Below are 576,716 nucleotides of genomic sequence, written 5' to 3'. Positions count from 1 at the left end.
CTTCTTAGGCCTTGACTCAACAAGGAACTTCCACATATGCCTAATTTTAAGCACATGAGTAGCTCCCATTGAGGTCACATGCTGAAGTACCTTGCTTAATGAGGGTTATAAAGAATATCCTCTTTGAACAAGGGGCCAAGTGTCTTAATGGAACAACACCTTTCCTCCCCTCTCCTCCCTCATTTACCCTTGGAGGGATATTCGTGTTCTAGCCAAGAAGGAAGCATATTGCTAGACATCCGCATCGCATCCTATCTGCTTTGCTCTTTCATTCTCATTTGCACCAGAGTAGCCGCATTGACTTTGAGCGCATTGAGCCGGTGTAAATGAGAACGGAATTTGGCCCTTAAGGACAGTCCTTTCTGTGACGCGGCCTACTGACAACCCTATATGGTTGTGTCTACACTACCGTGACACAGAGCTGCAACTACACCACTGCAGTGTAGATGTTTCCTACATCGACAGAAGGGTGTTTTTTTTCCATTGATATAGTTAATCCACCTCTCTGAGAGGCAGTCGCTAAGTGGATGGAAGAATTCTCGCATCGACCTAGCTGCAACTATACCAGGGCTTAGGTCAACCTCAGTGTGAAATTGCTCGCAGCCCTTTGTGAGCCCTTAGCTAGGTCGATTAAATATTTAAATGTGGATCAGGCTCAAGAGTTTTCTGCATGGGCTCTTAGACTGTAAGCGCTTAAGGACAGGGACTCTTATTGGCTGGCACATTTGATCCATTGGACGACTGAGCGTGTAAATTGAAATCCTGGCCCCATCAACGTCAATGGGAGCTTTGCCATTAACTTCAGTGGAGTCAGAATTTCACTTTTAGGGCCTGATCCAAAGTCCATTAAAGTAACGTGGAAAGACTCCTATTGACTTCAATGGGTTTTGGATCGGAGCCTTACAGCGCAAGTATAAATAATCTAAGGCATGTTTCAGAAGGGCCATATTGTCAGACAGTGCAGCTTGCAGACTGTAACATGCAGAAATGCCATGCCACAATATAAAATGCTGTTTCTAAAGGAGTCCCAAAGACCTGCTGGACTTGCAGGTTTTTAAACTGCTTCCAGTAGTAGTAACTAGTGGCCCTCCTGCTGAGTTCAAAAGGCAAAATGTCTCATTTAAAGCAGGGCTGACTGTATATCATCCTTAGTATAAAGTGAAGTCCTTCTATTAAAGTTGGGGTTGGATTTCATGAATTAACATGAAATATTGCTTTCTTATTCTACCCTGGTTTCTGTAATAAACGCGATTGTGTATTGCACGTAAATCATATCGGGGGATCATTTCACTGCAGACGTAGTGGAAAGAAAAAGATCCTCGAAATGTGGCAGTTTGAAGTTCAAATTCACAATGATTCAGAGTCAGTGAGAGACTGAGGCCTGGGCATAATGAGCAGAGCCAGTGCTGCAAACTGTAGGATTTCAAAACACAGCCAATAGTTTCAGAAAATGGTTTCTTAGAATAGACAATAGTTTGAGCTAGGTTCGCTGATTTGCTTTGGCTGTTTTACTCTGCTCTGGCACAGCGAAGCAGACATAAACCCAGCTTAATTGGGTGGTTAAACCATGTGTACGGCAGCTTGCGTTGCTGGAATGGCACAATGCTGCCAAAGAGAACCAGTAACTCTGGCCCTGAATATTCAGCTCTGAGAAATGGTGATCTCCAAATACATGGCTCCAAGCGCAATCAATGAAGCTGAGCTAAACACGAAGATCACTGGTATTGGAGCTTCAAGCAGCTCAGCCAACAAAATGAACTGACCACGTACAAAAGGTCTCAAAAAGGTGTACACCACAAGTTGTGACTAGCCCACCGAAAGCCATCCTGAAGATGGATCTTTGCTTTTAGGGGGGAAAAGCTGAGAAATAAATGAATACAAGCCCCACGCCCATCAGCACCCTGATAAATGTGTGTGTTGATAACCATTTCATTGGGTTGTGATTGGTGTTTTTCAGAGTAGCAAAGCTATGTATGTGACTGTTTTCCTGGATTTCTTATACCTCTGCTTTGGAAAGTAGAGAGACTGTGGCTTGTTATCGTGCAGGGCTTGCACTATTTCCTGTTGGCTTTCCCTTGTGCTCCTGAGCTATTGTGAAAGTGGTCAGTATCTTCTTCTAGGTTGTAAGCACGTCACCTTAATATTTCACAGCTGCTAAGAGTAACTTTAAACTGCACCATCTGAACACTTGCAATTAGCAAGCGAAATGGGGGTTTGGGACTACAGCTGTTTTGAGTGTTAAAACAACAACAACAGCAGAAGTTGCTTTTAACTTTGTCCAAAACTGGAATAAAGTTCTGGAGCTGAAATTCTTTTTTCTTTGTGAGGCCACTAAAATTGTGTGGAATATGAAACAAAACAAACAAAAATACCCAAACAAAATCCACAGTTTGTTTATTTACGCAAATGAAAGAAAAAAAGAAGAAAAAGACTTTGGGTTAAGTCTGTGTGTATCTAGCTGCAGATTCTCACCTTCATTAACCGTGCACTAAAATTATGCTTTCTGACCGACGTTGCTTTCAATCCACATCACTGTCACCAAGCGTAATTAAAAGCCTAGGAAACGACTTAGTCCCTGTTTTCAGTTGTACTTGTCACCTGCCCCTTCCTCAGAGTGTTTTTGATCCCATGATTAATAATACTGAGGGGCAGAGGCTGTTGGATTGCATTTTTCATGCCACTGTTACACCCGTTACGGGCTGGTACTGTGTGAGGCTGGTTTTTCTCTTGCCGCAGTACCAGACTACAGAAGTGTTGTTAAATCCTGTCCATAATGCATAAGAATAAGGAATTAGGAAATCAAGGTGCTACATTCCAATGGCACTGCCAGTTCTCTAGGGAAAGAGGGTAGAAGAAATGCTTGCATCACATTGCCAGAAAAAAGCTATTCACCAAGCAAAGTTGCACATGTCTGATGAATCTGATTGCTGGTGCAAATGAGACAGACGGGGATCAAGTTTGGTTTGACACCTCCCAGGGCTGAGGGCTGGTTTAGTATGTGTACATTATCACCCTTTGAATAATCTATACAGTGTGCATGTAAAGCCTGAATCTTGCAGATTTACTCGTCAATCAGGTCATTGATCTGGAAAGTCGCCAAGCTGCTGCCGAGTTAAAATGAAGTAAAATGTGCACTGTCTGTCTGGCCTGTGTTTGGGGGGACGGATTTTATGCAAAGCTGTTTGTAAATTCATCCTAACCCTTTTAGAAAACTGCACGTGGTCAATACATTCAATGTTACTCCTTAAACATTAATTGAATAAAGGGGAAAACTGTGGCCAGAAGTCCATCGATGATGCATCACTTCTCTGAATCAAGTAGCCCAGACTGTACTTTTCCAAACCTAAGGCTAAGAGATAAACTTCTGTATTTAACTGATGCTAATTCTGTCTCTTCCTGCCCCCCAGGTTGGTCTTGTGGAGATGTTTAAGGGGAGCAGATTACAATAATATCAGCAAATAACATTACCCCAACAAACGCTAAGTGTACATGTTAAAAATGGGTCCAAACTGCAAACCCCTGAGCTGGACTGTGGCAGTGTCAGAGTGTGGGCGTGTTTTGGTTCGGGCACTCTACAAATGTATGGATCAGCCTCAGAATTCTGCTAGAGATGGAGGTTCAGACTGGGGAAATTCAGATCTGGGATATTAACTCATGTCCCTCTCTCATGGAAAGTGATGGCTCTATTAACTTTACACATTTACAGCACTTGTCATCTTAAAATCTCCCGTTATTTTACAACTATCCATGCATAAAGCTTGAGCCATACCCTGATGAGGTAGATGAGTATTATTCCCATTTTACAGATGAGTAAACTGAGGCACAGTAAGGTTGTGACTTGCCCAAAGTCACACTGGAAGTCAGCAGCAGGATCAGAGTTAGAATCCAGGAGTCCTGACTCCCAGGCCTATACTAGAAGAACTAGACCATTCAATCACTAGTTACTGAGAGAGGTACAGGCATTGGAGGATTGTTTTGTGTTGTTGTCTGTGTTGATAACATGTTGCCATGGTCATTTGGGACCTGAGCTTACATATCAGTCTCTGTTCATCATTGATCAGTTACTTTCACTGACATTTAATGCATCATTAAAAATCCCAGGTTATTTTTCTGCTTAGAGCGTTAGAGGCATCAAACTGCATAAATCACAATGACTGTGTTTGTGACAAAACCAACCAACCAAAAATCTCCTAGATTTAATGTTACGTTAATTCCTGGGTGCGCCTCTCTGTAGGTTACTGGGCAGATAATTTTCACTTGGATGATGTTGCCTGTAGAAAAAGTAGGGCCAGTAACCCTGGTAAATTGAAATTTGTGGTTTGTTCTGCTCTCTGTGTGAGAAACAGAGAGAGATTTAAACAAGGACCAGCAGAAAGTGGAAATGAATTGTTTTCTTTTCTTTTTGTTATAAAACATATTGTCAGACACGGCAGAGTTTCTAAGCAGCAGATTATTTATTACTGTTTCTTATTTAGTTAATATTTATCTTTCTGGATCCAAAGCTCATTGAAATCAGTGGGAGTCCTTCTATTGACTTAAACGGGCTTTGGATCAAGGCTTAGAAGCGGATCTATCTGGATTCAGTCATACACTCCACAGCTCAAGAGACTCAAGTCCTCCGGCCACAGAACAAGTGCAACACAGCAAGAACTGATGTAAAGTCTCTTGATTTCTGTTTCCTTAACAATGTATCTCAGCCCTGTCCTGGAGAGACCACCTCTAGGGAGTTTAGTCTCTGAGGCACATTTAATCCCTAGCTCCTCTGCTGAGAATGCGAACAAAGGTGCCAGCTAATACCATTTGTAATAGTTGATTTTGTAATGTGAACACATGTCCACCAAGAAGTGCACTGAAGCCCCCTACCAGGGTTGGGCTGGGGTTAATTTTTCCAGGGCATTTGCTAATTAATAACCATGTAACACATGAGGATAACAGGCCAGCCTAAGCAAAGTCAAATCCATAAAACCTCTCTGCAGATTGGAGGGAGAGAGAGAAGGGAGGGATGTGGACAACACAGGAAGAACTTCTACTCTAATCAGCCAAGAGCTAAGGCAAGCAAGTGTAGGACCAGATCCTCCAAGTCAATGGAGCATGGTCCACCAGCTGAGGATCTGGCCCAGTGTATTTAATCATCAGTGGACTTTCCAGCACAAGCAACACAGATGATTGCTTAGGCACCCATGCTGACTTGTAACTCATTTGTCAGACCAGTCTCCTCATCCTCCTGGAAGAGAGGGTGGAAGTTATTGCAGTGGGATGAAAGGCGGTCACTCTCCTGGCAATGGGGCTGGATGGGAAGGAAACTCATGACCTGAATTCCTCTCTTCCATCCCACTTCTGGCAGCTGAAGGCCTCACCTTTGCTGGAAGCCATGTGAAGGATGAGGCCTGCCCTGCAACGTGCTATGGCAAACCTTGGGCCCAGGGTGCAGAGCGTCTCTGAAGTCACTGGACGCTATGAATGCTCAGCACTTTGTGGGAGGCACTCGGTACCTTGCAGAATCCAGCTCTTGATGTGAAAAAAAGGCTTCCATAGCCAGACAGTATAACAGATACAAGTCCTAAGGCCACCTATAATCTTGAGATAGAGCCACATGTCATCAGGGTATGGCAAGCCACCGGGGAACAAATCCAATCTCGGCCTAAGCAGCTAAAACACCCATTGAAGTTAATGGGAATTGTGCCCCTTTGACCAGGACCGTATTTGGCCCATCAGGAAGACAGTCGTTCATACCGAAAAAGACCATGCTGTCTTGTAATGGATCAGCTGTTTAACAGGCAGCCAACATAAAGCTTTCATCACAGGGGATACATACTGTGAAAATTTTTTTCTGAGTGATAAACCTTGCTCCATGGAGAGCCTTCTGGAGTCTGGGTTATCTGAGTCCCGCAAGCACGGAATAGCTTAGAAGTGACAGCCCATGCCCTTGTAATCAGTGAAGTAACAGCAATCACAGCCAAGCGATGGGCCTCAAATAGTAAAGGGTGGAGTTATATTAACCATGGAAAGAAAGCTTGGGAAATGGATAAGGCCACTGAACAATGTCTGCAAAATAACCATTTGTTCTCATCAAAGGAAACAAACGTAACTATCTCCACTGCATTTATCTTCCAAAGGTGCTGACCCACCGGTCAGCCTGGATACCTTGGCTGTTATTGCTACTAACAGAGCCGTGCGAATGACCAGGGGGTTTGGGGATCAGTGGTCAAACCAAAAAATAATATGGTTTTTTTAATTGTTTCAGGTCGAGCTGAATAAAAAATTTGAAAAAGTTAAAAAAATTTCGTTTTGGGTTGAACAAAACATTTTGTTTCTATTTTGAAGGTCTTACAATGTTTTTAATCGGTTTTTAAATCAAATTGAGAACACTTCAAAATAATACATCTTTCTGAAATGAAAAGTTTCAACATTTCGTTTTGGAAATGCCCAGATGAACCAGTACCAAACTTTTCTTTTTTTCTTTTTCTTTTCTCAACTGAAACACTGCCAAAATCGACCAAAGTTCACAAATGGGTTCAGTGAACCCAACTCTGCAATTTTTATTTTTGTTTTTTTGGGCAGAAAAAGGATTTGCATGAAAAATGTTGCCTAGCTCCAGTAAAGTTTAGCACGACAGATCAGGGAATCTGGCTATCACGTGTGCATGATTATTACTGCCCATGGTATAAATGATGGGCATCACAATGACGATGCAACATCATTTACTTTCCTGGTACCTGGCACTGCCTGTCCCTCTCCCTCATTTGTTTTTTCTCACCCGCCTGTTACACTTTCTCATAACCTAAATGGTGGGCTCTTGGGGGCAGTCTTCTTCCTATATGTCTGTACAGCACCTGACACAATGGGGTGCTCCTTGACTAGGGACCCTGGCTGCTGGTGCCATGTAATAATAACTAATAAAGGCCCACATAAATCAGCGAGGAGATTTTGAATTGTCTGAGGCACTGCATGATAACAAAGTTGGTTTTAATGTTCCTAAGTACAAATACTAAGACTAGCCGCAGGTCAGTTATATGGTTAAGGGTAATTTAAAATTAATTTCTAGTTAATACAATTTAACAAAAAACACTATCACATTAAAAGCCAATCTATAAACAGGAGAAGAATTTTTTTTTTAATTCGGGCTCGTAAACCATGAACTGGTAATGGCTCACACACAATATTTTTTCTTTGTATAGTATCTAAGTGCTTTCCTTCAGGTAGTTACCATTGGTGGAAATATAATGACAACAATTTACCAGCAGCACACCATCCCGTTTATAGTAGCTGATTCACTGCTTGGCCTGCATCTATAACCCATTTTAAAACAGACGTAGAATGCTAGAGTGACAGGTGGGCTGAGCACAGGTCTGAATGCCAGGAACTCCTGAGTTTGGATCCTGGCTCCTAGATCTCTGCCCTGGAGCAAGTCACTTAATCTCTCTCCTCCATCTCCTCATGGGTTACGTGTGAAAAATGCTGGCTTGTGTCTACTTCTTCGTTGTGTCATAAGATAACCAGAATACCGTGTTAAAATGAGACCATGGTATTTTCAATTTTGATTCAGTCATTGTACAAAATCATTAAAATACCTACTTCTCTTTTCTGTGAAAATTCCACGTAGATGTTTTAAAAGAGAAGGCATGTGTCCATGAATTCCCCTCGCAAAGGCATTAATAACCCCAGGAAAAGACCCTGGATGGATAAAGGCCAATAGTTACATTACATTACATTAATTCTCAGCATTTCCCATGATATTTGACGGTTTAAGCCAATATGCTAAAAAGAAAAAAAAAAGTAAGAGAGCTCATTAACTTTCAGACAATCTGGAAAATGCTTTGGCAAAACTTAGCTGCAGCCTGAAGGTTCTGAGCCATATTCTGACGGGTGACTGCAGCACCTGCCATGCATAGCAGAAAACAAGTGGCCTTGATCCTGCTTCCTCCCCAAGTTGTGGAGGAAACTCCTCTGTGGGTAGTCCGTGGCTTCATCACGGAAGGAACTGGACCACGATGAAACTGAGCCTTTTCTGCTCCTTCATGTCCCTCACCTTTCTAAACAAACCGCCGCTGAACTTTGGTTTACATGGAACTCCCTTATGCTGAAAGTCCAGCAGCTTAACCAATGAAGGGGGAAAGTCATTTCCCCACATATACAATTGCTTGGAGCACGCAACTGCTCCTTAAATTATTCCTACTCTTGGCATTACAGAGTTCAAGTGAGCTTTGTGTCAGGCTGGGCCATTAGTGCCAACCCCAAATATACACACATCATAAGTCACATGCCTTAAAATCATGAGAATGGCATAAAATTCATGCTTTTTTTTTAATGGGTTCTTTTTATTTGCCTGCTAGATTGTGAGCCTTTTAGATGCATTTGGGTCATATTTTCAAGCTGTTCTGCACAAAACTGAGAGCTAGAAACTTGCTTTGATTTTTGTAATGAACGTTTAACCCCATGACTCCAGGAGCTGGAGCTTCGAGAGAAAGACCAACTATTGTGAGACGCATGTTAAAACCATGAGAGTTGGTGACATCGGAGCAGATGAGCACATGATGTTGTCACTTTTGCGACGTGTGTGCCAGGAACTCAGCTGCCTCCAGACTGGGCTAGGCCCAATAAACCTGCATTAAGTGACTGTGCTTCCTGGTTGGTCAGAAGAGCCAACAGATCACTATATAAACCCTGTAGCAACAACAACACAGTGGCTGCTTAATGTGCCCCATGCCTGCAGCAGCATCAGACCTGCTTCCTGTCTAGCCCATGCTCCCCCCTTTGCCTGCTCTGCTCCAGCCTAGGCCCCGCCTGCCTCCTGGCTCTGACCACTGGCTTGCCTCCTGACCACGACTCAGGCTATCCCGTTTGGTTCTGTTCTGATGTCTGGCTCCAGCCATTGGCTTGCCTGGCTCTGCCTGCTGATTCTGCTCTGACCACTAGGTTGCACTGCCTACACCTTAGTGTGTGCGCCCGGCAATTTGGGGGAGGTTAGCCAACATGAGCCAGAATTTATTATATTATCCCTCCATGTATGTCCAGGAGGGACCATTAGTATCATCGAATCGGACCTGCGTAATTCGGGCCATAAAGTTCCACCCAGGAACATGTGGCTGAACAAGAGCATGGCTTTTGGAAAGATGGCCACAGTCGCTCACGAAGAAGCTTGAACCTGCTAGCGTGAAACAGTTCTTCCAGAGAAGATGGGATGCATATTGCTTCCGAGATGCGTCAAAGGGGAAAATAAACCCTGTTGTCCTTCTCGCCTCGTGGGATAGAAATGTCTTTGACCCCAGAGCAGATTATTTCTTGCTGTCACACGGCTGCTGACTCTGCATGGTTCACGTGTGAGGAGCCCCAAGAAAAGCAGAGGAACTTCTGAGAGAATCTCAACAGGAAAATCATGTTACTCCGGCATTTTCTCAGCACTTTCATGAAGAAATCCCCTTCATCTCAAGAGGCGTCCGGGATCCTTGCAGTATCAGGCCCTGTGTAAGACAAGACAGGGCTCAGACAAATGGAGGAGGGATTTCCTGAATAGGTAGTGTCCTAAGGTGAGATTTGAAGGATATGAGACAGATCGTGGTAACCAGAGAGGCCAACTGAACCAAGGGCAGGGTTTGTTTTCAACACAGGAAGAGAATAATAGGGAGGCCAATTACTGTTGGTTATAAAGCTGGGGTTGTTACTACGTGCAATGTTTAGAGGTTTCCCTTAACCCCAGAGAGACTCAAGTCCATGTCAGAATCAACTGCAGACACTGGGGCCTTTTACAGCGTGTGGCTGTATTTTCTCTGTGGAGACGAATTGATCTCTATCTGGCGCTGAGTGTGTGCAGAGAAAGCAGCGAGGAGGGTTATGAACTGACTGACCGCCTTGCCATGGTGCTCACTGCCTTTTCTTCCCTTTCGGCTTTTCTTTCCTTGATACAGGGTTTAAAGCACCATGCGCCCAAGAGATTAGCGACCGATCGGGAAGGCGAGCCCTTGATTTGTGCATAGTGCATGGTATGGCATTACCTGGATTTTGGGGTCCAAAGGAAATGAACCCTGAGAGCCAACTTGCCATGCCGCTCAACACAGGAGGACAAAACATTCAGCGGCGAGATACTTTGAGCAAAGTTCTCCTTAGGGCGGAGGGAATGTTGATGCCAATATCCATAGGCGTGGATCTTCAACTGGGAGATCTATGTACATACAAGGAAGCTGAGGGGGAAAAAACAGATAGGAAGAAAACATAGTGAAACACAATGCACCTGGTTCACTGACCCTTATCTGCCCTATCCTGCTTTCCATACTCTCGTGTGACTAATACTTGGGGTGTGCACCTAAGCCATGGAGGTGCTTTTGAAAATGCCACGGGTAGAAAACAGCCAGCAGCAGTTATAATGCTACCTAGCAGTTGGATAGTGAAAGTTGCCCCCAGGCAGAGGGGCAGCAGAAGGCCTAGAGGCCATTTAAGTCCAACTTGAGCCCACAGCTAGGGCTCTGGCTGCACCGCTGTCCTAGTGCGGGGCTTTTAGGATGGAAATCCCTAGCTAACAAAAGACATAAAATGAATTATTCTATAAAGGATAAGCCACTTCCTCTACATCTTCCCATCTCTCTGAAGGGCGTTTAGAATGTAAGCTCTTTCCGGCAGGGGCTGTCTTTATTTCTGTGTGCCCAGCCATATCACACATGGGGGGCTGCTTGCAAAATCCAGATCAGGGATGGTTCAAAATCAGGTTTCATTTCTTTCAGATAAACAATGTTTGTTAACAGATAAGCGAGGCAGCGAGCCAGCCACTGACTAGGGCACTGGACTGGGAGTTAGGGGACCTGGGTTCTAGTTGCTGACTTGGCTGCTGACCAGGTTTCTGATCTTGGTCCAGCCACTTCACCTCTCTGTGTTCCCCTGGCCACATCCTTCCTCTGTTTAGACAGTACGCTGTTCAGAGCAGGGCCTGTCTCTCACCAGGCCTTTGGACAGTCCCTGGCACAAGGGGTCCCTAATCTCAGTGGGAGTTTGTAGGCATTTTTAAAACACAAACAGCCACTACTAGGGTCTGGAAGGGGGCCTTATCCCAGCTGTAGACTAGTAGAATTTTGGATTTGAAATTGCCATAATGAAATGCCAATCTAGGGAAGCCCTGACATTTGCAAGAAGTGGGCATAAAAATGCAAACCCTGGCACCAATTAAGCACTGCCTTGCTCCCTCTGTTACCCTCACCCAGCTGAGGAGGGAGTCTGATCCAAAAAGAGGAAGGAAAGGAAACCTTGAGCTTGGGAGTGGTGGGGCAGGACAGCTGGCAAACCCTGGCTTCCCCTGCAGCCGGAGTAGCTTTTTAAACACACTCCTTTGTATGGGGGTGCACGGAGCAGGCCCCTGAAGGAGGCCAGGGAGCACTTGCACCCCCTTGTCTAGCTGTGCTTGGAGCAGCCATCAGCATTCTGGAGCCGGAGTTTGTCGGTGAGCTGGGAGATAACTGGATCTGGGGAGAGGGATGGGCACATGGAGGGCACTCCTGTGGTCTCAGACCGACCCACTGGTATTGGATTGGCCTCAAGTCTCCATCCCCCCCCACAAACACTGCGCCAGCCCAGCGCATTGCTGACAGCGGGGTGCCCCTGTGTTCACACTGCTGCGCCATGATGCGGAGCGTTTATCTCCCCTTTGCTTTTAGACCCGCCAGGTTTGCCTTGCGCCCTCTCTTTGCCTTGGGAGCGCGGCTAGTCTGGAAGCCTGGTTTTGTAGAAAGGGGGGGTTAATTTCCTTGAGCTCAGATCATTCACACTGCATAATCGGTCCCATGAATTAAACCTCTTGTTCTGCTCACACAGTCTCTAGGAGCGGATCGTTATTCCCCCGGGTGTATTTGTGGTTTGAAATTCGGATTGTTATATGGCTTGATCGCGGGCGCTTCGCGCGTGTTTGATGCCGACGCGTGCGATCCGCGCGGCTTTGCTTGGCCAGAGATGCCGAACGGCGTGACTTCTCTTCCCGGATTGGATGCGTGGGGCAAGCGTGCGCGGTGCAAATGTTTGTGGGAAGCGAAGGCACAAGGGGCTGGAGTGAAACCCATTCTAAAAACCCGGCAACGGGCACAGAGAAAGTTGCCCGGTATTTTCCTGACACTTTTAAAATCCCCCTATTAACCATTATTAAAATTGGGCCACAAAATCTGATGTGTGCCCAGCTGGGAAATGATTTCAGCGCGGCAGGGTATGCGCACCTCCCTCCCGAGCATCCCCAGGGTCTAGTACGCTGACACAATTATTGGTGGAAATCAAATTGAAAACGAATTTTATGCGCTGATCCGGTCAGGGAACAGGGTGCTTTCTCTGGCCTCTGCCAACAAAGCAACGCACCTGGCCCGTAAAATGTTCCTGATCGATTCACAGAATTAGGAGATCCACTGAGAGACTCGGCTAATGAAATCGTTACAGAACTGAACCGAATTCATTGCTCAGCCCCGGAAATCAGAGTTTCGGATGCATTCCCCTTACACTCCGGTGCTTGCCTCCTGTCTCCGCTAGAATCGGATTTAAACTCTGAAAGCAACGGAGGCAAAAGTGACCCGCTGGGATTTCTCAGCCGAAACTTACATTTCAACCAGACAGGACCCATTTCCCCCACACTGTCCCCCCTGAGCTTTTTTATTTATTTTGCAACCTCTCCAGCCCTGTCTCGGGCTCCTGACAAGTCTCTTGCACAAAGCTGGCCGGGTTCCTCTCTGCGGAGTCTGCTAAATCCGGCAGATGCGGGTGGGTGCTCGGTGCCCCGTTGCCGCACCGACTCCCCCGCTCTGAACGCGGTGTCGGGACCAGCTCGAGTCCTTTAGCCCCCCTCCCCGGCTATTAAAACAAAGAGACACAACCAGCTCGCTACCAGCTTTCCTGTGGGCTCCATATTTTCCCTTTCAGCAGTTTCGGTCACCTGTGGACTTTATCCCCCGTTTGTAGAGCTGGGGCGGCTTTTTTGGTTTAAACTGCTTCTTTCAGTCTGTTGGAGAAAAGAAAAAGGGGAAGACGGTGACTAAAGAGAGAGCCAGCCGGGCTGCAGACGGACCCTGGGAGTCACCCCGGCATCTAGTTTACCTGCTTATTTATTCTCCGTGGGAGCAGCCTGCCCATCTGGAACTGCTTCCACCACCATCCGAATTAGAAAAGTGGGGGGGGAGAGTTCAAACGCACCAGGTTCATATTTCCCTGGTCAGGAGGAGCAGGGAGAGAGGCCGCACTCGATGGCTTTGGAGATCCGGAATTAGAGACCCGGCCCACAGGTACCTGGGGGAGCAGCCTGGGTCCTGGGGGGGGAGATGAGCAGACGGTGAGACCCAGGGTCTTCGCACCCTGACCTCTGCTGGGGTTTGGTCTTGTCTTCAGGAGACAGGTGTTTAAACGGGGTGTGTGTGTGTAGGGGGGGGGGTCTGTATCTGTAGGCACCAATTTTCAGGGGTCTTTTTTAAAGTGAATAATAAAAATCGATCCTGGGCCGCCGGGCAGGCAGCGGCTGCTTCCCGGCCAGCGGTCGCGGTTGTGTGTTGCAAACAATGCTGGGAACGGTTGTTTTTGTTTCTCGTTTCAATTCTCTAAAAACACGCCCCTCCCCCCCCCCCCCCTTTCCCCGGTCATTCATGAATTTGATCGCATCCAAAAGATGCTTTCAGAAACTTCGCCGCTTGTTAAGTCTCCTCTCCTGATACTTCCCATTCGTTGTCTAGCGAGCTATTGGGTTTACACGATGGTGTACGAGTTGGGGGTGTCCCCTGCTGCTATTGTAACGAGCCAGGTCAGACTGTTTTACAGTCTCAAATCCTCACTTTTAATCCCGAAAAGGAGGGGCGGGGGAAGAGCCCAGCAGCGAGATTTGAGCAAATCGCGTCGTTTGTTAATCTCTTTTATTTACACGATGAACTACCGACAAACACAAACTCCGGCTGCCGCAGTTCCGGCGCTGGATCAACTCCCCAACGCAACCGGGGAGATTGTTCTGTGTCCCCGTTCCCTTGAGAGGGCTCCCCCCCCCTCAAAACTCAGTGGAACAAGTCTTGAGACAATAATCTGCAGTTTACTTCCCGAAAAGCAAGGAACGCTAAAAATCAAAGGGTTTTTTAGACGCAGACAAGCCACACTTGAGAAAATCCTCCGGATCTATGTATCCAGGTCTCCCTAGCTCTCAAGAGCTGCCTGTCCTGCAGTGGCCAGGTTTATGTATGGAGCTCGGTTGTTGAATACATATCTATGCACCTCTCTGTCTGATAGCTCTGCACAGAGATGTTGGTACACCTGGCGCCCTCCCTGTGTGTGTGTGTGTGTGTGTGTGTGTGCAGGGGTTTACACACGCAGAAAAGACTGACAAAGGGTGACATGTGCACCGTTCGGCTGTGCGTTCTGATGGTTCTTTTGTCACTGCCGTCGGGGGGGAAGCAAGTGGGCGGTTGCTGTTTGTTGTAACTTACACGCACAAGTAAGTTGCATGTTTGGCTTTGTGTGTGAGTGTGATGGATTTGTGTCGCAGACCGGTGCCGTTGCTAAGGAACCGACGTCGAAACATTTATCCACAACACACCATCGGACTCCCCAAATGGCTCCACGTTTTTTTTCCCTGGCTCCAACAAAATCTTGGTAATCGTGAGCGTCCGCAAGATCGTGTTTATGTCTGTGTGTAAATACATTGAGAGGAGCCGGTGTCCATGGAAGAAAAGAGGGTGAAACTATGTTTCAAAACTGGCTGAGATGGCTGGTTGGGTGCAGGTCTGGTGTCTCTGTAAAATATACACAATACACGCCGATATAAGTGTGTACGAAAGACACTGTGTACACCTATATTTGTGCGTAGGGTAGGCGCAGATAGCTACACACACGTGTGGTTTAGGGCGAGGTTACTGCATGCGTTGTGCCCAGATCCCATTAGAACAATGAAGAGAGGGGTAATGCCATGATCCCCCGTCCGATTGTGCCGCATATCCCCGCGGATTGGGCTCTGACACACTTTTCCAAATGGAATTTTTAAACACTGGGGTTTAAACGATTTTTAAATGCCAGCGCCCGTTTCGCGCAAAGCTGGTCCCGCCAGCCCCGAGCCTTCAGAGCATTTCGAAAAAGCGGCCACCGCTCTGCCAGGGCAAATTCGTGTCTGTCCTTTTAAGGAAACGGAACAGGAGCCAGATCGGGGTGTGTGGCTGAGGGCCGGGTTTTTGACCGAACGTGGGGAATAGATCGAGTTGGCTTTTATACGTCAGGCTAGTTTCTGCAGTGTGCGCGCAGCAAGGGTTAATGAAGTCCCGGAGCTGGAGTCCCACTTGGGGCGGGGGGGGAGAGGGGGACACACTAAAAAGGGTCAATTTAGTCCCAACTCAGTGAAGACTTTTGTAATTGAAAATCAATCAACCTGCTGGACGGTTGAGAAGAAGGTCAGAGCTCAACGATCAAAGCGTTAGAAAATAGTGGAGGTAAAGGGGGGAGGGGGCTTTTGTACAGGGTGGGAAAAAAAATCTCTTCTCTGACCGTTACATCCAGTCTGTCTAGATCTGGCTACACGCGCGCTCCAGGCCAGAAAGAATCCAGAGGATGTGCGTGGCTGCAGTAAAGGCTGGTCTGAGTTTTGGACGCACCGTGTGATTGGGGGAAATGGGGGGGGGAGATCTTTCATTTGACTCCCACCCTCGTACCCACACCACCTGATGACACTGTAACGTAGCCTTGTTACAGGGTATATGCGGTGTTTCCTGGTGACATTTCTCCCTTCCAGGAATGGTAGAGACCTTCCCTCCAGGGGGTAAAACATTGGTGCCCATCTCGGATTGCTCCATTAGGCTTGTGTGGTGCTGTTGTCTCTCCCTCCCTCTCTTCTTCTGCACTTTCGCAAGCTCTCGCATCTCTCCTGGCAGGATTCAGAGCCCTGACATATGAGCACGTCAGGAGTCATTGTGACTTCAGGTCTATGGTAAGCCAGAAGTGATGTCTAAATCGCGCACCGCATTGCCCGACATTCGGGCTGACAATGCCGACAGTACCGCGCCCTACATGTGAGGTTCCGAGGCTTGGTTTTCCCGGGGCAAAAGCTCCGAAGGAATAGGTTTACACGCAACTTTTCCCGACAAACAGCCTGGAAACTGTGTTTATACGTTGTTCAACTCTGAATAAATAAAGTTCAGTGGAGTTTGTGTCTCTGTCTCCCCGCGTGTTGTTATTTCCCAGAAATCTGGATTACTGCAAATATTTTCTTTAAAGGCGGAGGGAAATCTAAACAGTCTGAGAAACTTGGTGGGAAATGATCGTGGAAGTCGGCAAAGGGGCTAGAGACGCCGGATTAAAAACACGAGGCACTTTAAAGGGATTCCTCGCAGTTCTTCCTGAAAAGATTAAACCAAATGCTAAGAAAAGATGCATCGGTCCATTTTACATGTGGCCCTAAAATAGATCTCTAGGTAGGTCAGTGTGAAATCTCCGGCTGCTGACAGGGAGTGGATACGATTATAAAAGCATGTGGATTCGCATCTCTTAAGGTGTGTGTCCACCATTGGTGTTTCTGCATGAAATTCAGGGCGTAACTGACATAAAATATATAGTTAAGGGAAAGGGAAAAATCCAGAATCTAGGTTCATCGCTGTAAATGGGGGGGATACGTACGTGTCAAAGTACATAGTTCACTATATTATGTGCATGCTCCTAAATTGCCTTTAAAGCCCAGGTTGTTCAGTGCTGGAGCTGCAGAAATGCCCCTGGAAGCTGCCGAGAGCAGGAATCTCCTCCAGTCCACCTGCAAACGCTGCGGGGAGGAGAGAGGCTTCTGGTCGTGAGCAAATCGCCGGTGCTTCTGTGTAAATACCCGCCCCTTAGGGATGAGGAATCGCCCTTCCAGCATCTTGCCTTGGTGCTGGGGGATGGCACATTACGCGGTGTCCCTGCCGGTCCAAGGCCCAGCGCCCCCGCCCGACAGGCGACAGGACGCAGAAGCGGCCGGGGCAGGAGCCGGGGAGCGCTCGGGAGGCCGGAGGGCTTCATTGAAACTGGAATGAGGGTGGTAATTGGATTTCCAACTCCGTCGCCTCTGCAGGGGTGGGAGGGGAGGGCGTTTGCCAGGCCAAGCGCTGCAGAGAAGGGAGGCGTCCCGGTGGGAAGGGGGCAGTTCTTGAAACACGTAAAGAGAGAAGAATAAGCGTGAGTCTAAACCCCGGTGGCTGGGAGTTTGCAGCCTGGCTGTTCGCAGGGGGAGGCTAAAGCGTGTGTGTGTGTGTGGATATGGATATATTGCAGGGGTGTTCGTTGCAAGGGTGTTTATCAAGGACACGTTCCACACTCATTCTTCCCTGGATTTGAATCTGATCCGAGTTACAACCGCTGTTGTCACCTCTTGAGGGAGAAAAAAACCCACCACCACAAAAATCTATAGGCCACCCTGCCTAACTTCTCTGGTCCCCATTCAGTTTGCCTTGACAGCATCTTCTGTGGTGGTTTGTTTTCCCCTTTTGCCTTCCCCCTCTTTCCGATGCTGCTGTAACTCTGCTCCCCCGACCCCTTTCTTTTATTTGTGCGGGCGAGACACTGACTTCCAGACCACTCTGGGCCCAGGTGCCAGGGGTAGGGGGGTAACAACTTGTGCGAGGGAAAATCCTGGCCAGGGCCAAGCTAAAAGGCGTGCGGTAGAGGCCATCCACCTTACAACCAACCCCGGCAATTCTGGGGGGTGATCCTTGAGGAAATAGACTTTTCTCCTGCAGGGAGCGGATTGTCTGATTCCCGTCGAATAATGTGAGTGCTTTTCGCGGCGCCCGTGTGAAGTATGAAATAACATATGTTGCAAAGCAGTGCCCAATCAAGTGGCAGAAAAGAGGGAGTCTGCGGCCGCTCAGGTAATTAATCCGACTGTTGAAAAGCAGCCCGAGCCAGAGACAAGGAATAAACTATTAGACATGTTTCCGAATGAATAATAAAAGTTCTCGCCAGCCCGAGTTGGAGGGCGAGGGAAATTCTGCTCAGCGCTGCCCTGCCTCCGAGCCGGGCAAAACGCTGGAGAACTTCCCTTGGGAGGGAGGGTTTGCACCAAGTGAATGTCCTTCCCCGGGGCGGAGAATGGCGCAACCGGTACGCGGGGGCGCTGGGACAAGGGTGGTTAATTGCGCGGCGGGTGGGTCGGGCGGCTTTGCTCGCTGGATCCGCCTTCATTCATTCCTGAGACTCTCTGGGTCTGAGCTGTTGGGCTATAGGACAACATTGCATCGAGTGACCCATTTTGGGTCCCTCTCCCCGGCAGAGGTTGCAGAGAAAAGGTTTCTAAGCGGTCCGCTCTCTCGGGACACGCGTGTCTTCTCCACGGCAGCTCAGCGGGTGAATCTGTCCTCGCCTGCCACGGGTTCGCGGCTTGGCTTTTCGCGAAGCGAAGCCATAGGGCGAAACCTTGATGGTTACTTCTGTGGCATTATCGCCTCCACATAAAATATACATGTCTGGGGCTTGGGCCCTCCGGATATCCCCAAGGGTAATAAACAGCCCTTGAACTGAGAAGTATCGTTAATATAGATTACATTCTAATCTGTCTAGAAGTGGATATCTCTCCCTTTGCATGTGTGTGGATATATATAAATCTCTCTAATTAGTGTGTGTGTGTGTGTGTGTGTGTGTATTCACACACACTAATTATACTCCTATATATCGAGATAAATTAGGAGAATAGGATCCATTTACAGTTCATTCCAAATGTGTTTCCAATGTACCTTTTCACAGACCGTTCGCCAAATGAAATATCTCGTATTGTTTTAGGAAGTGGCCCGGTGACCTTAAAATCCAACCGAAAAGAAAGCGCGAGGTGGAGAAACCGCACAAAGGGAGAGAGGGTGATTGCTGTTTATTTGACAGGACAATCTAACAGTATCTGATGAGCGGACAATGTCTCCCCCAGGCTGGCTCCAGGCCGTTGGTTTCTCTGGGAAGGGGGGCTGGAGACCCAGCCGGACTGGGGGGGCTGGGGGGGGACGGTAACTCTGCGCATCTGTTGGTCGTTGCCAACTCGTTCCCATTTTCTTCCCTGGTTCCTTTCGGGGGCCGCCCCGTAGGGTCAGTCCCGCGTTCCCCTCTTTTCTCACGGTCCCGCCGCGGGCTGCGGAGCCGCAAGCAGGAGTCCCGCCGGCAGGACGGAGCTCGGGGCCCGGAAAGCCGCCCTTGCTTGCTCCTGAGCAGCTGCGGCTCCCCCCCCGCCAAAGCCCCCAGCCCCCTCGCCGTCAAACAGCCTGGCCGCCGCTTGCAAAGCGAACACACAAAGCCACCCGCAGCTCTGTGCGGGTCCCCCCCGCAGCGAACCCCGCTCACCGCGCTGGGATTGGCGCGACCCCGGAGACGCGGCGTCCACAGGTGAAGCGCAGGTGACCGAGTATCCCCGCCCGGCCGGGAGCCCCGTGTGCACGGGGTGGCGGGACCCCGGGCCCTTCCAGGCGTGGGACGGGGCCCAACCCGGCGCTCCTCGCTACAAAGCGGGACCGACGGACAGACACACAATGGTCCCACTGAAGCCAAAGGGCCTCGGAATCCGGCCCAGGCCGGGGTGCAATTAACCTGGATTCCCTGCGGCCCTGCTGCTCCGTGTTACTAACGCCACTTCGTGCTCCGGGGGTGCCGGCGAGCGGGGTGGGGGCAGGCGTGTGATTCAAGCCCACGCCCACCTGCCGCTTGCTAGCCCCCCCCCACGCCCCCCCAAGCCATGCGGGGAAGAACTTGTCCCGACTCTGCCCGGCTCTCCCTCGTGACTTCTGCCCTAAAAATCACCCCACGCCCGAGCTCTGAGTTTCCCTCCTTGCGCTTCCCGCCCCTCCCCTTCTGCTTTTGGAGGATTTACATGGCCCTTCCCTTAGGGGTGAAGTGTCAGCAGAAGCTCGGTTTTCAGCCCAGGCGCTGATGGCACCCAGATTTGTCTTAAAATTAGCCATGGCAATCCCGCAGCTGTCTCCACTTTTATCTGTTTTCTCCCTGATCCTGCAAATAAATCACATTCTCCCAAATCCTGCAAAATCCAGGCAGAAAGGGCCGCTCCCTGGAGCCAATACGGGGAGGACACCACCACCTAGTCTGGTTTTTGGGGGGCTAAGGGATAGGAGACCCCCCCAGTGAAAGTTCAGATCGATTATTGCTGACATCTCAGGCTGTTCGAAATATTGGCCCCTTATATCCCATGCCTCCAGCTGAGGTCGGTACACGCTGGGTTTCTTTGTCCTGGAGAACAGATACCACCCGTGATTCCTGTCTCCGGGGAGTTCCGGGGATATTTGGGGAATTTTGCCAATTTTCCTTTTCGAAAACCTTCCCTGAAAAGGGATTTCTCTCTCCCCCAACAATAATGCAATGGCCGCCCGTGCCTCCCTCTCCTTTCCAGAGGCTGGTGAATGACAGGACCCACCTCTGTCTACACTGTTTGTTTGTTTCAACCTGTGGCGTTCCTCTGTGTAGTGCCCGGAGCTCAGGGCGGCTGGTTTGCTACATGTGAGCTCTCCATTCATTTCCTGGCCAGCCCGGGCTGCGGCTGGGAGGAGGGCAGGGGCGAGGGGGACTTGCTGCTTGCGAGAATTGTTATTTTTCATCAATCACTCGCAATTTGTCTAAGTGCACAGGACAGGACACCAGCAGCCCTGCTGGCTGAGGTCACGGAGACAGCACAGCCGTGGAGAAGAGCAAATTGCGTTCGCTCCCGAACTCCCAGATCCAAACGACCGGCTTTGCATGACGAGGGGAGAGAGCGAAAGGTCCATGTGACATGAGGGAAATATGAAGGACTTTGACAGGTCTTAAACGGCCTGGCGCCAAGGCCTAAGTCTACAAGCTAAAAATAGAAAGGGGAGCGAGGAGTGGAGATGGGCAAAGATGAAAGAGGGGCAGAGGGAAAATGGAATGGGAAATTCGGTTGAACGTTTAGATGTTTGCTTAAACTTCTGGGGGGCGGGCTTTGTCCGGGCTAACTGGGGGCACCGGCGAGGCATCTCCTTAAAAGACTGGCAGAGGTTTTGCAAGCACTGTATGTAAGCTCAACATATTGTTTTATATTGAATAGCCGTAATACACTGTAATGACCTATTCTTTCTCCTCTTCCTCCCCGGCTTCTCCTCTTTGAAATGAACCTGCAGTGGTTGGTGATCTAAGCGACGCCTCCCTTAATGCTGGGAATCTGTTTCATGTTTCCTCAAGTGTCAGGTTTTAGCTCCCCGATCTGCAATCCTGATGGTAAAGCCCAAGGCTAAGAGGGAGAGGGGGGACTACAAACAGAAGACTCGCAAAGAAACCCATGCCTTGTAAACAACCGTAAGTGGCCCTGTTCCCCTCCTGATTCCCCCCCCTTACCACTGTTTCACCTCGAGGATAGGGGTTATTGTTAGGAAATCGTCTCTATTTATATAAGATAAGTCAGCATTAAAAAGATAGCGAGTCCCAGAAGGTTACAGGAGAAGGAAATGGCAGAGAAATTATTAGATCAAAACGCAGAGGCCAAAATGAAGCGTGTTCTTGCGTATTTGTGGAGCAGAGAGAATCCAAATCTTTCCCCCGGCTTCAGACTGAACTACGCCCAGCGTGATACAAGCCCAGCCCTACTTTTATACACACCCCATTGAACCCCCATACAGTGCTCCATTAACCCCATTGCCCCAGTCCCCCGGAGTTGTCTTAGGTAAGATAAAGGACTCGTCCATTTACACTTTAAACACCCCGCCTCTCTAGTAGAAGGCCGTCATTACTTGCAGAAGGCTGTAATTAATATAAAATCAAGTAGGCCAAAAATCTCACACAATCACAAGGGGGGGGGGATTTTTTTTTGTAATTACTTTGTAAAGGGGATCTCAAGTGCCTCACACACACACCCACACACACACTAACACGGCTACCACTGACACACACACCTCAGTCGTTGCACTGTCTTTGGGCTACGCATTTGCATTGCCTCCGTCCTTTTTATTCACGCTGATTTCTTACAAATTATTTTAGAAGAGTTTTTCACCCTCGGTTTACATTTAGCAAGATCAGCAATTCCTCCTGCTCTCTCCTCTGCATAGGTAGCCCTGCACTTTGTAGGAGATCCACCAAAGAAGGAATATAAACCCCCCTCTTGTGTGTGGGATTTTAGCAGCTAACAAAGTCAGTCATGCAATCGAATTTTTGTAGCAATAAAAAGAGAGTAAGTAACTCTGGGTCTTAAGGAGGAAGGGCGTGTTAACATATTTAATGAATATGGTGATTGTTAATTACGGCTGACTAGGTGAATAAGGAGAAAGGTATTTTTGATCAAATTTTGATCAAAAGATCTGAGTCTCTTTTGGCACAATCCGCCTCTTGCTTTGGCTTGTTGCTAGTCTGTTATTATCTAACATAGCAGCTTGGATCTGGTGGTGGTTTTGGGGTGGGCGGAGGAGGAGATATTAATTCTTATTATTTGTTCTTGATCCTGTTCAAACGAATTAGGAGACTGCAGCGAACCGGAGCAGCCTGCTCTCTGGAAAACTCAGTAGACGTGTGGATGCAAACAGATTTTTGGAGCACTTTTTTGCCCCCATTAGAGGTAATTAAAACTATGGAGTAAATTGTTCTGGGTGCTATCAGGGGAGTTGCGATTTTTTTCTCGAGCTGAGACTGACTTGTTGCAGGTTGCATGTGCGGTTATATCAGCCTAGGCTTCACCAGGCCAGGACACTCGGTATCCCGTGAAAAAGGATCCTGGATTTCCTCGAGTGAATGTCCTCGGTACACCCAGTCCGAAATATGATTGTCACGCCGAATTTCAGGGAGACGACTGGCCTTTCGTTTCTGTTTTAGGCGAACCAGTTTTACAGTCACAGCGTCCTCTTAACTGCGGCATGCAACCCCCCTGGACTCTTTCAGGCAGCAGAGAAGAATACATATTTATGTCTCCCCCAAACAATCCTCTGTAGGATTTTTCAGATATGAAGTAAGAGGATGATTTAGATGATTTATTTATTGCACGGTAGCTGCTTTTTAAAGGGGTCGGCATTAATTCACAACAGCTGCCTTTATTATCAGCCAGATTTTAAGTTTGCATTTTTCCTCCTTCAGACAAGATCTGAAAGTCGCCAGGACTTTCAGCACCAGCGCTGCCCGTCCAGGGAGGGGGTGGTTGCAATTCCCCCGGATTAAAAGGCACCGATTTTGCTTTGTGGCAAAAGCCCCGTTTTGTTTGGATTCGACTGCCGCTGCCGTCAGCACATTGCCGCGGAGGCGAAAATCCAAAGTCCAAATTGTGTCTAAATTTCAACACATCCTGACCCCCCCCCCCCCATGCTAACACCTTCCCCTGCAGCTTTTAACAATCTCCTGTGCTCTGGTGAGTTCAAATGGTCCCCCGAATCCCCGTCCGCTCTGCGCACTCCCTTCTCCCTACTCCAGCGCATTCTGGGCCCCAGCAGCTGGTCGCAAGATCCAGACTGTGGGTCTGGATTTTGCAAGGGGCTCCCGGGCTACCCGCCGGAAGACGCCAGTGTGGGCCAGGCTGGGTTCTTATCCTAGCCCATCGACCTTCCCGCAGGTTGTGAAGTGTCCTGGGTAACAAGTGTTAGGCTTTGATTCGGTTTCGCCAGTGGCGCCAGGGGCTGCCCTCAGCAACCCAGCGAATTGTACCAACAAACAGGGGGGAGCTGACCCTGGTTTGGCTTTAGGATCCTGCTGCTCCAACTCGCCCTCAGCCCCTCGCCTGTGTCCTCACCTGGCTGGCCTAAGGGAGAACAGACCATGGTCAAAACCCCAGCAACGAGCTCGCCCCCACCCCTGAAGGAAGGAGGGAAGGCGCACAAGCGTCCAGGGAAGTGACAGGATCAAAGCGCCACGCCGGGGGCAGACAGGGCAGCGAAACCGCCGACGAGCCGGGCCCAGGTTCGCCGCGGGCCAGAGGTTGCCGCCGGGGGTCTCTGAATGCTGCAGAGCGAGGCATGACCCGTGCGCACGGGCTGGTGCCTGGTACCCTGGGTGTTCATTACACGCACCGCGCCTTAAGGCCAGCGGGGCCAGCCCTTGCTCCGGAGGGCGAGATCTGTTTCCCGGCGCACAAGGCGAGTGAGACGGACCCATCCCTCCCCTCCAGTCTGCCGCGATCCCAGATGGCCGCGGCGGGAGGCAGCGCCCTCCAGCCGGCCTGCTCCTTGCTGCGCGCCGCGGAGGAGCGGCGTAAAAAGCTGGAGCCTGGAGCCGCCCCGGGCTCGGCGGCATCTCGCTCCCCCTCCGGGCTCTCCCCGCGCAGGGGCACTCACAGGCTGCCTTGGCGGCCATCTAGGGGTCACACGCTTCTATTCACCAGCCTGATGCGTGCAGGGGAGGGGAAGGGCATTGGCATCTCTCTGGAGGGGGAGGGAGGGGACCAGCGTTTGCACTGCGCCCTTCGGGATTATTGGGGGCTTGGGGCAGTTCCTTGGGGTGGGAGGAGGGCGCGCCCCCCTTCCCCAATCTCCCAGGGAAGCGTCTGGGCCGACGACCAGGCGGCTGGGACAGGAGCCTTGGGAGGATTTTGCAGGGCGCTGTTTGAAGATTTTTGGGTAAATATGAAGTGACAAGAGACGGGTCTTTATTGTGGAGTCTCAGCCGCCTGGCGCCAAGCCCCTCTTCAGCAAACGGAGCCCCCAGTTAATCAGAACAGATCTCCAAATGGACCTCTTAAAAGGGACAAGCACACCCCCTTCCCACCCCCAAACAATGGCTCCTGCGCCTTTAACCCCTCCGGGTGACACCCTCTAGCAGACTATCTATCAAGGGGAGGGGGGGGGGTTGCCCGACCATAATCCCTTTGCAAACAGACCCAGGGTTTTCCTTCAAGATTATCTGCATCTAGGCTCCTAGTAAACAAACCCTGCGGATCAGTCTTCCCGGGGAGGGGAGAACCAGCCTTGAAGCATGCAGACCGGGGGGCTTTTTAACGTGCAAAGCTGATGAATAACTTGTCAGGGGGTTAGTTAAAATCATATGTAAACCTCAGCAGTCAGGAGGGTGCGGAATTTAAAAAAAAAAAAGAATATCATTGTCCCTCTGCAACACCCTAAATTCCCTCTGTTATCAAACCAACCTCTCCTGCTGGGGGCTTTGCCATGTCCCCCACCCACCTCTCTAGGAGAAACAGCGGGCGGTGCCTTGAGATCGCCCCCCACTGAGAAAACGGAACCCCCCCTCCGCCGCCTGGCTGACTCCTCCAGAACCGAGAGGTGACTGCCTGGGTCCCCCTTCAAAGTTGGATCATCATCAGCCCCATCCCCGGGCACAAAGCGGCGCCTCCCTCTCTGCCGCCCGCTTTCCCCACCGTGTCACTTCCCCAGCGAACTCAGTGAGTTGCAAAACACCCACCCCGGCGCAATGGGGAAGCAATGAACGCGGTGCCGTGGTCCAGGCTGGCCATCACTCACCCCGGGGCTTTTGGCGTGTGGTTCTGGAGCTCCATCCCCGTCCAGCTCCGGCGTGCCAGGGACCTCGGGGAGGGATTTAAAACGGCGATGCGCCGCGCGGGTCGCCCCCAAATAGTTCAAGCCTCCCCGCGCCCCGCAGCTGCCGGCTCTGACGCCCTTCGCGGTCTGCTAAGGTCCAGGCGCGCTTCGCAGTTGCATGGATTGGCAAGCACCGCTGGCGGTGGTGGGCCCCACCTAGATTCAGTGGCCAGTAACTGGCGTAGGGCTGGAGTCATAGAGTTCCCCCCCCGCGGCCCTCCCGTCTCCCCTCCACGTCTTATAAAATTAGGGGGTTGCAAAGAAGAGTCCGGGCTTTGAAGTGAGCCTGTTACATAACAGATAGTCCAAAGCCACGTTAAAGTACTGAGCCCGCATGCCCTTTGCAAGGCAAGTTAAATCAACACAACTTGATCACAACCTTGTATTGGGGGGGGGGCAGGGTTGCCTTCAGATTTCTCTATCCTTGTACACGCGTCACGTACACACACAACTTGCTAGCACACACACGAACTAGCATGCACACACACGCGAACTATGCACGGATGTACGCGCACGCCGCCCTCTGTATGCACACAAAAAAACCCACGGGCACACTCCGGCTTGCATATGCCTACGGCACATTTACACGTAATATTCCCCCCTCGCCACATCTAGAACTTTTTAATCTGGGCGACTCCTTCCCTCCTCCCGCCCAGGGGAAGCCGGGTGTGTGTGTGTGTGTGTGTGTGTGTGTGTGTTGCTTTGCACTTCTGATGTGGGCTCGCTCCTCTCCCGAGGTTTCCACCCGACTCTCTGGGCTGCCCCGTGCTTCTGTCAGCAGTTCCCCGCCTGCGAAGCGCTCCCCGCCGGCAGCAAATTCAGCGCTGACCCGGTATGCGGAAAGGAGCTGGGGGTGGGATTTCGAGCACTTTTCTCTGTCATTGGTTAATATTTTATTCTGTTGACATGTTTTCTTACTGCCGGTGCTTCCGACACCTTCTTTTTTTTCTTCCTTTCCTCCCTCCCTCCCTTCCCTTCCCTCCCCCCCCCTTACCCCAGATCTTGGCCGGAGCTGTCAAAACCACGCCTATGGAGATCCACAATTGGTCTGAAACGCGTAAAATCAGCAATCAAGGGGGCTTGGCTCATTAGCGAGGGGATCAGCGCAGGAAGGACATGTGAGAGAGTCACAGTTTTACAGAGATCAGGACAAGATCTAACCATTCCGCTCCGGGTCCTTTCGCCCAGCGCAGCCTGGCCGGAGGTGGAGCCGGATCGCCCGCCCGTCTGACTCTCCGGGGGTGCCGCGGTGGCCGTGGGCCCCCAGACTCGCTGCGGTGGGGAGCCCTTTGAACGCCCCGCGTGGACCCTGGGCACCGCCGCGGTTCGGCTTTTGTTTCTATTTCAGTCCGGCGAGGGGCTTCACTGCGCCCGGCGCCCGCTCGCCTCGCTGCAACGACAACAACAGAAAATACAAGGAGCTACCGCTGTCTCCAGCTGCGGCCGGGGAGCGTCTGCCGCCGGGAGCTGCTCGGACCCAGCTCTGCCTTTTCCTCCCGCAGAGACTTGGAAGCAGCTCGCTGGGCCAAAACCAGGGCACGGGACCCCCCTCTTTTCTCCTGGCTTTGTGGATGCACCGATGAGAGATCCAGCCTTCACGGGGACTGCCATGGCTTATCACCCGTTCCACGCTCCCAGACCGGCCGATTTCCCCATGTCCGCTTTCCTGGCGGCGGCTCAGCCGTCCTTTTTCCCGGCTCTGGCTCTGCCCCCGGCGGCGCTGGCTAAACCCATCCCGGACCCGACTTTGGCTGGAGCCGCGGAAGCTGGTCTGCACGTCTCGGCCCTGGGGCACCACCACCAGGCAGCCCATCTGCGCTCTCTCAAGAGCCTGGAACCGGAGGAGGAGGTCGAGGACGACCCCAAAGTGACTCTGGAAGCCAAGGAGCTTTGGGACCAGTTTCACAAGTTGGGGACAGAGATGGTGATCACCAAGTCAGGAAGGTATGAACAAGACCCCCCCACACACACACACCGCTACGCAAGGGCCACTAAAAGTGATCCCCCCCCATTCTTCCACCCCCTCCTTGCACCTGTGACTTAGATCATTTTTAAAAGAAAGCACATTCAGGACGAGTCGATTTCACTGATTAAGGGGCCCGCAAGCCGGAGTGGGGATTTTTCTTTCTTCATTTCTTTTTATTTATTTACCAATTTTTTTCCCCCGAGGGTGGGAGGAAGCTGCTGCTGAGAAAATCTGATGCGGTGAATTAAATACAAATAAGAAATAGAGGGCTAGTGGATGGTTTGGATTTTTTCCCCCCACTTTCATTTTTTAAAAAGAAAGAAGCAAGATTCCACATCAAATGTGTGTGTAGTAACTGAGCACCTTGACCTCAGATTAAACCGGTGTACCTTTTACTCCTTCAATTTCGTAAAATGGAAACAATTCGGTATATGTAGATCTCCAATGCTTTCTTCACTGCATGACTGACCAATAGTGAGAGTTGACTTTTCCCCTTCCGTATACCTGTATTTAAATATTAACAGCCCTTTTGAAAAATAACCATCGTAATTTTTTTAAAAATAGGTTTACAATAGCCCACCCCCCCCCCCCTTTGCAGGTATCTCTGGCTTTCATCTCTTTCTTTGCATTAGCTCTCTTTTATTTTACACTGAGGATATTTATAAATTCAGCGTTGGTCTGGTTTTCGAAAATCAGTAGCAACTTGCACCGTGGAAATATTTGGGGTTTCGGGGGTTTTTTTAGGGGAAGGAAACGGCTTTAATCTGTACCCCGAATACATTTTTACCTCTAGCCCCACTTTCCTGAGAAATCCAAGTCGGGATTTCGACCTCTTGGCTAGTTTTCTGTCACGCGAATGAAGCGAAACTTTGACGGTGCAGAAGCGGCTGGTTAGATGAAAGCAAAAAAGACAAATCCAGGGTGTGCACTTTTGTCCAAAACGGCAACACACGAGAGAGCCCAGGACGTAGATTTCGGACCTGTACATTCAAATGCCAGGCCCCTGAATCAGGATTTAATCTCTCCAACAAGAAGGGTCGGTTTTCGTGGTAGTTCTGAGACCACAGATCGGTTCCGGGTTGATAGTTCGGCGTGGGCTTATTTTAAAAACTCCCTTCTGCCGTTTAGACCCGTTTGGAAAGCGGAGGCCCAAGGTCTAGGCTTGACGGTGTAACAACATGGCTCTAATGCACGTTTCAGGTTTCCCTAGCAGTGGGCACACGACGGTGCAGCCCCAGAGAGAGACCCAGGGCTGGGGGTACGAAGGGCCCGCAGCCTGCGGATTAATGGGTCTCCGACGTTGCTTCTTTCCTTGGCATATTTTGTAACAAAATCTCTCTCGTGCTTCGGATTCTTTTTAACACGAAAAGATTCTCTTGCTCTTATTGTCTTTTATTCCCTTAGGAGAATGTTCCCCCCGTTTAAAGTGCGTGTGAACGGCCTGGATAAGAAGGCCAAGTACATTTTATTGATGGATATAGTGGCTGCGGATGATTGCCGGTATAAATTCCACAATTCCCGCTGGATGGTAGCCGGGAAGGCGGATCCAGAGATGCCCAAGCGTATGTACATCCACCCGGACAGCCCTGCCACGGGGGAGCAGTGGATGGCGAAGCCTGTTGCCTTCCACAAACTCAAGCTCACCAACAACATCTCGGACAAGCACGGATTTGTAAGTATCACCTCGACAGGGGGCCGGGGGGGGGTCATTTTTAGTGCGGGCTGTGATCCTGCAGGAAGGGTTGGGGGGTTTTTTTTGCATTGGCAGGAAAGTCTCGCGAGCTGCCTGTTAAGTGTTGTGTGTTTGTGGGTGTGAAGGGCAGATGGAAAACTAGGCCGGCGTGAGACACAAACTGCATCTTCATACATGGGCTGTCTAAAACAAACAGCTGCTGTCTTCACCCAGGAGCAAAGGGAAACAAACCTCGCTCCGGTGGGCACGTTTCACATATTGATCACCGGGGGTTGTTTGACGAAGCCAACCAGCCTCAAAACTCTGGGAACTTAGTCGTCAGATTTTGTCGCTTACAAGGTTCCTATTTACTCTCTCAAAATAGACCCGGAAGACCCCATGTGTTAACCAAAAACGGAGGAAAACCAGGGTGTTTGTGGCATGACTTTTAACTGCCCCTTTTAGAAATAGGCACCATATTTCCCCCAGCAAGACAGCGCCCTTTGAATGTGCGCTTATCATCTGTACATAGTAAATCACCCGGCGCTTATCACGACATTTTAATTCGTAACACACATAGCGTGCCTTACAATGCATGGGCTCCATCACTCTTCATTAAGATTGATCGCTGTGTCGATTGTGTGTGTGTGTGTGTGTGTGCGCGCACCCCCTCTATGAGTCGGTCCGAATTGCGAATTTCAGCCACATGGTGTAAATGGGAAAGGAGTCGCGCCGTGTTAGGCACACGCTAACTCCGCCGCCGCAGCTGTCGGAGGTGGGGTGGAGGGTAAACGTATGTGGTTGCATGTTATAGATGTCATGGGTTTTGTAATTTGGAGGGGGCCCTGACATATTCCCTATTTAAATCCCAGGGTGAGTGATTGAAAACCGTGTAGTAAAATCCATTAAACAGTGGGGAGCAGGGGAGACAGGCTCTGCGCCATAACAAAAAGTGGGAAACTTTTTTTTTTGTTGTAAATCAGCTTTGCAAGGAAGAACTCTTAAGAACATGGCATTGTGGGTTTAAATCCTTACGCCGTTTGCGAGTCACGCGGGGGACTGCGAATGCACTTTCACTATTCCTTTTCCTCCCTTAAAATATGCCCGCTCAGTTTCCTTCCCGGGGCCTGATCCTGCCAGTCCTCACTCACTGTGAACTAGGAGGTGGCCTGCAGTGTCATAAGTATAAACTCAGGGAACTGCATAATTGCTCCAACTTTTGTAACTGCGGGACTACAGGGCGATTTCCTTGGCAGGCTAGTCACCAGAACCTGGGAGAGACTGGGACTGCGCGCCTGAGAAAGTGGGGTGTGTGTGTGTGTTTACATCTGTAAAAATGATTTGGGATTAAATACAGTTGCCGAAATGAGGTCGGGGGAGACCGTGATCTCGGAGAGGATTTCAGTGTGAGTGGGCAAGTCCTGAATGACCTTTTTGGTCACTTGACTTTTTGGCGGAGCAATAAAGGAAAATAGAGGGTCATCTCATAAACCCTTAAGGTTTTGTTGTTTGGTTTGGTTTTGGATGCAGAATCTCCTCCCTTTAAATGAAAGGTAAGAGGTGTCTGAGGGCAACAGGGTAGAGTGGGTGGCCAAATAAGAAGCCATGCTTTACAGGTGCAACTGAAGGAGATGCCAGCCGGCACATGGGCAAGGCTGGGTGTCAGCTGCACAATTCAATATCTCGGGGATCTTGGTTAAAAGAGGTCTTGGTATATTTCAGCGGGTAGGTGGCTGAAGTAACCCACCTGTACTTAGTTTCACGGGGAGTATGGAAAGCTTATTTTGTTGTTCCAGGAAGCAGCGTCTCCTTGCAGAGAAGGATTTTTAAAGTCTATCAGACGTCCCTATTTATTTTCTTATTGATCATCTTCCTCGCCTACTGAAAAAAAAATCGAAGTGTCTTAGCAATTTGCAAATATCCACAGCACAGAGCGGATCTGAAATAGGGAGAGAGATGTTTATTCTGCCATTAAGGCCCGGTGGAGGGGGGGGGGGCGCGGAGGGAGGGAATCAGAGCTAACAAACAAGCTGTCTTTAGCCTTTGGACAAGCATTTGGGGCGATAAAGAGAAAGTTCATCGTCCTGTGTTTTTGATATGGTAATTAACTGGGATTTGGAGAGGTTGGTTTGTCAGTCAATCCATGCTGCAGGCAGCCAGCGCCCACTCAAGGGTGGGTGGGGGCTGCCAACAACGGCAATATGGGCAATATAAGGCAGGAAAAATCTCTCAGGTGAGGGGTGAATAAGGATTCAGATTACTTTGTCTAGGTAGGAAAAAACCCTGAGCTGTTAAATAATACATTGCGCTCTGTTTGTAGAATGCAGTGTGCAAATCAATAGCAAGAGGGTATAATCCCTAGCTTTTTATCATTCAAGGAAAGCTAGTGTGATACAACATTTTTAACGGTTCCTCTTCATCAATTCAATGTTTTTGGCGTGTGTTGTTCTCAAAAGGCCGGAGTGCATTAAATCGGAAAGATCAGGGTTTAGTCTGTGCCATCTGGTCATGGAAGGGATGATTTTTTTTAAAAAAAGGAATGCAGATTTGCACGCCTGATTGGGAATTTTTGCACCATTTCCTTTATAAATCCCGTCTAGATTACATCAATATAATGCTGATCTGACAGGTCACCAGCAGGTGACTATTTTGGGGTTAAAACTGGGATTTTTTAAACTGTCTTCTGCAGCAAGACGAAGTGACAATTATTTAGCCGCCTGGGCAATAGCATTTTACAATAATTAAGAATTCACCATTCATTAGCAATTTTGCTTCAGTAATAATTGTATTTAACCCTGAGCACATCAGGGTACTGAATGATTAATTCAAGAAGAGGCAAGAAAACACTTTAGGTGCCTGATTTGAAAGGGGGGGGAAGGAATGTAGCATTTGCAACAATTTTGTTCTTTTTCAGAGCAATTTAAGCGAATTGAAATGTGTATTTGACCGTAAACTATGCTCTTCTTTCAAATTGTGGTTCTGGGACAGAACTCTTCCCAAATGCTCTACAATTAAAAAATAAGGAATACAGAATTTGACGGCTGGCGACAGTTTCAGACACCTGGTTTGGGGCACAAATGCTTGTTCATCTGTAATAGCTTCATCTGAGACAGAAAATTCACCTGGATCATGGCGTGAACATATTTTTCTGGCTGGTAACATGGTTTTCTGTGGCAGTCAACTGCAGCCAGATAACCCGCTTCTGCGTGGTGTGCAATAATTGTATATAGGTACAGATTGCTAGGAAATTTGCAATGGCGCCTGGCCTCTCCCTTCATTCTCAGGATTGTAATAATCTGGGGAGAGATATTTTGCCTCTTTATCAGCCTGCGTTTTTAAAGAGCATTTACAAAGAGATTGCAACAAGCCTCCTTCTTCCGAGTGACCTGATCATTAGAGGCCAGAGTGTAAAACGTGATTTATGGAAGGGGATGGGGGGGACCCCTCCTTTTGGTGGCAATGGGGGAGTCCCGCTTAATAGTTAATCCCGCTCCCTGCGGCTAGGAATTCCGCGGGGCAGCTTGCTTTGTGTGGGCCGGATTTCAGCCATTCGCTCTTTCCCTGGCCCGCAGACCATACTGAACTCCATGCACAAGTACCAGCCCAGGTTCCATATCGTGCGAGCCAATGACATCCTGAAGCTTCCCTACAGCACCTTCCGGACCTATGTGTTCCCTGAAACAGACTTCATCGCAGTCACCGCATACCAGAACGACAAGGTAAGGGGTGGGGAGAGGGGCTGCTCTTCAAATGAACCTTTGAGCCGAGGTAGGGGCCCGATCCTGCTTCCCCTGAAACCCTGGACTGCGGGGTGGGATCAGGATCGGTCCCCCGAGGAGGAATCCGAGCAATGGGATTTGGACAAGGCCTCCGATGCCCTTATAAGTCTCCCGTTCGGCTGCCACCTACTAATATTAGCCTGTTTAGCTTGCGGTTGTTAGTTTTAAAGAGTCCAACTATTTGGAAATCGAGTTTGCTAACTCCGGGGAGATAAAAATCAAAGCAGGGAGTTAATTGTGAGTGGGTGTGTGAGCCAGACGGCTGAAGCACGCTGCCTGGGCTCAGACAAGTCCGGGGGGCAGTACCTGGGGGAGTGGGAGCGAAGGGAGAGATTTCACAGACAGGTGCCCCCCATGGGGAGGCAGTACCCCACTTTCCCCCACTCCGGGAGCCTGGTTTTTCTTTTGGGTTCTTTGGCACGGGGAAGGAACCTTTTTGCTCGGTAGCTCTCAGATACTCAGGAGATAGAAATGATGAAGCGTGAAGAGCGTTTGGAGGGAATTCCCTCGAAAGGCAGCTTTTGCTGAGGATCGGAGGGAAATGACCAGGAAGACAGGCTAATTCAATATCTTTCCAGATTAACCAGGTTTAGCCTTTCACCTGGGGGGATGCCGGAGAGCAGCAAGCAAAGCTTTGGAGATGGGAGGGAAATCTTTGAGTCTTTAGCTGGGTTTTGGTCTTCAGACTTGACCGTTTTTTAGCGCCCCCACTAACCCTCTCCCAAGAGGGTTTTCTTTTTCCCCCTGCCCAAAAGCTGACCGGCACCTCCACTCCTGGCTGCTGATGTTAATTGACAGGTCTGTCGGAGGGTCCTGGTGGGCTTGTTTCCATCGTAAAGTTTATGGCAAAGAGTCACAATCGATTAAAGAACACTTAGGCTGCAGCCTAGCCGCAAGCTACAGCCAGGCCACTCAGCACTTGTTCCAGCCTGGTTCTTTATGATGGGCTCCGTGCACGAGTGCAACGTCCTGCCACACACACACACACACACACACACACACACACACACACACACACACACACACACACACACACACACACACACACACACACACACACACACCAGTGTAGCATCCTGGCAAGCTAGGAGGATGTATACCCAGCTGTCCCTGGCTACTCATCTCGACCCTGCTTTGGGGCGGTATTTCTGATCCGTGCAGGTTAAGGGAGATGGATGAGCAGAGCGAGGGGCACTTTGGGGCTGCAAAGGGACAGATCTTTTAGCTCTGCCTTGCTAGCTATGCACTGCTTCTTCCCTGCTGTCCATATTGGCACAAAATAAAAACCTGCTTGGCCGGAAAGCTGGGAAGTAAAAGGGGGATTAAGCAATTTGTTTTTACAGAACTGATGTGGAGCAGATCAAACATGCGTTTTTAAAGCAACCATCGCGGGGACATATTTCAAAAGCATGAATTATTGAGGGCCCTCATGTCGCCAGCACCATAAGTTAGTCTCTGGGAGAGATAAGAATAGCTTTTTACCAACACAGCAATGTTTAGTCGCCATCTTCCCTCCAGGGGGCCGTGAAAAATAACTTCCGATCATTAAAACTCTATTAATAATTCAGGCCAAACCTCAGCATCATTTTTAATAACGCATGCGGTGTGTTAAACCGGGGGCTTGGTGTGTTTCAAACCGCCTGAAACAGACCCTCAATGGGACCCTGACATTCCGCACCGTTGAACTGTGGAGGTGAGCACAGGTCAACCGACCCAGCTACCAGGTTGCTCTTGATTTTTATTTCCCATCTCTTTTTAATGACCAATATTTGTCTCATCGTTGCCGTTTTAAGGGGCGATTGTACATGGATTTCCACACAGTCCAAAAGTGTGTGTGTGTGTGTGTGTGTGTGTGTAATATTTTAACTCTTTCTGCATAAAACCTTGTCTCTAGGATAATTTACGCAGTTTGTGGTTGTTGTTTTCAGATCACCCAGCTTAAAATCGATAATAACCCATTTGCAAAAGGATTCAGAGACACTGGGAATGGAAGGCGAGAGAAGAGGTAAAATTGTTCTCCAAGCTAGAATGTTTTAGTCTAGTGGTAACCTGGATATTTCCTCCTTCCGCTCGTTTGTTTTTGATATGCAAAAGTTACCTGGGAGATTTCAGTGGGGATTTAGTTTAGTCCAAAGTCATATTAATTGAAGACCTCAGCCCATACACAGCTGTAAAGCGATCCCACCTTTCCCTATCCCCACTGACAAGGTGGAACCAGGAGTGTATCTGTTGGGATGCACCACAGAGATAATGTTTAGTAATGACCTTTTCTTTTTGAAGGAAACAGCTCACTCTCCCCTCCCTGCGGATGTATGAGGAGCAGTGCAAACCTGACCGAGATGGGGGTGAATCGGATGCTTCCTCGTGTGATCCTGCGCCAGTGCGGGATACACTTCACTCCCCATTGGGTACAGCCCCTAGTCCCCTGAGACTCAACCGCAGCGGCCGAGGTAAATAGTTCACTCCAGAACTCAGCCTGGACTCTTCGGACAGCTGTTAAAAAAGGAAAGCGGGGATTTTTCTCTCTTGCCTTCTCTGAACAAAAAGGTCCAGACTCTAATCTGATTTAGGAATGGCTTCGAATTTACCGAGGTGTAACTGAGACCCCAAGGTTGTTAACAGGAAAATTACTTTTTTCCACCCACTAGAACTTAGAGGTATTTGTAAGTCAAAGCCAGACTGGAAGAGGAGGAAGAAAAGAATAGATTCAAAAATTGTAATTTAAGTAACTTTCCTGAGGTGTCAGATTTCAGGGATGTCTTGGTTCCTCATTCGGCAATTACAAAGGTGCCACTTTTAAATACAAATTAAAAACAGGCATGGAGTGAATTCTGTCCCACTTCGGACTGATTGCAAATTCGGGGTTCAGACCAGTGGGAAGAAGAATGTACACCACCAAAAAGAGAAGGAGGCAGAGAGGTTGACCAGTACAAAAGAACCAAATGTTACAACTGAAGAAATGTAGCTGGAAAGGGGGGAATGGGAATGCAAAGCTTATTTACAACTTCTAACATTTTCCTGTTGTAAATTTGTGTAAACAACAGGCTGCCTAAATGTAATCATTATGTTACATAGCCTTACTGGCTTTCAGAACTCCTTCCTGGAGGGTTACTCTGGTTGCAATGGGTAAATTAACCCCCCCCCCCAAAAAAATTCCTAATTTTAAGAGGAGAGAACATCGGGATTGAACTTGGAGGCTCACATCTAGTAAATGAAAATAAAACTGACACACTGTCCCTGGATTTGCTGCTTTTTAAAAAATCCGGTTCCTCTATTTTAGGCCTTTGGCTTGCAAAAATTAATGAAATTGCAGAAATATGATTTACCTAATACCAGGGCTTATGACACACCTGGCCCTCTTAAGAGCTTTTCAGCGCAATCCATTAAATCGGCAATGACTATATACCTTAAACTAAGGAATTTAACGTAAGCTGCCTCAAACTTTTTGCTCTCTGAATCACGAGTCCGATATTATTTAAATCTGGATGCGTGAAGTTACCTGCCAAAATGGGATCTTTGCTACCTCAGACTACAGAGATGCTTGCTTGTATGCATCTATTCTGTTGTGAATTCGGTTCAATTCACGATTTTTTCTCTACACGAAGATGTGTATTTTTATCAGTGCTTTTTCAGAACATATCTTGATCATGGTGACTAGTGATTTAACCCGAACAACCCCCCTCCCCTTTTAATGGGCCCATAAACATGACTGTGCAATTACACCGAATCTAGCTATGCAATAAATGAATCAATTAATTTCTAATTCTGCACATACTCCTTACTTTCTGAATGGCTTTTGCTTTCTTTTAACCCGCGGAGCCCGTCATGAGCTAGGCAGACCAGTGTGAGGATGAAGCTAATTGATAGGATGCTGTCTTATATTTTGGTGCCTTTAGCAAATACCTTCCTCCTGTTTGGCAAAGCGGTGCTAATCCCCCGTGCCCCACAATTACCAGTTTATAAAGGTATAATTCTCTCCCCCCCCCCCTAAAAAGAGATTGAATTTCTTCAATGAATGAGGAGGTTTTTTTCCAAAACGGTGGAGATTTTAATAGGAACCCCCCCTGCCCCCAGTTTATTTCTGAGTTTAAATAGACCCACCCAGACAGGCCGGCTGGGGAAGGCAGGTTGCGAGGGGGTGTGTGATAAAGGGAGGTTGCAGGGGTTTGGACAGCACCGCACCGGGGGTGTTTGTGGCTGCAGAAGGCCGGGGGCGGGGGGTGTTGACTCCCGTTGTGCGAGCTGTGCGAGCCCCCCCAGTGCACGGAATGGGCCCGAGTTTCACAGCCCCCCCCCCGCCCCCTTCCTTGCAGAGGAGAAATCCTGCCCGGAGAGCGACCCGGAGCTGGAGAAGCTGCCCGAGGAGCGGCCGGCGCGGGGGGCCAGCCCCGGCCCGGAGGAGGCCAGCCCGCGGAGCAGCCCGCGGCTGCCGGAGGAGCGCAGCCGGGAGAGACCCAGCCCGGAGAAGCCCAGGGGGCCGGAGAAGGACAAGCCCGAGGGGCGGCGGAAAGAGCCGGAGGCGCCCAAGAAGGAGGCGGAGGGCGGCGGGCTGAGCAAAGAGCCCTTCGCCCCGCTGATGGTGCAGACGGACAGCCCCCCGCACCTGAGCCCCGGCCACCTGCAGAGCCTGGCGCTCTCCGGCCTGCACGGGCAGCAGTTCTTCAACCCGCTGGGCGCCGGCCAGCCCCTCTTCATCCACCCGGGGCAGTTCGCCATGGCCCCCGGGGCCTTCTCCGCCATGGGCATGGGACACTTGCTGGCCTCGGTGGCCGGCGGGGGCCTGGAGAACGGGGCCCTGGCTTCGACCCAGGGGGCAGCCGGGACCGCCACCCCCTTCCCCTTCCACCTCTCCCAGCACATGCTGGCCTCTCAGGTAAGCGGGGCTCCCTGGAAGGGGCTGGGACAAGCCGCGGTACCCCCCCTTCCCTACCCTCCACTACCCAACCCGGACCCCGATTTACTCCCCTCCCAAGAATGTATCTCACCCCCCCCATTTCACCCCCCTTATCCCGCATCTGCCTCCGTGTTTAATTTCCCCCTTCATTGCACTAGTTAACCCCCCCTTCCTTCTCTTCTTAACCCCCCCCGCGCGATCTTTTGGGTCGCCTGCTTAGAAATGGGCGGCGGAGGGGTCTGGAGCTTGGCAGCCCCTTCTGCCGGCACGGCTTAATTTGCAGAGCCCCTGCACCTCTGGGCCGGCCGCATCAGCTCGCAATGGAAAACCAGGGCTGGAGCCGGGGCAGCTCTTTCATTGCAAGGTCAGCGCTGTCCCCAGGCCATCCCCTCACCCTCCTGGCTCCCCGGGCAGCGGTGGCTTGTTACCCGTCAGTATCCCACCCCCCCCCCCTTTGCTGATTGAATCGGAAACCACGTTGCTTGCTTGCTCCCCTCCCCCTTCAAATACCTCCGGGCTGTTTCGCTGTCCGGAGAAATGCGGCCGGTGGTCCCATGGAAGTAGGGTAATATTTCGGATCCTGCTATCCGGAGAGCGATTCTGTGCGGTTCCTGGCCAGAATGGGACTTTTGAAAACAAAATAAATCAATCCAGCCGGGAGACAGGGGAGACCGAGCGCCTGAGAGCGGCATTATCACTTGCTTTCTTCTGCAGGAGCAATGCTAGTCAGCGAGGGTCCCCCCGAGGGTCCCTTTAGTTCTATCAGTGACATTTGTCTCCGGCCAATAATTGCTCCTATCATCCTCCCTTTGGTACTGGAACACTTTAATCCGTTTAGACGGAGCCAGATCTGAAGGGTAACAAATCAGCCAGCGGACAGGGACCCCATTTTGAACCCCCCCCCCCGTTACAGTGGAATTGAATTGATACAGAATTAAACGAGTCTAGTTCCAGTCTCTCCTCCAGTGTGAGTGTGTCAAAATCTCTCACGTGCAGGAGCCAGGACGGACCTTCCATTCAAGGGGCGCACTCGGGCTGAGCTTCCCTACCCGCTGTAGTTATGACTTTCCAGCTGCTTGCTTGGTGCTGATGCAAACAGGAGATAAATGGGAATGGTGCTCGTGCCCATCCACTTCTGTGCCTTTCCCAGGCTTTGAACAGGGGGAATCCTGAGTCAAACCCAGGAGGCTTGCACTGCTGCAGACTAAGGATCAGGGCTAGAGGGTGTGTAGGTGGCAGCTGCCTTCAAGGCTCATTATGTCCCCCCCCCAATCAGAGGGGGGCATAAGGAGCATGTCTGGAAAGCGGAAAGGGCCCGATTCTGCCCGGTGACTTCAATGGGAGAAAGATCCAGCCTATTTCTATTGGCCAAAACTAGGGTTTCAAAATGGCTTCTTCTGTTGCATCCTGAGTTTGTGCGTGTGCGTTTTGCCCAACCCAAATACACCAAGGTGCCATTTAAACCATCTAATTTATCGACCCTACTTTACTATGTGGCTTAATGTGATTAAACTCGTGAGAGGATGCACAGACTGGGAGACGGGCAAACGCAGAGAGGGAACATGCTGCTGGTGGAGACCTGGTAAAGGCAGAAGCTTATTGTGGGGTCCTGCTCTAGCTTTTTAACAGGCGTTTCTCTGGTAGAGGGTTCAGGCTGCGGAGCAGAGGGGCTGGTGAACTTTATTTCTATTTATCAGGTCTGATCCTCCTCCTCTCCCCATTTATTACAAGATCCTTTAGGAATTCAACAGGTTCTCCTCATCACTACCTGTTCCTTGAGCAGGTCCCAGCCTAGTTAAGAGGGCATTGTTTCGGTGTCCAGGTCTGTTTCAGCAGCTTGGTTCCTTTCACTGCTCACTGATGTTTAAATCTCTTTTGCCCCGTACGGGGTGTATTGTTTCAGTGGGAAATTCAGAATGAAGCGGTGCAGGATCTGATAGGTGGCATGTATTTATTAGCAGAGAGGAGGCACAAATTGGTGGCATCTTTCCTGCCCCAGAGGGATGGAAAGTGCTGAGCTGGTTGGGTGAGAGTGTTGGAGGAAAATATTCCATTTGTTAATGAGTTTGACTTGATTTCCCGCTGCTGGTGGAAGGTCATTTGTGCTCCCAGAGGACAGAGAGGCTCAGCCAGCGCAGAGACAATTGACAGACAAGCAAGCCTCTGTCTCTTGGGCTCTGCGTTTGAAGAGATGCACAGGAGCTTGGCGAGGTCGACTTCCTCCTGGGTCCCGGGGATGAAGTGCCCTGGTCCCAGGCCTGCTGTCCTTTCTGTGGGGCACTGGTTGGTTCCCCATCCCTGCTCCCCCCGCTTCCTTCCAATGAACTGGCCGCAGGTGCCAACCCCTTTCACCTGGAGTCTGCTCTCCTGGCCTCTCACCTCGGCAGTAGATTCTCTCCTAATCCCTTGATTTCAAAGGTCTCAGGGGCCTCACCTGGATTTTCTGGCTGCCTGGGATTCTGCCCCCTGCCCCCCAGCTTGCGATGTTGCCAGTTCCCACCGCCAGGCGCTCTTCAAGCTCTTCTCCTTTGTCTCTCTCTTGCAGGGAATTCCGATGCCCACCTTTGGCGGACTCTTCCCTTATCCGTACACCTACATGGCCGCAGCTGCGGCCGCCGCCTCAGCCCTGCCAGCGACCAGTGCGGCTGCGGCCAGCTCCCTGTCCCGGAATCCCTTCCTGAGCAGCACCCGCCCTCGCCTGCGCTTCAGCCCATACCAGATCCCCGTCACCATCCCCCCCAGCACCAACCTCCTCACCACCGGTCTGCCCGCCAGCCTGAACCCAGGCTCGGAAGGCTCCAAACCCGGCAGCAGCAGGGAATCCAGCCCCCTCCCAGAGCTTCCTTTGCACAAATCCAGCAGCCAGAGGGGCTCCCTCTCTCCCAAAAGCTCCCTGAAAGATTCCATCAACGAACTGCAGAATATTCAGAGACTGGTCAGTTGCTTGGAGAGCCAAAGGGAGGTGTCACCCGGCAGAGAGTCCCCCAAGTGACTGGCTGAGCTGCCAACACCCCAGCCTGGAGGGCTGAGAAGCACTGGGATTTTGTACAGCACAGTATAAATATTTATTTAAATAAAAAAAAAAACAAGGGGAAAAAAAGGGGAGGGGGTCAGGCAGTTAAAGACAGGGATACAAGTCAGACACCCAGACAAAGCAGAGGCCAAGTGAACGATCCACAAGCAAAATATCCCGTAGCCAGGAGAAATTATGGGAGACTATTCCTCCCCCCCCCCCCCCACTCTCCACTCAGACCCAGGAGAATATAATGGATAGGATCTCCCCTCCCTAAACCCAGTTCAGAAAATAAGGAGAGTCTCCTTCCCTCCCCTCCTCAGTCCCACTGGTTTGGACTCAAAATACATCTGGAAAAGCAAAAGGACTCCAATCGGCCGTGTAACTTTCTTGATCAATGGATTACCCAGAACACATACGATTTCCGGGATGGTGAAAGAATGTACCAGTCATTCCTTTAAAGAGACTGTGGGAAAGGTGACTGGTGCTTTCTATAGGGACTGATTTCTGAAGGGCGGAAGATGCTTTCAACCCCACCCCCTCACCTAAAACAGACAGTTTTAAGAGGAAAATAATAACTCTGGGGGAGCCTAGTGACTATGAACATGTGTGTAGCCGGATTTGTCGGGGGGAAATGGAAATAAACTGTTGTCAGCTCTATTGAATCCACCACTGATTTCAAAGGCCACCGACACTCAGAGCTGTGTGACATGGCAGGTTTGGAATCTACCTGTGTACCAGAAAAAAATATTTATGAAATAAATGAAAATTTGTGTAAATAAGCTGTAAGGATCCCAGAATATGCAAATTGGTATTAATTTATTCAGTTGTACATTGGTGTGTACATAATATTTAGAGTTTAACTCATCGCATTTAATTTTTTTTCATTTTACATGAGCATATATATTGTAAATGAAAAAAATATTTAGCTCTTTGTGATTGAAGGAGATATTGGTTTCTTTATCTGTGTTTTAAAATGTTGTTTATCCCGCCTGTTCTCTAGGACAATCATGTGCCATCAGTATATACTTTTCAGTCATTAAAACCAGAGTTCAATTCGTTAAGGAACTCTTTCAAGGAAAAAAAATCCAAAATGGTAATGAAAATATCTTTGCAGTGCGGGGTATAGGAAATGCAGGAATAAACCTCAGGTTTTTATTTTTCACTCCAGAACAAAAAAAAAAAAAAAAAAAGAAATATAATAAATTTAAATATCACATGGACTGTGCGCTATATTTGTTTTAAAATAAAAATATACAGGATTTGAAATGTGCTGGTTATTCGGGTATCTATCTGTTCATTTTTTGATGAATTCTCTCACATCTTTCAATAAAAAATATTCTAAGAAGCTTTGCCAGTTTGGCGTTTTTCATCTCCCCTTGCATTTCAGAATGATTCGATGGGGGTTATTTACTTTATTCTAACTTCTGGGAGTAGGGAATTCCGACACCCCCCCCCCCGCGAAACTTGAATAGCCCTGCATGCATATCGATTTTTGAGGGGAGCTTCTGATCACCCTAAGAAATTAAAACCACTAACAATTTTTTTTTTTTTTGGTTTTTATGTCAGGACTAAATACAACTGGGATGGCATCATTCTTACCAAGAGTAAGCGTGAGAGCCTTCAATTAACTACAGTAGTGCAGGTCCCTGCACTGAGCTGGCAGGTAGGCACGTGCTTAACTTTAGCACGTGAACCGTGCTGACAAGTCACCTACTAAGCACCTGCGTAACTGGTTGCAGGGCCAGGTGGCTTTATTTTGCTTTAATTAACCCAAAGGTGGGGGGGGAGTTGATTCTATATCACCCTCATTCTCTGCACCTTTGACTTCAGATGCGTTTGTGTGTTTTTAAGTAAATGATTAGCTCAGGAGAAGGAATCGAACTAATGGGGTAAAAGTGTGTGTTTTGTGTAGTCCTCGATTCTCTACAGGTCTACGATGAAGCACCCATTGCATTTAAGTCCGGACATATGAAAACCCTGGCATGCCTATTAACTTACTGTACTTGTCCCAGATTCGTGGATCCAACAGCTCCTGGAGAAGACGTGACAGAGTTCAATTACCGTCTGAAGACTTGGATTCTTAAACGTGGAGACTTTATTAGGTTCGGCGGATTTTTTTTATATGTTCGTTATTATTTTCAATTAGAGGATGTGTAGAAAGTCTGTTCTAAATCCTGCGAGCCTGCGTTTAATTTCGACCAGGAAAGATTAAAATGCTGCAATGCATATAAACATCCGTTTTGTATTATTGGGATATAAACGAAAAGAAACAGAGTTTGATTCAAAGCGACAGCAGCCGATACAGTTTCCAGCGACAGGGTTGCAACATTTTGCTGCACGGGTTTTTTTTTTTTTTTTTTTTTAAGCTTAAAACACACACATAACATAAAATCGGATTCCCCCCTTATTGCCCATGTAAAAGGTTGCTCTTTGAAAATCATCTTGGCTGAGAAAAGAAAGCCTTTTATTTTAACTTGGCTTTATGACGTTGGATTTTTCTGTCTTATCTGTCAGTGGTTTGTTGGAATTCCCTTGCCGCCCCCAGAATAAGTCCCAAGGGCCAGATCTTATTATCTAAATGTTCCTGCTGCGAAATCTGTGGCTACCACGTTTTGAGAACAAGGTAAAAAATGGGGGTGGTTTTGTGCGAGTCTGCATCAAACCAAGGCTCCTCGGGGATAACCAAAGCCCCCTCCACTACTCTTGCAGCCAGGACCCCCATAAAGCAGCAGGCTCTGCGCGCATTTAATCACACGAGTAGCGAAAGTCTGCTCACCTGAGCAAGGAACGCCAGCGGACCTCCTCAGGTGCATCCAGGGAAGGATGGCAGAGTGGGGCCCCTGACGCGTTCCGGACGTGACTTCTCACCCCCCCGTTCCAGAACCCTTCCAACAGCTGCGAACAAGCTCCGTTCTAGTAATCGTCCAGCCAATTCGCGTTTTTCGGTCAAAAGATACCTCGTTAGAATTGTTTTAACGTGGGTTGTGACTTCTATTTTAGGCAGGAAGAGCGACGGGTAGCGCCCCCCTCCCCTCCAGTAAATAAGACTCGTTCTTACACTTTGTCTTAATAGGCTAATTTTAGCTAGTTTGCTAACAGGTGTGAAGGACCAGGGGACTAGAGAGAGGCGGCTGGTGCAGCTCGGACACAGCTAGTGCTGTCCGGAGTTCTCCTTTGTTTGGCAAGACGCTGAAAAAACCAGAGACGCTTCCAGCTGCTACCCAGGTAAAGAGGCCCACGAGCGTTTTCGCTTTTCTGTTAATTTCTGAGGTTTTATGATCTAGGATCGTTGGAGATCTCACGATTGGCTTTCGAATAATTCCCCTCTCCCTTTCGGTCAAGGATCTAGTCTCCCTCGGGCATTAGGCACACACACACACCCCCCCTCCCCTCCAGCTTCATCCTCCAGGAGCGTGGTCTCCCCGATGCAATCTGTTTAAATCGACCCCGGTCCTTACATCTCCAAAGAGGTCGGGAGGTCCTAATGTCTCTCTGGCTTGAGGAGAACGTCCCGGCTTTATGGTAAAGCAATCAAGGATGACATAAACAACCCTTTTCTCCACCAATTACCCTTTTCTCATTCTTTGGAAGATTTATTAGCCAAATTGTTTGTGCTCGGGGAAACTTCGGAGTTTACGGGGTCACTCGCAGAGCGGCGTCGGGTGTCGGGGGCCCTCTGCTGGCGAAATGGGTTAACAAACGCGCATGAGGTCAGTCTCGCACAAGGGTGAACTTTCTGCCTGGAAACGGGACGTGTTCCTAGGTGATTGTTAGTTAAATTTGTTTCATTTATATAGTTGGTGCTTTTTCCTTAAAAGTAGCTATTCCCTCCCCCCCCCCCATTTATTTCAATTTAACTTGTGCATTATGGTTAAAATATTCTCTCATTAACTGTCACAAACAGAACGTGCTGGCCATCGCTGGTGTATTGTCATGTTTGTTAACTGTTTAAATTTGGGGTAATCTTAAGTTCTCATTTAAAACAAATATAAGTTGCTTAACTGATAAAATATTTAAAACGGTGAAGCTGGCTGCGTGTGACTATTTGGGGTCTAAGATAATAGCTTGGTGAAGTTACTGGTGCGATGGTGATGTAATTCCAAAGTTACATAAATCTAATGTGGATAATATCTAAAATTGAGTAATGGATCCCCCAGTTTGGAAACTACTTTCATATGGGGAGGGGAATGAAATTACTGAAACAGGCTCTCAGAATTATTTCTGAATATCTTGAGTCTGTTTTTTAGGAAGTTATAAGGGAAAACATTTCACAAATACCTAGCAAGAAAGCAATCTTTACATTGATGTTTAATTAGAGGAGGGCTGGCTTGAGGGAGAGAGGAGGAAGTTAGGTTTAAAATAAATATCTATAGGGAAATCTCTCCTATTCACATCCCCAGATTCAAGAATAGGGCCATCAGACCTATTCTGAGGCTATGGCTGGTAAATGTTTAAATGTTTGCTTCCTTCTTGCAGCGAGTTGTTGTTGTTGAGAGGTTGGGGTATGAAGCTCCAGGGCTAGCACAGACTATTTCTAGACTGCCTGTGTATATCAGGAAGTTCCTCTATATCCTTCAGCTAGGAAAGGACTAGCCTGTCTTTTACACTTTCCTTGTAAGAAACCATTCGACTGGAGCCAAGCTAAAGGAAACCGTGCTCTTTCACTGCTTGACAGACATTACTGTTAAAGGCCTCAAGAAAAGCCGTGTAGGCAAAGCCCCAATGGGCTCTGTATAGGCCCAGGTGTTTGTCTGCCCACGTCACTGAAGAATGGGGGCCAGATCTATGCTGGTGTAGGGTCTGGTGTTGTCAGCATCCAAAAGCCCAGTGTCTTCCTCCTGCTGAAATCCATGACCGGGCTCTCACTGACCACAATGAAAGGAGGATCTGTCCTTTCACGCTGGTGTCCCGGAAGACAGACCCAGACCCCGACCCCAGGTGTGTAAGAGCTCAGTAGTTCCGCAGTACTCGGCCCAAACTCCCGTGGAAGCCGAGCTTGCAGGGATTGAAAGCCGGACCTCCCAGAGCAGCCTGAGGCTCCCTGCTTACCAAAGGGGGGTGTGGGTTTTTCATTTGTGGCAGTGCAAAGCGTGCCAGCAAGAACAATTCTGCCTCCCTCACAGCCAGACAGACATTGAAGCCATCGACAGATCCTATATTTAAGCAACTTAACTAACAACATAAGTAACCGTTGGCTACATGCTGGCTTTTTTGTTATAAATGGATACATTACATTGCTCTGGCCTGACACACCCTGTGGTGTAATCTGGGGATGAAGTGACATTGGAGAGGCATGTAATTCTGCACATCACAATGCCCATGGCAAAACTCTGCTTGTCTTAACTCTGCTGCTCTGTTTCTTCTGGAAATGAAGCATTGTATGTTCCACTGATCATCCCCTCTTCCTCAAAAAACCAGACCAAACCAAGGAGTCCCTGTGGCACCTTAGAGACTAACCAATTTAGGTATTTGTTAGACACATTGGTAGTTGTTAATACTGCATCTGATGCTTACTATACATCACGCTATACGGTCGAAAAATTCCAAAGTTACTTTGGACGTGTCAATTTTTTGGGGTGCTCAACCCTGAAAAATGTTAAAGGGGCTGATTTTTCTCCCCTCCAGAGGGTGACTGCTCAGCACTTGCTGAAAATCAAGCTCGTTTAATGTGTGTCAAGTGAGGCACCTAAAATTACTGACATCTCTTGAGAGTGGTGGACTCGACTGTGCACAGGGCTCTACTAGAGAGATGTAACTAGAATCCTGCCCTGAAGGTCTCGCCGTCTAATCCTCCTGCATCCCTGTAGAGCCCCATCATCAGAGCACTTTGACACTGCAAATGCTCATGCACCGGTACACGCAACTCTGTCCTAGGCCTATTGAACTCAATAGAGCTATTCATCATGGGCCTGAAGTTACACTTGCAGGTTGGTAGACTCAGGGCCTGTATTCTGGCAAACACCTGGAGGAGGAGCTGCCAACCCAGGGAGGGGCCGCGCGCGGGAGAGGACAATGTTATGTGATTGGGGTGGTTAGTAAATGCAGTTTACTAGCATAATAACTTTAGTGACCTAATGTAAGACTGCACTTATATGTGGTATTGGAACAAAGGGTGCAGGCGTACATAACCGAGACTGTAAACTGGTTTTAGACAGGCCATAATAGGTAGTGTTGCCAGAGGTCCCCTTAATAAAATAGTAGAATCAAAAGTTTTGTTGCAACTGAATATATGTATATTTTTGCCAAGGGGGAAGGGGGAGAACTAGACTTTTCTGCTCAGGGCCTAGTCTAACAGAAAATGAACAATCCTCTCTCAATTTGAAAGATGGCGCAGATCTGTCCATACCTGCTTGAAAACCTCATTTCAGTTTTTTGAAGCTGTTCAGTTATTCACAAGAACTGGGTAAAAGCTGCAAAAATATCTTTTTGTGAATATTTATTCAAATGTTGGAACAAATCCGAGGCACTCGGTTTACACCCCTTTCTCTATTCCCTTTCCACAAACACTTATGCAATCAAGTTTTATTACCGCACCTGCTTATGGAAAGTGAGTTTTAAAGGCTTTTCACCTGGAGTATTCATCCTAGAAATCTAATTGACACGCTCATCCCAACAGACCTTAGAACGTGACTTATAACCCATGGCAACAAAGCAAAAAGCTCAAATTTTGAACACAAGCCCATGGAGTCAATGAAATGTCCCCAAATACACTGAGTAATCTGGAATGATGAAGAATGAAAGGAAAATCATACCTGCTTTGTGATTGTGAACAACACAAGGGACAAACCCAGGAGAGTAAGCTACAAGTGATTAACCTGGTTCTAATAACCTCTCCGGTAAAGTTACCCACTTGAAAATTATAATCAGGCAGAAGGCAGCCGGGGTCTGGAAGAAGGAGCTTGGGGGGGGGGGGGGTCAGGTGGTTCTGAGTTCTAATTCTGCCTCTGTCACTGACTCACTGCAGGGCCTTGGCCAAGTTACTTTGCCGTTGTGGCCATGACTTGTGGGAGGTTTTCTGGCAAGCCTGCTGCTGCTACTTACCCAGGGGCCTCCCAGGGGTGCTGGGTGGGTGAACTAGGCCGCCTCCTGCAGCTCTGAAGGCATGAGCGGGGCAGGTTATCGGGGCCCAGACGCCGGCCTGTTGTTAGCATTGCAGCGATTCTGTGGCTACCCTGGGCTCGGCTGTATTTTTAGCCCTGGAGAATAAACTTCCGTGTGAAGCCTATGGGAAGCTGGGGCGGGATAGGAAAGGGGGTTTGGCTGCCACGAAGCGCCGATCACAAACCTGTTGGGGGGGGGGCAGTAGCTTCCCACACCCTCACCCCGCTCTGAAGGGGACCAAGCCCCTCACCGCCGGCTCTGGGCGGATCAAGAGGCGAGTGCGGGGGAGGGGGTGCCTGCCCCCCCTGCAGAGGGTCCCAGCGGACTGAGTCTCCCCATTGTCCGCCGCCGGGGGCCGAAGGGGTTAAGGTTTGCTGGGAAGCCGGCCGGGTGGGAGCTGGCAGCAGACAGCTCTTTGTCCTGGGGCTGGCGCCTGACGCCTGCCTGCCGGGCACACCGCCTCCCCGGGCCGGGGACAAAGGCAGCGCGGGGCGATCCCTCCAGCGGCAGCCCCCAATTAGGAAGCCTCTCTTCCCCCGGGCCCTCCTCACACCGGTCTGCTGGAGTCGCCCGGCCATTGTCCCAGCCCCGGCTCCCTCCCAATTAGCGAGGCGGGCCGCCGGGGCTCGCACGCCGGGAGAGAAGAGCCCTTTGTCTGCCGCGATCAATCGCTGATCAATAGACAACCAGGGCTGGGCCGGGGAGACCGCGGATAAAAGGGCAAGTCAACTGCCTTTAACCCTTCAGGGGCGGGTGGGAGCCCGGCCTGCTGGGCCAGCAAACCCCTGGTTACAGCCCAGTCGGACGGGGTTTCTTTGGGATGAGCTCCCCCTTAGATTATGGGGTACCTGGGCCATCAGCCCCCCTAAACACAGCCCTATGTGACAACGGGGTGTAGTTGTAGGGCTGAAGACACAGCGGTCATTTAGATGTTACCTGTATAGCTCCTTGCTTTGCAGAGGGGTAGACACCCACCTCCAGACAGACAGACACCTCCCTGCGTACGCATGAAAACGGGATCCGCGGGATAGGGGCGGAATGGACGTGTAATGCGTGTGAGACGGCCCCCCAGTGTGTGTGTGTACCGGGGTAGGCAGGGCAAATTGTGGCCTGAAAACTTCTGATTCACTCCAGCACGTGTGTGTGTGTGGATGTACACATTCACTCCAGCGTGTGTGTGTGTGAATCAGGAGTTTTCTGCATCTAGGTGCAATATCTAGTGCTCACGCAGTATGTATCCCACACGTGGGCCTCGCCAAGGTCAGGCTGCAGATGGACACACACAAAAAGGGTTTTGGATCCACTTCCTCGTGTCTGTGAAAATTTGCACTTCACACGGCATAGCGGCGTGCACGTGCATTTGCTCACACGAGTCCCCGTGGCCGGGCGTATCAACATCACAGCTCATGGGGGATGGGAGGGGAGTCAAGTGAAGATCACCAATAACACACGCACTAAACGGTGTCCTGGCTTAGAGACCGCTCCGTTTTCTCTCCCTTCGCTCCGGCACCGCTTCCAGAGAGCGGCATGAGCAGTAACTCATGTGCGATCCGGAGTAAGGGGAAACAGACAGACAGAGACTGGGATTCTTTTCTTTGTAAAGGCTGCTAGAACAAAGGGAAGCCCAGAAGAGGCCAGTGTTTCGGTGGCTATTTCCGGTGCCACACGTACTCCTTTTCTTTCCCCGTGGAGCGAAACTGATCAATAATCACCTCTGCAGGCCAGCTAGTTCATAAACTGCCTTAACTCCAGTTCATGCCAGGCACTCGAGGTACCCACCCTTCATAATTCTCCTTCCTCCTGCTGGCAAGTTCATGGCCTGCTGGTGTATTAGGGAGCTCCCCTTTATTTTTATTTCCCTGGGGGGGTTCTGCGGGGACAGCAATCCCATCAAACCCCAACAATAATAAACTGATTGAAGGAGAGAATTCACTTGAAAGCTATTTACACCGGTGGGCACGTTATCTGGATTGAGACGCTTTGCCGGGCTGTTTCTTTTACCCATAAACCCGCTGTTCCAGGGATCCAGAGCGCCCCCAACCCCAGCGCTTGTTTTCACCGTGGCCTCCCCTGGCTAAAGCAGAGTCTCCCTCCCCTTTTGTTCCCCAATTACTAATCCAGGGACAAGGTCAGTAGGTCGAGACGCTTTAAGGTTTCTTTGGTCTCCTTTTAAAAAGCCATGGTCGTTAGCAGGACAATAATGGCCATTTTAATTGACTAGAGATGAATCTGCGGCGGAGCTGCTACCTCAGACGTCAGCCCAGAAAGGGGATTGCCAAAAGGTTACACAAATTTAGGGCAGTTAGAGAGCTGGCCGGGCCCAAGTCAATAAAAGGGGCAGATATTGCTCCCCAGGGGCAGAGCAGAGCAAAAGGGGACAGGAGTTTTTGCAAGACAGATTAAAACTGACGGGGGGGTGTGGGGGGGAAGGGGGGTACATTGAAATGGGATTAGTCCATTGCAATGAGGCAGATTCCCTCAGTTGCTTGTTGGTAAATGCCACAGTGATTCCCCCTGTCGCCCACCTTTGCCACTGTTTGCCCACAGGAATAGTTATGCCCCCGACCGGGTTTGTAGTGGTGGTGGCTGAAAACCCAGGTTAAATGGCTTTTGCCATGTTCAGAAACTGACTGGCCCAGGAGGCTGCTGTTGGGCCAGGGAGATTTTGTGCGGCGGTCACTTTATTTCGATTTCTCTGTGGAAGGGGCTTGGGGAAACCTGCATAGGCTTGGAAGGTGTTTGGCTTTTTTTTTTTTTTTTTTTTTTTTGCTGCCCGCTTCGGTTTATTCCCTGCCCGTAGGGAAACTTTGTTGACTTCAGACCCCAATCGCCTTCAGAGCCCTGCTGGTAATCCCCACCTTGGCCGATTGTTGTGGGAGGTTTTCAGTGACAAGGCCTCAAAGGGCCAACGCATTACAAAGGTGATCCAGAGCACTGAAGTCTTGCAGGGGTCAATATCGAGCCCTTTTATAAGGAAAACCTAACGACACTGTCCAGCTTTGGCTGGCGAGCAGCCGTGAACTGAAATCTGGCCGAAGCGCCGCGGAGACCATGCTTCGAACCGGACCTGTTCTTGCCTCCCTGGGCTCCGGGCGGATGGGACTCACAGCCCCTAACCCCGTTTGCTTTTGGCTAGCAAGAGCCGCTGTTTGGGGACTCGAAGCACCTGGCTTTCCAGCCAGCTCAGCACCCAAAGCTCCAGCTGTAGTGGATGGGAGCTTAATCCTCCGGACATAGGCTTTTAGCATATAAACCACGGGGGCATGAAAACAACGGTAATCCGATGCAGGCTGGTAGCCCACGTACCCGGTGTCCGGGTCTTTGAATAACACAGCGACGTCTGTTTGCAGATGGAAGAGGACTCGAGGCCCCAGTGTAAGTGGCTGAATCTACTGTGGGACAAAACCTAAGTTTCGGGTCCCAGTTTGTAAGTAGGGTCTGGGCTACAGTAGAGGTAGCATGAATCTAAGCTTTGATCTTGTGCTAATGACTGGGGTTGGGGGGAGGGGGGGACACTGTTTACTTAAACGTAAAGCTTATTCTTAGCAAAAAGCAACATTTGCTCTAAGAACAGGATGTTTGAGGGGAAAGGGGAGTCTCTCAGTTTATTTAAATGATTTATAAATGCTGGTGGCAGTGAATGAGATCTGTATCTTTTTAGGTCTCAACTTATATATACTGTATATCTCCAAATTAAACAGGAATTCCTATGAACTTTCCCAGGGAGAGACGCTGCTGGGACATGTTATTTAGAAAACGAAGACTTCATGTTCCAACATGATGAGCGAATATGCCCCAAGAGGGTTTTTTTTTCACCCACACACCTGACTGACGTCTGTCGGGATGAACCCTAAGCTTCTAACCTGGAACTGCAAAGGTCTTTAGTGCATTCCCCCCCACCCCCCCGACGTGAAACAAGAATCAGGGAACAGACCTTTTCAGCTCCAGAGGGACAGGCTGATTCTGATTCAGAAAAGGGGGCGATAATTTAGTCTTGACATTAAGATCTATCCTTTAGATCCTAAAACCCGGGATCTACCCTTCTTTCACAAGAAAGACACTTGCAGAAACTAGACCCCTCTCTCCATTCTGCCTTGAACTCTGCTTTTAAACCGGTACTGTTTAGACCCCACACCTAATCCACAACGAGTCGCTTTCTTCCTCGCAGTCCTCCCTGTGGAAACTGAACCCGCTCTGGGTTGACGGGGAAGAAACCGGTTTTGCAGCCCTCCCTGGTTTACGAAGCAGAATTTTACACATCCAATCTCGGTTTTGAGTATTTAGCCCCTTTACCATATGGTCTTAACCACTGATAGTAACAACAGACATCATCCTGGTTTGACAGCTACAGGTACCATTGGAAGTCAAATCTGCGCAGGGAACCTCGTTGTCATTAAGCATTTTTAGCTCGGTGGGGGGTTTTTCGGCCCCTTGTACCGCTGCAGATGATATATAGATAGCCCAAGAAGGAAATTTTCTGCAGAAAACAATTCCACATTTCCCCACCAGATGTCACCCGACGTCAAAGTCCGAAATGGCAGGTCTGTCTTTTGGAACACCTGCAATTTATTGTTCACTGACTGCACAGAAATATATTTAGTTCACTGAACGTACAACAGGATACTGTGTGTGTGTGTGTGTGTGCCCGCCTTTTTACAGCTGTTATCAATCAATAGTTTTAACACTTGACTGCCTTAGACTTGTTTAATTACATTTAAAGAGCCCTAGCCCTGAAATCCTAAGCGAGATTCTTCAGCATCTTGATACCAAACCAGTGAAGCCAGAGGGATTCTTGAGAACTGGTCTGTTCTGTATCCCAATGAAGAGCCGGGTTATGTCAACACTTCCTAAAAAGAGATCTCATCAGGTAGGGAAGAGAGAAATGCAGCAAACACACTGGACTTCCTTCAAACAATAGTCACCCCCCCTGTCTGTACACATACACCATCACCCTCCAACACCAATACACGTAAATCCCCAACACACACACACACAATGAGATTAAAACAATAATCTGCAACTCTGTTCCTAAATCCTGATTTAGGCTCCTAAGTCAGCAGGCAAATTTTCCAAAGATCTGTGCACTCTGCTGATTTAAGGGGAGCTGTTGGGAGAAAGGCATTTTTAAAAATCAGCCCACTTTTATTTAGGAGCTGATCTGAGGCTCTGTCTTTCAGAATCTTGGCCTAAACCCCCTCCTGTCTATACACCCTTATTTTCTCGATATGCGTGCTCTCAAGGCCACACATGCTGGCTGACACGCAATCTGCTCGCTACACTCAGGAGCCAGACCTCTCCTACTTCTATTGTAATAATCTAATTACTTGATTTAATCTCCGATTTACTCCACCCTAGACAAGTTAGCAGTGGAATCAAGTGCCTGCTATGCGGCATTATCGAGGTCTCTGACTCGGCCCAATGCTAATGGTTTTGGTTGTAGAATTTCACTATGATTAATACACAGCTCACTCTGTTGTCGTGTTTTCTCCTGCTATAGCCAAGAACTGCACCTTCTAACAATGATCACATCAACCCAAAACTGAAATGTTGTCTCAAGACCAAATATTTGCTAAGGATGTGTGAAGAAACAGAGCGATAATTAAATAGGCCTGCTACATGTTGGATTGTAGATAATTTTAGAACACGATTACTTTATTAAATGATCAAGACCTTGAGTTAAAAACATTAGCTTTAATTCCTGGTCTGACTGGCATGTTACATAATGTTTATTTTGTCTGAGAGTTACTCTAAGAGCTTTTTTTTAATAAAAGCAAAAGGTATTCCTGTCATCTGAGTACTTGGCCTTTGTGAAATGAGTTTGTTGGGTCTCAGCCCAGTTCCTAGTGGAAGGGTGTCCACATATCTAAAGCCCACCTTCACAACTCGGCCCCCTGGTTGGCAGGCTCAGCAGAGAGTTCAACTGCATGCCTCAGGAAAACAGACGTCGGATATTGTCCCTCCAGTTCAGGGAGGGACATGGTGGCTAGGGGACAGCATCTGAGGATTTTGAAATGCTGTTGTCCTTGCTGTATCTCTTCTATGGAAGAATAGGGAGCTTTAGTTTCCATCGCTATCAATCCAGCACCGTTCAGGAACAGGAGAGTCACTATGAAATGACTTCAGGAATAATGAGAGACAAATCATATAATGCAGTTCAGCCAAGGTAATAACCCTATGTATCCAAACCCAAGTGGTTTTATTCAGTGAATAAGATTAAAGTGAATAAGTTGGTGGTGTAGGCATTTAATTATGATGCTGTGATGGGTTGGAATATCACACTTGCGACCCACTCTGTATAACCCTGAAAGCGCTATTGAGGTGCACGTGGAATTGGGTGGACCATTGAAAAGCTCCCACCTTTCGGGTGGAATGTGATGAGCTGCTTGATTTTATTGTGCATGACGATAAAACTATGCAATGGCTTAAGATGGGAAATAAACAATTGTTTCATAAATCAAAAGTATGAGGTGAGCAGAGTTTAGAGCTAAGGCTGGAATCCCATTCTGAAAGACCCCCGCATTGTCCCTACTGTTTCTGCCCAGGATGCAGAGATAGGGTCTGTGGCTTTTTGACCGTGGGTTTTTAACTATTCTAAACTCTGTTTAACTACATTTGTAACAGAACTTTCTGGAGATGTTTTCTCCGTCCTCCAGTTCCTCATCTGTCTCACGTCTTCCCAGGTGTGGGCTCCTCGACTCATTTACTTGCAAACAAAGAATGAGATCCATCAGGATCCATCCACCAGAGCAAAACCGATCATCCTTGTTTCGTGCTTACACTCCACACTCAGGAATGTTCACGTTTCTAGAATTCACCCACCACAATGGTGCCAAAGTAGCTCGGTAGTACTGGCTAACTGAGGGCCACGCTGTATGCCATTGTAAAACTTTTAGAGATTGGGAACTAACTCTAGGATCCCCTTGCTTTCCAAAACTCTGTGACCAGGTGACTGTCTAATGCCCATCTCATTTCTGTAAGTCTTCCTATATACCGGGTAGTGAAACCTAGCATTGCCACTGTTTTTCTATTTTTGCCTGTCTGGAGGGGCAAACAGGCCAAAGCTGAGCAGTGCTGTGCACCGGGTTGTAATGCCCACGGTGAGAAACTGGGCCCAGCCCTGTGATACAGGGAACTGCCACTGCATGATGAATGCAGGGGTGGGCTCGCTCTCTACCCCTGCGGCTCGGACTTCCCCTGTGCACCAGGTCTATGACCCGTCTACAACCTTCTGGCAACCCAGCATTTGGAAAACAATATTTTAAGCAAGGGTCCTCTACCCTATTGCAGTGTCCTGGCTGGGTTATCTGGTATTGCCACTTCTGAATTACCTGGCAGTCCATTTCTTTCTCTCTCTCTCTAGCTTGTCATACTTTAAACTAAAAATAAAGGGCAAAGAGAAAGATCCACTAGATTTTTTTTTTTTTAAAGTACTGTTTAGTTAAATATGGATTCCCTCCGCTCAACCTTCCAGATGCCCCCCCTCCCTCTTTTTTATATATATTTAACTTCTACAGACAGGAAGTGTTTCAGAGACACGTTCTCCCTTGAATTACACCTGAGGAATTCCATTGATTTCCACGAGGTTTCTCGGATGAGGCTTACGGCAGGATTTGATCCCACGGAATAGAAGTAAAATAAGCAGTCAAAAGCCTCTGTTAGATTTAGCAAATGCGACCACTAGATGGAGCATGTGTAGGCACATTTCTTGCAAATCTGTGTTTTTCTCCACTATTTTCTGGTAGAGAAATACACCTCCCAGTTAGTAGCCAAACGTGCATGCACATGGTGGCCTAAATATATCTGAAAAGGGAACCTTTCTGTTTGCACAGGATCCCAATGCAATGAAGCAGATAGTTAGTTAGTAACAGACCCACCTGAGTTTACAAGGTGTGTTTGTATGAAAATAAGTTACTCTTTCCATTTGCCTGGGAAGGAGGATGAATTGTACAGAAATCCAACATGCATGAAAGGTCACTGGAATAACCTCTTATTTTTTCCATGATTTACCACTTGAAAATAGTGCCAGATTGCCTGACCTGCCCCTGGCTTTTTCTACAAGTCAGGTACCGTACAGGGACACTTGCTGCGTGCCTGTCATGACCTGAACAGCCCATCTCTAAGCAGCAGAAGGTAGTTTAGTCTTTCTGGCCTACTCACCCTCTTATTCCTTCTGAGCTACAGCAAGGGGATGACGATTGTCATGGTACTTTTGTATTATGGATGCATTTCTACGAGAAAAACAAGGAGTCGTCCTTGTGGCACCTTAGAGACTAACACATTTATTTGGGCATAAGCTTTTGTGGGCTAGAACCCACTTCATCAGATGCATGCAGTGGAAAATACAGTAGGCAGGTATAAATATACAGCCCATGAAAAGATGGGAGCTGCCTTACCAAGTGGGGGGGTCGGTGCCAATGCGGCCAATTCAATCAGGGTGGATGTGGCCTATTCTCAACAGTTGACAGGAGGGTGTGAGTTTCAACAGAGGGGAAATTGTTGAATGTTTGGGACTGGCAATACTGCAAACTGCTGAGCCACCCGTCCCCTCCTAGTCACATAATAACTAAAGCGGAGCGTGAATTTGGGATGGCGGAGGAAATAGTGGTACCCTCCTGAGCTCCGCTTGCAAACGGCTGTCTGCCCATAGGAGAGAGATGCCAGCTGGGCCTGGCTCTTTCTCGGTGGGCCTCTGGCTGGCTGCCTGTGCGTTCGCTTCTCTTGTGCCGGTGGGGGCCCTGGTGCTGTTGGGGCTCCCCTCAGAGACAGAAGAAAACGGTTAGTGCTGTGTTGTTTAGCAACCAGCAATGACTGGCAGCAGCAAATGGACCCCCCCCCCCCGAAGGGGCTGCAAGCTGTGGCTGGTGGTGGGTCCTGTCAAAGGGAGGCAGTGCCCCCTGCCCTCTCCTCAGACACTCTTTTTGGGGTGACCTCAGCTGACAACATCAAATGGCCTGCCATGTGGCTCGAGCAAAATCAAAATGCCTGTAGCCCCCCCCCCAAAAAAAAAAAAAAAAAAAAAGTCCAGTTCAGCAAGGCATTGAGAGTGGCCCAGTTCAAGCCCTGGTGTGAAACTGCAGAGATGTCTCGAAGGTGACAGGCCAGACCCCAGCTCTGCTGCTATGCAAGGGTTGGCTGGAATGAACTGAAGGTTACAGGTGCTGTTGCAGGGGGAATATAGCAAATTGCAGCTGGTATCATGTGCATTTTGGGGACCTTTCTATGTGGAAGGGGAGAGAATGGGAAGGAAATGGAGGGACTGCTCTCAGCGTGATTGAGAAATAGCCTAGAAGGCCCTGAGTGAGGCTATTAACTGCCTTCCATTTTCAGAGACATTGCTCTTCTCGATCAGGATGAAGGGAATGGGTGTTCCTTGTTCTGCCACATGGGAATCATTTTGATAATCCTAGCAAAGTAGATCTCCTATGCTTGTATTTTTAAATGACCCTCAGGAGGGACACGTCTGAAATCGTCAATTTATTTGCACTTCTGCCTAAATACCAGTTTGCAGCCCCCGTATCTCCAGTGTTCACTGTCATTTTGTCTGATGGCCTGGGGGGGAACCACACTTGCAAATGTTGCGTTTAGTTCTGGAATCCATGTCCCCAGAACTATGGGGGAGCTTAGAGATGAGGAGAATGAAGAGTCCGGACTCACTAGAAGAGAGTGAAAGAATAGAGAAGCTTGTACTTGGAGCTTGGCTAGGAGGTGATTGAGAGGGAAGGGACGCGGAGCATGATAAGCCAACGGGTATCTCCAGGATGCAAACACCAAGGAGGGAGAGGAATTATTTAATCTGGTACAAAAGGCTGTACAACTAGGAGCAATGGAATAAGACTGAGAGATCAAATACCTGGAAAGCCTTCCTGACCATGAGATGCCTTCGTCTCTCTGAAATTGTCCCTGAGGGAAGTGGTGGGAGCTTCACCACTTGGGATATCTTAAAACTAGACTGGACAAAACCTCATGCATTAGGAACAATCTTGCCCTTGCTCCTGGGGGATGGACTCCAGGAACTAATAAAACCCTGGGAGTGAAAGATGGTTTAGAGACAGGTGCGTGTTTTGTAACCTTTAGGAATGCTTGAGCACAGGCTCTTACCTACCCAAATCCTCCTCCATCTGAATTTGGACTGTAGCCGGGAGGTCATGAGAGGCCGGTCTGTAAATAAAGCACGCTCTACGTTCGGTGAAGTATTCTGCAAACCGCTGAAATGGAAACAACCTGCTTTGAATCCTTAAATCAAGGGACATGTATTGAGAATGGACATCCGTGGTACCGAGTCACCAATAGTTCAACCCCCCAATCAAAATCCCTGTGTTTATGTTGCCCTGCGCTGTGTCAGGTTTGTACGGTCCTTGGAGACACCAGTTCTCAGTGTTGGGTTTTTGATTGTATTGGTATGCGATTCCCACCTTGCCGCCTCCTTATGCTGCCCCCTTGCTCTGAACGGACTGGGGTCAGTAGTGTGCCACTTTCATTCAGGCCCTGGCACCGTTGCAGAGAATACCGGCAATGGCTCAATGAGGATCCATGGGGATGGTGAACTTTGCGATGCGGATGCTTGTTGTTGCTGATGGCAGATCTGCACGTCCGCTCATTTCACGTGGGTCACGGGACGCCTTCCCATGTAACGTACGCTGAATAGGGCGGATAACAATTGCTGAATAGAAATCAGCTCCTTGTAGTAATCGAAAGCTACTCCGGGTCACAAATAGCTTCACCTTCGCGCTTCGTCATCTGAAGCCTATTACATGAGCGAGGTGAGGGTTATGTCCTGTAGTACCCCCCAAGCTCCATCAACTTCACCAGGGGAGCAGGAGAGAGCAGAATCTGGCCTATTGATTGATAGGTCTGAAACATCCCTTGTGAGGAAGAATGTATCAAATGAAGCAGGGAGGTAGGGGACTTTGCTCGGGTCTCAAAGCAGCTCAGGCATCAGGTTTTCCAGGCATTGATCCTGTGCGCTTGCCACCGCACAAACTTCTTCAGTGGGCTTATCAGTGATCGCTCCAAACAATCCAATGACCGTCAAGGAAATATCTAGACTGTGTCTAGAGGTCTGAGAGCAAAGACTGCATGTGATCTAATCCCAGTTCTGTCACTGATTTGTGATCTCGGGGAGTCCCATTCCTCCTCTCCCTCAGTTTCCCCATCTGTGAAACGAGGATTTTTACTCACATACCTTCCAGGGACGTTATGAGGATTGTAAAGCTCTTTGAAGATGAAAAGGACTGTTTGTAATTGCCAGCTAAGATCCTGATCCTGTCCTGACTGAAGTAGATGGAAAGCTTCCATCAGCTTCTATGGGAGCGAGATTGGGCCCTAAACCATAGTCCTAAAAGGTAGAAGAAATGCCACATTGTAAATTACTTACAGTGACTTTACACAGAGGTGGTGTGAGTTCTTCAGCGGGGCTGGGAAGGAGCTTTTCTCTTCCCTGCCCTACCGCTGCCCTCCCCACCCCCATCCCTCCAAGGAGCTCCTCTGGAGCCTAGGAGTGCGCTATCTGCAAACTGGCGCAGATTATCAGCAAGCACTTTCAAGATTAGAGACCCGTATTTATGTCTGTTTCTCCTGGAAAGAGAGAGAGAGAGAGTTCTGAGTTGAATTTGATGCAGACTCCTTGGCACCAAGTGCTGATTACTTGGGTAACCTTTTCCCTTTCTGGTAGCTGGTTGAGGAGGTTTTGGAAGGCTTTCTGTGTGCTTTTAAAAAATACACACACACACACACACACACTCTTTTCCTCATCAAGGCTGAAGGGGGAAAATTGAGGTGCAACTCTGAACTCTAGGCCGACTGCTGCCACAATGAAAGAGTAACCGATTCTGCCCGACACACTGGGGGCCGTGCAGTATTAATAGGTCAATGTAGTATTTTGTCAATGTCTCTGTATTTCAGAGTGGAAAAAATGTAAATAGCAACCAATTCCTGAAGAACGTAATCTCCCAGCATAATGAACTGCATATGTACACACACCACATGTTGTCAGTGGGATTTGGACGTTGGGTCTTCAGCCGCCCTACCCCCCTGCTACTTGAATTGTGGAAGTCACTTTTTGGTGCTGTGGATCCCGTGTTCAAATCCCAGTGACGACGATAGAAGCTGTACGTTTGCAGCTACGGTTCATTACAAAATGCCCCCTCGTCCCCAGATGAGACATTTGATCTTAGATTGATCGTGGACTTTAGATATTCAGGATGAGCTTACCTAAGAGAGCATATAATTCTTATATATAGTACCTCATGGCCCCAGTCAGTGATCAAGACCCCATTGTGCTCGGGGCTGTAGACACATGTCATGCAAATACACTACCTAGCTTAGTGTGTGGGACTGTCTCCCTCTAATGCTACCCCAGGGGAGAAGAACAGATCACAGGGTTACTGTTTGGCTCACTGTTAGGAACTTGTGATTTTTGGGGGGGGGGGGCTTGAGGGTCCCTATTTTTATTCTTGCTGTTGGCCAGGGTATCTGTCTGCGTGGTTCATGAGACTTGTTCATACAGCACATAGAATTAACGTGTTCGTGCCATAGACAGCTCTCTTCATCTGTGGACCTCAAAGCACTTGTCAGTGTGGAGCGAAATGACCCCTGTATAAACCTGACAGGGACACAATTGTTAGTCGAGTGCATTGAGCTCCTGGCATGGAAGATCTATCGAAGGGCCATGTGTTTTATCACCGTACATGGTTTTCTCCTGGATAAAATATGTGGCAGGCCTCCCCTGAGCGTCTTTCAGAGCATCTCGGCTGGTCTGTACTTCTGCAGCTTCACCCCGCTCAGAGGCAGCAGATCACACTGACAAGCTTTAGGGGCTTTACCAGGCTTAGTGCAGAGTGGTTCTTATAAGTGATAATGTGAATTAGTACAAATCTCATTAGGTGAGTGTTTCTCCTGGACTCTGCTTCTGATAAAATAAGCACCTCCAAATAGGAGGTGGAGACATGATGAGGGGGACCCATACGTTCTTCATCTTTGGTAAAGAAGTCTCTCCGAACATAATTTGTATTGTTGGAGAACAAATATTGAACCTTTATCACCGCAGCCTTCTCCGCAAACCCACTAATTCTGTCTGAGTTGCTCCTTTATGCTTACAGAAGGAAGGACAGAAATCCACTATAATTAAAAAATAGATCCACAGCAAGAGGTTCAACTTTCACACTGTGGGGGCCAGGTCCTGAGCTGGTATAAATGATCCTTGCTCTGTTGAAGTCAGTTGGGCTACACCCATTTACAGCAGCGAAGGAGTTGTCCTTCACCGGCATTCTGTATAGGTTCTTCTACTGCCCTCCTCACAATAGTATTCAAGAGTGTGTTAAGTGACCTGACTGATGTTCGCCAGAGGCGGTTTGTTCTTCCTCTTGTTGTTTTTCCTGGGGAGGAAATTGGTTTGGGAAGATCAACGCACAAGGCTGAGTTGGGGGAAGGAAAGAAAGAAATGACGGCTGCCATCCTTGCTGAAGGTGATACTTCTCCTGTTTTGAAAAAAGGCAGGATAGACCAGGCAATTTGTTTGGCAGCGGTCAGGCCTCTTAACCTGGTTCTGAGATTCCCATGTTGTGCAAACTGTAGGCTGATTTAGGATGAACTGGGGAACATCAGCTGTAAACCTTGCAAGGTTGCTGAGATTAAGACCACAAGATGCTGCTGAGTCTAATCCTTGGCCCTGGATCTCAGCTTCTTCTATGTGAAGTTCCTATACTTCAGTTCTTTCCTCTTCTGTACCGTGCCATGCATAGTGACAGCTGCCAGATAGTGTTGTTGTCCAGATGGATATTAATCTTTTACATTCAGAGCACTTCTCAATCCATAGCCCTTATAGGAATGGCTTCCCCCATCACTGAAATGCAGCCACTTCTGTGGTGGAACACTGCCCATGACTGTTTAGGAATATCCTGGAGAAGAACAGCCTAACCATTTGCAATGACAATGGGGATTTTAGATAGGCAGACTGTAATTACTCAAGGTGGAATTTTGCCAGGCCACTTGGGTTATCATCCTCACATTTTGGGCATGGGAGGGAAACATCCTGGATCGTTAATGACAAAAAGTGCTCAGGTCCTTGGTTATACATCTCCACTGAAAGATTGTCACAGCTTTTCTCAAGAGCAGCAGAGGAATAGTGGATGAAGAAGAGACTGAGAAAGCTGGTCCCCTGGGAATCTGGCTCTGGTGAAGAAGCCCAGCATGAACACACATGAGACAAGCAGGCTTCGCCCTCAGTCACCCGTTCGATGTGTTTCCAGCTTCTTTTCATCCTGCTTGGGCTACAAAAGCCATTCCGGCTTCAAAGCAGGAACTTCCCCAAGCAGTTACTGAAGGGAGAGTCAGCAGGCAGGAGGAGTCGTCTTGTGTCTAAGCAGAGCCAGGAAGTTCCCAGTGAAACTGAATCCGGTCCTAGACGCTCACCTCCCTGGCCAGTCTTTTTCCTCCAGAAATTATCCCCGGGTCCCAAACATGCTCTCGGGAATAGCAAAGCTGATGGAGCGTTGGAGTGGAAGCCTCACTGGGGACAAAGTGTCGGAATGGGAGGTGGCATAGCTTAAAGGAGCTCTGAATAACCCAGCTCTCCTCTCGTGGAAGCAGCCTGTAGGGTGTGTGTGACTCTCATAGTATGTTGGGGGTTGTCTTTACCAGATGGGTATTTTTTTCCTAACTCTTTCCGTGGCACTGGCGACGATCTAACCTCTGACATTGACTGGAGTAGTCGTGAAATCCACTTTTTTGCCCCCACCAGCCAGTGGATTTTAAATATACAGTTATTTGGGTTTTGTCAGCTCCGTGGTAGAACTTCAGAATGTTGCCAGGAGCAAATGTCTGTGGGCTGTCCAGGCTAGCACATCTGAAGATGACAGTTAACTCCTGTTAGCTACCAATTGGTTCAACCTAGATTAAAAACTCTAGACAGGTTCCAGAAGTATTAGGCAGGACCAGGCAGCAGTGCCTGTGCATGATAGAAGTACAGATCACCAGGACCCATCGTGCAAGGCTACTAATAATGAAAAATACCAGTAGTGCAATGACTCTGCAGCCACACAGAACAGCTCTTACACACCCAATAGCTCCTACTTCAGCAATGGAGTCTAGAACCATTTCTATTGAGAAGGGGAATATTGTCCAGGATACTAGGGTTGTCCCGTAGTCTTTATGTAAAATGCCATGGGATCTTTACCTTATAATGGGATATCCACAAGTGACTTCAGTCTAACATGCCTTCCAGAGGATAGCCCTTCTCCATGCATTGCTTTTGTAGTGTGAGCCCAAGGATTTGAGCCTTCTAGCCTGGAGGCAAGAGTGAGTTACATTGACAGTGGGTTTTGGATCAGGATGTTAATGATCTGGTCCAAGTGAGGAGTACCAGATGCCTAGGCCCACTTATGACCAAAGTGCCATCGTCTTCCCGCTGGGAAGAACTTCCCACTCCACAGGCCTGATCATGGTAGACAAATGCCCTCCTGGTCATTGAAATCTATAGGACCAAACCTGTTGGGATTTAAGCCCCAGAAGTCAATGGGGGTTGAGAGTCCTGGTCACCTCGTTGGATTGGTCCCCAGGTGAAGCATACAAAGCATTAGTATTGAAGATCAAAGACTTAGAAATTGAACATATATTTGTCCAGAGCCTGGAGTTTGGAACCTAGACTCTGTTCATGATTTGGTTTTGTTTAATGCACAAATGTGACTGCTATTATTTCAAGAGCTATTGCTTCAGAAATTAATGGTAAGCGTGCTTATTAGTCAATGATAGAAAGCACCTGGAGATGGAAAAAGCTCTCTTCAAGGAAAACATGATACTTCACTGGAAAAGGAACTTTGCGTAACATTTCTAATTTTAACGGTATGGCTTGGAATGTTTCCATAGATGTGGAAATCCGAGCTGAATCGTCTGCCCTGCAGGTTTAACTACCTTCTTACAATTTCAAATTAACTAGACAATATCATTCTGCCTTGGTGGATTTTGCCTAGATCGGGTACAGGGCGTGCGCCTCTTCCCTTCTTTTCCCCCCCTTCAGTGGGCCATAAACATCTTGATCATAGGAATTTTACAAACCCCGGCACGTAATACATGGGTTCTGAATTAATTAATGTACTTATCGTTTCTTGCATCTGTTAGTTCTCTTCGTACACAGGCTTCCAATTGATGCGGTATCTATCTTTGCTCACAAAGTAGGTCCATGCATCATTTGTAGAATCATTTCCCACTGTTAATTTAATCTTTTTTTACATTTGTCAGGTACGGGTGTGTTTTCTCCCCACCTCCTCCTGCATTTTCAGTATTTCCATCCAGGGCACTCTGATGTCAATCACATTAAAGCATCCCCAGCTGGAGACAAGTCTGCTGCTCAGCCTGTAGGGGGAGCACAAGGTGGTGGTGTTTTTGTTTTTTTTTTTTAAAACAATACCTTTTCTTTGGGAACAGGGGGTGGGTAATGTGGCTACTGGACTTTATTATTTCCTCAGCAGCAAGGTGATGGATTACGCACATGAGACAGACAGACGCTGGAGAGCATTCCCCATCCATATTCTAACCCTCTTAAAGATTAACTTTAAAGCTTTTACCTGCCAAGACCTGGGTTTGGGGTTCTGTTTCTCTCCTGCAAGAGTTGATGTGGTCACTAACACCCGCAGCAGAGCGGAGAGCTGCAGTCCTTAAACTGCTTGAGGTGTTGGTGATGACATCCACTGCAGCAGGGGAAACAGAGCCCCCATTTCTCTCCTGTCAGGTAAGGGAAGGAGGAAATGACTTTAAAATTTCGAACGAAGTGGGGCCAACTCTTTGTGGTGTGGCTCATTTATATACATAGAATCTCCCCACTGTATTTTCCACTGCATGCATCCGATGAAGTGATCTGTAGCTCACAAAAGCTTATGTTCAAATAAATTTGTTAGTCTCTAAGGTGCCACAAGTCCTCCTTTTCTTTTTGCGGATACAGACTAACACGGCTGCTACTCTGTTACCTAGGTAAAACTTTGTCCCTTAAAGATTTGAGATCCTGGGCTTGATTCTCTTTCTGCTTACACCAGTAGGAATTGGGAGGAAATCCATGGATTTCAGGGGTTACACCAATCAGTGTACAGGTGAGGAAAGTCACACCCCTGATTGGTTAAACTCACTTCTCTCAGGTCAAACTTGGGGCATGTTAATGGGCAGAGCTCTTTTAACCTCTTTAAGGTGAGTGTGCAATGGGCCAGATCCTGCTGGAGTAACTCCCATTCCAGCCAGCGGTGAACTTGCGTTGGGAGTAGCTTGAACAGTGGTAGAACGTGGCCCTGTGTGCCTGTGGCTTGATATCTATTTCCAGCATTTTATATCCAATGTCCCTTAAACATCTCTTGGTCCAGAACAGTGGGATCCCATTATTTTTTGTATTACAGTAGCACCCAGAGGCCCCACCAGAGATCAGAACCCCATTGTGCAAGGTGCTGAATGGATGGATGTAAAAGAGTTTGCATCTAAATAGAAAAAATGGAGTGTGAGAAAGAAAGCATTATTACCCCAGCTGCAGATGAAAAACTGGGGCACAGAGAGATTAACTGACTTGCCCACGGTCACACAGGATGGCTGTGGCAAAGATGAAAACTGAATCTAGTCCCAATCCAGAACCTTGATCATAAAACCAACCTTCCTGTCTAATCCAGCAAAGCATCTAACAGAAAATGGTGTTTACTTTTTTTTTCAAAGGGGTGGGTAGAGGAAAATATATATATATATATATGTAGGCTGGCGGTATGATTTTGGTGTCCGTGGTCCATTGAGGTGCAAAGAAAACATTTGTATTGAACAAGGCTCTCCCCTTAACAGATGTAACTGGGCTCCGCTGTCAAATGTATTTTAACAAACCTTTTTCTGGCAAATTAAACCAGTGCCACCATGTGTATAATTCCTATAAACAATCTTCTCTCATATGAATGTGGCCAGCTTAGTTAGAAAGAAATTAAATATGTAAATGTCTTGTAAATTAAATGTTTAGCTGAGGAAGGACTCTGTTACATTGTTAAAGAAGAGCGTTTGTGTGGCCGGGGAAAATACTCTGCCTTTGTAGTGTGCCTTCCAGACGAGGATCGAAAAGCTCAGGACAAACATTCGTGAGTGTACTGTGGAAGGATTATCCCTGTTTCACAGGTGGGGCCTGCAGTGAGTAGAGTCACACAGGGAGTTGTGGCAGAATTGGAAATTGAACCTAGATCCCTGGGCTCCCAGTCCTGTGCTTTAACCTGCAAACTATTTTTCCTTCTCCCTTTGTATTGTTTCCATGAGTGAAGTGAAACCTGTATGGGAGGCATGCTGGGGACCCCTCTCTGCGGATGGACCAGAGCAGAACTGGATGGGGAGGAGAGGATTGGATTTCAGGAGCCTGTGCACAGGGGACTGTGTGTGTTCTGTGTTCCTCTCCTTTGGGGGCGGGGGGTGGCTTCCTGCATGTGCTGACGCAGAGATTGGCAGGGGCAGGCTAGGTGGTTCCAGTACCTACATCCAGCGTATCCACAGCCCATCCCTGGATTCACTCGCAATTCCTCTTTCCCCTCCTTACCACAGCTCCCCTCGGGCGGAGGGGGCCTATATCAGCTGTGCAGCCTGGAATGGGAGGTTTCTCTCCCCTCACTCCATTCTCAGCAGTGTTCCCCAGCACCCAGCCCAATTGCCTGGCCTGGGGGAAGGCTTTTGAGTCCAACAGTGTATTTTATACCTGCCTCCCCAAGAAAATCCCTGGCTGCAGTCCGCCTCTTCTCTTCATCATCATTCCCAGGTGACCATGGCTTTGATAGGGGTGTACCCCACCGCAATATGTGGTACGGGCTGGATCCTCCCAATCACAACCATGGAAAGCCTGCCCAGGGCCCAACATAGACGCTCTTTCTGCTCCAGTCAGGAAGGATAATCCAGGAGAGCCCTTTTACATGAGTCACTTTCTCTTATGCCCTAGACAATTTCTCTCTCCCGCCCGACTGACCAAGCCTGGGCCAGGACTGACTCAACCCCCTTCTGCGTATTCAATTTTCCAGCCTTCTTCCAACGTTGACCGTCGTTGCTGGCTAGAGCAGCAGCAGAAGAAGCACTGTGCTGGGAAGGGAGCTGTCGGCATAACTCTTGCTGCTTTTGCTACCCTCCTTGCTGAGCGGGTTTAGGTTGTCCACTCTTCCGGGCAGGGACTGTCTCTTCCTTTCTTAGAGCACCCAGATGCTGCTTTGTCCAAGGGGCCTGATTTAACCACTAGCACTCCAGGATTGGAGGACCTTTTTCCTCGCTGCATGGTGTCGCATCATTGAATTAAGCAGGGGGGTGACAATTCTGTGCTCCAGACACAAGATTATGCAAAGGAGGTGATTTCCTGACTCCGGGGAGGGCCGGGAGCTTTTTTTTTTTTTCCTGCAGGAGAGGGTAAGCCGCAGGTCAGTCCCATGCTGGTGCTGCTTTGTGGATCAGCCAGCAGGGGGAGAGCTCAGAGCAGTGTCAACCCATCTCCAGTGACTCTGGCTTGGCTAGGAGAGAAGAGTTTTAAAAACCTACACGAGCTTTTTCTAAAGAACGTAAAAAAAAAAAAGTGATTGTTTTTGTAGCTCCCAAATACTATCAGAACCCCAAACATCCTGAAATCCGGGCTGCTGCTTGCGTGAGTGATGTAATGCGTTCACTCTACACTTTGTTTGTTTGTAGAAGTAACTGCTTGGAGGACTTTTTGCAAGAGGTTTTGAAAGGTTTGCTAGGTGCAGCTCCCCAGTCCCAGTGAATAAACACACATGCGATTTTTCCACCCCCCTCTCTTTTCCCTCCACCCCCAGATAGGAGGTTAGCATCTCAATGTCTTATATTCTTCTGTATCAAGTTTGCATGTTACTTTGAAGTTTGAGATTCTATTAGCTTTCAATGTCCTCTTTTTGGAATTAATAGTAATAGGCATTTCCCTCTGGGGATCGCTTCCTGGCCAGGAAGCAGAGGACTCTTTGCCAAATTCTGCTCTTAACTCTGGTTTCAAGAGAGTTGAGAACTGTTTGTGATTTAAAACTATATGGTATTTCAGGCTGCGCTGGCTTCTTTGCCAAGTAATTTGGATGCCTTCCTTTGATCACCCTGATTATTGAGTCCCACTGTAAAAGATGTACATGATTTTAATGAGGACAAACTGTCCAGCTCATAAAAGATAGCCATGGTGAGTGAAATATCTTCTGCCTGTGACAACTCTAAAGTCTGCACAAGAGCGAACATTAAGCCTGTGCCATTTGGATGCGGTGATGAAATTGTACCATTTGCCTCTCGAAGCAAGTAAGGTATGAACTCTTGGATAGAGAAACAAATCATGTTTCTCTTCTGCAAAGCCCCCAGTCTAAACAATGCAGCCTTGTTCTAGCTCTGTGTATTAGTGAATTCATGCAATTATCCTGGCTCAAGTTTTTGTTGAGGACTGTTGAACCATAGACTTTTATGCAAACTAATAATCTTGAGTTGGGTCCTCTTTATACTGTGGGGCTCAAAAAGAATGTCATCTTTCTTCTTTGAAAGGAATGAATATTTTCTTTATACAGCACCTAAATGTGCGCTAAGTGCCTTAGAGAACAAGGAGCAAGACACAGTCCCTGCCTTGAAGAATTTACTATCTAAGGCCCCAGTCTTGCAGTTTTATCCAAGTAGACACGTTCCAGCACCTGTTGGGAGCCCCCCTGACTTCAGCAGGCGTGTGTGTTTGTGTGTGTGTGCAGACCCTTATGTCTCACTGATGTCATGGCTGCATGATCGGGGCTTAAGTTTAGAGATGAGACAATGAGCAATTGAAGCAAACAATGGGAAGAGTGGGGACTGGGCTGGGGAAGGATAATGGCTACAGCATTAGGTCCTTGGCTGGTTACAGTAAACGCACATTTTGATGATGAATCCCTACATATACCATTGCATGAAATAGGCGACAGGGAAGAAGTGTGTTTGTAAGCAGGATGACCACCTCTTGCTTTCAACAGATGTTCAAGCAGGGAATGTGAACGTCATCTTCTGTCTCATTCTTGGGCTGCGTAAGGTAGGAAACACCTTGAAAACCAAAGGATCAGAGAAAATGTACTGCTATCTGGTAATAAGAGAGCTGCAGTTGAACACATGTATTACCAGAAATGCTGAATTGAATGGTGGTTCACAACCGAATGTACTCTTCTATGATCTTGTACTTTATAAGGCCCCATGAGTGACATAATTAATTACCTCCGGCAAAACTCCCATTGAATCTGACAAGAGTTTTATCACAGTGAGTACTGCAGAATCAAGGCCTGAGTCTTACAATGGAATAAAATAATAAAATTTCACTTCACAGTTAAACATGTATATACAATAATAATATAGCGTGAAGAATTTCTCCACTATGTTGTAACAGTTATGTGCTGAGCAAGGCAGACATTAGACAATGGAAGAGATGCAAATGTCTATTCTAAATGTTACCTTGTATATAGAGAAACAACACACATCGTATTTACGCTTTGGTCCAGATCCAAATTCCATTGAAGTCAATCACTAGGATCTAAACCACTAAATCTGGCCCTTTAACACTGTAATGAACTCCAGATAAGCAGAAACTCTTAAGCTTTTTGACTCTGTTATAGTGCTGTGGAAGATGGGACCCTCGTGTCTAGGTTAGAATGGAATGCAATGGAAAGCAACGTAATTGTGGACGAAATGAACTTGTTCTATCCAACAAAGGTTGGGGTAGTTGTGAGTGAATAGGCCACGACACTGGGACTTCCCACAGAGCCTAAGATTTTTGGTCACATATATGTAACATTTTACAGAAAACCTTTGAGAGCCATTTTTGTTAAAATCCCAGTCTGGTCTATCTGGGTGACCAATCTGCAAAACTGCGTTTATTCTGAATATTAACAATAGCCGCAAGGAAATGCATCACCGTGCTATGCTCAAAAGAGAAAATCCTATAATTCTGTGGCTAAACAAAACATGAGATATGGAACAGCTCAGAGCTCCGTGGCTTTTTACCAATGATCTGCCAAAGCCAGAGCTGTAATCCCACAACTCTCAATGGACACAATGCTGCATGTAGATTCAATACAATGTCTTTAAAGAACTTGCATTGAGAACTTTAAACAAGCCTTCTTGATAGAAGTGGGGCCATAAAATGACATAATACATTTGTACAGAACTATGTGGATCTCCCAGTATTACAAAATCTCTCTAAAATGTATATTAAAAAGGAAAATGATTTTATACTCCGCTCCAAAGTAAAAAGCCTGAAAGTTCAATGTCTCAAAGGTGTGCAGGGAAGCCATATATTCTTTTCGCTTAGGAATTTCAGTGGTATTTTCAGCATTATTTTTAATGAGTTACTGTGTTCCCAAAGATGACTTTTGGTGGATAATGCACTTACTATTTATGGAGAAATACACAGCCAAATCTGATGGTCATTGAAGTTGCTTATAGGGATCTTATAATCTATGCATGTGCTTATAAATACATGCATAGATACTGATCAAAACAGTGATCTGAAAATATATTGAAAGCATTTTTTTCAATTTATTGATAATATAAAACTTTGATATTTGTCTCGTGAAGAAGGAAGATGTGGAAGCTAAAATCTACAGTATTGTTGATCCAAATTTCAGTGTCCGTTCAGAGAGCAAGTAGCGTTCACTGTTTGATAGACTTTAAAACCACAGAAAGAGTCTGGTTATAATATGCTAAGAAGTTGCTCCATGGTATATGGTGCTCAGACAGGACCTCATTCAAAGCCCACTGGAATCAGTGGGGTCTGAACCACTGTTAACCTCTGTAACCTACGCTGAAGAGAGACTGTTCCATGAGAACCATGTTTACTTTTGTCTTGCATAGGTCTAGTTTTACTTTATTAATTTTGTAAATTATTGGCAAACAAGCTTCTGAAGAACATGAAATTGTGGAGAATGTGTGTGTTCCCCATAGAAATTGACTCCAGATCATATTGCATGTCTTATCTTGGTCCTATGTCTTCAAAGACGTGTCTAAACTTGAGAATGCTACAGGAAATTCCTCCCTGTGCAGAGGGATTTATGTGTGAACCTTCTTAAACCCTGCTTCAGTCTTAAGTGATGCTTGGGTCTTGTACAGGTCCTCTGGATGCTGGATCTGCAAGTTGCACTGTAATTAGCTTTAGTCATTGGAATTAAGTGTGACAAAGGGTATCACTTAATTTCAAAAGAAGCATCCTGGGTCCGTTTGGATGATTTACATGTACTCCCCTTGAAAAGTGAATACCCCTATCTTAACCACTAATGATTGCTTTCACTGAAATAATCTGAACAGAGGTTTTTATCTGTATAATTTAGGGTGACCAGACAGCAAGTGTGAAAAATCAGGACGGGGGTGGGGGAGTAATAGGAGACTATATAAGAAAAAGACCCCAAAATTGGGACTGTCCCTATAAAATCAGGACATCTGGTCACCCCAGTATAACTCCAGTTAAAGTCAATGATACTAACATCTTGTATGACACTCACCAAAAATTCTCTCGGCTTTGGATTCTCTTGGTTTAATTTGGCGTGAGCTAGTCTCTTTATTCTCCTCAATCTCGATGGTATTGAAGAGACAGAATTAAGCTTTTTTTTTTTTTTTTAATCGTTTTTTTTTCTTGGAGCAATATCTGGAATCTTCTTGTTGTCCTTGTGTTCTCACCAGCAGTTTGTAAACCTGCCCAGTGTGCTGGGAACTGCTAGGACTAAGCGAACCTGTTTTTTTAAAGATGTGAACAGGTTCCAATTTGCAGTCCTCCTTACTCCAATCCTTCTGAGGTTCCCCCATGACTAGTTCCTAGCCTTCCTTAAGATTTAACTCACTGACAGCACCAGTGTTCATAGTTTAGTATGTTGCATCCTGCTTGAAAGCTTTGCGCTATACAGAAGGATGTTTCTAATGCCCCTTCTCAAAATCTGTTCTGCCACTGTCCATTCCTTTCGTGACACCACTGCTTTCCCTCTGTTTTCTTCCCAACATTCCTTCTGCCCCACATCTTGGCTTGTCCAATTATTTGAATTGTCTTGAACTCAGTTCTTTTCTCCTCTTTTTAATCACCCTGCACACTTTCATTAAGACTAAGCCGAAATCAAAAGTATGATTTTCCTGGTGGTGGCAGAATCCAAAGATCGGAGTAGGGGAAGTCAGGAAGACCGACTCTCTCTGGCACTGACTGCAAGACATGATATTGGGCAGGTTCCTTAACCACGCTTTATCTCCGTTTTTTTTCTCTCTCATCCAGCACAATAAAGTGCTCTGAGATCCTCTCAGAACAGGTGCTGCATACTGTACTTTATTCATATTCTTACTTTACCATGGCTGTAGGTCAATACTTTTTTTAAAAAAAAAGCAGATAAGGGTTTCAACAAAACTGATTTATCCAGCAATTTAAAAGTAAAATTGGAACAGACTGTCAAGCCTTCCCCATATCTATCTTACTTGGGTACCTTATTCCCATCATATCTGAGTGCTTCGCAACACCTATATGGAATAGGACAGTATTATTATCCCCATTTTACAAATAGGAAACTGAGGTAAAGAGATACAAAGTGACTTGTCAAAAGGATCCCAAATTCTGTTGCAGGTCCAGTCTAGCAGCCTAATCAATGCACTATTCTTCCTTTTATATACTTGGTGTCTCACAAAGGAAAGCAGGTTAAAGTGAAAGTAGGAGTCACGCAGCAAGAACTCCTGAAAGATATCCAAATCTGGCAAGCATTCCCAGAGCTGATGGTTTTTCAAGTGGTTGCAGAAAAAGACACTAACCTTCCTCTGCTGGCTCCATATGCTAAGCCAACTTACTTCCCGAGCCCGGGCTGCAGGATGTAACACTCTTCGAGGGTTAACCCAAGTAACTGTCAGATGAGTGTAAAAATAGTCATAAGGCTGCTGCAGTTTTTTCTAAAATTAGAATTTTTGTGGTAATCGCAGCTAATGTGTTGGATCACGGCAACATCCCTTCTCAGAATGAAAAAATAAATTTCACAGACTGTCATAAAGAGTGTACGTAACTGAGTCAATCATATTTATTGCATTTAATCAAAACTTGATTCAGTTAAATTTCTTCCATATGATAGCCATGCAGTTCCCATGATCAATTCCTAGTTCAAGCCAGTGGGGAGGCTCAGTAAATATTTGGCTTTTAAGGAGAGGGGAAGGTTCAAATTTTGTGGTGTTACACATTAACCAGATGAGTGGTGCTAATTTGCATATACTGTTATGAGCACAGTGTGTATGTCCTAGGGGATATTTACTGTCTAGGGATGATGTATGGCTAATACATAATCTAGACCATCCGCCACTCTGCATGGGTTTTATTTGGTGTTTTGCATTGAAAGTGAAATTCTCTGTGCAGAAAAGCAGCACAGCATGCAGGCACCGGTTTCAGTCCCACGGGAAGTCCTGTTTTGAGGGCTTAAGTAGGATTTAAAGCGGGGCAGAGGCTTCTTGCTTGGCTGTCTGCACAGGGGAGAATTTCACCCTGAGCCCTTCACCCAGTAATCAGCTTCCCATGAACAGCCCAGATTGCCACTGAAATCAACAGGTCCAGGGCTCTAGTTGAGTGGGTCCAGTTGTAAGACAGAGGTTTAAAATTGTAAATCCTTTTGGGGATCTGTTTACACAGTGCATACCTTTGCTCATAGTCCAGACTCTTGGCTTCATTGCAATATGGATTTTATGCTCGAACAATAGCAAGATCATATAAATTTCAGCCTGAACTTTTTCCCGCAAGCCTGACTGTTCCAACAGAATCCTTCTGACCCAGGCCTCGATTACCATTGCCCTCAGAAAGGCCTCTATGCAACTTGTGTGCTTGCCTGTGATAATTGAATCTTGGGCTCAAGCGCCTCCCAGGAGTCCCTGCATCCCCTAGGCAAGCTCCTCGAGTCTCCCATGGTCCTACACCGGACTCGCAGCATTGCAGAGTCAGAGAAGAACGGGGTCTGATGTCCTGAGTGTATTCTAGCGCCTTCTTGACATTGAGGTGGGCCTAAGACATACGTTTGGCTCTGGGTCCGAAGTTCAGAGGTGGGAGGAAGGGGAGAATGTGTTCAGAACTGGGGTGCTTGGTTTGACCCACTGCACAGAAAGGAGCCAGTCTAGACCGAAAGTCTGGCGGTGGTTGGCTGCAGAGCTTTGATCCAGGTCTGTCTCAGGAGGCATGTTCTGTGCCTTCCCCTGTTTCTTCTCGTGGTACATCCTGAAGTAATGTATTGCTAGGACATGTCCAGCTTTTTGGTTTTTAAATCTTTGTCGGGGAGGAATTTTTAAATATCTAAAAGCGTCCGGGATTTTGCCATTATTATTTTTCCCCAAAGAAGAGTTGATCATTCAAGAAAGAGAGTGAATGTTGATCATTTGAGAAAGAAAGGGAATGTTGATCACTCGAGAGAGTGCCCGCTTTTTCCCCCTAGCGCTTGCGCTGCGAAACAGCTGTTTTGCGTGGCTGGAAGGGAGGGGGAGGAGGGGGAACGTGGGGCACTGGGGGGAGGAGGCGGGGCCGGGGTGGGGATTTGGGGAAGGGGTCCAATGGGGCAGGGAGGGGGCAGAGTTGGGGTGGGGACTTTGGGGAATGGGGGCAGGGAAGGGGTGGAGTTGGGGTGGGGCTAGGGGGGCACAAGCAAATTCCCCCCCGCCCCCCCATGGAGTATCCTTTTTTTTTTTTTTTTTGAATGTTCAAATATGGTACCCCTATGCACTGTGCTCTCTCTCCTTCTGCGCTCTTTATTGGCTCTGTGATGAGAAGCTATTTCTTCCTATATAAAGAGGTGGCTTTTCCGTTGTTTCCTCGGTCTCATGATGAACGGAGTCGGGAACACACAGCTGTCGGAACCCACCTGTAATTCTTAGTTAATTAAGTCCTGTTAGGATACAGAGCAATAGCTAGTTGTGTGAGATTCTTGTCCTGTTTGCTGGAAGAAAGTCCTGACAAGTCGTGGGGCAGGGGCTGCCTGCCCCTTCCATGTCTTGGGCAGCACTGAGGATGCTGCTGGTGTTTAATAATAAAAGTTTAATAATAAAATAATTAAAGTTCTGCTCTGAAAAGAAGTTTCAAGCTACACAAACATTTCTCCTCCTCCTGCAGGTTAAGTGTTAGAATTCTTCCTCCCTGCATGTGTAATTCACTCCATTAATCTTCCCTTAAGACCTGCTCCTTCCATAAAGCCTCTCTGTATTGAGACAACAAAGACAATTCTATACGTGGGGGGGGAAAGAGCTGAAATGTTTTGAGGCTGGGCCTTCTGCTGGATTTATGGTGTGTCTGACTTATATTGTCTACTTTTTTTTTTTTTTTTTTTTAATTCTACGCCCCTATGACAGGGGTCATGTCGTCGTCGTCGTCTTCTTCTATATACCGCACACTACTGAGCATGCAGATGGGGCTATATTAAATACTAAAAATGATTGATAGCAATGGATAAATAAGTACGCATTGCTGTTTTGATTAGAGAGCTATAAAACAGGTACAACCATACAACCTTAGGGCTCGATCCTGCTCCTGTTGAAACCAATGATGTAAGCAGGTGGGATCCCAATCAAAACACCGCATGCTCACACAGTCAAAAAGTCACCTTCTCTCCAGGCTAAGCTGCATTTAAGATTCCTTCCTTCAGGGCCTATCTGTCACAGGCCTTAGCTTCCCTCTTTAGAAAGCTACTTACACTCCCCTTAGATTGCGGGTGCAGTCTGATGAATCACACCTACTCCAGCAAGCCTGTGGATCCTACCTCTCTGTTACAAAGGCAAAACTCCCATCATTTTCAGCGTAAGCTGCATCAGGCCCTTATTCCGTGGAACGCCCTTCAGACACACCACATTCCAAAAGGCTTTAGAGTTACTGCTTTAAAAAAAAAAAAATCAAATTGCAGAGTTCAATAATGAAACCCACTCCAGAGGGCTAGGAGGGAAAGAACTTTTCAGCTGGTGTCTGGAACACAGCTAGCTGGAAAATGGGTGTTGGATTCAATCTGGTTTTTCCCCACTGAAAAATTTTGATTGAAACAAACAAACAAACAAACAAAATTGTCTTGACAAAATTAACCCAAACTTTCTTTCAGTTCTTCAATCGGAAATCAGGAAAGAAAATTTTGCTTAACCGACCCCCACTCCCCCTTTTCCACTGAAAACTGTCTTGAGGGCCATTTTTCAGCAAACCCTAGCTGGAAATGCAACAGGTTGCTGCAGGAGAGGGACACACACAGGAGTCTCTTTCAGATGATGGGTACCGCAACTGGGAAGGCTCTTGTGCCAAGGGGCAGTGAGCGCATGTGGAGGGATGGAGAGCAAGCCATTGCGAGCCAAGCAGAGGGAGTAAGGGGAGCCTAGGGAGAAAGTGGGTCAGTAAGTGAGGTTGGAAAGGTTTAAAAACCAGTCAGCTGTGGCCTGGATCCTGGGTGAGTGAATGAAAGACTTTTAAAGTGCAACCTGATTGTACACTTTACTTGATTGCACAGGCATTTTATGGGAAACTGGCTCACACTTTATATTAAGGATCCATTTATAAAGGGTTAATAAGTGATGTTTTAATAAATGGTAAATCAGTTAGAGTCCAATAACTCAATAGCATGCTTATAGGCTCCTAACCATCAATGGCACCACTCCTCCTGGCTGTATCATGCTTCTAACGTGTATTATTAACTGTTTCTAAATGAAACCTCCGTATAAATGGGGGGTGGGAAATGTAAACATTCGATATTTCATATGAGGCAAAAAATGTCATCAGTGAACATTAGTACCGTGTTTGAGCCCAGTGATCTGACTTTGCTTCACTCCGAACGGAGTCCTTGCCTCCTGTCTGGTGACCCGAGGTTTTAATGTTCGGTGGTACAGTCTGCAAGGCCTGGGATCAGTTTCCAGACCCATTCTCACATTTGCCCAACCCAGCAGACTGCAGCAACATGTGTCCGACTGTGCTCCATGCAGCTAGCCTCTGGAGGGAGCTCCCTCCAGCCTGCCTTCGCTGAAGGAAGGCTGATTCAAGACCTTGAAATGAGATGCAGGGTACAAGTCAAAAGGCTGTTTCTGCAAACTCTCATTGACTTCCCTGAAGAAGTCTTGAGGACCCAAGGATCAGGCCCCAAGGGAAGAAATTAGCAGCGGTAGTAGCAGTCCCCATAGTAGACCCCCTGTAAACAGCCGGGAAAGGAGGATCTGATGCTGATGAGATGTTCTGTGTCCAAAATATGAATTTTTACAGTAAAAAGCCAGGCCAGCTAAGCTAGGAGAGTTTGCAGAGCCCAACTGGAAGAAAAATGAGAAAATAATGAATTACCCGGATTGACTATTTCTAAACATGCCCTAGATTAATGTGCAAAGTCTTCTCCATAATGCAGAAGGCATGAAATAAATCCTGCCCTATTAGAATAATGAGGGAATCAATAGGATTATGAGGTTAGGGCTGGAGTAAACCTGAATGACAGCTGCAAAATAAATTTTATTTGGAGGACACGGCTGAGGTTAAATGAAACATCATAAATAATGTAAAGTATTTGGAGGGGGCAGGGAACAGTCCAGAGATGTAAGGCCTAACAGCAGCCTCCATGATCACTAAATCTGTCCAGTTTATACCAATTGCATGCTTTTTTGAACAGCAGGATATATGTAGTACCCCAGACTTAGTTCTAGGCTTTTTTATGATTTGTTAGGCCTCTCCTCTGCCTGCCCAGCATCAGCATGGAGTTGGAAGAGCTGGTACTAGGTGTGAGGATATCTGAACGGGGTAGTAGCCCTTCGCAAGCCTTCTAGTGGTGCTTGTGGGCCGCAGAGTCTGCAGGGGGATTGTTTAAAGTCCAAAACAAAAGCCCACAACTCCACCTGTTTTTGCTCTACTTTTGGAAAATACACAAAGATTCTAGCATAGTCATTGTTTGTTTTGTGTTACTGGGTTACCATGTAAAATTATCACTCCTGCAATTGAAAACCTTAAATTTGGTTAGATTAGAAGAGAAGATAGTTCCGTGACTCACTAATGGGGCACTAGATGGCACTGGCTGGAAATGGGATATCTAGAGCCCTTGAGGGGGCCATTTAGGGATCAGGGGCAAAAATTGGGGATTGGTCCTGCTTTGAGCAGGGGGTTGGACTAGATGACCTCCTGAGGTCCCTTCCAACCCTGATATTCTAAATTCTATGATATCTAACTTGTTGGCATGAATCTAGCCCAGGTCAGCAATGACCAAAATCTGATACCATCTGGTAGCTGTTTGGTGGCCTCTATGAAATGGGTTCAGCTGTTCACATTGCAGTTGGGGTGAACTGGCCTCCTGATTTGCAACCTCCACAGAGGGGCTAAAGACTGAATGGGCCGTGGTGAATGAAGCGACCTCTGATCCACTGAGCTCTTGCGTAGTCAGAATGAAGGCCTGTGTGAGGAAACCTGGCACTGCCTATGTGCTACTTCTTCTGTGGATGACTAGAAGGCCTCCCTGTGCAAGTTTGTCAATCCGGCAATTTTTCATAAGCCAATGACAGGCGCACACAACGGCTCATCGTGCTAAATATGACAGGCAAGTCAGAAACGTGAACCGTGACACAATTAACATAGGCAGGTTCAAACTCCCTCCCCTTCCTTGGATCCTTTCTTGTCCCCCTTAAGTTAAATTGATTGCTGTCCTCTAGTAGCCACAAAACAAGATTTTATGCTGCATAATCCTGGTCTCCAATCTGCCTCTCTAGGCTCCTATGACTGAGTGGTCTTCTGCGAGCCCTGGTAGTAGATGTTTGTGGACGTCATAGGACCAGCACTCATTCTGGCACAATTCATCATGATTAGCAGCCTCCGCTGGGAGAGGCCCCTAATGGGAATAACAGGAGGTATTCCAGGTCAGACTGAGGTGCATTACCAGAGCTGTGTGGGGAAGCACCTGCATGGAGCAGCATCAGCCCCCAACCAGAGCTGGCTTTATCCAGTTGTATTAGTCCCTCACTTTCACGAGCACCAGATCCACATGGCATGGGAAACAAATACACAGCCTCCTTCTGTATCCCTGAACCAGCTCCTCAGCTTTGGCATCGTCTGCAACACACCAGCTGTTTGGAGAAAACCGAATAGATCTGACATAATGGAAAACAAATTAAAAGGGCCTAGGGGACTAACACAAACCCGGAGACTGCTGGGCAATAATGAGTTGAAGTGTGCGGTGAGTCCATTCTTTCCACCTCATGCAGCCACGTTGGGCATTCCAGACTTGGGATCTGCTCCAGCCCATATCTAGGCTAGCCGTGCATCGTTTAATCAAGATTCCTGGGGATTGATCTTTCACAAAAAAGGCATTTCCCAACATCTCACGTGAACATCCATGGGTATTTCCTTCCTTCCCTCCTCCTGTGTTGAATACCCTCTTTACCTTTGGGACGCTAAAGTGGTACATGGGAAGGGTGACCATTTTTTGGCCTGACTCCCAGAAGTGTGCAGCCAGTTCCAAGAAGAAGGGAAACTGCCCTGCTATGCTCCTATGGGAGAGATTTCTCAGACAGCTTCAAGCTCTCCGTGCTCATCTGAGACTGATCAGCTCCCATTGAAGTCAATGAGTTTTACCACTGACTTCAGTGGGGGTGGCTTTGGACACATGCTGCCCCTGAGATACAGAGCCCTTTCCTACTCTAATTGTTGTGTTTATTTGTATGCTGCTTTTACTAGAAAAGATACTTTTCTTTGACTTACCAGTGTGTCCCAACATTAGCAGCCAGTTTCTTGGCATTTTGGCCTTTGTGTGGGACTTAGTGTGTGGGCTCTTTCACTCCATCTAATGTAAGTGACCAATTCTTAGTCAAATAGCAGAAGGGGCTGCACAGCTGTGAAGAGATTTCGGAAGGGTCAAAGATCCAATAGCTGCAATGCTGCTTATTTCTACTCTGAGAAAATGTCATCTTAGGGCCAAGCCTGATCCTACTGAATCGAATGAGTGTTTTTTGCCATTAAATGTGGTGGGGTCAGGCCCTGGACTTTAGGGTTTGTCTTAGCACACTGAGTTGCCCTGGTTGAACTAAACTTTATTTGGTTAAGCTGGAGCAAACTCCTGGGTGAGTTGGACCTAAATATACGGAAGCCAGGTTTAAATTGAATTCAGAGTGTCCACACGTGGCTTTGTCAAAGTGGTGTAACTCTGTGTGTAGACTGGCCCTTAGCGGAGGAAGCCTTGTTCCATTTCCTATTCTGAACATAGTGTACGTGTTAGGCAATAGGAAAGAGATTTTTGCCAATGTACTTGATCCGTGCGCATCCATGTGCTCACTTAGGTTACTAGTGCTAGTTTTTAGTTTTAACGCTGGTTCCTTGTGGGGTTTTTTTTTTTCTAGCCCTCCCTCACAAACATGTAAACTTGTACCTGTGTATACCATGCAAACCTACACATGCTTGTATAGAACACTCAGCCATGAGCCACGAGCCACGTTCTCATGCCTCCCACATGCACATGTTCCTATGTTACAAACACCCACAGACATGCAAGTTAATCCAAGCATGTGAATACTCACGTGAGAGCTTTGTAAGGGAAAATGCAGAAAATCCCTTGTTTTTTACTCTTGACGTAAACGGCTCCTGTAAAGCTGAGAGTTAGTCATATTTTATGTTAAAGCCTAAGAAATATGAAATATTTACAGGTGATAGGATACATTGCTTGACAAAATTCTTGGAAGAGTCCACATTGGTGAGCCACATCACAGTCTAGTTCCACTCCCAGGGCCTCATTCTGCACACAGTCCCATTTGTGAGTAACTTAACTCTCAAATGACCAGTCTCACCGATTTACCTGGGACTATCTGCAGGATGTAAAGCCATCAGGGGCATGGGGTTTTTCAGGCTTGGGTCATCGGTGATTCCCATTATACCCTGTGATATATTCGGTTCTGAACAAGTGTTTGCAGAAAACCACTTGTGCAATTAGTTAAAGTAATTTCCTCAGTTTTTTTTTGTTTGTTTGTTTTGTTCTTGGAAAAAAATGGCAGATGGACAGTGCGTGATGGTAGCTCCTTTCTGTGCCAGTCCCGCTCTGGGAGCAAGACAGCAACTTCAGACAACATGGGATCTACTCCAGGCAGTAAAATGGGGGCTGCTAATACAGAGTCAGCTTCTGCAGTCCTTAACGGACCAAATCACCCATTGTTGTCCATGAACCACCTTCCCCATTCTCTCTCTGGGGAACTGCCAAGTAACTCTCAGGATTTGTGGGGGGGACTTCATTTGAGTAAGGACTCTGGGACCCAGATCTTGAAGTCTTTACTCAGTGGTTCCATGACCATCTTACCTGAGATCCTTGTTTAGTCTATCTGGGGCCATACGATTGCTCTTTGTAAGAGGAGAACTTGCATCAGAGCGTAAATGCAAGTGCTGCAGGCCGCACCTCCTCTGCTTGATAAACCTTGCCCACTACACTACGTGTTCTTGGAGACACTGCATGTTTTGCTGGGGTGGGTTGTTTACATCTCGCATGTAAACTCTCTCCCAAATCCCACCTCTGAGGTCAAGGGAGAACTGGTCAACACCTGCATTCTGAAATCAATTCTGCCTAGCGCACGAGACTTCGTGCTGTGTCACTAATTGAAAAGTTTGGGCTTGCTTTTTAGAGGCTGTGCTTTTAAGAGTGAGCTCATAGTGGAGGCTTCATACAGTAGACAGATAATCTCAGCTATTCCCTTTATTTATCTGGGTCTGTTTTCCACTGTGCAGAATATTAACTTATTTTGCAATGCCTCCTCTGGCGGCTTCTGGGTTAAAATGTAGACATCCTACATGAGGCTGGGCTAAATACTGGCAGGGAAACACATTTGGTGTTTTAATTGGAAAAACATACTCCTTGCTTTTATCACCCTGGGGCCTGGATTCTGTAGCACAACAATGTAGTGCATTCCAGGAAGTAAAGCGTGCTCAATGCTCTGGTTCGAAGACCAGTAAGGGTTTGATGTAAACACACAAGTGAGTGGGTTCAGAGTTGAAGGGTGGAAGCCATGCCATGCCCTCCGTTAGCATTTTCTGTGCTTACTCCTTGGAGTGAATCTGACGGAGCACCCAGGCCTATGTTCCACGGGGGGGCTTTGTAGAGTAATATGTGCAGGGAGCCACTTGGCTCCCCGCTAATGTCTGAGACTGGGGATATCGGCCTCTGCAGGCCCACAGCGCTCCCTTTAAGCAGCCACCTTCAAACCCTCCCTTCCCAAACAGAGGGGTAGCCACATGAGAAAAGCTGGGGGAACCCAGGGGGTAATGCAGTTTTCTTGTGAGAAATGTCAACAACACAGCAAAAGGCAGCGGGGGAGGGATAATTTCCCCCTCACTCTTCTGGTGGCTGCAGCTCTGGTCCCTTGTCTGTTTTGGTCCAGCAGCCCTTCACCCATGTCTGGAACAGAAATCCAGGATGGAGCCAAAGGGCAGCTTTCCGGAAGAGAACTAGGGAGGGACGGTCCTGAAGTCCGACGGGAAATGGGGATGGCACTCCGGCTGGGGAGGTCAAGTGTGTGCCTGTGGTGTGGGGCTGCTTGGACATCAGGACCCTCTGCAGCTAAATAGATCGCACAGGCCTCGGAGCGCTCGCCATTTGCGGCTTTGTCAGGCTCGCAGCTGCTGACATGACCGGGCCTAGAGCATGAACTTCCTACTGTCACGGTCTTGCACATCCCCAGCCGCAATGCGACCACAGGGGAAGAACTCGTATCTTCCTGTTCTAAAGTCCCAGGGTCCAAACAGCTGAGCAGGAGAATCCATCTTAGCAAGTAAGCGGAAAGGTCCTATGACACACAGCTGAACAGTTCTGCTCCCATGTAGTAGAGGATAGTGTGTGTCTACGTACAGGTGTGTGTGTGTAACACTAGCTGATTAATGGACGGATAATTTTTGTATACATATAAAATTCAGTTAAATAGGGTGGAAGAAGATTACTAATAACACCATCTGAAAGGCACTTATCTAGCTCTTGACCTCTTTAAAATGCTTTCTAAGGGGTAACCTCCTGAATCCAGGGAGGAAGAGGACATAGCTGGTAGTTCTCTTTTGCAGATGGAGAAACTGAGACCCAGACAGCTCGAACGACTTTCCCCAGGCCACAGAGGGAAGTCGGTGTCAGAGATGGGCGAGGAGCTCAGCGGTTCCCACTTTGCAGTCCTGTGGTCAGACCCATAGACCATACAGTGCTCTCAGGCCGGTTATGCACATGGCTAATAATGCATGAATAATGCACATGGCTAGAGCAGAGGTAGGAAGCCGTGCTGAGAAGGTACAGGCTGAGGTTTAGAAATCATGATGTGTGAAATGAAATGGGAAGCAATGGATCTAAAGAATCACCACAACTGCTACAAGGCGTTCCTGAAGCTGTCATCAAGCCATCTGCCTGCTTGCCATAGGTAAATAGCCGCGTAATAGGATGCAATGACTGACACTCGTTAGAAATACATAAAGGGGCCTTGGCTGAGGTGAGAGGAGCCCACACGAGCAAACGGGCCCCAAGCTCCACTTGTCAAGGTGAGTTCTGGTGTACACGGCGCAATGCCCTGTGACAACTGCAGACACGGCCGCCGAGGCTGGGCAACCACTAATGGACAAAAAGAGGAGAGAAAAGCGGCTGGGTGGGGAAAGCTTTGCCCAGTGTTTGCGGGGGAGAGACAGCCTTCTTTCATGTTGTTGCCGTTGAGTAAAGCTCCCTGTTCTAGGGCCGAACTCCTCATAACTCATCCGCGGGACACTCCAACTGAAGGGAAACGTGCAGGGAGCCGAGCGAGAGACGCTGCTGGTTCCCGCACACAATTTATGGCTCTTGGTCTCACAGAGAGAGCATTTCAGAGCGGCGCCTGCCCAGGGCAGGCCTGTTTCCCATTTTATCTCCCAGCAAAGCTCATTACCCGAGCAGTCGCTTTGCACCACAGTAACCCCATCAACAAGCAAGACCCATTCGCCGCTGCCTCCGAGGAGCAGGGCAGGCTGCCGCCCGCTCTTTCAATCCTTCGTTTTCTGGAAGGACCGGGCAGGGTTCACACCATGGGCAGTGTTTCAAGGGGGCAGGAGGAGGGAAGAGGGACAACCTACAGCGTTCTGGCCCTGACCCCTTGCATTCATTAAAGATCCCATGGCACTCTCTGAATGACTCAGGAAGTGAACTCCACTGTCCTAGGCAAGTTCCCACTTGGGTTGGGATTCCCTTCTGCCTGCCTGGGGTGGGCTCAAGTTCCCAGCCAATCCTCGTGTGTCACTGAGCCGTGTTAAATACGGGCTGAATCCCGTCCCAGAGGAGGCTGCACCGCAGGGGTGGATGAAGCCATGGCTGGGTATGTAACTTGTACTGTGATTTGGGAACTTGGCGGATGACTGGCTTTATGTGATTGTAAGATATCATGGGCCGGATCTTATCACCCGACCCTGCACCCTACCGGCTGCTTTGCGTTGCTCCTGGAGGCAAACCAGGGACTTGTGGTTTCTCTAGTGCGGGGGGAGTGTGACCAAGGGACAGGTGGCCCCTGGGGGACCATTGCTGTTGGGATGTAGTTCAGAGCCGCCCTGAGGGCCCAACCAGCCCCTGGACAGCACCAAGATCAGGGAGAGGGATGGAAAGGTGTCACACGCGTGCCCTTGCACTAGAGGATCAGGCCAGGACAAGAACACACGGCTCTTGTTCTGCACCAGAGCATCCTAGTGATGTTCCCGCCGCATGGTCTAAGGATGACCCGGGGGCTATGGCTGGGGGAAGCCCGTGTTTATGATGCACAAAATCCTATACACACAACACATTTTATCTAGATACTTCCATTGTGTTGTATAAGGCAACATGTTAAAGGCCAAAGACATTCCTGGTCTAACTCACTTAGCTTCATTGTTTGGATGGTTCCTTTGACGCTGATCTGTTCCAGTGCTCGCAGCAGCCAGGCCTGTCCCCACTCGGCGTCAGAATCTCTTTCTTTCTGCAGCCTCCGCAGAGAAATGCGATCGGACGCTTCGTGAAATAGTCTGCAAAGATGAGGGCAGCAAACCCAAGAATTCCTCACAAGCCCTTGTCCTCGCTTCCCAGAGCTGACTGGGAGGAGAGACAGCTTTGCGCGGTTGCTGACTGTGGTCAGAAAGGCAATCGAATCGAGTAAATACATTTATTTGTTTGAGGTTTGGGTGCCTTGGCCTAGTCCTTAGTGAACGGAGAGGAAGCCTGATCTGGTGTTAGGGTGCTGTCCTGGGGCTTGAGAGTCCTAGCTTCCATTCCTGCTCTGTCATGGCTTTCCTGCATGACTTGGGCTAGTCACTTAATTCCTCTGTCTGTAAAATGGGGATAGTCGTGCTTTGTTCCCTCACAGGGGTTAGGATAAGTGTATAAAAGTCTGTGAGGGGCTGAGGTACCATGATGGCAGGAGGTGGGGCCAAAGGTTCCTGTTCAATCTATCTCAATGCTCTCCACCACATGGAGGCAGGCCGGAGACTTGCCAGGAGTGGAAGGGGAGGGCAGGTTGTCCTTGTGGGATGGGGTTACGCCAGCAAAGCTGTCCGTGCAAATTTGCAGCGCTGGCCCCCAACTCCGCCTGGTGCCAAACCAACCCTTAAGTCCTTCCCTTCCGTGAGCACCAAATTCTCCTGCAATGAAAAGATCGTTCATGAAATGAGCAGGCCCCTGAGTGTGTAACCTAAAACTTTTAGAGCTCGAATTCTTTTAACTTTTCACAAGTCTCTCCTCTGCACCAGCCGCCTCGTTTCTCCTTCTACCCAGTCAACTCAGACCCTTTCGAAAATGCCCAAGGAAGACTCCATAGACAAAACGTTAATTTAATTTCCTATTCCTAATGTGCCTTAATTAACGTCCTTTTGTTTGATTTGCTGCCAAGGTGTCAGCACTTATTTAGTTTCCCAGCCTTTACGGTAACTCTGCAGTAATAGGTATCAAGTGTACACATCGTAGTTAGCCAGATTTGAGCCTACTGCAAAGAAAGCCTTGCCTTTTTCCTCCGGAAAGTCCTAAAGCTGCAATATCCCATCGATTTCACTGGGAGTTTGTTGGTGCAAGGATAGAAAAATCAGGACCTCAGTTCCTGGGAAGAAAGTTTCGGTGAAGTTTTGCACAGTGCTAAATTGATGCTGGTGATAACAGTATTTATGTTGGGTCAGTGAATGTTATTTCCACTTCTTCACAGACAGGGAAATTGAAGCACAGAGGGGTGAAGTGACTTGTCCACGGGTGCCCCATGAGCCGGGGCAAAAGGAAGACTAGATCCCAAGGCTGTTGATTTCCAGTGCCATGGTCCAACTTTCCGGGATTAGTCTGCGGGGCTGCAAATCCCCAATGAACTGTTTGATGGCTTTAACAAAGACCAGCGCAATAGACTTTCAAAAACAAGGGAATCTGCTTTATCTGGAATGCTTTGTCTCTTTTCAGATCTTGCACATTGTGAGGTCGGGGAAAGTCACTAGTCGGACATACTGGGTAGCAAGGGACCCGGCTGCATCACTGTGAAATGGGTGCGCGTCACCTCATGGCTGTTACATTTACACGGATGCAGCTGCTGAGACCGCCGCGGGCGCTAGGGGCTGGTTACTCCAGAGCAGCCTTCCCTGCGGTATTCCGTGTCCGAGGAGTCCCTCTGACTCCTCCACAAACATCACCCTGCTGGTTTGTACCCATACCAGTGTGGTCAGGGGCAGCTAGCAAGGCTGCTCGCCTAGCCCTTCCTCCTGCTTTTCTCATTGTGGAGTTTATTTGGTTTCCAGTCCCAGGCAGGAAAGCCATTGTGGCCGCTGATGCTTTATCTCAATGGAGGTTAGAGAACCCTTCCCTGCAGAGCTCCGGCCTAAGGAATAGTCAGCTGGTTTCTATTCTGAACTGAAATCTCCAGCCCCCTTTCCAGGTACCCCTCTTCCGTTTATCTCATCCACCTTTTCTTCTCTCGTTAAAACCAAGTGCAGGTGTGAGAGAGGAAGAACCCTCTGTTCCAGCACTTACCTCACTCCCCTTCCTCTGTTTTTCCCATTCCTTCCCCTCCTGTTACTGACAGGGAGTTTTGGATCCCAACGCAAAACAAAGTGCTCTATGGCTAGGAGAAAATTCCCAGCCTGTGGGTCTGATCCTACCATTTGATAAGCGTCCCAGGCTTCCGCTGGAGTAAAACAGGAATTTGGAGCGGCAACGCCTGTGTCTTGCCTTTCCCAAGAGAGACAATCGTTGGAAACTTGGTCCCAAAAATTAGCATTCACTCTCTAGTCTCTGATCCGCAGCAGCTATGACTGGGGAGGAAGACATTCAAGATGGAGAATAGCTCTTCTTTCAAGACCCGGCCCTGCACCGCTGAAATCAATAGGGATTTAAATTACTGTTGACTTCGCTGGGACAGGATGGGAGGCTGTGGGTTTTCCATTAATAAGGGGAAAGGGCTGGAACCTGTACAAATAAGGGTCCAGCCTTGGTTCAGCTCTGGTATAGCTCGAGACCCGGGCTCGTTTCCTTTTGGACTTGCGTTTCAGCCCTGGTGAAAACTGCTTACATCTGGCTGGATTTGCACCTCGCCTCTCTTTGTACCTGGCTTTGGGGGGGGGGGGGGGGGAGGGGGCCTTCATCCTGAGAACCCGCGATGTGGAGCCAGGAAAGGCCTTGTTGACAGAGCATACAATACAACTGGAAATGTCAACTCCTGCCCGTGCGCGTCCACATGGAGTCCCGAATTATACTGGGACTCGGGGCGCTAACAGAGCGAGGGAGAGAGATCCTAAAGGGGAAGTGAAGGAAGTATGAAGTCCTCAGGAAGCCCACCCAAAAAACAGTGACGCTTGCTTTCGTCCTGACATCTGGAAAATCAACACCGTATTGAATGTGACTTGATTTGATCAAGCAAGCCGGATGGGATTTTAGCTCAACCCCCTTTAACTTCAGAAGAGATTACTGGCAGGGTGAACTGCCTTTCAGACCCCCTGAGGCAGGTATTGTCGTCCATGCCTCTTATCTTCTCACATCTTACCTACTGCCCCATCCGTCTCTGTACGGCTCCTGTGTGTACCGAAAGCTGCTTCCTGCTTTGTCAGATGAACAAAGAAACACGATGGCATCGCCCCATCTTCAGACAGCTCTCTTGGACTTCATTCATTTCAGGGTCCCTTCAAAATTGCCCTTGCTTCTAAACCTCTCCAGGGATTTCCGTTTCTCTGCCTGTTCCTCCCACCAATCAACCTCTGGCCTCTTCTCTATCCCTTCACTGATCTTGGCCACTGGGGGTGTGAGGACCAACTCCTCTGTAGCTCTTGGTATCTGGAAGAGGCTTTGTTACCTCCCTCTCCATCTCCATCTTCAAGAGCGGGAAGGCATGTCTGAGGTCAGCAACTGGAGCAGTTTTCATTACACAACTGCACCTGTTCCTCTCTCTCCCTCCTTCCTTTTAAAATCCAACTCATTTTAGATTATCCTTGAGTCCAGAAGACCCACCCTATGAAAGTTTTTTGACATCAAATGTTTATTTTGTACTTGGAGATTTGTGAGCAATAACTGAAGGCCGGACAGGGCTTTCCTCTTTATGTTCCATATAACGATGTTACGTGTCCATTCTGGGCAGCATCTATTGTTTTAAATCCAGTGCGCCTGGATGATGCTTCCTATTTGTTTACGGTCTTCCCCCTTCCCCGCCCTTTGCACCTCCAGAATGAAGTGAAGAATCTATCCTAATGCTGGCAAACAGGGGAGGAGAATACATGCCAGGGTAACTGGTAGAAAGGACAATATTGTTCTCTGTCATGTGCTGCTCATCACTAAATTGGAGTGAGACCCTCCAGCCTTTCTTTGGGATGAGACTGAGACCAGCTCTGTCAGCCTGCGGTGCGCAAGGAGATTGGTCCTGTCAAAAAGGATAAGTTGAAGTCTCTGTCTGGCTCACCAGTTGGGAGAAGGAGGCCATTCCTCTGTAGAGTGGTCAAAGCTGGAGAGCAAAGAATCTGGAAAGAGCCCGCGAGCTGCAGATGAACAAACCCATGTCACTGGCAAGAGGCTACTTTTGGGAGATGTTTCTCTTTGAGTAGGTCTGAAGGCTGGGCCCTTGTTCAAATGGCAAGAGCCTGAGCGAGGGTGGGACGTGCAGGAGTGTCTGTCCTGAAGGCGTGGGAGCAAACAATAGCCAAGAGCAGGGATTTTTTAACTGTACTTTTGATTAACATAAAATAGTGACTCTGAAGCCTGTCTGGCTTTCACGTTTGGCCAGAGCATTGCCTCTAGGCCGTTGGCTGAAATTCAGGGCTGAATTCTGCTCTGGGTTACACAATGCAACTCTCCTGAGACTGGGCAGGTGGAACTGAGACAATGTGGTCCGGTAAAATAAGACCCTGGACTGGGACTCTGACTCTGGGTCTCTCCTCCTTCCTTCTGCTACTGATCTGCTGTGTGACCTTGGGCGAGTCACTTCGTCTCACTGTGTCTGTGTTTCCCCTCCCACCCTATAGCCTGTCTTGTGTATTTAGATTATAAATTCTTCAGGGCAGGGACGGTCTCTTACTCAGTTAGGGGCCTCTAGGTGCTATTGTAACGCATCATAAAGTAATAAGTGAGGTTCTAAACTGGCCCATAGTCCTGTTATCTTGCATTGTTGCCACCTCATTGTTGTGCAAAAGTAGTAAGGTTACAATACTGTAAAATGTGCCTTTTCTTCCAGGCAGCGAAGCTTAGAATAACCTTGGTTCTGTTTCTCCAAAGCTTGAAACAGATTTCTTGAACGGGGTGAACAGCACAAGGTTTGGAAGCTTCTCCTTTTGTTTTGTAAGAGAGGCTGGCGACACTCCTGTATCTTGTCAGGCCAGTCGAGTTGCTGACCCGGAGTGGCCCAGCTTGTGAGATGTCTGCATTGTGGAAGTGGCGTTCCAAAGGCCTGTTTCTGGACCCAATGCAAAAATTATGCGGTTTGAGGAGTGACTTGCAAGTTGTCACTCGTTGGGTGGATGCAATTTCTGTGTCTTCCCATTTCCCCCCACACCCAGGAGAAGCTTAACCTAAAGGTTTTCTGAGTCTTCCTGCTGTCACATGATGGCCTCTATAAGCCACTCCACTACCCTGGAGTTGAGTGATTTGCTATATCCACTCCCCCTTTCCTCCATGTGCAGCAATCAACCTTGCTGAGCGTCAAGCTTTTTCTTCTTAATGGCTCCGGAAGTCCCTGCACTAGCTCTGGATCCCTTAAGGGCTGCTCCATTCAGGAACCGCTAACTCCACAGTGCTTGAGCCTACAGCCTAACTCAGCCTATGATTCCTCCCCTGCCCAGAGAAAAGGGAGCTGTAACATTGACCCATTGACCTGCCTTAAGCTGTCGCAGCATCAGAGGATGCTGACCGTGAGTTGCAGCAATGTCAGGGTCTGGGTGTGATGTTTCTGGACAGCACCATCATTTTGATTTCATTTCAGGAGTGTTGCGAATCTGTGGTCATTTAATGTTTGTGGATAAGTCACCTGAAGATTATCAAGTGCCTAGAGGGTTTTTTAAGGCTACTAAAAGACATTCCCCGTGTTTGTCTATTTCCATCGGTCCAGTCTCGCATCCCAATAAACTGCAGTTTTCAGTTTATTTGCACGGTAAAAATGCAATTGTAAATATCTGGCAGATTACAAGATTTTTCTGGTGCATATTTTAGTGAATCAGGCCTATGGCTAATAATAATGATTACATATTTCTAATATTCACCAGTGTAATGACTGCTTGGCTTTTCCTTCCTGAATAAATTGTTTCAAAATTCTCCCTGAGCTCTCTTTTATTTTGAAAATACCCAGTTTACTCACAATATGTAATGTAAATGTTTTCTCACCAGTGATTTAAAAATCATAATTCAGTGAGGACCAGAATATCACTCCAGAGTGGTCAGGGGGAAACTATTGTTCATTTCAAAAATTAAAATAAATTCTGATGTAAATCATTATTATTTGCCAAACCTTGGATTCATCTTTTAATATCTAGACCGGTTAATTTTCATGCATATTTTTATGAGAAAAATTTGCTAAGCTACAAAAATTAACACCCTCAAATTTGGAGCTAAATAATTGCACTTGAAGAAAGTGGTACATTTAATATGTATGGATCAGATTATAAAATATCCTCAAGATCATACAATAGCAATTAGAAACATCCTTGTTAATTTGATTATCCTGTTATAGTGCATACTGTTACAAGGCTGCAATTGTTGCATGGAATAACATGTCAGTATATAATCGGTCTAAGTCATTTATTTAAATATTCCCTTAGCTGTGTACAAAAAAGGCTCCGATCCTGCAAAGATTTGCTCCCATGTGAAACTTTTACATCTGTGAATAGTTCCCTTGTGCACAAAGTTACTCATATAAGTGTTTGCAGGGTCACAGCCGTAGGGTGTATATTTTATATACACATGAATGCTCCCTAGAAATTAAAAAGAGCTGCTTATCGGATATGATTTATCTATGCTTCCGGTTGTCCTTTCTTTCTGATTTGTTTTTGTGTTTTTTCATTTCAGCCTGGAAATGTCTGGTACCTACTGCTGGCAAAACTAGCTGAGGATCAGACGAGTAAAGAAATATGCCCCAGCTGCAATGCACAGTGAGGTATGGAAGCCCTTGTATGGTATAAATAAGCATGTTACAAAGTTATTAATAATTTGGCACTGTCCCTGATTGGAATCTCAAATTAAATCCTGTGTTATTCACGCTGAATAAATGAATAATCCTGCACCCCCACTCTGTTTTTGGCTCTCTGCTACCAACCAAAATCTGCAGCCTTTGTTCAATTCTTACCCATTCCAAACTCCCACTGGGCCAGAATCTCAGTGGTGTAAATTGGTGAAGTTCCATTAAGGCCAATGAGGCTAATTTACACCACTGGAGGCTCTGGTCCGTTTATTTCAGTTGGGATTATAGACCCCACAATAAACCCTGATCCTCTTCTCACTTACAGGGGTGTAAATTGGAAGTCAATGGAGTTACACTCATGTAAAACTGGTGTGAGATGAGGGGAGACTGGAGAGTTTTGTCTGAGTAAAAATGGCAGGATTTTACCCAAATATTCCCGTTACTTTAGACAATGGACCAAATCCTGTTTTTTCTGATGACAAGGGTGACCCCAGGGTTGTGGTGGATTCTCCCTCACTGACAATTTTTCGATTAAGATTGGATGGTTTCTACAAGCTTTGCTCTAGTTCAAACCGGAATTATTTCGGGGGGATGGGGTGGGGTGGGGAAGAAGTGGATAAACTAACCTGTACTAAACTCCATATTTCCCCAAAGGATAAGTGGGTAAACTCTGTTTACCTGTGTGCACCTTCAGTGATTTCAGGGTAGATTTGCCCCAGTGATTTCAGGGTAGTTCGCTGGCATGTGGTTTGGTTTGCAGAGGTCCGACTGAATGAGCAGTGGTCCCTTGTGGCTTTAGAGTCTGTGAACAATGGGAGTTTTGCCATTGAGTTTAGCCAGGGCAGGATTTGATCCAGCGTGGGCAGCTTTGGGGAGCAGCTATTGAGAGATACTGTCTCACTTTAGAAACCAGTGAGATCTTTAAGCAGGAGTTTCTGTTGCACACAGTGCTTTGTAGTTCCATAATCTGGAGGGAATTTGTAGAGGATTGTAGGGGGAAAGACGCAAGCAAGGGGGGCTGTGTGTCACAGTTCTCAAGGCAAATTCCAAACGCCACATCTTGAAAAATATTAAAACCCTCACAGCAGGTAACTGGCAGACTTGATCCTATTTATTTTTCCATTCCCAAGGACTAAGTCCAAATGTAGCTATTAAAGAAAGGGAATACTACGCTTTTTATTAATCGCCAGTTTTTAGGGCCAAAGATGAATAAGATCAGGCAGAGTGATGAGTGATTTTGAATGTCTGTCCCTGGAAGAATGACTTACCCTCCACCTTCTCTGCTCCTTTAACTCCGTGATGATGAGCAATGAAAGATCCACGCTAGCTTTGTGTATCTAACACTTTATCTAACGAGCGATGACAGTCCGGGTGTTTCAGAATCTCAGAATAAATTGCTGGACCCTTCTAAAACCTACCGAGGTTCTGCTAACACTTCAGACATGATAGGGCGGGTGTGGGTGGGTGTTTGAAAACAATTAAATCCTAATGTGTTTCACAATCCCTCGCGCTGTTTTAACCTGCGATTCAAAAGCATAACGAAGAGTAACTTTCCCTTGACTGAATCATTTGACAAAGATCAGACCGTGTACACGGTGTAGCGGCAGGATACGTTGGTACTTGACTAGCTTTGTCATTTCAAAGAGCTAGTCTGTGTTTTCGGATCGATAGGCAGCAGCGAAATGGAGTTGTGCGTCTGGAATATAAAATGTCAACAAACCCCCATCATGTGAAATTAGGGATTTGTTCCATTTCCCATCCCTCGTAATTATTACAAAAATGTCCTGGAAACTCTTTTAAAGAGGCCCCCACCCTCTAGGAATACCGAGTTTTCTATCTATATCTTAAGTATCACTTAATCAAATGTATTTTGAAGCCTAAATAAAATTCCCACAGGGAAGTTCATTAATACCCCGGCTATAACTGCAACCGTTTTTTTTTTTTTTTAAAAGAACCGTCATCTCTTTTGGGTCACTTCTCTTTACCAAATGAAATAATTAGATGCCAGAGTTTAGTTACAATGGGAAAGTCCGCTTTCCTGCGGCTGAGAGCACGCAAAGGCACAAGTCAATTTCTTTCCAGATGCCGTATTGACCAGTCCAAAGATTTTCAGCCAAATCCTTGAACTCGGGTACGCTGCTGTGAGCCCCATCTCCTTAACTGGAGTCACTCCGGATTGGGTGTAGCGAAGATCAAAACGGGACGCTAAAATTAAGGATCACGTTCTGATCTTTTTTCCCCCCTTCCACCAGTCTTTACAAGAGAGAGTCTGGGGGTGGAGGGAGGGAAATCACTGACCAACATGGTATCGATAACTCTGAGCCCCATATCGGCAATGGTTCTTTGGCAGGCCTCTCAAAGAATTATTTTCAGCTAATTTTCCAAATCCTTCCCTCGAAATCTGAAGCAGAAAGTTCAAAGGGGTGAGGGCTGACAGTTTTTGTACGCACTCACTTTCTGTGTTTACATAGCATGCATGGTTTCACTTTTTAAAAATACTTAAAAAAAAAAAAGCCCTTAGGCTAGTATTTTAACTGCTTGAAGCCCGTCTGCTCCTGCCGGAGCCTAAAACAAAGGAGAAAGGAGGAATTCCAGTCCGATTAATCAATATGAAGATATTCTGTAGTCATGTATTACTATAAAAATAAAATCAAAAATTTAAATATGCTGTTAAAAATAGAAGAGAAAAATACAATAAATCAACCAGCATGAAATTAGAGACGAATGTGTCTCCCTTCTTTTAAAAGATTTTATTTTATTAGGATCAGAGGGAGAGGCAGTTAGCGGATCTAGAGGGAGATGTCAGGGCATCTTTGCTCCGGGGGTCATTAGATTTTTCTAAATCAAGGGCGATTCGAAGGGTCGATGTGTTTTCACCCTCCGTGTCAGTTGCAGGCGGGAAGGTTTCCCCCAGGTTGTGAGACCCTCTCACACGTGCTCCAAGGAGCGCGCTCAGATTTATTGTAAAGCCAAGATTTATACCGTACAAAATCACTGTACAGCAGAGTTCAGAGTCATGACAATGCCTTCCTAATGCTAAATGATGTTAATTGCTCCAAGATGATTGTATATCTTCCTGCTGCCTTAGAGGTGCCCTTAGCGGACCATCAAAGAAATCCAGAAGGAATTCTATTGCATTGCAAAATGTAAAAGCTTGGATTGCAGCGTTTAGTCTCTTCTGATGTCTCCCGGCTCCAGAAGAGGCTTACGGCACCTCGATTTTTGTTCCCTCGGGTGTGTAGGGGGGAGCCCTGATTTGAATGTTGGTGTTGCCCTAATTTGTAACATTAGCAGCAGTCTTGCGCTCGGTTTGCAGACTACAGGTGAAGATGCAATAGGAAAACGGGCTCTAACACCGAAAAGTAAAACGCCCCCTCGGTAAACCCCGGCTCGCGGCAGCCGTGGGAACCAGAGCGGGGCAGGAGCAGGTACCCTTCTTCTCCGGCCGAGGTCAGCTTTGCAAAGTGTTACTTAAATGCGCACAGGGAACGAGGCCAACAGGCAGGAAACAGCCCCGTTCGTATTCAAGTCATTCCCTCCCCCCCCCTCCATGAGCAATGGGGCTAATTATTGAAAGGGGGGTGCGCGAAGGGAAGACAAAACCTTGCTTCTTACCGACACCCCCCCCCCTTGGGTACATTGACTAGCGGTGAGGACGGGCCGCGAGCACCAGATCTGCTCTGAATTCTGCAAACTCTTTTGCCGTCATATGTACGTTGACACACACATAAAAATCGCGTTAAGCGGACGGGGCTGGTTCCTTTGGGCTTTTCCTTCCCGCGGCCTGCAGCCGGAGTCCTTTGCTTTCCCTTTCCTAGAAGCGGGTGCGGTGGGCCGGTTGGATGTTTGTTCCCCCCTTCCCTCCCCCCCAGTGTCTCCCGTTTGATTCGGATCCTTTCCAAAATACAGTTAATGACCTGTCCGGAGAGCAGAGAAAATATGAGCTGCCCCATTGGGGTCTCTCCAGCGCTGGCAACAACCACAACCAAAAGGGGCCCCAAATTCCGTGAAGCCTTTTATTTAAAAAAAGAAAAGAAAAGCAATGGTCGAGTCACCTTGACGTTGAGTCCTGCGGCTCCAGCCCTCAGCCCTAGCCCCGTTCCGCCGGCGGGATCTCGCCCTGGCCCGGCCCGGCCCGCGGGAGAAGCTGGTAACCTCCGCCTTGGAGGGTGTGAAGTCTGGAAAGGGGACAAAAATGCGCAAGTGGAAGTTGGGGAAATTCTTCCTTCGTGGTGAAAGCAGAGCAGAGCCGCAGAGGTGCTGGTGGGTTTTGCCCTCCTTGATCCCAGAACTTTCCAGACACAATCCACGGGTCTGGGCCAGGTTATTTCCCCGCCTCCCCCCCCCCCCCCCCCCGCCCAATCGGCTTGAATAAGGTTTATAGAAACGGTTTGGGCCCATAAGGGACGAGCCGTGTCTCTCTCCGGCATGTAAATCGAATCCTGCCCGTTCCTACAGTGTAAGGAGGCAAAATGCTAAAACGCAGCAGCCAGCCGCTGTCTCACCCACCGCGAGAAGCCAGGATACGTGTGCATTGTGTATGTAAAAGCAATACACGTACACACACGTGTGTGCGCGCACACAGCAGCCCGGAGTAAAGAACCGGCCGCGAGTAAAAGCATGGAGCGTTAACAAAGCGAAGTCAGTTCTCCTTTCGGAGATCTCGGGCTTGGCCCCTTCGGAGAGGGGATTGTAACGGGGTCTGCGTTAGCCTGGTGTGAAGACCCCACTTTCAGCCACGGCATCAAGGCGCGCACAGATATAAAGTAGCTCGGGGACTGGGGGGGGAGTCCATCTCGGCCCATCCAAAATCCAACGTTATCAACACAAGTCTGATCGCTGGCAAAAAATATATATATATATATATACCCGGGACAGCTCCCAAAAGCAAACATTAAACTCTAGACTGGCAGGGTTTTGCACACTATTCCTTTGTTCTTTAATCGCGAGGAGACCCCCAGCAGCAAAACACGCCGGTTCCCCCTCTCTTCTAGCTAGACTTTAGAACCGAATATTTCCAAAATACTCATCTAAAAATCAAAATCCTTTATTCAACTAATAAAAAACGGAGCAAAACGTTAATCGACACCCTTTGGGGGGGAGAGGGGGCACCTTAAACTCACATCTGCAGTCTTCCTTCTTCCCAAAATATCTGCAACTTGCCCGATTGAGAGATCTAAGTGGCGGGGAAGGATTGTGTTGCTGTAAAGTTCGTGTGTAAATTACAGAAAGCAGCCCACGTGTTCGCACGGCTTCAGGGAGCTGGGTCTCTGTGGTTTTTGCTTTTTTTTTTTTTTTTTTTTAATTTTTGCGTCTCTGTGATACCAGATAGGCCACAACCCCTTCGCTTGAGCTCAGAAGGATCACCTGTTCGCGCCCAGATTCCTAGGTCAGCCTGACCCTCTCCTGCATTTCGCCCCCTCTCTCGGACATTAGCAGGTAATAAAGCAGAGAAGGTCTCTCTAGCTTCCATTCCGCTTGGTTTTCTGCATTTGTCTCCCGGGGATTCTTACCAGACATGGGAAAGCTTCTTCTTATGCCTGGCTTACCATCACACTGGCCTGCCCTGGCCTTTTTTTTTTTTTTTTTTTTTTTTTAGGAGTGGGAAAATGGTTCATTAAGAGGTTGACTCCTGTTCCCAATTCCTGCACCACGTGACGGTGGGAGTGAGTTTGGGTTTAAATTCACTTTCAAGAAAACCCTGATAAAAATCTTGCCCCATAAAGAATCAGTAGTTTTATGACACTGTCTTTTTAAAACCCTGAGTACTCAGGCATAGAGTCCATTTTGCAAATTAAGATTTTTTGTGGGGGGGAAGGAAAAAAAGGGAGAACTTGGAGTCCAGCTAGGAGAAGCAAAGGCGGCTGGTAAGAGAGTTCTTATTCTTTATTCTGCAGTAATTGACTTTATTGATGAACGAACAGGCACTGAGAAGATGAGGAGGGGTGTTTGTGTGTGTGTTTTACCAAATAATTCAATAACTGCATGAAATCTGCTCTCTTTACTTTTCAGAGTAGCAGCCGTGTTAGGCTGTATTGGCAAAAAGAAAAGGAGGACTTGTGGCACTTTAGAGACTAACCAATTTATTTGAGCATAAGCTTTCGTGAGCTACAGCTCGCTTCGCATGATAAATGCATCGGTTTTGTGGCGAATTTAATACGAATTTACGTCGTCGTTGTGTGACTTCTCTATGTCCCTACAACACTAGAATTTGATCTCAGTTGTGTATAATAGGGTCTGTGGTGGGGTTGTGTGTACGTTATAGACAGACAGACACAAGCAGCTATCTAGACCTATTTATATAAATATATTACCTGTGCCCATAGAGTTATAATATACACATGGTTTTGTGTGTATATATCCTGTATATCGCGTATGTGGGGAAATATGCATCTGTCTATTGCACTTTATATATATTCCGTTAACCGATCAATTTATAAATGGGGGGAGGAGGGGTCGTTTTGTTTTACAAACTCAGAAGACGGATTCATTTTAATTAAACCGCAAACCTCAGCTATCTAAAAACCAAGCCAGGATCAAAGTGGCTATCTCTAACTACACAGCAGTTGATTCTCCTGAAGTCTCTCTTCTCCGTTGCATTTAATTTGTGATGGAAAATAAAGAGCAAACTGTGCCAGGGTGTTTTTTGGGAAGGAAAGGAAAAAACAAGCCAGGTGCGGTGTTAGTTGTCAAAAAATAATAACAAACAATTAAGAAGCCCTTTGCCAGAGAAAATTCATAGTGATTTTTTTTTAACCACCCAGCAGCACCGTGCAAGCCGGAGTCTGGGATTTGACGGTGCATGTGTCTTAATTCGAATACACAGCACGTCCCCGCTTAACCCGCAGCCTGGGCTCTCCGTCACAGACAAGGCGTCAGAAAACTCTTTAAACACAGTGGGTTTTATTATGATAATCCAGCTGCCGTTCGGATAAAGCCCCAACGCTTATTTTTCTCTCCCCCCCCCCCTTCTAAAATTGTAACATACTCCGCTGATTGCATGCAAGGAGGGGGTGGTATATTTTTTTTCTTTCAAAACAAATAATCGCTCCTCTACCTGCCACTAGATCTGTATTTGCCCCTTTTCTTAATTCCCCGTGTCCAGCCTCCCCACCCCACACACGCTTGCAAGGCAAGGGTTTGGGGCTTGGAGTCCGGCATTTTTACCTTTTAAATAATCTGTTCTCTTTTATAAACTCTGCTGGGAAGGGAGAGGAAGGGTCGAAAGGCAGACGGATGGGGGGTGGGTGTAAAGGGTCTCTATAAGGACCCTTGTTGAATTTCCCCTTCGCTTGAGAGACATGCGGGATTTTTTTTGGCTCATTATCCGGCTCGTCTGATAAAACTGGAACAGGATTTTTTTGCACGAGAATGTATTAAACATGAATTTATTTTTCTCATCTAAATGCTTCCCCTTCCTTTCTGGGATACCCGGGGCCCGATGCACCACTGTGGACCATGCCCTGTTAAAAGTCACCACTCAAATAAGCAGCCTGAATTATTATAACACAGTCTGGCGAGATTGAGGGAGTGAAGGAAATACGAATTCGGATGAAAAATCAAGGATTGTCCAGATTACCGTGCTTTAAAATGTTTTAATCTCCCCTTTCACTCTATAGACGTCAGAAATTTGACTCAATGAGTTCAAATACGCAAATTCTCATGCTCTATAGCGAATATGGGGGGGGGGGTTACTGTGCCACCGATTTGTAGGTACAAACAGGACTTCTGCTTCAATATTGCTCCTAAGGTCTGATCGCTTGAGGATAAGTGAAGAGTTCAGGGCTCCGTGTTTTAATTTTTCGGCAGAGGGCAGCTCCCGGGAGCTGGGCTTGTCTGTACCTTGGGGTGGCAGCGGTTTGTAGCCGAGTTCTTGGGAGTACAATCTGAGCCCTGAACTCATTGGAAAGCCCGGTCCAGGCGGCAAGAAATTCTGAGCTGGCTATTTAAATTATTTAAAACGAGACGGGGCGGCGGGGGGGGGGGGGGGGATGGGTTGTGAGGAAGGAACCTGGCGTGTAAATCTCGCTGCAACTATCTCCCCTCCCGGGTCAGACCCTTTTGTCCCTGCAGCAGTTAGAGCTAAACTCCGCGGGGTCGCCAGAGCTGTCAGTCGCATGCCTGGGTCCCCGGGGGGGAATCCACCGTTCCTGGCACCCTGGGTCCTTTGAAGTTGCCAATATTGGCCCCGGGGCAGTATCCATCCTCGGAGGGCATTCTGCCGTCTTTCCCCCATATGTATTTATTGCAGGCTCGATGCTGGGCCGTTTAATGACGTTTGGCACGAACTGAATAGTTTCCTTTGTGTCCTGATATATGGCCTCTTGGCACTCAAGAACCCCGCCATTGTTCAGACTTGAATCGCAAACCATATTTCCAATAGTTTTTTAATGTTGGCATTAACCCTCGTCCCCCCTCAATTTATAGATGGGGGGGGGGAATCAAAAATACCTCCTTGGGCCTGTTTGTCACTCTTGTTTCAAGGGTCGCCGCCGTTAAACGATTGTAAACTTGGAGTGCAGCCCACGAGGTCTGCTGTTGCTTCTCACAACCTGTCTAGGCCCATTTTGGATATTTAAATACTACGCATCAACCTGCAACCGTGTTTGTTAGTAGCAGAAAACCGCCATTTTATTGCAAAGGCGGAGAGGGGGGAGAGGAGATTAATTTTGTGAGCTTGCCAGCACGTGCAGTAAATCACAGGGTTCCCTTAACCACTGTAATTTTCAGATTGACCCTTTAATCCCTGATTGAATCGATTCCTAACCCTCTCAGTCGACCGTTATATTAAAATAAACCTAAACCCACACCGCTCGCTAACCACCCATATTTCACGTTTTTGCAAGGTGGGGAGGGCTCTCCTGCTCTTCACCAGAGCTGCGTCCCATTCCTGCGTGGGATTTTGAAAACCAGCGCTCAGTCAAGGGAACCCAGATCCCCCGCCAGCGAGCCCCAGTAACTAGGGGAACACAGACTGGGCTAAGGGGGAAGAAATCTCTGCACTAATGCTGGGGAGCATTGATCCAGTGAGCGGAGGCCGGCCTGACTTTGGTTTGGTTTTATTTTGAATTGTCTAGGAAATCAACCTCGAGAAACAGCTCGGAGACGGGGACGATCAGATTCAAAGGGTCGATTTTACTTTTTGCAGCCTAGCCTAGTTAAAAAGGGTACTTTAAAAAACAATTAAAATCCCCCCTCTAGCCTTGTGTGTTATCCATCCCCACCATGCGCCAACGACCCATCCCCAGCCCTCTAGACGCCCCCCTGGGTTTGGGCTCCATGTCAGCCTGGCCTCTGCCCGGGGGCTGGCTGGGTGTCTTTAGAAAGTTGCCCACTGAGGCAGGCTCGGCGCTGCCTGGTTTCCTGACGCTTCCGCTGGCTCCGCGTTGAAAGGCCATGAAGCCAGAGTCCCTTTGCAGGGGAGCGCTCCGCCCTGGACAATGCGAGGAAGTGAGGGATCGGTGGAGAGCGGCATGAATCTCCCAGCCCCCCCGCCCCAGGTCTGTACCTGGATAATGTGAGTGAAAAGTCCACAGAGCTCAGGGTCAAGGCAATGGGGCCCTTTTGGGGTCAGACTGGAAGGGGGGGGGGGAGGGGGAAATTCATAAGAAAGAAAAGTGTAGCCTGATCTAGGAGTGATCTGCAGCAGAGAGCTGGAAATACACTTGGATTTAAACCCCAGGGCCATCTCCTGCGAGGGATGGAGGAGGGAGGGGTTGTTGGGGAGCAGGTCTGGATGTTTCAGGGGTTGCTGGACTTGTGACTGGAAAGGGGCGAGAGGCTCAGCTCGCCCCCATTTCAACTCGCCCTGTTCCTCCCGCCCCTGTGCATGCGGCCGAAGGCCCATCCGTCTGCCCAGCCGCCTGCAGCGTGTGCTGGTGGGGGCCCCCCCGGTGTTTGCATCGCGGTCCGGGGGTTTCCCAGAGGCACTGGTCTAAAACGGGACGCGCCCCCAGCCCCGAGAGCCGGGGAGCAGGCTGCGAGCCGGGGCGGCAGGGGCCCTGGCCAGGGCGGGGGAGGCGAGGAAGGGGCTGGGTGGGGGGCAGCGGTTTGGGATTTTCCCCCGCAGGAACTGGCTGGAGCTGATCTCTTCGGGGCTGATTGACAGCAGCAACGTCAGCACCGCAGGGGAAGGGGAAGCGGGGGGGAGAGGGAGGGAGGCGAAAGGCCCCAAACTGGATCTTGATGGAACATTTTTTTTCGAGAAGATCAAGGGCAAGTGAATCCGCGGAATGGGGACTGTCCCGCCGGCCCCGGCCAGCGAGCCCGAGCGCCCCTGAGCCGCCGAAGCGGAGCGGAGCCCGAACCGAGCCCCGGGGGCGCCGGGGGGCTGCAGGATGCGCACCCCCTTCGGATGCTTTTAAGGCAGCAGCAGCCAAATTCAGGCGAAGTGTGAAGATTTCCCCCCGTCCCGCCCCCAGCCGCAGCCTGAGCCTGAGCCTCCTGCCCCGCGGCGATCAGTGTAAGTGCCCCGGACTCTCCCTGCAGAGATCCCAGCTGGGCCGGGGCCAGGGAGCAGCGGGACACGCGGGAGGTGTTCAAATCCCCCGCCCCCAGCAGCTGCTCCAGGCCCTTCTGCGCCGCAGGGAGAGAGGCGGTTTGCCTAAGCCCTGGGGCGGGGGTGGTAGAAAGGGCCTTAGGCGCAGGTTGCTTGTAAGCCGCCCTAGGGCACCCCAGCCAGGGGACCCTGCTCAAACCACGAACGGATCCGCACTGCGCGACACCACTTTGGCCAGCCCGGGGAGCAGGGGGGGCGTCTTTAGTCTTGTCCTCTTGGGCCTCCTTTAAACACCGAGCTCCCCTTTGCACCCCTTCGTGTCCGGCCGGATACGCCCCCACCCCAGTCCACTGTGGGGCTCCCCTGAGCTGCGAGGCGAGGGCCCCTTGCAGCCAGGGCTGGGAGGCCGGTTTCTGCGCCGCTTTCCCCGCTGCGCACTGGCCTGAGCGTCCGGGGCCCTTTTACCGATAGATCCTGGCCCTGGCTCCAGAGGAGCAGAGCTCGCTGGACCCTTCCGAAGCGGCCCCGGGTTGATTTTTCTCTGCGGAAGGGAACAAAAGTGGCTGGACAGGTTAATTGGGGCGGGGGGGGGGGGTTGTTTGTTTGGCCGGCGTGATAAAAGAGCGAGCGAGCGAGCAGGGTTTCTCTAGAGCCGCCTGGGGCCATGGGGTCTCCGTTGCTGCGGGGTTTGGAGCTAGAATTGCCCCCCAGCCCCTCTCTAGCTGTACGTGTCCATCGATAGCTGGCAAGAGCAAAGCCCCCAGCGGCGATCCAGCCCCGAGGATTGTTGCCGGCGCAGATGCTGGTCCTCAGGGAGGGCTGAGGGCTGATGTGTCCTGGACCTGCCGTGAGGCGTGTGCGCTTTTCTAATGCCTAGTAATCGGGTGATTATTTACCTCTAATCATCTCCGCACAGAAAAAATAATTACACCGAGAAGGAGAGTTGCGGTGGGGAATACAGTCCCGCACCAGCAGGCGTCTGATGACCGCCGACTTCCCCCCGAGGCTTGCAACGCGCCCCTAACTCAACCCTACCGCTGCTCGTGAAGAGGCATTTTCATAGCGGTGGGGGCTTTTGCCTGGCCCCCTGGCCAGGGGACGGGGCTCGCTGGCACGGGTACAAAGCGCTGTATTTGCGTGTGTGCACGCAGGATCCGCAATCTGGCGCAGTCGTTGGGCCAGCGTGGTGTAAACTCAGTCAGTGCGGGGGGGGGGGCCCGAAGCAGGTACAAGTCCCCTGCGGCAAGACAAGCGGGGCAGGCATGTGGCTGGCGGGACGCACAAGCAGGGTTTGTTGCCAGCCTGCGCTCCTGCTGAGTTGAGAGCTTTGGAGTATCCCCAGGTGATTTGCTGGAGGGAGATAGAGGGACTGGTACTTTTGCCTACCGGGCGGGGGAGGGGGGGTCAGACTGGAATTTGGGAGACTGCCCCAGCCCTATTGGAATAGAAAAACGAGCCTGTGTTATTTTAATACAAACGTAGCACAACTCAATGGAGACAAATCCCAGCATATAGAATTCATAGCTGCTTAGAAGCTGGTTCTGGGGTGAGAAAATGTCCTTTCCCCCTCCCAATATACGTCCTTGGGGATCTTCTTATTGACAGACGCGCAAGAAGTAACTTGGTAGCCGGGACTGTCTGGTATGCGCCTTTGGGTCTGTAGTGAGCATTGTTTTAACTTGGCCTGGGTGCTTTCTCCCCGGCCCCGCAATTGTCTCGACTCAACTCTTCTCCTTTAGCGGAATCCCCAGTTTCACGGAGCGCTGCTTCCATTCGTGTCTTGCTCTCCAAAAAGCTATAAACCGGTTGTCGACAAAGCGCTAATTTTCGCAGTTAAAAATCGCAGGATTTCTTGCCTACGAAAATAGCCGCAGTTTCGCTGTAATTCGTACAAGTTCCACGTTTAGAATGCTTCGGCGCCCGAGGAATCCAATCCCCACCCCACTCCTTTCCATCCCTAGGTTTTGTGTATAGGGGAGATATATTTACTTATGAAGCTATGGGTGCATTAATTCCTGCCCCCCTCCCCCGATATTTGAAGGGAGTTCATAACCCCCAACTCGCTGGATTCTCTGTAATTTGGAGAGTAGCACAAATGCCTGCTAGGATCCCTCCTGCTTCTGTGTCCCCGGGTTGGGAATTTCTACTTTTTGATACAAGTTTGTGTCTCAGCAGCACTGGAAATCAATGGGACGGTGTTAAACGTTTGCAAATTGGTGAGGCATAAAACAGAGCAGATGAGGACTAGCTTGATGCTGTTACTGGCAATAATAAAGGAATGGATCAGATTGATTTCCCACCGGGCAAAACCGAGACCCAAGACAGCAATGGGAAATAAAGCGTTCAGCTGGGGGAAAGTTTCAATGATCAATGCAAGGACTAGATTGGCTTATGGAACGGGTTTGCTTTGCTTGCTTTCTAAAGTCCAGACCAAACTATGTTTAAAATACGAGCTCGCATCTTAACGTATTTAATTACAGACATTAGGATTAAAGAACTGGCTTGTTCCAAGTGTTGCCTGATCTATAAATGGTGTATTGGCTATTTTAATTAATAATATAGTAATATTAACCTGTACTTATAGGCTACACAAGATAAATTTTAAATATACCCTTTGGCTGGATCGACGGAAATATTACCCACAAAAACTTCCGACGATTTGAAACGCGATTCCGAGCGGTGTTTTATGCCTGCTCGATCTGCATGGACCCCTGCTCTCCGTTCAGCTGTAACTGCAAATCCTAACAGGATAAAACTCTACTGTTCAAAACACTCACTCACCAGGCCGCTGGAGTTATTGGGGTTTGAGAGTCCTACAACCGCTCGAAAGAGGCAAACAGCAGAAATCTTTAAAGCTTTCTACTGTGAGTAAATTCTCATCCCCTAGTAAAACATCTCATCCCAAAGAGCTAATGTTACTCCCCCGCAGGATTCATTTCCAAATCAGGTACCGGCTCAGGCAGCCATCGGTGCTTATGTCCCTGCGGCACGGTATGGACAAGACCGAGGTGTAAACGCGCTCGTTGCTTGCTGTGCTTAGCGCAGTACGGTAAATGAAAAGGACATTTGCACAGTGAAAGTCCGGCTTGATGCGCCGCAGCCTCGGTGGAGCTGTCAGGTCTTATCTTTATTGGCTTTTCCCAGCCTCTGTCCGAGTTGAAAAGAGGTCTCCTTTTATCTTAGCGAGCTTGCACTGAGAATGTTTACACAGGGCAACTTTTTGTTTTAGCATTATTACCAAGGTTAAAAACCTGACTCGAGCCCGGAGATAAGTGGGTAATATTGCACTGGAGTCGGCTCTCAGGACGGGACCCGGTGCAGCAGCTGCCCGGATCACGGAGCAAAATAAAACCAAGCAGCAAACCCTCTTAGAGGTGTTTTCCAAACCAACTGAAAATGAAGGCGAATTCCCCGGCAGAGATTGCGAATAGTTTCCCTGTAACAGATCCCTGCATCCATCCAATAAGTGTATGAAGTGTAAAGCTTGAAAAATGTTTTTTGGAAGGTGTATAAAACTCGAAGAGAACTGAAAGACAAGAACGCAATACGTTCACGCTAGCTAAGTGAAAGCGTTTGTCAAGCTCTAATTGACTTGTTAAGAGAGAGAGAAAATATCGAGGCTCAAGTCCTGATCCCATGTACTCAACTGGGACCAAGATTTAGCCTCGATACTTTCCTACAAAGTAAATGCAACTGACCAGTGACTTCTTTATTTGGTGGAGAAAAGCGAATGTAATTGTTTGGGGTGGTGGGTTTTTTTGTTGAAAGGACACGTGAGAACTAAGTAAGTTCTTTGGTATGTAAAGCTTTTGGTCAGCAGCTAAAACATCGCTATTTGTACCGATCGGACGGGGACCGGGGAAACGTTTGCTTTTGGGATCCCTCAGTTTAATAGCAAGCTGTTGCCCTGCTTAAAGTTAGAAATAAAAAGCGAAGGGAAAACGAGCGTTGTCCCTAGTAAACAACAACCGAGTGTCCCATCGGAGCAGAACAAACAGACGGGAGCGCAGCTGCCATTGTAGGCCCTGGGCCGATCGTGCAGTCTTTACTCGGGCAAAACTCCGCCATATTTCAAAGGTGGGCGAGGGGCGGACTATAGACCCCCTCGCTTTGCAACCGCTCAGCTGATTTCTGAATCCCAAGGACGGTTCGTTCATGGCGAAGTGGAAGAGTCCGTCCGAGGGCTGCTGTTTTGTCACCCACCCATGCGTAGACATATAATTCCTTCCAGATTTCTGCTGAGTTATGCTGTGTTACCAGACTGGGAAACCCCAGGCCCTGATCCCTTATAATCCAGATCCGGAAACGAATTAACAGAATGGGGCTCAAACCCAGGGACCCGTTCCAGTGGCAATGGAAATCACAGGGGAGTTCAGCGTTGCGGGTTGGGGGGTTGTTTCTTCAAGTCGTACCTGGGCTAAAGGGAACAGTGACGTTTTCCCGGGGTGGGAAACCAAAGGGCAGGTTTAGAAAATGCCCCCTCCGCAGTCACCGAGCAGAACCACGGCTGAGCCCGCGGCAGAAAGCAGCGACCGGCCGCTCTGGGCTCCCGCGGCTCCATGGGGCTGTTTGTGGGCCTGGGCCAAAGCTCTGGCCTGGGCCAGCTGCGGATACTCGCGATTTCCGAGCTGCAAATTAGCGCTGCCCTTGACTCGGCCCCTGGTTCTCAGGCGATTTCAATTTGGCACCTGGGCGCACCAGGGCCCAGCGTTTCGGGCGAGGAAGGGGGCTGGGGGGCGCAGGCGGGAGTCGTGCTAGGCAGGGCCGCTCAGGTTAAGCCGAAGCAAAGCCGCGCGTTCAGACAGCGGGGTTGGGGCCGGGCCGGGGCCGATCGCTGGGCTGGAGGAACCGAGCGCTCCAGCCGGGACAGGCTGCAGGGCCGGTAGGAAATCCGCTGCAGTCGCGCTTTGGGCCAGGGCATGTCGGGGGCAGGCCCGATTCCGTGCTCGGGCAACCACCCCCCAGTTTAAATCAACGGGGGCTTGGTCCCGATACACGCTGGTGGGACCGGTCTGTGTGTCCACGTGCTTGAAGGGCCGGATCCTGCAGGCAGAGTGGACGGGAACACAGTCTTTGAGCAATGTAGGCATCGGTCATGCGGGCTGGTCCGCTGAAACCCAGCGCTGCCCGCCCCGTCTGTTTACACTGAGCCCGTTCGCTTTTCTCCCACGCAAGCCGGCTTGGCACTAACCATGTGTGTCCCTGTCGAAAAGGAAATGCTCCAGGAGAAAGGCCTGTCTGAAACGGAAGAAGGGTTTCCAGCAGCCCAGACAGCTGGTCATGCAGAATCCGCAGCGGGCTCCCCGGTTCTTGGCGTGGCCGGAGTCAGCAGCACGCCGCTGAGCAGCCCGCAGGGCCAGGATCCGGAGCAGGTACGCACCCCCGTTTACACAACAGCCGGTGTCTTCCTGTCTGTCCGCGCTGTGAATTGCATCCCGCCCCTGCTTGCCGGGCTTCCTTCCCACTCCCTTAACATCTCCAGATAGCACCAGCATCCCGAGCAGCTCGTCATCCCCAGGGCAATAAATTCCCTGCTCCCCCGATATCTTCTTGCACCCAGGGATTGAGGGTTTTTATGAAATTCTTTGCTTTAAACTTCTAGGGCTGTTACCCGAGTACTCTACACGCGCTTTATGTGAAAGAAGCCATAACAGACAGAATTTACTGCCTCTGCCACAGATGGCAGGGTTTAAAAATGTTTCCATTTTTCTCCATTTTTTAAAAAAATTATTATTTTCTCCCCTTTTAACTTGCAAGCTCTCCCCGCCTGCTCTGGTTTTCTTTGGAGGGACGTGTTTAAAGACGGCCACTCTGAAGAGTCTGTCTTTGCACAATCTACCCAAGCCTGCAGTTGCTATTTGCAATCAAAATTCAAGGTCAAGAGCGAATCAGAACCACCCCGGTTATCCAGAGTTCTCAGCAACAGGGTTTCCTTTGGAAGGGCTTTAATTTTTCTCTAGCTTTAGCTCCTACCTTTTTGACCCATGCCCCTTATCCATCTGCATTGCTACAGAAACATAATTACGACCACGCTGATTTCAAATGCCAGATTATTGAGTGCCCGGGTCCCTTTTTGTAACGCCACTCCAAAACCGTTATGCGGCTTGAGATTTTTGTGCAATAATTAAATACAATTAAGCTCCTCCTGCTAAAAAGGCCTGACTGTAAATTAGATTGCATTCAATCATGCCTTCTGATTGACTCGGGGTATTTAGTGTGCTTTTTATAAAGTGTTGACAACTTTCCCATATCAGAATTATAACCTGTCAAGGGGGCGAGGAGGAAGCAGAAATGTAAAACGATGTCGTTTTAGCTACATGTTTAAGCTATTTAAAAAAAAACAACCCACCCCTTTGCTATATAATCATAAATGCATCAAGTAATAGTAATTATGCCTCGGGGCTTTTTAGCTCAATTTACCTCTGGTTTTCCTTCCAATCTCTGATCTCCAGCCAGGTGTTCGAAAGGGAAAATAGGCCCGTGAAAAGAAAGGGAATGTTGGCAATTAGTGATAGGTTCGAGAATACTCTCATTTGTAACAGGAAAAATCTGAACCTCTCAAGATGCTCGGCGTCTCCTTCGCAACACGAGCCAAGCACAGACGTGGGTTTGCTAAGAGCTGAAAAAGTGAGTGTGTGTCAGATGCACCCTTGATTCCATCCTAGGTTTCTCGCCTTTAGGTTTCACCCACCAAGGATGAAGCTTAGCGGGGTTAGCAAATAACCAGGGGATTCCAAGGAAGAATGTGAACATCTAGGGCTTGATCCTGCCCCCGTCCAAATCAAGGGGTGAAAGCTCCCACTGACTTAAATGAGGCAGGAGGAGGCACCTAATGTTGAGTTCCTGCTACTTCAACCGGCTATCAAAAGATTTCCATTCACTCTCTTAAACAGGGACCAAACACCCAGCCCTATCTTGTATCTAGTCCACATATGTACCTATACACACTTTCCAAACTTCCTAAACAGGCAGCTGAATAAACACGAGACAGGAGTTTTCTGCTGAGAAATTATGTCCACTAAAAGTGCGTGTGTCTATATAATATAATAAAAATAAGGGTTTTCATCTACTGCCCCACCTGACATCAGTGGGGGTTTTGCTATTGATTGCATAAGGAGCAGGCTGGGTCCCCCTATTTGTAACCGAACAGGACAAAACGTTTTCCAGTCCAGGCGGTTTTACTTTCAATTTTTCTTGCTGTTTACAAGGCTTTGGCTAACCTGAATGCCACATACCCTACCTTAATTTTTTCTTGCATTCTGGGCCTGATCCTGCTTCCACTGAAGTCAATGGCAAAACAAAATAAAGTTATAATATTTGGTTTGCAGCTGGTTTGAAGTGCATGGTTTTTACTACATTGGGCTAATTTTTTGAGTCAGTGTTTAGGAGAAAAACATTAACTTTTAAAAAATTGAAATAAAAATTAATATAAATATGATACTGGAAATACATTTCAGCAACACAATTATTCTGTTTTTACATTATATATTATTCTTTTTCTGGTGGATGCGTTTATCTTTAGTTGTATTAGAACCTCCTTTTACAGTTCATTACTTGGATAATTCATATTTGTAAAACACTTTTTTATCGGTCATTCTGTAATCTCTACTTTCAAGGAAATACTGAATGAGGCCATGTAGGAGTAATGTAAAAATAATCTAACCCCTGATAAAACTGGATTATCCAAAGTGTTTTTACATGGGACTGATCATATGAGAGTTTGTCTACATGGGGAGTTATTCCAGAATAGCTAATTCCTGATTGTATTCGGGAAGAAGAGCGTCTACAGGTGGAGTTAGTCCCTTATTCCAAATTCTCAGTCCACTTTGGAAATGGATTCTGCACATGGAGTTAATCTGGAATAATTCATCTGCTTTCTGTTCACACTTTCCTGTATTATGGATTAATTTTCATGTATAGACAAGCCCTGAATATTGTTAATTGTGTAAGTATTTGCAGGATCAGGCCGAGGCCCACAGCATGCAATGAGAAAGCCAAGGACATTGCAGGAGGATAATATATTATGTATACCCATCATATCATTTATTATTGATCTTGTTATAAAAATCGTGATCTATTAAATAACTTGCTACTAGGCTAGTGGGGCGGTGGCGTAAAGGACAATCCATGTAACTGTTTCTACTAATTTTAAAACTGTCTATTCTGAATAACGTGGCGGGAGGGGAGGAGGAATTGATTCCTTTTGACCTGAAAGTTATGCGTTCTGCTCATCTAAAAGTGAGTTGCCACCCTGGCAATTGCTGGCTTTTTATCAGCTAATTTAAAATATGCACTTAAAAGATTAACATTTTCCGACAGAATTCTACCCTTTGCTGCTGCTTCCACCCCTCCGCCCCACGTTGCCAGAACATCCTATAGCAAAGTATGGTTCTGCATTTCATTTTATTTTTTGAGGACAAGTATCTTTCTCACCTTGAACCGAGTGGACCAATAAAAGGTTGGATTTTTTGTTTTGTTTTGACCTGTCCCTCATCTGAAAAGGTTGAGCTTTACCTACTGATACACAGTTCTATTTGATAATATTAACAACTCTTAGACCCGGTACTCAGAAGTCTTTGTTTTTTGGTTTTTTTAATCTACTTAGCTGCAGTATCCTCGCTGGATGTGAAGCATTCTGCAATTAAAATGGATTCAGTTTGTTCCTCTCACTTTTTGGCAATAGGCAGTGGAATCTTTAGGGCCTACTCCTGTGCCTGGCTTTGCCTTTCCTTTCCAAAGATCATCAGCTCGCAGCTTTGCTCTGAGGGGAGGAATCCTAGATTGAGAATACTTTTGATGATGGTGGTTTTGTTTTTGTTGTTTTGATTCTTTTTAGACAATAGAAAACATCAAAGTCTATCTCCACGAGAAGGAACTATGGAAGAAGTTTCATGAAGCTGGCACCGAAATGATAATAACCAAAGCAGGCAGGTTGGTGAAAATGCATTTCACACTCTTAAAGTCTTTATTCTGTATTGAATGTCACAATTTGCCCACAGCAGAATCTTTCTAAGACCCACTGCAAATGATTGAATTTTAAGAAAGTGTAGGCCTTGATTTAAGACTTCTATAGGATTACTCACATACTCAAAGTTATGCACCCGTGTTGGTACTTTGCTGAATATGGTCAGAAGTGAGCACGCAATTTAAGAAAAGCAAGTATATTGTCTTAGACTATATACTCTGGTCCTCTGATAAGTCTAGGTTAATTTTAATTCTCTATGCTAATATTTCCTTTGATTATTCGTGTTTAAGACCTTCAGGACCATAGTGATGCCAGTTCTAGACGTGACAGTAATTCTTTCATGAGCAAGAGATTACCTACTCTGTACAGAATAGTAGTAATGCTCTGTGGTACACTTGTGGAAGTAATAAAGCCTTCGCAAACTGAGACCTTGTTATAAACCACTGGTATCAAACCTTTGTTGAGTGGAGGGTTGAAGCTGCCATTTTGTGTGTATGGGCAGAGCTGTCCCTTGGGTAGGGCGAATTGGGGCCACTGCTCCTGGCTCCGTAGGCCAAAGCGATTGGCAAGCACGGTCAGTCCTGGAAGAGACGAATCTGTCACTTCCCTCCCTGGGCCCCACACCCCCCTAGGGGTGGCCCTGTGTGTGGGGATTGGCCAGGTGTGAGTAAGTATGGGTCTGCTTTAGGTTGCCTGCCATTCCTTCACATGAAATGCTATTCATGTGTCAGTAAGTTCGATTCCTGTTTTATTTTTGTTACCATCATCGTCATAATGGTGAGAGAGGGCTTAGTCCTGTGGAGTGCTTTCAACTCTCAGTGAAGTCAGTGGGATTTGAGGAAGGTGGTTCCCATTGTGTTGTCATAATGGAATCTCACAGCCGTGAATGTGAGACTGGGGCCTTGCAGCCCATCAAACAAACTGTTCCGCTAAGGTGAGATGCCCCGTGAAGTCAATGGAAAGGTTGCCCTTGACATCTGGGGAATTGGATCAGGTTCTTGCGAAGGATTACCACCAAGATGTTTTTAAAACCCCTTTAATTTTCTTTAGTGCCACCCTTCTGTAGCAACTGGTGATTTCATATGACCGCACATTAGCGAATCATAAAGGTGTAAAGAAGAGCAACAGAAATAGTGTGAAATCACCAGGAAAAATGCCTTCTAGTGGTAATGTTTCTTCTATGAAGCCTGATCTATAGGCCACTGAATTCAGTGGGAGGCTTTCTCTTGACTTCAGTGGATGCTAGATCAGGTCCATGATTCACTCGGGCTAAATCTGGCTGTGAGATCCAGACTCCAGAGCTCTGCTACAATGTGGCATATGAGCAGCTCTGCAGGGTACTAGTGTTCTGCTCTCAACCCGTACGGAAACGTGCACTGAATACGTCTTATAGGCAGCCTTTCTGCCTTATTGCTCTCGAAGCACTTAAAGGGTTGCCCTCTCTTCCTCATATCTCCCCCCCGCCCTCCCCAAAAGTGCTGCGCTCTCTCTATTGGCAGTGTTGCAAGATACACTAGACTCTATCCTTGGGGTAACGGAACCTATCCCACCAGGGAGACAAGGTGAAATTGGGTTTGTAAATCACTTTAAAGAAGCTGACATATATAGAGTGGGTCAGCTCTATGACTCGGTCCTGCAGTTCTTATGTAGATACGATTTCCCCCCCCCCCCCCCCCCCCCCCCCGGGATTGTAATTTGCTATATAAAGTCTTAGGGCTTGATCTTGAAGCCTTTATTCACATTCATACTTCTATTAATTTCAATGGGGTTGCTACTCACATTAGAAACGGCTGAAGGATCAGGACTGCAAATACTGGGCCTGTAAATGGAGAGAGAAATTTTACCAAATTCTAGAAACTAAACATCCCAAATGTGTAGGTTATCTCTGTGTCAGTCTTAACTTAGATTGTTTAAACAAATCCATATGTCCAGGACCAAGTCTTGCATTCTTTGGGGGCTTAAAACTCCCAGTGAAATGATATTCATGCTTCACAGCTGCTCAGAGGGGACAGGGTGGCTCTGGTAATTGTCCCAGGGATGTGGAGCCTTTCACTTATAGAAGACCAAGGCCAAATTCTCTGCTGGTGGAAAATCAGTGCAACTCCTTGAAAGTCAATGGAACACTGCCAATTTATGCCAGCAGAGAATTTGGCCCTCAGCCTGAACCAAGGCCTGTGTCAGTAGTGACTGATGATTCATTAACAAACCATATGAAATTCTGTTCTGAGTGGACAGTTACAATCAACGTCAGCCCAAATGGCAACTTTAATTCTCAGCAGCGAGGCCAAGGACTGAATAGGCCTCATTACTTGACTTCTGTCTAATACACCGAAGTATAATGCACCCATTGATGCACTGACTTCAAAAGGTGATCCCTCCATGTCAAGGACGAGGCATGTTAGTTGGGAGATTGGGGGGTGTGGGGGGGGGGAGGGGGGGACTGTGTGTGTGCGTGAGCTTCCTCTACCAGGGCGTGTGACTGTTCTGCAGTAAGAGTGGCCGTCAGTATCCTCTAGGCCTGTTACTCCGACAGCTCTCGCCAGCTCTGAAAATAAAAATACCTGTAACGGTTCACAAAATAACGCGACTCACAACAACTAAACATGAAGTTAAGCCATGTGACGATCAGTCTGATTTAGTTGCACAGTTCACAACTGATCAGTGTCCAAAACCGTCTAGAAACAGAATCGCTCAGCAGCACAAGAGTAGACTTCAGTTCAATTCTTATTGAAAATCGTACTTCACCCAAACCATTTAAATACATAGTGATAATAAACCCACCCTCCCTCCCCCAATGCCCCACTTTAAACATCAGTCTGTATCATCTTTTAAAAGGGGCCTTATACCAGGCTCTCTGTCTGTCTGCAAAAAATATAGGGCCAGTTGAGTGCAGACACAAATTATGGTCCTGATCCTGCAACAGACTGTGTGTGCGTGAAGGGAGGTGGGGTTCTACGCAGGCCCAGGGATGCACCCATGTGCAGTCAACTGAAGGATCAGGTCACTTAAATGTCTAATTATTTAATTTCAAAAGGAAAAAAAGGAGTCTGTTTTTTAAATTCTAAATTGCAAATGTAACTTTAATGACCGGTTATTTCAAAAGCGGGTAAAAAATAAGATCAAAGGGAGATCTTGTTCTAGGGTGATGGTGTAAAATAGGCATTCTCTAATTATAATCCAGACCCCGATAACTCAAGAGGAGTGTGTTTATTTCATTTGTTGTCAATCTGTATAACTCCACAGGCCAAGTCAACTATAAATTACCAGGAATTTAGGACTAAGAATTACTTTGGGGGATTATTACTCCCTCTTAGGACGTAGGAGACACTTGGAGGACACAGCGAGCTCAGTACTGAAATAGGAATGATGATGTTGCCAAGAAAGCTTGATTTATAAAGTGTAAACATCTTTAAAATGCACTCACTATCTTTTTAATGTTTGACTCTTTTATTGTGAGGGGGGGGGAAAAGGAGATTCCTTTATATTAAAAGGATCATCAAAAGATAAAAAGTTTGTGAGCAAAGTTCCCTGAACTTTGTGCAAAACCATTCGCCTCCTTTGTATATAAACTTGCACAACTTTTCATGTTTCATGTTTTGCGGGGTATGCAAATCAATACCTTTTGTCATGAAAGGTTAGTTCTTCTACGTAATTTGTATTGTCTTAAAGGAACACATTAAACATAACACAACAATTAAGAAGCCAGCTCTGCATTCCTTGCACACTTGCAATTCCCAGGCATTTTGGGTGTGTACAAATTGAGGATTAGGCCTAAAGAAACGACAGAAATTTAAAGTAAAATTCATTGTCCTTTTTTTTTAATGTAAAAAATTCAAGATTTGCATTTTATTCAATATAAAATTAGTATGTTTGACTGCACAGTGGGTCAAATTCTGCCCTTACATACACACAACCCCACTGCCTTCAATGGCTTTCACCACAGTCCTGATCCTGCAAAGAGGAGCACTGAAGTGGAACACTGTACTTGCACGGAGACCCAGGGAAGTCAAAGGGGATGTGGAGCAATCTGCCAAGGTGGTTCTTTTTGCAGCATTATGGCCTATTATTGTGCGTGAAACGATTTAAACCGGGTATTCAACTCTAAATGATAGCTTTAGATGTTCAGATGTATTGATACAATACAATTTTTCAGAAAGATAAAAGCACTTTTCCCGACAGAAAGATAATCCCAAACATTGTTGCCTTGAAAATAAGTGTGTGTGTGTTCCTCTTTCTTATATACACTTGCTCTACAGTATGTATCACCATATGTACATTTTTAAAGGGTGCTGCAGATTAATACACTCATCTCTTAAGGCACTTACACTCTCTTCGTTTGTATTTAAGGCATGTAATAGTCACAAATTTAATATGATGGAGCAATTTATACCCAAAGCAAATTGTACAACTTAATTATAAGTTGCTTTTCTTTTCTTTTCTGTCCCCAGGCTCTGTCCTGAATTAGGCTAGTTCTGTAGTTGTAGCTATCTTTGTGGCTCAAATCGGTTTCTGTCTCAATTCTCCAATGGGCTTGACCCTCCAAACCCTCATTCGTTCAAGTAGTCTTTACTCATGTGAGTAGTCCCATTGGTTTCAGGATTTCTTCTCCCCTTTCACCCCTTTCCAGATCCGTCTGTCCTCTAATTTTAGGGTTTTTTATCCCCCTGAGGCACTGATCTTTCCGGTTCTTTCCGGTACCATTCCATGGCCCAAGTGAATGGGCACACCATCACTCCATAGGCAGTGTTAAGACAGGTTTATTACTAATCAGCAGGGAATGCCAATCCGCAGAGCATCTGACCCCCTTCCTGTGGAGACCTAACTCTAAATTAATGTGTCAATTTCTCTACAGTGACGAACATCCAAATGATTATGATGGGTTTGTAACCATGGGGTGGGGTTCAGACCACAACACCGTGTATAAATGGATACAGAGCCAGCCTCAATCTTTACTGTAACATCTCTTAAAAACTGCATGTGGATTGAGGGACATTTGTTTTAAGGTCCTCTAAGAACCTTCTTACAACATACTGCACAGAATAACTTTCACCCCAGCGTAGGTAGAAAACTTGCAAACCTCTGTGTGATTTTTTTTTTTTTTTTTAGATTTTGGTTTGAGTGGCTTATTTCAGTTTAGCTTAAACATGTTCACAATCGATTTAAGGTAAACTGAAATACCCCTGGTTTAAGGTTTGCACCAGTTTAACTAAATTGGTTTAAATTCACACTTTAGATTAAGCTGGTGAATTTTTGTTAAGATTTTCAGCTAGGAGATATGGATGCCCAGTTCCCATTAAAATGAAAGGGAATTGTGTATCCAGAATCACTTCAGGCACTTTTTTGAAAAGTTCAGCCCAAAGCTTTATGTTTAAAAAAGCAAACCAGATCAGGTATGGAATGGGAACCATCCATTTAGAACGTGGAAATAAATTAGTAATTCAAAGAATGTCTGACCTACCGAGCCGTAAATTCAGGGTTCTGCAAATACCCTTTGTAGGTAAGATCTTGCTCCCAGTGAAATCAGTGGGAACGAAAGCAGGATCCAAACGCTTTTGGCTCTGTTGCTAGAGATGTCAACAACTCCAGCAGGGAACATAGAGTTTCTTGAACTTGGAACAAGTCAGGGAAGTGAGGGACTAATATATTTGAGTCTCCCTTCTATTTTCTCTTAATGATTTGGGATGTTAATAGTTAAATGTGTTTCCAAAGCATTTTCCATTCACTTTTAGATCACTCTCATGCTAATAATCCCTGGCAGGACCGGTCTCCAGCACCGGGACTGCGTGTTTATCTTTGTCTTGAATGGCACAGAAGCTACAGATCCTCTCATGCTGGACCCATGAGGATCCAATCCATGTTGAGGAACTAAATCAAATACTGTAAGCCATCAGAGTAGTCAACATTATGGACCAGATCCATTTTTCCTCCTCCTAATAGCTCCTACAGAGGGTGTAACGCTAATGGAGTTCTACCAAGGAGAAAGTTGGCTTTCTTTAGAAGAACAGTTAAAATCATTAGGAACCAGCACAGAGTTGTTAACTGCCCTCATTCTTGTGCAATTTCTTTGAGTTACCTTTGTACTTTGCTCTTTATGCTTCAGAAAACTTAATCTAATTTTAGCTCATCCATCCTCCATTATGGTTTGGACCTTTATAAAGGAATGCTGGAAGCGTTTAAGCTTTCATAGGGGAAAATCAAACTGGAGGTAAAACATCTTCTTGCAAGAAGTTTGTCTCTGTTTTAATTTGCTATGGGGCAAGAAGAGGAAACGATACTAGATCATTAAAGCAACTGCATAGTTAACCAAGTTCTCAGGCGTGTGAGAAACAATGTTTTATTTAAAACTTAGATGAGTTAGCCAGAAAAATTTAAATATAACCTCCCTTTGCCAAACTAGAAAAATTCCCTAACTGTCTGACCCCCTCGTCGTCGGGTCACGGTCCTGCCACCAGATAAATCTCTCCTATCTGTCCATAGACTGTGAGTTCAATGTTGCTTGTGTTAGTGACAGTGAATTTGGGGCTGAAAAATGAACTACTGATGAGAACTCCTGTTGAACCTGTATTGTTTGTTATTCTGAGGCAAGGATCTGGCATGGGCTAATCCAGCACTTCAAAGCTAACGGCTCTTACTTGGTATACAGAGCGTCATTGCCGAGTGGCGTGGGTGATAAGAGAAATAAGGGACTGGAGGGTTAGGATTCACTGGGAAAATGGGACCCTGTTGAAAAACTCTTTGATCTCTTCAAAGTATTTTCTGAAAGCAAGAATCTATCAAAAAGGAAATGCCATATAAAAAAAAAAACTTAAAGAAATAATTGACATGACCAAATTTGTATGTATTTACCCCTGGAAAACATTTTTAAAGATGCTTTATGTTGATATGGGAAATATTTGTCACAAAGGAGGGGAAAATAGAAGAATAAGGAAAGATTATTAAAAGATCTTCTTTTAAAGAAGAATTTGGTTCTTGAAGTATCTACCCACCATTAGTTTGTCTGCTGGACAATAAAGACTAAGTGTAAAATTTTCACAAGTGTCTAAGTCCTATTTTTCAAAAGGCATGTGGGGCCAGATTTTCCCATCAATGGGAGTTAGGTGCTTTTCCCGCATGGGTGCTTTTGAAGACCCCACTAGGTACCCATCTGGCCTAAATACATTTGAAAATCTGGCACTTTAGACTCCTAAATCTTAGTGAGAATCCTTCTGAAAATGGCACTTAGGTGCTTTTGAACATTTTACCCAAATGCAAAGACTGATTTAAATGTTTAATGGCAACTGGGCTGTCTTGTGAACCAACCTCTAATGGTGGGAGGGCCTAATCCAAACCCCACTGGAGTCAATGGTGTAAGACTCCCATTAACTTCAGTGGGCTTTGGATCAGGCCTTTGGCGAACAAATTAGTTCCTTGCAAAACTGCAAAGAAAAAATTGGTGCTACCAGAACATCACGCAGTCAGGGTTAGACTTCATCTGCAGGCTTCAGGTCTCTTGCTTCCATTCCATCTTCTCAGAGGGGGTGAGAGGTGACAGCACTCCCTAATTGTACCACAACTTCCTGTTCACCACGTCCCTGCAGAGGTTAGAAAAGGAGGACATCTTTGCTCAAGAGCAGGCTACCAGCGTCACTGAGGTGACACTCTGCCCTGAAAAGGAAGGTTAGATCAACCCTCTTAGTGAGTAAAAAGGTCATTAAGAAGGGAGGGTGGCACAGAAGCCACTTCAGATGATGGTTTGGGCTGGACTGGCTCATGAAGTCCCTGGCCGAGAGACACATGCAGTTTCTTGGCATGTCCGGCCTCGGGAGCGAGTGTGCAAAGGACAGCCAAGCCTCACATCAGTGTTTCCAAACGACTAGTTCTTGTACCAGTACTGGTGCTTTAGGCTTGTGTGACTGGCACGCAAGGTTCCTCTTTTCTACCTCACCAGTAAGATACTGGTCTGCTGCAACTGTGCACCTCCCATTTTAACGTACATATGCTCCAGTCCCCAAAAGGAGCTTGCACTGCCCCAAACCCCCGTCTTCCAAACAAGTATCCTTTTGGGTTAGGGCACGCACAGCTGAATAGATGCCGGGGTCACTGGTTGGTCCCACCGAACTTTTAAACTAGTACAGCTGCCTTAAAGGCTGGGACGTCCTGCCTTAGAGGAATGAGTCTGTCTCTGTCTTTCTCATCATTCTGCTGCATAACCAACCAACCAACCACACAATTAAACACCAATTAAAGTTTTGTATGAACCTCAGAAGTTTTGGCTTCACGTCAGTAACTGCTGCCTAGTAAAAGGGATTGGACTGTAAAAGAATAAATAAATAAACAAAGGACGCTTATTCTAACAGCTCATTTTAAAACAATTTGTGAGTATCATGTAGAGATAAAACGTGCATAGCACAAACTTAGCTAAGCAAAGGCTGCTTCGTTATCAGAGCACATAATTCACTAGCACGTCAGCTCTAAAGCTTGCGCGGGCTACAGAATTGTGCTGCTTGCTTATTTTTCTTGCTCTTACTGTTTTTGTTACATTTCATCTGTAGAGTGGCACAGGGAAGAATTTAGCTGGGGCCGTACTATTGCCCTGCCAACCTTTTCATGTGGGTTTTGCGCCCCCCTCCAGCCCCCCGCCCCATATTTAACTCCCCAAAGCAATGCACACTCTATTTTTGCTGTCTGCAGGCCTCTCCAAAGAACATCGATCTGCAGATTACTTGATGGCAATTAAGATAAAAAAAGACAGTATTTTAACATAAGGTGCTGGACTCCCCCAGGGAGAAGGCAGAACATTATGACGGTTCATCTTTTCCGTGGAGGAGGCCTATGTTATGTGAACATAAAAACAACTTTAATTCTTCATCACTAAGCTCTAGTGACAGCGACAGTCCTTTCAAAGTGGGCACTTCTGCACATCTGCCACTACTGCAAAATTTGTGGAGGGAAATAGGAATGTGCCTTTAAAATCCGTTCCTAGAGCCGGGGAGAGTTTTGGAGGGAGAGAGAGGAAGAACAATCACTACTGCACGAGGAAGACTAGACTGTCCCTTCTCAATGCGTGTGGGGTAAGAATGCACCTGAGACACAAACAGGGTGTGAACATTCCCGAAGCCTGGAGCTGTTGGGATCTGGGACTTTATTCTGCCGATATAGAGAAGGAGGGTGGCAGTAGGGAGATAGCTGAGATCCCAAAGTTCAGAGGTGTTGGCTCGGGGTTTCGGTTCAGGGCCATGGGTAGATCCCTTAGGCCCGAATGTGCTTTTGTGTTGACTGTCATTCTGGCTGACACAGCGGGACTTGAACTGGGGACATCTACAGCTAAATATGTGAGTCTTTACAGCTTGAACTAAAAAGCCATGTTTTGTAGCTCGGGGCTGTTACAGATCATGTCCTCTGTGGATCCTAAACAAAGGGAGATGCATAGCAAACACTGACCAGTGGGTTACACCCATTGCATGTTTTGCTTTCTTTAAAGAGTATAAAGGGGAACAAATCAGGTCAAGAAATCCAGGACTCCTATAGCACACGGCCTTGGGGTAGGGGCTTGGCTTTCTCTACTGCTCTTCCTTCTCCTACCCAGCAGACAGGAGGGGATGCAGTGTGGGAAGGGAGCAGAGCTAAGAAAAAGTAACAGACCCATGAGAAAGCCGGAAGCCATCCCTAGGGAGCTAGCTGCATGGAAGGAGTCTCCTACTTCGTTCCTGTAGCCCCACCACTGGCTTCCCGGACTACGGTTAGACTGTGACCCCTCCTAGGGCGGTCAGGGAGTTCCCAGCTAGGGCAAAGCTGCTTAAAGCAGCACTAACTTTCTGCTATGTTTCTTGCCTGGGCTCTGTGGTTTCCACGGTGGTACATGCTATTTATCATGGCCGATCCTTGACACGTTGCTGGCCGCACCTTGTTGCCTATGTGGATATTGTGCAGAGGGCCATTTGGTGGCTGTGTGGAAAAGGGCCGGTAGATTTCTAAGCGACGGTGCGGTCCCAGCAGTCATCTCTGGGGGTAGTAAATGAGGTATTCTCACAGCAAGAGCAACCTCTTGAATCACGCAAGGTGAATGAGACTCTCAAGCCCTTGCAGTGTCCATTCCACTTTACCTGTTTTGCAACATACACGGTATTTGGTGTCTGCTTCCCTTCCTTACCCATCTCACTCCTAACTTTTCTGTATCTCTCTCTCTCTCTCTCTCTCGTATTTGGAGACAAGAGCAGTGGAAAGTTGGGGCTTTTTGAGGCCCAGGAGCATGGTGAAAGCCAGGGGCAGCTGGAAAGCTTCTGATGTGACCGTTCTCTCTATGCCAACTTTTCAAGGAGCTGCTTCGTAACAGCAGCAAACCGGCATGTGCTCTCTTCCTACGCCAATGAAGAAGGGTCCTGGGCTCTGGAAGTCGCGGGGGGGGGGGGGGGCCCACGTGTGACACGGTGCAAGATGCCTGACGTTTGGGATGGGCTTGGGAGGTAGCATTGCAGTTGCTTCTGTTTCTCGAGCAATGATATTGACAAATGCCCTGGCCCTGGCCATGCAATGCCCTGGGATCTCCCTTTTAACGGGGCGCCTGTTGGAGGAAGCACTAGCTTAAAAGACAAACCAAAGTAATTAGCCTTGTACTGAACAGGCAGCCCACAGCAATGACTGGAAGCCGTTTGGTTAACAGCTTTTAAAAAGGACATGAAGGCTCACAGGCGTAAAGAGACATTTGAACTGCACTTCCTTCGATGCACTGGGGCTGAGGCTCCTGCCCAGATCTTTGTGAAGTGCAGCAGCTTGGCAGTTCTGCCCGTCCGGCTTCCTTTGGCGATTCCCTCCACCGCTTCCCAGCTACAGACTGTCGTATGGAGCAAAAATCATCTGTGTTTAGGGCAGATAGGCGTGATTGAGTTGGTCTGTGCACAAGACTGAGGACAGGGACTACTAATCCCGAGTCTGATGCTGATTCATTCTGTGGCCTCAAGTGAATTATAAATAGCCAGTTTATACAGTGCTGTAAATTCACATAGCATTTCACCTCTCTCTCTCAGGTCCCCCATCTGTGCGCTGTGTGGGGCAGAAACCGACGTTTTGTTCTGTGTTTGCTCAGCACAGAGTACAATGCGTTCCTGGCCCACAGCAAGGCCACCCGAGTGCTTCAGTCATACGCATAATAAGCAGGAATAGAACTACTTAATAAGTAACTACTTAATAACTACATAATAAGCAGGAATAGAACTCCCTTCTTCAGCGAAGGTGTTCCTGAGGATTAATTACTGCATCTCATCTGCAGTCTGAGCTAGGAAGAGGTCCCAATGAAGACAAGGATCCTGTATATGCATTGCCCATTGGGCTCCTGTTTGTAAATGGTTTTCAAACTCTGAAGCGCTTCCGGAGTGCGAAATACAGTATGATTGAGGGGTCCAGTATGGGTTAAAATAATAATCTGTCTGTATCTTCATCCAGATCTCAAACCAAATCCAGCCTGAGCCTTTTTCAGCAGTTGGGAAAAGTGTGATCAATGTTGTGTGTGTATCTGTGTGTGTGTGTGTGTGTGTGTGTGTGTGTGTGTGTGTGTGTGTATTTATGTACTACATCCACCTGTTGAGCAGCTCCTGCTTTCAGATGGGACAGGAACTGAAAGTAATGTACAGCGAGGGATTCCTCGCCCAGGCAAAATGGAAGAGTTCCAGAAAAGAATCTCTCGAGAACGCCAGACTTGCTACACGTCAATGGAGCTACTCTCAGTAGTAAGCTCAGTGTTCAGCCATAACTGTTTGCCGGATCAAACCCTCAACCAAATCTCGCCGGGCAGAAATCTCGGCTATGCATGCAGGCTTTTGGATGCTTACCAAGACTTGCTAGTGGACTACACAGCCTCACTGTGAGAGCGTGTGCTCTGCACACAGCCCTCTCGATGTGCTTCCCCTTCGTTTTCGCTCAAATTGACCCTCCAGGTAAGAGCCTGGGCAACACTACACAGCACGGACACACTCTCTCTTTAACTCCGGAATCAAAAGACCATTGCAGTTTCGGGCCCAGCTCCCCAGTTTGTCGGGTATCCTCACCAGAAACACATGACCCATGCTTGTTCCCTATTGCACAGAGACGTTTACCAGCTGGACTTTGCCAAGGGGTTGAGAGAGTTTTCATTAAGAAAATTAAAGTGACACGTCCCTGGACAGCATGTTAGTTGCATATTTTTTTAATGCCAAAATGCAGCAGCTAATAATGAGGATGAAGTGTCCATGCAGGGCCAGAATTAAGAACTGAGTCTCAATGCTTTCCCTGGAAACAAACGCTGAGAGTTGGCAGATGCCACTGTGGCTCGATCTGTTGACTTGCCAAGTCTAATGCTACCACTGCGAGATACTGAACGGTTTGCAAGTTAAGCAACACCTTCAATCAGATGTGTGTTCCCATTTGTTATCCTTCAGGAATTCCAGCTGTGTATATTATAGTAGTACTTCGCCTCTTTGTATTTATTTTAGAGGGCTACACTAAAGAACATTATAAACTCCGGCATGTCTACGCTATATGAACTCCATATGCTGAAGCTTAATTTTAAATGCCATTAAAAAAGCACTTAACATTTACAGTAGATCAGTCTGGCTACTTTAGCAGCTTGGCAGTAGTACAGTATGTGAAATGATTGGGGAAGAGAGAACTTCAGAAGCTACAGGTTATTTTAAAAAAAAAAAAAAAAAACAACCCCAACTTCTACAGAATCCTTTACTGGTACATCTCAACAACTGTCCAAAATCCTATTTTCTAATTTTTTCTTAACGTCCATTTTTTCTTTCATTTCATTTTTAAATGCAATTTTAAGACCTAATTTAAAAAAAAAATCATCTTGGCATTCGGCTTGGATTCCTTGTGTAATTTTTTTACGGTGTGAATTGGGCTGTGTGTTCACAACCTGAAACGTCCTACTGTATTTATACAGGTGCTTACCTGTGTGAGGACAAAGTTAAGAGGAGTGCAGAGTTTATGAATGAAAATCAAATATGGACATTGGTAAACCACCCCTCTTTAGTCCCAGCTAAATACATCATAAATATCTGGAATTTATGCAGGGTGTTAAAAGAGTCAATTCAAATGAATCCTAACAGGGTCCATTTTGTTGCCTTCTCCCGGAGCAGTTACAAAATGGTGGCAAAGACAGCAACTACCGCTCATCTGACAGGCCCAGATTGTTCGGTGGTCCCTAGCACTTGCCGCTTTCCTTGGCCACACATACAGTGATCCCTTTTAGTGACGGGAAGAAACGTGCTCATTAAAAAGAGAAAAGGGGGAGAAAAGAGTTTAAAATCTCGTGTCTATCCAAGTGTGGGGGAGGGCTCTTTCTGCCAGGCCAAGCTATTAATCCAGATTAAACTCTCATTTAAGTTGCTAGACATTTTGACAGAGTAATGATGTCAGGATTTGGCCCGTTGTTGCTAATGCTGGTTGTGACGATGCTGCCTCAGGATATAGATATTTTCATCCGCCCTGCCCGTTTTTTTCCTAGTGCAAATGAGCCGTCCCGGCATGTTGATGTATTGGATTGTTCCGTCTTCTTGCTTAAAGACCGTGATGAGCCAGTTTGCGCAAGTAACTTGTTTTTATTGGCTGGGGAGAGGCTTGGTAATATGGAGCCAACAGAAAAGCTACTCATAAGATTGAAGATGCCTGGTCCTGCAAACCCGTACTGCTTACTTGGTGTTTAGTCCCCTGGAAACCAATGGAAGTACTCGCATGGATCAAAGCTACCCACACCAGCAAGGGTTGCAGGCGCTTACACTGTGACTGTATGAAGTAATTTCCCTGTCACTTCTAGCTGTTGTTTGTTTTCACACTGTAAATACTGCTCAGAAATGTAACGTCTTAGGGTGAGATTTTTCTGCTTGTGTAAATTGGCACAACTCCACTGGCTACAACGGTGCTGCGCCAACTGACCCTAGCAGAGAATTTGAGTCAGACGCTCCATTCTTGAACAGTATTTGCCGTATTCAGTTAATGCACAGTAAAGTCAATGGCGCTGCACCTGTTTACATCAGCATAGACTTTGACCCTTAATCTGCTCCCCTCCGTTGGAGAGAGGAAACCTGGGGTCTCTGAGGCAGGGCTCTATATTGGGTCAATATCGATTAGTAACACTATTTTTTCCCCCCCCAGCCATCTCACGTAAGGTTTTTCACCATAGTCGTAGTATTTATTATTTGTATTACCCTCGCACCTAGGAGCCCTGTCATGGAACATGACCCCATTGTGCTAGGTGCTGCACAAACATACTCTCGCTGTCTAATGACTGGATGTTCATAATTTCTGATCAAAGTTCAGAACTGTGTGTGTAGGAGTTTTCCCGAGATAAGTTATCTCCTTTATGTTGTTAACCTGACCGTGGGAGGCAGAGATTCCTTCACTGGGGGAGTGTGGTGTGCAGTGTAAGATAGTTCCTTTACCTCTTTCAGACCCATAGTCACCAGCACTCATGCTTTGTGTTCCCTCTGGAAGGCACTAGGCCAACCAGAGTCATTCCCAGATGATCCTGAGTAGCTTTTAAAATCAAATCAGCGAATACCCCAGTTTTTTAGGGTGAAAATCACCTTCAGGCAGAGGGCCTGTACAAGGCCCAATGCACCGATTAATAAGGGCCTACTCACTGCCCTGAGCATGCATTAGGGATTAAATTCTGAAAATGGTCAATGCAAGGCCTGCACCCCATGTAAGTCCCCCTTTTGCTCTGTTATGAGGAAAGGGAACTTAAGTGGCGCACAGACCTCGTGTTCGCTCTCCACAGGGATGAATGTCATTCAAATGCCTTAAGTGACACTTAAGTGGTACGTAGTCTTTAGGGTGAATTTCACTTTAGACTTTCACTGGAACCTCCTTTTGGGGCTCCTCTCTGCTGTTCAGTTATTTTGTACTATGTGTTAAGTTACGCGCTAATGTATTAACCCTTTGCTTTTCATAAGGAGGATGTTTCCTAGCTACAAAATTAAGGTAACTGGGATGAACCCCAAGACCAAGTACATCCTGTTGATCGACATTGTCCCAGCTGATGATCACCGGTACAAATTTTGTGACAACAAATGGTAAGAGACTATTTGGTTTTTTTTCCTTGGGTTACCAAAAGAGAAGTATTCCTATCTGTGTCAACTGTTTGCAATAAGCACTGAGGAGATGGTCGATAAGGACCTTCATGGGGACAATACCAGATACCAAAGTGCTATTTAACCTAGCCAGGAAAGGCAGAACAAGAATCAATGGCTGGAACTTAAAGCCAGACAAATTCAAATTAGAAACAAGGTACAAGTTTTTTTTAATAGCGAGGGCAATTAACCAGCGAACAAACTACTAAGGGAAATGGTGGAGTCTCCATCACTTAATATTTTCATATTAAGCCTGGATGCTTTTCTAGAGGATATGCTTTAGTCAGACACAATGGGGCCAATCCAGGGGTAACGGCATGAAAGTCTACAGCCTGTCATACACAGTTTAGACTAGACGATGTAGTGGTCCTTCTGGCCTTAAAAAATTATGTATCTATGAGGCCTTAGATTTGCAGTGGGTTGAGTGTTGACCATTTCTTCTCTAATTATATTTGTTCTGTGGGAAAGAGCCACAAAGCCACCAGGTGAAGATCTGTGGGCAGACCAGATGAATCTCCCTCATTTATCCAAACTGGTGCGACTTTTCTTGACCTCACCTACTAGTCCCAATAGGTTGATGCTGGCGGTTGATGGTGGCCATCTTGGATTTATGTCTTTTGAGCAAAAATACTTCTTGTCACTCTCGAGACGTCATTGTCTGTTGGAAATATCATATGTGTTTTAAAATAAATAAATTGATAACAAACCCACCACCACCAGAGAGTTCTTGAAGTGCCTGCTCTCCTTTCCTGTTGCCATTTTTGAAACACAGGAGCAGTAGGGATCTCGCAGTTCTTGTGGTGGTAAGGTCCCATGGGAATTGAGGCCTACCCCAGGTTGGAAGTCACAGCCCCTAGAGGTTGGATAGTTAAAATATGGGACGACTTTGTGGTCTCAGAAAGAGGGAGGACAAGCGGAATTGGTCATCCAGTGTAGCCCAGTTCTGGAGCCATTTTTATTCCCCCCTCCTCCCTTTTTTTTTTTTTTTTTGCTTTATTGTTCTTTCTCCAAATTTTTCCCCTTTCTCTTTCTTTCTCCTCTCACCCTCTCTCAATGAGAGCAAGATTACTCAGCAGGAAAGGCAGGTTTAATATTGACTTTCCTGCCCATGGGAATCTCGTGCATCTTGTCACCTGAAAATCTCTCCTTGCTGAAAATATGCTGTGCCCTTCCCAGAACCCTCCTGCTTTCTCTGTGTGGAGCTTCACGTGTTCCACTAAGTGTCAACATTGCTTCTAAGTCAATGGCAAAACTTCCATTGACTTTGAAGGGAACGGAATTGACCTCTTCATAGTGATATCCCATACAAATGTAATCTACATGCACATTTTAGGGCATTGTTCTAGTCTTTTTAATTGTCTTTGAGCTAATGCTTGTTTCTGGAGTCCTTGTAGGATGGGAGCCGTATTCACCGGGAACCTTATGCAACCCAGGGCAAATTCTTTGCTTTAGCCATTAAGTCCTAGATGATGTTAACTCTCTTAATTTACCTTTGGCCGTCACTAGAACTGTTTTCCCTTTCCATTTGTTATTGCTGTTGGAAAGGCTCTGCTGTTTTTGGTAATACTCCTCTTACTGGTGTTTTATAGCATAAGAACAATACACAGTAAGGGGAGAGTGGCTGTCACATGCTGTATTAGAGCATTAAATCCATGAAAACTAATGGAGCTTTTGATGTGTGAACAAAGGTGGCTGGCAGGGGGGGATGGGAGGACAAATCCGCGTCCCAGCCGCAGCCTGGGAACTGGGCTTCCACAGGGGCTGGAGGGGAAGGAGTCACTTCCCAAGAACTTCTACCAAGCTGGCATTCCAGCCTTAGGAGCTACAGTAGCCTCTGCACTTGTTGCAGCCCTGCTACCTGGATCCAGCCTTGGACTTGCCCCCTACACTCTTTCCCCAAATGCCTTCCCCCCCGCCCCCAGGGTGATGCTGGATCCTGCCCCTCTGCACAGTGGAGCCATGCGGAGACCTCTGAGTGGCAAAGACAGGACTTGCCCGTAGCCAGTTCTCATACGGCTGCCGTGTAGTATCACTCCTACAATACTAAGTGTCCAGGTAAAACCTGGCCAGGCAATGAGAACTGCAAAAATGAGACAAGAGGTCTGTGTTCCTTGCCCCACTTTTTGCTTCATCCTTCCCAGACCCATGAAACAGCAACAGCATCCTAAATTTCTTGCGTTTCTCCAGCAGGCCACCCGGTCTGGGCCAAATCCATCTTAGAATACAGACGGTAGCTCAGGATTTGTAAGACGGTTACCATGTCCAGTTAGGTAATGAATTGCTCTGAAGTGCTAATTGGCCAGGAAGATGTAACCCATGAGTGCCTTGTTCACAGGATGGTGGCCGGGAAAGCGGAGCCCGCAATGCCCGGGCGGTTATACGTTCATCCGGACTCGCCCGCCACGGGAGCTCACTGGATGCGGCAGCTGGTGTCGTTTCAGAAGCTAAAGCTCACTAACAATCACCTCGATCCGTTCGGACACGTAAGTTCTGGAAATGTTATTGCCAGAGGTGGGCGCAAGCCCCAGTTTGCATGAGAGTCTGAACTTCCTCAGATTTCAAGCAGGCTTGGCTCTGGGGCTCCACTTAGGAGTAGCCTCTAATTCATTAATTTTTTTATAGTTATTAGTAGCATTTCCTTTATTCTATTAGGTAACTGAGAATGAGGATGTTTTAATGATACCAGATCAAGCACTCCCCGCTCACGGCTTTAGTGCCGTTGCACTGGCCTCTTGAAGTGCCGTGTGTGACTTGTTCAGTTATTCATCTGCGTAGCGCTGTTGGGCTTCTACTCTCCGCTATGGAATTTTCAAGTCAGTGGTTTCAGATGTTTCAGCCAAAGCCTTTGATGCGTACGGTATGCAGAGCACTCAGAAACAGGTTACATAAGATCGTCATTTTCCAAGCTGGCTTCGGCACTCCTATAAAAGATGGAGTGGTTTATTTGGAAACTCTTAATTCCTGTGTATTGCAGATGTCGGACTGGGAAGTACACTGTTATCGACCACAATACATTTAATAGCTTAGAACACTGGCCTTTCCAGACTGCCAGCCATGTGTGCGCCCGCGTAGGTAAATACAACATACGGACTAGTCTAGTTTTCACTTTGCAAGTTGAAGGACACGTACAAATAAACAACATTGACTCGAACTAGTAAGGTTAGATTTTTAGGATTTGTAGAATTCTTTTAATTTTAGTGGTCTCAGGCACTTAGCAACGCAGGTCCGAGCATTTGCTTTGCATAACAACACATGATTTTTACCTGCTGCTCCTTGAAATACTGGTGGTGGTGGGAGGGGCAGTGTGGGGGATGCCGATAGGCTTGCAAAGTGAAGGGGAAGTGGACCTGTCTCGCTCAAACTGAGCATGTAGCCATATGCTAAATGGCAGAGCTTCAGCTGGGGTAAATGGTCATAGCGTCACAATCATAAGCTATGCACAATGTTAATTGTCCAAACTACATCACACAAGGATCTGCCCCGAAGGGTTAAATCCTGGCCCCAAGGCATAACTCTGTTCCCATTTAAGTCAATAAGAGTTTTGCCATTAACTTCAGTGGGTGCAGAGACTAATGCTAATGCTTTGCATTTCAGAGCATCCTATGGTGAGAAAAAAACCAAACAGCCAGCCCCCACCCCAAAATCAAGTGCTCTTATTAATATAGTTGTCCTGAAATATACAAAAGTTACAACTCACTTGGAGAGAGAAATGACTTTTAAACATACTGATCTGGGGGTCTTTCCCAAAACCCGTTGAAGTCAACAGCAGCCTTTCCAATGACTTCAGTGCATTTGGATCAGATCTATGGCACGCAAGATTTCAACAGAACCTAACAAAGCTCTTTGTGCAGTCAAATTTTGCACATTTCCCTGACTGGCTTGAGCAGAAATAAGGGTTGCTGATGGGACACTCTGCATAGGGAGATTGTATAAGTCAAATAGAAACACAATAAAATTCTAAAACAAAACAAAACCCTGAATAAGCAAATCCACTTTGCATTAACATAGGGAAAGCAGAATGCTGTAAGTCCCCAAAATAGTGCAGATCCAGTAATTTTAGGGTCTGTCCAGAATTTTTGATGCCTTTTATGCCTTTATGCAAATTCAAACTATCTTCCCATTTCTAAATTTCAATGCTGCAAAGATCCCAGCCATCACAATGTGATGCCTTGATAACCCAGCTTTACAGAAAACAGTCAAGCAAAGTTGGGAACTTGACCCCCTTCTCCAACCTATTGACCCCAATGAAATGTGTGTGAACTTCAAAGACTAATCAGGACCATTTAAATGCTTACATTATTAAGCGCAGGCTTTCTCCCCCCCACCACTCTTTTTTTTTTTTTTTTAAGGGAAAAAAACACCATGGAAATTAAATGCAAGCAACTATGCTAAAGATTGCATGGCTAAAAATGTCATCTTTGGAAAATGCCAAAGTTAAGGTCTCAGTGGCAGCAGTAACTTGACGGCTTTGCACACATCACATTTTTTATCCCGCCCCCTGGTTAACTGTGTATTTTAATGTATTACTGTTTATGTTGTAAAATGCATACTGTCAAACTTACAGGACGTTCACTGTGGTCATAAAAAAACCAGGATATCTAGTGTTACTGTTGGAACGTTCAGCATCTGCTTTTCCTGACCTTTTTTTTTTTTTTTTTGTCGTTTTTAACTGTGCAATTTATTTAACAGACTGAGTTGGTGATTTTTTTTTTTTTAATTTTTTCACCCATTTATTAAACGTTTTGTTTGTCACTCGGAGGCCACGTTCATAATAGGAAGGGGACTCTGTTTAGATTCTCTGGGTCAGATCCTCAGCTAGCGTATATTATCGTAGTGCCATTGACTACAATCACGATCAACACCAGCTCAGGATCTGGCCCTCTCGCCTCATGTAATCTGTCCGCTAAGACTGCCCTTTTATCTACGATTTTAGTACAGTGTACGCTCAAGAAAAATGCCAGGAGTAAAATTTTCAAAGGTGCCTAGGTCCCATTTTCAAAAGCCTCTAAATCCCAGTGGGACTTAGGCACTTCAGAACTTTAAATCACTTTTGAAAATAGGATTTAGGTGCTTTAGAGATTTTTAATTGTTTTTCATATGCATATGAAGGAAGGCAGGACCATGTACTGGGCTAGTCAGACTTTTCCTAGCAATGCAGGATGTTTCATTGCGTTTGTTACACCGTCACTGTCACTTCACAGGGCTTGTCTACACCAGGAGCTATTCTGAAATAGTGATTCCTGATTAACTCCATGTGTGCGCGCTCCTATTCCAGAATAAAAGTGCTGTATTCCAAATTAACGTACTCGGGTTAATCCGCTTTGAATTCACACCCTATTTTATCCCAGATTAATTGGTACCGTTACAGACCAACCTTTAGAGTATAAGCTCTTCAGGGCAGAGGCAGTGACTTTGTGTGTGTTTGTACAGTCCCTAGCACAACATAGGCGCCAGTTTTGACTGGGGTCAAGGGATACTACTGCTTTGTATAAATTAATAATAATCACTTTTAATTTCTAAGACTTTGCTCTCAAAGTATTCGCAAACTCTCTCTTTATGCTCCCTAAAAACAGGTCATAAAACCCACACTCCTTGTTTGCCTTCTATTCCTGCTCTATAAGGCTAGCCTGCCATTTCCTTTTGATTTTCCGAAACCCTCAAAACCACTGCGGGCCTTTTTCCTCATGCTGCAGTTACTTTCCTTTTTGGTGCACAGAGAGTGACCCAGGAAGAGGCCTCAACAGCAGCCCACTTTGGCACTGTTAGTTCAAGGGAAACGGCTAGTGCCAACCAGGTGTGTAAACACAGGGTTTCTTACCGTCCCACCAAATCTCCGCACATGGAGAGTGAACTGTTAAGTGAGCAATCCTAAAGGCCCTGCACGGTTTGCTGCAGAATCTCTGTTACAAGGCTATTGGACCCCGCTCTAAACTGCAGCTTTTTTATGTGTGTAAGTAATCCCTTTATAACATGCTTTGACATGCAGAACTCTTCTAGACTCCTTGCAGACGACGACGGCTGTCTGAGGGGGAGGCAGGAAGTTACTGCAAAATAGCTCTGCTTTTAACTACTCCATTTCTGCATTCACCTTTTTCTGGCAAACGCATCATTTGGAAAAAATGTCTTTACAACTCCCCTGTCTATGCACGTCACAGCTAAGTTTTGGGGGTGTTTTTTTTTTTTTCATGCTTAGATCACGTACACCAGTGTGTAGCTCTCACAAGCACATAGTGTTGCCAACCCTCCATGATTGTCCTGGAGTCTCCAGGAATTAAAGATTAACCTTTCATGAAAGATTATGTCATGTGATGAAACCTCCAGGATTACGTCCAACCAAAATTGGCATCTCTACAAGCCTGTTCTAGGAGTGCTTATCACAGACACTTGTGAAGCACAAAAAATTGTTGAAAGAAAAGGAGGACTTGTGGCACCTTAGAGACTAACAGATTTGTTTGAGCATAAGCTTTCGTGAGCTACAGCTCACTTCATCGGATGCCTTCCAAAATAGTTGGGCTCCCTGCTCCCATCTGCAGCCTCCATCGGAGACTTCCATCGTTGGGGGTTCGGCGTGCAGTGCATATCTGATCATTTACTTTGAGCACGGCTAGGCCTTGGCAGCCACACATCTGCTATCTTTATAAATAAATGAATGAGTAGGCAAATCCTTTACAGTCCCCTCAATGAATTCCTTAGGAAGTAAATCCAGGCCCTGATTCTCTGCACTCCAGTAACTGATTAAGGCCTTGATCTTGCAAATAACTTATGCCAGGAGTAGTCCCGCTGAGTTCATAAAGTGAAGAGTGTGCAGGCCTGAGGCCTAATTAGGTAAACTGATTAATTGTAATAAAAAGGCTTGGAGGCTTTGCAGAATTGAGCTCGCTCACTGAACTCAGTGAGGTATGACTGAGGATTGCTTGCGGTAGTCAGGGTTTACGGGATCAGGCCCTTAGAGTATGCTCTGAAAATGCTCAGATTCTGACCATGAGCTATTAACAGATTGAACAATTTATCACCTAAAACATTCACTGCTGTCACTAGGGGGGAAGACTCATAATCAAGTCCCTAAATTTTTCACTGGTAAATTATCTGCTGTTGTCAATTCTTTGGATTATGAACAGCGGCCGCAGTATACTGTCCAGGCATAACAAGGGGCAGTGCCTGTCTGAAAGAATTCACAGTCTCAGGGCTTGTCTGCATGAGCAAGTTGCGCTGATATAACTTAAACTGCTGAAAACCCCTGTGTGGGGAGACTTATTTAATTTTGAGTGGTTTATTTCAGTTTAGTTTAAACTGACTCCTAATCTAAACCAAAAATAAGCCTGGTTTGAGCGGAAATAGGTATCCGCACAGGAGTTTGCACCAGTTCGAAGCAATTTAAAATTGCACCTTTAGTTAAGTCAGTGTGTCTCTCTCATGTGGATGAGCCCTGAGATACCTGTGGGGAAGGGGCGGGGGAGAGAGAGTGAGTTAATTAAATATGTTTTAACTATCCCCTTTAGCCTCCTACCTGTGTTTTGCCTCTTTGGACACTGAAATCTTTATTCAACGACCAGGGGAGGTCTCGGGTTGAGGTGCTTGTCAGAAGGCGCTGCCGAGACCCTTGTTCAGGAGCTTTGCAGATGGGTGAGGAAGGAGTGTGCTGCACTTGGGCATTTGCAAATGTTTATTTTGGATGGGAACCAGCGTGCAGATAAGCGCGCCGCTCTGCAGCTCTTCATTGAGGTGACTGAGGATGTGCGAGTTCAGCCTTGCCAGTTTAGAGCAAACAATTAGGAAGATTCATACTTTTATTTTATTTAGTCAAGAACCAGGGTAGGTAGGTAGGTAGGAAGGTCTTGTGGCTGAGGCATAGGGCTAGGAGTCTGGAGAGTTGGGGTCTGTTGCAAGCTCTGCCACGGATTTCTTGAGTGACCTTGGGTGAACTGCTTCCCCGCCCTGTGCTTCAGTGTAGACTTCAGTCAATTCACAAGTTGTGGATCTTGTCTGTATCGGGGACTTTTGTGCTGGTGCAGCTACACCAATGTAAAGCCCCTTGTATTGATACACACTGCACAAGTATAAAAAGTGACTTGCACAGGATAAACTGCACGGGTGCAAGTGACCTTGTACATCAGTGCAGCATGTCTACACCAGGTGTCTGCATTGGTACAGAAGTCTCCAGTGCAGGGAAGCCCTTAATGCTATACTTTTTTTTCTCTGAGCAATTTTTAATCAGGAAAGGCCTGTTTTACACATCAGGCTTTTCAACTGAAAAATACTCTTGTTGAATATGGATTCAGAGGACTTCAGTAGCTTAGCCAGAGATTAGGGGTCTATTATGGGCGTGGGGGTGGGTCAGGTTCTGGGGCCTGCAACGTGCAGGAGGTCAGACTAGATGATCATGATGGTTCCTTCTGACCTTAAAGTCTGTGAGTCTATGAGAAGTGAGCAAGTGCCTGTGATATTCCCCTACAGAGTTGATCAGATCCTAAAGAAATCATTTTAAGCCACTTACGTTGAAAGGTAAAAGCCCTCCTCGTAGAGTGAGACCTTTAATTTATGTATTTCAAAACTTTACATGCACAGATAATCAGCCCAACAGAACCTCTGATTTATGTGTGTCCTGAGGCTGGTGTGTGATATAACAAGCTCATTATTTTGACAGATTTGGGGCTTTCCTTCCTAATGCCATGTAAATGACTGGTAGCAACGTACACTTTCTTTGAAAGTGGAAAATATTTTCTAAACTTGAGAGTCAGAATGCTGACACAACAGTTATGTATCCACTAAAATTACTGATTTATTCAGGCTACAATACCCATCCAGCTACTGGTTCCAGATGAAAAATGAGAATTACTCCTTCAGAACACTAACCACAAGCTTTAGTGGATCTGTTAATTCGTTTAGTGACTATTATCTGTAGTCTCCTGGTAACTCTACAAAAATGTCTTTATTAAAAAGGATTACATATTAATATTTCTTGAAGAAGGTTAGTACAGAGCATTAAAGGAGACCTGACAAATATTTCTATTAGTTTAGATCCTTATGAATGGAACTCCCTTGTCTTTTAAAGGTTTAAAGTATGAGTTCTCTGTGTCCAGGTCTGGATGAGAGAGTGCTTACAGATTGTTAAAAAGGAATTCTCCTACAGGTTCTCATTCTCATTGATTTCACTGGGTTTTGGATCAGGCCCACAATGAATTATTTTTTCCCTGAGAGACCAGTTTATTTCTAAGCCGAGGATTCACTCCAACCAGAACTGAAATTTGCAGGGCACTGACTTTTATTCTACTTGGGTGTTTCCCCACATCACAGTCCACAATGATATTTAGATTGCGAGCTCTTTGGGCCCGGGACCGTCTGTCTGGTCTGTGTTTATACAGCACCTAGCCTAGTAGGGGTCCTGGTCTGTGACTGGGGATCCTAGCTGCTACCACATACATAATCATAATACCAGCTCACAAAGCCCAACCCCAGAAGACGGGCTGTGAAACTGAGTCTGGTCCCGAGTCCAAAGGCCGCTGAAATCCATGCAAGTCTCTTCATTTACTTTAATAGGCTTTGGATGAGGCCCTAGGGGGAAAGAAATCCTCCCCCTAGGCTATCAAGCCACCATTTCCACCCATCCTTTTATGGCAGGGTGATAATGTCTCCATAACTGCCCTGCACAGTTATGTCAGCAGAACTAGTCTGCAGTGCTCTCACCACGTGTGCAACCCACGTATAGGCTCTGCAAATCATCCCCGTGTCCAGGCAGTAGAACTGCTCTACTGCAGGCAGGTCCATTTCTGCCTGCTGAGGTGTGGCTTGGATCTACCCTCTGAAAGTGGCTTCTGTTGAAGCTATTAATCTATGGAGAGGGGCAATAACAAATAACAGAACTGGGAGCCCCTTCTCCTGAGTTTTAATCCTAGCTCCGGCTTCCTCTAAGACTTGGGAAAGTCACCTGACCTCAAGCTTCAGTTTACCCATCTGTAAAATGGGTGGATGGTAATGCCATAGTACTCCTCCAGGGTGTTAACTAAGTGTTAACGTTTGGATAGCACTTTGCAGAGGAGTGCTAAGCATTTTTCTCAGGGTGAGGGTCAGTTTAAATACAAGACACTGAGAGTATTCATTCAACCACAATGTGCCTATTATTATTATTTTATTTTAATCTGTGCAATTAGCCTTTTGATACATGGGGGGTAGAGTGGGCAGAATCGCTTTCATACAGTAAGGATATTCACATTCTTAAAGGGACATCCTACTCTTTTAAACTATTTTTTTTCATGGTGGTTTTTGACCTATCAAGGGTTCATTTTCCTTGATCTCAGTGGAATACTTATCTCCAGGAAAAGCCAGTGTGAACTCAGGTGATTATCCTGGTTTATTGTGGAGTGTTTTCTGCCCGTGCTTCTCAGCACACAGGAACTAGAGTGATGAGCCTTTAAGAAGTGGTTGTGTTAATAAGAAGACTTCTACTGAAACCAGACCGTTCTGGGGGAACTGCCACATTAAACAGGCTTTGCTACAGAGACACACTGAGGTTAGCTTGGATGCAAAGGCACAGAATATCTCAGAGTTTTTCACCAACCTCAAACTGGTTCTGAACAAACAGCATCATGGCGGGCTCTCTTTCAAAGGATGTAGTGACATCTGAAAACGGCAAGGGAGCAAATGCATCACAACAGAGTTGGCTGTTGTTTTTTAAATAAAAAGTGCCCCTGAAATTAAATAATTGGAGATGTATCTTAACCCCCTGGAAGCTCAGCGTTTTGGAGGTGCATTTATTCTTCACACTGTTTGGAATTTAGTTTCTTTACTGTATTTTTCTCTCCTGTGTCTTATGACTGCAAGGATCTTTGTACATACCTCTGTTGTTCATTTCATTGCTGGTAGTTTATTGCTCTTCAATTCCCTTGACTTTGTCTTATTTTAAATGCATTTTATTTTGTGAGAAGAGGACTGCTGCAGCTTGATGTTATGGGACATTCTAGATGGGTTATCAGTTGCAGTGTTGCTTTTGGTTTTCTTGATCTGCATCTTCCTGGACCTCTTTAACTTGCTTTGCTGTTTGGTTCTGGTCAGGTCTGTCATTTCTCCCCACACTTATTTCTCACCACCTGTTTTTATTGGACTCTTTCATTGCTTTTTCTTACCTTTGGGGCGCTTCTCTCATTTTTCTATTAAATTGATTTTTGCATTTTCTGTCTCTTTGTTGTCCGGTGCACTCAGCACATTTAACCATGTCAACATCCTATTAATTTCATAAAAGTCTGACTCTTATAAAGTTAGATAGAACTGCAAAAATTAACTATGTTGACTTGTGGGACAAGAAATGCTTCCTGTCTGGGACCTAGGATGGAAATTTAGGTGCATGCTTTACCAACAACATTCATATGCCCCTTTCTGGAGAAATTTTGCAGGTGCACCATTCAGCATTTATTTTGGGCTCAGTGATAAAGCTGTGAAAACTTTGGGCCAAGTTCACTGCTTGCATAAAAGGGCAGAGCTCCATAGATTTGTTGTACCCACTTACACCAATGCTGAATGTGTCCTAACATCCTTAGCAATAGACTCGCCCGATGTCCTTGTTCTCTGGTAGTTTATACTTCACTTAGATTCGATTTCCATGATCTGTTGTTTCTGATGTGAATATATTTCTGTCTAGCACTGTTTGGCTGCCCAGTTCAGTCTTTTGGGTTGCTTATTAGGTTGGTTCTGCCAGTAGAAATATCTATGTGATGGATTTTATTTTGAATCTTGTTTTTTTGTATTGAAACTGACCTGACCCCAGGGACGCATAGAGATTGAATTATAACGGCCAAGTTGAACTTTTATATGGTCTGCTTTGTGCCTGTGAAAAAGAACCAGGCCTTGTACTGCTAGATTGTCTGTCTGGGACTGGTCGGGATGAGTAGATGATAACATGACATTTATTTACATGGATAAGAAATGGCTGGTGTGATTCCTGATTGAGTTTAAATTATATAGCCTGGGATGAGAATTTATATGTGATGTATTAGGTGTTCTTGTGGTCACACTGTTGGTTTAAATCAATCTAAGGAAGTTCAGATTTTTTTTCTTACCATAGAATCAAAGCCTGAAGCCTTCATTCACTCTTCAGTGGGAAGTTTGCCTAAATAAGCAATCAGTGAAAGATGTCAAGATTTGCATAGTACCTTTGCTCCTATTGGTGACATAAGGCCAAATTCTAGTCATGTACTGTACTTTAATGGGAATTTTGCCTGCATATGGTCCGCAGCATTTGCTCTGTTTGTTACCATTCCGAAAAAAAGACTGGAGTTGTTGTAAAAGTTAAAGACCTGTCTCCTCCCACAGACGCCACCACCAAGGCCACGACTTGTGGTCTTCACTCAGTTTTTACTCATGCAAAATTCCCGTGGACTGCAATGGAAGTTAGATGGAATTAGGACTGAATGAGGATCTCTGGCTTTGGCCCTTCAGAAGGAACAATATGTTTGCTTTCCTGTTGAATCTCTTCTCAAGGTTCTCCACTTTCTGTTTCTCTCTCTGTAAACTGTCAGGTCACGTATATCATTTGCGGCTGACTCCTCCTTTTCTGCTTGCTTCAGTAGTAGTGTGCAAGGAAACAGCCCAGAAGGATTCAGGGCTTGGGCCATGTGGAATAGAGAGAATGCTCATGATTTAGCCCTTGCATTAGGGCTCTACTCTCTGAGCATATGGTGCCCATAAGACACTTGCTTTTTATGCTGGAGTTTATTTTATCCCAGCTCACCTTTCAGGGACATTTAAAAATAACTGTGAGGTCTACAGCAGGCCAGGGAAGCAAAGAGGCCTTTGAAAGAGCTGAACAAAAGAAAAAGAGTTGTTGGGGGCACACACATGTTTAAGAAGTAAAGCAGGCAATAGGTGATGGGTTTTTTTGTAGCACTTAAGTATGGACTATAAAAAGCTTGAGTGGAAATGTGTGGTTTATGTGCAATGGCAACAATGCCCTGCGCTGTTATTTGGGGCATGAGGGTTCGGATCAGGGTGAATTCACTGAAACTAGAACCTTCACAAAAATCATAGACTCATAGAAATGTAGGGCTGAAAGGGACCTCGAGAGGTCATTCAGTCCAGAGCCTTGTGCTGAAGGCAGGACCTAGCTAAATCTAGCTCATCCCTGACCGGCATTTGTCCAACCTGTTCTTAAAAACCTCCAATGATAGGGATTCCATAACCTCCCTTGGAAAACTATTTCAGAGCTTAACGACCCTTATACTTAGAAAGCTTTTCCTGATAATTAACCTAAATCTCCCTTGTTGCAAATTAAGCCCATTACTTCTTGTTCTACCTTCAGTGGACATGGAGAACAACTGATCACTGTCCTTTTTATAACAGCCTTTAAGATGTTTGAAGACTGTTATCAGGTTCTCCCTCAGTCATCTTTTCCCAAGATTAAATGTGCTGATTTTTTTTTAACCTTTCCTCAGAGGTCAGCTTTCCTACACCTTTTATTATTTTTTGTTGCTCTCCTCTGGACTCTCTCCAATTTGTCCACATCTCTCCTAAAGTGTGGTGCACGCAATTGGACCAAATATTTCAGCTGAGGGCTCATCAGTGCCAAGTAGAGTGGGACAGTGATCTCCTGTGTCTTGTACAACACTCCTGCTAATACACCCCAGAATCATATTAGGCTTTTTTGCAACTGCATCACGTTGTTGACTCGTATTCAATTTGTGATCCGCTATAATCCCCAGATCCTTTTCAGCAGTACTACCCCCTAGCCAGTTATTCCCCATTTAGTATTTGTGCATTGATTTTTTTTTCCTTTCTAAATGAAGTACTTTGCACTTATTTTTATTGAATTTCATCTTGTTGATTTCAGACCAATTCTCTATTTTCTCAAGGTCTTTTTGAATTCTAATCCTGTCCTCTGAAGTGTTTGCAACCCCTCTCAGTTTGGTGTCATCTGCACATTTTATAAGTGTATTCTCCACTCCAGTATCTAAGTCATTAATGAAAATATTGAATAGTACCAGACTCAGGACTGACCCCTATATGATCCCACTAGATACACCCTCCTACTTTGACTCATAGACAGTAAGATCAGAAAGGACCATTATGATCATTAGTCTGACCTCCTGCACAATGCAGGCCACAAAATCTCACCCACCCACTCCTGCAATAAACCTCTCACCTATGTCTGAGCTACTGAAGTCCTCAAATCATGGTTTAAAGACTTCAAGGTGCAGAGATCTATTTGAGTACGTTCTTTCAACCACTTCAGCATCCACCTATAAAGATATAAAGAAATGCTTCCACTCTATGCATTAGACCTGAAACTTTGTCAAAGAAGAAAATTTGGTATGGCATGAGTTCTTTTGACAAATATATGCTGGCTATTCCTTATAGCACTATAATCCTCTAGGTGCTTACAAACTGATTGTTTAATAATTTATTCCAGTATCTTTCCCGGTATCAAAATTAGGCTGAGTGGTGCATAATTCCTAGGGTCCTCTTTGTTCCCCCTTTTAAAGATGGATGCTACGTTTGCCCTTCTGCAGGCCTCTGGGACCACACCCATCCTTCATGAGTTCTCAAAGATAATTGCTAACGCTTTCAAGATTGTTTCAGCTAGTTCCTTAGGTACTGCAGGATGAATTTCATCAGGCCCTACCAACTTAACTACATATAACATCTCTAAATATTCTTTAACCTGTTCTTCCCCTACTTTAGCGTGCATTCCTTCTCCGTTGTGGTTAATATTAATTGTGCTGAGTATCTGTCTCCATTATCTTTTTTAGCGAAGACTGAAGCAAAATAAGCATTAAGTGCCTCAGCCTTATTGATGTAATCAGTTATTAGCTCTACTTCCTAGCTAAGTAGAGGACTTACACTTTCCTTCATCTTCTTCTTGCTCCTAATATGTTTAAAGAACCTCTTCTTTATTGCCTTTTATGTCCCTTGCTAGGTGTACCTCAGTTTGTGCCTTTGCCTTTCTGATTTTGTCCCTACATGCTTGTGCTATTTTTTTTAAACTTAGCAATTTGTCCATGGTTTCCCCTTTGAAGAATTCAGTTTTGATTTTTCATGTAATTAAAAAGCTCCTTTAATGAGTAGAATTGAGAGCTGGTTTAGTTTGTTTTAGGGATGTTTTTATTGATTTATGTTAAAATCTGAACAGAGAGTTTTCTGTAAACACTTTGCTTAGGCATATTTCAGGTCTGCAGGCTCAAGATCAGTAGAGACTGCACCTATCCCAAGGTGAATGGTATTTAATTTCCAGTTGGTTATGTGGCGGGTTGAAGTAGATTGCTTTTACAGTAACTGCATCTGGCTCATACTCTGAGTGGCGTACCTGGGTATCTTGGGGGAACCAAGATTCACAATGGGCTGGATGCTAGGAGGTGTGAGATGAGCGCCCTCATGAACCCATTAATAGCTAGCAAATCAGCATTTCTCAAGACGCTCTTGACACCCTGTGGAATCAGGTGTTGTAAAAGCTGCACTAGTAGCTGAGAGGTAACGTTAGGACTTGAGAAGGCAGCCCCAGAAGACACCAAAATATCAAGCTGTGCTTGGTGATTAGTTTTCTTTGTTCGTTTTTTCAATAAATGCTGGTAAGCTCACTTAAACGAGCAGCTCCCCAAAGTGACCAACTTCACTTTCCTACACCATAAATATTCATAAATGACTTGCACTGAGTGATTAAAAAAATCAGGAAAGCCATTCTCAAGTGTGCCACGCTCTGTGCAGCAAAAGTAATTCAGCAGAGGATGACAAACACCCTGTTTGTCCAGCAAATATGTAGGCTAAAGATGGCCTAAGTTGAAGTTTATCACCTGGAGAGCTTCCCATAGACCAGCCCCGGTTACTTCCAAACCTGGGGGCCACCAACTTTTTATCATTCCTGGGAGGCACTCAGGTTAGGAAAAGAGAGAGAGGCATAAATACTGACTTTCTCTTGGGATATGCTAAGATTGGTGCAGAGCTGTGGCCCGTTTTTTGTGGTCTGTGCTGGACCCTCTCTGATTTGTTTAGACACCATTTTGCTTTATGCACAAACGAAAAGGGTCATTTTTATTACATACCTATTAGAGGCCCAACTTAATTGGACAAACATTGAAGAACATGGTCCCTCCTTTGCTCTAATGCTCAAAGAGAATAGAAGGAAGAAAGAAACAAAAACTACATTAAAATGAAAGATTTGACATTAATTGCATGATCCCCAGGGACCAACCATAAAATTATGTGGCTTTTACGTAGCTATTTACTATTCAATATAAAAAGGGCAATTGCCATGACGACCCCTGTATCACATGATACCTGATACCTTGGAGAAACAGCAGGCTCTGTTAAATCAACTCCCAAAATGTCATGTGAAAGTTAAATACATTTTACAACGAGTTGAGGGAAAGTTTGTGTTACAGCGAGCAGGCCCAATGTATACCCAAGCTCTCACTCTATGGGCCCAACCCTACAAAGTGCCAAACGCCTTCAAGTCTTGGTGCTGATGCGACTTAGCATCTTGCAGGGTTAGGCCCCAAACCGGTTGTTTTTTCTAGAAAAAATAAACTGAATGGAGCAAATGATGCCATTTGGTTTTTGCCATTTGTTGCTTTTGATTAGAGAATGCAAGAAAAAGATTATTTAATTAAGCCACATTAAAGTTTAAATTCCAGCTGCCAACCACGTGATCAGTGCATGGGAGAGGGGGAAAAAAAAGACATCGGCTTAAGCTCCTATTGTTTTCAGGAATCGAAATAAGTCTTTGTCCTGAAAGGCTCACTGAATGCTAGGCTGGGAGACTATAAAATTGATATGACTCTTGATACGTGTGTGTAAAATGTCCACTTTAAGCACTGGCACAGAGGGAGTATGACTCAACAGCATTACTTATGTGTGTAAAAGAAGAAAAAAAAAGACTGTCTTTGAAGAAAATGGCTGTAAAATATTGCCCAAATGATAGAAAGGTTATTGGGATTGTGACCAACTTTGCGCCTGAGTCCACAATTCAGGAAAGTTTTTCTGTTGCCAATGGTAATATTTCTCATACTGAAGAACACAAGTCACTCTACACCATGTTCACCCCTCATGGCAGTGGACTTATACCAGGGAGGTAATTGTCCCTCTATGCTTTATTAAAAGATATGAATGTGATTATATGTACCTGTAAAACTCTCTGAATAAGAGGGCCTGACCCTGGTCTCACTAATGGCCCAGCATGTGCATGCTGAGTCAGCCATTTTGTTTTCTGAAAGTCTGGTGTATCTGAGACTGTGTATCAATCTGCCTTTTCCTGATTTTCCAAGCAACCATGGATGCTGTAGTGATGGGGACCACACAAGTCCCTAAATAAATAGACAGTATATTACATTGGTACGATATATACAGTATCGTACAGTATATTATATTGTACGAATTGACAGCTCAATGTTTAGAATTTAAGTGGCTAAAGTTCAGCAACTGTAAGTAGGATTTTCAAGATCACCTCTGTGACTCTTTCTTAATAGGTCGAAAAAAGCACCTATTCACTTACTTAAATCTTTTTGAAAATCCCACCCAAAATTTTCTAGATTTAGGCACCCAAATAAAAATGACTTGATTTTTCACAGACGCTGAGCAAATGAGGCTCCCGTTAACCTCACTGTGGATACATAATCAAGCTAATATCAGATATCCAAATATGGCTTTAGTGATCTCACTTTAGCTAACCTGAGTTTGAATTTTTTTAAATAAGATAATAGTACAATAAATACAGCATAGCTCTGAACCTTCTAGGTGTGACTGTACCATGTAAGCTGGATTGTGCTTCCTTGTGGACAAATGGGTGAGACAAGATCAACGGCACGTTTAATTCAAATTGATAGCAACCAATCTAATCGAGATAAGAGTAAAATCCAGTATTTGTATAGCAAGACATTTACAGTTAATAGCATAGCATGTTGGAATGCTAGTTAAGAAGTGCTGTTTTTCAACTTGTTGGACTAATGGTTTATTCATATAGACTTATAAATATTTCTCTCTCGCCAGTGTATTTTTAACAATTCCAGACAGTAATGTAAACACACTTTCTTTTTTTTGTTGGGAACTAACTAATATTTCAGTTAACGATATAATGTGTAATGATCTGCAAAGATAATTTTCAAAAATATACATTATAATGTTTTACATTTTGCAAACATTTAATCTCACAACCTACTTACAAAATAGTAAGAGATCATTTCAGTATTATCATCCCCTGTTGGGAAAACTAAGGCAAAAAGCTCTTAAGAGAATTGCCCAAGCTCATCCAGTGAGTTGGAATTCCCCCTGTAAAAGTCCTGACTCTGTCTAATGCTGAAAACTTAGACAATGCTTCCGATATGCATCCTCCATAATATGTTATCTGCTCTATCTTATCAATTCAATTATTCCTTATTCGTGATAGGACTCTTTAGATTAGTATTTCCACTGATATTGGTCATAGCAGTAGCATTTTCTTTTTGAGCATTTTTAGACAATGACGCAAGACTGTATTTTCAACAGCAGCTGCTAATATCATGGTCTGAGTTTTCGGTACCTAAGGGATTGTCCATACAAACAGTTAGTTCATGACAAGCTAGGGAGTAAATCTATCTCACACTAGCCTGCTGTGCACCAACTGTCTGTGTGGACTCTGCTACGATGCACTAAAAGTGCCTTAGTGTGCTTTGATCTGCCAAGCTTTGAAATGGGAACAGATCAAAGCACGTTACATCATTTTTAGTGCACAGTAGCGGAGTCCACACAGACAGTAGGCGCACAGCAGGCTAGTGCGAGGTAGATTTACACCCAGCTTGCCACGTGCTAACTGCTTATAGAGGCAGGCCCTAAGTTTCCAGGTGTACAGTTTTTCATGCTTAAGTTTTTTCTGGGGGTGATGCATATACAAGTAAGGAATATTTGTGTGTTTGCAAATACAACCTGCATGCACAACTCCATGCTTTTGTACATGCAAAACTTTTTGATGAGGAAAAAAATGATGCATCCAAACCTCACGCATGCACAGCTTCAGAGAAGGGGGTGAGGCTCTGGAAATGTTGGCAGTGTCAGAAGTGTAATGATGATTTTCCTTTTTTTGGTCTCTAATTTGAACTGCTGACTATTCTACCTCGCTGTGTCATATCCGGTTTGTGGTTGTCTTCCTGTAACCACAAGAGGCAGCAGTTGGTAATTTGGCATGTCGGAACAAAATCTCAGGCTTTAAAACATTTGACTGACAGGGATACCATGAGTGTTATAAAGGAATAAGGGGCATAAAGCCAAATCAGACCTCTCAACTGGCTGAGCATTCAGCACCTTGTAAATTCTTGTTAGATTCTAGCATCATGTAGATACGGAGGAATGGTAAAGATGTAATAGACTGGTTTAAAATATGTTTTCAAGGGGGAGGGTTCACTGAATTCACATTCTGGTGAGACAACCATTCACTTAAACTTCTGCTTCTCTAGCAGTACCTTATAATTCAATGTGAAGCACCTCTGTAATCACATAGGATACCTTGCTGCATAATAACATATGAGATGGTATTTAATAAATGTGTTTACAGCTAGAGTTATGAGTGAATGTATTTTTCAGTGGTGCCATAATCATAAAAAAAGAGAGAGTGAGTGGAAAAAAGAGAATGAAAAGGCATTTCTTTTTAGCCTCAGATTTTTGGCAAACACAAATGGCCGTTTTTGTAGGTGTAATTTGTCCTTTGGCCATGAAAAACTGCTTTTTTAAAAAAAAAATTTTTAAACTTCTTTTTTTTTAAATCAAGAAAATGGCAAATTTCCCTTCCATGCTGTTGGATTTTGTGCTTTTGTGCTCTCTGCTGAAAGCTGCTCCTCATTCAGTGTCCTCCTTGGACACTGACTAAATCAAGTTAACCTCCACCCTCTGCATTTCTCATGTATATTCAGCACACTTTATGTTAAGGGATCACCATTCTGCTTTGAGCTGGCAAATCTAAAGCTGTTTCCTTTCCTGGTCTGCGCACTATAAGGTCTCTGCATTTTCCTGAGCAGTGGTAGATTTTCAGATTGGTGCAGCAAGGGACAAAAATGCAAAACCTCATAAGTGAGATGGGGCAGTTTAAGCAATAATGGAGTTTGTGTTTGGAAGCGAACCTCTAGACAGGTTTACGGATACAACGCTATCCTTCAGAGTCTCTCTAAAATATCCTTCTCTGTTGAGACTCTGAATGCTTCAACAGAGTAATGCTGGCTTTAGACATTGCCTTGGCTTTGTTCTAGTTGGGTTCAAGCATGGCATTGAAACATGCCTTATAAGGGAGATAGCATGGCCTAGTGGATAAGGCACTGGAGTGGGAGTCAGGAGCTTTAGGCTTGGCTTTTCAAAGGAGCCCCAAATGTAATGTGAGTTGGGTCCCTAGTTTTTCCCCTTTGAAAAATCCCAGTTTCAAGTTCTATTCCTGGTTCTGCCACCGACGTACTGTGTGATAATGGCAAGTCCCTTCGCCCCTCTGTGCCGTCAGAAACAGGAATTGTTTCACAGACGTTCTACGGCCTGTGTTAGCCAGGAGGTTGGACCAGATGATCATAATGGTCCCTTCAGGCCTTGGGCTCTATGGAGCTGTAAAATGAGGATAACAAAGCTTGAACTGAACTGATCCTTTGAATTAGAACACTCTTGATTTGGGGAAAGTTCAGATCTAAACTGGATTTTGCAGCTTGGGCTCATCTCTGATGACTAATAATAAAAACCTTCTCTTCATGAAAGCCTCAGCTCTCTGCCCACGCTTCTCTATGGATTTGTGCTTCCAGTGGTTGATTCCTGAAGGGACAGCAAAGACGACAAACCAAGCAATAAACTGAGCCTCTCACCTCTAAGCCCTGCAACATAGCAGCAAAACGGTTAAGAGAAATGACGCAAAGCTGATAAAATGCCAAAAATTCCTCATTCTTCTGCGACGGGGGAGAGGGAAGGTTGTCTGGAAAATGTCAACAATAAAAATTACATTTAAATGGTATATGATGCAGCCAGCTACTGTGGGCAGAGTTATGTGCAACCAGATGAGGAGACTTTAAAGCCCCATATGGTACCTGCTGCTTTGTCTGAAATTTGCTTCTGGTTTTTTTGCTGCTTGTGTCAGTAGCGAAGGGCACAAAGTCTGAAAGTTTTGCTAACCAAACCAGCAGATCCCAAAGGGAGTGGAACCAGCATCTTTTGCTTCTCCGTATAGAACAGGCCAGCTCCTTGCCATTCACAGGCAGCTTTGGGCACCAGTGTTTGTGGCAAGGAATAAGGATTTTGAAAAGACGGGTGGGGGTGGGGACTCACTCTCCCGTTAGAGATGAATGGGCCCCCTGGGACAATGATAAAGAATAAGCCTTGCACCAAGATGACAGGCGGGGGGGGGGGGTAATAAAGGAGGAGAAAACAGAGGAGGGATGTTTTGGCACTAAAGGCAGCACCCAATATAGGCACTTATGAGTAAATATAGTGCTTGTGAAGGGCTGCTGGACTGAGACAAGCATCACGGCGAGCTGCTGCATTAACTTCCCCAGACAGGTTTGTCAATACAGCTCAATCCCAATCTGCAGAAAATCTTGACACTCCAGGGATTCCCCATACAGCTCTGTTAATACACCTTGGTCCTGATCTGTAGCCCCCATGTTTCCCTGCTCCTTAGCTCCACAGGCAGATCCACTGATGCACCACAGTCCTGGGTGTTATTAAGTACAGTAATGTATTTCTAAAGCCAGTTTCTGGATTGCACCCCAATCTGTTATATTTATTTCTCTCTGAAATCAAAGCACACAGCTGGAGCTGTTTGTGTAATATTTTACTGCATTCACTTATTCCATTATTGATGCCAACTGAATGGTTATGACTATTTTAACAAACTTTTTTATTTGTTTTTCAGATTATTCTTAATTCGATGCATAAATACCAGCCAAGACTGCACATTGTGAAAGCAGATGAAAACAACGCCTTTGGGTCTAAGAACACAGCGTTCTGCACACATGTGTTTCCAGAGACATCCTTTATATCGGTGACCTCCTATCAGAATCACAAGGTACGGTGCTTTGCAGCAAAAGGTGCTTTAGCTTTGAGTAATTTTTGCAGCCCTGCACTGAAGACTGAAACGAACTGATAGGAACAAGCACAGTGTTACCGTTATGGGCACTGAGGAACAGTGTTTAATGATGCAGTTGTGCAGCAGGAAATGGCCAAGCACAGCGATTGGTTAGCAAGACTGGTGAAGCAAAGGATGCATGAAAAATGTACTGGGTAAAAATATCTTGGCAATCTCCACCAGTATCGTAACTAATGAATCTGAGAGCTCATAAATGCTCAAATGTCATTCACAACAGCAAGCAAATCTAAGAGTGACCAGTAAAGCTGGCTCATAAATCTTCAGTGAAAAGTAATTACAGTATATATATTTAGTGAGACATATAAGGAATGTGACCATAAAAATGCAGCTCAGAGCCTGACTTGTGGTTAGGACATGAGGGAAGGTGGGTTTGTGTGTGCATGTTTTGTTTTTCGGGGAATATAAAATTTGAAGAGCTCACTTCAGCTGCACGTAATGGATTATCATATAGTGGAGGGGTTGGAGCAGGAGGGGAGTGACTAAATTTGGTGTGGTCCCATCTGAAATGGGGAGAAGTGGAAGGCGCCCAACAACATATGAAGAGGAGTGAGCTGATTGGAGAAGAGAGAGAGGAATGTGACCAATTACTTAATACACATTCTTTTACTCTATCCCCCCACCCCCTTATTTAGCCCTTGGAGACCATGTCAGTGTAAGCTGAAGCTGTCCAGAGATGGAGCAGGGGGATCATATTCTTACACAAACGGCCCTGTCATTCCCAGCACATTCGTTCAAACAGGTTTTCCTGCAGCACCAGGAATGCACGTCTAGGGGGGCTTGTTGCATTTGTAACCTGGGCAGAGGCAGTGCTAAGGGGGAAAGAACGCTGGGGCAGACGCGTGATTGGTTATCTGAGGCGGTCTCCTCTCCCGACGAGGCCACCAAAACAAAGGGGGAGGAGGCAACAGATTTTGAGACTTTGTAATCACGAGGCTGGATAGACAACGGCGCAGCCAGTCAGCTGCCACCTTCCCACGGCTCTCAGCAGTGCATGCAGGAGCAAGAGCGGGGGCTGGGGAATTCGGCCTCCTAGGTTCTATTCCGAGCTCTGCTAGTGATTTGCGGCTTCTATACTATAATTTTCCTATCTGTAAAATAGAGACGAGGATACTTGTCTCCCTCCATAGGGATGTATTAGGCTTAACTGAGTTTTGTTAAAGGCCTTCCTGTGTCAGTGAATGTAAAATCTGCACTGTACGTCAAGATATAGACTTCTCCTACAGAAGTAGATTGCCCCAACCATATGTGAAATGCCTCCTCCCCTTTGGTCTGTTTAAATCTTTTCCTCATCCGAGTAGGAGTCAGTTTTATTTTGCATTTGAAGGCTGGAATCCTATGCAGTTATTGAGCCAGGGCGAAGAATCACAATGGAAACAGGGCTGTGTGTGTCAAAGTAAAACGGGCAAAAGAGAGCCTTAACTGAACGCTAATATGGATCCTAGCTACAAACCTGTGACTGTAAATGTGAAATGACCAGTAGCCCAAACACGGTTAACCAGAAACACACTGAAGAGCTTGTTTAATAGCTACTCGTAATATTTTACATCAATAGCACCTTTCCTCCTGAAGGAGCCCTATGTGCTTCATAAATGTGATACTTACAATATAACTGATATGCAGCTACTTCTGGGGGGGGAAGGCTGGTAGCTAACAGCTGTACAGCACACAACATAGTGATGTGGCTGGAGGTAAATTCACCAGGACCAACTGTTAGGAAAAGAGCCAAGGGATCTCTGTGCCCAGATTTTCAAAAGAACTCAGCCTGTAGCAGTTATATGGAGAACTATCACAGCTGGGGAGAGCTGAGCTCTTTTGAAAATCTGACCTCCTCCACCCATGCCAGTGACAAGAGCTTCGTTAATGTCACTTCTGAAATGTCATGACAGAGTAAAACAAATGGAACTCCACGTGCCTTCCAACAAGGATAAAGGGCTACCTGGCACTGCCTGGATTTTAACCTGATGACCCCCAGAGCCTAGGTAGTGCAGACCTGCTGCACAGCAGCATGAGAGGACTAGGAGCCAGCGACTCCTGGGATCTAATCTCCGCTCTGCCATGGACTCAGTGTGTGGCCTTGAGCAAATCCCCACCTCACTGTGCTAACTAAATAATACATTCTTCATTAGAAAAGCAACCTTTCTGGCATAGATAATGAAACCCCCGCAACCACAGGAATTGCACATCCTCTTTTAAAAAGTCTGTTTTCCAGATTTCAGCCAATTGCCAACCTCCTTGGCTTAAGAAATATTCAGCTAGCCCGAGGTGCACTTATTAATAACGGCGGCTTCTCTGAAAGAGAATCAAGAACTTGATTTCACAGTTGAATATGAAGTTGAAATGAGCATCATAATACTGGGTAAAATCCCCAGCTCCACGCCGCCCGCACACAGGTCGAGGCAGGAGAGGTTTCTCTGTATATTTACCCCAAACTTCCCTTTTGGGGCAGCTGCAGGCAGGGGGAAAGCCTGGCTCTGTTGAAGTCAGTGACAATACTCCCATCCACTTCAGTGGGGCCCGGATTTCACCCTACGTGCCAAAGGTTTTGCACTGAAGTGGGGGGGAACTTCCAACCCCAAAGCATTAATATGTGAGCTCCCATGTAGCTCTACCTCACAGTAGTCTCACTGAAGAAGAAGAAGAACAGGAACACAATGGAAAATATTATTTCTGCTGCCAAAAGGGGCTTGTTTAAAAATGTGTTGTGACTGAATCAGAACCAAGTCAGGCTGCATGTTACAGCATCAAAGAAATTAAATTAAGGCTTACGTGGCCTGTTGAGGGGGAAGGCAGGCAAGGCCCTAAGCGTCTTGTGGTTCCTCAGATGGCTGTTAGGCTACCACAGAATCCACTAGTGAATCAAAGCAGGGAAAAAGAGAGCACTGACTCCATCCAAAATGGAGCCAATAATATCATGCTAGGCTCAGTTTACAGGCTGCATAGAGCAGCTCCTGACTGACAGCTATTGAAAGTGGCATCCGATGCTGGCTACATTCATGGACTGACACCTCCCTTCTTTGATTACAAATACCAGCCAATCCATTATGCTGGGGGAGAGAAGCTCTTTTATAATCTTCATTCTGTTCGGTAAGGGATAATTTTTAAACCGTTATTGAAAGTACAGATGCTAATTAGAGCAACATTTTTGGAAATTATTTGAAAGAGCCAAATGCTGAATGGTCCAGGTACTTGCCAGAAAACCCTTAGCCAGCCAACAGCAGGCAGGGGAGGGTGGGAGCTGTGTACCTGGATGCTGCCCCATGTCAGAGAGCGAGTACATTGTAGGAATGGCTGGAGTTCAGGGTCATGGTATATGTGTATGCTCCCTTCACACCAGCAATAGCCTTTGCACATTATCACTCCCTCCACATGGAAATTATTCATATTTTCATTTGCAATCAAATGCATGAGGAGAAGAGGTTGAGTGTTGGTCTTGTGTTACCATAACAGCAAATTAACTCAGGGCCATCTGTCTGTCTAGGGTATTTCTTAGACTTGTATAAAGTTGGCATCAAAGAGGGTAATGTGTGTGTTGGGGGTGCATTCACACACCCTTTGGGAAGAGATGCATTATGCCCACTTCCAGAGCCCCTGCGTCAGTATTCTGATAAATAATCTGGTGGTAATTATTTTAAATATCAGTTTTCAGTGGGTGGGAAGCAGAGGAAGAGCATATAGTTGTTACTATGTGTTTGGAGGAGCTGAGGGGAAGGGCCTGGAAGAGATGAGGCTAGGCAGGCTGCGTCAGAGAAAGCAACCCTTGAGAATAGTTATTTTCCAAAGGTTGCTGCCTTTCATCTGAGCACGTGGCAAAGATTCCACCACCGTGGGCCATTGTTGCCGTAACATTTGAGATGTACATTGGGTTTGATAAACACAGCAGTAAACAGGGTCTCTTCCCCATGGAGCTGACAATGTTAACCAGTAGAAGGCAAAAACTGAAGCATCAGGCATAAGAACAGTGCGGCTTAAGGAGGGACTTGGAAGGCCACCCATATGAGCTTCAGGGTGAATAGCAGGAAGAAACAAAGCGTGCACAAAAGCAAGAGAATTGAGAGTCGATTAGAGCAGGGGCGGGGAGAGTAAATGAATGTAGAGATTTGTGGGGAAACTTGATGAGGAGACTGAACTTTATTACAAAAGGGAAAAGTTAGGAGACAGCCAGAGAATCCAAGAACATAGATGACGGGAAGCAGAAAAATTAAAGGAGTGTGGGAAAAACCCTGATAAGATTCAAGTGTTCTGTGTAGGCGCAGGGAAGAGGAGGAAATATAGAAAGACCAACTAGCAAGTGTGAACTGCAAGCCCTAATGTGAGTGAGGACATCACTGACGAAAGCTTTATAGCTTGTAATTCAGTTGTTTAGCATTCAGTCTCTATTGCTTAAATATTTTTATTTCCTTGGTATCATGTTACATGTGATCCACAAGAGAGGAAGGCCTGGGATGGTGCAATAAACCCGGAGATGAGCGCTACCTTACTCCTGCTGAAGTCACTGGGAGTTGTGCCATTGAGGCAGCAGCAGGCCCAGGCCCTTTACCATTGTTTTATAGGGATGGGTTTCAGTTTTTAAAACACACATTTCTTTGACATGTTTGCTGCCCCCACGTCTTCAGAGCCACTTAAAGTTGGTATTAACCAAAGTGGTTTGAGTATCAATGCTCCAGGGGCTGCTTCAAATCAGCAGGAAAGTTATTAAAAGCTCTTTCCCATGCAAAGCATCCTTCTTTGCATGACCTGCTAGACGTGGGCGTGCACACACAAAGCTGCTAGCTGTGTGTTGTATAAGGAGTTTTATTGTTCCTTGAGGAAACATTTAAGGTACTGGCATGACAGTTACTGCCAGATGACTTTGGGGCAAACTCCTCTCTTCTCAGACTATGGGTAAAATTTTCAAACCCCCGCCGCCCAGTGGCAGGTCAACTGATTCACCCTTGCAACAGCAGTATAGGTGTTGGGGCTTGAGCTAGAGCCAAGGCTCTGAGCCCTTCCCTGCTCACTGGGTCTCCGAAATCAGCCCAAACATCTACACTACTATTTTTAGCTCTGCACCGTAAGGCTAAGGGTTTTTTTTGTGTGTTCCCTACATTACAATGGTGTAAACCCAGGGAAGGCAATAGCGTTATTATGGGTTTAACAGCTCCAAGGCTGGCTGAGTTTTTTTCATCAAAGCCTTGTTTTCACGAATATATTTGGCAAATCCAGGTTATGATCATTTTTAATTAAGTTGAAATACAAGGGGGCAGAAGCATGCCTTCATGAACTGAAAAGCCTCCATCTACTTGCGCATGGTTATGGTTTTAGCAACCAGAGCAAAAAACAGCTTGTGTAGAATTTCTAATGCTCCTGCCTGAAAAAGCTGAACGATGTGGATTGTGGTGGTTTTCAGAAAGTCCAAGCAATCACTGTAACTCATAGAGGCGCTGAGCCAAACAGCTACCATCAGACACAAGACTCCACAGTGCAACTGCTTCGGTGTACAAGGTTGGATGTATCACCTGGAGTTTATCATCATCAAGGGTGAGGTTAAGCCTGAATGGGGCCCTGAGGGGTCACCAAGGAAAACGCCAGGTGCTGTAAGAATTAGGATTGGTGACGCCATAGCTATTGAAACACCATTAGAACAAATTACGTGGGAAGACAGAGCTGGTGGAACCCTTGAAGTCTCTCACTCAGCTGTCTGGCTTAAAGATAGGCTCTAGTGCAACCACAGTCTGCTTGATGCAGCAATTACCAAGTGAACGTTTAAGGCCTGTGTGATGGCAGTGGAGATGACCATAATGGTCCCTTCTGACCTTCACCTGTGGATGTCTGTGTGCCTTTCCCCAGAGGTGGGCTTGGCCCGGCCCTGTGCTGGGGGAGATGCCCTCTTTCTTCAGCAGTAAACCTGAGTGCCTGATCATTTCTGAGCCTTAAAGATTCCATAGCACTGTTTGCAAAGATAGAGGGAAAGAGTGAGCACCTTTGGTAGCTCTAGTCCGTCTCCATAAACTCTTCCTGATGTAGCTCTTCTTCACTCATCGGTTGGGTAGCGGTGCTGTGCACTTGTTAGATAGCAGGGTATGTTGCTGCGTATTTGCATAACATGTTGGGTGAAGTGATTTCTGTGTACATATAGTTTATAAAGGAGACACATTAAATAAAGTGATTACTAAGGGCTTAAGGGGATTTAATGGATTTGCTCTGAGTGTTAATGTGAAATTTCCCAGCTTCTGAAGCCCTTCCCGCCATCTCTTCATAAAAAACGTGTTAAAAGAGACTGTAGTTTAGAGACGACCCTGCAGCACAACGCTCTTTCCTATGACTTTGCTTGGGTGCGGTTTTAATTTCATGTGTGTGTTTGCAGAGGGCAGGGGGGGATGAGAGATGTGGCTTGTTTACTTGTGTTTTTATTGGAGTGGAATATTTTTAAATGAAATTTTACACCAGGCCCCATAACTTCCTCTAGTTTGTGTTTTTTATTTTTTGCAAAGTTTTCATGAAGTTATAGAAATGGATCTCAGGCTGAGGCGTTTGGAACACTGTGGTGGACTTAGTCTCTGGAGAAGGCTAGTCTATTTCTGGGTAACAGCGACTACAAAGCAATAGTAATTCTTCTCAGCCATAAGGGAAGTGGCTAGAACAGAGGGGGGCAAACTACGACCTGTGGGCCACATCCAGCCCACAGGACCCTTCCCTCTGGCCCCCAAGCTCCTGCCAGGGAGCGGGGTCAGGACAGGCTTGCAGAGGAGCCAGCCCAACTCCCCGGCACCATGGTGGAGACTAGCCCCTCGCAGTCACAGTTCCCCAAGCACCTGGGCAGCGTGGCTGCAGCTCCGGCCGGGCAGCACGGCTATAGCGCGGCCAGACTGGGTGCCCAGGGCAGCAAGGTCAGGGGGAGGTCGGGGACGGTCAAGGGGCCTGGGCCCTGCTGCCGGGGACAGGGGCAGAGCAAGCCAGGGGCCCCGTCCACCTCCAGCATGCTTGGTCTCTGTCCCCAGCAGCCAAACCCAGACAGGGAGCGAGCCCTGCCCGACTGCCAGGGAGAGCAGCCAAACGAGCAGGGAAAGGACTGAGCCCTCCTGTCCCCCACCCCACAGGTAATGTGGGGTGGGGAGAGCAGGGAGGGTTGGATAGGGGGTCCCAGGGGGGCAGTCAGGGGGTGTGGAGCAGGGGAGATTGGATAGGGGTGGGGGTCCTGGGGGTGGTCAGGGAGCAGGGGGGATGGTCACTGAATAAAAACAGTCAGTCCTAACTGAGGTCAGGTGCTAACTGTGCCCTAATCTCAAGCCCAAACTGTCTGCCTTCAACCCTGGGGAAGGGCCGGGGGGGAGAAAGGCCTTTGGGGAAAGTTCAGCTCCAGAACCAAACTTTGCAGCTCAGGCCTCTCTAACTTTCAACTGATCCAGCCTCTTCTGCCATAGCATCTTTAGGTGATTGAAGCTGTGCAGGAAATAGCCGCTGAACGCCACTGGATGCTGCTTTTTTACACGTATCTTTTCAGATCTACAAACCTAGTCCCACAACCATACATGTGGTTCTGATACACTATTAACTGACTCCTTTTTCTTTTCATTCTTTTAAAGATAACCCAGCTGAAAATTGAAAACAACCCATTTGCCAAGGGATTCCGGGGAAGTGATGACAGCGATTTGCGTGTGGCCCGGCTACAAAGGTGTGGATAAAAAGAGCAATGAGATGGCAGCTGTTTAGAATACAGTATATGGTTCTAACAGCTGCAGCCAGAGAGCTTTGATGCAATGTCTGTGTATGTATTCAATGCAGTATGTGTTTGCATTCAGTGGGGTTTGTGTGTGTGTTCCAATCCAATAATATATGGTAACAGGACTTTGGGAGAGCAAATGTGGGCTTATGATTAGGAGCAAGGGGCTCCAGGGTTCTAAGCCTAGCTCAGCCGCCCATTTGCACAATTCTCAACCTCTCTGTGGCTCAAGCTGTGATACAGTTGTTATAATACTCACCTACCACCACACAGTGGTTGTGAAACTCAGTTAATTCTTTTTTTAAGTAAAGTGCCTTGAAATCCTTGGCTGCAAGGTGCTATAGGAATGCTAAAGTAGTAGTGTTTTGTCCTGCAAGGGCTGACTGCTGTCTAACTAGTAAATAACTTTTCTCTCCTGCAGCAAAGAATATCCAGTGATTTCCAAAAGCATCATGAGGCAGAGGTTGGTTTCCACTCATGGCCAGCTTTCAACAAAAACAGATGTCAACCCACTCCATGGGAATCACCAGACCCTTCAGCATTATCAATATGAGAATGGTGCTCACATGCCGTTTGCTGCTTCGGATACTCAAGATCTACCACTCAACACCTTCACAGCACAGAGAGATTCAGGGCTCTTTTATCACTGCCTGAAAAGAAGAGGTAACAGACCTTTACAGATCTTCCTCCATATACTTGGCACCTTTTCCTGTCTCTCCAGGGCCAGGAGAGCTGTGCTGGTCTATTGCAAAGCACTGGTGGACCTTCTGATTGGATAGTATTTTGAGCACAATCCTTCAAGGTGCTCTGCACCCGCTGCCTTCATTGCAAGTTACGAATGCTCAGTGGTTTGCCAGAGTATTCAGGCCCTGAAAACAATGTTAAGATGCTAAGGGAAGTGATATTTTGGAAGTCTACATTCATGATGCAATTTTTTAATGTAGGAAATTCAAGTACTAAATTATCGGACTCAAAATATAGCCTACAAGCAAATCCATTTATACTCTAAATCTGTGCCATTTGTCTATGCACTTTACATGTGTTCAGTGAAGTGCACCAATTTTATAAGAAAGGAGACTCTAGAAACAACTCTTATGACACACTAGAGGCTCAACTCTACCACCTTTACTTACACTGAGTAGTACGTGTGAATAGTCTCATTGAAACAAACCCAGTACTACTCATGGAATAAAGTTCAGGTCATCGGAAAGGTGACAGGATATTGCCATCAGTGATTTATTAGGTATCATGTCTATAGTGCCACAGTGGTTATGGTGCTTTACAAACTCACATTTGCCACCCTGAAGAGCAGCTGAGGGGCCTGATCCAAAGCCCACTGGAATCAGTGCAAGTCTTTCTGCTGATTCCAGCGGGCTGGAGATTAGCTCTACGTCCTGATCCTGCAAACGCTATTGGGAGTAGTGCTTATTACCCTACTTACTGTAGTCCAAAAAAAAAAAAGAGACAGACAGACTCAGGCCCTAAAATAGAGCAAGCAAGCAAGCAAAGCAGATCATCATGGCATGTGTCTAAAGGAGTGAAATTATTTTGGTAAATTAAACAACAGTTACGTATGTCTATTTATATTTTTAATCAGAAAGTTTATTCAACTGAGGCCTGATCCTGAAATGGGCTGAGCTCCTCCAACTGCCAACTGGAGTTGTACATGCTCGGCACTTTTCAGAATCAAGCCTTTAGTAAGTTTGTTAATGGTGGTCTATTTTTGATTACAGGAGCTAGCTGTAGACATTTTCTTTGCCTGCTGAGCCAGCTTTTAAATGTAACCAGTCTTTAAGTACACACTGCTCCCTTCAGACCAGATGGGATCATGTCAGATTCTTTTGTTTTTAAGCTAAATGGAAGGGCTTTGCAAAGAAAAATCCTTATACTACCATGTCTCATTTGTTGCTAATTAATCTCAGCCTTGGTGAAAAGTTAAAGACACAGGTAATAAGAACTGCAATGCAAAACTTTAATATCTGCTGGGCGAGTTGCTGCTTCTCCTACAGTAAATAATAGTTCCTAATGTTAGAATGCTGGTAAACCACATACACAGCACTCAAAGTCCATTGAAAGGAGACAGCTTCTCCAGCACATAGCAGAAATCCTTACCAGAGCACTCTCCCTTGGTTTTATCTTGAAATATTTCTGCAGCCCTTGACATGAATACCTGGTAAATGTATAGTAATTTTTGTGAGGACAGGAAGAAAGGTTGCGATAAGACATTTTAAAAGACTTCTTGAATTTGTCAGAAGAGTCGTGGTCCTCAGTTATCTGGATGAATGAAAAGTAATCTCTAGCTGTAAAAGTAGTAGCCCAGGTCATTTATTTAAGCTGATAAACGTAGCCAAAAATGCTTTAAGGCTGATTGGATTAGACTAACATTAACAGTGTAATGCCTTTCTAATATTAAATATTGTTTTTCAAAATGAAGTAGCTTAACTGGATTAGCCTGAATAACAATGCAAGTAACCCAGTAAAATGATTGTAAGATTCACATATTTTTAAGGAGAATCCATAAGCTTTCCGAGGGCTTGACAATGTAATGTTAAATGCTGTTACACAGGCAGCCTTTCCCTAAATGCTTATTTCTTTGTTCACAGAAAGTGCTCGGCATTTAGACCTGCCCTGCAAACGCTCCTATCTGGAAGCCTCCTCTTCTGTAGGAGAAGATCATTATTTTCGTTCGCCACCTCCATATGACCAGCAAATGTTAAGCCCTTCCTATTGCAGTGAGGTGACACCTAGGGAAGCTTGTATGTACTCAGGTTCTGGGGCTGAAATTGCAGGTGTCTCAACAGTCGATGACTTGCCACCTCCTCCCCCTCCCCCTTTGAGCTGCAATATGTGGACTTCTGTTGCACCTTACACCAGCTACAGCGTTCAGACAATGGAAACTGTGCCTTATCAGCCTTTCCCTGCTCATTTTACTACCACCACCATGATGCCAAGACTCCCCTCTATCACAAGTCAAAGCTCACAACCACCAGGTAATAGTCCCTTCAGTGTCTACAATCAACTGTCACAGTCTCAGGTTCGGGAGCGAGTTCCTCCCTCATCCTTCCCGAGGGAAAGAGTGCACCCATCTGTTTGCGAGAGGAAGCCCCCATCTCCGCACTTAAACACAGCAAACGAATTTCTGTACTCACAAAGCTTTTCACTCTCGAGGGAATCTTCATTACCGTACCATTCAGGAATGGGGACTGTGGAAAACTGGACTGATGGATGATTCTAAGGAACAAAACAGCTAGTTTTACTGCTCCTGAACAATGTTACTTCAGTGTTAATTCCTGTGGGTAACTTGCACTTCAGTGAAACCTACACACATGTACATTTCCAAAGGGGGGTGTGTGTGTGTGTATGAGGCATTTGTATCTTTACACACATACAATTCAATGGAAATAACAATTCTGTACAAAGTAACTCTTGGATCAATGGCCTGGATTCACCAATCTTTTCTAAATTAATTCAGTCCTACTGGCCCCTAAGAACCATCCGAATGACTAAAATGTGATGTGGCTGGTCCTTTTTCTTTGTTTAAAACAGCAGATTTTGGGGGAAATTATTACCCTTTAATTGTTATGGCTCTATGACTTCATGAGCCACAAAAACTAAGACAAAAGAGCATATAGTCCAACGTCTGTAAGTCAGAGCTCTTTTCATCTAGGATTGTTTCTTTTTCTATCCTCAGCAGTGGATAAGCATTATCAGCCTGTTTATAGCCAGGCAAGCAGAATCTCAGTGAAGTGACTTGCCCTGAGGCTGCATACTCAAGAAGCCAAGTAGAGAACTAGGAACAGAACCCATGTCATCTGATGCCTGGTTCTGTTTCTCCCAGACACTGCACCATACTGATTCCTTGCAGTATAGTGGCTTGAGATTTGTCCTGTCTAGTTTTAAATGGCTCTAGAAATGGGGGATACTATTTCACAGTGTAATAGGCCCTAAATACACATTTTCTTTGCACTGAACTGTAGGGAGTTGTTTCAAGGATGATGGAGACAGTGGACCAATTTTTTTTCCCCATACTTAGTGTCTTTTTTAATTAAAATTGTCAGATTTTGCAATGGACAAAAGTATCAGTGGAGGTGTGAAAAGCTGTGACCAATATATTTGTTGCTAATATTTTTACTGTGGAATTATTTCCAGATGACAAATGGAAGGATACCGCCTTCAATGATCAAAGGCCTGCAAGAATTCATCCATCCATTCATCTAAACGAACAAAAACCCAGCCATTATGAGAAATGGACACTTAGGGGGGAAATTCTGCATTCTTTATTAAACAAAACTCCCACTAATTGCAATTGAATAGTTTTGTTGGGAAGGAATTGCATCTTCCTCTATGTATGTAGAAAGAAAAGGAGTACTTGTGGCACCTTAGAGACTAACTCTGAAACCTGTCATTATGCAAGGCACTGAATTTAGCCCTATGGAGTAGAAATCTGTCAACTTCATGAAAAAACTCGTTAAATTTGTTAGTCTCTAAGGTGCCACAAGTACTCCTTTTCTTTTTGCGAATACGTATTAACACGGCTGCTACTCTGAAACCTATGTACATAGAGCACATTAATTCTCCAGTCCGATGCAGGACCACTAGCTGTTACTGTAGAACAAATAGAAGGATACATAGAAATAACAGTGGGAGTTTGGTTCAATTAAAGAGTACAGAATTTGGCCTTTAGCCATTAATAATTTTGTCCTGTTTACCAAGCAGTCAATGAATAGGTGGAGGGCAAAAAAAATAAATATAAAAAATTGAAGTCACTTCTGCTCTTTGCTGAATCCATTCCAATGAGGAGAGATTGATGAAGATGATGTTTAAGCTAGACAAGCCCAAGGGCACTGAAGTGAAGGTTATTTTTAGCCAGGACATTCATATCCCATTCAAGAGACAGTATGTGTGGACTTGGTAATCAGATTTGGGAAATCACTACAATTTTTGCATGCTGAATAGCTATTTATATATATATAAATATATATATATATAAAAATATATATCACAAATGCAGGCCACCTGTCCAATTCAGCTTTGCTTTTTACAAATGAAATACTTAATAAAAATGAATGTTGCAAGGGGTTTTTTTTTTTGAAAGACATCTATTTAAGATTTTTTTAATTTACACACTTGCTGTAAAAACTAAGAATTCGTTAGACAAAAGACATATATAACACAGATGAAACCACATTAGATACAGGTGGTGTGGAATTTTTAAATGTTTTGTTACATAGCATGGACATTTAATTTTACATATCAGAACATAAAGCCATTTTATTACTATAAACTGTCTCTGGGTGCATTTCAATAATTGGTATAAAATGTGCTGTGGTAAGTCATTGGACAGCTGATCTTTCCCTCTGTCGTAATATAAATCTTACTCTTTCCCAGGCTGCATACTTGACCTTTACCAGCTCTCAGCCTCTCAGTAATATTTTAAATGCCTATTTCAAGGTTTTTTGTCGTTTTTTTTTTTTAAATTGAGACACTCAAGCTCTAGAAACAAAGAGTTGACAGTGATAGACCCTGCTGCAAAGTACTCATGTTGAGGAGGAGAAGAATCCTTACCGTACATGCAAAATGAAAGCACCAAAATGGTGTATCTTTACATGTTTGAAGGGCATTTATAATTAAAAGCAATACCCCAAGACTTAAGGGGGAAAACGGTAACGGAGGTGTCACTGGACAGAGGTTGAAGTGCACATTTTCATTTGTCACAGTGACACTGAGTCAACACTAGAAGAGACTGGTGCTGCAACCACTTCCTAAAATTTATGGGGCCCAGGAGCCTACAGTCCCGGTGACCAGCTACTCTGGATTCTTTTGCCTGTTTTACAAATATATATATATATATATAATATCTCCTTTTCTTTTGGTAGGAATAGTACCCCTTCCCCTGAACAGTTGTCCTTTCCATTTTAAAAGCAGTTACATTCAATGCACTGTGGCTTGTTGCAAGGGATTTGCATGTATAGCCCTATCAGTGTGCTACTGTGCTGGGGAATGGGGTCCAAGATTAACCTAAGGTTGAAAAGTCCTGCAATATTTGGAAGATGAGCACAGTGTGGAAGTAATGCTTTCAGACTTCTTGTGTAGGGGCTTACATTAAAGCAAACATTGAGAGAGGTTGGGAAAAAGCTGGATATGTCTGTTTTCCATTGAGACATTAATAACCTATGCATAACTCCCATTACCATCAATGGAAGTACATTTTTGTAAAGGTTGGGGTCCAAATGTGACACTGAAGCAAGTTGGGCTGAGCTCCACTGCCTTGAATAGTACTTATGCCAACTCTGAATTTGGCCCTCAGTCTAAATACATTAGTATTACTTACTTAGTCTACAAATTAATACAAACACCAGAAATTAAACAAGCTAAAATTAATTCATGCCAAAAAAACCACTAGTCTGGGATCACTGGCAGCTCACATACTTGACAGAGGCCTAAAGCTGGAATAACTGGGTGTTTTTGGCATATACACACACACAATGTTTTTTTCCAGGCTCAAATGCCTCTCTACAGTTTGGAATATTTGGGCCTCTCTGTCTTAATTTATGATGTCATTAAATAATTCTTTTTGCAGCTTGTATAGAAAAAAATATTTCTTTTGAAGATGAGAACTCCCCTGGTGGGATGGTTAGAATGGAACATTCCATTAGGAGGAAAAGTCATCTCTTCATTAGCCAGTCGAGATTCCCCACTGGTCTTTGAACAACAAGAGATGACAATTTTAGAAAATAAGGGCCTGATCCAGGGAAGTGCTCAGTACCTCCTATAACATGCTGAATTAGTTTGAATGCCCAGTGGGAAGAAAGTACTCAGACTTTGCTGGATGGAGCTCTAAGAGTGCTTGAAGATTTCAGGGAAATCGCAACCTGGCCAACTTGCTGGTGAAGAAAGTAAGGATTTAAAATTTATCTCCCCTCAACAAGCTACAGTGTCACTTTATTAAAAAGGGGGAACATTGGGAACCCTAAGACAAAGGGTCCCATTCAATAAAGAATGTATATTAATCTTAGTAACAGGTTTCAGAGTAACAGCCGTGTTAGTCTGTATTCGCAAAAAGAAAAGGAGTACTTGTGGCACCTTAGAGACTAACCAATTTGTTAGTCTCTAAGGTGCCACAAGTACTCCTTTTCTTTAATCTTAGTAAGACACTCTCATGAGAGAGTCAGGAGCCATTGTCTCTCTCTTAGAAAGAACAATTTTAGAATCAAGTTGTGGAGTCAGATAAGAATTAAATGGGAGTCTAAAACACACCTTTCTGACTGCTTTAGGGATCGCCTCTCATGCTTAGTGGTGGATTTTGCGTCCTAGTTCTGCTTTTTGTTTTAAGATTGTAAGCAAATAGTCAGCTATAAGAGGAGTATTAGGTAAGTGGAAAGGGACTGAAGTGACTAAGAAGTGGGAACTATAAAGGGTCAGCATAATCTGTTGCCATTTATCTTCAGCCTCAGGGATTGTATACCTAGAGAATTGCACTCATTTAACTTGAAGTGTGATTTTTAAACTGTTTTATTTAGTTAAATTAATGCAAAAGCCTGACACCATTATTGTGATTTAAACCAGGCTTATTTTGGTTTAGTTTAAGTCAATTAGGAACCTGTTTAAGATAAACCAAAATAACCCACTCAAATCAAAACAAGTATCCACTAGAGCTGATAGTGACAAAAGTTGACAACAATGAAATCTTTTTTCTAAAAATCGATCTACAAAAACAGCATTTTAAAAAACTGTTCAGCAATGACAATATTTCAATTTTTAGCTAAAAATTGATTTGGCAAAAAACCTGAAACATTTAATCAAAAAATAGACATTTCCCCCCAAAATTTCCATTTTGAAAAAAAAGTATTTTTTGTCAAAACATTTTGAATGAAAGAATTTGACCAGCTGTAGTGACCATAGAGGAGTATGCACTGTCTTAACTAAACTGGTTTAATTAAACCAATCCAAGATTGTGTGTAGACAAAGCCTTAGACACTGCTTTTGTGGAGTTAAAGAAGCCTTGGACAAAACTCTTCATAGAGAACAACAAGTTTTTTGGTGTATATGATATTCCAAACAAAAATAAATTCTACTTACATTAATGGAGTCCATTGCCAGAAGGGACCACTGTGATCATCCTATCTGTCTTCCAGTTCAAGACTGGCCATAGTTCCTTTTGAACGAGAACATATCTTAAAGAAAAAAAAGTTTAAAAGTTCATTTAAAAGTTGCCATTGACAGAGAATCTACCTTAGTTAATTGTTCCAAGGTTTAGTCGCTTAAAAATGTACATCTTATTTCCAGTCTGAATGTGTCTAGCTTCAACTTGCAGCCAGAGAGTATCCCGCCTTTAAGCGCTTGGCAGATATAAAAGCCTTAGAGCCCAGTCTTTCTTCCATTGAAGTCAATGGGAAAGCTCCCATAGACTTCATTTTTATGTTCATGCCATACTGGAGAGCCTGATCAACAAGTCCAAGCCTATATCTTTCATGGAGGCAGTAGCCCTTGGATGTGCAGTAGGACATTGACATGCAAGGCACAGGGTATAAGGCCTTGGATGAAGGGCAAAACCACACATTGTAATGTATAATTACAGGTAACTCATTTTCATTGCATCTGTCTTTTTGCTAATGGGGTTTACACACACAGGAAAACCCTGAACTTGATTCATTTTACTGCATATAAATAAAAATAATAGAAGTGCACAATACACAAAAAAGAGTAGTCTTAAGCGTTGATAAAAATATTACAACTCATGGAGAACACCTAGAATAAATCTGAGAACATCTCAAGCAACTTATTTCAGCCTGAAAATATAGAGCAGATCTCCACAAGACATAAGGAATCAATCAGGAGACATCCTGGAAAGGTGATGAACTTGCACTGTGTATCTAAAGTAATGTGAACCAGTCAGCATGGAATGGTAAAGGTGACAGCTACTAAGCAACTAGATACAGAGGAAAATGGAAGTGGGGATTGGTAATCAATTCAATTTAAACAGGAGACCAAAGTCCCACAGTGTCTGTCTTAGCTGATTAGACATCTTTGTCCAAGGCTTCCTCACCAGAGCCATCAAAGGTCAGGAAGTTAAAAAGTATCAGTGCCACAGCCCAGAGATTCTGTTTTATATGCATCACCATTCTTCCTTCCTGTCCTTTTAAAAAGCAACCAGTTTGAAGAGTAGATAGATTCCCCCTCCCCACCTGCCCAACCATTTATCATTATGAAAGAAAGTAGACTGGTTAGAAGCAGGAAAAACGTCCACTGAGATTTCTGTACAGTATCACTAAAGAGGACCAGATTTACATTTTACAGTTAAAACAAAGCACATGATAGTTACAAAAAACCTTTGAGTGAGTTGTAGTTTTTCTACATTTCTCCCTTTGTAATGTGAAGTGGGGCGGGGGGGGGGAAATTAACCATAGACATTTCCATAGACATTTCCTAAGCTTTTTAACAGTCAGAAGCAGTCAGTGAAAGCAGGGTACGCAATGGTATGTGTTTTAAAAAAAAAAAAGGGGGGGGGGCAAACCCTAGTTATCCTGTATCTGTACCTATTATGCCAGAGTCTCTGTAAGGCAGTGGAACCAATGTGTTTCCACTGCTCAGGAAAGGGGACAGAATTCCCAACCAGTGCACAGAGGATCCACACACCATGGATCTGTGCTCTGGAGTATTTAGGGGAGAGGCAGGTGAGGATAACTGGCTGTTCTCCCCAGCTGTGGAGTGGAGACACAGGAGCAGCAGAGGCTGCTGCAATGTGGCCCTGGAGTGGCTCTGCAATCTGGGAAACAGAGGGAGCTTTTCCCCCCGCCTCCTTGCTCCAGGGGAGCTATCCTAAGCATGGTCAGTTGTGTAGGTTGTAGAGTGGGGCTAGGATTTGACTTAAATCTGCTTAGAAAAAACAGAGATGTTTGGTGCACACAACAAATGGTAAGGAACGTTTAATGATCATGGAAGAGTGTACTGTACTGCCTCTTTAAGTGGGAAAAATTTGAATCTTCTGCAGCTCCATGTACTAGAGAGGAAGCTGGAAGTTTGTGAAATAAAGAACCTAGAGATGGCTGCCAGCATGAGTGCTATGCAGTACATGAATATCCTCGAGTCCAAAGATTCCCTGTGGGATGAGCATTCACTTAAGAGTGTAGTTATCCTACATATCGTATCCCATCCCTCTGTGGTCCTGTGTAGACTAGGATTTAAAGGTGTGATCTTGGCCCATGTTAACCAATACATCTGGTCCAGCAGAGACAAGACACACTGACTTTTTAACATGTACTAAACTGACTGAGTTAAAGCCTATGGGGAGCTCTCTTTAAATCATAGTTTAGACCAGGCCTGTAAGGAAACAAGTAATGTGTACCTGGCTGTTTGTGTGCATCTGACCTGTGGTTTCAGAGAGAGCGAGTGGGATGATCCAGCGGTCTAAGCAGAAGACTGGGATTCAGAAACTTCTGAGCACTGACCTAACAGGGATCCCTTCTGTGGCCTTCAGGAAGTCATTTAAGGTCTGCCGTATGTTCCTCATCTGTGAAACGGAAATCATACCATCATGCCTGCTTCAGAGATGTGAGTGAGGATTGTTTGAAGACGAAAAGTAATATCAGGACCACTGGCAGGAGAGTCATCTGTTTAAAACAAAATTAAGGAAAATATAGGCAATGAATTAGGAGGAAAATGACAGGGAACAAACTAGAATGGAAAAGAAAAAACTTGTCAAGCATCAAATGGAACTATACATAGTAAGTAAAGTGAAAAGCGTGTGCATAAGTCTTTGCAGGATCAGGGACCTAGTTTGCTCTGTTGTGTTCACACATTGCAAGGGTCTTCAAGCACCAGGTGGTCTTATGAACCCCATTCTATATGAGACAATACCTACTGTGGGTCCAGCACTGACAGTTCCGGGCTGCCCTCCAAATTTCCTTCTTTTAACCCTTAGTGGTCTTTTAACATGTAATGAACTATGGATGACATATCTTACAAAGCACAGAAGTTAACTACAGCCCCAATCATTGCTACTGGATCATTTAAAAGCATAGGCCTCTGAAAATGTGAAGTAACTGTAATCCTAGTTGAAAACACAACTTTCCTCCTGGTCTCTTTTGTTACCCAATTAGCCAATTCTCAGTTGCTATTTTAAAGATAAACAGCCAAACCCTAGTCCCACTGAAGTTAATGAAAAAACTCCAACTGGTTTCAAAGGGAACAGGACTTGGTCCACAATGTATTTTCCATGTCTCTTTCCTGCAAGACTAATATTATAATGGTTTCATTTTGCTATTACATGGTGGGCATATGTTCCATTTGGGGGTTATATCATCCCTACTGCTGCCTTTTACTGCAGTTTGAGATTCCTTTTGTTTTGAAATGTTGCCTTGTATTGTTTTTTTCCCCACAGAAAAACAGCTGGAGTTCGTGTCTTGTTCAGTTTCCTTACTGACAGATGCTGGAATTGCAGAACTCAAATTAATCAAGATTTTTACTAATAAACTCTAGCTGAATTGCATGTCAGCGGACAGAGTTCTATACATGAGACTCGGATAATCATTAGGATTATGGAAAAATGGTTTTTGTTGTCCTATGACTATCTCCATCTCTGACTGATCCTTTTCCTGTGTCTGGCCTAACTAACAGCTAATGCCAGCCAGTTGTACTATCATTGATACTCATGTATTATAGATATTTTCAATAAATGTTTAGAAGTGCAGGCAACTATGGTAAAATACTAAGAAAGATTTGGGGAGATGTTCCTTAATTTATTCTCTTGTTCAAATGCCTTGGTAATGTTTAATTGCTATAAAAAAGTTGTAGCCCTCTTGCCTTTCTACCAAAATATAACCTTGTTTTATTTGCTAGACCAGCCCTGACACTAGCAAGATGGTATCATGGCATATCATTTTACAGACAAAGATATTTCACTTCCATATCTTTCATTTAGTAAGCAGCATATTTAATTATATAAGAAAGGTGACAGCAAAGATGGGCCATTCTGACTGACTACAGTTGACCGACACCAGGGATGGATTGGGCTCAAGACATAAAAACACAAGTTTAGCAATTAAAAAGAAATGGTTGGGTTTCTTTTTTATAGTATTCAATCATCTTGCCTTCAGAATACACATGCCTGGTCAGTAAAATCCCAAAATAAAGGTCTAAAGTGTTGAACATTTCATATGCAGAATAACCAGTGGTGTTTAATTACAAGTGTAAGTGATGCCATGTATTTCTTACCTGGAGAAGGAACCTATTCTCTTTAGAGAAGCTGATTTATTCAAGACATGCTGAGTATTTGCCTGCTGGCTGTAACTTCTAATACCAGTAATTGTGCTGCTTCTTTTGTCATCTAAACAGTTGAATATTGTTAATTTTTGTTTTAAACTCCTTGTTTCGGTCACAGCATTTGTGTGTTTTCCTTCCAGTGATGGTTTTGAATGTTATAAGCTCTTCATTCCTGATAGATTCCTTTTTTAATTTACTTGCTCTCTTCTTTTCTGAAACGAAGGTTTGCGGTTTCTTCTGCACACTATGGGCCTCTCACTCTCCCAGCTTTTTGTGCTTCACCAGCATGCCAGATGCCAACTTTCAAACAGATATTTTGAAACCCAAACTTGGATTGGTGCATTTCTCTTTTTGTGAGTCTTTCTAGCTCCCCTGGAAAAGCTTCAGCTTTACTCAAGGCCCAAAGACAGCCAGATTCATGCTATCTGAATTTACTCACAACATTCAAGTGAATACCCTGCCTGATTCCAAGACACAAGCCCCAGTAGATTTTGTTCACGCACACAGCTGCCAGCAGCATTTTGGAAAGAACAGCATAATCTAAAAATCTTCATTTTTTTTAATTAGCACAAAGTTCTGTCTAAATGGTGCCTTTTTGGAGAAAATGAACCATCATTATTCATTAATCTCTATTGAGTTTAAACTCTCATTTATGTGGAGCTTTTGCTAATTTATAAGGATGAGATTCAACCTTTCTGTAGGAAACGTGCTTTTTAGAAATGTGTGGGGGCGGAAACCCTACACAATTTTGTGATGTTGAGACATGATTTAGAATCATCACCTTCCTTATCGTTCTCATCCTTATGTCTGAATCCTCAGTTTTGGATTAAGTCAATTTCCTGAGTGCACGTGAAAGCCTGTAGCTGTAGCCTGGAACAATCCTACCTCAGTGCTTCTCTTATGTTGTTGATCCTTTAATTTCCTCCAGCCGACTCCTGCAGGGGACTAGTTCTAAGTTTTATGCTAGTCTTTTGGACTAATCATTTACAACGGACTCAGAAAAAACTGCCCTATACATACTGCGACTGCTTTGGGTAGAAGGGTTACTAATTGGGATGTACTCCTAGCCAAATAGCAACACTTTAACAGCAAATTCATTGGACCAATTCTTTACAACCAGAGCAATTATTGATAAACTTAGAATCTTATCCAAAAATTAAGGTTTCCATCTATGAAATTCTTCTTTAGCGCAATTGTTCACACCTTTAAAAAAAAGTGTGCCAGAAGCACAGCCATATCAGATCTGATTAATAAAAGACACTGTAACTTAAAAGACCAAGTTTCATTTTCTATTTTGACTGGTTACTAAATTACACATGGACTTCGATCACCAATTCTATATGTTAAATATAAGAGAACCTGAATGTAATATGGCTCTTAGTTATTAAAAAAGTAGGAAGCACACTGAACCGGAAGTTTAAAACATTTATTTTGTTGCTGATTATTGAATACTGACAAACACAAAGTAAGAATTACAACATGAAAGTTATGTTAATTAATTTCTTCAAGAGTCTTAAAGTTAATACGTGGGAAAATGGACGCAAGAACCGCAAGGTTACTACATAACAAAAACAATGTTTATGCAACACTACATTTGTGATAAAAGCTGATAAAACCTATGAAATTCAAAGTGAAAGCTGATAATCCAAGGCTCTTTCCTTAAAGCACTTTTGCATTACCTTCTTCCACAACCTTAACATACTTAAATGCCCTTTTTTGGGTTCAACTTTCTTATTACTATTATTTATAAAAATACTTATTTGGAGGCAATAAACAAAATACAGCTTTACAGAATATTCTTGCATCATAGTCATTATCTAAACATAAATATTGTGGTCATTTTATATATTGAAAAATTTAAATATTATGGATTCATTGTTTTCCAGATCTTTTTCTTTTTAAATAGTAGAGACTTTTTGAACTGTGCCAACTGGGGTTATATTTACAACAATAACTGTGGCACGAATGGGAAGTTATAGCCATACTTCCATATTTGCAAGCATTAATAGTTGCTGAAAATTGCTCCTAAAAAACTTTGTTATATTGAATGGGTGGATTTGTACAAATGAATGATCTATTTTTCACAGCAGCTTGTTTGCAGACTATTGTTAAAACTTAAAATCAATGTTTGTACATGACTTTGAGGGAAAGTAAAGTCATACTACACTTGCTGGAACAGAAATAGGCTCTGTTCCTATTCCTGGCTGCGTCTGCTGGACTGACTATTATCCTTACGCATTCACTGGAAGTAAAAGCTAGTGATTTAACTGTTTCACATATTCATGATAAAAATCTGGGATTCAATTAACAATGTTTTTTGGGCATAACAAACCAAAAGTCTTTTAAAACACCATAACAAACAGGGAGAGGAAGATAGTCTAAAATGATCATTTACATGAACAGTCATGTACAGCGGAAACAGAACTAAAAATCTCAAGGAGCAGACGATTTACACACTAATTCCTTCCTTACACAATCAGACTTAGACTGGTCTGATTTCAGCAGGAAAATCTTTGCACACAGATCAATGCTAGTCTCAGGCATAAGATCCTAATTATTTGAAAGGCATTTATTTTCACAGCTTTTTTTTTTTTTTTTAATGTGTCCAAGTCGACGGCATTTTAATGCCTTATTAAATGGTTGTTTTACAGCAGTCCATCTGTTCAGTCTCTGTACCCAAGCCTGTACATTGTGGTGCAAGATTTTACTTTTCATGCTAGCCAAAAATATTTTCCAAATTCCCAATAAAAGTTTGATATTTCCTAAGACAAACAGCTTGGTTTTTTTAAAAAAAAACATACTCTAAAATGACATTGATATGTATCTGTCATTTCTACTATATCCATTTACGGTATGTTTGCAAAAAGGACTGGAGGTTTGCTTTCATTAAAGGGACATTCTCAGGTAATTTGGGCCAAATATGGGATTTTTTTAAAAAACATCAAAGTTACATAAACAGATGTTAATGTTTTCATAATTTTTGTTTTAAAAAAATAATTCAAACATTTTGCATTATAGGGATTTAAATATTCCTTTGAAATCTTTGGAGTCCAAATACTGCAGTGCGGGGGCTGCAAATTCATGAAAACCAGAAAAAGTGAAGCCAACTTGACACTGAATAGAAAACTGAAATTGAAGAGGCTGCTTTACATCTTATACTCAGCCAGAAAATGAAAATGAAATCAGATTTTTTTAAAAATTCTTTACCTGCTTTTCTAACACCTCCAGCTAATAACAGTTAAAGATTTCTTTTTAAATATGGGGTGGAATCCTGGCTCTGTTGATATCCAGGGTGTAACTTCCATTGATTTCAATAGGGCCAGGACTACACCCATGATTTTTAACCCGATAATTCTTTCCAATCATTGTACATGTGTACAAAGATAGTACTGCTTCTGCAACTGCACTGAAAAATAGCTCTGAGTTGACATAAAACAATAAAACCCTTTACTTATCTGTCTTATTAGTCCTGGGAACTGTGTGGCATATGTCAGCAACATTTTTCAAGATAGCTTATTCTCCAAATAGCCTGTTTTCAGTTCTTGAGGGATCTGTAGCAGTAAGCAATAACGAACAGATGATGGAAGGAGCCAGACCTACAAAAGAAAGTATAGTAAAATTACTGCACTTAGGGGGAAAAAAAACTTGCCTTTGTACATAAATGGCTCTATTCATCAAAAGACGTTTTTACAAGTGTGGTAATTTCAAATAGTCAAAAAAGTGTGAAATACACTTAAAATGAGTAAAATGGGTGGGTTTTCCTGTGGGTTAAATGTGTCATGCAGTAAAGTTCTCCACACGCCTCCTCCTAACTCTCAATCATAGACCTCATCCTGCAAGGTGCTGTGTACCCTCCACTCCTATTGAAGTAAATAGGAGTTCAGGGTGCTCAGCATTTTGGACCCATAGTCAGTAAGTCCTTAGTCCTGCAAAGATTAATACATTCCTAGATTTTAAGGGGTCCAGAAGAGATCAGCTAAGGTCTGGTCTACACTGGGAACTTACACTGGCATAGCTACATCTCTCTGGGGCATCCACACTTCTGAGAGATGTAGCTATCCCAACCTAACCCCGGGTGTAGACAGCACTAGGTCGATGGAAGAATTCCCCCTCTCAGAGAATTGGATTAACTACAACCCCGTCGCCGTAGTGAGAGTCTACAGTGCAGCCCTGCAGCTGTGCCACTGCAGTGTTTTAAGTGTAGACACACCCTAAGTTTGGCCCTTCTGCATAATGTTGGCTGTAGAATTTTACCAATAATTCCTGTATCAAACCCATAAGGTATTTGGCAGAGTCACATGCTCGCACAAGTCCTATTGAATTTAACACTTGAGAAGCCCAGCGTAGCACAGAGGCCCTCCAGGAGTAGTTGCCCTACTGACTATCTGGGCAGGCACACTGAAGGTGAAAGAGAGGGTAGGGAATAATTGTGAGTTCATGCCTAGCAAAAAGAAAAGGAGTACTTGTGGCACCTTAGAGACTAACCAATTTATTTGAGCATAAGCTTTTGTGAGCTACAGCTCACGAAAGCTTATGCTCAAATAAATCGGTTAGTCTCTAAGGTGCCACAAGTACTCCTTTTCTTTTTGCGAATACAGACTAACACGGCTGTTACTCTGATACCTATCAAAGGAACCCAAACCTATCAAGAGGAGAAACAGTTTCTTGTCCAAAGTCTCAGAATCCACAGGTACCGATTCTGTACCGCTCACCATTTTGAATTCTCTCTAGGTGTCCGTATGGTTCCTGTTGAGGACAATACTAATAATATCCTAAACACCTTCATGAGGTAGGGAAGTATTATCTTCAGTTTACAGATGGAGAACTGAGGCAGAATGAGATTCACTTGACCAAAGTCACAGAGGAAGTCTCTGCAAGTAATTGGGACTGAATCCAGATTTCCTGAGTCCCAGTCCAGTCTCTTAATGATATGACTGTCCTTCCTAGCTACCTTACATATTTTATTCTGCCACCTCATTGTCTTTTACTAATTTTCCCTTTTTCAGTTTAAAACAATGTTGAATTCATTAATTTACAGGCAAATGCACCTTGGGATGATGGCATTAAAGACACCAAATGCCAGGCACAATTACTTTTCACCGGAATCGATGAATTATCGGCAATGCACAAGCCTGTGGTGGAATGGTCTTTCAGGGTCAAAGGCAGTATTGCATCATTTCCCCACTGGTGGCAGTTGTTTTTAAAAGAACTGTTTCTCTGTTTACAGCACTGTTATGGTCAATACAATAATTACATCAACAGTTTATATCCTGCAAAACCTGTTTTATATTTTATGTATGAAATATTGAGTCTAAGCTGACACAAATAAATGCTGCTGGATACTTCGGATACTGGCTCTGGAAATAAGAGTGCTTGTCACTACAACCCAGATAGTCCTTTCTCTTGTATCTATGATCTCATGGTTTTGCCGTAGATGTTAATGTGACATTGGAAATTTAGCATGATGATTCTACTGGCTGGTCAAGTAGGAAGATGCAAGAAACATTTTGGAAAACACGGATTTATGTTTTAAATTTGATATCTTTAAAAGCCGGCTCCTTGTCTGCAATAGGCATCAAGCACAATCTCTGATTTTCACAGCATTTTCTCTAGCAATTGTAGTACAGTATCAAAATCAAGTAAAAGAAATGTAAAATATCTGCTAAGCTTCAGTTGCTTGCGCTCTCCAGCAAGTGGTTAGTCAGCCAGGCGCTTAGCTCATGGGTGCAACGCCAAATGGCCTCTTTCTTATATACATTTCAGCCTCTTGGTATTGAATTAATTCTTCACCAAGACAACTACTACAATTGTGTGGGCTAAACATCCTGGTCAGTTTGAGCTACCGGAAGTTCTCGTATGCACACACGGGCTGTTTTTCTAAATGAAATAATGTGCACATCTGAAATATTCCACACCACACTTCACATGGATCCTTGGCCTCCAATAGACGAAGGGTCTTAAAAAAGCCTGTCTTTAAAGAAGAGGGAAAAAGCACCAACATTTTTTAGACATTGCTGTTACAAAAGCACCGAGATGTTCTGAGTTAATATTGTGTTAGAAACAGCTAACAGGCTGTATGCCAAAATTCAGTCCGAGGTCTATTTTTATGGCTTCAGCTGTAAACCCATGAAATTAGTGGTTTATAATGGAAATTTTGACACTATTTTAAGCATCAATACCACTCAGAGGCAAATGAGTTTTTGACAGCTGTGGCACTCACTTGTGTCAGCTGGATTACATGGACAAACGTCTTTTGATGGTGGGGTCCCCCTCTTATCCCACACTGCTCCAGCTCACTGGTCCTGCAGCAGTTTGATGCAGCCATCCACTTGAGTTTCTTCTGGAGCTTGCTAATACTAACTCCTGGTTATCCAGAATCAATGGCTTGAAAGCAACACAAGGTACCAACCGGGGTTCACCATACGGTGTCTCTTGCAATACTCCCAACCCAGAGCACAGACTCATGTCATCCCAATGGGCAGCTCAGCCTATGGGACAATTTTTTCCTTTCACTCACAGGTCAGAAGATGGGGTGTTTCTTCAGTATTTCTTTCCTATTCCATCCTTTTAGTGCTCATCCTTCTCATGTGGTGACCAGGCAGTGGGGCTGAGGAGAGCCAGAGGTTAAGAGCACTTTCTTCAGTAGCTGAGCATGTCCAAAGCGCTCACAACCTTGAACTCAAACTTGGAAACCTTCCTTGAAATCATCTTGACACTAAACCTGTGGGCCAGCTCAGATATGGCTTTCTCAAAGAAACATATCAGAAACAAATGCATATAAGGAACCATCCTTGTTATCTACTAATATTAATTTAGAGGCATAGCATCACTGTCATTTCTTGTATCCATATAGAAATCTTACTCAAGAATAAAAGAGCATAAATCTACAAAATCCCTTTAGAGGTTAAATGGTAAGTGGTAACTATTCATCTGCATAATTCACTGGATTTACAAGTAGATCCTTAAATAAGTTCATGATTAAGTGAATACCTCATTAATCTTAACCATATCAACCTGAGGACCCTTATAAAGCTGAACACAATAGGCTGCTATCACAGTGGACATGACATGCTTCAGGCAAGAATGCACTCACTACATAGAGAGACATTTTATTAATAATAAAAACAAGAACAACTTGCATTAATCTAAAAGGGTTTTACAACTTTGAAGTCTCTCTCACACACGGTTCATTTCACCCATCAATGAAATGGAACCATCTCTGGGGTGGAACACAGCAGCTATTTACCAGGGCATCACAACAGTTTAGCTTCGGAAGGGCAGAAGAACGCTGTATCAACTTGTATCTGTATATGGATCGTTGACAATGAGAATTACATGAATTAGCCAAGACAAAATAACTAATAAAATAAAATTAGGGATGTTAAGTGCCACGTGATCTCTAATGACCACAAGTAGGCAGGATGTCCATTTTCCATCTCACCCAAAACCTTTGCCAGCACATTGCCCCCTACAGCAATGGTAGACCATAGGTTCAATGACGACTTAGAGGGAAGAATGCCACCTATTGAACCAACAATACCATATCTCATATCAGAGTGTTGAAGATTTCCCCTCCAAAAAATTATCAGGCCAAACCTCATCAGCTTATGAAGTCTGAGGGGATGTCAGCACAAAGTGGTTTAGTTCTACAGAAGATTTAAGAAAGATGCATTAGGAAGACCGTCTGGAAAAACGGAACAGCCTAGAAAAGGATAGTCACGAAAATTTACCAGCAAAGGCACAAACGTTACCTGCCTGCCACTATTGTTTTTAATGCTGAAAAAATAAATGGTGGTGTACTTACCTTTGAAAGCAAATTAATTGTCCCTAGGCAAGTGGGTGAAAATAACTGAGCAAAGAATGGACATTTCTATAAACACATCCAGTATTGTGTACTTATAATTGTGCGAAGAGTCTGATGGGCAGATTTAACGTGCCATCACCAGAGAATCTGCCACATAGCTGTCCATGTCTGGAGTTAAAAAGGCAGAAGACAATTTTTGTTAACATATCAAAGATATGGGAAAGAGGGAGGGTCTACAACAGTGACAGGCTAGCTAATCCATAGGGATCACTTCTATGCCTTATCTGTCTGCATTTGCACACATTAGGACTGGTGTTTCCAAAGGGGTAAATAGGGGAGTTAGGCACACAACTCCCATTGACTTTCACTGATCTAACGGCCCCTGTGAAAGATAACAGCCTTGATTTGTAGTCAATGTTGCGGAAGAAAAGTAGTGGAGCAGGAAGGCAAATGGTCATTAGTAACACGAGTGAATAATGTGGGTGTAGAGGATGACCACCAGGGTTTCAAGTATTATTTATATGGCACTGAAAACATGCTAGGCACTTTGCAGACAAATGAAAGAATGTGGTTCTTGTCCCAAAGTGTTTAAAATCTGAACAGATGAGAAATAGATAAAAGATTGTGGATTGTTCTTTCCAAGTGGCATGTTAATCTACTCTGTTGCAAAGTTAAGCTCTCTCTCTTCTTAATGTGCAGAAGAATTAGAGGCACAATTAGATTAGCTACAACAGCAGATTACAGTGCAGCAGGCTTATTTTATGCAAAATGTGCACTGAATAAAGACAGGAACAAAGGCAATAAAATTATAGAAGACTTTAAACTATATGTCTGGAGAGGAAGTCAAATAACCATATCTATTAATTAAGATCCATACCTTGACTTCCAAGACCTTCTTCCATTGACACCTCTCATTTAGCACGATTAAATCAGTGTTTGGAAGGCTGTGACAATGGAGAGAAGGCAGAGCCTGGAGCACACTAGTTGGCTGCACTTTAAGAGCACCAAACATTTTAAAGATACATGTAATTTTACTTGTATCATGAGGATATTAATGATAAATTTACATACTTTGTATGATAATTGCTAAGGGACCCAGGGCTCATTTATAAGATGAGCCATTAGATGGTAAATTCCACATTTAAGATGCCTAAAAAATCATGATAATGTGTCACTTGCTAGGCCACCTGTGATTACTCTGAACATTGAGAATACTGCAAACATACCCTTTGCTACGGTAACCCATCCTCAGTCTATCCAGTCTGCATTTGTCTATTTAATCACCTGTTTCATATGGTCATAAACCTAGATTGTGAGCTCTCTGGGTTAGGGATTACCTTTGGTTTACTCTTTTGTATAACAGCTAGCACTGTGGGGCCCTGATCTCTGGATGGGGCGTCTAGATGCTATTGTAACAGAAATAAATAAATAGTAATGGTAGCTTGATCATTGCTTCAACATATAATTTGCTGTTACTAATGTTCCTCCTTCTGGTTATTTTACTAATGTTTCCCCTACAAGTCTCCAAAGTCCTAGAGATGGTTTTTTGCCTTGTGCCCAGCTGTGATTTCAATCATGGCCCTAGTGAGGTAAATACATTTGTTTATTTCCCCCTCTTGGTTTGCATACGAGGGGCAAATTGTAGGTGCTCAGCACATTTTCAGGATCAGACCCTTGGTATGTAAGAGTTTTACAAGCATTTCAGGTGCTCAAACTAGTACTGGGTTTACCCAAACTCTCTAGGACAAAAGGACCTTTAGAGCAATACCGTCAGATGAGGGAGGGAGTTTTTTGAGACTGTCAGAGAAACAAGAAATCTGTAAAATGGTGAACAGGATACTTCCAGTTCCCTGACATCATCCCATTCACGGAAAGCAGCTGTCAAGAAATCACTGGAAATACAGAATTTAAATAGAGAGGAGCAATGAAGTTGCCATTTGTTCCCTACTGAAGCCCCACGTGTTATTTCAGGAAATGAGGGAACAGCAAGAAATCTGCTGCAAAAAGTGGAATTTGGAGCCTGTCTGAAGAAACCAGCCTGTGAAAAACAAGTGAATGAAATGAGGTCAAGCTTGACTGTTAATTAAGAACTTTTATGTTACCAATCCTTGAGATAACAAGATGGTTCAGTATAGGGCAGTGCACAGCAAATGATGATGAATATCGGCCAAATTGCTCCAGAATGTGTTTACATGTGGCCTCAAGATATGCTATCATCAGTTCTCAATCAGTGCTGAGAGACTGTCATCATACATGTTAATCATTATTTTCATATAGATTTTAAGGCCATATGGGACCGACAGATCATCTAGTCAGACCTCCTGTATCTCACAGGCCACCCACCCCATCCAGCACCCGCACACTAAACCCAACAAGCAAAACTGGACCAAAGTATTGTGACTCACAGGAGACTAGCCTATGATGTGCCACAGGCAAAGAATAAGAGGGACCAACGTGCACCAATGCCCAAAGTCCCTGCAATGGGAGGGGTTTTCATGTCTGTTGAAGAAAAGAGATGGGAGGTGGAGGATCCTGTGTGCTTAGTATTTTGGAATTTGCCCTTCCCCCTGTTAAAAAGAGACTGAGTTTAAGTAGCCCTTTGCCACCTAAATTATTCCAGATTTCAGAGATCCACAAGGAAAAAATTCTCCTCTTGCAACCTCACTGCGGACCCTTTATCCATAGTGTGGGTCCCTGCTATGTCGAGTCATTTCAATGGGAGTTCTGGGTGTTCAAGGGATGCATGATCAGGTCCATGCAAAAAGAGGTTCTGACGGGAAAGGTCAATGATGGGTTGGAGGGAAATACATCAGTGACTATGGGAGAGCACCTTATGCCGGGTGGCTATATCAGTGGAGAGCAGAAACGGAGGTAATTAGTTTTGCATGTTTCTTTTTGTTTACTAAGGCTAACTTTTTAAAATAGAAATTAACATTTCTATTTTAATGACCATTTGGATTATGGTTGGAACAGGCTCCCCAGTCTGGGTAGGTCCCCAGCTTTTTTTTTTTTTTTTTTTTTTTAAAGACAGCTGCATGCCCTGCAATCTGAGCAAAGGGAAGAATGGCAAATTCACTTCAGAGACTGCTGGCAGCTCCTATTTCTCCCCCAGACCAAACCTCCAAATCTACAGCAGTCACAATGCTTTCCTTGGACCAGCCTTTCACCTTGTATTAGACCCTAGCTGTTTTCCTGGGTTAAAATAATCAGAAATTGGATTCACTTTTTAAAAAATGAAGTATCTGTTTTGGGGTAAAGTACAGATCTCCTCGGAAGAAGCATTTTAGGTAGTAATCTCATGGTTGACTAATTAGACAGGTCAGATTTTTATTCAAAAGTAACAGATAAAGAGGATTCCGGTCTTTTTAAATTCTCTTGGAAGATATAAAAAACAAACAAGCTCTCTCTTTGAAATGGTGATGTTCAGGTATCTTGAGCGTCCTAATTTTCCCCCTCTCTCATGGTTTAAGTCAACGGGTGTTTCTACAAAGTACAGGCTTGTTAATTTAAGAATAATACTAGGTTTAAAGAAAGATGTGAAACTTTTACCATTGAGAAGGAGGACTTAAATTCTCTAAGCTAAATTAACCATGCCTTCTTTAAAGTGGCTTATAAGGTAAAATCCTGCCATACCGTCTTGCAACCCCATTGCCTCATACAGCATGAAAGGCAAAAATGTTCGTGCATTTCCATTACAGCGTGGGATGCAGGATGTGGCAAGTTAAACGTTCAGTGCAAAGGATACGTGGCAAGGAGACTCCATTTTGCTACTGCAGAGGGAGAATTTGGGGTCATGGCCAATGGCCCATATGAATACAACATCCAAACACCTTGAGTAAGTTGAAGTACAGCGGTTGTAGAAGCTAATGTAGCCCTCAGAAGGTCCCACACATTTGAAGACAGAACCTGGCTAACAACATTGAATTGGGTTCCTAATCAGGATTATTTTACTTGCAAAGTAACTCAATCCAATTAATACACATTGCAAACCACTACAATAAGGAAGTATTAACATACTAATGATTTCCATATAAGGAAATCTGACTAAAAGTCAAGAGCAGAACTAAACATTGCACACCAATTTCCTCTAACAGTCAACGTAAAGTTAATGTAGCATATATTTAGAATTTGTGGGGACATATAGTTGTATCATCAAAACCTACAGCAGGAATATTACAACCTTTATGAGGAAAAGATATACTTGGAAGCCAGTCTGGGTTAGTGGGTTACAGCAAGAAGGAAGTCAGGAGAACTGACTTCTGTTCCCAAGTTTGCCACTGACCTACTGTACGTCTTAGGATAAGTCACAGTCTCTCTCAATTTCCCCACCTGTAAAACATCAATCATTGTTACTTCTCTTTGGAGCGTACACCCTATGCTATATACGTATAAAGTATTGTTACACATAAAACCCCATTTTGGCTCAATGTCTAGGCAACATGTCTTACACCCTTAAAGTTCTGAAAATACAGCCTTTCAAGTGTGTTTCTACCATGGAAAGCTGCTCAATAAAAATGCCATCATGTGGTTACATTTTTATTATGTCTAAATGATTTAGAGACCAATTTACTAGTATAAACTGCCAGCACTACAAATCTCAAATGGGATCAGAGAGTCAAGCTGGGTTCCTTCTTAGTAGTACATCCTCCCATCTGAAAGATTCTGTGGCTTAAATTCTACTGTCAGCTACCCCTGTACAAGTTCATTGAATTCTATGGGGCTGCACGGGTGTGGCAGAGGGCAGAATTTAGTTATGCAGCTGGATCTTAGTTAACAGTTCTGTTGGTTAGGCACAAGCCAGAAAAATATTTTGCTCACTATGCTCACAGTGCTAGCAGAAGTGTATAAAAAAAATCCTTAATTTTGTCACTGAGTCAGCTGATATGGCTGAATTCATGCTAGGAGCAGAAATGTTAAGCGAGACGCTAACAATTTTACATAGTCTCTTTGCAGAGTAGAACTATACTTAAAAATGTAAGTCAGCAAAAGTAACATGAAGGCCAAATCTGAGCTATTTGATGGCATCTCTCCCTCTCCCCTCCCACCGCTGTATAGCACTTGACATCAGATGGTAAACTCTTTGATGCAGGGGCCTTATCTGGGATTTTCCCTCCCTTTATGCTGCAGCCTGGATCTAGCTGGGGGAGAATTCCTATGGTGCAAGAACTGAATAAAAGTCCCCTTTGCAAGGCCTGCTATAGGGGGCATGCTGGGACCCTGGAGTGAGCAGAGACATACTAGATGCTTCTACAGAAATTTTGGGTGATACAGGGCTTCCTAAGTTTAGCCAGGGGCCCTTTTGTCCTCTGCAGAATCAGGAGGATGCTAAGGTGGCTTAAAGTCACCTTCACTCCCAGGTCCCCCTGTGATGAGAGTTATGCGCTGCACCTCTTAGAAACAGCACAAAACCTCTTGCCTAGTCTTCTTGTGCGTTTGTATGGCACCCAGCACTCTTGATTGGCGTTTCCAAACACCACTGCAATATAAACATTCAATATTAGTATTTTTATTCTGAACAGGCAAGAGTGAAATTGCTTCTGCTGAAAGGGTAGCATTTGCAGTATCCCCTTCATCTAACTTTCACCTCTTCCCCTTTTACAGAATAACTCCTCTTCACTGAAGACAAGTATGGTGAAATAAGTATACAACCAGAAAAGACAGACATTTACAACACCTGCCGAATAAAAATCAGAATAAAGTTGGGTTTTGGTCAGTGTGATTTTACTCATATTTTAGGGTAATTTAGACTCATGGCTACCCATGAAAAGATCTGTATACACACACAAATGCACACCATGCAATTTCATATTACCATGCAGTCTATTTGGATGTGAAAAAATAAATACCTTCTACACTTTTGACAAACTCCTTTCTCTGAAAATGTTACCATGACTTGAGTGTTTCACTATTAGTCAAATATAACAAAATTTTGTCCTGTATCAATGCTAACACTGCATTACATCATTGTTTTCTAATAAAACTTATATGATTCTGAAACATGCTGGAGATTCACATCAGAGATCTCTGGTATGATTGTTAAGAAAAGGAACTATTGCATGTTTGCAGTAGTGATTCTTCAAATCCAAATCCCAGACTTTTAAAAGCTCATTTTACCCAAAATATCAAAAGGTACCAGTCCATAAGATTGTCTACCTGCTTGCAAAATTACAATATATTAATTGTTTAAAACACTGCTAAAGAGAGTTCTATGAAACAAACAAAACCCCCAAATTTTCTGATTTGCTCTTCAAATGATATCTGCTTCCTAAAGGAAAAAAAAGATCTCTGAAATGCCTTAACTATTTATCGGATCATCATGGCATCTGAGCACTTCTGGGGACATCTCCTCCAGATTCTGGTCAGGATATTTGAATAGCCAAGGAGATTGCCTCCAAGGCACTGATTCGAGTATTTCCTGGCGCAGGGCTTAATAGATGCTGGGTGGACACTAATGAAGTGCAGATATAGGTTGAGATTTTCAAAGCCAACTGGGGGACTTAAATGCACAATTTTCATTAAAACTAACGGGGTCGAAATCCCTTAGTCAAGTTTGAAAATCTTAACCATGATCAATAAAGCTCACAATTAAATTCTTCACTATGAAGTCCCAAGGTGGGATTTTCAAAAGTATTTAAGTGACTAAGGAGCACAAGTCTCACTGGGACTTGTGCTTCTAAGTCTCTTAGGCAGTTCAGAAAACTCCACCCCAAATGCTTTGTTTTAAGGAAGCTTCAATCTGAACACAGCATGAGCCCAATTTTAAAAATTCATCTGAGTAGACAGCTTGAATACTAAGTACACACGGGGTGTCCATTGATTCTTGCGGTTTCCAGCAGTCAAGCTATAAATCCATGAAAACAAATGTTTATATGGACAGTTTAAATGTTAACTGGAGCAGCCCATGGTGTGTTATTTAGAAATAATACAAATCGTGGGTTTGATTCTGCGAGCACTTACTCATGTGGTTAGTCCCATTGAAGGCAATGAATAAGGACTACTGACATGGACTAAGGGGTTTAAGATTGGGCACACTGAATAACATTCAGTTGAATGCCAAAAGTGACTATAATACTTCTACAGCCTAAGTCTTATGATGTTGTCTTTGCCCATTCTATTTCATTTGCACCAAAAGTCAAGAGCATTGTTTTTGGAGTACACTTTTATGTACACATTCCACAAGAAAGTGTGTAGTCCCTAGGTAACAAAGTGGGACGTTTTTCCTGATTCAACCAATCTTTTTTTGCAATAGCATTTATCTTGCCTGATCCAATTTTCCCCTACAAATAAGAAATAAACATCGAAGTAATCTAATCCACAAAACACAGAATGAAGAAAAAAAAGTCACTTACGTGCCATGAGAAGGAATTATTATGAACTGAAACTCATATTTTTTCCCAACACACCAACAAAATAGAAAGACAATAGATGGCAAAGATAACAAAATTAATTAAATGCTTATAAAAACTAACATGCACTATCTCTATAACTTCCCAACAGACACCCCCATCTGGAATTTATTTTTTTAGGATGCTCACTGCTTCTCACAGGTTCAATGTTACCCATTTCACATCATTTAACTATTGAAAGCTCTTGAAATTCCGGATCATAGAAGCCAGAGCCAGTGTATTTCACAGTGATGCAGCTAATGTGTCAGACTTGTAAAATAGCTCTTAGTGGTAGACCTCCATTTAGAAAAAGACAGAAACTAGCTTTAAATACTTAAGGCTTTAATATCTAGTCCATTACGCTGCAACAAGGTCTTGTAAAGAGTCAATTATGGGATACTTCTGATTTGATCCACATGCAAGGGAAATCCGCTTCTTTGCCTTTAAATCCCTGTAGTAAGTGTCCTGTTTAAATAATTAGTGACACTTTTTCTTTGATCAAATTGATTCACATTGTTATTCTTTTATGTTAATTTAAAACCTAATCCACATAAAATGCAAGACAGCTCTTAATCCATCCTTCAGAGAGCTTTCTGCAAAAGGGACTGTCATGAGATTTTCCAGAAAACACTACAGGTTAAAACCATCAACTAATTAGTTTGAAATGAAGTGTTACTTTGTGCCCATTGTGAATCACAAATCAAAATGATATTGGTAGCATGGTTAGGTAGTGCAGCAGTTTAAAAAATGCTACTGAGTTGAAATGCAAAGTTAGCTACCATTATCATATGAACCCAGCTCGGAGATTTAAAGAATGAAGCCAGAATTTGTGGGTTTCCTGCGCAATACAAATAAATGGGGTTAATTTTGGAAAATTTTAATAAATTGCAGCTCTAATGAGTAATGTTATGGCTAACATCTTTGTTCTCTAGTCAAGTCCAACTGTTTGAGTTATTTGGAAGTTTAAGCAATGGCAAGGCAATCTTGTTTCAAGCTTAGGGGCAAATCATATACACAAACACAATCATCCCTGTGGGTGCAGGGATGCTTAGGTCAGGGTAGACCAATTAAGGAGCAGGGGCCAGGCCGATGAATCCATGATTACTAGAAATCCACCCATCATTTCTCCACTTCTGGACAGGGGAGGGGGTGTGAAGGCTGTGGAAGCTCTTACAACTGCAGAAGTGGTCATGGATGAAGTAGGAAAATTCCTTCCCCCTTTGTTCCCATTAACCTCTCCAGTGCAGAGTCCAGTTACTTATGAAGCCCAACACCCTTTCATATGACCTAGACTAGGAAAAAAAAATCCTTATCATGTGCATGTCTTTGTACTGGTTAACAAATTTCTGTGAATCTATGCATGAGCAGTTGGCAATATAGTTAGAAGAGTTACACTTAGATTATTGCATAGATATGAAATTCATGTACTGCTCTGTAAATTCAGACAAATCCATGAATTCAATAAATTATACCAGTTCTGTACTTGCTGTACACATTCAAGCAATGTGTACATTAAAATAAAAGATCAGAGGTGACAAGGTAGACCAAGAATTACATGGAAATGCACAATAGAAGCAGAATTGAAAGCTATCAAAATAAATGACATGGGAAGAAGCTAAGACGTCAGCAGGCGACCAGCAAAGATGGCAGACAGTGGTGAAGGCCTTATGTTCCTCAGGGAACAGAGAGGCATAAGAGAGAAAGTAAAAGATTAGTTACACACTGAATAGAACATAAACTGATAGTTTCTAGATAGTTGAGTTAAATTTTGCCCTCATATGAGGCTGCACGGATGCAAACGAGGGCAGAATTTTGTCCTAAGACAGCAGCATTGCTACCTAATATCAAGAGACAACAATGGAACATTGCTCTCCTAAAATGCTTATAATTTTTCTTCAAAAGGTTTCAAAGAATAGCTTTTAAATCCTATCCGATCTTCCATGGTTATGTCTTTTCTATAGCATTATTTCACCTGTTAAAAAAGAAAATAAAAATATGGTATGTTCTAACTATTGTGAAACATTTAAAGAAAAAATCAGATGATTTCGTGTTTAATTGCATGGCAAAATCTCTGAGCAATTGTTCTATAAAATGATGTATGTGAACATAACCACTCTAAAAAATTAAGTTTGAGACTAAAGACATGCTCAGCATCCTTGCTAAAAAGCTAGGGCTTGAGGACCTCTACTGTTCACACAATGTACTGTAGTGATGACATATTTAGAATGTTCTCTTTTCCCCAACAGATTTTTTCCAACAATACATTTATTTTACCAAATGATTTTAAACTTTCCAAACCCACAAATTGTTAGTTAATGAAAAGGCGAATAAAAATCACTGCATAGAAGCTGCTTAAATATTTAGCTGCCTGGTGTCAGTAATATCAGTTACTCTGTTCCCTTACTCTTTCATGGGGAATGGACTAAACCCAAAGGAAAACACTCCCATAACTTCTCAAATAAATGTGTCTTCTGAGCCTGATGTTATTCTATCATGCCAAATTCTTTTTCCTTCAAGACCCTACATCATTTTGTCCCTGCCTACATATCTAACCTCTACCCCCTATACCCTCATCTCTGCCAGCGATGCCAGCTTTTATATATATATATATATATATATATATATATATATATATATATATATATATATGGAGATTCTTAATTTATGATTCTGAAGTTTGCATGACATTGTTTCCAAATTCATTGTTTCAAAAAAAAACCTCTGCTAATAATTACAAATGAAATAACACTGAGTGAAATTCTGGCCCCTGTGAGGAAAGCAGCATAACCACCTCTTGTGTGTGTGTGCGCGCGCACGTGTACACACACACACACACACACACAGAGGAGGAGGTGGTTATTTCATTTGTAATTATTAGCAGAGGGTTTTTTTTGGAAACAATGAATTTGGAAACAATGCCATGCAAACTTCAGAATCATAAATTAAGAATCTCCATTCGAAGGTCAATATTTCAATTCAACTTTGGAGTAGATCACATACTTATTTATTCCCTACAATGAAATTTTTGGCTTTGCATCTAATGCAACAAATTGTTTACTTTCTACCTGTTCAGGGAATGGGATAGGGAAAAGAAAGAAAAACAGATGAACATGCTAGGATGGGTCGAGGTGCCCAGTTTCTGAGAGATCAGATACAGCGTGATCTGCAGTCTGATGCACTATATATTGGTAAACCCAAACTGAAAATAAATTAATTTATGAATTGACAAGATTCTCTCTCAAAACTCTAAAAGGTGTTTAGGAACAAATCAGACGTACATAAATGACACATCCTGAAGAGAAAGTCTGCTTGGTAAATTGGTACCTTCTTACTCACGTTTGTGGCAAACAAGTGAACCTGCTGTCATTAAAATCGAAGACTGGGCTGAAGAATTGGCTGATTTCTCTAACTTATGTAAATCCTGGCTGACACTTTCAGTTACTACTTAGTTCTTGCCTGGCTCACTCTCGCTATTTTTCTTCTCTGCTAACTCTGTGTGTAACCCAAAAGACCTAACTGGGGAATATCTAATTGAAAACATTGAGACCAACTCAAAACTGGGGCAGAAGACATTCCTAAACATTTCATGGTGCAAATCATCATTGGTTACATGTCTGCAGTATCTAGACTCAATAACCACATTTAATAATTTTGTTAAAAGTGTAAAAACACTAATCACAAGTGTTCTCATCTTCAAAACGACTGTGTGTAGCTCATGCTGCTGGTAGAAACCCTCAAAGAAAGTTTGGGCGTATTCACTCTTGTAACAATTTAAGAAATGTGTTAACTCATGATTTAGCCAGACTGATCTTTGCCCAGTAAATCAAAGTGTCTTGAAGACAAAGATTGGTTCATAGACTTTAAGGTCAGAAGGGACCATCATGATCATCTGGTCTGACCTCCTGCACATTGCAGGCCACAGAACCTCACCCGCCCACTCCTATAATAGAGCCCTAACCTCTGGCTGAGTTACAGAAGTCCTCAAATCATGATTTAAAGGCTTCAAGTTACAGAGAATTCATCCACCATTTACACTAGTTTAAATCTGCAATTGACCCGTGCCCTATGCTGCAGAGGAAGGTAAAACCCCCTCCAGGGTCTCTGCTAATCTGACCCAGGGGAAAATTCCTTCCTGACCCCAAATATGGTGATCAGTTAGACAAATCTGTATCATTTTCTTTGGAGGCTGCCCCATTGAGTCCTTGGTACTGCAAATAACACTGAGAACCTCAAACCTTTTAACATGATCTTGAGCTACCAATTTATTGTGCACATTTTCTCTTTACAATGGAGTCATTTATATACATCTGATCTGCTTTTATGTACCATTTAGAGCTTTGAGAAAAAATGTTTAGTAATTCCATACGGATAGATGTAAATACATTTTCTTCTTCTATTATGCACTTCTATATTTGCTGGTTTTATATTTCCAACCTTACTAGGTATGATTTTGCAGTAAAGACTAATTCCAAGAGCGAAATGACCTTCCTGTCCCCCACCTCCAATGCATTAACAAAATGCCACCCAAAGCAGGCCCTTAGATGCCTTACAGGATTTCCATTTCCCTGGAATTACAATGTATATGGAGTGCAATAGCTGACAGCCACATCCTTGAGCACTCCTTATTACAAAAGCTAAAATAATCATCTCTGAAGTAGACAGTCCATTGGTCATGAGCATCAGTTGCTAAAAGCATCTGCCTGCTGGAATAGCAATGCATTTACAAATGGACTGTCTCTGTCACAGTAACGATGTCAAAATGTGAAGACTAGTCATAGCCTGGAATTAATAATCTGTCTATCTAGGTACTTCTGGCCTCCAATACAATAATATTTGAGCATCACAAACATTCATGAAGTTATCCTCTCCACATCCTGTGAGGTTGGGAAACAGTGCCACAGTTCTCAGACAAACAAAGTTATTTGCCAAAGGTCAGAGAGTACTGTTTGTGGCAGAGCTGAGAATTGAACCCAAACATCTAAGTCCAAGTCCAGTGCCTTAACCACCAGACCATTACTCTTGCAGGAAATCTAAATTAATCCAACACCATATGCAGACTAAGCATTAAGAAAAGCTTGGCTAACTATTTATGTAGTTTAATACAATGCAAAGGCTAAATGCTGCAAAGAAAAGAAAAAAGGCCGCTCTTAGAAAAGGCTGTCTTCAAGGCATAGAGCAGCAAATACAGGTTCTGTGCCCACTTTTGTGGAAAAAGGCATGTTTTAGCAGCACATACAACACCCCCGAGACAAGCAACACCTGCCTGGTGTGAAGCTTTCCAGATAGTTACAAAAGTGCTAGTCAGCTCTCAGGGACTCACACATGCATGTCCAGGAGAAAGAGTGGATACAGCAGAGAATACTGTATCCATGCATAGTCTGGAACACTCACCTCCACGCATAGGTGGGAAACACTAAAGATGATACAAATCAAGACATAGTTACAGGGAATAAATGTGTAATGGTATAAAAGCAGGGAAGCAGTTGGGTGAAGCTTGAGTAGTATAAGCATTCTCTGTCTTAGGTTTTCTGAAAGTCCCCATCACTGTAATACCTGTGTACTGTATACAGAGGGTGCTTGTCTAACCCACTGGTGTGTGTGTTACATATATACAGCTGCTGCCAGGCGATATCATGATCTTCATTAGGCTAATAATTGCTCTTCGCTCCCAAATGGTTCCGTTATTTTGCCAGGTGAGAGGTGAATGGTACAATTTTGCCATAGGAGTGTTACTTTCCTTTTGAGGTTTTTTTAATGTCTGTTCAATCACAAATTAAATTCATTGTCCTAGCCACAGCCTAGATATCCTGCCCTTGACCAGTATGCTCCTTTTGGAGGTATTAAATCTTGGCAACATCCATTGCAGTTCCCACTTAAACTGAAGTAAGTACATCTGCAGAAGGGCTCTGTCAACATATCTGAGTGGAAAGATGTTTGGATTAGCTAAGAAAACCAATTCAAATCTCAGATAATAAAATGTCCTCCTAAATCCTAATTGCAACTTTCATCTTGCGTCTTAGACCTTGCCACCAGCTGATGTGCCGATATGGATCAAGTGTTTAGTTTGATAAATGCGGCTTACTAGGCTCTTGGTATTGCTGACTGACAGAGTAGCTGAATAGGATCCAGGCTTCTAAAGGTGATTATCTGCCTAAAGAAGGAAGAAGATGAGCACAGGACAACCTTGTTTGTCATTTTGCTCACTTAATCAGACAAAGCTCATAATACTAAGAGCTTCTCTGTCCTATCAAAAATAAAACAAAAGCAGCTTTCAAACAAATTACACTACCATTTTACAGGGGGGAAAAAATCTATGAGCATGCATCCTTTGGTTGCTATTTTCCTGAAAAAGTAATTACAGTCTGAACACTAAATCAAACTCACAAAGGCTCATTTCCTTGGAGTGGTTGAATTCGGAGTTTATTACAGCTAGAGTTCACTGTATAATGCACATAAAGTGGCAGTCTTATTATAAACAATGTGTAGTCAGATAGAAAGTCAATAGATAGAAGGCCAGTCCTTTTAGTGCAAATTATTACATAGCATAGAAACAAATATAATGCCTCTTTGGGAAGATACAAGCCTGTCAAAGCCACATCACCAATGCCCCCGAACTACATTAAGATAATACCAAGGGTATATGTTAGTTACTTTCTCTTTGTCTCGGTACAGAGGGTGCATAATGTGATTCTAATGCAATATGATCAAGTTTATTTCCCACCTTATGAATTTAATTTATGAAGCATTATTTTTAAACAAAGTCTCTGAGCAATGTCCCATTCCATATTCCGTTCAGTTTTATTCACTGCGGAATACAAAAGAAGGTAAGAATTATTTATTTTCACAAAGTTATCTTTAGTTCCAAAAGAGGAAAGAGGGAAACAAGTTTAAATTAAGAAAACCTGTTTTTTTTCTTGGATCCTTCTTTGGAGTTTGTAAGATGAAGGTAGATGATATACTATCTATTTTCTAAATATTCTGTGATGTTTAATTTGTGTTTCTTGAGATCAGAGTTTGTTAAACTGATTTAATCCCATCGTAAACATAAACTGAGCATCAATAGCTGACATAATAATGAAAATAAACATTTTCAGAGGGTCCTCTCTTTAAATCAAAAAAACAAACACCTTCTTTCCCTGGCATTTGAAAAACAACAGGCTGGGATTATAACTGAATCTTAAGATTCAAAAGCCATTCTAATACTTTGATGTAGTTAGGTGAATCCCCCTTGTACCACCACTGTAAAGAAACACTGAAGGACAGTAATAAAAGTATCCGAGTGATACTGCTCTAATAGCGGGGCTTCAAAAAGAATGAGAAAAAAAATTAGTTAAGCAAAATGCATCATATCCAGAGAAAATCTAGAGTCGGACCCTCTACTTTATACACATGCAAAACTCCCAAAAATTAGTTATTGCTGTTGAGCCTTAACTTGGTAAATGTGTTTTTCACAATGTGAAGTCCCAGTCTTCACTTGTACATTACACATGTCAAACCACTTAAGTAGACAGTCAATATAACACAGGGATAAAACTAATGTTCAAAATATGGGCCATTTCCTGCAAACCCTTAACCACGTGAGTAGACTTTACTCACACAAGCAGTCTCATGGACATGAGCAGCACTACTAACATGAGTAAGGTTTGCAAGATCTAATCCTAAAGCTGGAAAGCAGCACTTAATGACCATGGACTGGAGTCACAACTCAAGTATTTCAATTCACAGAAAGTCCAAAACATTTGATCAGCAAAATTGCCAGAAGGAAGCATTGCAAAGTGGGATCATATGGAATTCTAAATTGGTAACAGGATTTTCGATCAGAAAGGCTTAATCTATATCCTGACTGATACAATATCTGGAGAAAAAAGGAAACATACAAAGATTCCTGTTTTCTTAAATAAACTTGGTTTCTTTCAGAATAGTCATCAAGCACAAAGAAATCATTCTCATGCATTTCATAGCTAAAGCATTTTGTCAATTCTAAACTTCAAACCAAACAACCTCCCAGTGTTTTGTAATCACACCTAATTTTGCATTTAAATCATTAGAAGGATAAAGCTGTTATACTTGTAATGGTATTTGTCCTACTTTGAACATTACCAAACTGTTTTGTCTAATCCTTTAGGAAACACCATAATGAGGCTCATCTAGTGGCTTCAGCTAGTTAGGAAGGCAAACTAAAAGATTTAGCTCCTCAGTCTGTCTCTAAATCTTCTAAGTGAAAGATGATTTACAGTTAAGCTAAGAAAAATGTGACCACTCTTGAGTCTGGAAAGTCTCAATCTGATTTTAGCAATCTTAAATTACAACAAGAGATTGTGTCTCACTAACTATAGATTTGCTTACCGAAGGAATCGGCATCTGTTGCAAAACATTCATCAAGTTATAACGGTTCTTAGTTTTCTAGCGCTTCAAACACGGGAAGATTTTCAGTGTTAGCACTAGAAATAATTTTTAGAACGGGCAGGGACAAACTATATGTAGAAACATATTAGCCTGAACCTTGGAATAACACTGTCAGCTAGATAAGAATTATGTCTCATCCCCTCCTCCAATATGGTATAAATCAGCCAAACTATCTGTTATTTTCAGAAGGAGAAAAAATGGTGTGTTCAAATATTTTAATGGGTATATTAATAAAAGTAGAGACAGAATACGTACTAGTAAGATACAGCATGAAACGTAATTGAGAATGGTCTGTCCCTTAAAGTATTTGGTGAAAAAAGAAAACTGTTGAAACATTACAATATAAACCCTGAATGCTGCAAGGCATTTCCAGGTCGTTAGAGTGCATTTTCCTTTAAAAAAAATATGTTTAAACATGAGATTTAAAAATAAAGTAAAACAAAACTTCAGACCAAATTTAGAGACAAGACAGGGAGTGGGATAATGTGAAGCATTCATTCACTTTGTACCTCAGACTCAGCTGCACTGAGCCTTGCGTCTGATGCTTCTCTTTCCCTTAGTTGGGGATCCTTGTTCTACCATGGCCCAGCAGTTGCACCTTTCCCCAGTAAGTCCTGTGAATCAGCACTGAAGCCATTGATAGCTAGATCTGGTCACTTTTTAAAGTACCTAAATGGAAGTTGTTGGGTACTGATCCCTTGAAAATCTAGCTGCCAAGGTATAAAAGTAGGGGTCCTGGGACTTGGAGGGGCAATAGCTGGCAGTTCATAGAAGGGTAGCATCTACGTTTGGGCAGTGAGGGATGAGGAGTGTTTCCTTGGGAGGTTTGGGTTAAGAACACGCAAATCTCCAGATGAAGATGCAGAGGTTGGCTTGCTGAAGTGAACTGCAGGGATCAGTTCATAACAAAACCCTGCACAGTTCACAAAACCTGGAAAAGACAGCAGCAGCAACAGAAGCTGGAGCCACCACCTGTGGCAGCTTGTGCAGGTGGGCGTGGAGCCGTGTTCAACAAATTGTTAAGGTAAAAAAAATATTCTCAAGGTCTAGCTACCAAATAAATAATGGGCTTGATTCTCCTAATTGGTTTTGCACTAGTGTTAGTTTTGTCTTTTCTTCACTCCTCATCTACACTGGGGCAAGCGAGAGGAAAATGAGGCTCAATATTTAAAAATGAACATCAATATACATAGTGCTGATTCTATGTTGACAGATACCTTTCAAAGCCATCTCTAGGAAGGGGCAAAAGTAATAACGACTCCTGATCCCAGTATCATAAGCTTCTGGGGGCCCTGCAGTCAGCACATACCTGCTTCTGTATAGCAATTCCCCTGAGCCTCAGAGCTCCCCACTGTCTACAAGACATCCTGAAACCTTGAGACCCCAGGGACTCCTGACGGTGAGTAGCTTTGGATTACTACTGATGTAGAATTGGTGGAGATGGGCCCCAAGCCATCAGAACAGACCACCATGGGAGGAAAAAGACTGGGATGTTATTTCACAAATGGCCCTGCAACAAGTAGAACACAGTGCCTTTGCAGTTCTGAAAATTAGTTAAAATGATCCTGCTACACTGACATTTGCAAATGGCTAGTGTGTGTGTATGCATAAAACATACGATGCAGTTTCACTGCATCATGTGTTTCACTGGGCATTGGTAAACCCCAATTTGAAGGGTTTAATACAGGGCTCTCCAAAAGCATGATCCTGCACTGTGCCTTCTGAGATGTGTTGAGCACCCTCAACTCCCACTAGGAGCCCCCCTAATTTCAATGTTTCTTGCAGTAATCGGGCCTTTAATCATACCAGGCTCCAAACTGGTGAATGGGTTACCAATTCCAGTTTTCTCATCTCTCCTCCCCTCCCATGGTTTGAATCTGTTAAGTGCTGTGGATTTATAAAGCCACAAAAATGTAAATTTCTCAGGATTTCAGATGCTTCTCTCATCAGGCTGCACAAGGTTTAGGGCCTAACTGTCCTCCGAAGATCCAGAGGGGAGACTCTGTGAATGGATATTATCCTTTGCTCACAGAAGTGGTGAGAAAGCTTCATCCCACCCTCAGCACTTCCCAACCCTCCCTGGAGAATCATCTGTGTGGTTGGGAATTCACAGCTGAAGAAAGGGTTATGATGAGCCTGCAGGGGGACAGTCGGATTGGTTGATGGGACATGTCTCATCCCTTCAAAAGCCCAGAGGGGAATCTGTATAAAAGTCAATGTAGATTGTGGCAGCATTCACTTCCTGGTGGTTCCCCTCTTCATTTTATTAAAATTATTTATATTATGGTAGCACGCAGAGGCCTCAGCTGACATCAGGATGAGACCCCATTATGCCAGATGCTGTACTGTGTAGAGATAGATTGGAAGATCTTCAAGACAGAAGCTAAATAGATAGGAAAGACAACTGGAGGGAAGGAAGGGCCATAATACACAAGTAGAGTGAAAAACACAATTGTCTACAAGCGTTGTGTTAGTTCCACCTTGTTTGGTTGTTTGTTTTAATGTTTTGGATAGGGGTTTGTTGGGAGGGGTTAGCTAAGCAGAAGGACAAAGGAAGGAGCATGAAGAGTAGGGGATGTGCGATTGAATTGAGCAGGAAGGGCAAGTTGACTGCAGGAAGGTTTTCCTCTACACAGCGCCCCTGGTCATGGGCTCTGCCCTGGGAAATGTCAACAGCACCCTTTACTTTTTCAGTTTTAAATATTTTTCAGCTGAGTGAGCTGGTCCTTAACACTAAAGGAATTAAATATTCCTTCTAAGCAAGGTTTCCAAATTGCACTGGAACATTTCTCATTTGTTTTTCCTTCAGGAGCTCCCCGTCCCCCAAACTTATCACACTCCAAAAGGATCCCACCATTTCATTTTTGCTCCCTTTCTTGACGCCCCCAAAATTGCAGCCACCTTCCTTGTAGACAGAAGGATCTGGGTATAACCCCCTTTGGAAATTGACAACACCACCTCTAATTCAGCCTGGGGGAGCCAGTTGAGTGATACAAGGCACTCCCCTCAAGGGATGAGTAGGCTCCCACCATAACGTTCCCAGTCCCAACTGGCCCACAGCTTGAGAGAATAGGAATGGATATTAAATCAGTGACAGTATCTTTTTATGTAATATTACTGCATTGTTTTTACTGAAATTAATAGCATTAATGAGACTCTGCACAGTAAGACACAATATGCGGTAACACTGTGTGATATTGTGTAGAAAGAAATTGTGTTTCTCAAATGGCTGCTGGTGCATCTGAAGTGACAAGTACATTAACCTGTGAGCATTTGGGCAACAGACTGAATTTGTGTCATTTACACAATGCAAAGTCCTGACACAAGCATAGTAGTAACAACACAGAGAAAACATAGTGCATGGTATCAATAATGCAGATACCGGTGCACCGTATCAGATCACCGCACAATCCTGCCAACGCAAGTGTTTCCATAAGGACTGGTTGCACAGACTGCCTGGTCTCTTTATGCCTTTACAACTTCCTGCCTCCCATATAAGTCATGCTTCCTTTAAGCAAATGAATTTAAATAAGAAAAGCTGTTGAAAAATAAAATAGTTTTTTGTTCTGACTTCCAGCTACAAAACAAGGGAATTCGGAGTCAAGGTTACCACTTTGTTTTCTGAGTCTGGTATTTTCATTATACTGTGTGTGTGTTTATTCTGTTGTACAGTGCCCTAAGCACTTTGGCAGGGGTAGGGTGCTCTATACAAATACAGTTACTACCAATTCCTACTTAGCTGTTATAACCCGGTATTCATACTGTCATGGATCTCTCTCATGGGTCCTCTAGGAACACAATCAGAATTGCATACTAAGACTTGAACCCAAGAGGTGCTGAGCCTTCACAACGGCCAGCGATTTCAGGTCCTGGATCAGGTTTTCAAGGCACAATGTTATGAATAAACAATGGAAGAGCAACTGTCACTCTAAAATGTCCTAGTTCAATAGTTCAAACACTAACATTCCAACTGTACACGTAACTCTTACTCATCTGGAGAAACCCTCTTTGGTTACAATAATATGGTATCTGCCTCCAGATAGGCAAGGTTAGTGGAAAGTTTTTTTGCTTTTGTTTTTGTTTTGTTGGCCACAAAGATAAAAATGTAAAAATCAAACTCACTAGAGAATATATAAACTGAGACGGAAAGTAATTAATTTTTTAGCCTTAACCCTCCCCCCACCCCCCGCCCCCATCTATATAGTCCCCCAAGGGGAACTATTTCCTTAAAAATATTCTGTCTTAAGTAGTAAGTTCTGTACATTTAGTGGATATTTTATTACTGGTGTCATGCCTAGACAATTATCTAGATACGTAAGCAAGTCTGGTATAACTGACAGCATTCTGCAGAAAGCCTCCAAAAAACCCCCCAACACTGTAACAGCACTTGCGAGGCTAGAAGGAAAAGCATGAGCTGAAGGATGAATGGCTAAGACTGGATCATACAGGGGACAACATATACAGTATGTTTCTCTGTAGAACAAACAGAAATATTTAGGAAAAATGGAATGTTTCATTCAACTGATATGAATGAAAGGTAAATAAAAGTCTCTGAAGGTTACACTTTGCAGATTAGTAGAATGGGTTAATAATATTCCTGTCCCCCATACTCCTTCCACCCAAAAAATAGACTTCAACAGAAATCTGGAAAAGAAAACATTTCCATGAATTGTTCAAAGGGCTAAGCTTTGAGACATGCCGAGTGGTTTTCAGTTTGAATAGCAATATAAGCACACCTGCTGAAACAGTATTCTACTTTTAATGTTTACTTGGAGCTTGAGGTTGGTTTTATTTTTTGGGCTATGACACTATAGAAAAATATAGCTTACAAAGCTTATTTCATGAGTACGTTTTGAATTATCTGCATTTGTCTGTTGATCTGTTCTTGGTTTTTATCTATTGTTCTGCTGTGCATACAAGTGGTGTCTATTATTAGAGAGTTAGTATTGATATAACCTGTGAAAAGTTCAGTATAACTAGCCATTAAATGAAAGCATCTCTGAAAACATTACAACTTTTGTGTTACAGGGTGTAACCTAAATTATAGAGCTGGTGAATATTCTCTTATGTATTATGACTTCACCACATTAATACCGTAAGTAAATACTAGATGGAACCTTTATCACACATGAAAAGCTCTTTAATGTTCAAGGTATTATAAAGCTGAAATAATTTTTCTGTTCAATAAGTGATGACAATGACAAAACAATATAGCGCATGAGTAAGGCAGCTCAAAATGAACAGTTCAAGAGTCCTGTGAAAGCTGTGAATTGTTTGGGCTTTTTCTAAAGAACCTATTTCAATTTGCTTTGAACTTCCTTTTGCTGTGAACAATGATTGTTGGGAACATTAGGAAATCAAGGGATAGTAAATACAATTCATTTTCTAAACTGCACGGAAACCTCATTCCTCCCTCTGCCCCCGACCTCCCTGTGCATCAGGAAGAACTGTATTTTTAAGGGCAGGTAAATGCAACCCAAAGACAGCCCTGAAAACACTTGATTCATGTGGTAATTGATTTCACATGCAGTTTGTTAATCTGCTCACTTTAATTAATCTTGTTGACATAAAGTTCCATTACGATTAACCTACATAACATTTCAGCATTTATCTGGAACATCAGCAAACAGGTTACCTAGCTAGAGGATCAGTACAGCTGCAGCTCTCATACTTAAAAGAGTGCCCAAAGCTCTGAGGGCTTGAGGAGTTTGATATTCCACACTTGAAGGGGGAACAATATAAACCCAATAGGATTAATCCTGTTACACACACACACACACACACACACACACACACACAGCTCATTCATTTCAAAAATTTCAGACAATACATAAATTGCGAGTCAAGCTAAGCAGTAACGAATACCTACAAGTTATATGGGAATTACCTGTACAGGCTTTTTTTATTCCGCTAATGCAGGGCAAAATTCTCAGGTACATACTCCAGATTAGCTTCAACTGGAGTTTGCCTGAGTAAGAAATGAATAAAAGCAGAGTAAGGACTTCATGATTTGGCCCATATACTATAGATAAGTTGTTATGCAAACTTCCCCCATCCCCACTTTTTTTGGTCTCTCTAGAGATTATTACAGTTAGGAGTGAGAAATGAAGGCAAAACTGGGGGCGGGGGTGGGGTGGGGGTTTACAATGGGAATTTACCAGCTGGAAGACAGAAAAATGCAACAAGCAGTTGCCAGTTGCAAAATGGCCACTTTAGGACTGTGGCTGCTGGGTTCTGGCACACGTAAAGGGCCAGCCCCAGAAAAGCATGTTTTGAAAAAAGTTCTTGCAAGAGGACAGCTCTGGACAGAGAATAGTTTTTAGGGACCAGGAAGCTGCTCCTGAGAACGGGGTTGCTTTGATGTTGTGGTAGGTTAGCTTCTAAAGGCAGTTCATGCAAATTCTGGGAAAGCAGGCTTTCCGCATAGCCTTTGACAAAATCAAACCTGATATGCACATGAACTCTCAGAAAATAAAGACTAAACCTACTACAGCAAGAACAAACAAGAAGTCCCGTGAACTAAACAGACAAAATAACTCTTTGCCCCTACCTGGGTTCACTTTTCCACTGACTCTTCACACCCCTTTCTGGACTCTGCAGAGTTGTCCTTCCGTTCCTGTGCAGAGCAACGCCTCTCAGGTCTTTCTCCCTTGAGACATGGCTCTAAATTCAACCGACCATTCCCCTCTTGTGTTTGAGTGTTCCTGCATCACCTTTCTTGGCAGCTGGTAGGGAAACTCAGGCCTTCTCTCTTTTCTGTATTCGAGGCCAGGGGCCTGTTGCTGCCTCCCTGGGTTTCTTCCTACCTCACCCATCCTTCAGGCCCTTTCCCACAGCTCCTTCCTGGGCTCGCTGTATATTTACCTCTCTCTAGGCCCTTCTTCCACTCTGTATCAACCAGAGACTGCAGAGTTCTTCCCTTCTCCCTGCAGCCCCCTTCATGCTCACCACCCAGCTGGGTTTCATCTTCAATTGGGCCTGGCCCACCCTCCAGGTGCCGGCAAGTGCCTTAACTGAATTCTCTAGCTCAAGTTAACCCTTTTAATGCCAGTGTGGGGTATATAACCCATGAGAGCCTGGAGGCTGAGATCCCCTCATCTCTAAATGTGGTCCCACGAGGTCAGGGTTATGTCAAGGTAGGAAAAATATGCTCCGCTATTGCCCATTTCACATACTGGCCATGCAGGAGCAGAGAGCCCAGCCCTGTTTAATGACCACCACAGGGTTCAGTTCGAACTAGGACACATACTTGAAACAACAAGTTACATTTTTTTAAAAGCACAAATAACATTCTAACAACTATTGGTTCCAATTTTATTTCTCATGAACAGTTATACAAGATCTGGGGGCTGGGAGTTTCCCACCATTTGTTTTGCTATTCACTGACAAAATCACTTTGTTCTTTTAAAACCTCAGGGTCCCAACAACAGATAGCCTGATCGAACAGGGAGGAGTGCGCACACACAGAGAGAAGTATACACAGAAAAATAAATATTTGTTTCTTCATCTATGCTCAGGTAACACACTAGCTTTGTTTCGAGAAGGAGGTACTCTGTCTCTCTGAAGTGGCAGAACATATTCTATTGCTAACCATAGCAATGCTTGCAGTGCTATTGTAAGCAAACACTTCTGTCCAATAACATTCAGCGGCCAACATGCAAACGTGTTCGGTGAGTCTATCTGCATTCCCATTCCACCCCCCACACACTCTTCTTTCTTCAGACATTCTTCTAAAGATGAGGTTAGTTCTGGAGAAAGGTGCCAGGCTGACTGCTCTGGAGAACTCGAATTTTCCACAAAACAGGCTCAGCATGTGTGACTGCAAGCTACCCTATACCTTCCTGCCCATGCAACTCCACCCTGACTAAGAGAGACCACCTCTAGGGGTGAAAGGCTAGCTCACTCACTTTCAATGGCCCATTCACACCTGCTGAGACCAACTGCAGTGGCTGTTTTTGTGATATGGACACGTATTTATTAGGCACTTGACAAGGATCACCACCCTCATTTCACAAATGCCATCCAATAATCTTCAGACCATACTAGTTCAATACAGATATGCGCCTGTGACCCCAGAGGTGAAAGGCTCCACATTCCCTTATCAGTTATATACGATTTAGTCACGGAGGTCACAAATTCCGTGACTTTCCCAGACCTCCGTGACTTCTTTGGCTTCAGCTGCCCGTGGCTGCAGCCCAGGTTGTGTGCCCCCCCCCCCCAATGGTGGGTCTGGGCTGTCAGTCCCCCCACAACAGGGCTCAGGCTGTCAGTCCCCACCCATGGGGCTCCAGCTGTCATTCCACACCCCTCCCCCCCCCCAGCTTCCCTCGATGGTTATTTTTCATAAAAGTCACAGGCAGGTCAGAGAATCCCATGAATTTTTGTTTATTACCCACAACCTGTCCTTGACTTGTACTAAAAATAACCCTTAATTATCGGTCTCCTGAAAGCATCCAGTCTACCAAGAGATTTCCTTTTCACCAGAGGACCAGGAAACAAAGATCAACACGACCCATAGTTTAGTAATTCTTGGGAAATTGTATTTTGTGTGTGTGTGTGTGTGTGTGTGTGTTCACATACTGTAGAAGGATACACTCGCCACTGGCTCACCCCCTTATGGCTAGGGCCCCCTGCTGACACTCTGGTCCCACAGTTGTCTGCCTCTTTTTGCAACTTGGCTCCAGTCTAGTCATCTTTTAGTCCTACCCCTTCTGGGGTAACAAAATCAAATGAATAAAAGTTCAACAAATAATTCCTAGACATTTTATCAGTTCTCCAGATCCTGACTCTAGGTCCAGTGGTCCTTACACATTTCTCTCAGCATTTTAAATCATCCTTACCCATATATATTGGAGGAGGGGGGTTCACTCCACCTTCCTCATGGCTGGTAGGGGAATCAAGGCCCACCCTCTACATTGGGTTCCATTGCAAGGATGGGAGGATGAGCAGTCAACGTCTGCTCTGACAGACACCGTGACTCTACCTCCTGGACTCCTTTCTGGGCTCTTTCTAATGCACAACACCTCCCATGGTATTTCTGTCTGGTTCCTATTCTGGTCAGGCACACCACAGAAGGTCGCTCCAATCCTGTGTCTGCAGGTATCTTCCCTCATTGGGCTTCATTGTTGCCCTGCAGGAGCCTTCCTGTTTTGCATAGGTCGTTCCACTCTCTAGTGCCAAGAGAGTGGCTACAAGAGTGCTTACCTCCCTCCCCTCTAATTTCTCATATCCTAAATATCATCTTGTTGGGATACTGTCATCTCCCCCACCCCCAATATATCAAATCTGACATATATTTGTTGCAACCTTCTTTGTAAGAAATTTCCAGTCTGATAGATTCTTAATTTTCCATGAGTCCACAGAGCCTAGTTCAAGGCCAACTGTCCAAAATCCTGCATACCCTTAACTCCCATGGCTATTTTGACCTTAAATGAGAGCTAAGGTTGTCCCATTTTATAGGGCTGGCCTTCCAAATTATAACTTTAACAGATTAAAATGCTGCACTAAGTGGACAGTATGCTCCATTTACTGGGTCTTAGATCCAACCCCCACCCCCCAATGTCATAAATTCACTTCATATTGCCTTGATTTGTAGAACACATCAACGCGTCTGGTTGTCAGATAAATGTGGACCTCTGATTATATGAGAGAGGCATTATCAGATCAGTTTTAAAAGTTAATAACTACCATCACTCCATGATACATAGTTTTGGCTTAATATGTTTTATAAATTAATGCATTTTCAGATTTCATTATATGCACTCAGAGTGATATGTGCAGAGGGCACAGTATCATGCTGCTTGGACATGTTTCAAGTAAACACCAGTCGCTAATAACATTATGTTCTGCTTTCCCATGACTAGACTGAACTTCAAGCTAGATGCCATTGCACTATAAACACTTATCCAAAAAGGTAAATGTTTTTAAGGTCAGCTTTTCAAAATCTTCAAAAACACATTTATTCAAACTGTTCTCTGATTAGCTAAACATTTCAAATCATCCCAAAGGACACAGGGTACGTCCCAACCCTCTTTCTCCCCCACGCCCCCCCAAAACCCTCCCTCAATCTACCACAGGGATGAAACAACAATTGAGCAATACCAGACAGCAATACTGTGGAGTGATTTAGAACAGAAAATAAAGAATACCTTTTCTAGTTCAAAATACAAGGATAATTTTGTAGACAAAATATAACAATAAGTGTTGCAATTTGGCTAGGATAGTAGAGATGATAACCCATCGCTTACAAGAAGTGCCACAAGATCTTTAATAACAAATGTCAAGTATTATTAGGATGACCAGATGTCCCTATTTTATAGGGACAGTCCCAAGATTTGGGGCTTTTTCTTATATAGGCGCTTATTACCCCCCACCCCCATCCCGATTTTTCACACTTGCTGTCTGATCACCCTAGGTACTATAGCTGTGTTTTAGGTCACCATTCTCGGTGACTGGTTCACATGCTGAAGCAGAGGAAAGATACCTATTGAATCACCAACTCCAGTTCTTGCAATACCTCACTGAACTTTAGAGTTCTCCCAGTCAAGTCTTTACTTGGTCTAACCCTGCTTAACTTATATAAGGTGATGGGATCAGAGCAAAATGGTAAGTTTGCAGTCCAAAATGCCATAGCAAATCTCATCAAACTTCGTTGCTTACCTCATGAGCTAAACAAAACTGCCAGTATTTTGGGTGAGCTTCTTATGAGCCCATTTTGTTTTAAAGCAGACTCCAAAACTGCACCTACAAACTGTGAATGCAGATTCATTTTGTGCACATGAAGCCCACATTTGTTCACTAAACCAGGCATCTTTGTTCAGTTTATCCATTTTGTGTTTATAAGCATGGATTTTTGGCATGTGCAAATAGATGAGGTCTGTAGAGGTGGGCAGGGAATGGTTTCCCCATCCTGCCAAAAATTTCAAGATTTCAAATTGTTTTCCTGTTGACTTTTTGAAAAAAAAATATTTTTTTTGAGGGAGAGACAAACCAACTGGCCAACACAACCACAGCACAGCGTGTAGCCCACTGTTTAAGGCATTCATCTGGGTTGTAGCAGACTCAGATTCAAGTCCCCTGCTCTGCCTGATTCATTGAGCTAAAGAGAGAGACTGATTCTATAGCCTGGTGTTTAAAGACACTCACCTGGGATGTCAGAGACCCAGATACAAGTCCCTGTATCTCTGACTCCCACGCAAGTGCCCTAACCATTGGTGTAGATAGTCAATCTCTCCCAAAGAATATTTAATTATTTATACAAAGTGGAACAGGTCCAACAGAAGAGGCAGAGAGAGAATGCAGAATAGCAATAGCCAGCCGGTTAGGGCACTCAGCTTGGATATTGAAGACTCAGGTTCAAGTCCCTCTGAATCAAGCAGAAGAGGAACTTGAACCTCTTGACAAATCCCTCTTGAATTTGGGTCTCCCACACTCCAGGTAACCACTGGGGTCAGGGCTACTTTTGGGGGTGTGGCTCTCGCTCCTCTATCCATCATGGGCTCAAGAAACGTTTCCATCAAAATCAGTATGTTCCCACAAAAATTTTGGTTTAAACCAGTTGGCATTTTCTGGCAAAAAAATTTCACTGAAAAATTCCTGACCAGCTCTAGTTCAGCTCTGTGTAGCTTGAAAGCTTGTCTCTTTCACCATCAGAAGTTGGTCCAATAAAAGATATTACCTCACCCACCTTGTGTCTCTCATATCCTGGGACAACAGCACTGAAAATAACAATCTGAAGAGTACAGTCACATCAATGTTCTGTAGAAAAATACAGGCAGTGGTAATAACCATTTTCTCCATATTATGGAAAGTCATATGGTAAACATCTGGAATTCAGACAGGCATTTTCTCAGCAAGGCACTGTGCAAGTAGCCACTATTTGTTTGTATTTTCCAAAGCAGCGATAACACACACACACACGCTCCTGAACTTAAAATTACCCTTATGCAATTTGTTCTTATTTAACTCTTGCTAATTTTTAAAAGGTAGCAGATAATTTAAAAGGTTAGTTTAAAACCTGGTAACACTTGATACCATCGTGTCATTTATAAATACTCTTATTGTAAGATTTTATGGGGCTTTATAAATATGCCTGGCAACTTGCTTATACCTGGATTCAACAATAATTAAGGCCTCAATCCTGCAAATACCTACTTTTTGCTTCTTAGCTTTAAGCACATGATGTCCCTTTGATTTTAAGCACTTGCATATATGTTGAAGGATTGGGGCCTAAAATCTTAGAACATGCTTTGCAACATCTCACTGTAACATTATCTGTTAAGCATTTGTGAATGAATTTCATGCCATATCTTACAATATGGCTGATTACTGAAGAGTACATCCTGTTTGCTTTTTTCAGTTAATTCATTGCTCAGGAAAGATGGACATCACTGAAGAGTGACATCACCTGTTTATCCCCCCAAAAAGGTACAGTGTAGGCAGTGGATTCCACATACCCAACTGTGGTGCTTGTTTTGTGATGTCAGTACTAGAAAATTAACAGAGACTCATTTCAAATAGACCACGGAACAGCCACCCAAACGTAATAATTTTCTGTCAATCACCACCTGCAGGAGATGGTCCTGGGGTATTTATAGTTCAAGTCAATGGAACAATGAAACATTTCCTCAACTAACAAGCATTAAAACTAGTACCACAGGATCATGATAATCTCTGAACCCCAAAATGTATGTAGTCGTGCAACTAGATGCAAATACCCAAATTGGTGTGCAAATCAGATATTTGTAGGAACAGCAGTGCCAAATGGGCCACATGCACATGCAAAATACCTAATCTGTTGGTGCACAAGTATTTACAAGTTAGCTGCATACATATGCACATTTAATTGTACACACCCAACTTTGGAAGTCTGGCCCACTGTGATTAACAATGATGAGTCAATCATACTGGGCAGACTTTTACAGGTATTTCAGCAAGTTATTGTCAGTGGGAGGTAGGAACTAGCTGCCTATTTGCATCTTTAGGCACCTAAATACCTTTAGAAATCTGTCCCATAGTCAATAAGATTGCTCCTGTATTTAAAGCTACACGTTTCAATACTTTTCTGAATCAAGGCCAATCTGAGTACATTTGTGTCACTTTCCAAACTGATGGCCTGATTCTCCTGTGGTGTAAATTTCTACTGGTGTAAATCAAGAGTAATTCACCAAAAAGTCAATGCAGCTGTACTGGTGCAGAGCACATAAAAAAGGACAATCAGACCCTGAATGTTTTATGCATTGCAATTCCTACGGGATTGTAAAGAAATAAGGAACATGAAATCTTATTTGCAAGACCAATTATGGTAACATATGGTAGATTTTATGCGTAACAGCTTTCAACAGACTATCAGCAATATTGTAATATTCTTGTAGTGTTTAATTTAGAAATAGTTTGGGGCTAGGTAAAAATAAAACTAATGTTATGCTGCCATCTACAGTTAAACATGGACATCTTCCTTAATAAAAATTTTAAATCCACTACACATTCTTAAAGTTTATAAAATCATTTCAAATAGTAGTGGGTTTAAAGGATGACTCTCTGCTGACAATCTGCATAGGTTTCATTGGCTCCATGATACTGAAGTTAAAAACAATGAAAAATCACTGAAGTTGGTCCTGCCACTTGAAGAATCCAGTACAGAATGAGAAGAGGAGAAACAACTGAGATCCTTCAGGAATTATAGTATCAAACGTTTTTATATGAAAATGATACGAGTGAGCTGCTAAATATTTTCAGAAAGAATTTTTCAAATTGGTCCTAAAGTAAAATTTGAAAGGGGATCTGCAATATTTGACAGTTTCCAAAGACAACTACAACCACTGTTAGCAGCAGACGGGCTCCTTCGTTAGCTTTTTAGCCAGCTCTGCTACACGTACACAGTAATTGTATTCGCAAAAAGGAGTACTTGTGGCACCTTAGAGACTAACAAATTTATTTGAGCATAATCTTTCATGAGCTTTAGCTCACAGTAATTGTACTGAGTTTCAATTTGTTGGGCCATTGATCAAACATAATTAGGGCCCTTCCAAATTCACAGCCATGAAAAATGCATCATGGACCGTGAAATCTGGTCTCCCCCCATGAAATCTGGTCTTTTGTGTGCTTTTACTCTATACTCTACCGATTTCATGGGAGAGACCAGCATTTCTCACATTACGGGTCCTGACCCAAAAGGGAGTTGTTGGTGGGGGGGGTCACAAGGGTATTTTAGGGGGGTTGCAGTATTGCCACCCTTACTTCTGTGCTGCCTTCAGAGCTGGGTGGCTGGAAAGCGGCCGCTGTTGGCCGGGCACCCAGCTCTGAAGGCAGTGCCCCACCAGCAGCAGTGCAGAAGTAGGGGTGGCAATATCCTTACTTCTGTGCTGCTACCTTCAGAGCTGGGCAGCTGGAGAGTGGCCCAGCTCTGCAGGGAGAAGCACTGAAGTAAGGGTGGCAATACCAGACCATGCCTTACTTACTTCTGCGCTGCTGCCGGCGGCGGCTCTGCCTTCAGAGCGGGGCTCCCGGCCAGCAGCCACCGCTCTCCAGCTGCCCAGCTCTGAAGGCAGCACCGCCGCCTGCAGCAGTGCAGAAGTAAGGGTAGCAAAACTGCAACCCCCGCCACCCCCCCCACACACCTATAACCTTGTGGCTCCTTCCACAACTCCTTTTTGGGTCAAGACCCCTACAGAGGTTAAATTCTGCAGTCTTAAAGCTAAACTCCCACCCAAATCCAGGGGAGTTTCCAGTAAAGACTCCAGTAGAACTAGCTTATTAGTATTTGTGTCCTAAATTTAATGTTTATTTCCATCCATCTTTATTTTGAAAAATGAAGTCATAGTAAGATCAGTATTGCACAGAAAGCATATTTAGTAATTAATTTCAGAGTTACATCAGGGATAAATTTGGTCCTGTATGGTTTCTTTGAAAACTATGCACTGCATCATCCCCTAGATCTATAAGGTTGGGATTTTTTAGAAGGATGGGGGTTGGGTGTGAGAGAGGTTTGCATATTATCAGTCTTTTGAGATTGAATATATAGGTTACATTAGAAAAATCCACATTTATTGGTGTTCTATATTAGCAATGGCATACAGTATACTGTAGATAACTTTTCCTGACAGAAGTTTTACTGTATTCTTCAGATTAAGCTATTACAAGTTGAGTAAATATAGAAATAGACATGAGTAAATACATTGTGTTTAATAACTACTAATGTTAAAAAAATAATCGTGTTATCTACTTGTTACTTAAAGCCTTGCAGTCTCTTTATCTTTTAAGTTATGAATCATCTGAAATGTTTCTAATAACATCATGAATGTACTTGTCACAATTGCTAATGGTGTACTTGTCACCACAAACTATACAAACCGTTTCTTGAGACTACAGATCATTTTTCCTAGTCTTTGTAAAGATATATTACAGCGTCATACCACCGCCTGTTACTTTTCTGTAGGCATGTTGTTTCTAACCATCTAATAGTATGCACAAGTCAACAGAGGTATGTATTTGAAATAATCTATAAGATTTAAAACAAATATTAATAAGGATTATCTGAATTCTTTACACCCCCTCATTCATCCTTCATCATTGCGTAAAATTCTCTTAATTTGTCAGTGCTCTTTAAAATAAACAAAAAAATTGCCAAGATTGCAAATTAAACTGAAATCCATTTCCATAACACACCAACAACTCTGAATAGCTTTAACTCTGATAACCAAACAGGATCATATATATATAGGATGATACTGAGTGAACATAGCTTATGGAAGCATTTCATAGTTTTTTAAAAACCCTTATTATTGAAATCATTCTTTTCTACTGGGGTAGTTATGTGTATTGTAGAGCAGCGCGGGGTAAAAACTGCACAAAACCATTTCTAAAAATAGCTTGAATAACTACTGAATTCATTTCAATAATATTTGCAACCATTTTTTTCAGCAAACATTCCTGTAAGTCTGTTTTTGAAAGTGTGAATGTTTGCAGAAAGCAAAAGGCTCACAAGTATTCAAGTGAATGTGTTTGCATGGTAATTTTGAAATCTCCGATTTCCCACTTCCTGCTTATAAAAGTTCAGTCATCCAATCAGGGGGAAAAACAATATCACCCGATTTAGCTGACCAATTACATACTACAAACAAACAGCAAAGTATCAAAGATATAAGAGAAGCAAACACAATTGGTTCACAAAGCCTAAGATATATTTGTCTGAAGTGCTCCTTAACTAATTTTGAACAACCAGCATTTGCCAATTACTATTTGCCAATAATTCTCAAATAGAAAAGAGGGCAACATTTGTCACCTATGGTACTCATAGGTTGGCTAGCTCTTCTCTAGATTTTTACTTCAATTTAGTCCAAAAAGTACTGGATATTTAGTGTAGATTAGATATAGAGATAGAGATCACTAAAAGTTTGCACAATATGCTTTAAAATACAGTTGATGGACTCTTTCATACAAATAAGGATGTGAAATGGAGACATCATAAGAACAGAACTAGTAGAAGAATATTACATTCCCCCCGCCCCCGCCACTCTTTTATTCCTATCCCAGTTTTGCTGTGATATGGAGAAAATAAGGACATTTGAAAAACCAAACCAAAAAAAAAAATCCCTCAAAACCAATCACCATGCAACTGAAATGTATCTCTTGGACCCAGAAGGCACCACTGAGCGACAGGCTGCATTCTCAGTGACTGCAATGTCCACATCCTCCCTTCCAGCTTAACTGTCACGTGTCTTGTATTACCACATCACGTTCAATTGATATGTAACACATAATTTTTCAGTCTACCACAGGGTACTACTCTCTTCCCCAATAGATTATAAATACCTCATTTCTACACCTGCTAAATAAAGCAGCACAGTTTACTTAAAATATAGTAAGTGCTTTCTATGGTTTATACATGTGGACTATCTTCCTCTTTGTCAATTCAATCCAATTTTTTCTTCTCTTTGGAACAGGGAACAACCAAACTGGAATTAATAGACCATAGCCACAGTTACCCATTAAAATGTTGCTTTGAGAAAGATATAAAAAAGGCAAAGGAGATAAATATTGATGGCTGTGTTAACACAAAGGCATGCATATGAGCCTTAAAATAAAACACGTGTCCTATTGAAAAATATGGTGTGATAGTAGCACATATGTTTGAAATTTAGAATATAGAATGTGCCCAGATATCAAAATGTGACAGGTGGCATTAATGCATAAAGATAAATACCCATTTGATCCTCAGAAAAGTATCAGGAACTGCTTAATACTTTCTAGTCTGAATACCCTGTCTGACATGCTAGAGTAGTGACCCTAACCACCAGTTGCGACTGCCAACTCTGTTCTCCCATAATATTCTCTCCTTCCAACATTGGAGCCATAAGCTACACTGAGATTTCCTAACTCTTCTGTCAATGTTATTCATCTGCCATCTTGTGAAATGAAGTGAATCCCCTCATGATCATTGTCGTTTAATCATATCAAAAAGGAGAGTGTACAGTCATACTGACAGCCAGTGATTGACATGGCCTGGATTTCTGCTGTCAAAGATTTGCATGTCAATCAATAGGAATCCATATGGCATCTGTTTACAATGATCATAAGTCACTTGCCATCAGTGTCATCATAAATCTTTGACAGAAACCAACTGGGATCCATGTCCTGTATTCCTGAATGTATGAATTACAATGTTTTCATTTAGAATACATATATGAGTCAAGAGAGCTGGAGTGTGATAGCATACTGTGCTAGTGACAAAAAGCACATAGGGTGACTCTTAGTAATGAAAGATAATGAAGAGACTCTTCCGCTGGCACTTGGCTTGACAGCCATTTGTATTGATTGCGCACCTTTTCATTTTCTGAAATAATGCATCTCTTCTGAATGTGTGTGAAAATCATCACCTCTGGTAACATCACCAAGCACTGTTGAAGTATTATTGAGCCACATCTAGACTTCTTTCACAGTTTCTTTTGGCATTTCATGTGTTTACTTCCACTTTCTTCCTAAAATATTGCAAGATCATTAGCTACATTTTGAATACTATTGGAGAACAATCATGTTGACAGAAGGATCTCAATATTAAGATTCCAGAGAGAAAAATAACTTATCAGGCAGATATCATTATTGCTTCAAAGATTTGGCATGGTATTCAGTGGGAAACCATTTTGGATCACTGCCACTAAAACGAACATAAAATCATGCTGTTTTTTATTTCAGATCCTTGATAGTATAAAAATGTGTGTCTTGTAGCAATCACAGTTGGGCATGATACCTTCCTGTAATGCAATTCTAGGCACCCAAAGAGTGATAAAAAGAGTCTTGACTCTTGATATTCATGAATAAGAAGCCTGAAAATTCACCCATGTGTACTGTGAGAGCACTAAAGCTTTTCCCCACACAAGCAAATTTAATGTACTTTAATCCTGCCCACATACTGACAGGTCATATCTGAACATTCTTTCACACCGACAGTCCAATAACAAGTGTACTAAGAAGACTGCAGAATGTCTGTACAAGTCTTTTTTTTTTTTTTAACTTAACTTTGGGTAGCATTCTCATTTCTTCACATATCACCTCTTCTAAGGAGCAGTCAGCTATGTCTACTAATGCCATTTCTTGCAGTCAAGAGGCATATCAGTTGCACATGAAATTTAATTTCAATGTTGTATTGGGAACATAGCACTGGAAGAGACCTCCTGGGTCATCAAGTCTAGTCCCGTCTTATCACGAGCAACTCCCTCATATAATCCCATTCCTAAATTTACCAAGCTCCTTTTTAAAACTAATTACGTTGTTCTCCCCCTTGTCCTAATGGGAGGCTCTTCCAAAAACTTCTTCCTTTAATGGCTAGAAACCTTCTTCTAATTTCCAGCCTAAATTTATTCATGGCCAATTTATAGCCCAAAGTGTAAAGTGTACTTATGTTATATGAAGCACTATAGAGTCAGTTCGTTAGAAGATGAATGGCTGTCAGCACATCAGTTCCTTCCCACGGAATGTTTACCTATAAGATCATAATGAGTAATCCAATGTAATTTGCAACAGTATAATAATAAACATTTAGAACTTTTATCAAGAAATTTCAAAAATCAGTAAGGGTTATAACTCCCATTTTACAGATTGGCAAATGGAAGCAAAAAATATCAAGTGACTTGCTCAAGGCTGCATCAAACATCATTGTCAGAGGAAGGAAGAGAACCCAAGTCTCCTGAGTGCCAGTTCTCAACTCTAGCCTCCAGTCCATGTTGCCTCCCTGAACAAGTCATTTAATAAAATAATTAGCTCATCACTTCTAAGTTCAAACACTATGTGCCTGGACACGTTTTGCTTTTCAATATATAATGCTTTCTTCCTTTTACTGGCTTAAGTACAACTTAGTGGTGACTCAATTTATGTGAAAGAGAGATGTATTTTTAGTTTGGTTAAGAATTAACTGACTATTGAGTAGCAGCAAGTTTTTCTATATACACAAAATGCTTTTTCACTTTAATACACCATTCATTCTGACCCTAGTCAAAGAGACTGATGAAAGTAAACACCTATGCTAATCTGTAGTTTGGGAGGCACTTGATCACAAGCTTTGCTCTGCATTTGAACTAGGATGGTCTTTTACAGGATAACTGGCCACTCCCAGGGTGGTATGTGGATATCCAATTCCTGTTGTCAGCATAGACACACTTAAACCTCCTATTGTGTGTCCTATCAATAATTATATTTGTTTTTTTTATTATGTACTATCTCCTGGTCTGTGAGCTCATACCTACTCTAATCCTCTTGAAATGAATGACACCAGTTCTAATACCTGTGGATCTTAATACCAACAAGTACCAATTTTTACCCTATTTTTACTGCACTTAAGGATACAAAGAAGATTTTAAGAAGATCTTTAAAAAAAATTAGAAATCAATAACATTTCAGAGTCACTCATATTGTATGCAGATGGATTAAATGTATTCAGCCAGGATCCTTTCCAACAAGACTTGAAGTACTAAAGCTATGAAATGCAATTGTCACCCTAAGTGAAATATACAGCAAAGGAAAATAAATGATGACATTTCTTTAAAGAACGTATTGAATCATGTGTGCAGAAAAAACTTTGGCACTAGAAGTGGGGAGGAAGTACTTTGTTCTTAATCTTATACAATAATTACTAATTTATTTGCACTTTTATTAGGTTCATGGATTGTAATTGCTAATGCCATACCAAAGCAAAGAGCCTTCCCAAACTCCATAATAAAAAGATTTCCAGAAACTTTTCCAAAGCACTTAAGTCCCACGGATTTTCAATGGGATTTTGAAAGTGGGATTTAGGCACTTTTGAAAATTGTACCCATAGTCCAAAATGACTTTATTCTGGCTGTACCATTAAATGCTGAAAACTCACTACAGGCCAGATGTTGACATTCTCACTGTTTACTCGGGCAAACTCTACGGAACTACTGAGGAAAAGATAGTCCCTCCCTCTCTATCACAGTTACCCCTGCAGGAACAGAATCTGCAGGAGGAAATCTACACAAGGATTGCCCCCTTACAGAGCTCCTCCTCTACAATTTCATTGGGAGGTTGGTGTTTTCCCTTCTTGGAATGGCTCCCTTGACCTGCCCTGAAACCTGACAGATCCATACAGATCCCAGGGTATCTGCAGGAGACATGTGCCCCATGTTGGTTCTAGCTCCTGGTGGTCCTACTATCTCCTTTGCAGTGCAGTTTCAATGTAGCCTTGCTATAGAGACTCCTCCCCTCCCCTTTGGCCTGGCTACCCTCAGCAGCTCCAAGTGGGAAGTAGCTTTGTAGAAACCATAATACTTGTGGGGCTTTTGTTTGTCCCAAAGCTTCAAAGAGCTGGAGGAGAAATGATGCACATTGCCCTCAGCCTTGTCCACTGCCCAATCTTTCCAGTCTCTGCCCACTCACCTATCTGAGCCATCAGAACCACAGAACACCTTCCAGTGTCCAACAAAGGGTGCAAGGAGTTGGTGCGGCAGGGGCACAGGAAAACTGTGTGCAGAGGATCTTTATTTGGAGTGGATGCTTACTTGACGTATACATTTGAAATCTGTAATTTCGGAGGCCCATTTACAGATCCAAATGGATGTACACAGAAATTGGTGAGAGCACAAAACAGAAACCATCTAGAAAGGTGCCTGTTGAAGCAACGTTCGCACAACACTCAGGCCATTCCTCTCACTCTGACCTACAGAACCAAACATTTCTGAATTCCCCTGCTTTATGTACTATTGGAGGCTCCCTATTTATTGATGATCACAAAGAGGTTCAAACTGCAGGGACTTGTACATTTCCCTTATGTGGTAACAACAAAGACACATTGAACAAGGCCAATCAATGGCACTAAATTTGGAATTTGCAGTCAAAGCCATGATGGACCACACCTCACCCAAATACCTTTACCTGGTTTTGCATGTATGAAAGTTTTTTTCCCAGCACAATACGCTATTAGCACACATCGCCTTGCCACACAAGACACGCACAATACAAAAAGTACAGGAAAAGCACATAAGCAGATGAATAAAAACACAGCCCCCCTGACTGCTAATTTTTCAAATTAGCACACCCAGGTTTGGCTGCCCAGCTCCTATTAATGCCACCGAGAGTTGTATAGATAAGCACTGCATACCAGCCTGAAAATTTAAGGTGCATCATTTTGACTGTACTAGGCATTCCCATGGGACATTTTGCAACAGTGTACGTATTAACCTCAGAATCCTGGCCAAACTTAGACTTCGACCATTACATGCTGTCTACCCAAAAATCACCATAGAATTTCAACTGGAAAAAGTATTCTTTACTTCCTGACAAATTACTGCGAAGTGTTGCTCTGTTTCATCCTAGAAGTGAAGTGAGATCAATTGTAAAATACTCTAGAAGAAAGGCACAACATAAATCTAATGCATCATACAACATAACTAACCGTAGGAATGTACTGGATATACAGGAAGCTGATAAGTTAACTGCAAAGTTATCTAAAAAAACAGAAGTACTCTGCAGTAAATGCCACTGTTTCCAAACAAAGAAACAATATTCTTCTTATGAAATAAGACATGATTGAGGTCAACATTTTATTGGTTGTCTCAATGGTATTCATTGCATCAGATAGCAGAATGCCAGTCTATATATATTTTCCAGCTAACACAAATATTACATTTTATTGATCATTATTCTAGCTAATTGCACACCTCTCATGGAAATTTACTGCAATTCAATCCAAGCGATCCAAATAGAATGTGTGTGTGTGTACGTGTGTACACTGTAAGTGGAAATATACAGCTTCTTAAAAGAAGAAATGTGGTTACAATGCCTAGAATGGCTGAAGAAGAAAAAATAGTGTTCGAAGGTCAAATGTGATTAAGTTTGTCTTGTCTGATTTGATTAAGTTGCTGAAAGTGAAGCGGGGGGAAGACCAAATTAATGGTGATGAGACAGAATTCAGGACAAGGTAGAGTACTTACAAAACAAAGACAAGGTGACTATCTTGTTCAGATCAGTTTTTTGTATCGTTTACTGGTTGTGTTAAAGGCCAAATCAAGTTATTGAAGTTAACAGCAAATTCCCCCTGATATCACTGGGTCCTAATCAACAATCAGAAAGCTACATCTCAAATCACAATTTTTTTAAAGGTACATTTGGTATTTTTAAATTAACATCTAAGTGTGCCTCTACCATAGTAAAATTCATTCTAGAGATGAATACTTTATAGAGAAACTTTACCATACAGTCAGCATATTAACTACTTTCTCTTCCCAAGCACAAGAGACAAATTAATATCCCTTCCATGTTTGACTACACACATAAAATGTAGTTAATGGGAATATTTGGTAGAATAAAAATAAAAACAAACATACAAAATTGATATGCTAATACAATTTTATAATCCATAGTATATTTATTATTTTACTGTACTGCTCTGATGGTTTTATTTTCTCCCTTCATTATTGATCTTTTCCATCCAAGATTGATTGTAGAGGGACCATGTAAGAAACAAATTGTCCAGAAAATCCTTTTTCAATACTGTACACATAGGATCAAATTCTGAAAGCCATATGCAATTAAGCACATGCTAGAAAATCAGTGGGCAGAATTGTACAAAATACCATACAAAGCAGTTTGTAAAGTACTTTGGCAGCCATCAGGAGGAAAGGAAATATACAGCTTTGAGAACATAGGAATTGCCACAGAGGATTAAACAATCGGTCAATTTAGTCCAGTATGCTGTCCAAGAGTGGCCAATACCAGATGATATGGAAGCAGGTGACAGAATCCATGCAATGGAGAGATGTAGAATGTTTTCACTCCCCTTATAGGGGAGTTTTTCCATACACCTAAATATTTTTTTCTCACCTATCTTTGGACTCTTTCTGCCCCCCATTCCATATTTACAAACATTTATGTAAAAAGAAAAGGAGTACCTGTGGCACCTTAGAGACTAAGGTGCCACAAGTACTCCTTTTCTTTTTGTGGATACAAACTAACGCGGCTGCTACTCTGAAACCAAACATTCATGTATGTCTCATTTCATTGGTGCATTGATTCCTTTAGCAATTCTGGATCCTGAGCACTATACAGACAAATAATAATTAAAAACAAACAAACCATTTTTATCCCAGCATTATCTTCCCATTCTCTCCACCTTACAATACTTGCTTGTTTGGCTATAAAATTTGAAACACCGTAACATTTGTGTGTTTATTGTCAGTGGGTAGTACTGCACAGTGTATTATAATGTCACATAAATGCTAAACACGTGCCTAAGAAAGTTTTATGCACTTGCTATAGTAAGTCAAGTGGGTTTGTTTGTTTGTTTTTTAGAATTCAAACCCTTATTCTTCCTTCACAAATGGTCAGCCCTGAATTCTGCTCCTTAGAGATTCACTACTCACTGGGGCTGAAATGATCCAGGATACTAGAAATAACATATCTTTTTAAATATAGTTACTGAAACAGGATCCAATTCATCTGTTCATTTATTAAAACTGAAGTTTGTTTCATATGACATCAGCCTAAAACTTGGCACATGGGTTGTTTGATCAGATGCAATGTATTTTAAAAAAATTAACTTTACTATATTTTTGTTTATTTAGACAACTGCAAAATGTACAAGTCATTAAAATTCTGCTGTAATGCAAAAGGATCTTAGATTTGGAAAATATGTTCAGCTAGGAGTAATTGCTTTGTGGTGGGATTTTCAAAGGGACTTTGGAGCCCTTTTGAAAATGCCACCTTTAAACTTTTTTTAAAAAATGACTATTTTCAGACCCCCAAAATCATGCAATATGTAGGCACAATGGGGTGGTAAAGTGGTAAAATGAACTATGAATGCCCTGTTCATTTCAATGACATATTCAGTATTGTTTTAACATTTTTTGTGCTGAATTATAATGAAATACAAATAAATAGCAGAATATATACAATCCCCCAGTGGGGGAAAAAAAAAACTTTCAATCACTTTCTGCATACACAATGATATTATCTAATAACCCTAAACACACAAACAAAAGGATTCAAAGTTTTTAACTAGGGATTTAGTGAAATTTCATCAGCATCATATTTACATGGGTCAAGCAGAACAAGTGAAAGTTTTACTGTCAGCTTACTTTGCATGTTAGGTTATTAATCCACATGAAGTCTGTTGAGGTAGCCCCTAAGGTACAATCAGTTTTCAAATGTTGTGAAGAGGGTGTTTAAAATTGAGGTTAAGTGTATTTGTCAAGGTATGGATTTTGTCCTATAACAAGTATGAGGAAAATAGCGGGGGGCAGGGGGGATCTTTACCAGATATCTGCTTTAAACATGACAGACAGTTAGTGTAGGATATTATAATTATATATGTATATATCACATATATGTATTGTGTATGTGTATATATGTGTGTATTTTGCATACATATAGGCACATACATGATATCTGTTTATGTTATTTTATATTGTATTATTATTATTTGTAATACAGCAGCACAGAGGCCCCAGCTGAGGTCAGAGCACTATTGTGCTAGGCACTGTACATACAGGTAGCAAGAAACAGTCCCTACCTTTAAGAGTTTACAATCTAAATAGACAAGCACTGTTCCCTCTAAGCTGTGCGCGCGCACACAGATCCTAAACCCTGTGCACACGGCGAAACACCGCGTGCACAAAAATTTGCACAGAAGCACAATTTGCACAGAAGAAATTTTTGCACACACGGCCTGTCAAAAATTTGCACAGAAGAAATTTTTTGTGCACATGGCCTGTCAAAAATTAGAGGGAACATTGTAGACAAGACAGACATGGAAAGGCTGATTATCCCCATTAGTGCATATTTATACATATAAACACACATTATCAATATTAGATATATATGTCTATAATATAAACAATGAAGGTATTTATAGTTCTGGGTAGCATTGCAAATGTGTGTATTTGCATACTGATATACAAACATACACACAATGTATTTACACATTGTAACAATACTTGCTATTTTCTTCTCACGAAATATTACAAATAATCAGAAGGGTGACAACACAGGACTTTCCAGTGGGAAAAAAAGTAGGTGAATATGAGCTAAACTTAAAATAAACCACATAAAACTGAACTTTTTAAAGCCATAAACTTCCCAGTCTATTAGAAATAAAACATGTTTGTATTTAAGAAGCTTTTCCAAGTGCAAGTGTGATTTACATTGTTCAGACACTTACAGCTATTATTCATTTCCGAGAAGCAATACCCAAGAGCATGGTTTTGCATGATTCATATTAGACTTGTGCCAGTTCTGAACTTTCTGTTTACACCTGTGTAGATGGCAGAGATTTTTGAAAAACCATATTTTCCTTCTGGACAACCTAAATAAACACTATGATGCATCTTTTACAAATATCTAGCTGCCATTTATGTTGAAAATTTGATATATTCCAAGGGTGGGTTCTACAGAAATTCTATATAGCAGTCAAGAACCATCAAGGTCATTTCCTCTACATGAGTTATGTTTTGACCGGATTTTTCAATTTTTACTATGGCAACATATGGCCAATCAGAATAAGAGAGTCCCATCTGTTTGCAATTGGTTTCAGTTATTATGTTTTAGTTCACTGGTAATATTTTGCATACTAAACTAAGCATGCGTTCAGTGAGATTTTATTTTTTTTAAAGGTAATACTGTTCTGTAAGAAGGAAAAGATCACTTAATTCTAATTCACCACTGAGAATTAATGGAACAGTTTCACAATTTTAATTTTTTGTCCTTTCCTCAACATCCATACAAAGTTCAATTCTGAAATAATTTTACAGATCTTTACTAAAAGTAAAGATCTAAAAGTGGAGGAAGTTGCAATCCCACCCAGAACCATAAATGTCTTGATTGTTTATATTAAGGTCTTATATAGTGTTCATTGTGTTGAGAGATCACCAATAATTGTCTCAACCTGTGATTTCAAACATTTACAGGCAATGGTTTATAACAAAACAAGACTGCTTTTGGCATGGAAACTACATATTGGGGGCTTGTCCAACTAGCTTTGGGTGAAATTCATCTCTCATCACTTCCCAAGATGACTTCCCACTAAACAAACACCTGGGTTGAGAGAATGACTGGATGAACCAGGACTGCAAGCCTGGGCTACATTCATATTTATTGGATTAGTTTTAATCTATGCCATTGTTTCTTTTTGAAAAGTATTCCATTTAAATATTTTAAAAGCCTTTTAACACAAGATATTGCCACATTTTAACACAGTTAAAATGCTTCAGATAATGCTACCATAAGATGATCAACCATTATAATGAATTAGAAAAAACAGGAGGTGACATTTATTATATTTGAATTTATGTCACAGAGCAATATATTATATATATATATATATATATATATGTTACTGATAGACGTTACTAGCAAAGAGGAATTCCAGATGCCCTAAAAATGTGACTTACCAGATGATTATATTTATTCAACATTAACTAAAACAAATTATATATTTATAGGACAGGGAAGTTTTTAAGATTAGTGTCTGATAAGGAAATAAATAAACCATATACCAAACACAAATAGTAATCAGAGCACTTAAGTTATTAAACCTACTGTGCAACAAATCATCTCACCAGTGTATATGATGAAACTCTAAAATAAACACCTGATAAATCATCCATACAGAGACACAGTTGAATATAAACATACACAATATACACAATCAAATGACAATTTCAGGACAGATTTATTAGCTTGTGGATGTTTCTGATTATTTGAAAACTGTAGTCTTACTCCCAATAGCAAAAGCAAACAGTAACAAGACTCTAAATCTCAGATAAATGAGGTCGCTTACTGAAGAAATGAAGAATCAGAGAGAGTGAGAAAGAGAATTAAACCCACCTTGCAATGTAAAGCAAACATATGGTGGGTAAGGGCAGTGTTCCACTATAGTATCACTTGCATCAGCTCTGTAATCGTGTCATTACCAACAAGGTTTGCTATAAGTACTAACATAAGAGATACAATGCAGAAGGCATACAAGTGGGGAAGCAGGGGGAAAAAGATTTACTACATTCAATTATTTTTGTTAAGAAGTTTCCTCTAAGGCACAAGCACATAATATATTGTACTTTCCATTACTTGGTGCAAACGTAAAACACATCTGAAAAATACATTTCTTCCTTAAAACATATTAAAACAACAAATAAGATGTCATGGCATTGGTTTGATAGATTAACTGTCATTTAGTAATATTGTATTATATCAGTTAACAACAAATTAATATCATCATACACATTTTACCCCCTTTACATTAAAAAATATGAATTTCTGATTTTGAATTCTAGGATAGCTGTTTGAGACTAATGTAAGACAAGATGGGTAACAAACATACAACAACTTGAAAATATGACACATTTAGAATTAAAAAAACACTTTGCTATCTCAGCCACCTCTTGAGATTAAAACAATTTTTATTATAAGCTCTAACCTAAAAACCCAAGATTTTTTTCACTGTGATATTGATTTGACTTCACACACACACACACACACACACGTATTTTATGAAATAGCTCATAAAGACCATTTCATCATATTATACCAAGTTTAATCTAACTGTCCCTACTATAATTTGAGGCCAGGCTCTTTCACCAACATCCAGTTAAATAAAATTTCACTAGCACAATAGATTCATGGTTATTTATGGTAAAAAGAGCAGAAGATTAGTATGTTTTGCTATAAATTTTATTTCAATATACTTATTTTCTATATGCCCTGATCAGCAGGAATGGACACTCGTCTCATTTCCTGGTAATTTTTTTTTTTAGCTTCCACCTCCACATTGTTCTTCAAAGCATACAAATAAATATTAAGCAACTTGGTATAAAATTCAGACAAAAAGAATTAAAGTCTGAAATACTACCATGTCATATATGTGGTTAACTCTGTTCTTGCATGGTTAGTGTTTCATATATACCACTCTGTGCATATTTCAATAAAAATAAAGCCTACCACACTGATACATAGCTAAGTGCCACTCCTGGCTCCATTCTAAAAATAAAACTCCAGACATATTAAATAGATTAAAGACCTCTGCCTGCACCTTGAATTTACGTATCAACTCAAACTACAAACCAAAATAAGGTAAAATGATGAACAGCAACAAGCCAAGTATTGTGATCTACCAATCCAGGGGTGAGTCTTGAAGGCCCCAGGCAGTGCCACAGCATTGCTAACGCTTTTCAAAAATATGAGTCAGGTCTAAAAACCATGAGATTAAAAAAAATAAACCACACACTTTGGGTACTTTTAATTTGCTCTTTAGTTTGAGTCCTTAGGGTGCATTTGGGTTATGTATTCCGCACAATCCTAAGGATTAAAATTTTTATTTTTTAAATGAAAACAAATTCCCGCCTATTCAACACTTCCAGGAATTGAAGCTTTAGAAAAAACACACTATACCACAAGAGCGGCCACTCTGCTTCTATGTCCTTACCATGCAGAAAGGATGCGGTTTCGCTAAAGCCACAGATCCCACCTAACCTTTTGAAGGGAATCAGGCCCTTTCAAAGAGCATGCCACATTTCACCTGTGAACATTATTGAGGTTGCTGTCTACCACTATCACCAACTGTGGCCCGTTTTAATTCTGCACTCTGAGCCTGGATACAAGTCCATCCTTTCATCCCAATCAATTTGCAATTCCTCTCGCCCATCTTTGTAGCTGCTACCTGCTAATCTCCAGACCATCCCACATTTTTTCTGAAAGATCAAATTCCTTTCAACTAAATTAACTCCAAAACAGATTATCACTATTGCAACAAAGAGGGGACTACAGGCCAACATGCTGATGGAAAATTCCTCCCTGACTCCAAATATAGTGATTGATGTAACCTAGTGCATGTTGTGGAGACCCCAGACCCTGAACCAAAAGGTTAACTGCTAGCCCTTCTTAATAACCATACCCTAGCTGACACTGCCAAAGCACTGAGCTGAAAAATACGTGCAAGGGAAAACCTCCTGATTGGCCATATGTACAGCTCACCACGTCTCCTGTCCCAGCCTATTAAACCCTTTATATACTCTTCCCCAACCATGGGCCCTCCAAGCAACCATGAGGTATGCCCACCCCAAGTTGGCCAGTCACGTAGCAGATCCCTTGAAGCAAAGCCATGGCCCTCTCACCTCCAGGGCCATATGGAATTTGTAACTCATGAGTAGATGGAGATGCTCTGATTCCTTTTTCATGGTCTGCATGAGGGAGTAGGGAGAGGTAGAACCTCCCAAAGCATTGTCTGCTAAGCCAAGTGAGTCAGTAGCTCAGAAGTCCCTGTGGTGGGAGGAAACTGGAGGAGACAGAGAAGTAAATACAGTTCCCTTTTAACGGGGTACGGTCATTGTTCAATACCATATGTTCATAATTGGAATTACTGATTCAAGAAAATGTTATTTGTACATCATATTAGCCACTTGCATATTGTGTTGTTGATAATGATAAATCAGAGTAATATGTTGATATAAGATTCACAATTTAACTTTTAGATTTAATCTCATAGTAAAACGATTTTTCTATGTTCTGAAGCATAAGCCAGAAAAATTGTACTTATAAAGTACTAGATTTTAAACCCCTTTACATTGTCTCAATTTAGAAAATTAACTCTTCCAAAAGTTTCAGACTACATGAGCACACTAGCACTAACTGAAATGCCATTTTTTGTTAAATCTGACCATTTTAAGGGAAAATAATGTTTTTGGTGCTACGTATTTCCATTAAATTGGCCACAAAATGTTATTTTTAATATACACATAAAAACTCCAGAAAAATATACAAACCACAAAGTAGACAAAACATGAATATTCTTAGCAATATCTTGAATATAAATATATGTGCAGTGCTTAAGATTAAAATATTCATATTTCATTAATTTAATTCCACAGTTTTACACAAGCCATAGATCATCCCAGAAGATGCTTGTGTGGAAGACTATTATATAATTTACAAGGTTGATACAAAATAAACCACCACATCAAATTCATGACAGACACAATGAAAATATGAAACATATGTGAACTTTATTTTGCTTTATGAGTTTCTTTTTCAAATATATGAGTCTAACTATAAACTGTCATTTCTGTTTTTCATATAATTTAACTATTACATTCTAAATGTAAACTTTTTAAAATCAATAAAAGATGAATATCTATAAAAAAAGACTATTGCCGATTAAGACACTACTTTAACACATGGGCTATATTTTTCATTAACTTGCATTACCTCTAAAAAAAGATTATTGCTGATAATTTTTTGAAGGAAATGATGAAAACAAATGGCAGTCCTCATGGAATTTTCCATAAAGTCAGCCATTATAATGAATTCATCTGGCCAGTCTCTCTCAGTTTTCTGGTAGTTTTCATTTTCTATCAGTTTTGACAAAATTTTGCAAAATTCCAAATAATTTTAGATATATTTTATCTACCTACTGTTTATTGGAGTTCCCCAAGAACTCAGCTTGACTCCAGTCTTGTCTCTCAGGTTCCTTTATTTGGCATGCAGCAAATATGTCTCTGGAGAAGAACAGAACAGTCTGTATATGAGATAAATATTTACCAGTTCACCTACCACTGAAATTCAGCTACCTCTGGAGTGCAACAGAACAGGCTGAGTTGATCAGATTCAAGCATAAGGGGTGGGTATAGGGCAATAGTTTTCAAACTGGGGTACATAAACTCTTGTCAGGGGGTACACGAGAAAAATCCTGTAACAGCAGACAATGATTTTATTTAGTAAGACTTGGCAATCTAACCACATAGGTATATTATAACCCTATCTCATATGGGGTACACAGTAGACTACATTATTTGGAAAGAGGTACCCAGTCTAAAAAGTTTGAAAACCTCTGGTATAGGGCATACCACGTACCCAAAGTTACACAGCAAACCTCTTCCTTTATATACATTGACACATTGCATTGCATTATACAATTTGGGATTGGCTTGGTTACTTTGTAAGAACCAATCCCTATACAGCATGCTCTGTCCACGCATTGTCCATGTATGACTTACTCTTTACCTCATATTTACATTCCTGATTTAGCTTAGCCATTGTTAACTTGTCCATTGTAAATGGTTCTCTGGGTATTCCCCCTTATTTTCGCTAGTATAGACATTCTTTTTCTAGCCTCCTGATCCATTTACCTCCCTAATCCTATCTCCCAAGAAATGAGGCGTCACCCATGTCCAATTACTCATGCTAAACCAAGACTACATTGTTTCCTAGACCATCCCTGACTGGTGATTATCTAACCTGTTTTTAAAAATCTCCAATGATGGAGATTCCACAACCTCCCTGGACAATTTATTCCAGAGCTTAACCACTCTGACAGTTAGGAAGTTTTTCCTAATGTCCAACCTAAACTGCCCTTGCTGCAATTTAAACCCATTGCTTCCTGTCCTATCCTCAGAGGTTAAGAAGAACAATTTTTCTCCCTCTTCCTTATAACAACCTTTTATGTACTTGAAAACTATTATGTCCCCTCTCAGTCTTCTCCTCTCCAGGCTAAACAAACCCAATTTTTTCAACCTTCCCTCATAGGACATGTTTTCTAGACCTTTAATCATTTTTGTTGCTCTTCTCTGGACTTTCTCCAATTTGTCCACATCTTTCCTGAAATATGGCACCCAGAACTGGATACAATACTCCAGTTGAGGCCTAATCAGAGCGGAGTAGAGAGGAAGAACTACTTCTCATGTCTTGCTTACAATACTCCTGCTGATACATCCCAGAATGATGTTTGCTTTTTTTGCAACAGTGTTACACTGTTGAGTCATATTTACCTTGTGATCCACTGTCACCCCCCATATCCCTTTCTGCAGTACTCCTTCCCAGACAATCATTTCCCATTTTGTATGTGTGCAACTGATTGTTCCTTCCTAAGTGGAGTACTTTGCATTTGTCCTTATTGAATTTCACCCTATTTACTTCAGACCATTTCTCCAGTTTGTCCAGATCATTTTGAATTTTAATCCTATCCTCCAAAGCACTTGCAACCCCTCCCAGCTTGGTATCATCCACAAACTTCATAAGTGTACTCTCTATGCCATTATTTAAATCATTGATGAAGATATTGAACAAAACAAGACCCAGAACTGATTCTTGTGAGACCCCACTCAATATGTCCTTCCAGCTTGACTGTGAATCACTGATAACTAAACTTTGGAAAAAAAAATTTAACCAGTTATGCACCCACCTTATAGTAATCCATCTAGGTTGTATTTCCTCAGTTTGTTTATGAGAAGGTCATGCAAGACAGTATCAAAATCCTTACTAAAGTCAAGACATACCACATCTACCGCTTCCCCCCCATCACAAGGCTTGTTACCCTGTCAGGGAAAGCTATTAGGTTGGTTTGACATGATTTGTTCTTCACAAATCCATGCTGATTATTACTTATCACCTTATTATCTTCTAGGTGTTGCAAATTGATTACTTAATTATTTGCTCCATTACCTTTCCAGGTACTGAAGTTGATTCTCCACTGTCTTGTGCCAATAAAATTTGAATATTGTAGTGGAGAAAGAGTCCGTCAATTTTGTTTGGTGAGGACAACAGAAGTACACAAACTAATACCCCTAACTATTGCAAAAAGTTCCATGGGAACTTTAATTACCATGATTGGTTGGAGTCACCTCTGAAAATTAAAAAAAAAGCCAACAAGCTGCCAATAATGAGAAACAGGATAACTGTATGTTGCGATACAAAAAAGGGAACTAAGTCCACAACTCTTACTCTAGTGAGTAGTCCCAGTATCGCCACTGGAAACCTGGCATAAGTGGAATCTGTTTCTGAAACCAAAGGTTTGCAGGAGCAGGCCCCAGATTTCCACAGCAAGATACAAGATATTAGCATTATGATAATTAACATAGGAAAACAGGAAAATACACTGTTGCTAAATTAACTTGTCCTGTAAATCAAAACTCAGAAATAACTCAACACTCATGCTCTATTTATATCTTCCAGTTCTGGGATAAGGGCAGGAAGATGAAGGATTGAATGTGTGGGTTCAGGGGACTAAAAAAAATGACACTTTCACCTATACATGCCCATATATACCAGACTGCAGTTGCCTCAGTCCAATGGCACCTGCACAACGTTTTGACCCTGCCAAGCCACTCCTTTATTAGCATCTCCTAGCTCCCACCAGAGGAGTGTGGAGAATTTTTTACTTTGTGAGATATGGATTAATTGTACCCAGAATACTTCTACTGATGTTTCCCAAGGAAAATTTATTTGTTGAAAAATATTAGAAAATATTGATTTCTTTAAAAACTGCTGTACAGGAAAATTAAAAATTGCTTTGATTACGGCTTTCATGTTGACACTTTAACATGCTAAACAGAAGTTGTGAAAAGTATGAAATGACACTTTTCCATCCATTTTGAAAGGAACAGAACAAACAACAGAATTCCATGAACATCTCTTGTTTATTAAGATTCTGCTAAATAGAAAGGAAGTGAAGTTCTCTTCAGGAATCCTAACCAAGCCAGTATCCAGAAACCCGTGAAATGTGTAACCTAGTGAAAAATATATCATACACTGACGATAACACAGCAGTAATTCAAAAGCAAACAAATCCTGCTAGAATGAAAAAAAATCAATGAGCTTGCAGAACTTTTGACAATGAAAGGTCTCTCTTCCTGTGGGATCAAGTGGAGAAGCCCCATTAACAGAGCAGCCATCTGCTTTTTCTTCATCGTTATGTATTGTTTCACCATTTGCATAACTTTCTCCCTCCTCTATATAGGGGCATAAGGGACCGGACAAATAAGCCCAACATCTGCAGAAAAAAATACGTGGGTGAAAGAGAAGAGAGCCATAGAAAAGCCGTTTAAAAGAAAAAGAAGAGAACTTGGAAGTGAAGTAAGCCAGCTCTTAGCGCACACAATATTTCTAAGGACGGAGATGCCAATAAACCAATTAGGCCCCAATCCTGACACATGTGCTAAACTTTACTCATCTTGAGTAATCCTATTGAAGTCAGTGGGACTATTCATGTGACTAAAGTTAAACATTTGTGTAAATCTTTTGTAAGTCCTTTCTAGGCCTCTGACACAGCACTGGGCAGAGGAGTCAAAAATCAAGGTTGGATCCTCATGATTCCTTTAGATGCAGCCTCACAAAACACTGACTCTGTCTCCAAGGGCAACATTGGCACCACAATAGAATGCATGAATTACAGGTTTTGTGTGTGTTTCACCAGTTGGCATAGCAGCTATAAGAAAGGAAATGATGTACCACTATATGCCATCATTATCTTGTTCCTTCACAAGGATCAGACAAAAATTGAGGAAGCAGGTGAGAAAAAACTAGAGAGCTGAGTATACAAGACTGCAAACACAATCACAAAACAGACATCAGCATTTAGCACTTTGACACATGTCATCAAGGACAATCAAAAGAAAACTATGGTCTTAATCCCAGTCAGTGGTGTGGACTGCTTAGTGTAAAGGAATGTAGAAAAAACATGGAGCACATCATTGCTACAGCTCCACCTCTACTAAATGTATAAGAAATCAATTGGTTTGCAAAATAATTAAAACACATATATATCCTTTTCCAACTCCTTCTCTCTACCTACATCCTTTTTACAATACTGTAGTGAACAGACAAAGTTTTCTTCAATCTATTGGACTCCCTGAAATTTACCATTGGTGTAAAAGGATGACAGTCTATTGACTTTAATGTACACCAGCATCAAACCTGGCCCTTTTCTTTCTAGTGAAATGTCTACAAGTAGTTCTTTACCACTAAAATTCTGCTGCTTGTTTCTTTCTTACCATATCCATCAATACAACTTAACTCTCCATTGAAAGGTTACTGGGAACAATCTGATTTTACATTATAATTATCACACTCAAACAAGTTTATGAAATATGAGAGAAATATTTTCACTGTTGTTATAAGTTCTAATATCATTTCAAATGAATAAAATGATATAAATTTATTTTATTTTAAACCTCTTCAGATTAATGTGGACTGTATACTTCAATTTCACTTTCCTTCATTTTATAAGCAAATTCTCCACACTTACTCAGCATAACTAATATATATTAATCAGAAAAGAAAACCCAGGGTTAGCATTCATCACCTTTGTCAATTTTTATCTAAAACTTGGTTAGTCATAACTTGTGTGTTCTAAGATTACCACAGAGTGCTGAAAAATTTGCCATCAAATACAGATATGTATTAATGAAAATAGTATTTCACAAGGCTAAAATGGATAAATAAGCAACAGCTTTTGGGATAAAAATGCCTAGTAGTTAGTGTTCTTGTAGGCTGAAGATGTTTTAAACAAAGTGAAATTAGCTTTAAAAATATCTCTGCATCCTACATATTTCTTACACTGAGAAATAAAGCCCAGGACTATTGTAGTCTATTACAATTTTTCAGATGATTTCCAAATGTTTCATTACTACACAGTAAGAGGATACTATTTCTGATCCAGATGCTTAAAAGAGAAAGTCTAACAAAGAAATTTAATCTGAGCTAGACTTGGCAAAGTTTTAAAAAAACCTGTAGTATGATGCTTTGGAAGCTGCTCAAACAAAAGCCAGAAGAGAAATATGCTTCTGTCAACCATACACTTGGCTGCTGTTAAAAATAAAAGACACATTTCCCATAAGCATGAACTGCTGCTGAGGTTTATAAAGTATAAAATGTAGATATCAAAACTGCACAAATTTTGTGCTTTCCTTTTTATCTAAACTTAATACAACTTAGAAATGGTTACTGTAACACAAAAGATGTAATAAGATATATGAACGGTTTTATACTTACCTTTTCACCAGTTATTTATAATGGATATCTTCATTACAGAATTTTAAATTTCTGAAATCTTTGAAAAAAAACTATGTAGAAATCACATATCAATATGGTGGCAGCTTTTGCTTGACTCTCATTAACAACAACAATATGGAATTCTACAGAACCTTCCAACGAAGGATCTCAAAGCTCTTTACAGATAGGAATAAGATATGAACTTTCCTGTGAGGTAGGTTTTATCTCAATTTTACAGATGGGGAAACTGAGTTACAGAGAGATCAACTGACTCGCCAAGGTCACATCAGAAATATATAGCAAAGCCAGGAACAGAATCCAGATTTCTTAAACCATTGCTTTACCTGGTGGCCTTTCTTCTTTCCCGTAAGAAAGTTACATAGCTGAATTTCTGCACAGCACTCACTATGTATCCACACACCATGCAAAATCTTAGCCAAATTCTTTAGTGCAAGCCCTTCAGAAAGGGCAACATACATCAGTGGTTCCACTGACTTCAACTGAAGAATTTGACGAAATGTTTCTGTGTATTATGAAGAGGAAGAAATGTACAGACATGAAGAATAATGATGATAAATACCACATAAGAATTACCTGTTTGTGGAGGTGATGATGGTTTTCTCCACAGCCTTATAAATGTGTGTAGCATGGAAGTTATTTAAGGGACAGGATAGTCCCAAGTAAACAGAGATTCAACAGTGACTTTAATTATATAAGTGCTTGGTAGTGTATCTATGTTATACAAATGAACTGTATTCTAATGTCCTCAAAAGGGTAAATGGCTTACAGAACCCAAAGGTATTTGAAATAGGAAACATCTCAACAACGATAACTTGCTCTTTCATTCCTCTACCACCATTTGGCTCCTAAGGTGGGAAAAATGGCTATTACTTACTAAACTCAATATAAAAGTACTTGAAAGAAAACTCAATTTATGAATTAAAAATCTCAGAATGACAAATGACCTTATTTTCATTGTAGCAGAACAGAACAGAAACTTATGAGTTCAAAATATTTTAAAAAATTATTAGAACTCACAGATATTTCTATGGAAAAAATGTTCCATGGGATTCAGATATTCTGAGCTACATTTTTATTTACAATTCAATTATTAAAAAACATATGCAAAAGTGATAATTTTAAGGCTTTCAAAAGCTCAGTGATTCATTTATATGTCTCCCATAAATGGTCCTTTTAATTTTTTTCTGTTGATGAATGTTACTCAGTTTTGAATTCACACCCACAACAGCAGATATTTCCCATGCTGGTAACAAAGAGGTTTTTTGTTAGTGCTGACTGAGGGGTCAGTGGCAGCTGCACTGTGTGTGCAACATAATCAGTATAAAATACTGGCTTGTAACAATGACTGCTCATTAGAATATAAAACAATTAGAATGTTGCATTTGTAATCTCAGCAGCTGTTCCTGTACGCTTTAAATGCAACTTGTTATGCACTGGTTGCTCTTACTTTCTGCTTCTTTCAATTCAAAATCGCAATGAAAGATTAGTTTAAATGGTGGCCGGTACAACTAATTTGGACTGCACTCTTGGAAACGTGAATTTTGCTTTTCAGACCACAACAGTCAAACTGTAAAACAAATAAGTTTTTTTCTCTAAATGACTGTCATGCTTCATATACCAAGCTATATATATCGAAGATTTAACTAGGAATTACTAAGAAACAGAACTTTAGCAACCTAACTACTGCCAGAGATACCGATATTGAAACAATATTATTGCAAAGTCTTATGGTACAAATATGAAGACTGCTTGTGCATCGTGAACATCAGATAATATATAAAATATTAGGGAAATAAACTAAGTGATTATAATTTAAGGCCTGAAATATTTGCAGAAAGGGAATTTGGAATGGTATGTTGAGTTACTGAATTTGCAATTTGCACTGGGTTGATTAGAAAAAAAAATCATGTAATCAACACAGCACAGATTTTTAATGTTATATTCAATTTCAGTCATTTGCAGACTGCTGCATCTTCACAGAGCTCATTGTAGGGCCAGGGTGTAAATCTGAGGATTTTAAAATCAGCTTGCAGATTATTTGTTAAATTATTTCCAAAATAAGGGCCTAAAGTCAGGTCCACTGAAATCAACAGAAAGGCTCCCACTGACTTTGGCGGGCTTTGGACAAGGACTGAGGTGGTTTGATTATCAGCGATAAACAGCCAACAATTGCCATTGAGGCCATTGGGAGCTGTTTCTTGCTCAGCATTTTTGAAAATCAGACTAGAGATTTACCTGTGGTTTTAGGAGTCTTTGGTTCCTATATTTTAAAATCTTGGCCACTGAGCATAACTCTGTTTAAAACCTAATTTACTTGAGCATAAGCTTTCGTGAGAGCTGTAGCTCACGAAAGCTTATGCTCAAATAAATTTGTTAGTCTCTAAGGTGCCACAAGTACTCCTTTTCTTTTTGCGAATACAGACTAACACGGCTGCTACTCTGAAATCTGTTTAAAACGTAAACCAAAGTTTAGAGGAATTGATTTCTGAGGAAAAGTTAATTAATTGGATACTATAAAATAAAAAATGTGTCCACTGCCATAAATTCCCAAAACAAAATTAGATCACCTGCAGAACACCAAACTCCTCTCTTCCCCACATCTGATTTCTCTCACAGGTGCACTTCTGCAGCAGCCTGTATAAATAGATGTGTTTTGTAGCATGCTTTGCATGTCAACAGGCTTGGGCTATTTCAGTCAGGGAGCAGGTAAACCTGTTCCAGATTACTGCATTGCAATAATCCAGTATTGAGGTGACAAAGGCATGAATCACTGCAGTGTGCGCCGCATCTGACATAAATGGTCATAATCTCCTGGACACTACTGCTATATGATACTCCAGCAGCAGCGGGGGAGCAAGTACAATGCCAGAATTCCAACACAGATAATAAATGGGAGGAAAACATCCTCAAAGGGGGAGATAGCCTTTCCAGAACATCTGGTAGCCTTCCCCAACCTACCATTATCACCCCACTTTTATCTGCAATAAGCCTCAGCCAGCTAGTTTTCATTCATGGCCCAAACCTCCCTATATGATCAACAGCACTGTCTGTATCAGAAGAGACAGAGATATAAATTTGAGAGTTAACAACACATTGAAAACACTGCAGCCTATATCTTCTCACTAACCCTCTTAACAACCTCATACATACATATACACTTTACCGTATTATAGATACATGTATGAGGCTGTTATATATATAGATATATCACTTAAGATTACTACCAAGAAACATTTCCTGTCAATGAGATCTAAGAGATTATGGAAAGAATGGAAGATCTATCACATAGAACATTTAAAATCAGATTGGACAAAGCACTAGAAAATGCAAGGTGGACATGCATTGACCAGAGATAGACTAGCTTGACCCTTAGGTCATTTCCCCTCACTAGGATTTATAGGCCACATTGTAAGCCCTTTATTTACCCTGCTTAGCAGTTACTTACAGTTGTTCCGTTGACTTCGATGGTCACATTAGTGCTCAAGAATCAGGCTTTCACAATCTAGCCCTATGACTCTAGAAAAGTAACAACAACAAAAGAGCAGCCCAAAAGTTTTGAAAACTACTTTGGGTATCCCTAAACCTCCAACTGCCAGAGGCTGTTACCCTGTTCTGTTCATTCCCTGAGATGCAGGCCTAGATGGACCATTGGTCTGACCTAATATGGCTCTTGTGTTCTTAAGTTAATAAAATATTTACAAAAACAATTGATTTTCTGCTGCTACTTGTTTTTATAGGTATGCAAAGTTTCAGATCTGCATAAAACACCAGAAACCAACATAACCTAAATTATACTCATATATTGTTTGATTACTAAGAACTGAAAAAACTAATGTGTTTCCATCAAAAAGCTCCTATTTTTGGTGCTTCCCACATATAGAAGACTGAAATAGGATTTGTATCTTTCTGTAAAATGGCTCAAAAATAAGAGATATATTGAGAGTTATATACATAGGAGGTACAGGGAAACGTTAAGGTGTGGAGTGAAAGAAGCAGTATCTCTTTAGTACTGAGTTACTGGTTCTGAGCAGTCACAAAGCATCTGCTCTCAGGCTTCTCCCCAGTAACCCAATGGAGCCAGTGCAAATGGACTCCTGAAGAGGAGGAAGCATGTTATATTGCCTCCGCATTCCAGAGAGGAAGTTAGGATGCCCCCAGGTCCTTCTTGACTCAGATTTGCTCCCTTCAGTGCCTTGCAGTAAAGGAGAGCGTGAAGCTCTGTTGACAAAGAGAGAAGGGGCACAGGGGAGGACAGCTCTAGATCATCCCCAGCCCCTCCTTCCTAGAAGTTCACACACAGAGCTTCTAAAAATGTCCAGGGCATGACCATCCAAAGCTCAAACCAAGCTCATGTGAGCCCTCCTATTCTGTGGCCTGCTAGGCCAAGATCCTAAGTGTGCTACTTCCCAGGAACTATCACTAAGCCTCAGAAAAGTGCTCAGGAATCACTTGTAAGGGTGTGGCCTATGTCCTCTTGAAGCCCAGCTCAACAAATATACCCTGCCATGCGTTTGAATTACTAAATTGCAAAAGAACGAAGGGCAGAATGAAATGTTTTACAAAGTTGAACATGAAAATAAAATAAAAATAAAACAACAGAAAGCTCTGTGCATGCAGATTTTGCTATTGCTAACTGTTTTCTCTTTCTGGAAGATGTAGTGTAATCAACAGAAGAAAGATGAGTGATTGTGTCTCTGAGTTCGGGCTAAACTCAGCCCTGGTATGAGCAGCACAACTACACTGACTTCAATTGTGTTACATCTGCTAATGCCAGGGATGGTCTTGTTCCTCTGTTGTTTGATTGTTTTATGAGTGGGAGAGGGGGATATATAATCCCGAGGTTGAACTGTGCTGTTTCTATATGAAATATTATTATATCTTGGGATAAAAAGGAGTGGATTAAGGCAGAAGGGACAACTGGGAGGGCAATGAGAGGCAAAGCAAGCAGAGGCAAGTGCAGAGCACAGCTGATTGCTGCTGAATGGCTAACCTGCCTCATAGGAGAAGAAAAGCAAGGGTACTGGCGTGGAAGGAAAAATCGATTGGGGTAAAGTATCAGCATTATTGTAGTGTGCCTGAAATTTTAGTGGATCTAGGTCCTATTTAGCCTTACTCCACAACTGATTACAGCACTTACAGTATTGCTTACCAATGCACATTTGTTTGAGTGATTTGTTACTGTGTGTGTTGTTTGTATTGTTCTAGTGTGCACACATATTCACTTGCATATTTTATATGTATAAAGCCTCTATAGTTAGGTACTAAAATTCATACTACATACTTATGTCTCATACTGCATTTAATATTGTAGATCTGATTTAAAACAACTAAAAGTACACTCAATTTTGCAGCACAATTCTTAAACAATTTTTAAATTAAACAAGAGAGTCAGTGCTATAGAGTGTTCTTGCTGAAAATTTCCAAGGCGTTTATCAAAACCCTATTAACAGTAAGGCATTTTAATACAAAGAATCATTAATTTTGCAACAGCATTTCCATTCAAATAAATGCATATGTATTATATCAATCAGATAATTAATTATGTAGATATCATCAATATGTCTGAGATGCTGGTATAATAAAGATATGTTTGCTCACTATAGCTCAGAATAAATCTGTCTATTAGCATAGTCAAAAATCATCCTGTTAATAAAAATACAAAAGTACACTTTGATGAATAAACATGTTTCCAATTAGCTTGCCATACACTGTTTATTTAGGTTTCAGAGTAGCAGCCGTGTTAGTCTGTATTCGCAAAAAGAAAAGGAGTACTAGTGGCACCTTAGAGACTAACCAATTTATTTGACAAATAAATTGGTTAGTCTCTAAGGTGCCACTAGTACTCCCTTTCTTTTTACTGTTTATTTAAACTTTTGTCAGTAAATAAGGGTCAGACTTCCAATATTTAAATTACTAATACTGACTTACTTTGAAACACTAATCAGTAAAACCAACAACCTAACATGCTTTATGGTAAGTACCACAAAAGTAGACTTGCCATTCCAATAATTCTGTTATATATATCTGCTTCTGATAGCAATGAATGGTAAAAATGATAAAATGGCCAACAACCAACAGCAAAACTACTTTTCCCTATTTCAGAAATAAAGGAATTATATTACATAGGTTATGCTGTCAACCAGAGTTTACTATGAAACTTTAAGCTGATCTACTGATTTTCATTGCATCTTTTTGATAACAATGTTAGTCTCCTTCTAGATCTGTCTACTCACAATTTCTAAACCAGATTATAAAGCTAAATCCATGCAAACCTTTAATGGAGCAGGATTTCATTTCTAGTGCTGCAAAAACTTCAGTTGTGGTCAAGTCTTATCAGCTACAGTGGCAGACAGATTACAGAAGATGCGCTATGGATAAGTATGAAGCACAACCAGCTTAAACCAATTATACACTTAGGACAAAGTTGTCAAACCATAGATGAATGCCAAATCCTAACGTTTAATTTCCTTTGTACTTACATATTTTAAGAAGAATTATACTATAAATAGAGATTATAGGAAATACAAAAAACAGGTGGGTAAATATAACACAAAAGGAAATATTTAAAACTGTTATTGAAATATGATGGTGTGTAAATAATGAAGCCATTTTAATTCAATAAATACAATTGAAGAATCAAAAATGTCTGCCAGATACAAGATTTTATTTCTTCCATAAGTGAACATTTTAATGCTAGCTGTGTTTACTTGTTGATGAATATTTTTATTAATTTTTGACAACTCATTCTCACTGGCTTTTAAAATCAGAAGCTACAGTTGAATTAGTCAAAACAATCCATAGTTGTCCTAATTGTTCTTCATACAACTGCAGGCAGGAAAAGGGGCAATAAAATATGTGTGGAAAATAATTCAGTTTCTACGACTTACTTGCTTCAGTACTGTTACCCTGTGGCTTCTTCATGGTGTTCTACAATGTTCTCAAAACATTAAAAAAAATCGTAATTAAGAAAGGCACTGTACAATTTAATGCACATAATTAGCAATTATTTTATGCACACTTCACAATAAAAATCTGTTGCAAACTAAGGGAAGGAAACATTAATGAGCTACTTCTGGTCCTGCTCTGTGTACTGTGTTTGCATAATAATGAGGTCCAATCTGCCAGAAAACACATAAAGGACAAATTAATAAGGTCATCATTTTTGTCTAATGATGCTTAATACAGTTTTAGCAATCTGCTCAAGACAAAAGGCAGTCACTCAGATGTAGCCGATTATGCATTCGCGTGGCAGATGAAATCTTTATTAAACAGAATGATGAATCTGATTAACATGCGATAACAAATATACAGTCTGCGAAAATGACCGCGCCACCTCCTGCAAGCATCCCTCACGTCGACTATTAAGGCTTTACTCAGATTGAGGTCAGACTGGTATTCCCGAAAGGCGCATTAAGATAAAAGTTTGCCAAATGTGGTAACATGATGAACAAAACAATATCCTGTTATATAAAAGCTACTGTCTCAACAGCTGACTGTCTAATCAGTTACAGTAACAACTGCTTAATAAGTTAAAAAATCTTTATCATCAAAAGAGCTTGGTTTAACTTTTAATGGGCAAGGCAAGATTTAATACATTAGCTGGGCTGGATCTCAAAGCACCATGAGTGCTTTCGATTTGCAGCACTAAAACATTTCCTATAGGTTTCAAAGTGCTCTCAGCTATGAGCATTCTATCATTTTAACACAGAAGAGAACATGGAAGTATGTAAAATTCTTTGGAGAACTTTCAGGAATAAAAATGGTTACTGTGATCATTCACATGGCGTTGATATCACATAAACCATCCTGTAGCCTGTACAAACCAAAGGAGGTTTCTAGATCAACAGCAAGCAAAACAATCGCAAAAAAAATTGGAGCTGAATTAGCATACTGCACATTGAATATAAATGGATGCTTTCTTAAAGTCTAGTTTAAACAATAAAGTTAAAAAAATGAATTACATTAGAGTAACCGTTCAATTAAGGCTTAAATTCAAGCTAACTTCATGAAAAAAATATGGTAGTCCCTCGTTGGAAGGCTATTTATTATAGAACAACTGAACTCCAGATCCTAATTCAATTGAAAACATTTTAAACTTGTTTTGCCATAGCAATGCACTTTTTATTAAATGAAAAATCCTTTGGTTCCCAATTTATAAAGAGAGGAGGACATTTAATTTAAGATGACATCTGATATCTCAAATTGACAACAGACATGAAAATCATGGAACAGTCTGCAGCGTTAAATTTCGATGTTGATTTTCATCTCTTCAATCACATTGCTCAACAACAGCAAGAATTTCATATTCAAGAACATGCAAATGCATAAAAGCTGAAAATAACCGAGTCCTAGCTTCTTCACACTAAAACATTTTTGCTTGCGCTGATTTTCCGTTTAGTAGCATACAATAAACATTTCAAAATCTTTTGAATCTTTCTATAACTACAATAAATAAATATATGAATTCCCAATTTAAAAAAAAGATATTTGGTTAAAGTAAAATGACGCTAAAATTAAAACTACATTTACATTTACTATCATTTGTCCTAAGCCAGTTTTGGTCCTGAACAACTAATGTTATAAAGAAACAAATAGCATCTCCGTCCCTGACACCCAACATCATCATCACGCAGGTCAACTGCTTACACTTATAGAAAGATAGGTACGGTCATACAACATTAAAATACTCATATGAGGTGCAAAACCCAAAGAAATGATACTGGAGTTCTAATAGTTGTTTCTCAAGTCTATCAAACGTGATCAGGTTCATTCCTGAGTCGCTCTCTGAAACAAACATATGCATTAAGAGATTAGATGCCTCTTTGTTGAATGCCCATAGCTTTCAAAATGCTTCATTGAAAACCAGATGTGGGCATTTTTTGGGAGTCTGTGTTGCTCTTTTATAGCCTATCATACTATTCCTTACCACATTTACCAATGCCAAAGATAGATATTACATCTAAAAACTATTGCCTTGCAGCTATTTCTGAATTATGAGTGATTATAAAGAGAAATTGTACTGGCTTGATTTTCTGAATTATGTTCTAGCTGCAAATAAAACCTACCCTATGTAGAGTTCTTAAAAATACATTGGCCCTTATCTGTATCATACTGTGCACCATGTTCCTGAGACCGGAGAATTCTAGCAAGTAGTGTCCGTTGGCCTGCGTCTGCACGCTCGCTCTCCTCTTGCTCCATGCTGAGGATATAAGGGGTGATATGGACCAACACCTCTCCAGTTCCTCCTCTTACCACAAATCAGAGAGAAACTGAAGGAGAAGGGAGGATGGCTAGTGGAATAGACATAGGGACCACACATCTCAAAAAACTCCAGCTATAAAGGGTAAATAACTTTCCTTTCTTCTTTAAGTGCTGGTCCCTACATGTATTCCACTATGGGTGCAGTACTCAAAGAGGAAAAGCCTGTGAGGATGCAGGTGATATGGCTGCTTGTAGAACCACCATCACAAAGGATGCGCCAGTGGAGGAGACTTGGACCAAGGTATAATATCTTGTGAATGTGTGGATGGAACTCTGTGTTGCTGCCTTGCAAATGTCAAGCAGAGTTATGTCTTGAATGATGCTACTGATGCAGTCTGTGCTCTCATACAGTGAGCCCTTGTCTCATGTGCGGGAGGAAGGTGTTCAAGTTTATAAATTAGGATTCAGCCAGAGATCCACTTGGAGATCCTCATCTCATTTTGAGGAAATGAAGTCTCTTCTCTAAGCTAGACGTCTGGGGCTTTGGGAATATGACCATTAAGTGCATAAGCTCATTTATGTGAAATTCCAAAACTACTTTAGGGGTGAATGTCAATGTAGACCTTGTCTTTATGAAATGTAGCATAAGGAGGGTCTGCTGTTAGGGACCCCAGTTCACCTACTTGTCTGACTGAGGTGACAGCAACAAGGAGACCAACCTGCACAGACAGGTGAAGCATTCAATAGGTAGCTGGAGGGGTGGGATTTGAAAGGTGGCTTGATATTGGTGAAAGTACTAAATTAAGGTCCCTTTGAGGAACTGGTCTTATTACTAGTGGGAAAGTTCTAACTAAGCCCTTTAAGAAACTGGAGGTGATTGGGTGAGTAAAGACAGAGTAGCCATCTGATGGACAGTGACATGCACTGATTGCAGCCAGGTGAACTCATATTGAGCTAAGGGAAAGAAATATCATCTTGATGATAAGGAAGTAATCCAAAATATCAGGAATACCCATCGTCTCAGGGGGCAAACAGAGCTGCTGGGTCCAGACAGAAAAATGCTTCCACTTGGCTAGGTAACATTTTCTCATGGAGTCTTTTCTGCTTGTGATGTGGTGATAACCGCACACTCACCTTACAGGGTTTAATGCAGACCAGATGGGCCAATTAACCCATTAGGCAGCCCAGGAGCTGAAAGCAGAAGGGGCTGCTGGGAAAAGGCAGACACTCCCAGGAGAAAGGAAGGAGTGAGTGGAGACTGCAGGCTGCAGTCACTTCCTGGGAAGAGGGAAGGAGGCTTTGGGAATTGGCAGGCCCAGGAAGAACAGGGGAGCCAGTGGTAGGATAGAGCAATGAGGACAGAGAGAGAAGGCCCAGACTGCTGAGCTGAGGGTCCCTGGGCCGGAACCCAGAGAAGAGGGTGGGCCTGGGTTCCCCTACTTGTCACGGGCAAGTGGCACAGAGGCAGTGAGTGGGAAGACTTGCTAGGACTATCGAGGAGCTAAACCTCTCCTGGAAGGTGGGGAAAATGGACAGTGATGTGGCCGGAGGGCCGAGCTACGACGAGGATGCTGCAGTTCCTGAGGCTGTGGGAGGAGCTGCAGGCCAGCAGGGTGATGGTGTGAAAACCACTGGGGGTGCGGGGGGCAGGGTGCGGTTGCACCAGCCTCAAGCTAATCCCCAGAGTACCAGAAGGAGGCACCAGTCCTTTGGTGAGTGGTGTGCCCCCACAACACTCCTATTAGTAAGAACGGCTTGCACAGTTTCGGAACAGGAACGTTCTAGCTCCAGTGCCCGTCTAAATACCAGGAGGTGAAGAGCTTCTGGATTGGGATGTATGACCTTACCATTCCCTTGAATCAAAAGATCCAGGAAAGGATGAATGCTTATGGGCAGCCAGCCTGACATATGCTGGAGACCCGGAAGCCAGAATTGCCTGGGCCATTTGGGCGTAACATAAATGACTTATGCTCGATCCTGTCGAATCTTCCATAGTTCTCAAGGAAGCAGCGGGATAAGAAGATAGGCATAGTTCAGGTGGAGGATGGGTCTCAACCTTCCTGTCATTTTGGGGACTAGAAAATGTTTGTAATAAAACTCTTTTCCCTGATGTTGAAGAGGTACCCACTCTATGGCTCCAGGTTGGAGGAGGAATTTTACCTGCTGAAGGAGAATCTTATCATGACAGTGGTCCCTGAAGAGGGATAGGGAAAGGATGCTGCGAGGAGGTGGGGAGAGAAACTCCATGGTATAGCTTATGGTTCTTTCTCTCTGGGGCTTGTGTATACATACCTAGGGAGCAGACGGTTGTCCTGGAGTTTTTTGGTGAATGCAAAGATTTGTCTGTCTTCTGGGGGAAAAGATTGATCTCATTAAAGGGAAAGTGCTCCACTGGGAGCCCCTAAGAGTGTAGTCAACCTTATAGCAGTTGCATAGATTTCAAAACAGTATCAGCTTCATTGACTGCAGCTTGTAACGAGGTTCTTGCCACTAATTTACCCTCATCAATAAGGGCTTGAAATTGAGCCATATACTCCTGGGGTAACTTGTCATTACAGTCCAGGAACTTAGAATAATTTTAAAAAAATCATATTTTGCCAGGAGGGTTTGGTAGCTGGAAAGTCTAAAGTAGTCTAAAGTTGGTAGAAGGAAACACTTTTCTCCTCATAAGGTCTAAACACTTGGCCTCCCTATCTGCAGGGGTGCCCCTTGGGTGGTATTGTCTGGACCTTTCCATGGCTGCTTGGATGACTAGGGAATTTGGGGTAGGGTGGGAGAACAAGAACTCTGCTCAGTTAGCCATGACAAAGAACAGCTTTTCTGCCATCTTAGAGTTAGGGACACAGGCAGCTGGCAAGTGCCAAAGAGTTCTTGCTAGTTCCAATATGACCTCGTTGACTGGTGTAATAGAACGAGAGAGCCTGGAGCCCGGGGCCTGGTGAAAGACCTGAACCACAGTCAGCGGTGAACCAAAGTCAGGCGAGTATTAAAGCAGATGCTTACAAGTTCACCGTCCAGTACATGAACTTGGCAAAGGTACTGCTAGTTTTGCTAAAACACAGGCACTCCTTAGTAGTACCAGGCACTAGGTAAGTATGTGAAGACATTCCGAAAGATTAGCCCAGGTACACCCTAACCTAACACAAGATAAGATGGTTTGACAGAAGTGATGAACAGGAATGTTTTGCCCAAGACATCTGGAGCAAAGTTACAAGGAGAGGTAACAAGCAGATGTCATGAAACACGTAAGGTGGTACATATGTTGTTTGTCTCAGTCTATAAATGTTGCGGTACCTCATCTTTGTGTGGTCGAGGGGACAGTAGAAATTCCCGCTGCTGACTGAGCCACTCCGTGCCACAGGGCACTCATGTGTTAGTGTACAGTACTTGTAGCTCCTATGGGATGCTAGGACTGTGCCTTGAGTGCAATAAACCAAGCTGCTTGCCTTTGTCACCAAACCGTGCCTGTGGTCTTTTTTTAAGAGTAACATCAAGGTCTGTTGAATTAGCAATCTGCATTCTGCTAGTGCTGATAACACCAGAGCTCCAAGAACAGAAGCACTGAGCAGCTGTAATAGCTCAGCAGCGTGGACAGTATTACCAAGGCAATGACATTCCAGCCTTCTACACTTAAAACTGGGAGTGCCATTCAGCTAGAGCCTGTAGGCTGTAGGATGTCCAGGAGCTTGTGTGGTGAGACCTGGACCTCCTCTAAGGGGATCTACAGCTCTTCTGCTACTCTCCAAAGCAGGTTTTGGAATGGTCTGTGGTCATCTGGAGGTGATGGCAAGGTTAGAGAAACCGCCTCATTAGGAGAGGAAGATTAAATATTTGTTGGTACTGATAGCATGAATGGATCTGGTTCATCCTCCTCCTTCTCCATAGGTTCAGGAAGCTTTGGTTGGCCTCTTGGAGCTGATGAGAGGGGTGGTAAGACTCCTACCGGATCGCATGGACTGGGGATGCCGGGTCCCATGGCCTCCCCAAAAGGCCAATATGAGGAGTGAAAAAACAGGTTATAGTTGTCCCCAAGGCACTGGATACCATCAGTCCCAAGGAGGGGGTCCCTAGTTGAACAGATGAGATTGGTAGGAAAAGATTCTTGATCCCCTCTGGGCTGAATGCCCTCAGGAGAGGGGAAGAAAGTTTTACCAGTATGTCCAACTCTTGGCATGGAGCATGAAGAGAACAAAGGAACAGGTGTGGACCAACGGAAACTATTTGCTAGAATTCTCCAGTCTCAGGCATATGGGGGAGTGTGATAGGGGAACACATAGGGACCACCACTCGAAGAAGAATTAACAGACCTGTCTCTCATTTGCAGTCCAGTTGCTGAGGCAATATCCAACTAGTTTGTTACCAGATTTTGTAATGCCCTTTTGCTATAACCAACTACGTGCCCTCTGATATTTTCTAATTACTAGACCACCTTTTTCTGTTTTCCACTTCCTATTCTGCTCCACAGACAGTCACCCTTTGATTTCATAAAATGTTACCTCTGCCATTATACAAGCCTAATCAAGCTTTTTTCTTTCAGGAAAATAAGGATCTACCACTTCGCACAATCTTTGTATATTGGGTGCTCTATTGTACTATATCAGCATATTGATGCACAGAATAAAGTAATACTTAAAGTGGTCTCATTCAATTACAATCTGCAGAGGATGATTACATGTTAATTATCACCTTCTTGAACCGTATGGAAAACTGAAAAAAGGAAAAGCAGTACTTTTTGTCAAGAACTTTATTACTGTACTTTCTAAATAGTTTGAGATATATTAGGAAACATTATTTGGAAAGAAATAGGTCCACGTTGAGTAAAAATACTAAAACATCAATTAATGGGTATCAGAGTAGCAGCCGTGTTAGTCTGCATTCTCAACAAGAAAAGGAGTACTCATGGCACCTTACAGACTAACAAATTTATTTGAGCATAAGTTTTCGTGAGCTACAGCTCACTTCATCGGATGCACTGAAGTGAGCTGTAGCTCACGAAAGCTTATGCTCAAATAAATTTGTTAGTCTCTAAGGTGCCACGAGTACTCCTTTTTTTAATTAATGGGTATGTTTCCAGTTAAGGGAGAGGTTAAGACCTGGAAGTAGATTAAGACTGTAATGCTAGCTTATTCTGCACACTAATAAAAATATGTAATACATAAATCTAATGACAACTGATTCCACAGCTATATATAACGCATGTGGCATAGGAAAAGAATCAATCTTGAGAAGTTGTCAATTGTACTATATAGATGGTTGACATTGGCTGAACAAACTACACTCTTACACAAAACAACAGCAGGATGAAACACTTGCTTTCATTTGTACACACAATCCTTCACATTTCCTAGCATAAGTTACAAAACCATCACTTTAAAAAATACACTAAAAGATTACTGTTAAAAAAATCTAAACATGATAAAACATGAACTAATTTTATTATAACTTACAGTGAACAGCTATTTTATATTGTTGGGTAAAGTGACATACAAAACAGTTTTATTATGCACAGCATCTTTTATACAGTGTACCCCCAAATGATTTGAAAAATTAAATAATACAGTTAGCTACCAATATTTATGGAATACAATGCTGCAAAATCTCTATATTACATGTTTCATTCTCACTATAATATATGACATAATAGAGCATATTATGTATTGTTTAAACTGATGGCAATGATGCATATGAGCCAGATCCTAAGGTCACTAGTCAGTTTTCGCTAAGCTTTTGTTCTTAAAAAAAAGCCCATTGAAGTCAATGAGAGTTCTGCCCAAGTAAGGATTAAGTAAAGGCTCAGGAAAGATATCAGCGTCCTAAGGGTACCTTTTAGAGAGGTCAAGCTGCACAGTTCATCCAGGATAGAACCACTCACTTTGACTTTACTCTAAACCAGGAACTAGAGTTAAGGGCACTATATAAAAATGTGCATGGCTTGATTTTCTGGTTTTCAAGGAGATCCTCTGACAATGTAGTTTGCTAGTACAGTTGGAAATATGACACTATTAAATTCCTTGCTGTTGACTCTTTTAGGCCATCTCTGTCCTCACACATATACAACAGGGTCTGATTAGGGTCATTATTAGTGCCAAAAGTTAACCAATTTTATTTTTATAAATATAAATAAAAGATTATGGACATCTGCCTAAATATAATTTTGCAGAGTAAGATTAAATTTCATGTTTGAAATCTAAAAACTGGCATATCACAGAATCAGAACGAGAAGGGGCCTTGAGAGTTCATTTAGTCCAGTCCCCTGCAATCACGGCAGGACTAAGTATTATCTAGACCATTCCTGACAGGTGATCGTCTAAACTGTTCTTAAAAACCTCCAATGATGGAGATTCCACAGCCTCCATAGGCAATTTATTCCAGTGCTTAACCACCCTGATAGTTAGGAAGTTTTTCCTAATGTCCAATCTAAACCTCCCTTGCTGCAATTTAAGCCCATTGCTTTTTGTCCTATCCTCAGAGGTTAAGAACAACAATTTTTCTCCCTCCTCTTGTAACAACGTTTTATGATCTTTTGCTCTTCTGTTTTGTTCCCAGATCAGTCAGTGCTCCCTTTATATGAAATACTGTTAAATGCTGGATATTTTGATAATAAAATTAAAACTATAGACAGTCTATACTATAGACAGTCTATCAAATTAGCTACAGACACTGAAAAATTTCTTGATTTAAATTGACCTAATCTCATTTAAATAATTTCAAACCTATCTGGTAGAAGCATGACTTAAATAACCTATATTTTCCCTATTTAAAAGCATATTTTCACTCTCTTTAAAACTGGCATTCAGATATGTTTGATACATACAACTCATTTGCTACCTCTGATACACAATATAAACCAATTTAACTTACCCATGACTGTGCATTGTTACTGAGATCAATAATTTCAGCTCCTATCAAAGGACACGGAGAAATAGACCGGACGACACAGTTTCTGCATTGCAAATAGCTGGTCAGAGAACATTCCTTCACATTCCAGATAGCATTTAAAGATAAACCTGTGTCCAAGTCTTCCAAAAAGAAAGAAAAAAATCCTTTCATATATACATCCAGAGACATCTTAAAAGAAAGTAATATTACAAGTTTGATTTGTGAAATGTTTCACATGTGAAAAATCCAAATGGAAATTCAGTTTTTAGTATGTCAGTAAATGAGAGAGGAAAAAGTAATGAAGAGGAAAGCTTTGTAATTTAGTAATTTTAATAAAAGAATAATTCATTCAATTAGAATCATCTGACAAAATCATATCTAATAGACTATGCAATCTAGTAACAAAGTAGTCTACATATTAACAAAACCTTTTTTCTTTGCTTTTGGTATATATCAGCTAAATGTGCAGTAAAAGGAAGGCTAGTTACCTGTAACTAGATGTCACCAAGTGTATTACCTCTGCAGATCCCCACTCTTGACGCCTGGGGCCATACATATGGCCAACTCACAGATCTGAATATTCACTGTAAGGGAATAAGAGATTGTGGCTCTAACTGCCTTCAGTTCCTTTCCACCAATTCAGAATACCATGGAATGACATGAAGAATTGAGGATGAGAAGATGGGTTGGTGTGGATCAGAAGGCAACAGGTCAAATTCACTGCTGGTATAAACAGATGCCTCTCAACAGAAGTCAATGGAGTTATGCTTGCTTACACCAAACAATGAATTAAGTGTGGAACTCCGTCTACAAGTGAGTAACCTTCCTTTTACCACACATAATTGCTTCTGCAGATTCCCGAGTCCTGGGAGTGTGCCTAGCATTAACAGTCACTACACTCGAGAAGAGGTGTGAGGACACCTTTCTTAAATAACTGCTTTCCTGTAAAGAATATTAGTCTTAACTGCCTAGTCAAAAGAGTAGAACTGGTGTGGCAGCTATACAGATTTCAAAAGAGGACACATTTCTCAAGAACGTCATGGAAGCTGGCTTGGTTGGATGCAGCAGAAGTGGCCTGCAGGACTGGGATACCTGCTTGGTCAACACAGTTGAATAAAGTTTAACCAATTAAGATTATATTAAAGCAAAGATTGATTCCTCATTGGACTTGTCCCCAAATGCCAAAATAACTTTATACATTTGCTAAAAGATTTTTTTATTATCCACGTAATAATGCTGCAATACCACCTGACATCTAATTTATGTAGTCTTGCTTTCCCTGGTAAATTGCAATGCCTGGTGAAGAAGAATGAGGGGCTGATGGACTGGCTGAGATGGAATTCAGATGCCATTACAAGGAGAAAATTGGGTGGATCTTATCCTTTTGGAGCACTATGAAAGGTGTATCAGCAATAAGTACTTGTATTTCAACCACTTCTGGCTCAATGCAATGGCTACTAGGCATACAGCCTGGGAGAAACAAATGTTAAAGGATCCACTTGCCAACAAACTCAAAGGAAGAGCCCATGAATCTCATCAGCACTTAATTCAAAATCCATGAATGTGGGGGGGTTGGAGGGGGGGTGTCTCACATGATAAGTCTGACATGAAGTGAGCTCTTAATGAATAAGGATTTGGCAACCACTATGGAGTATTAATTAGCCATCAGAGAGATTCACCTTCACACTTCACTTGAGTCTGATAAACCTTCAAAGTTTCTTTAAGATGACTAAGACTTGCATCATCTGTGATGATCAACACCACATTATCATCTTCTGAAATGGCACCTAATTCACACATGCAACTGCTAAGAGATTCTGTAGCTCTTAAATTTGTATTTCTGAAGAGTTTCTGGACTATTTGCAGTTCTGCATTACTGCAAAAAGCTTTTTTCAAAGTTCCTAAAATTAAAAAAGTAGAGGTTAAGGTATTCTTTTTATATACACAGTTTCAAATACAATACAGTTTGAATGCATTGCAAACTTTCCACATTTACAAGATGGTATTTTATTTTTCTAATGTATCCCAAATCTACTTGTCAATGAGTGGGTTTTTTTCTCGTATAAATATTAACCTGAGTTTGAATCTATTTTCCATAAATTGCATTTATGTTAAATTGTCATCAAAATAGGACAGATTTTACACATCCATCAATCAACTGACACCAGGAGTCTAATCTAAACAGTATAAAACCTATTGCTTCCAATAGACACCTTGGTGCCCACCAATGCTAAAGTACCACAGAGCTTCAGAATGGTTTCATTTCCTGTACCACGCTTCCACTTCACTATATATCAATTGCCAAAGGCACAAGAACAGATGATTTAATGTTTAAGAAACAGATGAAAGGTCAGGAATTTATTCATGACATTAGGCTATGTAGCCCTCTAAGTGTTCCACTTGCCGCCATAGCACGCCTGGTGTAAGAATTGGCATCTCCAGCGCCCGTTAGCCATTTCTTTGGCCCTGTGATGGCCTCTCTCTGGCTATGTCTTCCATGGCTCAGCTCCCTTTTCCAGTTCTGTTCCCTTCCAGGGTAACAAAAGTCCAACTAAAGGATCCACGCCAACATCCAAACAAAAGATCCTTCTACCCCTCTCAGGCTGTGATGAAGTTCCCCATGCTTGACCACTATTCCTGGAGACTGCAGAGTTCCTTCTTTGCTGCTTTGTCTGAACAATGCTTCCCAAAGCTTTTTTCCTGGACGTCATCCTTCTTAGCAGGCTTCTTCACTGCTTCTCCTGCCTGGGGATGGTGGCAGCTTCTCCTGGGGACCTTCCTGCTTCTCACAGGCGCTATGTCAGCACCTCCCACAGGAACCTACCTGCTCCCTGTGGGTCCCTCCAGCCTGCCTTCACCAGCCTCTTCCTAGGAAGAAAGAACTCTCCTTGCTCCTTACTCCTGGGTTTTCTTCCACCCCTCTCTCTAAGCAGTCCTCCCTGATCCTTTCACAGCTGGAGTCACTATGCTAAGATACCAAATCAAGATTGCATCAAGGATAATTGCTACGTCACAGGCAAGGCTGAGCCTGATTCCCCTGAAAGGGCCAGCCAGCCTGTGACAAGCCCCAAAAGCAGGTGGTTCTGAAAGTGGAGGATCCTTTATTACTTTTGGCCTGCTTTTCTGTATTCATAGAATAATGCTCATCTTGCAAGCCAGGTTTAACTTTGATGGACACCCCTCACTTCCCCTAGCCCTGGGTTAAGGAAGGCACCTGGAGATCACCAAGTAGGAGCAGCTGGGGAAGTGCTCTGTGTGCTCTTCTTGGTTCCCCCTTCCCATCCCTGAAGAATAAGCATATGGGAGAGGGTGCTGCTCCTTTCTCATTCCTCCACAGCCCCTCCCATGACGGGAGGAAGAAACCTATCCCATTTGGTGGCCAGGAAATGGATTCTGACCTGCCTACTGCAACTGGTATTGGATAGGGGAGCTAGGAGGGGCCATGTGCCTAGCCCTCACTTGCTGTGGAGGATGGCCTCTCCTTACTTTTATTGCTGGGAGTAGCCATTCTGAGCTCTTTTGCTTTCTGCTGCCAAGCTGCCAGTTTGGTTCCATTCAAGCCCTACTCTGAGGCTATGTCTCCACTAGGAGGGAGGGGTGTGATTCCCTGCTTGTGTACTCAGTAGCTCTCCTTGAGCAATCCTGAGTATAGATAGCACTGTAGCAGGGGAAGTGGCAAGGAAGGCACGGCTTAGCCATGTTGAGTACAAACCTGCCTGAAACTGGTGAGTAGGTACTTGGCACAGTCTTGCCATTGCCCATGCTACAGTGGCTACACTACACTCACTGAAAACTAGCGTGAATATGTGTATGTGAGCAGGGAATCACAGCCCTAGCTCAGAGTATAGGCATAGCCATATTCTCCCCATCTAATGGGCGAGATCTCCTTAGATGCTAGGGTAGAGGCTCATTGCCAGACTTCATTTGGAGATCTGGAAGGAATTTTTCCCATATTGCAAAACTGGCAAACTGCTGTGTGGGTTCTTCACCTCCATCCAGTATCTCTGAGGTCCATTTTGGGGATTAAATTACATTTTGCAACTTCTGTGGGTTCCAGTATGGCTGGTGAGTTAGAAAGGGTCAGATGGGAAGACCCTGTAACCCAAGGGGCTTACTGGGCGTGGGCCCAGAGTATAACATGTGCACAATGCAGGGGCATGTTTCCACATCTCGTGCTGCATGAGGCTCCCCTCATCTCATTTCTCCTATCTCCTGTTTGTAGGTGGGGAGTGGATTAGGACTCTGACTGACAACCAGGCTCCCTGAGCAGTCCTGAGTGTGTTAAGGGGGCATGGCCTTCATAGCTCCCCTCAGGTTTGTAGAACCCGGGGCCACTGGTGCCAAGTTGAAATTTGCACTGGAACAGCCCAAACGTGTAGCTGGGAGGAATAGTCCCTGTTGGTTAAGAATTTTAATAAAGTTGTAGCCTCTGCATTTAACCATACTATGGTGTACTATGGCCATGTCTTCATCAATGAATGTTGATGCTAACATCCCTAGCTATGCCACTAGTATATGTGGTCTAGTAGCATGACTCTAAAATGTCAGCAAGCAAGACCATTATCATTACCATAAAGGTTTGGGAGTCCAAAAGAGGGTTAGATGTCTCACAAGAACAAGTTAAGTCACAGTCAAATAAAGACTTTATAATCCAGGTTTGACATGACACAACAAGTCAGGGTTAAAAAATATACAAAATTAAGCAGTGGGACAGGAAGGAAGAAGAAGGACGTAAGATCATGTTATGCAGGAAGGCATGTATGAACTTTGTTATTTTGATCAAAAATATATTTTTGGTCTTTTTCAAATTACTCTGCCAAAATACCACCACATCTCATGTAACGCTGGTCATTCCGCATAGTGACAACACTTAACCGAGGGAAAGGACATATCTCCCAAGTATGGCAGGGTTGGGCGGTAAAACACAGCCCTGCCCCTTGCTCTCTCTAATCTGGGGATGCTGCCAGAACCAACTGTCACAGACTGCACTATCCAGTTAGCTGGCATACTCCACTGAAACAGATGCCAGCTGTGCTGCAAGCCAGGGTAGTATGTTGAGGTTTAAAACACTATCATAAACAGGCAGAGCAACACTAAGACTGCTTCCATTAGCCACCACTTTTATTGTAATTCACCAGCCTGTCTCTAAATTTAGGGAAAGGCCAGTGAGACCAATAATAAAAAATGCTATTTGTCAGTCAGAGACCACAGTTCCACGCATTCTAAGAGGGTCTGTCGTCTGGAATGAGACTTCAGGTGAAAACGAAGCAGCTGCTTTACTGTAATAACTTCAGTGAAAAGAAATGCAGTAAATCTAAAATCTGTCTTAAAGAAATAATTAATTTACTAATTACCTTATCCTTCTGGTTAACTAATGATGATTCTAAAACGTACTTTCAGTATTCAGAGGTGCAAGGTAAAAAAAAAATTGTACAACCCCTCCAGCCCTAAAAGCAAAGTGAAAATGAGCTGGAACGGGTCTTACCCTCTGCTTTTGGTAATATTTCAGCTCCACAGACAATACAATACAGTCCTGACCTGCAAGGTTGGCTGTGTGTTTCCTTCCACAATATAAGAAGGCAATACATAAATTAATGTATTAAACATTTAATGTCTAAATATGTAGGTCATAATTATTTAAAAATAAAAACCTATCAAGTAAGATACTAATGAAAATTATTGCTTCAAATCTAAATAAATAATATTAGAAGCACAAATACATTTGAATCAATATTTAATTGCTTTTAAATTTACATTAATTGGTAAAATATGTATCATACGAAATAATAAAATGACTAGCCTAATTTGCATATATTATATATGAGATATTTTATAATACTGTAGTCTCCAAAAAAAGAGGTTGAGCAGCAGACCAAATAAGACAAAACAATAGACTTGGCATCATAGTCTCCAAACACAACTTTGAGTGCCAGATTATAAAGTGTATTATTCAAAGAAATGTACAAAATTTGTTATCTAGATGTTTTTCTCTAAATTATAGTGAAATATAAAGCATCAATGTAGTTTTCTCTGAATAGCTCCATGTATTTGAATAGATTAATATTTCATGAAATTAGAGCACACCATAAAGTATGGTTTTGTAAAGCATTTAGGGCCCAATCCTGCACCCCTTACTTATATAGGTAGCGCCATAGACTTGATCACCTATATTCCTGTGATAAGGGCTGCAGCCTGCAGCCCTGGAATTTAAAAAAAAAATAGTAATGGAGAACAGTAGAATGACAGCACAAGTTAATTTTATGGCTCAAAATTACAATCAAGGCTCTCACTAGTACTTTAAACGATTAATTTACCAGTCGTGGGTAAATCGTTCATTTTAACAAATAGCAGACTACAATTTATGAAGAAAATATAACAAACAATACATTTTTACAGGTAAGACTGCATGTTGTACTAGACCAGACCCAAGGGTTACTCCACATCATGTTGCTCCTTTATTGGCTTCTGGAATCAGAGATGCAGTGTCTGTGTTTTATAATCTACGGCAGTAACAAAACTGCTAGTTGATAATATATTTAAAGAACATCATTTGTTCCAGAAGAACCCAGAATTACTTTACAAATTACTGATACTTAGAGTTTACATGAGTTCCGTCATCTGAGGAGCTGCCAGGCTAGGACATTTGGACTAATACCCTCTCTCTCAAGAAAATGGCCAGTGATATTTAATGACCACAAGCACTTAGTGACTTAGTTTTAAGTCTCAGACAAAAAAGGACTTCACAGTATCAAAATGTTCCCTTGCACCATGCTGGTGGGGTACTAGTTTAATATTATATAAAGGAAGAGAATTGTCTGCTTAATCACCAATACAACGTCTTGTAATAGACAGGGTTTCCTTGGAGGTTTTCCACCCAAGTACTGACCATTCTCAACTTACAAAATCACATAAGATCACAGAGGCAATCTGGCTACATGCTACAAAATGCTTAGTCGGGAATTTTTCAAAGGATCCTAAGGCAGTTAGGTGCTGAACTCCCAATAAGCTTCAAAGGAATTAGGATTTTAGGCTTTTTTGAAAACCCTGCCTTAAAAATTACACACTACTCAAAAATAGCAAAGAGTGCGTATGTGAAAGGAGACATCTGTTACGAACTATGGGCTTGATTCTGCAAAGTGCTGAATATCCTCTAGTCCCACTGATGCTAATAGGGCACTCAGCACTCATTACTACAAATGTAGATATCTTGGGCAATTTTTCAATCCAGAAATAAGTGTCTCTATATTACTTATTGAAAATTTAAATTACAATAATTATATGAATCAACTAATAAACCATACAGAACCATGCACATTGTACATTATTTCACCTCACAGGAAAAACGTAGTATATATATTTTTCTTATATGTTATCAACAGTTGCCACTACCACATTCAATAACTTCTTTCAATCTAGTCTTTATATGGTACCTTTCTTTCACAGATGAAGCCATTTCCCCTACTAGCAGCTTTCTTGGTTCTTCGTTTGCATGCTCTTTGCACATTCAGTCCTTTAATAAATTCGGGATTCGATTATTATTTTATGCACAAAATAAATTAATATTAATTATTGTTTCAAAATAATAGGATACTTTCTATAATTTAGATTTCACTGACTTGAGAAGTCCAAACACAGTTTTAGGTTAGTTTTAACTTATGACAAAAAAAATTTACGTGACAAAAAATTTAAGTAGACAGCTAAGTAACCAATTTACTTTTGCTGTTTTGAGTCAACACAAATCTCTGATACAATTTAAAAATAAAATGCTTTTCAACCATTGATGTTTATATACACGAGAACAAGAAGCTTGTGTGCACGCGCGCGCATGTAGGAGTGAATTTATAGTTTTTGCATTTAAAAAAAGTCAGCAAGACTATCTAGTTCTATGATCCCATCAGTTCTTCAAAGCAAGTGTGTAACAGTCAGGATTTAGGATGGGTCTCGTGAATATTTGGATGGGAAACTCCAAGGAAAACTCAGTAGCTAATGGGAATAGTGATGTTACTTCAATAGGTGGCACTTGTCCTAAGTCAATGTTATTATATATTGTGATATTATATATTGATATAGTAACTGTAAATTAACACAATGCTTGAACATAGATAAGACCAGTTTCATGCGTCAAAGAGTTTATAATCAAAACAAAACAAGACAAGACAAAAATTCAGGAGAGGAAGGGTCCGAGGCTAATGCAAAAGAGATTTAATATTCTATCCATCTTTTACCATACTTGCAAATATAAGAGCTCATCTTTTTAAAGCAATATTTAATATAGAAAGAAAAGAAGCTGTTTAATTCACAATACTTGATGCAAGAAAATGTACATTATTTAGTCTGATTTTTAAAGAAAACATCACATGTGCAATTCCAACTGAACTCGCGTGACTAATACATAAATGTCCACAAAAATACTTTACATTGTCCCAGGATTTTTTCCCCAAAATGTACTTCATTAATATAAAAAGAGGAACAAAAACTAGTTTTCTCAACCATATGTGTCACAATGTTTCATAGCAGCAAAATCCTTCCTTCTGCATTAATCTTCAATGTCAAATTGTTAATTCACCATGTTAACCTGGGATACATGTGAAGCCCTGGAAATAATTATTCCAAATTTTGTGTTCTTTAAATGTTTAATAGAAGTTATTGCTTTACTTTGTAACATTAACTCTCTTTGCTCTGGTTTTCACTATGTAATAATGGCCCAAACTCTGGTCCCACTGAAGTCAGTAGGACCAAAATTTAGCCCAACGTAATCAACAAAAATGTTTGAAATAAAAAGATCATCAAAGCAGTAAATTTTGAAGAGATGTCAGTGATATTAGCTTACTTCAACTTTCTATTTACACATGAAACAAAGGAAGAATACGTAATAATGTTATTACTACCATCAACTTTCAAGCTGTCTTCTCAATACTACTCATCTGCAGATATGTTCTTTTTGTGAGGAAAGACTTGAAGGAATGGAAAATGGCTCCCCTAATTTGGGAATCTCGGGTTGCTCTTGTAAATTACCTGGTGCTCAAGGAATGTGCCTATTCTGTATATTAATTTTTTTAAATCTAACATAAATGCACAGAATTGTATCTGCTTCAAGTTTTATTTTTATTGGGGGCTAAACAGCAATTGCTTGCTAGTGCTCAACACCAGATGAATTCAAATCGACAACAGATCAACCTCGTCCTCACCCTATAGTTTCAGGTACAGTACTATTGGGTCTACAATTTATGATTCCCTGGGTCTTGTCTGGCTCTTCAGCCATACATTGTGAAGAAGAATCTTAATGAACCCTGAAGAAAACAGCAGAGCAGTATTATTTGCATATGCAAAATAAAAAAAAAAATCAAATCTGATAACAGAGATAAAAAGAAAGTACAATTCCACCATTTCTCTACTAGTGAGGTTACGTAGTCAATAAAAAAGCCTACCAGAAATATAAGTGATTCATAATGAAGTTAATTTCTAAATTTCCTGTAAAACATGGTAGCTATGGACTAGTATTGCTCAATGAGAAGGAAGACACACCTTTGTTTCGTGATCTGGAAAGTTTACTTTTCTTTTTTCTGGTGTCCATTTCCTGATATATTTTCTGTTCCACTTCTCCTACTCTAGTAATACTTTCAGCATCACTAACTGTATTACCCTTAATCTTGTCATTTTGCACTATTATAGCTAACTCTGTGTTCATGTTATCATTACTTTTTATTTCTTTAGTTGAGCTTACTGCTTTTGAAGTACTGATTTCAAAAAGATCTTCAGCTACAATGCAAGCTCCATGTTCATTCTGATTCACAGTATTATTACAAGTCTGAATTAATGGTTCAATTTGCTGTTCCTCTGATTCTATATCATCATAAAGTTCAGGTGTAAAATAGATACTGTCATCCTCAGCTTCTGCTTCTATGGCTACATTTAACGTTGAAAGTTCAATTTTTCCTCTTACTGGAGATAACTCAATGCATTGATCTATGACTCCACTAGTGCAGAGTTGCTGTGAAGCAGGATATTCTTCAGTAGCTGCAGCCTCACCCTTTTTTATTGAGGAACTAGTTGTTTCCAGTTGTAATGCCGGTCCACTCGGTGTATGTTCCGTTAGCAATGACGACTGGCACTGGCATCCATTAACAACAGGCTGACTAGATTCAATAGTACTCCTTTTTTGTTTGTCCATGGTTTTGGAGATGGATTTCTTTTCATTCACAGGCAGAGGTGTTGAAGTCACTGGCTTATTGCTGAAGTATTGTTTCATAAGGTCAGCGTTAGTCCAACTATTCCTTTTCTCTCTTTCTTTTTTGAGGGCAGGACTTTTTGGTTTGGAATCCATCTGTTTTTCTCTCCACACTGTTCGGTGAGAATGATTTTCTACACCAAAATTCTGACCATCTGTGAAAATCACAAAAGTATACAATAGTAATTGATTTAGTTTTTGTCCTTATTTTACAATACACTTAGCACATTTTATTAAGTTTACAGAATTGTTGTTATTGTGTGAAATGAAATCCTGTATAAAGGGTCAGACCATCAAATAATTATGCATTGACTTAAGTCGGACAACTCACATGCATAAAGTTAAAGTGTGTGATTGAGCTTGTAGGATAAGGGTCACAGTCAGTATTTTTCACTTTAAGTTATTGTGTTCTCTATGTGCAAATTCTCTTATCTGTCATAAATGGTTGGGACCAGAGATGAGCTTAAGCCACTAAATTCAGATTTAGATTCACACTTCTCAGAATGTTGATGTTCTTTGCATGCATAGTGTTGATTTAGCCAAACTATTAGAGGTAGGGAGTACATGTGAAGTATAATTCTCTAAACTTTGGAAACAATCTGGAGCCACGGTTGTAGCTCAGACTCAACTCCAAGTAAGATGCGAGTAAGTAAAATTTAAAAAATGACACAATATGTGAATTCAACTATTTTTTTGTACAATGCCAATATTAGTAGATGTAAACGTACTGTAAATTATCTTCAGATTATCTTCATATTTTTCATTACAGAACCAAAATAATGTCAGAGTTAAACATTTTTGAAATTGCACTATAAACTTATCAAAGTTGCTAGTTGCAAGACAACCAGATGGGATGACAACTAATCATGTAATCTCCTGAGCAAAGCTTATATACATTTGTGAGAGGTGGCCATTTTACAGCACAGCACTTCATAATTTTTTTTTTTAAACGTCTGTCTCTTTCAAAAAAAGATGCACGATTTTACAGGCTACGCAAAAATATCAGTTATGAGAACGGTTAATGAAGTTTTAACATGGGAAATAAGCATACTTTTCTTTGTTCCCATGCTGTTACTTGATTGACTGGATGCTGTAGAATTAACTGTGTTGATTGCTGTGGGTGAATGAGCTTCCAGGACCAAATTCTGCACCTTACTTTCAACAGGAACATCTGGTGATAGATGAATAGATGCCTCATATGACGAAGTTGGTGACAGATCTTTTGAACTTGAATGTATGAGCAGAGATTCACTATTACACTGGGTTGAAGAACTGGCGCCCACTTGATTTTTTTTAGCAAATGCATCCAACGAATCGAGTGCAGTACTAAAGTTCTCATGGTGCTGGATTTGTTGACGAATCCATTTGGATAATCCTAATGAAAAAAAATTGGTACACTACAACCAAACTTACTTTATCTAGATTATATACAGTAGCTATTTCAAGTTACTAAATTGGGCCCTGGTCCTGCAAATATTTACACATTTAGCTTCACTCATGGAAATAGTCAGATTTAGCTTTGCTTATGGAAATAGTTCAGTGGAACTACTCCTGTGAGTAAAGTTAAGCATGAGATTGTTTACAGGATTGAAGGCATGATTTGTTTATAGCTTTCTATGAATATTTTTCAAAAACTAGAGTACAGATGGTGTTATCATTTGGTTTAAAAAATTCTTTACCCCATCTTCTCATTTTTCATCTAAATTAAATTTAAACTGGTATCTACTGTTAAGGACAGCAGCAATGCTGCAGCCTTCCAAAATGTTACTACTGTTGTCCTTTGATATCTGTGTAATGTTTCTCTTGCTTTCCTTCCTGTGCTATTAATTTAAAGATCATGAATGATTACAAGAGGAATTTATGTATAGACTGTATGTTTATTACAGCTGTTTCACTGCATGACAAAATCTAGCAGTATTTAAATAGTTTGCATGTTTTGCAGATTAGAAAACAATGTGTGTCAGATTTTTTCTGACAGAATCACAATCACTTAATACTTCCAAAAATATCATACGCACATGAACCAATATTAATTTTTATAATTATTGTATATCAGAAATCTTAAACAAACAAATGTTTTGATGAATCTGGAAAACTGAAGATTGAGAAAATTAATTTTCATAAACATTAAAAATACATCTTTTAATCCCTTAAAAATACTCTATATTAGAAAAGGTATATTAGCTTTTATTCTTTGAAAAAAATACTCTTACCATATTCACAAACTCTTTTAGTGTGAGAGTGTAAATTACAATACTCTGCTTTCTCCCTTTTGTTTCCTCTCTTCAGTTATCTAAGCATTTGCCTAATACAAAACAACATGTCAGAAAACTGCTTATATGGCAGAATCTGAGCTCCACCTGCTGACTGGACATGAGCATTATCTCCTTTACATTATCCTTTTACTGAGGTTGTTTATAAATGGAGAAGGGGCAACAAAGCTATGCAATCTATTCCTAAGAAATTTCTCCTTGACTAGTGTCATGTAAGCCTTATTTTTGTTTTAGCTGCATTAATTTTATTAAACATGAGGAAACTGTACTGATCATGACAGCACAAACAAATGTTCAATGAGGCTCTGAAAGGAATGGTGGTGCCTCTACCTGTTCATGTCTACAAACCACCTGGTTAAACCTCTAACTGCTAACATTAGCCCCCGCAGTTCACTATGGGTGCAAAACTACTCACACAAATGAATGAAAGTGAATGAAAGTCAGTACCTTTATTTTTATATTTACCATACAATGGCTAATAGTTCTTATATATGTTATAAATTTTATTTTAAAAATGTCAGTCAAATTCTGTAAATTGAAGTTTCTTCAACAAATCTTACTACTAGCACGTTCTGAATGGGAATTCAATTAAAATAACAGAATGACTACTTTGTGTGTTTCAGTGCATTTTATGCCTGTTGACACCCAGAAGCAGGGTTTTACAGTTGCTCAGAATTCTAGCTGCACAACAACAGAACCAACGAGTTTAATGGATATATTTTGTTATAGCCTCCCCCACATAACAGATTTCTTTGGGAAATCACCTCTTGAAGCCTAGATTTCCCAACACAATATCCTAATACTAGGATCTTTCCCAGGAGAATCTGAGTATCTTACCAGTTATGTATTTATTAGGGTTACTCCTGAAGCGGTCATCAACTAACATAAGAGCACCCCAATCCTTTTTGTGACGAATACACCTACAGGAGAACAATGAAAGAGAATTATAATTAAATAAAATAGCATCTAAAACTGAAAACTATTTCTCTTTTGCATACTGTTGGAAGCACAAAAGATGCAAAGATGTGTCAGATGTGCTTTCTTGAGCTCCAGCAAAACAGATATCTGTGAGAGAAGGAATGTAAAAACTATATCAGAAGACAGTTAAGCATTGAAACTGCTTTTTCACACAATTCACAGAATCACAAGAGTGACCATTTGATGACACAAACTAGGAGGTCACACGTTATTTCATAAACTGAGCGCTGGATGTCTAATAATTACAACAGACATGTTATTTGTTTGGCAATCTACTGTTGTGAGAAACATAGGATAAATACTGAAAGGAGAGTAGAGAAGAGCGTAGGAGCAAGATCTGGGAATGCACCGAGTGTGGTTGTACAAAGATTTATAAAACGATGCAACTGTTTTAGTATTTTCTGGCTAGGCTTTAATAAAGTAAGATTCTATACAAAGAAAAAATCAAGATTCAAGGTAATAATGGTGTTGACTTTGTAATTAAAAGTTTGTTAAAGAGTGGCTTTCTGTAACAATCCTGAAGTGCCACTTTATATGAATCAATTATTTTTATAATACATTGACCTTCTACAGTGTCTTTCAGACAAGGGTTTTCATAGAACTATACAAAAATAAATGAACTGGAGCACACAATCCCATGAGAGATACCTAAGCATTATTATCCTCATTTTACAAATTAAGGAAAACTAAGGCAAAAAGAAGTCTGATTGGATACACATCACCACTGTGTCTAGAGATGAGATTAGAATCCAGATCTTCTAATTCCCAGCAACATAACTAGCTCAGCAAAGAAATTTTTCTTGAACATCTTTAAAGCCTCCCATGAAAGAAAAAACTAACAAAACAATTCAAGGCAAAAGATTCCTTCCGAGCTTTTCATTTTTTACTGCTTTAATAAGTGCTGTTTTAACTTGCCATTTAAATGAATTATACCCACTGGAAACATATCCCACACTTTTAGTAAAGCAGCACTGCAAGAAGTTCATCGCACAGTTGTCACCTGGTCATGCACACCATCTGGTATATTCCCAAAGGTTGTTATTACATTTCATGGACTTATGTTACTTCATACGGTAACAGCACTAAATTAACAGAAAAGTGCCAGATTCAAAACTAGCATGCTTCTGCTCACTTCAATCCCTACAGGATGCTTTTACAGAAAGAAGCTTGCCTACCTGCAGCAACCACTTTCTAGGACTGTCAGCATATACTATATTTTGATTTATATTCTCTTTTTATAAATGCACGGAAATATACTGGCTTTTCTTTTCCAAGGCTCAATATAATAAAATCTGGGTCAAATTAGAATATAAACCAGAATTATTCTCCCTTGCATGCAACTGAGCCTTTTCCAAATACACCAGTAGGGGAGTCGGTCTTTCCCTTTCAGCTCAGGTTAAAAGTGCATCCACTTAAATGACAGGTTTCAGAGTAGCAGCAGTGTTAGTCTGTATCCGCAAAAAGAAAAGGAGGACTTGTGGCACCTTAGAGACTAACCAATTTAGTTGAGCATAAGCTTTCATGAGCTACAGCTCACTTCATCGGCTTATGCTCAAATAAATTTGTTAGTCTCTAAGGTGCCACAAGTACTCCTTTTCTTTTTCCATTTAAATGGTCCGTCATACAATGAAGACCTTTCATTAGCAACATATTTTAAATGAAAAATTTCTAGACAGACAACATGTCCTGTATACTACACAACCAAACTCTCTTCCTCAAACTCACTTCCTTCAGTAAGTGTTCCATTTCTGATCACTATTCTTGCACCCTCCTGTAACTAACATTTTTTATTTTTAAATTACTCACTCCCCAAAAGGAAATTAACAAGATACATACTCATTGTTAGATATATATCATGATCTTTTACTATTCTCCATCATATTTCCCCAATCCCTTTCCCACCCATTATATATATCCCTCATGTGCTGTAGTAAGTCAAATTTAGGGTACTTCTGCACTGCACATTTCTCTCAGTGGCGTGTAGAGTACATACCTGCAGAGCCCCACTGCATGAGTATAAACAGCAGCATAGCCCGTGAGGCATAGCTTAGGCAAGAAGAGTAAAGACATGTCTGAAGGGTGGGGGTATGTATGTGAGTACAATACTATATAGGCTCTCTATTCACCCAAGCTATGCCTCCACATCTACACTGCTAATTTTGGCAGTGTCGTGTCCTGCTGCCTTCCTGCTGCTGGAGCCATTCCCCTCTGCAGGAAAGACTCCCCCCAGTGGGGAAAGGCTCTGCTACCTTCCACTGTTGGAGCCTTTCCCTGCTGCCTCCCCACTCCCCCTCCTCCCACCACCAGAGCCTTTCCCAGCTGCTGGAGTCTTTCACTGCAGTCCCAGAAAGGTTCTGGCAGCAGGACACTCTACTGCTAAAACAGCAGTGTGGATGTGGTGCTTGGGCATGTAGAAGGCCAATATATACTAGCAGGTCTCCACTCGCTGAAGCAGTGCCTCACTGTCTACACTGCTATTTATACCCATTCTAGCTGTGGGTTTAGTGTCTGTACTCTACATGCCACTGCAAGTGTAGACTTCCCCTCAAATTTGACCTCATTTAGTTGCAACAAACACTACTCTTTCAGAAAGTCTCAGTGACAGCAATCGCTTTAAAACAGTACTGAAGACAACAGCTTGGTTACATTTTCACTCCCCAATCCTTGTTCAGCACAAACATCAGCTTGCCAAATATCTTGCCACTTGATTTGCAAGATGTCAGTCCAGTTTTACCCGTGTTAGTTGTTACAAGACATTTGGTCCATAGATTACTGAGGGCAGAAATATTTACAAGGCAGGAATTATAGGTCACAGAGTTATTTACTTTGAAATGAAAGATACCCACTGACTTAAGCATCAGTCGGAAATCTTTGCATTTGATACTTCCATGGCCCTAATTGCTCTATAAAATATGAAAGAGTTCCTGGATTTAAAAGGGCAATACAGTTTCCTAATTAGTATTTGCTTGAAGTGTTTATGGCAACCCCTTACAGTTAGATTTTACTGATGCCTATCTGAAGAAAGCAGAAATCTGAATATCTGTATCTTAAACAATTCCAAGGATAACATGAAGATGGCATGCAAAAATACCTCCAGTCCTAAGAATGAGGGATTGATCATACTCGAGAAAGGAGTTTAAAAATGAAAATATTTAAATAATATTCAGTTCCTCTCACCTGCCGAGTGCCTGGTTGAGAGCTCTATAAGCTTGAATTTCATACCATTGGCTACCTGGTAAAAGGCCTCTTGTCTTTGAGTGCTGGTCATTGTATTTCCTCTTTAACTCAACCTAAAAATAAAGTCAAAATATTATTTTAAAATATTTCCTTTTGCAAAATTATATAATAAAATGAAAAACAGAACAAATTGGTTAATCAACTGGGTATGAGGGAGTGAGGGAGGAGGCTGTTAGGTAGAACATCATGTTAAAAAAAATCTCTTCTTTTCCAGAGGAAACTTCTTCCAAGCCCTGCTTAAACCACAAGTGAAAATGAGTTTGGTGGTCCCGTCTCAGACCCCATTTGTTCACATCACACCACTACTAAGCAATTAAGGATAATGACCATTCTTTGCTTAAGATTAGACTAGCGCTGTCTCAGACTAAAGGCAGAGCTGTGTGCCTGGTAATAGCTAACATTAGTGTCATTTGCATAAGAACCACCGTTCACTAAATATAATCAAAATAATATTGTAATGCTAAGCTTCTAGCTCTCATTTTGCAAAAATATCATAAAATCCATAATTGAAAGTTTTATCACAATTTTTTGGAATGTGCAAAGTGGAGATAATTTTGGACATGTGTTTTACTGTATAGACTCATCAGTGTTTATATATTTCAGTTGTACAGTAAGTGTTGATGCTGTAATGTCTAAAAAATACAGTTTGAGTTTAGGACCCTATTTTCCAGTCTTTGAGAAATTACAGATTAGTTTATCAACAGTTCTAATAAAAGGCAGTAAGAATTTGTATATAGTCTACATAAAGTTTACAATACTGAACATTGTTTCAGTTGAACTTTGCAAAGGATTTGTGTAATCACTCTGAGCTTTTATGTCCACAAATAGAAATTGTATCTACTTAACTATGAATGATCAAAAACACTACAATATCCAAAACTTACTTGACTGATTGTTCTCTAATAAAATTCTAAATAATATTTCTGTTTTTCAGGTATAATTCATGTTCTTCACTCTGCTCATTTTACTCATACGTAATATGTGGTTCACTCAGTAATAGCTTATCACTCACAGTACAGTGATCATATGTTTATCCAGACCTCAGTGGCCTGTTGGCAAAGGATGCATAATCACTAAATTTGGTCATTTCCATCATTTTCAAGTAGTAGTCTAAGACTGAAAGGCACTATGACTCCTACCATGCTATACAACACCATCCACATTTCATTCCTTACAGCAGGCAGCAGAGTACTCCAGCTGCTAAAACCACACACCATCCAAGCTTACCAGGCTACTGGAACACACCTACTTGTATCAAACACAGCTAGTTTCTGTCAAGGAATATAGAACTGACAGACATGTGCAATGGTTTAATATTGGGAGTAATTCCCTCAACACCTGGCAGAACTGCAGAAAAGAAACGGTATGTAGTATAGTTGTAACGGTGTCAGTCTCAGGATATTACAGAGACAAGGTGGGTGAGGCAATATCTTTTACTGGACCAACTTCTGTTGGAGAGAGAGACAAGCTTTTGAGAGAACTGACTTGAAGAAGAGCTCTACCTAAGCTCGAATGCTTGTCTCTCTCACCAACAGAAGTTGGTCCAATAAAAGATATTACCTCACCCACCTTGTCTCTCTAATATTCTGGGACCAATAAGTCTAAAACACCACAGCATACATGGAAAACAAATGTAATATTTGGGGTGTGGGCAAAGAAGGGAACACTTCTGAAGCACTAAGATGTTTTTTTAAAAAAGAAAAGGAGAAAGTAAATGAAATAAATAATAAATTTCTGCTCTATAACCTGAATTCAAAGGCATTTTTTTACATAAACCCTGGACTGCCGGAGCAGCTGTGTAGTATGTTGCCAGCTAGAGAAGAGGGCTAGGGTCTCCAAGGCCAGGGTCAGTAAGGACTGGTATGCCTCCTGGAGGAAGAAGCCAGCTTCTCCAGGTAAATGGAACCTCTCCTCGCTAGTCAAGGAGCAGTGCTGATACCAATTGCAAGAGAAACCCCTTGCCGTCCCCTTTCAAACAAGGGGATAGTGCTTGTTAAAGGTCCATTCTGAGAATGTGAAGAATGATCTCTTATTTGGAAAATATATCCAGCTCCAATATATATTTTCAAAATGTATTGGTTTAAAAAAAGACAAAACTACACAAGAAAGGTTCTTTTCACTGCTCTTTTGCACAGTATTAACCTTTTTAAACTGACATCTGAAAGGACACGCTTCAGGAGAGAAAACAGCAGACTTCTAACCACATCTGACAGGTAACTTTCAACTTGAATTTGGGTAAGAAATTTTATTTTGTGTACTTATGCCCTTTGAAACAGCCTGTCAAATTTACAAATTCAATCTTTACAGCCAGAAAGTAAATTCAGTTTGATTTCACAGATTTAATATTTGTTCCAGTCACTCAGAATTTATTGACTGGTGCATAAGGTTTCCTTTGTTATTTTTGAAGCACACAAAAATCTTTTCCCCCTAAATAGTTTGTAAACATTAATATAATTCTTCACAAAAAACTTTAAACTGTAATTACACATATCTCTGTATTACCATACATGTAACTGCAGTTAGAATAACCAAAGACAGTACTTTTAAAGGATTTGAGGTGGAGAATAAAATTTAGGAAAATCTAAGAAGTGGGTAAAGCTAACAATATTTTATAATATGAAGTAGTCACAAAGTTCTTCTGAAAGTATTTCATAGTTCTCTGAATCTCATGATAAATTTCTCAATAGGATTTCTTCACAAAACCTTCTGTCAACATTAACACATTTATAATTTCTATAGTTTCTTGCTACTTTGAAAGTCTTAGTAAAGCAATATTAGAATAACTTGTCATTCTGTTTTACACCAATTACGATTATTGCAGGCAGTGTCAACTACACACAGAGGTAAATTCATATAAATAGAGTTAGCAAAAACATTGTCACATCAGATAACAAATACTGAGGTCCATATATTAATGTAAGAGATATTAACCTCTCCATTATATGAATAATGGATGACAAAAAACAAAGTACTCTGTTTCTCTCACTCTAAAGATCAGGTTTCAGCATGAAGTGACTATTTAGATTGCTGAGGGTTAAGGATTCATAATAAGTCTAGTAAAGGTAAAAGGCCAGTGCATGTCATTTTAATCCAATCAGAATCTATTTCATTGTATAACTCTGCATTATCAGGCATCAAATCAACACCCAATTCGAAATGACATGATGCATATGTGAAAAAGCCAGTCTCTCCTGCTAGCAAATATCCTAAATGTGCAGTAAACCACAGGCTAGAAGGGATTAGTTAAAATGTCAAAAGACAGCCTTTTACTTTTACCTGTTCATCCTTAAAAATATACTCTTAGCTATCAGGCATGCTTTACAGACAAATAGTTTCAGCAAGCAGCAGCAGAAGGCCTATGGCAAGCTCTGCCATCTTGCAGCTGTCACAAAGATTAGTCTTTGATCTATCTGGGAGGTCATGGTCACAGTCACATTAGCTGAAGTCTAACAACATTATACCTGTTAACTACTCTTTCTTTTAATGCTTAATTAGACAGACTTTCCCCCATTATGGAAAGTTTAACTGGGAAATACCCTGAGTTTCAACAAAAACTAAATTACATAAACAAACTTTGCTTACTGTGATTTGGAGAGATTTTGAGGCAGTTTATATTATAATGCAAATGTATTTTACAAGGCTTTCCTAAAGCAGAAGGCTAATCATATAGAAAGTTAAAAAGCATTTTACTAGACAAGCTCTTTTGGGGATGGTGTTGAAGGGTGATGCGGAATGGTTTAGGTGAAATGACAATGCTTCACCTGTGAAGACCTGGATTCATCTTTGATTCAGGTGATACAAGAAATAATAGCCTGGATAGCCCATGGTGAAAAAAGCATTAAACTACTACATTATTGGCCATGTGCTGAGGTGATGCTTAGGAGAGTAGCTAGGGGGTGGCAGGTCAGAGTGGAGGTTTATTTACAGAGTTACATGCAGAAACCTGGATAGTGCCTTAACTTGCACTGTGTCAGAGAGCAGCACATTTATTTAATTTAACAAACCCCAAAACATTTTAATATATAACATTAGGGCATGCAAATAGCAGCTTTTTATGAATTAATAGCTTCTGGAGAAAAACAACGGTGAGATGATCTAGCCACAGCAACATTTTATCCTTTAAATTGTGTACTTTCAGTTTAATGTTCAGTAAATAAAAAAAGGTTCCCTTTATGGCAGTTTCATATAAAACTGGGGTGAATATAAGTGCATATGACACTAGAAGTTTAAGATACCGTCACATAAACAATATATATGAGAAATATTACGCTGTCTTATTCACTCATGATAAGCTTTTTAGGACAGAGTTCAACCCATAAATAAGAAGAAGAACTAATCTGTTAAAACTACTGATTAAAACTATTAAGAAAACTCTTCTTCAGTAAAAATAAACACATTGTCCACCAGACACTCATGCAAAATGGTTTTATCTTCAGCCAAGGATAGGGCCTTAGACCTAAACAGTTTATAGCAAAACCAAACTGGAAGAGAGAGAATGTGCATTAGGAGTGTTTACTGTTCAATATCAGCATACCATAAACACATGTATCAGTATAAATATCACAATATAAATTTCAATGGCTAAACTAAAGTACAAGGTCTTGTATGCTGAGTAACTTTAATAGACAAAATCAGTATGATTGTATGTTATTTTATCTGGCATATTTTCAAGATTTGTAGAGGCAGTATTTTATTTAACCAACTGCAGTGCTATATTTTGCTAAAATGGAAAAAAAACCAAAACTGGGTCTCTGCCAAAAGTTAAAAAGTCAGGCTCACTCTTAGCTATAACAGCACTTCAGAAACTATTTTTTCCAACTGTTCTCTATCTTCCCTTTTAAATTACAAACTGATACACAACAGAAGGAACACTGAAGACAAGACAACAGCTCAGCATTGTAATGACACAAATGTAAACACGGAAGGCAGCACTGATGAAAACCCTGACCAGAAACCTACCGCCTTCTTTATACTACCACTTGGTGGTGCTGTGAGAGTCACGGCTAAAGAGGCTAGAGATAGGATGATTCCAGTTTGGATAAGGCTAAACAAATATTGACACTCTACCAATATATTTGTGCGTTTATATGGGTACACACATACATACTCCCTCCCCTACATCCATCCACCGCAGATTTAAAAAACAAAAAAAATATTAAAAAAAATATGGTCTTAAATCTATCTTCTTAAAATCTCATGTGTCCAGTTAGTCTTTCTTCATACTTGATCAGAACATACTTGCCATCTAGTCACCCTCTTGATGAGTGCCAAGTAACCATAAAAATTTGCGAATGTAGGAAAGTGAAAGACATCATATCCCTTTTTTTCTTTTTTGTTTGAAAATTTTTTAAGTAGAAGTAGCATTAAACAGTGTAGCATTTAACACTTTTTTCCTTCAAAAGAAGTAACAACATCTGTGAGATTTAAGACTAAATAGTGAACAGTAAAGACCAGGGTACTTCACAGAACACGTTTCACTCCTCAGTAGGCTGACTAAAAGCTGTATCTAAACACACAATCTCAATGTATTAACCCATAAGACTGAGATATTAACAGTAGGACACTACTTTAAACTGGTGCAGTCATTTCATGGGCAAACAAAGGTTTGAAATATGCAAATGCCTATCACCAGTAACCTGTCAAACCAGTTTCTGTGTATGCTGTAGAAAAGCTTATTTTATAATCATACCAATGAACACCTTGCAGAGTGCTAAAGATAAAATCCAGATTACTTAATATAGATCATTCTACTTCACTTTCACACGCAGTTGCCACATTTTTCTGTTTAAAAAAAATCTTCATATGCGTATAGCGTTAAAAGATATGCTAAGGATCAATATTATCTTTCGATACGATCAGGTCTTCGTATTGCTTGGTTGTCTATAGAATGTGTGCTGTGTCTCTCTCTGTCGCCACCCACAATATTCCGTAGCATTGCTTTGGGCTGGATGAATCAGACAGGCTCAACTGTGTGCAATCATATCGCTTCTAGTGGCTGAAGCTTACTGAGGCTATAAACTAATCTTAATACAAGAGCATAAATATTTCACAAGTTGACACTAGCAGTTTTTAAATCTAATTTATTTTTAAAGGTTTAAAAGGCCCATAAAAATTATCCACCTTAATGTATGGGCATGAATGTGAAATAAAAGACAGCACAAATAGTGCAAAGCTATCTGAACTCCAAAATATTTGAAGTAAGCAACTCCCTTTTTTTGACTGCCACTCAGAATGTCAGGGAACTCCCAGTCCCCACCATGCAAATCTCAACCTCTCCAACACACACATTTTAAGTTTTCTTTCTGTAATAGTAATCAAGAAGAAAGGGACAGTTCTCATCTCTGTGGTTATATCTGCAGCTCCAGAACACAGCACCACATCATTCAAATCTCTTGCATTTTGCAGACTGCTTCTTCCACACAGTACAGCTCAAAAATGACTGGGCTCTGGAGTTCATGGGATTTGAATAGAGTAGTACTTGGGGGTCAATGTTTCCTGTAATGGAGATGGAATCAAAGCTAGTCAAAAATCAAGGAAATTGGCAGAATGGAAATAGAATGAGATAGTCACAACAGGGAAGAGAGGCTGTAGAGAAAATAATCACTGAGGCAATTTGATAGATTAACCCCATAATTCAAAACTCTAAATATGAGGGAGCACCTTTAGACAACTGTTATCATCCTGCATCTTATCATTTCTCTATGTATCTTTCTGTGCCAGAACAGTATTAACTACATGTGAAGACACATATTTCTCTTATTTTTGATCCACAAAGTACCTTTTCACTTGAAGCACTTCATTCATTCCCAAGTATTCTCACTCTTATCCCAGTGACAAAGACTGTAGGAAAGGTTTATATAATGTTATAGCCACTGAACACTTTTAGTATTGTCAACTACAGCATGTGGCATCTCAGAAATCTTGAAGTTTTACGGTTTGACAAATCATCTAGCACATTCACCCCAGGCCCATCTACTCATCTCAGTCTTGCAGGCTTGGAGGGACTGTGAACAAGTGACTTGATTAAAATCTAATACAACCAAAACTCTCCTCTGAAGAGAAAATTCAATCCATTTCCAGTGAAGCAGAAGTGAAAAAAATCAAACAGGTTCCCTTGAGGTACAACGCTGCTGCATACGCTCAGTGCCACTGCGTCTAAGGTGAAGTGGTAAGTGTCAGTCATCCTTACAAATCCCCAAGGTGATAGCTTCACTTTTAAAGCCTTCAACATTCTTTGACAGTAAAGTAAAAACGTAAAGGTCAACACTACTTGCTAAGGACAAGATAAACACAAGAATATCACTTTGGAATTTTTCATGGATCAGAAAAGTAAACTATTAAAGGTAAAAGGAAAGTTTTGATTTGCTCTATTATTTATCCAAAGGCTTAACTGAGGAATATATTTAGGGATGACTTTCTTAATCTGTGCCAACATATTGACATTACTGTTGCACCAACAGAAGAGAAATGCCATTCACTAGCCTTGTCTGATAATCTGAATTCAAATGTTATCTTTCTAAACCAGAGGAATTCTGTATTTTACAAAATTTTGCAGATAGTTACCAAAAATCCAGACTCTACTATCTATAATTTTTTATTTACATAAGAACGTTTTGCAGCATATTTAGCACTGGGAATAATGGTGGGAGAGGAGTTATTTTTCAGTATTTACAAAAAAAATTCTTTAAGGAAAATGGTGTATAGTCTCTCTTTAAAATTTCTTTCTGCTTCAGGGTAATACGCAAAATTGTCAGCAAGCACAGCTTACACTTGTTGAATGGCTTTTAAAATTTTAGAGACAAAACCAAAAAGTACTCTGAATTTAGTTTCAACACTCCTTTTTGGCTACATTCTCCACAAAAAGTGGCTCACATGCCAAAGCTAAAATTTTGTATACATCTGGTATTCTACATCTGGTGGGCTAAACCTTAACTTCTTTTCCTCCAAAGAGAAAAAAATTGAAAACAAGGGAAATATCCTCCCAACCACCTTAACAAGATGAGATTTTTGCATACCGCAGTCCTCAGTAACCACTGCCATTGTTACTATACTTTACAATAACAAGCTGAAATAATTTATGGTACCTGGTTGCAAGACAATCACAATGCCAATCACCTTGAAAACGTAACACACACATCATTAGTAACTTTTAATACTCATAATTTGAACACATCCCTCTTGAAATTTCAAAATATGTCCCCCGATCACTGTTACTGTAAATTTGGGGGCTTACTGATATAATGTTGTACATTGCAATCCTCTACAAACAATCAAATCTATTCATCACAATCTTTACTATTTTAAGAAAGTATTTTATTCAATTTATTACTAAATATTCTCTTATGGTGATGGAAATGAGGGGGGCATATAAGTTTCTAGATGGATAGCACTCATATCCTTATTCACTGGCCCTTTCTTTAGATCAGATGACTTAATATTTTTTTTAAAACCAGCTTCTGTAAGAGCACCCTTTGAATAGTATCTCATGTTTGTTTTCCCTTTAAAATTTTTATAAGGGTTTTTTATGATCCCGTTAGTGGTAGCCCCTTTTCAGCAAGGGAGAAACTGACTGTACAGAGGAAACAATGAAACTGACCACACTTTTGCATTTGATAGCACTTAGTGTAAGCAAAAAAAGTAATTTTTGCAGGGTTTTTTTCAGTTATACTGAACATAAGGTGTTTCTTGTAATTATAGTAGATATACTATTTTAAGTCAGTAACATAATTTTCAAGTTGATAATTTCCCTTTTAAAGCAAAATTGTTCAGAAACATTCAAACTGCTTCGAACTATCAAAACTGTAGAGCAATAATAAAATGTCCAGTTTCTTTTTAAAGAGAAGCTTTAAACTTCATTGTATAGTATTCAAATAATGCCAAAAATCTTTGCAAAAAAATTTCCCCCAAAATTTTAACTATGTATCAATTCGCCTGTATTTTAACATGACTATTTACTTTTCCCAAAACATGATGGATTAAAAATGAAAATTTCCTAATTCTAGGACTTAGCTATTTAATATTAGTATTTGCCTGGCTCACAGTATCTGCTTTTTATTAACTGATTTTTTTAATTGACTCGTGTGAAACTCATAGGTAAATGAGGACCATAACTGCTTCCATTAAGTGGTAAATAGTCTACACTAGTGCAAGAAAAATGAACCAACAGTGTCATGTAGAACAGAAGCTTCATTTTCATTCAGAATAAAGATGTATTTCAGTCACCATTTAACTAGTTTAAATTTCTCTTTCCCTGTACAAGGAACAATAGGGAAAAAACTATAAGCTAAAAAATGTGGAGACACGGATGGAAATAAGTTTAAATATTAAGAAAAGTTGTTGTTTGTTAACTGGAAATTTCAGTCACCGGTTTTGATTTGTTGATTCTTCATCATAGAAGTGAAGAAACCCCAGTTGTACAACTGATTTTTGTTACACCATTAAAATACTGAATACATAGCAATGAAAAATGCAATTCAAATGATGTGTTCCATCATAGCTCACAGATTACACTCCTGGAAACAATAAGAAGGGGATTTCCCTTCATAGTTTATATTCAAATCATAGCAGCTGACTAAAGGAAATATGTAAAAGATTCTCATTGAAAGGCAAACCCTCTTCCAGTTTTTGAATAATATCAATGCACAGAAAATGTAGTCTTATCAAGTTTATTTTCTTTTTACATCTATTCACATAAAAGGGTTTGAATGTTTTTCCTACATATTTTGGCTGAGTAAAGGTCTCACTTAACTGTTATACAATTATAAAGTATGCTCTACTGTAGAACGTTTAAAAAAGCATCTGGGAAGTGGAAGTCGAGAAATCCTCTCTGGGAAAGTTAGGTTAATGCTTGCACTATCAGAGTTGCCCACTATCAACATTTTGTAGCAAGTTTCTTTATTTTCAGGTCCCCGAAGAAAGAACAGTAAATTATGACTTGAACTAAACAAGTCACACTTGGCTCCAAAATCAAATTTTCCTACCTCTATTTTCAGGTCCCTGAGGTAGGCAGAGGAAATCCTGGTCACAGCCAAATAAGTCGTTTTTGGCTCTGAAACATATTTTCCTGCTTCTTTAGAGCCAAACTCTACCACTGAAAGTACCATAGCTTTACGTAGTACTTTAACATTTCTCTTTTTATTTTTGCTGTAGCAACCTGATTCTTAAACAGTATGAAGGCATTTTCAATCATACAGAATTGGTCCTGTGGTCTCCTTTTTCTAAGCATCTTATTTTTCTTTTATTGCAGTCCAGTATACTTCCAAGTCTTAATTATCTTTATTCCCATAAAATGAAGGTAGGTAGGTTTAGACTGTTAAACTAATGCATTTAAGGCAATATGTGCCTAGAACTCTGGATTGGGCCAAATGGGAAAAAAAAAAGTCAAAATAAATAAATATCCTAAACGGGATCTTGTTTTTGAACAAACAGATTAAGTACATAACATGAAATACAATTTAAAACCTCTTCCATTATTTAAGTGGACTGAAAATATTATTTGAAAACCTTTTTCCTCTCATCCTTAACTACCTGAAGTAGCACCTTATATTTTCTCCAATGATATGGAGAAAATTACATTTAGCATTATACCACATACTTTACAATGGGACTTTTACCTGAGTAAAGACTGTAGGGTTGGATCCATAAGATTACAATTCCAAACATACAACAAAAGGTAATGAATATTATTTTAGCATCAAACAACATGTATTTGGGATGACACAGCCTTCTCAGTCACATTATTTATATTCCTTAATAATACAGTTCACTAGCATTAGCATCAAATTACAAATCATAAAACATGTTTAGAAAGCAGGTTGATCAGAGACAAGTTATATTAGCAGTGGAGATGAGCCAACATCAAACTGCCAGTTTAAAACATTGGTCTCTAAGGACCCAATCCTACAACCCTTACGCTTGCACACAGCATTAGTGAAACTAATGGGATCACTCAGGAAAGTAGGATCTATATGCAAGCGTAAGGGTTTGTAGATTTGAGCCTGAAGAGGCCTTTTATTAACCATCTAATAACCTGACTTGCAACTGTATTTCCATAAAGCACCAGTGACATTTTTTGGTGACAGTGAAAATCATTGGGTGATATGCTTTAGGGATTTGCTTAACAAATGTTCAACACTTGCATTTCCTTTTTTAAAAAGGAAATCAGAATTAATTTCAGTATCTTCTGTCTTCAGCATATTTCTAATTGTCTAAAGTCTCTGTTCTATCACCAGATAGTTAAATAGCAATATACTTTTGTGACCTATATCTTTATTATTTTATTATATTTATTATGAATTATCTGCTAAAATTACCTCCTAAAATCTGAAACACACTTAGAAAGTTTTATAATTTCCAATACTTTTTAGCTCATCAGTTTTCCAATTAATACACTCTACCACAAAATCTACAGAAAAGCTACCCGACTATATCATAGGACTACATTCCTAAACTCCACTTGTGAACCTTGAGCTTCCCTCAATACCTTCAAGCAAGGAAGCATCCCCTGCATGTAAAAAAAAAAATCTGGGCTCTGCTGGACTAAGAAGAGAAATGAATTCCATAGTAGAGGACCTGTCCAGGAGAATAACCTGCCAGGAGCATCCTCTCATTTACTATAGAGAGTTCCAGTTTGAGGGCTTCCCCAAAGTCAAATGACATGGGGTGGAAAAGGTGGCCCCTCAGGTAACCAAGGCCCAAAGAAGTTAGGGCATTAAAGGTTAAAACCCGTACCTTTAATTTCATCCAGAAACGTATTGGTAGCCAAAACAACTCTGAGTAGGGTTATTGCATAATAAAGTACTACTCAATACAGAGAAGGGTGGCAAAGTCTGGCTCTACATGAGAATATGTAGGCTGTCTATCTGAGCAATCAGAGATTTTCTATATACTTACACACATATCTGCTATATTAATTTATAATATAAAGCATCGTATTCTAGCTCCTAACTGCTTTAAAACATGCTCTCATTTTAGCTCTGAGTTTTTAAATGACACACAAAATATTTAAATGACACATAAGAATAACCATGTGAGAGTGGAATGTATTATCAATCTCTTTCAGGGGATAGAATAATTCCCACACCCCTCCTATATCCCTCCAACAACTGGACTAAATATCAGAGACTGATCTGCATGAAACTCAAGTTTTCATGATTCAGTACATCATGTAAATCAGCTATTCGAGAAAGTAAATTAGCTTCTGACTCAAGCAGTAATGCATTTACCTGCCTAAAAAAAAAAAATCTAATTCTTAAATTAGCAGTATCCAAAGAAAACAGTGCCTTAATCCAATTCTGATGCAAACTGATCACAAAGATTTACGTAAACTGGCCTAAAGGAAAGCCATCGCAATGTATTACTTATGGCAAACACTAAGAAGAGGAGAGAATCCAGGATTTTTATCTCTGGGATCAGTACAAACTATATTTTTCCTGATTGTCTTTGTCATACACCGTTTTCAGTGTTTCATGTTAGGAACAATTGAATGAGTGGTCTCAAATGCCATAGTAGGACACCCACTGCCCCAGTCAATAAAGGAAAAAAAGGACTTAAGCCTGATTAAATGAGTACAACCATAAAATGAATCTGCATCATAAGCAGGATGGCAATTTCTCTGCAGACCAAGTATTATTTAACCTCTTGGCAATAGGACTTGTGATTTTTGGATGCTAACTGCTAATGTAAAATGCAGTAACATAGCCAGCAAAGCTCAAACATTTATGGCAATGGGTTAAGGCTTAATTTGGCCCAACTGTCTATGCACTTACTTAAGAACCTCTATCGTACACAATACTGCTTAAAGTCATGAATGTATTATAGAGATCAGCAATGCTTGGCACTCCAATTTTCATATACATTTTGTAGGTAATACATACATGTTTTATGAACCTGTAGGTACTAGCGATGACAGTGTTTTGATCATTTAAAATTAACTCAGCAGAATTTAAAAGCATTAAAAGAAAAGTATGAAAATACGGTAAAAACATCCTTTCTAGTTTTGGGGTTATATATACTGATCCACGAAGACTGTGGTAGCAAACCACAGTTTGCATCTGTTAATCCAAATCCATAGCAGTCAGAATTTTTGTAAGCAAACTAACTTCTCTTTTATATTACTATATTGTGTGTGTGTATTATTCTGTATAAATTCAACAGGTCTGGAAGAGGGGGTATATGCATCTAAGTATCTGTTTTATGTTAAATTTATTTAATCTCAGTCAGTAATACTAAGTGTTTAATCTTTCCAAAATACGAATTGCAGTTCCAAGTGAGAATTGTGATTTTGGCACCTGCCCTTCATTATCATCAGACAAGTTCATTATAACAACTGGAGTGCCTAATTTCTTTCCTGCACTATAGTACACTTGAGAATTATTTTGCAGCCATGCATGCACTCCCATAAGGCCACAAACAAATCTTCTTCAGGGAGAAGAAATGCCACCATAAAGGTGACAATCTGAGCTCTACTGGCAAAAGGAGTAACATAAGTGAGGCTGATCCAGAACTTTCTGAAATATCTGACAAACTTAAAGCTAGGGACAAAGTAAAGAATTCCTCAATTAAATTTACACAGAAGTAGTGCTAACTAGATATCACTTTGAACCTAAGTTGCCTTCTGCTCAACATGTCTACAATAATAACTAGCTTTCCCAGTATTATCTTAGGAGCATTGCCATGCATCAGCCAACTCTTCAGATCTGATGCTAAGAGACTGGTGCATGCCCTTCTCTCATCTAGAATTGATCACTGTGGTGCTTTGTGCAGAGGCACATCTAAATATATATACTCAGAGGTTCAACCTACTTGCAATGGGCAGCTAGTGTTTTTATCCTTGCTTAAAAATTTAGTTTTCTTAAATCTAACTTTTAAAACTAGAAAATATCTCAACATAATATTGATGTTTGGTATTTAGTGAACAGTAATGATTTGTATTGTCTGGCTCTAGATTTTATTTCAAATCTGGCTGATGTATTAAATTATAATTATATATATATATAATTTATCCTTGACTCACCTCTTTGAGTTTAGTGTTTCACACAATACCATTTAGAATATAAAAATCATCCACTTTTGGAGATCACCTACTGCAGGGTCAATGTGGGAGGGTTCCAACCACATTACAGAATAAGTGTTGCAAAATTTTATTTTAATATATAAAGGTCTCTAAAATAAAACATTTATTACCTCTATACCTCTAATTACCCCTCTAACTTTAAAATGAGGAACAAGACTTTTTAGTATATGTACATTTTGAGTTTAAAACACTGTGTGCCAATCTTTTAACCAGGAGGAAAATATTATGGATGAGTAATAAGTGATTTAAAAAAAAAAAAAGATTAAGCTAGAAACACTGAAAGAACATTGCACTAGCAGGCACCTTAAACTAATATAATCTTACTAGTCCTTATAGGATGCATGGGTTTTTTTTTTAACTCAGGCAATACCTACACATGCATTTTGGACAATAAAGAAATCTTTGATGATGCACTTAAAATGCAGAATGCATCCCAAAAACTAAAGAAGCTAAGTCAGTTTGGGTTATCAAGTCCAAACTTATTACTTGTTTGTTTGATTTGGCTTACTTATAACCAGTGTCTGGCAGCTCTACAATTTGTTTATTATGTGATATTTCATTTTGGTTGTTAGCTCTGTACAGCATTATGAGTTTATTTTATAAAGCACCTTTCAAAGTTATGTAGTAGTAATGGTGGTGGCTATTATCACTGGGAAAGAAAAGGAACCAACAGTTGGATGACTGTTTAGTTGGCACACAGAGAACACTAATAAATAGTGTTACAAATACATTTGAATAATATGGGTTCTTATGTTTATTTGGTACTGCAACCTCTATATTCCTGACTAGATCAACCAGCCTCCCTTTATCATAAGGGTGGAAACTCTGGAATTCTACACTTAGTAGAGATAAAAAGAAAAGGAGGACTTGTGGCACCTTAGAGACTAACCAATTTATTTGAGCATGAGCTTTCGTGAGCTACAGCTCACTTCATCGGATGCATACTGTGTCCACATACTTTGCTTAACTGAACATACTGTGGACACAGTATGCATCCGATGAAGTGAGCTGTAGCTCACGAAAGCTCATGCTCAAATAAATTGGTTAGTCTCTAAGGTGCCACAAGTCCTCCTTTTCTTTTTGCGAATACAGACTAACACGGCTGTTACTCTGAAACCTTAGTAGAGATAGTTACCTCTAATTAGTAACTCAAAGAATTCAAGTCAGTTATTTATAAAACATTTAATGCAAACATGGATATATTTTAACGTTAATACTCTTTGTATACTCATATCCCAAAAGGGGGAAAATCCCTATTTATTTTGGATTATACTGATAAGGATGACCCTCTGGCTTTATATATTGTAGGGACCACAATGTTTTATTTTTTACAAAGACTTTCTTCTTAGCTCATTACTTAGTGTCTATATGTGCCCAGAGATTAACCAGACACATAAATGCTAATCTTTTCCACTGTATTGTTGTATCTCTCAGTCTTGATTTTATGGAAGAGGATGCTCATTGAAAAATGTACTTGGAGGATGACATTGATTTTGTATTTAAACAATTGCCTCATTTTAGGGGATTTGCATCCACTTCCAAACAGTGTTAACTTATTATGGTGCCATATTTACAAAATAAAAACGGACACTTTGGTGGCAATAATTTTTAGGGTTGTGAAACAGTCATATTGAAGACAAAAGTACACTTTTAAATGTGGCCAGCTGTTGCTACTGCCAGCTTCGAAATCAACAGCAAAACATGCACATTTCTTGGAACTGGTGGATATTTTCTAGTAAGTTACTGTGCTAAAGGAGTTTATCATGAAACAGTGAACGTGTGTCATTGACATTCACTTTGAGCACAAGAACAGCTTTGCTGTTGCCTACACTCTTGACTTCTCTCTTCACTTCAAACACTTTTCATCACACTGAACTCTTCTTCCATTGGTCTGTTTGTTACTAGTAAACCAAGAGCAAATTCTACTCTGTGTAGCAATACATCTTTGGGTGTAAATCAGGCACCCATAAAGCAATTACAGCAGTAAAAGAAAAATACTTCCAATGTTGTGAGTTGAAAAGTGGTAAATACCCCTAAATAATTAAAACTAACAAATGTCAACAGCAAGATATCATATTGCATGTAAGGAAAACACACCGATTTCTTCCGTTACAAAAGGGTCACATGAAAAAAGAAACAGCAGTCACATAGTCTGTTCACTGAAATATTGTGCTTAGATTTTCAATATTAAGATTGGCAGCACTTGCTTAACTGAACAGTGAAATAAATGGCTTCAGACACTTTGGGGAACTTTTACTTATGGAAACTCTGATCTGTATTTTCTTTATTCCTCAGTTAGATTATACGAATCTATTCGTATCATTTAGTAATGCAATTTTCTGATTTATCTTGCTCATGAGGCAAACCATGACATTTTTTACTGGAGGATGTGTCAGAGTTTTATGACAGGTTTCAGAGTAGCAGCCGTGTTAGTCTGTATTCGCAAAAAGAAAAGGAGTACTTGTGGCACCTTAGAGACTGGATAAAGCAAGTTGACAAGAGGCATAGTTGAAGGGAAAGGGAATTAAAATTTTGAAGACTAAATTTAATGTATTTGATGTATTCTGAAGTCTAACTAATCAATTATTATAATTTTCTGTGCTTCTGTAACACCTAGCAGCCTCAGTTATGGACCAGGTCCCCATTCTGCTGGATGCTGTACAAAGAAAGAATAACTCTATAGAACAGATATGAGATAATTTGTAGAATTTTATGTCAAAGATATGGCACTCTCCATAGCATTCCCTTGTTTTTGGAATTCGTTCCCACTAGAAATATGTCTCAAGCATGTCAACTTTTACCACATGCTGTAAGATGTGTTTATTCAGGTTTTCAATTAGTCTATTAATTGAGTTTCCTCATTTCTGCTTCTTTCAGGGGAGTGGCTGAGAGTCATGAAATATGCCACCAGTTAGCGGAGGGAAACGACTTACCAAGCATTCAGGCTGGTCTATACTTAAGCTGTAAATTGACTTTTAAGGTACACTACTTCAAGTTACGTAACTGAAGTTGATGTAACTTAGGTTGACTTACAGTGGTGTCTACACTGCGCTATGTCGACGGGAGATGCTCTCCCGCTGACTTATCTTCTGCCTCTCAGGGAGGTGGAGTACAGACCTCGATGGGAGAGTGCGCTGCTATCGACTTAGCTTGTCTTCACCACACCCACTAAATCGACACCACTGCATCGATGGCAGCAGTGCCCATTTAGCCGGAAGTATAGACAAGCCCTCAGAACCAAATCTCTCACTGAATTTGATTAACAGAGGACCAAAACTATACCAACACAAGCATTTGAAATGAGGACTAAGACAATTATGTGGCAAAGCTTCCACAACTCCTGTCCGTATACCAGAGTTTCCCCAGTATGTCAGGTTCCTCTTCTTCATGAATACGTAATCTTCCCACTGACTACCCCCCAATCCAGGAAGGACTGAAATAACAATCAGGGTTACAAAGGACCAAAAAAAAAAAAGTCTGTATTAGTTACACGTCTAATGGGTACTCTTTTTATTTGGGTACATACATTGCAAGTCAGTCTCTCTCAGATTACTCATTACACCTTTCTTTCATACTCTATTATTTTTAATCCCTTTACAGAACATAATGGACCTAAACATGAACCCTTTACTCCCACTGATGAGCAGTTACTGACAAAAGCAGTGCCACCAAAATCAGGGAGTATACTCACATGAATAACTTCTCAGCAATGTAAGGGGTTGACACTTTGGTCAATTCAAAGATACAAACTGACCCAGAAATTTAGTTAATTTAGGCCTACTATTCAAAAGCCACTTTAAGATCTATGCCTCAAATCAGCTGAAGCTGAATCATCAAAAAAAAGCAATGTTCTCAATTTCCAGGAAGAGATCATTTCATGTAATAATTTCACACCTTAAAGAAGCAAGCTAAGTATCAACATTAGCTTTGGTAAAAAGATTTACTATTCTACTCCCAGGCTAAATAAAGAGTGCTACACACACATAGCGATGTTGAAGGAGGCAATGGGGATTGAAGAGGAGACATGCAGCGACCAACAATGAAAGAATGTATGAAAATCTTTCATCTCTAGGTTATATTTATATATTTACCTCTCAACCTATTTTACCCATCTTAACATTCTTACTTTAATTTGTATCTGTTATTTATTTTCTTAGGAAACAACCTCAAATAGATTAAAAAATAATCTTTTCCCCATCAATTATACTGGATGTTAGCTACCACATATCCTACTATATCAGATAAATCAAGGAGGAGTCTTTATCTGTGCAACAGGCATAGCCTTTGAAATAATGGGGGAAAACTGTACCGTAGTTGGTAAAAATGGAGCCAGTGGGCACTTTGAATGTAAAAACACCATGACTAGCTTTGTTTAAACAATGGCTTAAAATAAATTTATTGTAGTATGTAGTATTAACAAGTGTTAAAATCTAAAAATAGAAGCCACATAGCCTCTCAATTTTACCACGTAGAAAGCATGCTGAAGAATTCAAAATGAGGTCAGGTGAGAGTCCTGAACAAAATTTGGTAATACAGTATTCCGTACATGATGAAGTATTTTAGACATAACAAATTTAAGTTACAAATCTTTTAGTTAAGTGTTGATATCCTACCTGAAGGTCTTTCACATTTGGAAATGGAATACCAATAGTTATAACAGCACGGGCATTGTCATCAGAGAAATCCAAGCCTTCACTAACTTTACCTCTGCATACTGCTATCAGAAGTGCTCCATCTTGAACAAAGCAAAGAAGAATTAGCAATCATTCTGGGAATAAATCATCAATTATCAGAAGGCAGTTTTATGGTATTCTTTGACAAGACACAAGTTAAAACAGCATAATGCAGTGTGTATCAGTTTGAAAAAAGTGAGCTGAAATAAAAATACATGATTTTTTACAGAAGCATTATGGTAGCTAATATAATTTAGACAAATAATATTGATGAGCTGAATTTGCCATTTTCATATTATGTTTGCAAGAGGCACTATATAATATAGAAGTGCATCATAGGGGAAAAACTGTACCTACCTACAGCAAGAGTGCTTTAAATTTATCATTTCAATAATGGTGTTCTCTTGTTCTCTTTCTTACTATTATGCTGTATTGACTGAACTGATATTTAGAGTATTTTTTAATAAAACGTGTCAGGTTAAGTTTGTAAGACAATGCACTGTAAACATGTTTCTGTGCTTTGCAGAATGATGGCTTTGCTCAGAAATTAACAGGGTAAATATTACATTTGCTGTACACATCTGGAGTCTATACTGGACAGAAAGTCTACTGTAAAAATACTTAAGGATCCAGTTATCTGAGAGACCACTGTTGCCGTTAAATTAGGAGACTCTTGCTGTCAGGTCAGGGGTTGAACTCTTCAGGAATGACAGCAGAATCTTCTCAGTGGGGAAGAGGAAGTTACTTGAATGCAAAGGGGACAGGACCCAGACCTGAAAGGAGGAGGTGGCAGTGGAGGGAGTGGATTGGAACAGGGAGCCTGGAAGCAGGAGTGGAAAGGGGAAATTGGAGACAGAGTGGATGAGGAGCCAGTGGGGATGCTTAGGATTGGGAAAGAGCCTAGGGGAGATATCCACCCCAAACTCGTCGTCCTATCAGGATGAAGATCCCGGGAAGAGGAAAAGTGAGATCAAATTAGAAGACTTGGAGGTAGACTGAGACTAGAAGCCTGGCGATTGAGGCTAGGATACGCCATGGCAGCCACAGGGAGAGACTGGGACTGGCTAGGCAAGGGGTCAGCAGGTAGAAGGCGAGGTAGAAATGGTTACTTACCAGTACATTAAAGTGTTGTTCTTTGAGATGTGCTGTGTGCATATACATAGTAGGTGTATGTGCACTCAATGTACTAGAGTCAGACTTTTGCCAGAAGTACCAGCAGCCGAGGCATACATCCCTGCTATCCTCATGCACACAGCGAAAGGTATAAAGGGGTGTGGGTGCTGCCTCTTTCTCCATTCCTTCTAATGAATATCCAAAGTAGTGGGGAAAATGGGGTGTTATGGAACACACATGTGCACAACACATCTTGAAAAACAAGTTACTGTACAGGTAATCTTTTTTATTTTCTTTTGAGCGATTGTGCACATATACATTCCGTAGCGGGTGACTGACCAGCAGTTTCCTTGCAGGTGGCGGGACTCTAGTTTACTTGAAAAGAAGACTGCAATACCAACCTGCTGAAGTTTGCATCAGCTTGAGAAATTGTGTCTGGTTTGACAACCATATTGCAGCTTTATAAATGCATACTATAGGTATGTTACTTCAAAAGGCTGATGAAGCGGAATGAGCCCTAGTAGAATGGAGGAGGAGGAGGAGGAGACCTTTACTCGATCATAGCAGAACTCGATACAGTCAGAAATCCAACGTGATATGTGTTGGGCTGTAACAGGTTGCCCTTTCATCATAGGCTACAAAAAGGCCTGGAGATGATCTGATTGTGCAGTCCAGGTAGAAGGACAGAGCCCTTCAATCACCTAGAATATGGAGCTTTTCCTCAGCCTTGTTAGAGTGGGGCTTTGGAAAGAATATTGGGAGATGTACAATCTGGTTTAGGTGGAATGCCGAGACAACCTTAGGCACAAACTTAGGGAGTGACCTAGAAGAGACCTTGTCCTTCTGAAATATCATGTAAGGAGGGTCAGCAAGAAGAGTTTGAGCTCTGAAGCCCTCCTCGCAGAAGTAATTGCTACCAAAAATACTACTTTCATTGACAGCAATGGTAAGGAAGCGGTTTCCAATAGTTCAAAAGAAAAACCCATTAGGAGTGACAATACCGAATTCATGTCCCATGGAGGTACTGGTTCAGAGACAATAGGGTAAACATGAATAAGTCATTTAAAAAACTTGGTTACCAAAGATTGTGAAAAGATGGAAAATCCTTCCATTGGTGGGTATAATGTAGAAATGGCTGCTAAATGGAATCTCACTGAACTGAGAGGCAGAAGATTTCAGATGCAGCAGGTAGTCCGATACATGTCTGATCTCTGTGCAAATTGGTGACAGCTGATGAGATTTGGTGCAGACTGAAAATCTCTTCCATTTTGGTGCATAAGGGGCTCAAGTGGATTCCTTTCTGCTGTTTATCAAAATGGAATGGACATCCTGAGAGCAGACTTTCTCTACATTGATGTACCAGAAATCATCCAAGCCATAAAGTGGAGAGATTGTAGGCTGGGGTGCAGTGCTTTGCCCTGGTTCTGCAAGAAGCGATCCTCAACTATAGGCAGAGCTATGGGCAGTTGAATTGAGAGCTGATGTAGGTCCGTGTACCTGTACTGCCTTGGCCAACCAGGTGCTACGAGGTCTCTTCCTCATTTCCTGATTAGCCTTGGAATTGGAGGATCTGGAGGGAATGGATACAGCAGATGACGAGAGAAGAAGAAAAGCATGTGTCATGGAACCCAGGCTGTGGCCTGCCCTGGAGCAGAATTTCCTGCATTTGTGGTTCAGATATGTTGCAAAGAGATCTATTACTTGGTATCCCTACTGAGAGAAAAATCTCTTGCAAAATCTCCTCCTTTACTGACCACTCACGATGGTCTCTGAAGTGTCTGCTGAGAGAATTTGCAACGGAATTCTCATCCCTGAGAGGTGAAATGCCTTTAGCAAAAATTAGACAGGGTGGTTGAGGTTATATCTTTTATTGGATCAACTTCTGTTGGTAAGAAAGTGCTCTTTCAGAAGTTCCACAAATGGATCACCTTTTGGAAAAGCTAAATCAACCCTGCACCTTCCTTCTTGTTGAGAGAAAACATAGAAGTGGTGTTTGTTGATAAGAACTTGAACCACCTGATTACTTATGGTGGTAATAAAACTTTCACAGCCCCAATGAATAGTTCACGGCTCCAATACATTCATGTGGAGAGAAGTCTCCTGTGATGTGCCAAGTGCCTTAGCCTGAAGTTGCCCCAGACTGGCATCCTAGCCCCTGGAGGACACATCTGTTACAAGAGTACTTGTTAACTCTGGTGGTAAGAAAGGAACACCTTTGCAGACATTCTGGGGATCTATCCATCAACTCATGGACTGAAGCACTCTTGCAGGTATGCAAACCAGCATGTCCAGAGAGCATCTGCTTGGATGGTATACTGAGCAAAGCCAGGCCTGCAGATACCTGAGGTGAAGGCTGGCAAAAGTCTCTGACTTGAGTGCACTGGGTGCACGCACATCTACGGTAGAACGTACATGTGCACAATCACTCAAAGAGCAGGGCTCCTGTGAACAGGAGTATGTGATAATGTAATTAAAGATTGTATCGTATTGTATGCACAAGGGGGCATAAAGGTTAATACTGGCATATCCTAACTTCATAGTGCTTGACTTTGCATCCTTAATGTTATTTTAACAAAGTTTTTTGTGTGGAATATATGAATACATTACGTACAAACAATCAGGCACAACTCCTCTCAAATCCAAAAGTATCATATCATATAGTAAAATAAATTGTACAACACCATCTTAGTCTGACTTTTAAAATATCAGCCACACTTTCTACCTGAAAAGTCTACACTAATTACTTAACGTGAGTTAAAAATTCATTCAGACATCCTCAGCCATCCAATTACCTTTTCCTCCTTTATATTTTATTGCATCATAGTATAATTGGAGCAGTGCATCAAAGTCAGCCTTGTCTCCTCCTTTAGGCTCTGCAATGACTGTCTTAACCAGCTCCAAGTTTCTCCATAAACCAGTGTGCATCCAGCGATCTTTTAATTTATCCAGCAACTGAACAAACAAACATACAAAAAAAAAAAATCTAAGAGTGCCATAGTGAATATTCAGTCACCTAATTTTTCAAAAGGCTCTAAAACATACTAAACATGTCCCCAATAAAATGCACAATAAAAATACCAATCACAACTTTATAAAATGCATACTATTCAGTATTTGTCAATATTAGTCATAACTTGACACTCTGGAAATTTGTGCAATTTGAATGTAAGCAACTGCATTTCAAAATCCAAACATTTATGCTCTCCACTGCTGCAACTTTATATACTTATGCCTTGGAATTCTCAAAAAAGAAATGAAATATCTTGTGACAGGTGTTGTACTGATGGATTCTTACAGGAATAAACACAGTGGATGCAATTCAGTTTGAGTAAATTTTATTTAGTGAAGGCATATGAAATGCACAAAAAAGCTCACAATCACATTTTTTCATATAGTTCTAAAAAAATCAATCATGATTAATTGCACTGTTAAACAATAATAGAATACCATTTATTTAAATATTTTTGGATGTTTTCTACATTTTCAAGTATATTAATTTCTATTACAATACAAAGTGTACAGTGCTCACTTTATATTTATTTTTGATTACAAGTATTTGTACTGTAAAAAAATAAAAAATAGTATTTTTCAATTCACCTAATACAAGTACTGCAATGCAATCTCTTTATCATGAAAGTTGAACTTACAAATGTAGAATTATGTATAAAAAAACCTGCATTCAAAAATAAAACAATGAAAATTTTAGAGCCTGCAAGTTCACTCAGTCCTACTTCTTGTTCAGCCAATCACGAAAACAAACAAGTTTGTTTCTACATTTGCAGGAGATAATGCTGCCCGCTTCTTGTTTATGTCACATGAAAGTGAGAACAGGCGTTCTCATGGCAACATCGTAGCCAGCATCGCAAGATAGTTACATGCCAGATGCACTTAAAGATTCATATGTCCCTTCATGCTTCAACCATCATTCCAGAGGACATGTGACCATGCTGATGATGGCTTCTGCTTGATAACAATCCAAAGCGGTGCAGACCAACGCATGTTCATTTTCATTATCTGAGTCAGTTGCCACCAGCAGAAGGTTGATTTTCTTTGTGGTGGTTTGGGTTCTATAGTTTCCGCATCAGAATGTTGCTCTTTTAAGACTTCTGAAAGCATGCTCCATACCTTGTCCCTCTCAGATTTTGGAAGGCACTTCAGATTCTTAAATCATAAAATATCAGGGTTGGAAGGGACCTCAAGAGGACCTCTATGATCTATGGATGCGGGTAAAACAGAGCAGGAGATATACAATTCTCCCCCCAAGGAGTTCAGTCAGAAATTTAATTAAAAAAATGCATTAATGAGCATCATCAGCACAGAAGTACGTCCTTTGGAAAGGTGGCCACAGCACAAAGGACGCTGTGAATATTTAGCATATATGGGAGGGATAGCTCAGTGGTTTGAGCTTTGGCCTGCTAAACCCAGGGCTGTGAATTCAATCCTTGAGGGGGCCATTTAGGGATATGAGGCAAAAATTGGGGATTGGTCCTGCTTTGAGCAGGGGGTTGGACTAGATGACCTCCTGATGTCCCTTCCAACCCTGATATTTTATGATTCTATGGCATGTAAGTATCTTGCAACTCTGGCTACAAAAGAGCCATGCAAATACCTGTTCTCACTTTCTGGTGACATTGTAAATAAAAAGAGGGCAACATTATCTCCTGTAAATGTAAACAAACCTGTTTGTCTTAACAATTGGCTTCAAAAGTAGGACTAAGTGGACTTGTAGGCTCTGATGTTTTACATTGTTTCGTTTTTGAGTGCAGTTATGTAATGAAAAAAATTTACATTTGTAAATTGCACTTTCACGACAAAGAGATTGCACTACATTACTTGTATGAAGTGAATTGAAAAATACTATTTATTTTGTTTATTTTTACAGTGCAAATATTTGTAATAAAAATAATACACACTTTGATTTCAATTACCACACAGAATACAATATATATGAAAATATGACTATATATATAATATATATGAAAATGTAAAAAAAAATCCAAAATATTTAATAAATTTCAATTGGTATTCTATTGTTTTAACAGTGCGATTAAAACTATGATTAATTGTGTTTATTTTTTTAATCACAGTTAGTTTTTTTGAGTTCATCGAGTGAGTTAACTGTGATTAATTGACAGCCCTAATTTCCACAGCTCCCTCCCCCACATCTTTGACAGGTCCCTGATGATTCTTCATGCCTTCATTTCCTCACTTTACATTGTATCCCAGCCCGTAAAGCCATTAAGCCACACCATGATATGATGCTATGTAAGGCATGATGGCTACCAGTTTTGTAGCTGAAAATGGGGCTGGACTTTGGGAATCTGTGACTTCAAGAGAAGAAACGAACAGGAAGAGACAAAGAGCAGGGGAGGGAACCCTGTTTATGGGTAAAGAACAAATGACTTATCTAATATACTGAGGGGTACAGAAAGATGCCGTGATATCCTTCACTTGGGGAGACAAGCTGCCAATGGGCTTGGTCTCATAAAAGGAGGGTCTCAGTCATCCTGGCTGGAAAATGCTGTGAGGACTTTGAATAAAAGTACTTTATTAGACAAGAGGGCATCTTGTCAGTTTGTTTAGGCTCCAGAATGTATGTTATGATTTTATTTTACATGTTTCAGAGTAACAGCCGTGTTAGTCTGTATTCGCAAAAAGAAAAGGAGTACTTGTGGCACCTTAGAGACTAACCAATTTATTTGAGCATAAGCTTTCGTGAGCTACAGCTCACTTCATCGGATGCATCCGATGAAGTGAGCTGTAGCTCACAAAAGCTTATGCTCAAATAAATTGGTTAGTCTCTAAGGTGCCACAAGTACAATGCATCCGATGAAGTGAGCTGTAGCTCACGAAAGCTTATGCTCAAATAAATTGGTTAGTCTCTAAGGTGCCACAAGTACAATGCATCCGATGAAGTGAGCTGTAGCTCATGAAAGCTTATGCTCAAATAAATTGGTTAGTCTCTAAGGTGCCACAAGTACAATGCATCCGATGAAGTGAGCTGTAGCTCACGAAAGCTTATGCTCAAATAAATTGGTTAGTCTCTAAGGTGCCACAAGTACTCCTTTTCTTTTTATTTTACATGTAACCTTTTGCTTCCATTAATCCACTTGCTATCATTTTAATCTCTGGTTTTTGTTAAACGTATACTTGATTTCGCCACAAATAAATCTAAGTGCTGTTTGCTAAGTAGAGCTGTGTCCTAAGATGAAACTGATAAGCTGGTGTGCACAATTCTTTTGGGAGTAACAGATCAGTGAATGCTGCGAGTGTCCAGTGGAACAGGGGCTGGACACTCAGACGACTAAGGGGTTGGAGTGTGCCTATCGCTAACCTGCATGAGGGACAGCGGTGCCTGTGTAGGCTGAGAGGGGAGTACTTGTGCTGCCTGTGGCTGGAGTTGCCAGAGAGCTGACCCCTGGCAGGCATAGACAAGGCTCCCTCACATTAAGGGCAGGCGGTAGTGAGGTGCCTTACAACCCTGGGTACCCCAGGAAAGCATCAGAGTCCATCAAAGCAACACACCTTAAATGTCAGAGTGGCCACTACTGAGCACCATGTGGTACACCCTCAAAGCAAGGGGCTGTTGAAAGAAAAGAAAGAGTAGGAAATTACTTGCTTCTCAGATTGCCAGCTAGAAAGATCAAAGACAGGAGAGACCCACTGCTGGGGTTGAAACCAAAGATGCTGTTTTCATCTGACATCTTCTGGATCCTAAAAGCTCTAGTTTTCAATACTTTTAAATTAGCTCAAATAAACTTGACAAAAAGTTAGTAATAAAAAGTATGGACATACCATTTAACAACAGCTGTACCTAACAGATTGTAGTCTCTGCATCTGTTATCCCAAATTAGCACAGGTTAGCCCTTTTGTAATCAAATAGTTTGCTTGCTTTACATGCTCTCTATGCTTAATGAAAATGTGTATTAAATCTAAAATCAAAAAAAGTATGGAGTGAACACAGGCTCTTGTAGATTGATTGGCTGGGGGCAATTATGCCATTAGTTATCATCACTTCCCCTTCTCCCACCAATCCACAGTCTGAATTTTATCACCCTAGGGAGCAAGACATCCAGAGATCCATTCCTTCACCTGATCGTTTTGCCTGATGATGCATAACACACCTTTCAAGACATCAGAATGGCAACACACATTTGATATGAACGGAGATTAAGTAGATCTGGTTCGATGGACAGAAATAACTATTTTAAGTTAGGTTTCAGAGTAGCAGCCGTGTTAGTCTGTATCCGCAAAAAGAAAAGGAATATTTGTGGCACCTTAGAGACTAACAAATTTATTTGAGCATAAGCTTTCATGAGCTACAGCTCACTTCATCGGAATACACCACAAAAGCTTATGCTCAAATAAATTTGTTAGTCTCTAAGGTGCCACAAGTCCTCCTTTTCTTTGTATTTTAAGTTAATTTCTCTTACTGCTGAATGATCACTAGTATTTTTCTTAACAATTCTGCAGTACAACCACCTGATTCCATATATTCAAAGATTTTTAAGTTCACAGTTCAACTCTGTAATAAGGATTATGCTTCTCATAGTCAAACCCTGACTTTTTGTCAGTCCTCTGCCACCCCCTTCAACTCTACTCACTGTACACTGTCTCAGTCCTTTGCCTCAGGTTGTGCAAACCGCTCCCTCTGGAACCTGGACCAATCCCTAACTCCCCCCCAGGAAGGAGAGACCTACACATGAACTCATCCCATCAGGTTTGAGCTCCAGAGTGGAGGGCATAAAAATCTCTGACAAGGAGAAACTGAATCTTTTTTATGCTGTCTGGATTCTGAGGGTCAAAGATTCCTAAACATAAACAAAGAGATCCCCATGCTGCTTGGAATGGGTTAACCTCCAAAGACACTTTGAACTGAAAGATTATTACCACTATGTCACCTTTTGGATCACAGACAAATCCATTTGTGTATATATGCCTGCTTGCCTTAACCTGTAATAACTCATTTCTTTTTCCCAGTTAAAAACTTTTAAATAGTTTATTACAGGATTGGCTACAGGCTTTGTCTTTGATACGAGATGTAAGATACAACCTGACCTGGGGTAAGTGACTGGCCTCTTAGAACTGGGAGCAACTTGAATATTTTGTGAATTATGGTGAAAATGACCATTTATCACATAATTCAGCTTGCCAGGGCAGCAAGGTAGACTGGAGTGTCTAAGGGGACTGACTGTGACTCCATTATAAGACTATTTTAGTACTTTGGGCACTCACATTTGTTACTGGGTTGGTGAACTCTAATTACAGAACATACAAGTTTGGGGTATCTGCTCTGCTTTTAGACAGTCTGCCCTGAGGCTGGCACTCTCACTCATGAGCCATTTCAGACTGCATGACAGTATACATGTCTAGAGAAAAAAAAGGGTACATTTTATCCATTATCCTGTAATAAGCAGGTAGGTTTCGCTTTTATAATATGTAAAACACTGATTCCAGTTCACAAATTAACAACTAGAAACTCTGGATCAGAAAGTTTACAAACAGAATGATTCAACTTCTTGTTAATGCAAAAACCACATGATAATAAGGAGAATTAATATGAAGCAGGGTAATCAACCTCTCACTGGGTTGCTTCAAAATTTCACACTCTATCAACAATAAATAGGTCCCACTTTCAAAGATTTTATCTATATAAACTGTAGACACTGTATAAATCTCCACAGATTTTTTAAAAATCTGAAATTCACCCAGTCAATTCTACTGTATTCTTCTCATTTTAAAAAGAAATAACTTCCACTCACTATCGGCAAAGAGTGTATTAGAACATCTTTCATCCAGATCCATCAGAAACCATCTGCAAAGCCAAAGTTCTTTCCACTTTTGTGGATTACACAGTAATGTAAGCAGCATTGTCTACCTCTCCCCTTTGAGGAATACAGTCAGAGCCCCTACTGGCCCTTGATGACTTCAGGTTTGTCTTTTAACTGACAGCTAATATCTGCCACGACACCAGCAAGTCTACCTTCTGTATGTAAAAATGCAGATTATGAATATAATTAATATTTGGCAAGCTTAAAACAATTTCATATAAAATGTACTTATTCCATTTTAATGGTGTTTTCCATATACAGGATCTTTCTCGTATAGAGAAAAGGTATGCAAATGCTTTTATAAACATGATACGCACTCACACTATACACACAGACACAATAATGAGTGCTATAGAGATACCTATAAATAAAAATAAATAAAATATCACACACATCCATGCTTCATAGGAACTGTGAACTCAAGTGCAGGGTTATAATGAAAAACAATAGCACTTTGGGTTGGAAAAAACACAAATAAGAGTGGGGTATAATGCCAGAAACCACAGGAGGAGGCCATTAATGCCCACAGTCAGTCACTTTCTCTACCCAGGGGAATAATAGTTTTTGCAGGGCAAGGCAGTCTATATATGTTTTATTAAACCCTTTAAATATGGACTCTCTAATGGTTCTATAAATGAAATGAGGTTTTCCTCCAAGAAAGGAGAAAATCTTGTTAGGCAAGTAGAATCTGCCATCTTCCCAGAAGCTGATGGATGTTTATTTGATTTTTTTTCCCCTTGTAATTTTAAAACAGTTGCAAGTTCTTCCCCAGGAGCTGTGTTTTTAGTATCTAGGCTTGTCTCCCAATTCTGCTGTTTCTTGTTTTTTTAGACGGCCGCTGAAGCTTTCCAATATCTTGTGAAATATGAGAGAAGAGGTTTCCTCTGCATCTTTTACCATTTCTCTCTGCAGCCTCCAGCTGTGGTCCTCATATCCTACTTCATAGATATGTTCCCTTCCCAGATTCCTTTTTTCGCTTTTCCAATCTGAGGGGCAGGCAAGGGGGTTCCTATTCCATGCAACAAAGCCAAAGATTTGCTAACGCTACATGAGTGTAATTTCCAAAATCTTAAGCAAAGGGAAGCTGACAAGTTAAACTGCAGCAATCATACTGCGCAGAAGACTATGGGAAAACAGTCACTTTCTTTGCACTATCCCCTGGTTGATTGATTTATGAGGAATAGGTCCTTGGGAATGAGGTGAGGAGTCTAAAGGAGAACACAAAACTATCAGTTAATTGTTCTCCTTTACATGCCCCACTCCGAGGGCCTGTTACTCAGAAATCCCTTACATCGAATATGCACTTAATATTTTCATGTTGGTTTTAAATGGGCATCTAGCAGCATTTAGAGAGGGAACATTTGTGGAATTTAACAACATAGAGAATATGCAAAGAGAAAGGATGATGGAGCCTTGTTCATTCCCAAGAGACATCTGATGGTGCAGGAAGGATTCAGATAATAGCTTTGGAACTAATCAGCAGTTAAATAACCATTGGTTTTTATTACACTGCAAACTACAGCAATGAAGTAGTGCATCCTTCTCATTTGTAATGGGCTTGTCATCATGGTATTTAGATACTATATCATAATCTTCTAAAACAAGTGGATCTTGAGGTGCTTTCTTTAATTACCCAATGACTGCCCATGAACCTATTCTCCCACTGCCTATGTAACCACTAATCTTAGACAAATATCCTGTACCCCATTGAAAGCTTGCAATTATACATAAAAGACCTACCCCTTTGGAACTTCCACATTTTCTTCACCTTATTTGTACAGGGAGGGTTTTGAAAAGCTACAAAGTCCATTTTATCAAACTTACCAGTCTAGCATCTCTGAATCAATTTAATTGTTACTTGGAAATAAGGTGTGGAGAAACAGCCATTAGGCTTTCCTTAATAAAAATCACAGTATCGGCACCATTGTTAGTGCAAAAAGTCAGAGATCCTCAAGGGACTAACATTGATCTAAAAGCCTTTTCCCATGCAGAGCTCTTCATGTGTTTGCTACCAGAATTTTCTTTTTGAATAAGCATTGCTTCAAAATCAAAGTGTGTCTCCAGTGGGCTGGAAACGTGTTTGAAGGGTCAAACAGAAGTTCTACACAGAGTCAGCATAAAACTTCAGAAACGGAAAATACAGATGCACCCAACCCAGTGGCTTGGCAGCCAAGCTTCAAAAAACCCCAATTTTGGTGAAACTCAAATGGATACAGTGTATTTGGGACAGCAAGAACAACCACTTGTTCAAAAAGGGGCTCATACCAGCCCATCCATCAACATATAAGAGATAGACACAAAAATGCACAATATTCTTATAATATTGTATTCTATAACTTCTTCAGAATCAGTTCATCAATATAATTTCATTTACAGGTTATATAAATGGGAGGGGGTCGGGAGGAGTTTTGGAGTAACTTTTCAAAACAGCTAAAGTTCCATATTTTGAAATATTTCCCTTTAATTACATGGCCTTAAATTATATTTATCATGTAATTATAAATTTTAAATACATTTGAAAAATCTTTTAGTTAAAAAATAGTGGCCAAGTGGCAATACTCTACACTGCCATGCTGCAGTTCTGGGTTCTATTTTTAGTTCTGGGTTCTATTTTTAGTTATGGACAGCAAGGGCAGGGGTTTCCGGCGAAGTGTGGGACAAAGATTAATTTATGTCACTCTCTATAACTGATTACACTGATTGTTTCCAAAAGGAGTCCTAACATCCAGTCTGCATTCAGCTGTGACAAAAGGACCTGGAGATCAGGGGTATCAAACAAAGGGAAAAAAAGAATGCCTCAAGGCTCTGACACATGAAGAGGATCACAGTGAATTTTTAACTTACTGAAAGTTTAAGTATATAATTTTGGTTCCACACTTGGGAAGTTACAAACTGTCTCAAGACTATTATAAACTTATTTCTCCCACTCCCCGCTGCCCTCCAATTTTGGAAGAGTCTTTTAACCTCACAGTACCAGAAACATTTTAAAGAACTGCAGATGTACAGAAACCGTGCCCAGCTGCATCCCTCTGTACAAGTATAGGGTGCACAAGTATTTCATCAATGATTATGAAATTCATGGAGAGACAAGAGAGGCTGTCAACTTGAATTTGTGCTCTTCAAGCCCTTTGATAATTTATAAATTGTGAAGATGGCCATAAATTCTACAGGTTCATGAAATAAACCACAAGCAACAGACCAAGGAAAACACATGCAAGGGCAATTCCAGCTGCCTGGAAATCTTATTGGCGAGGAGGGAACAAAACCAGACCACAGTCCACTTTAAAAAAAAAAAAAAAAAGTTTAATTCCACACTGTTGTTTTTCACCTTTCAAGTTAGTGCTCTATTCACATTTGGCTGAGTTGCACATAAAACTCTTCCAGATAACCACATAAAAATAAAAATATTTGGGGATACTAATTTCAAGCATAAATCTAATAAATCATTCCAACATTTCAATTACAAGAACTCATTATAAACATCATAAAAAAAATCATAAGGGACAAGATGACTGCTACTGATATAGATTTTTTGAAGTAATTCAGGAACAGAAATCTAATTATTTTTATGATATAGTAAAAAAAAAACCCCACCAAAATTATTAAAACTTAACTTTGTGATAATTTTGTTGCTTTTTACTAACATTCAGAACATTAAAAGTTGCTTGATTTTGCCTAGAACATGTGATAAGCACTTTAGTGCTTTTTAAAACACATTAGTTATTTAACAAAAACAACTAAAATCAGACCGTACCAGAAGTGGAATATTTTTAATAGCTTTGCTTTAAATTTCGTACTAGGTTATATTTAACTACATTTTGTACATTGCCTTTTTCTGTCAGCTGGGAAATTACACATTCACATTTCTGTGTTTGTCTGACAGCTCTTCTTTTTTATTGATCTCTTTGTTGTGTCTTTATCAGTCCAGATCCCAAAACATTAGCCATAAACCTCGATTCCACTTTAAATTCTATAATACCAGTTCACGAAGAGACTGATATATCCACTTGCCTAGGCCACGGAATGAGGCAATCACCATTGGAGAGATCAATTTAAAAGTTCATTTTAACTAAAGTGGTGCCTATCCAGCACTCCTTTCTGACTCCAGCAAAGCTGCAATTAAAATCAATGGTAGTTTTAGTTTTGCCAAGTAAGGAGGTATGTGTTTGCCATGAGCTCAGCAAGTGAAGCAGACTTACCTTGGTGAACATTATATAATGTTTTTTCATATATAAATTTAATATTTGTGAAAGATGCCTAGTTAGCCCTAGAAACTGATGTCTTTTCATTCACTGAAGTGGCACAGCATGGGCTACAGCAGCGAAAGTTTTCCCAAAGTGCTCATCCCTAATCTGAGAAACCATAACTTTGGGCGAGAAGGTAGTTCGGTCTCCATGGTGATTCAATTTTTGGCTCCCCTAATAAAACTGCCAGTAAGGGTACCAACTGCCAACTGTGGTGGTGAGTTTTGTAGAACAGGCTCCTGTTCTCAAAGAACGGGACAGACCAACATCTAATAAAAAGATTTGAACTGCTGACGTACGAGTTCTACATTCCACTAACCAACTACTATCCCATTGGAAGTCTTCCACATCAGTCGTTATAACTACTAATTGTATGTAAAATACTGTGGCCAGCTCTTGCAGGAGCATTTGGTATAATTATAAAAACATTACACTTTCTACAAATGCAAAGCCTTTTAACAATAATTTCAACCAATTTTTTTAAAATACAAATTTATATTTTTTCTTCACAGGGATAACCATAAAGTATGTTTTATTTCTCACAAATGCAGTTTTCTTTTCTTACTACAGGATGTCTCTCACCATTTGGACTGTCTGCAAGAACTAGTCCAGGTTGCTCATATGTTGTAGCATGATCATAACTGCAGCTACATCAGCTGCCTTTTCCCTTCCTCTCAGAAAAGATCTATACGCAGCCTAAGCAGACAGGATCTTAAAATAGTGAAGATCATATTTTCCATGAAAGTAATCCTCTGATGATCTCAGAATACTGACATTTTTATACAGTGTCTAGTTCCATTGGTCTTACATCTCCTTTAATAAACTTCCATGATGATGAAGTTTGCTGAATCACCTATTTATCTGCAGCTGTATCTTTTTGTCCAGACCACTCTCCTACTGGCCTCAGGCCCTAATCAGTCCTCCGCAGTGGTTAATTGCATGGCTATATGTTCTAGCTTTGAATTAAGAATGAACGTAGCATCCACATTGTCATTTTTTGCAAAGATTATTTTTAGTATTTCTCTTAGGGAACTCCTTGAGGGAAGTTACAGAAGGAATGAGACACTGGTAAAGCAAAACAGCATTAGGAGGAAGACCTGCTTCTCTGTTCTTTCTTTTAGGTATTTTTACTCAGGTGTGTGTTTTGGATACAATCCCAACATGCAGGCGGTCACTGATAGATATACTGGGCCTACTCCTTAAACATTAGTGGTATTAAGTACAAATGTCTTCAAGGATCTATTGAAGATTATGTCTGATCAGGGTCCACCTACTTTTTATATAAAACTCTCAACACTAATACTATAGACTGATACTAAATGTGATTTCTTCAAAAAGTCATGGCAGGACACTGCGCTAGTAATACTCATGCTAAAAGCTTCCAAAAATACTAATTTGCCAAGCTTGTCTATTAAAAGATTTAGAACCCAATGTATATAACACACCAAAATCACTAGAAATCTATACCATGAAAAATCCAATTATTGTTAGTTATTAATATTGATGTAGCTCCCAAAGGGCCAGTTAAGGTCAGCACATCATCCGTGATAGGTGCAGTAGAAACACATCATCCCATAGAGGTTACAATTTTAAAAAGACAAAAAAACTCAAAGGACAGAAGGAGAGTACAACAATGCAGAAACAAAATCTTCAGGTGATGAAGGACCCATCTCTTAGTACCACTTTTTTTTTTAATTTGGGGGGAGGATTGGGATCAGGAGGGAATTGCAAGAAGTAATTAGTAACAGGAGCAATAAAAATGGAACAAAGGTAAGAATGGAAGGAGGACACTGAATGGGAGCATACAGAAGAACACAGAGAACTGCGACAATGAGGCTGATAGAAGTGGGACTGTGTAGGAGAGGAGTGGAAGGCATTTGGACCAATTTATGTCTTATGATTTCCTATGTGGGGTGAAGAGGTCCTCCTGCCACCTGGGAAGTTGAGCCCATTAGCAGCCAGTGCAGAAGGAAGTGGGAAAGGCCATTAAATTTGCACTGGGAGTGGTCATGCTGCTGCAGCCCCCTACCTTTCAATATCTATGAAGATAAATACTATGGAAGACACTATACAATATTTAATAAAGTAGGTGTATTTTAGTTTTTATTCCCCTTCCAAACACATATCTGTTAAAAATATCTGCAGAAAATATTCTTTAAAACTAAAAGCAGCAACCAATTTATGTCACCTATAGCTCAAATATTGTATGTATAATATTTCAAAGGGTGGGCACTTGTGCATCTTTCACATGTGAGTTTCATCTTGAATTTTTATAACATTGTTTATCTTGTTTTGCATTTCTACTTTTTAATTATTTCCTAAATAAAAGTTTATTCTCGTTGTTAGATCTGACAATTAAAATGTGAGAGACAAGGTGGGCAAGGTAATATCTTTTACTGGACCAATTTCGGTTGATGAGAAAGACAAACTTTCAAGCTTACAGATGACCTGAAAAAGAGCTTAGATTAGATGCTCTGGCCTGTGCCAAACTGCCTCCCCTGACTACTTACTGGTACTTTAAATTTGGAGAATTAAAATGAATTGAAAGATCCCCTAAATTAATGAACAGTAAGAAAATAACTCATGCCTATAAAGTGAAGGTCTATACATTTAAAGTGAAAATAGTTAAAAATAAAATGATTTTAAGATCGCTCAGGCTGGTACCGACAGACAAGATTTTAAAAAATAAGTGGATATCAAACACTTAATAATTTTTTCTTTCCTAAAAAGGAAGTTAGACTTTATTTGTGAGATGTCATCAGTTTATAGATGGGATTCAAGAAGCTGAACATAGACCTTTATCCAAATCTCACATTCCTTCTGACATTTTAAATTTCTTCCAGTGTTATGAAGAAAGATCATACAAGCTTTTAATATTCTTAACAGGTGGGCCTCTATTGCGGAATCTTCTGCCCTCTTGTCCTGCTTTCTTTAAGCATATCCCAAGAGAAAGCTACTCTCAACAGGAAATCCATACTATTAAGTGCTATCCCAAGAGACTGATGCATTTAGACCTTTCGCACCCTATTGCAAAAACAGAGAATCAGCTTAAAGACAAACCTCCTCACAGTAGACAGAGATCTATAAACTTCAAGAACTCATTTGAAAAAGAAAATCTTTTTCAGTTTTGAAATACTGTACCTATATTTCTCAGGAAACAATTTTCTGCAAGAAAACACTACCAGATATTCTCCCCATACAACATTATGACCAAGACCTACACGAGAGACATCTGCATACTCTAGGAAACTTGGAGTAAAATCTGGGCTGGCCCACACAGGCTTGGCACATATAGTGTGTTTAAAAAAAAATGCAACACAACTACATAATTAAACTAAACCCTGTATATGGTGAAAAGCTCTGTACTATGAACAAGGTTAGGATCACTATGTGCACACACTAGCACAATAAAAGGTGAATAATTCATCATCATTTTTGAAGAAAGAGTATGCATCACTCAACTTGGGGGAAACACAAGGGATTTCACTGGTATGATTTTTCTTTAGGGACAATGACAAAGTGCCGCTCACCAGCAGGAAACTGAAGCACTGAACTGTGTTCCACGTGCCATAAATCAACACTGCAACCTACAGGATGTCTCTCTGGTACCAACAAACCATCAATTTTTCAATAAGCCCCTTAAATAATGGAAAATATGAATGGCGACAACAGTAATGAAAAATGAAATGTTTTGCACGCTAAAGACTCCAGAACAACACTGTTAATATGTTGTTTCCACTGTTAAAAGTAGCCATTTATGCAAAATCTGTACTTTTTCCCAAAACTATTTACATATTTTTCTCAAAACAAATTGGCAAACCTTGAAACACTGAATCATTTAAAGCTATCACAGTTATTTCTAAGCAATCTGGTTCTTTTGTGGTTCTAAAGTCGACTAAGACAACAGCTTTCTGTGCTACAGTAGTACTTGTGTGTATAAACATTTACCTTGGGCTAGCTATATTGTTTTGCTTGCTAATGAGACAACAATCTCTTTTACAAAGAATGCTGTCAGTGAGAGTATTTTAAAAGGACTATTTAGAAGTTGTTTCCAAATCAAATGTGACTTTTAAAATATATATTCTGTAACAAGGTTAGCATTCCACACTGCTGTCCTCTTCCTCACCCGTTGTCAAAAAACCAATTTCAATCATCCCTTGACCTCTTTTTTCCAGAGCAAACAAACAAAAAAAAATGAGAGAGACAGACAAGATTGGCTTAGTGGCACATTAGCAGTGAAGCACAGTGCCATGTGGGAAAACTGATTCAAAACAGGCTCGTAGTTCTAGGCCTTGGGCCAACCAAGCCTGAGAATGCTGTGCAGCTGACACCGTAAATTGAAGTAGCTGGATGTGTGTCATGGGGAACTGATTCCAATAGTAGAAGAGTAATAGCAGGATCTGTCTTTTAGTCTCCTTATCTTGTTAATAGAAAAAATAATGTAACTAAGTATTTATATAGCACTTTTGATCTGTAGATCTCAAAGCACTTTATAAAGGTGGTTATGATTACCCCCATTTACAGAATGGGAAATTGAAGAAGAAAAAGCAAGGTTAAGCAATTTGCCTAACATCATATAGTAAGTCAGAAACAGAACTCAATGTAAAAAACTCCCATTTTCAATCCCTGAACACCAAGAGTTGTGTGTAGTGGTCAACTCTAACTGGGTAACGTGAAGGAAAGTTAATACAGTTTAAAAGGAAAATATCAGACTAGCCTCTCAAAGCTGGTTAAAAGCTTCTGGTGTGTGGGGGTGGGGTTAATCAGCAAACATAATTTAGGATAGTTCTGGGCCCAGAATGAAACCAATGTTAAAATACTGAAATGCAAAGCGAGAAAGACTTTCTACAAGTAAGCCAACGCAAATGATGATCCTTCACCAATGGTAATGATATTAGTAGCATGCACTTCAGTCAATAGCAATCAGTAAAGTAGAAGACACTAAGGAACTAGTCTTACTAACTTAAAACAATCTGCCAAAGTTAACAAACACTATGTCTACATCCCTGCAGGGCATTGTAGACAAGACCAATGTATCTAACAATACTATTTTAAAAAGTAAGATCAGATAGGATCTCTTAGAGATTAAAGCATGAATTACAACAGGGACAACAACAAAAAAAGGGTTACCCACCTCACAATGTACAATAACCTAGTTAAGGAGAGAAAACTGAAGGCCAGACTCTCGGATGGTGCACACTGGTGCAAGTCCATGAATTTCAATGGAACTGTGCTGATTTTTACCACTTAAGAATCTGGCCTAAAGCCTTTAAAGAGTTAAATAAGGGCCCAAAACATACACATGTAGCAGGAAAGGAATTACCAGTCCTTATCTATTTTGTACGATTTTTTTCAGCAGTCATATTTAACATACACTAGGATCCTAAACTGTTTATGTCAAGAGATACTACTACATTCCTGCAAGGTAGGAAATCTGAAGAGGAATAGCAGTGATTTGAGAATATCTGATTCTGAAAAATTATTTCTCTGACCAGACTTGAACCTCGTGATCACACCTAGAAGGAAGGAAGTAGATGAAATTATAAGGCGTTTCAAATTCAAGACACTGAAATTTTATACTGGTCCAGCAAAAATCATCATTTAGTCATCCTAAATCATTGCTTTGAAGACATTAAATAAGATTTTTGCTTCCATAGACTCAGTAAGCCAGCAGCAGAGCCAGGAATGGAACCTAGGAATCCTGACTCCAAGTCCTGATCTAACCACTAGCCAATATTCTTTCTCTGAACACAGTAAGAAAAAGAAGCCCATGTTTTCTCCCTTTTGTCTACCAAGCAAAAAGAACTATAATACAGTCAAAGAACAAGGCAACATTATTCTGGACAGTCATTCATTAACTGTCGATTTATCTAACTCCTTTGAGTTTACCCACTGTATTAATATGATCAAAATTATACAAGTGTTGAGTATGAAAAATCTGTTTTCTTGCAACTCTTTATATTTATATAAAAATTTAAACAATTTACAAAAGACAATTTTGTGAATTTGCCATCTGCATTAGAATGCACTGAATATACTATACCACGCACTAAATTTTAATGTAAATATGAACTACTTCCCACCTGATTCGGAGCTTAGTTTTAGGAATGGATTTCAAAGGCCTATTATCTTCACATTAAAGTAGAACAAAAAAAATTTACCAAGACACCCCAATATATGATTTTCAATATGTACAGCAATCCCAATTTTTTATGTGCTGTTATATGTGCTCATGCACAATATGCTGCTTAAATATGTATTCTCAGCGCTGTTTTCTCTTTTGTGGGGGAGTTACATCCATCAAGGTGACAACAGATGCTCTTAGACTCTTCGTTAAGGTTGTTAGTGTTTACTACACGGACACACACAAATTAGGATTTTATATATGAATTTACAGATAGTGTAAAGTAAAACTGAAGGGTTTCCCTCCCCCTCCTTCCCACAGAACAGCATAGTATGGGCTGAAACAGTGCAAACCTTTTCATTCCGTCTCAAACATGACCTGGATAGAATACTAAGGGGGGAAAAATCAGTCTAATCTATATGCTAATGCAATCCTTCGCCTCTGTCCTAGGCGCTCAGATAGCGATTTGTACAGTTATAAGAAACTAGGGACAGTCTACAGGATGAAAATTAATATTAATTGCATTGGGGTGTGCGACACCTGTCCATTGAGCTGTATGAATGTTGACACAATGCAACCTATGTACATTTACAAGGTCATGGAAAGCTATCAATACTGCAGTAAATTGTTTAACATTGCAAATTTATCTGCTTTAGCTGACATCTTACCTTTGTTCATTAATGCATTAATAATAAACCTCAAAGACAGGAGTTTGAATATAAACATCGTAAGATTGTGATCAGTCTACTGGTACATTGATTTTTCACATCTCAAATCACATCAGGCAGTGAACCTTTAAGAAATGCCAAAGGGAGCGGGCACTCTGTAGGCTGCAGTGGTACAGAACAATGGTAAGGTCAAAGCAACCGAGGCAAGACGTATACAGCACTTTTATTTAACAAAGAAATGTTTCTAGGTTGCACTCTTATTTATTGCTAATTCTTGTTTTTATTCCTTTCTTTTCAGTAGAAAGCACTTGAGGAGAAAAATGTAATGATCGCAAAATATTATTATTTACTACTTAGACTCGTTCAAAAAATGAGCATGGCAAATGTCTTGACTGTGACAAACCTCATTTCCCATGCAATTCCTGCTTAAATAGTAAGAACAATGTGCAAGTAAAATGTGCTAATCAGACCACGTGTTAAGCAAGATGCTCCAATTCAGCTTGCTGCAATTTAACAAGCCAGAACCAAGAAGTGAGAAACAATAATGGATTTTTACTTTATATTTCTGATGCTGTATGTTTCAAGACATTTAAACTAACAGTGTAATAAAATATTAAACTACATTGCTATGTAGGGTGTGAAATTCAGGTGAAAAAAACTCATCTACCAGTATAGCATGTAATTTTTTAGACATTATGTCTAATAATCTGCCACTGACTGTCGCTGTAGATTCTCCTTTATGTGCCATGCAGATGTTGTTAGAAAGTATCTGCCCCATGTAAAAAGGAAGTGCCACAGGCACTTTAGAAATTGCAAGCTCCTGCTGATCATTGTAACTGTTCAATAAGCTGTAAAAGGTACCCACCCCCCTTTCCAATGTATGGCATAAGGATAGGATAGCACCCAAACCATACCTCAAAGTCTCCCGAGAGCCAACAGCACCATATTAGCATTATGCAAATTAAACACAGATTTTAACTGCTGTCAGTGGCTGCCCCAGGGAATTCTAGCAGCTGGCCCACATACCAACTGCCCAAGTGCAGTACATATTCATTATGTCAGGACTACCGTGGCTCCTCCACACCCATGGCTTAGCTCTCATTTTCACATTCTTGGGAGCAGCTGCACACTCCAGTTTTATAATAGATGACTGTGGTGCAGCGTCTGCCACACACTGGCAGAAGAGGGGTTAAAGCAGCCAATTAGAAAAGGGCTTGGACAGACAGCCAATCAGGAGAAGGTTTAAAGAGTCAGCCATCAGGGCCAGGTTGGGCTATATAAGAAGGGCTGCTGAACAGAGCAGCTTCAGTCATTCCCTGGAGGTTGAGGAGGGAGGACTGGCTGCCCTGAAGGAGGCAGAAGAGACAGCACCATGGTCCAATCAGTGCTGGGTGGGGTCAGGGGAGCACGAGTGACCACTGCCAGACTGAGGTCCTGATACAAGGGCGGAGAAGGTGCTAGGGCTGCGGGGAAGTGGCCCAAGGAAACAGACGGCAGGGGTTGGAGGTGATGCAGTGCATGACTGCTGGTCCCCACCCCCCCTTGTGCCCCAGTTACCACTGACACAGGTGACTAGACCCTAGACTGCAGTCTGCCACTGAGGCAAGTGGCTGGACAGAGGACTGCTGGCGTCCCGCAGAAGGTGCAGGGGGAGAGAACCGAGTGGGGCACAGCCGGAGGGCTGTGTCCAGAAGAGGACCCTGAGGTCCTGAGAGTGACAATGGCTCATGGCATAAGTGATGGTTGTAAGATGCCATTAGATGAAGGCACACCGGCGAACCAGAGCTAATTCCCAGGACGGCCAGCAGGAGGTGCCACAGTGGTGAGTCGAGCCCTGTTACAATGACAATACACTATAAAAATATTTTTTCACAAAAAATACGGTGACAGTGATTAAACTCATATCCTGACTCAAACACTAAATATAAAGGATAAAATTATCTTTATAGACAGCTAGTAAGTCACATATCAATTATATATAATCTAAATACACTTACTTCTCATTGTAGCACCACCCCAGAATGGAAAGCATTTAGGGTATTACAAAAATGTGTTCTTGAATGTTCAGAATGGAATTTTGCTGCGTTCCCAACTACAGTAAAGTAGATATATATGACAAGGACTGTTGTAATAGACAGCTGTATAAGGAGACTGCTGCTTACATGCAGATATCCTACACTGTTACAACTCTACAAAAAAATGGGGAAGATGAGTTAAAAGTGAACTTAAAATCCTTTTAAAAATCGTTTACAAACCCAAATCTTTAACAGAATATGATGAGATTTAAGCTACAAATGAACACATTTTAGAATGAACTATAGAGACAGGGAAAAGTAGAGACCTCCTTTATGCAGGGTTACAGTTATGTAATAGTTATCACAGAGTCACCACAATTATTCCTGTGGTGTTGCAGATGCTCTTCTCGTTACATAGCAACTGTTGTCTAATATGGACTTTTTATCTCTTAAGACCAAACTTTGGGATCCTTTATTATTTATATTACTGTAGCACTTGCAGCCCTAGTGGCAGACCAAAAGCCCAGTGTGCTAGGTGCTGTGCAAACAGAACAAAAAAGTCCCTGACCTGGAGAACTTACCATCTAAACATAAAATAAGACAACAGATGGATAAAGACAAATTGATAGGGGAGTTCAAGGAAACAATGAGACAATATTGGTCGACATGTTAGGCGGTGGTCTCAGTACACCAGTGACAATCCTTGTCAAGTTTTTCTTATGCATCATGGCAAAGGAGAGTTTTAAGGAAGAATTTGGAGGAGTTTAATGAGGCATCTTTACAGTTGTTTATGGGGAGCTCCCCCCAAGCATGAGGAACAGCATGGGATTAAAAACAAAGGTGTTTGCTTGAAAATGTAACAAGTGGACAATGGAGGCTGACATCACGGGCCAATCAGAAACAGGAGTCGACCTCTCAATACTGAATGCGAGATGATAGCTAGTCATCCCTGGACCTGCATCACTTTGACCTCAAAGTCTGAAACCTTTTACTACTGACACTCAGATCTTCTAGGCTTCTGTCCCACCCCTCAACAAGTCTGATACTGCTGCACTTGGTCCTGACAGAGGGAAGAAAAGTTTGTGAATGTTATAATTTTATAATTCACATACCCAGCCACAAATAAAAAAATAACGGCTCTCAAAAGAATGCTGTTCTCTTTGCTGATTCTCTTGCCCAGCAAACTTCTGCCTGTTCTGAAGCTGCGCAAAGGAGTATTCCCAGGAAAAGAAACAATGAGTTAATTTTAACTTCGAACTCTACCAAAGATTTATTTTTAAGCAAGGAAGGTAGGCATGGGAGGCTGAGTAGTGTACAGGTCCTGGGAGACAGAACAGCATTGGTGATTACGTTAAACCCTTTTCAAGCTGCTGCGACCTTACAAGATGTCCCGCTTCTGCAGGTACCAGAAGGAAAAAGGACCAGTTATTCCAGGCCTCAGGGAGGAAGCCTTCAAGCTATGCGAAGGAAATCTTTCTGCACCTTGTGACAGATGAACTAATACATGACTGTAGATGGCTTGCCAGTTACAGAGGTAAAAGGAGGCTTGCCTTACCAATCTCAGAGACCACCTGGAATTTTTACTGAGCAAATACAAAAAAAATTAATGACTTGGCTATGGTCATAAAGCTTTTTATTTTTGTATTAATGTTTTCTTATTAAAAATGCTACTGCATTCAGCCACTGTCAGCTGCCAGTTTCCACATTTTTTCTCTGCTCATCTGTCATTTTAAGTAGCATAGGTGGGAGAAGTGAAGGGAAGGATTCTGGCTAAGTGCAATGTCGCTGCATCTGCCCACAACTGAAGTAGCAGCTAGGCCCACAAGTTAAAACTCAAGTGTTCTGTAATAATCTTCGTAATGATAATAAAGATGGTTATTCCCATTTTACCCAGCTCAGATGTTGTGCCCATCCTGGTTCTGTGTGGGGCCTCTCCATCCTGCTGTGCTCTGCCTGGCCTAGATCAGGGAAGAGATCTTGAAATTTGAGGCCAAAGATCCTTTCCAGGATGAGGTCTTCTTCCTTTTTGGACTGGCTATCTTCTTAGTGGGTTTTTTTGGGGGGGAGAGGTAAGGGAGCACGAGAGCTCGAGTCCCTGTATCTTCTCCCTGCACTGCTGTCCTGACCGCATGATCCCATGATCAGCTAGCAGCTGCTGAGACATGCCATTGAACTGTAAAATGGCATTCTTTGAAGAATTAAAGTCATGATTTTTGCTCGCTTTGGCTCAAAAATGCACCAAGATTCTGGTGTCATCCTTCAGTAAGGTGGCTGCACACTGATATACAGACTTCTTATTGGGTATTCTTCTGCTGTATCAAACACAGGAGATGAATGAGGCTGAAGAAACTGCAAACAGGTAAGCAGTTGGCTGGGACCAAGGATGCTGAGCCGTGGCATATGTTGGTAAACCACTTCTGGTCAGGGGTCAGAGCACAGAGAAATGGCAAGACAGTATTCAGACATGGATGTCTGAGGGCTTGTGGGAAGGAATTGGAGGATCATCATGTATTGATTGTTGTGACAGGCCGTGGCTGCATGTTTTCACTGTAGTTACTTGGGTTAGCAACAGGGAGGATAAGCTCATTCAGAGTCTGCCCTATGCCTTAGGGCGCGGTGTCTGCCTTGCTGTGTATCACAAATAGAGGCAGGTAGACGTGTGAACCCAGAACGTGTTATCAGAAACAGCATTTGAGCCCAGGTTAAGACTGCAATGAAGACAAAAACATTTTGTCCAATAATACTTTTTCAGATCACTTAAAAGCTTGCAAAGTTTAAGTCTAAATGTGCTCAAGAAAAAGCTCTCCTATGAATTAATCATTAAACTTTACTACCATTATTACAGTAGCTCGGGGAATGACGCAGTACAGAACTTCACTCTATTTTTAAAAGAAGTTCCCTTCAAGGATTCAGAGTTATAAGGTAAGTGACCCATCTGAGTGTTGCTTTATATGGTCAACACTACACTGATTACTACTAAAAGCTTGTTCAACTATTGCACTCCAGATCCATTTCAAGCTCCTGGTAATTATCTCTAAAGAGCCAGGTAAGCCTTAATAGGGAATTCAAAGACCACCTCTTCTTCCATATTCAACTGCAGTGGCTGAGTTAATGGAGGATGTTTCAACTAACAGCCCTCAGAGTTCAGAACCTTGGCTATAGAATACTCCACCACTGAAGATCAGGATGAGTTCATCTCTTGGTATTTATAAGGTCCAGTGCAAGACTCATGTTTTCAAGATGATCTTCCCCAGATAAAGTGACATGGTGACAACATTTCTCATTAAAAGATGCACCAAGCTCATTTATGAAGGTGGCTTTAGGTAGGGAGGAGAAAAATGAGTATCTTCAGATATATAGAATTTTTTTATATAATGCTTCTATACCATGTTGATGAGTGCATTAAAAATAAAACAGTTTGCATAAAGAACCAAAAAAGGGTAAACTGACAAATGTTATAGACTGTTTTACTTTCATTGCAGTCACAAATAAAGAATAAAACTGAAATTACATGGAACCTGAGAGATAACATCAAGGTAATTAAAAAGAGAGAGCAAGAGAGACATAGAAGTGATCACAGCAAGACAAAGAATACTTCCTACAAAAAGGTAGCTCGTGTAATCGTGTAAGGACAAAAGTTCTTGAGAAGCGTTGGCTTTTTTATCCAGTGACTAGTGTTGTCGCAAGTGATGAAAAATTGTGTGTGTTCTGATACTGTGAACAAATGAGTGTCTTACCCTCTCTTCTCACAAAAGGAAGAAGCTATATTGAGAAGCTTCTTACCTAATATGGCTTCTGTTGCTATACTCCAGTGGGAGAAATGGAAAGTTTGCTACCTGATTATTTCCTTTCTGTGACTGATCTCTGCCCCAGTCCAAGACATTTGAGGTACATCTCATCTCCCATAAACAACTAAAATGTCTTGGACTGGGGAAGAAGTCAGGATCCACAAAACACCCAGGTTTTGGAAGGAAAGAGGAATTACAAGCAGAGCATACAAGCTCCTGATGGGCGACTGATCCTCCAACCCAAACTGTATTGCCTTTTCTAAACTAGCCCAGGAGTCTGCACCACTCCTCCAGATAAGCAGGTTTGCATGCCATCAGAGCTTCAGATTTCTATTTCTGCTACAGGATTCCCCAAAAGGAAAGAGGTAGCTAACCCCGTTCTCCTTGAACATTTTTAGTTTACCATTCCCTCAAAAGATTTTCATATCCTTTGGAATCCTCAGAAGCTTTTTGGAATTCTCTCATTATTTCTGCCAGTAAAGAAAGGGATTAAATCAAGGCCTACTTATTACAGCCAGGCCATAACAAATACAAATATTCTGCTGAAACTCAGTCACTTTTCAAGAGATGTTTTTGCTAGGGATTGACAGGAAAAGGGTTAAATAAAATACCTGATATCAACCAATGGATTAGGATCACTTTTTTGCAACTGCTTTCTCAGTATGAAACCTGGATGGCCAATACCTGTGCTAGCCATTAGTAGTAACCAACCAAGCAAAGAAACCAACTTGACAGATTAAAAAATGATCTGAGGCAAGTGAAGAAATAATAACTATTCTATACAACAAACCAGATATCAGCTTTAAAAAATTTAAGTTATTTTTTACGGTTGTGTACTTAACAGCATTTCAGTTATTCATCTGAAGTGCTATTCTGAACTTGTTTTGCCTTTCTGAGCCAAATGAAATATGGTTGCTGCGGGCCTCCTGGATGGTACAGAAATTGATTTTACAAGGATGTTAACTGTCATTTCCTTCCTAAATTGAAGATTGGTGGAATGACTTGAATGAGCAGATGGCATTAAAGTAGAGGGCTTACAACAGACTATGTGAGGACAGAGATTGTATTTCTAGTTACAGAAGACTCGTTGTTTAATGCAGCTGTGTGTGTGCAAGTAACATACATGTTCACTAATTCCTGTCTCCAGTCCACCATACTGGATTTAATATCATTCAGGCTTGCTTTTCCCTTTTTCCCCCTCACCTCAGGTGCAGTTGTGAAAAGATGGCTGAAGGTACAGCTCCTATCACACACAGTGATTTTAGACACTGCAGATGGTTAACTGAAATCATTTTTCACCATACTCTTCAACTACGTCCAAGTGAAAGAGAAAAGCTGAAACTCCAGCTTTCTTTAAGTTTCAGGAATCATAAATGTGTAAAGGCTACCCTGTCTTGCAGGAGTTAAAGTCAGCGAGTGTTGCAGAGTAACTCTGAAAATTGTTCTGTGAAATGGGTGCAATGTCCTGAAGCAAGGTAGTTATATCGCAGCGCCTGAAACTGTTAAATGAGAAAAAATTGAAGGTAAAAACAGTGAAAGTAAAGATGTTATATACAATTTATGGACATGAAACCATGCATGGAATAAGCAGAAGCTGAGATAAAGATCAGAGAGAAATCCACCGATGAGTAGTCTTGAAAAACAATGGACAACTAGTAACAAATTCCATCTCTACATTAAAAAAAAAAAAATAAAAAATCTACATTTGTGCCTAAAGTCACTAAAAATCTGGCTTCTTTGGTCCCCTTTTTTGTCCTCAAAACAACATCTCTTGTGCCAGGCATAAAGTATCAAATTAAAATAACTTTACTAGTTTTATTATGCTTCTAAATAGAATAAGGCAAAAGATACAGCTTTTGAAACTGGCAAAAGACCCTCCTTTTCAATCAGCCAGAAAGGGGTCATCTTGGTATCACAGGACCTAACCAAGCACTCTGAAGTCACTGGAAAGAATCCAGTGACTTCAGCTGACGTTGGATCAGGTCCTCAGGGCCGGTCAAGAGACACATGGCACTTCCTACGTTTAGTTTAGTTACTCTTCCATCATTTCTCTCGGCTTTTGTATAGATATTTATACAGAATTTTGGTTAGCAAATATGACAGCATAATGTTCCCACACCTTTTTTCTTTTTCTTTTTTAAGATTTCTTTTGTACTTAATGTAATTGCAGATGTTTGGCTCAAACAAATTAAGGCTCTACTTCCACAGGAAGAGAATCCTACCCTCAAGAATATTGAGTAAACGCTATGTAGAAAGTGAACACCAGTATTTATTTACAAACATATCTCTAGTTTACCAGCCTATTTAGAAGCCTAGCTAGCTCACACTCCACTGGATAATTTTCTGTCCCATTGCCTGATGTTCTTCAATTTTGGATATTAGCCATAATTATGACATTTAAAACAATCACATTTCCTTGGCTAGGTCATTAGAGATAGTAACAGACTATACAGATAAATGAAAATTATACATAAAACTATGTAATCTTGACTTTTCCCAGCATTTTCATACATTACCTAAAAGGAAAAAATATTCTGTAATAAAACATGCAAGTTGCAAACAAAGGTATCCCAACCTGCAAACACTTAAACATGTGAATAAAGTGACTCATGCAAATACTCCCATTTAAGTCAATGGCAATAATAATATGAGTGGAGTCACTTGCATGCTTTAGAGTTTGCAGGATTGTCCCCAAAAGTGTTTAATGAGTAAACATCAGCAAACAAATAGATGTTTACACAGGAACAGGAAAAAAATTTTTTTTCTTTTAAAATGCAAAAGGAAAAAGCCATCCAGCATGTAATCCAACCTACATTACCCATAATTTCAGTAAGTAATTATTAGGTCCCAAAACAAAACCTGAAAGTTCCAGTGTGACAGCAAGTACTATGACCTGAGGTGTAAATTAATCTAATTTTCATATTTAATTTCCAAAATTCACCTTCTGACTCCACAAACTTAAGGGTTTCTCATTTATTTCCTTATATCTCACAAAGAGACACTGTGGAATGTTTATCTCTTATCTGGATATTGTCATTTTACTGTCTCAAACTTCTTAAAACAAGCATCTCACTAGGGAGGAAATCAGTCAGCATCAGACCTAGTAGGGAAACCCTGCACTTGCTCAATGTCTATGGCTCTTACACAGTTCCAGATGTTCAGCACATTAATAATGTACTAACTCAAAACCTCTTTTTGAAACTTTAGAATGTGAAAATTGCATTAAAACCTCTTTGCCCTCATTAATGGTATTGTTACAATCCCAGTATTCTGGAAAATGTTTTTTGGCATTTGTTTAACTTTGTAATATTGCCATTTACTCATTTTAACAGCTAGTGCTCAAATCTTAATGCTTTTAATAGGCCTAGCGAAACAGACTACCATCTTTTGTAAATTTATAGACCTAATTCATTAAATAAGTAAAAGTTGTCAGAAGGTTTTTAATCCTCTTTATTTTTGTCACAGTCAGGAAGAAAACAAAGCCTGTTAGATTTCTTAAATTTATTTACAAGAACTATGTGTACACCAGTTGTTTGTGGGAGTGCCTCTGATGGAAATCTAGTCATCACCTTTCATTTTTATTAATAGATAAATTTCAGAAGAAATAGAAAAATATACCATCCACCATGCAACTGCTGCCTCTCTCTCAAAAAAATTATTTTTACTAAAAACTCTCACGAACCCCAGTAAAATAAAAGGTCCCTCTTAAACCAGGAAGAGCCAGACATTCAGAATTAATACCAAAACTGTATTCTTAACTCACCTGCAGTACCCTGAGATGGCCCAATTGGTAGCACATTTCCCTCTGGACCAGTAGACAGTACGCTGAAGGACTTGCGCTCATATCAAATGCAGATACTGCAGTGAAATACCAGAGGAGTGCAACACTGTCCAAGGTTAAATTGAGGTAACTTCTACTTCTCCCTGGTGAAAGCTTAGATTGAATTTAAAGGTTCTCCTGGTCTTTTGGAAGTAGCAAGGGATAGCCCCATTCTTTTGGCCACCATTCCCTCACTTAATAAAACTAATTAACATCTCCAAGGCTGTTTGTCAAGGGGTGTATACTACTGCCAAGAATTTAATGACTGACATATCCTAAACAGCAAAGAGTCCTGTGGCACCTTACAGACTAACAGACGTATTGGAGCATAAGCTTTCGTGGGTGAATACCCACTTCGTCAGAAATGGGTATTCACTCACGAAAGCTTATGCTCCAGTATGTCTGTTAGTCTGTAAGATGCCACAGGACTCTTTGCTGCTTTTACAGATCCAGACTAACACAGCTACCCTTCTGATACCATAAACCTAAACAGTCACTACACACAGCTGCTTGATCCTTCACGAATGAAAGGAACTAAAATAATATCTAAGCACACATCATCATCATCACCCACTCTTCCCAGTTCTCATGAAACAGGACTATGAGAGCTATGACACATACATACTAGGATAAGTTCTAAAGGACTTAAACTCAAAATCTGAATTAAGAGCTTCTGAGAATCTATCATGTAAAGGTGTACCTGAAAATTTAAATTCAATATTTGTTTTAAAGCAAAATAAGTACCTGTAGAAGTGCCAGATAAAATATACCGGAAGTCCATTATGCACACAGCAGGTACAGTACAGAGATTAGCAAGGCATGCTTCTCCCCCACTACCCTATTAACGTGACCCAACCCTGACCTCTGTCAGTAAAGGATAAACCAGTCGATGCCCACACAATCTTGAATGCCTCTCCCAAGACTGCTTACTTGAGTGCAGAGTAGTGCCAATTCAAGATGTGGGGTTCGGTTGTCTAGTGACTGGATTGAAACTATCTAATTTATTTCACATTAGACAGCTCTTCAGCACCCAATGGTTAACTTATTTTGGTCACTACAAAACTTGTACTGGAGTTGAGCTAGTGATCAAGAGGTGAAAGGTTCCAGGTTCAGTTAACAATCCCCTTAGACCATTTATTCCATACACTAAATGAAAGTTACACACAGCCAGAAGTTAAAGAAAATGAGCAATAGCAAGTTTTAAATAAGTCATGGTTACAATAGACAGTGCTGATGAACTAAAGCAATGTTTTTCACTTTGATTAATCAATATTTCTGGCAAGATACGAAAATCACCATTTCCATGAATGCTGCTTATCCAGTGTTTGCAGGATCAGGCCATAGAAAATTTTAAAAACTCCAAAAGTTTGTAACACATACAGTACTTACAGAAAAAGAAGCAAAAGGGAGAAAAAGTTTAAGTTATTCAACAAAGAAAATAAAAGAGCAAGCTAAGAGGTCCTCTGCTTTGTACTAGAGATTTATGATCCTGTTATAGAAATTTAAACATAGAACTACTTCTGAAGTCCGTTCCAAGTAAACCTCAATGAGATACCACCCCAGAACCTGCTTACAATGGATATACAAAACCTAATATGGTTTTGTAAACTTTAGTGGACATTTTGAAACGATCCAATTCTGTGACCTCATGTTACCATGACAACATTATGGTCTAAAAAACAAACCACCATCATCCTCCATAAGTTTGGGGGTCTCTAATAAAGAGAGCATTATATACAGTCAGAATGAGATACTTATCCTAATAATTCCAAATTCCCGATGTACTGGTTTTACATGCAACATCACCCCCAGAATGTAATGACTGAAGACAGCAGAGAAAATAGTTTAGATTGTGCTCATTATTTTGAAATCAGCAGTGGATGCAAAATGTACCTTAAGGGAAATGGTTTATACATCAGACTCATAAAGGTGTAAAAGGTAATGAAGCCAAGTCTGCACTGGACATAAAAAATGATCCAAGTCTGGACTCTGGACAGAGAGACATCTTTCCAAAACCATTTAGTGGAAACCTTGATAGCCACAAGAAAAACTATGAAAACTTTCTTCTATATATTCAAATGTTTTCTTACTAGGTTCTAAAACAGAGGTGGGCAAACGGATTGGCCTGAGGGCCACATCTGGGTATAGAAATTGTATGGCGGGCCATGAATGTTCACGAAATTGGGGGATGGAGGGCAGGAGGCCCCCAGCTGGGGGTGCGGGCTCTGGGGTGGGGCTGGGGATGAAGGGTTGGGGTTACGGGGTGTGTGTGCTGGGCTGGGACCGAGGGGTTTGGCCGGCAGGAGGGGGATCAGGGCTGGGGCGCAGGAGGGGTTCAGGGGGGCAGGCTCTGGGCAGTGCTTACCTCAAGCAGCTCCCAGAAACAGCAGCATGTCCCCACTCCAGCTCCTATGGGAGGTTCAGTCAGGGGGCTCTATGCACTGCCCTGTCTGCTGGCGCCGCCCCTGCAGCTCCCACTGGCTGCGGTTCCTGGCCAATAGGAGCTGCAGGGGCAGCACTTGGTGCAGGGGCAACATGGGGAGCTCCCTGGCTGCCCCGCCTCATAGGAGCCGGAGGGGGGACATGCCCCTGCTTCCAGGAGCCATGTGGAATGGGGCAAGACCCAGACCCCGACCCCGCTCCCCAGCTGGAGTGCAAGAGCGGGGCAAGCCCCAGACCCCACTTCTCGGCGGGAGCTCAAGGGCCAGATTAAAACATCTGGAGGGCCAGATGTGGCCCCCGGGCCATAGTTTGTACATCACTGTTCGAAAACATTAGATGCAACTACTGACATCAGCAGCAGAAATCAAATGTTTCTTAACAAGAACACAGTATTTAAAGTTGTACAACCTTTGCCTCTCCACAACATTTAAGTGCAAAAACTTACACTTAAATGACTTACAGAACAAGATTGCACGGATGTCTAATGGCAAAGTACTGAAACAATTTCACACTCCCAGCTGCACAAGAGAGAGAACTTTTAAAGTTTCATTTTTGAACTGAATGTGTCCCAGAAGAGAAAGATTTAGTTCATAATGTTCAACTTCTGTAGAAGTATTCATTAGTGAATAGCTGGCCTGCCTTGCAAAATCAATTAAGATTTTTAAAAACTTTTCTTGCAAAACTCTACTCTTTGATTATTCCCAATAGAAAACTGTTGGATATCTGTTCTCATGCAAGTGCATACAATTACCACTTTGTAAGCCAATACATTTTCCTAAATTCTTTCATACTTTGCTTTATCTTCCTATTTTAAGCTATTTTCCCTAAATGAACACTGCCCACAACCAAGCTATGAGATCTATATCAGCTGTCTATAACTGAGGACACTGAAAGTCCATTCCTCTCTCTCTAGATTCAGTACACATTTCTACTGAATTATAACAATTCAAAGAAAGCCTATGATACACCTATCATGACAGACTTTTGTTTTGATCAAAAACTAAAATTTCCACTTCTTCACAGAGGGAGTTTCATGTTAAGATGCACTGCATCAGCAAGAAATCTCAGATTTAAATCAAGATTCAAGGCCAACGTGTGAAGTAAAGATATTGCTGCAGCTTGATTCTGCTTCTAAGATCATTTGGTTTTGCAATAAGCCAGGAAAAGAAAAAGGATATAATTCAGGACAGGTATTAACAAAAAAACCCTCTTTTAAATAATCTGTCAGACAATTAGCCAAAATTCAGAAAATTGACTATTTCAAAACCTTGTTGCAGACTAGTATTGACTCCTTTTTAAAAGTTTTAATCAACAAATTAATAAGTCAAATTTCCAGAATACTGGTGAGTTGTACATTTGTAAACCTTGTTCAATGAACTACCTATAAGGGAATGAATGCATTCTCAGAGTTACTGTATCTCTTACCCTTCCCTGTGTACAAGTTCCAGGTCCTGTACCTGGAAATTGCATTTGGAGCCTGAGGTGGTATGAACTTTCAGAAAAAGCCACACCACCTGTGAATTGCATGTAACGATATTTTTATCTTTATAGCTTGATCTCAAGTTCAATTCCACCTGTGATGGTGACCTAAAAGTGTGTTTATTAAATTCATCTGGTTAAGGACATTACTATTTCAAGAACTGAGCTGGGCTCAGAATTCTGTAACCTTCTAGGCTTCTCCCTGGTGGAACCAGAGTTCATTAGTTACCTATATCCTAGAAGTAGCATTAGTCGGTTTCTATTTTCCTCCCTTTACTTTACCTATTGTAAATATTGACAATCATTATTTCAATGTATTTTCCTTTTTTTTCCAATTGTAATGGCTGGTGAAGGGCTAGGTGAACTCCAGCAGGGAAAGGTCTGCTCCTTTAAGATTAAGATATGATGAGAACCTTCTTTAGGATATAATGTCAAGCCTTAGCAGAAAGATCTCAGTCTAGTGGAGGCTGTGGGAGAGAAAGGTACTCCAGGAACTGAAGGGATGTAGGGCCCTGTTTATGCCAGATATTTTATTTTTGTCTTATATTGTAGTTGTTAGTGTTGCGAAAGTAAAATTATTTTTCAAATTATTAACCTGAGTCAGTACATTATATATTAGGAGGTCTGGATCTCCAGACAACTCCATGTCACACTGTCTAGCAGTTGACAAACATATGATCATAGAATCATAGAACTGTAAGGGACCTTGAGAGGCAGGTCTAATTATCTAGACCATTCCTGACAGGTGTTTGTCTAACCTGCTCTTAAAAATCTCCAATGATGGAGATTTCACAACCTCCCTAGGCAATTTATTCCATGCTTAACTACCCTGACACATTTTTCCTAATGTCCAATCTTGCTGCAATTTTAGCCCATTGCTTCTTGTCCTATCCTCAGAGTTTAAGAAAAACAATTTTTCTTCCTCCTCCTTGTAATGGCCTTTTACATACTTGAAAGCTGTTATCATGTCCCGCCTCAGTCTTCTCTGTTCCAGACTAAACAAACCCAATTTTTTCATCCTTTCCTCATAGGTCACATTTTCTAGAGCTTTAATCATTTTTGTTGCTCTTCTCTGGACTCTCTCCAATTTGTCCCCCTCCTTCCTGAAATGTGGTGCCCAGAACTGGACACAATACTCCAGTTGAGGCCTAATCAGAGTGGAGTAGAGTGGATGATATTTTAAAACTGTTTTGAAAAACATGAATAAGTCGCAAGCCTTCTACATTCCTTTCCATTTTAAAAATACACCCCACAACAAAAAATGGGTCAATTGCTGGAAATTATATATGGCTAAAAGGTCTCATGTGAATGCAATATAACAAAGGATTGATGGCTTTTCAGATATTATCTATTCTACTTGTGTCATGTCATTACTGCTTTTGCTATTGATCTGTCAAAGCAAAATGATTTGATATGGCACCATAGTTACAGAATGAATTTCAAAGAATTATGAATTTTGTATTGCAATACACAATAATACAACTGCTGTGAAAATTACAGTTTAAAAAACAGCAATTATGGATGTAAATGCATAATAGGTTTTAGATAAAATAGTTTTAAAGCCTGAATCAAGTTCAACAATTTCTAAGAGACTCACAAGAAAAAAACACCCTAAACTATTTTATATCATTTTAGATTAGAACCCATGACATCGCTGAAATCTTGTCTACACACTATATACAGCTATTTGGTACAGAATACTGTACAGTACACACCATCACCCTACAACTGTCAAGCAGAACTTTGCCAGACCAACTGAAAAGTTAAAACATATTGAAAAAGGTCCTGAGTATCACATGAAGAGGAAATACGATTAAAGTCTGAATCAATGGAAGACATTTGCCTTTTGAAAGGTAAAGGAGGAAATGAAGAAAGAGGAAAACAAAGAAAACTATGTATCATACTCAACTGATTAATAATTTTCTTTATATTGGTGAAGCTTGTAAACTGAGAAACTCAAAACACTTTGAACAATTGTCTCATTTTTAAATTTTATTTAAAATGTTATGAATCAACATTCAAAGGAAATCAACAGGGGCTCATAGAAAGGACTAAAATATTACAATGTATTGTAAATAGATCCCAAAGAAAGGTCAGTTAACTCATCATGATGGATCATCACTAAAATTTATAAGCATTAGCATTCTTCTCCTTGCCGGGTACTTTGACTTTGATATGACACATATTGAATGAATCATCTCAGATGCTGGCACTAGGCAAGATATATCTTAATGCAGACAGGTCGGCGACATGAACTCTAATGGCCCTTATCTTAATCTTGTTTAAAAGCATCTTAGATTTCTGAGTAATCTTTTCACTTTCTGATATTCTCTTTTATAGAGTGTTTTTGCTAGAGTTGCTACTGATTTTAACATAAATGCATTTTTGTTCCATAATATCATCAGTTTGTTTTCCAGTAATGTATTAACCTTCAAAAATTGTGTCTTGACTTGCATTTTAATAACTGTAAAATTTATCCTAATTTACTTTCAAAGTAAAAGTGACAGAATTTTGATTGTCTGTACATTACTACAGGTTCAATATAAGAGCAGGATGCGAAGCTATGAGATATTTGTGTGTGTGAGATGCATTGTTTCCATCTCATATGTATATTTTACTATACTGGGTTATTAATCTCAGATATCTGGCATATGTAATATGCAGCAATTTTTTTTAAATAGTGGTTTTACTAAGAAAAGTCTTGTTTTTATTTATTGAAATACTATTTGAATAGGGTAAAAAAAATCAAACCTCCCTACAATTACTTTTTCTCTGTTCATATTATATTTAGTTAACTTATACCATGTAGAAATAGCAGGGCTGTAGCAACTTTCAAGAAGTCATCTGCACAGAAATGATGGACAAGACCTAATTTAGCAGCTGCTTTGATAAAATTTTAGAAAGTGCCACTGCAAAAATTCAAAGAAAAGTTCTGAAGATTTTAAAATTCAGAGATTAGAAATAGCAGCAATTCTCCGAAGAGAGAGCTGGCAAAATGTCATTGAAGTAAGTGCAAGTGGTACGTCCCAAAAGTCAACTCAGCTCTGTCTCTCGCAAGAAGCAAATGTATCAGCTTAAGTCTCCTAAAGAGCTCTAAGGGTTCAACACAGCAATGAAAGCCTGGGCTTGAGCCCAGGCTCAAGCCTAATCCCCCTTGCGTCCACGCACCTATTGTGCTAGCCTAGGGCTCTGACCTAGGGTCTGAATCAGTGTTAAGCTGGGACGTACGGTCCAAGCCCTATTGCTGTCTTGTGTGCACATGGCCCTGGCTTGACTCAGGTCCCAGAAGTCCTCCGGATGTATCCCCAGCTTCCCAACGGCACATAAGCAGCATGGCAGGCAGGCAGCGCAATGGCATTAGTGCCTGGTGAAGGGCACCGCCTGTTCCTGCTCCTCTCATGGAGGCAGCAGCTCCTGCTCTCTCTTCTTTTCTGCTGTGCGGAGCTTGTCCAGAGCAGGGAGCAAAGCTGACAGGCGGGAGGTGGTTCCTAGCTGCCAGGATGTTGGGGGTCATCCCTCCACTAGACGTGCTGAGCCAAGAGGTCCACTGCTCCCCTTCCCTGCAAGGCAGCCGCTGGGTGCCTCTCCACCCTGTGGACCTTGCTTCCAGGCTTTCCCTGCCTTCCTGGGCTGCATTTGCAGGGGCACCCAGGAATGCAGCACCAAAACCTCCCCACAAAAAGAAGGAACTGGAGCCCGAGCCACCGCTACAGAAGGCTGGAAGGAGGTTTTGGGGCTGGTTCCCGCTCACCACACCATTAGTGCATGCAGCCCTAGCAATCCTTCATACACAGCCCCATGGTGGGCAGCGGGGGCCCATGAGCAAGGGCCAGAGAGTGGAGCAGGGACTAAGTGGCTGCCCTGCAGGGAGGGAGAGCAGCAGAGCTCCTAGCTCTGCATGGCCAGGGGAGGGATGACCCCCAACATGATGGTCACTCTCCCTCCCTGCAGGGCAGCCGCCTGGTCCCCATTCTGCTTTCTGCCCTCCTGCCCTTGGGGCTGCATATGCAGGGGCGCCTGAACAGTATGCACTGTCAGGGTGGCATGCGGGAGCCAGCCCCAAAACTTCCTCATCGTCTTCCATGGCAGCAGCTCCAGATCCTCCTCGCTGCTGTGCAGAGCTTACCCAGAGCAGGGAGCAAAGCTGACAGGCAGGAGGCGGCTCCCAGCTGCCAGAATTTGGGAGTCATCCCTCCCATAGCCATGCTGAGCCAGGAGCTTTGTTGTTCATCTTCCCAGCAGGCAGTTGCTTGGTCCCCACTCCACCATCTCTTGCTTGACCTCCATGGGCCTGCGTGTGCAGAAGTGCCCAGGCAGCAAGCACTGTCAGGGCGGTGAGTGGGAACCAGCCCCAAAACTCCCCCCAAAGCCTCCCAGGTATCCCTGCATCACAGGGTGCAGCAGGGGCAGGAATAAGAGAACTTGTGGGGCTGGAGACCAGCTTAGTGTCAAGTTGACATTCTCAATGCAATTATGTTTGAAATTATGTTTTTGAATGTATGTGTGTCTAAAGGCTGAGAAGGGTACATTTTTTTAATACAAAAGGATGTCACTCCTTTAGATGAACAGGAGGACATTTCCACTGAATGAGGTCATTGTACTTCTGCCATAGATGTTGCTATATCTTGCACATAATTGCTTCATTGGGACTTCATTCAAAAAGAGCTCTTCCAGCTTGGAGTATGAACATCCAGAATTTATGAAATCATAGTTAGTAGAAAAAGGCACAGTTGACAAATATATTTCAATTTAATTTTTCATTGTAAATATATAGGCTGCATACTGAACAACGAATACCCATCATGAAATCCCTACTTCTCATTGTTCACAACTGACCAAACACTAAAATCTCACATATGTTTGAAATATTTCAATTGTGTGAAAATATATACCGATTTATATATTCTCAATGTTTTGTTAGATCAATAGCATACTTTCTGTGCAAGCATAGTGTTCTATCATCATATCACAGTGGTACCTTTAGGAATGAAAAAGTGTTTGTTCCTTTAATATATTTATATTTACCTTCTCTATGCAAAAATCTATCGTAAGGAGGAATAATCTGGAATAACGAATTATATATATAGAATTTTCAAAGTATTACTGGTGATTGACAACAGTAATTTACAGAAATTATTCATATAAGATGTATAAGGAGAAAGCATTTTTAGTGGGATACTATAAGCTCCTTTTACAAGGATGATATGATACAATACGATACAACAAAAGTTAAAGAATGAATCAAGCTTGGCAAACTGAATAATAAATTGTGTAACTACTATATCTGTTCTTTTATTAGTCCACTTAATATGACAAAGTATATGGAAAGGGAGAGAGAAAATACAGCTGATATTACTGGATCTTGGGAAAATATCTTGTCAAAAACTTTTTTTTAAATGGGTTACTATAAAGTAGTTTGGGGTCAAAATTTTATATACATTAAAATCCTTATAGTATGGTGGGGAAAGGTCCTTCAGATCAGTGTTTCTCTACCTTTTTGATATCAGGGACCAGCTTACTGCCTTCCTAAACTGTCAGGGAGATCTCAGGGACTGGCGCCAGTCGACAGACTGTTCACTGAGAAACTCTGATATAGATTCTAAACATCTATTTTTAAGGGCCAGTCTTCAGTGGAATGTGGGCAAATCACCATTCCAATCCAATGGAAGTAGGAGAAACATGCAAGAGACTCTGATTTCTCCCAAAGGAAAGTCTACCTAAATTGAAACTTGCAACTGACAGAAAAATTGAGGCCTTTAATGGATGCTTTTTACACCTGTTAGCACTGGAAGCAGTAAATAACCATGATGCTAGTTTCTATAGCAAATGAGCATTGGTCACATAAATTTCACCTGAGATGTTTTATCAGCAGCAGCCAGCTTCCTCTCAATATGATTAGTTTAATGCAGTCTTTGACTGGCATCTACTTATTAGCACATCAACATTTTCAGACTTGCTGCTACTTGTTCTTAAGGTCAGGGCACAAGAAGTCTGGGGTGTTTCTTTTCTGCTAGACTTTTTATGTGATCTGGAGTATGTCACTGTATTTCTTGGCACCTCAATTTCCACAGCAGTAAAATGGGGATAACGCTTTTCTATTTTCACATGGTTTTGGAAGGACACATTCATTAACGTTTGTAAAGTAACTTGAAATCTTCAGAGAGAAATGTACTTTAGAAGGCTAAGTATTACTTACATTATAGTTGATTCCTAATTATTTCTTTCCAGACTGGGGGATTCAGGTGGTTTCATTTGCTCCACTTTTGCCACATATGGTTTTTATTTCTGACACCATGTAACAAAAGTGCAACACACAGGTACTGATAATAGATTACTCCTTATTTCCTGGCTCTAGTCACTTGACATTGTTCACGGATACAAACTGCATCAAGTAGCATGGTTCCTTCGTCTCCCAAATCCAATAACTACTATTACAACATCCATTCTTTACACTTATGCCTGAGTGTTAAATCATAGCATCAGAGCTCTCCCCAAAATAGGCAATACACAGATATTTTATAAACTCTAATATTCAGAGGCTAGTTTCAACCTGGCACCTTCTCTTTATATAAATAAGGAAGAAAACATTTAAAGTGCTAGAAGTGCTACATTGATCTGTAGCACTTCATGTCAATTTAAATGAAATACATAATGTGCTTTTATGGGAAATTAATTTAATTCCATTTATGAAGTAGCAACTCCTGATGCTTCTCCCTTTGAGAACTAACAAGCAGGTTATCAGGTTTCATAACGAGAGACATGCACATGTATTTAGCAAATCACCACAATGCCTTAAACTTCAGAGGTATTCCAAACATGAGGTTAAGAGTGTGCTTGTTTGAATCTGGTCACTAGTTTATCCACTGGGGAAAAAATGAGGTGATGTTTGTGACAAATAGGGGAATTTTGGTAATATTTGTATTATTCCACAGTGTACCTCAGTTTCCCCTCTGTACTTTGTACTACTGTGCACAGAGTATGAAGGGAAAGGACAAGATGTTGGACTCACATAGCTGCCTGGCTGGAGACCACAGTCACTAATGAACTGAATAGGGCCTCCACATGTGAATGGAAGATCCAGAAGAGACAGTGGAAACACCAACGGCTGGGACAGTCAAACCTAGCTACCAATGGCCAAGAGGAGATTTTTCCTCACCTCTCAATAGGGAAAGAGAGCAAGGGCCTTGCACTGGAGAACAAAGGGATACAGTGACAGGTATTCATGCCACAAACTGGACTCGCAGAGAGACAGCACCTCTCACCTGGGCCTGACAAAAGGAGGGACAGAGAAAGGAAAACCAAGATGGTTCCTACAGCAGCCTGGCTCAAGAGATCCCTGGTGTTGGGGACTATGTCTTAACCTTTGCTTTCCTATGTTAACCTGAGGACTTCCTGATGCAGTATTCTGTTGACTAATGAGGATATTTTAAAATTACATTTCCCATATTTCTCTACTGCTGCCCCTTTTTATGCTATTTCTTTCCTTCTGCATTGGGCTGTCTTGTAGGACTGGGAAATTAATATGGTCAAAAAATGGGAAAAAAATCTTAGATTTTGTAAACTTGTTATCACAGGAGTAAGAAGAAATTTCTCTCCATCATCATGTACAGCATTGCGTAATTGCCAGTTTGCATTCAGAGGTTCTCTATCAGGATTTTCAGAGGCAAGATTCTATGTTTCATGGACTGTATCTGGTATAGTAAATCTTATGTTCTGAAAACTTTGATTGCATCATTTACATTTAGGTAGGATTCATATTATCTGAATAAATTCTAAGGTAATGTTTTCTTGCTAAATCATTGTTGTGGGATCTCACATTCCCTATTGGAATAGGTTAGTTTTTCTGAGGGCTAACACAATTCTTATTTCAGTCCCAGGTTATACTCTGGAGTGAGAGGGGAACATTTTTCTCTCTTACTGGTTTGATGGGCTTGAGTTTTAGAATCCAAGTGTACTGTAATACAGATTTATTTATTTAGAATTTTAGCTAGATGAAGTTAGACCAGGAGGGGAGAGTCTCTGAGTGATGTGATAAGATGTTCAGTTCTAATTTTAGTTTTGTTGGTGAATTTTTAGTTTGTCTAGACTTATCATTTTTAGAGCCACTGAGCCTCCACAGCTCACACAGAAGCTCTGCTATTGGCTGGCTGGTTCTAGCTCAGTGGTTCCTTCGTGACTTCAATTTATAAAAATCAGGCTACTTTTATGTCAGTGCCTCACTTTAAGCCCCTCGGTTGGAAAAATTTGGTCCGTGTGCCTGGAGATATTGGTAGGCATTTCTTAATAAATCAAAACATATATAAATAGATACGAGTGTGTATCTGGAGCTCCACACTCCATGGATGATGATGATACTAAATGTGCAAAAGTTAGAAAAATCACTTGTTCCATAGTAACCGTAAGGCATTTATTGCATATTTTTGTTTATAAAGTCCTAAAAGTTGAACCCACATATAGTATAACAAAATACTAGATATGTTTAAGTAGTTGAATTCAAGTTGCCGTGGGAAACAATTACATTTCCTGACTTTTCCATTTAAAATCTGGCCCATATGATTATACTAACATCGTATTTATATTTAATACTTTTGTAGGTGTCTGTCTGTATTTTGGAGTTTTAAGTAATTCTGAAATTTATATTTATCGATACCTTCACTAAGTCCATGGAAGTGCCTCCACAAAGAAAAAACACGTAGGGTATGTATACACTGCAAACAAAACACCCATGTCTGGCCTGGGTCATCTGACTTGGGCTCATAGGGCTTGGACTGTGAGGCTCTAAAACTGCAGTGCAGACATTTGTGCTCAGGCAGGAGCCCAGGTTCTGAGATCCCAAGGGTCCCAGGGATTAGGCTTCAGCCTGAGCCCAAATATCTACACTGCAATTTTATAGCCCTGCAGCCTGAGCCCAAGTCAGGTGACCTGGATCAGCCACAGGTGTTTTATTGCAGTGTAGACATGCAGTTAATGTTTTTTTGTCAGTAGTCCTTTCAGTGAAGCATAAGGCCAATTGAGATTTTTGAAGTGGGAGGGGACAACCTGAGCTGATCAGCAGTTTCTTTCATTCTTACTAAATATGCCAAATCTTACTCTGATCTCAAGGTCTCTAAGCATTTTCAATTGAGATAAGTTTTACCCTCAAAAAAGAAATCTTTTAGCAAATACCTTTTGTTCATACACACAAAAAACACTTCCACACAACATATACAGCACCACTGTCACAACTATTGCTCTACATAAATACATCACGAACTGAAATAATGCCTTGGATTCAATTTTAGATATAAAATTAGAAGACAATTTAAGATTTATTTTCAGCTTGCTAGTCTTGCACATTTACACATGTGGTTTTGTGAATTAGAATGATGGATTATATTTCGTAGTCTGCCTTTTTCTACCAATTCTACATTGTATGGTCTAACGTGGTCACCTAATGGTTATTTCTAGTAACTGCACTGATGACACAAAAGGACATTTTCTTTTTATCCATTCCTTCAGGTTTTAAATTACTCTTCCTTGTGGGACATCTGACATCAGCAAAACGGTCAGAAATCTGGAACTGAATCAGCGGCTCCAAATGGTGCAGCTTTTCCAGTGATACCACGTTTGATTTTTAAAAGGTTTACATTAAACCACTGTTGATTTTACTAAATTGTTTACCGCAATCCAACCACAGTTACAGTTGGATGAAACAAACAGACCTGTACTCCTAATTACATTGCACATTTATACTGTTCCTCAAATTTGAGTTCTGTACAACAATAAAAACTATGGGAAAAGAATACAAACTTTCATTTTTTATCACTGAGGTATAGTCTTAGCCATATGATACACCCTCCTATCAACAATAAAATTTAGTAATACATGCTTTGAAATAAAGAAAATTGATCCCTTGGGACAGTGGGCTTTGTCCAATTTCCACTTGATTCAATAAAATACTGCTAAAATCCATAGCAAAGTGAAATGAAACAATAATCAAAAGAAGGAGAAATGAAATGGCTGTATATTATATACAAACAGCATATAAAGATAATGCAAAAGGCATCTTAATTGCTGAGTCAATGTACATGACAAAGTTGCCTTTGATGATAGGCAATTGAATGGTAAGAGTTTTTTTAAAACTGGTTTTAAAAACCTAGACTGTTCAAGGAAAAACACTGAACATCATATCTTTCTGCAACATCTTTCCTCCAATACCCTGAACAAATCTCATTGAATTAAGTTAAATCTTACTGTATTAAGTGTATGTACCACTGTGGGCCAGGGGTTGTATGTAATTCCATGGGTGAGGGGGAACACAGCCTCCAGGCAGAATTGGGCAAATTCACTCAGGTTGTAACATGTCCCAAGAGGCACCACCACCTTGAAAGGACTGGTATACACTATCGTACTGGGGAATTCACAGTACAGGCAGGAGATTGTGCAGTCTGGAAATACCTTGGTCTGGAAGAAGAAAGAGGTGTGTCTGCCAAAGAAAGGAGACAGCTGGGGAGCTGGAAGCCTAAGAGTAGGTGCCCTTGCTAGACCATGGAGGGGGAATATGGGCGAAGTTGCCCTGAACTGTGACACTTTCTATCCAAGATTTATTTTCAGACTGAGATCCTTTTCTACCACATGCCAAATGCACATAAGCACACTTGCACTGAGGACCAAACCAGTCTTTTCTGGATGACTGTGATCAAAACAACAATATTCCTATTATTCCTTTTAGAGTAGCAGCCGTGTTAGTCTGTATTCGCAAAAAGAAAAGGAGTACTAGTGGCACCAGTCTTTAAGGTGCGAGTAGTACGCCTTTTCCTATTATTCCTATAATGAAACAAAACATACCTTGCACAAAAAACAAACTTGTAACCAAACAACTACAGGATCCGAGCAATTCCAACATGGACACTGCTGTTGTCTCTATGTTTATGTATAGGGATAAAAAGTTACAGAGCGAATCTTTAAGTAGGGTTTTTAAAAGAGAGAAGAATATGAATTAAAATTTCCTTACTTTATAAGATGGCAAAAAGCATAAGACCCCTTGGTCAACAGTTTGACACACAGAAAGCAGAAGTGCTCCCACTTCATCCTGGAATTCAAAGGTCTCTGTATGCTGGAATGTGGCATGCAGCTTCCGACCCTTGGGGCCTGCCCCAATGGTGCCAACCCAAACCTGTTGTATTAATATTTCAATGTTATATACATATTTATACCAAATTAATAGGGAAATGTAAAAACTAAAGTAAATAAAATACTAAGATTATTTCTGAACAGATTAATGCTAAGGAACAAGAATATAAAATCGAGAGAGAGAGAAAGGAGTGTAGCAAGTCACAATAAAGTGATAGGTGCTGTTACCAGTAGTGTTTACTTTTTAGCTGTACTTGTGAAATAATATTTACTTACTATTACTACTTTTATTTAAGATTATTATGTATCAACCATAGTTTCATTTAAACACTTAGTTGACAACTTTCTCAATGCAAGTAAATGTCTGTTTTACTCTTTCCATTTTGAGTTATAGAAATAGAACGAGTTTATATGGTCTTCATTTTAACTTGCCATTTATTGCTTATTTTATAATGAATATTAAAGTTTCAGGAGTGAAAGCAATGTTGCAAACATTTACCTGAGAGTTACGAATAACATGATTTGCCTCAAGTTGGATAGTAAACTTCACACCAAGTTCTGAAGAAAATGAGTCCATTGGAGAGAGCGTACCAGACGTGAGAACAATTGTCCTGACATTACCACTTAAATCTGAAAAGGCCTAAGGAAAATTAAAAAAACAAATTAGTAAAATCAGTACAAACTATTATATTTGTATTTGTGATCAAATGAGGGTCAGTAAGGAGTTTGTGGCTCACTTTATACTTAGCTTACCACAGCTGGATTCAAGCACCAAAAGTTAAGCGTATGGACTGCTGTTTTCTGCCGTGAACTCCTCTGATGTTTTGGTTGTGCAAAGAAAGCATTTTTATCTGGAATATCAAGTTGCTTTTCATTTGTCCAAACATATGTTTGTTGCAAAGCAACTCTGTAGTCATCTGCAAATCTATATAGAAGTAAATTAATATAACTGGTAAATAGACGTAACCTGCACTTGTGTTTGTTAAATGTATATTTCATAAATCTGTCATGTGGGTTCAGCATTAAACTCTGAAAAACCAAAACCAGTGTTGACACAATGTGGTTCCACCTTAAGCATCCAGCCTAATGCTGTACCAAACTCTGCCTATAATAAAATGAGCTGGCAACTGTGCATTCAATATACGGAAGAACGTACTCTACACTAGAAAGAGAGAATATGATTTAAGGTATAAGGTTCAAAAGTTATATGACTTTCCATTTAAGAAACATAAAGAGCCTCTATAATTGCTAAGCCATGTATTACAGAATTAGTTCTAAAACAAAATATTTAATAGCTACAGTTGGCTTTAAGAGTGAAGGTATCAAAAGAGTAGTTTAATTATTTTAAATTAACATTAAAGTGATCTAAAGTGCAGACTGGAGCTAGGCAACATGCCAAGAAAATATTCTAGTCTGACCTTTAGAGAAACCACTCTCAACATTTTAGTTATATAAAAAAGAAAATTAATTTGGTGATATCAACCTACTACTTATTGGATGTTTACCCACATGAGAAATTTTTTTGGCACAATCCTGTTTAATCGGTAGGTTTTGCTCAGGAGAAACCTGACACTGAAATAAATAGCAGAGGTGCTGAATAGTTGAGAAAGAGACAACTTGGCAAAGAAGCAGGAACATGTTTGTACTATGCATGCCTCCACTCTGCTTGGCTCCTACAAATGCTCATTTTTTCTTTATCATGCATACCAAAACTACCCAAATGTCTTGGGGAAAATATTTATACTTGCCATCTTTCCATCTTCATATAAACAATCAGATGTTTACAAAAATACACTCACTTGCAATTTAAATATATCTCGTAAAAAGGAGAAAGAAAAAAAGTCCATAATTCGGGCTATATATTTCCACCAACCTGTTGTTATCTTTAAAAAGATATAGTAGAACCATGAATAGCCCTTTTAGCATAATCTGAGTGGCAGGGCTCACAATAGGAACCTCAATAAGCTCATCTCCTCCATGAAGATTCGATACTTTTTCTTCTTTTTCAAGGACAGCAGCAAAATGTTTCTGCAACATGCAAACTCCTCATTAATATCATCCTAAAAATATTCCCAAAACAAATGCATACAAATCAAGTATTCACCACAGTATTTTAAAACAACTTCTCTCAATACAGCTAGAGAAGTTAGACTGAAGATAAAAATCTTAGTACTTAACTCAGTGCTTTCAATGTGATTGGTACTGTACAGAAAGAAAGGACTGGCTGAAGCATGCAGTAAATATGATTTGTTCGTCAATCTGAATGCGGATGGTCAGTAAAGATAGAACTAAGAGTCATTCCATTGTCACATTTTTTGAATAATAATCTGATCACTGTTATTCTTTTGTAGAACAGAAATAAAGTAATTATAAGACCATTGTAATAAGCTCAGTGTCTGCTACTTTGAAAATAAATTACTCTAGTAGATTTAAAACTTGATTCGCCACTCACACTTCTTTTACACAGGTGTGACTGTACTAGTTTCTGTGGATTTACATTTGATTTTCATCATGCACACTTTTGTACAACAGCTTTGAGAAACTAGACTGGATTTAAAAGAGTACAAGTAGTGTAAGTGTATTTTAAAACATGAAACCAAATAATATTATGCATTTTTATAATAATGTCTGTAATATAAAACTCTACCTGCAGGATAGGAAATGTAGCATTTGTTATTCCCATATTGTGCAAAATGGTGAGCATTTCCTTTCCACTCCAAACTTTACAGGAGGTTTCATATCCCCTTTCTTTAAGTTGACCAGAGCTTTCCTGTAGCCAACTACAAATGAAGAGAGTAATAAAAATTTTAAATAATTCCTGCATTAATCTCAATGATCTTGTAAGACAATTTTCAGGAAGCTAAATTGAATGAACTTCACAAATTGCACCATACTCCTGTGATATTATTAATAATTATTTTAATTTAATATCTTTAATCAAAAGGTTGAGGGCTCTGCATGTAGGGTCTGATTCTGTTCTCCCTTCTGCTAGTTTTACACCGTTGAACTGCACTGACTTTAATGAGAGCTACTTCTGATGTATGCTGGTGGATGTCGAGAAAAATCTGTCCCTTAGTGTTGACATTTCCCCCCCGCTCCATATATTATTTTTTAACTTTATTTAAAAAGGGCATAAAAATATAACTTGTTTCTTTAATTGGTCAGGAATGCATAGGAAACATTTGTGTAGCCTTGCACCAAACCTTATTTTAAGCTATTATGCTTTACAGACCATTCATTACCTCTGTAATTGGTATGATTAAGGAAAGAGTGACAACCTGCACCATACATGCTAAGTATTTCCAAGATAAGTTAAATCAGCCTAATTAAACCACATCCCTTCATTCCAGCCACAGAGGAAGAAAGACTGGATGCAAGAACCCTTTTGCTACTATAAGCTGTGTTTCCACTAGGGGAACTGGCAAACCCATTCAGGTGTAGGAAAGGGCACTAAAACATGTGCTTAAGTACTTTCTAGAATCAAACATAGGAGACTTTTTTTAAACGGACGTAGAATTTTGCTGGTTACTCACTTAACGGGCCCAGACCTGCCAGTTTGTGCAAAAAGATAATACTAATTATTGGTCATTTACACCCAGTCTCTTGCTTTCCACCCGCTGCTTTCCCTACGGTTGGCAGACTTGACAAGACAATCAACTTGAGTTTTTCTGATAAGGTTAAAAGGCCGGAGGCGGTCAAATCTCCAGCCTTGTTGCTCTCCTCTGCTGCTAAGAAGTTTAACATTTGAAAGACCCATCAAAGGAGAATTAGTAGCCACAGGGAAATTATTCTGTCTCAGTGGCACACAAATGTTAACCCTTGGCACCAAATGGAGAAGAAAAGAGGGTGAAGTTGAAGGTGTACCTAATCTCTAATAAAAACAAGGACTTCCTAAATGAGCAACACTTCCTAGACCAATATTATAACAAAATGCTTGTCCCTAATGTAATTAAGATAAGCTCAGTTAATATAAACAAAGCCACTTTTGTTATTTCTTATTGTTATTCCACTATTCAGATAGCTTTCTGATGAAGGAGGCAATCACTTAATTGGAATATTTGGACATGCACAGTTGGGTACCAGTTAGCAGCTACTATATACAGCACTGTACAGTCAAAATACAAAGGAAAATGAAATGGTGGCGGGTGGTGGAGGTTTATAAAAAGGGAGTAGAGAAAGTGAATAAGGAAGTATTATTTACATCTTCACCAGGGGTCATCCAATTACATTAATCGGCAACAGGTTTAAAACAAACATAAGGAAGTACTTCTTCACACAATGCACAATAAACCTGTGGAACTCACTTCCAGGGGATGTTGCGAAGGCCAAAAATATAACTGGCTTCAAAAAAGAATTTGATGTGTTCATGAAGGAAAGAAACATCAATGGCTATTAGACAAGATTGTTAGGGATGCAGCCCATACCCTGGGTGTCCCTATCCCTCTGATTGCCAGAAGCTGGGACAGGACGACTGGGATAAATCACTTGATAAAATGCCCTGTTCTGTTCATTCACTCTGAAGCATCTGGCATTGGCTACTGTCGGAAGAGAGGATACTGGGCTAGATAGACTATTGGTCTGCCCCAGTATGGCCGTTCTTACGTTCTAGATTGCATAAACTGCCCAGCTCTCAGGCAGGTAGACTGCTGGGAGTCTGGGCTGCTGGCGGCCTAGTTCTCAGGCTCCTCAAAAAGCCCAAATTATCCAGGCAAATCTGGGAGCCTTGGAAACACTTAGAAAGGTCAAAAAGAAATATTATTTCTATATTTTTCAAAACAAAACTTTGGAATTTTTCAATTTCAAGAAATTTCAATTGTTTGTTCCATTTCAGAATGAGTTTTATTCTTAACATTTCAGAATTTCCCATAGAATGGGAATTCCAGTTTCCAATCAGCTCTGTGGTGGCATTAAACTGCCTTAACCACAAAATTATGCTTTCTCTTCCTGCAGTTCCCTGCTTCATTCACCATAAACCTTCCAAATTCTGCAACAAATGAGGCAGAGGTCCTACAGGCATGAGCTTCATTCACTACACAACCATGATTCAGTCCCATCCATCCATCCTGTGCACTAACGGACAGGCCCTGTAGGGAAAAACACAACCCAGTATTGCATAGGCAACCTGAATTCTGGCATTTCCTAACTCAAGTGCTCGGCTCTGAAACCTTCGCATTCTTTTAATGTAGGAAACTTTAACCAAAAATACCTACGTTTTAAAAAAACTTAAACACTGAAAAAACACAATTGCATCATGTAGAACCACATGCAGGGGTGAAAGGAAGCCGGTACGGGGCGGTATGGCAGACCTGTAAAAAGTTGCTGCAGGCTCCGGCCCCTACCCGCTTGACTTTAAAGCGCTGCCGTGGCTTTTTTAACATTACTGTCCCCCCTCCCGCTGGCAGCTATTGGGGAGGGGGGTGGGTGGGAGCAAAAGGAGCTGCTGCCCCAGGGCTGGCAATTTAAAAGAGTCCGGGGCTCCGACAGCCACTATTGTTACTGTGGCAGTGGCCAGAGCCCCGGACCATTTAAATCACCACTGGAGCCCCAGGCAGTGCAGGCCACTGCCGGCTGCAGGACCTGACTGCCCTCTGCCCCGCCCCTTCTGCCCGAGGCCCAGCCCCTGGACCGGTAAGTCTTTGACGTTACTTTCACCCCTGACCACAACAAGAATGTGCATCCTCCACAACATCAGCAGGGTTGGGATCTTTAGATCCACAACACTATCCACTACCACTTAAGCTAATGGAGTAACTGGTAACGGAAGAAGGCTATTACTTCTCTGAGGACCTGGCACAAGAACGAGATGGAAACAGACACACATTTTACCAGAGGGTTTCACAGCTATCTACTAGACAGCAAAGGAATGTTAAGACTCAGCAATAATGGGTTCAGTTCCAGGTTCTAGTGGTTATAGACCCCTCTGCCACTGTTCTCCCAACCTCTCCCTGCCCTCTTCTGCTTCTATACCCACCCTGTTCACCTCCTACCCTGGTCCCCCTCCCACTCAGCTTGTGCCCTTGTCCTCCTGCTCTATCTCCTTGTCTTGCCCCCAACTCTTGTCCATGTTCTTCTTCATCCATTCTGATCTTCTCCACACCATGGCCCCTGTCATTCGCCCTCCCCCTCTTCCTCCCTCCCCCCCGGCTTCTTATTTCCTCTCCCCTCCTCTATCTTCTGTCCTTGTTCCTCCTTGCCAGTTCTTGCTCACAACCCCACCCCCACCTCTGGCTCCTATTCCTTATGCCTTGCCCCTCTTCCTCACCCCTGTGCATTCAAGTCAGGTTGCTGCCTCCTCCCCCTCCACAACACATGGGCACCAGCAGGGAGAGCACTGAGAAAACAGGATTCTCCCTGCTATCAGTTCCTGTGCATGGCTTCACAGTGGCTACTGGAAAGAACAACTGCAGGGAAAGTCCTACGTAGCTCCTGCAGCCAAGGGAGAGAACATGCCTAGTTGGTCTGTGGGGCCAAAACAAGCAGAGTCTCGCCATAAAAGAAGCTGAGAGAGGGTAGCACATGCTCAGTGCAGACAGAATCTTTGGAGAATTTAGCTGCCAAACACTAACATGTCTCTACTGAGCATGTGCACACTGCAATTTTTCAGAGCCTTATAACTTGGCCAGATTTGGGCAAATTTTCACAGGGATGCTTGACACCAAGGTGACCCCACTTGCCAAATTTCAAGTTCTTGTTCTAAAGCATGGAGGCACTTCTCAGCAAAACAGTTGTAAGATTTTTTTTTTTTAAACCATGGAAAAAGAACATTTCTCCCTGACCTGGTTCTCAGAAATGGCTGAGTTATATTAGGTGAAACTTAAAAAAAAAAAAAAAAAAAAAAAAAAAAATCAGCCTTAGGCAGACATCCTGCATGGGCAATTTTATCAGCCCAAACTGTTTGTGCTTGGCAAAATTACAGGCAAATGAAAAAAGTGTTGGGTAGCCCTAACTATCGGCATTGCTACCTGAGCTGCCTTTAGTTAAAGCAAACCCCAATTGTCTTTTACTAAACCAACAGAGAATGTCTACTCTCAACACTTGAAACACTGTTTGCACAGAATTTTTCTCTACCTTCAGCGTGGAAGATTTCCTCTGGGAACATAAGTTTCTCTAATGCTGACTTAACACTACTTTGTACTGATATAACATCTTCCATAGAAGGCTCACGAAGCATTTTACAAACATTAATTCTCACAAAATCCCTGAGATTGGCCTAATGGGGAAATGCACAGAAAATTTAGATGGATTTGCCCAACGTCTTGGAGTAAAATTTTCAAAAGCACCTGAATGACCGAGGGACCTAAATCCCATTTTGAAAAAAAGTGAGTTAGGTGCTTAGGAGCTTAAGTTACTTCTGGAAATGGAACTTTTGAAAATATTCCCGTGATCCATTAGACAATTAATTTTCATAAATGCTGCAAATCCTTTTTGGGTGCCCAAAATCAGAAAAACAAGAGGTCTGGCTTGTGGACTATAGTGTTTGAGGTATATCTGTAAGTCTTCTTGTCAATTATGCAGTGTATCTTCTAGTACATGATATGAAAAAAGGACTATAAACAGTAGGTTTTGTTTTTTGTTTTTTTAAAAAGCCTTACTTCATCAGACTGTAGCACACAGCCCGCAGGGGATCATGGTCCTTCCGTCTGATGTTGTTGACGACCATGGTATCAAGTTCTTCTCGAGCAAATCTCAGCTGTGTTTCTGTAACACTATAACTGGCTGACTCCCGTGCACAATCTTCAATATTATGAGCTTCATCTAAAATGACTACTTGGTCTTTTAGGTTAATCTCCATCTGCAAAAGACAACAATTGTCCAGTAAAATGAGTAAACAACAGCAAGTAGGTTCATGTTTAAAAAAAAAATCTGTCCAAATTGTGTCACTTGTGCAAGCAATGAAAAGTGATTTTTTCAGAGCTTGACAGAATTTCTGCAGCATAGGAACTAGGTAGGTTTTTCACAAAACTGAAACCTGGTGCCAGCATAAATGACAGAATTTGGTCCTTACCTGTAAATACTATGGGAGCAGAGTTTGTAAAATGTACTTTTATGGTACTGTATAATTAATAGAAAAAGTACAGATAGATTGAAATGTGATATATATATATATATATATTTATTTATTTTAAAATTAAATAAAAGTATTTTCACTTTTTACACCTTCCCTAAGCCCCCATGCCCACTTCTTGTAGTTATGCCATCCTAGAAGTTTCCCTTCTGTTGTTGTGTGAAAAATCCACACAACTGATTAGCTACAATGGAAAAAACAGTGAAACTGACTATTACCAGAGGTACTGTCATATGTACAAAATAAGGAAATTGCAAAAGAAAAGAAAAATATTCTTTAATCTCTTTAATTTAGATGTTACTTGTAAACTGGCAAGCATTCAGACAGGAATGCAGTTTTAAGTTGACCATGTGCCTTTATCACTTTCTTTATTCATCTCACTTTAACTTCAGTCCGTGCAACAAACAAAATCTAGGGCTTGTCTCCTCTTACAACACTGCAGCGGCACCACTATAATACGTAGTAAAGACACTACTTAGGCCGACGGGCGAGTTTCTCCCATCAGCATAGATATTCCACTTTTCCTTGCGGTAGCAAGGTCGATGGGAGAAACCCTTCTGTCAGCATAGCACGCTATGCTAAGGGTTAGGTCGGCATAACTACGTCGCACAGGGGTGCGGATTTTCCTGAGCAACATAATTATACCGACATAAGTTCCTACTTTAGACCAAGCCCTACTTACAAATATACTTACACTCTCTCTTATTTGTGGGTCCAGCAGGTAGTTGTAAGGACAAAATACAATATCTGCCCCCACCATGAGTTCTCGAGCTGCAAAATAGGCACATGCACGTAGCTTCTTTCCCAGGCTTACTAGATCTTCTATGTCCCAAGCCTGACACTTCTTACGCGCAAACTGTAGAGCATGATGTTCACTAATTTTATGCACACCATGGTAGTAAACACAGGACCCGCTCTAAAAGGAAATATGTGAGAGTTTGAAAACAAAATATTGTACTAGGAACAATGATGTACGTGAACTTACATTTTTTGTAAGACAAAAAACAAAACAAAAAAAACCCTTATTTTGTAATCTTTTACTTCACCTCGATCACTGAGGTATTTTTAAAAGTGCTTGTTATCTTTTGGACTATAACAACAACAAATATAATGGCAGAAACAAAGCAGGCAAATATGACAGAATCTATAACCTATCATACATAAATCTGTAAGGTACATTTCAGAGTTTTTCCCCAGTGAACCCAAAGAAATTTTTAATCTATTTTACAAATAGCAACCTGGCAGTGGAAGAGGGTGGGATGGATTCTAAATCATGAGCAATTAATTAATAAATCCAAATACATATGGTTAATTCAACTGGGAAGGATAGAAAATAAAATAATATGGCACATTCACATCCACCCAACAGTATATCAACTTTCTTACATCATCAAATTACCAAACAGAAATGTCTAGTGAATTTAAATCACATTAGAATCCACCTGAGCTTGTTCATTTGTATGTCTTCTCTGTGCTAACAGCTCAGGAGGGTGTTGTGTTCAACAATAAAAGCAAACAATAGTTGTCCTGCTCATGACTTTGACAGCAGTCCTTCCACTGGTGTTCAGGTGTGTTAAAGCACATCGTTCCAAGGTTGGTTTGGGTTTATTTGTTTTTTTTTTCCTGGAGGGTAGGGGAGAGATTGGACAGGCAAATCTTAAATTTATGGGTTGGAGCTGATACACTGGAATTACAGGGAGGAGTGGAGAATTTTGAAATTTTAATTACTGGTTAACACTAGTGTCCCTGAGGTATAACTAAACAACTATTATTTCTCTGTTCTAGTCAGTCTGAGTACAGGGGGTATTTTTGTTTGTTTGTTTGTTTTTTTTACTGTAAAATTAGTTACTGTGAATCCTATCTTTTCTCTGATGAACTTTTAAGCAAACAAAACCACCAAGAAGAGAATAAATCCCTGGAAGTATATACTTTAGTCTAGAGGCAATTAAGGCTGCCTAGTCATATGAAGATTGATAACATGAACAGGAAAGCCCATACCGGTTTTAACAGTGTAACACAACCCTAAGGGGCAGATTGTCAGTTGAAATGTTATCACACTTAGTGCCTTTTCGCTCACAAATTGTCAGTTATCTGTTTATCAGCTCACTTCTGTAATATAGTCTTTGTTAACATAGACACCTAAAGTGACAGTGTAATTGGCTCTCATTACCACTACAACTTACCCTTAGCGCTTGGGAGCATAAAAAGCAAATGCTCACTTATACCTGATGAATACAAAATAAACCTGAAGCCCCAACAAGAGGACAAAACAGAAACTAGGTACAGTACGACCATACAATTTGCCAGTGGAGACAACAAAAGCTGTTCCTATCAGCCTCAATAGTTTTCTAAAGTCTGAGATGTACAGTGGAAACCAGCAAAAACCTTTTACTGGATGAACATACTCACAATTATTAAAACCTTTAAGTTTTTAGACACACAATATTTTTGGCATATAATGACTCCCAACTAATCTTCCTACGTTTATGATCAATGTATGTGTGGTGCTGATATATTTTAAAAGTGACCAGCAAAGAAAAGAAAAAAGTGTATGTGCCATTTTTAGCTTCCTTACAGGGAATAGAGGCAGCTGGAAAAAATGTTCTACTTGCCTTATAACTATCAGTATCAACATTTTGTTGCAGGACTTCTTGAAGGACTAGAAAACTGGAATAAGAGTTTTTCAGCTCACAACTGAAGGAACAGGAACTAAGGGAAGGATTGAAACCTGCACAAATAGCTTTTCTCTTAAGTATTTGTCAGCAGCTTGAATTAAAATAAGTGTTATAAAACAAAACGGTGTTAAAACAGTGATATAAAAATTCCATCCCCCTCAATTTCTTAAAATTTAGTCTTGTTCAATCCGACGTGCAGCCAAGCCAACTATTTGTTGTCCTCCAGCATAAACAAGGAATTTTAAATGTGAAAACAAGCAGATACACACTACTTTTTGGAACATTCATTTCAGGCTTATACACTATGAAGAAGCAAAAAATGGGTAATTTTGTTAGGCTTTGCAGATTACCTGTAAATAAATAAATTCTGCTGTGCTTTTGCAGTTTAGTTTTATTTATTTATTTTAAGTGCAGGCTGCAAAAGTGGAAAGGAAACAAGATAGTTTTAAAACAACTCAAATGGCGAGCACAGATCCTAAATTTGGTTAACCAAGATGACAATGAACAAATTATGTTATCAAGAACACTTATATCATAGTGTGAACAAGCACAATGTATCTCTGCTATCATCATTAGCAGATTATTTGTTCCAGATTTGTGGTGGGTTATCCACACGAGAAAGGCTCTAAATTACTACTTACATAACACAGGTAATTAAGTCCCTATCCTCTTAATTTTGAATTAGTAAACAGTTTGTTCCAACTAGAGAATTACTACAATAATTTTACCCCCATGCATTCTAATCATCTTCAATGCCCAGATACACTCAATAAAATAAAATAAAACACTAAGCAGAGAGAAATCAGGCCTGAATGGATTATTTAATGATCATCAGCATATTTCACTTTTTAAAAAAGAAATAAGTTTTGAGAAAGCAAAGGTTATTGCAATTATAATTAAGCTCCCAAACTAAAGCTATAATCATATATTGTCATCATCTATTATGCCTTTTAAGTTTTGATGCTGTGAACCAAGATTTACTGAAGATTAATGGTCTAATACAAAATGAATTAGAAGTTACAAAAGGGCTTCCAACCAGCGTGCCATTAAGAAGTTAGAATGTTACTCAATCCAGCTGCTCAGGCAGCTAAATCTTTCATTAATATTTTTTAATGAATGCTCATTTTCTGAAACAAAACTACTCACATTTTTTCCTTCCAGCAAGTCTGCACATTTTTCATTCCTGTTACTACTTCTCGATACCACTGGATGAACACAGGTATGATCCCGGCTGGAAAGAATTGTCATACGGACACTGGAGTATACTGTCCTCTGCAGCTCTCTAGTAATCTGAGCTATTTGCTTGTGTGTTCGAGTTCCAAAAAATATTTTGGGGATGTGTGGCTTTCCTCCATTTTCCTTCCTCTTTGCATAACTAACATTTTTACCATTTTCTTTTACAGAAGAACAGGAACACTGTGTACAGAGGCCAGGAGACTGTAACCAAAACAAGGAAAGTTTATGAGGACATTACCACTGCAAACTGCATATACCAAATCTCCATATTGACCACTGAGAGTTTTCCTCTAGGGTAGTTCAAAACTTCCCATTAATTAATCTATCAAACTTTGAATAGTGGACTCAAGTTAAAAGTATACACAAAACATTACAAAATCTCAAAATAATTTCTAAAAAAGTTATCATAGAAAAGAGAGTACCTTTCGAGTAAAAAAACGTAAGTGATTACCAAATTCTCCACTTGCTCTTTTCTTTATATATTCTTTGCCAGTCAGTATAATATGTCCAGGTTAATATGCCATTGCTTTGATGGAAATTAAAATGCTACCATTGAAATAAACATATGAAATTTAGTACCAAAGTTGATACATATCCTTGGTTATACCATCTATTAATTTTACATATAGAAAGGTTTACTGGTACTGTTCACTGTCTCTCCAGGATTTACACAAACCAGACTGTGGTTAAACTCAAGTGCTATGCCAGTAAAATAACGTTAGTGTGTACATGACACTTTAATTTGTTTATTCCTTTGTGCCAGAAAAGAAAAAGAATTTTAAACTAATTTTTACAATGCACGAGGAAAGTTTTTCTACTTTAGGTTTATTTTCTGTCATCAAGCATGGCCAATTACCTCTAATTTACCTGTGACAAATTATTACAATGAAAAAAGCCAGGAAAGTTTAGTAGCAAGTTATGCAGGACACCTAGCGTTAGGAGTTCCCAGGCCTTAAGGACTGAGTAAAAGCGTGTTATACAAGAGACACATGCTGTCTTCAAACCAGATGGCAGCCTTTGTTTCATAGCAGACAAATGAAGAAAAAGTGAGGAACATTAATGTGGGGGAAAAGGATTGTTTATTATGTTTCTTAATTTGAACAAGTACTTATATACTGACTGCCAGCTAAAGGAAATTACTTTTCCATTGAGGGCTTGATCCTATAAGGTGCTGAGCACTCTGGCCTCAATCCAGTAAAGCACTTAAGCATGTGAATAGTGCAACTGAAGTCAGAGAGACTTCTCACATACATAAATTTAAGCATGTGCTTAAGAGCTTTGCTGGATCAGGACACGCGTCTGCAGCACCTTAGGATCAAGACCTGACTGGGCAACCACATTAAAACTAATACTGAAAACTTTGTTTTAATATTGTTTCATCTGCAAATCAAATTTCACTAAATTGGCTTCAAAGCATATACTCCATTAGTAATACACTCATCATGGTGTTATGCCATTAGTCAATTCTCGTGAATACTCTCATTTCGCCTTAACAGTTTCATAATTCTTAACTAGCAGAACTGAATCCAGGAAAAATATTTGGAATAGCAGGACAACTGGGGTTTTTTTCCCCACTCTAATTACTTTGTCACAGAGAAATTCATCCTCCTCAATCTCTTTCACAACATGAACTATTGGGAAGACTAATAATTAGGATGTAGGTAGAGGATACAAAAAAAATGTTAAGATATCTCTAAGAAGAGTATCTTGTCTGTACAAGCACATGCAATAGTGAAAAACTGATCAGCATGTCTTAAGAGCGTAAAATAGTTTGCACTTGGTTTTTAGTTTGATGGCCCAGGTAGCAACAAACTGTACTTGACAGCTGAAAGTTTTTTCCCCTGCTTTTAATTGATTATCCCTCATAAACAAATGCTAAGTCATGGCATGTGTTACACCACAATACTGGGGATCAAGCTGTCTCTTAGCCTCTACTCTGTGGAAAAGCAAGTTCGAATTACCCTGAGTCCCACTCAGCGTTGTCCGCCATTAAATATTACAATACATGATAGAATGGATGTAAATGTGACCCTTCTGGAGCTGTCACTCACTGGGATAAAAGGTTCACTGATGTGCCAAATAAACAGGCCGTCAAAGCAGATAAAGTTACAGCCATGCTGGAATTGTTACATTCCCCTCTCAGGTTGCCAGTAACAGCAGATTTCATTACGGTGTGCTGCCACATTAAATAGCCAGTTCCAAATATCCTGCCTTCTATATTGAATAATTACTTATTCACTGAAAGGATAAAAAGAAGAGAGTTATGAATGGGGCTCTTGTCAGCACTGAAGCAGGAAACAGCTGACATGTGGTGTATGTTACATATGCGGCAATATCCGACAGTTTATACTCTCAGAAAATTGGAATGCAAATTATATCATGATATTTTGATCTATATTCTATTTTAATCTTTGAAATAATGATATTTATTAACATACTAAGAGAATTAATGTAAATAAGCTATAGAATCAGTTTACTTTTGCTGACTGTGCAGGCCTTTTTGCTCATATCTATCCCCTTTCATTTGAATTCATATTTTTCCCTCAGAGATGATGCAATACCATTAATCCTTTATGGGAGGATAATGTGAGGCCTAAACGTTTACTTTACTAAATGTAAATTTTAGAGAAATCTAGACCAGTACAACAACAATTTCCCAAAGTACAGTAATATTTGCTGTCTTACACTCTACTTATACAGTCAAGATGATTGGAAAATGCAATTCAAATTCTTTATGTACAACACCAACAGTGATAATTCTTTCTACTGTATCTTTGTGGAAAAAATAAATTTCAAAGAAACTTTTTATTAAAAAGCTAAAATTAAAACCATAATGCCTGCATATGTGTGGGGTGTATATAAATTACAATATTTTACAGGTGACCTCCACGTTTTTCTTAAAAGGATTGAAATTGGCATAATACTGGCTTTCAGAAGCACTTCACTCACTACTGCAACTTTAAAATGTTACCTTTTACTAACAAAACAAACAAAAAAATCAGGAAAGCTGTAAACTCAGGCTGATTTTATAGTAACCAGTAAAAGTATATAACTGCTTTGCAGCAGTCATAACATTTCTGAAAGCCACAGACGCCATCAGCAAAGAAAAAAAACCCCACTTTAAAAACGTGCCTGTATAACAACTAACCAACAACAAAAAAACCCACACATTAAGAAGGCTCTTATTTGAGAAGGTGAGCCCTTTATTTGCATTAAACTGGAGTTTCACACTTTCAAATGCTCTTTCTCCGTTAGAAATTTTTTGGGAAAGATCTTTCAAATATATTAAAACTGAAAGTTAATTGAAAGTGCCTATAGGTTAGGCATTGACACATGAGGAAGCACTTCATAAAACAATGGAGCTTTGGGTTTCCATGAGTTGCGTGACAAGTGGGTTAAAGTAAACAGCATACAGATCAATCAGTAAAGAGGATTGTCTGTTTTAGGCAAGCTATTCCCCAACCTTGCTTGAGTACAATTAATTTATGACCCAGGTGCATATAGCCACATAATTCCATGGTTTAATGTGGGTTATTTTTACTTTTATTTTCTAAAAACATTTTTTAGTCAAAAAAATTTCGCCCCTCTAAGCTTAACAATTGAAAAAGGATACTACTGTTCTACTTGTTCAGGCCCTCAAAATTAGCTTTCGTTGAGGAAGGTAAGTTTCGGGCAAAATTTCTGGAGGATGCATTGCCTGTGTGCATGCAAGCGCGCACACACACACACACATTTTATATTTAAAAATAAATTATTTTGGGATCCTCAGCAATAAATATTTATATTTCTGTTGCAGGGGATCCAAACAAGCCTTTAAAAATAAAGAGAATCTAAATGTCATCATAGGATTTACCTTCCTTAAAAAAGTTCTGGTTTGGGACTTCAGCAGACTAGATTTCTGGTAGACCATAATGTAAAGAAATGTCCATTTTATGATTAAACCACAGTAAAATCAGTCCCAAACTGACAAATATCTCTGGAAATCAAACAACACAAAGAAGGAATAATTAAGGCAACAGGATGGTTAAAGCAGCAACTTCTCCTTCATGCTACCCTACATCTCGCAATACTCAGTCATGGAAATTTCTGCAGAGATTTTCTTAAAACAAAAAAGTTGGAAATAGCTGAGATTTTTAACATTTTCATAAGTGACACTTTGGGTTCTGCATTTCTGTACCATAAGCTATTATATCATTGTAGTTGTGACTTAGCATAATTTATTACATTGTAGTCTCCCATTACTGTAGAGGAAAAAGAGCCCTAGTTACTTTTCACTGTAAGAGGTAATTACGGTATAGTTGGGGAGCACTGCAGTAAAAATTATAAATCTGCATTTCAGGAAGGAGAGGAGCTTGCTAAGCTACAACAAAAGTATCTGTCATATTCTTTTCAGGGCAACTGAGAAATAGTGAGGAAAGAAAGTTAACTTGAATACTAAAACTTATTTTACTAACGCCCAAATTTGTTAACCTTCAGGACCCAAGTTTGTTAACAACAAGGCCCATGTTTTTCTCTGTTTTGGCAGGAAGTTGAAGAAAGGGTTCAAATGGGACTTCTGTGGTTGAGTTTTTGTTATATTTATATTGCTGTTACAACAATGCTCTTGAGTTTGTTATAAATTGTATGGTCTATTATTTTATTTTGCTTGTAAACTCCCTGGGACAGAGAGCACATCTCTTGCATCTGAACGGTCTGGTACACCACACGTGCTCAATAAATATCTTTCTCCTGCATTTCCCAAATTATATAGTACCTTTTTTGGGTTTTAAATCTTTTTTATTGAAAGAATTCCTAGATACACACAAAGATAGTAACTGGTAAAAACAAGTTAAATAGTTAGAACAACTTTATCTACATTATCATTTTATAACTCTCATTAGACTATTTAGAATTAGAGGAATATTACATTTTTTTAAGGAAAGATTAAGGGCAATATCTAATTTATCCATAAGGCCCTGTTCCACACTATGAAAACACCCAAGTTTACCCAGAGATGTTAAATATGATTGTACTCCATCTGTGTTACTGTTGTTCCAGAGAGCCAAACTGTGATAACTGGTTTGAAAATACCAAGTGATTTAATCCTGGTAGAAAATAATTGTTTAAGGAAGGAAGTTTTAGAATAACTGGTTATAACACAGTTTGGCTCCATCCACACTTAGCTAAAAAAATATTTGAGCTACCAACTGTTTTACGCCATCTAAGGTTAAATTTTATCGTTTTCACTGTAGAATTTAGCAAGATTCTCAGGGACTGGACATTTATATGGATAACAAAAATTTCCAAAATTATAGTAGTTAATGCTTAAAAATGTTTTGCAGGAGATGTAAAATCCTCAGGCTTCAGGGCTTAAAACAATTTCGCACTATTAGGAGGTAGGATGAGACTTTCAGGGGATGGGAGGGAATTATCCAACATCTACCTCTTGCAGGTTTCTTGCACCTTCCTTAGAAGCATCTGGTGCTAACCACTGTTAGACACATGATACTGGACAGGATGACTATGAGTCTGATCCAGTTTGACAATTCCTTTGTTCCTAGGTAGAGGGACTCAAAATAAACCACCTTTCCACATCCATACTTAGATGATAAATAATGCAAATGTCAGATACATATACACTTACACTGAGAAAGTCCAAAACAATATCCAGCTTCCTCTCAGGGTTTCAATTATAAAGGTCCGCACAGTCTTGCCTGAGGCTTTTAGGATTTCATTTAATTGTACCCATTTGCATTCTTCTTCCACCCATGTTATTAGGTGAGTAATATCCCCCTCCACCCTCCCAGACACACCGTGTCCTTTCACTACCTTCTCTTCTCCACAGGTTTGCTCCTCCATTGCTAGAACTGAGTGACTCGTACTCAGGAGGTTGATCTCATGGTCTCCTGCTCTCTTTTTGCTGCTCTTGGGAGCTGTTCTCTTCCTCCATCTGCCTTAGCTTAGTGCTGAGGCTCAGCTTCTGGCACTTCTCCTCCTGCAACCTCTCCTGAGAATCCTGAGGCTGTGACTCAGCCTGTCACTGACTTGAGTGACGTGCTTTCTGATCAGCTCAGAAGGCCTGTGACCGTGCACTGATGTCTGGTAACTTTCCTAGCCAGCTCCATCCACACTCTCTTACAGTCAACTTATTTTACTTGCAGATCTTGGCGCCGGACTTCTACTTTCTTGGACTTGAACTCAGAGTCCTCTTTGCCCTGCTGAAGTACCTTCACCTCACTGAACAGCTCTCTGCCTGCTCACTCTCCAGAGCCTGCTTTGCCTTCTCAGAGTTTGCTGTCACTCACTTGGTATGTTCCAGCTGTTCCGTCAGCTCCTTCATAGCTCGTAACTGCCTCTCTCTCATCGCCTGGGTTGTGCCTCATGGGTCTTTGCCTCATCATTCAGGGTCTTCTTTACGAAAGCCATTTTCTGTTCCCACTTTAATGTGAGTTCCCACTATGCAGCAGTGGAGTCTACTGTGTCTTCTAGCTCCATTCCCAGTACCTTCAGCTTTTTCCTCAGCTCCTGCGTCTGAGTTTTTGCTTTGTTCCTATGTACTCGCTCAAGGTGTCCTTGATGTTCACTAATCTGAGATTCCAGTTTACAGATTTTTTTTCTGGGCCATGTTCTTCTAGCTTTCTTCCTCTTCCATGTTAGTCACGGCTGCTTGCACTTCCTCCTCCTTCTGGCCAACTGTCTTTTAAGTTCTCCAACATGAGTTTGTAGCTCAGCTCTTTGGTCATATGGATGGGTGGAATCTTCCCCAAGCTTCCTGCAAGTTAACCCCAACTCCAGCCGCTGTTGTTCTTTGTGATACAGGTGCTCTTCCACATCTGTGATCATGATCTTGTGTTTGTTCTTGCATATAATGTGATTCTTAGATGTCTCCTTATTATCTGGGGCCACCTTCTCCAACTGCAGCTTCCACCTTGCCTTTTCCTTTGTATTTGTGCCACAAAGTAGCCTGGCCCAATTATGCCCACTAGCAGTGATGTGGACCAGCTCCTGGTGGCCTTATTCCTGAAGTAGGATTTTTAAATCCAAAACACAGGTGCCTTTGGCTTATAGAAGCCTCCTCATCTTTCCAAGGATGATCTCTACTTGCTTGCTTCATTCTTGCTGCTCAGCCAGTCACTCTGGGCTGCATGTATCCTATCATCCAGAGCCTGAGTGGTTTCATCTGGTTGTGTAGTTTGTCAAGGTGTTTGGTGCTCACATCAGGGGTTTGGTTATCAGCATGTCCTGAGCTTCCAGAACCCGTGAAACAAGTTCTACCCTTTCTCTGTCACCCACACTCAAGGAATCCCTCTGTTACTCAGAGCATCTCATTGGGCTTTTCTCCCTTGTGTCTGGTTTGTTTCCTGTAAAAAAAACAGTACATTCCCCAAGTTCTCTTTGCACAGGCTGAGACTAGAATCTGGATCTCTCCCTCAGGAAAAGTGAAATTTGAAACCCGACTGACCTCCCATCTCTCTTGGTGTCCAGAAAGCAGTTTCCCGGGCTAGTCCAAGTTTCCCTAGCACTGCAAAGCCTGGCTATCCCAGAGTTACAGTCCCACTTCTGAGAGTTTGAGATTTTTTTGTGGAGCAATGCCTTTTTATGTGCCCCATTTTTCTACAACAAAAAAATTATTTCTGGGGCTTGCTTTTCCTTTGTCCAAAGAAATGAAGGTGTCCTGTAAGGGTCAGTGCCGGATCCAGTACTAGTCAATTTTTTCATTAATGACTTAGATAATAGAGTGGAGAGTGTGTTTATAAAATTTGAAGATGACACCAAGCTGAAAGGGGTTGCAAACACTTTAGAGGGCTGGATTAGAATTCAAAATGACTGTGACAAACTGGAGAATTGGTCTGAATTCAACAAGATGAAATTCAATAAAGATAAGTGCAAAGTACTACACTTAAGGAGAAATCAAATGCACAACTACAAAATGGGGAATAACTGGCTAGGTGGTAGTACTTCTGTAAAGGATCTGGGGGTTATAGTGGACCACAAACCAAATATGAGTCAAGAGTTGGGAAAAAAAAAAAAAAAAGGCAAGGGTAATATTCTGCAGTGTATTAACAGGAGTGTCATATGCAAGACTTGAGAGGTAATTGTCCCACTCTACTCAGCACTGGTGAAACCTCAGCTTGGAGTATTGTGTTCAATTCTGGGTGCCACACATTAGGAAAAATGTGGACAAACTGGAGAGAGTCCAGAGGAGAGCAACAAATATCAAAACCTGACCTAGGAGGAAAAGTTAAAAACACTGGGAACATTTAGTCTTGAGAAAAAAAGACTGATGATAGTCTTAAAATTAATGTTAAGGGTTGTTATAAAGAGGACGGGGATCAACTGTTCTCCATGCTCACTGAAGACAGGACAGGAAATAATGGGCTTAATCTGCAGCAAGGAAGATTTAGGTTAGATATTAGGAAACGCTCTCTTACTATTAAAGGTAGTTAATTTCTGAAAGAGGCTTCCAAGGGAGGTTGTGGAATCACCATCAATGGAGGTTTTTAAGAACATGGTGGCTAAACACCTGTCAGGGATAGTCTAGGTTTATTTAGTCCTGCCTCAGTGCAGGGGGCTGGACTTGTTGACCTCTTAAAGTCCCATTCAGCCCTGCATTTCTGAGATTCTATGAATAATAAAAGAAGAGTCAAATACACTGAGAGAGTTAAGTGTAAAATAAGGTTAAACAAACACTGAGGCTATGATCTTTGAAGCACAGAGATAAGGGGACTTCTTGATATCTTCTTCTATATTTCATTGGGTACAAAGCCATCTGAATGATACAGTGGTGAATACCTTTTGTGTGAAATCTCACACAATCACACCCTAGTAAGATATCAGAAGTGACATTACTAGAGCTTTTCAGCTATTCTTTTTTAAAACTCTTTTAAAAGGAGTAGTATTCTGCTGCTACAGTCTCTTGATTAAACTGCACAAAGCAGCTGTTTATCCACTCACAGTAACCAGCAGGTGAACCCGATTCAATATTTATCACAGGCTTTCACAGATCACTGCTAACCAAGCAAACGTTTTAATTAAGCTGGAACTTGCTTCAAAGAGCTCATTCAAGATGTCAATCAGCGGGTGAGGGATCAGATACGGTGTCAGGTGAGAGTGTGTAATACAAATCCACAACTTTCTTCATCCCATTGCTGTAAATTAGCCTGCTTTAGAGTCTGGACTCTGATTGTAACAGACTGCCAGTCTCCTGGAATGTGTAACTGAAGTCACTCAAACTCTATTGTGAAGGTTGTAAGCAATATGTTAAACTGCAGTGGGCTAGCACATTAAGACAGATTCTTTTCACAGTTGTTTTTTGATACCGCAAGTGTTTGTTACACTACTCTCCATTTACTGTTTACTTTTTTACCTAGTGTAAATGGGGATTCCTTAACACAGCTGCCCCAGTTTCTCAAAGTCAATGCTTCTGCATAATTAACCAAGAGAGTACAACAAGGGTATAATTTCTCATCTAGATTTATACTAGAACTGCACTGTTTTGCAAGAATCCCCAGTTCAAGAACAAACATGGGTTCCCAGGCTCAGAGGCTAAAGACAGTCAATTGCTTTGGACAGGAAGGGCCCGGCCTTCATTATGTCTACAGACATTCCCTTGATATAGCACTGGAAGGTGCTTCTCACTAGTTCTCTCATAGGCAATAAATGGGGCTCAAAAGCTAAACACAATAAATAGTATAAAACTGAATGGTTTAATTAATCATGACTATGAGGGCAGCACCGCAGTATACTGTTTGTATCTATTTTCCTGAAATAAACGAAAATAAAGATCAACACATCAGAGTTATTGACAAATAAAATGTCAGTCTTAAAAAAAGATGTATATATGTGTAGATACTATACTTTGTGTATACTATACTATGTGTATATACACTATACTTCTTTAATACTATATATATAAAGAATTTGGAATATAAATGAGAGAAACAAGAATATAAAGTGTAATATATTTTCCTCAAATGTGACTTAAATATTGTAACCTAAAAAAAAAAAAAGAGGAGTACTTGTGGCACCTTAGAGACTAACAAATTTATCTGGGCATAAGCTTTCGTGGGCTAAAACCCATTTCATTGGATGCATGCAGTGGAAAATACAGTAGGAAGATAGATAGATAGATAGATAGATATATATACATACACACACACACGCACACACACAGAACATGAAAAAATGGGTGTTGCCATACCAACTGTAATGAGACCAACTAATTAAGGTGGGCTATTATCAGCAGGAGGAAAAAAAAACCTTTTGTAGTGATAATCAGGATGGCCCATTTCAAAGAGTTGACAAGAAGGTGTGAGTAACAGTAGGGGAAAAAAATTAGCATGGGGAAATAGTTTTTACTTTGTGTAATGACCCATCCACTCCCAATCTTTATTCAAGCCTAATTTAATGGTGTCCAGTTTGCAAATTAATTCCAATTCTGCCATTTCTCGATGGAGTCTGTTTTTGAAGTTTTTCAGTTGGAGAATTGCAACTTTTAGGTCTGAAATTGAGTGACCAGAGAGATTGAAGTGTTCTCCAACTGGTTGTTGAATGTTATAATTCTTGATGTCTGATTTGTGTCCATTTATTCTTTTGCATAGAGATTGTCCGGTTTGGCCCATGTACATGGCAGAGGGGCATTGTTGGTACATGCTGGCATATATCACATTGGTAGATGTGCAGGTGAACGAGCCTCTTATGGTGTGGCTGATGTGATTAGGTCCTATGATGGTGTCCCTTGAATAGATATGTAGATGGTGTCCCTTGAATACAGTTCATTTAATCAAAACACTACTAGTTTCACATGAGGATGCGTTTACCTTGTGTTAATGTCCAACAAGGCTTATAAAAATTAGGGCTGTCAAGCCATTAAAAAAAAATTAATCGCGATTAAAAAAATTAATCACGATTAATCGCACTGTTAAACAATAATAGAATACCATTTATTTAAATATTTTTGGATGTTTTCTACATTTTCAAATATATTAATTTCAATTACAACACAGAATACAAAGTGTACAGTGCTCACTTTATATTTATTTTTATTACAAATATTTGCACTGTAAAAAACAAAAAATAGTATATTTCAATTCACCTAATGCAAGTACTGTAATCTTTTTATAATGAACGTTTAACTTACAAATGTAGAATTATGTACAAAAAATAACTGCATTCAAAATAAAACAATGTAAAACTTTAGAACCTACAAGTCCACTCAGTCCTACTTCAGCCAATCACTCAGACAAACAAGTTCGGTTACAATTTTCAGGAGATAATGCTGCCTACTTCTTGTTTACAATGTCATCTGAAAGTGAGAACAGGCATTCGCATGGCACTGTTATAGCAGACATCGCAAGATATTTACGTGCCTGATGCGCTAAAAATTCATATGTCCCTTCATGCTTCAACCACCATTCCAGGGGACATGCATCCATGCTGATGACGAGTCCTGCTCGATAATGATTCAAAGTAGAGCGGACCGACGCATGTTCATTTTCATCATCTGAGTCAGATGCCATCAGCAGAAGGTTGATTTTCTTTTTGGTGGTTCGGATTCTGTAGTTTCCGCATTGGAGTGTTGCTCTTTTAAGACTTCTGAAAGCATTCTCCACACCTTGTCCCTCTTGGATTTTGGAAGGCACTTCAGATTCTTAAACCTTCGGTCGAGTGCTGTAGCTATCCTTAGAAATCTCAAACCTTCTTTGCGTTTTGTCAAATGTGCTGTAAAAGCGTTTTACATCCTGGGTCATCATCCGAGACTGCTATAACATGAAATATATGGCAGAATGTGGGTAAAACAGAACAGAAGACATACAATTCACCCCTAAGGAGTTCAGTCACAAATTTAATTAACGCATTATTTTTTTAAGCATCAGCATGGAAGCATGTCCTCTGGAATGGTGGCCAAATCATGAAGGGACATATGAATGTTTAGCATATCTGCCACGTAAATACCTTGCTACAAAAGTGCCATGCGAACACCTGTTCTCACTTTCAGGTGACACTGTAAATAAGAAGCAGTCAGTAGTATCTCCTGTAAATGTAAACAAACTTCTTTGTCTTAGCAATTGGCTGAACAAAAAGTAGGACTGAGTGGACTTGTAGGCTCTGAAGTTTTACATGTTTTGTTTTTGAGTGCAGTTATGTAACAAAAAAAATCTACATTTGTAAGTTACACTTTCACGATAAAGAGATTGCACTACAGTACTTCTACGCAGTGAATTGAAAATACTATTTCTTTTTGTTTATCATTTTTTGAGTGGAAATATTTGTAGTCAAAAATAGTAATATAAAGTGAGCACTGTACACTGTGTATTCTGTGTTGTAATAGAAATCAATATATTTGAAAATGTAGAAAAAAATCCAAAAAATTTTAATAAATTTCAATTGGTATTCTATTATTTAACAGTGCGATTAGCCGTGATTAATTTTTTAAACAACAGTTAATATTGTTTAGGTAATCGTTGGAGTTAACTGCGATTAATCAACAGCTCTAATAAAAATGTACAGGCCCATTTTAGTCCGGATAGCTGCAGACTGAGAGGAGGGCAGTTCAGATTCTGTACTGATAGTTTTCCCTCCTGTGTTTTGCTCTCCTCTTGTCCTTTGTGTCATCACATAATGCAAAAAACTACAAGTTATCATTAATTTTGTTTTCTTTTAGGAAAAGAAAGATTGTCACAAGCTGCTTAATACATATGTTTTTATATACTTTTAACAGTAGTTATTATTAAGAGTGTATCAAGTCTTGCTATCCAAAGCAAAAGCATTTCTGGCTTGCATCTAGAGTTGACAGCTGCCTTTTTCTCCTCACAGTATGTTTCAGTTGGCCAGCACCACCACAGCAGTGAGTATTAAGCAATTTGATATATCATGTTATGTTTTGTTTTCTTGTAATGAAAAAGAAAGTGACTAGCCAGCCAAGCCTTTTAAACCCACAGCTGTAACAAAGTTACTGAGAAGTGTATGGGCAAAACTCTATTTTCTGCCCAAAAGTGGCCTTGCACATTAAAGCAGAGGTGCACTGATGCTGAGCTGGAACTGCCAGTACCCTTGCTGCAGTCACTCTGTCAATAAACACCATCTCCAGTGAAGTCAATCCAGCACCTTCACTAGCATTACAACTCACTAACTGTTATAAAGATTAAAAAAGAACAGAAAAATCATGCATTACTATTGGAACTAAGAATACCTTCCCCCTTATGGACAGTGGAAAGGTCTTCCTTAAAGCAATTTTCCCAAAGGCATGCAGCAAAAGCTGAGAATAAAACTCAAGTTTCCTGATTCCCATGTTTGTGTCTTATCTATTGAACCAAACTGTCTTCCAACAGAATGTTTTCCATTATGCCACCTCCTTTTGGTTAATTCTTCCACCTCCCCACTTACACACATTGTTACATTACATTATGCCCATAACTAACTCCAGTTGTTTCTTAACACGAGTTTTTCCATGAATTAATTCCTAAATTTAAAAGGATTTTGTATGAGGAAATATTGTCTGTGTTTTCATTACAGTTAAATTAAAAAGATGGTACTCCATATTTCTGGGTCACATATATAAAACCCCACTGACTCCTCTATACAACTTGGGTTTTGGCTAGTCTTGTAATCAGGGCACCTCTGACCACCACACAGTTTAATCACTAAGGCTATGTCTACACTCCTACTTATGTTGGTATAACTGTTATCGCTCAGAGCTGTGAATAAGCCACCCCTGTGAGCAACATAAGTTACACGGACCTAAGCCCCAGTGTGGACAACGCTACAGGTTGAACCTCTCTAGTCCGACACTCTCTGGTCCAAAACATCCATGGTCCGGCATGATTTTAGTTAGCTGAATGTCTGCTTATCGTGGGTGGGGCCAAGTTTCGCATGGTCAGGCAAAGTTTGTTTACAGCCGCCAGTCCTGGCCCTCAGTGTTCTGTCCTGTTATTTAGCTCTAATTTACCCCTAAATATGTCTTCTAAGAGACCAGCAAACAGTGGAAGTGTTGGTAATGCTGCTAAGCGTAAGCATGTGTCAATATTGATACAGCAAAAGGTGGAATTGTTGGAGAAATTGGAAAAGGACACATCGGTATGTTGTTCTGTTTATTCGCCTCAGCGAAATAAAAATAAAAAGAGACACGCTCACTACAATACTGTATTGACCTCCCATGGTTCAGCAAATTCTCTGGTTCAGCACCGCTGAGGTTCTGAGGGTGCCAGACTAAAGAGGTTCAACCTGTATGTCAGCGGAAGATATATTTAATCTACTCCTAATGAGCAATGGTAGCTAAGTCGATAGGAGAGCTCTCTCTTCAGCTACACTAGAGAGCTTGCCTGGGTGCGGCTGTGCCACTGTAAGCGCTTTAGTGTAGCTATAGCCTCAGCCACAGTCAGGGAGAAAGAGAAGATTACCAAAAGTTGTAATAAATTACAGAAGTCTAAAAAGAATGTTACAAAACTGCAGACAAGCACTCTGCAGCTAACACCACATTTTTCCATTTTAAGAGGGTTCATTATTATGTATAACACAGGCTAGGCTGCCCTGGAACATTTCACTTACCCTGGTTACGACTGTAAATTCAACTCCCACCTTTGCTCCTATCTCTGCATTCTAATTCATAACATACTATGCCTTTCCTGTTGCTGTCAGACTACCTCTAGTTTAAAATCATCATGCAGACACAGGAGCAACACCACCACAACTGAAAATTACCGGAATTTCAGCTTTCGTTTGTATGGATTTTGTGGGTTTTGTTGATCATTTGTTTAATTTTTATGTATTTATGTTTAAAGAGATGTTAGGTTGCTTGGAAACCAGATACGTAATTATATACAGAATTTTGTGAGGTGCCACTAATTAAAGGAATAGGAAATTTCCCTTTTCCCTACCTTACTCCATCTTGCAAAAGAAAAATGCTGAGAATGTTCCATGAAAAAAAGAAATTAAAGAGCACTGTGATAGAGTACTGCCCCAGAGAAAAGATCCCTAAAACAAAGATACAAAATATTGCATGGCTGCATAGCCACAATTCCAACAGAATCCAACAGAAACGCTACAAATTTAGGCCATATCTATACTACCACTTATGTTGGCAAAACTTATGTCGCTCAGGGGCATGAAAAAACACCCCCCTGAGCGTCATAAGTTTTGCCAGCATAAGTGGTAGCGTGCACAGTGCCATGTCTGCGGGAGAGCTTCTCCCACCGACACAGCTACTGCCGCTCATTGAGGTGGTTTTATTATGTTGACATAGAGCTCTCTGCTGTTAGCATAGAGCGGCTACATGAGCGATCTTCCAGTGGTGCAGCTGCATCGGTACAACTCTGCGATCACTAGTGTAGACATGGCCTTAGTTTAGGCCTTCTTTAAGTCTCAGCCTTGGAGACTTTTATTGGCATACAATAATCAGGATCAGTCACAGAAGACAGAACACACCCTAATACTTTGGGCTTGTCTACACTTACAGTGGATCGATGCTGCAACGATCTATCCACCGGGGGTCGATTTAGCGCATCTAGTGAAGACCCGCTAAATCGACTGCCGATCACTCTCCCGTCGACTCCGGTACTCCACTGGAATGAGAAGCATAAGGTAAGTTGACGGGAGAAACACTTCTGTTGACCCAACGCGGTGTAGACACGGCAAAAGGTCGACCTAAGCTACATCAACTCCAGCTATGTTATTCACGTAGCTGTAGTTGAGTAATTTAGGTCAACTTAACCCTGTAGCGTAGACCTGCCCTTAGAGATTATTTAACTATCAAAACACCACCTTTCACTACTCTGCTCCACCCTACTTCTCTGCAGTTGTCTCTTTTTGCAACTCCCCAGCCTGGCCTCCCACATTTTGCCATCAATGCCAGTGTCACCCACATGTTTATCAACTTCTCTTACAAAGATCCCCATGCCTCTCTTCCAAAATGCCACTTATGCATGGAATGCCCTCCCTAGAGTGATCTGTAAGACCATTACACCCTCTCCTTCTTCAAATCCCTTCTCAAGAACCTCCTCTAAACATAAAGCTTATATGAAATTAGCTAATTAATTATAGTTAAATTTAGGGACAGATGGGGATAGATGAATATTTATAAAAAAAATTAAAGGAAATGTGTATATAAATGGTATGTTTTATTGCCATATCTCTATACCCTTTGTATGTCATTTGCCTTAGACTGAACTCTTCAGGACAGAGACTCCCTTCATGTGTGTTCGACGGTGCCTACAATAGTGGGGCTATGATCCTGGCTGGGACCACTACTAGATGCTCCTGCTATATAAACATCAGATAATCTGTTTAAAAAAAATCAAGAACATTATCATTGGGATATTTATAAAATTACCTCAGCAACAAGCAATGGCAGATAGGCACCGATACTTCTCTCAATATACAAAAATAATATCTCTTTTTCAAACAATGGGGAAGGCAGCACCTTAACCAGGTATGAATTTCAAAGCAATTACACAGTGCATAAGAAGATCTAATGCACTACACCACAGTCTGTGCCATGCCTTAAATCAGCTATCACACACTTCTTCCTCAAATGTAATTGAAAACAATTTGGCCACTTGTATTGACAGGGCCAAATTGTTTTCAATGCCTGACATAAAAAGCATTAGAATGAAGGCTCAGTAGGTTTCAGAGTAGCAGCCGTGTTAGTCTGTATTTGCAAAAAGAAAAGGAGTACTAAGGTGCCACAAGTACTCCTTTTCTTTTTATTAGAATAGGTTTTAAAACTGGTGGCCCCAAGTAAATCAGTGGGCCAGAGTTTTCAGTACCATGTTGAGGAGTTTTTTGGAGATGGGAGTATGATGTTGCAATATTATGGTAATTATTAAAAGGAAAAAAGAAAGGAGTTGAATTTAGGACATCTGCTCTTATTAGATAGAGTTTTGTTTGTACAATACAACCGAGAGCAATTTTAAAAGGAACAGAGTTCTCAGTAAAATGTGTAGATTATATTGATTCTACCTATAACCATACTACACTGTACATTATAAAGCCCCAATCCTGCAAATACGCAGGCAAGTAGCCTCATTAGCCACACTGGGACAGCTCATGTGAGTAAAATTAAGCACATGATGTAAGGTTTGCAGGAGTAGGACTATGTTACAAACTGGATCAAGTCTTAAAACGAATGTAACAACTGAGATAATGTAACAAAAATTATTTGAGATGTACACTAAGTCCAACATTTTTAAGACTATGTTATAGGCACTAAAAATCTATTTTCAGGCACTTTTTAAAAAAAAATAGCACGTTTCTCAGAGCTCCCACAGCTCCAGTAGGCGTCAGTGAGAGCTCTTGTGTTCACCAACTCTGAAAAGCTACTTTTAATTAGGTGATTAGAATTAGACACCTAAATTTGAAAATTTTGGACTTATCCCACAAGTATCAGCTATAAAATGAAACTATTATAACAGCAGTTAAGCCTTGTCAGACTCGTAACATCCTCCCATCTTAACAAAACACTGCATCAACAAACAAGACCAGAAGAAAGCATATCTTGCTTTCAAACAACTCTTAGAATGGAAACACAAGTACCTACTTAAAAAATTCTAAGCAACAGACAATCTATTCCCTCTCTGTTAGGCCACAAAAAGGGATTATTTGGCAAGAAAATTACAGCTCATTAAGTTAAAAAATTTCTTTGCATGCAGGAATGATCAAATAGGATAAAACACTGAGATTAAATGTAGAAAGTTTCATTACCCCACTGGTTAAGAAAAATTACTCTGTGAGAAACACTTATTCTAAAAAGACACTGTCCAAATTTTAAAACATATATAAAAATAAATAATTTTAAAAACTTTCCACGGTTTTTACTAAGCTATTAAATAACGTAAGAAAACTTCTTTGTCATTTGGAAACATTAGGTGTTTATCCTCCAATCAAGGCACACACGTAGTCAACATTAAGGAAAACTACTTGCATGAATAAACTCCTTATTTTTGAGCATTGTCAAAAAGGTGTTGAAATTAACATAGCTCTTTATATTAACTTTATTTTACACTAATACCATCTACATCAGCAATGCATAGGGAAGAGTGTTTATTCGTTAACTGCTCCTCCATGCCTATCAAAGGCAGCACATACTTATGTTGTTTTGTGGATGTCTCACCAAAAATGACCTTTGAAAATTTGTTTAAGAAAGTGAGTGGTGAATAAGTATATGGTATGTATTGTTGCATTAACACCATCACAAATAAATAAATTTTCAGTCCAGAATTAGCACTTACCCAATGCTAAAATTTACCTTCAGTTTTGACACAGAGGGATAGCTCAGTGGTTTGAGCATTGGCCTATTAAACCTAGGGTTGTGAGTTCAATCCTTGAGGGGGCCATTTAGGGATCTGGGGCAAAAACTGGGGATTGGTCCTGCTTTGAGCAGGGGGCTGGACTAGATAACCTCCTGAGGTCCCTTCCAACCCTGATATTCTATGATTCCAATCACTAAAAACCCCTATGGCTAGTTGATGAGAGGCACCCCACACAGCTGCAACAAGAGTTCCGTAAGTGGACCAAGAGAGGAGAAAGATGATATTTCAAAGAAATCATGGAACTAATAGGATGTTTGCCAACCATCATCCTGATCACTCTGCTTGTCTGTTGAATCCTACACCTTTTTCTTGTATATTTAGTTTTTAAGGCCTCCAATGGCTTCAATATTTAGATTGTAAGGCTTCTCTTACTATGTGTCTTTACAGTTCCTATTACAATAGAGTCTCAATCCTGGTTCGGATCTTTAAGTGCAACAACAAAAATAAATAATAAATATCAGTTCTTTTCATCTATACATTTCTTCATGTAATACATGATATTTTAAGATTCTAAATTAATGGCACTTTTGCTTAAGTTTATAAATGTTTTAGAGTTGTATTAAATTTCTTTATTAATAAAGAGAGAACTCCCCCCCAATCACCAAAAATTAAAATATGACTGAAATTCTTATGTTTAACTTAAGTCTTGTTCCTGCAACTAGCTCCATCCTGGGAGACCCATGCACCTGTGCAGTGACAGTTACAGGAACAGGGTCTAAAATTGTACTAGATTCACCCAGAAGTGAAATTAAAATCTTAGGCCTTGTCTACATTTAACAAGTTTTACAGGCATGACTATATCAATAGTTTTTGTGTTGCTTTGTTTGTTTTTTTTTACCAACAGTTATCCAGTAAAAGCCCTAATGCAGATGCTATTAGTATAAGAAGCTCTATGCTGATCTAGCTTATTCCACTTTGGTAAAATGAAATAAACTATACCAGCATAAGCACTTTTATACTGATTTGTGTGCACATGGGGGGGATATTGTCTATTTAACTACGCTGGCAAAGTTAAAGCAGAAAACTTTTAAATGTAGATGAGGCCTTACTATTCCAGAACTGCCTATTGCTATCAAACATAAATTCCCCCTTAAAATATTCCCCTGCATTTAAAAAAATAAATAAAAGACCGTAGTTGGTAAATAACTTCATGCCCTTCCACTTTTAAAAATAAACCAATGTCCTTTAAAAAAAAAAAATCATTCTGCTCCCTCTTCAGCTGTAGTTCAAAAAAGTAAAAGAAAAGTAGATTAGTTTATTTACTAAATATACATTTAAAAAAAACTGTTCTAATGTTGCTTTGAGAGATCACACCATTCCACAAATATGCAAAAGTATTATAAAGTGCTACATGGCATGGTTCTATTCTAGGACACATCTTCATCAGAATACAAAGCAAAGCGCATAATGCATCATGTTTAATGATGCGATTTCAATAAAACCCATTATGTAGATAAAAAACAGCAAGTACATGAAATTCTCTCTCTGCGGAGGAGTTTCAAGACATGGTTGAAAGCCGATGAGAATGAAGAATCTATCTAGACCATTAGAGCACTTCTCACTTTTGGGTCTATTTCTGGCCAGCAAAGCATGTTTTAGATTCACTGCCGACTGAAGTGTACTTCAACAAAAAAGGCAGAAAAAGGTGAGAATGTAACTGGAGGATACTCTAGTGATTTTTCTCAAGACCTTTTCAGTGGGATCAAGGGAAACTATTATATTTAGGAAATTACCTTAATTTTCCCTTTAATAATAGAGAAAGAATATATTTTACAACTCCTCTGCTAGATTGAATGGTGTGGGGGAACCAGAGCTATGCAAATGGAAACTCTTCAGAGTAACTACGTCCTCCAGGAGCCAAAATGTTTTTTTCCAAAGACTGTGATCAAAGCCATGTTATTGAACTTCTGGGAATCCCTTACCATTTCAACGTTGAAAAATCACATATTAAAAAGGGAAATTATTTATTTAGGTAAACTGGCCAATTTATAGTGCTCTGCACTCCCCTTTAGGAGAATCAAGACCAATTCCAATTTCTGCAGGATAGATTCTTGTGCTAGCAGATGCTAAAAGTCTTTCTGAGACTATGCATTCAATTCCTAAGAACGGTGAGTATCTTGCATTGCTCAACAGTCACTTTATTGGACTGTGATATTGAGAGGCTTCTAAATGTCAGCCATAGCTAGAATAATAGTGACCTAAGATAGGGCCATTGGGAGACTGCACAGCTATTTATTAAAGCAAGGTACTAGGAATAAAGAAGACTGAGTTCTATTGCTGATTGCCACATGCGTCCTTGTAGTCTTTGACAAATCGTATATTCTACCCTTTACCTCAGTTTATTCATCTGAAAACGGGAATAAAATTCACCCACCATCATAAGAAGTGTCTTTCTATCCCAGAGCTACAGAAAAACACTAATATGTATCATTATTATGGTCAAGTAGAGCTGGCCTAAAAATTTGCAGCAAGAATAAGCTCTTAAACTCTCAACGGGGTAGACACAGAGAAACATAGGACAGTGAATTCCCCCTCTAGTTTCTCTGATGGAAGAAGGAACTGGGCAGTGAGTTGATTTCCCATCTGGCCTTGTTACCAGAAAGCGTAAGAGGTGGAGGAAATTGGGCTGCACATCGCTGAGATTTTGCATGGAACTCCAACGACAGTTGTTTGTGCTTAAGGCCAGCCCAGCAGTCAATGAGTATAAAACAGAGAGGAAATAAATAGGGATGCTCAGAGAGAGGACTGCCTCGTCTCCCCAGCCTGCTATTCTCAGAATGAGAAAAGAAAGGAAACATATTAGACTCAACGAGCTTTAAAAGTTACCATGGTATTTTTTGTTTATGAAACAATGCCAGGAAAATGTTGTCTAGTAGCCTAATATAATGAAAAGCCTGATACAGCCAAGTGACATTTAGAGTATGTTTACACTGCAAATAAAAACCCACAGCTGGCCTGTGTCTGCTAACTCAGGTTCATGGGGCTCGGGCTAAAGGGCTGTAGACATTTGGGTTCAAGCTGCAGGTCTGGACCTGAACCTCTACACTGCAATTAAACAGCCCGTTAGCTCAGCGAGCCCGAGTTAGCTGACCCAGGCCAGCCGTGGGTGTTTAACTGCAGTGTAGACATACCCTTACTTACTGTTCACCAAACATATTGGTTACCTGTACTTAAAAATCCTAGATATGCTAACTGACCACTATGCCTGAGCTGAGGCTGAAAGGAAATCTGGCCTCCCATGTTAATTCCCTTGTAAATGCCAAGTGGCAGGAGGAGAAAGAGTGATCTAACTATTCTGTCTGTTTAGTCTACTACATTTCTAAATTCTTCTGCCTCTGCTCAGTTACCTGGCGGACTGTGTAACAAGAATATACATAAATAACCATTTTTCAGCCACAGGTCAGATATTCTAGTCTCCTAAAATACCCAGGATTCTGAATTGTGTGTGATTAGCAGCCTGCCAAATGCAGGTTAATTAAAAATATATTTTATGTAGTGAAAATAAGCCACATAGTCTTGTTAGCCAACCAGATTTGAGATTTAGATTCTCATTAGGCAAATCATCTTTCAAACAAAACCACACACACACCTTTCTTAACCTGTTTTGAAACATTTTCAACATTTCATTAACCACCAATCAATTACATTAAGCAGTTTTCACAGAATTCTGTACTGCAAAACATCTGTGATTCAAGGAGCATCTTAACTGGCTGTTCAAAAAAGGAGTTAATTAAATTTCTGCAGACTTCACATTAATTAATCCACATGTATAACTTGAAAGATCATAAGGGCAAAAGGGGTTTACTGCTTGATAATCTCACTCTTATATGATCAGAGGTTCTCAACTGTGTTTTTAGCCTTACAGTGCCCCGGGGGTTTGAATGGTATCCCTTATTGCCTGAATGTAAGGAAATAAAAGGGTAAGTGTACGTGTGTTGCTACTTGGTGGAACAATCATCAGCATCTTCCCAAGCAATTGTGATCTATATACACCGATAGTTACGGAAGAAATGTTCTCAGTTTCCATGTGCTTTTATTATAATATTTGATGCAGATGTTTCTTTACCAACATCTGTAGCTATTTCAGAAGATGCTATAATGACCATTTGTCAATTTGTTTGCTATGTACTTTACTTGCATATGCCTTTATATTTTTAGCTCTTTGGAGCAGAGATATCATCATTTGTGTGGTACATTCTACCTATTGTAAGGCACCGTGTAATATTATTTATTCTCTAAATAAATAATACTGTTTATCAAGGAATAGTTTACACTTCCTTTTCTTGCCATCATAAAACATTCTATTATTTTTATGTCAATATTTTTGAAGAGACCACCCTCTTCCTATTCATTATAGTATCTATCACTACTGTTACCATTAACACAAATATCTCTCTAAAAATAGATTGCAACTTCTCATTCACAGCTGATAGCTACTACTTATACCATTAATTATTTTTAGCACAATTATATAAACGAGGAAGAGAAATTGTTCCACATACCCTCGATCCTGCAAATTTCCACAACTACAGCCCTTCCCACAAAAGCAACAAGGAAATTAGATAGTTTTATCTTTCGATTTAACAGATATCTGGAAGTCTAGTCAGATATAGTGGCAAATTCAAATATCATCTGTTTTAAACAACCATAAAGGACTCTATTTCTGAAGTAGTACAGAGCTGCACCCTAGATTTCAAAATATACATATAGTCTCAAACTTTGAGCCCACATACAGACTTCTAAGCAGCTTCAGAATTTGTTTTTTTCGCTTTTGATTTCTAGAAGAACCGTAAGAAATGTGGAGGAAAAGTTGATACATTTATCCAGAAATATGATGTGCTACAACACAATTACATAATTCTCAAATTTTTGGAATCCTTCCACTAGAGAGCATTTCACCCTTTTGTGTCCTCTAAAAACCCCATCACCTGATATGGATACCTCATTTTCCATATTAATTTTATTTTTTAAAGCTTGGCATTTTAATAATTAATTAGTTAATAATGCTGCTATTGTGCACCCATTCATTATCTAACTTAGTTCACCATTTTTTTCTTGCCTTCCATAGTCCTGAACTAAATTAATCAAACTCTTTATTCAAGGTGACAATTGTGAACTAGATTATAAATTATTTTAAAACCAACAATTACTTAGACAGAAGTTAAACAGAGACTTTAAAATCTGAGACCCCTGTGTCTTGCAAACTTAAGAATTTCAAAAGACTTAATGAGACCAACTTCATAGGGTGCATCTTTGTTCTTTCAGGAATAGAACACAAAAATTACAGTATTTGCTCCCAGTGCCAATGACATTCCCAGAAAAGTACAATGAGAGAAAGTTTTTCACATTTACCATGCCAAAATACATTTACTGAAGTCTTTATGGTTTCTTTTTATATTACATAAGATGTGTCCAAATAGGTCTTCAAGCTTTGCACCCATGAATTTTCCCCCTTCACTGTTAATCCCAAACACGTCCTCTGTCTTGTTTTAGATGATCTTACTTTTCCTGACTTTAGGAGGTGCCAAATTTGTAATCCAATACTAGCTTTTGCACCACCCCAAAAGACTATAGGCATAATGTATCAGACCTCATCGACTCCCAAGAGTAAGACTACACAAATTGTTACCAAATCTGGAAACCATAGCCACAAACATGGGCCCAAAGTTTCTCGGCTTCATTATTATTGCTTGAGTAGCCTTCCATACGTCAACAAAGTTATTCAGGTAGTAAGCATTATTTCTGTAAGCATTTGCAAGACGAGGCCTATAGATGGCATATTATAATGCACTGCTCAAATGTTAACCCAAAAGTAATATAGATGTCCTTCTGATGTGAAAGATAATAGATAATTCTCTTATTCAGTGTGGTTTTTTAAAATTATTTTAAAATAAGTAGTAAATTACCTTAAAAACGAGTTGCAAAATGCTTCTCAAACACTACAAATTCTTAGTTACTGTCACTACTTATAAAAAATTCTAGAACCCTAACCCATCTTTCAATTTTTTTATGCAAATCCACAACACTGTCTCCTTCAAATGTGAAGGTCAATAAAGCAAGAAAAGATTTTTATTTGAAAACCAACAGCACACTCTGCTGGCCTTCAGATTTCACAATGCCAACTGAATTTCAGTGGCATGAGGCATTTAAAAGTGCCACTTGAAAACCTCTGAAGCTTTCCAAAACCATAATATTACTGCCCATTAAAAATGAACAAGAGTACTGGTTCTCTTTTGTAAAAAAAAGAAAATAATTAACTACCAGTATTTTAAATTAGTATTACAACTTTTGGGTTGTTTTGTAGTTCAAACAGGCAGATGCAAACTGGACCCAGAAGTGTACAGTTAAAATAAAAAAAAAAAATTAAGTCAGTGTTCAGAAAGATGTATACAAAGGGTCAGAGTGTGTATCAGACAGAGAAAACTGGAGCTGGTCATCAGCTCAGGGGTGTTTCCAAAGACGGACTGATTCTTTTATCGGATTTTAATACACTATGCAATGCAAATGACTATATTTTATTCTAGTGCTGGATTACCTGGAGATGCATATTACTTGGGAATTACTTAAAAGTCCACAAAACAAATGAGAAAGAGAGTGTCCTTGGGAGGTTTTAAAAAGGCCGTTAAGTAGCCTCATATATCATTGACGTAATCCAACTTTCCTGCATCAGCCCTGTAGGACTGTCTTTAGGAATATGTCTCATATTCCTTTTATTTTGGTTTAGCTTGAACAACGCTGTTGTTACTTCCCTGCCCTGCACCACCTCCCTCCGAATAAAGTGAAGAAAACTCAAACACCAAAAACTGCAACAGATTTCCAGTGGGGAATTCTGCAAATACCACTGCATATTTCTGAGTCTGCTTCCTTTAAGAAACTTGCATTTTCTTGCAAGTTCTGCTAGGAAAAGTGACAATTTGTAACAATGTTAGAAAATAGTAATCCGTTTTAACTTTTTAGGTACCTTTGCCCCTTTACAAAACAAGTTTTATCAGACACACAACAATTATCAGACAAACAGATGAACATGATTTGTTGGGGGAAGAGCCTACACAGCTCTGTAAAGGGAAATCATGCCACACCAATCCATCAGAATTCTTTCAGGCTGTCAATAAACACGGATAAGGGTGATACAGTGTAATTGAACTTTCAGAAAGCTTTCGACAAGGTCCCTCAACAAAGGCTCTTAAACAAAGCAAGGAGTGAAGGAATAAGAGTGAATGTTCTCTCATGGATCAGTAACTGGTTCAGAGATAAGAAACAAAGCGTAGGAATAAACAGCCAGTTTTCATAGTGCCCCAAGGATCTGTGCTGGGATCAGTGCTGTTCAACATATTCATAAATGATCTGTAAAAAGTGGTAACCAGCACGTTGGCAAAGTTTGCAGATGATACAAAATTACTCAGGATAGTTAAGTCCAAAGCAGACCACGAATAGTTACAAAGGGATCTCACAAAACTGGGTGACTGGGCAACAAAATGGGAGATGAAAGTCAGTGTTGATAAATGCAAAGCAATGGACTTTGGAAAACATAATCCCAACTATACAAACAAAATTATGTGATCTAAATTTGCTGTTACCACTTAAAGAAAAGAGATCTTGGAGACATCATTGATATTTCTTTGAAAACGTCTGTTCAATGTGCAGCAACAATCAAAAAAGCTAACAATGTTAGGAACCATTAGGAAAGGGATAGATAATAAGACAGAAAATTTCATAATGCCATGAGACAGAGAATTGGAAAAGGTATGGAGCAACTTCCATATGAGGAGAGATTAAAGAGAGACTGGGACTGTTCATTTTGGAAAAGAGATGACTGAGGGGGTATACGATAGGGGTCTATAAAGTAATGAATGTTGTGGAGAAAGTGAACAAGGAAGTGTTATTTACACCTTTACTCAACACATGAACCATTGGGCATCCAATCAAATTAACAGGCAGCAGGTTTAAAACAAACATAAAGAAGTACTTCTTCACACAATGCACAGTCAACCTATGGAACCCATTGCCAGGGGATATTGTTAAGGCCAAAAGTATAACAGGGTTCAAAAAAGAATTAGATAAGTTAATGGAACATAGGTCCATCAATGGCTATTAGCTAAGGTGGTCAGGGGCGCAACCCCATTTTCTGGATATCCTTAAACCTTTGATTGCTAGAAGCTGGGATTGGACGACAGGGGATGGATCGCTCAATAAATTGAGTTGTTCTGTTCACTCCTTCTGAAGCATCTGGCACCAGTTACTGTTGGAAGACAGGATACTGGGCAAGATGGACCATTGGTCTGACCCAACATGGCAATTTCTTATGTTTTTAAGTGTGCTACTTTTTCAGATAAAAGCAAGGCAAGACAGAAACATCCTACCTCCAGCACACAAACAAAAAGTGAGACAAAAAAGTCTTCAGTCTTGCCCAAAAGGATTCCACAGAAGTACTCAGACTAAAAGTGAGAGGAAAGGGCATTCCAGAGTTGCAGACTTTTACCAGAAGACTGTCCCTCCAGTCCTTTCTAGACTGTATCATGGGATGAGTCAGCAAAATAACTTCAAGATACCAGATCCTGATGCAGCAGGATGCTTTCTGAAAATCATCTTCTAAACTGGCCTTTCATGCACAATTTCTTTATAGCAACAAAATTTGTCTTTGTTTCTTGAACTAATAAATGTCCTACAAGACCCATGCTACTTACTGTTTTTGGAGAGAAAGCAGCAATTTTTTCTGAGTGAACAGTCAGTTCCCCATTTCTTCGCTGTTGATAAACTTCCAAAGCATCGACAAACTGCACTCCTTTTGCAAAACAATGACGTTTTCTTACCTGTTAGGAAAACATGCAACACTCAAATGGACAACAGGCAAAGGTGTGGCATTAAATCAGAGCTAAACTAGTGGTCAAACGTTACTGTAATAATTTTAATTTTTCTTCATTCTGTGCCTGTTTCAGAAACTCAGTGCATTATTAATACACATCAGTTTAACCACATCTAATGTAAGCTAACCAAAAGTTAATAATTTAAGAAAAGTTACTATAACATTTATACATCTTGGTTATCAAGACAAATATACAGCTTAACACCTTTTTTAAAAAAAATCATTTTGTTTTGTTAAATAAAAGCAATAAATGAATATGAACAATTTCTATCATTTTGGAGTGATATTTTATTGAGCCTTCCTTGGACAAAACAGTTACTGAAATAAAACTATACCATCACCACCACCTTCCCCAGTCACACAACGACTTTGGTAAGCAAAATTTACATCTAGTTTCAAAGATGAAAATGTATGTTTATGTTAATGTACTTGTTAATCATAGAAACCGGACACATTTCTTGCAGAATTAGGATCTACACCTCTTTGTAAGATTGTGGCCTAAGTCCTACTGATTTAAACAGGTATCTGGGCATAGGTACCTGTACTAGCAGATTCCAATGCAGGATGGGAGCCAAGAAGAGGAGGTGGTGTTACAAATGAAAGTTACTGAAAATTATTATATAAATTATTACAAGTTTCTATGATACATTACGCCAGACTAGAAAGACATCCATGGCAAAGGAAAAAATGACTACAGAAGAGAATGGTGGGGGATAAGGTGAGCTTCAAATATCCTAAATTGCCAACAAAATTTGCAACCAATAGGCAAAAAGATATTGTATAATTTATAAATGCAGCAGCTAGTTCTATTGCTGAAATTGCCAGCAGAAAAATGAATAGTATATGAAATAAATAGAATCCTCCACTGCTACTTAGTTTTTCTTTAGTAATTAATGACATAGATATCAGTGATTAGGTCTCATCTACTGAATATCTTCTTGTATTATTTCCCATTGTTATATGTTTTGATAAAACTAGTATAATTACTGTACAGACACACAACAGAAACATCCATAATATGAATGGCAAGGAAAAAATCCACCCGGAGGTAATTACTCTTCAAAAAAGTTAAAAGCAGTTCTCTGATACAATATTAAAACACAATACAATGATGACTAGAGTGCACCTCAGTAATATAAAAAAAATTAAGGCACTTGTAATACCAATATTGACAATGAAACAAAAACTTTAGAGAAATTTCATCCCATGTAAAAAGCTAGTGATAAGAATTTGGCAGGATATCAAGAGGCATTATAATGTATATTAGATTTTTAGCACATATGTGGAAGGGCATTTTCATGCCTAAGCATTCTTTTCTTTGACTTAACATTTAAGAGCAACTGTTGGTGAGTAGGTTTCAGAGAGACAGAGTGTTTAAATTCTCAATGTACTAGCATGCACCAAGTAATTTATCTGCATGACAAGTTATTGTGAAAATCGAATACAACAATGGATTCCTTTGTAACAAGTAATAGTAAAAAATGAAGAAAAAAAGTAATCTAATTTATGGCTGTGACATGACCAAGTAATCTCTAATTCTAGCACTGAAATATTGATATTTGACAACCTTGTTCAGTTATGCCTGGATTATTTTATTGCCAATAAACTTTACTCACCTGCTGCTCAGTTTCTAATAAACGTATCCTTTTCCTGTCTACTTGAAAGTCGTCATTTTCATCTGCATGTAAAGATGCCCATTTCTTTGCAGATAATTTTGAAGACAGTGTGACTTTTGTATTATGTTCTGTAGCAGGAGTATTCATTACTAAAAGTATATTAAATAAACGTAAATAACATTTCCACTCATAAAACTTATTCAGAAAAAATAGTTTAGACTCAAGGTGGACTATAATACTGGTAGACATTTCTAGACCCCATCTTCCCTTATTACAATGCAGTCAAATTTATATAGGAAGAATCATTAATTTAGTATTTTACTACTATGACACATGGAAAAAATGGTTGGGCTAAGGGAGGCCTCCTAACAGAAGAAACATAACAAGCACTGCACTAACTATTAGTTTCCCTTCTAAAATTGATTTTGGCTATATTGATAAGGAATAAATTATATTTTAAATTAAATTGTTGGCAAAATGCTCTGAAGATGTAAATTATTAAACAAGTAATAAAAATTATTGACTTTTAAAAAATTATATAAGTTTATAATTTTTTATATATATATATAGGGGGAGTTCTGTAGATTAAAATAACCCACACCATTTTAAAACGACAATCATATTAACCTCACATTTAAAAAGAATTTGTCTGGTTTATTTTTTTGCTGAGGGAACATACCTACCAGGGTACTGATCTTTTGTGCCAACTATAAACCTTAACCAGAAAAAGATAAATTTTATCTATCAGTGTCAGGAATTAGTCAACTGTGAGTTATGTTCTCTCAACAAATGATATTAAATATAGAACTATGATAAAACAAAGGGTTTTTGTTTAATTTGGTAGTGAATCTTGTTAGAAGAACAAACAGTAAGGGTTCTAAACTGGCAGGGTGCTGAACTGAATGGGAATTGGGGGCACTCAGTACTTCACAAGACCAGCTATTTAATCCTTACAATATTTTTAAAGGGTCTGTCACAGCAGATGAAGCTTTAAAGTTTCTTATATGTAAACGTATCTCTTAACTTTCCATTGATCTTTTGTCATTGTCCCTGCTATTGTGGCTAACCAGAAGAAATTTTTACTTTCAAACAGCAATGATTATATCCTGTTCATAGGTCACATCCTTCTACTAAAAATCATAGGCACTGACTTTCTTCTTTCCAGATTGGTGCTCCTCCCTCCTCTGCTGCGAGGCTCCACACCCGCTCCACCGTTTCCTCCAAGGACCCACCCGCCTCTTTCCACCCCTACTCTGTCCTCCCCACAGCGCCTCCTGCCTGCCTGCCTCCAAACAGCTGATCAGCGGATGGCTGGTGGGTGCTAAGCACCCGCTATTTTTTTTCGTGGCGTTGGCACCTATGACTAAAATCATAATGCTGAACTGTAACAGCAAAATCATTGAAACGGCAACAGATTGCCATCAGTAACAGAGGAATGTGGCTTCATTGTAGAATTGGGCATGAAGAAAGATTAGACTGCAGTAGAAAAAAAACCTTCAATCAAGGAAATATCGAATTACAGAAAAATTACACTGATCCTTTATTTAATTTATGTACAAGTCTGTTTCCTCCAAACTTGTTTCCCAGTATTCCCTATACAACCTGATTTACAACGATGTAGTCTCACAAACTACCATATGTAGACAGAATCACAGAACCAGCGTTAGAAGGGTCCGCACGGGTCATCTAGTCTAACCCCCTGCCAAGATGCAGGATTTGTTGAGTCTAAACCATCAAAGACAGATGGCTGTCCAGCCTCCTTTTGAAAACCTCCAACGAAGGAGCTTCCACAATCTCCTTAGGCAGTCTGTTCAATTGTCCTACTGTTCTTACACTTCGGAAGTTTTTCCTGAGATTTTATCTAAGAGTTTGTTACTTGTGTACTTGGCACAGAAATTATATGAGAAACCAGGGATGGCAACCTTATTCCAATAAATCTCTCATCTGTGTCAGTCAGGTTTGTTTATTATTATTATTTAAAGGGATACCACCAACTTGAAATCTAGGGTTTTTCCTTTTTTTTTTTTAAAAGGAAAAAGTATTTTCAAGTACTACACCTATTCTAGTCCCCTGCCAATTTTTTATGGTTTTACAAATCACATCTTCATATTTTCTCAATGCTCTTCTACTCCCTGTTGCCAAGTGAAAGTCCCACAGTAATAACAGAGAAAAATGCTGCCAATTGACCACGTAAGAGTGCTGTCAAATGCATAAAGAAAACAAAATGAGAAAAATAATCAGAAAAATTCCCCCCTCCTGGCCACTCTTTCACTTAAAGCAATCTTAAGTGTATCCTTTTACAACAATGGGCAAAACACTTTCAGGGAGAAGTGCAATTTAAAGCTGACTTTTACACCGAAGGCCAGGACCAAAAGAAAAAAAAAATATAGCATGTATTTATACAATGACCCTGGTACTTGCTGCTGAGAAAAACTGGCAAGATCCCATGGATGTAGTGGGTAACACTCAATAGCAAGAGCCCTGGGTAAAATACTTCATTGCAAAAGCACAATAGTACTCCTCCACTGAAATTTCCAGAACTAGTGGTCCTGTGAATCACAAAGGGAAAAGAAGAGGAGGATTCAAATTAGGGTGTTCCCAGAACACAAACTACCACTTATCTACTTCCCCTGCATTCCAAATTCCAGAACTTAATATTTAACAGGTAGTAAAAACTATAAAGGTACTCGTTTCTGCGTCAAGGTTTCTTTTGGTAGACTGGACTATAGTGCAGTGCTAGCGACCTGATGGGGAGCTGACTATAGGCTCCTGAACTTCAAACCAGTAAGAAGCAATGCAGGAGAACACTTGCAACCACTACTGAGCATAAGAGACCATAAACACGCTCACCTGTAGGGCTATCCTATGACATATTTTTGATTTGGAAACTTGGAAGAAAGGGGGAACTTTAAAGCCAGGAGCCATTAATGACCCAGAAAAAAGGTGGAGGGTGAAAGCATGATGAAGCACTCTTGATAAGTTATTGACTTGTGTGGCATTAGCAATCATAGCAGACATGAGAACCCAAAACTTGAATATCCACAGGAGATGTCCACCCCCCACCCCCACCCCAAAAAAAAAAATAGAAAGTTACCTTTGTCTGTTGATGGTGTTTCACTTTTTACGGAGGTTGCTGCTTTACAAGTAGTGAAAGAACAAGAAGCACCTCGGTTCACATCTGCAGTAGTGTCATTAGCCACAGCCTGCGAATGGCATCTACAGTGACATGGCAATGAAGTCTCTGGTTTTTTGCACTCCTTTTCACATGAGAACTCATCCAGTGACTTCTCTAAAAACAGGACAGGAGAAGGTCATTCATCTTCTGTTATAAAAGCATAACAACAGAGCCATACTGCAGAAATAGGCTCTCTCCGTACTGTAGGAAAAATCAGATAACAGTATATTTTGTCGGAGCTACAGCTTGTAGTGACTGGGCCCACGACAGTTGCACAACTTTACAAAACAGATATATGGAAGCCATTGACAGAAACCCTACCCATTCAGCTACAAAAAAAGTACAATAGGCCCTTTGAGTTAATACTAACCACAATCTTAATCAATAGAGTAAGCATTATGCAGGAAGGAAAAAGATGCACATATATAGATAAGATCCATCACAGTTCCTCTGAATAGGTATACAAGCCATACTGACCCATAGTATACAAGGTTGTACGCTAGTATAAGAAAAACTGAAAAATTCCTTAATTTAGCAGGTTTTGAGTCCTAGCCAGAAATAAGGACATTATCTCCACTACATAAATAAAACACATGTAAACTCAGTTTTCCCCAATGAAGGCAGCACAAAGTCTTTCAAACAGTAAACAGAGGGAGACTTATTAATATTACTATGTACTAATTTGGGCTTGCACTTTGATCTGGTCCGTTAGTAAATTATGGGTGTAGTCTGTATTGTGTATTTTACTTAGATTATAAGCCTTTTGGTTAGGGACTCCATCTTCCTCTATGTATTGTATAGACTAAGCATACTATGAAAACTCAATAAAGAATACTAGTTAAAAACAATTACAATAATTTACAGAGCTGGAAAACACACATTTTCCAGTTCACAATGTCATACAATTTCAGATAACCAAAAACATTTTCTTTAACTATCCTGATACTTATATTGCCACCTTAATATAACATTCAAAGCCATATCCATTTTAACATGAAAATAACGCTGATTAGGTCTACTATCTTGATTGTCCATAAAGCTGGCACCAACCATTGGCATAAGGACTGACAAGGAGATTTGGATCCATTCCTGAAACTAGATTTCTGAGGTTATCCACAGACCTAATTTATTTATTAATGCAGACAATCCTTGCTAATTGAAACTGGGCATATAGGCATTGTGAGATAACTTACCATGCAGAGACTGCTGCCATGATAATACAGAACAAAGTAACGCCAAACTTTTACCACTTCCTGTGGGGCTCTCCAACAAACAATGTTGCCTGGAATTTAACCCCTTAACAATCTGTAAAGAAAAAATAAAAAGTTAATAGCTCAGAAGAATTAACAAGTAAACGTTCATGTTGTCTCTTTGGGAGGGGAAGGAGTGTAAATATATATTTATCACACTCCCATCAGCGAAGTGCAGTAATCTTCTGTGTCAGCAACAAGACAGTAACTAAGAAAGAAAATGAAGAACATCTCCAGATGACACCACAGAGATTATTTTTTTAAAGGCAAGCTGAAAGTAATGGAATTCGATGAGGTCCTCAAAAGTTCATACTTTTGAAAAAAAAAAAAAAAAATCTCACAGGACCACAAGTGGTCATTAGGTCTTGGTTTTCTCTCAACTACAGACATCTGCAACACCTCTCACTATTCTGGAACATAGGTTCAGTAGTGACTCAGATGGGATTGTCGACTACTTCCCCATATAGCAGCAACACCTGATCAAGGGCTTGTCTACACTTGAAACGCTGCAGCTATACCGCTGTAGTGCTTCACTGTAGACACAACCTCTGCCAATGAGAGGGATTCTCCCATTGGCATAAGCAATCCACCTCCCTGAGAGGCGGTAGCTACGTAAATGAAGAATTCTTCTGTCAATCTAGCATTATCTACACCGAGGTTAGGTCATCTTAACTATGTCGCTAAGGGATGTAGAGTTTTCACACTGCTGAGCGATGTAGCTGGGTCAACCTAACCTTTTAGTGTAGATCAGGCCCAAGTCAGAATCTGTTTATCCTTAATGTCATAGGAGCAAAGAATGATGGCAGGCCATTAAATACTTCCTTGTCATAATTTAAGTTTTAAATGTAATATGTGGAAGATAAAACATCTATTCCATCAATAAAATGAAAACTTACTGGGTTGGTACTGTATCTTTTGATCAAAAGATAGCAGGCATTTTGCTGAAGCCTTCTCCTTCTGCATTTGCAATATCAAATAATGATTTTAATACATAATCTCTAGTTAAATAGGCACGTGCACACCTATTTAACAAGATATTTAGTATAAACGTTTAGGAGTGTGTATTCACCCTAATACTCCAAAAATATAACTGAGCTCTCCCTCACATATATGCAAATACAGGATGTTGTTGCTTGTATTGTAATGGAAACACTGGAGATACTGGAGGTTCTGAATTCATATCTAAAATTCCCTTTTAAACTTTTAATTTACTACAGGTTCAAAATTATAACACTACATAAACTATTAAACCAATAGATTTTAATGACAAGTCTACTTACTGCATTCATCATAGCAAGCTGTGAAGGGTAAGCCTTGCAAGGAAAGACAATCTTCACCCCACCAATGGTATATTCTGACACTACCAAAGACATTGTCAGGGTTCTTTTCCCTTATTTATTTCAAATTTATGTCTGCAATAAAAATGAAAAATGTTGACAAATCAATTCTACCTCAGCAGCTATCAGAAATCTGCAAACAATATAAGGCACCAGATAAAACTGAGTATAAACTGTTAAGGTGATTTGGGGACTAGGTGGTTCAGGATATTGGCTATGGTGGGAATATAGTGCTTTACACCTATAGGTCACCAGTTCAAATTTAGCCCACCTTAGTAATGACAGCAAGTTATTACCATCTGATGACTTTTCAGTAATTTAAGTGATATAATAATAATTACTAACATACTATATGTATTACCTTTTGGAATAAAATCACTCCAACTGGACTTTGGCCAGGATATTGGTTTAGCACCCCAACTCCTGTGAATAACACTTTGGGATCTTTAATAATCACAAGCAATCAGTTCCTCAGTTTTACTAGTTAGCTAGAACACCAAGACAGTGCATCCTGTGGTGATATGGCTGAGAATGGTTTCCAGATAAGATTTTCCATTGTTATAGCAATTTATAAACATTAAAAGGGACGCTATACGTTTAAAAATCAAATGTTTTAAATAAACATTTCTTATCTAGGTTATTAATAATGTAATTATTAAAAGAGAAAATATAATTTACCTGTCACTATTTACAGTGATAACTTTTTGCACATCTCTCACTTTGGACAATGAAAAGTAAAAGTTGAAAATGGTATATAGTCAGTTTCATGTTCAAAAGCTGCAATGTTTGGATTTCAAACACTGAGGGGAAATATAGGGTAGCTTGTTGAAAAATAACTCTTCACTATATTTTTTTAAGGTTGAGAAAACAATTCCCACAGGTCATAGGTTATACAAAAAACTTCTTTTTACAAAGTTAAAATTTGGGACCAAATTTAGCAACATCCCTTTCACTGATGAATTCCCTAACTGAAAGGTCACAGTCTCAGTGGACCACCATCAAAAGGCCATCATAACGATTGGTATACGCAACACCATCATAAACAATCTCGCAGGAAGGACTCTACCTACCAAAAAAAGAGAGGACTGTTACCCTCAAATTACAACCTAACCTACCCTGGCCCCCCAAAAAGGGACAGTCACCTGTCCCAGGTTTAGAAAAATTTCCCTCAAATATACTCAGAAAGGCATTGGGTCCCTCTGAAGCAAAAACAATTATTTGTATTGTGCCCAAAGTTTGCTAAACTTGCTTTATGCGAGAAAACAAGGTCCCTATCAGAAGAGCTTTAGCTCTAAATAGACAAATCCAGGGAGAGGGACGCAGGAAGGGGAACGAACCTAGCAGGACGCTGGTCCCCAGCTTATTTAGCCCCAGTCTCTGCTGATATTTTTGTTTTTGCTATTTACAAACAGCAAGAAGTTTTGTATCGATATTGACGCGCCAGTGAAAAGTTTTGTGCCCGTGACATAGGAACTGAACCCTGGTGCGGCTCGGGGGGGTGGGGTGGGGGGGAGGAATAACACGTCTGTTTGGGGGTTTTTGGGGTTTTTTTTTTGTATTCTTTATTTTCTTCGCACACTTGCCCCCACTTAAAAAAAGGGCAAATAGGGGTGGAGAGAAACCCTCCTACACTCTCCTCAACCCAGCAACAGGAAGATGACAGGGGTCTCCCCCAGGTCCCTGACCAGAGGGGAGATGGACCCAGGGGTCTCCCCCATACGACACCCCCCCACCCGGGGGAGCTACTGCTGGAGCACCACATACGTCCCCCCAACCCGCACAAGGGGCCCATCGCCGTGAGCTCTCCCCAGGCCGGGGGAAGGGGGGATTCCCATAGCTCCCCCGCGGGGGAAGGAAGTCGGTCTCCCACAGCCCCCTCACAGCGAACGCCCGCCCCGCCTCCATTTTGAATGCAGCCCCCCTCCCCGCCGGCAGCTGGCCACGCCTCCCGGCCCGTGTCCAGGGTGTGGCGGGAGGCCACCCCAACTGCCCGGGCCGGTTACCTCAGAGAGCCGGGGGCAACTCCACCCGCGCGTCAGTTTCTTCGAGCCTTCCCGCCTCCAGCTCAGCCGAGCCCCCCCGACAGCTTCCACACACCAATCACAGCCGACAGGAAGGCGCTCCGCCGCAGCCAATCAGCAGCCTCGTCGGCCAACGAGCTCCCGCCTCCGCCCTCACCGCTGGAGCCAATCACGGAGGGCCATACTGGTGCCCAGCAGGTTTCTTTAGTTGCCTAGGTAACCAAGCGCAGGGGCTGGGGCTGATCCCTGCCCCGCCTAGTCTCCTTTTCCGGCGGGGGAGGGGCTCCTCCCCTGAGGCTGAGACCATAATGGCCAGGGTGTGCTAGCATCAGGGCCACATCGACACACTGGCCCTGCCCCCACTCGGCCAGGGAGTCTTCACAGCACTGGGCCGTGCTGGGTCACAGCAGGCTAATGCCGGGACCTGCCTTCACCACCCTCTGGGCCTGCAAGGTCAGGGCGAGGTGGCACAGCCTGGGGCCGGGCCCCCACAAGAATTGTACAGCGCAAGGCAGTGCTGGGCCGTCACTGAGTGCAGGGGGTGACACTCATCCAGCGCGAGCCTCCTGGCCTCACAGCCTTGCAGAGTTGGAGTTGATTTGTAATTGCTGCCACTTGCGCCAGGTCCTCGCAGTCAGTCATTTGCCATATTAGGTTGCAGTGACATCTAGTGGGACATTGGTCTGAAATGCTTAAGTGTTCCATGCTGGGGCAGACAGGCTATGATTTGCTTCTGTAAGTTAAGGGGTTTGTGTTGATGGCTTTTCCCCCCCCTTAAATACTCATTATTTCCTCTGCACACCTGAGGTCCACATGCATAGACAGGCCCACTATCTTGTTCAATATATTTAAGTTTACTTGGTTTTGCATTGTACTAAGTATAAAGACAACTAACTATTCCAGCTGTTTGATTCAGTTATTTATACAGCATCCTGCTTTACAGGCAAATAAAAGACATTTCTGTCCTAACCTTAACTGTAAGTAGGGAGAGAGAGAGCTAGGAACACACACTGGCAAAAACAAACAAGAGGGCAAAGTCAGTGCTAGTGCTGAGGAAGGATACGTCCTATCAATCCATCCATTTGTTGACTAGGTCTGTAAAAATATCTTGATATTACTATTTGAATAGCAGTAAATATACTAACAACTATGATATATGCAGATAGCTATTTGATTAACCAGACTTTGTGACATATCTGTCTTGCACCTGTTCATGCTCTAGCCATACCAGGTCTTCCCTATCCACTTTGGCCAGTATTTTATGTAGTGCCTCAGGCTCCCAACCCATGGAAGTTATTAGCCTATATGATGAAAGATCAAACAAAATACAGACTATAATACAAAACAGTTACAAAATTCATATACTAGTAATATTGTTGTTCACTTTTTCATTTTAAATAGTTACTAGCTATGTAGGGAGTGGACGGCTCAGGGACTGGCAAAAGGATACATAAATGATGTTAGTTTAAATCAAGCCCAAATCACTAGTAACCAAAAGTCTTGGTGATTTGAGGACTAGTTTGTATCCTATGTAAAGTGAGATATTGTTCCACACTGGTTCTTAAAAGTGACAACACATCAAAACTGACATGCTTGGAATAGAGCTGCCATGTCAGCTTATTGCAGCGCAGAGTTGCGTCTGAAGTAGGTGTGGCATTTTAAACACATGAAATTTCAGGCACACAAGATAATGCATCTTCTGCAAGCTCAAAGGTGGTAGTGGATCTTTGGACTGACTGGTAAAATGATGAAAGCCCTCTACTTTAAAATAGGAGGGGTATGGCAGCAGGGAGCATTTGGCAAAGCATCTGGTTCTGGAATTATCTTCCACTTAGTTCATTCAGAGTCCTAAATAAAGATAGGATATGCTGCGAGACACACAAATTCTTCCCTAGGGGAGTGCCTTTTGTTTAGAAAATCTTTTCCTGAAGAGGTTTATTGGGGGGTGGGGGGGAAGAAGAGGGATAGGGAGTTCATATTTCAAACTTTACCTTTTAAATGTTTGTAAACAGATCACAGGATAAGTAACTGATTTTGTAAGAAACTCAGTGATTTTTAAAGCTATTTAGTTTGTGCGCTTGAGGCCTGAAGAAAGTGCTCCTTCACTTAAACTGACATCCAATTTGGAAAGGATTTTAAATTTGAAATGAGTAATCAGTCCATGCAAGTCCATTTGAAACAGTTTATGAATCCATCCAAAAAAATATATGTACATTAGGTTTCCGTTAAAATGTCACTACAGAATATAAAATATTACAATCTTGAGAAAAACAAATAAAATTTAACTTATTTACATACTTTACATCAATACATATGGCAAAAAGCATACCATCTTTCTACTAAAAGTGTATTAATACATGGTTATTGCAGGCTTTGACCAATCAATACAGAGGTAATACTGGAATGCGTATTGTACATTTAGTTTTGCAATTTCAGTATTAGCTTTTCTGCACGCTGTCTGATACCTTTGAAGGACAAGCTACACAAAAGTGAAGGCCACAGTTTTTAAGTGTCATCGAGTCATTTCTTCATGGGATTAAAAACAGATTTAATCAAAACAGAATATTTTACTTTTTTTCTTTTTGAAAGACCATGGATGCTGTCATTTTAATACAGTAGAAGATCCTCTTAGAATGGCAACTTTAATAGCAAAATGCCTGCTAGAAGTACTACACTCACCTCACACAACAAAGCCATTTACTTTCGTATATTTATGGCTTTAGTAGAGACTGTCATCCTGCTACACCAAAAGAGCTTGTGCATGGCTGCAGAAGATTGCTGAAGGGTGTACCAGGCACAATGCAAGAGAGAACAAAGGCCTCATCCTGCAGTTTTCTTGCATGCAGTAACTACTCACTACTTTCAGAAGTTCTGGGTTCATGAAGTACCGAAGGATTGATCCTTTTAATTCACCAAACTGCACACCGCTCATGACATACTACTTTTCTTAGAACCACTTTGCTATGGCTAAAATCTGCCATTCATCACAAGGCAATTTAGCACTAATCACTTTGGCCTCAAGAACACTGATTCTTAAATCCTTTCCAGATGATAAATCAAAAGATCTTTTGCAGTTAGTGCTTTAGGCTCCTCTCATGTTTGTTACACTAAGCAATATTTAAAAAACATACTAAAGATAATTGAGCAGCATTATAAAAATAAAGTTCGTTAAAAAGAATGTGCTTTTGCAGTATTAACATTTGTTGAAACTTTTTAACCAATTTCAAGACTTTTTTAAAGTCATCCCAAACTTGTTTGTCCAATTTTTTAAAAGTAGACTCATTTGCAAATGAATGCCTTAATATTTTAAGTTGCTGATCTCATCAACTCAAACCTTGTGCAGTGGTATGAAAAGTGAATGGAATGATTTTTAGTCTTTGTCTAAGACTTTGTGGAACTGCAGAAGCAATTTACAGTGGTTTTTCCAGTCTTCTCCATGCTGTTCTTTAAGGAGTGTACTGCATCTTGCTTTGCAAGACACTGTTGCAATTGTCTGTTTGCATTAATGCTTTTCAATCCCAATTTTCCCTGCATGTTCTTCTCTTACCCAACATGTCTCTGCAAGATGGGAAGGCTCAACATGCTAAGACAAACATTAGGCTTACTTCACAGGCTGCTTTTTAAAAGGGTGTTATGTGAAAACATTGCAGGTATTCACAACCTAACTCCACTAGAAGGGTCTTCATTTAGGAACATCACTCGAGGCAGAAAGGCTTTCAAAGGAAAGTAGTGCAGATCTCCTTAAGAATTCTCCTCTTTTGTGGACTGATCCTGTCCACTTTGTGTAGAATCCAACAAGTGAACGATACTACTGGTTCCAATCCAATTCCTAATTCCACTTTGGCAGTTATTACCAAAATTAGAAACTGTACATCGTACTTGCTGTAATACAACTTCATTTCTGTTTTTCCTAAACTCCACTAACACTCATGTTAATTATTTCAATGATGGTCCTTTCAATACACTGGCATAACTGAACGTCAGGGTCCATGCTTCCTATATTCTTTAGTCCATTCTTATAAAATGAATCTTTACAAAGTCCTGATTGTTCATTTGGTTTCTCCTTTAGTTGCTGGAGACCTATGCAAAATTAGATAGAAAAACACACAGTTCAACAAAAACTGCTTCTTCTCCTATGTACACAGACAAGTGTGCACGTTTTCAGATGGTGAACTGGAAACATTGTCCCTGGGGTGGTAGCAGATGAGAGCCCAGGTATGCACTGGTTTAATCCCATCAACCTTTCTGAAGATACTGAGGGAACATTTCTGTTTGGTTTCACTTAGGTCCACCTGTTTTTATTTTTGGTTGGTTCTTTTCTGACAGAAAGACAATGGTTTTAATAATTCCTAGGGTAAGGGGAACAAAGCCTCACAGCACCCTGTGAAATGGGTATTCCGTTTGCTTTAGAAAGGGGAGGAAGCGCAAATCTTGAGTGACTTGCCCAAGACGACATAAGTCAGCAGTACAACTGGGAATAGAACCTAGCTCTCCTGTGCCAGCCATTAGACACTTCTTCACCCCTTATAGATGCAGCAGACATCACCCACCAATGACATTCCATTATAGGCATATCTTTTTTTTTTTTGCCATTTTAGAATGTGAAGTACAGGCACTTATACTTGAACTTTACACACCTTTTCACTATGAGTTACAAGCTAGTCACTACACAGAACCAGAATATCCCTTCTACAGTGTCCATCATTCCCCTTCCCCAGACTATTGTAAATGTTATTCCACGTATCCAATAGGACACTCAGTTACAACCCTAACCAACAACTCCTCTCCTGCACAGCATGATATTCTCACTTAATTTCCACAAAGATATTCATATTTGCTAGAGATATATAGTAAAACTACTATATATGTAAAAAGAAAAGGAGTACTTGTTAGTCTCTAGGGGCCACAAGTACTCCTTTTCTTTTGCGAACACAGTCTGCTACTCTGAAACCTACTATATATGTGTACCTAATATGTGGGTCAGCTTGATTTCAACTCATTTCCACTCTAACACCCTGCCCCAGGAAACACTGTTGCGATGGAAAAAGTCAGAGAGAGTATATTAGAGCTACAACTATATTAAGAAAACAAAGCAATCTAAAGTGTCCATGGGAGATCTTTAAAAGCTTCAAGGCCAATCATTAACAACCACAAAATGCATGGAGTGAACTTTTGCCGTTGCTCGGGTGCATATAGGAGAAAAAAAGAAGCCAGGACTTTCCACACCCTGAAATTCATGACAATTTAAGTAATAAATGTGCATCAGTCATGGATTCTGTCAGTGAACATCAAGAGCCAAGGGGAACAAATTCCAGCCAGGAATATGAAGATTCTTATTCTAAGCCCAATGAACTTCTATAAATACAACAAAATGCACCTGGATAGAGAGAGACTCTCAACAACAAAAAGTAAATTACGGATGCCATGGTAAAAGGAAACAAGGAGGTAATTGGTCTTTCTGGTGAAATCGAGTTTTCTTCAGGGGTGCATTAATATAAGAATGCCCATACCTACTAGAAAACACAGCTTGAGACACAAAATTCTATCAAGTGAAACAAAATTTATAAAATCTGATAATTTAAGGGCAAGAAGGAAAGGGCCCAGTTTGCAAGAAGGGCTCTCTTGATGTTAGTTTCCTGTTTTCTTCTGCAAGATATACTTATTAGCTGAAAGGTCCCTTCTTTCTGGGATAATAACCATCTCCTTCCTGTTTCTAAACAGCCCACTGGAAAACTGAATAAGAATAAATTTTATGAGGCACATTTTCAAATCACTGCATAAGGGTTTAACTGCACCTCCTTAAATTAAAGGGAGTTGCATAACAAACCTTACACAACTCTGGAATTTTACTGCGTAGAATAGGATAACACTGTGGACTTTATTTCTTAGCCATGTTTCAAAGTGAGATACTCTACCCTGTTACAGCTCATTTGTACCCTAGAAGCAGAACGTCCAATTTCATTCATTCTTAAGGAAATAAGCAGCGCAAGAGGTCCATAAAATATATTAGAAGCCAAAAGCCTCTGCTTATCCCTTTCATTCCAAGTCTGCTATTGCAAATACCATATATCACATCATCTTATGGCCCCATCTGCATTTATAAAAACCAGGGGGAGGGGGGAGAGGACGGTCACTTTCACAGTGACCTCAAAAACCCACTGTAACCTTTCAAGATGTTAAGAAATACAGTTGTTGAATTATACCATTGAATTATATGTCTTGAATTATACCATTAGTTTTGGAATGTGCAGAGTCATTACTTACGTGTAATAATTGGATCAAAGTCTCTTGTCTGTGTAGCAACATCAGATGCACAAACTTGTCCTATCTGTATCAGCAGAGACATAATATCATCATACAGCGGAGGAAAGGCTTGGCAGAAGGAGACCAAACAAGGCAGAGTCGGCATGAAGAAAGCATAGCGCTTTGTCTGGGTTAAAACTGGCAAGGAAGGGGAAATGTTGAAAAGAATCAAGAGCTGTCATTACATTTATGATTGTAACCCATGTCCTAAAATGCCATTTCATGTTATGATTAAACATGTTATGTGCATTTCTTATAAAGCCAAAAAAAACCTTAGCAAACATGCAACATTATTCCATGCTACTTCCTCGTGCATTTAAAAGGCATAAAATACCAATTACTAGGATTCTTCTGTGACATCAGCAAGATAAATAAGATAAAATTAGGCAATAAGTTTCTTTCCTGCTTTCTAATTAGGATGGAATCCAAGTTTCCTACATGCTAGTCTCTTAAACGTTACTTAATTCTAACAACTCATTAGGAACTCATAAGGGATGAGAGAACAGTTTAACTGTTGGTTTGCAAGTTTCTTCACTGTGCCCAGCACAACTGTCTAAAACTTATACTAATATAGAGATGAAAAATTTGTATGAATATACAGAACTTTTTTAATCTTGTTTTTTTCATTAAAAGACAGACAGATTGGGATATCGAAAGAGTGTAGCGGAATGTATATTTCCTCTTAGAGCAGCAGTTCTCAAACTGAGTCAGGACCCCAAAGTGGGTTGCGACCCCATTTTAATGGGGTTGCCAGGGCTGCCTAAGACTTGCTGGGGCCTGGGGCCAAAGCCCAAGTGTGAGGGCTTCAGCCCTGGGTGGCAGGGTTCAGGTTACAGGCCCCCTGCATGGGGTCCTGTAGTAATTTTTATTGTCAGAAGGGGGTCGGGGTGCAATGAAGTTTGAGAACCCCTGCCTTAGAGTAAAATTACAACCACTTTTCCACAAAAGTATTCTAGTGTTTTGATGTTATCTGGCTGTTTACCTGTTAACAGTGTTCCCATGACATTGATAGCTAAGCGAGCCACACTGAGCGATTTAGGTAATGCATACTGGATACACAGATATGAAAGCAGCTGGATGGCAAATATCTGTGGGGGTAAAGAGGGAGAAAAACAGGTAAAAAAATTTTTTAATATAGATTTGCTTTGCACTTCTATCACACTTCCAATCCAAAGATCTTTACAAAACAATTAATTTGGCCTCTACCCTCTGCACAGTAATTTGTCCCCATTTTACAAATGGGGAAACTGAGGCACAGACAAATGCAGTTACAATGTTTGTAAAAATGTTTTACCAAAGCTAATATTAAGGAAAAACATGTTTGTGAATTTAACATCAACGGGAAATGTTTTTCAGCATTCCCTTGCAGTACTTTACAGCCCAGAGAAAGGTTTCTCCAAGGTTAAATACTTCCAATGCCTCTCAAGCTATATGGCCATACAGTACCTGTTTTTCAAGTTCAGGTTGAGCAATGAGCTCTGGTATGAAATCCAGACAGATATGCATGGAAGGAATACCTGCCACTGTCAGTGACAAAAGTTCACATGGATAACCCTATTTGAACAAGAAGAAAAAAAAAAACTTTATTCAATTTCATAAAGTCATACTAGAAGCTTAACTGCATTAAGTTTTTTTTTTTTTAAGCCCTTTGTTTACATTGTTTTAAACATTTTACTCACAACATTTACTCAGCGCCTTAACACAGACCAAGATAAAGTGTCATCCAAGTCGTGTTTGCATCAAGACAATTAATTTGCTTGGCTTTCCAGATTTTTACAAGTATCACCAGCAACTTCTGCAGAGGCAATCCTTCTCCTTCTGTTCCCACACTCACAGCCAAATTCAGGCTTTTAGCACAGACACATTAACAGGCTTAAAAAGCAGCATTAATGTGAGCCAATATACAGAACGTGGCCCTGAGTGCAAATAGTTCCTGCTAAGGAAAAAGTAATTGGCACAAATTGTGGAACAAGTGGGTTGGTTACAGGCTGAGCACATAACATGGATTAGCCCCATTCCCCACCCCAAAATGCCCACTCCAATACTATCTGTAGTGGTACAGGGATACATATGAACACACATGAGTGGTGGGGAGCAAAAGTTGTACCTAGCTGTTTCCCTCTTGACCACTGCTTTTTGAGTGCCTGCATACATGCGGCCAGATACCTGAATAAGCACTAGAAGCTGGATCTAAAACAACTACTATACTAAGAAAAGCTCCACCCTTGTTCTCTTTCCAACATTACATGAGTGCACAGGTTTTAGATTCATTCTGCGTTGCCCTAGCCAACTATCACTTCCTGAAGAGCCATTACAAAAATGTGAAAAGAAGATGTAGCCCACAAAAAACTGACCTGGAAGTGAACTAGTTTAACGATGTTGGGATCTGCAATGTACATTTGATGCAGTAGGCAGCAGATGAGACATTGCACTTCTCGAAGATTACACAAAAGGCTATCTTCTTCCTCTTCTAGGCCCTTACTCTGGGGTCCAATGGCAGCAGTACTATGAATATTCTTTAGCAGGCTGTGAGAGTTGCTGCCCTGAGCTTTCTCCTCTTCTGTAGGTAAGCAAATCTCTAAAAGGATCTGCACAGCAGCACTGTCCTGGAAAGGAGTCAAGCAGCACAAAAGTTAGTAAAACAAAATGAAGCACGAATATATACGTGTACTCATGGAGCAACTTATATACAAACACACTGCGTCTGTGGAAAAAGCAGATTCAGGAATGAAACATTTGCTTGTTACATGCTCTGCCCATTCATCCGATATAGTCAAACAACATAACCACAGCAAGGCTATTATCCACCAAATGCATGTGTTTTAAATAAGTTATGTATTCCAGTTCTCTCTCTCGTTGCTATAATGTTCAGCTTTTGTTCACTGAAACTGGCAGACACTATGCAGCTAACAGGGACTATTTTACTGTTACCTAAAATCCTAATGTCAGTATAGGACGTACTCAGCGTAACTTTACATAAATATATGCTGTGTGACTGTGTCAGTTACTGGCAACGTAAGAAACTAAGGCATGAAAAATAGCTACAGTTGATCCCGTACAGAAGCTGTGGATTTGCTTGTTTAAGGCTGGAATAAAGGGTAATGAGTTATTAAAAACGTTATTTTAAATTGAGACTAAAATCTTAAGCAACAAAAGCCAAAAACTTAAAAAAAAAAAAATCACTAAAGCGTCAATGGACTAAGAATAATTCTCTAGAAATCAAATATTGTTCTATAATGCACACACAAAGACTAAGGAGTTTTAATATTAAAACTTGTACACAGACTATACATGCAAATACATGTGCCTTGTATGCAAAGTATACAAATATCCTGATCTAAACTATCCTAGCTAGTGTAAAATATTAATCCAAAGAGATCTATACTTACAGCATCACTCTATAAAGAGGGAAACCGATCCTGCCCTAAGCTGGTTCTAGATCAGAGAAGGCTACACAAATGGCCATGCAGTACACTGCATCCAGAGGACAATAAGCTAACCACCCAAGTATGAAAACCTCTTCCTGGATGATCAAAACTATAGTGGCTGCGAAACTGACTGCTCAATCACTCTCCCAGCTGGAGGCAAGTTACAAGTCGTTAATTACACTTTGTTGAGAGAGAAAGAAAGAGAGAAGCGTGTGTGTAAAATAAAAAGTACTCGCAACAAGAGCTCTGAGACATTAAGGTAACCAAATCAACCATTCCCTAGCCTTGCACTTCGTAAAATTACTTAACAGAAGCAGCTAACATCATTGAAAAGGCCTTCAGGGGGCTGTCACATTTGCTCATGCTCTATAATTCCAATGTTGTGAGGGTATAAAAATACTCCTCTGGACAATGGGAGGGAGAAGACAAAAAGGGGAACAAAAGCAGAACTCTTTTCTATTCTACTGACAGAGAAAGATGGTGTTGTAATGGTCAGCCATCAGCATGATGCTCTGGGCTAGAAAAATAGATGAGAGAAAAGAGTTCAGGCTATTAGATACAATCTGGAAGTTGAACAGAGTGTCAGTTTTCTACTTATGATAGGAGAGGTCAGTATAAACAGTCTCTCTGCTTTCCCTACTGTTTATATTTGTCTATAGTGCTTACATATTTTGGAGCTATCATCATTAGCTTTGTATCTTCATTACCATCCATTTCATCACTATTACCTGGGCAGCAAGCAATGCATTTTTCAGTTCCTCTCTGGTAACTTCTGGGGCCTCTGGGCCCATCATATTTTGGGATGGCCTAATGTCCTGCTCAGCCGTTTCCTTTAGGTGGGAACTAAGGTAGGCTTTTGAAGCTAGGAGATATCCATTCAGCATGTGCAGAGTAATATCCATCAGAGGTGGACACCTAACAGATGACAAACAAAAGGCAGTTACTGGCTAGAACAGGTAGAGCGTGCACACATGCTGGATAAAGCTGAGTAAGGAAAGTGTGAAAACTCCTCAGATTGACAAGACCCATATAGGCTTTAACTCAAGCTGCTACCCAAGTTAAACGTCAAGTTGCCATATCTTCATTGCTACTGTAACCCAAGTTAGCTAACCCGAGGTAAGAACACTTCTTTTTTTTCCCTTTGCACAGTGAAGATGTACCCTTGGTTGCAGACTGGTAATACTACAGCTCTTCCACATGATAAAGAGCAGCATGTTGTCAGCCAAAATTCACCTCTAAAGGGTTGCCATTCGACTCTGCCTTCCACGCACACAAACTATAATATGCGTAAATTGCAAAAGAAACTGACCTATTGCAGCCTAGGAATGAAAGGGAGCTGAAAAACACCATTCATATATGTTGCAGCCCAAAGTTTGATGGTGGTAATGCCTTATCTATATAGGCAAACGTAGCTGACATCCAGCTCTCAATTCTTCTCCAAGTGCTTGGGCGTTAAATCCAAATTTGACTGTAAATTAACATAGGCCACGATTCTCCCTTCCATTTTTAGAAATGTGGGATCTTTAAATCGCACATGGATAGCCAGGTATACAGAGGACGGGATTTTAATATCTCACTCAATGGAGGAGATTAAACAATGTCAACACAAGCTTCAACGCCTGCAGAGGGATATTGAAAAAAGCCTGGAGTCAACTGGAAACTACTTACTCCAGGGGAATAATGGATCAATTACTAGGGGAAGAACTAAAGCTGAGGGGGGGGTGGGGGGGGGACCCATAGAAACTAGAGAACATGAAGACGAAACGAAGGTAAGTAAATGATAGTTATAAATAAGTGAAATGGGAGGATGGGGGTGACAAAGAAAAAAGAAAGGTAAAGAACAAATTAAAGCTTGAGAGGATTTTGGATATTAGAACATTTTACAGAAGTCATCCATGAAATACCATTACATGGTAATACGTTAAGTAAACTCAATGAATAATAATTATTTGTATTACCATAGTGCCCAGTGACCCAGTCATGCACCAGGACCCTGTTGTGCTAGATGCTGTACAAAGAGATCAAAGTCCCGGCCCCAAAGTGCTTACAGTCTCTAAGTATAAGGTAAGAGACAAAAGGCAGATGCTGACAGATAGGAGAGTACAAGGAAACAATGAGTCTATTGGTCACCATGATAGGTGGTGGTCTCAGAACACCTGAGTATTATGAAAAGTTAGCTGGAGTTCACTTACCTGTGAACTCTCTGATCACATCTTAGTACAATGAGAGGGTCAATCATCAGATCATTCTGAGTGTACTTTTGCTGTCGAACTATCTTTACGGAAGGCTGCAACGCGTTAACAGTCATCACCCACAACCTAGAAGGACACTTTTTTTTAAATCTAAAAGCTACTGCTTAAATAAAACAGGATCACACAGATTAACAGACAACAGCTGAAATAAATGAGTGCCAGCTAATTACACATTCTCAGCCTACAGTTAAAATCCTAGGTTTACTACACTGATTATTAAATATTACTTCAAGGATTAAACAAGACATTTTCTTACAATATGCATTTTTCTGGAAAGTCATCCACCCGAGGTGTATTTTCAGTGCAATACAGAGAATCTACTTGTTCTAAAAAGCAAGCTGTCAAATACATTTGTAAGCACCTGGGTCCTAAATTTTATGTTCAGCCAGCCACCATAAACGGATGCATGCCATAATCCCATTCTTAAAGTGTATGTGAAGACAGTTGTACGTTCCTTCTTTTTTTCTTTTTTTTTTTTAAATGTGACCTTTGTTCCTTTTTACTTATCTGTGAAGTCTTTTATAATGGTAAGAGGTACTTTTCTTTGGAGAACAGGTACAAGTTTAGCTCCAGCAATGTCATTATAAAAAGGACCTGACCTCACGAGGTGCCAACCTAATTTCTGGGATCAAGTCCATAGCCTACCACCACTCAGAGCAGTAGCGTGTCAAAGCTGAGGAAATAGGAGATGGCATTCTACCACTTTACCTATGTTAAACTGAACAGTAAGCTGAATCTACCTTCTAGGCATCACAGTGTTAAGGACCATCCAAAGCTTATTGACTGTCTGAAGAATTCTCCGTGGGACTCCAGTATTCAGCAGCTGGTTCATATTTGATGTCAATACCTCTGCATAGGGGATCAGCTCACCAGCAGATAGTAGTGTTAAGTGTTCTAGAATCTGCATCACCTGGGTGTGATTTCCTGGGAGCATGGAAAATGCTACAGGAAAAAAAAGCAGTGGGAAATCTGATCATCAAACTAGCCTTCTGTCATTTTACAAATCCTTGTTTAAAATGAACCATTTATAAACCTCAGTGCTAACAAGCTTGCTGCTGTACAGTTCCCAACACAACCACCAAAGTGCAACCTGATGGAGTGGTCAGAAAGAGCAAATAGCTTCCAACCAGTTGGCTGGTGCAAATCACAAATGCAGTTTGTGTAATGAATAGAATTAGAACCCATCCTAAAGAAATGCCATGGCTTTTCTTTGAGGAGAAGCAAAAAAGAGTGAAAGTTTCACTGCAACATAAGGAGCTAGTGTTTCTAGAGTTCAGCGAACTCTATGAAGACCAACTGATATGGTCTAGGCTGTGATTTCAAATAATTTTTATATCATAGGTAGCGATTCCAAATAACTTATGCTGCACATAATAGATCTGAACTGTACAGCATAAAACTATATTGGGGAAGCCATCTTCACTATGTCCATCGTAAGTTATACTGCAGAGAAGCAAACAAATATTTTCCAGTCTAGTAACAGTGTATTTGTAGTGGTACATTTGAGAATCTGATCTAGTGGGTGTTTTTCCTACCTAGCTATTATAATCCTCAATTATGCACCTACAAACACAGGAGGAAAAGCTACATTGCTTATCACATGCATGTTATTTTCAATGTTTATGTAGGCCAGACAACTCAACTATTAGGAAAGAAAACAGGAACTGCCTAGTTCACAGTTGAAGTTATTACTTACCTTCTTGGAGTTGTTTGGAAGAATGGTTTTTGGCGGTGTTGGTAAGAAGCATCCGTCGCAGCAAGGCATCTGTACCCGTGATTTGCTCCTCACAGATCCAATCGTCCACAATACACAAGTGTGGGTAGTTAGTAGCAAGGAGGCGCAGCAACGCAGAATGCAAGCCTTCAAGAGTTAAAAAGAGCTCAGTCTCTCCAATCTAAATCCCAATATATTTTTGGCTGAATAAATTGTGTCCCTATCACCTCAATAACAAAGTTTCATTGAATGAGTTCTGGGAATGTACTAAAGTGCATGTAGTTCACCCCATCAGTATTAAATAAGCTTGTGTATTTACAGCCTCAGATTAGAGCTCAAATATCTACAACACAAAGGAAATTATGATGGTATCTTCTACCTTTCCAAAATGTCACACTCTGCTTCAGGTAGACTAAGGGAGACAGCAAATTGAAAACTCTCAAGAACGTTACAGAACGTTTGACGTATGTCAGGATCCACCGTAAGAAATGGAAGTTTGTTCCACAAGTTTCAGACAGGGGTACATTACAGTTATTGTTATATGGTAGCTTTCTCTAAAGATGGATCTAAGCTCACTCTAAGCTGTTGACAGATTTTAAGACAGGTAAAAGCAGAAAGACCGCATAAATTTGAGGATCCAAAAGGTAGGAGAACTGCAAGTTATAAAAATATCAATAAAAAGACAACACCACAAACCAGGAGAAAGCTACTTTCTTATAGTTCCGCTCAACAAATACAGGACATCAGAAAACAGATCATGCTCAGTTTCCTTTCTCGTATGTTAAGACGCTCAGATATACCTCCCAGTTCCTGCTGCAGTCCTTGTGCCTGCCGGATAAGGTACTTGATTGGAATCTGATCCATCAGTGCTGAAGAGTAAGACTTGGGCTTTTTTTGCATGGCAGCTGTAAGGAAAGACATTTACACACTAATTAAGAATTCCTACCACTATTAAAATCTTATGCGTTAGACTAGAAGGTACAAGCGAATTGAGAGCTCGGGCTGCCAATCTACTTGCTCATACTGCAGATCATAAGGACAACAGAATCACCCTCTGATGAAGTCAGAATGGACATTTGATCCAACTATATTTTCCTGCTCTTGAACATGAAATCAGGGCCCTACACCAAGCTCTCTTTTTTTAAAAAAAAAAAGGTAATAATAAACTCACCAGTTCCTTGCATTTTCATAGCACTTCTCCCCCAGCCCCACATCCTGAATGACCCCAAAGTGCTGTACAATTTGTACATATAGAGTTCATTTGACCCACCAATTAAACACAATCACTTTTGAGACAGCCATTTTGTGCCAGGAATATTACACAACAATTACTGCTAGTAAACTATAAGTTTTGTCAACTGAGGTTGCAGTGAGAATTTCAAAAACCAGACTAGAATTATTCAAGATTAATTTTGACCAGGACACTTAAGGTAACACTCCTAGTCTTGTGAAAAGTATCAGGGGATCCTTAATGACCAAAGGACCTCAGCTCTGCAAAGAGTTTCACCTACCACCTCTCCCTTCAGTTCATGGATCATCACTGGATTTCTGCCTCACTAGTTTTAACCAGGTCCAACCTTATCTTATGAGACCACACCCCAAGTCTGAATGTTCTTTATTCAAAGAACAACATGGAAAGACGGTACAGTACTATGCAGAATGTATTCTGCCGGCACACACCATATTCTACAGCAGTATGCAAGCTATCAGCATGGGAAGAAGCTTGATGAATTTTAATATGACATTTTACTCTCACATAATACTAAGTAGCATAGCACACACTCAGTTGACATGCATATTGATGAATGCTGGAAGATCTGCAAGGTTAAACGGTGGCTGGAAATGCACACCATGCTTACCAGCAGGTTTCCACCCAAATCAAATGTGAGTTCATGAATCGTAGAACACTCATTAAGTGCCGGTTTAAAGTATTTCATAGAAAGAGTTACTCAGCCATGTCCACATTTTTAAAAAAAATACCCACAAAGCCAGAAAATAAAGTGCCAATAATATAATTCATTGCCATGTGAAAAGAGCATCCAACACTACCAAAAACGTTTTGGTATTTTCATCACTTAGAAAGCAGTTTATTATAGAAAAATTGGAGGTAACTTTTCTGCCAAGTTTCACCCTGGCTTGATCTGAAATGGCTGACGTAGAACACAGACAACAGAACCACAGGTTCATAACAGAAGATATGCTGACTCCTACTCCTGACCTCGAGTCTTCTGATCAGCTACATAATATTGTGATAGATACAAGAGTCAGTGCTAGCTCTCACAGAGTGAATAAGAACATTAGAAGGTTCTTACTGCTGTGCTCATTACTACAGCAACTGAAATTGATGTCATTTGTTTTAGGAAGTGTCAGTTCTTGTTGTCAGATTCTGACATTTGTTCATACAAGATCTCTTCAGTTTCCATTTGACTTTCAATCACAATGATGTGCACAACACACACCCACGTACCTAATGTCTTTGTGTTAGCCAGGAGAGCCTCTTCATAAGACAGGACATAATAGAGGACAAGCAGCTGGGCTGTGATACTGTAACGCTGATTAACACGAGCATTTTCTCCCTGCATAGAAAACCATACAGAGGTCATGTTGCTATATAGCCCTTATTCTTAAAAGGAAAAGTTTGGACTCAGCAGAGAACATTGTGGGGGAAAAGCAAGGCAACCAAGCTGAAGTCAAAGTGACATTGTCAAGCTAAATTTGGCCCAAGTTTAGGGTTTGGGGTATTTTTGTTTTTAAAAAAGTAATTTAGAAAACTTCAGACCATTAAAAGTGTTTTGATATCTTGGGCATTTCTACAGTTAGAAGCAAGTGCTGATTTGCCTTAGGAAGCCTGGAGCAAGCCCCTTATGAAAGTTTCAGCCTCCCATTCTCACTCCACATGTAAACAACTGCTTCCCAGAAATGTAATATAGGGCCTTCGACTTAAAATATGATCTTTAACCTGGGAGCATACAAGACAATGCAAGAATTGTTACTGTGAAAGCCAGCCTCATTTGCCACTTCAATTTGCTGTTGGAAAGAAGTCATCATCTGAAACCCACATATTTAGCAAAGGCAAGGGTTGGTGGTGCTGCAAAGGCAGCAAGTTCAGCATTTTCCAGGGAGCAGGGCAAAGAGTGGCAATGATAGGATCTGAAGGGAACCTCATCTGACCATCTCTGGCCAGAAAGGGGCAGTTTAGGACATGGGGAGTAAAAGCAGGGAAACATAACAAGGCAATGCTCAGATTTTCTAGCAAGTTTCCGTATAGCATATTGAAGACATTTCTGAATTGACACTTCTGAGAACAGACATGTGAGAAGTAAAAAAAAAAAAAAAAATTTACCCCAGTGAGTCCTTGAAAAACATTCAAGATCTCCTGTTCTGTGACTGGCTGATTTGTGGCCTCTGGGTTGGATTTAGATGCGGGAGTAAGAATAGAGTTAATGTAGACATCAATAAGAGGAAGTAACTGAGGATGGAGTGGTGTGGTGGTTTCACACAGCTGTCTATAAATCCAATCCTGGAACAAACAAATTACACTTAATAGCAGCAGCAGGTGAAACTGAAAACACTGTTCCTACTTTTAGGTGCAAGTACAACTCTATTTTAACCAAATGAATTAATTTAGATCCACCAGACAGTTAAATTCACACACTTTCAAAATTAACACTTTGGAAAATAAAGGAAAAGCATCAGCTCTGGACTGAGCCAGATGTCATATCTCAAGCACTGGGAGAGTTTCCTCATGTTGCACAGCTCTAGTAATACCTCTTGGTCCTACTCAGGAACATTCTTACTCTTCCTTCTTCCTGATTAGGATTTTAACAAGTGTACAAATGGAACCTGGGATAAACCATGTGTGACTTAATTAGGTTGTGCACACTGGTTTACAGAGCTTAAAGCCTTGCACGCTAACCCAATGTACTCTACCCAGTACTGTCCCCAGTTACCGGACAGCGGTCACTCACCAGCTCAACAAAGATTTCATTCATACTGTAAATTTTCATTAATCGATATTACATAAAAACAGCAGAAATCTGTATCCCTGTAGATTCTGGTTAGCCGCAGGAACTATTAATGGAACCTAAGCCTGATCATCATGCAATGTTCTGGAATGTGAATGGAACAATTCTCATACCTTTATGGACACTTTGTGTTTGGTGAATGACCGACTCCTTAGAAGCTGGTAGATACAGTGAATGGGCAAAAACCCAGTGATGTTGGCACTCAGATTTCCTGTTACAGGCACACGAACTGCATGGGCTGTGACAACCTATGGGAAAAATAATATTCAAGAAAAATATTTTCATTCCTTTTCCATTATCAAATGATTTTCTACAGTACTTGCATAAAACCAGTTTATATAAACATTACATACAAAGAAGTCTGTTAAAAGATTACAAAATCAAGAGCTCAACAGTCAGGAAATGCCAGAATTAAAATTACCCGTGAAACTCTAATTTGGCCACTTTGTGCGTAGGCAATATGATCATGTAATTAATGGCAGTATCATAATGCTTATGCTCAAGGGACCCAAATTAAAGTTTCACAGACCATTTTAATTCTGACATTTCCTAAAACTTGAAGGCTTGATTTTGCAGCCTTAATGTTCTTTAAATGCCCTGTGTGTATGTATAATTTCCTAGGTTTTTAAAAAGAGCAAACTATTAAAAAAACAAAAACACAAAATTCCATCACTTGGAGTAATACTGGCACCCACATGATTCATCAGCAAGGCTGGAACCTACCGATCCACTGCACAGACCTCTACCACTTGAGTTAATGGAGTAATTGATAGCAATAGTAGATTGTCATCCTCTTTATGGATCAGCACTAGCAATGGATCGAGACTTGGCCAGTGGGTTTCAAAGATGTGTTTATGGGGGAGGAATGGTGAGATTCAGGAATCTTAGGTTCCATTCCAGGCTCTGAAGGGAGTGTGCTCAAGTGGACATATACTCTTGAGCCATTTTCTCCCTCTGACCCCAAGCTCCAAAGCCTGAAATGCTCTAGCACCTCCAAATGTCTTAACTCTTTTGGCTTAAAGTTTAAAAAAAGCCACCTGAGGCAGAAACCCAGGATATAAAATTTTAGTCCAAAGTTTGGCAAAGTTATAATCATCTGAACACAAGGTCTAAAATGAGAAAAGTTGGACCACATTATTAATGGTGCCATCAGCTCTGCCTACGATGTTTCAACCAGGGGCCTCCTTTAAAAATGGTTTGCTCTTTGAAGAAAGATATGCTTACAGTCCTTTTTTCCACCTGTTATGCGTTTATGCTGACATGGATTACCATAGGTTTTGGGTTTTTTGTTTTTCTTTTTTTAAATCACCATCTCCACAAAAATAAGCAAAAAATGAAAGATCCAATTCTGCCAGTCCCACTCATGGTGAGCAGGGCCACACTGAAATCAGTGGGACTAATGACAAGATACTATTCAACATGGGTAAGGACAGCAGAAAAAAGTCCTAAAATCTTCCTTCTCCATTAGATCTGCTACAATAACTCTGCAAAAAGAACAGGAGTACTTGTGGCACCTTAGAGACTAACAAAATTTGAGCATAAGATTTCATGGGTTACAGCCCACTTCATTGGATGCACAGAATGGAACATATAGTAAGATATATATACATACACACATACATATAGAGAACATGAAAAGGTGGAGTAAGAGGCTAATTAAGAGGGGCTCAAATAAACCCCAAAGATTACCTGTTCAGTGAAAATCTCCTGCGTAAAGATAGTCTTCATTCTGCTCAGTGAACTGGGCTTAATAACAATCTGAAACAAATAATGAGGAGGTGTTTGCTCTTAGGCTTTAAGATCTGGCTTGTTCAAAAGTGTAAAACATTATAAATAGCTTTTAGAGTTTAACCTATTTAAGCCTGGATAGGAATCTGCACTGCCTTTGTTAAGGCCATACTTCACACATTAAAATTATACATTTGTAATTCAGTCTATTTTACATTCCAGTGTCACGAGTTCAAGATTCTGTCTCTCTTTCCCACTCCGAGAACTCACTGCTGTTTTTAAATGTAGTGAAGTCAGAAGCTCCCATAGGGGAAAAAACTGAATCCAAGACTCAGCTGATAAGTAAAACAGGCCAATTTTCAGATACTGCTTAAGAAGTTTACATGATATGTGACTTTTCTACGTTTTTTTAAATGAAAGATTTACAGTTCTTTTTAGAAAGGACTTTGCATTACAACTTGCAAAAAATGGAGTCTGTTAGAAGAACACTGTGTACATTGAGAACACAAAGTTCATTTCAATAGGGCAATTCCTTTTGAAAATACTTAGTTTGATATCTTACACACCTTTTAGCATACAGAAGGCTATGATATTAACAGGCATTCATGTTTCAATTCTACTTCTCGATATACATTTTGCTTTTATGCTAAGGAAATCTATTTATGCTAAGATTCTTTATTTAAAGATACAATTGTATAGAACAAAGTAGAAACACAGATTTTTAGTTGTCTTTAGGTATAAAAGTCAGATAACACTGAAATAAAATTCACTTATTGATGGTGTATTTATAAGAGAAAAAATTCATTCGGAGGAATGCATTTAGAAGTTACCTTCATTCCCAAAGTAGAGCAGACCAAATCAATGATTGCACTAAGCTGATTGCTGTGGAAATACATGGCAACCAGTAAGAGCATCTCTCCAAAGGAAGCAGACACCCCAGAAATGCTGTTGGAACAGAGATGAACGAGTGAGTTTCCAAAGGGGACACATAAAACCTTGGCTTATTAGGTTATTTTGAAAATTAAGCTCTCACCTTTCAAAGTAGGCTTCTTCTTTTATCATCCAGCTCAGCCACATTACCATCAGCTGCTCCTGTTCTGGGGTACTAAACAAAGAAATTCCACAACAGCGGTTTCATTTTTGGAGCCGCACATAATTTTACTAATAATCAGCAGACCCAAGGAGTTAATGGTCAAGAACATACAACCAGAGCACAGTGCTCTTACACTGAGAGAGACTTTTCCTCACTTGCTCATCAGAGTCAAACAGGCTAATAAACATGAGCACTTTTAAATCTGATAGCACCTACAGCAAAATCTGTATAAAAGTTCACCCTTATTAGGTAATTTCCTATTTTGAGAGCATACCAAGGGACCCCCAAATAAAAGAATTCTTGCTCCACCTTTATTAGGAGGCCACTTCCATTAAATAAGTATTTTTGTCAACCCTTTGAGTGGTGGCGTAAGATACTCACCAAACGCAGTCAGTGGAAAAGGAATACAGAAGGCCTAGTCCAGGGCCTTAATTATAGCACCCTGCAATACCACAAGGCAAAGCAGCCTAATGCCTGTACTCCACTTCCCAAAGCACTTTGCACTAGTCAGAGGTGGAGCATCATCAATTTATTAACCCCACCAGTGATATAACCTCTTTCTGAAGAGGCTCCATGTCCATAGAGAATTAAAAGAGGAAGAACACGTGGAGAGCCCACATGCTTCTATCTGGGTTACCGCTGCCCTGGCCATGTTCCACTAATATCTCTGGAAGGCTGTGTCTCTATTGTTCTAGGTACCTGACAAGGGTGGAGAAAGCCAGGAGCATGCAGAACGAGAGCGATACAAAGCGAACACCAGCTGGAGTCGCAGGAGGACGACTCGTCATTAGCTGAAGTAACTGTTCAGCTTCCTCATCAGTTGGTCTAAACAAAAGAAGTGAAGGACGTTTTCCCCCACAAAAAAAAGTCAATTTATCTTACAGCTGAACGCATTTCCAACCTGCCTACACTGGTTATAGACTATTTACCTTAGAATTACAAGTTATTTTATCAAGTAAGTATATCAATATATGGTTATAGAAATTACTTGGAAGTTCTCTTTGGATTTAAGAATTCCAAAATCACTGTTTTAAAGATTTCATTATAAAAATATCTGCTTTAGAAGTCCCGAATAACCGGATAGATATCTTATATACTCTCAATTATCATCATGTACTCATACAACTAGAAGCCACAATGTAACAAGATACTGTGTTATCATTAGTCAAGCCATAGAAACAAACCAATATAAAAAATTTAAAGTAAAAAAAGCAGTGTATTGTGACATGATCCAATATAACCAGGATTTTCAGCAGTTTTCTGCCTTACATACTGCTCCAAAGACAGATCTCTATATTTTAAAAATAATTCTATAGGAACAAATATTACAGAAAAGGAACCAAGAGATTTCTCATATGAAACTCACTTTAGACAATGAGACTTCTCACAAATGCATTCACCCCACCAGTCGAGGACAGAAAGCTTTCTTGCCAAGAATGTAGCAGGAAAGGGAATTACACAGCTGTTTCTGTGAATTTTAAACTATATATTTGTTCTGTCCGAAACAAAGATAAGGAACCTTTCAACAAGCTGGGAATTTCAACTCCAAAATAGGTGAGGAGACAGAGCAAGCAGAGTGTATTCTCAGTCCTAAGGAAAGCAAGTCCTACTAGGTATGGACCAAGGACATTATGGCAGAGAAGAAAAGCCCAGATTGGAACTGGCTGAGATTCCCAATAGTTGAAAGGTCTTATTTATTTTCAGATGGACAAACAGCTAGTAAGAATACCAATAGCAAGAAAATATTGATTACTTCAGACCAGCGATCCCCATCAAAGCACAATAGAGACGTAACAACGCGCTGGCTTTCACAACATGCTCTTCTTTCAATCCAGAATACACAGATACATTTGGTTCCATGTCGGCATCTGCTTCTTCTACAATGTGTGTGCTGCGAACAGTGGGAAGGATCCCCATTAATTCCAGAAGCAGCTGCCTTCTCATTTGCCAAAGCACAGAACTGACATTCTCCTTTTTTCGCTGTGGGAAAAGGTGAAAGAAGCAAGCAACAGTAATTCTAGGAAAACACATCAATCTGGCCATTTTACTACAAGGTACATTCCTAGTAGTTGACAATTTTAGTGAAAGTTCATGCAGCCACGTTAACAACAATCATTTAATTGGGTGGGCTGCGGCCACAGCAAAACTGCATTATGATGCTCTATTTCAGTGAGGTACAGGCATTAAATAATTGCAACAAGCCAATGCATGACTTTCTACTGCTGGGTATGAAATGAACTGTAGCAAGACTGACAATAATGGAACTATGCTCTAAAATCATCTACGATCTAAAACCGTATTAGATCTATGGTCCCTCAGTCCACATGTCTATGAGACTACTGTAAAATCACTGAGACAGCAGAGAGGGACCACCAGATGGCGCTCTTCAGTGACCCTACGCTAGAATTGGCAGACCCGAGGAGTGGTGTCCAGTTATTTTCAGCTAGAGGAAGGTTTCTCATAAATCAGGCCTTGCAGTGAGGTATAAAAGCAGGATCACTGGGAACAAAACACACACAAAACCCAAACCGTTGAACTTTATTTTTTACCAGTTCTCCAGGAATTCTCAGATTCTTACCTGTTGTCCATTTCGAATAAAAGTCCCAAACCATGTCCGAACTTTCGCATTTGTTCCAAGTAGTAATCCACTCACAAAACATACCAGGTCACTCACTCCATCATCCGAAGATTCATTCTTTGTGTGATCCAGTGTCAAAGCCACCCCAAGGCCTGGTAGGTGGCACTCTTCCACCTAGCACACAGCCAAAGAAAGCCAGTCTCCATTTTACAAGTGATCCTTAATGGAACATTAGAAAATTAGGACTTATGTGCCATTTCATAATGAACCGATTGCAGGCTTACCACCATGCCTCGGATCCTCAGAGCCTGGGAAGGGTTCATTTTACACAGGTGACGAAGCGCCTCTGTCCTTCGACGGCCTCCAAGGCTTTCCTCATCTTGACGTTCACCATTCTTAATCAAACCTCTACAAACTAAACATTACGGGGAGTTCTGAAAAGCCATATTTTGCACTGGACAGTCACTCAGACAGAACTCTGAGGAGCTATTTTGCTCATCATTATGTATTATAGTAGCACCTAGCATCCCAAATCATGGACCAGGACCCCAGTGTGCAGGGTACCATACAAACAAAGAACAGAAAGACAGACAGTCCTTGCCCCAAAGAGCTTACCGTGTCACTACAAATTTAGGCATGATCCAACTGACCTCAGCAAATCATACCTGTATCTTCCCCTCTCAAACTGAAGTCAAGTGATGTGCAGCAGAACCCTGTTTATCCAGTTTAATCAAGACTGGGGCCAGATCAGATCATCAAAACTCCGAATAAACCGGAGAATGGGAAAAAGTGATGCTGCAGCACCATCTAGCAGCCACAGGAGAGATGGCCCACTTCTGGTCCTGGAGTCCTGGTTGTTCAGTAAATGCAGAGAGCCAGAGATAAATGGGGTTCTACTGTATCTGGCAGTCCTGGAGTCTCCAACAATGCAAGTGATACAGCATGGACAACAGCAGTGTAAGTTTCTCCCCTACTCCCACCTCAGTATGCCTCAGGCTGACCTGGAAGGAAAACTCGCAGAGGCAAAAGGGAAGCTCATCACCAATGACCATGCATTCCTTGGCCTCTTTAATCAGCATGAACTGTGATGAGGGCTTTGTAATGGGGATGCTCATATACTAGGAACTGGACTGATGTAGTCTACTACCCAACAGTGGTGTTATTTTGTGGTCACTATTGACTTGGGTCAGATTCAAACTGGTGACCTAAAGATAAGACGCTGCATTTTAGGAATACTGTGACAGGCAGAGCAGCGAGTCCCAATTAGGCCTCCTTGGAGAAAAGCAGTGGCCATATCACAGGACAGTGTGAGCATTAAGTGAGGGAACGCAGCAGGACAGGAATGTTCCTAAGATAGACACAGATGTATCCAAATTAAATTTCTACACACAAGTGTCTCCGGGCTACCAGAATGAATACTACTTGGAATGAATTTTTAATGCTCAAGTTGTTATAAACTCCCAGAAAAAAAAGGTGAACACCATAAATTACAGCCTACCTTCATTAAAGCTATCAGGAACGTTGGCCACTAAGAGACACAGGAACCAGGCTCCATTTTTAACATGTAGCAGAGCTTCAGCCACATCCACTATGGGTAACAGCGAAGGCAATTCTGAATGGAAACAGGGTTTTAGAAGCCATTGCACTCACTCACACGGTTCTAAGGGTCAATCTCCAGGTAGCATTGGGCTTTTAGGATTAACGAATGGGCCACTTCTCCTTCAGAAGAAGCTGGCCATTAGTTTTACATCAGTTAAGACGACTCCAGAAATAAGGGTGGACTTTTAAGTCTAAAACCATCTATGAAATTAGAACCAGTTTAGTGTAAGAGTGAAACACTGACAAATTTTAAAATAGCATTACTCAAAGCTTCAGAAATACAGAATAGCGCACCTGCTTGTAAAATACAGAGAACATCTGCTGCTTCCTCCAAATAGACAGGACTCTCAAAGAGTTCAGATGACTTGAAGAAAAACTCACCATTTGACTCCAAAACCTATAGAAAGAAGTTGTTCATCATGGTACAAGCTTAATAAGGTGACTAAATAGCATAGCCATTGGTTTCCATCAACTTCACATGGATTTGAACTCAATAGATTGTGTATGTTAAGAATGGTCAATAAAACTGAATATTTTGTCAGTAATCAGTTCTGCTTCAACAAAATTTCTCAAGAACCACAGAGTTGCTCATAATATTTGAGCATGCAACTGCAATTATGGTAAACAAAAACAGCCTCTGAATTTCACATAACAAAAGGAACCAACCCTCTTAGGTGGTTCATCTTTTGGGAGCAGCTCGTTCGTCTAAAAACCATGGCTGTGATTAAAAACAACAGCTCATCATTAAATCAAAATGACACGTAGGATATTAAAGAACCTCAAATGCCTGAAACTCTGTGTCAGGATACAAAATATTTATCCCAAAAAGAGTTATGGTTTTCTATTAACTCACTATGCTTTCTGTTAAGTGTTCTTAATACATATACTGTAGGTATACATACAACTTCAAGTATAAAATATTTCAATGTGGTCTGGTACCATAGAAGGCTACAAGGTAATTAATCTGCTTATAACTTCATCAATAAGGCTATGATTTTGTCAGGGATATTTTTAGTAGAAGGCAGGGACCAGTCACGGGCAATAAACAAAAAAAATCACAGAAGCTGTGACCAGTCCCTGACTTTTACTAAAAACCATCCATGACAAAATGGGAATGGAGGAGAGTCCAGCATCCTTCCCCACACCCTGCAGCAGCTGGAAGCTGCAGGGACTCCCATTGCCCAGGTGCTTGGAGGGGTCCCACGGCCACTGAGCAGCTCCGGGGTCCCTCTGTCACCGGCAACAGTGGCTGGGAGCTGCAGGGGGCCCCGGCTGCTCGCAGTGGCTGAGCAGCTCAGAGGTCACCACCAGTGGCGATGGCCTGTCAGTTGCGGGGGTTCCCGCCACTGCTGGGCAATGGCTGGAGGGTCCCCAGGCTGCTCCCGGAGGCTGGGCTGCTGCGGGGCCCCCAATGTCAGGGAGGTTGCTGGAAGTCACGGATTCCATAACTGCCGCAACCTGCGTGACAATCTTAGCCTTAATCATCAGTTATAGCACAACCATCTGTGGAATTTTGGATCAATCATGCTGTAGCACTGTAACAAATGTGTGCACTTTTATATGGAGAAGGAAGAATTTATAGGAAATTAATTACTGTACTAGCTGAAGTAGAGTTATAGAAATAGCAATAATGCCTGCTATATATTAAAATTGAAAGTACTTTTTCAAACTTAATAGCACTGTCCACTGACAGTTGTATAAATCTGATAAATTCCCAGGTGGAAAAGTAAAATAAAGTCCAATATGGAGGGTGGGAGTGGGCAGGCAACATTTGCACAATAGGCTAGGAGTAAAATTTTCAGGAGTGCCTACATCACTTAGGAGCCTAACTCCCATTTTCAAATGTGACTTAGGCACTTAACAGGAAAAGCCCAAAGGCTTTTAAGTGTCTAAGCCACTTATAAAAATGGGATTTACGTACTTTAGAAAAATCTTATCCCTGGCCTTTCAGTTCTAGAAAGCTGGATTCACATGGGGTTTAAATTACCAACAGAGCTAGTCTAGACAATTTAGCATGATTGACAATTTCTGCTTGATAGTGACCTGGGATTGGGGTAGCTAAGGGATTGGAGGTCAGTATTCAGATGCACTGGCAAGGCCAAATGCAACATGCACAACATTAGACTGATTTTTGCCAGGTTCTCAACACTGCCATCTATCAGATTCTTCATCTGCACCAATACCAAATTTACAATCACTAAGGAATTTAAAAAAAAAAAAAAAAAAGACATTCACCTTATTCATAATTGCCAATAATTCACTAAGCACAAGACGAAGCCGACGAGGGGAATCACTGTGCTCAAACTCCAAGGTCAGACCATGCTGAAGTTGTGACACCAAGATGCTTTCTCCACCACCTCCTCCAAGTTTGTGTCTAACAAATAATTAAAAGGCAAAAACAGCTGTTTAAAAAAACTAAGGCATAGAAACCAATAGCGTTTTTGGTTATTCTGTTCTATATAGGTTCTTATACCATGCTCATCACCATACTTTCGAGCACTTTAAATATTAAAGCAAGAAATAAAACAACAATCTACACTTGTTTTGCTGATTCTATGAAACTTCCTTGACAGTCTTCTCAGGCCAATAGAAGAGTTATGAGTTTATGACATTTTCAAATCTCATTCGATAGGGAAATAATGCACATGACAAATGCTCAAACGCACTGTCAAAACACAGGTGCCTCTATCCCCCCTCAATATACAGACCATAGCCAAAGCTAACAAGTGCATCTTTATGGTTCCAAGGGGTGCCATCCAGCTTCAGGATGCCCCTATTTCCCATACACCCTCAGAAGCCCTGAATTCCAAAACTTAGTCCTTCTGGTTAAAGGCAATTGGATAGGACTTCCTTTGGAGGGCATCAGTGTCCCCTTGTCCAGCTTTGGAGGTGGGGAGAGAACATTAAGTTACTGAGAAAAACAATAAATCCCACCACCTTCGCTGCGTGCTGATCTATTAAGCCCAAGGTATAAGAAACTCGCATGGGATGTGAAATAGCGTTTTAGCACAGTGCCACTTGAGCATCAAGACAGGCCAACATGAATAGCTATAGCTATTATATTCTGGAAGATAACAGCAACATTCAGATTAAATATTCACACATACACGATTCTAAACAATCATTATTTAAAAATGTATACTTTTAGCTACCTAAGCTGCTGCTCTTTGTTCGCATCCTGCTCCAAGGCATGAAAATCCACAGACAACAAGGCAACAATTGAGTTGACAGCTTCCACTCCCGAAAGGAGTCGAAGGATAAGTTTTTTATCCTGAGCCCAGCTTTGGCTCTGATCAGCTGGGGCACAAAGAGCCATTCGCACCAGGCAAGGCAACAAAAGCCTTAGCTCTGGGTCACTTAGTGCTGCCAAGCGCACAACATCCACCTTCTGCATTGCTTCAAATGCATAGGGGCTGACAAACTGAAGGCCAGAACACTCTGCCATTTTTACCACCAGTCCTAAAGACAAAACAAAGATACAATTATCAGAAAAAAATAAAATAAAATAAATGCTTCATTTGTATAGGGTGCATCACAGCTTTTGACAGCTCTGGGCAGGTAAATGTGGTCTAACAATTAAAGCAAAGGACTAGGAATCAGGATTACTGGGTTCTGTTCATGTCTCTGAGGGTGGGTCTAGGGGTTGGAAGAGGGAGGCTGCGTCAGGACATCTGCCTTCTATCTGCAGCTCTGGGAGGTCTAGTAATCAGGGCTCCCAGGTGCTATTTTCAAGTGTCACTAAGAGCTCACATGAAGTTAAGTTTGTGAGCCTCTCCAAGATGCTCTGAGATCCTAGGGCACCAGGTCTCCAAAATGGGACACGCCTCCAACACAGCCAAGAAACCCCGAGGAGCCAAAGCAAGGATTTATTATAACTGCATTCATCTCTGCCGCTTCTATTACAGCACCCACAGTGGGCTGCTCAGCAGCCTCACCTCAGACTCCAGGGCGAGGAAAGCAAGGGGCAGCAGTGCCAGTGCCCTGGGAGGGGGAAGTAACACGACTTGCCCAAGGCTGCAAAGCGGGACAACAACAGGGCCGGGAACCCTCCTGCAGGGACTACGGGGCCCCGCTCCTAGCCCTCCACTGAAAGCAGACCCCAGGCGTCCAGACCCCAGCTCTGAACCGCCCTCCTTCCAGAGTGGAAACAGGACCCTGGCATCCGGGCCCTCGGGGGGACTGAAGAACCTTCCCCCTCACGACCAAGACCCCGGCGTCCGGGCCCTCGGGGGGGACTGAAGAACCTTCCCCCTCACGACCAGGACCCCGGCGTCCGGGCCCTCGGGGGGGACTGAAGAACCTTCCCCCTCACGACCAGGACCCCGGCGTCCGGGCCCTCGGGGGGGACTGAAGAACCTTCCCCCTCACGACCAGGACCCCGGCGTCCGGGCCCTCGGGGGGGACTGAAGAACCTTCCCCCTCACGACCAGGACCCCGGCGTCCGGGCCCTCGGTGTGTGGGGCGCGGGGGGGGAAGCTCTAACAGCCTCACCCCACAACGAGGACCCAGGCGTCCGGGACCTTCCCCGTCGAACGGGGAAGAAAATCCCCGACTCCAGCTAACCTAGGACTCGTTCCCCTCTCGCCCCGAAACCGCCACCGGCTCGGCTCGGCTCGGCTCGGCTCAGCCCCGCCCACGCGCCGCTACCTTCCGGCGGGGAATTCAGAAGCTTGTCCCCTGTTAATGACATCACAGACACCAGCTCCAATTACGTTGTACGTGTGACTGTCGCTCCTAGCGAACGTCAGGACGTAGGAGGAGGAGCTATGGGCGGGAAAATATTGAAACCAGCGGCGGGGCGGAAAAGCAGCGAATGGGCGGGACAACTGGCAGGCGCTCGGGAAGTGGCGTCAGGCGGCCGCTTCTTTGGCTCGGGTGGGGGCGGCCGGGGGCTTGAGCGCGGAAAGTCGTTGGTGGTTACGTCAGCAGAGGGCGTGAGGGTGGTCACAGAAAGGGCACGAGCCCAGCTGGCGGATTTCCGGGGTCAGTCAGAAAACGTGTCTCCCCCGCAGCGCGTGAAGCCCGCGCGCAGCCCGTGGCCACCGCCCCAGCCAGGCGAAATAGCGTCTGACGGAGAAAAAGACTGGAGTGGCGTCAAGTCCAGGCCGTGTGGGGAAGTTACAACAGGACTCAGGTTTCAGGCCCAGGCGGGCCATGAGGCCCACGGGGGCAAAGCTCCCTCGCCCTCAGCCTGGGGGTAGCCCAGGGAGGAGCGGGGCACCAGTTCACCAAAGGGTTCAGAGTAGCAGCCGTGTTAGTCTGTATTCGCAAAAAGAACAGGAGGGCTTGTGGCACCTTAGAGACTGACAAATTTATTTGCGCATAAGCTTTCGTGAGCGACCGCTCACTTCATCGGATGCCAATTCCCCAAAGTGACCGTTACCGCGCACCTACAACTTCACTGCCTTAGCGACTAGGGGACAGGTCCCACGCACATGCTAAATGTTAAAAACCTATTGAACCCCTTCACACCTTCAGCACCAAAGCAATAAAGTGACCAGCAGCTGTGTCATCTTGGCCTAGGTGCTGATGGTTGTATACACCCTTTTTAACCTCGATATTAACCCCCTCCCCCCCAAAAAAAAGCTAAAGAAAAAATGTTTTGAGAGTGCAGTGTGGCGGCAGAACTGCAGAGTTACAAACAGTTTGGCCATGGATGTTTCAAATAGGGGCGTTCTTTCAAACCTTTACAACTGAACCCTGACTTAATACAGCTTTGAAATGTCACTAGGCAGAAGAAAAATGCTGCTTTTAACCATCTTAATTTAAATGAAACAAGCTTAGAAACGGTTTCCTTACCTTGGCAAATTTTTTAATTTTTGCCTTTATTTTTCTAGTAGTTTACATTTAACACAGTACTACACTTGAGTGGTTCTGGGTTTTTTTTTTGCCTCTGCTGCTGCCACACTGCATACTTCCCGTTCCAAATGAGGGGGTGGTTGACCTGATCAGTTTGTAATGCTGATCTTCATAACCCTGTGGTTCTACTGTATAATCTGCCTATGCTACATCTTAAAAGGGCCATTATTTTGGTCATCTTCAACCCAAATAATAATAAGCCACAGCTCTTTTCTGTTGTATAGAGAGTTAAGTGTTGGAAATAAAGAGACGCCACAATCAAGGCTTCATGAATAATTTATTCCATTTGAATTTTTTTTTTTAAAAGTATAAACTTTTTCATTTCCTCAATCACAATTTGTACAACTCAGTGTTTATGGCATTCGGCAGCAATAGTGTTTGTTCCTTATTTGATTTTATGTCATATTAAATAAGAAGACTTGGACCATTAAATGTGTCTGCTGAGTGAGACCTTAAAAACTCCCTTAAAGTGACCCAGCTGTTTTGAGAAGATTTATGAAACTGACATGTCCAGTAATGATGCCACAATTTGCAATTTAAACCCAATAGCTTTTCAAGGTCCTCAAATCCAGTTTATTTGGAAAACCTAAAGCTATATTAAAACTTCCTGAAAAAGTGACCCTGAGGATTATTGTAGGTCCCAAATCCAGTTTTACTGTAAATGAAGTTTCACTCCATTGAAAATAAAGAGTACACCCACAAATAAGATTTTCTAAATATAAGACATAGTTCTGATTCCTTCAATTAAGATGAAAAAAATTAATTTTTCCACCTCAGAATTTGTGTCAAGATAGTTTGTCATACAATTTCACGTAAACTGAGAAACTGAGTTCTCAGAGGAAACCCAGACCAAAACATTGTTTCATGTAACATTACATGGATAATATTAACAGACTGATATGCTATGCCATAGACTGTTGCGCAGCAAATTATACGGTGCAATAGCATTTAAAAAATCTTTTCATCTATTAAATTTGAATGTTTTTAAATAATGCAACATAATATTTTGACAGTACAGTAACAACAAATAGTGCTTGATTAAAGACATCTGCAAATCTTTGTAGCAACACATGAAGTTAAAAGTCACCATAGAAGGTAAATATGAAGATGAAAAGAATATAGTAATAGAGTCATCTGTGCCATACTGACAGCTGAGCAAGAATATAGCTGAGGATTTTAGTGATAACTTTCATTTTAGCCATTTCAGAAAATGTTAGAAAGTTTTAAAAATTACAACTACTTAAAAATTTAAGGATTGTATGTAAGTACACTTGGTGGCCCACTGGCCAAACAATAATGTGTACAAGAATCTAATTCATACAGCATTAAGTCCAGATGAGTGAATGGCTTACATAAAGAGAGTATGGCTAGATTTTTTTGACTGGCTGGAAGGACACCATATGTGGCTATCATTTGAAATCCAAAATACTTAAGAATAGGTGAACTTCTACGAAATACTACTAAACAGAGAGCTTCACAGACCAACACTAGGAACAAGCATTTTGAGAAGTTGCTGCTCGAACTGTCAATGATCTGTATAAACTCTGCTATAAAGCTTGCACCTTCTGATCAACTCTACTGTTAACTGGCTGTGACAATATTATTGTTGTCAGTAATTAGTCGTGTCCACTTTAAGAGAGGAAGGGTTAATCATTACAAAGAAATCTGATTCATAAAAGGTGAAAGTAACTTATTTAGAAGTAAGCCAAATATGACAGTTAGCTCCTTGGTGCCGGCAGTTTTGATATGTACATTGCTGGCAATGGATGCCACTGTGAAGTTAAAGTCTCCCAGTACAAATGGTTTCTAAAAACACTTCAAAAAGGGGGCTTCTGATATTTTCCTAGTGGTTAATTTATCAGTTTATATTTCTGACTGCATTTGAAAAAACTTTTACCAGCAGTTCTTCCCTACAGTTGGGGAATTTCAGAGTACATTCATTTAACTATATAGTATGAACTGGACCTCAGCATTCAGGCAGCTGGCTCATTTATGAATACAAGTCACTGTCAGATTTTAAACAGCCCACTTCCAACAAGTTCCAAGCTAAAGAGGTGTGTTAACATTAAGATAGGTTTTGAAATCAGCCATCTGACAACACTGAGCTAAAAATATTGGATGTAAGCTTTGAAAATTCCAGGCTTAGGAGCATCTTTTCCCTCAAAAAAATCTCAGCCACACTGAAAAGAAAAAGCTGCTACTGAACAAATATGCTAGTCAATATGTGGTGTGTTTTAGCATAATCAAGAAAAATTAATGCAGAGACCCAATTTTTTTTAACTTTAATATCAAAATAGGCTGACATCTGATTGCAGTACTGTTATTTTGAAGAAATGATTGAAAAAAATCTGTCACCAATTGTACATTTTCTTTATACAAAATAAGACTGCTAATATTGTATATATAGAATATTAGCAAAGAGGTTATGTTTGTTCACATGAAGTGATATTTCAGGCAAATATTTTGTAGTTACAAAACATGATTTTCAGTAAGATACCAAATTTAGTTTTGTAAATACAAGTGATTTTTTGTCCTTGTAGAGGATTAACAGTGGGTGCACAAAGGGATTTTAAAACTGGCTCCTTAAAGACTTTATGGGCAGGATGGATAGTTCAAGTTGTCCAGTGAGACCCAGATGCTAGGCTAATGTGGGTTCTCACATCAGATTGACACGGGCACCGCAGGAGTAAGTTTTCTGTCCGGTAGTCAGGGGATGAGGAACAAAGGAAGAAATTGCTCACGAGCACCCGTAGGGGCCATTTTAGAGCATTACAGATTTGGCGTGTGCAAGTCAAGGAAGGAAGTGTTAGGTTAGGGGAAAATGGTGATTGTAGAGGAAGAGGCGTATGAAAGTCCCATGACTCCCGAGTCTCTTCCTTAGGGAGGCTTGAGCCTCGTTGGCACATGCCTTGGCTGGAATCTGGAGGGGAAGTCCATACACTGGAGCCTGGGACCCTCACCACAGTGCCAAAAATAGATCAAAAAGGAAAAGGAAAATGCTTCTTTCACTAGTGGAATAAAATCTGAATACCAGAATTCACTGAAAATCTATATACACCACATTTTAGTCAAACACACACCAATCTTAAAGTCAAGATTGACTGTTTTTGCATTTGTAAAATGGCTAGAGCTGGGCGCAATTTCAGCCTACAGGAGTCTTTGGGGCAATTTCATCTTATAATGTTTTTCTATACCTACATGTTCCATCTGATTTGTGACTAACACAAATCTTACAGAATATGATGCAATTCCCACTATGCCAAAAATTCCTGGTTACCTACACTGGGTAGCAGAGATTCTTGTAGTAATAAATCTTTCCACAGTAAATGGAAAAGGTCTGAAAAATTGGCCACAGCCCTGAGCCATAACACAAAATTAAATTGAAGAGTTTATTCATTTTATTCTCACTACAAGTTAAACCACCTACAATATCACTTATATATTGCCATTATGTTACTCTGTAAAGGTGTGATATAAAATGTTGTAAGACCCGGTACCTTTTCAATTTATATAAACACAGTGAACTTCATTACTGTACATGTACTCTGCAACTACAGCTTAGCTGTAAATCCCCCACACACAATGGTATGGACATTAACCCCTCTATCCCCATTAAACTGTACATCAAGACAATACAAATTTACTGTCCCCACCCACCCCCTTACAAAAAAATAATACTCTAAAAGCAACCTACTGCAACTTTTAATTAAGACGATTACATATATTTTAGACCAATTGCTTTAAAGCAAGAAGGCGGTATAAACCTTCTAGGAAAATTTTTATAAAAGAGGTTAAGAAATATAAGACAATTTATACATTTAAAAACTTACAATAAATAAGAGATGCAGGCATTTTCTGAATACTAGGTACTATAATCCGATACAAGAACATCTTGATGTTCTGAAGCCATAGGTTGAAACCTATTGTTCCTCACGTCTCTTCTCGTCTCCATGCTTTTAATATTCATTAAACATGACTGGGTACTATGGCTCATTACTTTTCACAAATACTGTGACTGGGAAAAAAGGGTTAATTTTGCCACTAAAATGTTATAATACATTTTGACTGATCAATCATCATTCTAAAAAGAGTCCTGTAGAGTCAATGAAACAAAGACAGCAGGATTATGTGCCCCTCAGAAGTCAAAACAATATTTGTTGGAAGTAACAAGAATTATACCCCATCACAAATAACTTGAACTGAGAAGAATTATAACTTAGTCCTGCAGTGAAATATCCCTTTTCCTTGTTCTCTTCTTGCAAAGTTCAGATGAAGATCACAGCATATTCATGATAAAGTTATACAACTGATTCAGCACCACAAAATGAACTGGGAGACATGACCGTCTGTCCTGGGTTGCGGGATCACAGGTTAGCCAGGAGAGTGCATTGTACTGTTCCAAAACAAACCTGTAAAGCAAAGAGACTTCCATCAAGCTATACACTTTCCATTACCATAATTTTCAGACAGTGTTCTACACACAATCTCACAACAAACCAACTTCTCCAACCGCTAAACATTTATGCTGTTAGAGTTAAACTAGCCAGGCTTATGGAACAGCTAGCCTTCAGAGTCACTCTTCTCGAAACAGGTCAACAAGGCTGCGCAAAACATTTTTTGTCCGCGTGGCAAAACAATCAATCATGCTACCCAGATGTTCATGTCATTAGGTTTAAAAAAAATCCAACAAAACTAGTTTATCTTCTATCGATGTCTTACATCTAATATGATTACATGCCTGCTCATCTCTGCTCTGAGCTCTTCCTATTCCCACAGCACCTCCAAGCCTCTTGCCTAACTGCTTTCTTGGTATCTCTCTTCCATTCATCAATGGATATTCTTCCCCTGGGACCCTTACACCTGGAATTCCCTTTCTCTTTTGTTGCATCCAACATTCAGCCTCTTTCCATTAAGATCTCACTACTTCTAATCAGCCTACCTACAATATGCTAAAGTGATGCTATTTTAAAAAAAAAAATAGCACTACTTCATGACTAAATGCATCTTTTAGCCACTCAGAGCAGTGTCTGATTTGTGTTGTCCTTCATGAAGCACTAAGCATACTCAGCATTCAATTAATAATGAATAAACCTTACAGCAAAAGAGCCAAGTTGATATGCTGCAATAAAATGTGGTTATGCAGTTATATTATTAAAAATATTCTGTTTCATTTTTAAGTAATAAAGCATCAATACCTGAGAACATCAGAAGTTTGATTAGAGTCAAGTGGGTGGGAGTGTTTACTGTGGAGTAGCTCGTCTGATTGCACTGAAGGCACATGGAGGTGCAAAGAGGCCTAAAAAGAGAACAGGCATGTTATCAGACACCCTTGCATTAGTTACAATTTAGACATCCCTGTTCCTTTACAATATATACACCTTCTTTGGAATTACTTCCTAACATCTGACACAAAGCAAAACAGTGCTTTAATTTTATGCATTCAGCTAGAACAGGAATCAGAAGAACCTACATATATTCAGATATCATGTTTTATTTTTTGATTAACGCATTATGCTAAAGTATCTTAGGATAGGATGTAAAGAATCTCTTCACCTACCCCATTTCATTGGGTTGGGAGATACGGCCAAGATCCCCATTTAAAACAAACAAACAAACAAACCAAAAGGGGGGACTGAAGTGGATGTAACTCCACTAAGTTCATCCACTTACCCCAGGGAAGTATTTGGCCCAGGATTTCTAAATGACATCTTACCAAGATTTTGCTTTACTATTGCTGCCAGTAAAATACTGATACCTCTGTAAATCCTAGCAAACTGAAAGAATTAGCGCAATTTACAATAGAAAACAACTACACAAATGAGGAGCTGCAAAAAAAGCCACAAAATATTGTAACCTTCAGAGTTCTCATTAGATCATATTTTGGTACAAGTACAAAAGTTTTGCATATTAGAGTCTTAAACCAAAAGTCATACTAGCCTATTAGTAGCCTTCCTAAGCCAACTGTTTTTTATTAGCATACCACACAATGTCTGAAAAAGAAAACAGCAGCATCAGCATCCATATAATGGAACTTTTGCTTAACACGTGGCATGGGGGAGAGCTACTTTTATTCATCTTTGTTTCAGGTTAGACATATAATTTTGTTATATGACACAGATATGTATAATCCTAGATTTGAGCAACTCAAAGTTTGAAGGTACAGCAGAACTGACTTGATTGTGCCAGACAAGAAAATGGAAGTGACAACATACACATGATGTGAGAACCTTTTCTGGATAGATGAGCCAATGTCTAACTAGGACTATTCGCCACTTAAACTCTTCCTTGAGGAAGACCAAAACAGAATATAGGTGTTATGCTTTATCCATGTCTCTGTACTAGACTACATTTTCCAAGTTTAACCAGGTAGTTACACTAGATCTTTCCTTTTTGCATTAAGAGGCAGAGGCAAATTTGAGCCAGTAATCTGAAGAAGTCTAGCCAAACACTTAGTGTAACACAACTCCTCGCAAGATACAGCAGCATACACCTATTAAGAGAAAGAGTAAGCAAAGCTGCAGTTGCAAGAGGAAGGGGAACATCACTCTTGTGAAACAAATATGTGAAGAGGCTATTCAGAAGAGAACAACACTTCTGAACTTTTCTTGCTCCAGTTAAAAATGTCTCATTTTTGTAGAAAGAACGAAAACATGCAAACTGGACTGGTTTCTAAGGAAAACAAAAATTGTGCATATCTCTTGGAACAAAGCTAAAATTACTGTATTCATTTGCTTTAAAAAGAGTTCAGAAGTCTAAAATGTTGCTATTCAGATCCTACATTACACATTTATCTCTAAATGCCCACTGAATGCTCAGGAAAAGCACTGTACAAATTGCTGAAGTACAGTACCTTAAGAAACAGGGGACACTGATTTTGTGCTTGAGGACATGCTGACCAAAACCACTCAGGCAATGGACCCGCTTTGGCAGTTGATACAAAGTAACCAAGGGCCAATGGTTGTTGCAGGATATTTGTTACTTCATCATGAGATTCTGTTGAAAGCAATCTATCTGTACCTTGACCCTAAAGGTTGACAAATATCAGGAAGAAGCAGAGTTAGTGACAAACTGGAACATTTAGTTATGCTATTAAATCTGCAGCTTTCCAAATTCTTGGATCAAATTGGATTGAACAGCTGAAGGGCAAGAGGTCATAAGAACCTGGTATTCTACAAATGTCATCCTAATCTGAGAAATCTAAATTGGTAAACTCTGGTATTTACTTTGTAATAGTTACCTTGCCCATTTCACCTCCATGGGGGTAATGGGATCCTGGTGAATGTACAGGGGATCCAGTAGGGGATGCAGGAAGGATATTAATAATATCAGGATCAAGGTCATCTCCAGTGTCTAACAAATCAAAGATACCCATTCCATCTGCTCCATCTTGAAAAAATGAAGGAGAGTCAATTTCTATACCTCCATAAACACACAATATGAATAGATCTTGTTTTGAAGTCAATGAGTCAGTAGATTTGCGTTTAGTAACCTTACTCCCAACGTACGCTTTTCTCCCCCATAACAAAACAAACACACACACACACACAATCACTAACCGTTGTTTGTATTGAAGGCCAAGTCCAAATTTTCAGTGGTATACGTCGACGATGCTACTTGCACAGAGGCAGACGTAGGGAACACAAGTATATGAGTGCATGATGTGTCCTGGGGGGTATTCAGCTGAGATGTCTGCATATTTAAAGTAGTGCTGCGTCCAAATACAGACCCTGTTGACACGGAATCTGTAAAGATGGAAAAGAAAAAAGAAAAAAAAAATTTTCCTTGAATTTCATATTGTCAAGAGAAACAAGTCCCCATAACCAAAAGAAAGGAGCAGTTTTACAAATACCTGGCATAATAACAAAAGACCCTTGTGGTTCCATTGCCACCAAGCAAGCACTGAGAATGCTGGGAGAATCTGCAGCAGATATACCACACATCCTACACATATCTTTCAGTCTCTTGCTGAGGGACTGGAGGTTTCGGCGACTCAGCAAACAGCTCCAATCTAGGGATATTAAGTCATATTAATATATCTACCCAGAAAATAGTTTGTTTTGAACTTTGTTTCATAGAGTAGAAAACACAAGATGTTCAAAATAATTCATTTGCATAATGACTTTTCGTTTATGCTAATCGTCAAAACCATTCAGCTGCAAATTTACAAAGGAATTGTCAAAACATGTAGTTATGTTTGTTTGAAAGGGTGGAAAAGCCAAATTATCAGACTATTTATCTTTGTGAGTTAAACAAAAGTCAAAGCTTTTAAACGAAGTTTCTACACTCAACAGCTCTATTACCTTTTAACTCTCCATGACCTATCCTTCCTAAACGGCCTATTACAACTCTCCATGGCAATGAACTCATCTGCACAAGTCCCAAGCACCATTCCCAGAGTTTTTGGAGACCAAGTCTGCGGGCAGAACCTTTTTTTCCTACGAGCTCTAGGATTGTGGGAGGGGAGGGGGGGAGTGAGGGAGAGAGAAAGGAGAAAAAAAAAAAAAAAACAGTAAATGAAAGATTTCTACTCACACTTAGAGCTAAAATGTTTAGATATCTAAACGACTACTACTTATTTAGTGTTAACCTGATTATCATCAGCAGACACAGGAACGGTGGTGTTCAGCCGCAAGTTTATTTTTTTTGTATATCCTAAAACATTAGGCAAAGTTTACCTACTGAATTATGTAAATATTAAACATCAGTATAGTAGAGAGTTTCTTGATTTGATCAGTCTTATAATACTGAAATCAAAAGTGAAAGAAAGCTTGCTTTTGCTTTCCTGTACGATCAGCCTTCAATTTATATGCCAGTTAAACAAACAAAAACACACCACACCACAGAAAAACTGCATTCAATTCTACAGAAATGTAGTTCCACAACAGTACCTAGATAATACTGCTTATATTCAGCAGCTTGAGTTAGTTTTTCTATATAGAGGTTCCACAAAATTAATCAGAAGTCTCTATACAGAACCACTATCCTAGAAGAATTTTGATCCAGGAGAAAGGTGCGAAGTTCTGGAAATATTCAAGACACAGGTGCTGAGTGAACAGAAAAGTTTTGCTTCTTACCTGTTTGGGACATCGATATTAATTATGCACGTTTCTAGCAGTTCTCCATAGAGATCTGTGCATGACGCAAGAAGCCATCTTTGATCATGAGATAAACAATAGCCCACAAAAAGCACATTATATTTCTGTCCAGCCTCCCCAAAAGTTTCTCCTAACTCTGTTTGCTTGTCCTTTACAGGAGCCAGTATAAAAGGAGGTGTATAGAGTCGAATACACTCTGGTCTCTGTAAGAAATGCAATAGAAAATTTAAGCACCGAAGGACAGCTAATCATTAAGAACTATGATTCTTTAATCATTAAAAACAAAGACCATTTACCTAAAAAAAGATAAACAAGTCATGGAAATGTACATGCAATTCTGCCATTATTCCCTAAATGTTTATCAAAAGATCAAGTTAATCTTTAGCACTTTTTGTAACCTCAAGATACTCACATCGGGGCTCTTAAGCGCAGTTTCCATTGCTAAACCTGGGCCAAAACCAGTCAATGTTTTCACATTGGTTGAAGTTGGAAGTGGTCTCCGACACTGTGTAAATGCTGAAAATGCCAGAGATTTTAAATGTTGGGTGTAGATTTGCCTATCTTCATGTTTCACAGGTTGTAACAGGTACTGACACGGGACAATCTAAAAAAAGGATTGAAAAACAACATTACCACCAGTGTGTAATTTACACTGAAAAATTATTACCCTCTCCTCTGCAGATTTTAAGTGCTCTTTAAAAAAGTTCTTTGGCTAATGTTTTTAAAATTACCCTCCATAATCCGGCCTCTCCAGTTCCATACAACTTTCTGGCTTTCCTCTCTCCATTCTGTTATAGGATGTGAGGCCCTTTCAAGCAGCCATCTCACTGGATGAGTCCAGAAGTGTAAGCACCCTCACAATAAAAGCCTCTCTTCACCTACAAGACTTCCAGTTGCCTAAGGTCTTTTATCACAACAAACGTCTGATGTCTGGAAGTCAGGAGTGCTGGATAAAGCTTCTTATAACTGTCAGTCTGGAAGGTAGGAATTACTAATGATGGGACATCCCAAGGCTACTTTTCTCCCCATTACCATTAGCAGAATGGAGCACAAGCTTCACTGTCTAATGCCAGACTGAAGTTTAAGGAGACTGTTACAGGATTAACTTTTGATAAGTGCTGCTGTAAGATACTAAAATGCTCTTGAAAATTTTATTGATGATACTTCTTCCCACAATTTAAACAGCAGAACAATTATAGATATTGAATCCAAAGGATTCAATTCACCATGAGGAAAATACTATCTTCTCCAAAACCAGCTGAAATGAACAGTAATTTTTACCTTAAAATTTTTTAGTAAATGTTAACTACTTACCTGCACAGAAACTGTACTCCTGATGTTAGGAGGAAGAATCTGAACCATCTCGAGAAAGCAACGAAGAAGCCCAAGGGTCCACACATTGGATGAGTTGCTATGCTCATCTTTCTTTTCATACGTAAAAGGATCAACTATATAAACTACAATTGCAGGTGGATAGGAGACAGCATGTGAATCTCCATCTGTAGGCACTCCAACTTTATCACGATCCATAGTGCTGGAAGTTAATTTGAAACCAATTGCTATAAAAATTCTCTGTTTTATATAAAAGTATATCAGATTACACAGTATGTATTACATTAAAGAAATCTGATGGCACCCTCTGACTAAGTGAAAAGAGCTTCTTTGCCTTGAGTAAGATGTGAGGAATGATTCTATCACATCTTTACTGACTTCAGTTTAGTGCACAAACTCATCAGCTTGTTGGTACCATTAACTTTTATTTTATTATTTAGCTCTGCAGTTCACTCCTCTCCATCACATGAGTTCATCAGCAATTTTCTCCATTGCTTCAACTGGTAGAAGAAGCAAGGTATCAACCAGTTCCCAATAAAAGCAGTCTTATAAGTACAGCTTTAACACCAAAACCAGAATGTATTCAACAATGCAAGTTTTATTCTCTACTTTCTTCTCTTGAATATATAAAAAAAAACCCTGCTTATTAATTTGGTTGGAAGTAAACATTTGTGAACATAGTTGCAGGGTGGAGGGGTTGCTATTTTTTGCACCCCAGCAGTTATTCAAACCTCTTACAAAAAAGAGATTTTTAGAGTTGGGACCCAACCTGAAAAACTGGGTTCCAAACCTTCAGAGTCTTAGGGTTGTAGTTCAAGCCAACCTTTATATAATAGTTCAGGCCAATCTTTATACGATACCTGGCATCTGAAAAACAGTAGCTTACATCTAACTCTTGTCATCTTCAATTTTTGAAGTGAAGGTGTGAAAAAGATTAAAATAAAAACAAAGCATTGTGGTCAGTTGTGTGGGCTGTTTCTGGTTTTCTTTAGATGAGTATTGCACATTAAGAAAAAATAGAACATGTTACCTTTCAGAGACTTCTGGGTGTGGCTGGGGAGGGGCAGATGAAGTTTCCCCAGATATCCCAGCTGCTTGAAGAGCTGGTTGTTGCTGCTGTCCCCCTGTCTGTCCATTAGGGGCTGTTGTAGCCTGTGTAGGCAGGGAGGCAGAAGTAGTACTGTTCATGCCGCTAAAAGGTGGAAACGAAGAAGGTTTGTTTGTTGATATCCCACTGCCTATGGTGGTGGAAGAAGATGAGGGGGCGGTAGTGGTCAAAGTTGAATTAGTTGTAGTAGCTGCAGAAGACACGGCACTGTTTGAAGTCACTGTCATGGTACTACTGGTAGCAGCTGCAGTGCTGGATGATGGAGTGTTGGAATTTCCAGCGTTTCCTGCAATCAGCGGCTGAGTGGATGCAGACTGGCTTGTGTGGGGAACTAGATTTGGCTGAGAAAGTAAAGAATTGTCTAATGGCTGAGAAGCAAGATAAGGACCTAAAACAGAAGAAGTAGAAGTTAATTAAAAAGTTGGAATTTAATTCTTTCAACCTGATATAAAAGACCAATCAGAAAAATCTAATAATTTTATCATTGATTTTTCTTTGTATCTTACCCAAAACAAATGAGAACACCAACACTTAGTTTTCAGATTCAATTTCTAAACAGGTTCACTCCACTCATCCCCTTTTCATAGATAATTCACTAACAGATTTTGGGGACTAATGCAGAACTCTGGTTGCAGTTACATTAGAATTGATCTGATACCATACAAATGGTGACCAGGATTTATTGTGAAGTAGTCTGACAGACTTGCCCTGAAGACTTTACCTGTGGCTAAGAAGTCATTTTGAGAGTGTGTCTGTATGCAATTTTGTCTAGGATTTTTGCAGACAATATTTGGACAGTGTGCTACATATATGCTTTCTCGTCTTTCACCTCTATAATATTCCTATAAACAACAGAATCAGATGAAATAAGGAGAACCAGAAATATTCAGTACCCAGGTCATATCTGCAAACTTGAGCATAGAGCTTGAGTTTGGAAAATGCTTCATTGTTGGCATTAGCTGCCTGAGAGAACCAGTCTGTGACCGACTTTTCAGAAAGTTTCTTTGAAGCAGTGGATCCAACTCTCATGATCCCATCAGAGAGCAGTTTACAGATCGGTCTATGCTGACCAAGTCTGCAAGCCTGAAAAAAAAGTTAAAGATAAAATAGAAATAAGACAGTAATGAGTTCACAGACTTTCAAAGTTGCAAGGTATGACACATGGAATTCACCACAAAGAGATAGCTTTATGTTTGTTTTGGGTTATTTTGCATGTTCAAAAACACACCCTACAATTTGGTTATCACATACATTGAAAGGATGCTTTATAATTCTAGAAAGCTAAATGGTTCTGCAATATGCATACGCTGTTGTTTTAAGGTTATCAACAGGTTTACCTAAGTGTAGGAAAATAATCTTCTTAACCATAGCTCAAGGAACACAAGTGTTTAACTGCAATGAATTAATATTTGGTAGCACTTATTTAAAATGGTAGTACAGAGTTTTACCACTTGATGGCATTGATAAAATAAGAAAATAGCCTCTTGAAAAAAGCTACATCCAAATAAGATATTGATGGAGCACCAGGATGTGCCTTTATCTTCCAAATGTCTATTTCTAACATCCATTTTAGAGGCCTCATTGAGATGGTACTCTGTGCAAGAGTTTCAACATAATTTGGGATCCAAGCTTGACAAAATGACTATATACTAATAATATGCTTGAGACTATCCCATTACATTGCTGTCCCTCACACATATTGTACCTCATATACTGCAGTCAGATCTCTAAAGAAGCTTTTTGCTCCATTCAGCAGGGCCTCATTCTCAGGACACACCACAACATAAGCAATGTCTCTTTGAGATCCATAAGGTTCCAACATCAGCCTCTCCCAGTATGGCAAGGCAAATGGAGACAGCACCAGAAAATCATAATCGTATCCCAGCAAAAATGTTGGAATTGGCAGTGGTTCTGGGGACTCATCAGTTCCTAGATAAAGAAAGAAACATTTTCCAATATATTAAAAGGAAAACAGGAATCTAGCAGAATCAATATATTGCTTTTGGCAAACAGGAGTGAATAGAAATACTCATTTTCATCACTATCAAGAGGGAAGCCGGTATTGATAATAAATCAAGTTCTCTTTGCCTTAATAAGCATGTGTAAGGCATGCATGATCTAGCCCTATATATGAGTCAACAGTTTTTTACTGCTAGCTCCCAAGTCCACAAGAATAGATTTTGTATTATTATTTAATATTTGTATTGTCAGGGTGGATAAAAATCAATGATTTTTTTAAAGAAACTGAAAATGGATTTTTGGATAATTTAAATACATTTCTTCTTGTAAAAAATAAGCCTATACAAAATTAAATTTAAATTTATGACAACCTATGTTAAGACGCCAATTTACTATAATCTATTAAAATAATTTAAATTAAATAAAAATAATATTAAGCAGTACATGTTTGCAGCCAAAGTCAAAGCCACTGAACTGATGGCTACTGACAGAGCACCTGAAGTAGGCTGAAGTGCTAACCCAGCTTTTGACAGCAATAGCTTCTCCTGCAGGTGCAAAGGGAATATTTTAGTCATTTCACTTTATTTAACTAGTTCAGTTCAACGACTAGTTCATTCAAAAGTTAAGAAACTAACTGACTGGGAGTTGGGGGGGGGGGGGGGGGGGGGGGAACAGGGAAGCTTGTTTTCCTCTTCCAATCTATGAAAAGAACTATATGTGAGTGGAAGAGATCTACTAATTCTAAAATCTTTAAGGACATGATGACCACAAACAAATCAGTTCAGTTCACTAACTACAGACAGCACTTCCTTTGTTTAATAAATCAGTTAGTTCTAAATGCAAAAACACATTTTGACAAATTTTCTTATTAAGTATCCAGCACACTTACAGTAGTTTTAACTAATAAAGTTACAATGCTGCTTTTGCACATTTTTAATTTAAATTCAATTTCTCCCCAAATACAGCTTGACACATGAAAAGTTTTTTTTAAAAATCTAGTAAATATGAATCCACCTATTTGCTAACATAATAACCGTTATAAGTGGTCCTCACCTCAAACAATTTATAAACTAATTAAGACATGATGCAACAATGGCATGTGTATCAGTCAGAAAGAATGGGGGAAGAGGACAGGGGATGCAAAGCACATTAGATATGTGCATGCTTAGATACCATTTATTATAAATATAAGAAATCTGGTAATAAAAGGCCATCCCTCTTCCTTGTTAATGAATCCAGTACTGTCTGAATGATTTATCGTGGTAATATGCTAATATCCAATAGACATTAATAAAGCCACCAGAATTAAGATACTGGGTTGAACACATAACATAAATAGTATCTCTGTACATATGATTTCAAAGCGACGCTGTTCTGAGAGTTTGTAATTGATACAACTGGTCTATTTCTTACCTTCAGCCCATGACTCTACTGCCATTGATAAGATTCAGTGGGGTTTTTTTTTTGTTTTTGTTTTTTTTTTTAAAAACCACCACAGAATTACTTTAAATATTCTGGTTTCTTAATGTCAACTGTTCATTCCAGCTCCAATTCCATCACACTTTAAATAATAAACTTCATGTAATCCTTCATTCATAGACATTACAATTAAGTGAATTCATATAGTGCTATTTTAAAACAATTCCTTGTGTATTAGAAAGGTAAATATTTTTTGTGTGTTGTAAAGGAAATAATACCTCTAATCAACTATTCGCACTATTTAAATTTTAAATGTCTTTTGGTTGAATCACATCTAAACATTCAGGTTTGGTAACCTATACCAAGGACAAATTAACGAATGGGAATCTATACAAGTAGTTTACCATAAGAGCCTCGGCCAGCCATTTTGTGAAACTGCTGCCATGTGAGGGGGCCCTGCACACCCCAAGATCGGACTATTCGCTTTTTCTGAATAGCATCCTGAAGAACTGGCTGGAGTGACAGGAGCATGCGAAGGATATCCTGTGAACACTGCATGCTCACATCCACAACTGAAAGAGAATAAAAGAAATGTCATCACAGCTTAAATAAAGTTATCTAAGAAAAGAATTGCAAAGAGTTTAAAAGGTCCTAAGTTTAGGTGAATTTGGGGGTTTTAAACAAAAAGTCACTTTCTTGAAACATATATTCTGTTCATGTAGGCCATACCACTATTATCGTCAAGTCTTTCACATAGTTAAGGGATAGCTATTAAAATCAGAGTAGCAGTTCCGCTATGCTTTGATTTTCCAGTCTGTACAATAGTCTGTTCCTTGAAAACTTCAGCTCTCCATCTTTTATCTTTGTCTAAACTAAAAAATTAAAATACACCTATAACTCAATTGTTAAAGTATTCAGAATATCAATACTTCTCCCTCCACACAGATGTTTCGAGGGAATGCCAACCATTACTGCTTTCACAAAGTCTTGGGGGAAATCCTGTAAACAGTATTCATTATTTAGCCAAATTTGTCAAAAGTATTAGCTGTCTGTGACATTCTAATAAGCATAAATTTGAGAGTTAAAAAAACCCCTAAAGCTTTTAAGATGAGGGTTAGAATTTTGTAGCCTCCTTTTAGTGAAGCATTTCACCCCCTCCCCCTTTACAAATATTTCCCAAGAGAACATAAGCCTCAGTATTACTATGTGCCTCAAAAATATTTTGATTTGTCTACAGGAAAGCTTCCCAAACTTGAACCACCAGTGATCCCACAGCACTTGCTGGTGGTTTGTAGAAAGTTGGCTATCCTCCTCCTTGCTAGCTACTTTAAACTGAATTTAATACTGCCAGAATACCACTTGTCTATGTGAAAAATGGCTGTAGTCACCACAAAGACGTTATAAGATCATTAATGGAAGGAGAGGTGGGTCTGAGATTATGAATGTGAGGAGAGGTGAGACAGTGGATGAACATGAGATCTACTCTTGGAAAAAGCTTCATGATCTATTATATAAAAGCTGCATTATGTTTTAAGAAAATGTGTATTTCACAACAGACACTAAGTTTGTTACTGAATTTTCAACATTATTAGTGTTAAGTAAAGTAGACAGCAGAAATGATAGCAGCACCACATATCAACAGTTTTGCTACTGATCAATGGCAGCATGCAGATTAAGGTGTGTGAATGGGATGAAACAAAACCGAGCTTCCATTAAGAATAATTTCTGTAGGAAGGGTCATGAGTACAAAGCAATGTATCTTGATCTCTAGCATATGCAAGTTATTCAAAATTCAGGCTGCACAAAAAGCAAAACAAAAATGTCTGTGCATAGGGAAACAGTATAGGACTTAAGTGTTCAAAATAGGCAGAAATGTGATAGTGACCTCTAAGTATAAGCAGATCTCAAATTTCTTTATGATTATTAATCATGCCACTAGGCATGAATGAAAAAAGATGCAAAATAAAAAAGGTTAGATTTTTTTTTATCACTGCAGATAGAAGTGACATTCTTTTTAGAGAGCAAATGTTTGATTCTTTACAGATGCCAATTAATTTTTGCAAATCCAAATTCTCCTACAATACTTTAACTTCAGAAGCCTCTCGCCTCCCTCTTCTCCACCTTCAAAAGTGAAATTAAAATACATATTTCCTTGTTATTTCTATTTATGTACCCTTTCATTCAATTTCTACAGAAATTAATAGAATGCACAGAATCTGTAAAGTATCCATCATATGTATCCCACATGTACCCAAAAAAAAAAAGACTTCAAATTCCAGTGAATCACAGATAATACTGTCCCTGCTTGGAATGTGCAGTAATACTATAAACAACTGCTCAGTATCACCTAGGTTTCCTAAGATTCTGCTCAGTGCTTCATAGGTAAGTTCCCAGAATACCAAATAAAAGACTACACTATATAAAATGCCTATACTATGGACACCCAGACTATGGGCTTGCGCAACATTTCAAATCCATAAGGCAGGTATATGGCTCTTTAAAGCTGGGCAAAGAAAACCTAGTTAATATACTGATTTAGTACCTAAAAGGCCAGAGGCTAGGAACAGAGCAGCAATGGAAATTCACTCAAGTGTATACGTAATGGGAATAAGTCAATTGGCAATCTTCACTCCCCCTACTCTTCGTGCTATCAGATGCTTAGAAGCAAGACAAGAAACAGATTTGCAGAGAAAAAACAAGTATATTTACCATTTCTTTTTGACCAATGATGCAAGCAAGTACTTTTCACAAGTGCTTCATCAACTTTTCCTCCTGACATATTGTCCATGAACTGGCGCCCATGTTCTAACGCTAGGTAGCAGTCATTGCAACAATCCATTTCTTCTACACGTACCAGGTTGTTAACTGCACCAAATTTGGGTATAGGATCTTGATCTGCTGCTCCAAATGGTGAAAACAAGTTGGTGCACTGATCTTGCAGCAACAGTATTAACTCATCAGGGAATTTCTCTGGTTCTTTCAGGCCTCGCTCAACAGAAGTAGCTCTAAGAGCTTCAAAACGTTTCTCTGCTTCTTTGCCACACTCTGTATTTCGCCCGAGGATATCCAATTCATCTTCAAGAAACAATCCAGAGTTGTTGCCAAACTTTCTATTCATGACAGCACTGAAGCCACAGGTACACCTATATTGAGCCTCTTGTGTTGGATCTGGAATGTAAACTCCAACATCAGCACCTTTGATGTTCATGTTGCAGACACAGATGCAGCAGCTATCAAAGTTACAGTCTTTGAACAGATTCATTACGGACTCTGAAAGGATGAGATTCACATAGAGACTGTGCGCCTCAGGGATGGATGGTACAGTTGCAGGTTCAACTGAATTTAGTGGTCTACATGTTGATGGTGTGGACGCTGGTGAATACAAATCAGAATTTTCATATTTGACTGAACCTTGAGCACTGGCAGGTCCACCAGCTCACGAGGGGTACGACGGTCTGTCCTTGTGTTCTAGGAGTTGGGAACCGAGGAGTGGAAGGAGATGGGAGAATTCCTGCTCCACTATTGCTGGGAGGTGCACTACTGGGCGGCATCCCAAATGGAGTATGAGTTTGTGGCGTGTAGGCAGGGCCATACTCTTGATCCATAGTGCTCCCATCACTAAGAAAAGCAATAAGGAAAATATTTTTAAATGGAGTATGTTTTTGAAACACAAGAATATCAAATTTTAAGTAAGCACTTTTCAGATTCACATTTCAAAAAAAAAAAAAAGGTAGTAAATATTAGCGCTAAAATTGCAATCAAAATAAAAAAGTTTGGGCCTATTTGCTCTAAATGACTATGCAGAACTGTTCTATATATTGACAGGAGTGCTAAAAACCCAAATAATAAAAAAAGCATCTGGAAAAGAATTCCGATCGTAGCCAATATTTTTATATACATATGCAGTGTGAAGGGCACCTTTTCCTTTTCACACTTTGTTAATATTAAATAATATGGTGACATGTATCCATAAGAAAATACACTGGCTTTACCAGCAGCAAACTCTGCTGGATCAGTGAGGGAAGTATCACCTGGAAATCTTTCAAATTTTCTTTCCCAGTCAGCGAAATGTCTCCAAAGACTTATCAGGCTAATGAGACCTGAAAACATTGCTTCTACACAGATCTGACCCAAATAGAAGCAGCCCGTTGTACTCATGCTGTGGTTTAAATTATAGTTTGTGAACCAGCAACAACCTTTTAAACAGCCCATGTTTCCTAATCCACCTGCAGAAGGTGCACATGTAGAGGAGCAGGGCCGAATAAATATTCCTCAAGGAGGAGAGAAATAAAACATGGTTTTCTGAACGACCAGTCAGTACTGAACGCACTTTATAGGGATGCTCATTTCGATACAACTACTGCTCGTAAGGGTATGGCTACCCTGCAATTAGACACTCATGGCTCGCCATGCCAGCTGATTGGGCTCACTGAGCTCGGACTAAGGGGCTGTTTAATTGCGGTGTAGATGTTCAGACTTGGGCTGCAGCCTGAGCCCGGGGACACTCCCAATGTGCAGGGTCCCAGAGCTTGGGCTGTAGCCTGAGCCTGAATGTCTATGCCGCAATAATCAGCCCTTAGCCCGAGCCCAAGTCAGCTAGCACAGGCCAACTGAGGGTTTTTAATTGCAGTGTAGACATACCCTCCATCACATGATGTCACATCAGGCACTGGTTTCTAATTGTAAAGGACAAGGAAATGAACATGGGAAGGGAAAGTTTTAAAATACACAAATGTCCTGCTCAACACTAGAAAAGTTTATACTGATTAAGAACTGAATTCTTGTAAACAGCAAGAAAAGCACCTGCTAAACCCTTGTAGTAACTATGATACCACCAAAAGAACATGGAGTTCCAGGCTGGTATTTAAGTCAATTGTTGCAATCTTCATTGCTTATTACAATTAGATGAATACTATCAGGCTTCCCTAAGAAACTCTTAAATGAGACATGAATAAAAATTTACATAGTTAAGTAAAGTAGCTATTTTAAAAGAAGAAATTTCTCTATTTAGATAAACTAAAGAAACTTGTGATTAAAAACTGTATCAGTAATTTAAAGACTCTTTAAATGTGTTTCACTATACTTTCCAAATGGAAAAGCTATTCATTACATTAAAAGACATTCTAGAATGTGGATAATTTTCATAGTTATACAACTGTAAAAAAAAAAAAAAAAAAAAAAAAAAAACACAATGAAAACCTATTTATCGTTCACTGGCACAAAAGCATACCCCTCTTTGATGAACGGCATGGTGGGTCCTGGAGGAAGTAACTCCAGTTTTCCAACAGTCCAACTCTGACGGTAAATGCAGTCCTCTGGCAGCTTGATAGGAGGGAGACACTGGCTGGGGAGAGTCTTTAGTGGGGCAAACATGGAACACCCCACAAAAGCCTGACTATTCTCAGGCTTATAGACATAGGAATAATCCTAGAAATTAAATTAAAAAAAAAAAAAAAAAAAAAAAAACTAACCAGTAAATATAGTAGATTATATAAATCTGGCAACAAAAATGCTACTAAGACTAAAGAAATCAGTTAAAAACTTGTTACTAATTTGATTAATATTCTTCTGCACTTAGTCCATGCAATTTACATTTCTGCACTTAAAAGTAAGTACGACATTGGTATTACAACTGATTACATGCTGAGATATACACAAAGACCAGGGCCTGTAATTTTAATATATTTCTTTAGTTTACTTGTGACTAAACAAAAGAACAGCTCAGTGTAATTCAGTATATTTCAGAAGCGAAATAATGGGTTTCACTTAACAAGATACTTCATCCACTTCTTGTCATGTAATAAACAATTAGTAATACAGGAAATATGGTGAGCTTACTTCCTATTAAAAATTCTAGAAATATTCAGTTTATTGCTTGTATTTGGAAAAGGTATTTATCAAAGTTATGAACATTGCTTACCTTGATTTCAGAAGGTTTTGGACTGCAGAATCCCTCATCTACTTCAATTCTGAACTGAATGCCTACACTAGAGCTATTCCCTTCAAGTATAGTTCCTCCAAGTGTAGCGTCCATATTGCCATATTCCTTATTGTTCATATTCATTGGTGAAAACCCCATAATATGTTGTTCCAATGATGGTGGTGTTGGATACATTTTATGAAGATCTGCAGTACCTGTTTCAGATTAAAAATATACTTCAGAGGTTACTCCAGGAACACATTTGTTTATTATATATTTCTTTCCTTTTCATTTATCTTACACAAATTTCAAAACTAAAATTTGCAACTGTACACAAAATATAATTTAAAGGTGACATTTCTGATATTAGTAAACTAATTAAGGGAGAAAACAGAAAGGGGAAAAACAAAACAAAAACAAAACCTTACTTATGCATGACAATGGGTCCAAATTTCCTGCTTTTGACTCTTTGCAGTTGGATTTGTCATCTGAGCCATTCACTGTCCTTTTAGATCCAGGCTATAGGAGAAAAAAAAAGTTTAAATTCCCATTTGAAATGTTTATTCACAGCATTTTAACTAGCTATAAACAAAACTGAACAGTAACAGTACAATCTAATCATAATACCTCAACCTTGAAAAATAAAAAGTATAAATTTCCCCCCTTATTAAATGCCTACTGTTTAAACTTAAATCTTACTTAAGGAATCATAGTCTAGTATTTCATTTGTTAAAAGAACATGAGCACTGACCCAATAGTAAGAGGCAAGCACTTACAAGAATATGCACTATATTTCCTTATCTTTGCCAAGAAAATAAATGAAAAGTGCCAGTTAAATATAAAACAAAAAAAACCTCACAGGACTATACTGAAAACCTTGTTTGAGAAGGAATATATTTAACCAGCTGCTTACATCTTTATGCTCCTTATACTATAGTTAATAGCCAACTGCACTTTTCATTATGAACCTTTATTTTCAAGAGATTATCTCAAAACTTATCCATGTTCTCAGACAAGCAACATTTTTCCCCTCCCCACAAAAATGTTACAAAGCACTCTCCAGTTTAAGATAAAGCTTGTACTAGTTTCAGTTGCTTTTAAGAGGTTACTGAGATCTTAGTCTACACAAAGACTTTGTACTAGTACATGTCAAATAGGCGTGTGATTTTATGAGAGATTTAAGTTCCACCTGAGACTGCAATAAAATTATTCCAAGATATTAACAGCTACACTGAAATGATTTGATAGAAGAAAGCCCACTTTAAAATTTCCCAAATTTTTCATGGTTTTAAATATTAAAAAAGGTATATTAGTGGGTATGTTGGCTAAACAAATAGTCTAGGCTGTCATAAGAATACAGCAGTGGTAATAATTATAATGTCATAGGTTTAGCTCTATGTCAAGGCAAGTACATTCTCTTTGCCCAATAAGGATGCAAAAGTGAAAATGTCAGTCAAAAGTCTTATTATATATTATACTTTTATATTATATAATAGACTTATTAGATTATCAAAAGTTATACATTATATACCAGTCAGTCACCAGGGGAAAATGTATTTTAAAAGCACATAAAATATATTTTTTTCTTCTGGCACAAAATGTACACGTTTGAACAATTTTTATCTAGCAGCTGCTTTTACTTTTGCAAACCAAACCACTTACTGTTAGTTCATCTTCGTCAGAGTTGAAGAGATTGTCAAGGTCAGTATAAGAGACTACCAAGTCTGTTTCATGAAACAGGCTAGTTGATGCAGTGCGAGCGTGAGCAGCAATACGTTGTGCATCTATAAAGAATATGAACATTTTAGGCTCACCTTAGCATTGTAGATACGATACATTTATTTAAATTGGGATTTCTTTATTTTTAAATACTATTCAACTGGAGAAATCCAGATGCTATCAGTTCTTACTGAACTAGCATATGCATAAAGTGAGGCCCCTTCACTTTCCACTAACTTACTTTAAAATTTTATATCCAATGTATTTTTGCAAGGTTCAGTAGTGAAAGTTACCTTACTAAGTAGCTTCTGAATTCTGAAAAGATATAACTACACTTTGAAAGTTGCATGAGATGTTACTAAAAACTTCTCTGCATTCTGTTATCCATTCCATAAGTCATTAATATATTGCATTTTGAAACAAACATCTTTACCTTGCTTGACAGAAGGACTAAACAGTGACATAGCATCTTCTCCTTCATGGGATAAAACCGTAACATTAGCGGTCCCATCTTCAGCCTGAAAAAAGAAGCACAGGTGATATATGGAAGAAGACTGTTTTAAAAAAAACCCTATCTATATTATTGTATGTTTCTCAAAACAAAAGCTCACTGTTAGGATTATTGTTTTGGTTTTGATATTTACATGGCAAGGATCTGTAAACATGTTAAAACTTCCTAAATAGTTCTTTTTAAACCTAATGCACATAAAGTACTGAAAATATTATAAAAGTACCAATACTACATAATATAGGTCTATCTTCTTGCATAATTAAAAAAACAAACAAACAAAAACCCAAAAGACATAGGACAGATACCAATCCAGTTAATAAACTATTACAGTATTATAATGTGTTCAGGTAAGTAAGCAGTCCTATAAGCCATTCAATCTTTACCTCAAAAGCAAAACTTACAATTCAGGGTTTTTTCTGTACTGTATACTTTTACTGATCATTTCTGCTTGAATGCAAGCATTTTTAATGATGATTTGCTAGAGAAAAATTCTTTATGTACTACCACCTATGCTCAAAGTTTCAATACCATTTCATTATTAAAATTAAGGCAATTTGTTTTCATCCAATTATTGATTTATGCCATCATTCCTTTACTCACCTTGTGTTTTCTCCCAGCTTCTCTTTCACTGTTTTGCCTATCCTTTTTGTTATCAGGAAAAAGGAATTCCACATCACCATCAACAAATGCATAAGGATCAATTTCAGGTTCTTGGTCAGCTTCAGACACTACTGCTACTAGGTATTGGTTTTTTACTCTGATATTGCTGCACCAGTTCATCTGAAACCTTTAAAGGCTTCCTACACTGCACCATTAATCTGCACAGAAGAAAAAAAATACATTACAAAGTGGCATCAACAATCTATTGCCTAGGTTAAAGTATGAAATATCATCTGCTTTTACACAATTCCAAAGAACTTTTTAGCTAACACGGATTCTCTTAAAGTTTTCTGGAGAAGGGTTTTAAGCGATCACTTGCTCAACTTAAAGTCTTTTTATGTGCAGGTCACTTCATAGTACCACAGAAGCGTAATGTATTCATGTCCTTTCCAGAAACCTTAACCCAGACAAAAATGAGAGATGGTTCAAAAAGTCTCACAGCAGATTAAATGTTTTGCCATTTCTTGAACAAGTTACAAAATTACCAAACCAACGACAGCAGTATGTGCTGAAACTGCAGTGTACTAACAATGACCAAGTTGAATCATCAGAGTAATTGACTAAATTGGTTTAGCAAAATTATATGGTTTTTACTAGAGTCTAAGTTCCTGCGCATTTCACTCAAATCACACAGAGAATTGGGAATTTAAACTCTCTTCAGGACATGGGTGGATCTAAAGAGTAACATATGCAATTACAGTATGCAGTCACAGATGGCTAGTCTTTGCTTGTTTTATGAAGACATTTCGGTATTCAAAGAAGTGAAGACTCTTACAGCATGCATGCGCCTCTGGGTTAATAGTCTAAATAATAACGGAGCTTACAAAGTATGTAGATAACGCATCTAAGTTTGTGATAGGAGTAGCTCAGTAAACATTCAAATGTTCAACATTCTATTGCGTTTTAAACACAGTAGTGACATTATCAGCAATTTTTTTGCTGGCACAACAAACAGTTACACCTATGAAATTGACATTCCTGAAGACAGAGAGTAAATAAGCCTAACCTTAGAAATTGAAATTCATGAGCATAGAAAACGTCTATCTTGAACTTAAGAAAAAAGTAGGAAACAAACAAATCTACGGTACGGTTATATACACATCCCCCTCTTTGCACCATCTACCCCAAAATAGGTGACAAACTTAATCTGGCAGCCATTGACCAAAGACGGGAGAGGATGTAAGCAAAATACAACCTTCAAACAGCAAGAAAGTACCAACAACAACATCAATACCAATGTAGCTGTATGATGTCTGCACTAAACTCAGATACCTGTACCTTCTCTGCTTGAAAGCTGTTTCTTCTCCAAAACCCGATATAATGGCCAGTGAGAAAAGTGGGTGCATCTTCAACAACAGGTTTGTATAAACCTCTATTGTGTCCCAGATGCACCAAGATCACGGAGATATGCCTTGTTGCTGAATTCATTCACTCCATAAGCTCAAATGGTACATGAGCTGACAAGGATATTTATGGTACATAAGTTTCAGAGCAAAATCACAGCCCTGTCTATAAAAAAAAAAAAATCTTCAGCGGACTTCTATTCTTCCCATTTTTCAGTCAATGCTATCCCATAAGAGAAGCTAAAAGAGACCCCACAACTACCATTGCTTGTTTTGATAGACTAGGTTAAGAGTAATTGGAGCGTGGAATAGGATACATTTGTGAGACACCACAAAGAGGCCTACAGAAATGAGTAAAGGATAGCAAAAGCCATTTCAGTAATTACATTTATTTAAGGAAGGAACTACCTCAACCTCCACACCTGATGACACACTGATGCTTTCAGGCTTCCCTCAGAACCTTAAACATCTTCTCAGCATAAGACAAACAGTAGATTGGATGCAAAAGCATAATTTAGCAATTTTGTTTCAATCAAGACCACTCTGAAATGGAGCACACTCCAAGAAAATAACCTGACTCTCAATCCCATAACCCTGGCATTATTTAGAATAGTTTCTGTGCAGCATCTTACAGCTAACAGGGACTTCAACCCATCCTTCTCAGGCAACGATGACATGCTTGATCAGATCTTGTATCTCCAGGATTATCCCCAGGCAGGCAATGAACTTGCTGTGATTGTACGTCAGAGACAGCTGGCATTTACATTTGGAGCAACACTTGATACAGCTGGAGTGCTTTTCCCTTTTCCAACATCCTATATAAACTAACACAACAAAAAAGACTTGGAAAACTAACTTGTTAGAAACAAGCAATTTGAGTAACAAGAAAGTATTTGCTTTCTTTTTTAATTATCCAAAGGAAAAAAAAAATATAGTAGCAAGCTATTCTGGAATAATTATAGTCAATAAATTGTTAAACTAAACTAGAGGCTATAAAAAAGGAAAGACGAAACTTCTCACTCTGACAAGAGTAAACCTTGAATTAGAATACATATTCCTTTCCTGTCTGGAAGGGTGGAAGAAACTGACAATGTAATGCTGCACCCCAACCCCCACCACACCTTGAAATAATTACCAGACACCTGCTAGCTGGAAAACTAAAACTATTACCCAAAGGCCAATATAAAAGATAGAGAGAAGAAATGCTCCAGTACCTCTGCTGCTGCTCTCAGCATTCCAAAACAGCAAGAGAGGGAAATAGTTATGATAGTTGTCAGTTTGACTATTACACAAAGGGTTCTGAATGGCCAGTGAAACTGACAGTCTTATTAGTTTCACTCTGCTAATGTGGTAGAAAGCTATAAGCAGCAGAGTTAAACTGACTATTTACAATCTCCACAAAGAACACTGCAATTGTTTGCATACAGTTCACAGTTGGAAGGTTTTCTTTTCAACTATATGGGCTACACTTTGAAAATATATATGTATACATAAATAAAAGCTTAAATCTTGCTGACATGGATGGATCAGGCACCTTCTTTCACCAGGAAAAGCTCCCTACAAAGTGGTGAGTAAGTTTACAAGCCCTGCGTATATATATTTTACTTGTGGTTTACAGCTGCTGCCTTGACAGAGAAGAATATGGTTCATACTGGAAAAATACACAATCAACAGGACTGTTCCTCAAACACATTTCTCTACTGTGAAAGTCATCAATACTTTTTAGAGTCAGTTTCTGCTGCTACATGAACTTGTAGCTAGAGTTTACAGGAAGGAAACATTTCTCTTTCCGCAGCATTCTTATACCAATCTAGGAGCGTTTCTGAAAGATGCAAGTCCATAAAAGAAAAACTGGCATAAGAGTAGGTAAATATATCCAAAGGACTAGTTTAATATATAAAAAGGAGAGATGCTATTACTTTGACTCAATCAAATTAACTTTAAAACTAAAAGCTATTGCCTCCAACTCATTCCATAATTTATCAAAACTATGGAGGTCTTAAAAAAAAAAAAAAAAAGCAGGAGAAAGGTTTCTCTTTTGGCTGATGAAGTGAGCTGCAGAGTGAGACTCAAATTAACATTTTGGGCAAAATGATAAAAATCTCACTACAGCTAAGCTTCTAAACCAATTTCTATTTATAAAATCTGAAAGAATCTGAACCCTTTTATCTATGTGGAATGGAACACAGTGTTTCTTAAAAAATCCACATAGCTCAAGCTTTCTTATGATGCTAAAATACTACAAGGAGGTAACTCATGGTGGCTTGAGGATCATTTCTACTGAGGGCTGAAAAACCAGTTTCCAAAAGAAACCTAGATTGAGTCTTATCCAAGTAAGTTTGTTTGCCCTGAAGAAAGATTTAAAAGTAAGCATTTCCATGAGATTTGAGGGCTATCTATTAGCACCAACAACAGACACCTCAATAGTTAGTCTTCTTTGACTGATAACCTCAATCTCTTTATTAAGGCACTTCTGCAAGACACAAAAGTAGTGTCACATTGAATATAAAGCACTGATTGGAGCACTGCAACAGTGATAACTACAGTCCCTTGACCTCAACAACCAGGCCAACAAGCAGATTCCAGATATTTTACAGTAGTTGTAGCCCCTCTTAAAAACTGATGTCTTCCAGGCAGCATGACTGACTCCTCCACTGCTCCCAGTAATAATACCTACTATGACAGGTTTCAGAGTAACAGCCATGTTAGTCTGTAGTCGCAAAAAGAAAAGGAGTACTTGTGGCACCTTAGAGACTAACCAATTTATTTGAGCATAAGCTATGAAGTGAGCTGTAGCTCACGAAAGCTTATGCTCAAATAAATTGGTTAGTCTCTAAGGTGCCACAAGTACTCCTTTTCTTTTTGCGAATACCTACTATGTACTTCCTAAAGGTCACTCAGATCAATTGCTTTTTCTTACCACAGCTTCTGAAGCACTTGAAACAAAGGTAAAACAGACTATACAAAGCTTCTAAAGTTTAACAGAATGCGTCCAATCACAATTATCTTGTATGAACCTACAGATGTCTTCTTTATTTTATACATAAAGACGACTCAATATGGGGGAAGGGGGGTAAAATCAGTCTCTGGCTCACACTTTCTTTGAAAATGGAATCAAATGTCCTCAGAAAAAAATTCCCAGTTTCCAAAGACTATACATACTAAGCTAGTCCAATCAGAAGCAGAGCTGATCTGCCAAGTTGAACTGCTGTTAAAATCTTCCAGATATTTCCCTGTCCAGTACAAGAGAGTTTCCATTGCTGGCTTCTTGCTCTATATCCCTTCAACATGTAATACGTGCCAATACAGCTATGTTGCGACCTGAGACTAATATTTTTAGCCCCCAAAAAATCTTCCAGCATTTTAGATAAAACACTAGTTTAATTTTAAGGTAACAGCATGGAGCAAAAGCATTCTTCAGCATGCTCCTCCGACCTAGTCTTTCTAATTATACAAACAGTGGTACCAGCCTGGATCTCCACCTAGAAAGGACTATCAAAGCAGTCCTGCTTGCAAGATAACTGACTGTAGAATTCTAGCTTACAGACAGATCTAACTATCAAGGACATGTTTTCCTCTTCTGTGCCAGGTTCTTCTGATCACAGGGAAAGAGGCAGAAGAACACAGAAGGGTAGAAAGTCTCTACTTGGAGCCCATTATGAAAAAAGAGGCAACGCTGGAACACAGGCTGGAGTTGCTCTGAAAATATTCCTGCACACATTTATATGGAAAATTATTTGAGCTTTCTGAAGAGTCAAACAAGACAGAGAATTAAACAGGTATTCAAAGGAACATACATTACAGCATACAAAAGCTAGTCAGATATATGCACAAACATATACTGTTTCTATGTATTCATCTATTAAAATGGAACTACAAGCACCTTCCCACACCTACAAGATTCTCTGGGTCTGAGACCTTCTACAATGCATATGGGGTGGGGGTGGGGGTGAATGGGACTTAGAGTGGACCCGAATCAGAGACTTGAAGAAACCATGACCAAGGGACAGAACTCTTCTCCCGTGTTCACTTAGAAGCAGCAGATGCCTTTTTGTCTAGCAGGCTGACTTTACTAATGTGCCTTCAAGTGGCCTGGATCACACATAGCGAAACTCAACAATGTCAAAAAGTCAGAACTATAAAAACAATCAAACCAGTTTTTGAGGAGAATTTGACCAAACAGGAAAGTCAAGTTGCAGTTCAGCCTAGCCTCTTAAATCATGAAATATTAATTAAGATTTGAAAGTTGTTAAAAAACTCGAGTCTGACAGAAAGATACCAATCCTTCTACTGGGACAACTAGAGATCTGTTGTGTGTCTCCACTGAGTGGGAAAGGGTAAATACACTTTACGGTCCCAAACAGGCACAAGTCAGCTGCAAAAGAGAGATGAATGATGGAAACATGAACAGTACCTTGACTGTGCTCTTCAATTCCTCCTCATTTAAGCTGTGAGTTAGCAAGGTCCTTACCCATGTGCCTAACCTTATGCAAGCAAGTAGTTGTATTAAAGTCAATGGGACTACTCACTCTCATATGTTTAAAGTTAGCTGTGACTTTAAGGCCATTATATCTTGGGCCCCATGTCAGCAGACAAACTTACAGTACCAATTCTGTTTCATGACATATTTCCACATGGTAAAAAGCTCTTGACTTTTGATAACAAATGAACACCTATGATTCAATGAACAAAGCCAACCTTTCTTTTTGGAGATTCAGCTCTGTGATTAAGACTCTCACAAAATTACAACAATGCACTTTTAATGCTTTTTCTCTAAGGACTGCAACATTTTCCAAACTCACACAAATGAATGCTGAGTCTATTGTATGAATGGAGTTCCTAAAGGGTTACTGTGGAACTCAAATGTCCTTTCATAAAAATCACTGACATTTTGAATGAGACTGCAGTTCAAATACCACATACTGTATTAAAGTAATGACATACTAGTCTGTTAAAACAAAAAAAAAAAAAAAGAGAGAGACTCAGTTTGGCAATTTTATAGTGAGTTACATTATTGAGTGCTTTAAAAAAAGTACCTACTCTGTAACTGACGTTATGTTGTCCTGTCCAGTTGGTCCTACCGGATCATCTCTGAATTTATCACTTGGAAGTTGTGGTGGTAAGAATTCCACATCCTTTTTCTTTGGAACTTTGTAAAACTTCCAAGTGGTGTTAGCATCATCTTCCTCCAAATTCATTGCAGTACCAACATATATTGTAGGTTCTATAACTTCTGGGAATTGAGGTGGGAAAGGCTGAGACAAGGGGTCTATCCTGTCTTCCATTGTTTTTGTGGGAACCAAGGGGTCTGGTGTTGGCATCTGATAGAAATGCTGGCTCTGAGGAGTAGAAGGAGTTTTAGTTACCCCTTCATCTACTACATCACATGGGTGAGGACTAAGTGGTGGTGGTTGAGGTGAATTTGCCATTTCAGTGCCATGCATCTGAGGAGTCTTTGCTACATCATTAGTTCTGATATTTGAAAATCTCACTTGACTGTCTGGTGCTGTGATCACAAGCCTCTGACTTGCTGAATCTGCCTCCATTGCAACATCGTCACTAATAGATGCACGATGGTGAAAAGGCGTCAAAGGGCGTTTTTGTGGCTTATCCCCCTTCTCTTGCTTCTCATTTGTCTTGTGCTTCGGAGCTGCTTGTTGTTGTTGGCCTACAGGTGGTGCCTGCCCCTGCTGACCCGAACTTCTCGGTTTAAGATTTTTGTGCCTGGAAAACAAATGGAGAATAACATTTCAATGAATCCCTGAAGTATATCTACACTTGTACTTCATTTTATATGAACCAGATTTTTCTTTAAAAATAAAAGTTATTACAATTTTTCAAAGTATTCTAGAAGGTATTAAATAGTGAAGCAGGAAAAATATGGTTGCCTAGTTTTAAGTGCGACACACAAGTTGGGTGAGGTAATATCTTTTATTGGACCAACTTCTGTGGGTGAAAGAGACAAGCTTTTGAACTACACAGAGCTCTTCAGGTCTGGGAAATACAATTATGAAAACCCAAGTAATCCACTTTTAAATTCACACTTTTAGTTAATTCAGATTAACTTTCCTTTGTGCCTGTGCAGAAAAGCTCTTAAATTCCATCATTAAATCACAGCCACATAACATTTGATATTCTATGTGGTGTAACAAAAAACAAAAAAGTCTAAAAGCCCAAAAGCCCCAACCTAGGCTACCATTGGGATTAATGGTACTTCAATTAAATTTGAAACACAACTGTTAGTGTGTTCTCGGAAACCTTCCTCCCCACCCCTCCTTTTCAAAGCAAAAACTATAATAGAAATCTGGAAATTAGAACACAAGGTTTCTCCAGGGGTCTCTAGTTATTGTGGGAAGTTGACTGGAAGTAAGTGCTGCTTAATGCTGTTAACTGGCCATAACAGGGGTTTCAAATCCACCCACCCCTCTGGAGAATGCAGAAACTGCGCCACCAAAGGGAAAAGTATCTCCTTCCCAAATCCTAAAGGCCCCACACCAGCTCTTTTTCTGGCTTCTTCCTCCTATGCCTGCCAACACCACATTGCACTAGCTAAAGAATACTAAAGACTAGGAGGGAGCATATTGCCTCTGTAGTCCTAGGCCTTACGTGCCCTCAGGACTCCACACCTGAATTCAGAAATCTACATTTAGCTGCCATTAGATCACTGTGCTGATCCATGCAAAGAAAGAAAAATCCACTTGTTAGTCTAATTGTAGGTGTGAGCCCTTCACCAAGAGTCTATAATGGAGTTTAGGACTCAGGATACACAACTTAATAAATCATCATGTAGGTCCCCCACAGTACAGATAGTTATGGCTTAGTATTCCCAGATCCGTCATTAAAACCCTTCCTGCATACTTCACTTTGTCTACATTATTGGACAAGACTACTGGGTACTGTACCTTGAGCAATTGCAATTTGTCCTCTGTGTGGCTTCAACAAAATCCCAGGATGCTACTTTGTCAGCTGTCTCTTCAACACATAAGCCATTTGATGTAGCAGAATACTTTCTCCTATGATTCAATATTGGGGAGTCATTGTTAACTAGAATGTATGTTACCTCTTAACATTTAGCAGAGGGTAAAAACTAATAGATACAAGAGTCAGGAAAGATGATAAACATTATACTGAAGAAATAAGCAATGTGAACTAGCATTCGCAGTAAGTTACTTCTTTAAAGTGTTTCAAAGGTAAAACACGCTTTGCTGATGAACAGCAGGCTTTAGCAGCCTTGCTTCAAACCATTTTGTGCAGCAAGAAGCTGGACAGTATTTATATATAAGTAAGGCATAATATTTAATATACAGCTTTAATTTCGGTTTCAGAAAGGAGTACATACTTGTTCTGTGCTCTGTTCATATTGCATTCTTGCCAAACTCGATCCACCACCTGATTGGCTAGTTTTCTAGGGATTTTGCCACCATGGTGGCTAGTACTGTCAGAGCTAAATCCATCAGAAACCGAAGAAAATTTCACCCACTTCTGGGCTGACTGAGCATCAACTGAAAAGAGAAAAGCAGCATAAAAATTAAAAAAAAAAAAAAAAATTTTAGCCAACCAGGCAACATGACTATAGAGGTCCATACAACTCAAAAACTGTTCCAGCCAATGAGCAAAACAAAACATCATCCTTTGAGGGATGTATTTTGTTACATATTTTAAAATTAGGAATAAAAAACATAGAAAAAACTGTAGGTATACATGGTATACAGTGAGATAGTGTCCTGTCACACAGAAGAACAGTATACAAATTTAAATTGAAGTGAGTTCCTATGCCATCTCAATTTCTTTAGAAGCTACATTGAGTGTTTAATAGAATCTTACTCCTGCAATAGGAACATATTGAGCCTATCCAAGAACAAATGTATTTTGCATTTTGTGATCATATTAAACAATCCCTGCTGTTTTCCCTCTTTCATGCATTACCACAAGTTGAATGACTTTCTCTCTCCCCACCCCTCACCCCGAACAAGGTGTATGACTCTGCAGCCTCTGGTCAATATTTTTCTTCATGAGCCAAATTTGAAAAGAAAGAAAAAGAAAAGGACTCCTTCCCCCAACGGAAAATATATCCCTATGAATAGTGCACCTCTTTTCTCAAGGAACAAGTTTAAATACACATTTCAAACTAAAAGCAGCACCAACAGGAATTCTTAAGTATATATTTGTGTGGAATTTGTGTGTGTGCGCGCGTGTGCTTTATATAGATATAAAAAACACCCACAAACATGTAAACTGTATAAAATAATTCTTAATCCTTCAACCACATACAGTTTGATCGTGAAAAGCTGACTTACAGTTCGATCCAAAGGCCACTGAAGTCAACAGGAATCTTTACGGTAACTTCAGTTGGTTTTAGATCCATCCCTTAACATGGTCTTCTGCAATTCCTACTATATTTTGATATTCCCCAATTATCTAACATGTTATTCATTGGGGGGTACACAAATGCATAATTAAATGCAGGTATATAATGCAACCATTTTGCGGGATATAAATTCCAAAGGAAGACGACTTATGTAGAATGGCACAAAGGGCATATCAGAGGTTTTTTAAAAAATTAATGAAAATATAACATATACACTATATGACAGACATGAAACACCCCCTTGGTTGAGATATTTAAAACTAGATAGACAAGGCAGCAAGAGAGTATTATACATATAGACAATCCTAATTGGCAGGAAGAGGCAGTGAATTGATGATCAATCCAAAATTATTTAAAATCGCCCATTTGAGTCAGCAAGTAGGAAAATTTTTATTACAGTAATTAACTAAGAAGTACAAATCTGAAATAAGGTTAAAATTATTTTCCTAAATAATGGTTCATTCTCTTTGGTTGGTATAACCACTACAATTTGTTAATTTGCAAAAAGAAAAATTATATATATATATATATAGCCTTTACATTAAAATTTAGCACTTTTCACTAACCAGGAGGATACACTATTATACACATTTATTTAAGCAATGTTTAAGAACTTCACATTTAATTTTTAATGTTAGAAAATGGTGCCTTCTGTATTTACTGAATGATATTTTTACTTGTGATTTGTCTCATTCTGCATTTGGATGAAAATTGGAATTAGATTAAAAATGCACAAACACACCAATATTTTATTAATTAAATACCTTAGATGTGCTGGATATGAAAGTATCAAAAACTTTACTCATGTTTTGTATTTCAAACTGATTTATTGAAACAAGAATTATTAGCTGGAGTTAGTAAATTGACTGATTATAAATCTGGCCCATGACAATCCAAAACAAAGGTACTTAGGTACCCAAAGATGCAGTCAACTACCTGGTAGGATTTTTGAAAGTGCCTAAATCCCCACCAGAATCAATGGGAAACAGACCCAAACTTGTTTAAGGTCTTTTGAAAAATCTCACGAGACACCTATCTGTATCTTTAGGCACTTAAATATTTTTGATAATCTGCGCCTATGTGCTTCAAATTTTTCAAACTAACAGACCTCATCCCCTGGTTTTTATTCACAGATTGGAAGAGGAAAAACAAGCTCTCCAGCTTTCTCGATTCCCCATTGGTTTCTCAATTCTGAATGAATTAGTCCAAAAGAAAATATTCTCTCTGCGCCTGCTAGCTAGATTGAAACCAAAAGTAACGAATGCAGAAGCTTTTCTGCACAACAACTCATAGTACTTACATTTGGAAAAATGTAAATATCAGCATTTCCTCAACTGTAAAAACTAAAAATACAGATACTATCATGTACTGCATTAAGCAACACTTATAAAACTAGAGCTGACCTCAAAAATTAAACATTTTCCTCTAATTCTGTGTATAATTAAAAAAGCGACACTAACTCATTAAAAGATGAAGAGGTTTCATTGGCACAGCATATTTTTTTATTTGTTGTTTCAATTACGTTCATAGTAAATTTAGGCCTTAATATAGGCTAACATTAAGTTTGAAATTCCGATAAACAGCTTAATTTTTAAAAAGAAAAAAGGAGAATTTAAATTTTTTAAAAATATCGTTTTTAAAATCATTGATTTTTATCCACCCTGGCTATGGAGGTATTCAAAAGTCTCAAGGCAGTGACTAGACTTTCATTAGAAGAGCTCCAGTGCTAACACTAAGACTTTCCCCAACCCTTGAATTCTGAGATTTTTATCCTGATACAGATCAACAACTCAAAACTACACCTGTGATTGCTCACGGATGAGAAAGCAAGCGGCCTTCTTCAACATTATAAAAATGCTCTGAAATCAGCCTTTAAGCATTGTAAAGAGGCTGGGAATGTCACCTTTTCACTCCGAAACCAGAGTTTCTCCATAACAGTAGCAAGTACTGTCCAGCCAAATCAATGTTCAGGTTTTAAATTACAACCATTTTGCAAATACCATTTTTATACTATTTTATAAAAAAAAAAGTCAAAAAAGTGTTAATGATAAAAACATCTAGTATATTATTACAATTCAAACAGTTTTAGGATTACAGTGACAATTAAAGGACAACATGCTGGAGGTTACAAATCAGTTGCTCTGAATACTATCTAAACATTCTGACAGTTTATTTTAAGCAGAAACCCCAAGACAGTTTTCTTTTTGGAAAAGGGAATATTGACTATACCTGTCTGAACTTCCTCTGGGGACGTAGGTGGAGTCAAAGTTACAGAAGACATGACAGGATCTCTTGTGGAAGCAGGCACTTGGTGGACACCCAAGCAAGTAGTTGAACAGTGAGAAACCCCCACAGCGCTAGGAGCAGGAACGTCTGTCTGAGGAACTAGAACAAAGCATGCTGGATAGACCATTCGCACACCAGCTGAAAAAAAGGGTATAGTCATTATATACTCAACTCAATCATGAGTACCAGCTATATAACCAAATATGAGATTTTCTCTTTAATCGTTAGGGTTTTGTTTTGTTTTTAAATCACATTGCAACATTATCTATTTCCTTATAAATTACATGAGAGAACTAAAACAAGCCAGAAAACTAGATAACTTGAGGCCAATTATGCAGCTCCTTTCACTGTTTCATAAATAATGACTGAACAGCAGTCATTCTGAGAGGTTTGGTTTAATTATGTTAATGTATTATAAGCGCTGCAGTACCAGTGACAGTTCTTGTTCAGAGGTATTCTGATAAAGTCTAAAACCATTTTTTCTATACAAGGTGTTCCAACATATAAATGGTGATTATGCCACCAGTTACTGTGATAAGCTTCAATACCACTACAAGCTCCCCTTTCTTGTAACTATCCTCCTGTCCACTGCTATTCTGAATGTGTTACTTGTCAGTCATTCAATATAGTTTACCCTACTTTTCCAGTTTCTCCAATAAAGCAACTTCCTTCAACAGCAGAATTCCTTGTCAATTAATTCATACTTGTTATTGTGGCAACTCCACTCTGGTGGAAGTTTCTTCATTTTAATCCCTCCCACCCCTAAGTATTTGCTTCTTTGCAACTATTAAAGAACAGTTAGCTACAGTAGTAAAATTAAGGCATTTCCAATCATTTAGCCTTGCAAATAAAAGTCACATATTTGTGCTGGCTTAATAGTCAAGTCAGGTTTTCTTTTTTCACATTTCTTTCCATTATTCTTTTTAAAAAAGCGTGGGAAATAAAGATTACCTTGTATGTCTTACTTATAGATTAAAAATTAAGCTGTTAATTATAGAAATACATTGTATAATTAAGATTGTAATTCAGAGGACATACAGTACAATCTCTTTTCTGTAAAAATTCAGTCTCCTCTGACACTTTTGGGTACAGGATCTCAGCTCAGGAGAAGATACATTTTAAGGAGAGTGCAGACATAGGCTTTATATAAGTTACTTGGCTGAAAGAGGGGGAGGTGAAATTGGCAGATAAAGTCAACAATTTCCAATATTTTAAACTTTCTAAAAAGCTGAAAATATATGCTGGGTTTCCTTAAATAGAAATTTCACAGGCTACCAAACATGACAGACAAAAAGCATCTGGGTATTCAATCAAAGCAATTTAGAGATTCCAATTAATTTTACTTCAGTAAGAACTCTGTCCTGCCTAATAGGACCTCCTATTTGATCCCCAGTTTTTTACTCCAGTTCAACAGGGGCTGTGAGTACAGTGGGCACAATCACTGGAAATGTCTTAGATCATTCAATGATGAACTCTCTGGTCGGTTGAAGAGCACTGTTGACTGGCTCTTATGGAAAGAAGTTATCCTTGGCTTCGTGTATCAAATCCAGAGACTCAATGCTAAGGTTTATGAAAGCACTCTTTACAATGCTGACCAGTGCAGCTCATTGCTTCCTTGTAGCTCTCACCTGTTTGTTGTATCTACCCGTTGTCTAAAGACTTATACTTAGACTGTAAACTCTTGAGGGCAGGCACCATCTCCTATTATATTTATACAACTCCTAGCACAAAGGAGGCCCTGGCCTCTAAATGCTACCTCAATTATACATACATACGTACATACATACATACATAATGGAAAACTTGGGAAGGAGAAAACATGCAGGGTTCTAAGAGACACATGAAAAGAAACCTTTCCCAAAATCCATCTCCAAAAAACTAATTTAGAAGATTTAGAAAAGGGTGATCATGCATGTAAGTTAGTTTTTCCCACACCTTCAATTACAATTATATTACATACAAAACAGTAAAAGAACATTTAGATTACAAAGTCAAGCACTCAAATATTAGGAAATGCCAGATTTACAGCTGCCTATGCAACCGTAATTCAGCCCCCTTGTGTGTCCCGCCTGTGCACAAATGGAGGCCGCAGCCTTGTGGAAAAAGACAGTATGCCATCATGTGATTAAAGATCATGATGCACAAGCCGACAAATTAAGCTTGCATGGCTCACCATGAATTTGGCATTTCTTAACTCTTATAGATTTAAAAAAAAAAAAAAAAAAAAACCCACTGAAGGCAAAAAATATTCTAATCTGTACAACAAACAACATTCCCATCATGCATCAGCATCAGGGTTTAAACTCCAAGCCTTCACATTGCAGCACTTGAGGTACAGAAATAACTGCATTAGCTGGCAACATTCCAAAAGCTCTTGGCCCACAGGGCTCTGATGGGTCAAAAGGTTTCTGGTCAGAGTTTAGCTTTGGGGGGTGGGGAAGACACAGTGGACAAACCTCAATTGTTCTCTAGTGCCTTGGCCTTAATTTTAAAGCTTCTAGCAGCCATAGATGTGAAGAAAACCATGAAGATGTGACTCAAGTACTATAAACCAATGCAACCAGGTCTGCCCAAGTTTGCAGAGAACCTGAAGCAGTAACTCTCAGGAGTGAAACGCCCCTTTCACATTCATCTCACTGGGTTTAACAGATGCCAACATTGTTACTTTAACTGTCAACATTGTTAACTATTCCAGTCCCCAACTGGCATAAGAAGAAAAAAGTATATTATGAAGATCAACACAATCTACTGTGAACGACCACTCATTTTGCATAGGCCTTGAACATCACATAGTGAGACTGAAGGGGAGATGAAACTGATTTCATTTTTCTGAAGGAGCCTTAGCTTTCAAAAGTTTGGGAAGAAATACTATTCTACTCCTAGAGCAGATTTCAGGACAGAAATTGTCAATGGCCACTTATGTTCTAGCTGTAAAAGTGTTCTATAGGACCCAAAATAAGCTTCCCTTCTTACCTGCATCAGATAATTGACAAGGATTTGTCACTTATAGAATCATTTTGGCTGGTATAGCAAAACAAAGGCAGCTAAACTATTCTTCAAAACACTGTGTAACATACAGCAAAGAATAAAAGTCGGATTCAGGAATCTCTTGCATTCAAAAGTTTACAAGATCACTGTTCACCTTTAAAATAAGCCAGCTCCTACTTGGCCAGAGAATTTCAGTAAAGAAGCAACATGCATTAAAATTACATACCCACAAGGACTTCCACAGCAGCCAGAGAGTCATCTTCCCAATCCATCTCTTCTTGTTTTTCCTCAGAACCCTCCTTCAGGTTAGATGTGATAGGATAGAATTGCTTCCATTCACCAATCAGCTTTTTTGTAGATGAATCTGAGAGCTTGAATGACTGTCCTGTGAGTGTGCCATTTAATCCAAATGGACTTAGGATAACTGGATATACAAACAAATAATTTTTGGATACACCTAGAGAATGATCTGCACCTCCTCCATGACTAGGATTTCAGCCAACATCTACCACCAAATAATCCATTTTAAATGACAGGTTAGACTGCACCTCACTACAGTACAGTATAATAAGAAGACCCCTACACTCATATCTTAGAACAAGAATTTATTATACCTCATTAAAATGTATATGTACTGAAAGAAGATGCGTTATGTAAGAATTAATGTACCATAACAGTTAGAAGTTAATCCACCTGAACATCTGTGACAGAAAATTTCATCATGGATAGAAAGGAGTATGCAGCTGTCTGTGCACACAAACAGGTGAAGATGTGCAGGTAAAATGAATTTGTGGCATCCAAGAGTCTGGTTTAGCTTTCTTTGTGACAGTGTTAACTTGCTGCCCAATGGTCTACATGTGGTCATCTCCCCCTTCTGTTTGTTACAATTAAATGATGATAGAAATAGGTCAGACTGACTACACACAAGGAAATATGAGAGTCTTGCCTACATTAGGAAAGTTACCTGTTATCAATAGGCATCAGCAGTAGTGCAGTTAAACTGTTTCCGAACACAATTTAACTGCACAGAACAGGACAACCCACAGTCAGCACTATTTCTGGAACAGTATTAATAGACAAGGCTAATGTGTTCCCATATAGGATAACTAATCATAGTAGCCAGTAGAGGAGCTCATCCTCTAGAACAGGGGAGTCAAACATACAGCACACTGATCAGATCCAGCCCTCAAGCTCTCTTCCCATCTTCAAAAGGATCCAGCCTGCGCTACAGCTCAAGCTGGAACTGGAGAGGGAACTCATGGGCAAAGCCGCACAGGCACTGGAGATTCTCCTCCTTCCTGTTCACTTTCTGATCCTATTGCCATGCAACAGCTTTCTGAGATGTCACTACACAAGTTTTATACGGTCCCATATGTGATATTTTATGCAATTATTAATTAGCTAATTTACATATGACCATAAACTTAATGATATACCTAATGCATGACATTTAGGCTGAGCTGTAGGAATGCAGACAGGGCTCCCAAACATAGGAGTGTCACAGGAAATGTGCAACATAAGGTAGCCCTGTCACTGCTGCCAGAAGGCACCAGACGGACCAAGAAAGGGCTTTTTTCTTGACACACTTGCCTTGCTAACACTGCTGAGTCTGCAGGACTCGGCTCCTGCTCTTCCATCCCCCAGCCCCAACACTTGCTGCTGCCACTGATGTTGATCCCCATGGCACCAAGCTTAGAGAACAGCTGTTTCTTTACATCCCCACCCCTCTAAAATGCCAAAAGTGAAGGAGTTCCCCAAGGGGAAGGCTAATGTTTGTTTCGGGGGTGGGGAAGAGATGGGCATTCCTGCTCCCCCTAACTAAGAATGGGAATCCCTGAAGTGTTGGGGGGCAGGCAGATTACAGACAGATGGGAGTGATGGATGTACATAGAGTAAGTTAGTGGACAGGAAAGGAAAGTTTTATAGATTTATTTACTTTTCAAAAAGGTCTTTAAATGCAGTATCTAAACATCATGAGGTAAGGATTCTGCAGTTGGACTAGACCGGAAAGCTAGTTGTCTCACCACACCACAGAATGAGTTTGCCCCCCCTTCTTTAGGCCAATCGATACACAGGAAGATCGCCTTCCTTAACCTTTAGGAAAAAGGACGATGATTTAGCTGCTTCTCATCAGCTTTATCACAACGTTTAAGTTATGACAGAACCAGTGGCCAAAAATGAATGGAGCAGCATAGAGTCATACAAATCTATAAACCTACTTTTCATTGCTGCTCCCTCTCCCCCCGTTTTGGCATCAACATTCCTTTAGATCAGCTAATGAAGGATTGCTCAAGAACAAAAGTATTGAAATAAGTCACAGAAACCTACCTTGAAAAGGGCTGTTAGACTGCTGGGCAAGGGTAAGGTGTTCTTCACTAAGAAGGTATACAGGTTGGTGCTGGTTGATTTCCACACTGGTACAAACATTGCTGTCCCCATGCAAGAAAAAGGTGAAAGAGCAGGACAAGTGCTCACTGGGAAAAGAGAAAGAGAGTAAAACAAATACACAGTATTAAGGAGAATTGCTAAAGATTTTAATTTGATTGTTTTGTTAACACCTATTTATCTTCACTGACTGATAAATATTTTTGGGGGGAAATAGCTCTTTGTTAAGGATTCAACACGCTTTCCGTCAATAAAGTTGCAAGAGAGTTCACACTAAACATGTTCTTAAACATCCAGAAGGTCGATCATGTTCTTGATTTCTCTCTACAGGTAAAAGAAGGGGGGGGGGGTACAAAAAAAACACCCCAAAAGCCACGTGTTGTCATCTTTGGATGTCAAAGCAGTTAAGAAAGAAAGAAAAAAAAAAGTACAAGCTCAATCTTAAATGCAAATCCTTTGAAGATCATCTTTTAAAAAGTTGTAAAAACTTTATATTCAAAAGTTCTAATGCTGAAATAGAAAATAGGAAACATTTCCAGGCACTTGATTGAGAGCTAACTAGGAAAAAGTGATCATGGTTTTGGAATATTGAATTCAGAACACCTACAAATTCTCTTGCAGATATTACTGGACAATGCTCTTAATATTTACATATAAGCCCTAAATTTTCTCAACTGAATAACATTTTAGAAACTTCACTTCGAAGTTTCTACACTTTCAACATTTTCAATTTGACTGTGCCTTATATGGAATGCACCAAAGTCCTTTCAGGAAATTTATTTTTCAGTTTTCTGAACTCTCACTCTACTGATTTACATTTAATTTGTATATTATAAACCAAAAAAGGAAGGTCCTACCAATGAAAAGTATAAATCACAATAAAATTCCTAGTGATAAAAGAAAATGAATTCAAAACAGGTCTCCCAGTTTCTGATGCATCATGGGTCTACCCTGCTCCTTCAAAGCAAGTTGGCAGTGTTAACATGAAGGGTCTTTATAGATTAATTTAAGCCACTAAATTCTGTAAAGCTGAGATAAAACATTTAAATGCCTCCTCAATACAACTCAAATAAATTAAGACAATTTATTTAGTGTTAATACAGTGAATTAAAGAGAGAAAAAAAATCCATTATAGATAGTCAGCAATGAAACAGAAGTTTTTCTTCAGCCACACAGATCAGACCTCAGAAGCATTTCTCAATTTTTACAGGTTTTTTTTTTTTTTTTTTTTTTTTATAACCACACAATGAAATTTTGAAACTAAAACTTATTTCCTTGGATCATTTTTCATCTACATGCAACTACTTGGTCACTATTTAGTAAGATTGATAATAAAAGTGCTGAACTGCGGACACTGTTTTTTGTTTGTTTTGCTTTTAATTATGAAATACACTAATACCTAGCATGTAATTACTCTAGTTCAAAAATGCCTACCTTCTTACAATCATATGAGAGTTAGGCGGGATAAAGCACTTCTTTGGAGGTGGGGTGTATGAGATATGCTTACCTGATCACTAGGAAAGAGACAACTCAAGATCCCCGCCAACATGCCACAGGGAGAACATTTTTCCCTGCTCTGGGAAATTAAAGAATCTCTGATATGGTAGATTTAAAACAAAAAACAAACAAAAAAAATACAGGCAGTCCAACTTGTGAGCGACGGCAGCACCAACTTAACTCAAATGCCTGCAAAAAGTGAAAGCAACCAGGACAGTCATTGCTGATGCCAAAGTGAAAGACAGAACAATCATATGTTCTGAGAGAGAAATTTTCTCCTGTGCAAATTTAGGGTATCTAAGTCCCATTAAGCTGTTCAAGTCGACATGGAGAAAGGAAGTTAAGGAGACCCTTAAGAATCCACCTCAGACGCAACTGAATGAGGGTGTAAAGCCTGTCCAAAAGGAAGGTCATACCAAGCGTCTCCTAAGTCTACATTTAAGAAAACACAAGCAAGAAAAAGTAATTCAAACTGGTGCTTTATCGAAAATCCAAATGGAAAACTATTTTCACTTCATTATGTATGAATTACAATACCCTAAAGATGGCCTGATGAACCTCATTTAACAACTCCAAGGGTTCTGCAGCTCAGACTTTGCTAAGAGAAAGAAAGCTGAGTAACTCCTGCAACTCTCTCCAAGAGAGAAATTACATGTCACTAAGTCAGTGTGACAGTGCCTGCACAAGAGCCAGGTGATCAGAATACCTGAACTGGCAAGCCCAAGGAGGAGGTCTGTGCACAGTGTGCATCCTCTCCTCACCTCATGAGGTACGTTCATCTGTTAGCCTGGAGAGAGGGAATAAAAAGGAAGTTATGTCTTCTAGTTGAGAAGGCAAGCATTGAAGCACAGACACTTGGAATCTCGACATGGGAAAGAGGAAGATGTCTGGGCAGTCCTACTTGAACAGTGTTTCCACTATGCATTGTTGCAGAAAACACTTTTCTTCACCTCTTCCTTTATTAATTGTCATTTTCCAAAGTTTCTCCCTTGGAAGGTAGATAGTAGAACAGGAGACCCAGGCAAGATTCTTTCAGAAACTGAAAGACTCCTGAATCCCATCCCAGAGAGATTCAAATAGCTCCTACACTGGCTAGCTTTTGATGACCAGAAAGAAGGCTGCTAGTGTTGAACATATGGTTTGGAAGTACCAACATATTTACATACCACCTCACCTCCTTGAGATGCCATAGATTGTAGATTCATAAGCCTCTCAAGTGGGCTCCAAAACACAAGACAGATGCATTCCACTTGTGCCATCCTGGTGGGCATGGACTGAAGAAAAGAAACTTGCCACAAAACACTGAGGAGAGTCCACCACAGCAAAAACCTCCCAAAAAGAGAAGTTAGAGTGGTATCAACATTTCAGACTTTGGATTTAAGAAAATACTGAGCAGTCAGAGGACTTTGAATGGGACATATTCAGAATCTGAGAAGTGCAAACAGTCAAAGACCAAAACCCAGAAGCACATTTGAACTAACACCGTCAACCACTAAGTGGCTAATTAGCACAACTACTCAAAGCAATAAAGCTCTGACCAATGTGCTCCTACAGAAGAAATACAATGCTAGTCTGGAATCAGTTATCACACGCATCCCAGTAAAGACAAGATTTGAGTTGATAAAAAAGAGCTAGACATCTTCTTGATGAACTGCAGCCCTGTGAAGCAAGGAGTCATGTGATTAGCAGACACCACTAACTCAGGATACTGGAATCTGATCAACTAAATTCTCAGGTACAGGTTACATTTAAAAGAAAAGTCAGATGCCATAATGAAAGACACTTAGGGTCTCTTCACTTGGATAAAAAGGTGTATTTTTAAAATGTATTGGCTAACACACTTTAAAATCCTAGCGTAGACAGTGCAAGTTGTATTTTAACCCATGATAGCAGGTCATTGTGAACCCCCCCAGCCTGGAGAAAGTGGGGGCGGGGGCTGCTAAAGTGTGTTAGCTAATATGTTTTAACAATACACACCTTTTATCCAAGTGTGGAGAGGCTTGTCATAAACCAGAAGAAAGGAAAGGGGGGCCAAACAAGAAAGATTGCATTTATGCTCTGATATGTCATTTCACAACAGCTCTTCAAGCAGGAAGAGAAGGAAAAAAGGGGAGAAGCCCTGGGTGACATCCCTTACATAGACTTACTGCTGAGAGCAGCAGGCATATTATCTAAGGAAAGGAGAAAGTTTGAAGTTGTTGCTACAACTAACTGCACATGGCACAGCTGAAGACTAGACTGGACAAGCCTTGTTTTTACGTCACCCATACCGGAAGGGTGAGGAAAAAGTGGAAAATTTCCAGTAGGATGCCCAACATTACTACAGTGTTACTGCAACAATGCAAGACTGAAAGGGGGGGGGGGGGGGGGTGGAGAAAGGGAAGCTAGTTTAAACAGCTACCGAGCACCTTCAATGTGCCACACTCTTGAAAGGAGAACACCACAAAGTAACGCACTTCTGCAATTGAATATTGCACAAAACTTTGTCACGTTTCATTTAACGGAATACTGTATCATGTATTTAGTGGGGGGAAAAGGGGCACAATTTTGTAAATGCAGTTGTCCTGCAATTCTGAAGCATTACTAAGGGAGCTGAATGCCAGGCTGAGAAGTACACATCTTTTAGAGACAAACATTAACTTATTTAAAAATGCACTTTTATCTTTAATTGCAAAACTAAGAATTTTATAAAGCTAAATATACTAGAAAGCTTCTCACCATCTGATTAGCCAGTCTATCATGTTGCAGTCTTCAGAGTCACAACCAGAGAACAATTACTTACCCTTAGGCTGGGCAGCCTGAAGGGCCCAATGATTAGTCAAAGGCCTCAGGGGCTGAAGCAGGCGTTTTGGCTTCCTCCATCCATGAGATGCTGTTTGAGGCCCAACCAGGTTATAATAAATAAATAAATAAATAAATAATAATAGGCTGGAGGGGAAGATAATTACTGTTTACAATTTATCAAGAAATTTGATGACTTTTCTAAGATGAAGCTAAGGTTTGTATTTTCTCTTCTAATGTTCCAAAAAGAATAATTTTAAAGTAAAAATAAATGAAAGTGCAAGCTACAATAATAATTTTCTTCACATATTTATGATTTTAGAAAGATATATGAATCTCTGCATGTTTTGAGCAAAAATTCTAGTGCATGCAGTTATACAGAGGATAGTTACAGAATCTTAGCCGATTTGAATGAAGTGGGTTAAGTTTATATTTCTTTTTACAGAAAAATAAGCCTTTAGTTTTGCTCATATCAAAATGTGACCCATTTCTTATGTCAATTATTGGGTTAATTCTACTGAAGTTCTCATCACCAAGCTTGGATAGTATTAGGGTCAGTCCTGAACTCCGTAGACAAATATGACTGACTAATTTGAGCTTCACTTGAGTAGGAGAAGGCATTGCATTGATCACGGACTAAGATAGCAGCTTAATGTTCAACCTTATCCAAGGTCCACGATTAACTAAAAATAGCACATGAATTACCAAATTTATTATTAAAAGAGTAGGTGATCAACACTGAAGTCAACTGAGTGTTTTAAAGTTCTCTATAAAGTATATTTAGAAATATTCTGTTTAAATTTTTCTGTATTTCTCCTTCCCCGCTACTAATAAGAATTTGTACAAAACTGGATCTTTGTTTCCCCAAGAATTTTTATGTTCCTAGTGCTTTTCCCTCATCACCTGAAGTCATAATCCTATAAAACAGTGGCATCAACTAATTACTGTGGAAGTGATTTAGTACCATAAACAAATGATTATGATTTCACTGGGGTGAAGGAGGACAGGAAAAGATGTTCTCATAATATATAAAGGTTCTGTTTTTATAGAAATCTTAGTAAAGACTAAAGGGGGAGGGGGGGGAATCTAGAATTTTCATACACGTGATGTTTCTGCATCTCCAATACACCAATTTTGAAGTACCCTCCTTGATAGAAAGGCAATTTGTTCAGCTATTTCTTTACATTTATTAGTTCTTATCCAGTGCTTTATAACTTCAAAGTGCTTCACAAAAAGCAGATGCATTGGAACCTTTAATCCACTCTTCACTAAACTGCCCACTTCAAATCTGCACCAAGAGATTGGAGTCTCTCCCAGCACTAATTTAATATCAAGTGCTATAATGAGGTCTTTATGTATAATACACACACCCCGCTATAGCACATTTACCAGTAATCCATGAATATCAAAAAAAAATACAAGTAAATCACAGCTGACAAAATAAACCAACTACATTTTATCATATATCCTTGCTTTTTTTTATTTGAATTGTTTACTCACAAAATTGAGTAATTTGCAACGGGTCTCCCTGTTTAATATGAGGATTAAAGAGGTGAAATTAAGTTTACCAGTAATCTTGTATGGTATGTAATCATCATCCCCATTTTACAAATGCAGGAAGCAAACACGGAAAGATTAAGTCATTTTCTGAGGCTAGCTTCAGAAGTCAAGAGGTTCCTGTCTTCCAAGCCCACGCAAATCCCTAGAACATTCTGCCTATTTAGGGGTAGACTCTAGCGGATATGTTAAGGCTCTCCCATTAACATGCCTCTGTTTCTGAATGCAATGGAATTTGCATCACAGTAATTTGGGAGACACTGGCCAAGACCTAGAGTCCTCAGCACCAAAAGCTTTGGGGCACTTTGTCTGACAAGCAAAGTCATCATTCGCTGACAACAGCAAGTGACCAACAGTTCCAGAATGGTGTATCATACACTGGCACAAGTGTCTCCAAATAGCTACTATTAAAATGGTCTACAAGTCAGCTGCTTTTTAAATACACCAAGGAAGTTCTTTAAATAAAATAAAAAGATTTATTAGGCTTGGGTGAGATTCTATTTAAATAGCCATCTCTACAATAGGAGAGATTAGGATTTGGGGGGGGGGGGGGGGGCGGAAATGAGGAAAAACATACTCATTATATTTTTTTCTAATACAAACAACCCAAAACATACAGAAAATACATTATCAGGGTTTCTAATTGACAGGAAAAGATTACATTAATCTGTAACATAAGCATCAGAGAATAAATCTATAGGAATTACACACCTGGCCACACGCTCAACATCATATTACCCCCTCCATTTTCTTCTTGTCAGCAAAACCACAGAAGGTTTGTTGAGCTAACAGAAGAGGAGCAGCTTCCTCAAGACCACCGGCTTACCTATTCCTCCCTAGAGGAGCATTTGTGGAGAAGGTCATATGGCTACAAACCTTGCCCAAGAGGAGCCATGAATAGGTGCTTTCATACCCTGCTGGACTGATGAGGATTAGTAGCAGGGCAACGACCCCTTTGGACAGCAGCTTTCTCTGTGGCCACCCACATCTGTACGGCCCTGGGAGCACATTTTAACATCTAACTTGGCAGTTCCACTCCATTTCTACTCTATAACAACAGCCTGACAGCAAGAAATTTCCATGGCCTTAATTTGGGGTGGGAAGATGCAGGAATTTACCATTTTTTAATTTTCATAAGAGCAGTTATTATATGACTATGAAGTTGGGTTGTATGTATCAGAAGCTTACTGGATTTGTACTGTTTTTTCTTTTGCCAATTAAAAATTGTCAGCAATCATTTAGATTTGTTTGAGGTTTTTTTAAGTCTGGGTTAGCAACCCTGAAATATGGTTCAATTTTTTATTTATTTTAAAAGCTAATGCACCATCTAGTTCTCTAGGAAGAAAACACCAAGTATGAATAACCTACAATACTGCAGTACCACTTACCATGCTAATTCAATCTATTATCAATCAATTCACAATCATGCCTTTTCTTGCCCTCTGCTAGCAGTTTCTCTATCACATCAGGCTTCATATGATTTCTACCGTAAGGCCTGCTGTCCAGAAGGATGCAGTGACTATTAATAATCAGTAAGCTTTTAAAACGGCTATACTTTAATAAAATAGCTGTAACTTGTGAATATGCGTGTTTTGTGTTTCACATTCATGTTCAAACAGACTGGGAAATATAGTTGCTACTCTATGTACTGACAGGGCTCCCTATTTCTATGGCGGTAAATGTAGAACAGTAGAGAGCTGATTTTGATATAAAAGCAAACAGTTAATAGCAAAGTAAAAGCAACTTCTTGTATGGTTCAAGTAAATTATCATCATGTAGGATTGATAAAAGCTCCCTAAACAATTTCCACCAAAGTAAGGGGATGGGGGGGGGGGGTGTTGTTTTGTTTTTCCTGGGGGAACAGTGGGAGGTAGAATAAGCCTTAAAATATAAGAAATGGGTATTGAGGTGCATGTGATTTAATAACCCCAGAAGACACAGGTAATTTGTTAAAACGATCAGGGATTTAGAACAAGTTTCTGAACCTACTTTTTCAACTTAATTCCTGTTTTGAGACTTTAGTTAAATCCACCTGAAGATACTGTATTTTTGTTGTCCAAATGATTTTTTAAAATGTGGTATGCCTTCTCATAAGTAAACACTATATTTTTAAATGTGAGATGCAAATATACCCAAATACGTGTGATTATAACCAATACTTAAAAACAGTGGTTTCATGGTCATGTATCTCAAAGCCCAAAAAACAATATTAAAGCATATATTTATATTTGAGCCTTCTTTAATTATTCAGAATATAAATCTCAATTATCTCTTGATGTTCTAAATTACAGCTTTCAAATGAGGAATTTACTTTTGCTATACAAAATAAAATAGCCTGGATAGGAACACAGTTTTGGAAGACATAACCAAACACTGTTCTATCTGAGGATAAACATACCAACCTTCATTAAGTGCTCTGGCCTATTCTGGAACAAGTAAATACATTTAGTAAGGCAAGAACTATGTTCAAATAAGAAAATTCAGTATATCCACCTTTTGACACACTGGAAGTTAAGGTAATTAATATCCGTTATATGTTTATTGTATAATATTGTTTGGACATAAAACAAAGACTAAAACATGAACTCGTTGTTGAAGCAAACTAAAATCCAGAGCCATCTCATTTTTAGATTTTCCAAGTGAAGTCACAACTATTTTAACTTCTGTTAACTCAGACAAGGAAAAACTGCTTTCTTATGTCAAGTGCTAAATTTGTCTGCTAGCGGTCTCTGTAGCAACCCAATATTCCAAAGAGACATTCATGTGATCAATGCCCTCAGCTCCTGCTGTTTATCCTGCACTGTCCTACTTACAGCAGTTCTCAACTCCAGCTGTCTACAGTAAAAGGAAAAACCATCATCTGCTCTCCTGCCAGTACAGCCTCAGAGCTGCTGTAAAATTTGTTGACATTGTTTGATTAGAAGATAAACATTGTGAGAGGATTTGCATAGTAGAAAAGAGAAATTATTTCTGATACAGGGCATATTCTAAGAGTATAGAAATAAGTGAGTAATTTGGTTTCAAAACTCCAAATACTGAAGCACTAAATAAGATATAGCTAAATCCAATCCTCTGGGTATGTGCGTGTAGTCCTAACTCCCTCCATTAGGATGTGAAGGGAAGAAGAGTTAGTCCTTTGATCCCCTTGGCACTGAGATGAACTCATCCACCTATAGCCCCAACAGTATCATTCAGAGGGACCTTTCTGAAGAGGGCTGCTATCTTGGAGCTATTCCATATCTGCCAGAGATGTTGGTGGTAGACAGAAACAAGGTATGCAGCCAGGAAGGTGTGTTCAAGACCCAAACAAAGACACTCCGTCCTTACTTTAAGAAAGGTAGTCAAGACGAACCATTTCATTGCAAAAACCATTTCCCTCTAGGGTAACTGCTATTACACTGCAAATGTAACTTCTCAGCTAGGCAGCCAGCAAAAACACAACATAGCATAATGGGGCTCACCATGGCTGTAGGTGTGCGAACATACCCACAGACAATGATATCCCTTAGGTTGGTACATCTGCCCTCTTCTTTTGAGCAAGAACAGGGTGATGAAGTAAGCTGTTAGTTTCAGAGAGCTATGACATGAACACTTTCAAATCAAGATGTAGCCTAATTTTAAGCCTACGAGCCTTCATAATGTTTACATCTAGAATACTTTTTTCAAAGACTACTTATGGTTGTACAATTATGAACTTCTCTATTCTTTAGCTTACATGATGTCAAACAATATTTTTGTAAAACGTGTATTTTATTAATATCCAGTTTCCTGCATTCAGACAGTAAGATTTAAACAGGATTACCTGTTGACCTTGTGCAGCTAATTTATGTCCTACTGCTAATTTACACACACAGACACAGTTTTTTTAAGCTTGCAGTCTGTTTTCATTTTCCTATGCCTTACAACTGAGCTGCATATAGGTAGTCTCATTTTAATCAGAACTGCTCAGTCAAAAAAAAAAAAATGCAACATTTAATGATGTTGCAGTTTGTGCTGTAAAATTCAGAAAATTGTACTTATTCCTAATATTTAACAAGACCCATATCATTGTACATCAGTACTTGTTTTTAACTTTTATTTAATAAACCAAGTTAGTCCTCAATGAAGAATCATCCCTGGGGTAACATTTAACTAACAATTACTCCAATCTGATTTATTCTATGATTATGTTAAGTACCATACAATAATTATTAACAAAGGCAGACCCAATAAAATGACAAGTTTCAGAGCATTCCAACGAGAGGGAAGTAGCAGTTGTGGATTGGGAATATATAACACTCTTTTTCCTTCAAGTCTTTCATAAGGACACAGGAAGTTTTACATTTATAAAATATACATATGGCTACTTGGTTTTCTGGTGAAGAAAAATAGGGAGGCAATGTACCCTAATAGCACAGAGATTCTCACTTGTACCTTTGGCAAGACTAAAGTGATTAAACTACACACATGTGCCACCCAGAGGAAAGTTGGCTCACCTCAGTGTGTGTTTGGGGGTTTTCTTGGGAGAATGTAAAGCCTATTGCCTTAAGGCTATGTCAACAGGAGATTTGAAGGACACAAAAGTAAAGGTAAGGATATTTAAAAGGCTAATCATTTTATGTGCTTTCAGTGGCAAGACTTTTAATGAATTATTAACTTACGTAATAAAAACTATTCAATGATAGCCTTTCAAAAGGTTTATTTATTTTAGATGTCAGGTCGTAACACTTAATTTGACAGAGAGAGTATAAGCCATGCAACTGTTATTTCCTTTACCACCTACTCATTTACAACCATAGCATCATCAGCATAGGACCTTAAGGGATATATTATGAACAGATCAATCCTTATTTGGTGTTAGTTTAAACTGATTTTGCTACAGTTACACTCTGGGAACATGTACATCAGGATGCAATCATGAAAAAGAGGAGTGTAACAGTGTACAAAACTAAGAATTTGCTGAGTCAACACAAGAACCACCCCATCTACTTAAAGGGTGTGCAGCAGATCTTCGGGGGGGGGGGGGGGGGGGGGTGGAAAAATCAGTGAAAAGATGAGCTTGGTTCCTTGTCAGTCAGTCGACTATGACTGCCAGACCTACGTGAGAATACAGTTACAGAGTCTAGAGGTCTTCACTGAATACCGCTGACATTTAAATCTAAAAACTGTCAGCAAAAGCAACCAAGCTAATCCTAAACTGCCATTACAGTACACAGAAAAATCTGTCACCTAAACTAGGCCCCAAAACACATAGGGCTTTACAGATCATATGTAACAACCTGAATTGAATTTGGAAACTACTGGTAGCAAATGTATTCTATGGAGTGGTCATAAATATAAAGGGAAGGGTAAACACCTTTAAAATCCCTCCTGGCCAGAGGAAAAACCCTTCCACCTGTAAAGGGTTAAGAAGCTAGGATAACCTCGCTGGCACCTGACCAAAATGACCAATGAGGAGACAAGATACTTTCAAAGCTGGGGGGGGGGGGGGCAGGGGGGGACAAAAGGTTTTTCCTCTGTCTGTGTGATGTTCGCTCTGTCTGTGTGTTGCTTTTGCTCGGAACAGAAAAGGAATGGAGTCTTAGAACTTAGTAACTAATCTAGCTAGATATGCGTTAGATTCTGTTTTGTTTAAGTGGCTGATAAAATAAGCTACGCTGAATGGAATGTATATTCCTGTTTTTGTATCTTTTAGTAACTTAAGGTTTTGCCTAGAGGGATTCTCTATGTTTTGAATCTGATGACCCTGTAAGGTATTTACCATCCTGATTTTATAGAGGTGATTCTTTTATTTTTTCTTCAATTACAATTCTTCTTTTAAGAACCTGATTGCTTTTTCATTGTTCTTAAGATCCAAGGGTTTTGGGTCTGCGTTCACTTATGCAAACTGATGAGGATTTTTATCAAGCTTTCCCAAGAAAGGGGGTGTAGGGTTTTGGGAGGATTTGGGGGGGGGGGGGGGGGGAGACGTTTCCAAGAGGGCTCTTTTCCTTTTATATATTTGTTAGACGCTTGGTGGTGGCAGCAATGAAGTCCAAGGGCAAAAGGTAAAATATAGTTTGTACCTTGGTGAAGTTTTAACCTAAGCTGGTAAAAATAAGCTTAGGGGGTTTTCATGCAGGTCCCCACATCTGTACCCTAGAGTTCAGAGTGGGGAAGGAACCTTGACAGGAGCACAGATGTTCAATTCAAGAAGCACCACTAAGTTAGGCAGGCAGCTAAATCCCAAACTGAGGTTTCTGAATGATCTTCAAAAAGGTTTCCCCATGTAAATCATGGAGCAGTAGGCCAATCGGGAGGTCAACAGTACGGTAACTGGCAAGGTCTGGATCAGAGGCACCGTCACAAACTGCCTAGCCAGGTACACGGGAGGCGGTGGAGGCGGTGATATCTAGCAACCAGTCATGAAAAGGTATAGAGAAGTACTGCTACACCTCTCAGTAGAAGTGCTTTAAATCACAATAGTTCTGTGAATGCGGCATGCACCACATATAAATCATCCCTGTGCACGAGTGGCACTACTCTGTCATAAGTGGTCAGTCTGAATCTAGAGATGAGATAGGGAAAAAAGATACTGGAAGAGGCTGGACACAAATTTTCCTGAAAACTATTCCGTTCTTCTCACATCAAAAAGTTACTGTGCCAGGTAGCTTTCAGATTATCAGGTAGACTACTTACATTTGCCTATTGTTATCAAGGCTACATAACAATTTCTTCTTCTTCTCACACCTCTCAAAGAAATAGTACTTGATCCAGCAGAAAAAACAGTAATGACTCCTATGATTTTAGAGCTTAGTCTAGGGGTTTCCACCTACACAGCTTTTTTAAAAGAAGATTCTAGGCCTTAAAATACACTTCTCCTTATTAATCTAAGCAAGACTTTTTAAAACTAGCCACGTTATAACAGTGAAGTTGTATACTACATCCCATTTCACAGTAGTAAGGCATTTACTAGATATCAACATTATCAAGCAAAGAAGTTTAACAGAAATTGGTTAGTCAAAACTTTAGCCATTTCACTGCTGTTATACAGGTGCTTCCATTAGTTTTTCCAGCTGATACATAAAGTTAGTGATCATTACACATCACTTTGACAACTTTTACTGGATTATGGTCAAAGGTGCAATAGCATAACTGAAGACAGACTCAAATGGCCCTTGGAATTACCATTCCTCACCACTGGCCGTGCCCATAGCTCACCAAGACAACACTCACCTAACTGCTTAAAAATACACTCTTTACCAATGTTCTACAGATCCTATTGCCAGCAAACAGGAGAAAGGAAGAGGGCAAGGATGCCTCAGAGCGAGCAGAAGTTTAGGTTGAATAGTATGGAACAGAAGAGGAAAGGATGCCTACAGCTGACGGACAAATTCAAAAATTTTGAGTAGAGCACATCAGCACAGAAGAAGTAACAAACAGGCATCAGAAAAGCCTAAAATTATGAATGGAGAAAGCAGCCTACTTTCTAACCTTGTTTTGCTATTGACTGCTACGTAACATTGACAGGGTGAAGCCATTGTTTGAACCATGCTGAAAAACTGCTCCAGCCAAGATCAAAATTGTCTTTTTTCTGTCCTCATCCATGAAATTCTGTGCATCCTTCTAGTAGAACACCTTCCCACACACACACTGCTCTCTCTGGCAAAGGAGTGCTGGAAGTGGCTTCCTCTTCAAATGCCTCAGGCTAGAGAGCTATGCGTGGCTTATCCTTTTCCCAGGTCCGGTCTTTAAAATGCTCCCCAGACCCAGAAGCTACTTGCCCAGAGAAAAAGGTATCAGTGTTGTCCTTAACTCTGAAACAGGCCAGTTACATTATTTGTGTACCCCACCACCCCTTTTTTCCTATTCCTTTCTGGAAGTCTCTGCTTCACCTTTATCTACTCTCGTCCTGATTGCCCAAAAATCCATACATGGTGGGGGAAAGAAAAGCAGTACAGGAGAGATCTGCTGCTGTTTTTGAGAGGGCAGGCAAACATCAAGACATTGTCTTCTCTTTTGAGAATCAAACCTGATACCCAGTATGCAAGAACAGCAACACAGGCAGATTCTCGTATAAGGAAATTTCAACAAATGTGCAGAAGTGGGGCCCAGGAAGACACAGGACCCATGGTCCCACACCAACTTATACCACAGAGCATGCACAGAAAGTATGAGACCATGCCAATGAACCATTTCCTTCTCAGTATGCAGTTAAAAATCCACTACCCTAAGCAGTAAATTAAGCAGTGAAACAAAATTGAGAGATAAGATAGCCTACCTTTTATTTATAGGTTTTTCATCTTTCTCATAAGGCTTCACAAACCATTTCCCAATGCGCACAAAATTCCGGTTCATTAGACACCTCTCCAGCAGGTTGTGAACTGCTTTGAAAAGCAGAGTGCGACATTCGTAAGACAGTCCATTCTCCCATATGCCATCTTCCTCTTCTACAATGCAAAGGAAAAAGGAAAACCTTTATGGTGATGTTTAATTTTTATGTCTATTAACCTTTTATTCTTGAAATATGTCAACGCCAGGGTTCATTTACAGCATAAATGACATTTGCTCCACTATGAATTTCTCGAATGTCATAGAATGCAGTGGGGGGGGGGGGGGGAGGGGACGACACACTAACCACTTACAGTTAATCCAAGAAGCACGAGGCCTAAAAGTAGTTGACAACTGATCTATTAAGTAACATTCACTGTATATTTTATTAGCATAGCCAATATAAATTATCTAGAGAAACAATATTAATCTTGTTGTTTTTTCCAGAGTAAACAAATTTAAAAGATATTCAGATACATAAGAGAAATACTTAACACTGCTACAGCACAAATTGTAACACTGGCTTGCAAGTTGGCTCAGACTTTGGCTAGCATGCGCTGCTTACCTCAACAACGAATAGGCAGTTGAAAATTATGCTTATAATAAAATAAATGATAAAATAATAATAGCCTTAATGTTTATCACCATGTTGTCTAATAATCGCACTATAAAATTAAGAGCTGGAAAGAAAAACATGCTTTGGAAAACACAGCCTATCACTATTACCTGCCTTCTCCTTCTTTAACAGCAAACCTTCAAGTCTAGTCTCATAGCACAGCAAAGAAAAGAAAAGTATTTACCATCAGACAGTCAGTCTTCCTATCCACAAAAAAGCAAGATATTTAGTGGACAAATTCTGCTGTCAGACAAGTGCTTGGAAGCTGTAAGCGTCCAAACAATATCTAGTTTCAGAGTAGCAGCCGCGTTAATCTGTATCCGTAAAAAGAAAAAAAAAAGAGTACTTGTGGCACCTTAGAGACTAACCAATTTATCTGAGCATAAGCTTTCGTGAGCTACAGCTCACTTCATCGAATGCATCCAATGAAGTGAGCTGTAGCTCACGAAATCTTATGCTCTAATAAATCTGTTAGTCTCTAAAGTGCCACAAGTACTCCTTTTCAAATATCTGGCTCATGTAGCGGATAATATAACTGTTCAATGCTCAACTCTTCAAAGTCTTATGTAAGCCTCTGCCTATCTTAATAATTTGGTCTCCAATAAATTCATATTTGTTCTTCAAAAACAGAAAGAGAAAAAAAAAAACCCACCTTTCTTTACAGACAAATCAAAAGGCAAGGATCACTACCAAAAGACTAATTTAAAATTCTAGTCTGGTCATTGTCCATTCTGGTCCAGAATCAGTGCATGAAAATACTAACTGACCCTAGAAGCTTTTGCATTGGGCTGAAGTTTCTAAAACCAGCTGGCCACAAGATACAGAGCCATAATTATCACAATACATTTATTACAAGCATTTTCAGGTGGCCCTTACTGTCTCAGCACATGGATGAGATCAAGAGAAAAAAAAAATATTTCCCAGGTAAAGGTAGCAAAAATACATCATAACCTCCAGCAGCATGATAATAATAGAGAAAAGACAGGGCATCTAGATTTTTTTTTTCCTCCCCCGTTCACAACCTTTAGGGAGTCCAGACAAGAGAACTAGCATAGGTAAGGACAAGGAAATAAATTTGGCTGTGCTTTCACAACATAGCTAGGCTTGGGTATAGATTAGGTAATTCCCAATTAGAAGGTTAACAAGCAAGAACAGTCTGTCCAGCCATCCCTTTTGCTTGCCACCCTTCAGTTAGCTTACCAATGAAAATGTACCTTGCATGATGGTCAACAGAGGTCTGCCATGCAGCTGCGCCCCTCGGTGTTTTGTTTTTGTTTTAAAGACAGGGATCAGCACCTTCAGTTTCATCTTGGAGCCTATTAACAACCACTTCTGAGTACATAGAAAAATGCACTCAGAAAGGCAGGAGGAGTATTCGCTGAAATCTCAGTCCCCTTCACAAATTAGTCCCAGGGACAGCATGTTGAGAAGCTACAGAGGTAGCAAAACAACAGGTGTCTATGGCCAACATCTGTGTTTGAGTGTAAGGGCACAATGTTTTAGCCCCAGAGGAAAGGAAAGGAATTTCTGGACACGGTTTCTATCAGAGAGTCCTGAAACAATTACAAATCCAATCAGATCTACATATGGCAAGTAAATGAAGGCATCTTGCCATCTCAAAATGCTTACCACTTTTTCTTTATCTGGTATGAGTTTAAGGTAGCTACATTTAATCCAGATCCTGTTCTCTGCCAAAATACTGGAAGAGTAAAGAACTCTCTCCCCTACAGCCCCCATAACTGATAAAGATGATCATCATAAACATACTGATGACACTGAAGCAAGTTCTCACACACCAATTAGGACAAGAAGTGACAAGGGGGACAGAGAGCCCTCTGGGAAGATAAAGTTACCTATCACCCTGTTCTGGGATCCCTCCAACTGAAATAAGTAGAGCTACTTTAAAATATTTCCTCAGTCATACCATGATAAAAGCATCTCAGGGTCAACAGTACCAAAGGCTCCTGAAAGACCTAGTAATATTCCCTACCAACGAACTTTGTTAGATCAGTGTTAAGGTTACCTAATCTTGCCATGTGCCATTACAGAATTGGAGGGAGGCTAAGCATAAACCTCTGAAACCCAGGAAAGAGAATTAAGGTAATGTCACCTTAACTCAGTCCTGTTTGAGCAATGCAGCCCAACAAGTCCCTGTGAGAGCTCTCAGGACTGTACCCTCCCCAAGCACGCGGAAGACAGCACAGAGGGTGAAGAGTTGTGAGGGGAAAACCACGTGGACCTTGTCGTGAATAGAATAAAGTAAATAGAAATTTAGGTCAGGCTTAGTGAACACAAGCTAGCTAAGGCTAAACTATGCTCAAATCACTTGATCTACTAAGAACAAACCCATGACTTGCCACATAAACATCTACTAGTCTCTATCCTTCGGATTTCCTCTGCCTTCAGTTAGCTCTGACACACTTGTGTGGCACACGGTGATGTATGTGGCAGCAAACAGTTAGCACTCCCACAGCAACAGGGAAGACCATGTGGCAGAGAGGGTGCACAGCAACCAGTGAATGAGCACAGGTGTGAAGTTCTGGTGTGCACCAAGAATATGCAAGAGCGTGAACAGCATGAGGCAATTTTCTGTTCCCTTATCTTCTTGACATACCTGGTCTGCGTTTGTACACCTACCACAGTGGAGTCCTGGTCCATCACTAGTGCTCCTAGATGCTATGGTAATAAATAAATAAATAAATAAATAAAGTCTCTGGAGGCGATAGTGGTAGCCATGAAAGTACAGAGGTTTAAAACAAAACACACACCCACACCTTTCAGAAATCCACATTCTTAGATTTTTAGAACCAATAGGGCCATTGTGATCATCTATGCAAACCTCCTGCATAACAATTTGGGGTAGGGGAGAAGAATCCCCAATTCCAGTTGCACTTAAACATCTCCTCAGATGGCAACATGAGCTCTGGCAACTTGCCGCAATGACTTTCTGGATCAAGGCAGTTCGATCTAACGCAGTTAGGTTCAGTGAACATATAAGAAGAGGAATGACTAGAGAATTGTGTTGGACACTACACAGCACACCACTGGAAGTAGCTGATTTTGTTAGGGATAGATCAGGTTTGTTTCGTTTCTTCCCCCACTCTCCCACAAATGCCTGTTGAGAGCTCCAGGGAGCCGTTATATTTATGGTTGTGGGAGACTGTTGTTTGAGAGACATTACTTTAACTCTGTATTTCCTAGTCTTCAGAGGTTTAAGTTTATTAGTAACTGCTATTTAAAGAATTTCAAAAACACAGATATTTGCTTTAAAAGCCAACTAGAAAATACAGTAATCCACTAAAGAAACCAGGGTGGATAAAAATCAATGATTTAAAAAAAAATTTTTTTTAATTTAAATCGAATTTTTTTGATAAAATGCATCCAGCAATCATCCCTCCATAATGCCAACTATAAACAAACTTCAGCGCTTAGGGTGAACGATTCAAGGAATATATGTTTGCTGATGATGTTTTAGAGAAAGTCAAAACCAGTGAACTGGTGGAAATCACTTAAGCTATAAGCACTTAAGCACTTGGATTCAGAGACTGTTGAAGTGATAATTTCACTTTTAACAGCAATAGCTTCTTCTGCCGGTGTAGAAAGAATATTTTCTTCCTTTGGAATAATTCATTCCAAACTGAGAAATTATTTGAGATCTGAAAAAGCAGGAAAGCTTGTTCTTCTTTTCCAGATTATGAACAAACAGGAAAATGAAGGTGAAGACGACTGAGTTAGCTGCAGAAGCCAATATTTTAAGTTTCTCATGTTGACCTGGCTGACACAGTCAATTTAATTTGTTTTTTAAATATTTCCTTTAACTATTTTAGTTAAAAACAATTTTAACAAAAACAAACCTGATTTTAAAAAAAATTGAATGTTTAACTAAATTCAAAAATTCATACGCTTGTTTAGTTAAAATATTATATGTTTGATGATGAAGAAAAAAATCCAGAATACATAACGTTGTTGTTTTAGTTAAATAAAACAATTTACATGTCTGTCTGGTGATGTTCTCCTAACACAGCATGGCAAGAAAATCCTCCAAATATTAATGATTAACCTGTTGAACTGGAGATATTTACGAAGTCATTGGACGGTGAACTATCTGCTTCAATTACCTTTGGTAAATGAAATAACCAAACAATCATTCATTTTCTAATATAGCTGTAAAACTAACCTTAAAGTGATTTATTCTGAAAACTTTTCAGATTGTATAGTGTGTACCTTCTAAAAATGAAACCTACATCTATCTCTGAGTTGTGAAGAATATGTATTAAGGTTATACCAACCAACAAGAATGCACTTTTATGTAGAAATCCATGATTAAATCAAATCTTCCTGACTATTGATTTAAATCAAATCCACCCTGAAAGAAACAATTTACAAGTATTGGTCTGGAATAAGGGCACTGCAGTTGTTGCTCTTTACAAGTTTAACAACCACCATGTGTTATGAAAATGTTTGAGCTAAGGAGATACTTGTTTTTCTGTGTTCAGAAATATCCGAATACTTTCAGGAACGAGCATCTTACCATACATGCAGCTTTGCAGTTCAACACAGTCTGATCAAACCCTGGCAAACACAGGCAACGTAACAGAACAAACATTAACCACAAAGCTTAATGGTATTGGACTTTAACTGCACAATAAACTCTGCACCATTTCAAAGGTTAAATGGCTGATTTCTATATAGCTCTTTAAGTGATCTCAAATTTACAATAAAATCTCGTGCATCAATTACTTTTTTTAAATGGTGCTTCTAAGAACAGGTATTTCCAGTCTTTATGCCCAACTTTGTTTTGGGGTAGTAGTCTACAGATAGGGAAAGGAAAGATACAGAAATGAATCTTTGCACCTATTGCAATAATTCAGGGTCTGCATTTCAAATGGTCAAAAGCATGCTCTTGAGAAAGGGAGTTTTTTTCCCCCAACCACTTCATTTTCCTACAAATAACCACTGTCTCTTATTTTCCTCCAAAACCACTAGAAAATGTTAGTCTATCAACCATTGTTACGGCTTAAAACTACAAATGTATCCATAAGAGTGTGTCAATATCAGAATTTAGCATGCTATCAGGATTATACAAGTATTCATAACTAATCTAGTCTGCACCAACTCATTCTCGATGAAACCTTTGTTCCTTAAGGGTTGTGTCTAAAGAACAGATATCCACTAAGATCCAGTCTCAAATGAATTCTGGTATATACTAAAATCATAAAAAGAATACAGTTATGAACGTTTATAGCAAGTTTATTTGTAACAACACTAGTCAAATTCTAACATACAATCATTTCAATAGCAAATTTAGACAGCTTACGTGTGACCAGACAGCCATACTCTGCTGGGAGAGCATCTAGTTTCACCTACCACATTAAAAAATGAAGATTAAAGACCTTCATTAAAACAGACTGCATGTTACAGGCACTCTGAATCAGACCAGGATCTATTTTAAGTATTCTTTCCCTTTATCTCAAATCTTTGGCTCCAGAGAACCATTTTGCATAAAGTGGTTACTTTATTATTACTGAATAGCATGTGCAATCTTAAACAATGTTAATTAAGTATTTGTGTTATGAAAAGGTAACCCGCACCCCCAGCTCAGTCTGATATTGATTGTTGTTCAATTAATGAAAATAATTCTCCTTGGCAGGAACAAACCTAAAAGATAGATGGTGTGTGAATTATCCCTATGTTTGAATATGGTATATGTTAGTAACCTAGATTTTGAATTTCAGAACGGAATGCCTGTAGGATACGTACAAGCATTGATTATGACATGCAAGAACGAATACACTTTTAGGCCAATTCAAAATACCAATATCCAAAAGTTTCTATTCTTAAATAAGTGGATTCTAAATTGTACCACAAGTGTTCAATTTTCCAGATATCCAAATGCAAGTCATCTTTAAAAGGCCTGGGATAAGTTTAATATAAAATCTTTCTAAATAAAAGACATTGTACAAAATTTGGAGGGGGAGAGGGGGAAAAAGTACTTCGTCAGCCATATGTAAAATCTCTCTCTTTTTTTTAAAATGTACAAGCACCACAACCACATACACACACACACACACACACAAAAAACCCACCAAAAACACTTCTGGCTGAACTAAATTGTTCTGGACATTAAGAGTAAAGGAGAAGAAGGTGGATGATATTTAGTTACCTGGAGAATATTGGGTAAAACTTGATGCTTTCTGTGGGGGTCTGTTCTGCCCCCAATGGGCATGCAACTCTCATTAACATTAATGGGAGTTTATGCACAGAGGGAGAATAGACTCCTCAGTTAGGGAAATCCTGAGACAGTCTCCCAAGACTAACTATGTAGTAATAATCAAATGCAAGTGGTATGTATCTTGCAAAATAAAGGCAAATTTACATCATCTTGAAGGCATAGGGAGGACTTAATGGGTTTAAATTCAGAACAGCTTTCAAAAGTCCCTTACATACTCAGTTTAATACACCATTATATTTGTACAAATGAATGAGAAGTTTGACAGAGATTTTGGAATTAACATTCATAATTTTCATTCTAGCTTCAACAGTGCCAGGCTTCTCTTTAAACAGTTCTTAAGACAAGGCTAAAAACACAGATCTGAACTCTCTTTACTGCATAGCCTCCACTGTTGCTGTCTTTTGTGGAGCAATACAGGTCCCAGTTTTCCTAGTTTAGGCACATTCTAGAAGAGCACTTTGTGGAAACAGATTAAACAAGTTGCTAATGTTTGCCCAGACAACAGCAGGTTGCAGTTTTAGAAATGATCCAACAGATATCACCTTCTTCATGCCAAGAGAAGAACAAAAACCACACACACAGTCCCAGGTGTTTTCATTAAGTTTTGAGTAATTGGGGCATTTGCTATGTGATTGTACAGTGCCTAGAACGATGGGGGCCAAATCTAGTTAAGACCTCTAGAAGCTACCACAAGACAAACAGCAGGAACAGGAAGTCAAGCTAGCACAGACACCAGAAAAATCTTAACCCCAAGTATATAGAGCACTCAAGTCAAACTCCAATGTTGTTCTCTGTATAGAGGAACTGCTCAGCTGGTTTAAGTTTCTAGAATTTATGTTTTATGGGGATACAAAGTTCTGTTTGCCATGAAAATTAAGTTTCTTCAATTAAAAATAGTCATAATCGCTATAAATCGCTGAAATATTTCTCTTTTGAAACTTTAACCTAGTTGTTTGGACTGGCTGCCTTCCTTCTTCATCAGGCGATCAACTGGTGAAGAAACACATTTCCTCTTTTCAATTCTACCAAAATACTAACTCTGACATTCTCAGATGAAAATAGTTCAAGGCATTAACGACCTTGAGAGATGTTCCATAGATCCTAATAAAAAAGTTATTTAATCTTTGCACCTGCAATTGTCTTTGGAAACGAACAAAAGATTGGTTCTATGAAAGAAGTTACCCCTCATTGATGGAATAAGCACAGAAAGAAGCAAAGCACGGAGCAGCAGTCTCTGCCAGGACAATAGCAAAATTTGGCAAGACTTTGTTTGAAGGAAACCTGCAGCAAATCCTTTACCAAAAATCACCACTCTCAAAAGTCATGAATCAGGCCCCCAAACTTCATGAGAGTGTCTTAAAAAAAAAACCCCCAAAAAAATCTTCTGGTTTTTGAGCCTTTGAGGTGCACTCATCAAAATTTCAAGCTTTTCTCTGCAACCACGAGGGCAAGAAACAACCCCTTTTTCTCCTTCTTAAATGAATGCTGAGATCACCACATCACCTGTCACCAGGAACTGTGGCTTTAAGTAATAAAATATCATGAGGGCTGGCAACGCTGCTTTGCTGGAGGTTTTTTAAACCAATCTTACCCTTCTACTCTCAGAAGCACAGCATGAAGAAAAAGAACCTCAAGCCCAAGGACATGAAAACTGCCATCCAGCAGACTACAGCCTGAAAGGATGCTGGTTTCCAGGATGATGGACGCAAAGCAAAATTTTAAGTATAGTATTTTCAAGCTTTAAAATGAGTGGGCTTGAGATAACACTCTCTCTCTAGGCAGTAAATATCTAGAAAAAGTCTGTTTACTTCGTCTGAATGAACTGTATATCCCTACAAAAAAAGGAGGGCTAAACAGGATAAAGGTTTTTACTTTTTTATTTATTTATTTATTAAATAAGCATAAGCGTACATATATATACGATCAGGTTAAGCAGCGTAAGGAAAAACTAATTCACATTTACAGATGTGCTTGAAGTCCATGTGAAAAACAAAAAAAAACAAACAAAAAAAATTTAAGCACACCACCTGCCCAAGTCTCCCTGCCAATTGTTTTACATTGGTTTAAGTTTCTCTTCCAGGTTGCTCTGTGTCTCACTGCAACAGGGGAGGCCAAGTAACAAGGAAACAGTGAAACTGACTGTACACAGTCACATCAAATGCACAAAGTAAGCCGGGGGGCGGGGGAGGAATAGTTTCTGTCCTCTAATCTATTTCAGTTAGTATAATCTTAGAAGTTACTAGTTACTTAAATTTAAGGGTGAACAAAAAAAAAAAAAAAAAAAAAAAAAAGAGAGAGAGGAGGGGGTGTTTTTAAAAGAAGCCTTGATGTCCCTTTAATCCTACTGACAACACTCATCTGAAATGCTCTGTGTGTACACAATCATCAAGAACTATACCAGGGGTGGCCAAACTTAATGGCCCTCCAAGCGGCATATGAAAATCTTCAGAAGTTTGAGAGCTGGGGCATGCCTGCCGGGGCTCAGGGCTTCAGCCCTGCTCCTGCTGAAGTGCCAAGCCCTGGCAGGTGAGCCCCATAGTGATGAAGCCCTGAGACCCCACCTCCCCACTGGGCAGAAGCCCTTACTGCACCACCCCACTGCAAGGCAGAGGTCCTGAGCTTTCCCCTCCCGCCTCAGTCCTGTAGGTGGAGAATGGGGGAAGGGGCCTGGGGGAGCTCCCTGAGCCACCCTTTAACGGTAAAAGAGCCACATGTGGCTTGTGAACCACAGTTTGGCCACCCCCGAACTATACGGTTGCAATACAGGCACTCAGTGGGCTATAAAAGTAGATAAACAGTACAAGCAGTGGCAGTGTAACGTTCACACACAGTTCTGTAGCATACATAATGCGTAGGGCCCTACCAAATTCACATCCATTTTGGTCAATTTCAGAGTCGTAGGATTTTAAAAATTGTAAATTTCATTTCAGCTATTTAAATCTGAAATTTCAGGGTCTTGTAATTGTAGGAGTCTTGACCCAAAAAGGGGTGGGGGGGGGGGGAGGAATAGTAGGGGGTGGAGTTTGTAGTACTGCTACCCTTACTTCTGCGCTGCTGCAGGCGGTGGTGCTGCCTTCAGAGCCGGGCAGCTGGAGAGCGGCGGCTGCTGGCCGAGAGTACAGCTCTGAAGGCAGAGTCGCTGCCAGCAGCAGCGTAGAAGTAAAGATGGCATGGTATGGTACTACCACTCTTACTTCTGTGCTGCTGCCTGCAGAGCTGGGCCCTCAGTCAGCAGCTGCCACTCTCCAGCTGCCCAGCTCTGAAGGCAGCAGCAAGGGAGGCATGGTATGGCATTGCCACCCTCACTTCTGCACTGCAGCTGGCAGGGTGCTGCCTTCAGACCTGGGCACCCAGCCAACAGCTGCTGCTCTCTGGCCGTTCAGCTCTGAAGGCAGCACAGAAGTAAGGGTGGCAGCACAGCGACCCCCCCTAGAATAAGCTTGTGATCCCCACGAGTCCCTTTTCAATCAGGACCCCCAATTTGAGACACTCTGGTCTCCCCCATAAAATCAGTATAGGGTAAAAGCACACAAAAGACCAGATTTCACAGTCCGTGATGCGTTTTTCATGGCTCTGAATTTGGTAGGGCCCTAATAATGTAGTGGTGAGGATAACATAGGCACCTATCTACTGAGACCTGGACTGAGACCATCACGTCACATAAGCCATTTAAAAGTCTTCAGATGGTAAGCTTTCAAATAGCTACTGACCTAACTGGAGTTTTTTCTGGCAACCCTGAGGTTAAAAAAAAACAAAACAAAACAAAACATACCTTATCACTTTTACCAGTCCTCTAGCCATCAAGTTCTCCTTTCTCCTCCCTCTCCCAACAATGGTGTATGCTATAATCCACGAAACAAGATTAACGTTCATTTTGCTTCTCCCCTGTCCCTGCATGAATAATACTTCATTCCCAACAGTATTGCATTGCATTCGGAACATATTCATTTTAAATTTAAAAAATATCTTTAAGTCAAGTGAAATTAAAATGTACAAAATGGAGGGAAGTGTTACTGAAAGCAATGGCCAGGACAAAATAGTTCATATTTAAGTAAACTACTTACTCAAGTTGCCACCTCTAGAAACTGAACTGAAGCAGTTTTAAAAGTCTCGTTTGCTTTCATCAGATTTGCTATTTACTCTCTTTTTCCTCAGTCTAGATCCCACCCAATGAAAAAAAGTCAGTTTCATTTTTGTTTACAGTTCATTTTACTTTTAGGTACTCTAGAGTCACCTGCAAAGTGTGAAAGTATGGTTTGATTAATGCAAAAAACTTGTAGTAAGTTTTGAAGAAAGCTGTCATGAAGTGTTTCTGACTCAGATTTTGTAAAACACTACTTGCTACCAAAAAAATCTAGATTTGTGGCCAAACTGTTACTTGTCAGCATCCCTTTACTGTAAACCATCCTTTGCTTAATGTATACTTAGAGTAATACAAAACAGGTTTGAAACTTTCAAAACCAGAAAACATGAGACTCAAATATTCAACATGTTAAAGTGTACATTTCCAAGAACCCATCAAAATCCAAGAGCTTTATTTCCTCCAGTATGTCAGGACTTGTCTACACTTATTGCAGTGCTGTAGCACTCACTCAGTGAAGATGCTACCTATGCCAACTGGAGAGCTTCTCTCGTTGGCATAGATACTCCACCATACCAAGAAGCCCTCCCATTGACATAGAGCTGTCTACACTAGAAGTTTGGTCAATATAAGTGAGTCGCTCGGGGTGTAGAAAATCCATAGTTATACCGACATATGTTTATAGTGCAAACCAGAGCTCAGAAACAGCACCAATAGCCATAGTTGTTGTGACCCAAGCTACGAAGAGGATAAACAAATCAGGAAGATATTTTTAAATTATATTCAACATTCAGTAAACATCTAACATGTACTGAGAGAGAACTCAAAGTGTTTTAAGCAACAGCAAACTACGCTTATCACAAACGAATTCACCCTGCACTTTGAATGACCATTTTAACATCACTTTAATTATATGAAGAAAAAAATCACTTCTCAGTGTGTGTGTAAATTTTCTTGCATTTACTTTCTTGTATCAGGATTTACGCATAGGCTTTAAAAAGCTTACTGCTCACCTTCCTTGTACCCACTCCCCCCCACCCCCGCAAAAAGAATTTCCTTTAAGACAGCGGTGGGCAATCTGCAGCCCGTCAGGGTAATCTATTGGCAGGCCACAAGACAGTGTTTACATTGACCATCCGCAAAACTGCGGCCACTGGGAGCTGCGGGCAGCCGAGCCTGCGGACGGTCAATGTAAACACTGTCTTGTGGCCCGCCAGTGGATTACCCTGACAGGCCGCAGGTTGCCCACCACTGCTTTAACAGCTCTCATTTAATAGCCCAGTCATAAATACAGACTGTATAAATCAAAGTTTTGCATTAAGCAAGTCACACATCGTACTGAAAACTCAACGTAAGGGGGGGGGGGCAGGAGGGCTGTCAGCTGATGCAGTATGAAATAGTAGTAAGCTTATCAAATACAATAAAGCCTTAAGCCAAGTGCTACAGTAAAAAAAAAAAAAAAAAAAAAAAAACACCCCACACACCATATTCCAAAATTAAATCAAAGCTTAATTTACATTAAGGATTAAATTTTGGAAGAAACTGACCAATACTGGATTTAAAAAGTAAGAATTATCCAGTTGACTTGAGTGACAAAGAGTTCAAGATTCTACTACTATTAGAAAAAGTTGCAATAACCTCCTCTTGTCTGCCCTACTTCCTTCTGTCCTCTTCTCTTTTCCCCCCCTCCTCTAAAAAGTTTCCTTCTTTATCTCTCTGTACACGAAATAAGGCAGAATAAGATTTGAAACTAAACTAGATTTTTATAAACATTTGTTAACTGTGTAATACAAATGTTCATATTACATATAATCAAATGTTTCAACTATAGTTAAGGTAGCAAATGGTTAACACAAGACTATTATGTATTATACATAGTTTATGTTTGTGGGGGGGTTGTGTTTGTGTATATATATTTTTTAAAAGTAAAACATTAATAGGGAAAGAAAAAATTACAATACATCATTCATTTCTTATGAAAATGGTAATTACTAGGTATTACACAGAGTAGATGTTTCACATGTAAGAACAAGTTCTAACTATGCCCAAATGCAGCAGACCAATTAAAAATGCATTTAACAACACTTTTTTCCTAGAAATAGGATTAAAGTGTATGTGTGTTCCACAGAACAGCCTCTGGGCATCCACACTGTTTGGACAGTTTCCTTGACTGAGAACCAGTTCAAATATGAACTACAGTCCAAGATCACATATTCTACTAAACTATATTATACCATACTTATTGTCACTATATTTGCAACAAAACACAAACTAGCCTTGTCTTTGGAAGTATTAAGTCTTTGCAAAAAAGTCTGAATGTAATGTGTATATTACCTATAATGTATTCATCAATGTTTTACCTTCCTTACCCATCCTCCCAGAGGAAAATAAAAAAGCAGAATATTTACACTTCTAGAATAACATATTGTGCTTGCTTATAGGGATTTTAAGATTGCTTCAGTCCTTTAACTTTTTCATGAAGATCAAGTTTAGCTTGTCAAGCCAGACATGGCAACATTGTGTTTTGACACTGTACAGAACACACATATGCCACAATGAAGAGAAAACTGCAAGCAAGTGTAAAATATAAACTGGGACATTTAACCACATTAAAACTTAAAAAAAAAATTTTTTTTATTTTTTTTTAAGTTTGGAGAGTAATTATGTATACAGATGGATTTCACTTAACTGGAGGAGTTTTGACAAACACCATCCTCAGTGATCAAGGAATTTTTCCCTGAATTTCTAAAGGCACATTCTGCATATGATATTCAGTCTGGAACAAGTAGATCACCACCTGAGCCAAAAGTGCACATTTACAATGCAGTAGCAATTTTCACCTTACTCCACAGATTTAAAACATAGACATTATTGCCAGCACAGCAAAGAGCTGGAAAGATTTAAATCAACAGCACCTTCAAGCTATTATGCATATCAAGTAGCAAGATACAAAACACAAATAAAGATGTTCTGTAAAGAGAATGTACAAACAGCACTGAGCAACGCTTATTAGCTGAGTTTTGCTGCAATGGACATACCTCCACATGGAGGACACCAAAATGCTTAAGACTATGTTGTACAGTGAACTTTAATGGGCAAAGGCTCTAGAAGCAGGCAGAGGATGAGAAAGATTTATTGTTAACCACTGTAACATACAGACACTTAGGCTCACTATATTGACATCTGGTGCAAAGTTTTGTAGTGTGACATTTATCAAACAGAAGCGTATACGTCAAAAGCAAGCATTGCCAATGAAGTGAGTAAACCATTAGTGAAGTGGCTCTCAAACTGTTTAGTGGACCACTTGCTAGGAGCGTGTAGAACAGTGGTCACATGATGTTGGCTCTTACACTGGTTTCTGTATTAGAAGCTAAAGATACCTTAGTACTTAACTGGTCCACATGATTTGGAAGTGGGAGAAGAGATTCATGAGACATACTGTTACAACATTGTCCCCATTATGAAAGTTGGAGAATTTCTGCACTATGCACTTCCCTGCCCAAGATACAGAAATATCTGCTGCCATTTGGAATCCACAATAGCTCCAGACTGCTTGTCATTTTTAACATGAAGGACAAACAAATATGCATGCCTGCACAGACTTCTGAAAAAACTTTTAGATATCAACCATTACTTTTCCTTCTTATAGCTTGCACCTTCCCGTAAGTCTAATGCAGAGCCAAGACTAACATTAACGTATAAATTATTCCCCCACCAAAGCATGCTGGGAGCTGTACAAACAAACAAGGAGTCTAGTACAAAGGAAAGGAAGAAGTTAGTAAATAAAGGGCCAAAAGTAGTGAAGCACATGCAAATTAAAAGGATATTTTTAGAAGTTAAGAAAGATGAACTGAGAGAGAGGGAGGGGAAAAAAAAAAAAAAGAGAGTTCCACATTATACAGCTCACCATAATAAAAGGTGTAACTTGCCAGCCAAAGGCACAATGGTGGACTCCTTAAAATGTGGGTGAAAGTCAAAGTACAACTATTGCCTCAGAATTAGGTCTTGAGCACAACCTGGACCAGGGGTGGGAAAACTACGGCCCGCATACGTCCCTGGGGCCCCCGGGGGGGGAAGGGTTCTGTGCCTTGCCCTTGCCTCCAGGCACGGCCCCACACAGCTCCCATTGGCTGGAAACGGGGAACCGCAGCCAATGGGAGCTTCGGGGGAGGTACCTGGAGGCATGGCAAGGGCAGCGCATGGAACCCTGCCCCCCCCCCCCAGGGATGTGGTGCCGGCCGCTTCCTAGAGCGGCATAGCGTGGGGCCAGGGCAGGCAGGCAAGCAGGGAACCTGCCCTGGCCCACACCGCTGCCACCCCGGAGCCGCTTTAAGTAAGCGGCACTGGGCCGGAGCCCGAACCCCTCTTGCACCCCGCCCCACAACTCCCTGCCCTGAGCCCCCTGCCTGCACCTTGCACTCTTCCTGCACCGCAACCCCCTGCCCTGAGCCCCCTGCCACACCCCTGCCCTGAGCCTCTCCTGCACCCCAACCCCCCCTCATACACCCCACACCACTCCTCTGCCCCAATCCCTTGCCCTGAGCCCGTTCCTGCACACTGCACTCCCTCCTGCACCCCAACCCTGCATACAGTTTCCCTACCCAGATGTGGCCCTCTGCCCAAAACATTTGCCCACCCCTGATCTGGACTGATACAACATTTAAAACCCAACATTACCAACTTCAACCCCCGCATTTATATAGTCAGACACTTTGAAGAGCAGAGAGAACGTGTAATACAACTATGGTTGCTCAAGCCAGTGAGATACTGTGCTGCAGCATTCTGAACAAGCTTATGTAGTGGAGACATCCTACTTTAAGCCTTGCAGGGAGGGATTTACTATGATCATGCCTCACTGTTGCTATAAGACAATACCATTGCAAAGTTGCCACAGGTACAGCAGATTAAATAGTTTTCCTAAAACATTTGATAAATGGCACTCTTAGAAAAGGTGTGACTGAAAGACATGAAAATTTTTAACCAGAGAGTCACTACCTCTGAATCAATCCCCTCATAAATTGGGGAAACAAGGAGTAGAGCCCCTCACATCAACCACCTCTACCAGCAACAAGACTTACACCCAAGGCTCAATGTAGAGAGTTCAGTTACAACCAGACGGCAAAATTATTCAAATGTTCTCCCTGTGCAGAGAATGAACTTCCACAGAGCAAGACATATACAATCGCATATTATATAAAAAAAACATTGACACTTTAGTATGTTTAGACATTATCTTGCCAGGAGACCCTGTAGGTAATAAGAAAGATCCTTGAAGGATTCCATATGTCATATCCCTCAGCAAATTGTTCATCACCAAGAGCACTTCCAAAACATAAGCAACGTCAAGCTACAACTCATGGCAAATCAATAGCTGCCAAGAAGTTTCACATGCCCAATGATTTATGGCCCCATAACAAGCAGTTTCAACTCCAAAGGGAGGCCAGAATCTAGACCATTACTGCTATCCAAGCAGGACTGGAACTGAATAACTGCTACCTTTTCAAATCACTTTCCCTAAACGAGGATTGTTACTCAGCAATAAGCAGCATACTCTCTAGCATCAGGAGGATGTTTCTTAAACATAATGAGTTCCCCATCTCACCTTAAGGACAGTCAACACCATCAGTTTGCTAAACAATAGCATCGATAATGCCTGGTAATTCATTATAGCCACACTGTTTTCACCAAACAATATGAGCAAGGATCAGAACAGATAGCGGGCCTCCGCCTGGAAGCAATTTATCTTTTCCATGAACAGTGTAACAAGGATGGAGCAGAATGGATTAATAAAAAAAAAAAAAAAAACTGTCCGCTAACCAATAATTCATTGCTATGTCTATGGATGAGGCCAAGTAATATTGTTTGGTTTCAGTTATAACTCACATACACACACAAAGTTTTTGCATAGAAAAAGAACAGGGTTCAGGCAACGTCCCAGCTATTCATTGCCTAGCTCTTCATTGCCTATAGATCACTTATGTAACTGCTTCTGGTTATAAGGATCCAAGCTGACTAGAACCTTGTAACAGCTGCTAATGGCTTTTGGAGGCTCTCTCCCCCACCCCAGAAAAACTTCCTTGTTGGAATGAGAGGTCAGGCATGTTTAACCACCAGGAAGATCAACGAGTCATGAGCTGTTAGCCTCAGAATCTGTGTGGAAACCAAACATCTCTTGTGCCAAAACTGGTATGGAATAGAACCTGTACTGAAATGCAGACATCAATGGTCAAACATCCCCAACCTAAACAAATTAAATATCCAAAACAGGCCCAAAGATAAGATTGAGCAAACAACCAATTCTGTACAAGCGCCTCACTAATTCTAGGTAAGACAACTCACGAGTTCACTTCCAGGAAGACATATGCCAGCCCATCTACTCTGAAGTCCCAAAGACAATCTGTGAGCATCACAGACATTAGCTCAGGGAATTCAGCTGCAAGGTATCCCCCCCCAGAGGCTAGTGGTATCTTTTACCAGGTTCCTCCTGATTACTACTTTAAGTTACCCACTAGTGATTTAAAAAAAAAAAAAAAAAATGCTAGATATTGACCAAATAAAATGTATCACACTAAATACAGCAGACAAGTTTAGAAACTTGGGCTCAGTCCTATGTGGACTTGTGGTTTAACTTCATGATCATGATCTATTAAAAAAAAATCTAATATTCTTGTCTCACCCTATGCCATAGCGGACAACAGCATACCAAAACTTACAGAGAAACTTCTACACAAGTGTTGGTCTTTACTCAGGTGTAGCCCAGGACAAAAACAGCATGGAATCAAAGTTACTTCTCACCATACAAAAGATGGTCCCTGCAGGTCGGGACAGAGGACATTCATAGAGCAAACTTACAGAAGCTGTAGCTGACTACTGCATAAGAGGAGTTTCCATTTCCAGGGTTGTTAGTAGTAGTAGCAGCAGTATTACAATTCCTGCTAACTCAAATACAATATCAGAAACATCTGTAATCTTAGTACTTGAGTCTTTTCCAGTACATGAAGCTCCTTCTTATAAAGTTGCTGTACATATGGAAATTCTACAGATTACAAGACTGTTTCAAATCAGATTGCTCAGCGACACTTCAACTTCATATTTGCTTTTTGGAATGTCCATAACTACACAGAGTGTATTAATGTATTCTGGTTCTCTCAAGTACCATTTATTCATCTGACAGAAAAAGTTTCCCTGAAAAGAACAAGTACTCACAGACTTCCATTTTTATCAAAAGCATTACAAAAGCATTACATTACAAAACTAGACTTCACTTTACAATTCTGCAATATGAATGCTTTTCATTATTCCAAAGTCTACGTACAACAATATGACTTCTTAATATTATTGTATAAAAAATACGTATCTGTAAGCCTACTGGGGAGACTGTACACAAAGGTAGTGGTTTAAAAATTAGCTCTCCAAGCAAAACACAAAACAGGAAGCATTCATCTGTCAACAAGATTATATTAAAAAAAGTTGTGTGTTAGAAAATAAAATCATAAACCAAAATTTTCAAAAATAAGATACTTAAAGTTAGGCACCAAAATCTAAATTTAGACATCCAAGTAAGAATGGTCTGACTTTCACCATTAAAGGTGATGATGGCTTACACTTCTGACAGTAACCTACTTTAACAGGCACTCAGCACTTCTGAAAGAAAACAAGAGAGTCTTAATACACAAGATTCTCAGGATTCCATGCTCCCTGAGGTGCCTTATTTAGGCACCTTCATTTTGAAAATTTCCAGAGACAACTCCATCTGGTTCCCTAATTTTTTCCCCCATACCTTAAAAATAGCATGGAGATTTAAGATAAATTCTGACCACCTACAAATGAGGTTATACCAAACATTAAGAATATTAACTCATCCCATACCTAAGCCACTGCCACAGGGTCCTGCATTTCTTTGTTTTAGATTGGATAGAATTTTCAAATTTGAGAGACTCATGTTAGTTTTCAAAAAGCATAGGATAAAAAAAAATTAAAAAGGGCAAAAAGTTGCTCCTTGAATATCTAGCACCATCTCTCTCAGTAGAAACAGCCACCCTCAACACAGAGAGACACTCAACTGTATCAGTACACAACTCAAGATAGAAGTTCAGTTTTGATAAGATTCCACGATCATAGCAATTCGGTTTCCTGGGAGGCCCCCACCCACCACCATAAAAACTCAAGGTGATGGAAGCTGTAAATATGACATATCACTATAGAAAATAAACTGTATGTCATTATCCATTGTAGTGTTTATAAAGTGGGAACTTTTTAAGTATGGAAGATAGCATCCCTTTGTTGACTGATTGACTAGATTTTGTTCAGTCCATTCTCTTTTACCTGAGAGGTCATGATGAATAAGATCAGTAAAATTGGGGTCATCGCCCCACCAAAATATCCACAGCTCTCTGCGTCCAGGTCTCTGATCGCGCCGCCAAACACTCAGTACATCGGCTTTCAGACAGCGACTGAAACTGCTCAAAATGGGATCCTCCTCTGTTACCGGAAAGAGAATTGGGGCAGATGTTGGACCCTGCCATACGTATCGTTTCCATTTAATCCCAGTTAAATCAGCCTGCGGAAGAGGAACAGAAAAAAAAATTAGGTGAAAAACATTTGGGGGAAACAAGGTTTACTAAATCCTGAAGTTACTTCTAGTTCCTTCATTAGAAGGAAGTTGCAAATAGGACTCTTAGCAAAAAGCTACCAGACATAAACCCCAGTTCTGTGATTTTAAAAAGGGGGAAAAAAATAAATAAATAATCCACGATCCTATGCTTTTAACCAAAACTTACCAAAAACATTTCTAAAATGTATTGTACTCTGGTGAATGTGAGGATGAGGAAGACAGCTTATATCCTAAACTATGACCTGCACCTTGCTTTACCTCTATCTTTAAATAACTGTTGTAAGTATTAATACCAGAAGCAAAGTTGCAATAAAACTGACCAAGTTCTTAAATGTTTGCGCTGTTGTTGTAGCTGTTTTGGTCTACGCAGAGGAGACCTGAAGAAGAGCTCTGTGTAGCTCGAAAGCTTGTCTCTTTCGCCAGTAGAAGTTGGTCCAGTAAAAGATACTACCTCACCCACCTTGTCTCCCCAACTTGTTAAAGTTAGCAAAACTTGATAAAACAAAAAAGAGGTGAACAGCAACCATTAATGAAATTGTTTTCCAACTATTTTAACTGTACAGTTATAGACTAATCATGTATCTTGGCAAACACTTTTTTCCTTAGCCTTGATCTTACGCATGTATGCTCCCTCTGTCCATTTGAAAATTATACAAAGCTTTCAGGAAAACTGTATATAATAGATTTACCTTCAGTGAACACCCTTAACTACCAGTGCTTTGAAAGATCTACCGCTAATAACAGAATTCCTTATTTAACAGAAAGGGAATACATCAAGTTGCAACTTTTCAAGTGCACCCACTATATCCAAATGCCATCATATTCTCCCGTTCTCCTACTCCCAAAATTAAATCATAAGTTATTTTTCTGCAAAAAACTGCATTTAACTTAAGTCTGAAATTGAAGTTGTTATCCTGTTAGCCACAACAATTTGTTTTGCTCTATATCTTCCTATTAGCACAGGTAATCTCTATTCTTGAACTATTGTTTACAAAGCAACACTGTACCAAAGAGATCAAGGATTAAACCCTGACCACTTCTTAAATGGAACAGTGACTCGAGATGCATGGCAGGAGGTGCCAAATGGATTCAGCCTCATAAATGAGCATATACAAGGGGTTCCTTGCACTGGCTAACACCATCCCCCCTTCTCCCACAGGGTTCTAATCTCTCCTCTTCCCCCAGATATGACACAACAATTAAGATTATTGCACAGTGTATCTAATAGGGTAGCCTCCACCACTGCAGTAGGAAGATGAGGCTTCGGACTCAGTGTTGCTAAGGAATTCGCAACAGTTGGTACTTCTGAAAGACTTAACAAGATGTTGCTCATACTGAGCTCCAGACCTGATGCAGCCTTCATACTGGTATCCTGCAGACATACTCAAACTGCCCAGATTCCCCTCCCCCAAAATATACACCAGCAAGAACAGCCAGACACAGGTTTTACTTAAAACAGCCTCCATAATAATAAATACCAGTCAACCTGATTAATTTGTATTTAAAGGAAAATGAAACAGGTCAGCAATCCCCATAGCCACAAAAGAGTGTACCATATTCCAAACCAAATCAAACTGGCTTTAGGAGCTGTCAAAAGTGAAGATTAACAGTTTAACGGTTACAAAAAAAAATAAGGATGTGAAATGGTGCACAACACAAGTATAGGATAGCACATGTGCCTTTGTACAAAAAATATCACCAAAACCAGTTTAAGAGAAAAATGATAGACAAAAGAAAGCAAGGAAAACGGGAGGATTTAGTTGAGATTTTTCTGGGGCGTCACTACAGCGGGAGAGGCAGCAGAGAAAGTTTGCCTGAGGAAAGGGGAGTACTGCAGCTACATACCACCTCCTGCCAGGACTAAAATAAAGATGTGAGAAGGTATAGCTAAAAAGATTAATAGAAAGCAGAAAAAGTTGGGGAGAAGGAAACAGAAGGGGAAAGCAAAGTGTTGGGGTAATACTGGCCAGAAAAGACAAGAGAAGGAGGGAGGGACAATATTACACAGGCAATGATGTGGGGTGGGGGGAACAGAGGGACAGGGAAAAGCTGGCTGGTTCCAGGCAAGGCCTACTCTGAGGACTCATCCAGCAGAAGCAATGCTAAAAATGGCTGCTTTGCTTCCACTACCCCTTCCACCCCCACCTCAAAAAAAAAAAAAAAAAAAAAACCACCACCACACCTCTTTCTCTCTGTGAACAGCGTGTCTGCAGCTGGTGGACACTTACCAGACAGAATAGGTTGGAATGGCAATCCTCCAGGCTGGCCCCGTTCGGCACGAAGCAGGAACTCATCCTCACAGCCACAACCCACACGCCATTATCCCACAGCCTCCGACAAGAAAGAAAGAGACAGAGAGAGAGAGAGAGAGACAGCGAGCCCGGGAGGGAGAGACACAGAAGGAAAGGGGGGAGGGAGGTTACACACGCACAAATAATACAGTTAAATAAGGGATTTTGCACAAACAGGAGAGGGAGAGCCGGGGTGGGGGGGGGGGGGAGCCGTGAAAAGTGCGCAAAAGAGTCAGAACCTTCCCTCCTCTTCTGCCAAAACAGGAGGGCAAAGACAAAAACAAGGAAGGGGAGAAAAGGAGGAAAGGGTCAATAATCCAACGATGGGAGATTAAGATACACAATCCTCCTTGCTTCTCTTGTCCACTCAATCGAAGACCAAGGGGAGAGAAGAGGGTAGCTGATCCAGCAAGGGGACAGAAGTGGGGTAATTAATCCAATGGGGCAGGAGGTAAAATGGTTTCACGACCCCTCACTCTTATCTCAGTCGCCAAACGAGGGAGTTGAGGAATAAATAATCCAACAGGGGCAATTAATCCAGCAACCTCCCTGCTCTTCTTCTTGTTTCTTATTCGCCAGATGAGAGGGGCAAAGAGTGGAATGACTGGGGCTGAGTGGTTGTGGGTCGATAAGAGTCCGAGGGGAAGAGAGTAAAGCGGGGGTGTCAGATTCTTCTCCCCCTCAAAATATATTCCAAATAAATTAAAAATTAGATCAGAAAAAAACTTCAGGCGTCAGAAACCAAATAAGTTTTAAGAATTCCCAAGGGTGGGGTAAAATTCTCCCGGGGTGTCCCCCAAAATCCGCCGGGGGGGTTCTTGAGTGAGAAGGGGACCCCGAACGCGCCCTCAGCAGCAGCCCAGCGAGGTATGTTTTCTTGTGAGCATAACTCCCCGCAAAAAAATCCTCTTATCTGAAGGGTGAAACCCAAATAGTCTCCGTTGTGCGTGAAGATTCTTCGCTGGGGGAGCGGAAGAGAGAAACTGTGGGCGACCCTCACCGTCTCCTCGACGCGGGGGGAGGGGAAATCTTCTCCAGGGGGTGAGCCCCAGTTTTTTCAGAGAGGCGGATGGATCCCAGGAAGTCTCTCGTCAGCAGGGGCCTACCCCAAAGTTGAGCCGAACCCCACCAAATCCCCACCGATGGGTGGATCTCCGACCCCCACCAAGTTGCCGCGGCCGGGGGGTTCCCTCCGCCGGTGCGAACCCCGCAAATCGTCAGATGGAGAGGTCTCTTGTGAGGGGGGCTGAACCCCACGATCTCCCTAGCCGGGGAGGGAGGGACCGCGGGGTCTCTTCGGGGGAGGGCCCTCCCAAAGGGGCGGGCTGAACCCCGAATCCTCTCAACTGGGGAATCTCCGGGGACGGGGGGCGAACCCCCAAATCTCCCCAGGGTAGGGGCCGAACCCCACTGGCTCCGGCCCCGCCGCCAAGCGCGGAGACAGAGGGACGCGGCGGCCGCGGTCGGTGCCCCGAAGCCCCCGCTGGCGGGCCTCCTCTCTCAGCGGTGCCTCTGTCGGCGGCTGCCCGGCCGCGGCATCCTGAGCGCCCGGCTCCCGTCAGCGGGTCGCCCCCATGTCGCGTCCCGGCCGGGGCGGGGGGGAGAGCGGGGGATTCTTCTCCCGTCTAATTCCGAGCCCCTTTTTCTTTAATGGCGGCCACAGGGACGAGAGTCCGGGCCCCCTTCCGCGTCCTGATTGGTCGCCGCCGCGTCACGTGGTCTTGAGCAACGATGGCCGCCGTCGAGGTTCAGGGGAAAAGGCTGCAGTGGCGCAGCCCGGCCATTAGGGTCTCCGGAGCGCTAGGGAGCGGGGAAAGTGGGGTTCGCTGCTCGTTGAAAGAGCGCCATCTAGTGGGCCTTTGAGGGGTGGCGCAGTGGGGTGAGCTGCACGTTTGAAATTAACTTAAACATCAAATTCCTGGTTCGAATCCCACTTTACCACAAGGCCTCACATTTGTCACAGGATTGAATTTTCAGAGTAGCAGCCATGTTAGTCTGTATTCACAAAAAGAAAAGGAGTACTTGTGGCACCTTAGAGACTAACCAGTTTATTTGAGCATAAGCTTTCGTGAGCTACAGCTCACTTTATCCGATGCATAAAGTGGAAAATGCAGTGAGGATGTTTTATACACACAGACCATGAAAAAATGGGTGTTTATCACTTCAAAAGGTTTTCTCTCCCCCCACCCCACTCTCCTGCTGGTAATAGCTTATCTCAAGTGATCACTCTCCTTACAATGTGTATGATAATCAAGGTGGGCCATTTCTAGCACAAATCCAGGGTTTAACAAGAACGTCTGAGGAACATTGGGGCGATGGGGGTAGGAAAAAACAAGGGGAAATAGGCTTGAATAGAGACTGGGAGTGGCTAAGTCATTATGCAAGGTAACCTAAGCTAATTGTATCCAATTTGCAAATGAATTCCAATTCAGCAGTCTCTCACTGGAGTCTGGTTTTGAAGTTTTTCTGTTGTAATATCGCAACTTTCATGTCTGTAATCATGTGACCAGAGAGATTGAAGTGTTCTCCGACTGGTTTTTGAATGTTATAATTCTTGACATCTGATTTGTGTCCATTTATTCTATTACGTAGAGACTGTCCAGTTTGACCAATGTACATGGCAGAGGGGCATTGCTTGCACATGATGGCATATATCACATTGGTAGATGTGCAGTCACTCTGACAGTGTGGCTGATGTGATTAGGCCCTGTGATGGTGTCCCCTGAATAGATATGTGGGCACAGTTGGCAACGGACTTTGTTGCAAGGATAGGTTCCTGGGTTAGTGGTTCTGTTGTGTGGTGTGTGGTTGCTGGTGAGTATTTGCTTCAGGTTGGGGGGCTGTCTGTAGGCAAGGACTGGCCTGTCTCCCAAGATTTGTGAGAGCGATGGGTCGTCCTTCAGGATAGGTTGTAGATCCTTGATGATGCGTTGGAGAGGTTTTAGTTGGGGGCTGAAGGTGACGGCTAGTGGCGTTCTGTTATTTTCTTTGTTAGGCCTATCCTGTAGTAGGTGACTTCTCGGTACGCTTCTGGCTCTGTCAATCTGTTTCTTCACTTCAGCAGGTGGGTATTGTAGTTGTAAGAATGCTTGATAGAGATCTTGGAGGTGTTTGTCTCTGTCTGAGGGGTTGGGGCAAATGCGGTTGTATTATAGAGCTTGGCTGTAAACAATGGACCGTGTGGTGTGGTCTGGGTGAAATTGAATTGTCTCTCCCCCAGCTCCTACCATGCTAGGGTTTGAATCCCCACTCAAAGCACTAGTTCGACTCTCCAACAGGAGCAATCCATTTTTGCATCTCAGCGGCATTTGAACAGAGGCCAAATGGGTTCAAATTCTAGCCCCAGGTCCATCACTCAGCCAACATACCCCCCTGTAGCATGGGTTGCCAATTTTGGTTGGCTCTATTCCTGGGGATTTCATCACATGACATAATCTCTAATTAAAGATTAATCTTGAATTCCTGGAGACTCCAGGCCAATCCTGGAGGGTTGGCAATATTACCTGTAGCATTAAATATTCATGGTAAATAGGCCCAATGGCCTGTGATGGGATGTTAGATGGGGTAGGATCTGAGTTACTACAGAGAATTCTTTCCTGGGTATCTGGCTCGTGAATCTTGTCCATATGCTCAGGGTTCAGCTGATCGCCATATTTGGGGTCAGGAAGGAATTTTCCTCCAGGGCAAATTGGAAGAGGCCCTGGAGGTTTTTCGCCTTCCTCTGTAGCCTGGGGCATGGGTCACTTGCTGGAGGATTCTCTGCTCCTTGAAGTCTTTAAACCATGATTTGAGGACTTCAATAGTTCAGACATAGGTGAGAGGTTTATAACAGGAGTGGGTGGGTGAGATTCTGTGGCCTGCATTGTGCAGGAGGTCAGACTAGATGATCATAATGGTCCCTTCTGACCTTAATATCTATGAATCTGCCAGTAACCCAGGAATGGGGCCCAAAATCCAAGCCTTATCAACTCCTCCTGAACACTGGCAAGAAGGACTCAAGTCTTTTCCAAGTCTTGACACAGGCTGATAGTGGTCAATGCACAAGAGCAAATCGGCACTTTGCACTTATAGAGTAGGTTTTGCATCTTAAAGTTCTTTAGAAAAGAGAGATAGGTATTATGAACAGCACTCTATGTATTCTGTGATTCTACAGCCATCAAATCTACTCTGCTGCAGAGCTGTGCTCCATTTTGAGAAAAATATTATGCAATGTGCATGATAGAATAGGCTTGTTCCTCAGGTAGTGGATGTACAGTATGTAGTTGCAGAAGCAGTATGAATTCAGAGTTCAGAAGTGGAGGTACTATAGGAACATTAAAAGTTAGTTATTTCTGAAATAAATCTGAAGGGTTTTTTTTTTTTTTTTTTTAAAGAGTCAACATTTTATTAGTCCTATCATGGTGGGTCTATTGTATCACATTCAATAGGTTGTGGGTATAGAATCATAGAATATCAGGGTTGGAAGAGACCTCAGTCCAACCCCGTGCTCAAAGCAGGACCAATCCCCAACTAAATCATCCCAGCCAGGGCTTTGTCAAGCCTGACCTTAAAAAGCTCATAGGAAGGAGATTCCACCACCTCCCTAGGTAACGCATTCCAGTGCTTCACTACCCTCCTAGTGAAAAAGTTTTTCCTAATATCCAACCTAAACCTCCCCCACTGCAACTTGAGACCATTACTCCTTGTTCAGTCATCTGCTACCACTGAGAACAGTCTAGATCCATCCTCTTTGGAACCCCCTTTCAGGTAGTTGAAAGCAGCTATCAAATCCCCCCTCATTCTTCTCTTCTGCAGACTAAACAATCCCAGTTCCCTCAGCCTCTTCTCATAAGTCATGTGTTCCAGTCCCCTAATCATTTCTGTTGCCCTCCGTTGGACGCTTTCCAATTTTTCCACATCCTTCTTGTAGTGTGGGGCCCAAAACTGGACACAATACTCCAGATGAGGCCTCACCACTGTCGAATAGAGGGGAACGATCACATCCCTCAATCTGCTAGCAATGCCCCTACTTATACAGCCCAAAATGCCATTAGCCTTCTTGGCAACAAGGGCACACTGTTGACTCATATCCAGCTTCTTGTCCACTGTAACCCCTAGGTCCTTTTCTGCAGAACTGCTGCTTAGCCATTCGGTCCCTAGTCTGTAGCGGTGCATGGGATTCTTCCATCCTAAGTGCAGGACTCTGCACTTGTCCTTGTTGAACCTCATCAGATTTCTTCTGGCCCAATCCTCTAATATGTCTAGGTCCCCCTGTATCCTATCCCTATCCTCCAGCGTATCTACCACTCCTCCCAGTTTAGTGTCATCTGCAAACTTGCTGAGGGTGCAATCCACGCCATCCTCCAGATCATTAATGAAGATATTGAACAAAACCGGCCCCAAGACTGACCCTTGGGGCACTCCACTTGATATCAGTTGCCAACTAGACATGGAGCCATTGATCACTACCCATTGAGCCCAATGATCTAGCCAGCTTTCTCTCCACCTTATAGTCCATTCATCCAGCCCATACTTCTTTAACTTGCTGGCAAGAATACTGTGGGAGACCGTATCAAAAGCTTTGCTAAAGTCAAGGAATAACATGTCCATTGCTTTCCCCTCATCCACAGAGCCAGTTATCTCATCATAGAAGGCAATTAGATTAGTCAGACATGGCTTGCCCTTGGTGAATCCATGCTGACTCTTCCTGATCACTTTCCTCTCCTCTAAGTGCTTCAGAATTGATTCCTTGAGGACCTGCTCCATAATTTTTCCAGGGACTGAGGTGAGGCTGACTGGCCTGTAGTTCCCCAGATCCTCCCTCATCCCTTTTTAAAAGATGGGCACTACATTAGCCTTTTTCCAGTCATCCGGGACCTCCCCCGATCGCCATGAGTTTTCAAAGATAATGGCCAATCGCTCTGCAATCACACCTGCCAACTCCTTTAGCACTCTCGGATGCAGCACATCCGGCCCCATGGACTTGTGCTCGTCCAGCTTTTCTAAATAGTCCCGAACCACTTCTTTCTCCATGGAGGGCTCGTCACCTCCTCCCCATGCTGTGTTGCCCAGTGCAGTAGTCTGGGAGCTGACTTTGTTCGTGAAGACAGAGGCAAAAAAAGCATTGAGTACATTAGATTTTTCCACACCCCCTGTCACTAGGTTGCCTCCCTCATTCAGTAAGGGGCTCACACTTTCGTTGACTTTCTTCTTGTTGCTAACATACCTGAAGAACCCCTTCTTGTTACTCTTAACATCTCTTGCTAGCTGCAACTCCAAGTCTGATTTGGCCTTCCTGATTTCACTCCTGCATGCCTGAGCAATATTTTTATGCTCCCTTCCTGGTCATTTGTCCAATCTTCCACTTCTTGTAAGCTTCTTTTTTGTGTTTAAGATCAGCAAGGATTTCACTGTTAAGCCAAGCTGGTCGCCTGCCATATTTACTATTCTTTTTACACATCAGGATGGTTTGTTCCTGTAACCTCAATAAAGATTCTTTAAAATATAGCCAGCTCTCCTGGACTCCTTTCCCCCTCATGTTATTCTCCCAGGGGATCCTGCCCATCAGTTCTCCGAGGGAGTCAAAGTCTGCTTTTCTGAGGTCCAGGGTCCGTATTCTGCTGCTCTCCTTTCTTCCTTGTGTCAGGATCCTGAACTCAACCATCTCATGGTCACAGCCTCCCAGGTTCCCATCCACTTTTGCTTCCTCTACTAATTCTTCCAGGTTTGTGAGCAGCAGGTCAAGAAGAGCTCTGCCCCTAGTTGGTTCCTCCAGCACTTGCACCAGGAAATTGTCCCCTACACTTTCAAAAAACTTCTTGGATTGTCTGTGTACCGCTGTATTGCTCTCCCAGCAGATTTCAGGGTGATTGAAGTCACCCATGAGAACCAGGGCCTGCAATCTAGTAACTTCCATTAGTTGCTGGAAGAAAGCCTCGTCCACCTCATCAAAGAATACAAACTTTAAAGCTTTTATTATTTTATGTGTCTCTCTATATATTATTGTTATTGGTTATACTTTAAATTTGCAAAAGTGCTTCAGGAAAAGGAAAGATACTTTCAAATATTTTGGCTAGCATAACATTTACATTAAAATACGATATTTTCATGGTACCCCAGCACATTAGATCAAAGCTATGCAACATGATGACATTTCACAGGCCCTGAAAATTATTTCAGGACCCATGAATGTGCTGAGTGTCTACCTTCTGCACATCTTGAGTAGGAGTGGGAGGAAAGGACACTCTATAAATAAGTTTATAATATAAAAAAGACAATGAGCAGGTGTAGATTTATTTGTTTCTAAGAAAGATAAACTTTGTAGATTTACTTCTCACACAAAGACTATTTTTGTATGTCAGTGTATGCAAGCAGGATTTTCATTTATTTATTTTAATTAGAACTAAACTGGAATGTTTTTAATCCAAGTGATTAATTCCCTTACTGCTCTTGTAAACACAGCAGCTAGGGACAGGGATGGGCTGTGGGGGGAAGGCACTTTGGAACCCAAGCCCCTTTCCAAACCAAAGCAGAAGCAGATGGTTTTCTCCATAGTGACTGAAGATGAGGACAGCAGTAGCAAGATCTGTGCTGCTGCAGTACCCATAACTGACACCTCTGGGCTGCTTTGGGTACTTAGATGCACACAAAAGACCTCCAAAGTGTCAATGTAGCACTTTGGTTGTTAAAGTAATTATCTCCCTGCACAGAGATAAAGAGTTGTTTGTAATGTTATTAAGTCACACATCCCCAAAGAGAAATTCAACACTTTAAAGCAGCTAAAAGAAAGAAGAGTTCAGCATTAACACAGAAGTACTGTTGTGGTTTCTCTCAAACAGCATCTTTACGAAAAGATAGGATTTGATTGAGGGAATGGAAACACGGGAATACTACATACTGTAGGCCAGATTTTCAACTGGTGTAAATAGACCTCTCCACTGATTTCACTAGCATTACATCAGCTGAGAATCTGGCCCTGTCTCCTTAAACAGCATATTCTAGTAGAGCAAATCTAGAGTATAATACTGACCTTGCCACTGATTCACTATATAGTCTTGGGCAACTCACTTAGCTTCCATACCTCAGTTTACTTATCTGTAAAATTAAACTAATAATTGTATTTAACTATCTCATGTCATGTTAGTTAATATTTGTAAATACTTTGCTATCCTTGTCTAAAAGGCATGTTATAGATGCAAAATATCTGTCCAATAATATTGATATAAAAATGCGACCTTCATAAGAGGAGAGAGAAGGAAAATGTATTTAAAAATCTTTACCTAAAGTACTAGTTGATATATTTCTTCTTTTTTTCTTTTCTTTTTTTTTATTTGCCATTTTCCTCCTATATTTTATCTGAATTAAATTATAAAATCATCAAGCCACTAACTGACTTATTTGTTCTATGAAGAGTCATGCACACAAATGGGACTGCATAAACAATGTTAAGATACGCTGGATAATAGTCCATGTTTTCCTAATCATGTATGGTCAATTTTGTATCTTATTAGGTAGCTTTGGGTTGGATTTAGTAAATACAATTTGAAAACAAAGCCTCTTGAAACATGCAAGAAACAAAACAAAAAAAGCCCAACCATTTTGTGAAATACTGGTGCTGGAGATACACTCTATTTTAAAAAGCCCTCATCTCTGTAGTATCTGAGCAACTTCCAGAAATGTATTAAGGAACATGATTAGCATCTATCACATGTGCTCTTTCTTTCTCTTCCTCTCCCTCTCCCAAGAGGGAAATTGTATGAGATTTTTTATTTTTAATGTAATATCTTATATGTACACAGTACACTGTACTATGTGCTATGTTTATGCTAGCAAAGGCAAGGTCAGAGAAACACACCTAGCATTTAGAGCAGAAGGGAGTGAGGTTTGTGGTTGTTCTAAGGCTCAACTTTGTGTAATATAAACTTCAAGAGCTAAGAAAATGTTGATGATCCAATTTAAAAATTAACCAGTCTTCAGAAAGGAGATAGTGGGGAAAATATTCAGCATTGCACAAGATTGAAGCCAATGAAACTGACAGGAGTTGGGCAGTTGAAACCCAGTGCAGTACCGTAACATTTTACTCATTTATCCCTACATATTATACCCCCGCTCCCACTTTTCACTTGGCTCCAAATCACCATCTACATAACTAGCCAAGAAAGGTGAGGAATAGCTTGTTTTCCCTGTAGACAGAGGTGTTTGTTTTAATAATAATAAATAATAAATAATAATAATAATAATAATGATTTGCGGAGAAGGAACAAAAAGCAAATTCTCCTTTCCCCAACACTGTTTGCATTTCTGAACTGTTTCAGTGTATGCTCCCCTTTCCTTTACAAGATAAAACATTCGCCTGTTGAATAAGAAAAGTCAACAGATTACATACAGGCTGTCCTGGGGAATCTCTCTGTTGAATGATTTTGAAGAAAATGGTACATTTTGAAAGTAAATTCTAAAAAAGCAGAGAAGGCATCCAGAGGAACCATCAAGAGCACAATAAACTCAGCTTGGGAGGTGAACAATATGACCCAGCATCTCTTCCAGTAGCACCATTAAATGTTTAAGAACAAGAGATGAAAAATTACCCAGGTGTAACCAGTTTATGATTGTGAACCAGAGGTTGCAATAACTGGCCCTCCCTTCAAGTGCTACAGCTGACCATTCCCTCCTTAGCACTGCCTCTCCCATCACTCAAATATCAAGTCTCACTTCTTCAAATCTGTCTCGGTAATTTTTAATGCTCTAATCATCATAAAATATATGAATCACCAAATAGAATTGCCTCCCATCTTTATTCCCCTCCAGTTCCTAACCTACTTCCCTTCAAGAATTCATAATTTTCTTTGTTTACAACGGCACTAATACACCCTGCACCACCACCACTTTTTATACTAGTCTAGACACTCCCTAGACACTCTTATTCAGGTATAAGAACGCCTTTTCTTGGTTTAGCTCACATCGCTTTGGAAAAGGCACTCTTATTCCAGAATTCATGAAACTGTATTGGTCTAACTCTACCATTTTATTGTCCCAGTATAACTGATAAACTTTCCTCTGTCAAGAAAAGCCCTGACTCAAGGGAGGGAAAGAGAGTCGAATTTGTAATTTGATAGGAAAAACAACTAACGGGAAAAAATAAGAAGAATAAGTTAAAGTGCCAACCTTCCATCTTAATTTACACCTTCTTCGGGCTGCTCAGTATGCAAAGTGATACTAATTTAGACACTGACTTAACTACCTGTAATTTACACTAATTTGCCCACCTCTAAATTTCATCCATTTACTTTTGTTTCATCACCTTTCTGAATGAAAATCCTTTAGATACTTTTGGGGCACATGCAAATGACTATCTAGATAACACAATGTATTCTGCTAATTGAGGTACACGGGTCACAGGCCAAGTAGCCAAAGTTACAGCAGTACAAGTGATTATTGTAATAGTCCATCTGAAGCATATGTCAGGTCACACGAACTTATGACAGATTTATGCCACCAGTTCCCCTTCCTCCTTGATAAAGGGAATGCTATTATTGCTGCAGAATAATTAAGATGACATTGAGAGGTCACAACGCCCTGACAAAGCCCTGGCTGGGATGATTTAGTTGGGGATTGGTCCTGCTTTGAGCAGGGGGTTGGACTAGATGACCTCCTGAGGTCCCTTCCAACCCTGATATTCTATGATTCTATGAACACTAGAAACAATGAAAAGGACTAGTAATAATACAGATTAAAATATTTTAAGATTAAAGTTTTCTTCAACAACTATTCAATATACCCAGTGGAGGGCCGAGACACAAGTCAACATCCCAACACAGGTGACTTTCCACACAAGAACCTTGAAGCAGATTTTGTTCCTAGTGGAATGATGACATGGCAGGTGGCTATTGGGCAGCCCCAGTCATCAAGGGAAGATAAATTGTTATTAAAAGTTACCGGAATCCCTCCTCACTAACTTCTTTTTTTACTAAATGATTTAAAACATTTTCTCTTTAAAACACCTTTTGCAGAGTAATAAAAATGATGTATTTTTGAAGGAGTTAAGATTCTGATACGAAAAGTAAAAGACAACTGAAAAGTAACAATGGCTTAATGAAAAGTATACCACTCCTTTTTATACAGATTTTTTTCTAATTTATTTTCACAGTCTTAAAAATATATATTGAAATATAAGGCAGAAATTCTACCAATCTATAGACATTTATAAAGTGCTCCCCACTGTACTTTTTCAAGCACTGATCCTGCAATTGGACCCCCATGCAAAAGGGTCTGCCCATGCTGAACTGATTGCAGGATTTGGGCCTAACTTTATAACTTTCTAGTAATCTACCGTTTGCATCATGAACACCATTACCATTGGCTAGCATTTAATTTCAGTTCAAGCTCTCTTCTAATTTTTCTAAGTATTTCATTTTGCATTCATTTTATTTGAAAAACTGAGAGTTTGTAGGATTGGACATATTGCCAGCTAGCTGGGGCATGAGGTGCAGACTGAGCACTAAAGCCCCAGCCACAGAGCTGGTAATTATTGTAATTGGTCCGTTTGAAGCACAATATATCAAGTGGTACAGAGAGTTCAAATTCATGCCAGTCAGTCTCCAGTTGGCACAGGCAGTACTCTCGGGAGGATACAGAGATCTCAGCAGGATTTATTATTGGCATCTGCTCAACAGTTCTCTTTTCCAAATGGTTTCAAAGGGGGTGGGGGGGAAGCTGATTTTTAACAATTTAAGGTACCTAAAATGGATGGATGCCCACAGCCACATAGTCTGCAATGGTAATTACTATCAAGCAATTTAAGCAAGAGGGATTACAAATATTATTGCTGTAAAGAAATGTCTATCAGGCTTTAAACAAATATGCCCTGACCACTGCAAAGTTACCAGAACATTTACTATGAACAGTACTACTATAGGTACGTGCAGCGCTCCAGAGGACAAGGTACAGTAGACTATTTACATAATGTGTGTTCTTCTGTAAACAAGTCAATCAAGTTACTGGAATCCTGGCATACTTACTGTATGTACAGTACCAAACGTGCCTAGCAAATAGGTTGTGGGAATGAGAGAACAATAACTTACTTTATAATAAAAAAAATAAACTCACAGGAGGTAGGATTGGGGGAACTGTTTAGGTCCAATTAAATATCTATTCTAAGGCATTTCTAGGGTACCGTCACTGTGGGGTAAGGCACTATACACAGTAATTAAGATTTTCATTGAGCGTTTTTCACAATGGATTCTGCTCTTCACCTCACCTACCTTAAGCTGCTTTTTCATTAATACCTCCTCAGGTTTGGGTATTACGGGACTACTTTCACAAGATGGTGAATTTTGTATTGTGGTCTGATTTCCATTGGTGGGTCAGGTTTTAGTAGAGGACCCTATTAAACTATGTGGGTAGTTCAATATAGTGCAGTGAAAAGGAAGGAAATCTGAGAATTCCTGCACTGTTAGGCCCTGATCCTGCAAAGACTTAAACATGCATGTAGGCCTTTTGAAGTCCTTGAGACTACACACGTGTGCAAAGTTACACATGTGCTTCAGGGTCTTAATTAGTTCCATATTGTTTAATGGAAAAAATAATGGAAGACCACTACCTATTTAGGCTCAAGTCTTAAGAGTCTCTTAGGTAAGGAATCTCACAATAGGACATTTCTGTGCTTCTCAAAAAAGTACTTGTATTCTCATAGGTCAAAGTATTAGGGGGAAAGAAATGAACCATCTCAGATGAATGAGAGGGTGAGGATGTTCTTTGAATCTACAGCAGGGAAGGGGGAGTAATGGGTTTGCAAATAAGCATAAAATTTACCATTATAGGCCTGCGCCTGCAGCCTTTACTCACATTAAGGTCCCAGTGACTTCATATGCTGCAGGATTGGGCCCTATATCCTTGTATTGTAAAGGCCTACATGCTTATCAGAAGAACCCTTCTGGTAACCATGAAACAGCGTAATTTGAAATATCTTTATTTGCTGCAACATGACACAGCAAGATTTGTTAGGTTACGTGTTTCAGCTACAAATAATCTAATTAAAGGAACAGTAAATCAAGTTAAAATAAGGCCATGTTAGTTCAAAATTGCCTTTATACACAAGACCTACAGAGTATTACAAAGAAAGGTTTGGTTTACCAAAAGAAAAAGCTTATGATGTAACAATGACTGAGTGAAGAGAAAAATCATTCAGGATTTTTTTAGTATTTACATATGTTATCAAGTAAAGTAAAATCACATCAGTCGGTCTGATATCAGAAATTTGCTATGATGAGTCATGAGAAAATGTTTTTTATATGGCAACAATGGACAGAAGATCCTGTTTGCATGGTCACAAACTACCTTCTAGGAGGCCACATTCACAAGTTACTGCATGTCAGACAAAGAAATTGATTTGTTTGGTGCAATAAATGATGGCAGACCTTTAGATATTTGAGGTGTAACAGATGGTTCTCTAGGAAGAGCACACAGACTGGCAGACAGTACACTTCATTAGAATGCCTTGAAATGTCTTCAGCAATTACACACTGAATACTTTAGGAAAAAAAGAACGGTCATCTCTATGATTCTCTCAGTGCAAACAACGTTCCTTTCCCTGTTCTGATTCTAAAGAATGATATCTTCTCATATCACACAAGCTACTGACAAAGTGAGTCAGCAAGCTGGAAGGGGGAGTTAAGGGACACCTTCAGCCCTTTAATGATTATAGGAAGCAAGGCTCCAGGCTGATTCTCTCCAAAGATATTGTTATCTGTGGAAGGAGGAGCAAAAAGGAAAACATCTTAACATTCAGAGAAAACAAGTTTTGGCATATAACTGTAAGAGTACTTTATCTATAGCTATCTATACTACGGAAATGTAACTTTTGGAGGAGAGAGAAGTTTAAAAACAAGCCCCTTCAACCTCTTAGGAGCTGGGAGTGCTGCTGAGGCAGTGTGCTAAGCCCTTAGGGTAAGCAGTGGAGGGGAAAGGGAGTACATTACTCAACATAACCCCCCTCTGGTAGATTAAGGGGCATCACTGCTGGGCTCTGAAGAGTCCTATTAATCTGGAAGATTACGGCAACAAGCCTTGAGGGCAGGGTATGGAAAAAAAGGAGTTCTTCAGTGGTATGACCGGGATTCTCCCTCCCCGGCTTGTGACATGACTGGCTATTGTATCCATTAACAGTTCACAACCACAGATAAAATAAGAAATAAAACAGTAATAGAAATGCTGATGTTGGTATTATAAGTAAGGTTTAAACAAACATCTCTTCTTTCTCCAAAATAGTCATTTCTGGGGTCAGACCTTCTCAAACAAATTTCACCCTGGATAGAATTTTATATAGCAGTGTAAATACTAACCAAAATGTGTCCTTTTAACCAATTGTAACTTAAACATTGAGGAATCATAACTGCATTACTCCCCCTCCAATTAGCAGCAACTTTCTTTATGTATGCTTATGAAGCGTAAACTGTTCACTTGTCATTACAAAGACCTTCTGTAGAGGACTTAAAAAAACAGCAACAGCAATTAAGATGACAGCAGAGGTGGATTAGGCACATTATGTCAGAAAATACCCAGCTGTTTCCTTTTCAGCAAAGGACACACCAGACATCTGAAACGCTGTGGCCAAATGTTGCCAGTCCACATAGCACTGGTAGGGACTTCCAAGATGGGGGCATGGATAAGAGAAACTAAAAAGAATATTGTAGAATGAATGATTTTCTTTTAAAATCATCAACAATTCCTTCTGTGATACAAAACTCTTTTTTTACCAAGAGTACAGATATTCTATTTTATAAAATGTGTTCTTTGCATGTGAAATTGACTAAAAGCAAAGTGAAATTGACTAATCTATTTTCATTGCCAAACTGAGAAATCCAAAGTGTACTGACAGCATAAAGAGTGGAACAGTAAATCAGATAAAGCAGTTCTTTCACTTGGTTGTGATGGAAGGCATTTAAAGAGTTAATTAAGATATAGGCTTCAGTACACCTAGGTTATTACTAACAACACTAATGTCTGTTACAATCACATGTGCCTCTCTGTGCTGCTTGCTCCTGCCTGTACATCATCATGACATTAATAATCTAAGGAATAATTTGTAACACAAGAAAGGAATTTGTAATTGAATTTTTAAGCTGATATTGTCCATTAAAAAAAAGATATCTGAAATATAAATGCTTCAGTTTGGATGCTTTCAGCTGGAGTGAAAGGATTAAGAACATCTGAGGAAATAAGATAAATTTGATTATTGGTACATTATGAAGGACAATGGCAAACACTACAAACACATTGAAGCAGACACTTGGGTGAAGAAACTGTCTCTCTTTACAGTCCTCCTAAAGATACATCATTAGAGGAACTGTATGACAAGATCATCAAGAAGATTCCCTTCACCTATAAGTTATTGTTTCTGATAACAGGGCAAATGTGGCAAGTGTCTTTATAGATGGAAATTGTCTATTTGCCATTTTTTGCCTATCACAATAACTTGATTATCCACGATCTCTTATGCAAACACAGGAATGCAGAAAACATGCCAGCTGTTAAATGCATTGTGTGGACACTTAACTCTGCTTTACATTTAGAAAGAGCTGCAGATGCAAAAGCTCAAACATTAGATACTTACCAAATTAATTTTTATTTTTGAGTGCAGGAACATCTGTGGCATATAGCCCTTAGCAGTCCCATAACCTTAGGTTTCCTTTCATCTAAGTGTGTCTGGTTTGGAGGAGTGAAGCACATTCCTGGTGTAGCCACATACAGCTTGCACAGCTATGCAACTCCTCCCCTATCCCAGGGAGAAGTCAGACTTCAGCAAGTTCTTCTGTCATAAACTGAACTCAAGATTTTGGGGCAGATTTCAGGTGAGGCTCTGAACAAGAACAGCACCATCACCACCTCAACATCCTCACATCCCTGTCAATTCTAGCTGGCAGCCAGCTGGGGGAACTTGAAAAGGGTTGTGCATCATAATAGCTACACAAGCAGGGCTGAGAATTTGGCCCTATATGGATGAATAATTAAGTGTCATTAAGCCACTAAGAGGTTTGCAATGTGGCAAAGGAGTGAAGAGGTGGCCATTCTGTATTTGACACCTACAGAGTTGCAAATGACAGAAAACCAATGCATCATCCTGCAACTATTTCAGGAGGCACATGGAAGCTGAGTTGCAACAATGCTGTCCTGGGTAACTTAATTTTACTCAGATTTCCTAATGCATAAAACAATAAGGTACAAAGAGACTTTTTAATCAACTGTTGTTGCTGATAGTATAATAGCTGTTGAAAATGAACTTTCACATTTATAATCAGGAAAACAACAAAAGTACATTTTGAATCAGCAGTAAATGGAACAACTTTAATGTAAAGATACATACAATTTATGCCCTGTACATGCAGGAAGAAATGCTTTTTGTACAAAAGATTCTTAATTCTATTATTTATGTTTTTTAAAAAAATCAGTAAGTTACAAAATGGAGGCAAAATACACATCATGTATACTTAGTTTTAGGTAGAGCCTGAAAATATGTTTGATCCAGTTTAAGAATTTGATCATTTTGATACCCAATATTCTTCACCTTTGAGGGGAAAGCTCAAGAAGATAGTTCATAGATGACCATAACCTGCATTCAAGAGGACTATTTCCTGTAATGAAATAAAACATTGGTTGACCTAGATGGACAGACTTGAATATGTTGTAGATAAGAGGTTTGAGACATTTCCTTTTAATTTTTTTCCCTTAAAAGTATTCTATATAAAAATATTGGATGAAAGAAACATTACTTGAGGATACCACTCCTTCCTAATATTACTTAGGGATATACAGAAATGGAGGTTGATTGGCTACAGCAAAGAGAGTGTTCAGCTACTTTAATCACTTCAGTTCCATGCCCTCATGCCCACTTTGTTTAAGACTGACCCCTTATGGCAATTAAGTTGACAAAGAAAATAAGGGCATGTGAACACACTAGATTCTTGAAGATTTAAATTAATGCAAATAAACCTGAGTAACTCACTTACTCCATGGCAGCCTAACTATAGACTGTTGGTAACTGAATATTGTTCTACATTTACAAAATTATAAGGAGCTTTCTAGGCATTCTTACCAAATCTGTTTCATATTTGATTTGAAGATGGGAGAAAACGTGGCACAATACGAACATGAAATTAAGAATTTCTATGCCAGAATAGATCTATAGACCATATCGTCTGATATTTCATCTCAAAAAGTGGCTACTGACAGACGCTTCAGAAAATTGCAAAATAATATGCTCCTAATTGTAAAATATGAAAGATTTATTAGAATTAATCTTCCTGCTTAGGCATCACATACAGAAGAAACTCTACTGAGAAAAGTAAAGCAATCTTTTCCTTATAACACTTGGTTCAATCAGAGTTTGAACCTGATTAATTGTATCAGCATATGCTTTTACAAAGAACAAAATATGTATGTGGAGAGAGAGAAATAGCGGGGTCCTCACAAGACCTGTACTGCAACCAGTGCTGTTCAACATACTCAAATTATCTGGGAAAAGGGGTAAACAGTGAGGTGGCAAAATTTGCAGACGATACAAAATTACTTAGGATAGGATAGTTAAGTCCAAAGCAGATCTCACAAAACTGGGTGACTAGGCAACAAAATGGCAGATGAAATTCAATGCAGATAAATGCAAAGTAATGCACACTGGAAAACATAATCCCAATTATACATACAAAATGATGAGGTCTAAATTAGCTGTTATCACTCAAGAAAGAGATCTTGCAGTCATTGTGGATAGTGCTCTGAAAACATCTGCTCAATGTGCAGCAGCAGTCAAAAAAGCTAAGAGAATCCTAGGAACCATTAGGAAAGAGACAGATAAGAAAAAAATATCATAACACCACTATATAAATCAATGGTACGTCCACACCTTGAATACTGCGGGCAGTCCCGGTTGCCCAATCTCAAAAAAAGATACATTAGAATTTGAAAAAGTCAGAAAAGGACAACAAAAATGGTAAGGGATATGGAACAGCTTCAATATGAGGAGAGATTAAAGAGAGACTGGGAGTATCCATTTTAGAAAATAGATGACTCAAGGGGGATGTGATAGAGGTCAACAAAATCATGAATGGTATGGAGAAAGTGAATAATGAAGTGTTATTTACCCCTTCGTATAACACACAAACTGGGGCCATCCAATGAAATTAATAGGCAGCAGGTTTAAAACAAACATACGGAAGTACTTCTTCACACAATGCACAGTCAACCTGTGGAACTGGTTGCCAGGGGATGTTGTAAAGGCCAAAAGTATAACTGGGTTCAAAAAAGAATTAGATAAGTTCATGGAGGATAGGTCCATCAATGGCTATTAGCCAGGATGGACAGGGACATAACCCCATGCACTGGGTGTCCCTAAATCTCTGAAGGCTAGAAGCTGGCACTGGACAACAGGGGATGGATCACTTGATAAATTGCCTTGTGCTGTTCACTCCTTCTCAAGCATCTGGCACCAGCCACTGTCAGAAGACAGGATACTGGGTTAGATGGACCATTGGTCAGACCCAGTATCCTTATGGATATTCTTAATGTAGAAAGTTTGTATTTGCATGCACTGAATCAGTCAAAAGTATATTTCATCAGCTTTGTGAGATTTCATGGATATCTACGTTGTTATGGGCTAATATTTTTAAAATATTTATATGCAGACTATTTCTGATATATTTACTAACAAAAGAATAGGCATCATTATTTATTTTTTGTTATTGTAGTGCTTAGAGACCCCAATCAGGATAATAGCTCCATTGTGTTAAGTGCTGTACAAATACAGCCCCACAGCTGAACAAATTTAAACAATCCATTTGTAAGCACAACAAAGATAACAGGATTATAAGGAATAGCCATCATGGATTTGTCAAGAACAAATCATGCCAAACCAACCTCATTTCCTTCTTTGAAAGGGTTATTGGCCTAGTGGACGGGGAGACAAAGTAGACATGATATATCTGGATTGTAGTAAGGCTTTTGACTTGTAAGCAAATTAGGGAAATGCAGTCTAGATGAATTTACTCTAAGGGAATACACAATTAGTTGAAAGACCGTAGTCAAAGAGTAGTTATCAACAGTTCCCTGTCAGACTGATAGGATGTATCTACTGGGGTCATTTCCGGGTCTCACACTACTCAATGTCTTCATTAAAGACTTGGATAAGGAGTGGAAATGATGCTTATCAAATCTGCAGATGACACCAAGATGGGAGGGGTTGCAAGCACTTTGGAGGATTGAAGTAGAATTCAAAATGACCTTGACAAATTGGAGAATTGCTCTGAAATCAGCAAGATGAAATTCAGTAAAGATAAGTGAAAAGTACTTCATTTAGGAAGTAAAAAAAAAAATCAAACACACCAATATACAATGGGGAATAACTGGCTAGGTGGAAGTACTGCTGAAAAGGATCAGGGGTTATAATGGATCACAAATTGAATACAAGTCAAGAATTTGATGCAACTGTGAAAAATGCTAATATCATTCGGTGGTATTAACAGGAGTGTCATATGTATGACAAGGGAGGTAACTGTCCCACTCTATTCTGCGCTGGTGAGACCTCAGCTGGAGTACTGTGTCCAATTCTGAGAGCCACACTTTAGGAAAGATGTGGACAAATTGGAGAGACTCCAGAATGGAGCAACACACATGACAAAAGGTTTAGAAAACCTTCTCTTTAAGGAAAGGTTTAAAAAACTGGGTATGTTTACTGTGGAGAAAAGAAGACTGAGGGGAGACCTGATAACTGTCTTCAAATATGTTAAGGGCTGTTATAAAGAGAAATGTGGTCAATTGTTCTCCATGTTCACTGAAAATAGTAGAAAAAGTAATGGGCTTAAACTGCAGCAAGGGAGGTTTAAGATAGCTATAAGGAAAAGCTTTCTTACTATAAGGGTACTTAAGCCTTGGAATAGGCTTCCAAAGGAGGTTGTGGAATCCCCATCGTAGGAGAATTTTAAGACCAGACTGGACAAACACGTGTCAGGGATGGTCTAGGTTTACTTGGTCCTGGCTCAGTGCAGGGGGCTGGACTCGATAACTTCTTGAGGGCCCTTCCAGTATTACTTTTCTATGATTCTATGAAGCATTTATACCTGATGTTATTTTCTACAAGTCACGAAAAACAGAAATTGCAATCAATTAACACGGCAAGGGAACTGCTTTAGAGACTAAACAGTAATCAAGCTGAAGCCGAACAAAAACTTGAACTAGGTCTTTTCTGCCTCGCTGCGACAGTAGAGTGTTTATTACTCTCTGAAACCTAAGTGCCAAATGATTGAATTTAAAGGTCGGTTTATATGCAAAACATGTATTTATAAGCAACCTTACTGACCCAAGGACACCTCCAAAAATGCTGAGGGACAAAAGACTGGATGATCTATTTGAGACACTTTAAATGAGTAGCTTTCCTTTACCTTCATAACATCTTTTTCTCATTCTACTCAGTTATGTAAGTCCTAGATCTGAAAGTCAAAATCTGTAACTCTGTTAGCTTGCACTGATTCATGATACTGCAGATCTTCCTGCCACATTACAAGAATCAAAAGATCACCTTTAACTAATGCTTAGACATCTCTATGCCTTTTGGAACTTCCTAAATACCCCCTGCTTTTTGTATGTGTATGGTAATAGTAAGCATTGTTTCAAAAGAGGAAATTTTATTTAGCCACCATGAGGACCTGGTAGCTGGTCACAATGCATTTAACATTACCAACTGGTAAAGCTATGAGTACCAGCAAAGCCAAACACAGATTGTGAGAGATGGAAACAAATCAAGTACAAATAGACCGTGTGCCAGGTTGAAAGCATATAGACCCATTTAGGGTGTACATTTTGGAGGAATAGTCTTAGTACACAAATATGAGTTTAAAATCAGATGGGAACCGCATTCCCTCAAAGTGTCTTTGTGGGCATAGGGATTTCACCTGGTCTCATGACTAGTGAAAATGTTGGAGGTCTGGTTGGAGACACCCAATTTGTGCCTAGTTTCCAGAGTGCTAGAATTTAGGAAGGAGGATTTTTTCTGAATGTTACAGAATAAGGTAGTACTAGGTACCTATGACATGGACTGACCAGGATGGGTTAATACTTCCTCTTTCAAAGAAGGAAAGAGCACTGATGCTTGCTCCAAGTGCAGGCATGAGAACATAAGAACGGCCATACTAGGTAAGACCAAAGGTCTATCTAGCCCAGTATCCTGTCTTCCAACAGTGGCCAATGCCAGGTGCCCCAGAAGGAATGAACAGAACAGGTAATCATCAAGTGATCCAAGTTATACTGATATAAGTTTGCAGTGCAAACCAGGGATCAGAAAAGCACCAGTAGCCATAGTTGTGACTCAACCTACTAAGAGGATAAATAAATCAGGAAGATATTTTTAAATTATATTCAACATTCAGTAAATTTCTAACACTTATTGAGAGAGAACTCAAAGTGTTTTAAACAACAGCAAACTATGCGTATCACAAACAAATTCTTGTTACTACAGCAGGGCTGGACCAGCTGTGGTGAGGTAAGTAATTCCCCCAGCACACTAAAAGGGAGCTATGCTTTGGGAAGTTGGGGCTAGCTAATATTAACAGTCAGGCATTCCCTGTATGAAAATATAACAAACAACACAGAAAAAGGCTTGTTTTATCTACACATTTTGGTAAAAAGCCATCTCTTTTTAGTTAGATTTTATTTGGAACCAGCCTGAGGAAAGCCTTCTTAATTATTAAGTTTAAAACACAGGTTGTGGGAAGTTTTTGTTTGACTTGACAGGGTTCTGAAAAGTCCAAATACATCAATCACCTTTCATACTTGTCTGTGGCTTATTTGACAAAGAGCCACAACAATTTTGTCTGACACGGTTTAAAAACAACGAAAATATTCCCTGTAGACATGATTTTTTTCAAAAGTTTAAGGGAAACAAACTGATTTATTTAAGTATGCACCAGAGGTGCTTAGAGTGGTTGGGGAGATGCCTCTAATTTTATAAATAGAAATAAACAACTAGAGGTTACATGTTATTTTATAGCAAAAACTTAATATAATGTTAAATATATTATACTTCTTTAGAATGTTCACGCTTACCACAAGACTGTAAAAAGCGTTTCCCATTGCTTCTTTGTAAAAATACTCTTGTTGATAATATTCAGGGCTATGTCGTCCCAATTTTCTTATTTTTTTATCCATACAGTGCAGAACTAGCTGTGAAAGCTCTTGGCCTCTCTTGTTTGCTTGAGTGTCCACAAATTTCTTTGTGTTGGTAACAGTTAGAAGGTTGTTTAGAACCTTAATTTTAAAGAGGTACAATTTTAAATATTTGATATAAAGCATGAGATCAAAGCTATTAAAACATGAACTAGATTAATACTTTCAGAACTAATTATCTTTTCCCCCCTGAAAAATTATTTGGGACAAAGGGACACTGACAATGTTTTTGTTTGTTTGCTGGGGGGGGGGGAGGGCAAGGTGTCAATTTTAAAGAAAAATCAGTATCTTACAAAGAATGCTTTAACTAGTATGAACTTGAAAATATTAAATTCCTTTTTTGCACTTCTATTAATGTTTTTACAAGAATTATTTCAGTGGGGAAGAAACTCATTGTTTCTTCTACACAGTCAGTAAAGCTGTTAATGCACAAAATAATCAAACTAAACAGTTTCAATATTCAGTTAGACTAGAGATTACTTGTAATATAGAAAATACATAATTTTCAGATAAAGTAATTTTCAAATTGATTGTGTCGCTTTAATTTTATAAATGTAACATCAAAAAAGTGTCTGTTTTACCATAACTTTATCAGAAGGATTAAGCAAGCATCACTGTGTTTACGTCTAAAATGTAAATTTGCATTTCTGAAATAGAATGCCTCAATCCCAGCTTGACTTTCACATACTAAGTACCTGCAATTTAGGCATTGTACTTGCATGACACGTGTATACCCTGGGCAAGCACACAACTTGGAAAGGTTTCTGGTGGAGATGGAAAAACTTCTCTAGATAAGAAAGTGGCACTAGTTTAAGTAAAGATGTGATTTTTACACTGATTTAGTAAAACCACTATAAAAATCTGTTTGAATATTCTTATTTTGGTTTAAACCAGGGCTTATTTTGGTTTAGGTTAGGTTGATTTAAGAACAAACAAAACAGGATACACTTAAACCAAAAGAAGTTTCAGTGCATAGGCTTGCACCAGTTAAAAAGCATTTTAAATTAAACTGGGGAAACTTTCTTACATAGCTAAGACCATACACCACAGCAGATGTGTAATATTGCTTCTTCCAATCCCCATGTTCAACGACTGAAAATGGTTCACAACAAAAAGGTGAGAAAATTAAAAAACAGTTAACAACAAACAAATAGCTGAGGTACATAATATGCATTCTCTGATGCATCTTATTGTTAAACCTGCTTGACAATCTTGTCTTTGCTATGTATTATTATTATTAGTATATATTACTGTATAAGCATATACAGTAATATTTAGTGTATTTATGTCTTACTATTGTCTATTGTTTGCTACAGAGTGCTAACCTCCTGCGCAGAACATAAAGGAAGACAGTCTTAAATGTTGGTTGATATAGTTTTTCTCTGGTGAATTAGCACTGATAAACTTCAGGGGAAAAGTGAGTTTTAAGGAGGGTTTTAAATCAGAATGGGAGGTAGGCTTCTTGGTTGGTGTACAAGGTTAAGGAGTGAGTTACAGATGTAAGGGACAGAATGAAAGAAATCATGTAGAGTCAGAGGAAGTGTAGGAAGAAATGAGAGCTGAGATGTTCTGAAGAGCATGGAAGAATGAGAACCTTCAATTTCATGTAAAAGATTAAAGAAAGGCAATTAGGCAATTCAAAGAGGGGATGGACATGGTGAGAGAAAGATGATTTTGGCAATACCATTTTGGATAGATTACAGAGGAATGAGACGAGACCTGAGAGGAGGTAACAGTAGTCAAGGTGAAAACTGGTCAAAGTGTGGACTAGGGTTTCAGCAGTAGGAAAGGAGGGCAAGGATGAAATTTAGAAAATGTTGCAGATGAAGAACCAAAAAACCTGGCAATAGCTCAGATGTAAAGAATCAAAGGTAACACTGAAGCAGTGATCCTGGGTGAAAGGGAGGCTAGTGACTCAACCATTATTCTGCTGGGGAAAAGGGGATTTCGGTTTTTGCAATAATTAACTTTAGTGTGTGGCAGGATAACTAGAATGAGATGCCAAAAAAGTATGGACACATACGACTGAATAGAGAGGGAGTGGATGGGGATGGAAAGGTAGATTTGGTGTCATCAAGTGGAGAGATAATGAACAAAGACAAAAGAGAGAGGATGTGGTACCCAAGTGATGAACTGTGAAGGGAAAAAAGGAAGTGACTGAAGAGGACCGTAAGGAAGTCTACGGAGAACAGAAGGAAGGAAATTAAGAGAAGCTTCCAAAAAAGATGTTGAAGGAGTACTTAGAGAGGTAGGAGAACCAGTATAATGTATGAGTGATTGAATTAATTTCCATCATATAAACTTTAACTTACAGGTAGCTCATAATGCTCCTCTTCAAAGTAATGACCATCCCAAAACTCAAGAGTAACACTGCCAAAAGTTGGCAAAAGTTTTAATGTTTTTTAATGTATACCTTCAGCCATAACATCCTTCACTGGCTGAGAGATTACAGACTGGAGAAATTCCTGCAAAATACACAGAAAAAGTCAGATTCCGCCAAGAAAAAAAGATTAAACATGAACTGCCTATTTTTCACTCCCATAAACTGTCCATCATTTATCTTCACACTTCAAGCTTCTGTACTTGAAGTTAGATGTAAGATTTTGCAAAGCATAATGTCATCCTCTGCCTATTTTATATATTAGCATTCTTGGATAATGAGCATATTTTCTCTTTAGCAATCTCTTTGAATTGTTTTCGGACTATATTTATTTGTTTACGCAACACCAAAATACCCAGTACCTACCATGTTTCTTAATTTTATAGCTTACAAAAAGGACCCTAATGCCACAACAATTTGGTGCTATAGCATATACAGGAACCTAAACTAACTTCTTCTGCAATTCTGTGGGTATAGCGATTTACACGTTTGCATCAATAGTAGCGAGAAACAAAACACTGCATCAAATTTTGAAATCAGCAGATTTTATTTAACACCACAGATATAAATCCAGGGCAATAAAAAAGTGTACTAGAGCAGTATCTCATAAATATAATGATGCTTTGCAGATGTTTGCTATTTAATCCAATGGAATGAATGTATAGTTCCATCTGACAAATTATATCAGACCCCATCATACCAGAGGCAGTGAGAGAGGGTTCAATCTCATAAGGCAAATTTCTTGATACTGGACTGATAACATCTTTCAAAATTTTGAAGCTTAATTTGTTTCATACAATAAAAATGTGTTGTACCACAATTTATCTAACCTTTTTATAAAAGTTTGGAATGCAGGCATGCAATATTTACTCACAGAAATAATCCTTGCTCATGTGAATGGTCCTTCAATTAAATCAATGGGATTACTTAAAGAATCAAACCAATAATATCTTTAGAAAATACTGGAAACCCAGAACAAGGATCATCGCCATGTCTTGTTCTGCAAACCACCACCAGGGAGGTGACAAGATTGAGGTCTAGAATAAGCGGTAGACAAATAGTAACTGCTGCTTTTTAGTGCCTCCTGCTGGCCAGTTCACTAATATTTGTCGTCTCAAAGGAGGCTGATCATCCACCACTATGGCAGAATAAAAAATACTGTCATGACTGTTTAATTCAGAGGGAGTTGTTCCCAGCAAGTCCTCAGTCTTCCCATGATGGAAATGGAGGTTAGCCTAAGACCAGATATACAGGAAGTTCCATAGCCACAATAATAGCTTGCTGTAGATACACCCAAGAGGTCATATAAAAGACAACAGAGCAAGGCATTCCATTGACATTTGGCCCTGCAAATGCCAGTTGCTGGATTACATCATACGGAAGGGCAAAATAAAATCAATTCTGCCAGCTATGGCAGGACCCAGTGCCCACAGGGGTCATGTGCACATGCAGTCACTATACAGGGGTGTTTCACTTTGATGGATAAAGGCAGTGCCTAGAAAATAAACAGAGTATGTGCATTTAGGTGAACTTCTGTAAATAAACTGGTACTTTTCTCTGTGGTATCTCCAGGAACCATTAAGGGGAATGTATTAGGGAAACTTTAGTTAACCGAACCACCAGCATTTTCAGTTAGCTCAGATAGTTGCCATTACATTGGAATCCTACTTTGCATGAAAGGAAGTTTGAGTAGTAAGAAGTTTAAAGAGAGCATCTAAACAATCCTTACTCTTGTATTTTTCTCAAAGTTAATTCATATGAGCTAGGCAAATTGTGTGAATAAAGATTTACATGAACAGTTCCCTGTCCATCATTAGTGTATCAGTCTTCCTCTTTCAAGAGTATTAAAATTCACTACGTTTCCCCTCTCTTTCCAGTTTGTCAGAAGGAAAAAAAATCTCATCTTCATCCAGAATACTTACTGCACTTGGAGAACCCTGAAACAACGGAGCACTGTGCACACCACTCCTCACATAGTCACTGCAAAGGAAGCAAGGACAAAGAATGGACAAAACAGGCCATATCTGTTTCTCCCTCATAATTTTACTATTAATAGAGTCCCTATTACTGCATATGAAGAACTGAAGTGTAATTAGATGATAACTGAAGAGTTTTTGTGTTTCTGAGACAATCTATCTATAATAAACTCGAAGGCAGAAGGCTGAAGTGTTTATTAATCTAGGATATTAAAGGTTATAAAGTTAGCAGGAGGTACCTTCAAGTTATTACTATTATGCCGAGATGTCTATTGATTTAATATTTTTGAGACATACTGGCAAGTGGGGTTTCCCTTCTGTCAACTAGATGAAATGAGAAATTGAGGCACCCATGATTATTGCGATTGAGTGGTGAGATCTAAAATTAGTTTTCAAAGTTAGTGAAAACTACCACACAGTTGGGAGTCAGAAACAGTACATTTCTCTGCTCTTGGCTGGGAGCATTCAATTTCAGATGATGTTACTAAGAAGTTTAAGTACTGGGATCAGTAAGTCTGGAGTTCTAATCCTGGCTCCAAGACTGCAACTGTCTCTGGCCTTGGGTAAGTTACCCTACATCTTTTTTTCCCTCATCTGTTAAATGGAGACAATATTTCACATGGGTACTTTGTGGGCTAATTAGAAAAAGTTTGTAAAGGGCTTTGAATACGGACTGTGACATATAATATTAAGAAAATAAGTAATATTGCTATTCCATACAATTCTTGATTCTTGCCTTTGAATATTGCAATTAAGAGAGTCAGGAAGGATATGTTTTTGAGTAACCTAGTCAAAATTTCAAGTGGCTTCTATTCTAAGGATTATTCAATTCTGGATTTCAGGGATTTCCCTCTAAAGATTTTATAGAATTCTTGTATGCAACATATGACTCATCTGTGTTACTTAAAGAGTAACAAAATAAATAAAATAAGATGTGCTTGTAACTGGAGCGGAGCACAAAATAGATTTTTCAGTTCGGGGTAGAACTGAACAATCTCCCCTCCCCCCCCCCAAATACTGTTTGATGCAAACTGAAACTAATTGTTTCAAAATGTTTTGTCAAACCAAAAAAAATTCATTTTTAATCAACTGAAATGTTTCTGGTTGACTCAAAATTATTTTTTATTTTAATTCCACCGTTTTCAAGTGGGTAGATTCTTCAATTATAGACAACTAGTCTCAACCCTGAATGTTCAATTCTCTCTCTAGGTTTCCCTGCTTCTGGACCCACCTGCAATATTTAATATCATTGTGATGAGCTAAAGAGCCAACTTCAATATATATCCTAGTACATTTTTCTTTCCTTAACTACTCTAAAGACTTTTTGCCTAGTACAGCACATTAAGGATTTCAAATTCACCACTGTTAGGATTTATATACCAAACAGCTGTGCCAAGAATTCACAGGAATCAAACTGCAGTTCTGTGAGCAGCATAATCTGTTAACTTGTCCTCGGGTATTTACAATTACACAGCTTTACAAACTGCAATACAGTCGACTCCATTTAAGCTGCATTTCTCTGTTATTTTAAAAGTATCACTTTCCCAAACATGTGAGAATGGGAAACAAATTCAGCTCTGGCGTAAGTGAGCACAACTGAAGTTAGTGACCAAGAGACCATTTATGGTCAAGGCTAAATTTGGTCCTGAGAGATCTGCAAAGAAAGGGGGTGAGAGGGAAAAAAGGAGGAGTACTTTGTATCAATCACCAGTATCCCGTCTAGGTAATTAAGGAGCAGTGATAGACTCCAAAAGGGAATCCCATATACCCTTCACCCAGAAAGATGATGGATGCTGTGACATTAACTAACAACAATGGGAGGATACATGGTGCTTCAAAAGGGTTGTGGAAAACACATGCTGGGGCGGGGAGGGGGGGGCGCAGTGTTACATGATAGATCTCTGGGAAAGACAAAGCCCTGCATCTCCACACCAGTCTGTGTTACAGTATGGCAGTAAAAGAAACAGTTAAAGTTTTATAAATTTGAAATATATAAAATATGATGTTTGTAAATTAATGTAGGTGATCCACTTATGGCTGTGGGTTTAGAGGGTTCCTAATCAGGCTTTGTAAGCTAAGAGCAAAGACCTTAGCACTTAATCTTGTAAAAGCTTTCTACATAATTAATAGAAGCAGTGGCAAAGCTAATAGGAGGCAGGGGGTGACTGGCCCCCTGGTCACCTTTAGGTGTACATATTGCGCCTTTTCAAGCCAATAGGTATAACTGACCCATCACCCCTTCCCCAGCTCCACTCCTGCTCAAAACCTGGCTTTGCTACTGAATGGAAAACAATCATAGAATCATATAAATGTAGGAGTGTAAGGGACCTCGAGATGTCATCAAGTCCAATCCCCAGCACTGAGGCAGGACTAAGTGTTACCTAGACCATCCCTGACAGGTGTTTGTCCAAGCTGTTCTTAAAAACCTCCAATGATGGGGATTCCACAACCTCTTTTGGAAGCCCATTGCAAGGCTTAAGTACCCTTATAGTGAGAAAGTTTTTCCTAATGTCTAACCTAAATCACCCTTGCTCCAATTTAAGCCCATTGCTTCTTGTCCTGTCCTCACTGGCTAATGAGAACTATTTATTACCCTCCTCTTTAGAACAACCTTTTACATACTTGAAGACTGTTATCATGTCACCCCTAAGTCTTCTCTTCTCCAGAGTAAACAAACACAATGTTTTCAATCTTTCCTCACAGGTCATGTTTTCTAGACCTTTAATCATTTTTGTTGCTTTCCTCTTGCCTTTCTCCAATTTGTTCACATCTTTCCTGAGACGTGGTACCCAGAACTGGACTCAACATTCCATTTGAGGCCTTATCAGTGCTAAGTGGAGTGAAAGAATTACTTCTCATGTCTCGCTTATAACACTCCTGCTAATACATCCCAGAATGATGTCTGCTTTATCAATATTACATTGACGACTCATATATAGTTTGTTATCCACTACAACCCTCAGATCCTTTTCTGCAGTATTCCTTCTTAGGGAGTCATTGCCAATTTTGTATTTGTGCTATTGATTATTCCTTCCTAAGGGTAGTACTTTGCATTTGTCCTCACTGAATTTCATCCTATTTATTTCAGATCATTTCTCCAGTTTGTCAAGATCATTTTCAATTCTAATCCACCCCTTGAAAGTGCATGCAACCTCTTTGAGATCGGTATCATCTGCAGACTTTATAAGTGTACTCTCCATGCCATTATTCAAATAATTTATGAAGATATTGAATAGAACTGGACCCAGAACAGATCTCCACAGGACCCCACTTGATATGCCCTTCCAGCTGTACTGTGAGGCATTGATGACCACTCTCTGAGTATGGTTTTCCAACCAGTTGTGCACTCATCTTATTTAAGATTCCTCTAGGCTATATTTTCCTAATTTGTTTATGAGAAGGTCACGTGAGACAGTATAAAAAACGTTACTTAAATTCAAGATATATCACATCTACTGTTTCTCCCCTATCCACAAGACTTTTCACCCTCTCCAAGAAGTCTGTTAGGTTGGTGTGACGTGATTTTTTCTTGACGAATCCATGTTAACTCTTATTTATCACCTTATTATCTTCTAGGTGCTTACAAATTGATTGCTTGATTATTTGCTCCATTATCTTTCTGGGTATTGAGATGACACTGACTGTTCTATAAGTCCCTGGGTGGTCCTTATTCCCCTTTTTATAGATAGGTACTATATTTGCACTTTTCCAGTCCTCTGGGATCTTTCCCATCTTCCACAAAATCTCAAAGATAATTGCTAATGGCTCAAAGATCTCTTCAGCCATTTCTTTAAGTATTCTAGGATGTATTTTATTAGGCCCTGATGACTTGAAGACATCTAACTTGTCTAAAGTAATTCTTAACTTGTTCTTTCCCTATTTTAGCCTCAGATCCTACTCCATTTACACTGATGTTCACTACATTAGTTGTCCATTGCTGAATGATGACAGCCATTTCCAAAGCTCCTGCTTTTTAATTCCTAGGCTTATATATTCTCTCCAAATGAAACAACCAACTGATTTAACTTTCTAATATTAAATCGCCAGCCAGCATGCTATTCATACAGTTTATGCAGATGTCTTTACCCTCTGGAAAACCAAAGTTTAAGAAAAATTTCTTTTATCTTTGGGGAACATTTTAAGTCTCAAGCTAACTACTTTAAGAAATCTAACTCTATTACTTTGTATTTGACATTTTGTTACTAGATTGGTAATAGGAAATTACCAAATAAAATTGGTATTTTACTTGGTAATTTTCTTCTGTGGTTCTCGGCTAATATGAAAGACGTGATCATCAAATTTATTCAGGTTTTCCTGTCAACAACATCATTAACCAAATCCCTCAATTTCAAAGTAAATAAAAGCATCTGGGTTTCTAGCACAGCAAGACTGACTTGCATATTTAAGCCTCATATATAGATGTATTTCCACTGGACCAGATTTGCATATTAATGAAGGACTAATTGCTCTTTGCAGTCAATTTTATGCAAATTAATTTACTACTCTTTGTACATGTTTCATAATGTTTGGAAAGATCCAAAAAAACCCAAAACTTAAAAAAAAAGCACAAATATTTGACAACCAAAAGAAAGAAATAAAATCACAATTACAGCAGACAGCTTTATATTAAAGTTTTATATAATTAATCTTTTATGTTGTTGGTTTATTTTAACTTCATCCCACAAAGAGAAACACAATTCATAGGATAACTTCAGCCTTCCTCCTTGCCTTTCTTTTCAGGCCCTCAAAATGTAACAGCTTGTGACTACCCATTAAAACATCTTGCTTCCAGCTGGAAGGATGATGAACCAACTCCAATGCAGAATTTAAAAAAAAAAAAAAAATTGGTTTGGAGGTGGTTGTTGTTTTAACCTGCTAAACAGAAATTTCTTTCCTCTCTACCTTCTTCTTGCCACAGGCCTGTTACAAGAATCCAATCTATGACCTTGAAGAATCCAACAGCATATTTTAGATGCAGATTTCTCTCCAAGAAAAATGGGAATAAATACTGAACAAACATAAAAGGAATAAAGCCTAGGTACTGAAGTATTATGCATTATCAATAGCTTCATATCCTCATTCAGTTTCTCACTCTTCAAGCCGAAATGCAATATGTCGGGGGATGAAGGGAGCCACGTAGGGAAAAAGAAAAGAACTGTTGAGTAGGGAAAGCTAAAAATGTGAAAGAGATAGAGGAATAATATGAGGCAAAGGGAAAGAAGGTATATAAAGACTGGAGTAGAAGAGGAATGGAAATGGAGACTTGAGTTTGAAGGAGGGGAACATTCAGTGTGTGCATGCAGAGATAGGTTGAAACAGGAAAGTGAAGAGCTAGAAGCACAGATCAAGGTGAGAAAAAGAAATAAAAAGACAAAAAATACAGAACCCCCCAAAAAACTACACGAACAAAATAAAAAAGCAAGAAATAAAGTGAGAATTGGAAACAGGGTAGAAGACACTGTAAAAAGACAGTGATAAGAGAATAAAGACTGTACAAATCTTGTTTTTAATTCTGAAAATGGGGGGAGCAGTAGGAAGACCATGTACTTGTATTCATACACATCCTGCCTCCAGTGATGATGTCCCTATCTTAGTTGTAAAGACTAATCACCTTAACATTTGTACGCATCATAAAATCGCCTAAAGTGTTTAGTTTTAATATGCAGAGGACTAGGATCAGAACTAAAACTCTGCTTGACTACAGTCTTTCATTTGCACAAATCCCACTATTCACATACACACACAGATTTTGTTCAGGATGTACACAGAAGTAAATAATTTTTATATGAAAAATGCAAAACCTTATGGCATCAGTTCAAGAGAACTAACTTGAGCCATTACAAGAAATGGGTAAGTTTTCAAAAGGAGTAGTTTAGGGGATCCCATAACCTTGTTTGCCTCAGGTAAACACTATGGTTGCAATTGCGTTTTGTACTATACTCTCTCAAATTTTTTGCAAAAAGAAAAGGAGTACTTGTGGCACCTTAGAGACTAACAAATTTATTTGAGCATAAGCTTTCGTGAGCTACAGCTCACTTCATCGGATGCATCCGATGAAGTGAGCTGTAGCTCACGAAAGCTTATGCTCAAATAAATTTGTTAGTCTCTAAGGTGCTACAAGTACTCCTTTTCTTTTTGCGAATACAGACTAACACGGCTGCTACTCTGAAATCTCTCCAATTTTTGTGTTTCATCTGGGAAGTAATTCTTTCACCAGATGACCTTTAGGAATAGACACTGGATATAAAGCAGTGGCATTTTGAGCTCCAAACAGTAGCAGCCAGATCAATAAAGTACCTCTTTTGCTCTCTCAATAACTTGCTTATTGCTCAAAAGTGGATGTTTTGATCATCTGTCCAGATACCCAGTAGTTTTCCTACCAAAAATAGAGTAGGGGTTCATGCTTTCCTGAAATTTATAAGCTCCTCTGCAACTTACCAAAGATATTTTCACTTCTGTAACAAAGGTAGTCTGAATATACAGAATGGTTGGTTATGCATACCAAACCATAAAAAAAATTCAATGATGAGGAATTATTTTAAGAGAGCCTTCTACAAAGGAGACCTTTGGGTCCATACAAATGTCATTCACTGCAAAGTTACAGAATACACTTTCATACTTTAGAATCTCATTATTCAGTATTGGTTTAAGTGTTCCAAAGAGGATATGGACATGCTATGCTCTAAACAACTCTCACTCTGAAATACTATTCAAATGGATCTCAAGGTTAGGGTCTCCTGCAGCTAGCTCGTATATTACCATCTTAATTTAGAAAGGGGTAGATTCACTAGACAATGTGACTTTGGAATTAATCAACGTAATCTCAGTTTTAAAATCTACATCTAGTTATTAATGTTTTCTTGTCACAGAAGCCCAACATTCTGCAATTTTAATCAGTGGATAGAAGTGCTGATAAACAGTATAACCCATCTCACTGAAAATCTGAAGAGTTTAAGTTAAAACCTAAGCTTCAAGACAGGCTAATGGAGAGCAGGAATTCTACAATGCCATTGCAGAAACACAAAGGACCAGATCAATGATTTCTCTGTGGGAACTTTAATTCCTCCAGAAGTTGTGAAATTTCTTCCTTCTTCAACAACAACATAAATCAAGAAAGCTAAGTGGGCTTGGGTTTACAAAGGTCAATGCTGGTATGGCAACTCAGAACACCTGGTGAGATAATATTATTCTCATTTTGCAGATAGAGAACTCAGACATAAAGAGTATATGACTTGCTCAAGGCCCCACAGGCAGACTGTGGCAGAGCTGGGCATTGAACCCAAATCTCCAGAGTCCTGTTCTAGTGCCTCAACCACAAGATCATCTTTCTTCCCTGTCATTTTCCCTCACAAAACACCTGTGTGAAGTTCTCAAGCATGAAAAAACAACCCATCTGCAATTCTTGTCACCATCAATTTTTGAAGAGGTTTGCAGGTCCAACAAAAACATGTTAAACTTTAGTCTATTGGCATATATTTCATAATGATAAATAGCAGTATATATTTTTCACTTTACCTGTCAAAGAGTGGAACAGCAGTCCAGCCTAACTGTGATTGTGTATTAAGCTCCAGGATCTGACCAGGGTGGGATATTACTTTTCCTGCTCTCTGTCCACTTGGATCTGGAACATAAATAGCATTCAGGCAAAATATTTGAATTAAAAGCACACTATTATCATCAAGATAAGGGTGTAACACCTAGAACAAAATACAGAAATTTTAAGAGAGAGGCCTAACTTAACAAAAACAAAAAAAATTGAATCAAAGAAAACTAAAGGTAGAATAAAGCAATATGAAAAGGAGAAGCATCTCAAGATGTTCCACCCAGAAATATTACACTTCATTGAACTCTTCTTTAGAGGGCTGGGTGTCTGCTTCTAACTACTGAGTAAAGTTAACATGACCAGATTTAATTAGCTCTTTGACAGTACAATTTAGTGATGGATTTCACAGGAGGAAAACTGAATTCAAAAAGAAAAAGAATAATATAATTTTTACCAACCAAACACACAAATGGAAAAACCATGGGGAGCTGACAGTACATGAATATTCTTCTGTGAAGATGCATAAACATCAGTACAGAATGTATATGAGAAATGTTATTAAGTATCTACTGAAAACTTTCTTTCTACATTGTTAATAAAACAAATTTACTGAACAACAACAACAAAAAAGCACCCTCCAAAACTTACATGCCACAAATGTGACTATTTCTCAACACTGTGCTTTGAATTAATGGATGAAATCATCCAGGTTATTTGTCACTTTAAACTTGCAATTGGACAGTGAGAAATTACTAATTCTTGACAATCAAAAGAGCTAAAAAATGCCTCCTCACCACTTCATGAAATCACCACTGCTTAGCTAACTCCTGTGAGGCAACTGATTGAGATTTTTCCCCTTAACTTGAGAGACAATTCTCAACAGTTAAGTGTACGTTAATAGGTATTTCTCTGCAGAACAGATGTTTTTAAGTTTCATGGGTATCATAAACATTAAGATCTGTGCAGTGTATTTTAGAAAAGAGTTCTCCTTAATTATTAACACTCAATGTAACACTGAATGAGGGGAGTTTGATCCTATAGGGAGGTGTAGAATATATAAAGAAGTTGGAGAGTGGTTTTTCATATTTTGGTTTATCTAACTTTTTGTAGTGAAACACAGTATTGTTCTAATTCTGAAATATGCTGCTAGTCATGATGTGAAAGGTTATTACTATAGCCATAAAATCCATTCCTGAAGGCCAGTTTTATTTTTCCCCCCCAGTAAAGTGAAAGTTCAAATGCCCTTTAAAATAAACAATTCAGTACAAACCAATGCATCCACTACTGATTTATTTTATTCATAAAGTAATAATTTACTGGTAAAATTCAGTCAATTTCATTAGAAGTTTAATGAACTTAAATAAATCAAAAGGACAATGAAAGCAAATATAGCACGATTAAACAACAATAATTTATGAGAAAAAGGCACACAACTTTCAATTCCATTATACTCCAAATCGTATATTAAACAAAAACAGGCTTTTGAATTGTTTGAAAGAAAGCGGTATCCATTTTGCTCTTTGCAATGTCTGGGAGTCCATAAGGGAAGGTGAATTTATCATTTAACTAAACTGTATTTGAAAGTAACATTTCTGATTCATATCTGCATTTTTGAGCCTTCTCCTGACAGTGCCAGCAGTCTCAGAACGCAATGCCAGAGACCGTAACTCAGTTTTATTCTAGTTTAAAATTGGTTTAACAATAAAAGAAAAACTTTGCTGTTTAATATTTAAACTGTATAATTATTCCTTTAACATAATGCCCAGGGACAATGAAAACAGTGAGTTTCAGCTGTACTGGCTGGTCTAGATTGTAGAGAACTTGCACAGGAGCACATCACAACTGCTGTGTACGGTGGAAGCAATTACCACAGCAGATCTCTAAAGGGAGGAAATCACTCTTGCAAACACGGGTGAGGCCAGTGGGTACATGCACATAATGGATCCATGGAACTCAAATCCCATTAAATGTGGGAGCCACAAACTATATCCATTACCCCTGCTGGGTACCTAACAGCAGCTGGCCTTGGTATGGCTATGTGCTGATGCCTTGTTCCTGAAACACAGACATAAGGAAAGGAGTACTTGTGGCACCTTAGAAACTAACAAATTTATTTGAGCATAAGCTTTCGTGAGCTACAGCTCACTTGATTGGAAGCATTCTTTTTACAGACATAAGAATTAGTTTCCTTATTCCTGTTGTGTTGCAGTGCAGATTCAAGCAAAGAAAGCCTTTCCAACCAGCCCTTTGCTCACTTGGCAACTAGACATTAGAGAGACGGGTGCACAATAACTGCTTAGACAGATTGCCAAGGACCGGGCCTGTAATTATGAAACAAATTTGTGAAAAATCAATATTTAGCTCCAGGTGTTTTTTGGGGGGTTGGGGGGAGGGGGCAGATTCTATTAAAAACTGGATCTCAGGAATCTAGTGTAAATTGTAATTGCTACTGTTAATTGTGCCAGTCATGTTAGGAGACTTTAGGAATATGAAGATATCTCCTTATTACTAGAGTAGATATACTAGAAACTAGACTGCTACATGTAAGAAGGGAGAATTCCAAACTGTAGTAGAGAAAATCCTCATTATTTGAGGAAATGGGGAGCCAAATTATGACATTTTTCTCCACTTAGAATGCAAATCTTTTGTTGTGGATACAGTGTCCACAAATGACGTATGATGCCAAAGTAAAGAGAATATAAAATGGGCTAAATTATGTCTCTGAAACCCAATGGAGCATTGGAGTGGTGTGAACAACAGTGGTTGCGGAGAATAGCATTACGCTTATGTAAGCCATAATGCAAAGGCATTACGCTTACGTAAGCCGTAATGCCTCCAGGCACAATGGAGGAAACATATTTAGCAATACACTTGCTACATACACTTCTTGAAAAGGTACAGCATGTGCTTACTCCCTTTCTGGTGCACGAGCTGGCACGCAAGGGGCAAGACCTTGTTGATCTGGAGTTTGTAATGATGTCAGTAGTACTAGCTGGACCCCAAAGCTTTTGCTCATGCAGCACAAACAGCTGCATTATGGGTATGTAGCATTTGGTTGCTCTTGGAAGGGAGAAAGGGTTTTTGTGCACCTCCTCCCTTCCCCTACAAGTGAACCACACAGGAGCAGTAATAATTTCACTCTCTATTTTCTAATGGGTTAACTTTTGGGTTACAGAAATTAAATGATATCAAGCATATTGATTTATTGCATTTAATTATTTTCTTATATTGTAAATATATATTACATACAAAAAATTACATGAAAAGAACATTAAGATTGCAAGCCCAAAACTCAAAAGTTAGGAACTGCCTGTACAAACTTAATTTGATCACCTTGTGTATATTAATTATGAGACAGCCTTTAATTACATGCTCACATACTAATTTTTCCCACAGGACTTCCTCCCCATTCAGTGCACAGGATGTGCCTGCTCTGACAATGAATCAGGTTTGAGTAGTGAAGGAGACTGTTGTGTGTAGGACCCTTGCCTCATTTGTTGCAGAAGTTGACAGGTGTGTAGAAAATGAGTCAGGGGATTACAGGAAGAGATAGTATAGTCACATGGTTAACGCACTTGAGTGCTGTCCTGGATAAATGGATTCTATCCATTCCTCTACCACAGAATTCCTAGGTGATAGTAGGCAGCTCACTTAAATCAAACTTATCAACAATTGGCCACTAATTGTGTGTTCCTCATTTTCTGGGTGCCCAACCTGAGACCGGGGCTGGAATGAAGAGAAAGTCCCTCTTTGCCCCTGTAGGCCAGGGATGGCACATGCATAGTCCAGTCATATGTGAGGAGATGGAATATGCACAATCTGGTCAGAAACAGGAGATATGAAGGGCTGGAGCATGCTCAGTGAGGATGGAATCTTCTGAGATTTTAGCTGCTAAACTGTCAGTCTCTATCAAGGAGGTGCACACTGAGAAATCAGTGTCTTACAATGGGAAGTGTCTGGCAACCTTAACAATAGGCCGTGCTATCAGCCCCATCTATACTGCTGTTAAAAACTCTCCCAGTTGAACCAATTAAGGGACTCTAAAGGGTTCAGAGGGAGCTCAGTGAAGAAAAGGCTAGAAGAGGAACTGTGGAGAGAAGCTGCAGGGAGAGAAGGTCTTCTGAAATGGTCCCTTAATTGGTTCAACTGGGGGCACACCTGCTCTGGCACAGGGGAGCTGGACCTATTTTTAATCACAGGGGCCAGTCATTGTGTGACATTCCTTATAAATATTATATACTAATTGCTCAATCAAATTTCAAATGCCAGACAACAGCTGGCATAGAAGCTGAACGATACCTATACAGCTTGGGTTTATCAGCTCAGCTATTACCCATAGACCTCACAGAAGTTTGTTTTTTCATTATTTAAAAAATGAAAAATATCTGTAAATATCCTTCTCTCTCTTGATATAGATAATTCGTGGGGAGCAAATGCAAAGAGGCAGTTATTCCATACCACAGATGGATCAGTCCACCGTGGTGATCTCTGTAGACTTGTGAAATCAAGTTGGCTTGTTAGAAATTTTTCTTCTCCTGCCCATTGTTGAGGTAACTCAGGAATATGCATGCTTGCAGCTCCCTGAAGGACTCTGGCGAACACATTTACATAATATCCACCAGCTGCATAAAAAAATAGGCAGCACAGAAGATTAATTTGTACATATTTATGACTAGGCATCTAAAATGCCAAGAAGTGCAACTATTTTGCTACTTATAACTTCTACATTAAGTCAGATAGATTGTCAATGAGACAACCTGGTCTTTTAGGGGCAAATCCTGTCCACTTATCAAAGTCCAAATAACAAGGTGATATGTTGAAGAATACAGTGGAGGTTGAGGAGCAGGAATGGTGCTTCCTCAGGCAGTTGGGGGAAAATGGCCAATGGATCAATAAAATTGCAGATTCGTTGGTCCCATCAAAAGAGAAAAACCCTGCCTGAGGGGAATCTGGGAGCCCCTGTGGAGCACAACTCTGTCGCATGCTGATGGTGCAGGTTCTCTGCGCTGGCTTCCGGAATACACCCCATGGAGAAGAACCACCTGATTCCCTTGGACTACTGTGGGCTGGTAGGATTTGCCCCTTAATGCTCAGGTGCATGGATTTTATGTTTCTCATCTGTGAAAATCATTGTTGATGGGAATAAGAACTCCCAAAATCCTAACTATTTTTTAAGTACATGTGACATTTCTCTCTCTCTCTCTCCAATCATACTGTTAATTAGAAATACTGTTTTATTTTACTTTAGTATTCTACTTTATTTTATTACTACACATTGTTCAGAGGTACTTTCAATACAGACATTTCACAAACTATCTGAGCAAACTCATAGATCCTGCAAAAAAACCACAAGTACATTTCATAGAATCATAGAATATCAGGGTTGGAAGGGACCTCAGGAGGTCATCTAGTCCAACCCCCTGCTCAAAGCAGGACCAATCTCCAACTAAATCATCCCTGCCAGGGCTTTGTCAAGCCTTATTTACCATCATGGGGAATTTTGGTCATAGTGAAAAGTTTTGTTTTGTTTTAAATAGTATTGCTTATTAAAAGAAATAAAATACAAATAATAATCTTTGAGTATTTGTAATCACCTTTAAGTCCAAAGGCTTGTTTGACCTTTATGCGGATGCCTGCTTCTTGCCGATAGCGGACTGCATGATGTATATTGATATATTTTGGAAAGTGTTCTGGTTGTGAATGTCTTTTTTCATCCAACCTTTCCACATACCAGGCTTTCAAATGATCAAGTGTAACTGCAGAAACAAACATTGACATCTTATATATAAATTGGCAATTGATGAAATGGCTTTTTTGATAATATCTTTTGAACAAAAATTGACCAATTCTGCATTTTGATGCTTAAATCAGCACTTACACATCCAAAATAACCATGTAAACATTTAAGTTCCACACCATGTATCCAAATATAAAACAAAAGATATGTCTAGACTGTGGGCTTTACATGAGTCATCCAATGCATTTTTGCCCGTACTTCCCTATTATCCACACTCACATCATCTAATTCAGTGATGCTCAGACTAAGGCTCGGGAGCTGCTCTTTAATTTGTCTCCTGCAACTCTCTGCAGCGCACGACATTAAAACACTGAGTGATTTAATTATTAATCAGTCTAAGTTATCAACCAATCAGGATGCTTCTACTATGTTATTAACCAATTATAGAATACTAGGTCAGTCATTTTGCTGTGAGAATAATAGAAGAATAAGAGAATAAGTGCACCAGTGATGATGGGGCACTTTCTTGTGTCTGTACCAAAATAATGTTATGAGGAGGAAATAAGGTCACTTCTCTAAGAAGGTAAACACCAGATGATCTCAGCAATCTGACACCATGCACCTTGACAATACAGTCAATACTTCCTATGCTGGCGTTTCTGAATCCGCCTCTGTGGTTGATCAAGGCCTGTGGAAACTGGGAGTAGTACCTTTTCGGCTGACATACTCATTGGCTCCTGCTGGTGGGCAATGGGGTTTGGAGACCCTACTCTCTGCAACAGAGCCATTATTTCAGGCGCACTTCTTATGTCTGTCACCTGTGGGTAAACCAGTGTTAAGGGCCTCACAAACCTCCACTGCCACTGTTGGTCATCCCAGGTCTGCACGACATGGTGGTCCCACTAGCTGTGCTAGCTGTTCTGCACCAGTCTATACATGAAAAATATCCAACAATTTCAGTATTCATCAGTCTCTCTGCCATGAATGAACCCCACACTGAGTCCCGTCACCTTCTGCATCTCGGACAGTGCTCCTGAAATGCCATCCAGTGTCTCAACACTGGGTCTGGAGCAGGTCTCTGCAGACTGCACTCTGGGAGGTGCTTGTGCTTGGCCAAGTTCACATGCATTCAAACTAGGACACAGGTACATGCTGCAGTGTATACACAGCCCGGGAGACTTAAATTAGGAACTTTTAGGCAATGTCTAAACTATGGATCTTACAGTGGCATAGCTGTACCGCTGCAACTGTGCTGCTGTAAGGTGTCCTGTGTAGCCACTCTATGCCAGCAGGAGAGAGCTCTCCTATTGGCATAATTAAACCATCCCTCATGAGCAGTGGTAGCTGCGTTGGCAGGAGAGCGTCTCCCGCCGACATATCACTGTCCGCACTAGCACCTTTGTCGGAGAAACTCATGTCGGTAGGGGAGTGTTTTCTTCACACCCATGACCAACAAAAATTTTGCCAACAGAAGTGCCAGTGTAGACAAAGCCTTACTGTTTTAACGGCTTGATGTTAAATTAAGATTAAATGTAAGTGTGACATTAATCAAAGCAGGATTATTTTAAATTCTACCTTGCCCATGCATCCTTTAGGTAGTGCCCAGAATAATAATACTTCCACATGAAACTACTATTGTTGAGTGTTTCCTAATCAATTAGGAACAATAAGTTGATTAGCTACAAATACACATATTACTCAGTAAAAACAGTATGCCAAATCTGCTCTCAGATACCCATGTGCACCTCCCTTTAGTACTGGATTCATGGGAGCTGCATGTGAGGGTCTGAGGACAGATTTGGCTCAGTATTAATAAATGATAAACAGAGCTTAGATATATAAGTAATCATATTGTATTATGGTTTGTAAAACAAATAATAGCAGGAAGAGCATTTGTGAATTAGGTACCAATAATTAGTTTTCGTACCTTTGCTTTGTTCTTTGTCAATTAAATGTATTGCCATGTCTTGTACAAGTTTTGGGAAGCTGTTGTCCTTTTGAAAGTTGGATATAACCTCTAGCTCTGAATTACTGGGCTTAGCATCATTTGAGAAGTAATATCCCATCAAGTAGCTTGGTGCAAGCACTGAAAACTGTAAAAACACTGTCAAACTGCAGGGTTCTGGTGTAAGCTATTGGGATGACTCAGGAGAAATTAAACAGCTGCAATCAGCAATGATATCTCAACAGTAGCAAATCTTTGTCCGCATAAATAAAAATAAATTTACTATAAGAAAAACCATACACAGAAAAGATTCTCGATTTTGGAATTCACCCAGCTCTCAGCACTTGGATGTAGAGCCCTGCCTTCCAGAATCTCCTTTTTCTGTCTCTCAAAAACCCCTCTAACAGCCCCTCCCTTGAGCATCTGTGAAAACTGAGGGGAAGGTGAAGATGGAGTTAGTCCTTTGTGTATTTGGTACTTGTTAGTGCACTTACACTCTGCCACATCTAGGTACAGTACACTTCAGTCCCAAAGTCTGTGATTTCAAGCAGTTATGCAACTCCCTTGCCTACACTAGGATGTAAAGGCACGATTTTAGCATGTGGTAATAAAAATATTTTAAAACTCTATTGTAGACAAGGCCTAGTGCTTCTAACACATGCTTCTCTGGTCAAGTTAACGACTAGGGCACCTCTAAGGCTCCTCCTTCGGATTTAACTCAACTAATTTAGCAAATGTTAAAAAGGGTGTGCTTTGCCTACATTAAACTTTTAAAATGTATTTATTAGCACACATTAGCCAACAGGAGTTAACATCACACCTTTAAATTCTGATCTATATAAAGCATATAGCACTGATTTCCACAGTGCAGCATGCATTTCAAGCAGATAGAGTAACTATTATGGCTGAAACTCTCTATACTTGCCTGAGTATGTGGTAACAATCGAAGTAGTATAGTGCAGCAGGGAATCACTGGATACTGATTTAATGCAGATGGTGTAAGAGCTGCTGGTTCCTTGGTTGGCATCCCTCCTCTCAGTCTTAATTGAAATCCTCCTACGTTTAGCTTCCCATCATCATTAAACACACGTATCACAGAGTTTCCTATAAATATAAAGCAGAGGAAAAACTACAGAGAACTAGGGATTACTAAAGATTTTACTGTGCATTTGTTTGTTTTGAGTATGTGATTTTCTCTTAAACGTTTCCAATATTTCCCTTAACAACTGAATGGATGAAGAAGATTAGGTCCATGGAGAAACTACACAAGTGCCGTATTTAGAAATACCCTGATTATCCAAAAGTGCGGTTGACTTTTCATAGGATGTTGTAAAAGATGGCTCCGACAAGGCCAGGTCTCAGGATCTCTATCACTTCTCTCATGTATAAAAGCTGCTGTGACTCCTTTTCCTCCATTTTCAGCATATCCCTCAATTCTCTCCCTTTACAGAAGCAAATCTAGGTGTCCCAAACTAATATTTATCATCAGTTAACAGGTCTTTCCTGGTAAGTTACTCTGTATATAACTTACTTATTGTGAGGAACAGTTCTGCCTGACTTCTCAGTTTGGAACAGAACAAACTCTGATTTTCTGAAACACTTTTCGTATCCAAGTTATCCCAAAATGCTCTGCACAGTAATGAGTTAGATCATGGCAATAGAAGGAGTGTGTAACGCAAACCTGGCAGCCATTGTGTGTTTCGAATAACTGACATACAGTCATGAACATTAGAATCAGCTTTAATGAGAGATATAATTGTTGATCAAGATATTGGGGTTATTTCCTATGCCTGAAAATTAAAAATTCATGAGATCTTTAACTTCCATCTGAACAGCCACCATAAACAGGCACTAAGAATCTTAGTTTAATATCCTGTTAAACTTCTACTTTCAACATCTTTACTTTGCTACTTAGCATTTAAAAGTCTCAAAATGTCCATCAGCTCTGGTGATCCCGATCCTAACTTTCCATATTTCTAACAAGTCACTTCAATGACTCCTCTTTTTATTGATTAAAACGAGCCCAACTCCCTTTACCTTTCCATCTAATTGCAAGACGTGGTATCATATTTCTTACCCTTTGCTGCATCCTTTCCAAATTAACAACACTGGTTCTGTGCCTTATCTTACACAGGTTTTCCAGATGGAAATATAAGAAGTGCCAGCAGCAGTAGTGTCTTTTGTTTTGTATTCTGTCCATCTGCTAATACGGATATCTCTTTTCTAAGTCCCCTCAAGTCAACGGAACTACTCATGTGATTAAGGTAAGCTGGATTTATCCAATAACCTAGCACCTTTTTTGCCTCTTTTTACTGCAGTTGTGCACTACTCCGATAGTTTTGATTATTTTTCTCACAACGCATTCCAAATCCTTCTCCTGATCAGTAAACTGGAAGGCTATTCCCTTTAACATAATTCCCTGGTCTAGTTCCTTGTTTATTTGTCTAAATTAAACTATAGTTGCCATATTCTGGCCAATCACCTAAAGATCCATTCTTTTGAATCCAGTTGCAAAGTATAGACTAGAAGTATTTCTATAAACAGTGGTTTAATTGCATTTCAGTTTAAAATATTTGTCTGTACTAATTTTCTATGCTCTATAAAAAAAGGGTTTGTTACTTTATTCTCAGGCTTCTGCTAGTAGTGATCCTCACAGTCCCTAGGAGGTGCATTTCAACAGTTTGCATTGTGCTATGAAATAAAACTCTGTGCTCTATACTTGAGAAGACACAAACATCGGAAGGTATAGTGAGGACCAAAGAGAAATGACAGAGGAAAGAAAGAGGGCTAGGTAATAATACTTGCTTAATATGCCTATTATAACAACGTCTCCAGAATCTACATCCACTGTATAAACTTGAAGAACACATGTATTGATATCCATTACTTTTGGATCATCTCCATTTAAGACTATTCGGTACTGGAATTCTGGATTTCGAGATGAACTATTAGGAAGTGGAAATGCCATAATATCAGGCAAGCTATTCAGCCCTGAATTCTTGATTTGCCCTGTTACCTAGGAGGAAAAAGTTAATTTTCAATGTGCTTTATTAATTATTATTATTACTTAATTTTGTTTTATGTACTTTTGGACACAGAATATTAATTTGGAAATATTGTAGCATACTAAAATAATACCTAAAGAAACTTCTAAACAACCTTTTTGGAAACCTACATTGTATGTCTTTGGCCCTAATTTTTAAATCACAAAAGCCAAATTCTTCCTTATTAGGGCTGTCAAGCGATTAAAAAAATTAATCGCATTGCTAAACAATAATAGAATACCATTTATTTAAATATTTGTGGATGTTTTCTACATTTTCAAATATATTGACTTCAATTACAACACAGAATACAAATTGTACAGTACTCAGTTTATATTTATTTTTATTACAAATATTTTCACAGTAAAAAACAAAAGAAATACTATTTTTCAATTCCCTTATTACAAGTAGTGCAAACTGTAGTGCAATCTGTTCATCATGAAAGTTGAATTTACAAATGTAGAATTATGTAAAAAAACCCTGCAGTCAAAAATAAAACAACATAAAACTTTAGAGCCGACAAGTCCACTCAGTTCTACTTCAGCCAATTGCTCAGGCAAACAAGTCTGGTTACATTTGCAGGAGATAATGCTGCCCGCTTCTCGTTTACAATATCACCTGAAAGTGAGACCAGAGGTTCACATGGCACTGTTGTAGCCGGCGTTACGAGATATTTACCTGTCAAATGCCCTAAAGATTCATATGTCCCGTCACACTTCAATCATCACTGCAGAGGACATGCATCCATGCTGATGACGGGCTCTGCTTGATAACGATCCAAAGCAGCGCTGACCGACGCATGTTCATTTTCATCATCTGAGTCAGATACCACCAGCAGAAGGTTGATTTTATTTTTTGGTGGTTTGGGTTCTGTAGTTTCCGCATAAGCGTGTTGCTCTTCTAAGACTTCTAAAAGCATGCTCCACACCTTGTCCCTCTCAGATTTTGGAAGGCACTTCAGATTTTTAAACCTTGGGTCAAGTGCCGTAGCTATCTTTAGAAATCTCACATTGGTACCTTCTTTGCATTTTGTCAAATCTGCAGTGAAAGTGTTCTTAAAATGAACAATATGTGCTGGGTCATCATCCGAGACTGCTATTACATGCAATATATGGCAGAACGCAGGTAAAACAGCAGAAGACATACAATTCTCCCCCAGGGAGTTCAGTCAGAAATGTAATTAACGCATTATTTTTTAACAAGCATCATCAGCATGGAAGCACGTCCTCTGGAATGGTGGCTGAAGCATGAAGAGGCACATGAATCTGTAGCATATCTAGCACGTAAATATCTTGCAACAACAGCTACAACAGTGCCCTGCGAACATGTGTTCTCGCTTTCAGGTGACACTGTAATTAAGAAGAGGGTAGCATTATCTCCCATAAATGTAAACAAACTTGTTTCTCTTAGCGATTTGCCTGAAGAAGAAGTAGGACTGAGTGGACTTGTAGACTCTAAAGTTTTATATTGTTTTATTTTTGAGTGCAGTTATGTAACAACAAAAATCTACATTTGTAAGTTTCAGTTTCATGATAAAGAGCTCACACTACAGTACTTGTGTGAGGTGAACTGAAAAATACTATTTCTTTTGTTTATCATGTTTACAGTGCAAATATTTGTAATAAAAATTATATAAATTGAGCAGTGTACACTTTGTATTCTGCACTGTAATTGAAATTGATATATTTGAAAATGTAGAAAAACATCCAAAAATATTTAATAAATTTCAATTGGTATTCTGTTATTTAACAGTGTGATTAAAACTGTGATTAATGGCGACTGAATTTTTTTGAGTTAATCACATGAGTTAACTGTGATTAATGGACAGTCCTATTCCTTATATATGTTTGCAACTTCCATTTACTTGAACAGGCATTTTGCATGAAAATCTGAGGGCAGATTTTGACTTTGAAACCTTTATTTCAGAAAAACCCTATTCACTGCAATTCTCCAGAGTAATTAACATAATACTGTACAATACATGAGCCTGAAGAGTGTGACATGTTGAAGGTGTACTCAAGACCAAAAAAGGGCAGAGAATAAAGTAAAAGGGACCGATCTGATGTAAGTGAGTGAGTCACATCATTTCAAGAGCCCAGAACCTAATAAAGTTTAAAACAAGAGAAGTTCAAGGATTATGCAAGCGTTACTATAAAACAGACAACGCAACCTCTTCCTGGCCTTAGCATTTTTTTTCTAGGATATGTCCTTGAAAGATTTCTTCACTGTATTATGCACAAAGTCTTTCCATCAACATCAGCCGTGTGTTTCTTTGTGTTCTGCTTACTTTTTAAAATAGCTCAGACATATTTATTAGGGCCATGCTTCGTATTTGTGTTAGAACACAAATAGGAATGAATAAACAGAGGGGTCAATTTTTATTCAGTCCTGAAAATGACTTGGATCCAAACAGAATACTTTCTGCCTGGGGGAAAACTATGTGATGACTGATTTGGTAGCCCTAATAAGCCTGGTGCAGTAAGTCTTTGAGGTCTGGAATCAAATTCTTTTTAACCCCACCAGTAATAATAATAATAATAAAAAAAATTTAGAGGACTTAAGAATCACCTCTGCCTAGATTTCCTAGTTAGACCCCATTGTGTCCACCTAACTAGACTGGTGACTGCCTGAAAGGAGTTTACAACTCAGACAAGGCATTAACTGAAACCTAATGCAAACACTTGTTGTATAGGCAACTAAAAGGTAATGAATAGAGATAATTTATTGAGCCAAGATATTACTGAAGTTTTTAACTAATTAACATAACTACCTCAACTCTAAGGCAAGATATTGTTCTTTCTTGAGGGACAGTATGTACTACACAGATTATCTGATTTTTCACCAATTTTATTACAAATTTCCAAATTTGGGGCCCAATCCTGTGAAACTATTCTCACATGAACAGCCCTTATTTCAGGAGTGCTTCTAGTGAAGTCAATGTAACAAAGCATGAGTAACAACAGCCAGTAGCAGCAGCAATGGGACAAGGAGAGGCCCAGACTCCACTGTCCAGAGGCCCTATGTTCTATGTAATCCAAAGTAAGAAAAGTCAGACTCACCCCATTGTATAAATTGTTTATAAAAATAAGGAAAGTTGGAGACAGAAATACTGGTACAAACTGAATTGTTTAAAGAAAAGGAGTACCTGTGGCACGTTAGAGACTAACAAATTTATTAGAGCATAAGCTTTCGTGAGCTACAGCTCACGGATACAGACTAACACGGCTGCTACTCTGAGACCTGAATTGTTTAAGTTACAAGTACTGTGATAAGAAGTCTTTAAGACTCCTGGTAAAGTCAGTGGTTCACATAAAAAGCTGAAAGGTTCTAGAGAATGGTAGGAAATGTTTATAGTTTAAATCACCAAAATGTGTTTTGATTGGTTAATTGTAATGGGATGAGGTTGCCATCTCTTGTTGGATATTGTTTATTCAGGGGTCACTGGAAGAGACAGTGGGAAAGCCAAAAAGGTGGACTGGAACCAGCAAATGTTATCAACATAGATGTTGCTGCTCCATGGTCTCCTGGGGCTTTATTAAATATCGTGAATATCTATACATCAATTAAAATGTGAAACCACAGTAGTACCAAAACTTACCATTGTTATTGTTGCATTATCAGGGATATAACAAAGTGCATCTATATATAGATCAAATGGACAGTTTAATGATGTAGGACTTGGTAATATGGTAGAGGAATTATATGGGATTCAAGGTACATACAGAAAGTCAGACTCTTGAAGCCTGAGAAATATGAACAAACAGAGGACTTTATACTAGACCATTATTAACAATAAAATGTTATATATTCTTAAGGTAAATTATCTACTAAAAGGTATTCTATTTCTATTACTTTTTTGTTAGGTAGTTACAAACATCTGTAAAATCAAGAATTTAAAGAATAACTAAAATATTATTAGCAAGCAGTTCATGATATCAGCTTCAAACATTGTCAACAACTGTACATTAAAGACATATGGGGATATGTTCAAAAGTATTCCAGGTACTTAGGAGCACAAGTCCCATTGACTTCCACTTTTGAAAATCTTCCCCATTAGAGCAAAACATTTCCAAGTCTGTAAAACGTACATTTGTGGATGAACAACTTTTTCCACACATTACCCTGTAATGTTCTTCACCAACTTATAAGAACATTTGGACTTTTTCAAAAATGTGTGTTTATCAGAAATAGGTTCTAGTTGGCTGAGTATAGGGTTAGAGGACAAATGGAATCTAGCATATCCTGAAAGTTAAATGTGTGCTTAAATTCTGTGCTGAATTGGTGACTGATTAACTTTAATTTTCTTAAAAGTAAATGGGAGTTGAAGGTTTTCAACACCTTGCAGGATCAAGCTCTTCAGGGGCTGATTTCACATCATAAGGGGTAAAAGCACATAGTTAAATCAACTAATGAACATTAGGAAAGCTCCAGAGTGATTTCTGTCATGATCCATTTTGGTCCTGATGTAAAGCTCACAGAATTCAATGATACTCTTTCCAATAACGTCAATAGGGTTTATATCAATAGTCCTGAGTCTCACTTCTGGTTTATGTCTTATGATCCTAAAAGCCTATGATTCAGGGTTTCAGCTGGCCACAGGGGCCAGGAAGGGATTCCCCACAAATGTATTCTGGGTTGTTTTTTTCCTGTCTTCTTCCTCTGAAGCATCAGAGGTTGCCATGGCTGGAGATGGGACTTTGGACGGGGAGGGCCAGGGCTCTGAGGTGGTACTAAGCATTCTCTCTCTCAGGTGCCTGACTGGCTAGTTATTGCTCACAATCTAACTGATTGCCTTATGTCGGGTCAGGAAGGAATTTCCCCCTAGCTCAGACTGGCACAGACTAACGGTTTTTCCCCTCCCTCTGCAGTGTGGGAGTATGGGTCACTTGCTAGGATTATCTGAGTATATCTCAATCAATCATTTCCCTGGCCTTGCAAGGGCCTCAAGCATTGGTCTTCTCAATCCCTCCATTCTTTGCCTGTGGTACATAATAGTTTATTCTGCTGTGAGCTCTAATATTTTGGTATAATTTCAGTTGTTGGTTTAGCATGTGGTGCTGTTGTCCTGTGATATACGGGAGGTCAGACTAGATGACTTGTAGTTCCTTCTGGCCTTAAACTCTACGACTCTGAGATCTGGCATTTAAACTAGACAAAAAATCCCCCGCCCCCCCCCCCCCATGTAACATAACACATAAAATCATCTTCAGGAACTTCTTGATACATTCTGAAGCCTCTGTTCCCTTCCCCACAAACTACTGAAAACTGGGGGGGCAGCTCCAATACTGTTTCGTGTTAACTGAATTATGATAACAGAATGTCAAGAAAATGATTCAGATTCTTGGGTGGTTTTCTTCACTATTTTATTGAAATGGTCTATTTTTCAGTGTATTATTTTTATGTTACTAATTTTATAATTTACAGAACCTTTCTCCAGTATAATTTTTTTCCTGTAACTATCTAAAAAACACATCTACAACACAGCCAACTCTCTAGTGACTAATTTTTTTTTTTTTATCAGTTATCTCTTTCATTTGGCCGGTTTATTTGCAGATTTATGATCCGTTGACTTTCACAGTTTGAAAATTAATACTAAATCAATACTTTGTATAAATTTATTATGGTTTTACTGTAAATTATTTTGCAATACATTGTTTGGCAGAGGTTGTGCAAAACTGTATTGTATATAAATGAAAACATTAACCAAACTGAAGGCATAAAATCAGTTAAACACCCTAATACTGCAGCTTTAGAGTGAGAAAGTGTGTAGCATTTTTATGTAGCATATGGGAAAACTGCAGCATGGGAGTGTGAACATTAATTCTACAGCTGTACTAAATCTACTGTGTCAGCCTCTGTCTACAAGCAAACCAGATTTACAGAAGTAAATTTTTACTGCAGCACTGAATGCTGAAAATGGATAACTTGGTAAAGTTCAAAAGAGAGAGACTTATTTTAAAAGGAATAGACAAGGTTTAGATGTATCTGTAGAATAATCACAGGCCAATAATTCCATATGTAGAAAATTATTTGAACTAATTAATGTTCTTCCCAAATGTTTAACTTTAAGCAATTGTTGCAATCATATTTCAGCACAATGTCAATTATGCAACAATAAATATATCAGGATCCAAACAATGAATGACATAAAACTTTCTGTTGATCATAATTTCAGTGTTTACCTTTTTCTTCTCATTTGGCTGTTTCTCTGTGTACATCTTTCCTTGGATGTATCATAAACAGATAACTGGATATTTGAATGACCCTGGGCCAAGTCTGTAGATATAATTGATTTGTCTATTGTTTTTATATTTTCCAGTACATTTAAAAAACAGCACACTGTATACCCATACAGAAATATACTCAGAAGGTCAAATGCTGTTAAACTGTTATATCACTTAGGACATTTAGTATAATAGCATATTGAAAAATCAATTAAGAAAATTAAACAAAAACCCCCCACTCTACAGTGTTGAACTGGCTCCCCTCGTACTGGCCCCCTTGAAGACTGCACAGAAATCACTCTGCAGTCCCTCTGTGTCAAGAGCCACAAAGAGGCGTTATTAGGTATGACCTGGGGTTCGTGGTCTGGACAATAAGTATATTATCATCTAGCCCCTGACCTGGCAACGGCCTTTAAGTCAGCTCCAGTGCAGATTATCCCTGATCTTAGTTCAGGCTATATGATTGGGGCTAGCCTTGGCCAAAATACAGAAAATGCCAATGCTGCTTTGGCACTGTATGTATATATATCTGGCTGTTTTGGAGGTCCATTATAGTTGTTTCAATACACTAGCCAGAATATGGCCCATTAATTTTTAAATTCCATACAAAATAAAAATGAAAATAATTATTTTGGTGCTTTGCCTATATCTTTCCCCATTTCTTCTTCTTTTTGCAGAGTAGCAGCCGTGTTAGTCTGTATTCGCAAAAAGAAAAGGAGTACTTGTGGCACCTTAAAGACTAACAAATTTATTTGAGCATAAGCTTTCGTGAGCTACAGCTCACTTCATCGGATGCATCTCTTGTTCTGTTGCTCTTTCCTTCTCTCTATTGGTTACTCCTTTCAGTCTACATTTGTTGCAGCTATTCTGTTCCCTGACATCTATTGTACAACTTCCTGGTTCCAGAATCTTCTTTTGTTCTGCCTGTCCCCAAATCCCAGTGTCACCTGTGGTCTGTCCGCAAACCTAGTTGCCACACTTGACACCTCCATTTGCTCTCTTCTCACCTCCAGCAACCCACCATCAAAGCTGCAACTATAATTAATTTTTAATTTAATATTTTACAAGCTGTGGTATGGTTTACTCAGTACAGAAGCCAAAGGCAGGAATTACAAATCAGTAGTTGTTACTTATGTCTTATACAGTGTCCAGAAGTGCCCCTGTTTTTAATCCAGGCTTTGCTACTTCCTTGATGTGCGGTCTTGACTGAGCTTCTTAGGTCAAAATTTAAAAATTTTAGTGCCTATATCCATATTTACACCTGATTTTCCAGAGGTGTTCAGGTGTCAGGTGTCCCAAATTAAGTTAACAGGTGATAAGAGGCACTCATCATCGCTCAAAGGCAGACCTCTTATTTAGCTACCTGTATGTGGGTTTAGTTCAGGCAACCAAGACTTACAATTTTTACTTTAATATCTATGTCTCATATGCCACATCTGTAAAATGAGAATATTAATATTGTTATGCTGGAGGCATAAAGCTGAGAAAGTAGCAAGCAGAACAAGAGACAGAAAGAGAAGCACTTGTAGTGTGGTCCTGAGGAAAAGCCAAGAGAAAGAGCTTTTTGGGAAGACATTGGTGGAAAGGCAGGCTTGAAACTGTGAGCCAGGAAACTGTCCCCTCTTGTTTGATACTACTGCAAATGACCTTTTGAGACATGTACAGAGAAAAAGGACTTTGTATAATTCTTTGTAAATAAACAGGATCAAATATCTTCTGAGAGGTAACAACAACATTTACCTACCTATCTCATACAGGGTTGTGCAAATTAAATATTTAATATATATTTAGTACTTTGAAGAATGTAAGTTCTATGATTAATACTATTAAAAGATTTAGCAGCTGTGCACAGACTGTATTTTATGTTGGAGCTGCTCTGCCTTTCAAATTCCAATATTACAAATAATTAAACTAGGAGGTTCTAAGGGTCCAACCCTTTGACGTACCAAGAACCCTGAACTTCCACTCAAATCAACAGTAGCAAAGGATGCTTAGCACCATACACAATTCAAGACGCTAAAAAGGAACGTTATTTGAACGTTACATTGGCTATTGAGTCAAAAACCTGGATAATAAAAAGCATCATACTCATACTTTAAAAAAGAACTGAGAAAACATTTGCCACTCTTCCTTTTTTGCTACAGAATGTGGTCAAGGTCAGTGTAGACCTTAACTTAAATTCACGGTTATAGCAAAATAAGAATTCCACATGTTGCCTCAAAAAAACCCCTCGAGTCTGACTCTCTGTCCACTGCCTACCATCTGTGTAATCATTTACATCTGTGCAAAGCGAGTGCAGGATAACTAGTGAGTATAAAGACAGGTTTCAGAGTAGCAGCCGTGTTAGTCTGTATCCGCAAAAAGAACAGGAGTACTTGTGGCACCTTAGAGACTAACCAATTTATTAGAGCATAAGCTTTCGTGAGCTACAGCTCACTTCATCGGATGCATAGAATGGAACATATAGTAAGATATATAGATATATATAGATATACACATACACATACAGATAAGTTGGAAGTTACCCTACAAACTGTGAGAGGCTAATTAGTTAAGATGAGCAATTATCAGCAGGAGAAAAAAAACTTTTGTAGTGATAATCAAGATGGCCCATTTAGACAGTTGACAAGAAGGTGTGAGGATACTTAGCTTAAGGAAATAGATTCAATATCCCTCAGACAGAGACAAACACCTACAAGATCTCTATCAAGCATTCTTAAAACTACAATACCCACCTGCTGAAGTGAAAAAACTGATTGACAGAGCCAGAAGAGTACCCAGAAGTCACCTACTAAAGGATAGGTCCAACAAAGAAAATAACAGAACGCCACTAGCCATCACCTGCAGCCCCCAACTAAAACCTCTCCAGCGCATCATCAAAGATTTACAACCTATCCTGAAAAATCATCCCTCACTCTCACAGAGCTTGGGAGACAGACCAGTCCTCGCTTACAGACAGCCCCCCAACCTGAAGCAAATACTCACCAGCAACCACACACCACACAACAAAAACACTAACCAGGGAACCTATCCTTGCAACAAAGCCCGATGCCAACTCTGTCCACATATTTATTCAAGTGACACCATCATAGGACCTAATCACATTAGCCACGCCATCAGGGGCTCGTTCACCTGCACATCTACCAATGTGATATATGCCATCATGTGCCAGCAACGCCCATCTGCCATGTACATTGGCCAAACTGGACAGTCTCTGCGCAAAAGAATAAATGGACACAAATCTGACATCAGGAATCATAACATTCAAAGACCGGTAGGTGAACACTTGAACCTCTGTGGCCACTCAGTAAAAGATTTAAGGGAGGCAATTTTGCAACAGAAAAAGTTTCAAAAACAGACTCCAAGGAGAAACTGCTGAGCTTGAATTAATATGCAAACTAGATACCATTAACTTGGTTTTGAATAGAGACTGGGAGTGGCTGGGTCATTACACATATTGAATCTATTTCCTTAAGCTAAGTATCCTCACAACTTCTTGTCAACTGTCTAAATGGGCCATCTTGATTATCACTACAAAAGATTTTTTTCTCCTGCTGATAATAGCTCATCTTAACTAATTAGCCTCTCACAGTTTGTATGGTAACTTCCAACTTATCTGTACGTACATATCTTACTGTATGTTCCATTCTGTGCATCTGATGAAGTGAGCTGTAGCTCACGAAAGATTATGCTCTAATAAATTTGTTAGTCTCTAAGATGCCACAAGTACTCCTGTTCTTTTAGTGAGTATAAAATGCTTCCAAGTCAGAAAGGTCCACTCAGACTGGTGGTAGCATTTTATACATACTTTGCATAGGTGTGAATGACTACACAAGATGCAAGACAGTTAAGTATCAGACCCATCATCTTCTCAGTGTTCCATTCCTTAATAATCACTAAAAAAATAACTGAAGGAACTCTTATTGAGAAATTGACAAGATTTTAGACTGCTGATAACATTTGATACATTATTCAAGAGTGTATTTTTCTCATCTATAATACCATCACCACTTTAATTTTTCAAATTACCTTTTGAGACATGCTTCAAAGTATAATCCATAACGTTATAAGGAAGTTTCCCAGGATGCAGTGGAACAAGTGTAGAAAACTCTTTAGGTATCCATATAGCTCCAATATTTGTAGTTTCTTGCTGAAATACATCCACCATTTGCCATCCAAGAGTCAGTGAGTCTACAAAATATAACATACACAAACACACACACATAAAAGAGCTTATTACTCATAACTATTCAAATCTTGTACAGTGCATTGGTCAGATATATTAAAATGGCTTCTAAGTTCCAACTTTATAGCATCTTTTTAAGAAGTGTTACATATAGAAGCCAAGGTGAATTCTAACACACTACTCAGCGTAAGGGTTTGACTTCACAAGTAGTCCTATTGACTTCAGTTGGACTACATGTGGAGACATATATTAGTTGATGTAAGGGTGGCAGAATCTGGCCCTACATTAACAGACACCTAGATCAGTGGTTCTCAAACATTTTTTTTCGCAAACCACTTGAAAATTGCTGAGGGTCTCGGCGGACCACTTAATGATCTTTCCAAATGTTGTTTGTAGCGTTAGCTAAATATTGTAAAGTGCTTTGGGTAAAAGCACTATATAAAAAACACCTTAATAATAATAAACGTTTTTTTGTTCTGCAAATAAAAGCACACTACTCATATTTTAATATCAGTAGTCTTACCTTTCTAATGCGATGGAGGTGCCCTCTTTCCCCGGCTGCGGCAGCCCTCAAGCTGGGGCTGAGAAGGAGGAGGGAGTCTCTCCCCCACCACAGAGCTGAGGCTGGGAAGGAGCGCCATCTCCACCCGGCAGCCACAGCCCTGGAGCTGGGGAAAGTTGCCTCTTTCTCTGGCCACCACAGCCCTGCAGGTCCCAAATTTCCCCACTCCCTCTTCTCACCCCACTGCCCTCTCCCATCTACCCCCTATTCCCCCCAAGGCCATCACCTCACCTCACATGTGCATCTTCTCCAAGGACCAGGCACCTTATTAGTGGAGGGTCCGCGCAGGGCTGGTACAAGGATGTTTCGCACCCGAGGCGAAACTTCCATCTTGCACCCGCCCCCACCCCCGAGCCCTGCGGCAGCTCCCCGTCCCTCCGCCCTGAGGCGCCCCCCTGCGGCAGCTCCCCCCCCCCCACTCCTCTCCATCGGCCCAGGGAGCTGTATAGCAGCTCCCCACTGCCCACTTGGCCCAGGGAGCTGTGTGGCAGCTCCCCCCTGCCGCCGCCGCCCCCTCCTCTCGGGCCAGGGAGCTGTGCTGCAGCTCCCCGCCCCAGCTCACCTCTGCTCCGCCTCCTCCCCGAGCACGCCATCGCCGCTCCACTTCTCCCGCCTCCCAGGCTTGCGGCGCAAACAGCTATGGAGAAGGAGGAGGCGAAGCAGAGGTGAGCTGGAGTGGGTAGCGGTTCCCCTGCATGGCACTGCCCCCCCCCCATTACTTGCTGCAGGTGGCCCTCCTCGCGCCCCCCTACCCCAGCTCACCTCTGCTCCACTGCCTCCCCGGAGCGTGCTTTTGGCCGCCCCCAACCACTTGGCACCCTAGGCGACCGCCTAGTTCGCCTAGTGGTTGCACCGGCCCTGGGTCCATGGACCACAGTTTGAGAACCACTGCCCTAGATATTAAGATAATAGGCACCTTCGATAGATGGATAGATGGAGATGACAATCTGGTGTGGGCAGCAGGGTGGTATGATTTAGTACACTAGCCTTTAACCTCTGGAGACTTGAGTTCAACTCCTGATTCTAGGTCACAAGCTGAAATTAATTCAGTGGCCTTATCCTGGTTTCCATTTATTTGTACACATCAGAAAACCACTACACAATTTGGTATAATTCAATATAGAGAAATATGCTGAATAACTGTCTACATGTGCATGTCTCATCAAAATGCTATTAGTGTTCAATCCTGCAAGGTTCTGAGCCCTTTCGGCAAGCTGCTGAAGACCTTAAACTCTCACTGATGTAATTGGGAATGGAGGATGATCAGAAACATGGTAACTAGTGCTCTGCACCTTGCAGAATGGAGCCCTAATCCTTCACTTTCCACAGTCAATTTCTTATAAGATCCTTGGGGAACTTTCTAACATATCTTTAGCAGCAGTATAATACTTCCTGCTATTTTAGAAAATTTTAGAAAACACAGACTTGCTGCTGTTCCCATTAAAGTCAGTGGCAGTTTTACCACTGACTTCAATGGGAGCAGGAATCAGCATATTATAGATGCAAGTTATACATTGCATATATTTTAGTAGAGATCTGGAATGTACCACCAGGATCCCAGGCACAATACAAAACATTTGATATCGCCCCTCCATCTAGGGCTTCTCCATTTATAAAACTGAAAAGTAGAGAGTTAAATGAGGAAAATAAATAAAGGGCTTTCCTTAACTAAGCCAATATCCTTGTTTTTACACAAGTTAGGCAAGAAAAAAGCTTTGATCCTGTACACTTATACATGAGTAACGTTATACATAAGCAAACCCATTGCCTCCAATAGGACCACTCACTTGAGTAAAATTATGCAGATACTTTAGTCATTAGTGTTTGCAGGAATAACATTAGAAATGGGCTGCACTGCTGAACATGCAGTAAATTCCTCGGGGAACTTGTTGCTCAATACATTTTACATGCATCACTTATTATTTCTGTCTTTAATATACAGTTTTGATAAAATATGAAGGAAAAATTACATACCTTTGCCTTTAGACTTGTAAACTACTTTTAATACAATATAGGGCTTAGCTTCTGCCATATTTATAAACTCAGATGGATCCAGAGAATCAAAGGCAAATGTTTCTTAACGTAAACAAAGTTAAACATTATTAAACAAATTTGTTAATTATTTCACTGATCATTATACTAAAGTAGTCAAGAAAATTCTAACTTGATCTTCCCACTAATACCACTGAAACCCTTTCTGACAATCTTTGTCTAATCCCTTCACTCTGTTTCCACATAAGCCACTTTCTAGATGTATTATTTACTTTCAAGACCTATCTTCCATTATTATTTTCAGGACTCATGCTAAGAACCCTATTCTGCATTCCTTACTGAAACAAAACTCCCTCTGGCATTAGTGGGATCTTGACTTAATTGTGAGTAGGACTGGGCCTTTACCATCCTACTAAATATTCTTCACTCATTCCTTTCTGCTGTCAATGGAAGCTTTTCCACTTATTTCAATGGGAGCACCATCCTGCTCTGTGTGTGTGTGCTGGTACGTTTCCTCTAACCCTGCTCTCCTCAGTTATTCATAATAGGCACACCCATTAATGGAAATCGTAAGCAGCAGAACACTTCAGTTCCTCACAAGGAAAAAGGATATTTTAATGTTGTGTCTTGCTGTATAACAGCAGTAATCTCTATTGATTTATAGTATACTTGCAATAAATAGCTTATGGAGTTTCATTTAAACCACTCCATTTTATTTAGGGCATTAGTCAATCTCAGCAGCCATTGACTGGCCTGTACAGTGTATTACAAAACAAAAAGAGATTGTTAAATTAATTTAACATCAACTTAATAACTGATATTTAAATTGTGAGCAATATTAGGGTTTAACTTATTTACCCAGCTTAGTTCCACTAATGCCTGGTTTTCAATGAGGTCTTGTTTCTCCTTTGCCCCAAATTTCAATCCAAAGTCATGCAGTGAGGGAAAGGTTCACTCCCAGTTTAACAAATCAAAACAAAGAATTGGAAAATTCCACAATTCCAAAATTATAGTATCTTATGGCAACCAACAAATATTTTAGAAAGCCCCCAACCACTCTTATTTTTAAAAAAAAATTATAATTGACCTACACCCTTCTTATGGTTTTAAAATCTAAAGATTTTAGAATTGGGACATTAGAGCCAGATCCTGCAAGACCCTGTACACACTCAATTCTCACTGACGTCAATGGCAGTTGAGGGACCTCAGCACTCATATAATCAGGCCCTAGGTACCCACCTATAATTCAGTGCCATTTTAAGACAGAAACTGAATAATAGCTACAAGAGACACTACATTTTTAAAAAAGGATTCTCCCTTTTCTTGGTATAACTTGTGCAACTGGACTATCTTATTTGGCCACCAGCCTAAAATTTGTTTAATTTGTTTGCTGGTTACATTATCTAAGCTTTATGAAAACTGGAATGAAATGATACTCCGTAACCTTTCACTGCAGCAACCAAAGGGCAAGTTGACTCTGTCTTTCCACTGAAACATATACCAACAGCTGGGGGAGATCACAGCTTTAACTAGATGATTACATGAAAAGAAACCTTCATCTAGAGGATTTTTTTAAGACTATAAAGGCTCTTAGAATCACAAAGTTCAATAATTTTGTTTCTTATCTAAGCTGACAAAATTCTCGTACCAAATATTCTCCTTTACATGAAAAACTTGCTCCAGTAACTAGTAGAGGTTTCATTTTTTTGGACAGAAACTCTCCTTCCCTCAGTACCTCCACACATGCTCATTAATTCCATTTTAAAAAGGACATTTTAATTTAGCTGCGCATTTATGAGACAGCCTGTCATAAACATAAAGGGAAGGGTAAACACCTTTAAATCCCTCCTGGCCAGAGGAAAAACCCTTTCACCTGTAAAGGGTTAAGAAGCTAGGATAACCTCGCTGGCACCTGATCAAAATGACCAATGAGGAGATAAGATACTTTCAAAGCTGGGGGGCGGGCGGAGGGGAAGGTTTCTCTCTGTCTGTGTGATGCTTTTGCCGGGACCAGAGCAGGAATGCAAGTCAGAACTCCTGTAAAGAGTTAGTAAGCAATCTAGTTCGATATGCGTTAGATTCTGTTTTGTTTAAACGGCTGATAAAATAAGTTGTGCTGAATGGAATGTATATTCCTGTTTTTGTGTCTTTTTCTAACTTAAGGTTTTGCCTAGAGGGATTCTCTCTGTTTTGAATCTGATTACCCTGTAAGGTATTTACTATCCTGATTTTACAGAGGTGATTCTTTTACTTTTTCTTTAATTAAAATTCTTCTTTTAAGAACCTGATTGCTTTTCTTTGTTCTTAAGATCCAAGGGTTTGGGTCTGTGTTCACCTATGCAAATTGGTGAGGATTTTTATCAAGCCTTTCCCAGGAAAGGGGGTGTAGTGCTTGGAGGGATATTTTGGGAGGGGAGATGTTTCCAAGTGTGCACTTCCCCTGTTCTTTGTGTAACACTTTGGTGGTGACAGCGTTTAACCTATGCTGGTAAGAATAAGCTCAGGGGGTCTTTCATGCAGGTCCCCACATCTGTATCCTAGAGTTCAGAGCGGGGAAGCAACCTTGACACAGCCATTTAGCAAGAATTGGTAGGGGAACAGTACCCCCTTTGAAAGGGGATGGATGGAACCTGGACACAAGCTAGGCTGGATAGAATTTTTACAGAATCAAAAAGACCAGAAACTACAGAATCCAAGGCCACTGAGCATCTGGTGCCTAGGCTATGAAGAGGAGTAGATTTAGGGGAAGTGTATTTCTTTCTGCAGTATGAGCCCATCACCTAGAGAAGACCCAGGTTTGTGCACAAAGTGGATTCACAGGGTTAGGAGAAAACACTCTCTTTCTTCCAGCAGTACACTCTGGCAGAACAGGGAGAGGTTGGGCCACTACCACAGATCTGATTTCAGCGATGGTGCTGAGGCAGTTCTCCTTCCTGCAGATGGCAATAGCATATTCCAGGCAGCACTGAAGCTAGAGGAAAGGTAAGAGAATGTAGGTGGACCAACAAGGCCCACTCACTTGGCACTCCCATCTCTATCTAAGGTACTTATATGGCTCCCATTATCCTAATACCCAAGAACTTCCCATTCTTTATTTTATTATTAAAAATATTATTCTACAGATGGGGAAATGAAGGACAGAGACGCTAAGTGATTTGACCAAAACAACATAGGATTCCTGTTGTAGAGCAAGAATGGAGCCACTGGACCATCCTTCCTTCCAGGGGCAAAGCGTGAGGCTGGGGAGATGAACAGAAAGGAAAAATTTTTGACTAAAGGAAGGGAGAAGACACAGCAAAGTACCACATAGGAAAGAAAAAAATGTTAACAGGCAAAATTGATAGGGACCTTGCAGGGGGGAAAATACAAAACTGCAAAGATAAAAAATTAGAACAGAGGGAAATGCCTTGAAGATAGAGGAGGGGTGAAAGGATATAAGCCTTAATGAGCAAATATTAGCAAGAAAAATCAGGAGAGAAGAGAAGAAAAAGCAGTAAGGAGGAAAGGAAATGATGAAGAAAAGAAATGAGAGATAGTCAGCCAAATAGATCTCTAGCATAACTCCACTAGCTTCAAAAAATGTTTCTCTAATTTACAGAAAACATACAGCCAAATTATAATGCCCAATATTGTACAAATAAAAATATTTGTCTATACATATAAGGAAACAAGTTGTATGACCACCATATATGAAGAAGAGGCATGCAAAGCCTGTTTGTGGATGGGAGGCAAATGTGGCAGCTCAGGAGTGGGGATGATACACAGTGGGAGAGAGAATAACTAGTTTTGCTTAAAATAAAATGTTGAGGCTGCAGTTTTTAATGTTTCTATTTGTCTTTTGAATGTGTTTGATGGGAAACGAATGGGTGTGTTTGAGGTTCCATATCCACTAGCACTATAAGGCACACTTTGACTTAATCCACTTTGACCCTAGTATCAGGCAGGTGAGTGGTAACTCTGGTTGAGAAGAGTCTATCCGACCAGGGGGCAGCTGGGCTCATTGCAGGGAGCAGGGGGGAAGTGAGGGGGAGGGCAGCCGGGCTCCTGGCAGGGTGCTGTGCACAGAGCTGAGAGCCTGGGCTCTCAGCCCTTCACACTGCCCCTCCTCTTACGTCAGCGGAAGTGCTCCTGGCGAGAATGCGCATCACCGTCAGAAGGAAGGTAGTGTAGATACGAACCACTGCAGTAATTACTAAAATGGCTGTAACTTGACCGTCACCTAACATAGACTGATTTAAGTTTGTAGTGTAGACATGCTCACAGATAATGCAAAGGGTTTTGGAGGACCCCAAGTTAACCCTCATCCACGACTGGATGAGACACTTTAAACGAGACTTCTTAAGTTTATGTTGAAAATGCTGAAGGGAAGTAAGGACCAAAATGATAACATCATACAAAGGGAACCTATTATCGCTCACCATGAATCAACTGAAAGTTTATCTTTTTTTAAAAAAAATAATTTACTAAATATATTTGAACTTAAAATATTTATTCTAGGATCAAAAAGAGTTGCAAAATATTAAATTTTTTTTTAAAAGTGCAACAACAAAATAGAATGCATACCAACAGATGATAGACTAAAAGATTCATACCATTGAACTGAACAGTAAATTCAGCGGTTTCACTTTTTTTTGCTGTTTTTCCTTTGGTTTTCTTTACAAGAGAGGGTTTAAAAGAGCTAGCCTTGGAATGCAGCTTTTCAAGGCCATAAAATACTGAAACTGTTAACTCCACAGCAAGAGGGTCAAACTCTTTCAACCAAGTTTCCTTAAAAAAAAAAAATGGAATATTAAATGAATGAAACAAAAAAATTTACTTTGCATCATCATCAGTGTGAGAATCCACTGCAGGGCCCAAAACTCCATTCTGGGATTTACCTACAGGTTGAACCTCTCTAGTCCGGCACTCTCTGGTCTGGCAACATCCGTGGTCCGGCATGATTTTAGTTAGCCAGATGTCCACTTATCGTGAGTGGGGCCAAGTTTCCCACAGTCCAGCAAAGTTTGTTTACAGCCACCAGCCCTGGCTCTCAGTGTTCTGGGGCTGTTATTTAGCTCTAATTTACCCCTAAATATGTCTTCTAAGAGACCAGCAAGCAGTGGAAGTGTTGGTAATGCTGCTAAGCTTAAGCATGTGTCAATGTCGACACACCAAAAGGTAGAATTGTTGCAGAAATTGGAAAAGGGCACATCGGTACATGCGTTGTGTGATTTTTACAATGTAGGGTCATATACAGTGTATGATCTGAAGAAGCAAAAGAATCAGATCCTTCAGTTATTTGCCAAAAGCGACAGTAAAAAAACTATGAGTGTTCGTAAGATGTTGACAGAGGGGAAAGCAGTGATTTACATAGTGCGCCTTCACATTGGTTCAAGCTTCGTAGGAACGAAGATGTTAGCATTTCAGGCGAGATGATGATGGCACAAGCAAAAATATTCCACAAAGAACTTAACCTGTAGCATGAGTGTGACTATTTGCAAAGATGGCTTCAGAAATTTAAAAACAGGCATGGCATTAGTCTACATTGTGTGTGCAATGAAAAAAAGAAGTGCAGATACGGAAGCTGCCACTAAGTATGTTGACGAATTTGCATAGTTAGCTGCAAATGAGAAGTTATCCCCAGAGCAGTTATATAATGCCTATGAAACTGCTCTCTACTGGCATTATATGCCTAAAATAAATGTTGGCTACTGATGCAGAGGAGCCACCATCTGGTACGAAGGAGCTGAAGGACAAGGTAACTATCCCTGGTTGTAGCAACCCAGCCGGTATGCACAAATGCAAGCTCATGGTTATTGGGAAGAGTGTGAACCCAATGGCATTCAAAGGGGTGAAAATATTCCCAGTGATATACAGTGGCAACAAAGTCGTTATGGGTAACGACTAATCTATATCTCGAGTGGTTTGAGAAATATTTTGTACCAGAGGCAAGAGCCCACTGCACCTCGGTAGGTCTGGATCTGAAGTGCAAAATTGTGCTGATTCTTGACAGTTGCTCTGCCCACCCTAAAGCAGAGCTGCTTGTCAAAAATAACGTGGTGGGGACTGTATTTACTCACAAACTGTACCTCACTGATTCAGCCTTGTGATCAGGGTATCTTACAGTCCTTGAAGTGTATGTACAGGTCCGAGTTTATGCACCATTTGCTACTATCGCTTAATGATGGGAAGAGTTTGACAACATTTAGGAACGAATTTAACCTCAAGGATATGATTTGGACACTAGCTAGAGCCTGGGAAAGAGTAACTCCATGTAATCTGAAGAATGGATGGCACAAATTGTGGCCAGCCCTAATGTTTGAGGACAGTCCTGACGTCAATGACGAGTCTGATTTCAAGTGTCTGAAAACCAAAAAACTGTTAGTGAGTTAATGGAGTATGCCAGTGGTATGTCCCACCCTGTAGTGCTTGAGCTGGCCAAGGATTTGGGAGAGGAAAATTTACGAGACTGGATGGAAATCGACAAAGATGCACCAATTGCTAATCAAATGACGGATGAAGACATTGTGCAAATGGTACAGCAGGGAAAAAACAAAGATAACGAAGAAGCCAGTGAAGATGATTATGAGGATGTTGCAGAAAAAATTTCTATCGATAAAATGCATTCAGTTGGCAACAAATTTAATAGAAGGATTGGAGAAAAGACATTTCATTTCTGAGCAAGAGATCATGTCTCTCTACATGATACGAGAAAAACTCATTGAAGAAAAACCAAAATATGTGAGACAAGCCAAGCTGGAAGACTGGTTAAAGGTAGCGAAGACGAGAGGTAAGCAGCACTCTACAATTGAAAATCCTGTTGTCTCCACTTCGCCTACCCTGGATATACCTACAGCAGAGACCTAAGATGTAACTCAAATGTAATTTGACTTAGCAGTTATTGTCACATCACTTTGGAAGCAGAATTCAGACATCATTTTAGGTGAAAAGAAAAGGAGTACTTGTGGCACCTTAGAGACTAACCAATTTATTTGAGCATGAGCTTTCGTGAGCTACAGCTCACTTCATCGGATGCTGTAGCTCACGAAAGCTCATGCTCAAATAAATTGGTTAGTCTCTAAGGTGCCACAAGTACTCCTTTTCTTTTTGCGAATACAGACTAACACGGCTGTTACTCTGAGACCTATCATTTTAGGTGAGTAAATTATAGATTTACCTGTATTATTATGTATTTCTTTTTCATATTATTTTGTGTTTTTTATGCTTGATCTACTTATTTGCTTGTGCCAATCCAGTAAAATTGTGTAACAACACTAACACTTTGTTATGCAGAGAGCCAGTAAGCCTTGGCTAGGCAGCATTGCAAGCGTTTATTCGCCTCAGTGGGATAAAAATAAAAAGAGACCCACTCGCTACAATATTGACCTCCCGTGGTTTGGCAAATTCTCTGGTTTGGCACCAATCAGGTCCCAAGGGTGCTAGACTAGAGAGGTTCAACCTGTATAATTATTTTCAGGAAAATGACTCATTTTTCCAATTCATATGCAACCCACACTCCCGCTGATTTTGTGGGAACTTGGGATGTGCACAGAATTAAGTGTTTATTAAAGAAGGGAAGCATTTTCTCAGGATGTATGAAGGATTTGTCCAGTGGTAACTCCCATTAATATTGTTAGGGGCCAAAATCTGCTTACAGTTAAACTTCTGCAGTCCTCCTTCAGTCTGATAATTCAAATCAGTAAATATATAAAGTTAGATCACTAGCTGGTATGAACTTGCACATTTTTCTTGACTTTGAAGGAGAATTAACAGCCTGAGGATCTGGCCATAAATATTTGTTATGGGGTTTGGCATTTCAGATCCATGGATATCAGAGAAGATGCTCTCTTAAAATGCAAAGAAGGTATAAACACCCACTCTATGGGGTTATGCAATCATTGCTTAATTCAGTACTATATTTACTCAATTCACCCATTTTTCTAATTTATTCTTTTTTGTGCTTGTAAATAGTTATGCTCATAATCCTGTTAAGTTTATTATATGCTGGACAAATTTCTCCAGTTGTGGGAAAGGCTTCGTAAAAAAGTAACAGACCTCTGCTAAACCAAACACTTTTCCTTAAGAAATGAAAGACTCCAAACTGCTAGAAACACAGAATTTAGTACATTGTCACAGAACTAAAAAATAATAAGTAAATATTGACTTTTGTAAGGTGAAAAACAAACTTTATTGACCAGAGAGGTAAATATTGACTTGGAGTGAAGCAAATATACAATATGTACTGAAGTTAATGGATCAAATCCTTTAAAGTTTGGCAAAAGAAGATTTGGCCCAATATATGTTTTATTACTTATTTTCCGACAGTCTTCATCAGAAACATCTGGAAAATCTCTCCATAATGGTAATGCATTTCAGCGAGGTAACAGTTTTACCTTAGAAGCTAAAAGACAGATGCACACAGAGGATCAGAAAAAATTAATTATCCTCCTGCGAGGTGAAATAATAGCTTTCAATTAATTTTCTTCAGCCAGTCACAGTGTATTTATTTGCACAAGTGGTCTGACTGGATACCTGGAAAAGACCTCAATTTTATTAACTTCTGAAGAGGTAAACAATAGAAACTCACTGAGTCTTCACAGGACAATTTTCAACCAATCACAATCTAAGGTTTTTCTTATGTAGGTAACAATAATTAATGACAGAGTTCTCTTTATCTGTTGATTTGTTTAGGTCTCTGTTCAGTCAAAAAACATTCTTGATGACAAATAGTCTCAATAAAAAGAGCACTAAACCTTTTTCTTTTGTAAAGTAAAGATTATCACAATGCCTGTCAGAACATACAAGGTATAATTAAATTACCACTTACAGTGTGTGATATCTCAACCTGTGGTACTGGTAAAACTAGCTTCAGTAAAACATCCTTCACTCCAACTGGCAAGATGTCCTGGAAGCCAAGAGAAACCTTTCCAGCTATCAAAACAAATTACACCAAAGGTAATTAGCCAATGTAATGTTTAAATAGTTTGATCCTTGATTATAAATTAGGTTAGTCAGAGCCTTTGGTGGCTTCTGAGCCCAAACAAAAGTATATTACACTTTTACCTATTAAATTAAAGAACAAAAATTGTTTTCTTCTTGCTGTAAGGAAAGTCACAAAGGTTAAATTACAAAGAATCAAATATAGTAGATCAAATATAATACTTTAAATAACATTTCTAAGTCTCAGATACTGAAAGATATAATATCATTTTACAACCACAGAATGGGTTCTAGCTGCAGGGTGAAATGTTTAGATTTTGGGTAATGTCTATTTTACACAGAACAACTTATATGAATTCCATAAACAGGGCAGTACAATCTTTTCCTACAGAAGTTTTGGTCAGGATTAAGGCCAGATCCGAGAGAGAGAGAGAGAGCGTGTGTGTGTGTGTAAGATAGAATTTAGATCTGTTTATTAGTTCTTTCCCTGTTTAATGGTTCTGTCTTGTAAAATGTAAGGGTTTAAAGAATCAGGCTCTTAGACAGACGAAGAATTTTTGTTACTGAAAAATTTGAAGGAAAAATTATACTGTAGATTCACCAAACTTTTTTAAAAACATGCCCACTAGAGAACTCTAATGTCTTACATAGTATACTGTCAGTATGATACATCATCTGACTGATATACCTTTGTATGCATCTCCCATAGCAGCAATTAACCCACCACTCCCAAATGTCTCAATGCCAGCTTCACATATTAGAAATAACTATTTTAACAGCTACTATCAGTGTTATTCTGCAGCTATAAGAAAAGACCAGTTCAGACTACTACTTTATTCTAAGAACCACCTACAGACCATAGAAGTCCCTCTTTCCTGTAGAGGGACACAGAGGATGAGCACCCTCCTGTGCAGCAAGCAAAAATTACAACTATTTTCATCTGCTCAGGGAGCCAAAGACTCAAGGGTCTGATTTTCCTCTCACACCAGTTTTACACTGATGTAATCCCACTGATTTTAATAGAATTACTTCTGATTTATAATGTTTTAAGTAAAAGGATAAGATGGAAGATTTTCATACTGTAGCATATAGTGAACTGGAAAGATTACTTAACATTTCACCAAACTGGATAATGTTTTTGCATTTAAAAAAAAAATGCAAACATCTGGCTTGACTTCAACAAGAGCTTTGCCTGATATGACCCACAGGATCGAGCTCTAGAGATGAAATCCTGGCCCCACTACTGTCAATGTGAGTTTTGCCTTTGATGTCAATGGGGCCAGAATTTCACCCTATACATTTATCAGTCTTAAACACAAAATATAGCCAGAATTTTCAAAAGTGGCCACTGGGTTCAGGTCCCTCAATTATGGGAGCCTTGGACCAGTTTTCAGATGTGCTGAATCCCCACACCGCAAATTGAAATCAACGGAAGCTGTGGGTGCTCAGCAACTTTAAAAATCAGGACTCAGTTGTGAGAAGGCCTGAATACAGAAATTGAAGCATCCAAAATTAGAGGCCATTGTAGAAAATCTGGGCTTCTTGGCAAAATTTTAAAATCCTCAAAAACAAACTTACACTGAAAATTTTGAATTTTGCAGAAATCTTCTAATTACATGGAACATTATTTTCTTAGGAATACAACAGAAGAGAAATCTGATGAATATTCAGGACCATTCTACTCTTCTGCAAACTTTTACATGGAAGCAAGTTTAAACCACAATAACTGACTGTCTTTTCCATATATTTTAAAACATTTCCTTCAAATTTCACCAAAAGGCATGCAACTTTTCCAGTTTTAAAGAAGAATAACTCCTTTTACGCATTCCTTTGAAAAATGCATATATTGCAAAATTCCAGCATTTATTGGTAGGAACACTATAACAAAGATTAAAGACTTAATCCTGTAATCTGATTGGCACAGGCAAACCCCTCTGTGGAGCACCATCAGGATATAGGACTGGGGCCTAAGACACTTTCTTCTAATATTTTTGGCGAGAACAGAAGGTTTAAATGAACTTTTAGAAGTAAGCTGTACTTTTCATTATATCTGAAATCTTGCCTATGATACAAAAGTTATTAGGTACCAAAGGCATGCTCTTAAATAACAGCATGAACACAAACAGCTACATACCTTCCATTGAGCTGGGCCTTGGAGACAGATCAGCAAGTGGCCTGCACATATAAACATTCATAATTTAATTCTCTATTTTCAGTGCATATAGCAATAAGCCACACTCTGAATTAAATTCTCATTTGAAATACTTTTGCTCATTAAAGTATTTTGTTGACTGCTACAAAAAGAAACAAAGCAACCCAACTATCTATTTATATTAAAAATGTTTCCACATACCACATAGAAGGCATTTCCAGACATGAAATATTCATTATAAATGAAAGGTTTAGTACTGCCCTCCCTAATTTATGAGTCAAATGAGATACTGTTTCATACAGTCCTTCAAAGTCCAAATGTTATGAGGAAGATCCCATGACTGAAGAAATGTAGGAAGAAGTAACACAGTAGGGGGTAGGTCAACATTATAACATGCACCATTCCTCTGCACTATGTGAGTATGCCCACATGAATCTGACAGTGCTCTTAGGCCATGTCTACACTACCACCCATGTGGGGGTGAAAAAAAAACCACACCCCTGAGCAATGTAAGTTTCACTGGCTTAAGTGGTAGTGTGCACAGTGCTACGTCAGTGGGAGAGCTTCTCCCACTGACATAGCTACCGCCACTCATTGGAGATGGTTTAATTATGTCAACAGGAGAGCTCTCTCCCATCGGCATAGAGCGGCTACACAAGAAATCTTACAGTGGCACAGCTGCATCGGTACAGCTATGCTTCCTGCTATAAGGTTTCATGTGTAGATATAGCCTTAGGACAGCACCTGAAAGCAACACTGCCAAGAATAAAAACACAGCATCAAGACTATGACTGCCCGATATTGTGATAACAAGGTAGGAATGACATGCGAACCTGCAAGTCTCACTATTTCAGAGGGCCTGAGCATTTTTTGAGCGCTTGAGAGCGTATCTGTGATAGTTATCTTTAGGTTTATGTTTTGTTTTCTTTCCAGTAGGTCAGACATGTGCCAGATGGAATGCAGAGGATACGCCTTCCTTTAACCTTTCCTCCCCCATTAAGGCATGCATTGTAGCTGCAAATCTCCAGTCAAGAGTCTGGATGAGGTTCCTTTTGAAGGCTATCAATAATGTCCATAAAATTAGATAAGAGAAGTCACTGCAGAACCCTCCTTCTCACCCATCTCCAACACAAACAGAGGTTTGCTCTACCTTTACACAGTGCATACAGCTTCCTTTGATCTGTGGTGTAAGAAAACAGCTTTCTTCTTTGCAAAAAGAGAAGGAGTACTTGTGGCACCTTAGAGACTAACCAATTTATTTGAGCATAAGCTTTCGTGAGCTACAGCTCACTTCATCGGATGCATCTGATGAAGTGAGCTGTAGCTCACGAAAGCTTATGCTCAAATAAATTGGTTAGTCTCTAAGGTGCCACAAGTACTCCTTTTCTTTTTGCGAATACAGACTAACACAGCTGTTACTCTGAAACCTTTCTTGTTTGGTGGTTCAGAGTGCTAATGCTAGGCCATTTTATCTACCTAGGCACTTAGATACTCACAGCAGTATTTGCCTTCAGCTACATTTAACTTTTATCTGTAACATGAATATTACCAAGTCTAATGAATATATATGGCAGGTTAACAAACTAGGCCCCAGTTCAGCAATGTACTTAAGCACTTGCCTAACTTTAAGCACATGATTAGTTCAACTAGTACAAAACGACAACTCGTTTGCTTGAAGTAAAGCATGCACTTTAAGTACTTTGCTGAATTGGAGCCCTACCACACAGTCTACAAAGTATTCAATATAGTTTTATGAAGGTGGGTTTTTTTGTTTTTTTTAAAGGCAGCCCTTTAATTTCAGCAGCATGTTTCCAATCAGTACATCCTTGTATCCGTAAAGCAAGGGAAGTTCTCTACCTTTGATTCGGCCTGCTAAGCCCAGGGATGTCAGCTGGTAAACCACCTTGCTGAAGATGAATCCAGGCCCTTTGAATATCAGCTGTAAGAAGATGACAACCATGGAACAAAAACACCTGAAAAGGAAAAAAAAATAATAGAATTTTCACTACTGTACATGAAACAGATCTGTTAATATTTTATGGATTCTGAGAATATTTCCTGGCTGGAAGTAACGTTGTTATTTTTTGTTAAAAATATGTTTTAAGAATGCACTATAACCACAGAAAACTGCCTTGACTTTACTTCCTATGCTCGTTATTTTGCTTACAGCCTAAACTGCACTCATTCAAAAAGGCTTTATTTTTGTTTTCCAATAAAAACTCAACAATTCCCATTTACTCTAGTAATTTCTTCATTTTTAGTAGGAATTTCAAGATTTTTACCTTTTAAAGGGGTGCTTAATTAGCTTTTGACCTAAAAATTTAGATTTTGTTTTTTAAAAAGCCAAACAAATTAAAATAGTGGCCCAAATCTCAGTGGAGCCTTTTACACTGGTCTGGCAATCCCTTAGAGTTGGTGTAAATGTAATTTGACTTCAGTAGGACTGAAACATAAGCTTAAGTGCTTTGCTCATTAGGGATGGATTTAAATATGTGTTTAAAGCTGAACATGTGCTTAAGTGCTTTGAATTAGGGCCTTAATGAGAAACATTTTGGTGCAACCTACAATGCAATTGCTGATGCTAACAAATATTGCAGGGTGTATTCTCCATATTCTGTAGAAGCAGTACTCTCATTAATGTTAAATGGAAATTTAGCAAGTAATTCAAGGGAAGTATTGACACCCCCAGGCCTGGACTAATACACTTCAGACGAAATTTGGTTCTCAGTTATGGCTATGCATCCCCACTGAAGTCAGTAAGGTTGCATAGGTGAAACAGACCACAATTTTGCCCATAATTTACTTGCAAATCTCAAAAAATTATATACATAAAAATGTGCATCACAATAAGAAAACTCCAATGGAATTTTCTGCTTTGAAGGAACCAAATGTTCTTGAAAAACTATTTTAAAAAAATCTTTAAATAAAAACATGTCTTTGGTGATTATTTTTATCAACAGAATAGATAATTAGTTGAAAGGTAACATGAAGCATTGTTGTATGTACCTCTCTTATAGCTGGATAATCATTGGCAGCCATTAGTGAATCCTTTAATAGCATAAGGATTGAGAGACTGAAATTCTCCATCACCTTTTGATTCCAATCTTGCATGTACATTTGATCCCAAATCAACAACACTGCAGGAAAATCCAGTATACTCACAAAACCCTAAACAAAATTATGAAATTTATTGTATTAAAAATATATTAGGCAATTTCTAATTTGTAAAACACCACCAAATCTTGCTCTTCCTACTCACACAGGTACCTGTATGGTTTAACACTTTGTTAATAATACGCAGAAACAAGCTTCAGATTGTTAAGGTAGGTGGGCAGTGTTTGACAGAAAAAAACAGTGTTTGTCCAGCATGTAGCACAATGGGGTCCTGGTCCACAACTTGGGCTCTTAGATGCTATCATAACATATATAAAACAATAATAATAATAATAATAACAACTACTCCAGATGCAATCAGTGTTACTTCTGATTTACAACAGTGTGAGTGAGACAAGAATCAATCTCTGCATTTGTTTTTTGGTTTTTTTTAATTCATTCACATAAATTAGGATTTCTTACTTCACCCATCCATTTTCTGAGGAAAATGACTGGGCTTGCCAGCAATTCCTTGGTTAGATGTTTGTTTTGCTCAGATCTGTCTGTGGCTGTGTACAGTTCTTGAGCTTTCTCTCTTTCTCGAACTATCAACTCCACCAGGAAATCCTGCAAAGAAAAAAAAAAGAATATATTAGATTGGATATGTTATAATATAGAAAAATCAGAAACATTATCCCCAGAGATAAAAAGCTATCTATGTATATTTCAAGATCATTTAATAATTTTCCTAAATCATATTTAAAAGTACAACTTTATTCCATATGCTGACTTTTACTACAGCAAACATTTTATTTTAAACTTCTGCAAGTAGCATAAATATAAAAGACTCTATAGTTAAAAAAAATCAATAGATTATACTTTTGGTTCAACTGCAAAATTCTTTCTGAAACACTGTTGAAGATGAGTGAAGAATTCAGTGTCCTCTCTCTCCAGAAGGCTCATCATCCACTCAGCCATTGCAAAGATCTCTGTCCATGATGGGAATAAGTTTTGATGTAGGAAATGTAGGTACATAGCCAATTCATAGGGATGTTCAGCTAAAAATTAAAATATTTATTAGTTTATAGAATAGTGAAAATATCTTTGTCAAAGCCCTGAGGATTCTTTATCATCTCCTAAGAAAAGTGATATAGGTCTAAAGCAATTTTCTGTGATTTAATTTACTTACCTGTAGGCATTATTTGCTTAAATGCCATTTGCAAAGGAAAAAGCCAATAGATTAGGTAGGGTTCATATGTGCCACTGAAAACATACAGAACATTTAAGGTTTTGCTGGTCTCTGAAATCTTTTGTTTATTTGTGGCAAAAGAATGCATACAGGGTGTCTTTTCATATTTCTGTTGGGTAGAAGGAAAGAAACGTTAAATATTTTAAATTAAAACAATGTTTCTAAGGAATAATATAAATTAATATATAAATTAATATATAAATATATAAATTAAGTAAATGCAATTTCATTTTGATATTTATTTCAGTCAGAATGTACAAGCTCTAACCATTACAGAACTGGATTCAGCTGTATTGATATTCACTTTGTGTGATGTAAACCTAGGGTTTAAATACTAAAAAAGTCACTCCTTTACAGCCCTCTTAACAGTTCTAGAAGAAGGAAGTTGTTCTTTGGAGAAAGCAATGGCTGAATACCAGATTGGAAGAAATCTTGACCATCACAAGAATATGGTAGATTAATTACAGAGGCTTTAGGCATGGTCTAATTCAGTGGTTTTCAACATTTTGTCATTTGCAGACCCCTAAAAAATTTCAAATGGAGGTGCAGACCCCTTTGGAAATCTTAGACATAGTCTGCAGACCCCCAGAGATCTGCGGACCACAGGTTGAAAACCTGGTTTCATTAAGTGCATGCACAGTGTCATCTGTTTGGGCTGTGCCTGAGCTGTCACCTAGTGAGGTGGTAGTTTAACTTTTTGTTCATTGAATCACTGAGTATTTCTTTTCACAATAAACCTTTCAAATAGTCATTCATATTTTCTCTTCTTTCTTTATCTCTTGTGCTCTCAGGTGCACAATAGGACATCAACCAGTTTCTGCCATTTATTTCAGTCATGTGCTAGTCTGTTCGGGCTTCTCACTGTCATGCTGATGGATTTGGCTTCTTTTGATACTGTTAGGCATAAATGTTTCTCTAGGTTTCCCTCTTTTTCTCTTCCATATTATCACTTGTTGTGGAAATTGTGTTGGTGGCCTCTTTAAAGCATGTCCTAAATAAATCCATCCTCATTAAATTTCCAGATTTGCTCTACTTGGAATTCTGATGTTGCAAAATACTCTTTTCAATGCAGTGATACGTGTATATAGATATATGTATATGAATATGTGTATATATATCTATCTATCGATCTATCCATATATCTTTGATCTTATCAATGAATCTTGTTGTAGATTTCAGTGACTCTGGTTCATAAAGGCAGACAGACATAATGGAAGTGTTAAAAATACATAGTTTTATGTCAGTGCCAATCATGCTACTATTCCAAATCTTTTCAAGTTTAATTGAGGTTGTTTGCTGCTTTTGATATTCGTTGCTTGACATCTAGCATAGCGTCATCATCGTTGCACATTTAACTCCATAGATTAGTAAAATTACTCTTCTTCTAGTGTTTCTTTGTTCACACTAATGGTAACTTCTGAGACACTGATAGCCATATTTCTCTTCCCCTTGTTGATGAACAAACCAACTTGTTTTGCTGTATTTGCCAAAAGTTAGGTCTTTTCTTCCATTAAGTGAATTGTTGAACTAAGTAGGACAATGTAAATCAGCAAAAAAGAGGTAATACAATTGTGTTTTATCATTTGTCCATAAAATTCTTTGGTTGCCTTCTGTGGTTACTTTCCTCATGACATAGTCAATGACCAGTGCAAACAATAGTGGGGACATAATACACCCTTACCTTACTCCAGTTGTCACTGCATTGGCTGATATTGTCACCATCTCTGACTGCACATTCAGCATTATCATATAGATCCTTGATTAGTCTAATTATTTTTGCTGGTATTCTGTAGTGTGACAAAATTTGCCAGACTATCTCTGTGTATGCTGTCAAAAGCCTTCTGCACAGCTATAAAATTTATCACAAGAGGTGCTTGCCACTCCACTCTTGTTCCATAATATGTCTAAGAGCAACAATATGGCCTGCACATGATCTCAGTGGTCTAACACCTGCTTGTTCCTCTCTAAGTTGAAAGTCTATTTGTTTCTTGATACATTACCAGATGTTACTGCAAATTGCTCTCCCAGGCACCAAGAGGAATGTGATTTTTCTCCAGTTACAGCAGGTGATACCATCATCCTAAGGCCTCTCTTCCACTGGGTTGGGTTATTTTCTTTATTCCATATTCTATCTAAAAACACAAGGAAATTCTGGAGGGCTCTTTCATCACTTGCTTTGGGAATCTCTCCAGTAACATTATCCTCTCCAGCTGCTTTCTCATTTTTTAGTATACTGATGGCTTTTCTAACTTCTTCATTTGTAAGATCTCCTAAATCAATATCAAGCTCTAGTGGTAGGTCATCATCAAACATTTCTAGTAGTTTGTTTGTGCATGGTCTATTTAAAACAGCCTGAAAATGTTCTGCCTATCTTTTCTGTTGTTATTCTACTAAGAGTCTTTCTGTTTGCATCTTTAGTAGGGCCTCCGGTACTTCTAAAGGTTCCTGTTAGCTATTTGATTGCCTTATACAAGGTTATAAGGTCACCTCTTTGGCTACCTCTTCAGCCTCTTTACATTTTCTATCAATATATGCCCTTTTATCTCTTCTAGCATTCCCTTTAACCTTGCTGTCTAGAGCACTGTATTCTTCTTGCCACTTGCTTGTCTCTTCACATGACTTAGCATTCATGAGTTTTTGCTTTACATTTCTTCTCTTTTCCGTAGCTGCCCAAGTAGTATCGCTAATCCATTCTTTCCTTTTAGATTTCATTGTTATTAGACCTGTCTTTGAACTTTGTAGATAGCACTCTCTGATGTTTTCCCATAGAGTATCAATGTTTTGGGTTTCTTCACTTAAGTCCATTAGAATACTGAACCTGTTCTTCAGTTCAAGCTGAAAAGCTTTTTTTGTATTTGGGTCTTTTAATTGTGCATTGCTGATGCACAGTTGTCTTTTAACCTTCCTCATCCTCTTTAATTTGATCTTCAATTTAGCAACACAAATGTTATGGTCACTGTGCCCTCATCTGCTCCTCTGCACACATGCACATCTGCCAAAGAACTGCAAAACATTCTTAAAATGTAGAAGTGATTTATCTGGCTCTTTGCAGTAGCATCTGGGGAGTTCTATGTCACTTAATGGGTTTCTTTATGAGGAAATATTGTTCCACCTATCACTAGTTTGTTCACGCTGCAAATTACTTTTAGAATAAAACTGATGTTCGGTTTTATTGTGAGTTATAGATCGCTGAATTATTTAATGGCACTATAAACAGTATGTTTCTCTCTACTGTAAGAATCACTTTCAAGTGTGCAAGAAGACAAAGTTTACTCCATCTTGTGGACTGGTTGAAATCATACGCTGGTGTTTGCAATGATATTCCAGAATTCAGTAACCAACCAAAGGAGCCAGCTAGGAGAACATTAGCAAAATGATTACCAATTAAGGATAGGAGAAGAAAACCCCAGAAGTTACCTGATATTTGGAAATATGCAACAGAATGGTAGTATTGCTATGACCAAATGAATATGGCTTTAATCACCATTACATAGTGCAAATATTCATTATGAAGTGCTCAGGACAAGGAGTAAGAAAATATAGAATAAAAAATTAAACTATAAAAGCCAGGGTTTACATTTTCTGACTAACCTCCACAACTGCATTTTCAATAAGGCCTGAAATTGGTGATCGGGTGGCACTTCTAATTTTCAGTTCAGCAATTCGGTGCTCCACTGTTCGTCCAAACTTCACTCTAGCTTCTCTCTTGAGAATTCTGAGAAGGTGAAGCACTGATTAATTTCCCTGATTACATATAATTTTCAAAAGCTTGTTATGAACTGAGATGAATTGACATAAAAATACTTGGTACCTAAAAGTATCCAAAATACTCACTCTATACATCAGCATTCAGACACAATGCAGACTATTATATTGTGATGCAGTAGTTCCAGAAATGCCCATTCATCATGTCAATGAGCTATTCTAGAATATGCCCCTTTCACAGAGAATTCAAACTTTCTGGAAATGATGGAGGGTGGGGTGGAAACAATAATACACAAAGGGCCAGATCCTCAATTGGCATAAACAGACTATCAAATTACAAGAGCTGAGGTTCTGGCCCACAGCATGTATCTGCTCAGGACTCTGCTGGATGCACATAAGTCCCATTCAAGTCAATGAGAGATGCATGTGCATAACCAGGGACACAACTCAGCCCTATATTTGGAAATCACTCAAGCATAAAATTACTAGACTTTTCCATGGGCCTCCAAAAAGCCACATCTTCAAAGATATCAGTACTTTATCAAACCAGAATCCAGTTTTCTGCATTGATTCTTCACTGAATACAGGGTCAAGTTCAAGGTCTATGAAATGATAGTCAAAGCCCTCCGTGAGATTGGCCCTACCTTCCTGAGATAGCACCACTGCATCCATGATTATGACCTCCCACAACATCTGTGTTCTGCAGAACAATTAACCTGACAATCAACTGGGAGTGGCTCATGTACTCATGAGAGAGAACTTTGATAGGAGTTGGACCTATGAATTTTTTTCTGTCAAGGGATAACAAGAACCACTGATCTCACAGCTTTTAGAACAGAATCAAAATACTTAACTGTTTTCCTCTCGGTAATTTACACGCGTGCACACACATACACACAGACAAAATCCACAAACAAACAAAAACATTTATAAAGTAATAAAATTATTTCCCCAGAAGGGAGGAAGAAACAGAGAAAAAGACTTATTTTTCTTTTAAAATATTTGGGAGGCATGAAAGTAGACCTGGATAGAAATTTTTCAACAGAAAATGCCAATTAAACGAAATTGAAATGTTCTGCAGGAATGTGATGATTTTGACAAAATTCTGATGGAAATCAGGCAGGTTTTGACACTTACCTGGTTTCCTGCTAGCTCACCTGCCCAGCTCTTCAGCAGTCCTCTGTGCAGTCAGTTTTTGGAGCAAGGCACAGAGGGGGTTGAAGAGATGGGTGGGGTAAGCAGGTCTACCACCAAGCCAGTTACCAGCTGTTGCCAGAAGGGGTACTTCTACATGCAGAGCCAGAGGCAGGTGCCAAGGCTGCTTCAGAGCTAAGCAAGCAGCTACAGATTGGCTCCATGGCCTGATTTCCTCCTCATGCCCCAGTGTCTGTAGGTCTCCAATGCTCCACCTTCAGTCACTTGAACTCAGAGCAAAGAAAAGCATTTACCCCACAGGCAAAGGTTCTCATTCATTTCAGGGGGAGATCTGACTGAGAAAGGTCTGATTTGGCCCACAGTTTGTTGCCTAGAAGTTGCTGTGGGTTGTTCCATTTACACCTGCTCTTGTTTCATATTAGAACATCAAGTGACTACAACATGGGAGGAGTTGAATTATAAAAATTCATTTGAATGAAAAGTAACATTGTGATTACAGAGATCTAGGCAGGCAGAAACTGAAAGTGTCCTGGAGCCAGTCAATTAGTAGTCAAATGTCACTAAACTGCTTCTGCATTTCTTGGATATTCCAAGAGGTGGGAGTTAATACAAACTTCAGAGAGGAACCGCTCTCCTACTTGTATTTCAAGATGATGTTAAGGTGGTATTATTCTCAACAGTTTGAAGAACATTTGGGCTAATTTCATGTCAGAGAATCAGGGATTACTTTGAATATATTAATAGTCCAAGAATTAGATGGCTGCAGTTACTAACACCACCACAATATTTTTCAACAGAGGAAAACAATAAATACTTACGTTATGCTTTCAAACTTGTCAACTTTTGTATCTGCTTTTAGAAGTTTATCAGTCCAGTGTCTTTGGAAGTAATTTTCCACTTAGTCTTTCACACACAGTTAACAAACTATCATAATCTAATGAGATTATGGCACAGATTGAGTCTCCCAGTATATCACTTGCTGAGCAATTTAGAATAGGTGAGGGTATGTCAGGACCAATATGCATCTTGTCTGTAACAAATATAAATAGTAAATGACTAATGAATTATAGCTACCTTTTCCACTCCTTCAAAAAGTTACCAATGGCAGTATCACCAAAAAATAAAATGGAAAGGCATATCTAAAATAGAACTGTTTGTTTAAGAAATCAAATATTTGAACTTCATTTGCTTCAAAGCAGAGAGTGCTGGAGGACTATAGATATAAAATTCACAATAAGAACAGTTACTTACCTGTACAATAACTAAAAGGAGTACTTGTGGCACCTTAGAGACTAACAAATTTATTTGAGCATAAGCTTTCGCGACTACAGCTCACTTCATTGGATGCATTCAGTGGAAAATACATTGGGGAGATTTATATACATAGAGAACATGAAACAATGGGTGTTATCATACACACTGTAATGAGAGTGATCACTTAAGATGAGCTATTACCAGCAGGAGAGCGGGGGGCGGGGGGGGGACTTTTGTAGTGATAATCAAGGTGGGCCATTTCCAGCAGTTGACAAGCACGTCTGAGGAACAGTTGGGGGTGGTGTTTATGTGACCATTGCTTATTAGCACCATAGTGTCCAGGAAGTGGATCTCTTGTGTGGACTTGTCCAGGCTGAGGTTGATAGTGGGATGGAAATTGTAGAAATCATGGTGGAATTCCTCAAGGGCTTCTTTTCCATGGGTCCAGATGATGAAGATGTCATTCACTTCCTGGACACTATGGTGTTAATAAGTGATGGTCACATAAACACCACCCTATACCGGAAACCTATGACCGCTATTCCTACCTACATGCCTCCAGCTTTCACCCTGACCACACCACACAATCCATTGTCTACAGCCAAGCTCTACGATACAACCGCATTTGCTCCAACCCCTCAGACAGAGACAAACACCTACAAGATCTCTATCAAGCATTCTTACAACTACAATACCCACCTGCTGAAGTGAAGAAACAGATTGACAGAGCCAGAAGAGTACCCAGAAGTCACCTACTACAGGACAGGCCCAACAAAGAAAATAACAGAACGCCACTGGCCTTCACCTTCAGCCCCCAACTAAAACCTCTCCAATGCATCAAGGATCTACAACCTATCCTGAAGGACGACCCATCACTCCCACAGATCTTGGGAGACAGGCCAGTCCTTGCTTACAGACAGCCCCCCAACCTGAAGCACATACTCACCAGCAACCACACAACAGAACCACTAACCCAGGAACCTATCCTTGCAACAAAACCCGTTGCCAACTGTGTCCACTATCTATTCAGGGGACACCATCAGAGGGCCTAATCACATCAGCCACACTATCAGAGGCTCGTTCACCTGCACATCTACCAATGTGATATATGCCATCATGTGCCAGCAATGCCCTTCTGCCATGTACATTGGTCAAACTGGACAGTCCCTACATAAAAGAACACATGGACACAAATCAGACGTCAAGAATTATAACATTCAAAAACCAGTCGGAGAACACTTCAATCTCTTTGGTCACTCGATTACAGACCTAAAAGTGGCAATTCTTCAACAAAAAAACTTCAAAAACAGACTCCAACGAGAGACTGCTGAATTGGAATTAATTTGCAAACTGGATACAATTAACTTAGGCTTGACTAGAGACTGGGAGTGGATGGGTCATTACACAAAGTAAAACTATGTTTACTGAAACATCCCCATGTTTATTCCCCCCCGCCCCACTGTTCCTCAGATGTTCTTGTCAACTGCTGGAAATGGCCCACCTTGATTATCACTACAAAAGCTCCCCCCCCTTTCCCCCCCGCTCTCCTGCTGGTAATAGCTCACCTTAAGTGATCACTCTCTTTACAGTGTGTACGGTAACACCCATTGTTTCATGTTCTCTATGTATATAAATCTCCCCACTGTATTTTCCACTGAATGCATCCGATGAAGTGAGCTGTAGCTCACGAAAGCTTATGCTCAAATAAATTTGTTAGTCTCTAAGGTACCACAAGTCCTCCTTTTCTTTTTGCGAATACAGACTAACATGGCTGCTGCTCTGAAACCTGTACAATAACTGTTGTCCTTCGAGATGCATTAGCCACATATGCATCCCACTTCAGGTGTGTGTGCCCAGCGCACTTGTGCCAAATACTTCTAGTCAGCAATACCCCATTGGGATGGCATATGCACCCTGAGGGTCCTCGTACCTCCAACTGAGGGAGGAAAGTCCTCTCAGTTCCTGTGCACCAGAATCTTTGCGACATTAGACTCCGAAGTAGTGGGGAAAGAGGATGACTCATGGAATGTATATGTGCACAATAAATCTTGAAGAACCACAGTTACTGTACAGGGAAGGAATGGGTTCTTCTTTTTGGAGTACCTGTGCACATATATTTATTCCATTTCAGGTGATTACCCAGAAGAATTCCTTAGGTGATGGGAATTTGGACTGTACTTAAACAAAACTGAAGAACACATTTCTCAAAGCCTGCATCAGCTCTGGAAGCTATTGTGATGGAATAATGTTCAGCAAATGTGTGAATAGACAACTGTGACTCAGGAACTCTGTGGTACCAGTTGGCAGATGGCATAAGGGCACATATGGGTTTACAGGGATCGCCTGGGGCAAGTATCTACATACCAAAGGGTGGAATGTAAGGACTCTTCTGAGAGCCAGTAGCTTACTGGTTGTCATAATCATTGTGAAATGTACGTATGGATAATATTTAAGAAGTTATTTATCTCTACCTGAAATAATGTTCTTAAAGCCTTCAAGTTAAAGGCCAGTCACTAGAAGGTGATATGCAGGTTCTGTTCAAGCAGGGACTAGTAGATGCTTCTCTCTCTGGGTGGTCATTATGTACTGTGCATCTCACAATGTAAGTTTATTTTTAGTACTGACCACAATGTATCTGTGACAGAACCTGGACTCTGACTGGCCCTGAAACAAAAACAGTGACATTTTCAGTTTTGTCTGGTTGTGAAGAGGGTGACACTGGAATATCCCCATTTCTGGACTACTAGACTCACTATGCTGTTTTCAGTGACCACTTGTGATTTTCCTGGGATCTCCTGCTGAGGTGATCCGCGAGAACATTCTGCACCCCAGGAAGGTAACAGGCTTTGAGGGTACTGCACCCTCAAATGCAGAAGTACTAAACTTGTACCATCTCCAGACATGGAGGACTGGACCTTGCTCCACCCTGTTTGTTGAGGTACAACATTGTAGCTGTGTTGTCCATCATCACCCAGATCTGAAGAGTTCTGTGTAGCTCAAAAGCTTGTCTCTTCTACCAAAAGAAGTTGGTCCACTAAAAAGTATTGCCTCACCCACCTTGTCTCCATCACTAGTATCATCAGGTACTTGATGGAGGTGAGAAAAACTTTGCATGCTCAGTGTATGCCCCTTAAATCCAAGAAGTTTATATGGAGGGATGATTCTTTGATGAACCATATAGCTGGAAGAAGAGGAGTGTAAAGTACCCCCCAGCAAACGTTCTGCAGACTCATCTACCAGTACATGGATGATAGAACTTGAGCAAGTAAATGAATCAGGATGTCCAGAGGGTACTTGTTTGGTCAATCCACACATCTCCACCAGCTTTGCATACATTGTAAGTGAAGTCTAGCATGCTGAGTCACGTATGTTCAGGATGCCACATGCCCTAACTGCCTCAGACTAGATTTCTATTGTCCTTGCATGAACTTGCAGACTGGTACACAAGTTTAGCATGGACTAGAACCCTTCCTAATGCAGGTAGGCTGTGGCAGTTGTAGAATCAATGACATCCCCAATTAACTTGACCATCGTGCTTGGGTCTAAATCTCTTCCTGACATGCACCCATTGACGTTGGTGGAACTGCGGTTATCACCAAGAGAATAGTCTGTTGCAGCAAGACTCCGGTACCAATACGTAGAGTAGCTTCCTGGCTGCCTTATATTCCTGGGGAGTCAACTATACTGACAGCATCAATGCCACAGTTACTGGTATACCTCATGCAATGAAATCAATGGCATTGGTGTCACGGCCACCAGCATTGGAGTCACTGACCATACATTAGGTACCCATACCAATGGTACCAATGTGGTTGGCACCAGAGTTAACAGTACCAGAGTTACATACATCAGCTATATGCTACCAGGGGCACTCTGGAGCTCTCAATTTTAGCTCAGTATCAGACAGCTTATATGAATTTTAGCAGCTGAAGTGTGGCAACTGGAGTCCCTGTGTATGCTCAAGGAGCCCTTCTTGGTTCTCAATGTAGTCTTGATCTCCAGAGAGCTGGCAATTTGGGCCAGATGTCCCCTGGTATGGAAAATTATGTCTCTTTTCTCTGGAGGTTTTCAGGGGTCTTTTTCCTCTGTGAGTAGATGGAGCAGCCAGAGCACTTCTGGTAGAGGAGTACTAAGCTTGCTCAGTTCCAGAATGGCCTGGACTGGAGACAGGACAAATGGATTTTTCCATGAGGTATGTCCTTGGACATGCCTCCTGAGGTTTTGCATCCCCTTAGTAAAGGACTGGCAGACACATTTGTCCCTTATATGTCTTGCACCTAGACAAATGAGGCATCTAGTATGCTCTTTGTTAATGGCCACAACTGCCTCACAAGAAGGGCAATTTTTAAAACATGGGGACTTTTATGCATAGCTGTTCCAGTACTGGGGTACCACCACAGGAGTAAAAACAGATACAAGTAGTCCTATCAGGGAGAAAACAAAACAAAAAACCACACACACACACTCTCTCTCTCTCACTCCAAAGGAAACACTAACAAGCTAATCTATCCACAGTAAGACTAAGCTAACAACTCTAGGACTATTTAAAAGAAAAGGGTGCTCACCAGCACTAGAAAGACAGTGAGCTTGAGGCATCACTGAGAGCCACAGGCAGTGAGAAAGAGAAGTCAGGCAGCTCCGTCCCTTATGACCTTGGTTAGAGGTATGAGGACTCTCAGGGCACATGTGCCGCCCTAATGGGAACTCCTATCTACAAGTCTCCGGCTCTAGTGCGCTGGGAAAGCACATACCTGAGCAGAATATATATATGCACCAGCACTTGGAGAAAAAACACTGCTATGAGTTAGGTGAAAAGTATTCTTTTGCAAAATGCCACATATTCTGCAGTAAATTGATCTATTTTAAAACTCACTTGGGTAGTTACACTAGCTGGTCTTTTGCCCAATTATTTTAAGCCTGAATGAATAAATGATGACACTCTACATGAGCTTGAAAACCTCTATTAGCTCTCATGTCTGTGTGAAGGAGCACTTTTGTGTATCTGAAGTGGAGGTCCTTTAATGTTTTAATAAAGGAGAAAAATCACACTCTTCAAAAACGGTTTGGCACTCTTGACTGTCAGGGAAAGCACAAGCAAAGCAGTTACTCTGTGCTAACAAATTATCTCTGAATTACTGGCACTGGTACTTTCAGAAGTTCTTAACCTATAATATGCAGGTTTGTTTTTCAACATGGTTATAGTAGTTGTAGCATTTAAATAATGTTAACACTCTCTGTAAACTCTGGTATTTAAAAAAAAAAAAAAAAAAAAAAAAAGAGAGAGAGAGAGAGACAGGCTTGAACCTAAACCCTGGATCAGAATTTGGAAGGCTTCAGAATTGAAACTTGGATTCAGGTCTGGACATCACACATACTCCTATCTTTATAATATGCTGAACCACAAGTGGATCCAAACATCTTGATAGTTTGGAAGCTCCAGATATGAATACTTTCTTTTCTACTTGGACCAATCTCTAAGTGTGATGTTATCTGATTAGAATATGACCTTGCAAATCATTGTTGCTACCACTGTTATATAGTTGCAACGAATCTTATACAAAGTGTGTCAAGTATGGTGCCAATAGAAAGGGTTAAGCGGCTCACAGGCTAAATGACCCAGAGTCAACCTTTAGAGACATGTTAGAAATATATGTGAATGGTAATTAGGGTCATTCCATGTTAGATAGGCTAGAACTTTGAAATGCAAACCTGTATTTTTAGAGGACTGGAGGTGATACTAACTGTATGTGTTTACTTATATTTTGTTAGATGTCAGCCATGAAAATAGACAGCTCCTGTCTATCCCTATAGCAATTGATTCAGAGATCAACAGGGAATATTAACATTTAGATGAATGTTGGATGAAATAGTGTCATTGTCTATATGTCTCTTTAAATTTTGTAATAAACTGCTTAATGGATAAATTACCTTATGTTAATCCCTGTAGCTAGTTACTAGTGATGCTTAGGAAATATGTCTACTTCAAAGTCTCCCTGATTGCCTATTGTACACCTAAGGACTCTGAGCTGTCAAAAGAATGCCTGGAACTGTATAAAAACCCTTGGGTCCTGATCCTTTTTTATCTCAGATCTGCTTGATGCTTCAGGCAGGGGAAGCTTAAATCATAAGGCTGAGATCTCCAGTCCCACCTGGATTACCCTGAATATGGACATTGGACTATAACCTATAGACTAATTCTGAAAGAACTCTTTGCAACTACAAAGTTTACCATCTCTACAATGGAGCTGATCTCGAAACTATACTCCTGTCTGTATGTATATTGAGCTTTTAACCACTACTCTCTCTCTTTTCTAATAAATTTTAGTTTAGTTAATAAGAATTGGCTATAAGAATGTATTCGGGTAAGATCTGAAATATTCCTTAATCTGGGAGGTAACATGTCCAATCCTTTGGGATTGGTAGAACTTTTGTATTTGACTTGGGTGTCTGGGTGGAGGCCTGAAGCTGGGTTCCTTAAAAGGGAACTGTGTTGTAGGCTTCTGGGTAACTACTAAGGTATTACAGAAGCTGTTTTGTGCTTGCTTGGTAAGTCTAAGTATTGGAATATCCACCAGCTTTGGGGTTTGTTTGCCCCATTCTTTGCAGTTGATCCTAATTGAGTGACTACAGCATGGCTCCCTGGGACCCTGATCACACTGAGTAAAATGCATCAAATTAAATAAATTTGCTTTTCCACTCATGTAATGATGATGTGGATTTATTGTGGAAGATAGGGACCTGGGAATTGAGAGGGCTGAGTCAGAACTCCTTAAATCAGGCTTTGTGGGTATTGCTGGGGCCTGTTTTGCTCCCCAACCCCCAAGCACAGTACAGTTATGGTAGCCTTAACTCTAATTTAATTATGTTTTTTTCTATGTGGATATTTCTGATTTATTTTTAAAATGTCAGGTACCCTTAAGAGAGCATTATTAAGGGTTGAATCAATGTATTCCTTTACCTTTTTCATTTAATTGGAAAACAGATCCTCTGTGTATGGCTAGATTGAGGTCTTTGCTTTCAACAGAATTTGACCTTTTTTTAGCTACTGATGTCGAATTAGAATTCCACTCCGATGGAAGTAGATCCTTATATGAATCTTCTGCCTATAAATGCAAAATTTAATATAAATGGTGTTCTAGTCACAAACAATTTACAATTTTGGATATCTACCACCAGATCTTTAATTTAGATGTTAAAGTTGATTCAAAATAACCTATGAGAGGGGATATAAATTACCTGGATTGTTATTTGCTGAATAATATTTTAAAAAAACAAGTTAAAGATTTTTTCTTAGCAAAAAACTGTAACTGGAGAAAGAATAAGCTACCTTTTTCCATGCCTCATGTGTAGCCAATAACAATTCCATCTCTGTTGCTACTATGTTGTAGGTATCATTAAGAAAATGCACCATTTTGGGAGCCAGTCTGTCAGAGTTATTATCTAGTGTACAGAAAACAAAATTTAATTGATTTTAAAAGTGATTTACAAATGCAAGGCTTGAGTCCTCCATATCTTGCACACCCAAAACACACAATTAAACAAATACAGGGTCGGACTCAAAGGACCTGATTCTCCACTGCCTTGCACCCTGTGTGGAATCTTACACTTGTGCAAAGCAAATGCAGGTTGGGTACAAAATACTACCATTGGTGTAAGTGAGTGGAGAATTCTGGTTGGTTGTGTCATAATCCCACTTTACACTCTTTTCACATTGCAGATGAATACACACAGTTTGGGGAGCAAAAAATCAGGTCCAAAAGACTTAAAAGCAAAATTAAAACTGCATTTTCCAACCTTAAGGTATCTAAGAATGACTCCTAAGATTGAGTCAGAGACTGGAATTCCAATTAAGTGCAATTAATATTTATAAAGCACTTTTAAAAGTGAATATTTTCAAGAGACCGAAGTCAAGTCATTATTTATTATTATTATTGAAGGGAATCAATTTTTAATTTTAACTTCACAAAAAATTCTTGTTTAATTCAGCCACTTACATGAACACTAGTCATTTTTACATGCAAACCAATTTATTCAAGAGCATACATCGAATAAGGAATCCTGTAGCGGTTTCATTTCTAGCTTCAGGTAGGAGATACAGCAGTACTAAACAGTACATTTTTCAGATTTCCTACAATAAAAAGTTAATTTGAAAACAGCAGAACATTCCTGCGGTAAACCTTAATTACTGCTAAGCTGCAGTTGGTATGATATTGCTATATATATTTCTCTTTCATTTATTTGCATATTTATTTTCTTCCCAGATATATTTTAGCCGAATTTTTTTGATAAAAAACACAAAGTAAACAAAAAAGGACAATAAGCAGCATGGATTCAGTCGTCCTATGAGATCTGCATAGGCTGACCCCTGCATCTGCACAGAATCCTACTGACTTCAGCGGGTCTCCAGACAGGTACAGAGGTCTGCCTGCAGAGAACTCACTGTAGGATCAGAGCCTATGGCAGGAAATAATGGCATACAGTGACTTCTTCAATTTCATACTGAAAGGTGAAAACATATGAATGAAATTGATGGACATTACTGTGGCAGGCATGGAGCTGCTAGGTAATAATCTGAGCATATTGATATGTAATAATTGTGTGAACATTATCTGTGGCCTGGTCAGTGAGGTAAAGTTACTGTATAGCTATAATAGGTTATTTAACTTTCCTGTATGGATGTACTGGTCTATCTTAATAGCGGACTGTTGGAAAGACAAGCAGGAAAGGACAACATAGTGGCTCTGTGTAAGCAACCTCCCATCAACTGGGCAGCAATTACAAGACAATGGCCTACTTCCAGGCTCCAGCCTAAAGTTATGCATCTGTTCTGCCAAGACTGGGAGTCTAGAGATCAAAAGGGACACTAAATGGTTAGAGGTGACAATTCCTGTGAATGCGTGTTTAAAGCACTGAGTAGCTTTTAAAGACAGAAAACTCCCTGCAGCAGACATAGAGAATTGATTTGTGATTTAATGGAAGGAACTGTCACTCAGAGCCTAGCAGCCTTGTGGTGCCTATAGGAAGCTTAGGTCTACCAGGATCCCCATCTAGAAGATGGACAGACACATGGGTTACCTAGACGTGAATATTGTCTGTTTTATTGTTTTACGGTCTTTTTCTTTGAAATGCTTTTTAAAAAAAAATAAAAACTTTCCTTTAAGAAGGCTGTCTGGTCACTGGGTACCACTGTCATAGCTCCTAGCGGAAAAAGAACTGCAGGAACTGAAACTAAGTCAGACCTGGTCTGAGAGTGGGAGAATTAGGTGATTCCATCCCAAGGTACATGATGAGATGTGAGAGGGGATGAACTCAGAAATCAGGAGGTAGTCAGAAGCACAGTTAGCCTGGTAACTGTGATAGTTATGTGAGAGACATCTGTAGTAACAAATTAAACCGCAGGCCAAATTCATCGACGGTATTAACTCCCCCAACTTCAGTGGAATGACATCAGGGATAAATTTGACCCATTTAGCCCACATCCTTCCATTTGGCAAATCTGTGTTTGGTGCAAGATTGAAGGAGGGGTAAAGACAGCTTGCTTTCAGGTGGCATTTTATCTGAAAAGATGGAGATAATGATACGTACTGCCTTTGTCAAGTGCTTTGAGATCGATGAAAAAAAGCACAATGAAAAGTATGCTATCAGATATAGGTATTATTCATCATTAGAATCCCTAGATCCTGGGCCAACCAAGGACTGGGCCATTCCTCAGCATAAATTAGAGCTGACAAAGGACCGCTCTCGTTCACATCCAGGAACCTACTGTCCCAAAAAGCCATGCTGGCACCCAGGAATCAATGGAGTGGAGGGACACACTGGCGATGCCCCTTTCCTATAGAATGAATCATTCATTGGAAGACAGCAGGATGTGTGGCATAAGAGATGCTACAGTCCTCCCAAGGATTTTCAAGTGTAGGAGAATCCCTAGGAGGCCAGATCTGCTTGCTTTACAGCTGCTTTGCTCAATCAAAATGACGCAAAAGCAGCTAGAGAAGGAACCAGAACCTGACCCATTATTTCTGTGGTGCAATCACATTCTTGTTTATTCATAAATAGAGTAGGTGGCTGGATTTGAGTCTCTAAAATCTTTTGTTTAATACTTTTGTAGACAAAGATTTAGCTGTAATAGTAAGATTTGCAGATAGTGGCAGTTGTTTTTATTGTCCAAGCTTGTTTCCACATATATATGGCATAGACAGTATATCTTAACTCACCAAGTCTGAACTGACAGCTAATGCGTTCTGCAGCTTTTAAGCACTGTTGCTTCAGCCAAATCCTTGTATCTTCTTCCAACTTCTTCTGATCTCTCTCACTCATGTTTGTGGAAGACTAGGTACAGAACGTTTGGGTTATCACAAGAACATAACATCTTTTATAAACAGTTCTTGCCATTTTTTGCTGCCAGGGCCACGACTGTTGATTATCACGTTAGGGAAGGAAGTTTTAGTAGAGAAAATTTGCCCATGAGCAGTGCCTTATGTCAGCCACTGAGAGGAAGGACTGGTGCCACTGAATATAGAGGCAAGCCTTCTTTCCCAAGAATGTCTTAGTCCTCAGTAAAATTATTTTGAGTCAAACTTACTTCTAAATATCTTTATCCTGGAGAAAAGTTTACCTGAAGGAATCTCTTATTTTTCAGAAAGAATACCCAGAGTCATGCTTACTTCTTCTTCATGTACCAGTCTTACTCGGCCTTACTCTCAAATGTTAAACTCCAAGGTTGGATATATCCACCAACAGAAAAAGATGCAGGAGGTAAAGAGTAATACAAGAAACTCTTAATTCATGGAGTTCCTGAAGCATTATTCCAGGTTGTGGTTTGTAGAGCCATGGAGGGGAGAACCCTTGAACGAGATGGATGTTCTGAGATCTGTCAAAAAGTTTCATGGATCCCAGGGCAATCACACAGAGATCTGACCCCTCCATTACTCCCTACATCCTCTCTTCCTTTGGTAACATGGCACATGAAGAAGTCATACTGCCATTACCTCCTTGCCTATCTTTGTCCTCTAACCCCCAGTTAAAGAAGGGTAAATGGCAAGTTGCTGCTGACAGAAGCAATGGATCTGAAATACCTCTATAAAATATTTCTTGCAAAAACAAATGCAGTGGACTTCAAAATAGTAATGAACTTCTTCCTTAGAGATAGAAAATGCCTAATTTGAAAAACAAGTGATGAAGTACTTAACTTTGAAAACTAATACATTGTTTTGTGATTTTTTAAAGGGATGTTCAAAAGTGTAGTGAGGTCTTCTATTTTGGTTCTTATTTAAAAAAAAAACACCTTGGTAAGTAAGGCACGAAGCAGTTAAAAGTTCTGCCTTCCTACTTTTTGTGTTAGATTATTTAAGTTAGATATTTAAAACAGGGAGAGTAACTTTTCCCTAAAGAAAATCTGTAGTAACTTTCTCACAAAGATAATGATATTGGGAGTGCTCCTGTCCCAAGATATTCTTACTGGGGAACAATAAATTCCCACAGTAGCAAGTCCTGTTATCAGGTTACTCTTATTAAGAGAAATAACCATTTCCTAGGGTAAAGATACCACAGACTAAGGTTGGTTCAGGCTACTCTTAATGTGGAGCAAGAAATTCCCAGGTTTAAAAACACTCTACTGCTTTGGCAACAGAAGATTCTAGTAGCCAGACAATCAATGCTTAAGAAGATTTTAAAGATATGGAACAAAATCCTGAGCTCCTTGCTCAGTTCATAGGCAAAATTTCCATTGAAGTTAATGACATTTTTGCCTGAGTAAGATCCTCAGGATTTTGTCCAGAACTGTATACACAACAGGACAGCAGCCCCACTACCATCCTCCCTACATTCAGTCATCAGCTTCCATAATGAAGAACGGGATACTCCCATCCTCCTTGTCACGCACAAATGCTTCCAAACCTGTCAAGTCTGCTACCACATGAATTCCATTCTAAGAAGAGTCTGCTCAAAGGGCTAGATCCTACAATCCTAATTCAGACAAAATTCCCATAATGTCAATGAAAGTTTTGCTAAGTTAGGACTACAGAATCTATCCTTATATGAGTTTGATATCTCTCTGAATCTGGACTTGAACCATAGCTCCAATGGAGAAAACCCTCATATATACACTCATCATGTTTTCTTTTCAAGTTTCCTGAGCGGAGAAAAAAATACTGAAAGCCTGTTAGATACAAGCTAAAAGATATATAACATTTTAATCTTATTTCAGATCAATTAACTACACTGAAAAATTTAAAAGTACAATTTTATAACTGAGAACAAAATAATCCACTTTACTTTTATGACAACAAGAGATTTGTACATGTTCACGTTATGTTGCTGTAGGCTCAAAGCTCCCATAACTCACTTACTAGTAGACTAGGTTGATTAGTACACTCGCTAAAATATTTTTTTAAAAAAATGCTGGCCAAGGAGACAGAAAATCATTTGTCGTGGTTTAGGATTTCTTAGTTGGTGCTTCACGTCATCAGCAAGAGCAGCTCCAAGTTTGTCTAAAACCTAAAGGAGAAATAAATTAGTAATAAAATACTAAGTTTGCAGTGTTGTTGTAGCTGTGTTGGTCCCCGGATATTAGAGAGACTAGGTGGGTAACGTTTTTTATTGGATCAAATTTTGTAGGTCAATAGCTTGTCTCTTTAACCAACAAAAGTTGGTCCAATAAAAAAATGTTACTCACCCACCTTGCCTCAGTAAATATTTTAAACATACTGTAGTTACAGAAATTCTTCAAACTTTAATTCAGGCTAACTATTGACTTTTAATGCACCCTGCACTGTAGTATCTGGACATCATCTGAAGTTCTTTAAGGAGCAATCTTTCATCTTAATGTGGCTGATCCAGAGGTCGCATCTTATTTCAACATGTTGCCATGCAGAACTATCCCACTCTCCTTACAATGTGTAGGATAAACACCCATTTTTTCATGGTCTGTGTGTATATAAATCTCCTCACTGTATTTTCCACTTTATGCATCCGATGAAGTGAGCTGTAGCTCACGAAAGCTTATGCTCAAATAAATTGGTTAGTTTCTAAGGTGCCACAAGTACTCCTTTTCTTTTTGAGAATACAGACTAACACGGCTGCTACTCTGAAACCTATCCCAATCTTGGTTCCCAAGCTCATCTTTCTGCTGTTGGGCTAGAACGATCTGAGGCAGCAGCATGCTCATTCCCTGAGGCAATGCAAGCAACTTACATTGTTCCTTAGCAGTATCCTCTGTGTGACACATGGAGCAATACAGACAATGACCAAAGGCAGATGATTCCAGCCCTCCTTAGTGGCATGGAAAGTCATTGCAATAAGAGAACTTTGAAAGAGAGACGGGAAAGGAAAATAAACGCGGGACTCACTTATTGAGTAAGGTATTGCAACATACATGCTGTAAATAAAATTGATGGTACTCAGATTATTTGTGATATTGTTTGTGATTATTATTTGTGATTTGTTATTTATTACTTCCCTATTTGTGGATTCAAAACTAAACAATGCATCAATGCATTTTGATTGTAGGTGTATTTTCTTTTACATATCAAGTTAAATTGGTGGGCGGGAATCTATGTTGATTCTGCTTTATAACTCAAAGCAAATAAAGATTTCAAGATGGTTACTGCCAACGATTCTTAGAGACTATGAAAAAAAGGGGGAAGGGGAAGAATATAAGAACTGAACAAAACTCTGAACCATATAAACACTATGAAGGGAAGGAATGCTTTAGGGTTTACCTACAAGTAAGGAAATTTTATTAAGCAAAGAAAAGTTAAAGCTGAATATCAGAAAACCCATAAGAAAGCAAAATATTCTGACAATTTTTTATTAAATTATATTTCAGAATTAGATACTAAGTATAATGGGGCAAACTCAGATCTGGTGAAGGTATGAATTTGGTCTGATGTTTATTGCTAGCATTCTGTTCAAATATGTCCATCTGGCGAGTATTTATAACATGCTTTGTCCATGAGATGAGTGAAATTAAAGTTACAGAACGCAAACAGTCTGGAAGATTGTAATCCTCCCCTTGCCTCATATGTGTCGAGAGTTTCTTTAGCTGTTTTTGTGCTAACACACTGCCTTTAGAGATTTTATTGTGGGAAAGCTAATGTGAACAGTTGAGTAACATTCTGATGCATGACTTTTGTCCTAACTTTCAAGAAGAATAATAAAATTCTTGACAAGCTAACTGAAATAGTCATTAGAATATTTGCCTGCTTGCATATTTAAAAACAACAGTTGTTGTTTTAATACCCCCCACATTAAGGAAAACAATGTCCATATAAGCAAAGCAATAGGAACAAGGACAGATCAAAAATTGCAAAGATGACATCCACATGTATTTAAATCATTATTAATAGATGCATATTTTGCAAACAAACATTTTACCTTATGCCATGGTTTTCCTGGTAATAATGTGTCTTGTAGGCTAGAATTTAACCAAGATACATCCAAAGTCTGATGGTTTCCACATAATCTTATCCTCGCATGTCCAGATGTTCCTCCAACTTTATCCATATCATGGGATACTTTCATCAGACACAGATTTCCTTATGTGCTCTTGTCAGCTTTATGTAGAACTTCTTAATTATATGATGCTGAAAAACCTCAGTCAGGGAAAATCATTAATGTATATGTTACCATCTAGCTAGAAATATTATTTAAGAAAGTTATTCCTTCTCCGTGATGACATTTTTTCAATCCATCATTCCAGCAGCGATTTAAAACTTTTTGTTCTGAACTAAATTAAGTATTTAAATTGTAACAGAAATTACAGAGGAGCTGGGTGCACAGTGCTCAATCCATATGGAATTCTCACTAGAAGTCCTGTGTATGGAGCACCTACAAGATCAGACCAATAAAGACACAAGAGTTCCTGTAGTATCACCAACTTACATTAGCACCTATGTACAATTTTATAAATCATTTACTCTTTTGTCCAAGTTCATGTTGAAGCAAATCCCCATTAAACTTCAACAGGAACTGGCCCATAGCTTCTAGAAGACTTCTCAGGATTTTGGATAATTTTTTCCCCCCACAATCCATACCACACAAGACCCTATGCAAAGTCCACACTAAAGGACATGATTTTCACAAGTATTGACCAGCCAAAACTCAATGGGATCTGTAGGCGCTCAACACCATTTAAAATCAAGCCCTAGGTGCTTAAATGGGGCACAGTATACTAAAAGACACTTTCATTCAGGTAAGAATGTTTTATAGATCATATCACCAAGTAATTAGATTAATGACAGATGAATCCATTAATATCGGTGTATACTTGGAGGTTGTAAAGTGTTTATATACATAAAAGTATCATTAGTACAGTGAGTGCAATTTAAAATTCAGCATTTACTGTTCTGCAGTACCATATATATTATTCTCAATTACCACAAGAAGATGTAAATGCTGAAGTTTTTAAAACAGCACCCACTCTATTATTTTTATGACTCAGGCCCTGATCCTACAAAGATTAATACATGTGCTTAACTTTACACACTGTTTATCTCATTGAAGTCAACAGGACAATTCACTGTTTAAAGTTAAGTATGAGTCAGAATGACTGGGGCCTTAATTAAGAGAAATGAGAGAGGAGCTACTGAATTAGGGTTCTGTCTTTAATTTGTACTGAAATAATTAATTTAAGAGTTTTTATAACTTTTGTATAAAAAAGTTCCCTTGGGTTGAAAACTGAGAGACATATTCTCAGATCCAAAAGCATTTTCTCTGTAATAGTTTTGCATATAAAACCAATATATTACTTTTCTATTATGTTGCACTTTTACAACTGAGAAACGTTTATTTTTAAAATAGGGACTTGGAATTCAGGATTGATGTGTATTGATCACTGTAGGCCCCAATCCTTCAGGGATGCACCACATGGACAAAGTGGTGTGCCCACACAGGTAACTTTGCAAGATGCAAGCCTTAATTTCTACTTTTATTGTCTAAGTGAGAAACAGTATTGCGCCCAGCTTACCAAGCGACCCAGATCGCTCAGCATCAGGGTGATCTGTCCTCTTTATTATTTACCATTCCCCCAATTTTTGTGTCATCTGCATTCTTTATCAGTGATAATTTTATGCTTTCTTCCAGGTCATTAATAAAAATGTTAAATAACATAGGGCCAAGAACCAGTCCCTAAGGGACCCCACTAGAAACACAGCCATACTATGATGATTCCCCATTTACAAATATATGTTGAGACCTATCAGTTAGCCAACTTTTAATCCATTTAATGCGTGACATGTTAATTTTATATCTTTCTATTTTTTAATCAAATTATCACTAGGTACCAACTCAAATGCCTTTATCTCTCTCTTTCAGATACT

General features: G+C 40.7%; 6 protein-coding genes and 1 long non-coding RNA gene across 21 annotated transcripts; 2 read left to right on the top strand and 5 right to left on the bottom strand.

Annotated features, from left to right (window-relative positions):
* Positions 1-6,949: 6,949 nt before the first annotated feature.
* LOC114018973 lies at positions 6,950-25,576 on the bottom strand. Its single transcript, XR_003564148.3, has 4 exons — positions 25,332-25,576; positions 12,893-12,958; positions 9,993-10,178; positions 6,950-9,461 (listed from the first exon to the last, which is right to left on the bottom strand). It is a non-coding gene; the product is annotated as an uncharacterized LOC114018973 (long non-coding RNA).
* A 1,064-nt stretch (positions 25,577-26,640) lies between these two features.
* TBX2 (T-box transcription factor 2) lies at positions 26,641-41,279 on the top strand. The gene is made up of 7 exons (XM_037880627.2): positions 26,641-27,353; positions 28,780-29,047; positions 32,620-32,766; positions 34,755-34,831; positions 35,107-35,276; positions 37,140-37,699; positions 40,266-41,279. Exons 1-7 carry the CDS (start codon positions 26,989-26,991, stop codon positions 40,710-40,712), a joined length of 2,034 nt encoding a protein of 677 aa, XP_037736555.1. The 5' UTR covers positions 26,641-26,988; the 3' UTR covers positions 40,713-41,279.
* A 2,557-nt stretch (positions 41,280-43,836) lies between these two features.
* Positions 43,837-160,782, top strand: TBX4 (T-box transcription factor 4). 7 transcript variants are annotated; one of them, XM_043531378.1, is made up of 10 exons: positions 43,837-43,961; positions 91,220-91,307; positions 107,043-107,201; positions 110,666-110,760; positions 125,704-125,823; positions 128,216-128,363; positions 147,704-147,856; positions 155,500-155,588; positions 156,058-156,299; positions 158,240-160,782. In XM_043531378.1, exons 2-10 carry the CDS (start codon positions 91,296-91,298, stop codon positions 158,863-158,865), a joined length of 1,644 nt encoding a protein of 547 aa, XP_043387313.1. In that variant the 5' UTR covers positions 43,837-43,961; positions 91,220-91,295; the 3' UTR covers positions 158,866-160,782. The 7 variants fall into 7 exon arrangements, with proteins under 7 accessions (XP_043387313.1, XP_043387316.1, XP_043387317.1 ...); XM_043531379.1 differs by lacking the exons at positions 43,837-43,961; positions 91,220-91,307 and adding exons at positions 96,833-97,198; positions 101,540-101,793; XM_043531381.1 differs by lacking the exons at positions 43,837-43,961; positions 91,220-91,307 and adding an exon at positions 96,424-96,770.
* Positions 160,783-243,385: 82,603 nt separating this feature from the next.
* BRIP1 (BRCA1 interacting helicase 1) lies at positions 243,386-373,985 on the bottom strand. Of its 6 annotated transcripts, XM_037880367.2 has the most exons (24): positions 373,458-373,982; positions 372,133-372,520; positions 371,398-371,529; positions 370,061-370,172; positions 368,787-368,981; positions 365,693-365,841; positions 363,898-364,023; positions 352,361-352,468; positions 336,840-337,130; positions 333,713-333,934; positions 332,546-332,745; positions 327,601-327,733; positions 326,827-326,981; positions 325,707-325,878; positions 325,453-325,593; positions 324,835-324,996; positions 283,223-283,382; positions 279,258-279,379; positions 260,511-260,623; positions 257,193-257,275; positions 255,134-255,457; positions 253,380-254,237; positions 251,285-251,364; positions 243,388-243,994 (listed from the first exon to the last, which is right to left on the bottom strand). In XM_037880367.2, exons 3-24 carry the CDS (start codon positions 371,488-371,490, stop codon positions 243,971-243,973), a joined length of 4,023 nt encoding a protein of 1,340 aa, XP_037736295.2. In that variant the 5' UTR covers positions 371,491-371,529; positions 372,133-372,520; positions 373,458-373,982; the 3' UTR covers positions 243,388-243,970. The 6 variants fall into 6 exon arrangements, with proteins under 6 accessions (XP_037736296.2, XP_037736295.2, XP_037736294.2 ...); XM_037880366.2 differs by lacking the exon at positions 372,133-372,520; XM_037880368.2 differs by lacking the exons at positions 324,835-324,996; positions 372,133-372,520 and having other exon boundaries at positions 243,386-243,994; positions 373,458-373,985.
* Positions 373,986-375,643: 1,658 nt separating this feature from the next.
* INTS2 (integrator complex subunit 2) lies at positions 375,644-403,071 on the bottom strand. 4 transcript variants are annotated; one of them, XM_027820117.3, is made up of 25 exons: positions 402,843-403,071; positions 401,348-401,654; positions 400,431-400,569; positions 398,490-398,592; positions 398,095-398,208; positions 396,881-397,011; positions 396,597-396,770; positions 395,772-395,998; positions 394,718-394,843; positions 393,959-394,030; positions 393,756-393,870; positions 392,887-392,955; positions 391,311-391,445; positions 390,516-390,692; positions 389,640-389,748; positions 387,973-388,077; positions 387,155-387,319; positions 386,199-386,400; positions 385,399-385,524; positions 383,935-384,121; positions 382,133-382,384; positions 381,225-381,332; positions 380,761-380,866; positions 379,740-379,916; positions 375,644-377,555 (listed from the first exon to the last, which is right to left on the bottom strand). In XM_027820117.3, exons 1-25 carry the CDS (start codon positions 402,883-402,885, stop codon positions 377,386-377,388), a joined length of 3,639 nt encoding a protein of 1,212 aa, XP_027675918.2. In that variant the 5' UTR covers positions 402,886-403,071; the 3' UTR covers positions 375,644-377,385. The 4 variants fall into 4 exon arrangements, with proteins under 4 accessions (XP_027675918.2, XP_037736275.2, XP_043387308.1 ...); XM_037880347.2 differs by having other exon boundaries at positions 402,759-402,900; XM_043531373.1 differs by having other exon boundaries at positions 377,416-377,555; positions 379,740-379,803; positions 402,759-402,900.
* A 1,241-nt stretch (positions 403,072-404,312) lies between these two features.
* On the bottom strand, positions 404,313-482,780 carry MED13 (mediator complex subunit 13). The gene is given in 33 exon segments (XM_037880840.2): positions 404,313-408,463; positions 409,250-409,350; positions 410,905-411,078; positions 411,292-411,440; positions 411,611-411,796; positions 411,904-412,062; positions 412,355-412,498; positions 412,800-412,849; positions 413,129-413,352; positions 413,562-413,753; positions 414,464-414,683; positions 415,512-415,977; positions 416,483-416,672; positions 417,295-417,518; positions 419,372-419,539; positions 421,677-422,430; positions 422,432-422,585; positions 424,198-424,394; positions 424,888-425,102; positions 425,316-425,406; positions 426,550-426,671; positions 427,040-427,124; positions 427,718-427,873; positions 427,875-427,935; positions 434,161-434,844; positions 436,023-436,133; positions 436,460-436,622; positions 439,718-439,912; positions 442,989-443,186; positions 445,091-445,236; positions 459,222-459,390; positions 478,526-478,760; positions 481,043-482,780. Coding segments are annotated over 33 exon segments (6,582 nt in total). The 5' UTR covers positions 481,109-482,780; the 3' UTR covers positions 404,313-408,330.
* An 11,189-nt stretch (positions 482,781-493,969) lies between these two features.
* Positions 493,970-576,474, bottom strand: LOC102931149. Its single transcript, XM_043531076.1, has 23 exons — positions 574,774-576,474; positions 573,592-573,703; positions 568,395-572,895; positions 567,728-567,840; positions 557,878-558,001; positions 554,227-554,395; positions 553,917-554,095; positions 553,521-553,664; positions 552,951-553,112; positions 551,802-551,917; positions 549,927-549,967; positions 547,680-547,783; positions 543,466-543,640; positions 538,856-538,957; positions 536,163-536,324; positions 523,791-523,969; positions 522,848-523,013; positions 520,778-520,939; positions 519,642-519,805; positions 515,156-515,337; positions 507,587-507,644; positions 505,698-505,749; positions 493,970-497,709 (listed from the first exon to the last, which is right to left on the bottom strand). Exons 4-23 carry the CDS (start codon positions 567,742-567,744, stop codon positions 497,639-497,641), a joined length of 2,529 nt encoding a protein of 842 aa, XP_043387011.1. The 5' UTR covers positions 567,745-567,840; positions 568,395-572,895; positions 573,592-573,703; positions 574,774-576,474; the 3' UTR covers positions 493,970-497,638.
* Between the last annotated feature and the right edge of the window lie 242 nt (positions 576,475-576,716).

This window comes from Chelonia mydas, chromosome 17 (assembly GCF_015237465.2).
Source record: "Chelonia mydas isolate rCheMyd1 chromosome 17, rCheMyd1.pri.v2, whole genome shotgun sequence".
NCBI lineage: Eukaryota > Metazoa > Chordata > Testudines > Cheloniidae > Chelonia > Chelonia mydas.
This window is presented reverse-complemented; position numbering and strand designations above follow the sequence as displayed.

Bases quoted from the DNA above. Each gene is read 5' to 3' on its own strand.
- TBX2 (XM_037880627.2), top strand. From the start codon at position 26,989: ATGAGAGATCCAGCCTTCACGGGGACTGCCATGGCTTATCACCCGTTC. The intron at 27,354-28,779 runs GTATGAACAAGA...TTATTCCCTTAG, and splicing joins GTGATCACCAAGTCAGGAAG to GAGAATGTTCCCCCCGTTTA. The intron at 34,832-35,106 runs GTAAAATTGTTC...TTCTTTTTGAAG, and splicing joins AATGGAAGGCGAGAGAAGAG to GAAACAGCTCACTCTCCCCT.
- TBX4 (XM_043531377.1), top strand. The intron at 107,202-110,665 runs GTACGCACCCCC...GATTCTTTTTAG, and splicing joins AGGGCCAGGATCCGGAGCAG to ACAATAGAAAACATCAAAGT. The intron at 147,857-155,499 runs GTACGGTGCTTT...ATTCTTTTAAAG, and splicing joins CCTCCTATCAGAATCACAAG to ATAACCCAGCTGAAAATTGA.
- BRIP1 (XM_037880367.2), bottom strand. From the start codon at position 371,490: ATGTCTTTGGTAGTGTCAGAATATACCATTGGTGGGGTGAAGATTGTC. The intron at 337,131-352,360 runs GTAAGTGTAGAC...TTTTGGTTACAG, and splicing joins CGTTGCAGCATCGATCCACT to TCTCCTGGCCTCTGTACACA. The intron at 327,734-332,545 runs GTAAGGCTTTTT...CTTCATTTGTAG, and splicing joins GTGTGCTACAGTCTGATGAA to TTGGCTACAGGAAAGCTCTG.
- INTS2 (XM_037880347.2), bottom strand. From the start codon at position 402,885: ATGTCATTAACAGGGGACAAGCTTCTGAATTCCCCGCCGGAAGGTAGC. The intron at 394,031-394,717 runs GTACCTAGAACA...TTCTTTGTTTAG, and splicing joins GCTTTCTCCACCCTTGTCAG to TACCCCAGAACAGGAGCAGC. The intron at 384,122-385,398 runs GTAAGTGAACTC...GTCATCTGTTAG, and splicing joins TGTGATCAGAGAGTTCACAG to GTGTCCACCTCTGATGGATA.
- LOC102931149 (XM_043531076.1), bottom strand. The intron at 553,113-553,520 runs GTAAGAAATCCT...AATTTTGTTTAG, and splicing joins TCAGAAAATGGATGGGTGAA to GGTTTTGTGAGTATACTGGA. The intron at 543,641-547,679 runs GTAAGTGGTAAT...TTTTTTTTTAAG, and splicing joins AGGTTGAGATATCACACACT to GAAACTTGGTTGAAAGAGTT.